This window comes from Xenopus laevis, chromosome 3S (assembly GCF_017654675.1).
Source record: "Xenopus laevis strain J_2021 chromosome 3S, Xenopus_laevis_v10.1, whole genome shotgun sequence".
NCBI lineage: Eukaryota > Metazoa > Chordata > Amphibia > Anura > Pipidae > Xenopus > Xenopus laevis.
Window position 1 is genome coordinate 10545696 of NC_054376.1, and position 576716 is coordinate 11122411.

General features: G+C 40.7%; 8 protein-coding genes and 1 long non-coding RNA gene across 14 annotated transcripts in view; 4 read left to right on the top strand and 5 right to left on the bottom strand.

Annotated features, from left to right (window-relative positions):
* The first annotated feature begins 13101 nt into the window (after positions 1-13101).
* On the top strand, positions 13102-32120 carry LOC108712447. The gene is made up of 4 exons (XR_001934981.2): positions 13102-13161; positions 14789-14883; positions 25550-25621; positions 32039-32120. It is a non-coding gene; the product is annotated as an uncharacterized LOC108712447 (long non-coding RNA).
* Positions 32121-39394: 7274 nt separating this feature from the next.
* LOC108712602 (transcription factor COE1) lies at positions 39395-319720 on the bottom strand. 4 transcript variants are annotated; one of them, XM_018254886.2, is made up of 17 exons: positions 318926-319720; positions 317144-317300; positions 316309-316372; positions 314649-314704; positions 296805-296878; positions 287158-287226; positions 120759-120840; positions 105862-106003; positions 95675-95805; positions 86420-86546; positions 67330-67418; positions 53014-53079; positions 51617-51794; positions 48375-48554; positions 47306-47500; positions 45779-45847; positions 39395-40650 (listed from the first exon to the last, which is right to left on the bottom strand). In XM_018254886.2, exons 1-16 carry the CDS (start codon positions 319057-319059, stop codon positions 45780-45782), a joined length of 1812 nt encoding a protein of 603 aa, XP_018110375.1. In that variant the 5' UTR covers positions 319060-319720; the 3' UTR covers positions 39395-40650; position 45779. The 4 variants fall into 4 exon arrangements, with proteins under 4 accessions (XP_018110375.1, XP_018110374.1, XP_018110377.1 ...); XM_018254885.2 differs by having other exon boundaries at positions 95675-95808; XM_018254888.2 differs by lacking the exon at positions 45779-45847.
* Positions 319721-356576: 36856 nt separating this feature from the next.
* On the bottom strand, positions 356577-389020 carry rnf145.S (ring finger protein 145 S homeolog; the record flags this gene model as incomplete). The annotated part of the gene is given in 11 exon segments (NM_001095835.1): positions 356577-358155; positions 361944-362300; positions 363505-363652; positions 364890-365072; positions 367607-367747; positions 370986-371161; positions 374563-374798; positions 378587-378678; positions 379114-379222; positions 383760-383974; positions 388916-389020. Coding segments are annotated over 10 exon segments (2085 nt in total). The 3' UTR covers positions 356577-357696.
* Positions 389021-397048: 8028 nt separating this feature from the next.
* ublcp1.S (ubiquitin like domain containing CTD phosphatase 1 S homeolog) lies at positions 397049-418984 on the top strand. The gene is made up of 10 exons (NM_001094391.1): positions 397049-397326; positions 401028-401119; positions 403787-403872; positions 404626-404741; positions 406808-406906; positions 407394-407431; positions 409633-409731; positions 411751-411867; positions 414525-414652; positions 418801-418984. Exons 1-10 carry the CDS (start codon positions 397173-397175, stop codon positions 418826-418828), a joined length of 957 nt encoding a protein of 318 aa, NP_001087860.1. The 5' UTR covers positions 397049-397172; the 3' UTR covers positions 418829-418984.
* Positions 418985-425944: 6960 nt separating this feature from the next.
* LOC108712603 (matrix metalloproteinase-21-like) lies at positions 425945-445701 on the bottom strand. Its single transcript, XM_018254889.2, has 9 exons — positions 445671-445701; positions 445343-445428; positions 432340-432529; positions 430043-430688; positions 429599-429738; positions 429015-429156; positions 428092-428349; positions 426653-426825; positions 425945-426490 (listed from the first exon to the last, which is right to left on the bottom strand). Exons 3-9 carry the CDS (start codon positions 432511-432513, stop codon positions 426185-426187), a joined length of 1839 nt encoding a protein of 612 aa, XP_018110378.1. The 5' UTR covers positions 432514-432529; positions 445343-445428; positions 445671-445701; the 3' UTR covers positions 425945-426184.
* Positions 445702-450719: 5018 nt separating this feature from the next.
* Positions 450720-474141, bottom strand: il12b.S (interleukin 12B S homeolog). 2 transcript variants are annotated; one of them, XM_041587990.1, is made up of 8 exons: positions 474082-474141; positions 464907-464994; positions 463570-463809; positions 463249-463354; positions 461863-462041; positions 459522-459661; positions 451869-451999; positions 450720-451295 (listed from the first exon to the last, which is right to left on the bottom strand). In XM_041587990.1, the coding sequence occupies exons 2-8, from the start codon at positions 464992-464994 to the stop codon at positions 451229-451231; spliced, it is 951 nt and encodes a 316-aa protein (XP_041443924.1). In that variant the 5' UTR covers positions 474082-474141; the 3' UTR covers positions 450720-451228. The 2 variants fall into 2 exon arrangements, with proteins under 2 accessions (XP_041443924.1, XP_018110002.2); XM_018254513.2 differs by having other exon boundaries at positions 451854-451999.
* A 51841-nt stretch (positions 474142-525982) lies between these two features.
* On the top strand, positions 525983-532664 carry adra1b.S (adrenoceptor alpha 1B S homeolog). The gene is made up of 2 exons (XM_018254657.2): positions 525983-527269; positions 532080-532664. The coding sequence occupies exons 1-2, from the start codon at positions 526327-526329 to the stop codon at positions 532556-532558; spliced, it is 1422 nt and encodes a 473-aa protein (XP_018110146.1). The 5' UTR covers positions 525983-526326; the 3' UTR covers positions 532559-532664.
* Positions 532665-539726: 7062 nt separating this feature from the next.
* On the top strand, positions 539727-552300 carry ttc1.S (tetratricopeptide repeat domain 1 S homeolog). The gene is made up of 7 exons (XM_018254890.2): positions 539727-540070; positions 542343-542403; positions 544527-544639; positions 546243-546279; positions 547528-547676; positions 549749-549803; positions 551827-552300. Exons 1-7 carry the CDS (start codon positions 539810-539812, stop codon positions 551958-551960), a joined length of 810 nt encoding a protein of 269 aa, XP_018110379.1. The 5' UTR covers positions 539727-539809; the 3' UTR covers positions 551961-552300.
* Positions 552301-562715: 10415 nt separating this feature from the next.
* The window catches only part of pwwp2a.S (PWWP domain containing 2A S homeolog), a 21770-nt gene continuing 7769 nt past the window's right edge, over positions 562716-576716 (bottom strand). Inside the window, exons 2-3 of one of the 2 annotated variants that reach the window (XM_041587992.1) lie at positions 568058-569749; positions 562716-562744 (exon numbers count right to left, since the gene is read on the bottom strand). In XM_041587992.1, the coding sequence (XP_041443926.1) occupies positions 568072-569749 (1678 nt within the window). In that variant the 3' untranslated portion in view covers positions 562716-562744; positions 568058-568071. Of the gene's footprint in view, positions 562745-567323; positions 569750-576716 lie in introns of those variants that run through there. The other variant, XM_018254892.2, reaches the window with a different exon arrangement.

Here is a 576716-nt window from a genome sequence, read left to right on the forward strand (position 1 = left end):
AAAGGTGAGGTTTACATTATCTTTTAGTATATTATAGAATGGCTAATGCTAAAGCAACTTTTCAATTGGCCTTAATTTTTTCTTTTTTATAGTTTTTTTTTTAATTATTTGCCTTCTGATTCTTTCGATCCTTCAAATGGAGGTCACTGATCGAAAAAGCAAACGTTCTGTCTTAATTGTTATTGCTACTTTTTATGACTTATCTTTCTGTGAAGGCTAGGGTTGCCACCTTTTCTTGAAAAAATACCGGCCTTCCTATATTTTTATGCATTTTCCCTATAAATAACATTGGGATCAAGCTTATTTTTTACCGGCCAGGCTGGTAAAATACTGGGAAGTGAAGGCCCTCTCCTATTCAAATTCCAGTCTCTTATTGAAATCAGTGTATGGTTGCTAGGGTGTTTTGGATCCCAGCAACAGATTGCTGAAATTGCAAACTGCAGAGCTGACCTTTAATTAGGTTTGGGCTGCTTACTTCAGAAAGTGAGTTTTATGTAAGGCCTTCTTTAGGGCTCTTACAGACGAGCGTTTGAAGCTGCGCTCCCCTGCGTTCCGTTTTTATGCATTCAGCCGCAGGGGAGCGCAGGAGTAGACGCATTCAGTTTTTTTCAATGGAGCTGTACTCTCACAAGCGCATGTAGGCGCCGAATGCAGGAAAAATGCAGCATATTGCAATATTCTTTCATCTTTCAGTTGCTACACCTAAAGTCACCAGCATATGATCAAAGTTTAAAGCATGATGGGAGTTGTAGTCCAACACCCATAGAAATAGACATTATAAAACCAGTCCTCCAATGAGAATCCGGTATGCTGTGTTCACAATGTGTCCGTTTACAACAAGCAAAACGTGCATGGTAATCTCAAATATTTTGCATTATAGCGAATCATTCTAAAGGCAGAAAATAAAAGAGCTGGGGGTGCAGAAGAGTTTTAGGGAAGGTCTTCAGGAAAAATAAAGTCTAGGTCACCACTACTAAACAAAACATGTTTTCTTTTTCATACTCTGGAGTTAGTTGCAACAAATAAGTATATGTTATGGGTCAGGTTGTCAAAACCCCCCTAAAAATACATGCTGTTCCATGCAAGGTTAGTCCCCCTTCCCATAATAAAATCCTCTTTTAACAACCCAATTTGTCAAGAACCGGCTGAGGCCATTAACGCTGTACTTGGTTTATAGGGCTCACACCTAATGATAAATAGCTGTAGGAAAGGAAAGGCTGAGTAATGCCATGTGGGTAACTACACAGGCTCTCAGGGTGTGTTAAGACTATTTGCTGCCTAAAGCACCTGCTCAGAAGAAAAAAAAATTGCCTTTCCGTGCTAAGGTCAAACATTGTATTTTACAACTTCACTATCCGTGCGAATAAATGGTCCATATTGAAAATGTATGACTGTAGGATGGGCAAGTCTAATGTATGTTATTTCTCCTCACATTGATACCATATTGGTCCCATTGCACCCTATGAAATATTTCCCCCACAGCCTGTGGTCTGTTTCCTCTCAAACTAACAAGAAGATTTTTTTGCAGGGGGGCCCAGTGCACTGCCCACAGTCACACTCCATTCCCAGAGACTATTATCCACTGTTACTATAGGCACCATCTCTCCCTACTATACCTGCTATCCCACAGTCACACTCCCTTCCCAGAGACTATTATCCACTGTTACTATAGACACCATCTCTCCCTACTATACCTGCTATCCCACAGTCACACTCCATTCCCAGAGACTATTATCCACTGTTACTATAGGCACCATCTCTCCCTACTATACCTGCTATCCCACAGTCACACTCCCTTCCCAGAGACTATTATCCCACTGTTACTATAGGCACCATCTCTCACTACTATACCTGCTATCCCACAGTCACATTCCCTTCCCAGAGACTATTATCCACTGTTACTATAGACACCATCTCTCCCTACTATACCTGCTATCCCACAGTCACACTTCCTTCCCAGAGACTATTATCCAGTGTTACTATAGGCACCATCTCTTCCTACTATACCTGCTATCCCACAGTCACACTCCCTTCCCAGAGACTATTATCCACTGTTACTATAGGCACCATCTCTCCCTACTATACCTGCTATCCCACAGTCATACTCCCTTCCCAGAGACTATTATCCACTGTTACTATAGACACCATCTCTCCCTACTATACCTGCTATCCCACAGTCACACTCCATTCCCAGAGACTATTATCCACTGTTACTATAGGCACCATCTCTCCCTACTATACCTGCTATCCCACAGTCACACTCCCTTCCCAGAGACTATTATCCCACTGTTACTATAGGCACCATCTCTCACTACTATACCTGCTATCCCACAGTCACACTCCCTTCCCAGAGACTATTATCCACTGTTACTATAGACACCATCTCTCGCTACTATACCTGCTATCCCACAGTCACATTCCCTTCCCAGAGACTATTATCCACTGTTACTATAGACACCATCTCTCCCTACTATACCTGCTATCCCACAGTCACACTCCCTTCCCAGAGACTATTATCCAGTGTTACTATAGACACCATCTCTCGCTACTATACCTGCTATCCCACAGTCACATTCCCTTCCCAGAGACTATTATCCACTGTTACTATAGACACCATCTCTCCCTACTATACCTGCTATCCCACAGTCACACTTCCTTCCCAGAGACTATTATCCAGTGTTACTATAGGCACCATCTCTTCCTACTATACCTGCTATCCCACAGTCACACTCCCTTCCCAGAGACTATTATCCCACTGTTACTATAGGCACCATCTCTCCCTACTATACCTGCTATCCCACAGTCACACTCCCTTCCCAGAGACTATTATCCCACTGTTACTATAGGCACCACCTCTCCCTACTATACCTGCTATCTCACAGTCACACTTCCTTCCCAGAGACTATTATCCACTGTTACTATAGGCACCATCTCTCCCTACTATACCTGCTATCCCACAGTCACACTCCCTTCCCAGAGACTATTATCCACTGTTACTATAGGCACCATCTCTCCCTACTATACCTGCTATCCCACAGTCACACTCCCTTCCCAGAGACTATTATCCCACTGTTACTATAGGCACCATCTCTCCCTACTATACCTGCTATCCCACAGTCACACTCCCTTCCCAGAGACTATTATCCCACTGTTACTATAGGCACCACCTCTCCCTACTATACCTGCTATCTCACAGTCACACTTCCTTCCCAGAGACTATTATCCACTGTTACTATAGACACCATCTCTCCCTACTATACCTGTTATCCCACAGTCACACTCCCTTCCCAGAGACTATTATCCCACTGTTACTATAGGCACCATCTCTCCCTACTATACCTGCTATCCCACAGTCACACTCCCTTCCCAGAGACTATTATCCACTGTTACTATAGACACCATCTCTCCCTACTATACCTGCTATCCCACAGTCACACTCCCTTCCCAGAGACTATTATCCACTGTTACTATAGGCACCATCTCTCCCTACTATACCAGCTATCCCACAGTCACACTCCCTTCCCAGAGACTATTATCCACTGTTACTATAGACACCATCTCTCCCTACTATACCTGCTATCCCACAATCACACTCCTTTCCCAGAGACTATTATCCCACTGTTACTATAGGCACCATCTCTCCCTACTATACCTGCTATCCCACAGTCACACTCCCTTCCCAGAGACTATTATCCACTGTTACTATAGGCACCATCTCTCCCTACTATACCTGCTATCCCACAGTCACACTCCCTTCCCAAAGACTATTATCCCACTGTTACTATAGGCACCATCTCTCCCTACTATACCTGCTATCCCACAGTCACACTCCCTTCCCAGAGACTATTATCCCACTGCTACTATAGGCACCATCTCTCCCTGCTCAATCCCTGCTGTCTCACAGCCACTGACTGGCTGAGCAAGCCATGTTTTTATACCATTGCTATGGAAATGTTTATTGTTACTGTCCCTTTAACAAAAGGAAAAAAACCTCTATATATCCAATTAAAAACTAATTTGTATGGTGTATGCTAAAATGAGCAACGCAAACAACTATCCAAATTTATTTTAATATTTCTGTATCAGTAAAAACAGATTACATTTAACAAGATAGTTTTGGCTTTTTAAATATAAAACATCATTATCCCACATAATAATCACTTTACTCAGCTCACTACCTTATTAAACTGTTATCTAACAACCCACAACTGATACTGGCTCCTCCGACTATTAAATCCTAATGATTTGTTTCAGAACAGCAAGACATGGATTTTTCTCCACTTCGCAGCATGAACTCATTTAAAGAAGCTTCATGGGACAAGTGGAGTTTGCGTGGTTACGGCCAAAAGGCTGTATGTGCAAATAATTAACATAGACCAATTAGACTTTCCTCATCAAAATGTTTTCTACACTAGAATATTCAAGAATGTAGAAATTCTAGGCAGAAATAAAGACAAACGTATATTTTTTCCTTTTGTTTTTATATAATGGGAATCCACTTACGGTAGAAGTGCTGATAACTACGGTAATTTCAAGCAGACATTTGCCTGTGTTTTATTCACCACAGGGTTTACCGCAAAACAGCTTAGACTTTTGAAACCAGAACAGACCAGGGTGATTGTGGATATATCAGACACCAGGGGGCAAATTCACTAAACAACGAAGCGCCTAACGCTAGCGTGAATTCACCAGCGTAGCGCATTTTCGTTAATTCGCCGATTCACTAACGGAAGCTGGCGTAAATTCGCTAGTGTAACTTTGCACCCTTACGCCTGGCAAATTTGCGCTACGGACGTAACTACGCAAATTCACTGACGCGCGAATTACCACTACCTTTTATGCCAGACTTTCTTCGCCACCTCAGACCAGGCGAAGTGCAATAGAGTAGATAGGGATTGCTTCAAAAAAAGTTAAAAATGTTTCTAAGTCCCAAAAAACACTGGCGTTTTTTCTTTTTTTATGGGTGATAGGCTGAAAAAGATCGAACATTTTTTTGGGGCTCCCCTCCTTCCTCCCTACATTTCCTAACTCATGGCAACTTAACTATACAGTGGGCACATGTGTAGGGCAAAATAACAATTTTATTTGCTGTTTTGAAGGTTTCCCAGGCTTGTGAAGTGATGCTACATATACCTCCATTGTAACTTCAATTTGGCGCCGTATGCAAATTAAGCATCGCCAGGGTAACTTTGCCTTGGTTGGCGAATTAACGCTAGCGCAACTTCGCAACCTTACGCTTCCCCTGAGCGCAACTTCGGATTTTAGTGAATTTGTGTAGCGCTGGCGAAAATACACCTGGCGAAGTGCGGCGAATCGGATGCTGGCGCAACTACGAATCTTAGTGAATTTGCCCCCAGATGGGGTTGGTTTTGGAGAGGGTGGATTAGGGTAATCAATATGATTCTAACCAGCTTTGTAAATTTCATTCTGGCCAAGGGGTAACCACTGTCTTTTGCTGGACCCTTTTGTACAAGAATTTGGGAGCTTTAGGACAATTGGACAGCCAGATCTACGTCCTTTTTTGTAGTGTGTAGGGTTCCCAAACTCTATTACGGATACAAAAGCTTTTTCCAATGAAAAACATCTTTTACCCATCAGATTCAGATTTGAGTGTATTTTGCCACATCTGCACCACCTCAGTTACGTCTCCATTCTGCCCTCTGACAGCCTTCTGTGATTCAACTCCTTCGGAAGATTTGGGTAACATTCGAATGCATTTCAGTGTGGGGAGATAAGTTTATCACTTATTATTGACAGTGGATGAGTGGTCTGTTATTGCAGGTGACCAATTGAAGGGGGGGTGATTAGATCAGGGTGACTGCCAAAAATGTGGACAAGCGAACACATTTGTATTTCAAGTTGGGAATAGGTAACCTGTAGCCTGTGCAAGGGAAGGTAAAGGTGCCATTTAAAATTGGATATTCAACAACACACCCAATGTAAAATGGAAATAAGGGAACAAATTGTTTGCCAATATTTTTCAAAATCCAAATTTTTTTTTGCCTTTATTAACCTTGTTTTGGGCATATAAACATTTTCCTGTCCAGGGCAATTGCGTTCTGAACTTGGCTGCTTCAGAACCTCTTAGAAGATGGATCCTCCTAGTTGTGCAGGATCTGAGTGCTCCGTGCAGTTCCAGGCTGCTATCAGTCGCTTGGGAAGCAGGTCACAATTTTCCATTGTAATAACCCAATTAGCAGCAGTGTGTGTTTGTTTTACGAATCTCTAAGCTCCAATAAATCCTTAGGTACCTGAACTGGCAGAGTAATGAGGGCTAGGTGTAAGAATTAAAGGCCCGTCTCTCCGACTCTTTAAACTTCAGCCTTTTTAACGCCTGTAACATTCTGTTCCTGAGTTTTGGGGACACATCCCAATTAACATCTCAGCATTTTCCAAGCAGCAGTTTAATTGCATTCCGCCTGCTTTTTTCCCCCCTTTCTTGGTTATTGTAATACAAGGTTCTGCTCTGCTCCGGGGGAATAGTGAAACAGAGACACACACCAGAATATATACTAAAGCTGCAACGTGTTCTTCAGAGACCAGATTCAAGGGAAACTTTTATCAAAATATTGCACTTTTTTAAAAAAAAATAATCATGTTTAGCTAGGTGTAGATTAATGTTTCATCGTATTGCCTTCTTTTAGCTATCACCACCAACAAACTAAACGAAGGTCTGTTGGGCTTAATGAAGTCATTTGCACATGGATAGGAAACTGGCTACAGGATCAGGTACAGAGGGTGGTTGTTAATGGGACATTCTCTACTTGGAGTAAGGTTCTTAGTGGGGTCCCTCAGGGCTCGGGATTGGGTCCACTTTTGTTTAACTTGTTCATTAATGACTATGGGGAGGGTATTGTAAGTAATGTATCAGTGTTTGCAGATGACACAAAACTATCCAGCCCAATTAATTCCATCCAGGATGTGGCACTTGCAACAGGATCTTGACAAACTGGAAATCTGGGCAGCTAAGTGGCAGATGAAATTCAATGCTGATAAATGTATAGTCATGCACCTGGGATGTAAAAATATCCACTTATACCCTTAATGGGACTGCACTAGGCAAATCCATTATGGAAAAGGACCTTGGGGTCCTTGTAGATAATAAACTTGTCTGTAGCAAGCAATGCCAGTCAGCAGCATCAAGGGCAAATAAGGTCTTGAGCTGTATTGAAAGGGGCAGAGATTCACAGGAGGAGGGGTCATTCTTCCACTGTATAGAGCACTGGTAAGGCCCCATCTAGAATATGCCATACAGTTTTGGTCTCTTGTGCTCAAACAGGACATTATTGTATTAGAGAGGGTACAGAGAAGGGCAACTAAGCTGGTAAAGGTATGGAAAATCTTAGCTATGAGGAAAGACTGGCCAAGTTGGGGATGTTCACGCTGGAGAAGAGGCGCTTAAGGGGTGATATGATAACTATGTATAAATATATAAGGGGATCATATAATAATCTCTCTAATACTTTATTTACCAGTAGGTCTTTCCAGTTGACACAAGGTCACCCATTCCGATTAGAAGAAAAGAGGTTCCAGCTAAATATTGGGAAGGGGTTTGTTACAGTGAAGATGTGGAATTGTCTCCCTGAATCAGTGGTACAGGCTGATACATTAGATAGGTATAAGAAGGGGTTGGATGGTGTTTAGCAAGTGAGGGAATACAGGGATATGGGAGATAGCTCATAGTACAAGTTGATCCAGGGACTGGTCCCATTGCCATTTTGGAGTCAGGAAGGAATTTTTTCTCCCTCTGATGCAAATTGGAGAGACTTCAGATGGGTTTTTTTTTGCCTTCTTCTGGATCAACTGGCAGTTAGGCATAAAAAAAAAAAACCAAAAAAACTAAAAGGTTGAACTTGATGGACGTGTTTCTTCATTTTCTGAAGTTGCCTTTCGAGGAAACTTCAGGCAACTTCGAAAAATGAAGCGCTCCGAGTGCCATCCCGCCGCTGATTTTCATTCTAGCCAGCAGGAAGGCAGGGGAGGCAGTTCGGGGAGATTAGTCGCACAGATGAAGAGATTTGTCGCGGTGGGAATAATCTCCCTGAATCTGACCGTGTGCCTCTGCCCTTACAGTTGACACCCATGGGCAACATTTGTAACCAAACTCCCTTGACCTCTACCTCTAGTGCAAAGTACAAAAACACCAATGCAATCCCATGTGCTTTCGGCACTTGACGCTACAACAAAGTTGAAGCAATTAACAAGAAAAAAAATATATGCATTTTAGCTTCTATCTCTCAAGATAAGGAGCTTACACTCAAAAAAAAAAAAAAACAGGCAAAACAACATCTAGATAAATACAAGAGGTCCTCTGCACTCAACCCATTATCAATATATTTAGGACATTGAGACATTTTGTGCCTTAAATGGGTGGTTTACCTTTACGTTAACTTTTGGTATGTTTTAGAGTGGCCAATTCTAAGCAACTTTTCAAATGGCCTTCGTTATTTCTTTTTTTTTTTATAGTTTTAGAATCATTTGCCTTCTTCTTATAACGCTTTCCAGCTTTCAAATGGGGGTCACTGACCCCATCTAAAAAAGAAATGCTCTGTATGGCTACACATGTATAGTCACTGCTACTCTTTATTACTCATCTTTCTATTCCTGTCTCTTATTCAAATAAATACATGATTAGGGTAGTTTGGACTCTAGCAACCAGACTGCTGAAATTGCAAACTGAATAAAAAGCTAAATAACTCAGAAACCACAAATAATAAAAACCAATTGCAAATTGTCTCCGAATATCAGTCTCTACAACATACAAAAAGTTTATTTAAAGGTGAACAACCACTTTAAGCTACTAAAAATGCCTTACCCTTTAAATAAAACAGGGATTGTTTGTCCATACAATGGATCAAATGCAAGTTAAATGTAGGACTGACCATACCAGGGATGACTTTGACGTAGTTGGCCAGCTTAAATATATTGCAATATATGGACAATCAATCACTGTTTGTTTAAAGGGTAAGGCATTTTTTCAGTAGTTGTATGCACAAAATGTCTCTGTCGTAAATATATTGATAATGGGTTGAGTGCAGAGGACTCTTGTATTTGTCTATATGTATTTTGTGGTGGCAGCCTCATTGCACAATTTTACCTTGTTTGTTATAGGCAAAACAGCATCAGCATATAAGAAAAAAACATTTTGTTCAAACATGATCTGCTGCAGGTTTTACCAATTTCTAATTAAGCCCAGTGCATGAATCCTGCACACACCCAAGGCTACAGTTTTGCTCATGTTATCCCAAATGGGAACAGATACACATGGTAAGTACTATTTTTGGTGATTTTTGTAACACTGGGTAAAATGTGGAGAACATATACAGTAGTTTATTATTTTGGAAACGTGGACAGAAAAATAGGTTTGCTGGCTAGCAACAGAGAAGGGGAAAAACATTTATACCACATACACAGGCAGACAAAATAAACTGTGCATACCCTTTTAGACTGCAAGCTCTTTTGGGCAGTAACCTTTTTGCCTTTTTGTCTATGTTCATTGTATAAACCCATTAATTTTATAGTGCTGCAGAATATGTTGGTGCTATAGAAATACATGTTAATAATAACAGGGTGGCACATGGGCATCACCCCTCCAGCCCCTACCTATTTTCTAACGTGCACTTCATTCAGATGTATAAGAAAGCTCTGCAATTCTGCATGTTGGGTATTTTTTATTCATAATGAGGTCTGAGCACAGCGAGACCCCTGCATGTTCCTTTGGTATTAGCACTAAGGGACACACTTTTGTGCTCTTGCACCAACGCCCAGGATATTTATAAATGATCCCCAAAGAGTTTTCAATTTTGTATATAATGAGGTCCATTTGTTGTGGCAGGTGCCCATTATTTATATTAAATATGGAATAAATGCCTTCCCTTAAAGTAACACTTTTGCTCCCCGAAGTAAGCGCCACAGCCTTAATTACAGATGCAAAAGTATTCTCCAATAAGCATCATTCTATACCAGTCACTGTTATCTAATCTATTGGGTCTCTAATTATCTTCCAGAAGGGAGGCTTTAGTTATTGGTTTAGCAATAGAATATAGAGTTGGGTGTAAACGGAGCAGACAGGATTTTTATGGACTGTGCCTGAAGGAAAAATGTTTTTATTGTGCAATATTGCTTTAAGACGTTATCTGTAATGTTGCTAAACTACAACTCCCATCAGGGGTGTAACAATAGACGAAGAAGACCCTGTGGCTGTAAGGGGGCCTAGAAAGTATAGGGGGGCAATAAGGCCCTAGTTAATGAGCAATTTCAATAAATTTGTAAAACTGCATATGTTGTGGGGCCTAAAATTAAATTGCTGTGGGGCCCAGTAACATCATCTAGTTGCACCACTGGCTCCCATTATGCTTTAATCCATGATAATATGCCTTTCCAGAAATGTTCGGGTGGAGCAGCACTGCAGTGGAAGGAATGTCCCTTTTAAATTACCATTTTACATAGAAGTTAGGTTGAAAAAAGACCAACGTAAATCAAGTTCAACCTTAAGTCTATATATATAACCTGCCTAACTGCCAGTTGATCCAGAGGAAGGCAAAAAAACCCCATTTGAAGCCTCTCCAATTTGCCTCAGAGGGGGAAAATTCCTTCCTGACTCCAAAATGACTAGTCCCTGGATAAACTTCCATCTTCCATAACCCTGTATTCTCTCACTTGCTAAACACCATCCAACCCCTTCTTAAAGCTATCTAATGTATCAGCCTCAGGGGTGGATTAATGAATAGGTTACCCTAGGCTTTAGCCCAGGGTGATTAGAGGCCCAGCTAGCCTTTTCAATTATTATTATTCAATTATTATTTTTATCTGTGCTATTGGGTCTGGGTCCAGTTGGAACAGGTGCATGGTGCCTAACTGCTGGGATAAAATTAGGCAGCCTCAGGCAAGGCTCTGACCCTCATGTGTTTTAGAGAGTTCGGAAAAATGTGCCTTGCCTTGTATAGCCTATGCCTAATCTTCTCCCAGCAGGTACTGACTGTACCACTGTCCTGACCAGACCTAGGCCCAGCAGCACAGATACAAATAGTAATTGAATAAAGCCAGATCATGGGCCTCTTGTGTCTCCAGATGCTCCCGTGACTCTGATTAATTGTTGTATATTTTAAACTTTTGGGAGTAGCCGAGAAGCGAGGCCTTTGGAAAGTGGTGCCTAGGGGCCTCACGTCTCATTAATCCGCCATTGAACAGCCTGTACCACTGATTCAGGGAGAGAATTCCACATCTTCACAGCTCTCACTGTAACAAACCCCTTCCCAATATTTAGCCGGAACCTCTTTTCTTCTAATCGGAATGGGTGACCTTGTGTCAGCTGGAAAGACCTACTGGTAAATAAAGCATTAGATTATTATATGATCCCCTTATATATTTATACATAGTTATCATATCGCCCCTTAAGCGCCCCTTCTCCAGCGTGAACAACCCCAATTTGGCCAGTCTTTCCTCATAGCTAAGATTTTACCAGCTTAGTTGCCCTTCTCTGTACCCTCTCTAATTCAATAATGTCCTGTGTAGCCATAGGGTCAGTCGTACAAGATGGAAAAATAGAGAAAAGGCAGATAAAACACCATTGTATTCTACAGGGCTTACCTGTTATGTGCTATGTAAACTGTGGCTTTTCTCCTTGTTTTCCAGCAGTTTCAATGGCTGCCTCCATGACTGCACAGTGCGGTGCATGCTAACAGCATATTATATGTTAATTACTTTAAAGGGGAACTCTGGGTTCCAAACCAAAATTTTTTTATAAGAGTCCCACATAACACAGAAACCCCTAATATACCCATCAGTTACCTGTTTCTTCATAAAGTATGAATAAATGGCATTTTTTATGCTGAAATCCAGCTGTTTAACAGTTCTTCTCTTTCTGCATCATTTGAAATCCTGACAGAGATGAAGGGACTTTATCACTGATGTAACAAATTGTAACAACTTCTCCACAGCTTACAGACAGCCTGCAAGAACTACATAACCCACAATGCATTGCACTGGGATGTTCCTTTCCTTATTGAAATCACGTGTGCAGGGAATTGTGGGGTTTGGAGGATGCAGGCTGAGGACAGATGGCTGCTGATACAAAGTAACAGTAGTCAGACAGCTCAGCAAAGTAGTCAGAGAGATCAGCAGGAGAGCAGGGGGCTAGGCTTAGGGAGCTGTCTGAAACCATTAAAAATCATGAAAGGTCAGCATATTTTTTAACTGATTTATATTGCAAAGTTGCTTGAAATGATGTTTATGTTTTTGTGGAGTTCCTCCGCTTGAATTTTTTGGTGTTACTGTTCCTTTAACTTCAACAGAAACGGTAGGGCCGCAGATTAAACAACTGCAACATGAAGAATTAGCATTGCATCTAAATTAGAGCATCTGGCATATATTCTCTAACTCCATGTATATTAAATATATTAGGTTTTGTATTGCATCAGATAGGGGGGGTTTCCCCAACCCAGCCCCCTAAAAGACTAAGCTCCATATAAATCAGATGAAAGTCACACTTTTAGTTCACTATATTATTTCGCTGCATCCGAAGAGGAACTGCTGTCATTAAATGGATCTAAAATAAGTTACTTTCCCTCGGAAGAAAAGGTTATGTAATGAAATAAGCGAGGAAATTTCTTCTAACCGTGTAACTGTGATTAGGCGCCTGTGATGTCATTGCTTGAAGATAATTAATCTCAGCTGCTCGTTACTGTTTGATTAATCCCACATTTGCCCCTTTACAGTGTATATCACAGATACAGTGACTGAATCACAATGATTTATGCCTCGCTGTCCCCTAATCAATATTTATGATTAATAGCGGAATTTTGCCTTACCTCCATTTGTGGCTATATTTTACATATAAAAACTCCTTTTAATTAACTAATCAGAGGGCTTTGGGAAAGAAGTGCATATTGGACAAGTTTTCATCGACGCAGGAAGTTGTGGGGGCTAATTAATCAAAGTCCATGGGAAAAGTGGGACGAATATCCTGCACTGAAATAAATTCCTAATTAAGCTACGGAGGAAGAATCTAGGACAATATGTTTGTACTGGTTTTGGCCCAATTTTACATTGCACATTCTTTCATAAATAACTCAATTTTTTATTTTTTTTGTTGTTGTTTCAGAAAATTCAGTTCACCAAATATGGACCCGTAGCAGATTTGCAGGTTGATATTCAGCAGAGGTGAGCTTGATTACACACTTTAATCTAAAATCAGGGGTTCCGATCCTTTCACCAAGGGAGGACTGTGCAGGGCCGCAAATAGGGGTAGGCAGAAGAGGCAGCTGTCTAGGGTGCAATGATAGGGGGGCACTGGGCAGCTACCTTTAAAATTGTCTTCTGCCTACCCCTAGTCTGCACACCTCAGTCTTAAGGCCGATATATACACGGGCAGATGACAGACCAAGCCCTAGGGTCCACAATTGGGTCAGCCCGATATTGCCCACTTCAATGTGGGCATATCGAGGAGAGATCCGCTCGTGTGTCGCCAAACAAGCTGATCTCTCCTCGATATGCCCACATTGAAGTGGGCGATATTGGGCTGATCTGATCGCTACGTCTATGTCCACCTTTACTCCCCTTCCTTCACTCTGTCACCCACCCCTTCTTTGCTCTCCCCTCCCACAGGTCACTCTCCCCCCCCTCCCCTTCATCACTCTCCCCTCTCTCCCCTCCTTCAATGTCACCTCCCTCCTCTCTGTCGCTCACCCCTCCGTCTCCTCTATCTCCATTGTGCCAGTCGGTATTGGGGGGGGGGCGTCCTGGTTGCCTAGGGGGCCTGGCCCTGGGCCTTTCACACCCCTCTACAAACCCCATGCTGGCTATCATCCCTTTTCTGAACCACCCATGGCCCACATTCTGCAATGAATGGTGGTCAGTTTCAAACACTTTGTCAACTTCCGCTGACCTGGAGATTGCATAGGGCAGGGTCGGACTGGGTGGCTTGGGGCCCACCGGGGCTACTGACCCAGGGCCCCCCTCCGCCCCCCCCTGCCGCTCTGGCACGCCGCGTTCATGCATATGCGCACATCGCAAGGTTTGCGTGCATGTGTGCGGCTCTAGGTTTTTTTTTTACCGTGACCTCCCGACAAAGGGAGGTCATCGGAAGCGGATCTGGGCTGGCAGGGCCCACAAGAGCCCGAAACCCACAAGAGCCCGGGGCCCACCGGGTTTTTTCCCCGTGTCCCACCGGCCCAGTCCGACCCTGGCTAAGGGGACAAAAAACACTGCCCTTTGTACCATTGCCACAAAGAAGAGGTTCCTAAACTGTGGGGTTGGCCCTCATGAGCAGGCCCAGATTTGGGGAAAGGCCACCTAGGCCCGGGCCTAGGGCAGCAGGATTTTAGGGGGGCGGCATGCTGCCCAACCACACCCACATTGGTACAAAAACACTGGGAATGCGCTGGAGATACAATCATTTTTTGAATTTCCTATGCGCCAATCCCCATTGTAGATGAAAATTTGCATGAATAAAGGAGAGGGGACAGGGGTGACAAACGGCAGTGGGCCTAGGGGCGCCCACTATGTAAATCCGGCCCTGCTCATGAGGGGATGAAATAGGGGGGCTTTCAGCTTGAAGGCCAGTAAGGTTGAGACATAAGGAGAATGGCCATTGGCTGTCCAGAAAGTTTGAGCTTGAAGGGCAAGATCAGGGTCGGACTGGTCTACTGCCATAAAATTAGAAATCATGATAGCACTTGTGTGCTTATGTATTTAGTTGGCCCTTGAGGTCAGAGGCTTCTGGTTGGCCACAGGCAACCCAAAATCAGTTTTATGACTGATATACCAATATTTTTCTGTTTCTGTACAGGAGTTAAGAGGCCCTCTGACCAGAGAATGAACCTTTAAGGGAGAACCCTGACCAAAGGTTGGACCTTCAAGTGGGAACTAAAACTGCAGGAAAAGGTAGGAATGCATGACTTGGATATTGTTATACAAATGTATATATACATTTTTAGGCAAGGCTGCAGGTGAATTGTAGATTCCCATTTCCCACAGCTAAAGGATGGCATTTATCCCTTTAGACAGCTAGTTGCCAGGCACATTTAGGAAAATAAAACACTATGCTAATTGGCTTACCTGTATGAATAATAATTGCATTGCCTAGCCTGAGCAGCGACAGAGCAAATGATATCAGGAACCAGTGATTATAACAACAACTAGAAGCAAAACAAAGCAATTCATTATAGAAAAGTGTTTATATCAAACCTGCATTATAGTTTGCCCTTAAAGCACAAGTAAACCTTAATAATAAGTGAATGTAAAATAGATGAGTGTTATTCTATGAACTTTTGCAATGTACATTCATTATTTATTTATTTTAAGTTCCAAGATATTAAGGGAAACATGTGCTGTTAATATGAATGAATTTTGTTCCAACAGCACCACCTGCTGGTCACTTTCTGACCAGTCTGACCACCAAGTAGTCAAGGAAGTTGTCAGGATAAAGAAAGAGGCTGCTTTGATGTTCTTCTGCTTAGGAAAGATTTGAGAAAGGTTTCTATTTTTTTTTCCAAACCAGAAAAATAAATAACGAATGTACATTACAAAAGTGCTTAGAATAGCACCCTCATCAATTTTACATGTACTTATTTTTAAGGTTTACTTATCCTTTAATGTACACAGATGTGTGTGCTTCAACCACCTCGAATAGGTTCCTTTCGGGCAGAGTGCAAAGCAGTGTATAGGGGCCCTTGCCATAGGCCAATTGTACAGCAAAACAGGAAAAACTGCAGCACATCTTGTTTGAAAAATGTGAAAAATTTATTACAGTTGGTCAGTAACAGGCCTGTTACTGACCAACTGTAATAAATTTTTCACATTTTTCAAACAAGAGGTGCTGCAGTTTTTCCTGTTTTACTTATCCTTTAATGGACAGGAGCTGACTGTTGGAATGACTTTTAGTATAATTCAGACATTTATTTTGGAAATTAAAAATATTTCTGGTCTATTGTTATTGTGGCCACCAGCTTGCTTGCTTAGCTGGGATATTAAATACATTCCTGTAGCTGTGACACAGACAATCCTTATTTGTATGATACACTTGCTGATAAACTTGTAAGGTAGTTCAGTCCACTACCTGGCTGATAGGGTCAACGAGACTTAATCAACTGGATGAAAGCTGATCAATTGCAAATTGTCTTCATGGTAGAGGTATGGGACCTGTTATCCAGAATGCTCGGGACCTGGAATTTTCCGGATAACAGATATTTCGGTAATTTGGATTTTATTCTACTAGAAAATCATGTAAACATTAAATAGACCTAATAGGCTGGTTTTGCTTCCAATAAGGATTAATTATATGTCACAAGGTACGGTTTTATTATTACAGAGAAAAAGGAAATCGTTTTAAAAAAAATTGGATTATTTGATTATAATGGAGTCTATGGGAGACGTCTATTTCGTAATTCGGGATAATGAGTTTCCGGATAATGGATACTATACCTGTACTTAGTGCTGCCTTCATAAATCATGGGGTCCCATGCTACTAAGTAAGCAGTGCCCTTCTCCAAAGATTTCCAGATATTGGCCCAGGTCTGGACTGGGTGTCAAAATAGGCCCTGGCATTCCAAGTATACAGAGGCCCAAAAACCTCCCACCAGCCCACGAAATAGTGACTGTCTATGGAACCTTAGAGCAGCCCTTCTAGCATTTGCCAGAACCCAAAGTTTGCCAGTTTGGGCCTGCACTGGCCCTGTCAACAATGAAAATGGTGGCCCAATGAAATATGCCCCTTTCACATATGAAGGAGAACGCCGTGAAGGCAGGGACTAAGGAAAGGGGTTTGTGGAGAGTAGGTAGGGTTTGGACACGTGTTATAGGCATAGAGGGCATGGCTACATTTGAGACATGGAATTTAGTTTACAATTTTTTTTTATTGGATCCCTGTTCTAACAGGCAGCTTCATGGGGGCCATGCTAACTATCATGGATATAGGGGCCCATGATCTTTAATGGCAGCCCAGCCTGAGAAATTTGGTGTTGCGGGTACAGGTATGGAGAACTGTGCATAAGTATCCAATTTGAGCTTAGTCATCTATATTAATGGCCCCCGAAATATTTGACATCTGCTTCCTTAATATTCCACTGATAACAAAGCTATGCTGCTAATTGAGCCAGACCTTGATAGAGTGGAGGAAGGCTCCCATCCAGTGGGTAGACATTGTTGCCTTGCATGTGCTCTTGTGATTACTGCATCTAGAACCCCAACGAGGCAGGTAGTAGGTGATCTTATCCTGGGGAACTCCAGGTTACTGGCTAGGAAGTCAGATATTTGTGTCCAAAAGGTTTGGACTTGTGGACATTCCCAAATCAGGTGGTAGAAGTCAGCATTTGGTTCCCTACATCTGGTGCATTTATTAACAGGGGAGCACCCCATTTGAGTTGGACAGGGGTTGTATATATAAGTGGTGGTAGGCTTTGTATTGTACTAGCTTGTCTCTAGCAGAGATTAAGCTTATGTAGGCATGGTCTGTCTACCACTCGTCTTATGTCAGTTCAGGGATTTTGGTGATCCACCATTGGTATACTAGTTGAAATGGTTTGGGACCCTGTAGTATCAGGTTCTGATATATTCGAGACACTAGTTTGAGAAGGGGTTGTGTAGTGTGACTTCTATTATGGGAAAGACCAGTTGGGGTGACAATGTGGAAAATTGTGCCTGGAAAGCAGGTCTCAACTGGAGAAATTTATAAAAGGGCAAAGTTGGCGGCTGACATTTTTGTTGCAATTGAGGGTATGTTACATAGTTACATAGTTACATAGTTAAATTGGGTTGAAAAAAGACAAAGTCCATCAAGTTCAACCCCTCCAAATGAAAACCCAGCATCCCTACACACACCCCTCCCTACTTTTAATTAAAATTCTATATACCCATACCTATATTAACTATAGAGTTTAGTATCACAATAGCCTTTAATATTATGTCTGTCCAAAAAATCATCCAAGCCATTCTTAAAGGCATTAACTGAATCAGCCATCACAACATCACCCGGCAGTGCATTCCACAACCTCACTGTCCTGACTGTGAAGAACCCTCTACGTTGCTTCAAATGAAAGTTCTTTTCTTCTAGTCTAAAGGGGTGGCCTCTGGTACGGTGATCCACTTTATGGGTAAAAAGGTCCCCTGCCATTTGTCTATAATGTCCTCTAATGTACTTGTAAAGTGTAATCATGTCCCCTCGCAAGCGCCTTTTTTCCAGAGAAAACAACCCCAACCTTGACAGTCTACCCTCATAATTTAAGTCTTCCGTCCCTCTAACCAATTTAGTTGCACGTCTCTGCACTCTCTCCAGCTCATTTATATCCCTCTTAAGGACTGGAGTCCAAAACTGAACTGCATACTCCAGATGAGGCCTTACCAGGGACCTATAAAGAGGCATAATTATGTTTTCATCCCTTGAGTTAATGCCCTTTTTTATGCAAGACAGAACTTTATTTGCTTTAGTAGCCACAGAATGACACTGCCCAGAATTAGACAACGTGTTATCTACAAAGACCCCTAGATCCTTTTCATTTAAGGAAACTCCCAACACATTGCCATTTAGTGTATAACTTGCATTTATATTATTTTTGCCAAAGTGCATAACCTTGCATTTATCAACATTGAACCTCATTTTCCAGTTTGCTGCCCAGTTTTCCAGTTTAGACAGATCACTTTGCAAAGTGGCAGCATCCTGCATGGAACCTATAGTTCTGCACAATTTAGTATCATCTGCAAAAATAGAAACAGTACTTTCAATGCCCACCTCCAGGTCATTAATAAACAAGTTGAAAAGCAAGGGACCTAGTACAGAGCCCTGCGGTACTCCACTAACAACACTGGTCCAATTAGAAAATGTTCCATTTACCACCACTCTTTGTAGTCTATCTTTTAGCCAGTTCGCTATCCAGGTACAAATACTATGTTCCAGGCCAACATTCCTTAATTTAACCAGTAACCTTTTGTGTGGCACTGTATCAAATGCTTTAGCAAAGTCTAAGTAAATCACATCCACTGCCATCCCAGAATCGAGGTCTCTACTTACATTCTCGTAAAAAGAAATTAAGTTAGTCTGGCAAGATCTATTACGCATAAAACCATGCTGGCACAAACTCATAGTATTATGATTTGCTATGAAGTCCAGTATCTTATCCTTTATTAACCCTTCGAAAAGCTTTCCTAATACTGACGTCAGACTAACTGGCCTATAGTTTTGAGGCTGAGAACGGGATCCTTTTTTGAATAGAGGCACCACATTAGCAATTCGCCAGTCTCTTGGTACAATACCAGATCTCAATGAATCCTGAAAAATTAAGTAAAGAGGTTTGGCAATCACAGAGCTAAGCTCGCTAATTACCCTGGGATGAATACCATCTGGCCCTGGACCTTTGTTAATCTTAACCTGTTCAAGTCTCTTTTGAATTTCTTCTTGTGTGAACCATGCATCATTAGTTGTATTACTAGAATTGGGAGTGTTAAGAAGGAAACCTTCACTTACTGGTTCTTCATTTGTGTAAACAGATGAAAAATACGAGTTCAGAATCTGCGCTTTTATTTTGTTTTCATCAACCAGCTGATCCCCCTCTGATAGTAAGGGTCCCACCCCTTCCTGCTTCATTTTTTTACTATTGACATATTTAAAAATAATTTGGGATTTTTTTTACTGCTTGCTGCAATATCCTTTTCTATAGCAATTTTAGCTTGCCTTATAGCTTCTTTGCATGATTTATTGGCCTCCTTGTACCTTATAAATGTTTCGGCTGTACCAGCTAACTTGAAAGCCTTAAAAGCACGTCTTTTCTTACCCACCTCAACACCAACGCTTCTATTGAACCAAAAAGGTTTTGCTTTGCAACGACGTTCCTTGCTTACAAGTGGAATATACTGACAAGTATATTTATTAAGCAGCATTTTAAAGACTTCCCATTTTTGTTCTGTGTTTAACCCTGTGAAAAGCATTTCCCACTTAATATGTTGCAGAGATGCCCTTATACTGTCAAAGTTTGCACGTCTGAAATTTAGTGTTTTAGTTACTCCCTTATAGAATTGCTTCTGCAACAGAATCTCAAAGGAGACCATGTTATGATCACTAAAGGTGAAGGGTAGTTCCTTCCATCAGGTCCCCTAGATATTTGATCTTATGATGAGGCCTGAATATGAAGTCTGTAATGTGCCTAAAGTGATGTAGGTATGAGTTCCCCCAGAGTGACAGGTGGGGGGACAGAATTGGAGGGGTGTGGCCTAGTAGTTTTAGGGAAAGGAAAGCATACCTCCCAACTGTCCTGTTTTTAGAGGGACAGTCCCTCTTTTGACAGCTCAACCCACAGTCCCTTGATTGTACTGGAATGTCCAGATTTTCTCTGCACTGAACAGCCAGAATTTTATTGGCTTTTGGCAGAGAGCCCAGAACCGCCACAGCTTCAGATAAGATACTTTTGTAACAATTTTGAGATAAGCAAATAAGTAATTGTAACAATATTAGATAACAGGTCCCTTGGGAAAAGTTAGACTCTAGACAGCTTAAAGGGCAATTCACCTTCATTGGCAAAACTGTAATAACTAAAAAAAAAACACAGAAATATGTTAAAATTTTCATGACCTGCCAAATTTTGTAAAATGAACATGGTAATTAGGGGGTGTGGTCACAAAAACGGGTGTGGTCAAACATTTTTTTGCAGCGCTACGCACTGCAACTTTTTTTTGTCTCCCTTTTTATTTCCAAAATGTTGGGAGGTACGGGGAAGTGCTATGCTGTTACGTTTTTTTGAAGAAGACTTTGGCGATGTAAAAAGGGGCATTGTGGAAAAGATTGGGTGGATAGATCATTTTGATAATGTTAATACGGCCCCACAGTGAGAGAGGTAGTTTGGTCCATTGCAGTAGGGAGCGTGAGATAGCGTGCCTATTTTCAATTCATTTATTTAGTTGCATTTATTTAGATTCATTTCTTTGCATTCTGGGGCCTTATTGTTTTCCTCTTTTTAACAAGCATCTAAATGGTATCCCTGGCACCTATCCCGTGTCTCCACCTTTTTAAAGAGGTTTGCAGAAAAGTTGGGCATGAATAGGGGACACATTTGGCCCATGGCCTTCCAGTTTGATAGCCCATTCAGTGGCTAAGGATTCTGGGATCTGCAGTTCATAAGAGGATATCCGTTGAAAGAAGTGTGAAACGTGGGATTTATTCCCTGCACGCACTGTACAGCCACCCCCTCCTACTTGCTTTTAATTTTTTCCCAGCATGCTCATTGAGTCCTTTAATCCCCAGAGTGACATTTCAAGGGATAATCAGCGCCTGTCAGGGAGCAGGGAGCTGTCTTACTAAATAGGCTTCTTTTAAAATCAATATAAGAGTGTGGGCCAGCAGCTTGCGAGCGGCCTTTTTAAATCAATGTAATCAAACAGATTAATAAAACAAAGTGGAGAGTTGCCATACAAGAGAATTACATCAGCACCGGGGAATTAACACGTTTTGTGCCGCAGAGAGAACTTCAGGATGATTTATTGCCTGCGACAAGAACAGATTCCCTCTGTGGCCGAAGGGAAAGGTCTGACTCGAGGAGGCTTGCTTGTTTTAAAGGGGAACTTCACCCGAATAAAAGAAAATGCCATTCTTCCAGTATGCATTAGACAATGTCAGTGTTTTCAAAGCGACATTATTTCAGGTGTTGGAACCTGTAGTGCAGAGAATGTATCCATGTGGAATGAATGTATACAGGGTTGGACTGGGATGCCTGGGGCCCACCAGAAAATCTTAAACTATGGGACCACTCTCCAAACTATTTCTCCTTTTCCTCTACTCGCTCAATCTCTTTATTCTCCAAGTCTCTTTTCTATAGTTTCTATAATTATTATGTTATCTATTTAGCCTTTTTGTTCCCATACAGAAATAGGGAATGACCATGAAAAAGGCCAAATGGTTAGAAGCAAGAGGGTCCACTGACACCTGGGCCCACCGGTGTTTTTCCCGGTATCCCGATGGGCCAGTCCAACACTGAATGTACATGGGATATAAGTTGCTTAGAATTATATTTTCTTTTATCAAGGAAAGCTGAAGATCCAAATTGACCAGTGGCATGAGCCATCATTTAATTGGGATATAAATATATATATACACATATTCTATTTCTGATCCCATGAATAAGGAAGAGGGAGCCGGGCATACACAGAGCAGGGTTCTCATTGGAGGATGTGGGTTGTAACAGCATTTGGGCTCCGATCTTTCTTTAAATCTTGATTATGCTGCAGAAATGATGGGAGTTGTAGTCCAGCAACATGTTGGCAGAGTAACACTGCTATGGAATGTCTATGTTGTTATACTATAGTGTCCAGCCAGCTTGAATTCTTACTGGCTTGTCAGAAAGCCAGAACAGTCACAACAAAGGGATGAAGGGAGGGGTTTGTTTATACAGAGCTTGTTATCTCTAGTTAAACTTACAGAATTTATTACAGGGGTTATATAAACAATGCTCCGTTCCTGTTTTATAACCAATTTTCTGACCTTTATCACCAAACTCTCAACATACACAGAGACAATCGCAAAAGCACAAATACACACTTAGGGGCACATTCACTTAGTTCGAGTGAAGGAATAGAATAAAAAAAAAACTTAGATTTTCGAATGATTTTTTTGGCTACTTCGACCTTCGACTACGACTTTGAATCGAACGATTCGAACTAAAAATCATTCGACCATTGGATAGTCAAAGTACTATCTCTTTATAAAAAAACTTCGACCCCTACTTCGCCATCTAAAACCTACCGAACCTCAATGTTAGTCTATGGGGAAGGTCCCCATATTTTTTTTTAAGCTTTTTTTGTTCGAAGAAAAATCGTTTGATCGATAGATTAAAATCCTTCGGATCGAACGATTTGAAGGATTTAATTAGTTCGATCGAGCGAATTGCGGTAAATCCTTTGACTTCGATATTCAAAGTCGAAGGATTTACCTTCGGCAGTCGAATATCTAGGGTTAATTAACCCTGGCTATTCGACCATATGTAAATCTGCCCCTTACTGTATACACATAGATACACACTGACCCAGTAGGTTTAGCAGGAAAGCTTCCCATAAGACAGAAATGAGCCAGAGAAATTTAGCGCATTAAGAGAGATGCCTTCTCATTATTTTAACTGACGAGCTTCTCAACTTGAACTCGGCCTGCCCTTTTAAAACAAATTGGCCTCATTAACTGTCCTATTTAAAACTGATTAAATAGGTAATTATCAGACTTTCTTTTCTGCAATTATCATTTTTCCGTGCAGCTGCAGACAAGCTCCGGTTTGATCCTGCGATACTCGCCGACACCTTTGCCCCGCGTTGGGCCAGGGAAATGTCAGAGCAGATGAAACAAAGACGGAGACACTGAGGGGCTGAACTAGCAATCAGGGGAACGGGACTTGGGTGACTTTGGTGCCATCCTACTAATTTGACAGAACCTAAATAAACCTCCCCATCAATGTTGATTATGATACCAGGGGCCCAACAGAAAACCTTAAGCCGTGGGCCCATTCTCCAAGCTAATTTTCTTCTACTTCTCACTCAACCTTTTTATTTTGATTTAGTACTTTTCTCTACATTATATACTCTATTTTCCATCTATGTGGCCCATTTGTTTCCATAAAGAATTAGGGAATGAACATGAAATTATTACAAATGCTTCGAAGCAGGAGGGCCCACCGGGAGTTTTCCTGGTAGCCTGGTGGGCCAGTCAGACATTCCTCCCCATTGGCCACTGAAACATGATGAATGATTATTGCATAAATCTCATTATTGCAAGGGAAAATATACACGGTTTATATAGTGAATAAAGTACCCCCTATTGTAAAATATAAGGATATTATAAAAGTCCCTGAGGAGTTCCATGACCATATAAAAGCACAAAGCCGAAGGTCATGGAACTCCGAGGTAACTTCTAATATCCTCATATTTTACAACAAGGGGTACTTTATTTATTATAATACACAAGTTATAGTGAGTCATGTGACAAAAATGACATCACTACTCCCCCTTTATAAGGATATAATTTACAATATATTCATGGATTTTGTATATTATAAGGCAATACTTCCATCAGCCATTCCTATATCAAAGAGAATGCATTGTACAAGGTTTTAGGGGCTTTGGTGAGGTGCCCTAGACACTAAATTACAGAGGGGAACTTTGAGGAATAAAAGATTGATGGACTATGATATGATATAGTAAGAATGAGTAACAATTAGATATCCAGTACAGACATCAGTGATGCCAGTCCGTTGCACCCTGTCTAGACTTGTAATTGCAACTGGACACAACTGGGCTATATTATGGGAAGAGAATTGCTCTTCGAGCCAATGGGGATCTTGAAATAGAATATTATAAGGCCTTTAGTAACCGCTATAGCCAATTGGATGTGTTGATTGCATTGCCACACACAGTAAAATGAGTTTGTTGAGCTGATCTTTGTCCAGTTTAGCCCACCTGCTGTGCCCAGTTGGGCTGATCCAATCAGAGCATAGTAGGGGCATTTGCTGGTCTAAATTTGGGACCAATTCAATGTGTTGATGTTATTCTTGCTCAATGGAACTTAATAACCTGTCTGTTGGATATCTGCTAGGTTTTCAGCCAGATAATGACCCCCGGGAAGGCCAATAAGCTGGCTACTTGCCATTTAGGGTCAAAACCAGCAGCTTGTATTGGGTTTGTGCCGTGTATAATAAGTTAATTTTTGTGTTTTTTTTTTTTAAGTTTAAAGGGATACTGTCATGGGAAAAATGTTTTTTTCAAATGCATCAGTTAATAGTGCTGCTCCAGCAGAATTCTGCATGAATCCCTTTTCTCAAAAGAGCAAACAGATTTTTTTATATTTAATTTTGAAATCTGACATAGGGCTAGACATATTGTCAGTTTCCCAGCTGCCCCCAGTCATGTGACCTGTCCTCTGATAAACTTCAGCATCAGCGGGCATAGACCAGCCCTGTCGTAAAGTCCTTCTGTTTAACCCATGGCCACAATGCAGAGGTTAGTCCTCAAGAGATGCAAAGGTATAAATTGTGCACAGCAAATGGGTTGGGACTTGCATGGAGTATATAGAGTTTGCTTTGTAATGGATCAGGGATTTGGCCTGGTATTTTTCATTGGGACTTCTCAGGTGGCAAAGGGGGTCAGTGGGCTAATGTCTTGCCTGATGGAGAGGGAAAGTATCATAGTAACATAACGCAGCGATCAAGCCCCGACCAGCGTTGCTGGCTTGATCGCTGTGTTTGCGGGTGAACATTGGACTGGCAATTTGTGATGCTTGGACTCATGGGGGTATATTTATCAAAGAGTGAAGTTAATAGTGAAGTTCCGCCACTAGAGTGAAATTCCGCCACTTCCCATTCATTTCTATGGGGTATTTAAAGGCGTATTTATCAAAGGGTGATATTTCACTTTCACCCGTTGATAAATACGCCTTTCAAAATCCCATAGAAATGAATGGAGAGCTGCGGAATTTCACTCTAGTGGCGGAACTTCACTCTTTCATAAATTTACCCCATGATTCCTTTGTGAGTTTAAATATATTATCACTAAATAAAAGGGTTTAATACTATTTATCTGCTCCATTTTTAAGCTACAACGGAGGATGAGAGTTGCAGTTGAGGACTGATCTAATTTGAAGTGCGCAGAATACCTTTTAACGTTTGTGAGTACCCAACAAAACCACAGTTGGTGATTGCAAACTACCACGTATGTGAGAGTCACATGAATCTGCATGCTTGTTAACTCTGTATAAATGTGGAAAGCGGGCTGATATAAAAAAGAAGTATAAAAATACTACACGATATACTACTCTTTGTTATACTGCTTATTCCCCTTAAGCTTTTTTAGCGCTGACTCAGCTTTAATTGAAGGAAGGTTTGGTATACTCGGAGAACGAGTGTTTTGGAGTCGGCAAAGAAAAGGGGAACTCCGTTAATCTTTGGAAAACCGTTTGATTTTTAAATATTCTTGATGGGGCCTTACCAGTGCTCCCACAAATCAATGCACCTTTTAATACAGCTCAAGACCTTATTTGCCTTTGATGACTGGCATTTCTTGCTACAGCCAAGTTTATAATATACACGCACCCCAATGTCCTTTTCCATTATGGATTTGACTAGTGCAGTCCCATTAAGGGTATAATGGCTTGCATATTTTTACATTCCAGGTGCATGACTTTACATTAATCAGCATTGAATCTCATTTGCCACTTAGCTGCCAGTTAAGATTGCCAGTTTGTCAAGATCCTGTTGCAAGTGCCACATCCTGGATAGAATTAATGTGGCTGCGTTGTTTTGCGTCATCTACAAACACTGATACATTACTTACAATACCCTCCACTAATTCATTAATGAACAAGTTAAATAAAAGTGGACCCAATACCGAGCCCTGAGGGACCCCACTAAGAACCTTACTCCAAGTAGAGAATGTACCATTAACAACCACCCTCTGTACCCGATCCTGTAGCCAGTTTTCTATCCACGTGCAAACAACTTCATTAAGCCCAAGAGCCCTTAGTTTAGAAACAGACTTTTGTGGGGCACAGTATCAAACTCTTTGCCAAAATCTAAATCGATCACATCTACTGCTCCCCCACTGTCCAGCATCTTACTCACCTCATCATAAAAAAACAATCAAATTAGTCTGACATGACTTATCCTTCATAAAGCCATGCTGATTGTTGCTCATAATGCCATACACTAGGATGGGAATGTGATCCCTTGACAAGCCTTCAAATAATTTGCCCACCACAGATGTCAAACTTACTGGCCTATAATTGCCAGGCTGAGATCATAATCCCTTTTTAGATATAGGAATGACATCAGCTTTCCTTTAGTCCATAGGTACCATACTGGATGAAAGAGATTCTGAGAAAATCAGAAATAAGGGCTGGTCTAAAACTGAACTAAGCTCTCTTAAAACCCGAGGGTATATGCCATTTGACCCTGATGCCTTGTTTATATTAATTTTTATTAAAGCTTTATGGATCATATCCTGAGTCAGCCACTGACTAGATTGAGCTGAGCAAACAGTGCAGCTATGAAGTGAGCCTGTGAACTCTGACTCCTCTATTGTATACATTGAAGAAAAGAACTGATTTAGCACATTTACCTTTTCTGTAACTGTTACAATCATCCTGGTACCATTATTTAAAGGAGCAACACTAAGGCTAACACACAAAACTTTTGTGGGTTAGCCTTAGCCTCTGCCGCAATGCACTCCTCATTTCCCATCTTTGCCTTCCGGATTGCTATTTCACAACATTTATTATAGTGTTTATATCCATTAAATGCAGCTTCTGTCCCCACAGACATGTCATTTTTAATGCCTTTCTCTTTATCCCTATTAACTTCTTTACCTCTATATAAAGTGTGTTTCTCGGTGCTTCTACATTTACTTCTTAAGGGAATAAATTGAGAACAGTAACGATTTAATATCATTTTAAATGCCAACCATTGCTGTTCTGTGTTTTTAGCAAATAAAATAATGCCCCAATCTTTGCTCTACAAGGAGCTAAAATGTGCTTTTCTAAAATTCAGCATTCTTGTTGTCCCGGTGTATATTTGTTTTTTGCACTAGACATTAAATGATATAACATTATGGTCACTATTACCCAGGGGTTCAATTAGTTGCACATTTGCTATATGTTCTGGGTCATTAGATTAGATCCACTATAGAATTTTGTCTGGTTGGCTCCTCAACAACCAAGTTTATAAACTTGTTCCCATTAACAGCGCTGGCAGCAATGTTGCTCCAGTCAATATCTGGGTAATTAAAATCCCCCCATTACTTATATGTATTATAGGGCCCCCATGATTTGTTACAACAGCCCTGGTTTTACTGTCAGTTCTGTCACTTTTTGCAAACTTTCTTATGATGTAAATGCTACAAAAGCCCAATTTCCATAGGACGTGCTGATGTTTTCATCCAGGGGCTTTGAGTTTCCCCAGGGCCTCTGATGTGCTGGGTGGGCCACCCATGCCTTAGAGTGAATAGGTCAATCTATGCCAAGTGACCCTTGGAACTTCTCTCTGATATCCCACCAGTCAGAAAATCCATTTATTTCAGCATATTCAGTCCCAGGAAGTTCCAGCAGTTAAAAGCAGCACCCCGGTCGCCCCCTTGTTAACTTCTGATGCCGTTATATCAAATATCCAGATTTTCTTTTATCTCCAGAGGCCTCAGAGATGAAAAAAAAAAAACCAGGAGGCATAAGTCAGGCAAACAAGTGGATTTAAAGGGCTTTGAGAAGTTGTAAGTGAAGTTGGTGGAGCCTTTATTCCCCTGCAGCAGATTTATGCTCTCGCCAGCTCTGCCCCCAAAGACCCGTGAATAATTAATTTATCATTTAGAAATGCGGAGAGTTTGCTGCTGTCAAAAGAAGTCGTCCTTTTATCTTCTGCTGTCTTCATCTTGGCTACCGGGAGAGACACAGAGAGAGAGAGAGTGGGGGGCTGATTTGCACAGAGATGAGCATATGATTAAATGTGTATATTAACTAGTACCTTAGTTTTGTGTAGCCCTACTATATGGGTCCCATAGCAAACACATTTCAGGACCCTTCACAATCCTTTTAAGTTAATATATTTTACCAATATTTACTAAGATTGCCCATTAATTAGTGTCCTGCTGTTCCAATACATTACTAGCCCCCCTGTAGCCTCAGGATTTGCTTCCTCTATAGTCATGCCCCTGGCTGAACCCCTACACTACAATGATAGTGATATCCCCAGCCCATGTATGTTTGTATTTATACTAGTGAATCTGCTTATACTCCGACACTAAAATAGGCCTCAGAAGGTCAGTTAGGGGGAGATTTGGGGTGAGTGCTTATTTGTACCCTGGGTACCCCTGGAACTATAGCAGGGTGACTGTTACCCCAATGTTTCTATATATCTATAATGTTGTTATGAGCTAAGGGGGCTCAGCCTGAAGACTAATTAGGGGGAGATTTGGGGTGAGTGCTTATTTGGGCCCTGGGTACCCCTGAAACTATAGCAAGGTGACTGTTACCCCAATGTTTCTATATATCTGTAACCTTGTTATGAGTTAAGGGGGCCCAGCCTGAAGGCCAGTTAGGGGAAGATTTTGGGGTGGGTATTTGTGTCCTTGGTACCCCTCGAACTATAGCAGGGTGACCGTTACCCCAATGTTTCTATATATCTGTAACCTTGTTATGAGCTAAGGGGCCAGTCTGAAGGCCAGTTAGTGTGAGATTTGGGGTAAGTGTTTATTTGTGCCCTGGGTACCCCTGGAACTATAACAGGGTGACTGTTACCCCAATGTTTCTATATATCTGTAACCTTGTTATGAGCTAAGGGGGCCCAGTCTGCAGGCCAGTTAGGGGGAGATTTGGGGTGAGTGTTTATTTGTGTCCTGGGTACCTCTGGATCTATAGCAGGGTGACTGTTACCCCAATGTTTCTATATATCTATAATGTTGTTATGAGTTAAGGGGGCTCAGCCTGAAGACTAATTAGGGGGAGATTTGGGGTGAGTGCTTATTTGTGCCCTGGGTACCCCTGGAACTAAAGCAGGAAGACTGTTACCCCGATGCTCTGCTGTGTTTGCACATGATGTGTATAAATGTTTGAGTATCTGTTCTTGCAGAGAAGACCGTGTATCACTGTGTATATATAGACACATAGATAAACATATATTCCCATTGTACAAGCTCCATAACCTACCACTCTTATACAATACTAATAACATTACACACAGTTATTGCAATATAATTATAGGAACAGCACAATAACATCACATTACGGCTGGGACATTAATATACTTTTATGCTGCTCGTTTCCCCATTATCGTATTTTACCCGGCAGTGGGAGACGTGTTACGGCTCAAGGAAAAACAGCAAAAGAGAATTAAACGCAGATACAGTAAATCCATGGGTTGGGGGATGAATTAAAGCATTTCATACATGTGAATTTAAAGGGGTATACGCACCGCAGTGTTCATTGAAGAAGCTGCCATATTCCTTCCTATTGGTGGGTGAATCTCTGACTGCTTCAAGACTTGAGGGAGAAATTTTAGGGACCCTCGGATACTGCAGGATGCCTGGGGCACCCAAATAAGTGAGCTGGAGGTGTGGAGCTATACTGCGTTGTTTCAGATGAATTCTGCATGGCTGCATGGAATCCATCTAGTCTGCAAATTAATTGCTAAGCACCCTCAGAGCATGACTGAAAGGTCCTCCTAATTAAGGGGAGTTCTTTCTGCATTGGTAACTGGGCACATAGGGTGTGGGAATGCACAGAACAGTTCAGGGTAACCGAGAACTACTTTCTCTCTGGGGACCAGGAGGAGGGATACCGGGGCACCGTCTGCCAGTGCTACCCTATCCATACACAGTCAACTCATAATTATTCACTTTTTCTCAATTCCATTGACATGCTGCACAGCTGAACTAGGCATGTGTTTATTTTTCTGTTACGTTTGAATTTCTGAAATGTATAAGTTTACCAAAATCTCTGTGGTTTTGTTTCCTCTTCCTTATCTGAGTGTTCTTATTATTGCCCCTTCTCCTATTGATTAATATACCACAGGTAAAATGTCATTGATCCTGCTATGTCACTTCTGCATATCCACTAAATTGCTGAACTATAGAGCAGTGTTTTTATGGGTCTGTAATATTGTTAGCTAAGCAGGGGCCTGGCCAAATACTGGATTGCAGAATGGGCCACGTGAGCCCAAAAAGTCAGCAAAAACCTGTGCCGGAAGGATGCATGGCCAGACTTTCCAAAGGGGGTGATGTGTGGCCAGGTTCAAATGTTCTGTTCGTGGCCTGTACAGACAAATACACAGATGTGCAGTGATTGCCCTTTAAGTGAGTTTATAGAGTAGGCCAAACATTAGGGGGGGTTATCTACTAAAACTCAACTTTTTCTCACTTTATCATACCTCCCAACATTTTTTAAATAGGGGGACAAAAAAAATGTGACCCGGCCCATTGGTTTGACCAGGTTATGAAAGTTTGAACACATTTCTGTGTTGTTACAGTTTTGCTAAAGGTGAATTGCCCTTTAAAGGAGAAGGAAAGGTTAAAATTAATTAAGCTTTATCAGAAAGGTCTATATAAATACATCAGTAAACCCTCAAAGTAATGTTGCTCTGAGTCCTCTGTCAAAAGAAACAACATTTCTTTCCTTCTATTGTGTACTCATGGGCTTCTGTATCAGACTTCCTGTTTTCAGCTTAACCTCCAGGGCTTGGGCTTGAGCATGCTCAGTTTGCTCCTCTTCCCCCCCCCTTCTTTGCTGTAATCTATGAGTGAGCAGGGAGAGACTCAGGCAGGAAGTGGTCACACCAAGCTAATATGGCAGTTGCTATCCTAAACAAACAGAGTTTCTAGAGCTTTTTACTCAGGTATGGTAAAACATTCTACAGAATAATTATAGCATTCTAGCTTGCACTATTGCAGCAAATCTATTGGCAATAAAATGCCTCCGTAGCTTTCCTTCTACTTTAAGTTGCAAGTCACAGATTTCCCAAGAGACCTGCTTATCTTAAATTGTTACAATTGCTTCTTTGCTTATCTTAAATTGTTACAAAAGTATCTTATAAGTGCACCTGCCATGTATTCTGAGCTCTCTGCCAAAAGCCAATTAAAGGAGAACTCAACCCATAGTTGAATAAACCCTTCCCTGGGTAGACCCCCCTCCCTCTCTGGGCAAATGTCCCTAATTTTTCTACTCAACTCTTACTGTGCAGATTCTGGTCTCGGAGTTCACGGCAGCCGTTTTCTTATTCCCCAGTAATCTTCGCGTATTGACGGAATTTTTGGAGCATGTGCAGTTGGAGTAAATCTCCAGTCCCGAACAACTGCGCATGTGCCGAAAGTCATGAAAATTTAAGTGGTTCAGAACTGGAAATTCACTCCAACTGCGCAAGCGCCGAAACTTCCGAAAAAGGCCGAAGAAAGAAGATGGCTACCGTGAACTCCGAGGCCAGAATTTGCCTGGGGGTTGGGGCAGGTAGGCTGGGGGGAGGAGGGAGGGGGGGTGTACCCAGTGTAGGGGGGTTTATTACGGGTTGAATTCTCCTTTGAATCTTTGTATCTTTTTCTGGCTGTTCAGTGCAGGAGATCAAAGAGAAAGTTGGGATTCAGAAACCATCTGGGACTGCGGTTTGAGCTGTCAAAACTGAACAGTTGGCAGGTATGCTTTATTAAACATTTTTTTTTTTTACCAAACTCCCTAATCCGAATCCCATTAATTCACCAATAAAACTTCTCAAAAAAATCAGAGTGACAAAAATTTGTTGGATTTTTGGATTCAAATTTTTAGTAGCTTCGGAAAAAACTCTAGCTTTTTTTCCTCTAAAAATTCACGTTTTTCCTCTTTAAAAACTGAACCAGAAAAATGTGAGTTTTAAAAAAATAGGCCCCTAGGAATCACATGGGCCCCATAATAGTGATTTAACAAGGCCCTTATTATTAGCCCATTGTTCACCTAGAACGGTGTTTGATGGTCTTTCCAACAAGTAGAACAGTGCCCCAATAATAAAAGGCCCATGTATAACCATGCTCCTGCCTATGATCTGCCCAAAGAAAACCCACTGTTCAAGTCTCTTTACGACCTGTGAATCACACTTTTAAATCTTATAGGGACTGTTTGTCTCAGGGATCCTTACTGCAGTTACCCCTTGTACCCCTATAATTATTTCCCTGCCCATTTGTCTGGGTGATGGGGTCCAGTTGGTCTCTAGTTCTGATACTGGCATGTCTGTTCATAACCTGTACAGAGAGATCCCATAAAACTATGGCAGCATAGGTATTCCCCTGTACTAAGCACAATTCAGCAGGAACAGCCCCCTAAATTTGCTCATAGTCTGTACAGAGAGATCCCATAGAACTTAGGAAGCATAGGTATTCCCCTGTACTTAGCACAATTCAGCAGGAACAGTCCCTAAGTTTGCTCATAGTCTGTACAGAGAGATCCCATAAAACTATGGCAGCATAGGTATTCCCCTGTACTAAGCACAATTCAGCAGGAACAGTCCCTAAGTTTGCTCATAGTCTGTACAGAGAGATCCCATAAAACTATGACAGCATAGGTATTCCCTGTTCTAAGCACAATTCAGCAGGAACAGCCCCTAAATTTGTTTATAGTCTGTACAGAGTGATCCCATAAAATTATGGCAGCCTAGGTATTCCCCTGTACTAAGCACAATTCAGCAGGAACAGTCCCTAAGTTTGCTCAGTCTGTACAGAGAGATCCCATAAAACTATGGCAGCATAGGTATTACTCTGTACTAAGCACAATTCAGCAGGAACAGTCCCCTAAGTTTGCTCATAGCCTGTACAGAGTGATCCCATAAAACTATGGCAGCATAGGTATTCCCTGTACTAAGCAATAACACATAAGTGATTTCAAATCTTCTCTATGAACAGGTGGAAATGAATTGGAGAGTAAGAGGCAAGAGACACAGACAGGAAGGAACTTTAATTAAATATTGTGAAAGTCCAAAAGTTCTTTTTACAGGTTGAATCTTTAGCAAAAAAATTAGAAGAGTCTCTATGCATTCATTAGAACTGTACAGTGCTCCTATTTAAAAGGTGAGATTCATACATAGGATAAAATGCAAAGGGTTTAGCTTGTTGCTTTTAGTTGGATATACATGAGGAAAGAGGGCCCTGTACTAAAACAGTCACATGGGGTTTTTGACATCGAGTCCCTATAATGCAGTATTGGCTGTATCATAAACACAGCAACCTTGCAGTGGAATGTCTATGGATCCACAGAATAGAGAGAGAGAGAGAAAGAAAGACATGAGTACTGGGAGGAGCTAGGTTCCTCGCAGGCGGGGTTTAGGATATACCTTCCCCTGAGCTCAATCACTTCCCTTGTAGATTCGAATGGCCTAAAGTCAAAGCCAGCAGAGAATAAAAAACACAAAGGACTGTGGATGAGGAAGGCAAAACAAAGTGTTTAGGGCTGGGGTTAAGGAACGGAGAGAAGTTATTGTCCTGGTGAGGGCAGTTAGAATGTTGTCCAGAAACACCCTTTGGAAAAGCACAAATTATACATTTATTCTTATATTTTCTACAATTTGCTTAAAATTGTTCCCTATTGAATTGTACTGATAATCATCTCCCTAGGGAGGAATTCCAGAACTTGACTGCCCTGACAGTAAAGAACCTATCTCTATGCTGATTGTGAAACCTCCTTTCCTATTTTTGACTGGACGCCAAAGAGATATCAAATGAAGGTAAGAAGAGAGAACTATTCTATGACCTATTCTACGACCTATACAATCCAGAACTGTAGTCTTCTTTGTTCTGTGGCCCTTGGCAAATTTGTCTCTGGAAATACCATGACTTTAAGGGTCATTTATTGAGACCCCACAATAACACTTGCTTCTGGGGTTTGGCTCTGAGCTTGTATTCTTACCAAGGCATTTTCTAGCCCCTTCTCAAGCTGTGGCCCTCTCCGCCCTTCCTTAAAACCACAAAGTGCTGCCATTTTGATTCATACCAATAAAGTGTCACGTTATAATTTTTCTTCCAGTATCCCACTTTTTTCCTCGCAAACACATTATCTTTTTACAGAGAAGAATTCACCCCATTCATGCCCGAGACATTGGGTTTTTTTTAACACAGAAACGGGGAAGGAGGGAACCTCGACATTAAAATATGAACACATCTTTCTCTTGTGCTTTTCTGTTTTGATGGATGAGCATGACTTGCATTGTTAAGGCATTCAATCTGCTGGTTTCTATTTGAGTGAAGGAGTCGGTAAATGTTCGAGGGAAATGGGAAGTTGCTCTTCTATAAAAACACCCTCCCCACATTCTATGAAACATGCACATGTAGACCCCCCGCATTGACCCCTACCCCAAGTTCGGTGCATTCACTTTTGTGCTTCCCATTTGGTGCACTATTTACTGAAGGTGCTTGGTACCTACTAATGCATAAAAACAAAACAACATGGAGGTTCTTTGGGCACCCACAGTACTGTTATAAACAAGTCCAATCTTGGAGATGGCGGAGACTATATTTTGTCCACTCTTTGTCTGTTTAAAGCCATGCATTTTGTACCATTGGTTTAAATGTTTCATACTGCTCTTTGCTTCCAGTTTTCTTCAGCAATATTCCTGCAGGCTGGGATGAGGTCATGTCCTGTTTATTATGACTTCTTGCACTGATTGACAAAAACATCAATCTCTGCTTCATAAATTATATACAAAGTTAAGAGAGAAGGCGCACACCCTCAAAATGCGGGGTGCTAATCCATAGGGGACTCCCCATGAGGGTCTCCAAATCTAACTGCTAAATATTATAAGTAACGGATAGCACACCCAGTTAGAAAAATACATTTATTACAAAAAAGAAACAAAAATGACAGACAAATATTGGTGAGCCCAATGCGTTTCAACCTTAAAGGGATCCTGTCATCGGAAAACATGTTTTTTTCAAAACGCATCAGTTAATAGTGCTACTCCAGCAGAATTCTGCACTGAAATCCATTTCTCAAAAGAGCAAACAGATTTTTTTTATATTCAATTTTGAAATCTGACATGGGGCTAGACATTTTGTCAATTTCCCAGCTGCCCCTGGTCATGTGACTTGTGCCTGCACTTTAGGAGAGAAATGCTTTCTGGCAGGCTGCTGTTTTTCCTTCTCAATGTAACTGAATGTGTCTCAGTGAGACATGGGTTTTTACTATTGAGTGTTCTTAGATCTACCAGGCAGCTGTTAGAGAGCTGCTATCTGGTTACCTTCCCATTGTTCTTTTGTTTGGCTGCTGGGGGGGAAAGGGAAGGGGTGATATCACTCCAACTTGCAGTATAGCAGTAAAGAGTGATTGAAGTTTATCAGAGCACAAGTCACATGACTTGGAGCAGCTGGGAAATTGACAATATGTCTAGCCCCATGTCAGATTTCAAAATTGAATATAAAAAAAATCTGTTTGCTCTCTTGAGAAATGGATTTCAGTGCAGAATTCTGCTGAAGCAGCACTATTAACTGATTAATTTTGAAAACATTTTTTTTCCCATGACAGTATCCCTTTTATAGTCTTCCTCAGGGGCACAAATAATCAAAAAATGTGATCATTTGTGCCCCTGAGGAAGACCCTTAAGGTCAAAACGCGTTGGGCTCACCAATATTAGTTTGTCATTTTTGTTAAATTTTTTCTTTTTTGTAATAAATGTATTTTTCTAACTGGGTGTGCTATCCGTTACTTATAATATTTACCGGCTTCATAAATTCTCTTTGTTTCTCTGAATAAGTCATGGCTGTTATTTAGGGCTGATCAATATAACACACAATTGCTTAATTAACCTCACTGGTGGATTGGATAAAATATGAAATTATGTTGAAGCAAAGACTATATTTTTTGGTCCTGACATGTATATCTGAATCCTTTATTAAGCTGCCCCAGATTGTCTTTGCCAAGTAAATTTGTGCCTTTAATCCACCTTTAATTGAATTCGGTCTTATCCACAAATCCTTGCATGGGTGCTGCCACGAAGCAGCTGGCTTTATCCTATTGATCCTGATAGACTTATGGTGCTGTACTGATGGGACAAAGGATAAGTAACAACACTGGTCTTTTAGGAAATGATTTAGCCATGCACTCTATACTACTGCATATCTCCCAACATTTTGGAAATAAAAAGAGGGGGAAAAAAAGTTGCCGCATTTGGCAGGTTATGAAAGTTTGAACATATTTCCAGTTATTACAGTTTTGCTAATGAAGGTGGATTGCCCTTTAAGCTGTGAGTCTAACTTCTCCCAAGAGACCTGTTTATCTAAATTGTTACAATTACTTAGTTGCTTATCTCAAAATTGTTACAAAAGTATAGTTGCACCTGGTGGCTATTCTTAGCTCTCTGCCAAAAGCTAATTAAGTTACAAACTTTGTATCTGTTTCTGGCTGTTCAGTGCAGAGAAAGTTGACACTTTTCAGTAGAACTGAGGGATTGTGGGTTGAGCTGCCAAAAGCAGGACTGTCCCCCTGAAAACGTGACAGTTGGGAGATATGTTAATGCATATGGTAAAGCTTGTCGGGCAGCAAAATCTGGGATGACTTTGATGGTAATCACTTTGACACTTTTGGTGAATTTATGGCAGCTTAAAGGGTATGGGGCGAGGAGTCTATAACTCAAGCAATGGGCTGGGCTAGAAGACTCTATTGCCAACTTATGGGTAAGGGGTGCAGAGAGTCTAGAACTCAAGCAGTGGGTACCAGGACACTCAGCAGAAGGTGGACATTGATTGTAAAGGAATGTGAGTAAAACTTTGTACTATTCATGTCAGATGAAGGCTGCCATTTATGGTTAGTCATGCAAAGTAGAAGAGAGGAAAGAATGATGTCTTTAAGAAGAAGAGTGGCCTACATGCTGTTTGGCCATTTTGGGATTGAGCTGCTGCACAATTGGGTGACTAGTAGGGACACAACTCTACTTCAGGTTGGCCAATGATCCTATGTATGTTCCACTTTGGCTTTTTGTAGCCAAATGGTTGGATCACATGGTTTGGCCTTGTACATGGTCAGATTTTACCAATCTGGCATAGACTTGACCTGACAACTGGACACCACTGTATGTCTTAGTGCTGTTTAATGGTTACATAGGAACTTTAATGCTGGTCCAGATGTTTGAACCAGCTACAAAGTCAATTGCAGGGACCGTGACCACATCGGGTCAATTGGATGCTTCATGGGTCACCATCTCATTCAATCAAAACATATAATCAAGGGTAAAGCATGCTGGGAGCTAAAGTCCAACAACATCAGGGATGGGAACCCTAGTGGCCTTTTAAATGAGAACTAACCTCCTACTGAAAGCTCCCCCTAAGCTTCCAGGCATCCTCCCTTTAAAAAAAAATTCTCACCCTTAAATGTAGAGAAGCTAAAAGACCCAAAGACTATACAAAAAGCTAGAAGATGGTGACCGGGAGCTCAGCTGTGCTTCTCTGCATTTAAGGGTAAGAGTTTTTTTTATTTTTTCTACACTAAAGCACATCTAGGGGAGGGGGGCAGTGCCTGAAAGCTTAGGGGGGAACATCTACATGGCACTTTGTCCACACGTCTCATGTTTAAATACAGTATACAATATACTTCCTATGTTAGATAACAGCAAAATGGCTATATTTTGGAATGGAATATTTTTTTGCATCATCAGTTTAGGCTGCTGGAGAACTAGGTCATTCAGTGGAATAGTTTTATGAAGTAGTGGAACTATGCCTACACAATATGGCTGCCAGTGAACATCATCCTTCATCAATTGTATGTATTTTCCCCTTTGCGTCTGTATTTTTTGGATAGAAATGTAGTAATCATGAGCAATCTAGCCCCTCCTTATGTGCTAGAACTACAATTCCCAGAATTCATTGTAGTTCAACAACATTAAGAGGTTTACAGTTCGCCTACCCTCAGGGCAGGGGCTGAGATTCATGGACAAAAGTGAATGCACCAATGAGAAAAAAAAAAAAAAACATCACAAGGGAGAGAAAACATCCATAATTCGTTCCACCAACCGGAAGACAAAAACCAAAGCTAGAAACGTTTCAAGTAATAAAATAAAAAGACAAGTCATTTCAGGTGGCAAATAAAGAAATGGAAATTTGTTTCAATGTTGTGTGAAAAAGGAAAATTAAAAAAAGCAAAAAAAAAAAAAACCCCCCTTTTTTTTGTTCATCAAGCATGACATTAACAACAGGAAATTATAACAAACTCGGCACTTTTCACATTGTAACGTACACAATAAAATAAATTGGGCAAGAGCTGTACAAATTCCAGAGATAAATACCTTATTTATATGGATATTTTACAAAATCCCCCTATTAAAAACAAGACATCGGCGTTGATTCTGTCCCTATGTTTGTTCACTCGCTGTGATGCGCGAGGCAGCGTTATGTCCCTTTCTGACTATTGGCAGAAACACAAGTTGGAAAGTTTTTTGTTTTTTTTCGTATAAATAGAACAACTTTGGCAAAAAAAAGTCACAAAATAGTCAACATTATTTATAACTAGAAAGAGAGTACGAGAGTGAAGGGGATGGGATATTTGGATGTGGATAGTCTTTTTCTTTGCTGGAGGAGGTTGTTTGACCTTTGTGCCGAGGGCTGTTGTAATTCTCTGTTCTAGTTGTGTTATTGTAGAGCAAGCAGACCCCATGACTGTTGGGGACCCTAAGTGTCAAATGAAACGAGTAAGTTTTGGTGATTCGCATGGCCAACTGCACCCAAAGGCTCTCCACCCTGGTTGTATAATAGACATTGGGGACCCTTGGGGAATAGACTACACACATTTTGTTGGTCTGGTCCAGAAATATAGTTTTCGACGTGACTTGAAAGTAATGTTAACACCACCCAAAATCTGCCAAGATGCCATAGTGTTAGGTTGACTAAATAATTTTTACTAAAATTTTAGAAAAACTGTAAAAAATAAAAATGCAAACCAATCTGAGAAAGTCACTATTTGTGGTCAAATTTTGAAACAATGTATTTTTTGAAGGTGAACTGCCCCTCTAAACCCCTATAAGCACCTTAATGGATTCATCCGAAAATGGAATTTGTAAGGCCAGGGTATTCTTCTCCAATCAGGAGTAGCTTTGGGAAACAAATAAATGAATTACCTTCCCAAGTCATTCATGAACCCTTAGACAAAATGCACCAGCTAATATGACCCTCAAGCAAAGAGAAAGCTAAATACTCAAATACAGGCCAATATTATAAGTGTTAAGTGTCCCATTATCAAATGTTGTGCTTTTTTTTTTAATTCCCAAAGCCCAGAAGCTGTGACTAACTTATATCTTAAATTAAAAAAAAAACCAACAACCGCTATTGTTCTTTAGCCAATTGCACTTGGGTTGCAGGGAACTGGAAGAAGGATGGAATGCTGTAGTAGTGGAGCAAAGGAAGAGCTTGGAAGAAGTGGTAGGTCAAGAAGGAGAGAGAAAACATACTGACTTATGGAGCTGATTTTGGATCTGGATTTGATGACCCCCAGTTGCAGCGACTAAAGCCCCTGTAGAAAATGTGAGAAAGTGGAAAACCATGGATAAGCAAAGAAAAAAAAAACGTACAGAAAAGTGATTCCGATTCTAGTTCCAGAGGCAAAGGTTTGACCCGATTATGGCACATAACCTTCGCATACGAATACAGGAGATGCAGGAGGTGTAGGTGTAGGATACTTGGTCCCAAACCCATTTCAGGTCCTCCATCGCAGCCTCTTAGAAACATTTGATCAGTTCAAAGTAATATTACAAAACACATTGCAAAAAAAGTTGGTTTTGTTCTCACAACGCTTCTGCCATTCTACTGAGGGACGTTGCCATATCAATGATGAGCCATCCTATGACCAGATATGTGGGCCAAGTTGCTAAATTCTTCATCCAAGTTCCTGGCTATGTGAATTATGGTTATGAAAATGTTCAAACGATCTTCTCACTTGCAAATGATCTTGTCCAACAAAGAATATTCTATCACAAATTGGTAGCCCCAGTCCCTTTTTAACACGTTTTTTTTTTTTCCTTTTGTATTTTGCTAAACAACTGCTACTGTCTAAATCCGCAGTTCTTGGTTCCTGAGGCTTGAGTAAAAGTTGCTCTCGGGCAGAGAGAGAGAAAAAAAAAAAGAGATCTTCTCAAAGTCAAGAGGCATGTTCCTCCAGCAGTGGACCCCCAGGTGAGATGCAGATATGATTTTTTCACATGGGAGGTGCAATCATTCCAGAGATAGCTGGGGAGAAACAGAGAGGGGTGTGTGAGACAAGGACATTTTTCACAGTGCTTTTTAAGGGGAAATGTCTTTGGTGAAACCAACATGTCTGGGGTTATTAATGGTTTGTTGCATGAAAGTAGCGGAGAACAGAAATAGGTTTATCTACCCACAAAATTGCCTTATGTGCAAATCATATGATCCAATATCTAAACATTGTTGTGCAAAGCAGAAGAGTAATTTGTCATTTGTGCCTAAAACACTGAGGCTTCCTGGGAATAAAATGCTCTGCTTAACACTTAGGGGGTTATTTATTAAAGGGATACTGTCATGGGAAAAAAAATTTTTTTCAAAATGAATCAGTTAATAGTGCTGCTCCAGCAGAATTCTGCACTGAAATCCATTTCTCAAAAGAGCAAACAGATTTTTTTATATTCAATTTTGAAATCTGACATGGGGCTAGACATCTTGTCAATTTCCCAGCTGCCCCAAGTCATGTGACTTGTGCTCTGATAAACTTCAATCACTCTTTACTGCTGTAATGCAAGTTGGAGTGATATCACCCCCTCCCTTTTTCCCTCCAGCAGCCAAACCAGATAGCAGCTCCCTAACACAAGTTAACAGCTGCCTGGTAGATCTAAGAACAACACTCAATAGTAAAAACCCATGTCCCACTGAGACACATTCAGTTACATTGAGAAGGGAAAACAGCAGCCTGCCAGAAAGCATTTCTCTCCTAAAGTGCAGGCACAAGTCACATGACTGGGGGCAGCTGGGAAATTGACAAAATGTCTAGCCCCATGTCAGATTCCCCATGTCAGATTTCAAAATTAAATATAAAAAAATCTGTTTGCTCTTTTGAGAAATGGATTTCATTGCAGAATTCTGATAACTGATGTGTTTTGAAAAAAACATGTTTTCTGATGACAGTATCCCTTTAAAGTCCGGATGCCAAAAACTTGAAAAATTTATGTTTTTTTAACCATAAAGTCCGTTTCTTTAGGGGAACTTTTTTTCGATAACCCTGAGGATGGAAAAAGTTAGTATCTGAAAATCCGGCATCTCAGACCTGCCGAGGTTTTATATAAGTCAATGGGATTTGGGATATCCTATTTGGAAGTTTCTGTGGTCTGCACTGGAATTAGCCTGAAAATCCGACTATAAATCCCAAAATTTCCAACGTTTCGGGAAAAAGTCAGAAATAATCATGCTTTTAAAATAATAAATAAGGTCCAATTGTGGATTCTAGTTTGGTTGGGCTTTTTTCATTAAAAAAAGTCAGATCAATTCGGATAAATAATGCCCCCTCGTGTGCCAGATGGGCCTGCAGGCAAACAATAACATCCTCAAAGCACTGCAGAGAGAGAATGCGTGAGTAAAGATTAAATGTGTTAGCAAGTTTTGGTTGATTTATTTTAATTTAAAAGCAATGCCAACCCAAAAATTCAATGATGCCTAATGAAATAAAATGGGATGCTCATCAACTTTCTAATATACATTCATTGAATATTTTCGATGGTATAACCATTATTTGTAGATAAATTTGCAATTAAAAGCAGCATCTGTCGCTCCATTTCTGTTCTCCGCCCTGTTAGTTGTGAAGTTTGAAACAATGTAACAGAAGCCTCTGATTAACAGACCTGGCTTTGCTAAAGGAGAACTGCAACATCGTTCCAAAAGTCAATGGACACGGATACAGCTTTCAGTATCAATTACACATAACATTGAAAGCACTGAAAATATGTAATAAATGCATATTGGAAAGGTTTTTAGAATTATATTTTCTCCTATTGGGCATACTCTTATTAGTCATAAATGTATTTATCCCCTTTAAATAGGGATTAAATGGAAAAAATAGTTTATCAAAAGCACGATTTGCTTGCCTTGCCATTAAATGCATAAAAACAGAACCCCTAGTGGCCAAAAAATACATATCTATGGAGAAGCTTCTAGTTGGTCTCTTGTGTATAAATAGAGATACGGAGGTGCCCTTGGTAAGCAATGTCTTTGCTTAATATTGATATTTTTCTGCTTTGATGGACTTAAATCTGTGTGGTGCCCAATTCTTAATATCATTGTTGTATTGTGGGGGGTTATACCTCTAACAAAGTCATGGTTCTGGTGGTGCCTTCTGCCCTAATAAAGGGTGCTTGAGGGATGAGATGAAGATATTTGTATATTCAGATGCCTGGGCTTTTTATGTTAATAGCCTTCAGGTATAGATATGGACAGCTTCAAAATCTAAATCTATATGTGAGACCATTAATGCATCCATAACCTTATGCTAGATCAGCCACACAATGTTTAAAGGATAACCTACATGTAAGATTGTGACCCTCCGAAAGTGAAACAAAGGGTAATATTTGACAATAAACCTTAACACTCAAAAGTAAAGCCTAATAGACATCTCAAATGCAATCCTCTGCCAGAGAACCCCCATATCTGGAGAAAATGGGCAATCATATAAAAAACAAAAGCATTATTTGTATATATACAAATTGCCTGACAATTTGGATATTTGACAAGTGAGGTGCTAAATAGCCACATGTAGCTGCCTTTAACTTAACTATTATTTTCTTACTCCACAAAGACATTGGCACCAGGCCCTGGATTAATTTTGTTCCATAAAACATAGAGTATAATCTCTGATATTTATTCCCTTTAAAGGGCAACTAAATTCTAAAATAGAAAAAGGCTACAAATACTGTACTTTGTATACTAAACATAGACATGAACTTACTGCACCACAAGCCTAATAAAACAAATGATTTATGCTTTTTAAGTTGGCCACAGGGGGTCACCATCTTGTAATTTTGTTAAACATCTTTGCAAGACCAAGACTGTGCACATGCTCAGTGTGGTCTGGGCTGCTTAGGGATCGTCATAAATTATCAAAACAGCACAAGTCAAATAATATCTGCCAGAAGCCAATACAGCACGACTGATTAATAATCAGAATATACAGACTGCACTGGGTCCTGTGTTGTCATGTAATCTAATGTGGATTTTATAGTTTTTGTATTGTTTAATACAAACTTTCTCCAACTCTCTGCAGAACCAGTGGCTGCAGCAAAATAATCCTCCAAATAGAATGCCAGTTTATCTCTTTAAATCTGGCTCCATGATCTTTGTCCCTGCAGCTGGAGTTGTCAACAGTAAAGGGGATGTAAAGGCAAAAATAAAATCCAATACAAATCTCTACACAGTCGCCGACTGCTCTACAGGGAAACAAACAAAGCTGCTTGAGTTCTGCATGGCTGGGAAGTAAGGCGGGGGCTCCCCCTGCTGTTCATAAGTATGATTGTTTCCCTGCAGAGCAGTTAGGGACCGTCTGACAATCCCACAGCAGTAAATGGAGAATTTCACTGCAGACGATCAGGTTTCTTATAAAAACGGTACACATATTGTAATTAAAGTATATTTGAGATAGGTTTCTTTTTCATTAAAGAAAGTAAAGATAGTATTTTATTTTTTTGCCTTTACATGCCCTTTAAAGGCTTCTTCACAAGTGCAATAACCCAACGTAGCCAACTCCTCACCATAATTGAGACCACTCATAACATTTGTTAGATTTGTCAGTCTTTGTGACAATTTGTCCTTTATATGGACCCCCCACCCCATAACTTGCAGCACACGTGGTATAAAAGCACTTCTGAAGGTTCAGCCTGTTAATGTCATCATCTTCTACACAAGGGAACTGGTGACAACAAAGGCTCTTGCTGAGAGCAATGTGGTGCTCAAACATAGACTATAGGCACAATTAATTTTGACCAATAAACACAAGAAATATTAGGTATTTTGATATTTCATTGACTGCTTGGCATCAATTCTAAATATTCATACACGTCACATGGATCTCACAGCCTTGGGAATACCTAGTCCTGTTCTAACACCAGGCAAATACATTTTGCATATGATTTAAACAATCAGCTAACTACTCCCTGATACATTTGCATTCCAATGAGTCCAGGCGATGATGTTGCAGTGAAGTAATCAATGATGTCATGCAGAGTTAATGGAAGAGGAGATCTTGATAACATACACACAAAGACAAGACTAGGACTAGATGTAACAAGCAAAAATACTCTTTTGAAGTATGTCCTGATGCTTTTCTGTCTAAATATAGTGGTTCGAAACCATGTGCATATTTGTCCTAGTCATTTGGCTTGTGCCTGTAGACCAGTGATCCCCAACCAGTAGCTCGTGAGTAACATGTTGCTCTCCAACCCCTTGGATGTTGCTCCCAGTGGCCTCAAATCAGGTGCTTATTTTCAAATTCCAGGCTTGGAGGCAAGTTTTGGTTCTATAAAAACCAGGTGTACTGCCAAACAGAGCCTCAATGTAAGTTGACAATCCACATAGAGGCTACCAAATGGCCGATCACAGCGCTTATTTGGTACTCGAAGAACATTTTTCTTGCTAGTGTTGCTCCCAAACTCCTACTTCTGAATGTTGCTCCCCAACTCCTTTTACTACTGAATGTTGCTCACGGTTCAAAAGGTTGGGGATCCCTTCTGTAGACAGTTCTGTAGTTCTCTCTGAAAATCATAATCACACTAGCCGTAGCTCCTCTTCACTTCCTGCTGTACTGATAATTGCAAAACAATTGGAACAATAAGAAAGGACCAAACACCAATCAGCTGGAAAGCATACTAGTCTATGGCTGCCTTGAGCTGAGACTACCTCATAAATGCTGAGCTTAGTCTTTGACTGTCAGAGAACTAATGGGCCTAAGAAGCAACTGGGAGTCATCTGGTGGACCCAGGATGACCATAATCTCTTGAAACTAGGATGTGATTGGCTGAGATTTGCTGTGAACATTGTGGGAGATTTAGAGGGATCTCATAAATCTTGAAAACGATTGGCAGAGATTTAGGGTGGGATTGAATGAAGCTTCATTGGTCAATTTATAATTGACTAAATGTAACTCAAGTAACCTATTCAATGGCTAGTTGTCTGCACTAGAGACAGGACTGAACACTCAAATCTCAGTGCTCGGTGGTCCTTAAGGGTAGTTTAGCTGATATTGCTCATATAGTCTACTCATTTAATACTAATATCAATCAAATGCCCCATTCCTAAGCAAATAGACAAGGACAGAACACAGAAACACGACAGCACAATAAAGGCGGAAGAATTGGTCACATACTTCAGGAGAAGGCCAAGCCCTGCAGAGAGCCTGCACTGAGGAACTTGCCACTGTCCACAAATGACTGGTCTGATAAGGGAAGACAAAAGGGCAAATTAGTCACCTGATCCAAATTGCATCTTATTGCCACCCATTACGGTCAGTGGGATGCAACGAGTAGCATGTCCCCCAGCTCTGATTCATTTTCAAATACAAGTTAATGTTGAGCAGTGGAAGACTTCACATGCATAAAAGTGCACATAAGGGTTGGCTTCATGTTAGGGGAGTTAATAGTTTTCTGTATTTAAAAGAAAATCGCTTTGTGTGTTAAGTAATGAAGCCCTTTTGGCCTATGATTATTATCAAGTGTTGAAAGAACAGAAACACCAAAAAATTAAAGTGTTTAAAATTAATGATAATATTATGTAGGGTTGCCCTGCACTGGTAAGGGCAGAGACACACGGTCAGATTCGGGAGATTAGTCACCCGGCGACTAATCTCCTTGAACTGCCTTCCCACCAGCTAGAATGTGAATCGCCGGTGGAATGGCACTCGGAACGCTTCGTTTTCCGAAGTTGCCTCACAAGGAAACTTCAGGCGACTTCGGAAAAATATTGCTTTAAGTGCCATCCCGTAGGCAATTTTCCAGTGGGGAGGCAGTTTGGGGAGATTAGTCGCCCTGAAGAAGGGGAGATTTGTCGCGGGGGACTAATCTTCCCGAATCTGAACGGATGCCCTAAAACAGGTGTTTGCTTCAGAAATTCTACTATAGTTTATATAAACAAGCTGCTGTGTAGCCATGGGGGCAGCTATTCAAGCACAGGATACACAGTAGATAACAGATAAGTACTACTATAGTTTATATAAACAAACTGCTGTGTAGCCACGGGGGCAGCCATTCAAGCACAGGATACACAGTAGATAACAGATAAGTTCTGAAGAATCCCATTGTATACTACAGAGCTTATCTGTTATCTGCTGTGTATCTTGTGCCTTTTTCAGCTTTGAATGGCTGCCCCCATGGCTACACAGTAATTTGTTATATAAATTATAGTAGAGTTTGTGAAGCAAACACCAGTTGTACCAGTGCAGCACAACACTACATTATATTGTCATTGTTTTAGGACACTTACATTTTTTTGATGTTACTGTGCCTTTAAGCTTATGGATCCCAAGCATAGATAATTCTACCCCATATGAAACTGGCACCTGTGCAACAGGGAGATCTGGCCTAAGTTGGTCCATCCATGAAGCAGCCACACTTTCTTCTAGTAAGGATTGGGGCAGTACAACGGGTCTCAATGAGCTGTAGATTCAAGGCTGAAACATCCCTTCCTATTTTATTGACAGTGCAGAATGTGCTTCCAGATTTTAAAAAGTAAATTACCCTACAAGCTAATCTGAAATGGACAAATCAAACCAGCTCTAAACACCTATATAGGAGTCTTTTGATTGGATGACCAAAATAAACCAGAAATTCTGCTAGGTTTTCTTGTTTAATGGAATCTGCTGTGTTGGACATAGGATGGAATTGAGGGAGCTTCTCACCTTGCAGGCTGGTGGCATTAGAGCTGCTGCAGGTTGGGGGTGGGGATGCCTGTGGTCTAACTACTGGGGCAAAGGCGCTCTTCTGTTTGACGGCTGACACCATATTGGCTGGAGAGAAGGAGAAAATGCCAGAGGAACTGCTGCAGTTTGAAGGGAGGCTGGTGGAGGAAGCCATGGTTGGACTGGATGGGACAACTGCAAAAAATCAAGAAAAATAGTAAGCGCTATAGTTACTACAGTATATAAATATATAAATGGCGAATTTTTGCCAGCAAACAATCCACCATACTTTGTGCCAGTTTGCCAGGCGCAAATTCATTACCACTACACTAATAGCAGAAGTTCCGCTAGCGTTAATTCGTCAGAGCAACCATTTCATAGCGAACTTTCACTAGCGTTAAATTCTGCCGAGTGAAACTTCGTTACTCTTACGCTTAGGTCAATTTGTATAGGGCGGGTACATATAGGTCATATATATGTCTTTATTAGAGATGTTGGTGCAAATGCTTGAAGTGGCCAATTATTACAATTGTCCAAAGAAGCAAAATAAAGACTAAAGAGATCCTCTGAGCCCACCTTTATGTGGCATGCCCCTCAAATGGCTGGGAAAAAAACGTTTAACACAAATACCTTTAATAGTTAGAAATTTTAAAGACAATCACACTTAAAAAAAATGATAAAACGTTTTTTACAACTTTTATGACTATTCGGGGTGTCACTGACATAAGATTGAGGAGGATGTCGCTTCAGCTTGTCAGTTCGCCAGGTCTAAGGCGGTGAAGGAAACTCTGGAGAAAGGCGTAACGTTCTGTAAAGTCCACACTTTAGTGAATTTGCGGAGTAATGATTGTTTGCCTGAGCAAAAATACGCCTGGTGATAGGACGCTTGCGTCAATTTTGACACAGACGTTAGTCAATGGGCTTCCCAATAGTGTTGACGCGCAACGGTTTTGACGCCGGGAATTTATTCGCCCATCACTAGTCCATTTTCGTAAATTCCCCCCATAGAGTTGCTTTTAGGGTTATACTATATACATGTGTTATAGTTTAGAGACTTTTGGTCACTTACTGGCATAGGGGGAGTTGGCAGCTGAGCCATTGAGGAAACTAGGAGATCCGGTGAGGCTGGACATGGCTGTGTTCCCGTAGCCATTCATGCTGGTGGTCACTGAGCTGTAGTTGGATTGCTGAGGGGTGGTGCTTGGCGCATAGCTGTGAGGGGATACGCTGCTTGTGTTGCGAGAGAAACCTGGGGAGAGAAGATATTGACCAGTTACATGATAATAATATGGCTCTGGCCTTTTGAATATGGTTTTATACAGTATTATTACCTCCTTATCAGAAAATAAAGGGCAACAATTCATTCAGTGATACCTTACAGAAAGCACAATGTGGTCTGTGCCTCTGTTATAAAGATAGCTAGAATCTCAGCCATAAAGCAGGACCTCCAAAATAATACTTTACTTTTGTAAATACTACACAAATCAGGCCACATTGTCCCTCCTATGCTGTAAAAACAAACCCAGGTCTTTATATCCCCGTATATTAAAGGGGTGGTTCTCCTTTAAGTTAACTTTTAGTATGTTACAGTAGGGCCAATTTTAAGTAACTTTTAAATTGGTCTTCATTATTTATTTATTTTTTATAGTTTTTAAGTTATTTGCCTTCTTCTTCTGACTCTTTCCAGCTTTCAAATGGGGGTCACTGATCCCATCTAAAAAACAAATGCTCTCCGTGGCTACAAATGTATTGTTATTGCTACTTTTTAGTTCTCATCTTTCTATTCAGGCCTCTCTTATTCATATTCCAGTCTCTTATTCATATCAATGCATGGTTGCTAGGGTAATTTGGACCCTAGTAACCAGACTGCAGACATTTCAAACTAGAGAGCTGCTGAAGAAAAAGCTAAATAACTTAAAACCCACAAATAACAACAAATGAAAACCAATTGCATATAGAAAACGCATCGCTGCGTGTGCATTAGCGCAGACGATCTTTTCTTTGTAGCCTATGGGGAAAAAAACGCGGAGGCAGTTCGGGGAGATAATCGCTCAAAAGACGAGGCGATTAGTCGCCAGGCGACAAAATCTCCCTGAATCTCCTCGTGTGGCCTTACCCTTAAAGGGGAACTATCGTAAACATGAAAATGTAATATTAGCTTCAGCATACTGAAATAAGAAACTTTTCTAAACACAATCAATTAAATATTCTTAAAAATCAAGTTTATCTTCACTATCCCTCTCTCAGCATCTGTTTCTCCTGATTCTGTCTTCATTCAGGAGTTGGGTGTCAGATGAATGATCCAATATATCTTATAGGGGGGCTCCTTTTGCCTAGAAGATGTATTAGAACTCACTCTATTAAACTCACCAGACATCATGTCTCTCTACATGCAGAATTTGTGCAAAAGGCAGTTATTTTGTTAGATTTTGTTTTTACTGGAATCAGTTATTGGATGAGCTCTAATACATCTGCTAGGAAAGGAGCTCCCTATAATATACATTAGATCTCTTCTGTATATTGGATCTGTCAATGAATATCTGACTCCCAACTGCTGCATGAAGACGATGAAGAGAAACAGATGCTGAGAGAGGAAAAGTGAATATAAATTTGATTATTTCAGAAACAATGCAGAATTTTTAATTGAAAGTTTTTCTTCAGTATGAGGAGGCTTATATTACATTTTCATTTTCGCGATTCCGTCTCTCTTTAAGCAGAGCTAGGCTTTTCCAAGCATTTTTTGAGTATGATTTATGGCAAGAGCAGTGGGGTACAGGGTGTTCAGTATTATTTCTGGGGCCTGTATGTTACATCGGGTGAGTCTCAGTTGTAGGTTTCTGATAGTGGCCCTGCTGCTGTGATCACCAATATCCCCCCTCGGTTCATCTCATATCTCAGACACATCTGCTCCATGTGCTGGGAAGGCAGATTTCTTGCTTGATCGCTCACGTTAAACCGGCCTCCAGGAAACCCATCAGGAATTCTAGGCACAGAACCTACTGATCAGGGGAGCTGTATATCTTTAGCGTTTTACTCGCTGCTATTTTTCTTGCTATAAAAGCATATTGGTTTATTGGGGGGGGGGGAAGATAAGAAAAGGCTGTATATAATGACAGATTCTCCACCTTGTGCAGCTCCACTTACTGCCGGCGCTTTTATGGCAGATGCTGGTTGTTATAATGTAAAACTGACAAGTACTTAGCTTTGTTGATTAAGCAGATCTTTATTGAACATACAGCTAAATGGAAGTATCACTGGGACACTTGTATTTTGATAGGACACTTATTGCTTACAGCCCCCGGCATTAGGCACCGGCACAATATCTCACAAGCAGAGGGCTCTATAGAAAGGCAAGTGTAAGGGGCTGTACCTGCAGAATTGGGTGCATAGAAAGGCATAGGGACCCATAGTTGGTTTTTCTATAGCTGTAGCAGTGAACAAATATAGTGGGGTGAATTATTCCTCTTGCACATTTGCACCCTTATGCACGACTACAGGTAATTAACCATTACCATGAAGTGGGCTGGTACCACGTCAACATGTTGGAGCTCATGCAGTAGGGGAGGAGATAATCAAGACATTCATATGTTTATATAGGGAATAATGTACTCTCTACAGGCCGAGTCATATAGGGAACTCTGAGTATCACTCATGTATTATTAGGGATAATATAAGGATATTAGAAGTCATTGAGGGGTTGTTCTGTGACCATATAAAGGCACAAGGCTGCAGGCTGAGTTATACAGGGAACTCTGAGTATCACTCATGTATTATAAGGGATAATGTACCCCCTACTGTAACTGATAAGGATATTAGAAGTCACTGAGGGGTTCTGTGACCATATAAAGGCACAAGGCTGCAGGCTAAGTTATACAGGGAACTCTGAGTATCACTCATGTATTATAAGGGATAATGTACCCCCTACTGTAAATGATAAGGATATTAGAAGTCACTGAGGGGTTGTTCTGTGACCATATAAAGGCACAAGGCTGCAGGCTGAGTTATACAGGGAACTCTGAGTATCACTCATGTATTATAAGGGATAATGTACCCAATACTGTAAATCATAAGGATATTAGAAGTCACTGAGGGGTTCTGTGACCATATAAAGACACAGGGCTGCAGGCTGAGTTATACAGGGAACTCTGAGTATCACTCATGTATTATAAGGGATAATGTACCCCCTACTCTAAAGTAGTCACTAAGGGGGTCCCATGCGCATATAAAGGACAAAGGCCAAGTGCTTTTGTGCTGGTCATGGAATTCTGAGGTGAAAAAGCTGAATAAACATTTCTTTTTGTTTGCTCTTACCCTGGTTGGTGACTTGTGATGGCTCCGATACATTTACTGCCAACTGTCCGCTGAATGAATTGACTCCCATCATTCCCGGGTGCACAGAAGAGTTTGTGAGGGTGGGGAGCTGGCTGTGGTTCCGTGGGACGCTATACAAGGCTTCAGCAATATCCGCTGCTCGCTTCAGTATTATTTCCTATGTAACGGGTCATAAAGAGAGGAAAATTCAACCATTTATACCAATAACCTACAAATATCTTTATTCTCATGGGCACTTCATGTAATATATTTCCTTTACATTGAAGGCTAAAAACCCATCAAAGTAAAAGCTTTTTTTTGTGGAGCTGGAGGGTTGCTGTGGCACTTCAGTCAATGGCAGGCTCTACATCAGGGGTCCCCAACCTTTATTTACCCGTGAGCCACTTTCAAATACAGAAAAGTTGGAAAGCAACACAAAAAAAGTTCCTGGATGCCGAGTAAAGGCCTTCATTGGATTTCTGAAGGTGTGGACTGGTTACATACAGGAGGCTTTGTTTGGCAATACATGTAGTCCTATGAGTAAGTGCCCATTCTTGGCCTGAAATGCGTTAGGCTTAAGCATGTCCTAATAAAGATTTTGTTCTTTTTATATATCATTTGGGCTCGTCTCTTAAAGTAACAGTAAGTCTCTCCTGATCTTTGCTTTCGTTTGACTTTACTAAACTATATGGCCCTTGGACTGGGGGCTTCCCTGGGATGTGACTACTTTGTATGATTTTTGACTAGGGATGGGTGAATTTTTTCGCCTTGTTTCGCTGAAAGAGTGACACCCATAGACTTGTATAGCGTTGTGCGCCAAAAAAAAGGACGCGTGTCAAAAAATGTCGCCGCGCAACAATTTTTTTGACGCCCGTGGACTTTAATGGGCGTCGGTGACATTTCGCCTGGTGCGAATTTTTGGTGAAACGAAACGGGTCAAAATCGCCCATCCCTATATTTGACTATTGAATAAGAATTTTGGAATCCACATTGAACTCCGGATTATTGTTCAACAAGTAGAACTACACAACTCAGCAATATCATGTATCTGTTTGGCAGTGCACCTGGTTTTTATGTAACCAAAACTTTCCTCCATGCCAGGAATTTAAAAATAAGCACCTGCTTTTGAGACCACCGGGAGCAACATCCAAGGGGTTGGTGAGCAGCATGTTACTCACAAGCCATTGGTAAAGGGATCACTAGTCTGAGTTGATGGCAAGTCATGCACATGTGACTTTCAGCAATGTCCACCAATGAATAGAGGAGGGGGCTGCCTACATAAAACATTTTACATACAAATTGACAGCATAGGACTGGGTCCCACCACCTCTCACAGCAATTAGATATAGATCATTCCAAATGGTGTAGGTTTTATCTAAACCCACAACGGACAATACCTGATTGTTGTGTGGCATTCCATATAAGGCTTCCACCAGGTCTGCAGCCCGCTTTAGAATCACCTCCTATGGATAAAGATACACAAGGCCATTAGCTTGTTCCAAATCAAATGGAACTATCCCAGAGAAGAACATGTCAATATATATATATATATATATATATATATATATATATATATATATATATATATATATATACATACACATATATGTACCAAAACAGATGCTATTTCAAAATTTGGGGTAATTCCCATGTACTCTGCTTTGGCGAATGCGTAATTCAGAGGAAGCCTTTAAAGGAGAACTAAAGCTTAACTGAATAATTAGGCTAGAAATGTTGTACATTATGTTTTGGGGTCCTGTACCAGCCCCAGGGCAACCACAGCCCTTTAGCAGTAAAGATCTGTGTCTCCAAAGATGCCCCAGTAGCTCCCTGTCTTCTTTTCTGCTGATTCACTGCACATGCTCTGTGCTGCGGTCACTTACTGAGCTTAGGGACCCACTCACAATATACAGTACACATAGAATAGAAATGTCACAATATAAGGCTGATTAGTAATTAATACAGATAATTACTACATGGCAGCACAGAAACCAGTGCAATTAGCATCAGAATTTAATAATCAGCAAACCTGTAGCATCAGCTTATATTACAGCCAGGGAAGCTCATTTTCTGCTGGATAATTAGTGACGAGCCCTAAGCTTAGCTTCTCAACAGCCAATCAGAGCCCACTGAGCATGTGAGTGTCACAGACACTTTCCAAGATGGTGACCCCCTGTGACAAGTTTGAAGTCCTGGATCATTGCTGCTATTGACAAGCTGAAACTGTAGCCTCGTGCAATAAGTTCACTATATAAAATATAGCATTTTTAGCCGTATTTTCTCTTTTAATAAAGCACCCCTGCTCTCAGAGGACTCTTCCCATAAAGTTGTAGAAAGTTGAAAAAAGAGAAAAAAGACACCGCCCTTCCCCAAAAAAAGCAAATTGCTCAGAGCCATTCCCCCGGCAGCTTCTCATCAGAAAATTGAGATCTAATTGCATTCATTTTGCTGTCACCATAAACCTTTTTCCCAAAATCTCAGATGACACGCTTTTAGATAGATATTAGCATTTTTGCAATTTAACATTCTGTGCTGTATCAAGATGAGTCTCTTAGTGAGCTGGGGGGGAACCACGAGGGGCAACACATCTGCCCCCCCCCCACTTGTGTTGCTGTTTGTTCACCTAGGATTGGAAGGCTCACATCTGTCTCTCAGGGGAATGAATAGGGGCCACTATTCTGGGTCCCCACAGAGCAACCGTTTCATGTAGAGGGAAAGAAACCGTTGAAAGGGTCTGGAAATGAGCGAGTGTGTATAATAAAGATAGATAGTGTGATGGGAAGAAAATGTAAGTGGGGTATAGTGTGCATTGTATGGAAAGCTGACATTAGGGGGAAGAGCTGTAATTGTGGGATAATGTGTATAGAGAGACAAGAAGGGACTGTAATTGTGGGATAAAATGTAACTCTGAAGCGCACGTAATTTACTAATGCAGGGTCTACTTTTAGTGATGTTCCATTATGATCTATATCTTTAAAAGCATAGTTAAGGTGGCCATACACGGGTAATTTGAAGCTGCCGATATCGGTTCTTTAGACCAGCGGTGCCCAAACTTTTGGCTCACCGGGCCACTTTAGAAAAAGAACAATTGTCTGGGGCCACACATGAAATACACAAACACGTTTGATTTGTAAAATTAAAGGAAATACACAGAAAAGAACTACAATGCCAGTTGGATAACCAGATGGAGGTATACACTGGAATAAGGGACACCTGGATATTAAATAGACGTATTATTATATTATTATTTCTAACTGGGCAATGGGCAGAGTCCCCCCTCCTCCTATTTCCTCGGGAACCAAGCGTTTCAAGCTGGGCCGCATTCATATGCATCCTGGGCCGCATGTGGCCCTTGGGCCGCAGTTTGGACACCCCTAATTTAGACCGATTCGGCATCTTATCTGCCCGTGTGGGGCTTCCCGACGGGTCGTTCTGATTGATATCCGACCCGAAATTGGGCAGATATTATTCAATCCAGTTTGATTTTTTTCCACGATCCAGGACCCGTCGGTGCCCACGATCCAGGACCCGTCGGTGCCCATTCGTAGCACTGTAATCCGATTGTTTGGCCCAAGTTCCGAACATTTGGATTCACGTATCGCCCAGCTGTTAGAGGGCCTATCGGGTTAAGATCCGCTCGTTTGACGACCTCGAAAGGATCTAATAGTGTGTGGCCACCTTTAACTTTTTGTTTCATGATAAATATTACCTAAAAATATATTTTTGAGAAGATGTATATTGCTATATTTAAACATGTATTTCTTATGTAACCTAAACTTATAAATATCTGAATGAAAAGCATGAAACAGGAGGGTGATATAGACCAGCTATTTATTGACAGTGTTTTGAGATCTACTGATCCCCAGATAAAGGTCTACTGGTAGATCTACCTTTTGGGCACTCCTAATGTAACTGAAGGAGTTGTAACAGTGGGATTGTGTGTATAGTAAGGCAAGATGATATAAGGGGACTGTTATTGCTGGTGAGGAAAAGAGCACAAAATCGGGACAAACCTCCATGTTTTTCACACTTTGAACCCTGCTCTGCTATTGGTGTCTCTGGCCACAGGTCCATGTGCTGTCTGTGCTCAGCATCACTGTATTAATAAGGGACGAATGGGGAAGACATGTAAACATTCTTCCTCCTGAACCCTTACTTGGGCAGCATTCAAGTTAGGGAGCACTGGTGGGAAGAAAGGTACAAGCAAACGACCTCGGACGCAAGTCCTTCTTGAAATAAGCATTAAAGGGGTTGTTCACCTTTCAGTTAACTTTTAGTATGTTAGAATGGCCAATGTTAAGCAACTTTTCAATTGGTCTTCATTATTTTATTTTTTTACAGTTGTTTAATTATTTCTTCTGACTCTTTCCAGCTTTCAAATGGGGGTCACTGACCCCACCTAAAAACAAACACTCTGTAAAGCGTCACATTTTTTTGTTATTGCTACTTTGTATTACTCATCTTTCTATTCAGACCCTGTCCTATTCATATTCCAGTGTCCTATTCAAATCAGTGAATGGTTACTAGTGTCATTTGGACCTATTGCAAATTTTCTCAGAATATCACTCTCTACATCATACTAAAAGTTAATTTAAAGGTGAATCACCTTTAAAGGTCTAAATTCTCTGCCCTATATATTTTTGGAACAATAACTTGAGTGACCTTGTTGTGAGCTAAAGGGAGAGCCTCACCAAAGGTTGGACCACCATGGGCCTCTTGAACTGAAGTTCAGCAATGTCTTCTATAGAGGAAGCAACCCGTCATACTTCATGTATATTCCAGACTTTCTTGCCTCTTCTTGGTTCTAAGTTTTTGTCATTTGGGGGTCTCTCTTGTGGCCCAATCTCTAACAACCTTAGAAAGCTCCATTCTCAGGAGTGCCCTGCATCTATATTTTCTTCTTCTGAGATTATCTGGGCAATCATTCAATCCATCTACCATATTTTCTTTATATGTTACATCCTCCAGCATAATTTTTTGCCTTTGATTCTCCCCTACAATGTATCTTCTGGAGCTCAATGGGAGACTTTGCCAAGTGTATTTTTTTAGTTGTAATATTGGTGTGTAGGTGCATCTCAGGTCATTTTGCCTGGTCATGTGCTTTCAGAGCCAGCACTTTAGGATGGAACTGCTTTCTGGCAGGCTGTTGTTTTTCCTACTCAATTTAACTGAATGTGTCTCAGTGGGACCTGGATTTTACTATTGAGTGTTGTTCTTAGATCTACCAGGGAGCTGTTATCTTGTGTTAGGGAGCTGCTATCTGGTTACCTTTGCATTGTTCTGTTGTTAGGCTGCTGGGGGGAAAAGGAGGGGGTGATATCACTCCAACTTGCAGAACAGCAGTAAAGCAGTAAGAGTGACTGAAGTTTATCAGAGCACAAGTCACATGACTGGGGGCAGCTGGAAAACTGACAATATGTCTAGCCCCATGTCAGATTTCAAAATTAAATATAAAAAAAATCTGTTTGGATTTCAGTGCAGAATTCTGCTGGAGCAGCACTATTAAAAAAAACAACCACATGTTTTCCTATGACAGTAGGGTACCATAATTACCCTCTAATTGCCATTGGAGAAGACAATAATGTCAGATAACACTGACACCTAAACACAGGAGCTGAGGCAGATGAAATAAAGACCAGTAAAACCAGAGATGATGATTTGGCTAGTGGAGCGATTTGGTGACCCAGCACGCCTGCCTTGGTGTCCCGGAGAACAGTGACCAGAAAATTACAGTCCCCTTCGTGTCACTGCTCCCCCAGCAAGTGCGCTGGCCCGAGGCATGTTTGTGTTCAGGATGTAATATATTGCCTTTCAATCAGAGGGGAGAAGGGAGGAACACACGGGGAAAACATGCCGTGCGGGTCAGAAAAGCAATAAAGATTTTACAGAGCTGTCCAAGGTGCTAAATTTCCTCAATAATGGTTTTGGCACTATAGAGTTAACCTCTTGTTTACTGCTAGTGCGATTCGGAGGCCAGCAATCATGGCAGCCCATTTACTCCCCCATGTAAATTTGATGGCATCATGTCATGGATCTGAAAGGGCAGCAGCACTGTGTTTATTGTCTGGGAACATACTATATTTACTAATCTTGGCAAATGACTGATATTTACGGAAAAGCAAGTGTTTAAAGAGAGCATTCATCTAATGAACGGAGTGGGAAAGGGTCTTACAAGTCCATTAACATATGCTTGTGTTAACAGATATAGAGGGATATACACAAGGCCGATTGTGTTCCATGCATTCAGCCGAATAGAATAAAAGCAGCTGCTTTATAGTTACCCTGTTTTACATAACAACAGAGGGGGCTGTTCCAGAGTCCTGAAGGCTTGTGCCAAATATTGTGGCTCTTTTGCCGGCTGCATGTGCAGAATCAGTCATGGGGACAGGCAAACTGGGTTATCCCAGGGCACAATGCGCCAGCACTAATAACAAATACATTTGTGTGCGGAAAATGTTGTGTAGGACTGAAAAATACAAAGGGGAGTATTTTATCGAGTGAATGACCACCTCAAGTTTGGACTAGTGATGAGCCTATCTCTCCCGTTTCACTGAAAAAATTTCCGAAACTGGGGAAAAATTTGCGAAATGGCAACATTTTGCAAAACACATTGAAGTCAATGAGCATTTTTACGTGCGTGACAATTTTTTTTACTCCAAATCCATTAAAGTCAGCGGGCGTTCTTTCTTACGGCGACTTTTTTTGTCCTGCTGCATTAAAGGCAACGGGCGTTTTTTCTTAAGGCGACTATTTTTGTCCTAATGCATTAAAGCCAATGGGCGTTTTTTCTTACGGCGACTTTCTTTGTCCTGGTGCATTAGAGTCAACGGGCGTTTTTTCTTATGGCGACTTTTTTTGTCCTAATGCATTAAAGTCAATGGACGTTTTTTCTTATGGCAACTTTTTTTGTCCTAATGCATTAAAGTCAATCAGCGTTTTTTCTTATGGCGACTTTTTTTGACCTAATGCCTTAAAGTCAATGGAAGTTTTTTTACTTATGGCAACTTTTTTGTCCTAATGCATTAAAGTTAATGGACGTTTTTTCTTATGGTCACTTTTTTTGTCCTAATACATTAAAATCAATGGACGTTTTTTTCTTATGGCGACTTTTTTTTATCCTAATGCATTAAAGTCAATGGGCGTTTTTTTTATTTCGACTTTTTGTCCTAATGCAGTAAAGTCAATGGTTTTTTTCTTATGACAATTTTTTTTGTCCTAATGCATTAAAGTCAATGGGAGTTTTTTTATTATGGCGACTCTTTTGTCCTAATGCATTAAAGTCAATGGGAGTTTTTTCTTATGGCAACTTTTTTGTTCTAATGCACTAAAAGTCAATGGGCATTTTTTCACGGCAAATTTTTCCACGGCGACTTTTCGCCACAGTTTTTCGAAAGTATTTACACATGGCCATATTACAGATTTTGCCGCGAATCCATGGCCGGCGAATAAATTCACTCATCACTAGTCTGGACCTTTCTGATCTTTGGCATCTTCAGTATAACATTACAGCAGACTTTGGTTCTTATTGTAATAACAAAGAGAGCAGCTGCCTCCGGTGGGACCCAACTAGTCTTTATTGAGCACAGTAAGTATTGTTAGACTTGAGGGGATTAAGTGAATTCTCCATAGAATAAACCCAGTGTCACAGCCCCCTACATCCTTACTATTATCTCCTACTATCACCCCATTTTGCAATTGCAGGTTTCTTTAGCATCAGGCTTATTGGATCAAATTCCCCTGATTAAAAAGCCTGCCTCTTTAAGATTATAGGTAAAACCCCCAATAAGCCCCTGAACAAGATTAAAACCAGGACAGATCCAATGCACCAAGATGGATGATTTGCTTTGTGATATTATCAATTGCCAATTGCTGTCTGATTCCGAGAGCTGCACCTTTCCATCCCTGCTGCTCAATTACTGTCCTGCCTGCAATAATAGACTTGTAAAAGCTGTTCCTTCGATCGAGTAGCCTGCGCACAGCTGCCTGGGACAGATGACTTTACAATGATGGATCACACAGCAAAGCCATGGTGCTGAGTTCTCAGCCCCAGGGAGAAACACTAATGAGCCACAGCTCTGCTTGTATCCAAGGGAAAGGATCAGCAGCTAAACTGAGCCCCCCTGAGGTGTCTGTCTCACAAGACTTCTCCACGAGCACGGGCAGGTGGAAACAAACCCACTTCCCTCTCTGATGAGAACCAATAAGTGGGACATTCACAGGAACGGTCTTCCGAGAGCATTGCAAAGGTTCTGGCTGTGTGTGAATGAGTGCTGGAGAGAAGTGGGTTCTATATAAAATCTGAAGATTTCTAATGGAAGAAACACATGATTCCTTTCATATTATGACCACTGGACTAATGGTTTCCTCCCTTCTGAACTAACAGGCTGTGAGTAAGGGATCAAGTTCAAGCCCTATTTGAAGGTCCTAACTTTGGTCAGGGACCCCCTTGAAGGTCCAGCCTTTGGTCATGCCAACCTTAGAGCATTAAATGGGTACAGATATAGGAAATTATTGGTTTATCAGTCATTCACCAAATATGTAGGTGTAGGGAAGCAAATCTCACCCTAATTGACCAAGTTGGGTTTTCAAGGGAATCTAGGAGAACAAATGGTCATTCTCCCCAGTTCTCACCCTAACTGGCTTTTAAGATGGGCTTTCAGGGGTATCTAGGAGCACTAATTGTCATTCTCCCCAGTTCTCAACCTAACTGTCCTTCAAGATCGGCTTTCAGGGGTATCTAGGAGAGCAAATGGCCATTCCACCAAGTTCTTACCCTAACTGACCTTCAGAATGGGGTTTCAGGAGTATCTAGGAGGCCAAATGTCCATTCTCTCCCAATTGTCACCCCAGTTGTTTTTTAGGCTAAAGCATTGAACGTCTTCAGACAGATTCCTTGACCCATAGAGATTCCAGTCTATTTTCTGGCTGCAAGCACAGTGAGATCAATTGACTGGAACAGGGATTGAACCCATTATTCCCTGATTTACAGCCATAGAGTCGATGTTAACTACATGGTTTCATTGTTCCTTAGAGGACTGTTAGGATAGGGGGAGCCCCCATGTGCCTGTATCATTACTACAGCATTGCATTATGCCTATTTACATTTTCAGATGGGAAGGGCACAAAATTCCCATTTTTTCCCACCTTTAGTAAATGATTCCCATAAGGGTCAAGCTAATTTTTGCTGAGCTAAGAGGGACTATGTATCACTTTGGACTGTCGTCCTCCAGCGACTATACTTGCCAGTCTTTTCCTAAGATCAGTTTTCTTGTTTGGCTTCATTTTGGACCGCCTAAACCAGTGGGGAGAATTTACTATGCCCTTGGGCAGGGTCCACAGTGATTTTCTGCTAGGAGGAATGGCCACACCTTGAGCCAAAGGAGAACCTGAATGATCACCAAGTAAGGGGAAAAGTAGGGGTGAGGAGGACTCATAAGTGTGGCCATAAATCTCTGTGCAGTTTTTTTATCCTTTAGGGACTGGAACCTCTCTGCAAGTTGGAGAATATTATGGAGAATATAAACTGGCACCTGCTCCTTTCCCTGTTACTCCCGGCAGTCAGGAGGGACAATTCACCCCGGCAGCAACTAAGCAGCTGATTTACTAAATTGCTCTGATTTGAGGCCTCGCCGTTGCCGCTGTCTCTCTCGGTAGCATGCTTAAATTGCTCTGTGTTTAAATATTCAGCATGAGGCTAATGTGAACTGATGAAGTGGAACTGCAAACATTCCCTTTCAATGGAGACGGAGGGAGACAGAGCTGCTGGGGATCATGAGGGCTGGGGAGGTGAAAATGATTTATATTTAAGGATCTCGCTGACGACTCCCATTATTGTAAGGTGCTCTTAATTGGCTTAGTGCTCAAACCTGTAATTCAGGGGGAAATAGGCTGCCGGGAACGGAGGATTCTATAGTGATTTGCCAGCGCTGGGCCCTACTGCATTATCAGTGACAGTATCTGTCTACATGTGTTTTATTGGTGCACAGAAAGCTTCCTATTGCTAATATAGGGGACAGTTAAGTCCCTTTCTCTTTCCCAGTGTATCAAGACAGAATGCCTTTCTTTCCCGCTTATCTTTGCACTTATATTTCCTATAACTGTCATTGTTACCAGGAGAGACAGTAGAAAGGCACTGGCAATGTGGAGGCCAATGTGGTTACTAGTAAAGGCTACACTATCCCTACTGAATGGAACATCTGATGGTGTGACCTTCATTACAATGTTTAATCTTTTTAATCCCACCAGCAAACCTTTCTCTCTCTCTCTGGCACACTTCATTATCCAAATCTCTCTGTAGGAATCTGTGAGCCTTTAATATGGCCTTTTATTTATATATATATATATATATATATATATATATATATATATATATATATATATATATATATTCATTCACCGGCCTTTCCAGTAAAATACCAGCCAAGGTCAGTATTACAAATTTACTATCAATGTATTAAATGGTAAATTTGTAATCCCTACTGTTTCGCCCCTGGCCCACCTCAGATCCACCCCTCTCTGCTCCTCTACTCACCTAATCCAAGCTCTGCAGTCCCTTCCTGGTCAAACCGGTATCGAAACCTAGTGACTCTGCACCAAAACATCACAACCAACACCCTCTACGTCACCAGCCATTAGGGCCAGAACTAAAAGATGGCAGCCTTACTGGCAAGTCAAATTCTGTCTCTGTCTGTCCCTGCACCTGATCCTTCCACCAATCTGCCCCAATGCACATTTCTCAGCCAGCTCTAACCAACCCAATAAGCCTACCTACCCCCAATCTGCCCAATCCTCACCACTTCACCCCCTTACTCCACCATCCTACCCTCTTCATTTTCGACCATTAAGAGACTTTATATTCTCCTTCTGGTGGGGCCCCTTCTTTACAATTAGTGATGGGTGAATTTCCACGTTTTGCTGCAGGCAAATAAATTCGCAAATCCGAGAATTCTGATGCCAGCAACAATTAAATGCAAGCCATTGACTTTAATGCGCGTCGGAATTGTCGCTGGCGTCGGTTTTGACACCCGTGAATTGACGCTGGCCTCAAAATTCTTAAATCCTTAAATTTTTTGGAGTTTTGCAAATTTTGTAGGAAAGCCATGAAGTTTTTGGCGAAGCAAAACAGGACAAATTCGGCCATCACTATTTACAATCAAGACTGACAGACTGGAGGCCACTATAAGTTATTATGGGACCTCATAATTTTAAGTTAGTAGGGCTCTCTCCCAGGCTTGACCCTATAAGTGGTGGGTCCTACCGAGTCCGACCCACCAATAAAAAAAAACTCCCTCCCACCCAAGCTCTGCACCCCATTCACAACCTAGAAATTGTGCCTTCCCATCTATGGACCCTCTCGTTGCAGTACCCCCTAATGGCAGCCCTGGGTATAGCATGTACACCCTAGTACATCTTCCAGTCAGCACAGCCTGATGCATGCTGGGAACTTTCCAGCACAGATACAACATGGCTGCCAGGCTGTACGACGCATTTCTGTATGATATTAATACGGTGTCAGGTCTGGGCCACGTGTCACCATTCCAAGAGTCAAAGTTTCCGATTCCTGTCTTTGATCCTGCTAATAATTGTGTCACTGTGACATGGACGTCTCTATCCCTCATGTTATTGGAATTGTGAGTGGTTCGGGCATTAGTGTAAATCCTACACATTAATAAGCAGCTGCTGCTTCACCCACAACACAGCAACTAAATATAATGACAGGCAAAATATGTGGCGCACGAATGACACAAGCGAGACTGCTGAGAAAGGATTCTCATCCAATGTCATGCATAAAATGGCTGACAGACAGCAGTGACCTATTGGCTTCTGTTGTCAACTAAGGGGCCCTAGAGTGTATTGTAACGTTAGAGACATCTGTCAGCAAAGGAATTATGTGGCGCATGGCAAGGATTCCTCGTTTCCTGGAACTGACACCCCAGAGACATGAAGAGACGTCAGACAGATCACTCCATGCCCCTGGCGAGACTCCCATCCATTTCTGCTTGTTGCCAAGACCCTACTTGTCTTTGTGCCAAGGGCTTATCAAAGGTAGGGCTGGGTTGTTACTGAGTTATCTCTTAATACTCTATACCTGAACTGCTGAGCTACAAATCACATCATACACCAAGCGTGCTGGGAGTGGTAGCTGAGCAACTTTTTATTTTAGGTTTTTTTGCCCTTTAATCAGTTTACAGTACCTTGAGTTCTGAAGAGGAAGCGCAAACTCCTACCTTTATTACCAATATTTGCCATTGAGATTGACCCCTGACCCCACCCGGTGTGTCGGAAAGGGATTAAACAAGCGGAGCTGGAAAGAGTGGCAATGCCTTAAAGGTAAATGAACCACACAGGTTGCTAGGCAACAGCACAGCAGGTAGAACGTATTCGTTACAATGAAGTATGGGAATGCGAGACGAAACCCATTAAACCTTGATATTCTAATGTTGTTTTAAGCGGAGAAAACACAGGATGCCAACGAGAGCAAATTGTTTTAAATAAACCGTGCCATTTCTATAAGTGATCCCAGAACTCCAAGCTTGGGAGCGACTGCGACTGATCACTAATCTGTACATAAAGAAAAGCCAAATAAAAAACTCCAATGCCTACAGGTAAATAGAGGGAGAACATTTAATCAGAACATGGGCATAAATCAAGATTATTTGCATATTTGCCATTTAATAGGGACAGTCCTAGTAAGAGGACACCAATGGGTGGAGCAAATGGGCAGAGTTTGGGGGCGGGTCAGTATAGATCAAGGGTGTGGCCAACAACAGTTCTATTCATGTCTTATGTAAAAAAAAGTTCCATGGCAGAGGGGGACCCAAGAGACTAAAAGTAACATTTTAGGTGAAGGACTTGATGGAAGAAACGGGGTTTGTGTGGGTCACGGGGTGGGGGTGAGGGCATAGGCAAGGCCAACATTAGAAATCACGGGGCCCCGTACAACATTTTCTGGGCCCCCTGTGCCCTACCCCCCCCAAGCCCCATCCCAGATCCGCCCAAACCACAGTTAAAAGACCACACAGACATCAGCGCTAAAAACGTTAAACCCCATTGATGGTCAGGGGCCCCTTATAAGTTAAAAAAAGTTAGTGACCGGCCCCCCATAGAAGTTTTTTTTTTTTAAAAAATCATTGGTGGTCAGGGCCCCCCATAAGTTAAAAAAAAAAAAAAAAAAAAGAAGTTAAAAATAAACATTGGGGCTTCAGAGAATATTTAAAAAAAAAAAACATTGGGGGCAGGGGCCTATAGAGTATTAAAATAATACGTTGGTGGCTAGAGGTTTAATTTAGGAGAACCCAACTTGTGGCTTCAGGACTTCAACTTCGGCTTCTAGTCTTTTTGCGGTTTCGGGACTTCAACTTCGGCTCCTTTAGTGGCTTTAAGTCTTTTCACGGCTTCGGAACTTCAACTTTGGCTCCTTTCGTGGCTTCGGGTCTTTTCGGGACATCAACTTTGGCTGCTTTCAAGGCTTCGGCTCTTCAGGATTTCGGATCTTTGGGACTTCGATGCAGCTTCAGCTCTGTAAAGGGGGGCCGGCTATTTCAAAAAGTGCTGCACAGCCGGCCCCCCTTTAGGCTCAGTATAACAGTACCCCCTGATGACGGCATTGGGCATAGGTAATTAGTTTCTGTCATTGGAGCTCCATTCCAATTGTCCCCTCCACTTAGATGATTAATAGGTTCATAACCAGACCCCCTGGAGAAGGAGGTCGGGGACCCCATTACTGCTGGTGGGCCCTGCTTCCAAGTGAGCTGTGAGGTCAATCCAATGTGGAAGGAAAGGTGGCCCTTGAGGTACCACAGTGTGACACTGCCTTTCAGTAGGCAAATCTTTTCCAGCAATGCTGCTTTATTTTATAGGCAAAACGACTTTTATTTATAGAAAAGGAAGTACTTATCCCTTTGGATATTACCCCAAGCAGTGGGAATTTGCCCTTTATTTTCTTGTCTGCAATTCCCCGTCATGTCTCTTTGTGCCATTCCAGCCCGTGAATGTTAATTCTCCAAAGCCAAATCATTGCTTACCTAGCCCCTGTCAGATCCTCTTCTCTCTCAAGCCGTAATGGCATGTAATTGTATTATGATGTATAATTCATAAAGCACTCTCTATAGGACTTAATGCTTTCAATCAATCCTGCGCTCAGCCTGACCGAAGATTTGTTTCCAAAGTGTGTGAAAAGAAACTGCAATAGGGGTGGGGAGCAGGAGGAAATGGGCATGTGTGTGTACAAATGGCAAGAACAAAAAACGAATAAAGATGAAACCACCTGGAAAGTGGGATGAAGTGAATTGGGCTACTGAGATGCCCCAGTAGCTCCCCATCTTCTTTTCTGCTGATTCGCTGCACATGCTCTGTGCTGCTGTCACTTACTGAGCTTAGGGACCCACTCATAATATACAGTACACATAGAATAGAAATGTCACAATATAAGGCTGATTAGTAATTAATACATATAATTACTACATGGCAGCACAGAAACCAGTGTAATTAGCATCAGAATTTAATAATCAGCAAACCTGTAGCATCAGCTTATATTACAGGGGAAGCTCATTTTCTGCTGGATAATTAGTGACGAGCCCTAAGCTTAGCTTCTCAACAGCCAATCAGAGCCCACTGAGCATGTGAGTGTCACAGACACTTTCCAAGATGGTGACCCCCTGTGACAAGTTTGAAGTCCTGTATCATTGTTGCTATTGACAAGCTGAAACTTTAGGCTGGTGCAATAAGTTTGTTGTATAAAAAATTGCATTTTAAGCCATAATCATTTTTAGGGTTTAGTTCTCCTTTAAAAGAATGATTATACAATGTACCATTGCCCTGAACTGGTAAAACTGGTGTGCTTACTTCAGGAACTTTACTATAGTTTATATAAATGAGTTGCTGTGTAGCCATGGGGGCACTCATTCAAGCACAGGATACACAGTACATAACAGATAAGTACTACTATAGTTTATATAAACAAGCTGCTGTGTAGCCATGGGGGCAGCCATTCAAGCACAGGATACACAGTAGATAACAGATAAGTACTACTATAGTTTATATAAACAAGCTGCTGTGTAGCCATGGGGGCAGCCATTCAAGCACAGGATACACAGTAGATAACAGATAAGTACTACTATAGTTTATATAAATAAGCTGCTGTGTAGCCATGGGGGCAGCCATTCAAGCACAGGATGCACAGCAGATAACAGATGAGTTCTGAAGAATCCCATTGTATACTACGGAGCTTACCTGTTATCTGTTGAGTATCCTGTGCCCTTTCTCCTTTTCAGCTTTGAATGGCTACCCCCATGGCTACACAGTAGTTTGTTTATATAAACTACAGTAGAGTTTTTAAAGCAAAAAGACCAGTTTTTCCCATGCATCACAACAGTGCATTATATTTTCATTACGTTACAAGCCTTTCAATTTTTGGTTTTACTGTTCCTTTAACCACATGTATACTTCTGCCTGCAAGCTGCCCTATAATCCCATTCTGAGCTGGGTGCTTTATTTCCCCTGCACAATGCTTCATTTGAAAGTTATTGCCTGGCAAAGACAAGCAAGCACTCTACAATTGTCCAATTTCAGTTTGGCCACCGGAGGGCGCCATTTAGTTACACTGTATCTCTATGTCTTTTAAAAGCATTGCAATATATATAATTGAATCAGTGAAGGCAAAACACAAACACAATTAAACGACTTGTTACCGTATGCCAAATAAAAGGAATTACCTTGGGTAGCCTTTCTGGGTCGCCTGGGTGCCTTGGGATGACTTTTTGCAGCCTCTGGAACCCATAGTCAATAGTTGGCTCGTTTAGGGCTGAAAAAGACAATCAGGAGAACATTATTAGTTGTAACCCAAACTATACGGACTATAAAACATTGCCCCATCCTTAAGAATATTGCACTGCAGCCATGTATGTGGAAGAATGTCCTGGTTATATCTGCCAGGTACAGGAGAGGCAAAAAGCCAGAAACAGTGGTTACTGTGACTCCTGTCTGAGAAGATGCCCATATATTTGCACAGTTGTTCTGTATAAGGCTAGCTAAAGCTTCTTGTGATAGTCTTACACAGCAAAAAGCCAATGGGGCATGACCTTGCAATGGGGCAGATTCACTTAAGGGCGAAGTGGCTAACGCTAGTGACATTTCGCCAGAAATCCCATCCGCAGGGACATTGCCAATTTACTAACAGGTGTAGGCGACTATTTACTAGCGAACGAGACCGTCACTAGCATTCATTTGCACTCTATCGCCAGGCGACTTTTCGCTCTGTCCAATGGTCGTTACTCTGCAAATTCAGTAAAGTGGAACAGCCCGAAACGTTGCTTTGCTAGTGGCATGAATAAACAATTGAATCACATATCAGAGTGCTGCTGGATTCATTGTCATACTGCTAAAATGAAGCTCCATCCTCCTCAATCTTATGTCACTTACATCATATCCTGTCTGCCGGAAATGCATTCAAATTGTAAAAACGCTGGCGACATTTCCTTTTTTTAAGCGGGATTGTCTGCAAATGTCCTAACTGTTAAACTTTTTTGGGTTAACATTTTTCCCCAGACATTTGAGGCCCATGGAACATTCATTTTAGGGTGGGCTCATATGTAGGGCATTATAGGATCTCTTTTGTCTGGATTAAAGGAAAACTATACCCCCAACAATGTAGGTCTCTATAAAAAGATAAAACAGCTCATATGTAAAACCCTGCTTCATGTAAATAAACCATTTTCATAATATGCTTTTCTAGTAGTATGTGCCATTGGGTAATCATAAATAGAAAATTGCCATTTTAAAAAATAAGGGCCACCCCCTGGGATCCTAGGATTCACGGTGCACACAAACAAACCATATATGTTCGGTCACATGAGCCAATTAACAGACAGAGTTCTGTCTTTTGCTTCCACACTTCTTCCTGTTACAGCTAGAGCTGCAGTATTTCTGGTCAGGTGATCTCTTCCTGTTACAGTTAGAGCTGCGGTATTTCTGGTCAGGTGATCTCTTCCTGTTACAGTTAGAGCTGCAGTATTTCTGGTCAGGTGATCTCTTCCTGTTACAGTTAGAGCTGCAGTATTTCTGGTCAGGTGATCTCTTCCTGTTACAGTTAGAGCTGCAGTATTTCTGGTCAGGTGATCTCTTCCTGTTACAGTTAGAGCTGCAGTATTTCTGGTCAGGTGATCTCTTCCTGTTAGTTAGAGCTGCAGTATTTCTGGTCAGGTGATCTCTGAGGCAGCAAACAGACCATCACAAAATGGTGGCTCAAGGCAAGAGATGTAAAGGGGCAAGATTTACTTAAATATATAGACCAGTTTGGCAAGATTCTTTAATATGCCACTTAATATGATGTAAACTGTTGTATTAATTTTGGGGCTATAGTTTTCCTTTAAGGTTCCTTGGAGATTTGTAATAATAAGTGGCCACTTCAAACATTTGCACCAACATCTCTAATAAAGACGTCCATACAACTTTAATGTACCCGCCCTATTCACAGTGACCTAAGCGTAGGAGGACTAATTAAGTTACGATAGGCAAAAGCGATCGCTAGCGTTTTTTTGTTTTGAAACGCTCGCACTGAAAAAGTCACCAGCGTTCGGCACCGAGGCGAAAATGCAGAGAAAATGTATTTATGTTGAGCAAGGTTCTAATAAAATCTAATAAAATAAAGGTAAAGTAATTCTTGAGAATTCTCTGATAAGTGGAGTAGTGGTGCATTTCACAGCCCAAGTCAGGTTGGTAAGACTTTTTACTTTTTGGGCAGGTTGTGGGCGGGTAGTGGGCCAGGGACTCTTCCCCACCGTTGCCCTTAGTGTCCTTTATTACCTACTTTTCTGGCTTTACCCCTACTGCCACATTTAATTGATATATTTGCAGCACCTTGTGACACCAGAGCTGGGTGGGATAGGTGCCGATATATAAGAAATTGCGGTGCATTTGGCAAGACTGGGTTTGTGTTGGGAGAGGAACGAGCAGACACTAATGCAGCCATTTATTAGAAAGAACATCACCAACTCTAAGCAACCTGATTTTTTGCCGTCTATGGAAATGTAATAAATACAAAGATTTTTTAACCTTCGCAAGGAAAATTTAATTTTCACCTTTCATAAATCGACCTTTAAGTGTGATACATTTATATGTACAGGTTATAAATACTTTTTGGCAGGTTTGTGTTCCTATTCCTGCATTTATCGTTTTAAAGGCAGTTTTCCAGGCCACACCTGTTGGACTTCAGAATTAGGGATGGGCAAATTTATGTCGCCGGCTTCGAATTTTTCTGCGAAACGGGTCAAATTTTCCCATCCCTGTTCAGAATCTCAGCCCAATAAGAGCAGAAACCACTGGTCTAATGGAAGCATATTTTGTAGGTTGTTGCTTTTCCCCTTAATTTATATATATACATGCACTTGGTTATATGCGCATACCCTGGTATCTAGTACAGGTATAGGATCCCTTATCCGGAAACCCGATATCCAGAAAGCTCCGAATTATGGAATGGCTGTCTCCCATAGACTCCATTTTATCCAAATAATCCAAATTTTTAAAAATGATTTCCTTTTTCTCTGTAATAAAACAGTCGCTTGTACTTGATCCCAACTAAGATATAATTAATCCTTATTGGAAGCAAAACCAGCCTATTGGGTTTATTTAATGTTCAAATGAATTTCTAGTAGACTTAAGGCATGAAGACCCAAATTACGGAAAGATCCGTTATCCGGAAACCCCCAGGTCCCGAGCATTCTGTATAACAGGTCCCATACCTGTAGTGATAAGTCTAAGGCAACTGGGTTTGTTTGAGTAATAAAAAGTGTTTCACTGCTTAGGGTCAGGACACACGGGCAGATTCAGGGAGATTAGTCGCCCGGCGACAAATCTCCTCTTCGTCGGGGCAACTAATCGCTCCAAACTGCCTTCCCGCCGGCTAAAATTAAAATCACAGCGGGATGGCACTCGGATCGATTCATTTTACAAAGTTACCCAAAGTTGTCTCACAAGTTAACTGAACTGAAGAGGCTGAGTGGTTGAGTGGTGAAATGTCTTGCAGAGGACTCAACCAGTCCAGTTGCCTTGGATTACTATGTACTAGTGATGGGTGAATCTGTTCTGTTTCCCTTCCCAAAAAATTAGCGAAAGGCATTGAAGTCAATAGGCGTCAAAATTATTCTGATGTACAACAATGTTTACACGAGGGACAATGTTTACGTTCACGACTTTTTGTCCGAATGCGATAAAGTCAATGGGTGTCAAAATAATTTTGACCTGCAACAATTTTTATGCACTCGACAAAATTTTACTTGTGCGACTTTTTTGTCCGAATTCAGTAAATTCAATGGGGGTCATTTATAAAGTTGGCACAGCGCATAATTTTTCACATATGTTTGCCTTGCCCATGTTTTTTCCTGAACGCTAATATATCGCACTGCTTTCCGGTTTTTGCGAATTCGTATTGTGAATAAATTTTCGCAGATGGTTTGCAAATGAGACGGGTGAGTGCGCCCACTGTGCGAGGTTGTTGTGCGCGAAAATAGCGTTGACAGTAACTTAAATTCGCAGTTTGCAAAACTGTATTGTAAATATTTTCTCCACCACCAAAGTTGTGCCGTAATTCAAACGCAGAGTGTGCACATAAATATTCCCAATTTGCAATTTTTGACATATTTAATTCGCATTGTGAAAAAAAATTCGCAATCCTTCATTTGCATTTGTATTCTCAATGCAAATACCCATCAACCAGAATGATGGGCACAGCAGTGCAATTTGTTTAGCGCTTAGGAAAAAACATGGGCAATACGACCATTTGCGAATTAATATGTGCTGCGCGAACTTTATAAATGACCCCCTATGGGCGTTAACATTATTTTGACGTACGACAATTTTTAATCGCTCGACAATTTTTACACATGCGACTTTTTTGTCGCAGCAAATTGCCGGCGAAGTTTTGTGAAACATTTGGCAGGTTGCGAAATGTGGAAATTCGACGCAAATCCTTGCATGGCGAATAAATTCGCCCATCACTACTGGACACTGTTGATAATGAACAGGATGAATAGGAACCTTCTCTCAGATATAACAGAGTAATATAGTAAGTATCCCACAGAAGGTTATGAAGGCCTAATGATTCCATTGCCTTGTTCGGAATGAGAATTTCTGACAGCTGCTTTGGTATCATTTGGCCTTTCTTCTGTTTAACACAGAGATATGGATTAACACCCTCCTCATCTGTCCATCTATTAACAACCTCAAAATCGGCAATGAATTCATCTCTCTAGCAAAGAGACAAAAAAATAAAATAAAAAAGGATTATTAGCAAAATTGTATGAAATCCTAATTGACCCTGTAGTAATGGAAGGCGTTTGCATTATCCCACTGCCCCCCATTCTCAAGACACATAACGAATCCCGGGGATTTAAAAGGACATTTAAATTGTGAGACTTGAGTGCAAGAGCATAATTACACCAATAAAATCCTTTAACTTGTCAACTCCTAAATCTAAATGGCGATCAATCATTTCTGCAAAAGAGATAATCCTCAAAGTCTGCTGATTGACAGCTCATACTTTCATATGTAAAATAAAAATAGGAAAAAAAAAAAAAAAGAAGAGCTTTGGTAAAGTGGCCGCGAATCCATTTGCAGAATACAATACTTCACATAGGTGAGTAAAAAGCCAGTAATTACTTCTGTGAATGCGCAGCCATCAAGATAAGTACTCGAAAACTTTGGAAAACTTTTTTTTTTTTTTTTTTAAATTCAAATGACTTTAAAATAGGCTTTTTTAAATATTCATGGTAAACAGATGGCACTTTAAATATGATACCATTTAATTATTGGAGGGGAACATTTTCTATCCTCAAACCATCTTCCAGGGTCGTTCTTAAATATTAGTTTTGGAGACAATTTCACTGCATTAGAGACATTGATGTAGATATATTTGTGTGACATGGGCTTTAAGTAGTGGACCAACGTAGTCTTCAGTGCCCAATGGATATCTGATGATTATTTTGGCGAGTGAGATGTCAATATGGTCAAGAATGACTCAATTGACACCTGATATCTGTGACTTAAAAAAGATCTAACATAAAGGAAATATCCAACAAGGAAGACTGCGTGGGGTTCCTTGGAGTCCAACTTCATACACTGAGATCGATCTTATTCAGAAGAAGAGGTTTACATGATCCATTTTGACATATAAACCCACTTAGAGGGTTTATGTTGAGATGAAATAAGCTCAACATTGCTGGACAGGTATCTGGAAGCCCATTATCCAGAAAGCTCTAAATTACAGAGGAAGGCTCCATTATAAACAAATAATTCAAATGTTTAAAATGAATTCCTTTTTCTCTGTATTAATAAAACAGTAGATTGTACTTGATCCCAACTAAAATATCATTAATCCTTATTGGAGGCAAAATCAGCCTATTGGGTTTATTTAATGTTTATATGATTTTCTAGTAGACTTAAGGTATGATTATGGAAATTATGGAAACATCCATTATCCAGAAAACCCAAGGACCTGGGCATTCTGCATAACAGGTCCAATACTTGTATACTAAAATCGGTTTAAGGTATTCTCGTGAACCAGCAATGTGCACACTTAGGGCAGAGACACACGCTCAGAGTCGGGGAGATTAGTCAACCGGCGACAAATCTCCCCTTCTCCGTGGCGGCTAATCTCCCCGAACTGCGTTCCCCTGCCTTCCCGCTGGCTAGAATGAAAATCGCCGGTGGGATGGCACTCGGAGCGCTTCGTTTTCCGAAGTCGCCCGAAGTTTTCTTGTGAGGCAACTTCATAAAATGAAGTTTTCAGAGTGCCATCCCGCCAGCGATTTTCATTCTAGCCAGCGGGAAGGAAGTCCGGGGAGATTAGTTGCCCCGAAAAAGAGATTGGTCGCGGGGTGACTAATCTCCCCAAATCTGAGCGTGTATCTTTGCCCTTAGGGATTGTAGACCATTTAATCTTGAGATCAAACCATGACCCCTTGTCATTTTAGCCCATGACTTTTGACTCCCCTATCCCTGCCATTGTTGGTTTCTTATAATGGGATGGACAAAAGCCTTTTGGTAGGTGATAAGATGTAGAATGGAGAGAGACAAAGGAAGAACATGTAAAAAGCATAACATACATTACAAAGAGGGTACCAGAGGCCACCAACAGAGTGGAGTTTACAATCTAAGGTCCCTATCACATTCAAGCACACTAGGGTCAGTTTTATCAGGAGCGAGGGCGGAACCAATAGTGACCTGACTGGAACCAATGTTACTTTATATAGAAAGGCAAGCTTTTTTTTTTATAGAAAAGGTGGTAGACCTACTAGTATGTAGGGTTGCCACCTGGCTGGTATTTTACTGTCCTGGCCGGTAAAAATGATGGTTAATCCCAATGTTATTAATAGGGAGAAAAGATAAATATAAAGGAAGGCCGGTATTTTATCCTAGAATAGGTGGAAACCCTACTAGTATGGTATCTGTTCAGCCAAAGAGTATTGGCCAGTGAATGGCTACCTTTAGACATGACAGCCACCACCCTTACTACAGATCTCTTTCTTGCCTAACATGTAGGTGAAATAAGTTATTTTAACTTCAGAAACTATATCAATAATGAAAACATGCAGCAAAGTGGCTTGTTTTACTCTATAGTCACACATTCAGCATTCTATATTGACTATAGCTCCCCTTCAATATATAACAATCATGCTGCAATTTAAAACAAAATAATTTCACCCTCTCTTATCCTTAAAATCTTTAATTTCGCTATCAGGTGCATTATCTCTTTCCGTGCTTTTCCAAAATACAAATTGTATATATTTTTTTTTCTGTATTCATTGATTACGAGTACTGCCACTTTAGGGATTCGGAGAAAACAACCGCGCAGAGGAGTCATTAATTCTTTACACACACACAAAAAAAAAAGCCCTAAATGGAGCTGAAAGTAAAAACAACTAAAAGAAAAAAAAAATCCCATCAAGAGATGATTATGTTGGCATTTTGTAACAGGAAAATGAGAGTAAAAAAAAAAGATTTATTCTAAACCAATTTTGAACAATATTCAGCAAGGGTTGGTTATTATTTTAAAGAAGAAAGTTGTTTTAAAGAAGAACAAAAGCTTAATAATTAATATGGTTATAAATGATGTATTTTATATACTGACCCCAGAGGTTCAGCAGCCCTATAACAGTAATGATCCAGGACTTCAAAATTGTCCCCAGCAGTTCCCCCATATTAGATCTTGTTAGGCCATTTTTGTGTGTCAGTGGCACTGCACATGCTCAGTGTGCTCTGGGCTGCTGCTGGGAAGCTAAGCTTAGGGAATGCCGGAAATCAACTGAAAAAAATAGGATTGTTGGTCATAGAAGTCGATATGTAGAAAGAGCTGCTTTTTGAGCTGCCATATCAGCTTTGGAGTCAGAATTTTATGTTGAAAATACTGTACATAGAATATTGTAAGTGGTCCCTAAGCTCAGGTAAGTGACATCAGACCAGTTCATGTGCTGGAAAACAGCAGAAAAGTAGCAGGGGGAATTGTTGGAGGTACAGATATTTACTGTGAAAGGGCTGGGGTGGCCTTGGCTGCAGGGCCGGATTTACATAGCGGGCGCCCCTAGGCCCACTGCCGTTTGTCGCCCCTGTCCCCTCCACTTTATTCATGCAAATTTTCATGGAGATTGTATTTCTTGCGCATCCCCAATGTTTTTGAACCAATGTGGGTGTGGTTGGGCAGCATGCCGCCCCCCTAAAATCCTGCCGCCCTAGGCCCGGGCCTAGGTGGCCTTTCCACAAATCTGGGCCTGCTTGGCTGGTAACAGAAGCCCAAACAATAAGATGTATCATTCTCAATATATAATGAGTAAGTAAAAAAACATGGATATGTTAAGCCTCCCCAAACCAATAACACTGAATTTCCCTACAGTAGTAATCCCCAACTAGTAGCTCGCGAGTAACATGTTGCTCACCAACCGCTTGGATGTTGCTCCCATTGACCTCAAAGCAGGTGCTTATTTTTGAATTCCAAGTTTGGAGACAAGTTTTGGTTGTATAAAAACCAGTTGTTCTGCCAAACAGAGTCTCCTGTAGGCTACCAGAGTAGACCATATAGGGGCTACCAATAGCCAATAATAGCCCTTATTTGACTTGGACTTTTTCATGCTTGTGTTGCTCCCCAACTCTTTTTTACATTTTAATGTGGCTTACGAGTAAAAAAGGTTGGGGACCCCTGCCCTACAGGATGGAGCTATGATACATGAAGATGGCACTGCATTTATCCTGCCATGTCTCTTGGGGTTATTATACATGAAAGTGCCCTGGATTCCAGGAGTTTTATACATGGAACTGACACCATATTTAGCTTGTCATGGGTTCCAAGTATTATATAAGACAATTATACTATCATGTGTCCTGGGGGCATTATATATAGAACTGGGGCTCTATGTATCCTGCATTGTGTTCTTGGGAATTGGCCTTGTGAAGAAATCTGTGCAGAAAATGTCTTTAATTACCCTGCCCAAACACACCCCCCCCCCCACTCAGCCTATAGTTCCTACCAGTCTTGGTATCTACCCATCTATCTGTTATATCAGGGGTGCCGAGACGTCGATCGCTGTCTACCAGTCGATAAATTTAGAGTTCCTGGTAGACCCCGGCGCAGAAAAAAAGTTGTTGTGCAGAAAATAATGTTGTCAGACATAAAAGTCACCCAAAGTATTTCGGCGAATTGGGGTTAGGGGGGTATTTATACATTGAATTGCCTCTGTGCCATCCTGCTATGAGATTGTGAGGTAGATCTCAGGATGGAAGTCAGGTGGCAAGAGTAGATAGTGAGGGGACAAAGTCTGGGCACCCCTGTGTTCTATTTTGATATGCAATGCACACAATATATTGGGAATGGGGAAGAGCGGATATATTCCTGCCAATCATCTATCAGACTATCCATGTTTCATGTATCTGTTATTATCAGATCTATCTATGTATCTGTCACCAATCTATTATCTCTTACTTTTATAATGTTGATCTGCAGAAATAGTTTAGTATCGTCTTTCTATCTATGTCTCTTATCTGTCATCTGCCAATATAGCATATAACCATTACTTGTATCTATAAGTGCCTATCGCTCTACTATCCAGCAAACTATCATTTATCAATCTTTCTCCCTACAAACCAGCAATTTCCCTTTCCCGTACCTGCCAGTCTGCCTACCCCATCCTTATATAAATTGCACATTTATCTATATTTTCCCTTCTCTCTGTTGCACTTGCTCGGTCTCTTTGCCCCCTCTCTCCACTCTGCAGGCTCTGTAGTTCCAATCATGGCTCTCAGCTCGGAGCTCCCTCAGTAATTGTTCATCACCATTCTTCCCGGGAGTTGTGACAATGCTGCTTATCAGGGACAGCGGTGTAGATGCATGGTGTGCATGTGATAAACATGTTTGTGTCCCCTGTAGCCCAGCGAGCTCTCTGACACTACTTTTATCATCTCGTTTGTGCTCCGAATGAGCTCAGAGCGGCAATTGCTGGAGAACAGGCAGGCGATAAAGAGCATTGATTTAACACATCTTGTTTTCAATCATGCTCGGATTTTCGGAGCTCGTGTTCCTCCTGTTCTCTGTCTCGTCGCTTTTATCTGACGAGCTCAGCCCCTTCTCGCTGGGAATGAAAAGGTCGCCCAATGAGACATGGCTTACAAGAACCGGAACGCGCGGCGGGGAAAGTGTTTTAGATAAACACTGTCAGGCAGCTAGAGGGGGTGGAATTGCAGCAGTACAAGCTGAGAGACAATACACATTAGTTTCTTCCGAGCTGCTAACAAGCCCATGATGGGCTGCTGCCTCTCAGCAAGTGACCGGCTCTCTGAAAGATTATCCACAGAGCAAATGGTCTTCTAGGCTGTTTACTGTTGTGCTTAATAGTAGGGGCAGAGGCCAAACAAACCTGCCACCATCCCACAGTCTTCTTTCTTGCAACTGCTGCCTTGGAGAACCTTGGAGAGTTGGCCCTTAAAACAGTGGTACCCAAACTATGGGGCTGCCACCCATAGGAGAGCTTACGCTGGTTAGAACAGATTTGAGAATTCTCCCTTAGATACTCCTGAAAACTCAGCTTGAAGGTCAACTAGAGTGAGATTTAAGGCTGAACAATTATTTGCTGTACTAGATTTTCTTTAAACTATGGCTGAACAGTTGACATAGAAATATTAACATATGTCTATAACCTTGCTATGAGATAAGGCCCCCCCCAGCCATATGTTTGGTCTCAAAGTGGGGCTTGACCTGAAATAGTCTGGAAACCACCACCCTAAAGACTCTCTTACCCTCTAGAAACAACATTGTAGGCTCGAGACCTTCACTTTGTTTGTGAAGGCCTGAGGCATTCTCAAACCTTAATGGTGTACAAACAAGGAATGTTCTGGCTTACAATAAGTTGCACCCTGGGACTGTAATGTCTAAGGCAGAGCTATCCAACTGGTGCACTGACTCCATAGACATCCTTCTAAAATGGTACACAAATCCTACTTATAAAAAGGGTAGCCAACTATAGAGTCGAATTCCAGGGTTCCACTCAATTCTTCACCCTAGCAAGAAGTGGGAAAAATATAAACCCACAAGTGTATATTTGGGATTTAAATCTAATTGTGCAAACCATGTCAAAGCCACTAAACAGACGTTGGGCCAGGGAGTTATAAATCAATTCAAGAAAAAAAAAATATTCTGGGCTTTAGGCAAGCTGAAGGGGAAAGCCTGATGTTATGTTACAGTATTTCTTTTGGCTCTCAAAATACAGGGTCTCTGGAGTACTTCCCCATTAACAGGTGGGCTGATGACCACAATAAAGCAGAAGTGAACTGTAATGGAGGTGATACTCAATTTGCATGGAATTATTAACCAGAAACGATTATGCTGTAACTCAGCCAACCACTACCTCAATTTAGCCAATATGAAAGTGAACGTGCCAAAATTGCCACCACTTAGCAATGGACTGACAACACCACAGTTAATTTTATGCCAAAGTATGTGTTGCACAAACTATTTTGCAGGGCTAAAATTAGAATTTATAGGAAAGCTTTCAGTTCAGTGTGAAGCTATATGTACATATACTGTATGAGGTTCATTGCTGTGTTTAGTCAGTGTGGTGTAAGATCTTCTTTTTTTCAGTCTTTGTTTCCATGTGAAGCAGTCTTTAAATTCAGCTGAGCTGGAACCAACCTGCAGCCAATCAGAGCTAGATTAGCCTGTAGCAAATTATAGAACCATAGAGAACTAGAATAACCTGTATCCATTTGCGATGGGCAAATCTGTTCTTTTTTTAATTTACCAAAAATTAGCAAAACGGCAAAAAATTGCCAAAATGCATCGAAGTCTATGAGAGACAATTTTTTGACGTGCGGCAATTTTTTTTCACTCAGAGTCTATGGACGTCATTTTCATTGCGAAACTTGCTGAAAAATTTTGCTCATCACTAGTAGCCATTCAAAGCAGAAGAATCATATGGAGCTAGACCAACCTATGACCATTTAAAGCAGAAGAATCCTACAGACCGCTCATGATCAGTAATAATAGGGCCCCATGCAATTAAGTTAAAGAGGCCCATGGCAAGGGGCCACAATTATAATCCCACCAGTAACCTGTGCCCCCTAGGAGGTGGGCCTTGCCAATAAGTAGAATTGGACTTCAATGAAGCAAATACCGCATGCATACATGATAGCACCCTTGATCTGCCCCAACCATTATGGGAATGTCCAACCAAAGATCCACCAAAACCTTTCTGCCCTTGACTGAAGTAGCTCCTGCATATACCGCTAAAATTGTTGCCATTTAGAGCAGAAATGTACCAAATGTGACTCAACCATACCCTTCCTCTCACCATCATTTGAGCCTCTCTTTGTAACCTAAATATTGGGTGTCAACTCGCTAAGTATGATGGGTATTAGTTGTCTAAATGGTTCAGGAAGCATCTCTGCATAGAAATATGTCCATATAGCCTTCAAGCTCTATTCAGAACAATCCTGCACCTTCACAATGTCTTATGTCTCTTGTATGATAGATTTTGGCATATTAGTCCTCTACTGAGTTATTCCCATTATATAAAATGTAGAGCTAAACCTTGTACAAAACCTGAAAGACTTCTAGTTATTAGGATGAATGTCCTGCTAAGGAACAAGCAGAACGGGCACAAATACCTCCAGGCATGGGGCTACATGTATTATTGCTAAGAATAGCAAAGGCTTTTTATTTAATGCTGAGGTGACTTTGCTCCATCACTGGGACATTGACTTCAAAGTGAGAAAATGTCATATTACTGAATAATAGACAGACATGGCAGTATCTCCACATTAAGCGTCTCCTGACAGATTGTCTTGCTGAGAATGTGCTATTTAAATCGAGAGAGAGTTTTCATTACCTCCTAGCAGCAGATGCATTTATAACATTGTGCACAAGACTAAAAAACTGAACCGTTCTTCTACCACATTAGCCGGTGAAGTCCCTTCTGCTCTGGGATTCAGCCTTCCAAGGCACTAAATTCTGAAGTTGGGTAACCTGGTTTAATTTGAGTGTAAGCCCTGAGCAACCTTGTGTGAGCCTTAAAAGCACTTTAGGATGCAACTGCTTTTAGGTAGGTTACTGATTTTTGTACGATATTTGGTGCCTGTATGGTGAGAAAAGAGGTGACCGATATCGGCAGAAGACTTGAATATTGGTCGGCTGGTTGATCAGGCTGGATGGAAAATTTTGATCGGGTGCCTTTGAAGGGACCCAAACATCGGCCATTGTTAGTGCTGAATCAGTTACAGGTAGAATTGGTAAAGGTATTGTTTCTACCTGTATATCTGACGATTCAGCTCTACACGTGTGTATTGAAATGAACAATCTTTCTTGGAAACATCTTTTCCAAGAAAGATCGTAATTGTTACGTATATGGCCACGTTTAGTGGATGAGCTATTTGGCAAGCCTAAAAAAAAGTACAACCTTGGTAAAAACCTGTGCTTCAAAGCTTAATAAATACAAAGAGATATACATTCCCAAAGCCACTCCGGCCTTGATGAAATATATTGCTGATCTTGGAGTCTTCCTAACACAAGGAAGCAACATCTACTGTTTCCTGATTAAATTAACGTTGATTTCTGATTCTCGGCACCAGGCACCCCTCAAACTGCAGCACAGACACTTAAAAGCAAGGAAAATCAGGAGCAATGCCTCCGAGCTTTAAAGTGGAAGGCTGACAATATACCGGTCCTTTTGATAATGACTGCGTGCTGGTGACAATACACAGCGGTGCACATGAATGTGCCTAATAGAGAGAATAATGCCTTGTCTGCGCACCTTGTTTAACCCTGCCGCTCTGGCACCAATCTGGATAACAAGGACAGTCTGCATGTCTGCATGTTATAATCTCCTAATGCTCACCTCTTAACAAGGACCTCGCTAATCAGCTCCCCTACAAGACATTTTTCTTTCTTTAGTCAGCCATTAAACCATCACTCACAACTTCATCCACCAGTCACTGAGCCCACCGCTCTGCCTCTTATTAATACAGATGTTAAGCTTAATACCCTGCTTAATCCATGCATTGATTTCACATTTAAGATGTCAAGACTACGCTTTATACAAATTCAGCTTCCACCACCTCTCATCAGATGTCTTAAGGGCAAGGCCAGACGTGGCGTTTTTACGCTGCGTTTCTAAAAAAAAGCTCCACCAGCCGTAAATAGGCTGAAACTAATGGAAAACGCACTATAGCGCACTTGCAAGCCGAAATCTGCCACAGGACGCGAGTATTGGCGTTTTTCCAGCAGAAACGCCAATACGTCCCATGACAGTATCCCTGCTGTAATGGCATGTGTAGCGCTTTACCTGAACAACCAATAGAACCAAAGCAGACACTTATCCACAGAAAATGTAGCCATGCAGTGAGGTGCCAGCTAAGGGCGTTGGTTACTGGGTCTTTCTAGAGTACAAATAGTGAGGTTGGCACATTCTGCAGCGGAAGTGTATACTGGATGTTCACCAAAAAGGCTACAGGTCATGGTGCCCAAACTGGTCTAATACACCCAAGACTGTTGTAGAAGTGCTAATAATTGGTGCTTACTGATGTCATCAGTTACATTCAATGTTTAGTGATGTCACCTAATGAAACCTATCTATTATATAAACACTACTGCCCTTTGTAAAATACAAGGATATGTTGAGTACCATGGTTTGTGGTCTAAAGACTTGGTCATGAAAGCCGTTTGTGACATCTACTATTTTTATATTCTATGAAAGGGGGCATGTCACTCCATATATATATACATATATTCCCGAGTCTTATTGTGCACGTGTGTGCGTTAGGACCAAGGAAGGTTCCTGTAACAGTTACCTGTTCCATTTAATTTATTTAGCAGAAAGCAGAAGTGAGAAACCTTAATAAACTCAAGGTGGCCACATTTTGCAATGTTGGGGCAGGTGGGAGCACAGGGACAGGGACCAGACACCAGATTGTAACTGTTTTATTGCTTTCTCTCCTCATAAATGTCACATTTTGGAAGTGAAGTGCAGCTTGAGGTTTGTGGTTTGCTTGGAAGAGGAACCCAATTTGGTTTGACATTTTCAGCCTGAGAGTAGACATGGCAGCTGTGTCCTTGACAGACATTAAGAGCCAGTCATGATTGGGGAGAACTATGGTGCCCTTGGTCAGAATCGGCAACTTAAGGAAACAGCTGCACTTACCGCTTTTGTGTAAAAGAAGAAGGAGAAAAATGGAGGAGAAGGAGGGATGATTATGAATTAAGGCAACAGATTTCAATGGAAACCGAAAAGTCACTGCACTGTGGTCAAACCAGAGTAGGAAAAGCAATTTAATTTAATTGTTGAAATGTTATGATTACTTTTTTTTCTGCTTGAATGACATCATTCTGTCTACTTCCTTCCTGTCAAAAGCATTAGATCAGTTACGCTTCACAACAGGACATATCTACAACAGGTCAAGAATTGTAACAAAGCGAAATCCGGTATCGACTGAACTCACAGCACCCTCCTCGTATCCCATCTTTCTATTTCTTAACCTTTTCCTTAAATTTACTTTAATGTTATGAAACATATTATGAAGTCACTATGTGTTCAAATTATAGATGTATAAATATGTTATATTGGTTAAAGGGGAACTTTCGCAAAAATGAAAATTTAATATGAGCTTCATCATACTGAAATAAGAAACTTTCTATCTATGCAATCAATTAAAAATTCTGTATCGTTTCTGAAATAATCAAGTTCATCTTCACTATTCCTCTCAGTATCTGTTTCTTTTCATTCTCTCTTCATGCAGGAGTTGGGTGTCAGATAATCATTGACAGTTAGATCCAATTTATCTTATAGGGGGGGCTCCTTTTGCCTAGAAGATGTATTAGAGCTCACTCTATTAAAATCACTAGAAATCATGTCTCTCTACATGTAGGATTTATGCAAAAGGCAGTGATTTTGTTTCTACTGGAATCAGTTATTGGAGTGAGCTCTAATACATCTGCTAGGAAAGGAAGCCCCCCTGTAAGATATATTGGATCTAACTATTGGATCTAATTGCAATGACTATCTGACACCCAACTGCTGCATGAAGATAGAGCGAAGAGAAACAGATGCTGTGAGAGGGATAGTGAACATAAACTTGATTATTTTGTAAACAGTACAGAATTTTTAATTATTTGTATTTAGAAAGTCTGTCACAATATTAAGGGACTTCCTTATAGAACTTCTCCATCGTGGCACAGATTCCTTCATATAATACAGGAGATTAGGTCATAGAAGAGGACCATAGTCTAAACAGCTCTGTCTACCTCTTTAAGTCCTACGGTGCGCCCATAACCCCCTGCTGCAATGAAACTGGAGCATAATCAGTGAGGGAGAAGTTGAGGAAAGCGGACACTGGCTAATTAACGAAGAGGACCAAGTGCCCTATTGTTGCATGGCAGCAGTGAGAGACAGAGGTCTGGGCAAATGCTGAAAGCTCATATAATGAACGTTTCTCTGGGTCCATCACTCTGCTTACAAGTTGACCCTTCTACAAGCCTGGAATGTTTGCACAATGAAACAGCCATGTTTCAGTGGCTTCATCCCCCAGGGATTTGGCTTTTCGGATGTCAGTGATATAATTACCCCATGTCAAGTCAAGAGGAATAAAAAATAGAGGGGGGCAACTGTCCTGTCACAACAGGAAGGTGACAGTGAGTTTGGCCATTGTAGCTCTGCATCTGTTTTCCATTCCCTGGTTAGAGGCTGCACCTCACCCCCTCACCCACCACCCACCTCCCCTTCACCTCGCATCCTTTAGAGCTCCGCAGTGTCCATGTAACGAGACCATGGAGCCAGAGAGCTAATGAGAAGAGAAGCGTGTGCTCCTGTCCTCTGGATCAATACACACAGCGGCACGTTCCAGACACCCCTGTGCTACTGCTTCATTTTTCTTCTCTCCACAGATGAGCCCTGTTATTATTTTCACCGGGTCGATATCTTACAACCAGTTTTTTTATTATTATTATTTTATCTGCTACTCCATAAATTTTCAGATTACTTGAAATGTGGGGATTCTGGTTAAGGCTACAATTTAAAAAAATTAAATCACCTGGAACTGGCAAAAAAAAAAAAAAAAAAGCTTAAAATTATTTTTACATTTACTGTTTACCAAAGTCAAAAAAGTCAGAAAATAAACCAGTCTGGAACTGGGAATATAGGGAGTTAAAGGTTGACCCGTGGACATTGGGGTTTATTATGTCATAGTTTGGCCCATCTTCATAGCTGTGGCCATTTTGGATTTTCTAGGAAGGTGTGACCTACTAACAATTGATCAGATTAGGCCAATATCGCCCAGCTTAGTTGGGCATGTCAGGGGAACGGTCTGCTCATTAGCTCACCAAACGAAAGGATCTTATAGTGCATGGCAAGCTTTATTGAGGAGTAGGTCACAATTTGATATTGTTAGTGAGAGGGTCTAATTTTGATTTAGAAGATGGATGATTCCATAGCATCAAAATTGGGAGGTCCAGGGAAACTATGTGCTCCTCAGAAGTTCTACCCCTTGTTCTGATTTTCATTGTGGGTGACCCCATATCATCGTCTTACGCGGTCCTTGGATGATTTTAATACTTTCACATGGAGCGGTTTGGGAACAAAGTGAGTTGCGAGTGTGTACTAAACAGTCTAAAAAAGGAATAGTCTCAGTTTGGTAAAGTGAGTGAGAAGCAGTCTAAGTTGGCAGTCAGAACAGTGTCTATTGGGTACAATGAGGAACTTTCTCCATTTGCTATGAGTGAGGTGTGTCCTCATTGTTTGGGACCATGAGTATGAAGCTCTATGGTAAAAGGAAGGGTCTCAGATTTGTGCAGTGATAGAAGAAGTATTATTTTGGTAATGTAAGTACATCTTGGTTTAGTATTTTCGGTGACATGAACTCATTCTTTGAAGAAGTCTCAGCTTTGGATTTTAAGAGAGAAGATCTGACTTTGCTTCCAAAAGTGGAGAGGCGCAATTTCAGTCTGACATGGTGAGAGAGTAATAGTACCAGTTTGGTACTGAGTAGGTATCTGTACAGAACTGATTTATGGTGTCTCGTGCCATTCCCAGAGCGAGTCAGGGAACTATTTTCCCATCCCTCCCGCCTCCTCTCTAGCTCAGATGATGAATGGAGTTTCCACTAAAGGCAGTTATTGGCTTTGGTTTTGTCAATATGTTTGTGTTACCCTCAGCTTCTTTATGATTGATCTTTTTCCCTGGCTGATCACTTATTAAGAGAGAACAGAAATGGTCAGTAGAGGTCTTCAACATAACAAGACCTTATTAGCAGACCTGGGATAGGGAGAAATGCATCCTCTAGAGGCAGCTAAAGATTATTGACAATATGAAGGTTTTGCAGCTGCAGAACTAGGTTACACTAGTGCATGCTGTTTGTATTAATGAATAATGCAAGTCTCTGGGTGTAAAATGGGAATTTTTTGAGGATTCACTTTGCTATTCCTTGGTCTGCTCAGAGGCATCAAGAACAGAATGACGGCTCAGTTATTCTTGAGGCTAATGCTGTTAAAGGGGACCTGTCACCCAAAAAATAATTTCAAATTCTTTTCTATCATGTTAGTTGAGCAAAATAAACTTTACTTACACTGTATTTATTATTTAAATTTTGTTTCCTTCTGTTTTGGAATTATACAATCACAGCAAGCAGGCAGCAGCCATTTTGTGGACACGGTTATTAAGGGAAATTGTGTATCACCCCAAAATCCCCAAAATCTTGTGTATGAACCAGAATGAGGGACCTAATGTCCATGTGCAGTGCCCTACACAATTATAGAGCCTGAGGAGGGAAGGGGGAATGTGGGGAGAGCAGTGACATGTAGGAAGTGCTGATTGGAAAGTGAAAGTAATTGACTGTCCTGCCTCTATGCCACGGGCATAGAGGCGGGGCAGGTAATATTTGATTGACAGTTTACATATTTAAACGCCTTTATAACAGGTATGGATGTTTTAATGAAAAAATTTTTTGGGGTTCCATATTTAATTTGGAAAGGACTTTCATTATGCAGTTTTTTATATGTAGGTGACAGGTCCACTTTAAACATGCAAGGCAAAATGGTCTATGGCAGTTAGTTCTGATGGAAGACTAACGCCATCATGAGGTTCGTAGTGACATCATCATGTTAATGAGATGGACATGGATTCCATTACAGTCTCGCCATAATTAAGTGACTGTTCATGAATCAAGTTTTTATAAGGAGGAAGAAATTTGCATGAAAAATCATTATGATGGCAGAGAACAAAGCAAGAAACCAGCCATCACGGATGCAACAAAGTTTGCTCACAACATTATTGGCCAAAGTCTCACCTGTGTATATGAATCTTCCAGGAGTTCCTTTGCAGAACTGCTTGGATTTGTAAGACAATGTTACTTCCACAACGCCGGGGATGTGTCGGGGTGGAGTCTGAACCCGGATGGCATGAGGTGTGATTAACTGTAAAGAGAGGAAAGAGAGATATCACTATAAGGACAGGTGTATTAAGATGTTCAATCCAGTGTTGCCAAATATTTTCAATGCCATGGGAAAAATATCTACTATTTCACATGTTACAATACAACAATGCTGTAAAGAGTTCTGTGTAAATCTGGGGCATGATTGGAGACATAAAAACCTCATGAAAGGCCACATTTGGCCCACGAGCCTCAAGATTTTTTTCTTAATAAATCACGTACCCTCTATTTTATGATATATGTAAGAAGTGAAAATTCAAATTTTTTACATTTTTTTTGGTCAAAACTCTCAGATTCAAATTGTAAATTATCCAAACTCAATTAGAGTTTTAATTTGAAGTTATCATACACTGGCCCTTTAAGAACAGAAATGCAACTATTCACCGCCTAAAACCAGCCGAATTACTGTATAAGTCAATAGGAGAGGTCCAGGGATCAATTTTATGATGTTTGCAGCCTTTCTCGAATCGAGTCTATATAATTCGAATTCGATTAGAGATCAACGGTTGATTAAATTTGTCCGAATTTAAAACATTTGATTTTTAATAGGGATGCACCGAATCTAGGATTCGGTTTGGGATTCGGCCAGAATTATGCGAATTAGGGGCGGGAGGGAAATTGCGTGACTTTATGTCACAAAACAAGAAAGTAAAAATAGTTTTCCCCTTCCCACCCCTAATTTGCATATGCGAATTAGGGTTCGGTATTCAGTCGAATCTTTTGCAAAAGAATTCGGGGGTTCAGCCGAATACAAAATAGTGGATTCGGTGCCTCCCAACATTTTAATGATAAATTCTGATTGGTCGAATTTCGAATTGATGGGAGTTTAGGGGGAAAAAACTCACATGAATTCGAAATTCGACCCTTGATAAATATGCTTCTAAGACTTTGTCTCAAACTGAGACTATTTACTGCTTAAAGGGATACTGTCATGGGAAAAAAACATTTTTTCAAAATGAATCAGTTAATAGTGCTGCTCCAGCAGAATTCTGCACTGAAATCCATTTCTCAAAAGAGCAAACAGATTTTTTTATATTTAATTTTGAAATCTGACATGGGGCTAGACATATTGTCAATTTCCCAGCTGCCCCTGGTCATGTGACTTGTGCCTGCACTTTAGGAGAGAAATGCTTTCTGGCAGGCTGCTGTTTTTACTTCTCAATGTAACTGAATGTGTCTCAGTGGGACATGGGTTTTTACTATTGAGTGTTGTTCTTAGATCTACCAGGCAGCTGTTATCTTGTGTTAGGGAGCTGTTATCTGGTTACCTTCCCATTGTTCTTTTGTTTGGCTGCTGGGGGAAAAAGGGAGGGGGTGATATCACTCCAACTTGCAGTACAGCAGTAAAGAGTGATTGAAGTTTATCAGAGCACAAGTCACATGACTGGGGGCAGCTGGGAAATTGACAAAATGTCTAGCCCCATGTCAGATTTCAAAATTGAATATAAAAAAATCTGTTTGCTCTTTTGAGAAATGGATTTCAGTGCAGAATTCTGCTGGAGTAGCACTATTAACTGATTCATTTTGAAAAAACATTTTTTTCCCATGACAGTATCCCTTTAAATACACAGTATTCATGTAATTGTGTAAAGGGATCCATCCCATGGGTGAGTGATCCTGATTAGACATATTATCATACCTCCCAACTGTCCCGTTTTTCGTGGGACAGTCAGGCCCGGATTCGTGGGAAGGTCTCAAAGGCCAAGGTGTAGGGCGGAGAGATTTAAGGGGCAGCAGAACACCCAGCTGCATCTACAATGGTTCTGAAGCACTGGGGAAATGTAGGAGCTTTGATAGTTTTTTAAATTTCCCAAGCAACAATCTTCAGTGTTCAGGACCTGAAGAAGGGAATTTGCACATGTGCACGTGTCAAGGGAATAAGTAAATCCAGCCCTGGGGACAGTCCCGTTTTTGACAGCTCAACCCGCAGTCCCGGATTGTTACTGAAATCTCCCGACTTTCTCTTTGATCCCCTGCACTGAACAGCCAGAAAAAGATACAAAGTTTCTAAAACTTAATTGGCTTTTGGCAGAGAGCCCAGAATATGTGACAGGTGCACTTAGATACTTATGTAACAATTTAAGATAAGCAGGTCTCTTGGGGAAACTGTCACTTGCATCTTAAAGTGTAATCCACCTTCATTAGCAAAACTGTAAAAAACCACAGAAATGTGTTCAAACTTTCCATAACCTGCCCAATTTTGTAAAATAGACATGGTAATTAGGGGGTGTGGCAATAAAATGGACATGGTCAAAACCTTTTGTCCCTCTTTCAATTTTCAAAATGTTGAGAGGTCTGTATTATGACACTTGCAAGAAAGGGACATGCCTGCCCTCATACACACAAATACTCTCCTTATAGAGCTAAGCTTGGAAAAACACGTGTTCAATTAAAAGCACATTATTCCTGGTGCTAAATATTTTGAGCATGCAGCGTGAGATTAGGAAAACGCTAGTTGCAGGCTGCTATGTAACAACGGCTCCACGTCCAGTTTCCGCTAATGACGCTGTTCTAAGGTTTCTCTTGTGCCATATGATCCAGTGCTGCCTAGTACTTAAAGGGATTCTGTCATGATTTTTATGATGTCGTTTTTATTTCTAAATGACACTGTTTACACTGCAAATAATTCACTCTACAATATAACATTTCATTCCTGAACCTGCAAGTGTATTTATTTTAGTTGTAATATTGGTGTGTAGGTGCATCTCAGGTCATTTTGCCTGGTCATGTGCTTTCAGAATGAGCCAGCAGTTTAGGATGGAACTGCTTTCTGGCAGGCTGTTGTTTCTCCTACTCAATGTAACTGAATGCGTCTCAGTGGTGTTTTGTTTTAGGTTGCCAAGGATGAGTAGAGTATAACAGTGCTTTATAGCAGAGTCATGCAGGCATTACACAACAGTAAGCTTTCACTTTTAAGCTACCAGGAAGTATGCACAGTATAAGTATGAGCACAGTGACATCTACAGGTCATTTGCATGAACACCACAAGTGGGACCTGGATTTTGCTATTGAGTGCTGTTCTTATATCTACCAGGCAGCTGTTATCTTGTGTTAGGGAGCTGCTATCTGGTTACCTTCCCATTGTTCTTTTGTTTGGCTGCTGGGGTGGAAAAGGGAGAGGGGGTGATACCACTCCAACTTGCAGTACAGCAGTAAAGAGTGACTGAAGTTTATCAGAGCACAAGAGCACAAGTCACATGACTGGGGGCAGCTGGGAAACTAACAATATGCCTTGCCTCATGTCAGATTTCAAAATTAAATATAAAAAAATCTGTTTGCTCTTTTGAGAAACGGATTTCAGTGCAGAATTCAGCTGGAGCAGCGCTATTAACTGATTCATTTTGAAAAAAAAAATGTTTTCCCATGACACTATCCCTTTATGGATACTAATAACATTTAAACTTTACCTACACCCAGTGTAGTTGAAATGAAGAATTGTCTATATAAATAGGACACAATGGGAAATAGAATTGCTGTATTTCAGAGCTTTTTGGATGGCTGGTTACCAGATAATAGATTCCAATTCTATAGATAAATAGATATTCATTTACACTTTGGTGTCTATATTTCTCCCCCTAAATTTACTAAGCGTAAGCCATATAAGTGCTCATAAATATCTGCTGATGTGTATATATATAAAGAGGCATAAGCAAGCCAGGGCTCGGTGCAAGCTCCCTTCCCTGAGGTACCAGAGAAGTTCCCAGCTATTCCCATGGGTGTTGCAATAAACTGCATGGCTATTCTAAGAAGACTCCCGGTGACAAGCTATTTCAGGAGCGGCTGAAAATATTAGTTGACCTCAATGATTCCCCAGTACTCGAGAGCCTCACTGGAAGATTTCATCGTCAAGTATTTAATCAACGTCAGAAGAAAAAAAGAAAAGGGGAAAAAAAGAAAAGCAGACAGAAAGGGGAAAAAGTGAGGGGGAATGAGTAATTCAGAAGTAAATTGAAGGTGATGGATTCAAGAGGCACTTAGTAAACTGGAGTCCGGCTGAAGGGGACGTTGGAAAGGGGTCGGATGTTTTTTTGGGGGAATAAAGTTAACTGAAAGGGAGAGAATTGATAGGAAGAAATGACGAGATTGTCAGGGTCAGAGTTAAAGAAGGAGAATATGGATGAATGCTGCCTCCTTGCTGTTGTACATGTTTTGGGACATTTAGGGGCAGATTTATCAGAGGTCGAGGTGAATTTTCAAATGAAAAAAAAAAAATCGAATTTCGGGATATTTTTGTAGGGGGTGATTGAACTCTGCGCTTGGTGCAGGGAATCGCTTCGGTGCAGCACCAACTTAATATACGGGATCCACTTGTCCCAAAAAAAATCAAAGAAGAAACAGTAAGATATTTTTGTACTTCGACTAGAAGAATTCTATTTGAATTTGAAAAAAATTTGAATATCGAAATCTGTTATGTACTGTTTCTTTAAAAATTCGACTTCATTCGCCATCTAAAACCTGCTGAATTGCTGTTTTAGCCTATGGGGGGACCTCCTAGAACCTATTTGGAGTTAATTGGAACTTTTTAATTGACTTTTGAAAATCAAAGTGTTTTTTTGGAAAATTCGATCGAATGCGATACTTCGATTCGAATTTGCCAGAATAAGGGCCTATTCGACCGAAAAAAACTTCGGTTGGTCTTTTGAATCCGAATTTCAAAGTTTTTTTCAATTCGAATTTCGACCTTTGATAAATATACCCCTTAATGTTGAATTTTCAGGACCTCAGGTTTTCTAGATAAGGAGTCTTTCTGTAATTCGGATCTCATCCCTTAAATCGTAAATAACCCAACCCTTAGTTGGGATCAAGTACAAGGTACTGTTTTATTATTAAACAGAAAAGGGAAATCATTTTTATAAATTCGAACTTTTTCATTGAGAGATGACCATCTGTTAATTCTGATCTTTCTGGATAACAGGTTTCCGGATGACCTCTATCGTAAATCCCCTAACTGCCTCCAGTGATTATGGAAGTTGTAGTCCTACAAGAGCCAGAAGGCTGTGAGAAAAAAATATTTTCCTAATTATATACTATAACAAGGCCTAATTCAGTGTGTAATTTAAAGGGATACACACCTAATACATATTGTTTCCACTGGGAGAAGTAGCAGAGCTTGCACTTCAGAAGGGGCTAACGAATATTTTGCCCTCTGCACCAGAAGACAACATTCTGAATGTTCATAAGGTGGGCACAGCCCTTAGCATGGTCCTATTTCTTAAAAATATTCTATTGTTTCCCTCAGCTGGTAGAAAACACATTTTCCTTAATAGGTGCCCTTTAACTAGAAATCCTGAGCTCTGTATAAACAACCCCCTTTGTTGTGCCAGCAGAAGTAAATTATTTAGGGAATTTATCATCATATATATCATTGTTAGAGCAACAGGCAAAAGTATACTCACACAAGCCCTATTCATTCCTATTTGATTGGTTGGTATTAGTGGCATATAATATAGGCGAGACTTTATTCAGGGCTTTCATGGAAATTGTATCATATAACACATACACGTTGAGGCCGTCTCTGAGGCACATTTAAACTCCCTAAAACCCAGCTCTGGAGAAGGTGTTGAGAAGGATAAAGTGGAGTATATCAGGTTTCACAGGAAAGTCTAAATTGCTGGCGAGCACGCGTGAATGGGAAGAGGCAGGGGGTTAGCGTAGCAAGAAAGAGCAACTAAATGTATCAATTATCTCAGATCCCCAGCCCCGCTTGCCCTAAGGGAACTAGCACACGGGCAGATTCGGGGAGATTTAGTCGCCTGGCGACTAATCGCCTCTTCTGCAGGGCGACAATCTCCCCAAACTGCCTTTGCCGTGCCTACCGTCTGCTATAATGACAAAACGCTAGCGCCAATGCACTCGCAGCGCTTCAATTTCCGAAGTTGCCTCACGAGGAAACTTCAGGCAACTTCGGAAATCGAAGAACCGCGAGTGCATTGGCGCTAACGTTTTGTCATTATGGCAGGCGGCAGGCACGGTGAAGGCAGTTCGGGGAGATTGTCGCCCAGCAGAAGAGGCAATTAGTCGCCAGGCGACTAAATCTCCCCGAATCGGCCCGTGTGCTTGAGGCCTAAAACGTCTGGATTTCACTGTTCTGAAACTCATTAACTGAAACTTTGTGTAAAAAAAGGTGTGACTAGTGATGGGCGAATTTGTCTCGTTTCACGTCGCCGAAAAATATAAGAATTGCCTGCGAAATAGTGAAAAATTCGCGAAAACGCAAGTTCCGACTCCAGCGTCAATTTGACGCCCGCACATTTTATCCAATTGCATTAAAGTCAATGGGCGTGCCATAAATTGTTGTTGGTGTCAAAATCTATCGAATTTATTTGGCGGCGGTGAAACGCGGAAATTCGCAGTGAATTCGCACCTGGCAAATAAATTAGCCCATCACTAGGCATGACCCCTATACATGTAGCCTGTTGCAAAACAAAATACTGAGCTGTACTTGTCTTCATTCCCCGGAATTGTCAGGATGAGGCTTCATTTATTGTTCTCTAATATATAATGTTGCGCACTTTGCTAAGCAGTTGTATCAGAAGTTGCTCCCTCGCTGACTTCACACACCTCGGAGAGACCATTGTCCTGCTGTGGGGGGAAATATCCGAGAGACTTTCACACTGACGAGGGATACAAATTGGCCCCTTGTTTTTTCATCAATGATCAGCTGGGAGATTTGTTCAAATCAATTTTTTGTTATTTTCTATTTTTCTTCCTCAGAAATGCCGCAGCTAAAGCCTTTTTGCCTGTATGTGTAAGTGAGTATATACACCAGTGTTTCTTAAAGGAGAACAGCCTGTTTTAAGAGGGTTCCTGCATTAGCCACCCACCCCAGACTGTCATAATTGCCCCAGCTGCCGTCTACCTGGGCTCAAAATAGGCCCAATCACCCAACACAGAGGCCTAAACAGCCTCCACCAGCCCATTAAATACTGACTTTCTATGGCACCTCATAGCAGCCCCTCTGGCATTTGCCAGAACCCACAGATTGCCAGTCCGGGCCTGGCTGGAGCCCCTCTCAGAAGTCTGGTGGACAGGTTTGGATCACTGGAACCTATTTTTGGGTCTTTTGCCACAGGTCAAGAATATTTCCAAATATACAAAAGCAGAGGAACTGGCTACAAGTGTATGTTGACATCACTTTAAAATGAGTGACATCAGCACTAGAGAACTGCATCATAACTTATATTGTGATTATTAATAGGGAAGAATGGATGTAACAAAAGGGGAAGCAGATTAGAATTGCAACTGATTGAGGATCTCAACATATATTTGTAAAGCAGGTCTTCCTAAACCTCTTGGGAGCCCTACACAGATTTTGCACTGGGAGTATCTACTATCTAAGGGGTTGGGGCTGATGAAATATTGACCCAAAAAGGAGCACGGAATCAAGAAGAGCTGCTGAGGCTGTTGATTATATTGAATATGTCCCATTCTAGATGGAAAAATGGTTAAAATGATCATTACCAATTTGTTTTCTCTTTGAGAAAAGGTGTTGCCTATTGAGGTTGTAGTTTCAGACTTTCCTAAAGGTACGGCCACACATAGAGAAAACCGCCAAACGACCGGATCTCTCCCTTCAAGGTGGGCGATATCAGGCTGATCCAATCGTGAGCCCTAGGGCCCAACGATCAGATCATAATGAAAGCAATATCGGTGGTCGGATCATGCGACCGCATCAACGAACGCGGCGCGTCCACGATCCAACGGAATTTTTACCCCTGCCGACTCTCAGCCAGATATTGATTGGGGAAGTCCGTTGGAGGGCCCACACATGGGCTACACAGCAGCTTGTTTATATAAACTATAGTAGTACTTATCTGTTATCTACTGTGTATCCTGGGCTTGAATGGCTGCCCCCATGGCTACACAGCAGCTTGTTTATATAAACTATAGTAGTACTTATCTGTTATCTACTGTGTATCCTGTGCTTGAATGGCTGCCCCTGTGCCTACACAGCAGCTTGTTTATATAAACTATAGTAGTACTTATCTGTTATCTACTGTGTATCCTGGGCTTGAATGGCTGCCCCCATGGCTACACAGCAGCTTGTTTATATAAACTATAGTAGTACTTATCTGTTATCTACTGTGTATCCTGTGCTTGAATGGCTGCCCCTGTGGCTACACAGCAGCTTTTTTATATAAACTATAGTAGTACTTATCCGTTATCTACTGTGTATCCTGGGCTTGAGTGGCTGCCCCCATGGCTACACAGCAGCTTGTTTATATAAATTATAGTAGTACTTATCTGTTATCTACTGTGTATCCTGTGCTTGAATGGCTGCCCCATGGCTACACAGCAGCTTGTTTATATAAACTATAGTAGTACTTATGTTATCTACTGTGTATCCTGTGCTTGAATGGCTGCCCCCATGGCTACACAGTAGCTTGTTTATATAAACTATAGTAGTACTTATCTGTTATCTATTGTGTATCCAGTGTTTGAATGGCTGCACCATGGCTACACAGTAGCTTGTTTATATAAACTATAGTAGTACTTATCTGTTATCTACTGTGTATCCTGGGCTTGAATGGCTGCCCCCATGGCTACACAGCAGCTTGTTTTTATAAACTATAGTAGAGTTGCTGAAGCAAACACACTCGTTGTACCAGTGCCGAGAAACAGGACTAGGGATGTAGCGAACCGCCGATAATGTGTTCGCGAACGCCGTTCGCGAACACCGGCAAAAAATGCGAACAGTTCGCGAACAGTTCGCGAACTTCGAACATCCGAAAATCGTTCGATTCGAACGATCGAAGGATTTTAATCGTTCGATCGAACGATTTTCGTTCGAATCGAACGGAAATCGTTCGATTTTAGCGACCGAATGGTCGAATGGTCGAACGATTTTGACGCGAACGCCTATTGGCGAACGTCGCGTGACGTTCGCGAACTTGCGGCGGACGCGAACAGCCGATGTTCGCGCGAACAAGTTCGCCGCAGAACAGTCCGCGACATCCCTAAACAGGACATTATATTTCCACTTTAAAACACTTTGTTTATTTGTTGTTACTGTTCCTTGACCTTAAGAGGCAATATAGCAGGAATTCTGTCCCATGGAGCAGGTAGGAAAAGATGGCAGAGAAACAGCAGGAACATTCAGAAAACACCTACCTCGCTCCACACCAGCATGGTGCCGAATATGACCTGTAACCCATCAAAGAAATTGTCTCCTATGATAATGACAGTGGCACCTCCTGTGGTCCATCCTTCGCTCGGACTGATGGCTTTGATACACGGTGTTGCTGCTTTTCAGGGAGACACAGAAAAACAAGAGAGATCTTATTACACTTGGAATTGTAGATACATGGGGGTAAAGGAGGGACATGTCACAATGGAGGTGCTATAAAGAGTATATATAATACTAAAACTATGGATGCACTGAATCCACGATTCGGTTTGGGATTCAGCCCATTTCAGCATGATTCGTATATGGCCAAATTCAAGTGCCTGGCTGAACCAAATCCTTAAAATCATGTGACTTTTTAATCACGCAAACAAGGGATCGAACCATTTTTTTACTGCGCGCTGCTCACGTGGTTCCTGTTTAAGGTGGCCATACACGGGCCGATAAAAGCTGCCGACAGACCAAGCTGTCGGCAGCTTATTGGCCCGTGTATGGGGGCCCCGACGGGCTTCCCCGATCGAGATCTGGCCGAAAGTCGGCCAGATCTCGATCGGATGGGGTTAAAAATCCCGTCGGATCGCGGCCGCATCTGTTCGTTGATGCGGTCCCGCGATCCGACCGCCCGTTTGGCGAACGCTAGGATCCGATCGTTGGGCCCTAGGGCCCACGATCGGATCAGCCCGATATTGCCCACCTCAAGGTGGGCATATCGGAGGGAGATCCGCTCGTTTGGCGACATCGCCAAACGAGCGGATCTATCCGTGTATGGCCACCTTTAGCCTTCCTTGCCCCGATTTGGTTTGGTATTTGACTAAATCTTTCACTTAGGATTGGGGATTTGGCTGAATCCCATTATAGTGGATTCAGTGCATCCCTATGATAAACTCATCAGATCTTAAAAGGGTGGCTCAACTTTAAAGGGATACTGTCATGGGAAAACATGTTTTATCAGTTAATAGTGCTGCTCCAGCAGAATTCTGCACTGAAATCAAATTCTCAAACGAGCAAAAACAATTTTCTTATTCAATTTTGAAATCTGACATGGGGCTAGACATATTGTCAGTTTCCCAGCTGCCCCCAGTCATGTGACTTGTACCTGCACTTTAGGATGGAACTACTTTCTGCCAGGCTGTTATTTCTCCTACTTAATGTTACTGAATCAGTCTCAGTGGGACTTGGCTTTTACTATTGAGTGTTGTCCTTAGATCTACCAGGCAGCTGTTATCTTATGTTAGGGAGCTGCTATCTGGTTACCTTCCCATTGTTCTTTTGTTTGGCTGTTGGGGGGGAAAAGGGAGGGGGTGATATCACTCCAACTTGCAGTACAGCAGTAAAGAGTGACTGAAGTTTATCAGAGCACAAGTCACATGACTGGGGGCAGCTGGGAAACTGACAATATGTCTAGCCCCATGTCAGATTTCAAAATTGAATATAAAAAAAATCTGTTTGCGCTTTTGAAAAATGGATTTCAGTGCAGAATTAACTGATGCATAAAAAACAAACATGTTTTCCCATGACAGTATCCCTTTAAGTTAACGTTTAGTATGTTATAGAATGGCTAAATCTAAGCAACTTTGCAACTGGTCTTCATGATTTATTTTCTATAGTTTTTGAATTATTTGCCTTCTTCTCAGCCATTTCTACCCACTGCTAAGAAAAAAAACCCCCAAAGCTCTTAATCTGTTTCAGGCACTTGCCAATATTTCCCAGCCCTGCGCCCTTCGATGGTGTCTTCTCTGAACCGTGGCAGATCAGCTTTGCCGTGAGACAAGATGACATTTACATGGCTCTCGTAAAGCGATCAGAGTACCGGGCCCTTAAACAAGCTGGGCAGGGTAATATTTAATAAACTCTGAACACATCGTCTGCCAAATTTGCATTCTGTGGCTCACAGCACCTTTGGGATAAAAGCTTTTATTTGCAAAGTGATCATTATTATAACAAAGAAGAGCTACTTAATAATTTCCACTTTACCACTCCAATACGCGATCAGCTATTCAGTACCATTATGCTAAATTGTGGCTGTAATCATTTTATTGTCACAGATTGAAGGGGAGGGATTTGCTCCACTGATGTTGCGAACAAAAAGGGAAGACGCAGCAGGCACCTTCATGTGGCTACTGTCTCCAAAACCAGGTATTTTAGCAACATTTCTTGGTTTTATTCTCTGCATTGAATGTTATAATCAATGGTCGTGACCAAGGACTCCCCCCCCCAAAATGCAATAATGCAAAACTATTTGCATAAGTGTGTCTAAAAAGAGGTTTTATCTTGCATTAAATTGCCTACGCAACTTCACCTGCAGCTTTGTGCCTTTATATGGTCACAGAACAACCTCTCAGTGACTTCTAATATCCTTATCATTTACAGTAGGGGGTACATTATCCCTTATAATACATGAGTGATACTCAGAGTTCCCTGTATAACTCAGCCTGCAGCCTTGTGCCTTTATATGGTCACAGAACAACCCCTCAGTGACTTCTAATATCCTTATCATTTACAGTAGGGGGTACATTATCCCTTATAATACACGAGTGATACTCAGAGTTCCCTGTATAACTCAGCCTGCAGCCTTGTGCCTTTATATGGTCACAGAACCCATCAGTGACTACTAATATCCTTATCATTTACAGCAGGGGGTACATTATCCCTTATAATACATGAGTGATACTCAGAGTTCCCTGTATAACTCAGCCTGCAGCCTTGTGCCTTTATATGGTCACAGAACAACCCCTCAGTGACTTTCTAATATCCTTATAATTTACAGTAGGGGGTTCATTATCCCTTATAATAGTTGAGTGATACTCAGAGTTCCCTGTATAACTCAGACTGCAGCCTTGTGTCTTTATATGGTCACAGAACAACCACTCAGTGACTTCTAATATCCTTATCATTTACAGTAGGGGGTACATTATCCCTTATAATACATGAGTGATACTCAGAGTTCATTTACTTTTTGGACTTGCATTAGGACATCATGACTAGGGTAAAATAACCACGTGGCTGTCAGTGTAAGGGCAGTAAATCACTGGCGCAGATTATTCATGGCTGTTTTTCTCAATTCCCGTCCTGGCATTGTTTAGAGTTGTAAAAATTAATTTTGTGTGTCCCTGTTTTCCTTCCCTGGCACTTTTAATGACAAGCAAATTGGCTATTGTTATATATATATATATAGGTATATATGAGTGTGCATAGTGAGAAGTACTCTGTGTATGATATATAAAGAGCATTAATGCAAATGCAGAAGTTCTTTAGCGTCGCATGTTGGAACATTCACAGTTCTGTATCTATAAACATTTCCAGTCGTGAATAATCATAAGATTTAGAGATTTAGAGAAGCAATTTCACTTGCAGAAGACATTTCCTGCTGTCACCGACACAACACAATATAGGGAAAACAGTCCTACACGTGTATATACCACAAACCTAAAGAGAAAAGGTCTCTTCAATATATACTGTAAAAGTAGGTGCTGCCATATTGACAGTTTGGTATGAGAGTTAGTGATGGGCGAATTTCTCCCGTTTTCTTGAATTTCCCCCGAAATTCATGAAACCGCGAAAAACTCACAAAAATAAAAGTGAAATTCGAACGTTTTCACTTAAAAATCGTGAAATTCGGACGTTTTCACGAACAAATGGTGAAATTCGAACATTTTCACTTAAAAATCGAGCAATTCGAATGTCTTCACTAAAATTGAGCAATTAGAAAGTTTTCACGAAAAAATCTAGCAATTTGAACCTTTTCACTAGAAAATCAAGAAATTCTAACGTTTTCACCAAAAAAATCGGAAATTGCCACTGGCGAATTTTTGCAGGAAATTCGATAATTTATTCGGCGGTGGTGAAACACGGAAATTCGCCGCAAATTCATGCCAGGCGAATTTATTCACCCATCACTGATGAGGGTATTATTATGTTGCTTGCATTCATTCTGAACCCCCCTCCAATTTCTTGCGGCTCAGACACACCTGCTCCTCTCAACAGGTTTGCGGCTGCTGCCACCTTGGCACCCATTGTATCACTATGAGACACCACCCCCTGCAAGCAGAACATTTAACAACAGTTGAAACGGCTGGAAGCTAATTTTAGCCTAAAGATGATCCAGTCTGTTTCCTCTTTCTGTTTGTAGTTCTCGGGGGGATGTCAGTCAAATCAACGGATTATGGCAATTTCAGGTCGGTTACTTGATGCTACTGTCAGCTGGGATAGCAGATTTCTATCTATCTATCTATCTATCTATCTATCCATTCTGTATTATTGGTTTCAATGTGATTTAGAAGGACCTTCTTTATTTGAGGCTCTTGAAAATTCGGTGTAGCCCTTGCTGTCTTTTGCACATTGATCCACTGGTTTTGGCAAGGATGAAATGCAAAGAGGTTGACAAAATGGTTGGCAAGTGGTTATCCCCTGGACCCCACTAGCTTGGGAGTCATTCTGACATGATATGAGGGTGCTGGGGGTCACAAGGTGCAGGAGACCCCTGTACTTAACTGGCTCAAGGTGCACAGCACAACATAAACATGGTGCATAGGTCCTAATGATCTATCTATATATCATCTATCTTACATCTACAGCAGGAGTGCCCAATAATGATGGGTGAATTTATTCACCAGGCGGGAATTCGCGCCAGCGAATACATTTGAGAAACCGCCGCGAAAATTTGCCGACGTAAAAAAAAGGGACGCCGTTGTCAAAGATGAGATGCCGGCGTTGTTTCGTGAATTTTTCTACGTTTCGCGAATTTTGCCATATTTGCCCATCGCTAGCGCCCAAACTTTTCTGATGCGAGGTCTACGTTTTGTTCCATATTGGAAGCATTCTGTTCCATGGATGATATAAGTTATAAATATATATTGCTATATATAACAAGCCACTCTTTATAATGTAACCTTAACACACAGTAATAAATATCTGAATGAAAAGCATGAAATAGAAGGGGGATATAGACAAGCTGTTTGTTGACAGTGTCTTGAGATCTACTGATCCCCAGCTAAAGGTCTACTGGTAGATCCCAATGTAGCTTTTGGGCACCCCTGATCTACAGTATCTACCCATCTATATATTATAAAAACATAGCCAGAGTATTTATTCTTCCAACTAACTGTTGGGATGCCAACGTACCTCTCAGTATGAATATAAATCTATGAATGTGCAGTGAGCAGGTTCTTAACTCTCTCAGAGCCTCTGCTGGTCGCCTGCCCACGCCACTCATTTATACCAATCAATCATTATTACAGTGCATTTCATTTTGATACTAATGTATAGGGAGCATTTGCCTAACTGGCTATTTAACAAGGTGCATTTTGCATTTATCTTTCAATTGCTTATGCCTCTGGGGACTTGATGGCAGCTTTGGTTGGTGCAAGTGGATGAGGTGTATTACAGGAAAGCTGTAAAGATTCCCAGCACCCTTATTCAGGACTTAAAACGAGAAACAGAAGTAAGTTCTCCTACACCATATTGTCCATAGACCTTGAATTCATGTGCCGGACTATCCACTTGATCTTAAAGGGGTGGTTCACCTTTAAAGGAGAAGGAAAGGTTAAAACTAAGTAAGCCTTATCAGAAAGGTCTATATAAATACACCAGTAATCCCTCAAAGTAATGCTGCTCTGAGTCCTCTGTCAAAAGAAACAGCACATTTCTTTCCTTCTATTGTGTACTCATGGGCTTCTGTATCAGACTTCCTGTTTTCAGCTTAAACCTCCTTGCCCCGGGCGTGAGCATGCTCAGTTTGCTCCTCTCTCCCTCCCTTCTCTGCTGTAATCTGAGCCCAGAGCTATAAGTGAGCAGGGAGAGATTCAGGCAGGAAGTGATGTCACAACAAGCTAATATTGCAGCTGCTATCCCAAACAAACAGCTTCTAGAGCTTTTTACTCAGGTATGGTAAAACATTCTGCAGAATAAATATAGTATTATAGCTTGTACTATTGCAGGTAATCTATTGGCAATAAAATGCCTCCTAAGCTTTCCTTCTACTTTAAGTTAACTTTTAGTATATTATAGAATGGCCAATTCAAAGCAACTTTTCAATTGGTCTTCATGATTTTGTATAGTTTTTTTTTTAAATTATTTTGTCTTTTCTTCTGACTCTTTTTAGCTTTCAGATGGGGTCACTGACTCCATTTAAAAAACAAATGCTCCGTAAGACTACACATTTAGGGGCCCATTTACTTAGCTCGAATGAAGGAATAGTATAAAAAAAACTTCGAATTTCAAATGATTTTTTTGGCTACTTCGACCATCGGCTACGACTTTGAATCGAATGATTCAAACTAAAAATCGTTCGACTATTCGACCATTCGATAGTCGAAGTACTGTCTCTTTAAAAAAAAAACTTCGACCCCCTACTTCGCCACCTAAAACCTACCGAGGTGCCATGTTAACCTATCGGGAAGGTCCCCATAGGCTTTCTATCAATTTTAAGGTTGAAGAAAAATCGTTCGATCGATGGATTAAAATCCTTTTCTACTATTTGCGGTAAATGCTTCGACTTCGAATATCGAAGTCGAAGGATTTAAATTCGGCAGTCGAATATCGAGGGTTAATTAACCCTTGATATTCGACCCTATGTAAATCTGCCCCTTATTGTTATTGCTACTTTTTATTACACATATTGCTAATCAGGCCTCTCCAATTCATATTCCAGTCTCTTATACAAATGAATGCATGGTTGCTTGGGTAATTAGGGCCCTAGCAACCAGATTGCTGAAAATACAAATTGGAGAGCTGCTGAATATAAAGCTCAATAACTCAAAAACCACAAATAATAAAAAATGAAAACCAATTGCAAATTGGCTCAGAATATCGATCTCTACGTCATACTAAAAGTTAATTTAAAGTGAACAACCCTTTTAAAGGAGACATTTTAATGTGACTCTCTGGTTCAGTAGAGGCAGAGGGTGCCTCCTTACTATAAGGCCTGAGTTCCAGGTAAATATGCCGTTTTTTTAGTGTGCTGTTATCCAGAATGCTCGGGACCTGTGGGTTTCCGGATAATGGATCTTTCCGTAGTTTAAATCCACATACCTTAAGTCTACTTGAAAATCATGTAAACATTTAAATAACTCAATAGTCTGGTTTTACTTCCAATAAGGATTAATTATATCTTAGTTTGGATCAAGTACAAGTTACTGTTTTATTACTACAGTGAAAAAGGAAATCATTTTTAAAACTTCAATTATTTGGATAAAATCGAGTCTATGGGAGATTGCCTTTCTGTAATTCAGAGCTTTCTGGATAAAGGGTTTCCGGATAACGGATCCCATACCTGAACTATGCTTATTGCTTTTATTAAATAAGCCATACTAATATATAAGCTACATATACCTTCTGACATATTTCTATACGTCTAATAGACAGTCTTATAACAAAACAGATAAATAATAGATGATGAATAGGCAGATAAATTATGTACAACTGTATAGGTTACAGCAGAACAGTTTCAGCCATTAATAGAGGAATTGTCTCATTTTAGGCTCTGGGTGGGTCTGTGATACTGTTCCAGCTCAAGTACAGACCCCAAGAGACTCCAGGCGAGAGTCCAAATTTTTTTTTCCCCACAATCCTCTTTTTCCATTATCCTATTTTTCCAGTGGCATTAAGACCCTCTGGGCTTATTTAAAGATAGTTCTGTTGAGCGACATTCAGTTTTCTTGTGTTTGCAACAATTGCATATGTCAACGTTGTCGGAATAAAGGCTTCGTGATCCCCCAATATGTCAGAATATCGTTTACTGCTTTACAGTTTCAGCAGTGTATTATAACTACGAATACAAGTCCTGACTCACTTGTGTGTCTAGAGAACAATCTCCAGGCTCGTAGTATTTAGTATAAAAATAAGAATATTCATTGCTGTGCTCAATGAACAAGGTACAGCATAGATTACAATATGATACAATTGAGTAAAGGACAGGGAACTAGAACAAGATGTTAACTGCTAAGGCCAGACATCTGCTCTTTCTTATTCACCTTTGGTCCGGGAAAATCACTCCTCCAGAAAAGATGGCTTTGATGTTCTACAGCACCATCTCTCCCTACTATACCTGCTATCCCACAGTCACACTCCCTTCCCAGAGACTATTATCCACTGTTACTATAGGCACCATCTCTCCCTACTATACCTGCTATCCCACAGTCACACTCCCTTCCCAGAGACTGTTATCCACTGTTACTATAGACACCATCTCTCCCTACTATCCCACAGTCACACTCCCTTCCCAGAGACTATTATCCACTGTTACTATAGACACCATCTCTCCCTACTATACCTGCTATCCCACAGTCACACTCCCTTCCCAGAGACTATTATCCACTGTTACTATAGGCACCATCTCTCCCTACTATACCTGCTATCCCACAGTCACACTCCCTTCCCAGAGACTATTATCCACTGTTACTATAGGCTCCATCTCTCCCTACTATACCTGCTATCCCACAGTCACACTCCCTTCCCAGAGACTATTATCCACTGTTACTATAGGCACCATCTCTCCCTACTATACCTGCTATCCCACAGTCACACTCCCTTCCCAGAGACTATTATCCACTGTTACTATAGGCACCATCTCTCCCTACTATACCTGCTATCCCACAGTCACACTCCCTTCCCAGAGACTATTATCCACTGTTACTATAGGCACCATCTCTCCCTACTATACCTGCTATCCCACAGTCACACTCCCTTCCCAGAGACTGTTATCCACTGTTACTATAGACACCATCTCTCCCTACTATCCCACAGTCACACTCCCTTCCCAGAGACTATTATCCACTGTTACTATAGACACCATCTCTCCCTACTATACCTGCTATCCCACAGTCACACTCCCTTCCCAGAGACTATTATCCACTGTTACTATAGGCACCATCTCTCCCTACTATACCTGCTATCCCACAGTCACACTCCCTTCCCAGAGACTATTATCCACTGTTACTATAGGCTCCATCTCTCCCTACTATACCTGCTATCCCACAGTCACACTCCCTTCCCAGAGACTATTATCCACTGTTACTATAGGCACCATCTCTCCCTACTATACCTGTTATCCCACAGTCACACTCCCTTCCCAGAAGCTATTATGCCCATGCTACAAACACAGTAAAAATCTGAATGGGTGTTGATAATAGCAGTGTATTTTTTCTGGAGAGAATCACCTGTGCTTTCAGGTTACAGTAAAAGAGGGTGCTCTTGGGCACATTGCACCATGTAGCCTTCTGTGCCATTGCTCTAATGGAGCCTGTGCTCTGATCGTAAAGCCTTTAATGTAACGAGTTTTGGAAACAGAGAATTGACGTGGTCACTGGAAATGAAAAAGATTTAACGTCTTGTCAACCTTTTTGCCTGCAAGGGCCTCTGGAGTCTGCTCCTTACAAAACAAAAAAATATAAAAAACACAGAAATGTGTTCAAACTTTTATAACCTGCCAAAATTTGTAAAATGAACATGGTAATTAGGGGGTGTGTCCACAAAAATGGGCGTCCCTCTTTCAATTTCCAAAATGTTGATAGGTGTGACACAGCCAGCCAGACCATGTGATACTTTAATAAATCGGATTCCTTGTTTTAAATAATTGCTGGACTCCTATTAAAACAAAATATATAGGAGATGCTTTTTTTAAAGGCACATATTGAACCTGGCAGCTGAACCTATCTTCTACATTTTGGAAATCCCTTAATTAATTAAGTTGCTGTTCAGTGTAATTTACTGTATTTAGGGCCAGAGTCAGTGGAATTTAATATTTCCGATACTTCTTACCCATAAGATTAGAAAGGCCTTTAATCCGTCCCGCAAAAAAAATGTGCAAGCTTGAATTAGAATATTTTACGCGGCATTATGTCTTTAAGGCACAGCTCTGGCAATAATCGCTCCGGCTGTGAATATCAATACAGTGGGATGTTTGCTCTGATTCACACAGGAGCTGCTGTTATTTGAAAAGATAATTGCCTTAAAGGATCATAAGCCCAAGGAGCTGCCGAAGCCTCTTTAAAACAGGCACTTAAAGGGGAAAATCTGCTTTATTTATAAGTAGGGTTCATTGTGCATCTATTTTCCCTAAAAGGAGAATAAACGATGAGTGCTGAGAATTTTCCTCCTTTGTATTTGCAATGAGAAAGGCATGTATATCAATTGTAACACAGAAGTTTCAACATTAAGATGAAAGGAAGAGTCTTACCATGTTCCAGGTAGGAAGGGGTCCCATCTAAAGGATCCAGCCGGCGTGCCCTCCTTCCGTGCTTTGAGTTGTTATGAACAAACATATTATCTGACACTGCCAGCACGTGCCCGTCGACATTAATGGTTGTGGACACAACAACCTGGAGAAGATAATTGCTTTTGTTAGTTGGGAATGGACAGAGATTGAATCAAATGAGCTAAGTACTAAACATCTCGTGTTCGCTCAGTTGGTTTTACATATCAATTTACTGCCTGGCCAAAAAGGCAAGAGAGGGTGGCACAGATAAAAAAATGACAGCCGCCACTTTTATTCGAGTAGAGGAAGGAGGATTACTTTAAAGTACATATTAGGGTAATGGTATAGGGATATGGCGGGTCCTCAGCTAGAGGAGAAATGACAGTGACTTCCCAGTGGCTGATACCTATTATTGGCTTTATGGCTGAGATTCTAGCTATCTGTATTAAAGAATATTCCGTCCCAGTGGCTACACAGATCCTATCTGATTCCCGTTGGAAGCAGCAGTCCTGCCCTGCTTTATGGCTGAGATTCTAGCTATCTGTATAACAGAGCATTCTGTCCCAGTGGCTACACAGATACTATCTGATTCCCATTGGAAGCAGCAGTCCTGTCCTGCTTTATGGCAGCTGAGATTCTAGCTATCTGTATAACAGAACATTCTGTCCCAGTGGCTACACAGATACTATCTGATTCCCATTGGAAGCAGCAGTCCTGCCCTGCTTTATGGCTGAGATTCTAGTTATCTGTATCACAGAGCATTCTATCCCAGTGGCTGCACAGATCCTATCTGGTCCCCATTGTAAGCAGCAGTCCTGTCCTGCTTTATGGCAGCTGAGATTCTAGCTATCTGTATAACAGAGCATCTATCCCAGTGGCTGCACAGATCCTATCTGATCCCTATTGTAAGCAGCAGTCCTGCCCTGCTTTATGGCTGAGATTCTAGCTATCTGTAAAACAGAACATTCTATCCCAGTGGCTGCACAGATCCTATCTGATCCCCAGTGTAAGCAGTAATCCTGCCCTGCTTTATGGCTGAGATTTTAGCTATCTGTATAATAGAGCATTCTATCCCAGTGGCTGCACAGATCCTATCTGATCCCCATTGTCAGCAGCAGTCCTTCCCTGCTTTATGGCTGAGATTCTAACTCTTTCTTACGAACAGAAAAGATATTAAGGTCTTTTTGGGGCATATTACCATAACTTCTGTAGAAGGCTCTATCACCTCACTTTAGCAGGCATTTGAGGAGTAGAGATAATGTGATGCTATTTCCCATGCTAGTATAACATTAAAATGAACTAGACATTAAAAAAAACAAAAAAAACAAAGCTGCCATTTCCAATTTAAATTTTCCCTGAGAGGAAACTCAACCGCCCCCTCGAATAATGTACCTTTGTGCATTTTCATTTTCCAGTTCCAAGGTGTTTACAGGGGAATTAGACTATTTTATTGGAAATGCATTACCTGTACTTTAGTACTACGCTCCTCATTCCTTGACGTAAATTGCAACTTTCTGTGATTTCGTTTAAATAATCCAACAATTTCTCGTACTTATTGCCTCTCCCATAAATATGTACAGATGAAACGGATTACAATCAAAATAACGGAGACGGAGCCATTGAATGTTTTACAAGGCTCGTTATGAATTACAACTCTTACAGTGCTCTTGTATATGCTAAATGCAATCAGGCTTCTCTGTTGAGATAAATCTGTTGTGCGGAGTCTGTATTTAACAAAGAGACGTAAATGCATTTGCCTAAAGGAACAGTAGTGTCTATAGATTTAAAGGGCTGAAACAAAAAAAAAAGGGTTTTGTGACTTCCATCAATTTAGTAAACTGACAGATTAAAGGGCCACAATGCTGTTGAATTGTGTTTTGTTGAATTGTGTTTAAGAATGTAGTATTATGGTATATCTCTGTACAGACTATGAGCAAACTTAGGGGACTGTTCCTGCTGAATTGTGCTTAGTACAGGGGATACCTATGCTGCCATAGTTTTATGGGATCTCTCTGTACAGACTATGAGCAAACTTAGGGACTGTTCCTGCTGAATTGTGCTTAGTACAGGGAATACCTATGCTCAGGGGCGATTCATGCTATAATGCCGCCTGAGGCGGCCTTCTTTCGCCGCCCCCTTCCCTCCTCCCGGCACTAACCTTTATAGCGCCAGAGAGGGCAGGGGCGGTCCGCGACGATTCGTGCAGAGAGCGCAATAGCGCTCTCTGCGCTAGAAGAGCCGAATTTCCGGTTTGAATACCGGAAATTCGGCTCTTAGTTACCAGGAGCGGCATTTTTGCCGCCCCTGGCAACCAGGGGGGCGCTGCCGCCTGAGGCGAGTGACTCAACTCGCCTCATTGGTGGAGCGCCCCTGCCTATGCTGCCATAGTTTTATGGGATCTCTCTGTACAGACTATGAGCAAACTTAGGGACTGTTCCTGCTGAATTGTGCTTAGTACAGGGAATACCTACAGTATGCTGCCATAGTTTTATGGGATCTATCTGTACAGACTATGAGCAAACTTAGGGACTGTTCCTGCTGAATTGTGCTTAGTACAGGGAATACCTATGCTGCCATAGTTTTATGGGATCTATCTGTACAGACTATGAGCAAACTTAGGGACTGTTCCTGCTGAATTGTGCTTAGTACAGGGAATACCTATGCTGACATAGTTTTATGGGATCTCTCTGTACCGGCTTTGAGCAAAATTAGGGGCTGTTCCTGCTGACTAGTGATGAGCGAATCTGCTTTGCCAAAAAAAACGTAAAACTACACGAAAAATTTGCAAAAGAATTCAAGTCAATGGGTGTCCAAATTTTTTTTTTACGTGCGACAAATTTTCTTGCTCTAAAGTCAATGGGCGTTTTTTCTTATGGCTACTTTTTATTCCAAATGCATTCAACTCAATGGGCGTTTTTTCTCTGTGAGTTTTTTGCTGCTGCGAGTTTTTCTGCAGCAATTTTTTGCCGCACTTTGCGAAAAAAATTCGGAATTTCGCAGCGAATCCATGGCAGGCGAATAAATTTGCCCATCACTACTGCTGACTTGTGCTTAGTACAGGGGGATACCTATGTTGGTATAGTTTTATGTTATCTCTATGTACAGTAGTGACGTGTGGGCTGTCCCGATACCCACGGGATGAGCTCTTCTCCTGCTCTCCCCACAGCCACCTTAAAATACCGGCTTCCGACTTCCGGCTTTATAGCAGTGCGCCTGCTCACCCTGCCCCTTTTGTGACGTCATCGGTGGCGCGGGTCTATAAAAGGAACCTGGAAGTCAGAAGTGGGCTGGCGCAAGCTGACGGATGGCGCTATAGGGAAGGGAAAAACCCAACCCACACATCATTACTGTACAGACTATGAGCAAGCTTAGGGGGCTGTTCCTGCTGAATTGTGCTTAGTACAGGGGAATACCTATGCTGCCATAGTTTTATGGGATCTCTCTGTACAGACTATGAGCAAACTTAGGGGACTGTTCCTGCTGAATTGTGCATAGTACAGGGAATACCTATGCTGTCATAGTTTTATGGGATCTCTCTGTACAGACTATGAGCAAACTTAGGGGGCTGTTCCTGCTGAATTGTGCTTAGTACAGGGAATACCTATGCTGCCATAGTTTTATGGGATCTCTCTGTACAGACTATGAGCAAACTTAGGGGACGGTTCCTGCTGAATTGTGCTTAGTACAGGGAATACCTATGCTGCCATAGTTTTATGGGATCTCTCTGTACAGACTATGAGCAAACTTAGGGGACTGTTCCTGCTGAATTGTGCTTAGTACAGGGAATACCTATCCTGGGTGCAAGCAAAAGTTCACTCTGGAGAGCCGATTCAATTCAATATATTTTATTCAGTCACAGTCACAACATGTTTCGGACACATATGTCCTTCATCAGGTGCATTAGCACCTGATGAAGGACATATGTGTCCGAAACATGTTGTGACTGTGACTGAATAAAATATATTGAATTGAATCGGCTCTCCAGAGTGAACTTTTGCTTGCACCTTGGATGTTATGTGGCTTGGACGGTGCCACTGACTCTGTTTGATGGAGCCTTGATACTGCTGGAGTGAGGGACCACCCAACCATTTCTAATACCTATCCTGCCATAGTTTTATGGGATCTCTCTCTGTACAGGCTATGAGCACTGACCTGTTCTATCTGAGATACCAACCCGATCTGGGTGAATGTAGGTCATACGTTCACCTCTACCTCCTCCACCCCAGCCCCACCTCCCTGACATGCTCTCTGCACTAGTGATGGACGAATTTATTCGTCAGGCGCGAATTCACAGCAAATTTGCGCGATTCGCCGCCAGTGAATAAATTCGCGAAACGCCCGTGAAAATTCCATTACCATTACACTTCAGCCTCAGGCTGTCATACAAACTTTAACATGAAGGGTGTTAATGCCCAAAACATTGCTGGGAACAAAAGCATCAGGGAATGATTATCTCCTTATAATACACAAAAGCCATGAATATCCTGTAAATTATATCCTTATAAACGGTGAGTAGTGATGTCATCAGTTATAAACGGTGAGTAGTGATGTCATTTCTGTCACATGACTCACTAAAATTTGTGTATTATAATAAATAAAGTACCCCCAGTTGTAAAATATGAGGATATTAGAAGTTACCTCGGAGTTCCATGACCTGTATAAAAACACTCGGCCTTCGGCCTCGTGTTTTTATATGGTCATGAAACTCCTCGGTAACTAATAATATCCTTATATTTTACAAGAGGGGGTACTTTATTCACTATATTATTCTTTAGCACTTTCTTATAGTATAGTGTGTGTGTAATTCATGGGAGTAGCTGAAGGGTGCATGGGCACTGCTGGAGTCAGCAAAGTAGTAGGTAGCCTCAAACTATTTGAACACTTTGCATTGACATACATAAATGAGCCATACAATGTTTGTGCATATTGGTGCACGAGTATGTGAATATAAGATAGTACATATGGGTACATACAGTGTGCATGGGAATAACAAGACCCCTCTTCTCTATCGCCAGCACAAGAATTGCCCAAGGAGCCCAGGCGGCCCCTATAGTCACATTACACCTCAATAACAAAGCTGAGCCAATTAATTGCAGGCCACCTCACACTAAGGGGCCGATTCACAAAGGGTCGAATATCTAGGGTTAATTAACCCTCGATATTCGACTGGGAATTAAAATCCTTCGACTTCGAATATCGAAGTCGAAGGATTTTAGCGCAAATAGTGCGATCGAACGATCGAAGGAATAATCCTTCGATCGAACAATAAAATCCTTGAATCGAACGACTCAAAGGATTTTAATCCAACGATTGAAGGAATATCCTTCGATTAATAAAACTTAGGAAAGCCTATGGGGACCTTCCCCATAGGCTAACATTGACTTCGGTAGCTTTTAGATGGCGAACTAGGGGGTCGAAGATTTTTCTTAAAGAGACAGTACTTCGACTATCGAATGGTCGAATGGTCGAACGATTTTTAGTTCGAATAGTCGTAGTCGAAGGTCGTAGTAGCCCATTCGATGGTTGAAGTAGCCCAAAAAACACTTCAAAATTCGAAGTTTTTTTACTTCGAATCCTTCACTCGAAGTTAGTGAATCGGCCCCTATCACTCTACCCACTACTTGCTCCCTGTCCCTGTTCAATCCACCTATTATGTTGACTAATTAACTTTGCCAGACAGTTTATTTCTGCGGCCGTTATCAGCTCCTGTCAGACGTAACTTCCCAGCCTCCAACAAGGGGAGACCCGCTCGTTTGATTGATCACCGATAGATTGACATGCAGATTTATTTAATTAGAGTCTTCTCACTTGAGCAATGAGAGGCCATGAGACGGCGGCTGATAAATCAATTCCCTGATGGTGTAGCTGCCTGTTCTGACTAAATAAATAACTAAATACATATAAATGCAGATGTGTCTTGCTCCTCTATGGGGTTATCCCCTCCTTTATACCAAAGTTTTTCTATCTATTGGATTCTAACCCACGATGACAGTCCACAACATTTTTAGGCTTCAAGGGATTCTGTCACGATTTTTATGATATCGGTTTTATTTCTAAATGACACTGTTTACACTGCAAATCATTCACTCTACAATATAAAATTTCATTCCTGAACCAGCAAGTGTATTTAGTTGTAATATTGGTGTGTAGGTGCATCTCAGGTCATTTTGCCTGGTCATGTGAGTTCAGAAAGAGCCAGCACTTTAGGATGGAACTGCTTTCTGACAGGCTGTTGTTTCTCCTACTCAATGTAACAATGTGTCACAGTGGGACCTGGATTTTACTATTGAGTGTTGTTCTTAGATCTACCAGTCAGCTGTTATCTTGTGTTAGGGAGCTGTTATCTGGTTACCTTCCCATTGTTCTGTTGTTAGGCTGCTGGGGGGAGGGAGGGGGGTGATATCACTCCAACTTGCAGTACAGCAGTAAAGAGTGACTGAAGTTTATCAGAGCATAAGTCACATGACTGGGGGCAGCTGGGAAACTGACAATATGTCTAGCCCCATGTCAGATTTCAAAATTAAATATAAAATAATCTGTTTGCTCTTTTGAGAAATGGATTTCAGTGCAGAATTCTGCTGGAGCAGCACTATTAACTGATGTGTTTTGAAAAATAAATTTCCCCTTTAATAAAAGGTCAAAAAGGGACTGTGATGGTCCCAGTAATACTTCTTTATTAGATTAGTCTTTCTCCCAGTCACTCTCACCCTTCTTGTCCCCAGGTGCCTGTGACTTGCTTCCCTGCATTCACACACCCACTGCACCAGCCTTCCTATATTTCTATGGATTTTCCCTATAAATAACATTGGCATCAAGCAACATTTTTACCGGCCAGGTCGGTAAAATACTGGCCAGGTGGCAACTCTACCTGCACCCCATGCTCTGCTTTAGGGCACTGCAATGAACAGCATGGATACCTAATGCTGATTCACAGTGAGGGGGATCCACCAGCCAAGGCTATTTAGACGTGTGTGCCAAGTATGTGCAGATGGGCACCGTCAGGTGGGTACATGGGATATTCAAATCTGTGACCCCATGAGATGCAAAAGTTCTGATTATCAAAGTATTTGGGCAGATCATGGCTGGAGGTAATCATAATGGGAAGTCACGTGCACAAGGAGCATTTATTTTTATTGGGGCCCCATTCTACATCCATACCTCCCAACTGTGCCATTTTTAGAGGGACAGCTCAACCCGCAGTCCCTCATTTGTACAGGAAAGTCCTTTTTTTCTCTACACTGAACAACCAGAAAAAGAAACAATGTTTCTAACTTAATTGGCTTTTGGCAGAGATCCCAGAACAGCCACAGCAGAAGTTAAGATACTTTTGTAACAATTTTGAGAAAAGCAAATAAGTAATTGTAACAATATAAGATAACAGGGCCCTTGGGAAAAGTTAGGCTCACAGCTTAAAGGGCAATTCACCTTCATTAGAAAAACTGTAATAACTAAAAAAAACCAGAAATATGTTCAAACTTTTATAAACTGCCAAATTTTGTAAAATGAACATGGTAATTAGGGGGGGTGGTGACAAAAATGGGCGTGGTCAAACAATTTTGCCCCTCTTTTTATTTCCAAAATGTTGGGAGGTATGTACATCAGCAGTGCCCGCCCCGTATGGGGTCTAGGTGGCCGCTGTACCAATAATTGGTGGGGGATGCCTGTAACTCAGTATAGGGCCCCCATGGTTACTGATGGTGGGAACCTCTACTGATGCATGGAAAGCTCCAATTTTAAGGGGATGACTGAAGGAGTTATTTATCAAAATCCGAAAATGTGAAAATCCACCCCATTTATCAATACATTTTCACAAAATTTTCTTTTACGGAAAAAGTCACAATAAAATCGTTAAAAAATCCAAATCCTACGATTTCTTTGGATTTTGCACCCAAAAGCTACGGAAACTAGTTACAACTTCCAATTGGTAACGAGACATCTGCCATAAATTTTTACATGTTACAAATTTTTCTTGTGCAGAAAATCTTTAAAAAAATCCAAATCCTAAAATTTTTTTCAGATTTTGCGCCTAAAAGCTATGTTTTTTTCTTAATAAAACGCCCGAAAGCTGATTTTTTCCGAAACCCACCGTAACTCAGAATACAATTGGTAACGGGACGTCTGCCATTGATTTTTACATGTTCTCGGCAGGTCTGAGTTGAAATACTTTTTTCATCTGACTTTTCTCACTATCGGAATTTAATAAATCCCGGAAAAAATCGAGTTTTTTTCTCTCTAAAAAACTGGTATGGTGCCACATAATTTTGTGGCAAATCCATTAAAAAATGTATAATAATGAAATAGATATATATCTCCTATCTTACAGTCTCTGGCTCACATTCTAGCACTGACCAAAGTGGTCTGAGATCCCATGTGAAACCTGAAGTGCAGACATTAGTTGTAGAAAAGTAGTCTAAAGGCATTTTGCACCACTTTAAAGAAACCCCTCTTTATCCGGAAAGCATCAGATACCCAGTATTCCAGATAACAGATCCTATACCTGTTTTCACTGACATCTAACATCTCCCTGATCACCTTTACTGTCCTAAAGTGCTTCAAAACCACCACCATTGTCCCCGTGCCAAAGAAGTCATCAGTGTCCTGCCTCATTGACTACTGTCCTGTGGCACTCACCCCCATCAGCCCATCATCAAACACATCAAAACCCTGCTGCCACCACCACTGGACCCCCTACAGTTCGCATACCCTCAAAATCGCTCAACAGACGATGCAATAGCCACCACCCTCCATCTGGCCCTCTCTCACCTGGACCAAAAAGACACCTACGTTCAAATGCTGTTCATAGACTTCAGTTCAACATTCAACACTATCTTTCCTCAGCATCTGATAGAAAAGCTGACCCTGCTTGGACTGAACACCTCCCTCTGCAGTTGGATTCTGGACTTCCTTACCGACAGACCTCAGTCAGTCAGGATTGGAAACATTATCTCAAGAACCACCACAGTGAGCACCGAAGCCCCTCAAGGCTGTGTGCTTAGTCCTCTGCTGATGCATGAATGTGCCTCCACGCACCGTACAAATCACATCATAAATTTCGCTGATGACACGACCGTGGTGGGTCTCATCAGCAATAATGACGAGTCACCATACAGAGAGGAGGTGCAGCGGTTAACAGACTGGTGCAGAGCCAACAACCTGTCTCTCAATGTAGACAAAACAAAGGAGATGGTTGTTGACTTTAGGAAGACTAGGAGTGACCACCTGCCACTATACATCAATGGCTCTAATGTGGAGATCGTCAAAAGGAAATCCCATCTCCCACCATCCATACTCAAAACCTTCTACAGAGGGACTATCAAGAGCATCCTGAGAAGCTGTATCACTATCTGGGCTGGGAACTGCACTGTCATGGAGCGCAAGACCCTACATAGGACAGTGAAGACAGCAGAGAAGATCATAGGTGTCTCTCTTCCTTCCATCACGGACATTTACACCACTCGCTGCATCCGTAAAGCCACCAGCATTGTGGCTGATCCAACACACCCCTCACACTCACTGTTCACACTCCTGCCCTCTGGAAAAAGGTACCTAAGCATTACGGCCCTCACTACCAGACTGTGTAACAGTTTCTTCCCCCAAGCCATAAGGCTCCTGAATACTCAGGGACCGGACAGATCTATCTCTCACACACTCTGACCTTACTATATACCACAACATTACACAGCCACTGTATGCCATTGTATAAATAAATAGCCATTGGATACAATGGTTCTCTATGAGCACATCTGCACTTTATCATGTTCTTACTACTATCATATCACAACGATACACCCATCATGTCTGACGTTTAGCATTATTTACTTAACATATTACATCTGCTGAGTGTGCACTGTCTTGTCCTGTCCCTGCACTGTGCTGTCCTGTCTTGCAGGAGTTGCATATTTTTGCACTTGCACTTTTTGTCTGTTGTCCGGTACATCTATGTTGTGTTGTGTAGCACCATGGTCCTAGAGGAACGTTGTATTGTTTCACTGTGTTTTGTACAAACGTATATGGATGAAATGACAAACTCACTCTTGACGCTTAACTTGATTATAAGGGTGAACACTTACACTATGTATTTCCTTTAAATGGTTTTGTGATAAATTTTACACCACAAATCCCTCTTTACACTGTGTAATTGGGTTTGGCTTGAAAAGCATATCATGCACATCAAGTGCTACAGTACTTTTTCCCCTGCTGTAAATAGAAAACCTCTAATAGAGCACATTCTGTTACAGTGCTTTGCTTTCTTTTGATCGCTACATTCCATTTTGTGTCAGGGAACGGCAGCAATTTTCTGCACAACTAAACTCCACTAAGTCTGTATTGTCTGTGTGACAAGGATCCGGCTGAATGGGATGGGGAAGTTGGATCGGGGAATGAGATTATCTGACAGTTTTGTATGGGAATGTATTATTTCAATCATGCCAACGCACATATTGATGGGAATTTGAATATCAATGCTTTATACTTATATTCATAGTTCAAAGGAAATCTTGGAAAGTATTACAAAAGAGTTCCTCGATAACTACAGAGCAACGTGCCATGCAACAAACCAATTATCTCCTGCTGAATTATTACATGGCAGACAGATGCGCACTAAGTTACATGTTGCAGACATCAAACTTCCACAAAATACTGTGCCTACAAAATCATCTACTGCTGACATTGTCAAACGTCAACAAGCCAAATGCAAGGCTTATACTGACAGAAAATGTGGTGCAAGAGAAGTACACTTTCAGCCTGGATCTTTCGTCAGAATTAAGAAACCAGGAATACTGAAACAAGGACAATCTAAATTTACTACCCCACTTGAAGTGAGACACCAGCGAGGACCATACACATATGAACTGTCTGATGGACACAAATGGAATGCAAGTCGTCTTGCTCCTGTTAGATATGACTTTGGAGAAGCTCCATTTGATGAAGGACATTTTCCTACTCCTGATGTCAACTACAATAAGCCTGAAGAAAGTGAACCTATAAAGCGTACTGAGAGAATCAAAAAACTACCTGCATGGACCCAGGACTATGTGATGTGAATAATGTATAGTATTGCTTTAAGATGCATTGTTGTTGTTTATTACATTTGCCCAAATGCTTTCCTACTATAGGGGGAATATGTGGTGTATACATGTATACAAATGGCCTGCGGTGTCACTGTGCACAGGACTTGTACTGTACTTTCTGTACAGCTTGAAAGTGAAAGCTTACTGTTGTGTAATGCCTGCATGACTCTGCTAATAAAGCACTGTTATACTCTACTCATCCTCGGCTACCAAAAACATAACAATCATCATCAGCATTTATTTATATAGCGCCGACAAGATACGCAGTGCTTTACCTTAGTTATAACAAACAGGGAATAAAATTTGCGCCTCTATTTCTTACTCCAGATGCAGTGTGTTGCTTTGTATTGATCACACAGCGCTGGCCATGCGGGGATTGATAGGAAGCAAAGGGAACAATTCTCATGAATGCAATATTAATGGCTGACAATCAATTCTGGCTTGTGTGTTTCTTCCAGGCTATTTATTATTTACATGGCTGTCACTGCGCACTGTACCTTTAGTGCCTGTAACACTGTAGCCAAGGCAATATGAAAGAACGAGAGAGGGAATGGAGAGGGTGATACATGGACGTTGTCAGTTTGTAAGGCACATCCCATAATTCCTGACTGCACTGTCTCAGCTCCATAAACTGTCATATTCTGGTTTTAAAGGAACACTATAAAATGACTACCTAACCTTGTGTTAAATGATGATGACCAGATAGGGGAACAATGATGATGTACTAGTAAGTAGCAAGTTCAGGGACAGGTAATTTTACCCTGTGAGTGTTTGTTTAGATCGGATGCCATGAAGTCAGACTTGGGCAGTGGGTTGAGCCAGAGGTCCCAGGGGGTGGGACAAAGTCTTTAACTGAAGCAGAGGGTTGGACTACAACACATCTTAGAAGGGAAACACTGTATTTGGGTCTAGTCTTCTATTGCCCCTCCCCTTGTCTGCTTATGTGCCACTCACAGGAGAGGGGGGTACCACCCACTCCGTCAGCTCCTCTGCTGGATTTAGCCATAACTGGGGTTGTCATAAAAATGACCAAACAGAAGTATGCAGGAGCACTGGAGAGTAGCCCAGTTGATTTTCAAATTTTTTTTTGTAAGCCTAGCGGTAACAAATCCTACAATGGATAACAAAAAAGGCAGTCCCAAAGTCCAACAAAAGTCTATCCACAGTCCCAAGACAATGGAAAGGTCCGCAAAAGCTACGGTATATTAAATTTGCACAAAGGCAAATTTGTTCGCACAGAGGCATAACTTTTCGCATTGCGAATATTTTTTCCGTTACCGACTTTTATTACATTCCCCCATATATCTGTTATCCAAAAGCCAGATATCCAGAAGGCATTCTTATGTCCTATATATTGAACCAGTGGTTGGGCACTGACCGAGGCCAGCTCCGAAAAAAGGAGAAATTTGCCCATCACTGCTCAGAAATGCTTTTATATAAATAAAGGATCTGATATGCTTTTTCAGTGTATTAATAGGACAATCAGTACCTTGCACTTGTTGTGAACTAAACAAAAATATATCTATGCTGCCAGCAAAGCAGTGCTTAATCCTCAAGCTTCAATCTCTAATTATAAAAAAAATCGCTTGTCCAGGGTATTCCAGATAGCAAATCCAATCCCTGAATAGGGTGACAATATCAGACCTGTGGCAAGTTGAAGATTTCAGGATGTGCAGTGTAACCATATTTAAAGGATCTCGGCTCTAATATAAACTAGGGATGCACAGAATCCAGGATTCGGTTCGGGATTCAGCCAGGATTCGGCCTTTTTCAGAACCGAATCCGAATCCTTATTTACATATGCAAATTAGCAGCAGGGAGGGAAATCACGTGACCTTTTGTCTCAAAACAAGGAAGTAAAAAATGGTTTCCCCTTCCCACCCCTAATTTGCATATTTTTCAGTTCGGCATTAGGCCGAATTTATTTGCAAAGGATTCGGGGGTTCGGCCGAATCCAAAATAGTGGATTCGGTGCATCCCTAATATAGACCATTCTGACATTCAGACAAACGGCTGGTGCTAGGGTAAGTCAGAGAGCCAATGAACATAATAACAAGGAAATCAATCAAAAACATTATTGTCTCTGGATGTGTTTGGCTGAATAATAGTAAAAGTTAATTGTTAGCTAATGTTTCTGTTGAAAGTTAAACTCTGTTAGTCATGTGGCCATTGCACACTCTGTTCTTCTCTCCTAACAGATAACCAATTTCCTGCATCATTTCCCATGGAATTCCATGCATTTTCTACATCATGTCCTCTTCCAAATTCTCCCTGGAATTTTCAGTGAAGTTCGGCCTTTAGACCTCTGTGTTGGACTCATAAATAAGTGCGGAATAGTTATTCCAGCAGTGGGGTGTCCAGAAAAGGTATTTCGCACCATTATTAAGAGTGCCGTTACAGTTTCATACTCTGCCCAGTTTTACCAGCTTTTAAAAAAAGGGAAAATACATTTTAACTGACACCAAAATGAAGAATGTGAATGCTCCACTGGGGAAGGGGCAGATGTGAATGCTAAACAATCTCCGTAAATGTGTCAGCGCTATACAGATAATGATATTAATAGACAAATGTGTGTGTCAGGAACACATTGCATTCTGCGTAAATATTAAGATAACATTGTTCATTTTTGGTATTATTACTAGAACAATTAGTAGTGACACCAGAGTTATCGAATAGTAAATTAGCTGATCCTGGATAATTCCAGGGATGCACCGAATCCACTATTTTGGATTGGGCCAAATCCTCGAATCCTTCGCAAAAGATTCGGCCGAATACCGAACCCTAATTTGCATATGCATATGCAAATTAGGGCTGGGAAGGGGAAAACATTTTTTTCTTCCTTGTTTTGTGACAAAAAGTCATGGGTTTCCCTCCCCGCCCCTAATTTGCATATTAGGATTCGGATTTGGTTCGGCTGGGCAGAAGGATTGGCCGAATCCTGGCCTAATCTCGAACCGAATCCTGTATTCAATACATCCCTAGATAAGTCACATCTCCAAATATTACCACCTTCAGTGTACCTCCCCCAAACCCACCCCTTCTGCTCACAAACCCCAGACCCAACTGATCACCACCTGCATCCCTCTGCTTTTTTTCACCCAATCTAGCTTCTTCTCAACCTTTTTAGAACCTTGGGTGGACTCAAGTTAGCTGGAGCCGCACAAATCATGCAGTAATTTATTTTTCCCCCTGAATTGCATTCCCTCACTGTTCCAACTTAGGCAGCTCCCTCTTCTACCTACCCCAAATTCAGTCCTGGTACCTTACTACCCCTTATTGTATCAGCCACCGTGCACAATTGAAGAGCAAAACGAGAAACACTCCCAGAGTCCATGGCCTTAAATGACTGTTTGTGAAAACTTGTTCTACTCTAGCACTGCAGTCAGGCCTAGTTTGCATTCAATTAAACACTAAATTCATTGGTGAGACTTTATCTAATAGCTTGTCGTGTTTTGATTAAAGCTACCTTTCATTACAGTTGTACACAAATATGAACTCATGTATCAGGATTTCAACATCCAAAAAATCTGAATGGGAATTGGTTCTATAAACCAAGCCAGGGGCGTTACTACAGAGGAAGCAGACTGTGCAGCTGCATGGGGTTAGACATATTGTCAGTTTCCCAGCTGCCCCCAGTCATGTAACTTGTGCTCTCATAAACTTCAGTCACTCTTTACTGCTGTACTGCAAGTTGGAATTATATCACCCCCTCCCTTCCCCCCCTTAACAAAAGAACAATCTTACATAGAACATGATTCCCCTCTTGCATATTAGTGAGACTCAAACCAAAAATATCTAGTTTTCTCTTACCTGAAACCTGCGCATGTCCCGTGGGTTGCCAGCATTCTTCAAACAGTTTTGATTACACTTCAGAAAGGATTTTAGGAAGAACCTGTGGGTAGAAAGAAACATAAAGATTTGGTCATATAAATGCCAGGATATTGCAGGATACGGTACAACTAACATTAAACTATAAGGATACTAGAATACCTTTATAATACAGCTTGTGACTAGTGATGGGCTAATTTAATGGACAGGTGTGACTTTGCGGTGAATTTCCCTGAAAATTCACAGGCGTTAAAAAAACTTTGATGCTGGCGTCGGTTGCAATGCTGGCGTCTAAGTTTTTTAGACCCCCGCGACAAACTCATGACACCCCATTAACGTGAACCCTATTAGTCACTCTAGGATAATGGTGCAAAGAATATTGTTCTTTGGGTAGAATTTCAGAAAACTGTCCCTTCAAAATGAATTCAGTTCAGCCGTGTCATGGTGACCCTGTCCTGATTTTACATTCAGTTTGTTTTTCATAACAAAGTGATGGATGCCTTGACATGAGAAGGATTATTAAAAGAAAGACTAACATGGGTCTGTTTGAACATGTGGCCCGGAGTCAACAGATAGAAGCAAACCACCTGCCGTAGTTTACTCAAAAGATTCTGGCTGAGCTTTGCAGTCAACAGTTGTGACCATTCGTGTATTAAAAGACGTTTGGGTCCATAGACGTCCCCCCCTTTGTTTTGACTACTCAAAATGTAGAGTTGACATAAAGGCTGGATGCTCGTTGGGTGGGAAACAGGACACGATTTGGAAAGCCTTAAAGATACGCAGGGTGACATTCCCACAATAATTAAAGACAAAGGATTCATGGCAAGTCTGGCAAAACATGTGAGCGCCATCCTCAGAACAAATAGTTTCTGTTTGGATCTTCATGCAGAAACCCAGGATATTGCTTGTACTATCCAATCAAGGTCTGCATCTCTTTATCTCTTCATGTGAGATATTTAGAGGAGAACTAAACCCCCAAACTAATGAAAACCCCTACCCTCCATTGTCCCCCCTCCCTGCCCCCCCCCTGCACAGGTGTTAATACCTGTAAATGCCCCATAATCTTAAATTATCCCTAGATGCAGATTCAGCGCAGCGGAGCTCACGGGCGCCATCTTCACCGACTCGCGAACCTTCTGGTCCCTTCGGCAATTTCCGTAGCTGTTGGCGGAAACTGGAAAATTGCTACAACTGCTCATGCGCCGCTTACTTATTGAAGACTCCCGAAACGGTGAAGATGTCGCCCATGAGCTCTGCTACGCTGACTGTGCGCTGATAATTACTACATGGCAGCACAGAAACCAGTGCAATTAGCATCAGAATTTAATAATCAGCAAACCTGTAGCATCAGCTTATATTACAGCCAGGGAAGCTCATTTTCTGCTGGATAATTAGTGACGAGCCCTAAGCTTAGCTTCTTAACAGCCAATCAGAGCCCACTGAGCATGTGAGTGTCACAGACACTTTCCAAGATGGTGACCCCCTGTGACAAGTTTGAAGTCCTAGATCATTGCTGCTATTGACAAGCTGAAACTTTAGGCTGGTGCAATAAATCCAGTATATAAAATATGGTATTTTTAGCCACATTCATTTTTAGGGGTTAGTTCTCCTTTAAGGAATTGCTTCCCTGATCAGCACAGTAATTGGGCAAACTGCAGGTTTTTCCCCTCTTCATGCAAGTAACACCCACACCCCCAGCAGGATACATTACCAAGCTATTTAGTTCATTAGTTTGCAAATTAAAAAGAATTATGCTTAATATTTAAAGGATAACTCTTATTATTGCAAAACAGATTGCAGTGCAAGTTAAAAAGATAAAAAAAGCCAGCGGAATCACTGCAAACACAATTAAAAAAAATACCCAATTGTATGAAAACTGTCTCTCAGAGAACTAAGAATGAATGAAAAAGAATTGTTGCATGATAAGAATATCACCAAATAAATGAAGGTAATAATTCATAATTCAGCAGTCCTGGCGGCATATGTAAAGATAAAACACTGAAGGCAAGTGAAAAACAAAAATGCAGTAGAAAGGATAAGATCTCGTTACTCTAATGCTGAGTACTGAGTACCTCTGTGCTGCTCATACAGGGAGCAGGGGTCAGTCCCTCGCTTGAGATGTGACAAGCCTACTACTTTATTATCGCATTAGCGCAGGAAAAAAGCCCCATAATTAACAGAACTTATCTCCATTTACTTGTTGAAAGCTGTAATATTCAATCATGTGCCGCTGCCTAATTGCTTTGTCTGTCTTCATGCAGATTTCTCTCGGGACGCGGGAGTAACGGCCAACTAGGCACTGCTTTTGTAGGAAGATCTGCGATTAGTGGGGAGTCTCAGACCCCCCCCCCCCAAGTAGGAGCTGCAGGTAAGAAGAGTGTGAGCGAGCTCAATAAAGCAGCACATATATCAACCTCACACCTTGTAGAGGACAATTTTAGGGAGTTTTCCATTAAGCTGGAGTTTCTCCTAATGGTCTTTATGGAATGACACTAATCCTTATTTTATTACAGGTGGATCAACCATGGGTTAGCCATCAAGCTTTGTTCAATATGACCAATTACAAATAGATGAACACTATGGGGCACATTCACTAAGCTCGGGTGAATGAATAGAGGGAATGAATTTCGAGGAGTTTTTTGTGCTCCTCGACTATCGAATTGGCGTAAATTCGCCAGAGTAGAATGATTCGAATAGATCGAGCGAAAAAACGCTGCGACTATTCGCCCATTCGATAGTCGAAGTACTGTCTCTTTTAAAAATCATTCGACTGCCTACTTCGCCAGATTAAACCTACCGAATTGCTTTAAAAGCCTATGGGAAAGTCCCATAGGCTTTTTTTCTAAGTTTTTGATCGAATAAAAAGGCATTCGATCGAATGAAAATCCTTCGATCGAATATTCGATCGCACGACTATTCGCCGGGCGAATATTCGCCCATTCGACAGCGTGTAAATTCGCCCGGATTCCCTATTCGATTCTATTCTCCAGTCAAATTTCGAGGGATTTAACCCCTCGAAATTCGACCCTTGATACATCTGCCCCTATATGTGCTGATGTGCACCAGTAGCCTTCTAGTGATTCACTAAACCTTACCAAAGCATGTTGGTTTCTTCAAAAGAAGTCCCTAAAAGCATTAGCATTGCCATGATCTTCCTAAACGCTCGTGATACTTGCAAACTCAAGAGCTCCTGGTTGAGTTGACTTATTTGAGTTTACATTATGTTGGAAAGTGATGCAGCACCCCTAGTATTGGTTCTGGAAATTGCTTTACTACATGGTCACTAACCATACAGCTACCTAACCTCCATTTGGCCAGCGACTAGTTTAACATCTCTTGCCATGACTTCTCCCAATCACAGCTGTCCGCAAACTCTTCCATTCACACCCATGCAACAGCTGTCGAGTAATGTCATTTGCAGAATGTGCGCATATTTCCAAGGATTAACCTCTACTTGTATTCATGTCTTATGTTAACCTCTTTAAATCCTTATCCGAAGTTTAAACCTGGAGTCCCAATCCAAAACACAAGCTGTAAATCTAAAAATAAGATGTTGCGCCAACTCTTTTGCTATATTCCCACTTGTTGGGGACACAAGCTTATTTATAGGCAGTGATAAGCAGGCCTAGCTCTAGTTACATACTGCTCATTTTAAAGCCAGAAAATATTAGAACTAAGTGAGACAATGCAAAAAAACACTACAACATCCCCACAAAACTGCTTTGGGTAAATCCACTTTCTTAAAAGGGATACTGTCATGGGAAAACATGTTTTTTTTAAAGGCATCAGATTAATAGTGCTGCTCCACCAGAATTCTGCACTGAAATCCATTTTTTAAAAGAGCAAACAGATTTTTTTATATTCAATTTTAAAATCTGACATGGGGCTAGATATATTGTCAGTTTCCAAGCTGCCCCCAGTCATGTGCACTTTTAACTGATGCATTAAAAGCTGAATAAAGGTGTGTAAACACTGCAATTTCAAATATCCTACAGAGGTTCTACCATGTGCCTGGTTGGAACCCATAGTAGGCTTCAACCAGGCCCATATTATATCCCCTTTAAAAGTGTATTAGTTCATTTTCAGTGGACGGCAAAATTAAACTGGTAGATTGAGATTGCAATTAGAAACAATTGTCTTGCTACAGATGCCCAGATAATGCAGAGACTAAGGGGGTTATTTATTAAACTCCGAATGCCAAAAACCCCAAAAATTTGTGTTTTTTTACTATAAAATCCGATTTTTTAGTTGGAAAATAAAAACCCACAAATTTTTCAGGATTTATTATACCCCAAGAATGGAAAAAGTATGAATCCGAAAATATGGCATGTCACAACTGCCGAGGTTGCATATAAGTCATTGGGAGAATTCCCAAAGGTATCTTGATCTGCGCTAGGTTTTATGGAGTAATCTTAAGATTCTGTGGTTCAGAAAAAATTTCGGGTGGAAAATCCGAAAAATTAGAACGATTCGCTTTATTCACAATTTTTTCAGGGTTTTTTCCCCGCACAGAAAATTTTTGGGAAAATATATTGATAAATAAGGGGGAAAAACCCATGTGGATTCAGTCGATGAATTTTTAAAAAAACAATGAGATAAATTCGGACTTTGATAAAAGGGCCTCTAAGTCTGTGCCTGGTTGGCCACCTTAGGTCTGACAGGGAGGCAAAAGTTAAAAGTATCTTATAATAAAATATTAGAAAAAGAATTCCGTTCCATTTAAAAGGCTGTTGGTACTTTAAAAAACAAAAGCAATTTACATTTTTCTATTTTAGTTTTATTTCATCCTTTTTTAACAATCCGACTGTAAAATGTATCCGTGTATGCCGGCTCCTCGGTCGTGCCTAAAATACTTAGAAATAGTTTGACAATTTAATAAAATAATATTTACCGACGGCTGTAAATACCTAAAGAAATTAATATCAACCCGTTCCAGGGAAATAAAAAAGGCCACCAACATCTTATTTCAAATCTATTCCATTTATGCTGTGTTCATTGCCATCTGTTGTTTCTAAATGTTTCTGTATTTTTGGGGGTGGGAAACTCAAAAACGCTACAATTTGCTTGGTGACACCTTTATTGGCAAGTTGAATATATTTTGTAAGTGGGACACTTTACACTTTGGAATTTAGAGAATCTTGCAGCCAAAGGACCAGACTTGTCTTTTAGGAACACTGGCCAGGGCTACAGTCTTTGTGATAAACTTCCTTGAGCCCAACAGATTTATTCTAGCAAATGGACTGTGTTATAATGTATATTGGAAGGGAGTGTAACTGTAGAATAGGGTGTATAGTAAAGCAAAATGCTGTTGGGAAAGTAAATCTGGGTCCTATATGGCCAAGCCATTCTGATTTGTGATGAGCGAATCTGTCCTGTTTTGCTCCGCAGAAAAAATTTGCAAAACTGTGAAATGCATTAAAGTCAATGGACTTCAAAATAATTTTGACGCCCGACAATTTTGACGCGATCGACAATTTTTATGTGATCGAACATTTTGTCAGACTTTTGTCCAAATTAAAGTCTAATTTTCATGAGTGCCAATTTTGATGCGCAAATATTTTTTTTTTGACGCAGTGAATTTTTTCACGGCAAATTTTCGCGGCAGTTTCGCAAAAACATTTACAGTCGGTGAAGTGCAGAAAGTCACTGTGAATCCATGCCTGGCGTAATACATTTGCCCATCGCTAATTCTGATATAATGGTAGGCCCAGTGGTATCTATACAGGGACTGTATTAATGTGCTGATGCACATTTTCAAACCTGTCCAATAGATATCTGGTCAGATATTGGCCAAATATTCCGGCCTATACATGGGCCAATAAGCTCCAAACTCTGTGGGGTTTTTTGACCCATGTATGGCCAGCTTTACAGTAGGGTTGATATAAGTTAATGGGGCCCTAGGTCCCACGAACGGATCAGCCTGATATCGCCCACCTCAAGATATCTCTGTGCATGGCCAACTTAAAGGGATACTGTCATGGGAAAACATGTTTTTTTCAAAACGCATCAATTAATAGTGCTGCTCCAGCAGAATTCTGCACTGAAATCCATTTTTAAACAAATTTTGTTATGTTCAATTTTGAAATCTGATATGGGGCTAGACATATTGTCAGTTTCCCAGCTGCCCCCAGTCATGTGACTTGTGCTCTGATAAACTTCAGTCACTTTTTACTGCTGTACTGCAAGTTGGAGTGATATCACCCCCCTCCAGCAGCCTAACAACATAACAGCTCCCTAACACAAGATAACAGCTGCCTGGAGGATCTAAGAACAGCACTCAATAGTAAATCCAGGTCCAACTGAGACTGATTCAGTTACATTAAGTAGGAGAAATAACAGCCTGCCAGAAAGTAGTTCCATCCTAAAGTGCAGGCACATGACTGGGGGCAGCTGGGAAACTGACAATATATCTAGCCCCATGTCAGATTTCAAAATTGAATATAAAAAAATTTGTTTGCTCTTTTGAGAAATGGATTCCAGTGCAGAATTCTTCTGGAGCATCACTATTAACTGATGCATTTTGGAAAAAACATGTTTTCCCATGACAGTATCCCTTTAAGGAAAGCCTCTTGGAGGCATTTACACCCCTTACCGTTCATTAACAGCAGGGGCCCTATACATGGGCCCCTCGATCATTAAGGAAAGCAGCAATAATGAAAGGCTGCAAACCAATTTAAAAGCAAATGAGCTAACAACCATTAGTGTGCGCAATATCATAACACCCCTCTCTAAAATGTTACACCTCCAAAAAACATAATCTCACCCTTCTTCCGAAGCTCCCACCGTAATGTATTCCAGCGAGGGAAGTAGACAAACGTAATTCACTGGTGCTAATATAAATGTTTGCAATAAATCAAAATGAGCAATAGCCACCCTTCCCCATCTTCCAAACGAGGGTGTCTCATTCACAGCTCCGAGTGTCAGACAAAGTCTCACTCTCTCTCTATCTCTTTCCCTTATTAATGGTTACTTGGGAAGCCCTGTCACATTCCCCTGCCGCTGGGAGCCTGACAGAGCTGATCAGGTGCTGTCCAAACATTTATTAAAACATTTGAAATGATGAATCTATCCAATTACTGCTATTAATGCGGCTAATGCTGAGTAACGAGGGGGAGAGGTGGAAGCATGCGTTTGTCGTCATTTATTAACCTGCACTTGTCAACAGCTCGCAGCCCCAAACCTAATCACCTGCGTCTGCCTCGATCTGGCATGCGTCACTTTTAATAAGTTGCTATATCGTCAATAAATTAACAGGAGCTCATCTACATGGGCAGAAAAAGGACTTCCAAGATAAAATAGACATGCTGAGGAGGTGAACCAGGAGGCCTCCCCTGTGGATAGCACAGCAACCCTCAGCACATCATTAAACACCTTGGGGACCCCAAACAAGTATTTTCGAATGCTAACAAACCCCATCCAGGTTCACTTCCCACAGGCTGAGCATGGCACACACAGACAGAGTATGATACACACAGGCAGCATAGGGCAGGCAGAGTATGGCACACACAGGCAGCATAGGGCAGGCAGAGTATGGCTCATACTCTGAGCATAGGGCAGGCAGAGTATGGCACACACAGGGAGCATAGGGCAGGCACAGTATGGCACACACACAGGGAGCATAGGACAGGCAGAGTATGGCACACAGGGAGCATAGGGCAGGAAGAGTATGACACACACAGGGAGCATAGGGCAGGCAGAGTATGGCACACAGGGAGCATAGGGCAGGAAGAGTATGACACACACAGGCAGCATAGGACAGGCAGAGTATGGCACACAGGGAGCATAGGGCAGGAAGAGTATGACACACACAGGCAGCATAGGACAGGCAGAGTATGGCACACCCAGGGGAGCTCCGCCAATGAGACGAGTTGAGAAAAAGCCGCTCCTGGTACCTTTAAGAGCCAAATTTTTTAAACTGGAAATTCGGCTTTACTATTGCGAGAGAGCGCAATTGCGCTCTCCGCATTAGTGTACCTGCCTCTCCTCCCGACAGGTAATATGGCAAGGGGGTGCAGCATTGCAGGAGCCGCCTCAGGTGGCGCTTTCATTAGAATCGGCGTTGGGCACACCCAGGGATCATAGGGCAGGCAGAGTATGACTCATATACTGAGCATACGGCAGGCAGAGTTTGGCACACACAGGGGGCATAGGGCAGGCAGAGTATGGCATTATACATAGAAAGAACCAAGTTTCAACAGTAACACCAAAAATGAAAGTGTTGGAAAAGAATGACAATACAATGCATTGTTGTCCTCCATTGGTATAACTGGAGTGTTTTCCTTAGAAGGCTACTATAGTTTTTTACACAAGCTGCTGTGTAGCCATGATAACAGATATGTTTTGAAGAATGCCATTGTATACTACGGAGCTTATCTGTTATCTGCTGTGTATCCTGTGCCTTTTCTCCTTTTTCAGCTTTGAATGGCTGCCCTCATGGCTACACAGCAGCTCATTTATATAAACAATAGTAGAGTTTATGAATCAGGCACACCAGTTAAACCAGTGCAGGGCAACAGTACATTATATTTTCATTACCTTCTAACACTTTCATTTTTTTTTGTTACTGTTCTTTTAAGAAACAGCCACTGCCTGCTCAGCATCCGAGCCTGAAATTATTCGAGCATAAAGCTGTTTTATTTTCACCCCACTTTAATAAACAATGATCTTGAGATCAACATCTAAATCGTTATGGCCACATCTTGATTCCTATAAAGGCCAACAGGAGTTGCACAGCTTAACAGCATCCCAGCAATTAGCATATTATAAATCTAAAAGAAAAAAAAAAAAAAGATAAAGACATGGGGGGGGGAATAAAAGAGACACTCACAAGCTTCAGTAATATAATTCCACTACTTAATGCAAAGTAAGAGGCATTATTGGACTCCGAATTCTCCTGCATGGCGTTATCTGCTATATCAGTAAATGAGACTTACAGAACAGTGCAGGCCCATAAATAATTCAAGGCTTGAGATGGCAATTATAGCAGAATGCACAACCAGCATGAATATTTTATGAAGGCTAAAACAGCCCTCAAAATGAATCACAGATAGATGAACACAAAGTACACACAGTAAATGTACACAGAATACACACACCCACATATACAGTAATACATGGTGACAACAGAACAATCGCATCAACGCTATTCAGAGTAGGGAATAAAAACCTACATACTGGGTAGAGCATAAGGGGAAAATAAAATAAAATGCGAAAATATAAAAGAAGCAAATCCAAAATGATAAAAATCACAGACTATAAAGGTAAAGGAGTACGGAATACAAGGGGATATGATCATTTCCTACAATATAACACACAAAAACCATTAACAATCTATAAAATATACCTTTATCGACGGTGTTAAGTGAAGTGATTGATCATTATTGGTCTTGCCACTGTGTCACATGACTCCCCAACTTGTATTTTATAAAAAAAAAAAAAAAATAAGACCTTAATGAAAGGATATTAGAAGTCACCAAGGAGGTTTATGACTTGCAGGTCGATAATTCCCTGTTGTAGTTTTAAAAGAAAAGACGATCTCTAAAGCCAACACCCATTTTGAAGGTATAAGACCACAAGGGGGTACAATAATTTCCTACAATATAATACACAATAGCCATTAATAATCTATAAAATATACCTTTATCGATGGTGTTGAGTGATGTCATTGATTATTATTGGTCTTGCCATTGTGTCACATGACTCCCCAACTTGTATTTTATATAAAAAAAATAAAATAAACCCTTGGTGAAAGGATATTAGAAGTCAGGGGTGATCCGCCAATGAGGCGAGTTGAGGTGCTGTTAGAAGTCACCAAAGAGGTTTATGACTTGCAGGTTGATAATCCCCTGTTGTAGTTTTAAAAGAAAAGAGATGTCCAAAGCCAACGCCCATTTTCGAAGGTATAAGACCAAAAGGGGGTACAATAATTTCCTACAATATAATACACAAGAGCCATTAAACACCTATAAAATATACCCAGGGGTGCGCCGCCAATGAGTCGAGTTAAGAAACTCGCCTCAGGTGGCAACGCCGGGAAGGTTTTCAGGGACAGCAAAAAGCCACTCCTGGTACCTTTAAGAGCTGAATTTCCGGTTTTTAAACCGGTAATTGGGCTTTACTATTGCGAGAGAGTGGCACTTTCATGAAAATCGGCGCTGAATATATATTTTTCGATGGTGTTAAGTGATGTCATTGATTATTGGTCTTGCCACTGTGTCACATGACTCCCCAACTTGTATTTTATAAAAAAAAAAAAAAAGCCCTTAACCAAGGAGGTTCATGACTTGCTGGTTGATAATACCCTGTTGTAGCTTTAAAAGAAAAGAGATCTCCAAAGCCAACACCCATTCTTGAAGGTATAAGACCACAACGGGGTACAATCATTTCCTACAATATAATACACAAGAGCCATTAATAACCTATAAAATATACCTTTTTTGATGGTGATAAGGGATGTCATTGATTATTATTGGTCTTGCCACTGTGTCACATGACTCCCCAACTTGTATTTTATAAAAAAAAAAATAAGATATTAGAAGTCATCAATGAGGTTCATGACTTTGGTTGATAATAATTTTTGGGCTCCGGTCTTTGTGGGCCCCGCTGGCCCAGACCTGCTCCCTACTCGTAACCCTGCCACTGCTTATGACCTCCCTAACTGGCCCCTGCCGCAAGAAGAAAAAGGTAGGTGGGAGTTTGTGGCTCGGCGAGGGGCACCGGGGTGACTGATAGGGTTGCCACCTGGCTGGTATCTTACCGGCCTGGCCTGTAAAAATGATGGTTGATCCCAATGTTATTAATAGGGAAAAAAAATAAATATACAGGAAGGTCGGTATTTTTTTCCAGAAAATGTGGCAACCCTAGTGGCTGGGGGGATGCGGGGGTCCCTGATGTAGCAGCCCTGGTGGGCCTGGGACCCCCAGTCTGACGCTGCTGGCCCAGACACGCTCCCCACATCCTTGTGTAATTGTGTTCCACCATAACAACTTACATGCTGACAGGGTCAGACTGGGGGGCCCTGGGCCCACCGGGACCGCTGTCCAGGGCCCCCCTACTGTGAGGCGCCAATCGGGCAACATGCATGAATGCGCACACAGCGCGTATGCGCAAACAGCGGGCGCATGCACAGACGGTGCTGCGCGGCGCCGAAAGAAAACCTTTTTTTTAGCATTCCTATATCAGAAGAGGGGTCTGGCCCAGCGGAGGCCCATGAGGGTTGGGGCCCACTGGGTTTTTTCCCGGTTTCCCGCCAGGCCAGTCCGACACTGCATACTGAAGGGGTTAAAAGGGGGTGGAGGGAGGTTGTGGCTGGGGACGGGGTGTGGTTCACCTTTTAAATTATAGACTGGCCAATTCTAAGCAACTTTTCAAATGGTCTTCATTATTTATTTGTTTATGGGTTTTTTTTTTTATTATTATTTGTCTTTTTCTTCTGACTCTTTCCAGCTTTCAAATGGGGGTCAAAAAATGCTCTGTAAAGCTACAAATGTACTGTTATTGCTACAATCTTCTATTAAGGCCATCTTCTATTCATATTCCAGTCTCAAATCAAATCAGTGCATGGTTGCTAGGGTAATTTGGACCTTAGCAACCAAAATTGCTGAAATTGAAATAAGGAGAGCTTTTGCAGAAAAGGCTAAATAACTGAAAAACTGCAAATAATAAAAAAAGAAAACCAATTGCAAACTGTGTTACAATAACACGCTGTACATCAATGAACAAGTACAACCCCTTGAAGAAGAAGAAGTAAGCAGGTAAAACTGCTCCAAATATTACACCTACCGTATTTATATGAATAATGCAAAATGAAAATAATTTTGTAACACAGGGTAATTGTGTTTAGGCACCGTAATGAATGTACACAGTGTTTATGGTCAGCACATAATAAAAATGTCAGTGTATTGACAGCTCTACTAATGTAGTATTTATGTCTGTTTTGGTAACACTAGTAAATGTGTATTTGTAAGGCAGAGAGCGACAGGCTGGTGAATGGTAGGCAGTGTGTATGTGCTGTGTGTGTTATATGTGTTCCTTTGCACACACCAAAATGGTTGGAAGTGTCTGGGGGGGGGGATTATTTTCAATGAACAGCTTCACTGTTTCAGCACCCAAGGTGAACACAAGGGATGCACCGAATCCAGGATTCGGTTAGGGATTTGGCCTTTTTCAGCAGGATTCAGATTCGTCCGAACCCTTCTGCCCATCCAAACCGATTCAGTTAAAAAATGGGAAATCGCGTGACTTTTTGCTACAAAACAAGGAAGTAAAAAATGTTTCCCCCTTCCCATCCCTAATTTGCATATGCAAATAAGGATTTGGATTCGGTTCGGTATTCGGCCGAATCTTTCGCGAAGTATTCAGGGGTTCAGCCGAATCCAAAATAGTGGAAGCGGTGCACCCCTAGTGCATTTCCGATCCCATCACATGGGAAATCAACTCTTCAGCATTGGTGTTGGACTTATTTGATCCAAGCCCCAACATTTGATCATGGCCCCCTTAATATTGCTGAATTAGATGTTCAGTCGTGGCTCAAAGAATATCTGGGATATCATAGAATTGTGTACCTAAAATCTTGCTCTAATTGACCTCAGAGATGGGTTTCCAGGAGGATCAAGGGGAGCAAACAATGCATTTTCCTCAAATCTGTCCCTAACTGGTCTTTACCGCAAAGAGCTGGGGCTGCATAAATAATTAATGGACCTGGCTGTCACCACTGTATGGGATCCGTTATCCAGAAACCTGTTATCCAGAAAGCCCCGAATGATGGAAAGGCCGTCTCCCATAGATTCCATTATATAGTGAATAAAGTACCCCCTCTTGTAAATTATAAGGATATTATAAGTTACCGAGGAGTTTTATGACCATGTACAGGTCATGGAACTCAGAGGTAACTTCTAATATCCTCATATTTTGCAACAGCGGAACTTTATTATAATACACAAGTTTATTGAGTCATGTGACAGAAATTACATCACTACTCACCGTATATAACTGATGACATCAGAACTCACCGTTTATAACTGATGACATCAGAACGCACCATTTATTAGGATATCATTTACTAGATATTCATGCCTTTTGTGTATTATAATTAAATAATCCAAATTTTAAAAAAAAGATTTCCCTTTTCTCTGTAATAATAAAACAGTCGCTTGTACTTGATCCCAACGAAGATACAATTAATCCTTATTGGAAGCAAAACCAGCCTATTGGGTTTATTTAATGTTTACATGATTTTCTGGTAGACTTAAGGAATAAAGATCCAAATTACGGAAAGATCTTTATCCGGAAAACCCCTGGTCCCGAGCATTCTGGATAACAGGCATGCTGCAGACTTAACTGATTTATGGGCAGTCAGATGTCCTGAACAGTTCAGATGCAGACCTTTGGAACACACCAGATATGAACACACACACTGCATAAAATAAATATATACAGACAACAATATATTTAATAATAATTAATACACACTATAGGTTATTTATCTCTCATTAAAGGAGACGTAAAGCTCTGAATAAACGTGGCCTCTTATTAGTGTGAAGCCATATTTAATTGTGACACCTCCCCATTGTGAAGTTCTGGACTTGACAAATTTGCAGTACACTCCCTTGCAGCACATGGTATTTAATGAGTCTGCTCACCAGTAACCTGCTCTCTAACATGGAGCGCAGATCATACACAGCACCCTGGAAATAGCTTCATTATTTCCGAAATTAAATGGACTCAGATCGACAGGTTCTACCTTAAGTGAAATAGACAGGGCACCTGTCATAGTAAAATAGATTTTACTATAATATTCACCTCGCGTGGCATCACCTTCCTCAATGGAAGGGAGCTCCCAGTATAGGCGGCCATGTTTAGTAGGTCACATGCTCATAACCAGCCAACCAGCTAGCACATGTGCCGTAAAATGGGGTGATTCCGCCCCCAATCCTACATCACCCGCATGCAAATAATGAGCGAGCTGGGACACTCCGCAATATTTGCATGCTTAGGGTCCCAATATGGCCATCCAAACTGGGAGCTGTATTGTTAATGAGGAGGAAACTATTTTACAATGATAGGTACCCTTTAATAAAAAGCCCTTTAACAGGGTTTTCTTTTGTGCTGGTTGTATGAAAACAACCAGAAATCACAAAATCTCAGAACCAGCGTTGGACTGGGCCGACAGGACGCCGGGAAAAAACCTGGTGGGCCCCAGCCCTTGTGGTCCCCGCTGGCCCAGACCCGTTCCACAGAGTGAGACCTCCTCCCCCTCCACTCCTGACCTCCACCTGGTTGCACGGCTCCGCCTCATGCCTCACCTGCTCCGCCTCTTGTCCCGTCCCACTTGCCCCACCCACAAACGAGCGTGCCGTAGGTATGTGCTGCCAGGGGAAGGGGCCCTTGGGGGTTTGCAGGGGCCCTAATGTGGCAGCCCCAGTGGGCCCTGACCCCCCAGTCCGACCCTTTGCAGCTTGACTTCTGCAGAACTAATGGACACATGCCAGTAAGCCTGATGTGGAGGAGCTATTTTTTGTGTACTAGGGAATTCTGTGGACTAGGGAATAGTCCAAATTCGATTTGAATTTGTACTGTCTCTTTAAAAATTTACTTTGACCATTTGCCATCTAAAAACCTGCTGAATTGCTGTTTTAGCCTATGGGGGACCTCATAGAACCTATTTTGAGTCAATTGGAAAAATCGAGGGTTTTTTTTGGAAAAAACTTTGAATCGAATGTGATCGAATGATTCAAATTCAGCCAAATACTGACCTATTCAATTGAAAACTGACCAAAAAAATACGACTTAATTTCGGTTGGTCTTTTTGAATTCGAATTTGAGTTCGAGTTGACTCATAAAGCCTGCCTTGCCTTGGAACTGCTCATGTATCCAACAGGCACCTGTATCCTAAACTAAGAATTTTTTTTTTTCTATTACATTTCATCTGATAAAAGCAACATTTTATGCGCAGGGAGCGTGCTAGGTCCGCTTTAAAAAGGTCTTCTAATGGAAAACACACCCTGCGGGGCTCTGTTGGTTAAACCTCCGGAGCAAGATGGATTAGCCATTATGGTTTCCTTTTAGCGGCGCAAAGAGGTTGCTTTCGGAAAAGGCTGCACTTTCCCACGTTTCCAGCTTATTATTTGACACCAATGCTAATGCCGGCTCAAATTACTCGAAAATACACAGCTGGGTTAATTGGTTATTTTTCCCTATTTTGACATTTGTGTTTACCTTTTGAAAATGCCATGAGCGGCACGGAGCGGCATTAGAAATCCAACAGCTTACACATACTGAGCTCGGCCTCACTGGGGATACGGATTGCTGTTTTCTTTTTTTTTTTTTTTTACAAGGGCCGATGCCAAGATCAACGGTGAAGGATTGATTTCAATGCTTGTGAATTGACAGCTTATTTATCTCAGGCTGAGAACTTTCTAAACCCTTTAGGCTTCCACAAGGCTTACAGCCCAGATCGGCTGACAGGCACAAGCACAGGGTCTCCTCTGTATGAGGTTTTGTTCGTGAATTTCAGTCCCCGTAGAATGAAATGATAGATTGACAGCCGGAGAGGGGAAGAAAGGGGCCGGCAGCCCCCTTCACTGCCAGATGGGTCTAATGAATTCTGTTATGGTCCAATTGTTGTAGGCATATTGGGAAAAGATCCGCTTGTTTTGTGAAATTGCCAAACCAGCCAATCTCTACCTGTATGGCCAATTTTACTGTGTCCATAGGACAGGGTGTTTGCCCCGGTGGGGTACTTATGTAGCTCTCTTCTGTTTCCTGTACATGCATATACAGTACACAGAAATACAAATACTACCCAAAAACCCATCAAAAACAGATGTAGCTGACCCTTATGGTCAACTTTGTTTTGGTGCACTTTTGTCACGCCCTGTTATATATTTTGCCACACTCCTGATGTTTCCCAGGCCCCAGCTCTTCCCAATGCTGCCAATTGTCAGTTGGTTTAGGACCTCCTTAAATTGTGGTTACAAATGGGCGAGTTGAAATGTCTGCCCAGGTCCGCTTTAGGGCAAGGTCACGCGTGGGGTTTTAAAGGAGAAGGAAAGGCTAAAAATTCTGCAGAATAAATATAGTGCTATAGCTTGCACTATTGCAGCTAATCTATTGGCAATAAACTGCTTCAGTAGCTTTCCTTCTCCTTTAAAAAATGAGCAGCCAAGCTTAAATACAAACAAAATGAACCCATATTGAAAATAATGGAATACGCACAAGGCGCTTGTGAGCTAACACACAACGCAACTGCCACGCAACGCCAGTATTTAAGTTTTTTAGCAGAAACGCCAATACGCCAAGGAATTATTGAACTCTATGGGATCCGCAGGTTTGGAAATACACTTCTACACACGTATTTTCAATATGGCGGGCAAACTCTTGTGAGATTCATTGTGCATATACGTATTTACGTCTTTGTATGCTAATGCCGTAATTCCTTTTGTCAATATGGCTACATTTTGCATGTAAATTACTTTTTTTTTTTACTGCAAAAGTTTGCTGAAAGTCTTCAGAGTGGAATTGTGGGGAACGAGAAAAAAACAGAAATGCATGTTGGGAAAAGAAAACTACAGCCCGAAAGACACACATTATCATGCGTGTGTGGTTTCACTGGCGTATTTACCATCGACTGCACGTGTTTAAAAACGCAACGTAAAAACTCCACGTGTGACCTTGCCCTTATTGTTGCCACCTTTCCCCTTCTGAGAGGTGACCATTAAATTCTACATGTTGAGTGGTTGACAGAGCAGGTCCAAGTAGTAGTGGCGCCCAAAACAATATTATTTTGACTGACACCCTGAAAGTCCCATGTCTGCTGACTTCTGTTGATCCGCACAATACTATTACCCCATTGGCTGTTTCCCCCTGCTGTTCATGTTCTTTCTCTTCCCCTTAGATCACTGCAGCACCGCAGCTAAAAATATAAAATTAATAAATATAAATAACACAGTGGTGTTAGTTCTGCTGTGCAAAAAATGCAAATACCAAGCAGTTCTTTGTATCTTGTTGATCCACAACTCCCAAAATCCTTGGTCATGTCTTGAATGGAAGTTTAGCAGTTGTTTAGTTCGTTGCGGCTGAAACTTTTTTGTACCGCCTCAACCTCAGCATCTGTAATCTTAAATCTTGAGCCCAAAAAATGAACTTGTTTCATTTTCTCTCACGGTACACTTAGCCTTTAATTTTTACATCTGCTTCACACATCTGTGATCAATAAGGGTTTCCCACAGTGCCTCCCTGTTTCTAGTCTCGGCGTGCGGATGAATTTCCCCCCTGCGCAACAGCGCGGGGAATGTAGGGGATCTGACAACGAGATATGGAGCGTAGGAATTTAAGAGCAATGATTTCCGAGAGAGTGGATGTAAATGTCTTGCTTCCACAAACAGGGAATTCAGTCGTTAAAGCTGGTTCTGATGTATTTATTGTAAGGCGTGACATGGTTCACCAACATTCAAGATGGAATCCCTGGGAACCTACTAAAAAAACAAACAAATGCAAAAAGTATTGGCTAACAATTAAAATAGATTGCAAGCTTTTGGAGCACCAAGGCCGTCTTCTATGTAATTTATCTCTATCTAGTTGTAACCTCCTAATTTATTGCCCATGAATACTTCAATGATCTAACAGTAAATATGCTGTGCCTTTCCAACTTTCTTTATTTTGCCTGATGAAGGGGCCTTGGTGCTCCGAAAGCTTGCAATCTATTTTTAGTGTTAGCCAATATAGGTATCACTTCTACAATACTCTTTGTATTTGTTTGTTTTTTGATTTTTAATTTTTGCTACTGGCTAACACGGTACCACAGTTTTTGTTCGGTGGGAACCTACTATAATTGTGAAGGAAATATTCAGGAGCCACTGATGTGCCGAGCACGGAGGAACCGCTGGGAGCGTATGCGCATAAAGCGCCACGGCCACGCGCAAATGGTGCGGTGGGCATTCGCAGGTGCGCTGAGCCAGAGAATTTTTTTAACCGGAATATCGGGAGAGGGGGTCTGGCCCGGCCCATGAGAGTAGGGGGCCCATCGGGTTTTTTCCTGGTTTCCCGTTGAGCCAGTCCGACCCTGTCAGGAACACAGGCAGTGTAGCATCCTCACTACAAAGGCCACACATTGTTTTTTATACATAAATGTTCAGTTACTTTTCTGCCATTTGCAAGTACAGTCGATTTATATTTAGTCTAAAAAAGTAGCACTGAGGTAAAATCAAAGATTTAAAACTTGTGCCAAACCTGTCTTCTCCTTAATACACTTTGCAGCATCAGCTTACACTTCTGGAAATTGTAGTTCAACTACATGTGAGTTAGGGCCTGCTAGAGTCACTGCGAGCACCCGCCAAGGCCTGAAGGTGGGTGGGGCCTGGTTCAGTTTTTGTACCAATGTCCATGGTCCCCTAGTTACGCCACTTCTAGGATACTGAAGTATGAAAAGGGAAGTAACTGGGCCCCACACAAAAATTATTTTAGGGCCTCTTGAGCCTTTCATTAAAGGGATACTGTCATGGTAAAAAAAAAAATTTTCTAAATGCATCAGTTAATAGTGCTGCTTCAGCAGAATTCTGCACTGAAATCCGTTACTCAAAAGAGCAAACAGATTTTTTTTTATATTTAATTTTTAAATCTGACATGGGGCTAGACATGTCAGTTTCCCAGCTGCCCCCAGTCACGTGACTTGTGCTCTGATAAACTTCAGTTACCATTTACTGCTGTACTGCAAGTTGGAGTGATATCACCCTTCCCTTCCCCTCCCCCAGCAGCCTAACAATAGAACAATGGGAAGGTAACCAGATAGCAGCTCCCTAACACAAGATAACAGCTGCCTGGTAGATCTAAGAAAAGCACTCAATAGTAAAATCCAGGTCCCACTGAGACACATTCAGTTACATTGAGTAGGAGAAACAACAGCCTGCCAGAAAGCAGTTCCATCCTAAAGTGCTGGCTCTTTCTGAAAGCACATGACCAGGCAAAATGACCGGAGATGCACCTACACACCAATATTACAACTAAATACACTTGCTGGTTCAGGAATAAAATTTTATATTGTAGAGTGAATTATTTGCAGTGTAAACTGTGTTATTTAGAAATAAAAACTACATAATAAAAATAATGACAGAATCCCTTGGCAGTTCTTACCAGTAAATGGCCCACTGTAGTGATGTGCGGGTTGGGTTTTACCTGACCTGGACCCGGCCTCCCTCCACCCGCGCCTGCTCGCACCCGACTTCCGCGTTCCTTTTATATGGGCCTTTCCCTAATTCCAGTCTTTGGTTAAGTCGTAATAATGTCGGAAAGGGAAATGGCTGCAAATCTCCCTGGGCGCAAGGCAAGAGAAGCAGGGATGTATGGCCTCGGGGTTCACACTAACATTATTTTCCATTAGCAGCACTTCATATTCAAACCTGTAATTGATGGCACTGATGTGTGAGAGTGGGGAACGGCTAGTACTGTTAGCTGTCACTCATCCGCCTGTGCTCTTTGAACGTCAGCTTGTGCACAGGAGGGAAAAACGGCACCAGTGCTCCCGGGTGTCAGTTTCCAGCTAAGTGCCCGCAGCTATTTCTCAATAACAGCCCAAGGAGGGACCTTCTTATCCTTCTCAGCCATTTGATGCTAAACTTTAACTTCTCAAACAAAACGTAAAGGTATTCATTTGGGAAGCGATGATGGACTGACAACTGGGTATAATCCAAGATGAACAGAGACCCTTCCCTTATAAATTGATTTTAGCAGTAAATGATGACAGCATAGCTTTGTAGGCAGCCAGAATATGTCTTTGCTCCTATAACTGTATGGATAAGTAGGGGTGGGAGCTGACATATAGGGGCAAATTTACTAAAGGGCGAAGTTAGTAACGCTGGTCAAAATTCGATTTACTAACAGTCGCCGGCGTAACTTCGCTAGAGAAGGAGATAGACTCTAGCGGTACTTCGTTCCCTAACGCCAGGCGAATTTGCGCTCTGGCGAATGGACGTAACTACGCAAATTCACAGATGCGGATTTTACTGAACGTTACCTCTTGCACCAGACTTGCCTTTGCCACCTCAGACCAGGCGAAGTGCAATAGAGTAGATAGGAGTTCCTCAAAAAATAGTTGAAAAGTCCCAAAAAAACGCTAGCGCTTTTTCCTTTTTTCAGAGTGATAGGCTGCAAAAGAGCGTAACATTTTATTGGGGTAACCAGCTTCCTCCCTACATTTCCTAACATATGGCACATAAACTATACACTGGGCTCATGTGTAGGGCAATATAACAAATTTATTTTATTTTATTAAGGTTTCCCGGGCTTGTGTAGTGTAATGTATTGGCTGCAACATATACGTCCATTCAACTTTAACTTCCCGCCGTATGCAAATTAGGCAACGCCATCGCAACTTCGCTTCGCCCGGCGCAGTATCACTAGTGCAACTTCACCAGCGTTTGGCAACCTGGACGCAACTTCGGATTTTAGCAAATTAACGTTCTCCTGTCGATTCTACGTCTGGCAAAGTATTGTGGTGTGAGCGAAGCCGTCGCTGGCGAATCTTCGGAGGTTAGTGAATTTGCCCAATAGTTTTCCCTTAAAGGAAACCTATACCTCCGAACAAAGGAGGTATAAAAGGATGTGGAGCCTCTCCATTCTATACCAGCTGTATGGGACAGTCTAACGTGTAATCAATTGTGTAATCAAGTCTGACAGTGTTAATTAATTGCAGTTTTTCCCCCTATCTGTACATATATATATATATATAAAAAATACAAAGTACTTATGCACTGACCATTATTACTTGAGTAACTGCTGAGTACTTATGGTTTCCACCTAGTGGTGATCTAGATATCTGTGTGATATGACACAAATATCCTACTGTTGTATAGACTCCGTTATTGACAGCTTTATCAACAACCCCGCCTCACAATCCATACCAGCACAGCAAAAATGCATCTTTTTTTTTTTGTGCTGCAGAATTATCGCTAGACATGTGGGTGTAGGTAAAAATGTAGCAATTGTGTGAAAATACCATCAAAGACATTTTAACAAAATTTCACAATTTAAACGCTTTACTATGGCAATTCCTGTTCATTACTTCGAAAATGTATTTGTCATCAGTGGAATTCACAATTTCTTGTAGGTGACATTTCCCTTGATGTATTTTGTAGTATTTCATCCCAGCTGTGAACAACGCAGACTAGAGTCCTGCGCGGGTCCATTTTTTGGAACCCGTACCCAACCCGTATCCGCAACCTGCAATCCGCAACCCGGACCTGCAACCCGCATTCTTACCCGCTTGGACCCGCTACCAGACCCGCAGGTACCTTATCTGCAACCCAGACCCGCGACCAGCTGACCATCAAGAATTAGGAAGTGCTGCCATTGTAATCCGGAAGTGAGAAAGTCCAAAATATTAGTAAAAATCTATATTTAGAAGGCCTGAATCGCAGAACCGCCGACCTGCGTCTATACCCTCACCTGTGACCCAGTAGCCAACCCAATGAAGAACTCTAACACAGACTAGTAAGTATCTATCTACACCAACCTAAAGCAAGTCTGAACTGCCCTTTCCTACCAAAAAGGAAACAAACTGTCACATAACATTCCTTCATGCAAAAAGTGCCATTGAATCCTTTCAGAAGAAAAATAAAACACTTTTTCTCAAACTCGAAACTAATTCACCCATTATTACACATATCTAAGGAAAAAAAAGAATCATTTTAAATGCTATTTTAAATTCTAACAGGAACATTAAATTCCTCGCTGAAAGCTGTTGGAGATTTTCGGTTGACTGCCCCCCATATTCGTCCATGTGAACCATTTTCATCCAATCATATAATGCAAAAAATACATATATTTTTTTCATGACTTCAAATATAAAATATAGATATAAAAAGACATTAAAATTTCAGATTTTCTGTCCTATCTACTCTCTCGCTACACATATATATATATATATATATATATATATATATATATATATATATATATATATACGATGTTATTTAATAAAATATAACGAAGATTCTAGATACACACAGACGTGCTGCAACACCATGGCAGTAAAGCATACCTCCCAACTGTACCGTTTTCAGAGGGACAGTCCCTCTTTTGACAGCTCAACCCGCAGTCCCTCATTTGTACTGGAAAGTCCCGATTTTCTCTGCACTGAACAGCCAGAAAAAGAAAGTTTCTAACTAGGTAAAATGCACCATGCTGCGTCCCAACCTGCGTTTGGCGCTTACATGCGTATGTGTGAGTACAGCCCCATTTACAATAATTGAGTGTGTCTACTCCCGCGCTCTCCTGTGGCTGAACGGAAGAAAACGCAATGCAGGGGAGAGCACATACACCCGTGTGTAAGAAGAGCCCTTAAAGAAACATTTTACTCTGCCCTGCTACCCACGACACGACTTACTGATCCACCCTCCGCACCCCAAATTTATGCTGCTACATTTACAAACTGCAGTTTGGACACAAATTGCAATTTTTTAAATTGTAGGTGCATGCCACAATGTGTCATCAATTTTGCCCGTTCCCTACCCACAGCCTGCACAAGAGCTACCCCAATACACTGGCATTGTTTGAATAATGGCACATCAGGGCATATCCAAAAACAAAGGGACTTTTTCTCCATGTTGATTAGTAGCGTAAAACGCTGTATGTAACATAGTGTAATCCCGACAGGGTCCTCCCACAGCACATCCAAGGCTTTACCCTTATTTTCAATTACCAAACATGTTTGCTCCTTAGTAATCCAGTTTAATTCCTTGCCAAGCCAAAATAAAGCAGTGCGTCCCAGTGTCGGAAAAAGAGGAGCAATCTTAGTGCCTCTGTAAATAGTTTAGCCTCCGGCTCTTCTAAATCCTAAAACAGCAAGCAAATCCCTTCCTAGGCTTATAATATGCACTTCATATTGGTGACTGGAAGAATCTGTTTATTTAATCTATGCTGGGGGTCAGGTTTCCCTTTTCTACTGTTGGATGAATGAAAAGCAAATCAAGGCAAGAAGAAGATTTAAATAATAAAAAATAAAAAAAAAACAGAATTGGAACAGAACTAGAATTTTTTCTTTCATTTGGGAAGTGTCAACAGAGGAATTTGCAAAAATAAACATACATACGTTGACAGGGAGTCGCTGAATGGTAAGGGCTGAGACACACATGGAGATTCGGGGAGATTTAGTCACTCGGCGACAAATTGTCTCTTCTTCGGGCGACTAATCTCCCCGAACTGCCTTCCCGCCGGCTAGAATGTAAATCATTGAAAAAAAGAAATTCAAATATGCAATATTTCAGAGAAAGTATCAGATTAGACTAAACTGCCTTCTCCCACTGTCAGCACTTGGTTGGAGGGTCAGTGTTACACAAGATTTTCTGCTGGATATGGAGACCAAAGGGCAACAGCTGTAGCTCCTGTGAAGGCAGTTAACTGGCTGCTGTCATCTTGAACCAATAAGCGCAAAAGTGATCTCTGCCTGATCCGATCCATCTGTGTGAAAATCCCGAGCATCAGCTCTCAGAGACCACCAGGAGCCAGCTGCTGCCTTGGGGGGGGAGGAAACTTGAGCACTATGGGTTGGATGGTATCAATCCACAGCTCCATTTTGGGGTGCAGAGAACTGTGGAATTATAATGAGGTGTAGGAGAGGGTGCAAAGTACATAAAACATGACAGATTGCACTCGGTTTTTGTATGTTGCACACTGACTTGCACTACCACTTTTCCTTCAATATATAATAATATATAATCAATAGTTAAAGCATGTTAGGATTTGTAATCCGGCATCATCTAGGACAGGGGTCCCCAACCTTTTTTTTTTTTTACTTATGAGCCACATTCAAGTGTAAAATAATGTTGGAGAGCAACATAAGCATACAAAAAGTTCATGGGGCTTCCAAATAATGGCTGTGATTGGGTATTGGTAGCCCCTATGTGGACTTAAAGCCAACATGATGCTCTGTTTGGCAGTTCACATGGATTTTATGCAATTAATGCTTGTCATTAAAGGGGTCCTGTCATCAGAAAACATGTTTTTTTTCAAAACGAAAACAGTTAATAGTGCAACTCCAGCAGAATTCTGCACTGAAATCCATTTCTCACAGATTTTTTTATATTCAATTTTGAAATCTGACATGGGCCTAGACATTTTGTCAATTTCCCAGCTGCCCCTGGTCATGTAACTGATTTGAATTTTTTCCCATGACAGTCTCCCTTTAAGTCAGGAATTCAAAAAAGTAGCAACTGCTTGGAGGCCAATTGGAGCAACATCCAAGGGGTCGGAGAGCAATATGTTGCTCACGAGCCATTGGTTGGGGATCACTGATGTAAGGACTATATGTTTAGAAATGGGGGTCTACAGGCTTGTCTGAAACTACTTAAAGTAGAAGGAAAGGCTTTGTGTACTTGGCACCCCAAGTGTTTGTATTGACTTACCTGAAACCCCCGGGCCTGTGCTCCTATCAGCAGAAAAGTGCACCGGCCCGGGATTTTTCTAGCGAGCACCACGGAGCGATCCTCTTCTGGCTCCTTTCTTCAAATTTCCCGGGGAAGACGCATGCGCAGTTGAACGAAATCGCAGACTTTTTAGTTAAAGTTCAGCTTTTCGCTCTACTGCGCATGTGCAGCCGTGAGAGGCAAGAAGAAGCCGGAAGAGGATCGCTCTGTGGTGCTCGCTAGAAAAATCCCTGGCTGGTGCACTTTTCTGCTGATAGGAGCACCAGCCTGGGGTTTCAGGTTAGCTTCAATTCCGACGTCGTAATTTTGAATAAATTCGCTCATCACTACACGCAACACCGCTGCATATTTCCCACCTGGTCTTTTCCTTAAAGGAGAACTAAAGCTTAACTAAAGAAGTAGATAGAAATGTTGTACATTATGTTTTGAGCTTCTGTACCAGCCCAAGGCAACCACAGCCCATTAGCAGTAAAGATCTGTGTCTCCAAAGATGCCAAAGTAGCTCCACCTCTTCTTTTCTGCTGATTCACTGCACATGCTCTGTGCTGCTGTCACTTACTGAGCTTAGGGACCCACTCACAATATACAGTACACATAGAATAGAAATGTCACAATATAAGGCTGATTAGTAATTAATACACATAATTACTACATGGCAGCACAGAAACCAGTGCAATTAGCATCAGAATTTAATAATCAGCAAACCTGTAGCATCAGCTTATATTACAGCCAGGGAAGCTCATTTTCTGCTGGATAATTAGTGACGAGCCCTAAGCTTAGCTTCTCAACAGCCAATCAGAGCCCACTGAGCATGTGAGTGTCACAGACACTTTCCAAGATGGTGACCCCCTGTGACAAGTTTGAAGTCCTGGATCATTGCTGCTATTGACAAGCTCAAACTTTAGCCTCGTGCAATAAGTTAACGATATAAAATATGGCATTTTTAGCCACATTCATTTTTAGGGTTTAGTTCTCATTTAATTTGCTGCTATTGGGTTGAGGAAAGGGAAGGGCCGAGTTGGCGGAGTCCATAAAGGCCAGGGCCCACCGGGTTTTTTAAACGGTATTCAGTACTTGTATCCAAATATATTCCTTGTACTTCTGTATTGTTGTGCTAAGCGTCAGGCAGTATGTGGAGGTAATTCCCACAGTGGGTTGAGTCAGTAGGCAAAAAAAAAAACGCATTATTTTAACTTGTGGAAATAATCAGTCCTAACGCTGAAACAGTCAGCTGGGACGTTCATCTGCTTTGTGACGGCACGTACGTACAAAGGTGCAGTTGTAGCGGGCACAGCAAACAGCACAGCCAGAATTACGCTGAAATTATAGGGAGACACCACATCTGAAATTGAACTCTGCTTACTGCACTTGTGGTCGTAAATGACCCTTCTTACAACCAATTGTTTACATCGCTGCAGGATTTTGAGCCCTTAAACGGATTAGTGAGGAAAGTGATTGAGATAAGAAGGCTTAGCAAGGTAAAGGAAACAGCTCCACAACAGTAGGGTAATGTCAAACGGGGTCCCTATGTGGGGAAAAAAAAAAAATATATATATATATACAGTTTATATATATTGTATATATATATATATATATATACAGTTTATATATATTGTATATATATATATATATATATATATAATTTTTTTCTAGCCGCTTTCATATGAGCGCATAAACCCAGCCAGCTCGGCTTCAGTCCCAGGGGACAGCGTGGTGATTCAGTGACCCACAGTAAAGCCACCGATTCTAACTGGAAGTCACGCTTGCATTAACGCAAAAAGAGGAGTGAAAATATTAGCAAAATAAAACACTGGTGCTTCCCTGCTGCCTCTCCTCCTCCTCTCACAGCCGAGCTTTGTGCTGGAATTAGTGATGAGCCCAGCGCTTGTGTCATTGCAACTCATTTACTGAGCTCAGATGACGAGTTCAGCCTTATCCATCCCTGGGCCCATATCCCCACGGGGGGCTCCTTGCTGATCAGTCTCCCCCAGCTGAACAATTATTTTATTACTTCTATCTGGATTTAATAACCCTGAAAATACATAAAGGAAGGGGTAGGCAACAGGCAAAAAAAAACCCTTCAAGGGCAGAGACACGAGCAAAGATTTCCTCTTCTTCGGGTGACTAATCTCCCCAAACTGCCTTCACTTGGAGCCTTCACTTTTATATATATATAAAATATAAATGGTGCCTAACCCCCTAAAACAGTTTTTATGTTTGACATAATAAGCAATTTGTATCCACCCTTTATGCCACCTTCCAGTATGTTAATAAAACATGAATTTCTTTTAGTTCTTACATTATGTTAAATATATTTCCAGGCCATAGGAAGGGCACAATGTCAAGACAAATATGCAAAAAAAACTTTAAATATTAAACACATCCTTATTATCACACTGTTTTATTTATGGAAAGCAAGTAAGTACAACTGGGCTCTCTAACGCCATGCCAAGATGGAGACAGAAAGGCAAGATGGCCTTAGTCGTGTAAAATTCCAATAGTAGAGCAAGATTCCAACAGTAAGGATGGTCGCAACAGTAATACTTAAAGTCCTGCCCAATCTGGCCCTTGAGCTGTTGTTTAAGTACAAATCCCAACACTTACCAACAGCCAAAGGGCTCTAACACACGAATGTTTTCTGCCTTTGGAGTTCAATTGAGATGCCTGTTTCAGAGCACCTAAACGCATCGGCTGACTGATTCCATTATACTCTGCCTGGTTGTACTCGTGAGTAGTGATGGGCGAATAATTTGGCGAATTTCCACGTTTCGCCGCAAGCAAATTAATTCGGAAAATGCGGCATAAAAATCGCCACGCGTCAAAATTATTCGGACGCCCATTGCATTGACTGATGCATAAGAACCAAATAGTCATGCGTATAAAAATTGACGGCACAGATTCGCCCATTCGGAAATGCGTTTCATCGCATTCACATTTTATCGCTTTTTTTGTAGACGCAACCTGTTGCCTTTTTTGTGTGCTTGATGTGTGCTTAAAAGACAAAGGTTGCATACGGAACTCACAAAAACACACTTGGTTGTGTTTTTTAAAAGACTGGATATAAATGCAATATATGTTTTTTGGGGAGTGTATAAGAACGCTGCTCAGACAAGTTCCCTACAATGTTATAAAGATCTGTACTACAACTTCCAGTAGTCCCTGAGAATAGCTGCTGCTTTCATTGCCTTCGGTGCAGACGCTGATCACATAGAGTTCCCTTGAGAACCTTATCCTGACCTTGGATGTATTTATCCCCATTAATCACATCACTTTTATGGGTCATTGTGTTGCTAATGAAAACAACAACTAATTTGCCTCTCTTCATAACTCCACTTAATTAGTTTGGTTGCCCTTCTCTTTCAGGCTCATTAATGTATTTTATTGTTTTTAAATGAACTCTGTTATCCGGAAACCCGTTATGCAGAAAGAAAAAATAAAGGAATGTTGTTTTTCATTGCTGCAAATAAATCTGGAAAGCAAAATACGTTTGGCAACCCACCTCGGCCCTCCTATGCACCTTTTTTCTGCTTGCCCGTGCACCAGTGACCGGGAGGGAGGTCGGAGGCAGCGGCAATAGCGGGTCTGGGCTAACGGGGTCTTCCGGGGTTTTTCCCAGTGTCCTGCCGGCCACGTCTAACACTGGGGTTTCCTAATTTGGGAATCCTGACAGTCACCTCTTCTGCCTACCCCTAGTACCGGCCCTGCAGATGGCAACCCTATGTACAACTGACCAATATCAATGGAACAAAGATATATATCACAATCATTACCCCAGTGTAAGGGTAGGACTACATGAACGATTTCGGCGCGATCCACCGCTGCGTAAAAAAATAAGTGAAGTGAATGCATTGTCACATGGTGTTGCAGCGTTGATCCGATGCGACATGACTGTCGGATGCAGACACTGCACGCTGCGTCTGCATCTGACAGTCGTGTCGCGTCGGATCAACGCTGCAACCCCAATGCGACAATTCCCTTACCTTATTTCTGTCGCATGAGACTAGGGTTGCCACCTGGCCGGTGTTTTGCCGGTGTTATTAATAGGAAAAAACAGCAATATTATAGGAAGGCCGGTATTTTTTTCCAGAAAAGGTGGCAACCCTACATGCGACTTGTCGCAGGCGTTTTGTCGCGACAAAATCATTCATGTAGTCCTACCCTTAATGTACCTAAAATCCTAAGAAATAATTACCCCAACCCATCCCTAAATCCTTCCTTCCTGCCCCACTCAGGAACCAACCCCAAGAGGCCTTGTCAATAGAGAACTGTTTCCCTGTTGAGCCGGCAGCCAGATGACAAGCCCGTATGAATGGGCACCGAGGGATTAAGCCATTCCTCAGCTTTCCTTGGCAGAGTCCTTTATTATTTACAATATTTACTTCAGGGGAAGTCTTGGCGTGTGTCGTATTTATCTTACTGAGAAATGGCCGGTGCAAGCCGCACGCCTCTCCGACACAGCCCAGCCTTGTGCTGCTGATTGAGTTGCTGAACTGCGTAATTCAGGCACCTCTGCACAGGAGCAACATTTGTCTCCCGCTTTATTAAACAGCCATAAAACCATTTCTCTGGCTCATTATTGAGGCTCGCGTGGAAGCGGCTGCAGCTGATCGTGCGGTGCCAGATTAATCCCACATCTGATGCCAGCAGCTCAGAAAATAAGGCTGACAATCCGGATGCACGACTAAGGAGCCTGCTGACCCCTGCGCGCCTTGTTTTATACGGTTCCCAAATAATTATAGTAATTATTTATCTTTATGGGGCAGTGTCACTGGGCTCAATGTATGATTACACGAAACAGCAGTGCACGCACCATAAATAAATAATAAGAGGAGGCCGGAGGGAGAGAAAGAGAGAAACAACAGCGTGGAAAGGTCGCCTTTAAGGATTAAAACATAAAAAAATCCAGGTAGCGATTGTCAAAATGAAAGACAAGGGTTCCACTTTCCAATTTCAACAACTGACGAACGTGTGTGTTTTTCAGCTACAACTACAATTAACTCCTAGGATGCTTGAAGAATTATTTCTATACGTTTAATCTGTGCAGCTAGGGTTGGCACCTGACATTTGACCCAGACAGCCTGGTTTTCAGAAGGGCTGATTGATTGGCCAATCGCTGACCGCCATACCACCGCCCTGACCCGTGACGGCTCTCACCCCAAACACAAAGCCACTCACATCAAGGCTTCACCCAGATATTGGGCCACGATAAGGTGGCAACCCTATGTGCAGCTGTAGTTATACTATCTTCTGGGCTGGGGCCAGGGCCGGCCTTAGGCCTATTGGCCCAATTTGGCCCAATAGGGCCCCATGTCTCTGGGGCCCCACAACTCTCTCTTTCCATGTGTGGCTAGGGTTGCCACCTTTTCTGGAAAAAAAAATACCGGCCTTTTTTTTATTTCTCTTTTTTCCATATTAATAACATTGGGATCGGCCATCATTTTTACCGGCCAGGCCGGTAAAATACGGGCCAGATGGCAACCCTATGTGTGGCCCTATTTCTTCCTTTCTCTCTCTCTCTCTCTTACCGTATCCCCCTATTTGATCCCCCTCTCTCTCACCAGTCCTTTTGTGCCCCTGTTTCCTTCCTCTCTCTCTCTTCCCCATGTGTCCCTTTCCTTCCTATCTCGTGCCTGTATGCCCTTATTTTCCTATATATTTGGTGTGTCAGTAGCCAGCAACACTTCGTCTAGGGGGCCCTGCCAAAATGGTCCCAATTGGGCCCCACATTTGATAGGATGGGCCCTGGCTGCTGAAGCTAATTATAGACATTTCTATGCATATTCTTTCATAGTATCCCAGGGCCAGTTCCATACCCCAGAACACCTGGTAGGATAAATCGAATGCTGGTTTCTATACATAATACCCCTGCATGCATAATTAAATAAATACAGTTCCAATTTCATACATCTTAGAACACATGGCAGGATAAATACAGTGTTAATTCCATATATAATGCACCCAGAAAACATGGCTGGATAAGTACAGTGCTAATTCCATATATAATTTTCCTACTGACTGAATAAATAAAGTGCCATGTCCATGTAGAAAAGCAAAAAACACATGACGGGAAAGGTCAGGTCCCCTGCTTCACGTCCAGATTTGTAGCTACCATCCTCCTTACCTAAATACATTTTAGATCAAGCCCTGATATTCCTGGCAAGTCAACATGGAGTGGGGTGCTACTGTGTACAGTCACCTCCCCATAGTTATACAACTGAAATGCACTTGTGGAATGTTTTCATATGCTGCACTTTATAGCCTGTATTATAATTCCACACTAAATTGTACCAGGAAGTGGTTAGTACAATAATAAACATCTCTGCAGTTGGTCATGCATATTCTGGACTGGATGTAAGTGGTGCTGGCTGCTTTTGCCACCAATACCCACTGACCTCTTTTCAAAAAATATTTTTTAATTTAATTGTATCCGTAGTTCGACAGGATAATTCGATTTATTTGTTAATGATTATTCGGCTCACTGATTGGTTTTCTGAAATGCCCCTGACCTAAAACTGGTTTATTTTAAGGGCAGATTTAGTGCAACCAGTCTCCATCATGTAATCTCAAGTGATGTGAAAATGCGACCATTAGTCTCTTGCTCTGCAAGAGCGAAAGGGGTTAAACAAGCGTCGTAACCCCTAGCCGAATGTTAATGTGATCACTCCATGCAGTGGGCCGCAGCTGGGAAACCTCCTATGCTGAGCTGCTTACCCAAAGCAAAGAATGGGGGTGGGGAGACGAGGTAGATAAAATTACAACAGCAGCTGCAAATAAAGCAGGCACTTGTAGGTAAAAGATGACTTTTTAAAATGAATGGGCAGATTAGGAATGACTTATTATAGCAAGGCAAGGGCATCCAATGCGTCGTCTTCCAGCTGCCTCCCCAGGGATGGCTTGCTGAGGATGCCCTGGCCCAATACTGAGCCCTAAGGGACTAAGAACCTTACTCCAAGTAGATAATGTACCATTAACAACCACCCTCTGTACCTGATCCTGTAGCCAGTTTCCTATCCATGTGCAAATGACTTCATTAAGCCCAACAGACCTTAGTTCAGAAAGCAGTCGTTTGTGGGGCACGGTATCAAACGCTTTGGCAAATCCCAAATAGATCACATCTACTGCTCCCCCACTGTCCAGCATCTTACTCACCTCATCATAAAAAGCAATCAAATTTGTCTGACATTTCCTATCCTTCATAAAGCCATGCTGATTGCTGCTCATAATGGCATTCATTAGGACAACATTTTGAACGTGATCCCTTAACAAGGCTTAAAATAATTTGCCCACCACAGATGTCAAACTTACTGGCCTATAATTGCCAGACTGAGATCGTAATTCCTTTTTAAATATTGGGATGACATCAGCTTTTCTCCAGTCCATAGATATCATACCAGATGAAAAAGAATCTGAAAAAATCAGAAATAGAGGCCTGTCTGAACTAAGCTCGCTTAGAACCCGGAGGTGTATTCCATCTTGCAGTGGTACCTTGTTTACATTAATTTTTATTAAAGCTTTATGAATCATATCCTGAGTCAGCCACTGACTAGATTGAGATGAGCCAACAGTGCAGCTATGAAGTGAGCCTGGGAACTCTGACTCCTCATTAGTATACACTGAAGAAAAGAACTGATTTAGCACATTTGCCTTTTCTGTATCTGTTGCAGCCATACTTGTATCATTATTTCACTTGTATATTTGAATTGTATCACACATCATCAATGTACCGCCACCCCTTCATCAACAGAGATCTGTGTACGCTACCTCCTGTATCATCATTAGATCCATGTTTGGAAACAAGCAAATCAGTCCATCTGGGAAACCAGGCGGCGCCAACTGTTTATCTGACAGTTTTCAGATTGGGAAAAAAAACTTCTGTTAATAAAATGTAATTAGCTCCTTTTGTGGGTCTGAAAGTTCAAGTTAACCTGCTGCCAGGCATCTTAATTTCCCCCACCCAACAATAGTTCCAACATCTACTACCCACTCACAAATAATTGAACTATGTTGTTGGATAAAGCAGTAATGGCAGTATTTCTCTACAGCTTGGTGAGATTGTTGCACAGCAAATGATCAATTTGCAGGCATCACGATTAAAGAAAGGGCAATCGGAAAATTTCTCAAAGTTGTGTTAGGCTCAGGATTAAAGAGAACATTGCAGGAAAATGCTGCTTATCTCGAATAGAAGCAGGCACTCAAGGGCAAAAACTTCCACCAGGCAGATGTTCCAAAAAGTGAAAAAGTTTATTGTGTCAAAACAGCCTGACGCGTTTCGTGTTCCAAACACTTAATCATAGGCTAAAAGGCTTTTAGCCTATGATTAAGTGTTTGGAACACGAAACGCGTCAGGCTGTTTTGACACAATAAACTTTTTCACTTTTTGGAACATCTGCCTGGTGGAAGTTTTTGCCCTTGAGTGCCTGCTTCTATTCGAGATTTCGGTTTATCCGCCCCTTGTGCTGAGGGCCCAGGGCGGTGCACCTGGGCCACTTCCTTGATGTGGTGAGTAACCATTGTACTACTAAGAGACCCTACCATATAGAAGATTTTGGAAAATGCTGCTTGTTAAACATTTAAATATATTGTTTTTCAAGTTTTTGTTGCTCCTTTAGCTTAGCGAGTTGGACTTGTGCAGTCTCCGAATAAGTATGGTATAAGCAAAGGAAATCTATATATTGCTTTCCCTTATGAAACTCCACCAAAAATTGATGTTACGTAATTTATGAATATAACTAATTATTATCAAAGGTTTTAATTGAACTTCAAAGTCAACCACAGTGGTCCCCAAATTGCAGCAGCTGGAAGAGCTCAGATTGAAGTTAGGGTTACATATAGGGAGAATGGCCATGCTGTCCTAGACAAACCTGAAAGCCCAGCTTGAATGCCAGTTAGAGTGAAATTTGGAAAAAAGACTTATAGATACCCATATAACCTGAAGGACAGTTTGGGTGTGATTGGTGGAGAAATGCCCTTTGCTCTCCTAGCTACCTCTAAATTTCCCAGCCTGAAGGCCAGTTAGAGTAAGAATTTGGAGGAAAAAAATCTATTTGCTTTCCTAGAAACTTCTAAAATGTCCAACCTGAATGTCCATGTGGGTGAAATTTGAGGAGCAAGCCCTTTTGCTCTCTACATGCCTTGGCCTGAAGGCCAATTATGTTGAGAAGAAAGGAAGAAAGTCTCTCTTTGCCTGTAGGCCATTTGGGAAGAAAGCCTCTCTTTGCTCTCCTATATACTCTTTGCTCTCCTAAAGTCTCTCTTTGCTCTTCAACCTGAAGAAAAGTTTGGATGAGATTTGGAAAGAAAGCCCCATTTGCTCTCCTAGATACTGTACCTCTAAATATCACAGCCTATATGCCAATTTGAGTGAAATTTGGGATGAACACTTGATGCCCTAAACATCTTGGAATGTTTTCCTATACCTGTAACCCTATGAGCTAAAGTGGGTCCCAACCGATGGTTAGACCTTCAATGGGAGCTAAAATGGATGTAAGAAAAATCCAACAACCACTGGTTGACACCATACTAATGGATAGATTTAAAACAAAAAACAAGACGAAAGGATGTAATACACCCAAACTACATAGCAGAGGCCTTGTTGTATGAACAATTGATGTTACTTTTAGCAGTGACCCAATTTAACAATCATTCCTGAAGATATAATAGCATTGAATAAAAACAAGATGGTGGCAGTGAAATGAGCATAGAATCGAAGATATAGTCTAAAACATGGATTTCTGGGAGCAGAGATATGATTTGGGGAGAAAATTGGCTATGCTACAGATATGTGTAAGCTAAATATTTAGTTTATGATTCCTTTAAGCTGCTCTCCCCCCTGACAGCAAAAATGGATACATACAGTAATATCCCATATCTAAACTGCCATTTGAATTTAATTTCCCATAAATATTCCAGTCTCTTATTTATAAGCAACAGACATTTTAATGGGACCTTCCCATTAAAACACATGGGAGCCAAACCGCTGCTACATTCTTTATCTGGCCTTGAACAGTAGATGCTTGTTGAGAAGGAAGAGGGTTTCACTTGATTCCGAATGCCTGTGTCATCCGAGGGATCGAGTAAAATGTTCCTCCGATGGCTGTGAGTGCGGCTCCTCTCCATGCTCACTGCTTTAATTCCTGCAATATTGCTGATTCAATTTAAATGGTGTATTTCTTTGAAGTGTAATTCTTTTGTCTCCATGAATAATTGATTGCAAGCTCTGTGCCTAATCTCTGCAATACCTGAACATTTTGTCTGTGCTTGAATCCTTTCCTAGCACAAAACTGATTTACTGACATTCTTATGCAGTGCCAAAGGGAGGGTGTTTGTGTTAACTTCTTCCCGTAATGTGTTTCCCGGGGGAAGATTCTTGGATTAGGGACTAGACAGCTAAGGCACCAGGGCCTTGGGGTTTTAGAATGGTGCAGACAGGATAAACATACAGTATATAAGACAGCTGTTAGGTGTTATCTATACATAACTGGCAGTTAGAGCTGACAGTTATAGTTCAGAAACATGTATGGGGCCCACAAGCTTCCTACATTGACTTGGAATCATCAAAATCAGGTTGATTGAAGCCAATCTTTGATTTATAACAGGGATCTCTGCAGGACTATTACGTAAGGACCACCATCAGAAATCATGGGCTTCTTACTCCCTCTAGGAACCTAGGTTCTTATCTCACTCCCCCCCCCCCCACCTGGGTGGTGGGCCCTGACAACTAAGTAAAACGGGGCCATAGGGTGAAATAATCCTCACCTAAATACTCCATGTCTGACCATGCATGCCTAAGCATGTCCCACTTCTGGTAAGTCCTGCCTTTTTGGGGGGGTTCATGATGCTGGAGAGTTGCATTTTTCCAGGAGTCCCTCTGCAGCTAGGCCCATCGCAAGACTCCCCTATCCCTTCAAACAATGACTTCATAGCATCAATAAACCAATGCAGTCTTCACCCAACTGGATTTTTAGACTTGTCAATAGATATATGACTGATGCTAGGCCATCACGTTTGCCTCTATTTATGTACCAAGAGGAAATTCATTCTTAGAACCTGCACTTACTGCCATTGGGCAGTCTGTTGAATTTAGCATATTGGTACTTTGGATTATACAGACCAAAAAGGCACTTATTTACCCCTCTCCAAAAATAAATGACCCTGCCCCACATTTGTAAATAACTATTACAAAACTCCTAGGGGCTTCGTAGTTCCATGGTTTTTGTCCCTTAGCTACAAATTGGCCACTTTCCAACACCCTCGATTCCAGGAACATGCGTCAGACTTTTGTAAAAAAAAAAAAAAAAAAGCCACATCTATAAATATAAATTTACATAACATTCTCCCCTCCCCCCAGGCTTAGCCAGGTACTTATTTATATGACAATGAGCTTATTTTGTCTTTATGAAATGCTCAGCAAGCAAGGGCCCAGTTGGCATGAGTAATGGTGGGGCTTCAGCCCATGCGTAGTTTGTGCTCTCGCTCCAGACAGGTCCATTTGTCACTGAAAGGGGGAAAGGTTCACGGCGCATGAGGGGGGTAACTAGTTGATGTTTACAAGGCTGACAATTAGCCCCCTCTCTGTTCACATGACATCATGAAGGACTCCAACCGACAACCTTAATGCTGCCTTGACATCACCAAAGAAATAATGAAAACACGGCTACCCTGCCAGATCATTTCAATCAACCCCGACCAGCTGTGTCCTTCAAGAAAAGATGTAAATTCGAAGTTTTACATATTTTATTTAAAAAAAAAAAAACAGCCCTACTGAGAAGTAAGGACACTGCCACCCCAAAAAACTGACACAATACGCCCTTCGTCCCTGCAGCACGTTCCAGGTTTCTTCACCTGGTGAAGTAGCAGAGCTGCATATGGCTGAGAAAGTTAAAAATAAGAAAATATGCATACATTACCATACTTAATGGACGACCCTCTCCATTTAATATGCAAATTTCCTGAAATATTACTGAATGCCGTCTGTTCTAAATGAATAAATTTGAATCGCAATTAGAATAATCCTTTCTAATTAATGAAAACTGTCAATTTTAGTTCATAAGTAATTTGATTAACAGGATGATACGAAACTGGTGTAGTTCAGCGTCCTGCGCGGGAAAAAAAGCGGTAAAGTCGCCCTATATGAAAGGGTAAAAGGAATCTTGAGGAGGATTGGGATTTTAAAGCACGTTCTGTAATTTGTATTTTCTTAAGATCAGACCCCCATGGCCGTTCCTCTTTCCCTCTTCTCATTTCATGTCCTTTTTCGTTCCATCTGCCCAAAGAATGGGTTTTCCACCTGCTGTTTCAACAGAGGGAGATCTCTTAATAATTGCCTGTGGGTGCAGTCATGTTGATTTCCCTGGTGGTCCAGGTCATAATGTTTTTGAGGACTTATGGGCAAGCTGGCGCAGCTCTTTTCAAGTTTAATATTTAAACAATAGTTCTTGGATGTGACAGCCCTACCGAAAAGCAGGGGAGGCATTTGCCGGGGCGCACCTCCAGATGTGTCTGTTTTCCACCATCGGATAATGGTGTGACCCTATAAATATTTAGATCTGCGTTTTATACGGTTGAGCTAATCCGTGCCTGCCCTGACACTGGCTAATGAAATATTATCTTGATTGTAAAAAGAAACCTGCTTCCTATTTTTAAATCAGATTTATTGCCCTCTCAATAGCGAATAAAGGGCACGGCACAGCGTGGGTGCACCTTTCCTATTTGATTCATACATGTGAGAGGGAGATGCCATATTGCTTGCATGGATTAGAATGAATAGATAGATAGATATAGTTCAGGTGCTGCCAGTCCAAGAGATACAGGCACTTTAGGGTGTCCCAGCACCAACTGCTGCCCAGCTTCCATGGTCAACTTTCTCACCAGCTCCCCTCCCCAGTATGATCCTGCCCTACCTTCTCTGTTGCACTTTATGATGACTATCCCTAGTTCTGGCCCTTTGATGGCAAGAGCAACCTGCCATATTGGCCGAGATACTGGCACCTAAAGCTGCCCCAATGCCAACTACCAATCCACCTCCTGGACTACGTGCAACAGTGGGTGCATATGGGAACCCACCTATAATAGCCTTTCCCTACTTCTGGCCCTCGAATAGTCAGAGCAAGATGCCATATTTAGGGATGGGTGACCCATTTTGATTCGCCAAAAATGTGCCGCTGGCGAAAATCTGCCGAAATGCATTAAAGTCTATTTTTTCTTGAAGCGCGGCATTTTTTTCTCCTATTGAAGTCTATGGGCGTCCTTTCCGTGGCGAAAATCGGCAAAAAAATTCCTCATCCCTATAAATGATTTAATTTGCTTTGGCATTCTCCAAAAGAACAGCTCCATCTATTAATGTTACTTACTTAGGATAAGGTTTTATTGAAGCTCCTGTTTATCATGTTAACAAACGATTCCTTCTGTGTATATTTGTATTTATGCTTATGAGTAGGAGCTGCCGTATTGCTAGAACACATTAAGGAAACATTAAGGCAGCGCCCAATCATAGGAATCAATACAACTATGCAGAGAAGGAATATCTTGCTTGTGCAATAAACTATACCAACTAAGGCATTAAGATTAAAGCTAAATCTGGTTAAAAACAGACACGCTATTTCACTTGTGGAGCTACTGCATACTATGGAACATAAAATAAAGCCAATAAATAATGTATCCATTATAAAACTCAACCTTTCCTGCGTTTTGACTTTCATCCCAGATTCTGGTGAAATGCGGAACGTGCAACTCTCCCGGCCCTCATTTGGCCCTGTGCTCTGCAAACAGCTGACACCGAGAATAATGAATAACCTTTAGGAGTTGCATCTGTTCCTCTGTTTTCGTGTCACTGATTTTAATTGGGCTATTTTGGCACTGGGAGACAACGGCTAGGTGAGATCACCTTCTCTGCATATCACAGAAGCCAGGACACTGAGGGCCGCCGCATGGAGTTTAATAAACGACTTCTGGGGGCCACTCATCAGAGTGAGAGTACCCCATGCATGTTTATAATGGTTTGGAATAATAAGGGCAAAGAAGGAGCTGTCATATTGCTAAATATGCCTGCTCTCAAGCCGACAGCTGCACCAACTGCTTATTGCCACTAGGGGTGCTCCTGTTTTATAAAAGACAAGAGTGGTCTTTTTAAAAGTGATGTGTGGGCACTTGTATTTGAACTGTCTGGGTGTATTACCTTAATGGGAGTCAACTTCAAGTGTAACCCTAAGAGGGATCTGTGTATATGTATCCAATAATCCTACTGTTGTTGTTGTTATTAGTGTGGGGCTTCCAATGATATCAACCCCTTCTATTGTGACTGTGTAGGCTCAACTGCTTTAAGACAAGAAGAGAGAACCAGGGGACCTTTAGATGCTTTCTGTATTTATCAGCATGCAAACTGATTTTATGCCACAACCATAGTCCCTTGCCAGAGACTATTATCCACTGTTACTATAGGCACCATCTCTCCCTACTATACCTGCTATCCCACAGTTACACTTCCTTCCCAGAGACTATTATCCCACTGTTACTATAGACACCATCTCTCCCTACTATACCTGCTATCCCACAGTCACACTCCCTTGCCAGAGACTATTATCCACTGTTACTATAGGCACCATCTCTCCCTACTATACCTGCTATCCCACAGTTACACTTCCTTCCCAGAGACTATTATCCCACTGTTACTATAGACACCATCTCTCCCTACTATACCTGCTATCCCACAGTCACACTCCCTTCCCAGAGACTATTATCCACTGTTACTATAGACACCATCTCTCCCTACTATACCTGCTATCCCACAGCCACACTCCCTTCCCAGGGACTATTATCCCACTGTTACTATAGGCACCATCTCTCCCTACTATACCTGCTATCCCACAGTCACACTCCCTTCCCAGAGTCTATTATCCACTGTTACTATAGACACCATCTCTCCCTACTATACCTGCTATCCCACAGTCACACTCCCTACCCAGAGACTATTATCCACTGTTACTATAGGTACCATCTCTCCCTACTATACCTGCTATCCCACAGTCACACTCCCTACCCAGAGACTATTATCACACTGTTACTATAGGCACCATCTCTCCCTACTATACCTGCTATCCCACAGTCACACTCCCTTCCCAGAGACTATTATCCACTGTTACTATAGGCACCATCTCTCCCTACTATACCTGCTATCCCACAGTCACACTCCCTTCCCAGAGACTATTATCCCACGGTTACTATAGACACCATCTCTCCCTACTATACCTGCTACTATCCCACAGTCACACTCCCTTCCCAGGGACTATTACCCCACTGTTACTATAGGCACCACCTCTCCCTACTATACCTATAGAACACAATGGACATAGTAGTAACACTATTTATGCTGCCTAACCTCCAGCTGTTTATATTTAATTATACGTGAACTAGAGTACAATGCTATGAACTGACAGACCTGGACAACCTTTATTTCTTCGGTAACAGATGCAACCAAGCTGTAACGCTCCCGGCTCCCCCTACGTTCTCCAGTGAGATTTACTGTCCTTCAAGCTTTCTAAGTGGGAACCTCTACAGAAAGATTTAAGTTAAGTGACTCTTCTGCAGTCCTTAAGCTCATTTATTATTGAATTAAGTTTTCATTTCTCAGAGGAGGTGGAGGGGATATTGAAAGAGAGAGAGAGAGAGAGAGGCAGAAGGACTCACTTGGAAGAAGACAAAGGCCTTAAAGAAACAGACAAAGAGTTGCAAAATTCCACTACAGTTGCTTTAAAGGGCAACTAAAGCTTTTTAGACAACTGGCCAACACACAGCTGGTTAATGACAACCCCCAGACTCGGTTTCTAAACAAAAAAACATAACATCTTTCTCTATCTCTCTCTTTCCTACCAATTTATTGGCCTGTCTGTAAAACCCATAATCTGTCTGTCCGACTTCACAACCACACATCATATCCATAAACACTGGCTAAATTTATTCTTCCGGTACATTTGGCTCTTTAGTATTCCAGTGGAAATAAATGCATGCGGCTTTTGTTTATATCCATGCCGAGCTGACAAGTCCAATAGCAACACTAGAATAGGTGAATGGGAGGCCCGCACTACCTTCTAAGTGGCCCCGGGGACAAATGATGACATTTACACATATTTGTAGGTGTTCTATTATCATAATAACACTGTAGCTGCCTTGCCTCTAACACATGGAACAAAAACTAGAGCTCAGCTGTTTCTTCCCCCACTATTCCCTGAGGTTGCGTACACAATCTCGGAGAGGTTACCCTCCCTTGGGCGATTCTCCCTGCTGCTGCCCTAACAAACAGGCGCTATTTGTATATGTAAATTACGCAGGAGCTCAGGAAATTACCGCGGCCATCAACCCGGCTGCCACGGTTGCAGAGGTTCACTGTTTAATTAGCTCCATACCCTCAACGCTGCCTAATTAGCAAATGATATTGAGAATATAGCCTCCTGCTAATTTGTGCTTATTAGGGTGTTTTGAAAGTTTAGGTTTTTATTGTCCTTCAGCCTCGCAGGTGGGGGGGGGGCAGATATAAATTGCAAAGGATATTAAAAGTAGACATTTCCAGTACATTGTGTGTGTGTGCAACTTGTAGGAGGTATGCAAACATCCCTGGTCTTCATTATTATTATTATTATTATCATCTATTATTAATATAGTGCTAAGGTCCCTTATCTCATTCACATGCACTAGGATCAATTTCATCAGGAGCCAATTAACCCGTCTATGTTTTTGAAGTGTAGGTGGAACCCAGAGTACCTGGGAGAGACCCACACAAGCACAGAGAGACTATACAAACTCCTTACTTATAGTGCCCTTGCTGGAATTGAACCTAGAACCCTAGAGCTGGGTTCTTAGGTTCGACTACAGCCAAAACACTATCTACAATGCTATTCCCTACATTGCATAATTTTTGGGAGGCACAATGATCCAATCTGTTCAAATGCTGAGGGTCCATTTCGAAGGCAAAAAAAAAAAAAAAGGAAAGACAAACAATATAATTGGGTTAATTAATCATAACAATGTCGTAGGCAATATTTTTAAAGGTCCATTTTAAAGTGAGCAGGTTACTTGTTTCACTTTAAAAGCCGATGTGTTCTTTGGGTACGTAATTGGTATTCATTAGCAGCCCCTGATCTTTTCATCTACTTCAACATTGCTCTGCCCCCAGCCCCCCATCTTATTTATTTATTTCCTTAATTTGCCTGATCATGTCTAATTTTTGTGTGTTTGAGTGTGCGTTTTCTTTCTGGTATTTTCTCAACCTTATTTTGCCTGTACTGACATCAAAGTCAAAAGCAGGAAGTTTTAATTAAGTGACACTAATGAGGTTGTGGAAAATCATACTTCAGCAATTCAACACGCTGTTAAATGTGTTTATTCGATAATGTCATCAGAGGTGAATGTTTTTTTTAATCTCGCAGCAACGCATTCAAATTCATTAGCAGCTGCGTTAAATGAGGGGAAGGCAAGGACTTTGGGGGTACGGGGGGCGGATCTCAAGGAGAAAAGGCAGAACCCATATGTCATAAATTTGCCTGGCATGAATTTGCAGCAAATTTCCACATTTCGCAAAAATTCGCCAGTGTCAATATCCGATTTTCAAGATTTTTCGTGAAAATGTCAGATTTTCTTGATTTTTAGTGAAACTGTTCAAATTTCACTATTTTTTTGTGAAAACGTTCGAATTTCATGATTTTTTCGTGAAAACGTTAGATTTTCACAATTTTTTTGTGACCTTTCCGATTTCACGATTGTTCGTGAATTTTTCGCCATTTCGCGAATTTTTCAGGAAATTCGCACATTTTTCAGCAAAGCGAAACAGGAAAAATTCGCCCATCACTAGTAAGGGCCAATTCCCCTGTACTAAGCACAATTTAGCAGGAACAGCCCTTTGACTGTGCTCATACCTTGAGCTTTTTAAATGTGTGTGTACACATGTATTAATATATGTGTGTGTGCAGTGTGCAGGCCACGTTTTGCTCATGTGATTTCATCCTGACTTTGATAAATGACCGCGCACGGGACATAGTCGCAGATGGGAAATGTATGTTTCTAGGACAAACTTGTCATATCCACAAATACTGATTTGCTGCCCTTGAAATTGAGCACTGGCAATTAGTGGGGAGTTTATAAACAGAAGGCTATAAGTTTATTAGATAAATGAAACACTGAGGGCTCATTAACGAATGCCAAGCTAAGAACATTATACACATTTTTATTGTTATCCGACATTATGCTTCCTGCTTTGCTAATGGCTGAAAACTTGGATGGCTAGCGGGTGTTTGTGTGAGCCCTGCACTTTGCAGCTTGTGCCCAGTTTATCAAATGGACCTGAGCCTGGGTCAGGACTAGGGCTGCTGGGTTTGAGTACAGTTCTAGTATTGTACTTGCCGGTAAAGTTTTGATCCCCCCATTGTACTGCCGCATTCCTCCGCTGGCCTGCCCAATACAACCTCACTCTATCCTAGTTCAGCCATTCCATGGCACCAGATATATCCAATCTCTGCGCTGACCTTCCCTGTCTCACCTCCTTTGAGTCTCTGCCCTGCTTCATGGGAGGCGTATGTAGCATGAATATCCAGAACCATGCTATCATTTTATATATTTACTATAACACATAACATAACTGTAAAATAAAGACTCAAGAAAAAAACACAGTATATGATGCAGTGTTTATTAATAGAAAATGCTCAAAAATTCCCAGAAATTAATATTACCTTAATTTCACCTAGCCAGCCTTGCACATGAAACAAATATAGGCTGCCAAAAATTATACGCTGGCTCTGCCATATATACTGGCCAAGAGTCCCAACAAAACAATTCTCTGTATTCTCCCGCTGCGACAATATTTTTTTTTTTGTATAGTATATTTCTTAATCTGAAATAAAAAGGGTGGGTGGATGGGAACGAATCCTCTGCCCAGCTTGCACCCGCCTGAGTTAACTCCGGACCCGCCTCTATTTATAACTTCCTAGTTTTCGCACCTTTACCTCTACAGGTACATTTTGGCCAATCAGCAGCCACTAATGCATACCTATGAGGACAGACCTTGCTTTACTCTATAAAAAAGCTACAATCTCCCCGCATGAAGGCAAATGATTTAAAAACATTTGACTGACAATATCAGCACACATGCACTGCTGCCCGAGGTACCGACCCACAGGAGGATTGTGGATTGCCTATGACTAAGTTCTGGGTAAGCATGAAACGGGTAAGGCTTTAATGTGGGGTCATTGTCATTTTAATGTGATATAATAAACTCTTTTTTAAGACTCACAGGTGCCTATATAGAAATGACATCCCTACCTAGAGTGCAGTCATAAGTTGGTTACACAGAATCTATCCATGCCCCTATCAGCGCTGTACAAATCAGCTGCTGTATAAAGCCTTGAGCAAACAGATTGCACCCCAAAAGTACCATCATTTTTGCCAGAGGCCACACAATCAACGTGGCCCCCCTCATTCTAACTCCAACCGTTGTCTTGTAAATGAGCAGATTAAATGGACCAAATGTTTCCTTATCTGTCGCCAATTTCTCTGTTTCTATTTAAATGTAAATCGGGGGCCTCGTGCATTCTTCTTTCACTCCACGGCCCCCTTTCACCCACCTCCCCTCCAACACACTCAGCCCTCCTGCCCCAATCGACGGCCGCCATCACACCAGTCCTGAACAGAACAGAGAAAAAAAGAAATAGGGCAGGAAAAGTGAGATAATATTTCATCCTCTCAGTACAAGTGACTTGAATAGGTACATTGGACTTTTAATGCTGGAGTTTCTCCCTGGGGGACGGTATGACCCAGAATTCCTCCGGAGAGGTGGGGGAGCGGGATCTGTATCATTTGATACCTGCCACCTATTCAGAGGACTCTGATTCCTGGGATATATTGTGGCTCATTGAAAAATACGCCAGTTACTCAACCGCACACAAGTTCCTTTCTCTGCCGGCTCCTAATCTACCCCAGCGGGCCCTTCCTCTGATTGACAGGTGACATTCAGTCTGGGCCGGGGCTGACACAAAGTTCTTGATGGTTATCGGCCATCAAAATGCTACATCTGAGGATATTTCCATTGCTTTTAGACTTTTATGTGTGCAGAGATTTTTTTTTTTTGTCCCTGAGAATTTATATTGTAGTTGGCTGGGAATCAAGGGAGCACTTGTATCCTATAAATACAGTGTATGAACCCATTCAAGGAACCAGTGAAAAGAATCCATATTGCTATTATTCTGCTTTATTTATATACTGTAGTTCCGACACATTCTGCAGTTCTTTACAGTGATTTTATATATTAAACATTTACACCTGTAAAGGTCCGGACAAACGCTCATATTCAGGGAGATTAGTAGCTGCCTTCCGCAGTTTAGAATGTAAATTGCCAGCGGGATAGCACTCGGAGCGATTCGTTTTCTGAAGTTACCCGAACTTCGGAAAACGAAGCACTCCAAGTGCCATCCCGCTGACGATTTACATTCTAGCTGGTGGGAAGCAGTTCGGGGAAATGGAAACTTTGGGCAACTTCGGAAAACGAAGCGCTCTGAGTGCCATCCCGCTGGCGATTTACATTCTAGCGGGCGGGAGGAAAGTTCGTGGAGATTAGTTTCCCCCGAAGAAGAGGAGATTTGTTGCCGGGCGACTAATCTCCCCAAATGTGAGCATGTGCCCTGACCTTTAGGATTAGAAATGAAATTTGCCCTGGAAGGGGTCCAGAAAGGATCTTTGATCTTCTCAACCCATCACTAGGCTGAACTATAGCTCTCTCCTTCTGTAAATGAGATGCCTGGACTTGTAGCTTAGCTATAATTGGATAGGAACATGCTGAAGCTTCCTAATGCAATGATTGGTGCTCAACAGTGAAGCATAAAGGGGGAATGTATTAAGAAGAGGCACATGCTTTGGGCGACAGGGAGTGTGAGCAAGTGGTCTGGAGAGCAGACCAAGGGGCAGATTTATTAAGGGTCGAAGTGAAAATACAAATTCAAAGTTAAGAATTTTTTTTTTGGTCCAAATTCTATAATTCGAATCGTGAATTATCCAAACTCGATTCGAGTTTTAATACAAATTTCAAGATTTATCACACTCTGGTCCTTTAAGAACTTGAATTGGACTATTTCGCCACCTAAAACCTGCCGAATTAAGTCAATGGGATAGGTCCAGGGATCAATCTGGTGATGTCTGTAACCTTCCTCACATTCAAGACTCGAACCAAGTTTTTATCATTTTGAATCGAATTCGATTTGAGTTTTCAGGGCGTTTGATTTCGTTCGAGTTTAAAAAATTCCATTTTATTAATAAATTTAGACTAGTCGAATTTTTGAATTTATGGGAGTTTAGGGGAGTTTAAAAAAAAACCTCACATGCATTCGGAATTCGACCCTTGATAAATAAGTCTCCCCGTTTGTGGCCAGATAAGTAACCAACACTTTTGGGAAAATCTAGATAATCCCCTGGTGCAAGTCCTCATGCAAATGCATTTTCTACACAATTTGGTAATGCAAAAGCTCATTTTCCCCAAGCTAAAAATTAGGACTTTCTATAACATATTAAAAGTTAAAGGTGAACTAACCCTTTCATTTCTCTTCACCAAACTTTAGATTGTAAGCTCTATGTGCAGAGATTCACTTTACCTCAATTCTTTATGAGCAGATCTAGAACAGGGTCAGCAGCCCTTGCTTGAAAGATCACTAACAACGATGACAAAGTTCCAGATGTTTGACATCATTACTGTTAATCTTAGAAAGAGAAAATATATTCATCTAGGGACTTTATTCCTGAACAATTTCAAAGACTGAAGTGAGAAGAAGAAGGGATTGTAAATATAGTGTATAAGAAAGAGGACAGGGCCTATTAGGGGCTCCCCCAGCATTGCAAGTGATCCATAAGAGCAACACATGGCTCTGCGCAGAGCAATTATCCATAATATTCCATGGGCTGATAAGGACAGTCCTGTACTATCCATGCCCAGGAGAGGCTAAGCTTTCCCTGACAAGGGGAAAAAAAGCCTTTATAGCCCTGTGAGAGTGGGAATAACATTACTGTCAGACCCGGCGCATGATATGTGCATCTTCCCTTCTCCCATTAAATGGGTCGCGGAAGGGAGAGACGGATAATGCAGATAACCTCTTAGCAGTAAAACGGGGGAATAATGAGACATTCGTTTTTTTGGAGAGGCACTGGATTGAGGAATAACCACCCTGCCAATTGTGTGAAGCAGATAAAGGCTTTATAGCTTCCGGAACAAAGGGAGAAGCCTGGGCGTTTGGGGAACACGCGCTTCTTACAACTCGGGATTTAGTGGGGCCTTGGTCAAGCCTGCGAGTGACCCATGTGGTCCACTTACTTTATAGAATTTTAGATCAAAACTTGTCTTTGTTAGCCGTGTTCCTGGAGGAATTCACATCATATTCTACTGGCAAAGCCTCCCTCTGCTGCTAATATACTGTACTGGGGCTTTCTATAGATAGATCTGCTAGCTCTCACTCAGCTCTTCTACTCACATAAAGTCAAGGCTCCCTTATTATTATCCTTGACTTATATATATAGAGAGAGAGTTTTATAGAAAGATTATACATCAAGGTGGCCTTTTTTGCACTTTGCTCTGACTAACCACATGAATACAATGCTGCCTGCATTTGCCAGATATCAATTACCTAGATGCCTCCCTTCCCCGCACTCTAGCATCATCATCATCATCATCATTAAGAGTCCTGCAACTAGTGATGGCGAATAAATTCGGCAGGCGCGTATTCGTTGAGAATTTCCGTGTTTGCCACATTGAAAATATTTTTGCGCTCGTCAGAGCATAAAAATTGTCACTGAAAATTATTTGGACGCACATTGACTTTAAGGCATATAAAAATTGTTGCGAGCGTCAATATTGATGCGTGTCAAAATAATTGATTTCAATGTGCTTCCCAAATTTTTCGCCATTTCAGGGGAAATTCGCTAAATTTTCGGCACAGTGAAACGAGACAAATTCGCCCATAACTACCTACAACCCCTAAAACTAGGGTCTGCACCTTATGCCCCAGACTGGTTGGAAGAACAAGCCCTAAGGAGTATACACTTGCACCCCTTTGTGTTCTTGTACATCATCTAAAATTGGACATTAACTATATAATATAAAAGTAATAAAGGAAGGAATTCATTTAGGCATTCAGGTTTATAGTGCTACCAATCAAAATGTTGTATTGGGCTGGGACAACAGAAGGTCCACCAGAATACTTAACCTGAAGGCCCCCCTAGGAACAGAAGGGGAGTGGGATAAAAGGGCTGACTCTTCATTAAGTAGTGGGCTTTCCATGCATGAACTAGGGGGCAAAAGTTGGACTATGTTGCCACAATGGATCGACAGGAGTCCTGTGTCAAAAACAGGCGCTACAAGCATTAGCAGCATTAACTGACTGATTTCTTTCATTATGTGACTGCTTCATAGGAGCCGCCTCTTTATATTTAAAATTCACCCCTAAATTCCTGTATGTAGCAGCCTGGTGCAATTAGCGAGTTATTAATACATTATTAATTACACATACCATCGCCCAGAGAGGGACTTTTTTCCCCAACCTGCTCAATTATTTAAAGTGCAAATATTACAAAGGAATCCGCATCTGCCGTGTTTTCATAGAAGTTTCTAAATTAAAAAGAAGTGGAGGGGAAAAAAAGTTGTTCCGACAAGTGGCAAGTATTTCCTTTAAGGGTTAGTCCACACTAGGAGATTTGGGGAGATTTAGTCGCCGTGGCGACTAATCGCCTTTTCTTCTGGGCGACAATCTCCCCGAACTGCCTCCGAGTGTCTTCCCATCCGCTATAATGTAAAGTCACCTGCGCTAAAGCACATACGGCGATTCGTTTTCCGAAGTGGCCCGACGTTTCCTTGTGAGGCAACTTCGGAAAATGAAGTGCCACGTGTGCTTTAGCGCAGGCAACCGTTTAGTATAGCGGATGGGAAGACAAGCGGAGGCAGTGCGGGGAGATTGTCGCCCAGAAGAAGAGGCGATTAAATCTCCCCGAATCTCCTCATGTGGACTAACCCTAAGGACATTGGTAGCACTACAAAGTTGTCTAATGTATAGGGACAGAGACAATGGGAAAGTGTTGTAAGGGTTACTGCCTGCTCTTCTTGCTAGCACTAGATAGGTGCCAAATATATAGAGAAAAAGTGTTGGAAGGGTTACTGCCTGCTCTTCATGTTTCTCATATAGAAATAGGGATTGCTAGCACTTGATAGGTGCCAAATATATAGGGAAAAAGTGTTGGAAGGGTTACTGCCTGCTCAACTTTCATTTACCCTACAGAAATAGGTATAAGATAGGTCTAATGATAGACGAAAAAATGGACACCGGCATCAAAAACGAGAATTTTTCACTGTTTCGCGAATTTTGCGGGAAATTCGACAATTTTTAAGCGAAACGCCCCTAATTCACTGTAGGTGTCTAATATGTAGTGACAGGGAGAAGAGGAAAGTGTTACTGTGTTACTGCCTGCTCTGCTCTCATTTTTCCCTACAGAAATAGGGATAAGTAGTAGACAGGTGCCGAATATATAGGGAATATATATAGGGATAGAGAAAAGGGGAACGTGTTGAAAGGGTTACTGCCTGCTCTGCTCTCATTATGGAAATAGGGATGGGACCACTAGATAGCAGCCAATTACATAAGCAAGTGTACATTATTGCTATTATCGCTTTACCCTTTGTTCGACTAAGCACAATCATGTTTATTTAATATAGGAGAGGCCCAAAGTTGGTTTCTTTTATTTTATAGAATTGTCTAAAGAATTCAACAGAATCACATTTTGTTTCCATTTGCCGGGTATTCAATCTGCTCTCTACAAGTCTATCCAAGATACAAGCAGGGTAAAGGGAAATATTTACAGAGAACTGTGTTCTCTGTTCTCTGAAATAGGGATTGGTAGCACTAAATAGGTGCCTAATATTTAGGGGTTTTATGTTTATTGAATACTTTACAATATATATGGAAAGAGACAAGGAGAAAATGTTGGAAGGGTTACTGCCTGCTCTGCTCACATTTCCCTACAGAGGGATATATAGGGATAGAGAATAGGTATATATAGGGATAGAGAAAAGGGGAACGTGTTGAAAGGGTTACTGCCTGCTCTGCTCTCATTATGGAAATAGGGATTGGTAGCAGCCAATTACATAAACAATTGTACGTTATTATTATTTTATTATTTATTTTCTCTTTACCCAATGTTCTACTAAGCACAAGTTTGTTTCATGTAGGAGAGGCCCAATGTTTGTTTATTTTATCCTATAGAAAAAGTCAACAGATTAGGAATAGGGATGGGCGAATTTGTGCTGTTTCGCTTCCCCCCCCGAAATTCTGAAAATTTACGTAAAGTTGTCCGAGTGACATCCCGCCGGCAACTGATCCCCCCCTGGCAACTAATCTCCCCGAACTGGCTTGCCCCCGGCTAGAATGTAAATCGTCAACTGGACGGCACTCGGATAGTTCTCGTTTTCCGAAGTCACCCAAAGTTTCCTCGTGAGGCGACTTTGGAAAAGAAGAGCTCCGAATGCCATCCTGCCGGCGATTTACATTCTAGCGGGCGGGAGGCAGTTTGTGGAGATCAGTCGCCCCAAAGAAGAGGAGATTTGTCGCCTGGTGACTAATCTCCCCGAATCTTAGCGTGTGTCTCTGCCCTAAAGGGAAATATTTACAGACAGAGAACTATGTTAGTTTTATACATATTATAGGACCCCCCTCATATGACCCAACGAATGATATATCTGTTAGAGCCTGCAGCCATGCATGAGCTTTTAAACCAGAAGTGACACATGTGATCTGTTTCTTTGCGAGTAAACAGGCAAGTTGGTGAAGTGTGCAGTCAGCCATCCTTTACACACAAACACTTCCTATCACTGCAACAAACCTTCCGTTAACCAAAGGCTGTGTGTCAGGATGTCTGTGCTCACTTTCCAATCCTTATATAACGGCTCTCATCTCTCACCCATAACCTTATAGGTACTCTGAATAAAGGTGTCACCGAGAAATAATGATCTTGTAACAATTAGGGCATTATAACACAACAGGATAGAGTCCTGCACGGGTCCATTTTTTGGGACCCGTACCCGCAACCTGCAATCCGCCACCGGGACCCACAACCTGCATTCTTACCCGCTTGGAACCGCTACCCGACCCTACCCGCAAGTACCTTATCCGCCAACCGGACCCGTAACCTGCTGACCATCAAGAATCAGGAAGTGTAGTCATTGTAGACCTCGGGTACCCGACCCGCTGTAGGACTCTACAACAGGAGGGCTATGTACAGTGGGATAAAAAGGGCCGAGACAATGGTGGCTTAGGCATGGTTAAAGGAACAGTAACATGAAATTTTTTCTATAAAAAATTAGTTTGCCCTTAACGGAAAAAAAAAACACCAGCACACATTTAACTTTACATTCACAAAAACTTTATTAAGAAATATCTTACCGATACTCCGCTTGCGCTCCTCTTCTGAAAAGGCGACGATCCACCTGGCGGCGCTCGATTTCTCCTCCCTGCCCTCTATAGGGAGGAGAAATCAAGCGCCGCCAGATGGATCGTCGCCATGTCGCCTTTTCAGAAGAGGAGCGCCAGCGGAGTATCGGTAAGGTATTTCTTAATAAAGTTTTTGTGAATGTAAAGTTAAATGTGTGCTGGTGTTTTTTTTTTTGTTAAGGGCAAACAAATTTTTTATAGAAACAATTCCATGTTACTGTTCCTTTAAAACAAGGCAATGCTTGGCATGTATTAGTCAAACAAAAAAACGTTATCCCCCCAATGAGGTTTTGTGAGGTCACCCTCTCCAGGTCCGGACTTGGAATCAAAATAGGCCCTGGCATTCCAAGTACACAGAGCCCCAAGCAGCCCCCCACCAGCCTATTAAATAGTGACTGTCTATGGGAACTTACAGCAGCCCATCTGGCATTTGCCAGAACCCACAGATTGCCAGTCCGGGCCTGACCCTCGCCCATTTATCATAATGGTTGTGCATTCCTCTGAATTTACTCATTGTGCTCATTCTGCCATATCTCCTATATAGAATGCAAAGAACACAGACAGGCGCACATGTATTTGGAAATTCCCATAATATAATCGAAGCCCTGATCACTGTACCGTATCCCAACCCAATAAAAAAAAAGCTGAGCTCTGATTGGTCGGTAGATAGGGATTACTAAACACTGAACAACATATAAACCGGTTTATTTAGCAGGTTCCCTTGCTGGGGATTTCAAACAGCGTCAGGTTTTTGGTAATGCAGAGCAAAGGGGCAGCACCTTGCAGTGCAGAGGTTCCCCTCTACTACCAAAATGGGACATCCCACTTTGGGGGGGGTTGTCTTAAAGGAACAGTTATATGGACAAACACTGCTAGAAAAAGCAAATTAGGGGCAAATCAAATTGTTAACCTTGTGTTGTCCAAGCTTGTAGGTTTCTTAGATAAAAACTGCAACAGCACTGGTAATTTCTTGAAGAATGCCTTGTCACCATGTTGGATCCAATTATCCAAGTATCTCCTATTCCCATTGGGAAGTAGAAGGTGGCACATGAGTATATTTGGGGAACTTGCTTTGCTGTACGTGCACCTGCCCAATGGGCACAGGGGACACTTGGGTAATTGGATCCAACATGGTTGCACATAACTGTTCTTTAGTGTTGGATTCAATTGCCCAAGTATCTCCTCCCTGGGTAAGTACATGCCCAGTATAGTAAGCTCACTGCCCAAGTATCTCCTCCCTGGGTAAGCACATGCACAGTATAGTAAGCTCACTGCCCAAGTATCTCCTCCCTGGGTAAGCACATGCACAGTATAGTAAGCTAACTGCCCAAGTATCTCCTCCCTGGGTAAGCACATGCACAGTATAGTAAGCTCACTGCCCAAGTATCTCCTCCCTGGGTAAGCACATGCACAGTATAGTAAGCTAACTGCCCAAGTATCTCCTCCCTGGGTAAGCACATGCCCAGTATAGTAAACTCACTACAAGTACATGCACCCAGTGGGTGAACGATATACTTGGGGTATTGAATCCAACATGGCGGCACCAGGGGCGATCCTGGCCCCTCTGCCGCCTGAGGCAACAGCAGTTGCTGCTGCCCCCCCTCTCCCCTGGAAATTCGCTCTTAAAGTACCAGGAGCAGCATTTTTGCTGCCCCTGGTACCTAGTGGGGGGCTGCCACCTGAGGCGACAGCCTCAACTCGCCTCATTGGTGAAGCACCCCTGGGCGGTACAGCTTTTTTCAACAAAGTAGGGTAGGGTATTTATTAATTAATAAATACCTTAATTGTAATAACAAGGAAGGAGGTTGGCACACAAATACAGAGCCGCCATCAGGGGGGGACAAGTGTCCCGGGCATTGAAGGGGGGGCCCGGCAGTGCTGCACTTTTGAAAGAGCCGGGCCCCCTTGAGAGCGCCGAAGCTTTGCGGTCATTTTTGAAGGCCTGAACAGCCGAAATGCGGAAGTGCCGAAAAGCCGAAAGTCACGAAAACAGCGAAATTGTCCTGACGACGAAAAGACCCAAAGTCACAAAAGGAGTCCAGAAGCCACGAGTTCAATTCTACTGAACAAGAATTTGTGGGGTTTTTTTTTAATCTCCTGGCCACCGATGTATTATTTTAATATTCTATAGGCCCCTGCCACCAATAATTATTTTGGCCCTGGTGCCAATGTTTTTTTTTAAAAAAATATTTTTTTGGGGCCCTAATTTTTTTTAACTTGTAAGGGGGCCCTGACCATCAATAGTTTTTTTATAACTTGGGGGGGGTTTAGTTTTTTATCGCTGATGTTTGTGTGGTCTTTTAACTGTGATGTGGAGTGGGCGGAATCTGGGGTGGGGCATGGGCGTCAGGATGGGTGGGGCCAAGGGGGCCCCGAAAATGTTGTTGAATGGGGCCCGTGATTTCTAATGGTGGCCCTGCACATATATGTTTGTTTTTTTTTTTAATCTGGCTCATAAGGTGTTAGGGGACAGTAAGTATAATGTGCAGCCCAGAATTCTGCTGTAGTTGTACTTCTGGGGAAGTGAAAGTTGCCTTTGCTGTAGTGCGGATACAAATGGCCCACGCATTTTTCACATGGTTACCCAGCATATTATATGGGTAAGGGAGATGCAGGGCAAGGCTGGTGCAACTCAGAGCTGGCTTTCCATTCATAGCCATCAAAAGAGAGAGAGAATCCCTTTCTGGAGCCTGTCTGCACATTATTTAGCAAGAAGGAAGTGTTCTACAGTCATGGTCATTTAAGTGAGTGGAGATGCAGTGATATTTCCATCTGATCTTAGCAGGAATGGAACATTTCTGGACAGCTACAAACTCCTGAGTGACTCCTAATTTGTCAGGCTATGGGCTTTCATCAAGCTAGTGTACAGGGTATAGGGAATGGGTTAAAGGATAACTAAACCCTAAGAATGAATATGACTAAAAATGCCATATTTTATATATTTCACCATGTAAAGTGTCAGCTTGTCAATAGCAGCAATGATCCAGGACTTCAAACTTGTCACAGGGGGTCACCATCTTGGAAAGTGTCTGTGACACTCACATGCTCAGTGGGCTCTGATTGGCTGTTGAGAAGCTAAGCTTAGGGCTCGTCACTAATTATCCAGCAGAAAATGAGCTTCCCCTGTAATATAAGATGATGCTACAGGTTTGCTGATTATTAAGTTCTGATGCTAATTGCACTGGTTTCTGTGCTGCCATGTAGTGAATCAGCAGAAAAGAAGATGGGGAGCTACTGGGGCATCTTTGGAGACACAGATCTTTACTGCTAAAGGGCTGTGGTTGCCTTGAGTTGGTACAGAAACCCAAAACATAATGTACAACATTTCTACCTACTTCTTTAGTGAAGTTTTTAGTGAACCTCCCCCCAAATTAGTAAACTGTTCACTGCACTGCTTGTCCTGACTCTTGAAACAAGTCAACTCTTTTTTTCCCCACTACAGTCCCAAAAAATGCATTGCATGCTCTGTGATCTACAGCCCTGTGATGCAACAGGTAAGGGATCGTGGAAATCAGAGCCTGGGCTATAAGATAGATGACAGAAGTCATTATTTGGGTAAAGTTCCATTTAAGGAGGCAAGCTGAATTAATAATAGAAATATTCACAGTCTATAAGCAAAATACATCTGTGTATGTGCCTGAGAGTAAGTAGCTGAAATTGTTTAGAATTATATTTGCTTTCATTGGGCAAAAATAAAAACAGATTTGGGGTGGAGCTCCCCTTTAATCCTTCCAGCAATCGGCCTTTATTTTGGGCAGATTTACACACACTCTCTCTCTCTAATTCAAGGGGTTGGCACACAGGAGACATAGAAATCTGAAGTGACTGGAAGTGGGGGGCTACAGAATGCCCCTCTAATTTATCTCCCAGCCCTTCTCTCCTCCTCTCAGATTTCTCCGCATAGAAAGTAACAATTAAGAGATGAGTTTGCTTATGTGACACATCTGTGCCAGTGTTCAGACCTGTTAACCACCCTTTCAAGCAAGCCCACAGCGTGCCAGCGGTGACAGATTTATAGAAATGTGGAGGGTGCCTTGGGAGTTGGTGGGAGTAATTTGATAAAGTCGGTTGCAGCTCGCTGGGGCCCAGGGAGAGTCGATAAACAACTCTGTCAACAGCTCAGGCCATGGGCATCATGCCACTGCGAGGGGCTCATTCACTGTCATTTCTGACCCAAACATATGCATACCCACGCCCCTGTACTGTTTGATGTTTTCGGTTGGAGTATGCTGAAAAATATAGTCAATAGTGATGGGTGTTAATTTTCGATTTTCATGTTTTTTTCCGTGAAAACGTTCAAATTGCTCTATTTTTTCGTGAAAATTTTTGAATTGCTAGATTTTTCCGTGAAACCTTCGAATTGCTTGATTTTTTAGTGAAAACTTTCGAATTGCTAGATTTCAGAGAAAACGTTCGAATTGCTCGTTTTTTTCATGAAAACGTTCAAATTACTCGAACTTTTATTGAAAACATTCGAATTGCGGGAAATTCTCGAATTTTTCGGCAAAGCGAAATGGGTGAAATTCTCTCATCACTAACAGTCAATCGACAATTGGGTTAACAATACTGTTTAATATCCCACTTATATCTTAACCTCAGTCTCTGCTGCAGTGCAACTGGCAGCTAGTAAAGGGACAAATAAATTCGGCAGGCACGGATTTGCAGCGAATTTCCGCGTTTCGCCAGCCGCAAATAAACTTGCGAAACTGTAAAAATGATCGCACGTCAAAATTATTCAGACGCCCCTTGACTTTAATGCATTTGGATAAAATAGTTGCGCGTATAAATTATTTCGAAGCCTATTGACTTCAATGCGTTTTGTGAATTTTTCACGGTTTTGCAATTTTTTTTTAGCTGTTTCACGATTTTTCCAGCAAAGCGAACGGGACAGATTCGCCCATCACTACTGGCAGCCTTATTTCTCCTTCAGAAACACCCAAATTCGTCTCAGCAGAAGTAATACATGTACTTGAATGTAGCTGGCGCAGAAGGTGCTAGAGCAAACCTCCCAAACATTTTGGAAATTCAAAGAGGGACAAATAGATTTGTCACGCAGAGCGATGCATATTTTTTGACCACACCCATCTTTGTGACCACCTCCCCCTAATTACATGTTCATGTTACAAAATTTGGCAGGTTATGAACGTTTGAACACATTTCTGTGTTATTACAGTTTTGCTAATGAAGGTGAATTGCTCTTTAAGCTGTAAATCAGTTTCCCCAAGAGACCTGCTTATCTTAAATTGCTACAAAAGTATCTAAGTACTGTAGTTTTAGAAACTATCTTTTTCTGACTGTTCAGAGCAGGAGATCAAAGAGAAAGTCGGGACATTTCAGTAACAATCCGGGACTGAGCTGTCAAAATCAGGACTGTCCCGTGAAAAACAGGACAGTTGCGAGGTATGGATAAAGGTCCCTTGCACAAACACAGGGAGAGTATTCCAGGTATCCTGGTCAGAATCAAACTCAAGAACCCGGCATTGCCACCACAATATTATTATTAATAAATATCAACAGATGTAGAGATTTAAACCGGTGGTTCACCTTTAAGTTACTTTTTAGTATTTTATAGGATGGCGAATTCTGAGCAACTTTTCTGTAAGGCTCTTACACATTGATTATTTTTCTGCTGCATTTTGTTACTCATCTTTTAATTCAGGCCCTCTGCTATTCCTATTCCGGTCTGTAATTGAAATCAATGCATGGTTGCTAGGGTAATTTGGACCCTACCAACCAGATTGCTGTAATTGCAAACCGAAAAGCTGCTGAAGAAAAATCTATATATAACCCAAAAGCCACAAATAATTAAAAATGAAAACCAATGGCAAATTGTCTCAGAATATCACTCTCGACATCATACTAAAAGTTAATTGCAAACTGGAAAGCTTTTAGTATGATGTAGAGAGGGATGTTCTGAGACAATTTGCCATTGGTTTTCATTTTTAATTATTTGTGGTTTTTGGGTTATATATAGATTTTTATTCAGCCTCGCTTGGGCTGCACAACATATCGGCTTGATAACTGTATAAATAAGCAGCACTAAAAGTAATTTAATATCAGTTTTACAATATGTATCAATTAAAGATGTTAAATTGTTTTTAAAAAGCCGTGTCTCTCTGTATTCTGGATTCTGACTTGTGACGCAATCTAGCCGGTTAGCTTTCCTCTAGCCAAGGCTTGTTTAACTGGCTGAGACCTCCCGTTTTTCACGGGACAGTCCCGATTTTGACAGCTCAACCCGCAGTCCCGGGTTTGTTACTCAAATGTCCCGTCTTTCTCTTTGATCTCCTGCACTGAACAGCCAGAAAATGATACAAAGATCCTAACTTAATTGGCTTTTGGCAGAGAGCCCAGAATAGATACTTTTGTAACAATTTAAGATTGGCCGGTCTCTCGGGAGAACTTAGACAGTTTAAAGGGCAATTCACCTTCATCAGCAAAACTGTAATAACACGAACAAACCACAGAAATGTGTTGAAACTTTCATAACCTGCCATAATTTGGAATATGGAAATGGTATTTAGGAGGTGTGGCCACAAAATGGTCGTGGTCAAAAAAGATTAGTCGCCCTAGGCGGGGCGAATCTTTTTGTCCCTCCTTCTGTTTCCAAAATGTTAGGAGTCAAAAAAGTCAAACTCCGTAGCATAAAACAGCAAGGACAGATTCTGCCTTCAACAGAACTTATATTTAGAAATCCCTTTAACTGGTCTATTTATTTGCCTTATAAACCCAAATACCCACCCCCTGCTGCACTCTCTTGATTCACTCCATACAGTGCTGGGTGTGCAATACTCATAGGCCAAAATTATTAATCATAGGGCCCCATGCTACTAATTAATCAGGGCCCCAATTAAAACCCCACCTGAGCCACTGGGGGAAGGGTCCTGTCATCAAGTATATGGGGCCCCAATGGAAAAACGGCCATATGGACAAACAACTATACCCATGATGCACCCCAATCCTGCCCAAAATCCACCGAATACACAAACAAGAGAGGTTTAGGCCACATATAGATGAGACCAATCCACCAAACACTGACCACTTTTCAGCAAGTGACCAACTAATCACATCTCATGAGGCCCCCTTTGATATGGGTCCCTGACAGCGGTACCCCCTAAAAGCAGAGGCAGGTGCTGGGGATACAGGATTGCTATGCTGTGTTTAACATAGGGATACACCGAATCCAGGATTCGGTTTGTGATTCGGACAGAATTCGGCCTTTTTCAGCAGGATTCAGATTCAGCGCCTGGCCGAACCGAATCCGAATTTGCATATGCAAATTAGGGGCGGGAAGGGAAATCACATAACTTTTCATCCCAAAACAAGGAAGTAAAATATTTCCCCCCACTTTTTCCTTTCCCTCCCCTAATATGCATATGCAAATTAGGATTCGATTTGGTATTCGGCTGAATCTTTCACGAAGCTGCCATTGATCTTAAACCTTTATGATCTTACACATATAATATCATATTATATTATATTATTTTGATGCTGGGGGCTACATAAGTCACAAGACTGGACTGGGATTCAAAATAGGCCCTGGCATTCCTAGTACACAAACAGGCCCCCCCAGCCCACTTAATAGTCACTTTCTATGACATCTTACAGCAGCCCCTCTGGCATTTGCCAGAACTCACAAATTGCCAGTCAGGACCTGGCTTGGGGGTTCAAGCTGGACATCCATGCAGCCGTATGACTATGAGATGCTCATGATAGAACATTCCTTCTCTGTATATATGTATTTATGCTAATGGATATGAGCTGCCATATTGCTTCTCTTAGCTTAATGTTTGTCCAGAATATTCATTCTCTCTTTCATTCCCCTGAATGTCTGGAGTTCATATTGATTTGCTAGTAAAATTTGCCCTTTTTTCCAAATTAAAGCTCCGCAGTGCTTTAAATTCCTGCTTCTACTCAGGCCCGTATGTAATTCTCAGCAAGGAGTATTTAGTAGCATAATTAATCCCTACTTTGTGTTATGAGAAATACTTCATATCCCCAACCCTGCCATGTCCTTTAGGAAGATCCATGTTCTAATTAAACTAGCCCATAGGTGTCTTTTAATGAGCATTAATCACTGCGATGGGTGCCAGGGTGTCATAGCAGGATTCAAATACGATAATCTCCAGCCTAATGGCAGCGCCGGATGTTAGAACTCAGGAGAAAGTAAGGGATGAGTTTGATTGCTGGTCTCCACTTTCTCCTTAGGTGACACAATGCTGCTGGAGATGTGAGTGATAAGTCGGCTGCTCGGAGGAGACAGGCTACATCCGCCCTGTACTCTAACAGCATCATAGCTCAGCTCTGATTATTATAGGGCCGGGCAGACAAGTCCCCTGATCCCCTAAGAGCTGCTGATGTGCTCATACCTTTCCCCCCCTCTTTATTGTCTCCAGGACAAGTAAAGAAGAAATAGGTCTAAGACATGTTATCAACAGCAGAGCTGTCAACTCCCCTGATTTTATCGGCAGTTACCAGATTTTAGGCTGCGCCTCCCATCCAGCAAATTAGGATTCGGATCAGTATTCGGCCGAATCTTTCACCAAGGATTCGGCCGAATCCCAAATAGTGGATTCTGTGCATCTCAAAAAAAATATAAAGAAAAGGGGACAAGTGAGCCAAAACTCCCCCCTACTAGATGTTCTAGACTCTCTGAGATGCTGGGAGTTAAAATTGAACCCATATCCATTACTCCCCCAGAAAGCAGTTCTTTATTATTAAGAGACCTATAATCTCCATTGAGGATATTGCCCATTGCTCTCTGCAGGACTGGGCCCCAAACTGTGCAGTCACCCCCAGTCGAGTGAGCCATCTCTTCAGATATTTATTCTACCCATGAAACGCTGCCTTTCATTGCGAGTCATTAGCATCACCTGTGTTAATTACGCCAGAAAACCAATCAACAGTTCTTTACTAATTAGGTTTTCTTTATTAAAGTCGGAAATTGCCAAGGAGACTATAGCCACCAAGGGAAATTATGTGAAATGAATGTTTATGATATAACACACACTATTAGAAATATATGAGTAACGGCACTAGGGAGGGAACCCTGCTTCCACATAAACGATATCCATCCAGCCATCCAATATCTATCCCATAGCTATCTCTCTATCCTTTCTATTATCTGTCTGTCTATTTCCACTATCTATCTATCTATCTATCCATCCATCATCTATCTATCCATCCATCCCTCTATCTATCTATCTATCTATCTATCTATCTATCTATCTATCTATCTATCTATCTATCTATCTACCTATCTATCTGTCTAGGTATTTTCTAGGCACACAATAACCTGTACCCTTATACTGTATTAGGGGAAACACTATGGCAGCTCCCTTCTCCATGTCTAAATTCAAAATGAAAAGGAACACTTTAATCGAGATTTTATCGAGTTTTTCCCCGATCCGATTAAAGCAATCTTTTTTTATAATAATAATTGAGGTCAAATCGTGGAATCTAGTTTGTTCGGACTTTTCTTAATTAAATAATCAGAAAAATTCGGATTTTGATAAATAACCCCCTTAAATCCATAGTCAGGTTCATTTTAACTCTTTGGGTGCCAAAGCAGGAATCAAGGAAGTCTGATTGTAAGTTCTCCAGGAAAGAACATCAATTTGCCTGTCAGATGTGAGTTGTGTTGTTCAGTCAACAGAGCAATAAATAAATGATGAGTGCTGTTAGCCTCCGGCAATCTGCCTGCTCTCATATGGCTGCCGCATCACCCACTTTGTAACTGGAGCCTAACAAGTCAATGGCAGAGACAGACTGAAGGCATAATGACTCAGTTCCTGTGTCAGAACGGACACTTCCTGGCCACTAATGGCCATTTGGATAAGTCACAGGTCCTTTAATCCCCCCCTAAGCTTCTGGCTAATAGACACCAAATGCTGGTTCCAGACACAAACATAGACACCATTTTTTAGCTCCCCCAGAAGCTGTATAATGGCAAAATTAGAGCGACAAAATGAGCATTGTTACCCCGGGACTGCAGTCTCTCTGCTCCTTCTCAAAACCAACATTTTGTTTGACACCAACGTGGGAGTGAAAATGTATTAACTGGTAATGCTAAGTACAGTACTTACATTCTCCCTATTCTATTGTTTAAATGTTTTTATTGAGTTTCAAACCAAAACAAGTAGGAATTTAACAAAAGTAAAAAGTTGTATAATGAGACATCTCCGAACTGGTTATGGAGACTCGAGATATAGAACAGGAATACAATAGTGTTGGAGAGTCTCATTTACCTTAAAAAAAAAATCATTCTCCCCTCTTATTCTTGCTATTTTACTATACTACATTCAGGAGATGATAGATGATAGATAGATAGATAGATACTGTTTAATAATGTACCCCCTACTGAAAATTATAAGGATAATAGATGTCACTGAGGGGTCATGTGACCATATAAAGTCACAAGGCTGCAGGCTGAGTTATACAGGGAACTCTGAGTATCACTCATGTATTATAAGGAATAATGTACCCCCTGCTGTAAATGATAAGGATATTAGAAGTCACTGAGGGGTTCTGTGACCATATAAAGGCACAAGGCTGCAGGCTGAGTTATACAGGGAACTCTGAGTATCACTCATGTATTATAAGGGATAATATACCCCCAACTGTCAATGATAAGGATATTATAAGTCACTGAGGGGTTGTCCTGTGACCATATAAAGTCACAAGGCTGCAGGCTGAGTTATACAGGGAACTCTGAGTATCACTCATGTATTATAAGGGATAATGTACCCCCTGCTGTAAATGATAAGGATATTAGAAGTCACTGAGGGGTTGTTCTGTGACCATATAAAGACACAAGGCTGCAGGCTGAGTTATACAGGGAACTCTGAGTATCACTCATGTATTATAAGGAATAATGTACCCCCTACTGTAAATGATAAGGATATTAGAAGTCACTGAGGGGTTCTGTGACCATATAAAGGCACAAGACTGCAGGCTGAGTTATACAGGGAGCTCTGAGTATCACTCATGTATTATAAGGGATAATGTACCCCCTACTGTAAATGATAAGGATATTAGAAGTCACTGAGGGGTTGTTCTGTGACCATATAAAGGCACAAGACTGCAGGCTGAGTTATACAGGGAGCTCTGAGTATCACTCATGTATTATAAGGGATAATGTACCCCCTACTGTAAATGATAAGGATATTAGAAGTCACTGAGGTGTCTGTGACTATATAAAGTCGCAATAATACAGGTCCTTATTTTTATATTTTATACCCATTCAATACTGGAGCAAGTGGAATAAGTTTATTTAAATATTAGACCGTACTATAAACAGTAGGAGCCCCATTTTACATTTTTCAGGGGACCAGAAAAAAATGGTGTAAAATCAAAATGTAAAATGAGGGAAATGTATTATGCATAATATATAGCTGGGACCACAAATAATGATGTCAAATGAGGGAAAATTTTAAATCAGGCTTCACTTTCTACATAAATATATCGATTTAAAAGATGAATATCCGTTTCTACCTATTGGATATGGAACAGGTAAAGCCCTGTGCTGAATAACACGAATTTAACGGACAGTAACATTAAACTTAACATTGAGCCCAGGTTAGGAATTTACAGCAATGAATAGGGAGCAGAACTGCTAAGTATTCAGAGAACAAGCCTCACTCTGTATCTTTCCCATGTTAATATATTTCCTACTTCAACTTTGTTGCCACAACAAGCTTAAAGTCCTCCATTCTTCCCCGCACATCCATGATATAATGAAGCAATTAGAAGCAGCGAGGGAACAGGTCAAAAGCCAAGTTCTTGGACGCTCTGCTCAGTCTCTCTAGTTGGAAAGGGGTCAACTGGCCAAGGAGCTCAGCAAAATCCCCATAAATACCTCAGAACCTGGCAAACAAAGTGCGTTAGCTATAGAGTGCAACCCAGCAAGGCTTAGGGACTCGGCATCCAATATCCCCGCTTCTTCTTGATAGAAAGAAAAGAACAGGCTTGGGGAGAGATGAAAACAAGGAGGAATGGCACATTCTTTTTCAGAATCAGAATTTTAGAACCCGATATACTTATTAGCAGGTATCTGAGTCTGGGTTATAAGAGAACTTTCATACAGCTCAGTATAAGATAATTTGTGCCAGACAGATGGGTATGTTCAGTGCATATGTACTGTCATATAGACGCAAACTATGCCTCTCAGTATTCCCAAACCAGATATTCCCTTATATGCCACAAATGTTGGTCAATTTTGGCAACATTACATGTCCAACAACTGTGCCATCTAAGCAGAGGTGACCGAGATCAATGTTGATCTTTTTCCATTCAGGTACCCATTTGAGGTTCAAACATTGGTCAGGGCCCTCCTTTAGCGCATAACAAGGTCAGACATACGACAGCATCAGTTATTGAACCATAGTTTCGAAAATTCTTAGGACAGAAAATACGTTTCCGCCCCAGATCTCAACCCAACTGACCTTCAAGCTCAGTGTTAAGGTGGATATACAGTAAGAGGGAATTCTCCCACTATATATCTCAATTTAACCAAGCAGAGTACCCCACACTACTCCAAGCCAACCCAAGGGAACTACCCCCATAGATTAGCAAACACCGACCTAGATACTGAACAGGCAAGGCCATCAAATACTGCGTGCAGAGAACATCACAGAATGGGACACCATGGTTGAGTTGCAGTGTACTAAGTATCTTCAGGTTGATCTTGCTCTTATCTGAGCTATAAAGAAACATGAAGATGGCAAGTGCTAGAGAGAAACATGAAGATGGCAAGTGCTAGAGAGAAACACGAAGATGGCAAGTGCTAGAGAGAAACATGAAGATGGCAAGTGCTAGAGAGAAACACGAAGATGGCAAGTGCTAGAGAGAAACATGAAGATGGCAAGTGCTAGAGAGAAACATGAAGATGGCAGTGCTCACAAACACACACACTCCTACATTTACTACTTGCTGAAAGCCTGACAGTGTGTTATTTGAGGACAGACATGAAGGCAAACACAAGTTTAGCATATCCCAGCACTTGTAGCTGTTCTGTCCTTCCCCTACGTAATGAGTTGCCAACTACAGTCCTGTGTACTCCGGTGCTTGGCTGAAGGCTGAGCAAGACCGAGATAGCTTGTCTCCGAAACCCCATGGCTTGTCATGTGCACTGCAAAAACCAACACAGAGAGCGCAGTCCTGTGCTCCCCGGCCTTTCCATGGGTTAACTGGCATATCTAATACTTTTCACCTAGCCTGATTTGACAGGTGCCTAACCTCTGTTCCCAAGTGGAGACAGCCTGATGGGCCTTCTCCATACAGGGGGGAACATTTTTGATGGTTCTCACTTATGACATGATTGATTTTCTTTCAACAGCCCTTCACTTTTGGATGTGTGGAGGGATGAAGAAGGGAAAGAGGGGGGTCTGCCATCTCAAGCCCCCCCCCTATCTCTCCCTCCCTGCTCGGCCTGACCTCAGCATATGGGCACTGCAAGGCTGAAGACTGATGACGGCAGGAGCCTAAAAAAATCAATAGGCCCTGTCAGTCAGGCAAGGAATTGGAGCATCTTTTAAAACCCCAATCACGGATGTTGCTAGATGCACACACACACACAGATCCTTCTCAGTACATAACACACAGCTTCCAATTTAAAGGCATCTTCTGTGGGTTATTCTATGCTTTCCTGTTGCTTTATTCTTTAACTCAAAGCCTGTACATTTCTGAGTACATCCAGCGCTAGATGACAGCAGGGACGCGGGCCACCTTCACATCTTTTTATTCCTATGAGAAGCGCGGTCTCTGGTCACAGGACAATGCTTTAGTCACAAGGACGGCACAATGCATGAGAGGATCTCTCTGGAGCTCAAAAAGGATCACCCCTTAATTATTTCACTTGTTTTGCTAAATAGGGCAGGGCTTTTTCTGTGCCTGGGCTAATAAAAGCAAATAAGGAAGTTTACATAAAAGAAACCCCTTATCTTCTAAAAGATTTTTTGTCCTGTTACATCTTGTTTCCAATCTTTTGCCACCCCTGTTTCCTTCCTGTAATCCTTCTAAGGCAGCATTTTATCTTATTCTCTATGCAGCAGTAATTGGCCATACTGGGCCGTTTATTGTCTAGGGTTACTGCAAGTCCACAGGTTGCTAATCCAGTGTCTCCACTCATTTGTCTATGCACATTTATAAATATCATGATTAGTGTAACGTCACCCGCCGAAAAAAAAACAAAACAGACAACTATAGGTAAAATCAAATTAAAAATATGAGGGAAGAAGAGAGGTCAGCAAATTGAGAAATTAAGAGCTCCCCCATCTTTCTTGTATTACGCCATTGCTCCGTATTCAGTGTAGTGGTTCCCACAAAGGCAAATTTGTTTAAGGGGGTTCTGATAGGGCCAAAGATTCACACACATAGTGAGCAAAATATTTACATAGAAAGAATGGTGACCGTATGGTAATAGTGATGCTTTAGAGATTGTGGTCCTTTAGTTCTCACAGCATCCTTGACAGCTAAAGGCTGTAGGACAAAGGGTTACCAGCTCACCAAAAGCTAAAGGGGCGCAAGTCAGAGTCTGTTTTATACCAGCCCCTTACCACCATAAAAGACAGTCCTAAATAAGTTTCCTAGCCCTGCTGTGGCTTCTAGACATGAGCCTAGAGAATCTTTAAAGTATTCCCAACCTGCTCATCACTCCTCTTTCTCCAACTCTGTCTATGCCCTCCAGTATCTATACCCTCTTCTATCTGTCCACTCCCTCTCTTCCATATTCATGTCTTGCACTCTCTCCACGTCTCTCTCTCTCTCTATCCTCTCTTTCCTATCGGGTGAAACGTTTCCTGGAAACTATTATGAAGGGTAAAGAGTGAAAAATAATAATAATGTACATGAAAAGATCTTGTAGCCTTGCCAAAATAAATATTGCCATTATTTCCTTACTAGTTATTCTGGAAAGGATTTAAAAGCAGAGTATTATATATATTGTGGGTTGCGTGCACATTATAGTTGTGTGAGTATATGTGTCCCTTTGGCAAGTGTAAGTGTGGGCTCACAACACAGCTCACCAACTGGTTTTGGCTGCAGGCAGAGCTGTAATGCTGTAGGTTGGCCAACAATGACACTTTATCCTAGTTTTACCATTTTTTTTCCTGCTTTTATTCTTCTTTTCTAATGCTATTGTCCAATTGGTCCCCACTTTGTGCAAGGTCTTTGAGCCCCTAAAGCTGGAGAAATAACTAAACTGACATTGGAACAATAAGCCTTCCAGTCTTACCTTGTTTATTGGTATGTGCTCTTAATCCATTTCTATGGGTCATCCAAAATGCTGGTTAGGATTAAATAAAGGGAGGGGTGCTAAAGGACTATAACAGGGTTTCCTTATATCATTAAACCTAGTCATGCGGGGTTTGGCCAAATTTTATGAAATCTGCTGCCCTATGGTAATGGTTGTCCAGAAGGGCTCTTCCCAGCATATAAGTGTCTTTGTAATTTTAAGACACCAGTAAAATTGTCTCACCCTCTGATAGATAGGACTAAAGATTTCATGTAAAATCTCTTGCTCTTATCGATCATCCTGTATCTGGATATAATTGGTATCCTCCCCCCTTAACACTAATGAACGTGGCTGCTTACAATAAACAAGACGTCCTTCAATACTCGCCACTAATTAGAACGCTGCTTATTAATAAATAACTAAATTCTCCCTCTGCCTGCCAAAGCTTGGTGCTCATTTAGAATGGTATATGGATTGTAGACCACAACACCCTGCAAAGGAGGGGGGGTCATCTACACTTTCATCTTTTATGTGAATTGGGAGATAAAAGAACTAGAGGAATATAGGAGAGGAGGAAAGAAGGAGAGGAAGGAAGAGGGAGAACAAAGACTGCAGAGAAGATGGAGCCATGAGATAAATGCTAAAAATACAATTTAATCCTGAAAGTATAGGGTACGTTGGCAGGGGATGGGCCCATGGGTATCCACATGTGTGTTACTTACTGACACATCATCTTGCAAGGTGAATCTTGAACCCTTTATTTAACACTGGTTTCCCTTGCTCCTATCCAATGGTCAATGAGACCTATGGTGTTCAACTGTAAGTAGGGTTACAAGCCAGTCCATTAATTACAGATGCACAAAACCTTTCCAGTAGAAATCTAACCTACTAGAGCTACGTCTGTCATCTTACTTTAGTTTAAAGGTGGCCATACACAGGGAGATCCGGTCGTTTAGCGAGCAGATCTCTCCCCGATATGGCCACATTGAGGTGCGAATCTGATCATAGGCCCTAGGGACCAACAAGCGGATCAGAATGGAGGCAATATAGACGGTTGGATTGCGGGATCGCATCAACAAACAGATGCGGCCGCGATCCGACAGGATTTTTTACCCTGACCAATCGACATCTGCCCGACTTTCGGACAGATATTGATTGGGGATGACCGTCGGATGGCCCCACACATGGGCCTTAACACTGGGAGATAACTGTGGAATTCTGGCTTACTTATAATCAGACATCGGAAGGTTGGCATAGTTAAGTTAAAGTGTTTATCAAGCAAGGAGTAGACAGTCAAGGGTACACAAAATTCTCATTGGAGCTTCTTCTTGCCGCGGGTCCTTCACATTTTATTGTACAATGTTGCTTTAAGAATGCCCAGTTCTCTATGCTTTAACCATGGACACTATGATGGGTAAGCAGCAACATTTGGGTTCACCATGGTGGAGCAACACCATTGCCATGCCCTTTACACCAGATTTTATTACAAATGTACAGCACAAATGACCTAGTCAATTTAATAATTTACCAATCAAATGAATCTGTTGTAGGGAGTGACTTGTGGAGACGTCGGCACATCACTTGTTACAAGGGCCTTAAATGACTAAGATACCCTGTGTGTCTCGGCATGAGCGCTGCATGATGTATAAGTGTGCCTGATTTATCTTTACATTGTTTTATGGGCTCCAAATTGCACTATGGGTACAGGCAGCATTTAATGTAATATTAATGAGCCTGGATGCAGGGTCATAAAAAGTGATAGGTTTCTGCTATGGTAAATTATAAATCGATATTGATTTTTTTCCCCCGGCACTAATGCAGTCGGCTTATTGTAAAGTACTACAGGCAGAGAGCACTTTATCAGATTAGGCAGGAGCCTGGTATCAAATATACATGAGCTGAAGGAGAAGGGAAGAAGATTCTCTCATCGCAGAGGCAGGAATACCAATGGCAGAAACAGATTGCACCAACTCCCTGCATTTTCTTTGTGAGCCTTTGCCGGCTCCAGAAGGCAGGTCAAATGCAATTCTATTTCCATATGTCTTTCTGCGGAGGAAAAAGTCCATTCATGCCTTTCAGTGCCTTCTGCATTGTGTGTGCTCTATGCAAGGATAACTGTAAGGACATCTGTCTTGGCCCCCACCACTCTAACTTCCAAAAATGCTCATGGTTATTAATTTAGTATAATACATAAACTATTATGATCCTTTATTTATAAAGAAATATTCCGCAGCGGTTCTACATTATTCACAGCAGTCCCTGTACCAGAAGGAACTTACAATCTAAGGTTCCTACACTATGTTCAATTTCATCAAGCATTGCTCACGTTGGCCAATAGTTTTTTGAGCACATATTTTGTTTAGCCAATCAGGATAGCCTAAGAAAATGCACATCAGTTCTCATATATGTTACAAGAAATGCACTAAAATGAGGCACTTTGCTAACCGGGAGCAGAGGTTGATAGATACACAATGTTAGTACAATGGCGTACCGTTTGTTTTATGCTGGAACACAAATTTCAGGTGGTAAGGACACTTATGCCTTAAGTTGTCATGTTGCTTCTCACAATCGTGCGTTTGGCTCTCCATGACCGGCTCAGTAATTTTAAGCCCCCTGTTTTAGAGGCATCATGATCACAATGCCTCAATGAACCCCAGTAGAGGTTGAGCAGAGGAAGCTGCAGGATAATTGAAGTGAATTGCTTTATAAATACCAGATATTACTGACTCTTCAGCGCACGGTGCCTCATTAACCACTTCAGCAAAGCACAAGGGCTTCTTGATGAAAAAGACACCGCGTATAGACAGCAGAAGCAATTACCGTGCCAAAGGCAGTCATTATGTGAGCCTCTCCAGGCGATCCCACACATAAACACGCCGTCTCTCATAGCTCCATTGTATTGCCCAGCAATAGACAAGGCGCCCCGGCTTTATTGAGTTTGTCTCTTTGTGGCCATGTAGTCATTTTCTTTTGTCAGGGGAATTTATAACAAGTGTGTTTTAAGCCCTTCGCAAGTAGCTGGTAATGAGTATTAGCACTTTCTACTGTAAACAAGTCCATTCCCGAGACCGGTGGTGGGGCCTTCGGAAAATAAGTTGGGACTTAGGGCAGTGCAGGGAGGCAGGAGACCCCCATTAAAATAATAAAGGGAATGTGATATTATATCACACAGTCACATTAAAAACAGAAAACAATTGTTCGGTAATTTTTTTGTGCTATCGTTACTACACATTTTTATGACTTGACTTATGGCCTATATTATTATAAAAGTGGATTTGAACATTGAATGTATATCTTAAATCAGGGCTATCTAACCATCACTTTGTCATTGCACTTTGGACGCAGACTCCAGGAACTCCTCAGACGCGGTATAAGATAAAAGAAGAAACCTTATGCGTTTCATGTGTTTTCATGCGTTTCATGTGTTTCTGTAATGTACTTGTCAAACAAGAACCTTTAGTAGGCGGCGGGTACACTCAGACACACTCAGTTTCCGCTGTTCACGGACGCCCTTTTGGGGCCCCGGGCTTTCTGCTGCGGAACCACAGAGGAAAAGCTGTGTTTTAGATAGAAACAAGTCTGAAACGAGGTACCGGCAAGGATTAGGCAAAAAAGTAGTCAATCAGGCAGAAGGGTCTAGGCAGGCAGCAGGAATCAAGGTCAGGAAACAGGCAGGAGTCAAAAACTAGAGTAATCAATCACAGAAGCCAGCTTGGGCAAGGAGAAGAAGCCACTATTTAAGGCCCAGGGACCCTATGGGAGACAAGAATAGGAGATGGACAGAGAAGGGAACAAATGGCTGAAGTTTAGAACAAACCGCGTCCAATTGGACGCAGGCCCCAGTTACTTAGGAAGCAGTGTGGGGTGTGCATGCGCCAAATGTGACAGCGCAGCGTGAGTTTTTGCATGGGCATGCGCAGAAGCAATGCATTCTGAGAGCGTCAGCACTGGGTGCCTAGGTGCCGGAAGATCAATCGTCATGGGAGCCCTTACCCGAACCCTCCAGTCAGTGCGTCTGGAAGTAAGGCTAGACGGCGAGGCGGGTTACAGTTTCCACGCGTAATCATAGGTTGAAACACACGAAACGTGTAAGGTGTTACTTGATGTGAAATAAAGTTTCTTCTTTGATCTTACACCGCGTCCAAGGAGTTCCTGGAGCGCGCGTCCAAAGTGCAATGAAGAAGTGAAATGTTCTCCCCAAGCTAAGGGTTTGGGGAGCAGCACCCGGACCTCCAACGGAGAGCGGTGAGTGACCCTGACCTCTAAGATTGTATTTAAGTTAAAGGGATACTGTCATGGGAAAAAAAAATTTTTTCAAAATGAATCAGTTAATAGTGCTGCTCCAGCAGAATTCTGCACTGAAATCCATTTCTCAAAAGAGCAAACAGATTTTTTTATATTCAATTTTGAAATTTGACATGGGGCTAGACATATTGTCAATTTCCCAGCTGCCCCCAGTCATGTGACTTGTACTCTGATAAACTTTAGTCACTCTTTACTGCTGTACTGCAAGTTGGAGTGATATGACCCCCTCCCCCCCCAGCAGCCTAACAACAGAACAATGGGAAGGTAACCAGATAGCAGCTCCCTAACACAAGATAACAGCTGCCTGGTAGATCTAAGAACAACACTCAATAGTAAAAACCCATGTCCCACTGAGACACATTCAGTTACATTGAGAAGGAAAAACAGCAGCCTGCCAGAAAGCATTTCTCTCCTAAAGTGCAGGCACAAGTCACATGACCAAGGGCAGCTGGGAAATTGACAAAATGTCTAGCCCCATGTCAGATTTCAAAATTGAATATAAAAAAATCTGTTTGCTCTTTTGAGAAATGGATTTCAGTGCAGAATTCTGCTGGAGCAGCACTAATAACTGATTCATTTTGAAAAAAAAAAAAATTCCCATGACAGTATCCCTTTAAAGTAAGTGAGGGTTCAGGGCAATCGCACCCGAACCACATCCTAAACTTGGTGAGTGTTCAAACTGCAAATACATAAATGTAGAAGTTAAACGACCAAGTAGTGATGTGGAACGCAATAATGAATTAAGTCAGCAGCACCTGCATTGATCAGCTACTGTACCTTACCATCAGTCTTCCAACCATAACATTCTGCAGCCCTTTGCACAGCACAGTCTAATGGTCACTGTTGGTAACACTGTCTGTATTAGTGATGGGCGAATTTGCGGCGTTTCGCTTCGCCGAAAAATTCACGAATTTCGAGCGAAATTCGCGAAACGGTGCCCGTTTTTGCCGCGAATTTTCGCGGGCGTTTCGCAAATTTATTCGCTGGCGGCAAAACGCCCAAATTTGCCGCGAATTCGCGCCTGGCGAATAAATTCGCCCATCACTAGTCTGTATGTCCTCTCACAGGGGTATATTTATCAAAGAGTGAAGTTAATAGTGAAGTTCCGCCACTATTCCACCACTCCCCATTCATTTCTATGGGATTTTTAAAGGCGTATTTATGAAAGGGTGAACTTTCACTTTCACCCATTGATAAATAGGCCTTTCAAAATCCCATAGAAATGAATTGAGAGCTGCGGAATATCACTCTTTGATAAATTTACCCCACAGTGTCCAAATGGGTCGGGTAATATGCATCAAGTCTGTGGTAATGTAGAAAAAAGCCCTCTACTGTCTGATACTGGCCACTATTTACCAAGCAGCATCTTATTTTCTCATGTACAGCACCAAAACAATTTAAAACAAGATCGGCAGTGCAAAACTAGGGTCCAGCAGAAAACCTTACTAGGAATTTCACCGGTATCCTGGTGGGCCAGTCCAACACTGTTGCTCAGAATTAGATCAGATTGGAAAGGCTGCAAAATCCTGTTGGGCGAGGACTCTATTTGGCCATGGATTTGATCCTTTTCAGGAGGGCTCCACCTTTTTGTACTGGGGGCTGAATAATCAAATGACACCACTTGGGTGGCCCAATCAGTCAATTATATTTCCCTCTATGGCTAGCCTAAGCAGGGATTCTCCTTTTGCACTTGATATCTTAGCAGAGAACTCAGTATAGCAGAAGATATTCATGCACAACCATAGAATATTATGTAGATAAATATGTCTCCCGTTGCATTGGAATGTTTTTGTAATTCATTTTCATTCTAAACACAGGTGTATATTCTAATGAAATCACTAATCTGCATCCAACAACACAGTTCCTTAAAAATGTGCCAGGATCCGATTTTTTTCTGCAGTGGTTAAAGTGTCAGGGGTTGAAATGAGTGCGGAGGGTCTGCCTGGCATCCTCAGCCAACTACCAGTTTCTCCCGAGCGTGGCAAACAAACAAAAGGAAGCCTGAAAAATTCTCATTTTCTCCTTGTTCCCATGTGTTTATTGACAGTTCATTAACAAACATCAAACTGCCACAAGCTGTTTACTGAGGAGTGCACTGAACTGAAAAGTGTTAATGTAAATAAGCAACAAACTGAGGATCTGCCAGCGAATTGTAAGCAATTGTAGCACATGAGAGGTGGCATCTCATCCTAAACACTCCTCTGTTGTGCTCTGTGCTTAGGCAAATAAGCAGCTATTAGTACAGGCTTTGTTAAGCCCTCAAGCCAAGGGGTGGACTGCTAAGCATACAGGCATTTGAGATAGGGTATACAGGGTCTTTAGACCATATCCATATTTCAGCTGTGGATCACATTCAACCATGCTAGCCAGCAGAAGTTCCCAGACTCCCCGGAGGGGGGGAGTTGGGGTTGTAGGACTGACCAAGTGACCAGTTAGGGTAGGAACTTATGAGAATGGCCATTTGTTCTCCTAGATACACTTGAAAGCCCAGCTTGAAGATCAATTAGAGTTTTGGGATTTATATGCATTTACTAACCTAGATATTCTTAAAATTATGACTTGATGACTCATACACCCCATTTTCTTATTTCTCTACTCATTTTAAGATCTTGGGGGGGCCTGACTAAAGGGTGGACCTTGAAGTGGGGTTTGAGCTAAAAATGTTGACAAACACTGCCAGCCAGCGACCTTCTGGTCAAAAATATAAGTTTCTGTAATGATCAGAGATGGATTGGGCTCAAAGATCTCTAGGCCATTCCTAGGAACCCATGAGTTGTAGGGAAATTCAACAGGCCTAAGAGACCCCATTACAGACCCCATTAAAGGCTTGCAAATTGACCACACCTTACAATAGCTGCTGGCTCTGTGATGACCCCCGCAAGGTAAGGCCCACAACAATTGCCCATCTTTGGAGCCACCAATAGACTCGTTGGTGTGTCTCTAGTAAAACCACTACATTGGCAATGGAACAATTAGGTAAATCCCTACCATTCACATGTAACATTTTAACATACTGGGGCTCATTTATTAAAGCAGCGCAGCGCAGCGCATAAGTGGACGCAAAAGGTTGTCTGCGCCATCACAAGCGTGATCGCTAATATATTTGCGTGATATTGCGCATAACACAGAGCTTTTGCGATGGTTTTGTTTATGCGCATTGCGCAAAAGATTGGGCATTTATGTCGCAAACGATGCCGTGGTTGTTAGGGGCGTGGCTGTGGGCGTGGCTACAATGCGCTTGCACTGCGGCCGTCGCAGATTTGCGTCTGTATATGTGCAAAACTGCACCCGGGCAACAGCACCACAATTTTTACGCCTGCCTCTTCGTGGCGTAATAGTAACGCTCTTCAAAATGCGCATTCCTGCCCAGCTGCGCTAGTATATTCAAGATGAACAACCCTTGTAAAGTGCATATTAACCACGCCTTCCACCCAACATGTTTATATTGACCAAGGTTCCTTTAAGGATATCAGGTAGGCTAAACACCTTTGCAACCAAACAAATATTAGCACAGAAACAAATGCAGATGCGTCTAAGTGAACGCAATATGCGCAATATGTGACGCAACTAATTAAAGCAGCGCATTCATACATGAGCACAACTAATCCTTACCTTTGCGGTATCTTCCTGTGCGCACAATTTATTATAAGCACTGCGACAGCTGATACGCAGTTTCACACGTCGCACCTGTCTTGTGTCTACATTAGCGCACAAATCGCACTGTTAAGGTATCGTGCGCTACATTATTAAATACTCGCATGCGCTGGGCAAATGTCTGGCCACTGCGCTCTTTTTAGCGCTGCGCTGCGTTAATAAATGAGCCCCACTAAGTTAGGTTGAAAAAAGACACATGTCCATCAAGTTCAACATTTTATGTCTGTCTATAACCTGCCTGTTAGTTGATCCAGAAGAAAACAAGAAAATCCCATTTGAAGCCACTCCAATATGCCTCAGAGGGGGAAATAAATTCCTTCCTGACTCCAAGTTGGCAATCGGACCAGTCATTGGATCAAATTATACAATGTTCTATATTCCATAACCCTGTATTCCCTCACTTGCTAAACACCATCCAACCCATTCTTAAAGCTATCTAATGTATCAGCCTGTACCACTGATTCAGGGAGACAATTCCACATCTTCACAGCTCTCACTGTAACAAACCCCTTCCCAATATTTAGGTGGAACCTCTTTTCTTCTAATCAGAATGGGTGACCTTGTGTCAGCTGGAAAGACCTACTGGTAAATAAAGCATTAGAGAGATTATTATATGATCCCCCTATATATTTATACATAGTTATCATATCACCCTTTAAGCTTTTCTTCTCCAGCGTGAACATCCCCAATTGGCCAGTCTTTCCTCATAGATAAGATTTTCCATACCTTTTACCAGCTTAGTTGCCCTTCTCTGTACCCTCTCTAATACAATAATGTCCTGTTTGATTGATGGAGACCAAAACTATACGGCATATTCTAGATGGGGCCTTACCAGTGCTCTATACAGTGGAAGAATGACCCCCTCCTCCTGTGAATCTCTGCCCCTTTTAATACAGCTCAAGATCTTATTTGCCCTTGATGCTGCTGACTGGCATTGCTTGCTACAGACAAGTTTATTATCTACAAGGACTTCAAGGTCCTTTCCTGGTCCCATTAGAAAGTATGTGTTACATCCCCAAGTCTACAGTATTTGTTAATGGTTCAGCATCAGCAGAACGCATATATTTCATATAAAACAATTTTTTTACAGCAACTATGCTATTCTTGTTTGCTGCCACTCACACTAAGATCTGAGAATGATGCTACATCCTATTTTAGGCCTCCTTATTCATTTCCTGCAATGAGAATTCCACCAATCTGTGTATATCACAGCAACGCATTTAATTTAGTGATGTTTTCACACAAACTGCATTATCTGTTCAGTAGTATTTATGATGAGCTGAATATCACACCGCATTTTGCACCTTACGGTGTCTTAATTTGCATAGTATCCCATTGTACGTGGGCACAAATCCTTCACTTGTATCAGTTAATACTTTGGTTTGCTACTTTTGTGAGTGTGTTTGTATGCTTTAAATATAATGTTTAGCCAATTGCCCTTTTTATTTGAATGTTATGGCATGTTATTTGTTTTGGGAGGGAGATATAAGATGCATTGGAGAAGGTATAGTGACAGCCTTGGGAAAGATTTATCCAATTTCATATGAAGAAGGTGTTGACTTTTGCCTTAGGTCCAACGCTTCCTTTCCAGATCCTGGTAAGAAGACTTTGTTAGTTCTCTGATAATAAAGTGCTTTAAGCATCTGATTATGCTTCTGGGACCCATCCCTTTGCACTAACCCTCAAGCTTGTGAAGAAGAAGAAGACTGGGAGGCAACCAACGTCTCTCCTATCCCCTGCAGGCCAGAAAAGAGTTAAAGAGGTACTGTTTCATGAATGATGCCATGTTACTAATACATTATTTAACATGCAATCATCAAGGTTTTCTTTCCCCCCTTCCTTTTTTTTTTGATCATTCTGGCACAGGATTCTTAGTTAGGAAGGTCAATTCCATCTGGGAGCTTTTAGAATAAATTATGCCTAAGTCATAAAAAGTTCAGCTCAGAAAGGGATAATTTGATACATTCTGCAGTTCCATGGAATAACTCATTGCACAGCTTATGCAACGAACACAAGCCCCTCCATGCAGTGCGTCAACCTTGAAGGGAGCGGGGAGGTAAAAGTGATAATGTAGATCATCACCAAATTAACTTGTCATGACTTCCAAATACATGCACCTATGGTCAGGTGGTAAAGCCTACGTCACACACTGGGTTTTGACCAATGTGGACCTATGACAAAATCACCTAAACTTCCCAACTTCCAGTCAGGCAGAAAGGCTCACAGCACACACTGGTATTTGACCAGGATGGACCTATGGAAAAATCACCCAAGCTTCCAAACCACACCAATGGCCAAGCAGTAAGTCCTATAGCACACACTGGGTTTTGAGGGCCTATGGAGAAATCATCTAAGCTACCTAGCCAAATCAATGATCAGACAGTAAGCCTTATAGCAAACACTAGGTTTGGACAAAGATGCCCTATGGAGAAATCACCCACCCTTCCCAACCACACTAATTATCAGGCAGTAAGGCCTACAGCACACTGGGTTTGACCAAGCTGGGTCAATGGAGAAATAACCCAAGCTTTCCAACCACACCTATGGTATGGCAGTAAGGCCCACAGCACAGACTAGATTTTGACCAAAATGAATAAATTGAGAACTCACCCGAGATTCCCAACCATGCCAATGGTGAGGTTTTCATCAAGATGTATCTATGGAGATCACCCAAACTTCTCAACCACATTAATGGCCAGACAGTAAGGCCTACAGCACATATGAGGTTTTTGCCAGGATAGTTCTATGGCAAAATCACCCAAACAAACCATCAGAAACAGTTGAATCCCTAAGGAGGTTGGGTGCATTGCCCATGGTGTATCTTGTGATGGAGCTAAAGTGAAAACAAAAGTGGCACATTTTAATATTCGCTAAGTCACTTTTGCATCTAAACTGTATAGTGAGCCTGCAGTAAGAAACTGTGTTAGCCACAGGAAGAGAAAGTGATATTAGACCTATGAGCAAGCATGGATGAGCAACGTCAGTTTTTCTCTAAAATGTTCAGAAAATAAATATTTTGGCAAACAGCAAAAACTTGGATTTTCTTCAGCCCTTCTGTCACTTTATTTGGCTCCGCTGAATAACTGCACAGTTAGTCACACTTACATCTTGGTTTTAGAATGATCAGCAAAAACCATATCACTAGCAAGTCATCAAAAATCCCAAAGAAAAGTTTGCTGGAAAAGCTTATGCCTTCAATTTTGGTCAGCAAACCAAACTTAGCGGTGAAGCGAAATAATTATGTGGTCAGCCAACATCCTTTCTCACCATACTAACTAAGCAGAGCCACACCATAGACTCTCTCACAGGACCCTTAAAAAACCCCATTTGTCATATTAAATTCTGCGGTTCAACTTGACCAGATTATATGTTATGTTGGGCTACAGTCTCCATACTGCTTGCATGATGTAGGTTATTAACATAGGACATTTTAGTCTGTACCATAAACACGAGCCAGGTCACTGGTAGATGTTGACACAATTTGTAGCTGCACTTTCACATCTTATTTGTCTAAAATGTTACCCCACTTTTTGTGCTCAGTTTCAATTGATAAACCTCAAAAACATATAAAAAAAAATATCAGAAAGTCATACAAGGCATGTATGCATACCATGCATTGTTCTGCTTGCAGTAGAATGGTATTTATGTCTGACTTCTATAGGGATTATATGAATGTACTTCAAGTAAAACACATTTATTTCTTGCCATCCCAGGAGGTGTTTGCGTAAGGCAAGGACCAACACTGGATGATTGTTCTCCTAAGATTAATTGATCAGAGGGTGTTATTAAAGCACAGGGGACACCACTGAACCAATGAAGCCTTACATTCCAGAACCTACTGAATTCATAGCTTGATGAAAGTATTTTATCCATTTTCTATTAAAGAAACCTGAGCGCCAATACACCTTTTGGTCATCAAATAACACTTCTGCCATATTATCAATAACAATGTCAGAGCAATCCAAGAGGTTCAATGACCAGGTGGACCCGTGTTTAGAAGATCAGGTCCTCACCAGCCCTTGCTAACTTTGTATTGGCAATAAGGGATTTTAAATAAAAGCATTAAATGATGTTGAGTAGTGGGAAGCATAGAGTTCGTGATGAGACCAGCTGGACCGAAGGGTCAGCTTCTGAACCTTAAAAACACAGATCTGGAGGAACGCTCTGCATGCCTTTGAGAGGGTAAAGACAAACAAATTCAAGGTATGCAAGTATTCACACACAGAAGGTGTTTAAATAGCTAAATCCCCAAGTAAAAAGTGTTATGGTCCGACACAACCTCTCACAAGAAAAGTGGTACAGCCCAATACCTCCCTCAAGAAAATTGGTATGGTCCGACATCCTCTCAAGAAAAGTGGTATTGTCTGAAATTCCTCCCAAGAAAAGTGGTACAGTCTGGCACCCCCAGGAAAAAGTGGTATGGTCCGACACCCCCTCAAGAATAGCCCTCTTTAAGAAATGTGTCACTGTTTCACACCCCCTCAATAAAAGAGGTATGGTCTGACACACCTCGAGGAAAAAAGTGGTACAGCTAAAAAACTCCCTATAAAAAGTGTTACAGTCCGACGCCCCCTCATGATAAGTGGTATGATTCGCAAACCTCTCCAAGAAAAGTGGTATTGTCCACTGAAAAACAATGGTGCAGTCCAACATTCCCTATAGAAAAGTGGTACAGTCTGACACTTTTCTTGGGGGTGTCATACCATACCATACTACTTTCCTTTAGGGGATGTACCACTTTTCTTTGGGGAGTGTCGGACCATACCACTTTTATCTAAAGGGTATCGGACTGTACCACTTTTCTTGAGGGGGGGGGGGTTGTCTGACCATACCATAAAAACACAGATCTGCTTGATTAACTTAAACTGAGGATTAAAACAAGCAATTGCCCATGAGTGTGATGATGGTGCTTACCCATTAAGATTGTGTACATCTAATGTAATTCCTTTCAGCTCTTCTTGGGATTGATTTTGAGACATATCAAGACTAGTGACAAAAAAAACTGCCATAAGAAAAATGCCCATTGACTTTAATGCAATGCGCTTCGCTAATTTTTCGGAAAAGTGAATGGGGACAGATTCGCTCATCACTAATCAAGACTTATACAAAACCAAGACAAAATAAATCTGCATTCTCTTCTTAATTAGGGAACTTTCAGACCTACCACAAGGCCAAAGAAATCTAAATCTGCCACATCCCCTGAATTCAATTTTGTTTGACTACTGAACATCAGCCTATGCAGAAAGAAATCCAATCAGTCCTTATACTAATAATAATTTGTTGAAGGCCAACAATCAAATTCTAATACAAGGCAGTCCGGTTGAGTGAGGACCACAGAGCTGGAACAGGATGAGGTTTGGCGAAGTGTGAGAGGGCAGGCTACAGGGTAGGTGGTGATCAGAGGTGGAAAATGGACAAGTTAGCACACTTGCCTTAAATGGCTGTACCTTTTGGCTGCCCCTGGAGGGTGGATCAACTTGTTGATGCAGTTTTGAACTGGCCCCATAGATATCTGGCCAATTTTCAGCCAGATATTGATTGGGAAGTGTCAGGAGCGCTGTTGGCGCTCCCGTCTCTGTGATGATGTTTTACCCTAGCTTCCTCCTTGGTCCGGACTTCTCCCGCTGGGAGCCGATAGGCCCCCTGACAAGAAGACCATTGTGGGACCTCCCCATGCACAAGCAAATAAGCAACCAACTAAATAAGCAACAAACTGGATCTGAAGGTCTGAGATGGCCTTTATTGACCAGCGTATGGTCACCTTTACCCTTGTAGACATGTATGTTCTACCAGCAGACTCCTAAAGGATTTGAAGACCACTTATTAAAAAAATAAAAAAAGTTTGACATTTACTGTTGAAAGCGACTTGAAATTTTTCAAACAGGAATCTCGCCTCCAGTTTCTCGGCTGCCCCGTTAGCCTGTCAATTTAAAGCGCTGCGTAAAAAATGTTATGGATTCCAACATCTGGCAGTGGTATCGAATTTGTCATTTTACAAGAATGCACACACCAAAAGGGCTCACTCAATCCCCTCTCCCTGCCGTTATTGCAAAGTGATTAGTTTATAGCGAGTGCTGGGCGTGGAGCGGCATTACCGCCCGTGCCAAAAAACATGACTTGTTGTTGTCCTTTCTAATGAAATGAAAACCTTCGCTGTTAAATGTTTCGGGGGGAAGTTATATCTCTTGTTTTCATTACTGCATTGTGATGTCGCCGCTGCCAAAAACAACATTCACAACTGAACAGAATTTATTATTTTTTTTGCAGTTTAATTGAAAACATTTACTAACGTGGAACTGTAAGAGAGTTGGGGCAGAACGTTGCAGCTTCAGAATGAGAAAAGAAGAGTTATTCTATGTTTACAAATTAGTACACCCAGTATCACAGTGAAACTACTTGCCCTGTTCCAAAAGGCTTACATTTCCCCCATCGGACACAGTAATGGAGCAATAAATCCCATGCCCTGTGACATGTGGCTGAACTACAACATGCAGAATTTTTTTGGGAAAACATATATTGCAGTTCACCACAGCATTCAAAGCTCACTGGTTTTGTTTGCGCTACTTTAGCCAAGTATCCTTATTTCTTCTTCTCTCTTTAATTTTATTTGCATATGCTGAGTAACTGATCTTGCCATATATTTTGCAACTCGCTCCTTGCTGAGCTCTAATAGGTGCCGGTCCTTTCACCAAATGGAAAAATCTGCGGCTTTCTCGCGCATATATAATGAATATAATTGGGTGCAGTACATGGACGCACCTAGACATTGAGATGTGCAAGCTAGGGAGGCCTATGGGTAAAGAAGCAACTGATGTAAAGAAAAAGCAGGGCCGACCGGCACTCAAACGGATCAACAGGACCAGAGAGAATAAGTTAAAAAAATACTTTTATTTATACAAAGTTTAAAAAATGTATATCTGCATCTCCATCCGCCCTGCACGTTTCGCACCCACTTAGAGCCCATGACTAAGTGCCCTAAGTGGGTGCGAAATGCGTAGATATACATTTTTAAACTTTGTATAAATAAAAATATTTTTTTAACTTATTCTCTCTGGTCCTGTGGATTCGTTTGAGTGCCGGTCGGCCCTGCTTTTTCTTTACATTCCTTGCTGCACCGCTCCCTAAAGCTGGGGGTCTGGGGCTGGTGCACCCGAACCACATTTTCTACTCGGTGAGTGATTTAAATTCATTCTGGAGCAGCGTGTTTTTCCCACTTTTGAAAAGAACTCTGCACCTTGGTGCATGCCCTTAGGGCTCTAGCACTTGAATCTGGGGCTTTAACCCAGCCCTAAGGGTAGAACTCCATGATCGTTTCTTCATCGGATCGACGCCCGCCGACAAAACGCACGCAACAAGTCGGATGGAGACGCAGGCGTCAAGATTCTAATTGGGCTGAATGAAAAGTCGCAAGTAAAAACGACATTACATCTGACACGACTGTCGGATGTGGACGCAGAAAGCAGCGCCTTCATCCGACAGTCAGACCGTGTAGTTGTTACCTCCGACTTTTCATTCAGTCAAATTATATCTTGATGCATGCGACTCCATCCAACTTGTCGTGTGCGTCTTGTCGGCGGGCGTCGATCCGACGAAAAACGCTCGTGGAGTTGTACCTTAACACTTTTTAGTCCATAATTTTTATTTACAATTGCAGCCCTAAAGCAAGTCAGCAATGATGTAAAATTACAGTAAATTACGTTTTTCCTACACAAATTTACACAATGCAAAAAAACCAGGGCACAAATCAAATTCAGTTTTGTATTTTTTCCCAAGAATAAAGTGCAAAGAGCAGCACCAATAAACTGCCTCTCTTTGCACCCACCCTGTCTTCTGCACACCCGTTACCAGTCAGGGTGGGTACGTTCCAGCGTTCAGCACCGCAGGGGGTAACGAGAAAGGAACGAGCCCTTTGCACAAACATACAAATCTGTCATTTTTTTTTCTTGTTATTTTGCATTATTTCGACTGGATTTATTATTTTTATTTTCAATTGTTGTGTTCATAATCCGAGTTCTGTGTAATGGAAACCTCATGTCTGCTACGAACGTTATAATCACACAACTCCAGCGGTAGGCATTGCCAGGAAAATGGGTATTGTCAGGGCAATTATATTTTATTTACAGCCACTCGTATATGGATCACAATGTTCCTGTTTTTATGCTGATGCACGGGGAAAAAATGGCTATGGTTTTCCAAGAGGGGGTTCATTTGTTTAAGTAAATAAATATTAGCTTGGCTCATGTTTTATACTTTACACCCAGAGATTAAAAGGGCAACTGTCACTATTACAAACAAAAAAAAATATTCCACTAGGGGCTATGGCTACATGGGTATTTTGACTGTAACAGAACCTTCAGTGGAGAACAGTAACGGCCAGAAGATCTCATGAGAAATAGCGGGCAGCACCTATGAATGCAGCTTAGTAAATTGGGGCAAAGGGAGCAGAGGGGGGTATTGTGTCCTTAATTTTCAATTGGTCTTCACTTTATATACACTGTATTCCTTTGAATAAACTTGGCATTTTAAAGAATATATCTTTACTTTCTTAAAACACCTTTAACCCAGCCTACACTAGTTAAATGCAGGCACTGAAATGGCCTGTGCCGGGTTTTTTTTGGAAAATCCCCCCTAAATAAAATACATATACAGGTATGGGATCCGTTATCCAGAAACCCATTATCCAGAAAGACCCGAATTAACGGAAAGGCCATCTCCCATAGACTCCATTTTATCCATATAATCCAAATTTTTAAAAATGATTTCCTTTTTCACGGTAATAATAAAACAGTCCCTTGTACTTGATCCAAACAAAGATATAATTAATTCTTATTGGAAGCCAAACCAGCCTGTTGGGTTTATTTAATGTTTACATGATTTTCGAGTAGATTTAAGGTATGAAGATCCAAATTATGGAAAGATCCATTATCCGAAATACCCCAGGTCCCGAGCATTCGGGATAACAGGGCCCGTACCTGTATATATATTTATATATATATATATATATATATTTTTTATGCCAAAGCTCCTAAACTCAGTAAGCGATTTAGAAATGTTTCTGTCCTGCTGAAATGTTGGCGTTCAATGATCAATGGCTGACACATGAAAATAAAATAGATGCCTTTTTTAATATATCTTCATAATTAGAACTCTGTTACAAAAAAAATAATATTAACTTGTGCTGGCTGGGCTGTGCCCTTGGCTCCAACACACTCGGCAGAGATTATGCTTCCGTGCCTGCCCCAGTGAGCTTACAATCTAAGGTCTGTCCAATTATATCAGGAGCCAATGTATGTTTCTAGAGTCTGGATGGAAAGCCATTATACTGCCCATCTTTATCTCAGTGCCAGCCTACATTGGTATAAGTGTTGTTTTTATAACAATCCTGTTCTATATTTGGCTCAGTGCTTGGCCGACTATAAACAGCCCTTCCTCTGATTTTTTTTTAGATGACAATTTAAAAAAATAAAAAATCAATCTGCCATCCGCCTGACATATACCTCTCTTTTCCGTTCATTGTCAGGCCCCTGATTGATGGTGTTGTTCATTAATATGGGCCGATTGTCAGCTCTTCCTGAATACATATAAAAAGAAACAAAGAGAAGGCCCCACCCGTTGCAACCACAGTGAATTATTTCCTATTCTCCACCTCAGCTCCAAGCAGCTGCTACGGGGGTCAGTTGGAACTTTTCCTCCGGCAGAAAAATCATTGCCCTTTTGCTTCTTAAAGACCGTGAATTGGATTTCCTAAATACACAAGAATATTTGTAAAGGGAGCAGGTGAAGGACACAATGAACTTGCTCCATCGTATCACAAAATTTATTCAGCGTGGTTGTTGAGGCTGTGAGATCTCATTAATGCCCCAATACAGCAGATACAATTAAAGGGTTAGTTCAGCTTTAAATTAACTTTTAGAACGATGTAGACATTGATATTCCAAAATTAATTGCAGTTGGTCTTCGTTTTTTATTTTTAATGGTTTTTCTGGTATTTAGCTTTATGATTAGCAGCTCTCCAGCATTTCAGCCATTATCTTGTTGCTAGGGTCCAAAATATGAATTGCAGAGGGCCTGCATACAAATATGAGTGATAAAAACAATATAAGTTATAGCCTCAGGGAGAAATAGTTTTTTCGGCTGTTGGGGTCAGTGACCCCCATTGGAGACCTGAAAAGTAGGGATGCACCGAATCCATTATTTGGAATTCGGCCGAATCCCTGAAACTTTTGTGAAAGATTCGGGCGAATACCGAAACGTATCCTAATTTGCATATGCAAATTAGGGGCGGGAAAGGAAAAAGTGTGAACATTTTTTTTCCACTTCCTTGTTTTGTAATGAAGTCACATGATTTGCCTACCGGCCCCTAATTTACATATGCAAATTAGGGTTTGATTCGGCCATATCCGAATCCTGCTGAAAAAGGCTGAATCTCGAACCGATTCCTGGATTCGGTGCATCCCTACTGGAAAGAGACAGCAGAGGAAGGCAAATTATGCAGAAACTATTATAAAAAAACAATGAAAACCAATTGCAAAGATGCTACGATTGTGGCCTTCTATAATGTATTGAAAGGAGAAGGAAAGAAATTTATTCTTTTTGACTAACGGATCCCATACCTGTATATCCGGTACACAGAAAGCAATACAGTAACAGAAGGAAGAATTAAAGCCCACCCCGATTATCATCCACAGTTGGTTGGAAAATTGATTAGAAATTAGGAAAAGCAAGCGTAAAAGGAAGTAACTATTGATCCCTGACAATATTCAGCCATAAATCTCTGAGAGCCGATATTAGAGAAGTGGAGTGTGAATAACCATGGATAATTGTTTGCTGGGCAGATGTTGCCATCAGACAAGTTACATTGGGTTTTTTTGGACACTTTTTTGCTTGGCTGAATTATATTTGTGCCTCCTGGGAAGCGGAGAATCAGGTCACTGGATACGACGCTAAATATGTGAGCACCTGCCAATAGCTGTTTTCTGTGATCGTAAAATAAGTTTAATGTTCTTGGTGCAAAGGCTAATAAGGGGAGAGTATGGGGGGGGGGGGTCACAGGGGACCTGGGTTGCAACTGTGGAATAGCCCTAAAGAAAGAACTGCAGAGTTCTAAATACTTTATGAGATCCATACAATTATTTAGTGAATAATGTAACCTCTATTGTGAATTATGAAAGGGATAATGCACCCCTACTGTAAATGATAAGGATATTAAAAGGTTGTTAAAAAGTGAGGGGTTCTGTGACCATATAAAGGCACAAGGCTGCAGGCTGAGTTATACAGGGAACTCTGAGTATCACTCACGTATTATAAGGGATAATGTACCCCCTACTGTAAATGATAAGGATATTAGAAGTCACTGAGGGGTTGTTCTGTGACCATATAAAGGCACAAGGCTGCAGGCTGAGGAACTCTGAGTATCACTCATGTATTATAAGGAATAATGTACCCCCCTACTGTAAATGATAAGGATATTAGAAGTCACTGAGGGGTTGTTCTGTGACCATATAAAGGCACAAGGCTGCAGGCTGAGTTATACAGGGAACTCTGAGTGTAACATGTATTATAAGGGATAATGTACCCCCTACTGTAAATGATAAGGATATTAGAAGTCACTGAGGGGTTGTTCTGTGACTATATAAAGGCACAAGGCTGCAGGCTGAGTTATACAGGGAACTCTGAGTATCACTCATGTATTATAAGGGATAATGTACCCCCTACTGTAAATGATAAGGATAATAGAGGTCACTGAGGGGTTATGTGACCATATAAAGGCACAAGGCTGCAGGCTGAGTTATACAGGGAACTTGGAGTATCACTCATATATTATAAGGGATAATGTACCCCCTACTGTAAATGAGAAGGATATTAGAAGTCACTGAGGGGTTCTGTGACCATATAAAGGCACAAGGCTGCAGGCTGAGTTATACAGGGAACTCGGAGTATCACTCATGTATTATAAGGGATAATGTACCCCCTACTGTAAATGATAAGGATATTAGAAGTCACTGAGGGGTTGTTCTGTGACCATATAAAGGCACAAGGCTGCAGGCTGAGTTATACAGGGAACTCTGAGTATCACTCATGTATTATAGTGATAATGTACCCCTTACTATAAATGATAAGGATATTAGAAGTCACTGAGGGGTTGTTCTGTGACCATATAAAGGCACAAGGCTGCAGGCTGCATTATAAGAGGAACGCTGACGGGATGCCCCCTCTCCTGCCTTCCTTAAAACAAGCCCTGATTAATTTAAATGGCAAACTTTTCTTTTCACCAATGTTTCCCTTTTAAACAGTCCCATGACATAAGTTCCTTTATTTGGGAATCCATGCCCCCCCCCCTGGGGTAGAAGAGACCACCGTGATGCTGCTGGGGAGACTAAAGGTGGACACAGGGTTGAGTAGCAACTCACAGAGCAGGAAGCAGGGAGTTCTGGCTCCTCGCCACAGGGTAAAGATTCAATCTGCCTTTAATAGGAGGTGATTATTGAAGACTAGTGGGAAGATGATGGATGTTTTCCTGTTACAATGACAGCTGAAAGTGATGTTTAGTTACTCACTGGCATTGCCTGTAAGCATGTGAAACTGCAGCTCCCGCTCCATTAACACCTTCTCTTTTAGAGAGACACAAGGGACAAACGGTTTCTGGCTGGCAGCATTATACATTAAAGGGGAAGTACACCACATTCATGAAAACTATTTTTTATTGCTGCCAAGCTAAAATGATGGAATGGAGTGTGTGCAGCGGATATTCCTCCTCCGTATATTTTTCATTTGGTCTCTCTTTAGCTCTCAACAAGACTCAGACACTATAGTATTATAGCACAGGGCCGGATTTACATAACGGGGGCCCCTAGGGCCGCTGTCATTTGTCACATCAACCCCCTCCCTTTTACTCACTCAAATTTTCATCAATGGGACCAGAACAATGGGGATTGGCTAGGGTTGCCACCTGGCCAGTATTTTACTGGCCTAGCCGGTAAAATACAAGCCAAGGCTGGGGCCGGTATTACAAATTTACATACCTCCCAACTGTCCTGTTTTTAGAGAGACAGTCCCTCTTTTGACAGCTCAACCCGCAGTCCCTCATTTGTACTAGAAAGTCCAGTTTTTCTCTGCACTGAACAGCCAGAAAAAGAAACAGAGTTTCTAACTTAATTGGCTTTTGGCAGAGAGTCCAGAACAGCCTTGTAACAATTCAAATGTATCTAGATAAGCAAATAAGTAATTGTAACAATGTAAGATAATCAGTCCCTTTGGAGAAGTTATTAGACTCACAGCTTAAAGGGCAATTCACCTTCATTAGCAAAACTGTAATAACTGGGGAAAAAAACAGAAACATGTTCAAACTTTTATAACCTGCCAAATGTTGCAAAATGAACATGGTCATTAGGGGGTATGGCCACAAAAGCAGGTGTGGTCAAAAAATATTGACGCTCTACACGCAGCAACTTTTTTGTCCCTCTTTTTATTTCCAAAATGTTGGGACTGGAGATATAAATTTACTGTCAATGTATTAGCCGGTAAATTTGTAATACCTATTGTTCTGCCCCCTGACACAACTCAGATCCGCCCTGCTCCTCTACTCACCTAATCCGAGGGCTGCAAACTCAATTTCTCCGCCCCTGAAATGTTATAACCACACCCCCAAAATGGCATAACCCCGCCCCTCTCTGGCTCGCCCCCACCCTCTACGTCACCGGCAGGTAGGGCCGGAACTAAAGGATGGCAACCCTAGGATTAAATTTAAAAACTATCATATCTCCTGTGCATCCCCAGTGTTTCTAAACCAATATGGGTGTGATTGGGCAGCATTCCGCCCCCTAAAATCTTGCCGCCCTAGGCCAGGACCTTGTGGCCTCTCCACAAACCCGGCCCTGGGTATATGTGATAAAACACTTACCCCCTAAATGCTCTTTAGGCTGGGACTCCCACTCTACTCCCACTCTACTGCTGAACAGTATAGTATCAATTAAGTATCTACAGCTGGCCATAATTTTATAAGTATCTATCTACAGCTGGCCATAACAGATATTCCCTAGTAAGGACAGTGTGCATGCAGGTACAGATAGTTCTCCTTTAACAACAGCCACCACTAAGGGCACAGCGCGTCGGATCCGGGGCAATCGCGGGGAAATCGTCCGTGTAGTTCTACCCTAAATCAGTTTTGCTTTTCTCCCCCTCCACCACGAGCTGCCTTATTGCTTCATTTATGGAAAATATGACTCGGTACATAAAAGTAGCCCCAGGTATGACTGATGGGAAAAGACCACAGATGAGGTCAATATGAATAAATTCATCTGCTCGGTAAGAGGAATCCGTGCATTCACCTCAGCCAAATAATAATAGCCGGGATGTCAGACACACTGATACTATAATTAAGCACATGGGCAACTTATTAAGCGCACCGTCCCTAATTCAGACAATGCTACGTTGGCATCTTTCTCCGTGCCCACTCGCTGCTGTGTTGTGGGTTTTTTTTCTCTCCGCAGCTACTGCTGACAACATGGTTTTAACACAAGGGGGAAAGTGTTGACTAAAACATTTACGTGGGGAGGGGGAAATATTCAATATATATATATCCAGCTCAGCCACTTCACAGGCACAAATTTCATGTGCTGCAAAGTCTGTGTTGCTTTTCTTTAGACAGTTAACTACAGCTTTTATAGATTTGTATTCATTACTATACATACAGTAGGGAGCTGCATTATTGTATCCCTTACAGTACAGTATGAAGGTAAAGGTTATTGTATGCTGGCTCCAGCCATTTTTTAGTTGGGAGCTTCCACCTTGTCTCGTATGGTATAATAGTTCACAGTTACTGACCAGCCAATCAACTCCAACCGCCGCTCTGGACTTCCCAATGCGCTCACTTGCGATAACTTCTTTGGTGGGACCCTAATGGTGAGAGCCTACCGGATTTTTCCCAGGAACCCAATGGCCCAGTCCATACCTGGGGGTATATTTATCAAAGAGTGAAGTTAGAGATCCTCTAGAATGAAATTCTGCCACACTCCATTCATTTTTATGGGATTTTGAAAGGCGTATTTATCAACGGATAAACTTTCACCCATTGATAAATATTCCTTTAAAAGCCCCATAGAAATAAATGGAGAGTGAAAGGAATTTCACTGTGGCGACCTCTAACTTCACTTTTGTGTTTTTAAAAGAGTATTTATCAATGGGAGAAAGTGAAAGTTCATCCCTTGATAAATATAGTGAAACCTCGATTTTAAGTCCCCTGATTTTAAGTTTTCCCGCTGTTTAAGTAAGGTTTTCTTGGATTTTACATCAAAATTTGGTCCTGATGTTCACAAAAACAGTTGTTTTCCCTCTATGAATTTTATTATTTGTGAAATAAAGAGGTTTAAAATACTAACCAGATGTATATTTTGCCTTAGTTCTGCCTGTTAATGGCTCATTCCAATTAGTCTGCCCTTATACAGTCCTGCCTGCCCCAATCACTTATTGCTTTAGGTTGTGTATGTAACTGACAGTTTTTTCCCTTGGGGAACAGGGCAGATACAGATATATGGATTTGAGACCCCTCATTCCCAGGGCACTGAATAAGTCCTCTTCAACTGTTCTACAGAAGACCCCAAAACTATAAAAGGTGGAGGTAGGGTTGCCACTTTTTCTGAAAAACAATACTGGTCTTCCTATGTATGGGGTGGTCCATGTCGTTAGTGCAGAGAGCGCAATTGTGCGCTTTGCACTAGCAGAGCTGAATTTCCGGGTTTAAAAACGGAAATTCGGCTCTTAGTTACCAGGAGCGCCATTTGTACCGCCCCTGGCAACCAGGGGGGCACTGCCGCCTCATTAGTGGAGAGCCCCTGGGATCAGTGCCAAAATCTGCCATGTTTGCCTGCACCCGAGCCGAGGCAATATATTTGGGTGCAGAGAAGCAGTGGAGGAGTGGATTCTTGGTCTGAATTCGATTTGTCTGACCCTACCTTAATGGCCATATGAGTGCTACACAAGGAATGCAGTTGTGGGACTGAGGTGTAGAAAACAAGGCAGTCGTTATAGTGTAGGAGTGCAGAACTTTCCTTTTCTGTATAGAAACTTTCATGCTTATCACGTGAAGCTGCCACATCGAAATCAATACAAAGACAATACACAGAAAGGGGACGTGATCTGCATGCAGGGATCATAGGGAACATGATTGCAAGATAAACGTATTTACAATTATAGTATTCTCCATGCAATTAGACTCAGCTGGAAAGGGCAAATGAATCTAATGGTACATTCACTGTAGCTAGAATACATTTATACTGAATATAACAGTGGCAAGTGGCACCGGCCCTTAGTGAACTAACCATGCATGGCATCTCACCGGCCAGCCTCATGTAATGATGTGAGATGTTCAGCAAAATGTAATGATCAAAATGTAACATCCTCGTTCAGTCTAGTGAAATAGCAACCTCTCAGCCCTCTGCCACACTTGATCCATTACAAGGTCTAAACCTGAAAGCTCCAAAGAGAATTAAATTAGCAGGGAAAGCTGGCACAGGAGCAGGATTTGCATCTATCCCACTTAGGAGACGAGATTAGCTAAGCCCCCCTGAATGAGAAGGCAAAAGGGGGGGCTTGAAGGGTTACTGTCAAATAAAGACAAACTGCTTTACTGGGGCGATCAAAAGGCAGAGGTTAACTGCTACTGAAGATATTATTCTATTCGGGATGGGGGTCTGAGGATCATTGCCTGGGCTGTTGAACCCTTACTGTTTCTTCTAGGGTTATGGAGCCTCCTTCAGTTAAGAAAAAAAGGATATATATATATATATATATATATATATATATATATATATATATATATATATATATATATATATATATATATACTAGTCCCTGATTTTAAGGGAACTTAAGGGAACCCCATATGGCGATGTTTATTCTTAGAGGCTCTAGAGGATATTCTAGATCAGTGGTGCTCAACAGATTCCCATAGAGTTATATTATTATCATTGAACTACAATGCCTCAGCATATAACATATGACCACGGGTCGAGGCATGCTGAGAGCTGTAGTTGTGCAATATCTAGGATGTATTCTACTTGATGAAACTTTTTCCTCTCTCAATGGCCAACCTAATGCAAGAGGCGTTCCTCCAATAAGAAACCTGCCAGCTTTCCAAACCTCATCCCCACTCAGATCCCAATTCTTTTTTTCCGAGTAGAGTAGGTGTTTAATCAAGGGCAAACATCAAAAGCACTTCGGCCACCCCAGTTGACGTTTTAGGGGTTACAGGATACATCTCCATTGGGTGCCAGAGACTTTCTCAGCCCCCTGAGTGTTACTGCAGATGTTAGGGTGATGTTGAGGAATGGAAACCCCTGAACAGAGACTCACTGCTGTAACAGACTCCCTTCTCTCTGTGTTGTATCCTCTCTCAGTATATTTTTCTTAGCTCCTTGCCCGGAAACCTTTGGAGGCACGGGAGCCCTGGGAAACTAGGACGACTTTTCTTGAGCCTAATGACAGCACAGGCTTTGTGTTTGTTTTCCAGTTGGGCAGGAGGGGCTTCGGTGCTACCTTGCCGTTTTCCCCCTCAAAAGAGACTATTGTTCCATCTGCCATCTTGAAAGTCATTCTAAACTCTGCATCCTGAGAACATTCTGTAAATAAGCACATTCCTGTTCTCGTTCAGAGGAATAACCGCAAAAAAATTATCACTGTTTTCATGGCAATTGAGCTTGGCCCTTAGCCTCACAGAGAGGTACCTTTGGCCGGAAAGTAAAAATTACATATCATCTAAGGGCAATAAAGCCTTGGCACAATATTGTTTTCTTATGGGAGCAGTAAAGAGGAAGGGGCTGCTGTAGTAATTTCCATAAACAGCAGCACCATGTCAAAAAGCACTCAAGACATGAAGTTTTCAGGTTGAAAAGTCCCAGTATTGGTGCTTTCAGGCATTTCCTGCTTGACTGAATGGGAGGCAGTAGCAGTGGTTTTGAATAACACCACCTGAGAAAATGTCCCACTTGCCACAGCCCTTAATTCAGTAGTTCCCAAACTGTGGGATTGTGGTGATTGGAGCAGTGGAAGGTGTGCTTGGGCTGAAGGCCACTTAGGGTGATATTTAGGAAATATCCCAATCCCAGATGCAAAGCAAGTTAGGGTAAGACACCTAAATAAAATTAAAACTAGAAATGCAGTTGGGGTGGTAATTGGGAGAGAATGCCACTCTGAACTCCTTGATACACTTAGAAGCCCATCTAGCAGTGCAGGTGGAGCGTGATATTTGGGAATAATGTCAATCCGAAGTATATACTCCTAGGAGAATGTTAATGTTAGAACACCTAGAAGCTCAGGGAGCAGGTCAGTTAAGGTAATGTTTGGGTAAAATGTCAATTTGAACTTCTAGATACACTTAGAAGCATGGCTAGAAGGCCAATTGAGGTGGTATTTTCAAATAATGCAAATCTGCGCTCCTAGATACACCTAGAAACCCAGCTAGAATACCAGTTATGGTGATGTTTGAGGAGAATGCCAATGTGAACTCTTAGATACACTTAGAAGCCCTGCTAGCAATTCAGGTAGGGTGATATTTGGGAAGAATGCCAATCTACAGTTCTATATACACCTAGGAACCCATATAGAAGGTGAGACAGGCTGATAGTTGGGGGGAATGCAAATCTACACTATTGAATACACCTGTAAGGTCTTTTAGGGAGATATATGGGTGGGAAAAAGCTAATCTGCACTCCTGGATACACCTAGCAGCCCAGCTAGCAGGTCAGTTAGGGTATTATTTGGGAAGACGTTCATTCTGAACTTCTAGATACACATAGAAGCATGGCCAGAATGCTAGTTAGTGTGATATTTTCAAAAAATTTCCAATCTGCACTCATAGAAGCCCAGCTAGAGGGCCAGATAGGGTAATACTGTATTTGGGAAAAGGTCAATATGAACTTCTAGATACCAATATCAGGGTTAGTTGGGTGAGATATTCTTGGAAAATATGGCCAAATTACATATACATCAATGTTTATCTATTTCTGTAACTCAGTAATAAGATAAGGGGTTCAGTAATGAGCTGAACCTTCAAAGAGTGGCTTAAACGAAAAGGAAAGCTACCAAAGCAGTTTATTGCCAATAGATTAGCTGCAATAGTGCAAGCCATAACACTATATTTATTCTGTAGAATGCTTTACCATACCTGACTCTGACTAAACAGCTTTAGAAGCTCTCTGTTTGTTTAGGATAGCAGCTGCCATATTAGCTTGGACTTCACTTCCTGCCTGAGTCTCTCCCTGCTCATTCATAGCTCTGTGTTTAGATTACAGCAGGGAGGGGAGGAGGGGGGAGGGAGAGAGAGAGAGAGAGAGAGGAGCAAACTGAGCATGCTCAAGCCCAAGCCCTGGAGGTTTGTGCTGAAAGAAGGACGTCTGATACAGAAGCCCATGTTTACACAATAGAAGGAAATAAATGCTGTGTTTCTTTTGATAGAGGACTCAGAACAAATTTACTTTGAGGGTTTACTGGTGTATTTATATAGACCTCTCTGATAAAGCTTACTTAGTTTTAGCCTTTCCTTCTCCTTTAACGTCTAACAACCACTGCCTTAATCACTGCTCCTATATCCATTCAATGCTATTCTCTGCCAGCAGGAAAAGAGTCACAAAGTCATTGAATATGGAGGATATTCAACCTTTAGCTTTACTCTAGTCTATTGTAGTACAATACGGTTCAACCCAACTGGCCAGATCCAAAGTACAAAAATGAGGGCCACTTGATATAGGGACCGGGTATCCGTAGATAAAAACACCGCCTTTGTACCATACGTATTAAATAGAAAAGTGATAGTTCATTCTATGGCCCAGTGTTCATTTGTAAAGTTACTTTTTCCCCTTAAGTTTAGCGCTCTTATCAGTTACCCTCAAAATGTCTTAACCAATGGCACGACAAACACGTTTAAAGCCTCAATCTTTCTGATATGCAGAAAACCTTATAAATATATGCATGGCTATATACACATATTGTAGCATGCTATTTTTGTCTGCAGTGATGAGATTCCATTTAAATTCAGGAAAAAGCTGCTAAGTACTTTTTTTGGAGGTGGTAGGGGGGTAGAACTTTTTTTTTAATGTGATATGTTAAAGAACTGGGTCAGGTTAAAGACTGCAAAATTGTCACACAGCTTAAGCAGCTGCTAAACGGGCCCGATTTGGAACGCAGCGAAGCCTCGGCCCCATATTTCAAGCAAGGTCTTCTTGCCGCCGGTGGCTTTAAATAGTCCCTTTCTTGAATACCTTGGGAACATAAATGCCACGTTCATGTGTGCAGCTCATTAATTAATATCTTTTCGCTCTCGCTACAGGCCGAGGGAAGAGTCTTGTAAATATAAATGCAAAGAAAAAAAAAAAAGTAATAATTCATGAAACCTGATTTGCATTTCCAAATATAAAATGTGTAAAAATTCAGCTAATTAGCACAAGTGAGAGCTAAAGTGTTCCTATAGCAACCATAAAATAGACTTAATTTATCATTTTTTATGTTATAGGGGGAAATTTGCCATCTTTGGCTAATGCGCAGCTTTTAAGATGTTGGCAAAATATTGACTGCAACAAACAGAGGAGTTTTAATCTGTATCAGTGGCAAAGGGAGTGGCCTTGATTTGATAAAGGTAACTTAACCGGAGCATCTATGTTGGTAATTCAGCTTAGGCAATATTTCGTCCAGTGCTACCCTAGGCACCAGACCTAACTGCACCCCCAATATATGAGGGGGATCATATAATAATCTCTCTAATACTTTATTTACCAGTAGGTCTTTCCAGCTGACACAAGGTCACCCATTCCGATTAGAAGAAAAGAGGTTCCACCTAAATATTGGGAAGGGGTTTGTTACAGTGAGAGCTGTGAAGATGTGGAATTGTCTCCCTGAATCAGTGGTACAGACTGATACATTAGATAGGTATAAGAAGGGGTTGGATGGTGTTTAGCAAGTGAGGGAATACAGGGATATGGGAGATAGATCATAGTACAAGTTGATCCAGGGACTGGTCCCATTGCCATTTTGGAGTCAGGAAGGAATATTTCCCCCTCTGAGGCAAATTGGAGAGGCTTCAAATGGAGTTTGCGCCTTCCTCTGGATCAACTGGCAGTTAGGCAGGTTAAAATAGAGTTAAAATGTTCAACTTGATGGACGTGTGTCTTTTTTCAACCTAATTTACTTACGTAAGTGACGTCTCATGCATGACTGCGCATCACTTCCGAGCCTGGAACGCCTCACTAGCCCCCCCAGCTCTGCATCAGATTAACACAAAGTCTGCGTTGTGCTGGGGAAATTTGTTATTTTTCTTTAAAAAAAAAATATCAATCAATTGTATAGGCACCCGAGGGCCTAAAGTTGCTGCCTAGGTGCCGATATATAAATATGCCCCTGATTCATTAACCCTATCCCTAAATACAGGCCTGTTTACTGCACGGCTGGGTATGTCTAGAATTACAATGAAAATTCGAAGTCCCCTGATTTTAAGTTTTCCCGCATTTTACATTTTTAGTTGTGGTCCCACCAATTTATAATGCATTTTAATGGGTGAATTTAAGTAATGTTTTCCCAGATTTTATCAAAATTATATCCTGATGTACCCACAAACTGCTTTTTTTCCTCTACGAATGTTATTTGTGAAATAAAGAGGTTTAAAATACTAATCAGATGTATATTGTGCCATGGTTCTGTCTATAAATAGTAGGGATGCACCGAATCCACTATTTTGTATTCGGCTGAACCCCGGAATCCTTAGTGAAAGATTCGGCCGAATACCGAAGCGAATCCTAATTTGCATATGCAAATATGCAAATTAGGAGTGGGAAGGGGAAAACATTTTTTACTTCCTTGTTTTGTGACAAAAAGTCACACAATTTCCCTCCCTGCCCCTAATTTGCATATGCAAATTAGGATTTGGATTCGGTTAGGCCGATTCCGAATCCTGCTGAAAAAGGATGAATCCTGGCCGAATCCAGAACCGAATCGGGATCCCAAGTAAATAGTCAATTCCAATGAGTCTGTCCCTTATACAGTCCTGCACCAATCACTTATTGCTCTAGGTTGACAGTTTTTTCCCTTGGGGAACAGGGCAGATACAGATATATTGATTTGAGACCCCTCATTCCCAGGGCACTGAATAAGTCCTCTTCAACTGTTCTACAGAAGACCCTAAAACTATAAAAGTTGGAGGTAGGGTTGCCACTTTTTCTGCACTTAACCCCCATAGTGTAACATTAACACTGCAATGTTTAACCCTTGTTATTAACACACTAAATATTGTATCTCAACTAGTGATGGGCGAATTTATTTGGCAGGCGCAAATTCACGTCAAATTTGCCCGTTTTGCCACAGGCAAATAAATTAGTGAATTTGCCGCAAAAATTAGATGGCGAAAATTCGACAGTTCTGACGCCGGCTTCAAAGTCTATACGACAACGGCGCCGGTTCTGACGCCGGCAACGATAAATGGACACCCATCGATTTTGACGCCAGCAACGATAAATGGACACGCCCATTTGGATGCCAGCGAATTGTCGCCGCCGTCAAAATCTCAGTTTCGTGGGAAATTCGTGGCGAAGCGAAACGGGACAAATTTGCCCATCACTAATCTCAACGTAAAAAGGACTCCTGTGCTTATATCCTTTCAGTACTTGAAGAAAAATTTACTTTTAACACATTTCCCTGATTTAAACTTTTCCCGGATTTTACATCATTTTTTCCTGATTCCCTGAAAAACTTAAAGTGGGGGTTCTACTGTCATTTAGGTAGATGAGGGGAAATAAAAAAAGGTCTAAGTAGGCGATGGCAGCACCCCTTTAATAAGATTTTCCATAAATATATTTTAAACATCACACGGATATAAATGCATTTATGTCAGCATAGTGCTCGTATGGGCATATTCAAGGAAGAGCCTGTATCTGACAGGATCCGATATGACTGTCCAGCTGATGTCACATTTCTGACACCAGACAGACGGTTAAAGAAGAGACCTGCGGGTGCTGCACTTTGGCAGGCTCCACTGAGCAATCAATTACTATGAGCTGCCTTTTCTTAGCCAGCAGAGATGAGACTTGCCATCACCTCTCCCTACAGAACAGCCTGTGACCTTCCCAGGGTGGGGAATTGTAGTTCCACTACCTCTAGGAGACCATACGCTTTCCTATTCCTGCTTTAGATTCATACAACCCTCCCATTGTACATGGTGTGCGCTCACATACACCAGACCCCACAAATGCAAATAAACTTAATTACACAGCAAGTGGCTTCCATACTTTTAAACACATTCCGAGGCTTGCGGTGGAAACAATTCTGCGCTTTTCTTTCTTTCTGTGAACACTGTGATTTGTATACTTCTATAATTTGTTGATCTTAATTACAGGCTGCAGTGTGTTTCTCTGTAACTTTATCGTGCTATCGAAAAACAAATAATTGGAGGATTTTGTTTTTTTAAAAGTGTATTTTCTTCGATTTGTTCTTTTGTGTGCCTAGTAAGGGTTAAAGGGATGTCATGGGAAAAATAATTTTTTTTTTTTCAAAACGCATCAGTTAATAGTGCTGATCCAGCAGAATTCTGTACTGAAATCTGTTTCTCAAAAGAGCAAACAGATTTTTTTATATTAAAGTTTGAAATCTGACATGGGGCTAGACATATTGTCCGCTTCCCAGATGCCCCCAGCCATGTGACTTGTGCTCTGATAAACTTCAGTCACTCTTTACTGCTGTACTGCAAGTTAGAGTGATATCACCCCCCTCCCTTTCCCCCCCAGCAGCCTAACAACAGAACAATGGGAAAGTAACCAGATAACAGCTCCCTAACACAAGATAACAGCTGCCTGGTAGATCTAAGGTCTGCGTCTAAATTGGAGCTGGCGTCAATTTGACGCCAGTGAATTGTCGCCAGCATCGAAAGTCCCTATTTGTGATTTTTTGGGCAAAATGGGACACATTCACCCATCACTATTAGACTACTGTGAAGGACTTTGATTTTAAGGAATAAAATCTTTTAGAATCACTTTGATCCTTGGATTACGTTTGTAGAGGCACACACCACAGCTATATAGTAATATTATTATAATAGTAGTAGTCAGTGATCACCAACCAGAGGACCAGGTGACCAATGGTTAAAAACTGGGGTCCGCTGGGGGGCAGGTTCTTCTCACTTAGTAGTATTGGGCCCCTTGATTCCAGATGGCTGCCCAGGGCCCGTAACCGTTTAATTAAACAAAGCTTCCATTACACATGCTCATTGCATTTTCAGTACACTTATTGGGGAGGACGTGGGTTCTTTAGGGTGTCACTTTGGGGCCAGTGGACACAGGGAGCCCTAAGGTTAATGTTTGAAAAACAGTCAGCTTTCAGTACCGTTTCCCAAATCTCTTGTTATTATCTGTACCGTCTTCTCATAAAGGGCAACTAAACCTATGATTAAGAAAAATGATTTTGGTGACATTTATCTGTTGTGCGGTAGGGGAAAGAGTTCTGTACATATATGTGAGTCAGAGAGGCTTTTCCATCATTCCTGCCTCTTTACATTTCCTTTCTGACAAACCATTCCCGCTATTGTAACAAATGACATCATTACGCCGGATTAGAAAGCTATTTAGAAAGTAAATGAGGGGAGCTATGAGATGATAAGGCCCCCCGAGTCCTTAGCGTGAGTGGCCGTGCATGTGACACACTGTATAAATAGTGAGGGGTGCATTTATTTATGAAACTGGGTACTTTCTCTTTACTGCCTACTCCTTACTTAACCTCATTAGCCTTGGCAGATTTCCTTCAAGTTAACATCCTCCATTACTCTGCTGAGATTAACAGGACAACTGACATGGAACGAACAGCTGCCCTTTTTAAACAGCTTCTAGGAGGTCACATTGTTCCCTTCCGTCCCATCCCTGTTATTCTGTAAGGAAGATATTCTGTTATGTATAGAGACTGGTCCTCTCAGCACTTTATTTTACTGTATGTGTTGCATCTGGGAAATGCTCTTGCTCTTTTACCTGTGGTGTATTTGCTAAGGGTAGGGCCACGCGGGAGAGCTGCAGCTGTAGTTTAATTACACCAAATTGATGTATGGCCCAAGGCACATGAGACATGTTTTAAACTTCTGGCCCGATGAATTTTCACTATCAAATAAATTTCCAGCAAGCTCTTTGCGATTTATGTATGTAGTCCGATTCAAAAATAAATTTTTTAAAAATGTTTACAATCCCACTATGTTAAAGGGGTTATTCACCTTTAAATTAACTATTAGTATAATGTGGAGATTGACTATTATACCACTGCTACTAGAGGCACCATCTCTCCCTACTATACCTGCTATCCCACAGTCACACTCCCTTCCCAGAGACTATTATCCACTGTTACTATAGACACCATCTCTCCCTACTATACCTGCTATCCCACAGTCACACTCGCTTCCCAGAGACTATTATCCACTGTTACTATAGGCACCATCTCTCCCTACTATACCTGCTATCCCACAGTCACACTCCCTTCCCAGAGACTATTATCCACTGTTACTATAGGCACCATCTCTCCCTACTATACCTGCTATCTCACAGTCACACTCCCTTCCCAGAGACTATTATCCTACTGTTACTATAGGCACCATCTCTCCCTACTATACCTGCTATCCCACAGTCACACTCCCTTCCCAGACACTATTATCCACTGTTACTATAGGCACCATCTCTCCCTACTATACCTGCTATCCCACAGTCACACTCCCTTCCCAGAGACTATTATCCCACTGTTACTATAGACACCATCTCTCCCTACTATACCTGCTATCCCACAGTCACACTCCCTTCCCAGAGACTACTATCCACTGTTACTATACGCACCATCTCTCCCTACTATACCTGCTATCCCACAGTCACACTCCCTTCCCAGAGACTATTATCCACTGTTACTATAGGCACCATCTCTCCCTACTATACCTGCTATCTCACAGTCACACTCCCTTCCCAGAGACTATTATCCTACTGTTACTATAGGCACCATCTCTCCCTACTATACCTGCTATCCCACAGCCACAATCCTTTTTTCAGAGGTTATTGCTCTCTGGTTCTTTAAAAAAATAATTTTCTCTGTATTTCCTTTCCCGGCTCTGTTCTTCCCTTCCTCCCTTACCGCAAAAGCAATGAGAGGAACGTGAAAGAGCAAAACCCACAGCCCAGCTGAGCTCTCTCCCATTGTGCTGGCAATGCAAGACTTTTCCCATGCACACAGCCTAGATCTGACCCCTCTGTGGAACCTTTGAAATGATAAAAATAGAACAACTGGAAAAAATCTTGCTGTATTTTAACATGGAAATCTACAAAATGGTATTTATTTTTATATTTTATAATATGTAACAGGAGCACTTTTTATACCAATACTTTATATATAATCAATTAAAATGTCCTTTATTGTATCTGTAGACCATCTGTGCTTCTTTAATTTAAATTCTTGTTTCCAAATAATATTATATAAGTGGCCCAGGAATTAATATTCCCAGAATCCTTTGACAGATGATGCAAAGATGTTACTAAAATTCAATCAATATAAAGCCCAATTAAATAGACACATTAAATAAACGTTTAAGCTTGCCCCAATTCCCCAGTATACACCCATTAGTACAAAACATAGCACACCTAGGTTCTCTTGGAAAGATTATTTAAGACAAGATCCATATGTTCATCTGGGCAGACTATAATATCATTGCGGTCCAAGGTTTCTCCAACTACTTGGTGAGCCTTTCACATCTGATATCCACAGAGAGACCAACTAAATAAGCTCTCATAATATGGCGGCAATATTTTAAGTGAGGCGCAACCACAAATACAATTAAGGATCTTGTCTCTGGTGAGTTTAGGCTAACCAAAGAACATTCCCCTCACATGGAGAGTTATTCGAGGTTATAGTGCTTCAGAGAAAGTCCCACTGAGCTTGCTTTAATGGATGTAAACGTATGGCTTCGTAGTAGAGTCATTTCTTGAAAGAACCAAAAAATTTACTTTTCACCTTTCATAAAACTTAAAAGCTTTGTCCGCAGAGATTTTTGACAGATTCGTCTTCCTTCCATTCAGCCATACAGGAAATGCAGGCAGTTCAAAAGCACAAGACCAAAAACAACTGATCTCGCCCTTTCTAGACCCCGTTTAACCCCAAATCCTGAAACCTGGATTAGAAACGCAACACAAAGTTGAGATCATTACTCCCCTTCCTTCTGAGGAGGACACTCTCCATGTGTCCTCCTCAGATGTTTAATTATGAATTTAAAATAACAACAACAACAATGGTGTTAAGTTTTTGGGAGGATGCAGTTAGAAAATTCAAGGAAGGACTGCACAAAGTTAGGAAACCTCCGTTCAGGGAGGAGAAAAACGGGAAGTGGTGAGAATTATAGAAGATGCAATAACTCAAGTCCAACGACCTGCTATATTTTAATGGTTTTAATTCAACAAGAGTCAAGACTTTGGACACGTCATATTGTTCTTAACGCCTGGGAAGCTAGAGGAGGTTTTGACCAACTAGAGATTTCTACTAGTAGCCAGTGAAGTAAGGAAGAATGGGAAAGTTATAGCAGAGCAGTAATGTAGGGCAAGGTGTCAACAGTAACAGTTTATATCATGTTGGGAACCTGTGGAACCTTCAGTGGTCCTCAGGGTCTGGATCTGATGCTGCTTAGACTTTGTCTTTGGGCCTATAAACAATATTGTGCCATAAAAGTTGTTTCTACAATATGCACTTTCCTTTCCAGTCTATCCTATCACTCGTAGCCGCTTTCATGTATGTGATTAGTCTTGTTATAATACCGCGTTCTGACATTAAGGTCTTTTGATCTTTTCCTAATTTGATTCTCTGATAAGTTTTATGATTTATTTTAATTCCTTTACCCCCCTAACCATTAACATTTCTTTTTCACATTAATAATCCATTTCTAACCTTGCAAGCCTCCCTCAGATCTTTAAGCCCGCAAATTTAATTCAAGTATAATAATTTTGACATCTGTACTCAAATTCATGCTTATTTTAAACTACATGTCGTGGGTGATACCATTTAGTTCTCCCACAGAGTTTGAGGTTCTAAATACTTAAAATACCTAACGTGGTACTTTTAGTGGATTAACTTTTAGATTAAGCATTCACCAATGGTTCCTAGACTATAAGAGTGGCCCCAGTGGCAAGGTCTAGTTTGGAGGTGAGATTTGGGGGAATATCTATTTGCTCTTTTAGGTTTTTTCTGGAGATCCAATTAGCCTTGATCTTCTTGGAACTATTGATAAATAGTTGACATGGCAATCTTATGATCTTATTATAAGCTAAGGGGGTCCTGAACAAATATCGGACCACAAAGGAAATGCTTATGTAATGCTTTAAAGGGATAATGTCATGGGAAAAATTTTTTTTTTTCAAAATGAATCAGTTAATAGTGCTGCTCCAGCAGAATTCTGCACTGAAATCCATTTCTCAAAAGAGCAAACAGATGTTCTTATATTCAATTTTGAAATCTGACATGGGGCTAGACATATTGTCAATTTCCCAGCTGCCCCAAGTCATGTGACTTGTGCTCTGATAAACTTCAATCACTCTTTACTGCTGTACTGCAAGTTGGAGTGATATCACCCCCTCCCTTTTCCCCCCCAGCAGCCAAACAAAAGAACAATGGGAAGGTAACCAGATAACAGCTCCCTAACACAAGATAACAGCTGCCTGGTAGATCTAAGAACAACACTCAATATGTCCCACTGAGACACATTCAGTTACATTGAAAAGGAAAAACAGCAGCCTGCCAGAAAGCATTTCTCTCCTAAAGTGCAGGCACAAGTCACATGACCAGGGGCAGCTGGGAAATTGACAAAATGTCTAGCCCCATGTCAGATTTCAAAATTGAATATAAAAACATCTGTTTGCTCTTTTGAGAAATGGATTTCAGTGCAGAATTCTGCTGGAGCAGCACTATTAACTGATTCATTTTGAAAAAAAAAATGTTCCCATGACAGTATCCCTTTAATATGACAGGTACAGCAACAGGAGTAGGGAAAGAAGAAAGCAAGTACAAAGCGATTGAGAAGAAGATGGAAGTAACAATGGTTTAAGGGCACCTCTGAAAACTTTATGTACAGACGCAAGAGTCAACGAAAGACGTCTTTGGTCTGTAACAGAAAACAAGTCTACTTTGTCTGGAAATATATAATAGCCAGCAAAATAACAAGACCATAGAACAAATAATAATATTTATTTTGATATATTTATTTTGGATATCTCAGCAGGGACAGGTACTGCTATCACTTACTGCTATTATTTGGAACAAGCCTCAATTAATGATTCAATGACACAGAATCAGCAGCATGTCATGACTGTTGGGTCTGTTGGTTTTCTGTTACTCTACTACACCTACTAGTAAATTATTTGCCATGTAGAAATATAATTTATATATATATATTCTTGCCTTTTAAATCTTCCTTTAAAATTAGCCTAAAAAATAAATAATGCCAAAGGGAAAAAAATTGTGAATTTTCTGATTTCCTTTTTAATAATGACAGACAACAGATGGCAAATGCATGAAATCCTGAGAAAGATTTCTAGCGGGGGAGTGCGGTAGCAGATTCATGTAAATAATACCGTATCGTATTAAATATTTAATGGCGCCTTTAATGTTTACAAATGCTCCTTTTTCTTTATGTCAGACGAAACTGTCGTGATTCAAAGAGGGATTCTGTGCCGGGCTATGTACAGTTTCACTACAATTTTTTATTTTCACGCCAGATTTTTTTTTTTTTTCCCTTTTATGTGTCTACATTTTTTTCCCTATTAACATTGCAGTTGCGTTTAATATGACAGGTACAGCGACAGGAGTAGGGAAAGAAGAAAGCAAGCACAAAGCGATTGAGAAGAAGATGGAAGTGACAATGGTTGGAGGGCACCTCTGAAAACTTTATGTACAGACGCAAGAGCCAACGAAGGGCGTCTTTGGTCTGTAACAGAATACAAGTCTACTTTGTCTGGAAACATATAATAGCCAGCAAAATAACAAGACCATAGAACAAATAATGATATTTATTTTTATATATTTATTTTGGATATCTCAGCAGGGACAGGTATAGAAAATAGTGGACCCCAGGAAAATTAATGAGTAGAAGAATAACCAACCAACTGGCCTCCAACTTTTGTAGTCACATGGTATGATATATATTTTATATACATTTTACTATGATTTATATATTTTTATATTAATTCAATTGCCAAGTGTGAAAAATATGTTATTTGTATATCTACTGTTTAGTATTCTATGACCAAAGAGCCCCTAAATCAATTCCTGCATTATTTTCTTATTCTTAAGTTCTACTTCTACTTATTTTTCCATTAGGGTTTTTTCCCCCATAGTTTAACGATTGTGATGAGGTTGCATATAAATGAATGCTTTTAGTGTATATGATTCTAGGGGATTTTGAGCCCTAACCTTAAAAATAAGAAAACATTTTTTCTCATATTTTTTTCTATTTTTACTATATTTTTTATTTATTTAATATTTTATTTAATTTTTTAATCAATTAATGTACTTGAAATATATTTTTAGTTTTAATCTTTGGGATTTTTTAAATAAATAATGAATTAATCCCAGCAGGATTTGTTTTAGTAATGATTTTTATTCTAATTTTTTGTAATTATTTTTTTTTTTTAGCAGAGAAACTAAACTGATTAGGATGAGACAGGCTAAAAGAAGCCAAAAAGCCCTTCACAATGCATGGAGGAGTCATGCAAATCACTGCTTTATGTCCCTGTGGCAAATGCATCCAGAACTCCTGGTTTGAAAGCCTAATAGTTCAGAGCAATATATCCAAACTGCAGATGATATTGAATCATCCTTCCAAATTCTGCCCGAAGGCATGGGCTCTGTTGCCCAAGTGTCCCAGGCTACTGCCCGCGAACAGCTTGAACGGATGGGTCCCCCTTCGCCGAAGCTAGGGAGGGCCCACCATCCCCGCCCCACCCCCGAAGGGGTTTGGGGTCGTTTGGACTCCCCTTCACCGAAGCTAGGGGGAGTTCCATCTACCCTGGGTTCTGCAGTAGCTTCCCCCAGGGCGTGTCATGGCCTGGGGTCCAGCCAAAGGACTATGACCCCATCCAGGGTGCTCAAACCAAACACAAAAAAGGTGCTGGAGTGTGCGGTGCAAGGCCATTGATTGCATTTAGTAAGGCTCCAGCTGGCAGCCGGAAAAAGAAAAAACTTCCCGCCCACCTAATGGCCGTCGCCCAGTGACAAATCTCCTTTTCTTCGGGCGACTAATCTCCCCGAAATGCCTTCCCGCCGGATAAAATGTGAATCGCCGGCGGGATGGCACTCATATTGCTTCGTTTTCCGAAGTCGCCGGAATTTGCATCACAAGGCAACTTCGGCAAAATCTGACTGTCATCCCTCCATAGATTCACATTCTAGCTGGCAGGAAGGTATTTCGGGAAGATTAATCGCACAAAGAAGACGAGATTTGCTGATGGACGACTAATCTCCCCAGAACGCAGCGTGTGCCATCACCCTAAAAAAACCGGCGACCCCCCCCCCCCCAGAGCTGCTTTAGAAGGTGAAAAATACAATTTTACACTTCAGTATTGGAAAAAACGATCATAAATAGAAAATGGAAAGTAATTGTAAAAAGTCTTTATTTCTGGTGAATTATCTGAAACCATCTAAACTGGAAACAGTGTTTGAAGGTGAACAACCCCTTTAATCCAACATTGTTCTAATATTTCCATGGTCGGATTAATGAATTATATATAAATTGTGCGACATCTTAGTGTCTTTTTTTTTAACCTTTTAGGGTCAGCTAATAAATACTAAGTGAATTATTCAGTCCAATAACTAATCGATATGATTCGGTGATTTTTTTTTTTTTTTTTTGTGTGTGTACCATGAAAGGTTGGAGACGAAAGGCAGTGAGCAATTATGGAAATTGGAACCAGCCAGCACTCACTCCTCCTTGCATCCAAGGCACCACCTTGACAGCTAATCGATTACTGTTCTTCTACTGCAGCTCAGTGACCCCTGCCCTTTCCAGCTCTGTCTGACAGCCCAGAGACTAGTTTATATTTATTTTATTGCATTAACTCTGTCTTGCCTTCCCAGTGCATCAGGCTGGGTGGAAAGAGAGAAGGACAAGTAGGCAGACCTCTATTGTCCACAGGCAAATCTCATTTGTTCTTTGTACACTAAGGGCAGAGACACACGCTCAGATTAGGGGAAATTTTTTAGTAGCCTGGCGATAAATTGCCTCTTCCGCCAGCTAGAATCTAAATCGCCTTGCGAGGCAACTTCGGACGACTTCGGAAAACTAAGCGCACCGATTACCATCCCGCCGGCAATTTACATTCGAGCCGGCGGGAGGCAGTTCATGGAGATTAGTCGCCCGAAGAAGAGGAGATTTGTCGCTGAAGAACACTGATTCCTACTGGTCATGTGAGACATCACCAAGCACTTATAATTACTAGTACCTTTTATAAGGATATATTTTATACGTTATTAATGGTTCTTGGGAACTCTATAGAATTATATCTGCCAGTTGCAAGATAATAGCAGTATCATTTACAGAACTTTATGACATTATTGTTACTTATAGTCTAAGATCATAAATGATTATTTTCAATGCACTGATGTAAAGGTCATGGCTTTGAAACACTATTTCCCAAAGAGCCCCTTGGTTGCCATGCTGTCGTGCCAATACATCATCAACGTACCTTTAAAAGAATGGCTTAATACAAGTATTCTTCTTGTGTACATAACATTTCTCACAAATGGATTTTAACACTTGCCTAAGTGTGTTTATTTCCGAGATCACATTACACTTTTTACCGGGAACCCCTGATAAAAGCCATAAATCTAGTTGCCAAGGTAGTTTAGCAATAAACCGCTTTCACATAAAAATCCGCAATTCTGAAAAGTGGTAAAAAAAAAAAGCTAGTAATCGTTAGATTAAGAATTGTATTTCTCTGTGTCCGGGCTGCTTTTTGTCTCAGTCACAGAATTAGTAACAATATTCTCTGATCCCAAGCGTCAAATGAGGGTGAAATTGTCATGCTTTTGTTTGATCAACCATAAAGTAAACAAATATACACAGCAGTTGTGTATCAGATTTGTTAAAGGAAAGCTGAGAACTATAGTATTTGAGTTGTTGGTGTTTTTTTGTCGGTGGCATGCACTCCGTAGTCCACTCGTAGGGTAAAATCGTTCAATTTTATTTCAGCAGGTTAAAAACATCACAATCCTGACCTGTTTCGTATCAGAGATACGTAGATATTCTTAGGTATCTCTTATACGAAACGCGTCAGGATTTTGACATGGCATCACAAAAGGTGGTGTCAAGGTAGACCCTTTAACCCCTAAAGATATCTCAGCTTGAGGATACCAGTCACCAATATCAGTGACACCCCAGTTCAGGGGCTCTAGAACAATACACAAACATAATTAAACAAATGCAGACAAGCTTCCCATCAATAAAACTCCAGCTCATAATTCAGAAAGCTTCTTCCAAAGGCCGTCATGCTCATTTATACCCATCAGGAAAGCGCCATTCTTTGTGAATGTATCAGAGGTCCCTGTACACGTCCATTGTGTGACTCCTGTTTAATAAAATAACTGAATCCATGTAATGAAAAATGTTCATAAAATAAATAAATGTATTAATTAAATTATGCCATTTTGCCTACTGTCAGCTACAGCCTCCTATGACTAACATTTGTAAATAGAAACCCCCCGACACAATACATGAAAATTGATATTAGGAGATATTGTGAGAATAGCGATTATATATTTATAAAGGAGGAATATATTGTTCAGAGCTGGGGGTTAACAGAGTAGAGTGTAATAATAGGAGAACATCCTGATACAATTACACAGTTACATGATCCATATACAGTATATATGTGTAGGGATGGGCCAATTTATTCGTCAGGCGCGAATTCGTGGTGAATTTCTGATTTTCGCCACTGGCGAATAAATTCGGGATATTGCCTGAAAAAATGATTCAGCGAATTTTCATCTGCGTCAAAATTTCTTTGTCGCCCGGCAACAATTCCGACACTGGCGTCAATTAAAGGCGCCCATTGACTTTAATGCAAATTGCTTCCGGTGTCGGAATTGTCGCCGGCGTCGGAACTGCAGCCGGTGTCAAAATTCGCGTTTCACAAATTTGGCAGGAAATTCGCTAATTTTCCGGCGACACTGGAGAAATTTGCCCATCACGATATATATGTTGTCTGTATCGGGGTCTATTTTTAGAAAAAATATATAAAAATGATGTGCTGGAAACATGTACAGTATTTGTGCTTATCTAGGAAAATCATAGATTTTGTAGTATCATTAATAGCATGGAGTAAAATTACTACATCTATAGTATTTCGTCATTTGAGGTCAAACTATTTCAGGCCTATATTTGGAGAAATTGATCAGTTTATACAAATAAATAGGATCAGACTAGACACCGGGTAACAACCCAGTGAGCCCAGGGTCTCCCCAGCCCCAATTATGCCCCGAGTTGGGCCCCAGACATGCAAATAAATTGAAATAGGCATCAATCAACAACCTGATTTTCAGGGTGAAATATATCATCATAGAGCAATCTATATTTGACCATTAAAGGAAGAAAACACTCATATTTAATAACAATATTTCTATTTTTAAATCCAGGTATGGGATCCGTTATCTGGAAACCCGTTATTCTGAATTACATAAAGGCCATCTTCCATAAACTCCATTTTATCCAAATAATCCAAATTTTTAAAAACAATTTGCTTTTTCTCTGTATTAATAAAACAATACATTGTACTTGATCCCAACTAAGATATAATTAATCCTTATTGGAAGCAGAACCAGCCTATTGGGTTTATTTAATGTTGATATGATTTTCTAGTAGACTTAAGGTATGAAGATCCAGATTACGGAAAGATCCATTATCCGGAAAACCCCAGGTTCTGAGCATTCTGGATAACAGGTCCCATACCTGTATATGCATTATATTCTAAATTATTAAAAATGCATGGAACCTGTTATGCAGAATGTTTGGGACCTGAAGTTTTCCCGGATAAAGGGTCTTTCCAAACTTCGAATCTCCATACCATAAGTCTAATAAAAAATGTTTTAACATTAAAGCCAATAGGAGTGTTTTGTTTCCGGTAGTGATAAATGATATCTTAGATGGGATGATTTACAACCTACTGTTTGATTATTAAATAGAAAAATAAATTTTGTTTAAAATGGAATTTAGGAGAGATGTTGTTTCCCATGAAACGGGTTTCTGGATAATGGATCCCATACCTTTATTCAATATATTATTAAACTATGTGTATTTTTTTATATTATATTTTAATGTTGGAGAACCACATAAGTATGAAAAACAGTTTCTAGTGGTTGCCAAATAATTGGCTATTTGCAGGGGCGATCCTGGCCCCTCCGCCGCCTGAGGCAGAAGCAGTTGCTGCTGCCCCCCCTCCCCCCGGAAATTCGCTCTTAAAGTACCAGGAGCAGCATTTTTGCTGCCCCTGGTACCTAGTGGGGCGCTGCTGCCTGAGACGACAGCCTCAACTCGCCTGATTGGCGAAGCGCCCCTGGCTATTTGAATCCTCATGTGGAATGCCAGGTTTGGCAGTACACTTGGGGGGTTATTTATCAAGGTCCGAATTTATCTCAGTATTTCTAATATCCAACTCCAAGCAACTCCAAATTCCCAAATGGACCTTATTTATAAAGAAAACAACCTGAAAAAATAGGGTAAAAAAACTATGAAAACTTCAAAGCTTTCCTCGAGTTTTTTGTGTTTTTTTGTGCCGAAACCCCAAAATCATCGGATATCGTACAGACATCAGCGCAGACACAGGGACCTTCCCCACTGACTTATACAGGACCTCTCAAAAAATTCATAGTTTATTTTTTTGTTCCGAAAACTACAAATTATTCGAGATGAGCTTGATAAATAACCCCTTGGTCTTTGTGCGTCCAAAAGTGGCTGGGAATTAAAAAATGAGAACATTTTGAGGCCACTGAAAGCGACATCAAAGGCTACAAGTTTCATATTAGCACGGAGCAACTTCATTTACACCAGTGAAGTGTGTGCTACGGGGCATGAATGCTTCAATTGTTAGTCGGTGGTCCCTCACTCCAAAAGCATCAGGGCTCTATCAAACAGAGTCAGTGGCACCGTCCCAGCCACACAACATATAAGGCAGGGATCCCCAACCTTTTGAAGCCGTGAGCAACATTCAGAAGTAACATGAGATGGGGAGCAACACAAGCATGAATAATGTTCTTAGGGTGCCAAATAAGGGCTGTGATTGGTCATTTGGCAGCCCCTATGTGGCTTGTCAACTTACATAGAGACTCTGTTTGGCAGTGCACCTGGTTTTTATGAAACGAAAACTTGCCTCCAAGCCTGGAATTCAAAAATAAGCATCTGCTGTGAGGCCACTGGGAGCAACATCCAAGGGGTCGGAGAGCAACGTGTTGCTCACGAGCTACTGGTTGGGGACCACTGATAGAAGGTATAGGCAAAATTCACTCTGGAGAGCCAAATTAAATTCAGTGTATTTTATTCAGACACAACATGTTTCGGACAGACATGTCCTTCATCAGGTGCTGTTCAAGCACCTGTTGCTACGGGGCATGGCTTATACAGGGTGATAACACATATACAGTAGAAATATATCAGGTGAAAGGTCAAACTTTAGAAAAACCAACCACTGTATCAGTAGCTTCCTGATCAGAAACTCTTACGCCTACCAAGTAACGGCATCAGTCAATGATGGACAACCCAACATGATCAATCGTACTTCTTATCTCAGCTGCAGACAACCAAAGACAAGCAAAGCACAGTAGGAGGCAGATTTAGTGCATCAAGTAAAATGACCCTTGTCTTGTTAATTTAGAGGTCTCCAGCAGAGTATGGGACTCATAAGGACTCCGCTCAGCCATTTTAGTTGGGCAAACTTCTTAGGGCAGAGAAACGCGTTTAGATTCCGGGAGATTTAGTCGCCCGACGATAAATCGCCTCTTCTTCGGGGCCACTAATCTCCTCCTCGTGGGAGGCAGTTCAGGGAGATGAGTCGCCCCGAAGAAGAGGACATTTGTGGCTGGTCACATATTTTGTTTGCTTTGTATTTAAGTAACTATATTTTGTCCTGTTTCTCTAATAAAAATATTGACAACAACTGTTGAATTGCAGTTTCCAGACTCTCCAGAGAGAAGACAACTGGGGCAGCTGGGAACTGAAGTCTAGTGGTCCTTGGAGAAGCACAAAGGTACATGATCCCTGTTATATTTATGCCACATCTTTAGAGTCTTTGTTTATATTTGAACTCAGGTCTCCTTTAGTCTGTTAAGAAACAGCCTGTTTGCTGTGCCCTTCACGGTGTCATGTTAAACACAGTGGGAAGTCCAAGTGCCTTGGAAACAGCAAGCCACGGATTAGCATCATCTACTAAATGTACATATGTAAATGTATAGATTTACAAACGCTGAAGTCTTTCCACTAATTGCAAAAGCCAAATTAGTTTCTTCATTTCCTCTGTATCTTTTCACATCTTGCTCCTAATCAATGACTTTCTTTTTTTTTTTAAAGTGCTCCTGATTAAAGAAAGAAGAAGATTGTGGCCCAGCAGGACATAGGGAAGGCATTAGTAAATAAAGTGGAATTAGTAAATTAGTAAATAGCTATTCTATAAATTGCTTGAAGAATTCCGTTAGGGCAGAGACACACGTGGAGATTCGGGGAGATTTAGTCGCCCGGCGATAAATCGCCTCTTCTACGGGCAACTAATCTCCCCAAACTGCCTTCCCGTCTTCTAGAATGTAAATAGCCAGTGGGATGGCACTCGGAGTGCTCTGTTTTCCAATGTCTTTCCGAAGTCTTTTGCCTCAGAAGGAAACTTTGGACGACTTCGGAAAACGAAGTGCTCCAAGTGCTATCCCTCTGGCGATTTACATTCTAGCAGGCGGGAAGGCAGTTCAGGGAGATTAGTCACCCGAAGAAGAGGTGATTTGTCGCCGGGCGACAATCTCCCCGAATCTCCACGTGTGTCTCTGCCCTTAAAGACAGTAAAACAAAACAAAATCATGTTAAACACAGGGCTTGACACAGACAGGGACCACAACTCTTTTTTATTTACTGTCTTTGTATTTGATTTGTAGGAATACAAAAAATAGAAGGTATAATGATCCTCCTGTTGTTGGTCTTTCCATAAACATACTTCTAACGTCGTGTCTTGTGTGATAATCTCTAACAATAGGAAACGGGTCAAAGGACTCAAGAGACGACTTCTGATATCTTCATATTTTACAAGAAGGGGTATGTTACTTTTTTGTATAATACACAAGTTTCAGTGAGTCATGTGAAACAAGGTTCACTACTAAGCACCAGTCATAAATGATTACATCACAATTATAACTGATGACATCACTAAGCACTGTTTATAAGTAGCGATGAATGAAAAAATTTAGACTAATGGGTGAAAAAATTTGCTGCGTGACAAAAAAATATTCAATGCATTTCGCTGTTTTCTGCAGAGCAAAACTGGTCAGATTCGCCCATTACTATTTATAAGGATATTCATGGCTTTTGTATATTACAGGTATATCAGTCTATACACCAATAACCCAGTTATTTGTTCCCCCTGTGGCTCTTGAAAGTCCATAGTACTTGTTAATCTTTATTTCACAGAAACCAGAACGAAGATCTTGACTATAAAATATTTGTAATTCTTCACCATGACAAAAGATTTTTTTCCCTCGATACATCAAATACAACTGGCCCAGAGATGATATCACATGACTCCACATAACTTAACCTCAATTAGACAGTTAGAAATCATCTCTACTTTTGCTCCACTATAATTGGGAAGAACTAAAGGAATTTCTCCATTCATCTGAGCAAACAAGTACGGGTATAGGATCCCTTATCCGGAAACCCGATATCCAGAAAGCTCCGAATTACGTCTCCCATAGACTTCATTTTATCCAAATAATCCAAATTTTTAAAAATGATTTCCTTTTTCTCTGTAATAATAAAACAGTAGTTTGTACTTGATCCCAACTAAGATATAATTAATCCTTATTGGAAGCAAAACTAGCCTATTGGGTTTATTTAATGTTTAAATGAATTTCTAGTAGACTTAAGGCATGAAGACACAAATTACGGAAAGATCCGTTATCCGGAAAACCTCAGGTCCCGAGCATTCTGGATAACAGGTCCCATACCTGTATAACATTTTTCTGACAACCCTATGTTTAACTAAGGGGCAGATTTATCAAGGGTCCAATTTCGAGTTTATTAGAGTTTCTAAAAACTCTCATAAACTCGAAAATCAAAAAAAAATTATTAAAAAAATCAAACTTTTTTAAAAATGGGTGAATAGGATCGAGCTGCAAATTTTAATCAAATTTGATCGAATTCGATTCAAGGTTTTTCAAAAAAATGTTTTTTTTCAAAAGTCAATTCGACCCTTGATGAATCTGCCCCTAAGTATTGATAGTTTATGGGGCTTTGTGTTTCAGATTTCCATTCTAAAGCCTATGGAATGTTCAGAACACAAATATCCTATTTCTGTGGCTTCTATGGAAATCCCTCCCTATCCCACCCCATTAATAAATAATATCTGAAATAAAACAGATAGATGATAGAGAGATTAATATATATATATATATATATATATATATATATATATATATATATATATATATATATATATATATATATATATATAGATAGGAATTGTATGTATTGTGAAATGTAATTATGGCCAATGAACCAATATCAACAATCAATTATTATGATGTCATACACTGTAATCATTTCAGATTATTTAAGATCAGACAAGAGAATTGCTGGAATTAAATGTTGACAGTCTTTAAATGGCTGTCAAATCACTGACCAATTTCCTGTTTACAAGTTCCTTATTTAAATATGATGTTCTGTTGTACGGCAGGGCAGCGATCAATCAATAAATATTCTTATGAAACAGAGTCATGGCGTGCTTATAACTTACACGCTTTCTGGAACAGATAACATTCATTTATAATGTTCAAAATATTTTGTATTGTCTTGTCATATCGGAGTTGGCGAGGATGAAGAATGAACCGAGAATACATAATTTTATGATACACACACAACAGGAAAAAGGGGTTTCCAAAGAAAAACGTTCAAGTCTTGTGGATGGAAACCTCCCTGCAGAACAAACAAAGGCATTGAGTTGGATTCCAGGACTACAGTTCTTTTGCCTTGTGTTATGGTTAACCTCTCTGGTGCTTAATGAGTCCAAAACATAGAAAGGTTTAATCCATATTAGGCTTGTTGTGGGTGGGGAGATTCATTAAAAAAAAATGTCTTCATTAGGGAGTGAGTTGACTTTGATGATGGAAAAAAATCCACGTGTTGAACCCTTTGTCGTTCAATCATAGAAAATCCATTGAGAGGTCGATTTACTAAAAATTTTAATTATCGCATTTTGGAGTATTTTGGAATCTTAAAAGAAGTCAAATGGACTCCATTATGAGGTTTTTTCGGTTGTCAGTATATTTACAAAAAAAAAACCAAATTGGAAAAACACGATTGTGTAAAATAGTATTCTTCCATTCATCTGCGACAACTTCGCTTACTTTAGACTTTTTCCAAAAACGTTCATTTTAATAAAGCCTGAAAATGGATAATACGCCTCCCCATTGGGCTCATTTGCAGCTCACCAGCTTTTATCTGCTGACTTTTTTCATTCAGTTGTATATCCCACTTTTTACTCCTCAGAAAGACTTTTAGGTATTGATGCACCGAAACCAGGATTCGGTTTGGTATTTGGTCAGGATTCGGCCATTTTCAGCAGGATTCAAATTGGGCTGAATCCTTGTGCCTGGTCGAACCGAATCCTTAAGATCATGTGACTTTTTGTCACAAAACAAGGAAGTAAAAGATCTCTCGGAGTGATTTGTTTCCCAAAGTCGCCCAAAGTTGCCTCACGAGGAAACTTCGGAAAATGAGTGCCATCCCGCCAGCGATTTAGATTCTTCCCGTGTGTCTCTGCCCTAAATGTGTTGGCTTTGTACATTTTTGCATTATAAATACACCATTTTAAAGGAGAACTAAACCTTACCACGATGGTAAGACCCCACTGACCCCCCTCTGTTGGCCCTCCTCCCCCCTTCACAGTCTTACCCCAGAATTCTGTCCCCTCTTGAAATAGTGACCGAACATGCAGAGAGAGCACAGCAGAGCTCATGGGCGCCATGTTCCCGCTATTTGGTAATCTTCGTGTCTTCTTAGCTTCTGCAATTTCCATCTCTTTCGGCGCATGTGCAGTTGTCATGAACCAGAATATTGCTCCAGCTGCGCATGCACCATTACGCTGCTCACTTCACGAAGATTACCGAAGAGAAGAAGATGGTGCCTGTAAACTCTACTGCGCTCAGAATTCTGGGGTAAAGACTATGCAGAGGGGAGGCGGGGGGGAGGGCAATGGACCAGTGGGGACTTAACATCGCGGGGCTTTAGTTCTCCTAAACTGATTTGGTCTACTACTCTGAGGTATGGGGTGGTCAAGTCATGTTTTGATTCTAACACTCTTATTGGATACAGAGTCTAACCATATGATCATTCTAATACTCTAATTGGATACAGAGTCTAACCATATGATCATTCTAATACTCTAGTTGGGAATAGCTTTATTCAGCCATAGGATTATGCCAATACTCTTATTGGATACATGGTCTAGCCGTGTTGGATATACATTGATCTAGGCATAAGCTCATTCTAATATTCTAACTCAAACTCCAAGTTGGACACACAGACCCATATAAATATTATAATAAATACTCCGGCCCAATCAACACACCTACATACAGGGCATGGGCAGAACTTAATGTGCAGTGGTTCTCTTTCACTTTTTATTGCAACATTGGTGTCCAACTCAAGATGGCAGCCCCCTATCAAAATTAAAAATTGACAATGTTTTTTAAATCATAATGTTCTATCAAGAAACAAAAGACTAATCTCATCGTGGAGACACGATCTGCTGTCATAATCTTGTCTGCCACGAAATTCGAAGACATTTCATTTTTCAAGAGCTGTTTCGTGGGCAGCAAGAATTACAAGGCGTTCTTTTGTTGTGAACACAATGCATGGATTACTATAGGCTAAATTCTAAGCAGCGCTGCCATACAACACACACTTTAATAAATGAAAGTATCTGCAATGAAAGGAGGCCCTCCTGATTAACACCCTGCTGATCATGATCTCTGCTAGGATTATCACTGCGTATAAATTACTGACAATCAAATCAACCATAAACTCATTCCAATTATAGCCGCTACTTTATCATACATTGAGCCATATTCAATTTAGTGAGAAAAAGTTATCTCGTGGTTTATCACGTGAAAAAGTCATTGACGAGATTCAATTCAGGGAGAAAAAAAAGTTTTCTCCAAATTTAGTTCCAGTTTTTTCCCATAGACGTCAATAGAGTTTTCATGTGATAATCCATAAGATAAGTTTTTCCAAATTGAATTGCATGTCAAATTGAATCTCGTCCATGACTTTTCACGTGATAAACCCACTTCTCATTGAATCGAATCTGGCCCATTGTTACCAACTAGTGATGTGCGGGTCGGGATTTTCCAGACCCGCACCCGACCCTAAATCGCCCTCCCTCAACCCGAGCCCTCCCGCATCCGACTTCCGGGTTCCTTTTATAGACCCGCCCACCCCGCCGATGACATCACAAAAGGGGCGGAGCAAGCAGGCGCAAGTATATAAAGCCGGGGTGTCGGGCAAGGAGAGCAGGAGAAGAGCTGAACCCGCCCACCACCCGCAAAGAGTAGTTCGAGGTCGGCCACATAGGTCCTTTTTTTTTAAATTTTTTTTAGATTAACAGGGTTCAAGCAAGTTGTTGCAGATAACTTTTAAATGTAGTTCACCAATATGGCAGCACCCACTCAAACTGATATATAGATATACAAAGAAGTAATGTTTTGGGCACACGATAAACTATAATCTCATAATTCAATATCTACAGGAAAACAATATGGCAGCTCCCTCCCATATTTATAAATACAAGTTAAACAGAAAAGGAATGTTATAGGCACACAATGAACTATAACTAACACTGAACAAAATGATCTTAAAATAAGAGCTTATGTTTTTATGTAAACAAGTCATGTTTTGTGCACTCAATAATCGATGCCCTTATAATTTAAAGTCTATGCATGGGGTAATACATGAAGAATAGCTCATACTTATAGTTAGTATCCCCCAATTATTATATCTCACACTAATTCCCAGGGGTTTCCATCATCCCATTATACAGTGATTGCATGGCAAATAAAGATAATTGGTAAGAAAGGTTAAAATTCAACTTGATAATGTATGCGTTATCCGTGCGTCGTCCAGGAGATATTCCACACCTTAATTACAAGAAGCGGCTCTGGCTGCAAGTGAGAAATCTCTCATTTGTTTGTGATGGTGACTCTTCTGGGCAGAGGAAAACACTGTATGCTTTTGTGTAATTAGAATTTTTTATAGTTCCAAGGATCGCAGACGTACTTAAAGGAGAACTAAACCCTAAAAATGAATGTGGTTAAAAATGCCATATTTTATATATTGAACTTATTGCACGAGGCTTAAGTTTGAGCTTGTCAATAGCAGCAATGATCCAGGACTTCAAACTTGTCACAGGGGGTCACCATCTTGGAAAGTGTCTGTGACACTCACATGCTCAGTGGGCTCTGATTGGCTGTTGAGAAGCTAAGCTTAGGGCTCGTCACTAATTATCCAGCAGAAAATTAGCTTCCCCTGTAATATAAGCTGATGCTACAGGTTTGCTGATTATTAAATTCTGATGTTAATTGCACTGGTTTCTGTGCTGCCATGTAGTAATTATCTGTATTAATTACTAATCAGCCTTATATTGTGACATTTCTATTCTATGTGTACTGTATATTGTGAGTGGGTCCCTAAGCTCAGTAAGTGACAGCAGCACAGAGCATGTGCAGTGAATCAGCAGAAAAGAAGATGGGGAGCTACTGGGGCATCTTTGGAGACACAGATCTTTACTGCTAAAGGGATGTGGTTGCCTTGGGCTGGTACAGAAGCCCAAAACACAATATACAACATTTCTAGCTACTTCTTTAGTAAATCTTTAGTTCTCCTTTAATCCCTGTAATGTATACACCTTATTTATGTATTACTGTATTCGTTTCGCAAAATGCCCGGGAAATCTTAGCGGAGTTTGGGGTGCATGCGCAGTTGCAGTAAATTTTCGGTCAATTTGCTGCACATGCCCAGAAAGTCACGAAAATTTTTGGTGACTTTCGTCGCATGTGCAGTCGTTCGTAACCGGAAATTTACTCCAACTGTGCATTCGCTGAAACTCCGCTCAGATTCCGAAGAAGACTGAAAAAAGAAGATGACTCCCGAGGCCAGATCTGCACGGAGGGGTAAGTAAAAAATTAGGGGTATTTGCCCGGGGGGGCTGTGGGGGAGGAGGGAGGTTAGTCTACGCAGGGTAGGGTTTTTTCTAGTACGGGTTTGTTTCTCCTTTAAAGAGCAATACAACTTTTAACAGCCTGGGGCTGCGAGGGTTAAATCAACAGCAACATTTCTGCTGACTAAAGACTTTAATTGACTTCAAAAAAGAACTATTGGGCGGAGGGGGGTTTAAAAAAACAAAAAAAAAACAGTCCCATGAGTCCAACTGCAGTGCGTTTGATATGAAGCAGGCACCTTTAAATGTGAAAATCGAGCATTTGTGTCGTACAGCAGAACACACACAGCCATCCATTAAATATGACATGATCTGCATTTTATTTAGACACTGCCATTAATAATCAAGCGATGTATGAGACCCACTCGTGCACAACTTCGCCTCTCCATGCACAATTAATTAGGAATTTAAGAAAATATTTAAAAGCGGAGACCTGGATTACAGATTTCTGCATGCCGAGTGGAGAGGTGCACTGCTAGTACCAGCCGAAAGCATGGCTGCTCCAAACCACTGAAACTGGTGGGACGGAAACCCACTCTGTATTTAGCTTCTGAGAACTCATGATTTTGCTAAAACTTCACTTGCTGCTCAGCTAGGCAGTCAGCCAATGGCAAGTCCTGAAATCAATTCCCACCCTCCTAATGATGATGTTTCACCTTACTATTGGCCCATGTCCCATGTTCAGGCGTTTGGTAGCCATTTTTTTTTTCCTTTAAGGAACGTTAAATATACACAAATAAACAAGGATCTTGGGAACTTAGGAGGCAGCTGGGTCTTCAGCCAAAGTTTGGGTGATTCAGCTTTTGGGAATGTTGGGGAAAAAAAATAAAGAAATGTTTGCAGATGGCTAATAGATTGTTGCAAAGAATAACTACAGAGCTTTATTTGTTGTGTAGTTATCTTTATTCGTGGTGTATTAGTTAGCACATAACAAAGATCAGTCATGATATATTTAAATCAGGGATTCGGCCAGGGCTTGGCCTTTTTCAGCAGGATTCGGTTTCGGCTGAATCCTTCTGCCCGGCCAAACCAAATCCGAATTTGCATATGCAAATTAGGGGCGGGGAGGGAAATCGCATGACTTTTTGTCACAAAACAAGGAAGTAAAAAAAGTTTTCCCCTTCCCACCCCTAATTTGCATATACAAAGTAGGATTCGGATTCGGTTTGGTATTCGGCCCAAACTTTCACGAAGGATTCGGAGGTTTGGCCGAATCCAAAATAGTGGATTTGGTGCATTCCTAACTTAAAATACTCTAAGGAGCAGAAAACTAAGGCCAGGTAAGTAGTGATGGGCGAATCTGACCTGATTCGCTTCTCTGAAAATTTGTGAAAAGGAGAAAATTCACCGAAATGCGTTGAAGCCTATGAGTGACAAATTTTTTTTCACCCATTAGAGTCTATAGGCGTTATTTTCTATAAGTTACTAGCTCAACTTGCTGTTTTAGCTTTGCCATTGTCTCACAGTCTGGCTGGCTATAACCTGGAAACATGTGGAGGTTTAAGGGTTCCTCTCTGAAATGGACAAACGCCTTGCCCTATTAGCCCTGAATGTAGCCACCTTAGAGGAGGACTACCTGCAACATGGTATAGATTCTAAAACAATGATTTTGGACTTTTTGTTTAGTTTCTCCATTTGTGTATCAGCCATTCAGCTAGAGTTCCAAAGATATCTAGGGCAGCCCAAACACGTTCAAGTCAAGTTACCAGCAGCACACCAAGTCAGTTGTAATAATGCAAAAAAAATGATTTATTTAGCCCAAAAATACATACCAAATGGGCAACATTTCCGGCCCTCAAGGCTTGATAAAGGGTCTTGAGGGCCCGAAACGTTGCCCATTTGGTATGTATTTTTGGGCTAAATAAATCACTTTTTTTGCAGTGGTGTGCTGCTGGTAACTAGTGATGGGCAAATGTATTCATTTTTTCAGTGTTTCGCCACCGGCGAATAAATTCGTGAATTTGCTGCGAAAATTCACCAGCAAAAATTCGCCTTCGTCAAAGTTTTTTTTAATGCTGGTGTTGATTCGCCGGCGACAATTTAGACACCTATTTTGAATTGTCGCCGGCTTTAAAATCTGCTTTCATGCATTTTTCACTCGTTTCGAGGGAAATTCACAAAATTGGTTGGCGAAGTGAAACGGGACAAATTCGCTAATCACTATTGGTAATTTGACTTAATACATTTATGACCCCGTGGCAGGCGTGGGTCTTCCAGTTCAGCACCAGACACCATTGCTTGGATGTCAATTTCTGGGAGTTTGAGCTCTCCATTCCTGGTACTTTTAGCCAATATGCATTCAGTCTACATTTTACCACAACTGACATTGAAGCCGGGCGTCCATTAAAACTCGCACCCTTTAAGCTGCTCCTGGTTGGGACAGCCCCACTTTGATCTGAAGGAAAATGCCTAGACAAAAACACAACAAACTCTACCACTAAACCATTTACAGAACTGTAAGTTTTCCTTCTGAAGCTCTTCAGCCCAGCCTGAAACCAATAAGCATTTCTACTTTATTTTCGTGTTTAAAACCTGTGACACGATCCTTTTGTATAAAGTGCCTTTCCTCGCATTGGATTACTGCAAGTCAAATCTCCCCCCTTTTCCCGTCATTCAGCTTTTAAGCAGCGCAACTTTATTAGCTGTGATTTTATTGAATCTGCGCAAAAATGGCTTAAAAATTGAAGTGCTGGAGGTTGTTATAAGGTGTTATTAGACGGCTTTAATATTGTAGTCAATTTAATTTTTAGACAATACTTACAGTGTAACTGAAAAAACATGTTACTTTTTTTTGCAGAACAAAAAATTCTGCAAAAAACATAAAATAATTTTTCCAGTTGCTTGTATAACTGCCAATAGTCAACAAAGACATACGTGAGCCAAGATCTTCAATAACAGAACCGCAAGCTTCGAAAATGTTACAATGTTCTGTTTATTTAGCTTTAGCAAGGTAGAACTACTGAGTATGGAGATAATTGTATTCCCAGAAACATGTACTTTCCTTAGGGATGCACCAAATCCAGGATTCGGTTTGGGATTTGGCCAGGATTTGGGCTTTTTGGCAGGATTCGGATTCAGCCGAATCCTTGTGCCTGGCCAAACTGAATCTGAATGCTAATTTACATATGTAAATTAGGGGTGGGTAGGGAAATCATGTGAATTTTCGTCACAAAAGATTTTTTCCCACTTTTTCCTTTCCTGCCCTGGATTCGTTTCGGTAGTTGGCCGTATCTTTCACCAAGGATTCAGCCGAATCCCAAATAGTGGATCCCTCATTTTCAAACATATAAGAGGGATCTCCACTTGGACTTTCCGGCTAAGAAGGAAATTTATGTGTTTGGGAAGTAAAAATACAGCACCAATTTCATACAACCCAAGTATAAAATGTGCCAAATTCATGTACAGGTATGGGATCTGGAAACCCGTTCCGATCCAGAACACTCCAAATTATGGTAAAGCTGTCTCCCATAAACTCCATTTTATCCAAATAATCCAAATTTTGAAAGATATTTCCTTTTTTTCTGTAATAATAAAACAGTGGCTTCTACTTGATCCCAACTAATCTTATTTTTGATCAAGTACAAATCCTTACTGGAAGCCAAACCAGCCTATTGGGTTTGTTTAATGTTTACTTAGTAAATTTAAGGTATAAAGATCAAAATTACGAAAAAATCAATTATCCAGGAAACCCCCCTGGTTCCGAGAATTCTGGATAAGAGGTCCCATACCTGTATAATAACCCCAGAGCACATGGCAAAATAACAGTGCTGATTAAGTATATGATGCCCCAGAACACATGGTAGTACAGGTATAGGATCTGTTATCTGGAAACCCGTTATCCAGAAAGGCCGTCTCCCATATGCTTCATTATAATCAAATAATCCACATTTTTAAAAATGATTTCTCTGTAATAATAAAACAGTAGCCTGTACTTGATCCCAACTAAGATATAATTAATCCTTATTGGAAGCAAAACCAGCCTATTGGGTTTATTTAATATTTACATGATTTTCTAGTAGACTTATTCCATATTACAGAAAGATCCCTTGTCCGGAAAACCCCAGGTTCCAAGCATTCTGGATAAAAGGTCCCATTCCCATAAAGCTACAGAATTTAACAAATAATTAACCCTTTGCAGAGATAACACACATTTTGGGGCAGATTTATCAAGGGTCGAATTTTTAAATTGGAATTTCGAGCTAATTTTAGTGTACTTCACCTTGGAAATAATCCAAATTCGATTTGAATTTGAAATTTTTTTTAATTTCAAAATTTATTGATATCTCTTTAAAAATTCGACTTCGACTATTCGCCATCTAAAACTTGCAGAATTGCTGTTTTGGCCTATGGGGGACCTCCTAGAACCTATTTGGAGTCAATCCAAGGTTTTTATTTTTTTTTTTGATTCTTTTTTTAAGTAGATTTTGGTTGGTCTTTTTTTATTTGAATTTCGAGTTGATGGGAGTTTAAAAATACTCCCATCACCTCGAAATACAACGTTTGATAAACCTGCCCCTTTATGTCCTGGTTTCCCCCCCACAATGTTTTTCTTTAACTTCTGTTTCCAGTTTATTGCAGCAAAGGCTGCATTCAAAGATAAACATCTATTTCCTTTCATAAGATCTTTTGTAAAATCCTCTGTTCCCACAATAAAAATGCATCTTCCCCCTCCCCTAGTTAATTGTTTGTTTCTATTTTTTTTATTTATTTTTTTTATTCTATCTTTTCTCTTTTTTTTTTTTTTTTTTTAATAAGGAAATACCCAGCCTGATCTTCGTGCTGGTGACATATAATTGCTAGCCAATTTTCTTAAGTGCAGAGTCCAATTTTCTCATAGTGAATTGTAACCTTACCCTTGTGATTTCCAAGCCCATAGGGGTTTTAGAGCGACTTAGCAGCAATTATATTAACGCTGAAAAATAAGGAGGTGTGAAAGGCGGCAATCCTTGTACATCAAGATACATTAGGCTCTTCAGGCAGCTGAATAATAATCTCTCCCATCCTTTTTATTTTTTAATATATATATTATTTTTCTTTTTCGGAATGGAGCGATCATTTCGAATAAAATTATTTTCTGGGAACACTATCCTAATTGATCATTTAACTGCCAGAATTCCAATCCTCACCGCTCTAATTAGATTTTTACAAAAGGAAGGTTGGCGTTAAAAACATTTCAGTAATGCTGATGACTGTAATAGTCTCTCAGAAAACCCATTAATTCTACTCTTTGGCACTCATTGAAACCATTCAATACGATTTGACTTACTTCTGATGTCTCCATACATCATTAAGACTAGCCCAGCCTGGCTAACCGATTGTGATGTAATAGGCTATTTTATTTTTTTTTTAATTTAATGTTTACTTTAAAATTTACAGGAATTCAACAGTAGTTCACACAGTGCGTGTTAGAGTCGTGCAACGGGTCGGGTACCCACAAAAAAAGTGGGAACACTGCGGAATGAGGGGAGGATTTTCAGCTGTGGGTATAGCCGCGGGTCTGCGGGTCTCGCAGGTAATATTGTCTATATTTGACGCCTTTTACATTTTTTCAAAACTTTGTCCCCACCCACTTTTGATGACGTCACTTCCGGCATGGCAGCACCATTACTTCCTGTTTGATGGTGGTCGGCGGGTTGGGTTACGGATAAGACAATTGCGGTTCCGGTAGCGGATCAAAGTGGGAAAATATGCGGGTTGTGGTTCGGGTCGCGGGTTAGGGTCGGGTTCTGGTCTTAGAAATTGGTTCCATGCAGGACTTTAGCTGTGTCTGTGTTTATATATATTGACCCATACATACATACGTATGAAAAACAGAACCAGTATTAAAAATTCAAATAATTATGAAAAAATAAATGGCCTAAATAATACAACAATAATTTCCTATAAATATTATTTTTTACGGTTGGCAATAGAAGAAATCTGAAAATCGTTACCTTAAAAGGGGATGCTACCCAAAAATAAAAATTGTGCCCAAATAAAAACAATTGTAATTCTAAGTAACTTTCCAATATATTTTAATAACAAAATTTGTATGGTTTCAAAGTTATATGTAAATGTAATTACTATTAAAAGCCGTCTCTGTCTCGCCATTTCTATTCTTCACCCTTCTTTTCAATTCTCCATGAAGTTTCTCTAACTTTAAACAATGTTGCGAAACTCAGTTCTCCTGATATTAATCAGCTGTTTCTTATACATTGTTTTAAAATGCATAGAAAAATGTAATAGGGCACAAACTGAACAAATTGTTAAAACAAATCTGAAGTCTCTAAGTCTATCCTACCACTCTTAGCACTGGAGCAAAAATGGTTTCAAAGCAAAATTCGCTAATTAATTGCTGTGAAATTAAACCAAAAGAAGTCATATTCTAAATTAAGTAATATACTATATTTATTTTATCTAAGGGGGGGAATGTAATAACAAATGGCAAGAGATGTTTAAAATTGAGTTTCTACGAATGTGTTATGTGGCTCGTTTGCTGGCGAATACTATATCACTAAGCAAGGTTAGCATTAACACCTGCTCTGGAGTTTGAATTTGATGGAATAGTTCCGACCCGAAAATTTTAATCAAATTTGAATCGAGTTTTCCCTCCGAAAAAACTCAATTGTCAGGAGGACAATTAAAATATTCAAATGGTTCAACAGACCTCTGCCATTGACTTGTAAATGAACTCGGCAGGTTTTAGGTGGCAAATATTCGAATTAGAACTGTTTCCATGGTCGAGGTGTTATAAACCTCACATTTACTATTCGTCTGCCCCTCAATGTTCACAAAAGACATTTTGACCAAAAAAAGGCATTTTGATTTTTGCAATGGTCTTTGCCAATGTTTGTTGCGTTAACCAAACATATTACATTCCCCCAATCAAGTCAGTCTTTACACTCCAATATAGAGATGCACCAAATCCACTATTTTGGATTCGGCCGAACCCCTGAATCCTTTGTGAAAGATTCGGCTGAATACCGAACTGAATCCTAATTTGCATATGCATATAGTGGGAAGGGGAAAACATTTTTTACTTCCTTGTTTTGTGACAAAAAGTCACGCCATTTCCCTCCTGTTATCCAGAATGCTCGGGACCTGGGGGTTTCCGGTTAACAGATCTTTCTGTAATTTGGGTCTTCATAACTTAAGTCTACTAGAAATACATTTAAACATTAAATAAACCCAATAGGCTGGTTTTGCTTTCAATAAGGATTAATTATATCTTAGTTCGGATCAAGCACAAGCTACTGTTTTATTATTGCAGAGAAAAAAAGGAAATCATTTTTAAAAATTTGGATTATTTCGATAAAATGGAGTCTATGGGAGACAGCCTTACCATAATTCGGGTTTCCAGAACCGATACCTGTACATGAATTTGGCACATTTTTATACTTGGGTTATATGAAATTGGTGCTTTTTTTTTTTTTACTTCCCAAACACATAAATTTCCTTCTTAGCGGGAAAGTCCAAGTGGAGATTCCTCTTATATGTTTGCAAATTAGGGATGCACCTACTCCACTATTTGGGATTCCGTAATTCACAGCTTTCTGGATATCGGATTTCCGGATAAGGGATCCTATACCTGTACTATGCAAAGTTGCCACATACTTCAACCACAGCTGAAGAGCTGCAGGTTGGGCAACACTGATCCCTTCTTAGTCTTATCAGCTATCCCCTTGGCCTTCCTAACGGCAACTTTTACAGTAATTGGTTCATGTGTGAGTGGCTTAAAAATTCATTTCGTTGATTTTTTTTTTCTGCTCGAGAAAATGACCAAGCATCTTGAAAATGACCATTCAAGCACAATGTTCTATATTGTCTTGAATGGATAAGAAAGCTTTAAGGACCCATTTTTTTTAAAAGACCAGTAACAAAGAAATTTGTAAAGAAATTTGTTTCTACATAACGAAAAAAAAACACCAAGACACATTTAACTTTAAATTCGCAAAGACTTTATTCAAAAAATAACTTACTGATTCTCTGCTTGCGTTCCTCTTCGGAAACGGCGACAGGGCGACTATCCATCATGCCGTGCTTGATTTCTCATCCCTGCCTTCTATAGGAGATAGCCAGTGAGGAGAAATCAAGCGCCGCACAATGGATTGTCGCCCTATCGCCGTTTCTGAAGAGGAGCGCAAATTTAAAGTTAAACGTGTCTTGGTGGGTTTTTTTTTTTCGTTAAGTACAAACGAATATTTTTAAGAAATTGTTTTATGTTACTGGTCCTTTAAGTGTAAGAGACACCAGAACATTTTAGTATTTCATTTTTTTTTCATCAAGAATCAGATTTGTACCTAATACTTTGATATATTGGCCCATAAAAATGCCCGCTTCATACAATATAAAACAAAATCAAAACCCTATATTGTTCAGAAGAAAATTCTTTCCCTACACAAATGTTGTAGTCACGCCAACCTCCACACATTATTTTGTTTCCATGACCTGCAAACTCTTTGGCACAGAAAGCCTTCACCGGCAACTCATTTTCTCCCAGAGATGTTTATTTAAGAATGAAAAAATGGTTACTCTTTTGGGTCTACCTCACAATGAATATTTATCTTCACACAAATAACTGTGGCAGAATATATATATATATTTTTTTATGATTCCAGCGCCACTCAATAATTTCACAACAATCACTGCTTTAAAAAAGGCGCCAGATTCCACACCAAAAAATGATCCTGGGGTGACTAATGCAAACCAATCTTTTTATTATTTTAATATCCCTTTATTGGTATTAGCAGGTCCCTCTAAGAGCTGTAGAAGGGATTTGGAAAAGTTTATAATATTTTTATTCTTCTTTCATCTCAGATAATTGTTCCCGAATGCTACTCATATGGAGCAGGGTTGGAGTTAGGAAACAGGGCTGTGCAAAAAGGTCTGGGCTCCAATATCGACAATGGATAGTCTGGGGCTCTATATATTACAACTACCAGTTGGACAGCCAGCTTTAGCTAAGGGGACAAAGGTGTAAACTATAGTTGGCAATCCACTTTCTTATTGATGTAGAGAGCTGTTTTTGCTTTACTTCCTATTTAGAACAGGAAGTTTGCATCTTAAAGGAGAAGGAAAGGTTAAGCCTTATCAGAAAGGTCCACCTAAATACACCAGTAAACCCTCAAAGTAGTGCTGCTCTGAGTCCTCTGTCAAAAGAAACACAGCATTTCTTTCCTTCTATTGTGTACTCATGGGCTTCTGTATCAGACTTCCTGTTTTCAGCCCGGGGCGTGAGCATGCTCAGTTTGCACCTCTTCCCCTCCCTTCTCTGCTGTAATCTGAGCTCATTAGAGAGAGACTCAGGCAGGAAGTGACGTCACACCAAGCTAATATGGCAGCCGCTATCCTAAACAAACAGAGAGCTTCTAGAGCTTTTTACTCAGGTATGGTAAAACATTCTACAGAATAAATATAGCATTCTTGCTTGCACTATTGCAGCTAATCTATTGGCAATAAAATGCCTCCGTAGCTTTCCTTCTCCTTTAAATCTACATGTGTTTCAGATATTTGCCTCTCTTGTGGAAGGGCATTCACCTCATAACAGACTTGCCCCTGTTTTAATCAAATTATAATCCCAGGGGACCTCTGTGAGGCTAAAGATCTGTTCATCATTGCCTACAATGCCCCCAACAAGTGAGCAGGATAATCTCCAGACCTGCGTTCTTCCTGTGCCTCTGCCTCATCCTAAACTGAGATTTACTGCTCCCTCCAATCGCTGCTTCTGCACACTCCATTAAATTCACAACACATACAGTTTTACTCAATTAATTCTGTCATAAATCAAAACAAAATATGCCGCTTCCTCCTCTGATGCCCGCTTTGTTACAAGTAAGCAGTAATCTGACTTGCGATACGCTTTATTTTCCTTCCCAAGCTGGTTCTCATTGCCATGCTTACATCAAAATAAAAAAATGCTACTATCACTATTGTTAATATCAAAATACACAATTTTGGACAATGGTACGGGTTAACCCTTTGATAAACAAAGCCTTTTGGCTTTTTTTCTGATTCGCCAATACAAAGGCTAATTGCTGCCAAAGTAAAAAACACCTGGTTCAGTTTGGAACACTGGGAATTCGTCAAGCATGGATCATATCGCTAATAGTATATGATATATTGATTTAAACACTTCAACAATCTGCTTAAAAGTGAAAAATAAAGTATATCTATGAATTACCATTAGATTTCAATTAAAACAGAAATATATTTTCCAGTGCATATACCCAACAGTCTAATCAGCAACAGCCGAGCCGCTATAGACGTGCTTTGACTTCCAGAGACTTAAAGACAGAGATTTCTGATAGTATTGATCGCCAACTGCTTCTGGTTTAATCAATAGCAGGTCTGCGAGGAAACATTTCCATGGGCTGGCTGAATAAATAGGAGAAATGTCAATCACAAGGCTCCAAGTGATAGGTTTACAATGTTGTAGCCACCAAACTCCTGCTTGTTGGTAGGTGTCATTGTTACCTAGTCATGGAGACTGGGTCTCCTAAAGCCATATGGGTATATTTATCAAAGAGTGAAGTTAATAGTGAAGTTCTGCCACTAGAGTGAAATTCCACCACTTTCCATTCATTTCTATGGGATTTTTAAAGGCGTATTTATCAAAGGGTGAACTTTCACTTCCACCCATTGATAAATATGCCTTTCAAAATCCCGTAGAAATTAATTGTGAGCTGCGGAATTTCACTCTAGTGGCGGAACTTCACTCTTTGATAAATTTACCCCATTGTCTTGGCCATCGTTACATAGTCATGGAGACTGGGACACCTTGGACTCATTCTTCCAGCAATTAAATATTCAGGTTGATAATTCAAATGCTATAGGTAATTATCTAAACCCATGGTGAGAATAAGGCTGGAATTCTCAAATCTGGCTCTGTACATCTAATATCTTACTATAAGGAACAACCAAGCAGAGATTCCCTGATCAATTCAACATTAAAGGGCGTGTAAAGGCAAAAAATAAATAAAATCACTGCTGACTTTAAGTATGGCCATTAAGATATGGCTGTATCACCCTCATGGCTTTGCATCTCCAATGGCTCCTTTTTTTAAAAAAAAAAAGTACTAAATCAATATTCTGAAAAGAAGCCCGATTTATGCTCCAGCTCATTAAAGATGTCTTCATAGCAGAAGACTGTATGGTCTTTGGAGGCAAGTCCAAATTATGAGTGGTAGCTCATGATCCTGTGGTCCCTGTGGTGCATTTTTTTTTCACTTTGGTGCCTCATCAGTACAACTGCATTACTCTTCTGTGAAAGGATGTAACTAATGTAAATGTGCAAGCAAAAATATCGTCAGCGGGAACATGAACAGCTTAACTGAAAATATATAAATATTATGCAGGCGTTCGGGACACGAAGGTCCCTTCTTCTTGGCTATATCTAATGTACTTGAGAAAAAAATAACTTGAAACATCAAAGGAATGACTTATTAAAATTCTGTGCATTTGTTGTACTTCTCAAGAATTCTGTGTAACCCTGTCCCTTTGAGCATCAGCATGCCTAGTGCAGATAGGGCTATACCTATTAGCAGTCTTGGAGAACAGTTAAACAAGCAAGGATCAAAGTACTTCTGAATAAATCTCAGGGATTCTCATCTCCTCTTCTTGCACAGGATAAAAAGAGCGACTTTGGGTGTAATTTTTGAGGTAGTGGAGACCTTCCCACATTAATGAGGAACCACCAGTTCCTGTTAATGACGACAGTTTCTACAAATATATATAATTAATTGGGCGATTGAGAAAAGCGATCATTCAACTATACTGCAATATTATGGTCAATCATCACTCATTCTAAAATATATGTACTGCTTTGATTCAATACTGAGCTTGGGTTAAGCCCTCTTTAGTTGGCTGGGACAGCTGGAGGTTCAATGAAATAGCCTATTGTGGAAGAATTCAAATTACACATTTCTGGGGATTCAAAAGCACTTGTCTATATAGTTATTTAGTTATAAATACATAAAAATTGTTATCTAAGGAAAATGCTTAAACTTACACATATGCTCAAGAATTATCAAATATAATAAAACTTCCAAGACCTTCCTCAACAGTCTGGGCTTGGGTTGGATACTGCTTGGTTATATGTAAAAGCAGTTGTCGGGTTCAGATCCAAATTCAGGTCATGTGATGGGGCAAGAACTTACTGAATTACTGGTATAAAATAGGGTCTACAAACCTTTATTCTTGTAAGTTCAACAGCTAAATTGCCATAGATTGGCCAAAATGTTAAAAGGGTTGTAGCCATCTAATCATCTTAACCAGCTCCAGCTGACCTGCAAGTCACTATCGCCAGGGTCGGATTGACTTGCCAGTGTACCCGAGGATCTCCTAGTCGAAAATTTCTCATCGGCCCTTTCTTATTTCCACCATAAATCTGTATAATATCAACACCATTCGTTATTGTCTCCATCTAGAGTGTTCCCTGTATGTTGAGCCCTTAAAGTCCAACACTGAATGTCCTCCACTGCCAAAGACCCCACCAGTATATCATAGATCTTCCACTATATATCCTCCAGTATGTAAGCCCTTTATCTTGAACCCCTTGCAGTGACTCCTAAGCAAGTTACAACTTGTTCTTGTTCTCGATAATGACCCACGTTTATCTGTATAGCTTTAAAAAGGATTGTAAAATTAAGACAGCATAATGGATTGACCGCGAAAGTTAAGGAGAAAATGGAAGACTCTAAGAAACATGTATAAATATCAGTGACAAGAAAAGCCTCCAGCACATTATAGCCTAACGGGTGAACGTGTCAGCATCCTTGTGAGCATTTAATTAAAAAAGATTCTCAGCTGATGGGGTGGGGAGGAGGAGGGAGATTTTCTGGTGAGAGGAGATTGGCCGATTTGACTGGGTTCATTAAAAAGCCAGAGATTATAACCCTTATCAGTCTGCTTCTGTACAGAGATGGCCTATTGATTTGATGTAGATTCTAGAAGATATAAAGGCTTCATCTCTCCAGTCACTATGGAGACATACAGAGTTAAGTGTAGTACTGTAACATGCATGGATCCATAGCATATTGACCTTTTCTGTGCTGTATCTTGAAACCAGAATGGGAGTAATGTCACTTGCCCACTAGATATGCAATGTTTTAGAGACTGGCCTCTAAAATAACTCTATAATCTACTCTATATATACTCTATAACTCTTTAATGCTTGTAAAGTTGTTATTGGGGCAGCTATCAGGGCTGCGGTACTGAACGAAGCCTGGGTTAGATTCCAGCTTAATCTTTAACCTTAACCTTTTGATCTTGGGCAAGTCCCTTAAATTCCCTACTGGTATGAGCTTAAATGGTAATCATATAGCAGTACGGCTGCCCTGGACTTATAGTGATATTCAAGCCTTTAAACTATAGCCCAGTGATCTTCAACCAGTAGCTTGCGAGCAACATGTTGCTCGCCAACATCTTGTATGTTGCTTCGAGTAGCCTCCAGGCTTGGAGGCAAGTTTTGGTTGCAGGAAAACCAGATGTACTGTCAAATAGAGCCTCCTGTAGTCTGCCAGTCCACATAGGGGCCACCAAATAGCCAATTACAGCCCTTATTTGGCACCCCAGGATGTTTTTGCATGCCTGTGTTGCTCCCCAACTCTTTTTACTTTTGAATGTGACTCATGGGTAAAAAAGGTTTGGGGCCCCTGCTATAGCCAATAAGAGCATTAGAACATTCACAAACCTCAACCTGTAGCCAATTAAAACACAAAAATGTTCAGGCTGTTAACTCTACTTGTAACCAATAATAAAACAATGGGGAAGCTAGACCAACCTGCAGTCAATTAGAGTATTAGTACAGTACCTTCACAAGAGTAGAGCAACCTGTATCCAATCAGACTGATTCACTGGACGAGAATATGTAGAAATTGTTCACATTTGAAGTTCACAGATCCAACCATACTCAGATGCGAATAAAATACATAGGAAAATGTATTCAAATATCCAGTCAACAACTGGTATAATTACCCTTTATTTTGTAGTTTTGGGTATCAGAGACCCTTGTATCCGTCCAATGCGATAACTTGGGTGCTGCAATGTGTCTTTATTCAACATAACACCCTTTTTTGTTGAATAAAAGCACATTGCAGCAGAATTATCCTGTGCCTTATGGTATCATTACCCAATTTTTGGATTTATTCAAATATCCAACAATTTTCTACAATTAAACATCTTCATAAGAGCAAGCTGTTTTTCATATCAATCCTTTAAAATGAGTTTGCTTAATTGGGATGAAAGCCTCATTAACCCTATAAAAAAATGGCAGCAAATTTGTCACATTCCCTTATGTATGTCATACATTCTAGCCTGGTTTTCTAAATTGCAAGTCCAGAGGGGGCTGAAATATGAGAAAGCTACAAATTCAACAGGCGTATTATTTCATTGTGACCTACGGCACAGGTCAGACCTACTTGGAGTCTTCGGTTTACAGCGGTAAAATAAGCAGATGTTATTTAAAACACTAGGGCATCTTTGCTTGAATAAGTCAAACAAATACATATGGGGGGGGGAGGGGATGGACCCTGTTACTCTTCATGGCAATTGCATTGCAGGCTTCTCTGGTAGGAGAGGTGATACAATGCTCAAAATTTTAGTTCAGTTTCAAATTGTTTCTGGCTTGTTAGGTATAACCCTAAGAACATAACATATAATATAGCTCATGTGGGGCTAGAACTAGTGCCACTTTTATTGCTGTTTTAGAAGAAAAAGAAAATGCCCCAGTATATAGTGAGACACACAGAAGTGTTCAAACTTATTTTCTTTTATCAACTTTTATCTAGGGCCCCTTTAGTTTATAAAAATTGTCATTTTCCACTAACATATAAGACATAATATAGTATTCACCCAAACTAGTTCTACATTGCCTTCAACATAGACTTTTAGGACTATCTAGGCCAGAAAGCATTCTACTCAAACATGTCCCTGAAGGCTGAACCACACCAAGACAAGCCTCTGAGCACACCTTGGGAGACCACAGTTGTTGCTAGGAAGTGTCGTAGGGGAACTTTCAGTGCGTTGCTACTGATCTGAGTCATAGGCATCAAAACTGGAATTTGTTGTGACTGTTATTATGAGATTGAGTAACTTTACTGTCATTGCTCCGTGTTTAAGAAGTAAAGCACATTCATTCAATTGTCAACATTTTAAAACCGAATGACAGTTCAGTTTAGGACATGGCCCAATCTGCTCGCAACCTATCATAACCCAAACTTGTTTTTGAGGCATCGCCTTATGGTATGATTCAAAGTGGGGTGAGGTCCATTTGCTAGTAAATCAGTAGTTGATTTAATAAAATAAAAAGTCTTTATTAGGACATACAAGAAGCCTAACGCATTTCATGCCTGAATGGGCACTTACTCATAGGGTTACTCATGGGGGTTGTCCTGGTGAGGAATCATTCCCTTTTTTTTCTGTTTCCTTTTTACTCTTGATTTATAATTTTTCAGAGGCACACACCACTAATAGTGATGGGCAAATTTTTCCCATTTTGCTTCGCCAAAAAAATCAACAATTTCCTACGAAATTTGTGCCTATTCACCCATCCCTAACCACTACTTGTATGATCACCCTATGGTATTCTCCATATTTTTAAGAAAGAATGACCTTATTGGTTTGAATTAACCAAAATTAATGGACATCATCCAGTGGGTTCCATGAAGTCCCCCTGCTTTTCCTGTTTTTTTTTTTTTGGTATTTTCACATGCCAGTGGGTTAAAACCGAATACCAAGATTTGTAAATATCTAAAAATGAAGGAGTTGCTCTGTTTACGTCTTGTTTTGAGATCAGGTGGTGACAGGGATACATGGAATTAAGACACATGTTACATTGTGGGAGAATGACAGCAGCAGAGGAGGTGAGTCAGAGACTAATAGAGACACCACAGAAATGGCTAATTGTGACACTGATGAACATTTTTTGAGTTTCCAAGAAATCCGTGTCAAAAGATCCACTGTTCCTCCAAAGCAGAAGTAATGGTTCTGTACAAAGTACACATAGTATTTACTTTCAAAGTGCCTCAGTTCTTCTTTAAAAGCAAGAGACCCTCAGCACATTCCCCCCAAAAGGATTTGTCCAACGTTTTAGGAAGGGATAAAGTGTGTCATTCAGAAATGATGGATGTGGCCCCTTATTCCTGGGTCCTCTTTCCCTACCCAGCACTGTAGTTCAGTTAACAGCTTGGCGGTTACAGGTCATTTTGCCTTTATCCCCCAAAAGCCCATGTGATTTTGTAGCCCAATAGAAATTATCTTACTGGACAATTATCCAGTGGACAATTAAAAAGAGTAATGGGAAAGATGCCACCATTAAATTATTATTACAAATAAAATTCTTATAATTTTATTTTGCTTGTTGGTTTTTATTTTATAAAATGATGATGATTATTACTAGTAGTAGTATTATTACTATAGTGATATCATTATTATTAGTAGTACAGGTATGGGATCCGTTATCCGGAAACCCATTATCCAGAAAGCTCCGAATTACGGAAAGGCTGTCTCCCATAGACTCCATTTTATCCAAATAATCCAAATCTTTTAAAATGATTTCCATTTTTCTCTATAGTAATAAAAGAGTACTTTGTACTGGACCCCAACTATCCTTATTGGAAGCAAAACCAGCCTATTGGGTTTATTTAGGGGCAAATTTATCAAGGGTCGAATTTAGAATTTGAAAAACTTCGGAATTTGAATTCAAGTTTTTTTTTTGGTTGAATAGGTCTGTTTTCGATCGAATAGGTCCATATTTGCTATTACTTCGAATTATGCAAATTGAAGTAATACCGCATTCGATTGAATTTGAATTTCCAAAAAAACCTTTGATTTTTCAAAGTCCACTAATTGACTCCAAATGGGTTTTAGGAGGTCCCTTATAGGCTAAAATGGCAATTCGTCAGGTTTAACATGGCAAATGGTCGAAGAGACAGAACATGATAAATTTCGATATTCAAATTTTTTAAATTTTTTCAAATTCAAATCGAATTTGGATTATTCCCTAGTCGAGGTACACAAAAATATCTTGAAATTCAAATTTTTTTAATTCGAAAATTCACCTCGACCTTTACATGATTTTATAGTAGATTTAAGGTATGAAGATCTAAATTATGGAAAGAACCGTTATCCGGAAAACCCTAGGTCCTGAGAATTCTGGATAACAGGTATTACATTTTATTTTTTTCTAAATAAATAATGTTAATTGTGTATGGAAACAAAAGACTAAGACAAAAGTTTCTTAAACACTGTGAGTCCAGCAAAGATCGGCATTTTAATTTAACCCTTTGAAGAATTAATGAAACCCCTTACTAATTTCAGGAATTATAAAGTCTAACTGTAGCATCTTCAAAAAGACTTGGCAGAAAAGAAAGGGAAAAGCTTAAAACAATTACTTTGTAATGATGTTCGCTCCGAAAGAAAGAAAAAAAAATATTTCTAGTAATGAAAAGGGTCTTGGAAAATTAAATTAACAAGGGGGAGCAGACTGATATGAAACTAAATTAGCATCAAATGCAAATGACAGGGTATTTAATGGCAGAACAGGTGCAGAGAAGGACCCCTAAATGAGATGGATGAATAAAACATCCTTTTGCACAAATGTGGAAACTGACACAAAGTCAATCACATGAATAATTCAGCAGTCTCCGCGCGGTTGCTGAGGTCGGCTTTTCTTGACCTGAGAAACAGAAAGTAAAATTTGGCCCAAATATAAGTGAGTGGCAACATGACCATTATTTGTTGTTTTTTTTAAAAAAAAACCATAATGCATAACACCAGAAGAATCATATACATATCACATTGGCCAGGGGGGAAAAGAACTTTTAATGAGCCTGATGGTGAATGAATAAGAACATGGATAAATACCAAGTTAAAGGGGATGTAAATCCAAAAATACAATTTTACCTAATGAATAAAAATGTTATCTAAACAGCTTTCCAATGTACATTCATTAATAACTATCACTAGCTTTAATGTTATTTATCAATATAATCGCAATTGAAAGCAGTGTCTATCGCTCCATTTCTGGCTCTTGAAACATGTCACATGCTTCGCCACAGTCCTGCGCGGAACCAATTTGTTAAACCCGAATCCGACCCGCAACCCACATACTTGTCCGCTTGGACCCGCTACCCAACCCGACCCGCAAGTATCTTATCCGCAACTCGATCTGCGACCCAAGAAACAGGAAGTGCTGTCATTGTAAAGCAGAAGTGACATCATTGGAAGTTGGTGTGATCAGAAAAAAAGGAGTAAAACAGGAAGTGCTGTCATTGTAAACCGGAAGTGACGTCATTGAAAGTAGGCGTGATCAGAAAAAAAAGGAGTTAAACTCACTATTGAGAAGACCCACGACCGAACCACGACCCCAAAAACCAACGTATATAATTATATTACAGCAGTGGGTGTACAAAACTAACGCTTTTTGTGCCTACACACTTCATTAGAGTTACACGTTACTCTGATGAGTAACGTGCCGAGTGTGTAGGCATGAAACACGTTTGTTTTGTACACTCACTGCTTTAATATAATTATGTGTGCTTGAATAAAGTCAACTTGTTATTTTGTACACAACTGCTGTAATATAATTATGTGTAAGCCAACTTAAACTGACCGTTCTCCAAGAATGCTTTGATCAGCGCTTACAAGCGAGTGAATATATGTAATTGTAGTTAGAGAGAAGTAGCCAGTTTCTCGTAGAGCAGCGATCGGCAGGAGACAGTGTTGGGTGAACTCCGCCATTTCCACACCATTGTTTGTTGGATCGTTTGCCTCTATACATGCTCTTGCATCACACAACTGCTCTAGCAACCAACTAGATATTTGGATACTATTAAATATCAGCCTGTGTGTGTGTGCAAAATGAGAAAAATATTCTTGCTATACAACCCAACAAATGCCAAGAAGACACTATTACTGTGTGCAAACATGCTGACCACAATGAAAAGGTAGGGATACGCAAGAATTCCCACCGGGTGAATTACAGGACAGTGGGATTCCAAGACCAGGCCACACACAGACAAGAAAATCTATTTAACAGAGACGCATTGTGGCTAAACGTATTCTGAAAGGATTTCTCTTGTCGTCACGTTGCCCTCCGGCTTCACTTTGGCGAATGTGTGGGGCAGTGTAAAAGAGTGACCACATGGCACCAGAATGGCCGGATAAAGATCTTCTTGCACTCTGGCTGCTGTAAATAGATAGGGTTGTGAAACGTAGGCGTTTGTGGTACACCAACCATTTTTTAGAGAGATGCTTGGGATTTCTGTATAGATAGTCCACAGTCCCATTTTAGGTGCAGATTATTTAAAATTAAAGACAGCAAGCTCTTTCCTGAGTAGCCAGTCAGGCATAGGACAGATATAACTACATGTATATTCACTGCTTAAAAGGATAGTGACACTTTTTTTACTTTCCCAGGAACATAGAACTATACCTTTTAAACCTATCCAACGCTATTGTCCTGTTCGTTATATTGCCTCTCGACTTGTGCGGTTAGAGAACTGTCGCCTAGTGACATTGGCCTTGTAGGACAGGACCCAATAGTTTGTATTATTGTTTGTCCTCCAGCCAAATCAATCTTTCTCCGGAACCAAAGGTCAACGCCATTACTGAGCCAGTGAGGGGAGACGTTGTATTGCTGAACAAGAGGGAAGTAAAAGAAGGACAAAACATTTGGGCATCTTTGGATCATGATGTAGGGTTCCAAAAGTACAGTGACAAGTCCAAATAAGGCCACAATATGAAGACTAAAGGTGGCCATACACGGGCCGATAAAAGCTGCCGACAGACCAAGTCGGCAGCTTATTGGCCCGTGTATGGGGCCCCCCGACGGGCTTCCCCGATCGAGATCTCGATCGGATGGGACAAAAAATCCCGTTGGATCGCGGCCGCATCTGTTCGTTGATGCGGTCCCGGAATCCGACGCCCATTCCCATTCGTTAGGATATGATCGTTGGGCCCTAGGGCCCATGATTGGATCAGCCCACCTCTCTCCGTGTATGGCCACCTTAAGGGACTTTAAAATGCAAGCTAAGCCAGTAACACTGTCATAGAAGCTGGAGGTTTGGAAGGTAACCATGGTGTGATAATAGGGGGAAATAGACCAAGTGGGTTTGGAATTGCCCTGTGATACTCATAAATGTATAGGGGGCCTATGTGAAGTAGATGGAAAAATGCTTTGTTATTATTAATATTATTATTATATAATGACATTCGATTTACACTGATATCAAATAGAACATCCCTGCTTAACATTTACACTGCGGGACAATGAATCAACATAAGATTGAAGCCATTGCTGGCAGACCCGTTATGTTAATCTGCTGGGAAGTGAGTCTGCTCCCAAGGCAAACTTTGAAAATCCTGTTTGTTGTGTCTTGCCAAAGAGATAGAGACTAGCGGTATCAGAGTCCGGACCTTCTATCGGAAGTTAAGGGGTCAGCCCCTTGTGCGGAGGTGTGGGACCCAAAAACAAGCTGAACTGGTTCTCACAGTTTATTGTATTACTTGGCTTCTGCGTATTTGGGAAATCTGCTCCCCCCCTGTGAAATGACAGCTCAGAGCAGACAGCTGCTTCTCATTTTGAAATGACCAGTTTTCTATCCTGCAAGTGCTAAAGAAAATAATCGGAGGGATAATTGAAGTCAGTCCGTGGTATTCCAGGGCTTACATTTGAGAAAGTTAAAATAAATAAATTTGTACCCAACGATATTGCTCAAATAACAAAAAATACTGGTATAAGTAACAGCGGCAGATAACGATAACGACCAGGTTTCAGGTTTATTGAACAGAAATTGTACTAAATCTATGCTTTACACTAGTTTAAATTAAAGGTATTGGTATTGGTTTTGGTTATTGGGTATTACATCCCTACTATACCTGCTATCCCACAGTCACACTCCCTTCCCAGAGACTATTATCCACCGTTACTATAGGCACCATCTCTCCCTACTATACCTGATATCCCACAGTCATACTCCCTTCCCAGAGACTATTATCCACTGTTACTATAGGCATCATCTCTCCCTACTATACCTGCTATCCTACAGTCACACTCCCTTCCCAGAGACTATTATCCCGCTGTTACTATAGACACCATCTCTCCCTACTATACCTGCTATCCCACAGTCACACTCCCTTCCCAGAGACTATTATCCACTGTTACTATAGGCACCATCTCTCCCTACTATACCTGCTATCCCACAGTCACACTCCCTTCCCAGAGACTATTATCCACTCTTACTATAGGCACCATCTCTCCCTACTATACCTGCTATCAGGGCAGCCATCAGGGGGGGACAGGGGGGAGAGTTGTAGGGGGCCCGAGGGTAAGGGGGGCCCTGCCACGCCACACTTACTTGATTAGCCGGGCCCCCTATCTTTCTGAGAGCTGCTGACTTCGGGAAGGCATGGACATTTAAGGAGCCCTGGCCACCAATTTTCTTATAATGTGGGGGTGGGGGCCCTGGCCACCAATTTTTTTTTCTCATGTGGGGTCCTAGCCACCAATATTTTTTAATGGGGGGCCCTGGCCACAAATGTTTTTTTATGGGGGGCCCTGACCACCAATATCTTTTTATTTTTTATTAATATGAGGGAACCCTAGCCACCAATATTTTTTTTGTTTTTTTACTGTGTGGTGGGGGGCAGACCTGTGGGGTGGGGGTGGGACCTGTAGGTGGGGCTTGCGGTGGGCGCAGCCCAGGGGGCCCAGGAAATTTTGTTGTATGGGGCCCTGTGATTTCTGATGGCTGTCCTGCCTGCTATCCCACAGTCACACTCCCTTCCCAGAGACTATTATCCACTGTTACTATAGGCACCATCTCTCCCTACTATACCTGCTATCCCACAGTCACAGCCCCTTCCCAGAGACTATTATCCACTGTTACTATAGGCACCATCTCTCTCTACTATACCTGCTATCCCACAGCCACACTCCCTTCCCAGAGACTATTATCCCACTGTTACTATAGGCACCATCTCTCCCTACTATACCTGCTATCCCACAGTCACACTCCCTTCCCAGAGACTATTATCCCACTGTTACTATAGGCACCATCTCTCCCTACTATACCTGCTATCCCACAGTAACACTCCCTTCCCAGAGACTATTATCCACTGTTACTATAGGCACCATCTCTCCCTACTATACCTGCTATCCCACAGTCACACTCCCTTCCCAGAGACTATTATCCCACTGTTACTATAGGCACCATCTCTCCCTACTATACCTGCTATCCCACAGTCACAGCCCCTTCCCAGAGGCATTTATCCCACTGCTGCTATAGGCACCACCACCCTACTAGTCAGCTACTAGTATGAATCTCTGAAAGCACAAAACTTTCTAAAAATAGAAAAGCTACACTTAGAATCACTGACCCCAGCAGAAAGATACACAGCTACAAAAATGCTTGCTGTGTTAAAATGCGGTAATAATGTCTTCTTCTTATAAACAGCTTCATTCAGCTGAAGCGTGTCCCTGTCAGAAGAACCTTGACAAAGGGTTAATAATGTGTGTAATAACTACCGGTGCTATCAGCCTGTGCCAGCAGAGAAGAATCAGTCGGCTTAGTTCGGGGAGGCCTCTCCATTAAACTGATTAGTGCTCAAGGGAGGCAACTTATCAGTGAATAAAGACAAAACTGCCTTCCTCTTGGAGATAGTGAGAGCAAGCAAGGTCTCCGTCCTGACAGTCACAATCAGACATTCTGCCACTTGTAGGGATTGCAATGAAAATGTATTCTCCCCAAGACTCTGACAATAGGAATATGGCCCAAAATAATTACAATAAATGATCTAAATATTTGTATAGAACACATGGAATGATAAAGGTCTCTGTTGGAGCAGGTGTGAAAGGCTTCAGGATCAATTTGGCAGCGGTTCAGTTGGTGCGGACTATAATATAATGTATATTCAGATACATTCTGCATGATGTGGTCGGTTTTTGGGGCAGATAGGACATTAGGCAGGGGGCCTCAGAGGACCAAACATTCCCTGTGGTAATAGTATAAATGAGGATGGTAACCCAAATAAAGATCTGCTTGGATCACATGCCTTGGAGAATAATCAGCCAGGACTATAATCAAGTTCAAGGCTTGAGAAAGGGCCCAGTGGGGTTCGAAAGGTTGCCTTGTAAATACCTACTTTTTGGTGACAATAAAGCAACTTTAATGCACTAATCTCCAAGTTTGTGGTGTGTTTCAGTGTACCTGTTGTTCTATAGTCAAGTTCCATGTGATTCTTGGCCACTGGGAATATCAGTTGGAAAAGGGATCAGTTTGATCCAAACTCCAAGAGCATGTGCAGTCATCAGGAGTCATGTCCTACTGCAAGTGCAGGAACACAACCAGACACAAACGCTTGTGGCAGTGGCAGTTTAGCATTGGTGGGCTGAATTACTTGCAAGTTAGGGGATAGGTAGGGGGGATGCCTATGTTCTTGTGCCCCTCCCCAGCCCTCATGAATTCAGCGATGTTAAGTGCAAATCCCTGCAAAATTTGTGACCCAGCACATAGGTTATTCACTGTCCCCATGCTATAACAGTAAGCACTCAGCACCCCCCAACATAAACAGCGTGCAGGTAATGCAGCCTGTAATCTCCTTTCAACGGCACCAGGGTCACAGATGTTCTCTTCATTGAAAACACTGTGTTACGTCTCACTGTCCTGGAGGATAAACCGATGAAAAGGCAGAAGAACGATATTGCCTGGTGCAGCCCAGTAAGAATCTTGTAGCTGTCTTGTACCAGCAAAAAAACATTACGGCAGATTATTATACCCTAAAGGAGTTTGTCTTTGTGATAGATACAATATTTAGGCTTTTTTGGAATGTGCCGTGCATGATGGGAGTGTTGATGATGATGATTATGAGATAAAGAATGTATGTGCTGGTCATATTTTCACTACAGATTGAGCTGATAAGGGCTTGCGTCAGATAAACAACTTTCCCATGGGATTTGACGGCAACCGGAAATTCTAAAGGAGCCAGGGATGTGAATGACGACAACAACTCACAATTTCAGCTTTCATCTAGGAATATGTAGCTAAAACTGGCCAAGAGGCAATGGTGGACCCTAAAGGGCCTGTCAGAGCACCAGATAATCTCGAGGCAGGAACCAATTACATTTAGCCCTTTTTTACTTTCTACCATAATTAATAGAACAAATTAAACATGTGTCTGTCTTATTGCTTGTGAGGTTGTCTATTGGCTCCTAAATGGCTCAGTCCAACCTGGTATCAATAGTATTTCAACTGGTTGTCTGCTCACAATTCCATTTGCAAACAGTGATTGTAATCATTCCAGTAGATCAGCAACAAAGTTACATGGTGCATTATGGTACCCTCAGACCCTCATCTACCATCCCCGCCATTAGGAAGTTTGTTACATTTCTTTGCTAGATCCAGGGCCATTAAAAAAAAATGGGCAAAGAGACATTCGCCCAGAAGCCAAAAGGATAGGGGACCCAACATTAAACTTTTCACCACTTTTGAAAGAAGCACACAACATGGACAGTTAAGAAAATGGAAGCACGGTAAAGAAGAGAACTGAATGAATGGTTATCAAATAGTAAAAGTTCAATGGGCCAGGAATGCCAAGAAATAGAATAATTAAAAATATATGGCTACCTGGGTAAAAACAAAGCCTTTCGGATATATTTATATATGAAGGAAATAAAGAGAACATGGATAGAAATCTGGATGATTTGAAAAGTTCATAGACCTCCTGCAATAGGAAAAGCTACCCTATTGACAATAAGAAAGAACAACCTAGTAAGTGACAGAACCCTAAATGGCCATGACAACATTTTGGATCTGTTTGTTGACCACCAATGAACACTGAGACCTACAAGATGCCACAGTGTTACCACTACCCACAAGATGCCCCCAAAAACAATCAAATCACACATTTACGGGGTTAGAAAACCCAAGTAAGCTCTTGTCGTGAATCTGGAAGATCAATAAGCAGCACGAACAGAGGAAGGATTAGGGACAAATGCATCAGAGAAGCTTAACATCAAATGTATCCTCAATCGTTGTTCCTCTTTATCTACAGGAAAGAAGATGACTCTCCTGGATGCTGATTCTTAGGCAGCTCTCTCCTGTGAAGCTCTCAGCAAACAAATTGCTTTCAAAGACCCCAGTTAGCATGACATTTTAAAATTATAATTATGTCAATTGTCCCAGACAAATCATCATTTTAATTGAAATTGAATAGAGAACAATGGTATTACCCAATGTGCCAACCTCTGTAGGACCTGGAGGTCAACGCTACTGGCACCTGTGTTAATGATAACATACCTTACTAATGCGAGGTCTACTTTTAGTGATGTTGTCCCATTATGATCTACAATCTATAAAAGCATTGTAAGCATTCTGTTCCATGGAAAATATTACTTAAAGGGATACTGTCATGGGAAAAAAAAATTTTCCAAAATGAATCCGTTAATAGTGCTGCTCCAGCAGACTTCTGCACTAAAATCCATTTCTCAAAAGAGCAAACAGATTTTTTTATATTCAATTTTGAAATCTGACATGGGGCTAGACATTTTGTCAGTTTCCCAGCTGCCCCAAGTCATGTGACTTGTGCTCTGATAAACTTCAATCACTCTTTACTGCTATACTGCAAGTTGGAGTGATATCAACCCCCTCCCCTTTTCCCCCCAGCAGCCAAACAAAAGAACAATGGGAAGGTAACCAGATAACAGCTCCCTAACACTAGATAACAGCTGCCTGGTAGATCTAAGAACAACACTCAATAGTAAAAACCTGTTTGCTCTTTTGAGAAATGGATTTCAGTGCAGAATTCTGCTGGAGCAGCACTATTAACTGATTCATTTTGAAAAAAAAATTTTTCCCATGACAGTATCCCTTTAAATACTGATTTCTGGGAAAATCTATATTGTTATATTTAACAGACAACTATTTCTTATGTAGCCTTAACATAATAAATATCTGAATGAAAAGCATGGAACAGGAGGGAAATTTGAGCTGTTTGTTGCTAAAGTTCTGCTGGTAGATCTTGATCTACCTTTTGGGCACCCCTGTTCTAGATGAACCAAATCAAACTCAAAGACTTAAGCTGGCCATAGATGTTGAGATTTTTAAAAGATCAGATCCTGATTGTGAGGCCACGATCTTCTCAGAACGATCGTACGAATTTACCATCAACTAAAAAGACCAATTTGCCAGGAAAACAAAGGGGAGTTGCCTGCTTGGCCCTGCAAACATAGATAGATTGCAATGGGGCCCACAAAGATTTTTTGACCTGGCCGATCAATTTCCTGACAGATGTCGGCCGAAAAATCGTAAGATGTACGATTGTTCGAATCCCACTAACCGCACGATTATTTGGAAGGATTGGTCGGGCTTCCCTAAAATCGGTCGTTTGGCAAGAAGAATCGTCGCGTCTATGGGGAGCTTTTAGCACTGAACCTAGGAAAGAGAAGGAGACCCATTTTCCAAATGTTGCAGGCTTGTGGTCCATCCGTTAATCTGAATATACACAAAGGTGGTGGATTCAATTTACTACAGAGGGAAGAAGGTAAGAACAAAAGATCAGATGCAAACACTTAATGGGTCACTGACCTCCAATTTGATTCGATTCCTCAGCCTTCCTCGTCTCTTGACTGTATCTACTTGAGACTAAAGCTGCCCATAGATTCAAAGATGCAGTCGTACGATTTTTGGGTTGTGTGTGGAGTGTCCTGAGATTTTTCGTACCATGGCAATCGGTTGTTTAGTCGATCGGACAGGTTAAAAGATTTCTATTGGCTACCGATAATATCTCTATATAATACACAAAAGCCATGGATATCTTGTAAATTATATCCTTATAAACGGTGAGTTCTGATGTCATCAGTTATAAACGGTGAGTTCTGATGTCATTTCTGTCACGTGACTCACTGAAATTTGTGTATTATAATAAATAAAGTAAAATATAAGGATATTAGAAGTTACCTTGGAGTTCCATGACCCGTATAAAAACCCTCGGGCTTCGGCTTCGAGTTTTTATATGGTCATGAAACTCCTCGATAACTTATAATATCCTTATATTTTACAAGAGGGGGTACTTTATTCACTATGTATTGCCTATCTGACTGTATCAATGGGTGACTGTTACTGCTATTTGCCGGGCATGACTTTTGTACAATTGCGGTCTATAAATTAATGGCCAGAACATTGACTGATTTGTTATTTTCCCTACTTATTTTAATCTGAATGTTTAATGGTAGATCGTAACACTGAAACGAACAAGAAACAACACAAAGAATAAAATCTGCACGTCTATGGCTAAATTTAGTCACAATCAGGAGACCAAGAGGCAATCGTGTTCTCTAATGCTGATTATTGAGTTAATTAACCTATTGACGGCTAATTGATGCATAGTCCAGCGTTTCAATAACCTGACAATTGGTGCCTATTTAACATTGGTAAGGGGTCATTGTAGCTCAAGACTGAACTCCCTTAAATGCCTTTGACTGAAGGTTTACTCTACATGGGATAAGCATTACACAAGCTCTCTTGGCAAGCCTAGCATTTTAGCATTGGCAGGGATTTTAGCATCTTGACTCGACAGCCGATTGCCAGAGGAGTTAAATAAACCAGGCTGGCAGCAGATCCATTGAGCTGGTATTGTATAAATGTCAAAAAAGTGCCCTTTTAAAAATGATACCGTTATAATGAGCCACTGGTTGAGGGTGTTGCGATATCAACGGATAGATTAACTGATCAAAGGAATGAAATCTAATCTAGGCTGCAACAGAGTGGAATTTTCTAAAAAGCTACCAGTGATCAAATCACAAAATACTCTCAGTTACGTGGATTCCGAGAAGATATTTAACCCAGTTGATTGCCAAAGAAATGGGTGAAACTTCAGCAGAAATAATATTAACTATGGACTATACACAGGATAAATACCTTATAGAGGGGTGCAAATAATAAACAATGTAGGGGAAGGGTGTAAATATGGGTGACTGTGCTTGAGAACATACAGCTGGGCCTACAAAATAACGACTACATTTCAGCTCTGGAGAAGAACCTTGTGTGGGAAGGGTTGCAGTAAGGAACCTTTGTCCAACCGGGACCTCAAACTGTCAGGACCAATTGGAGTCAAAGCTTTGAGTTGTTTAAAAGCACCAATATAAGGTCTTAAACTTGACACTTCTACTCTACATACGACTCATCTACATTGATACAAATCCCAATAACACATGACTTGGATTAGATTGTTGCCTCTTGAAGAGTGCCATGACCTGCCAACAAGTCTTAATGATTCTCAGACACAACATCTATCATGTCTATAGTTGGAAACGTTTTGTCTTCACCACCTCACCTTAAAATGCCCGCTGCTGCCAACTCCACTACCAATCTATGGGATGATTAATTATGACTGATTTAAACCACTTGTTCATCACAGCATGCACATGTATGTTCTGCTTTTGTTCATCAATTGAAAAATGGACGCACTTTTACAGGCTCAACATAGGTGCCAAATCGAACAAGGACAATTGTGAACTGCACATTAGCCCAGCAGTCCCAAAGAGGTTAAAGGATAAGTAAATCTTTAAAATAAGTGAATGCAAAATTTGTAATTTACATTCATTATTTATTTTCTTTTTATTCCAAGATATCAATGGATACATGTACTGTTAATAGGAATACATTTTGTTCCAACCGCGCCACCTGCTGGTCAGTTTCTGACCAGTCTGACCACCAAGTAGTCAAGGAAGTTGTCAGGAGAAAGCAAGAGGCTGCTCTGATGTTCTTCTGCTTAGGAAAGATTTGAGAAAGGTTTCTAATTTTTTCCCTCAGCAGAAGAACATCAGAGCAGCCTCTTTCTTTCTCCTGACAACTTCCTTGACTACTTGGTGGTCAGAAACTGACTGGCGCTGTTGGAACAAAATTTATTCATATTAACAGCACGTGTATCCCTCAATATCTTGAAATAAAAAATAATGAATGTAAATTACAAAAGTGCATAGAATAGCACACTTATCAATTTTCCATTCACTTATTTTAGGGCAGAGACACACGCTGATATTTCTGGAGATTAGTCGCCCAGCGACAAATCGCCTCTTCTTTCGGCTACTAATATCCCCGAACTGCCTTTCAGCTGGCTAGAATGTAAATCGCCGGGGGGATGGCATTTGGATTGCTACGGCTTTCCGAAGTCATCCGAATTTTCCGAGACTTCTGAAAACAAACCGTTCCAAGTGCCATCTAGCCGGCGATTTACATTCTAGCCGGCGGGAAGGCAGTTCGGGGATATTAGTCGCCCAAAGAAAAAGCGATTTGTCATCAGGCGACTAAATCTCGATGAATCTTCAGATTTGTTTCTTCCCCTAAAGGTTTATTTATCCTTTCATCATGCAATCTGACCTGTGCATCTATCAGAAATGACTACTAAGAAAATAGCTCAGCGTCCATGAATAACAAGCTCACAAGAGCACATACACACAGGCCGCCCGCATACTTTTCTACTATCAACAGGAAACTGGGAACTGAAAGTACGAAAACAAGGAAATTAGGTGGGGGTTTAAATCTGTGTTTTGCCACATCGACTATCAGAAGCCTCGCGCTGTATTTCCTGATTCCCGGCCACGAAGGAGTTAAGGGAAACAATGAAAGAGAGAAAGGGAAGCAGCAGGATGGATAGGAATTAGTGGCGTTTACTTTTAATCTGTAGCGCTTTGCTCTGTGGCTTATCAGCCCCATGTCAGTTTCTTTTTCCTCTTTTATAAGAGACGAGTCGCCCCCCCATGCTGATGGTGAGGAGGTGGGGGGATAGGACCAGAGTGTCTGACAGCTTTTTGTCAGGGGAGAAAAGGAGAGAAGAAAAGGGCGCGGAACAAGAGGCAAAGCAGAGCAAAGAGGAATCTATTAGATGTCAGTGGGCCTTTTGTATCCCTGTCAATGATTCAGGATTAGAGTGTTTGAAATAATCTTATTGAGAAGAATCAAAGGAGCCAAGCAGTAGAAACAGCCTCCAAAGCATATGGCAACAGCCTGGACAATATCTTATTAGAGACGTGTCTGCTAATGCCATTACTTTCATATTACATTACAAAACCCTTTCGTCCTCCAACACATAGGTTTGTAGCGACACATGGAAGGAGGTGGGGGAGTCTCATGAAAGCAAATTATCTAAAAGGAGAGGACCCTTCCTGTAAATTATATCTCAGCGGCTCGCTCTGAAACATCTATTGAAAACTTTCCCCCATTGTGTAATATTGGTACAGAAGCACCGAATGACACAAAAGCACGTGTTGGTGGCTCCAGTTGAGATCGGCCTTGGCCTTTAAGGATATCAGCGGAAAACAAGTGTTTTGTAAAACAGATATTGTGCCGGAACGGTCAAGCGACTTCATGAATTGTATTGGGAGTTGGAGTGGATATTGATGGTGCATAATTGGTGCCGTTACTGGGGTTGTGGGATAGAAATGGAAATGTACTCCAGTCTGGGGGCTGCTCTATTGTATAGCAACCGGCCTGGTCGTTAAAAATGATGGTTGATCCCAATGTTATTAATAGGGAAAAAAGCTAAATATATAGGAAGGCCGGTATTTTTTTCCAGAAAAGGTGGCAACCCTAGCCAGCACACAGAGAGATCGCATAGAACTATGAAAGCTATTCCCTTGTACTAGGCACAATTCCATAGAAGCCTTTATGTGTATTTTCTTAGGGATGCACCGAATCCAGGATCCGGTTCGGGATTCAGCCTTTCTCAGCAGTATTCAGATTTGGCCGAATCCTTCTGCCGGCCGGACCGAATCCAAGTCCTCATTTGCATATGCAAATTAGGGGCAGGGAGGGAAATTGCGTGACCTTTTGTCACAAAACAAGGAAACATGAAAGGAGGCCGGCACAAGCCTAGACCCACAAAGTAGTAGAGCCGGAGTCAGATTGTAAAAGGTTTTATTCTCCATAATTAAGAACCAAGGCCTGATGCATTTCGTGTCCACCAGGGACACTTAGTCATAGGCTGAAAGTGTCCCTGGTAGACACGAAACGCAGCAGGCCCTGGTTCTTAATTATCGAGAATAAAATGTAAGCATTTTAACCTTTTACAATCTGACTCCAGGTCTACTACTTTGTGGGTCCAGGCTTGTGCCGAGCTCCTTTCATGTTTCCTGGTTTTTGCTCCCTTTCCTGAAGGTCTGAGGCGTGTGCACCCGGGCCCACCGCGCATACCGATAAGCTCATTCAACGCACTTAAAATACTGCATATACTGGTTACATATTTGTATAGCCACAAAACAAGGTAAAAGAAAATATGGGTTCCATTCCCACCCCTAATTCTATAGCAGCCTTATCTATCCTACTTAAAGGGATACTGTCATGGGGGAAAATGTTTTTTTTTAGTGCTGCTCCAGCAGAATTCTGCACTGAAATCCATTTCTCAAAAGAGCAAACAGATTTTTTAATATTTAATTTTTAAAACTGACATGTGGCTAGACATATTGTCAGTTTCCCAGGTGCCCCCCAGTCATGTGACTCATGTCACATATGTGCTCTGATAAACTTCAGTCACTCTTTACTGCTGTTCTGCGAGTTGGAGTGATATCACCCCCTCCCTTTCCATCCAGCAGCCTAACAACAGAACAATGGGAAGGTAACCAGATAGCAGCTCCCTAACACAAGATAACAGCTGCCTGGTAGATCTAAGAACAGAACTCAATAGTAAAATCCAGGTCCCACTGCGACACATTCAGTTACATTGAGTAGGAGAAACAACAGCCTGCCAGAAAGCAGTTCCATCCTAAAGTGCTGGCTCTGAAAGCACATGACCAGGCAAAATGACCTGAGATGCCCCTACACACCAATATTACAGCTAAAAAATACACTTGCTGGTTCAGGGAAGACATTTTATATTGTAGAGTAAATTATTTCCAGTGTAAACAGTGTCATTTAGAAATAAAAACTACATCATAAAAATCATGACAGAATCCCATTAATGTCTCCTCCATCAATATAGGGCCCCCACACTGGATAGCCTGCCCCTCAGCCAGAGCCATAGAGTATGAAAAACAGTTACTATATATAGAAATGTTCTTAAAAATAGCAAAAGCATGAACACCAGTCAACAAATTTTCGTCTTATGAATTCCGGCGTTAAAGAGCAAAACAAAGATTGTGTAAGCGCCAAACCTTTTAATTTCCATCACGAACTGGTGAGGAATTTGGCAGGCAGTTTTACTTGCACATGGCCAAGTAGGAATCAGCCTGTTATGATTCTAATTATGTCAGGAATTAGGTAATATGACCAGGATGGTTACGCACCAAATTCTGCTTACAATTATAAGAACAATAAAATAAAATACATACAGTTTTACTTTAATGCCTTAACCCTTACAGCTTCCATATGGATTCCTCTAGGGTGCGCAAATTCCTACTGCTTTCAGTGTTCATATCTGAGCAGTAGGGATGTAGCGAACTGCCGATTTGGCAAAAAATGCGAACGTTCGCGAACAGTTCGCGAACTTCGAACACCCGCTAAAATCGTTCGATCGAACGATCGAAGGATTTTAATCGTTCGATCAAAGGATTTTCATTCGAATCGAACGATCGAAGCCATTCGATCGAATGCTTTTCATTGGATCGAATGCTTACAATCGTTCGAACGAATGGAAATCGTTCGATTTTTAGCGTTCGAAGGAATTCGAATGGTCGAATGGTCGAACGATCGAACGCAAACTCAAACTGCGAACGTTCCCAAACGTTCGCGAACATTCGGCGGACGCGAACGGTCGAAGTTCGCGGGCGAACAGTTCGCTACATCCCTACTGAGCAGCGACCAATCAGAAAACAGAGAACTAGTCTATAACCTTTCCTTGTCCTTTAAGCCAATATTATCACAATTTCCTTTCCTTTATGTTGTTTTCATTTGACAATAGTTTCTTTAAAAGGCTTCCCTTAGACATATCAGTGTTGAGAAGCCTATTTAACAAGAGTTTCCGACTCCCTTTCAGTACGGGGCAGGGTGCTAAGGGTAAAGGCACACGGGCAGATTCGGGGAGATTAGTCGCCCGGGTGACAAAATGCCTCTTTTTCAGGGCGACAATCTCCCCAAAGTGCCTTCCCGCCAGCTATAATGAAAAATCGCCAGGGGTATTAGACTTGCGGCGCTTCGTTTTTGCCTCGAAATTGCCTCACAAGGAAACTTCGGGCGACTTTTATTATTATTATTATTATTATTATTATAGACGGCGGGAAGGTAGGGGAAGGCAGTTCAGGGAGATTGTCGCCGTGAAGAAGAGGAGATTTGTCGCCAGGGCGACTAATCTCCCCGAATCTGCCTGTGTGCCCTTACCCTAAGGGAAGTATTCTCAAATAATTTTGGTTGTTCAGAGAAACAACAAAGAAGGGAGCTCCCCCCCCAAAGCCTACCCTCCTTATGGCAGAGACAGACAAAAACATTCTGGGAGATTAGTCGCCAGGCGACAAATCGGCACTTCTTCGGGCGACTAATCTCCCTGAACTGCCTCCCCTCTGGCAGCGCTACAAATTTCCAAAGTCGCCCGAAGCTTCCTCGTGAGACAACTTCAGGTGATTATGGCAAACGAAACGATTCGAGTGCCATCCCACCGGCAATTTATATTCTAGCCAGCAGGGAGGCAGTCTCGAAGAAGAGCCGATTTGTTGCCGGGCGACTAAATCACGCCGAATCTTCTCGTCTCTCTTTGCCCTAAATCTCATGAATTGTTACCTATCAATGCAGCTTGAAATGGTGATGGGCAGACACTTTGAAATGTGTTATTAATAGAAACGTCTGACACTGTCCTACTTTCTATAACTATATTACAGAGGTAAATTGCAGGGTAATAATTGATGATAGTTTCCCTTTAATATCCCCTTGGGAGCGGGGAATGTAGCATTCCTACTGATCTCCACTCAGCGTTGCCATCTTTTCTGATACTTACACAGCAAACCTAATTAGGGAGCTCACTCATTAGTCTTCAGGAGGAAAAAGAAATTAGTGCAGCTTATGCTAATTACTCCTGTAAAATTTAATAAACCCTTTGAAACGAGAATAGACTAATGAGGTTTTATTTATTGAACTAAAATAACTGTACGGGGGGGAAGGGTTAGGACACAAGGATAACCATTGTGGTAATAAAACTACAATTTATTCCATTTCAGAACAGAAATTTTATGGCTGTGCTTTTAAATTCAAATATGAGCTACAATTCGGATGTTAAATCAATCCTGAACTTAATTTAAAAGAAGAAACTCTCCTCCCTCCCACTCCTGTGATCTATGATTTGCTGCACAGTATGACTTCTTGCTTTTAATGGGGGGAGTGGGTTTGTGTGGTCGGAATTGTTCCTTCCAATGACATCATGGAATCATTATAGCGGATACATGGTTCTGAGGCCTCAAAAGGTGTTCCTGCTGAACTGTGTTTAATACAGGGGAATACTGTACCTATGCTGCCATAGTTTTATGGGCTCTCTCTGTACAGACTATGTCAAATGTAGGGGGCGGTTCCTGCTGAATTGTGCTTAGTACAGGGGAATACCTATGCTGCCATAGTTTTATGGGATCTCTCTGTACAGGCTATGAGCAAACTTAGGGGTTGTTCCTGCTGAATTGTGCTTAGTACAGGGGAATACCTATGTATGCTGCCATAGTTTTATGGGATATCTCTGTACAGACTATGAGCAAACTTAGGGGGCTGTTCCTGCTGAATTGTGCTTAGGACAGGGAATACCTATGCTGCCATCAGGCCTGGACTGGCAATCTGTGGGTTCTGGCAAATGCCAGAGGGGCTGCTATAAGGTGCCATAGAAAGTCAGTATTTAGTGGGCTGGTGGGGGCTGATTGGGCCTCTGTGTACCTGAAATGTCAGGGCCTATTTTAATTCTCAGTCTGGACTTGGCTGCCATAGTTTTATGGGATCTCTCTGTATAGACTATGAGCAAACTTAGGGGGGCTGTCCCTGCTGAATTGTGCTTAGTACGGGGGATTTCCTATGCTGTCATAGTTTTATGCTATCTCTCTGTACAGACTATGAGCAAAGTTAGAGACTGTTCCTGCTGAATTGTGCTTAGTACAGGAAATACCTATGCTGCCATAGTTTTATGGGATCTCTCTGTACAGACTATGAGCAAATTTAGGGGACTGTTCCTGTTGAATTGTGCTTAGTACAAGGGAATACCTATGCTGGCAACCTTTTACACATATTGGTTCCTGCTTTTGCATCCTGTTTTTTTTTTTTTACACATTAAAGCCTAGGATTTCAGCTGACCATACATGGCCAAGTTCAGCAATACTGCCCAGCCATTAGAGAGCCATTCACACTGATAATTGCCCCATAGGTCTGCTCAAAGGAAGCAAAAAGGGACAGCTTTGCCTTCTGAATGAATGGAATAAGGCCAGAACTAGGAGTAGGCAGAAGAAGCATGGAATGTTATTGTTATGGGAATAATTGGGAGTGACCCATGGTGGGGACTTGGGTGGTGAGCAGAAGGGGGCACTAATGCAGTAAAGGGTCAATCAAAAGATGGGGAGACGGCAAGAGAGAGCAAGTGGGGTGGTATATCTTTGCCCGACTCCAGAATCGAAAATTATTATGGTGACCATACACATGCATGTCCCTTTATATGAGACAATTAGGCTCCACATCCTTCAGTGACCACCTTTAGAAGTAGATACAGCTAAAGAAGTTAGCAGCTGTTTCTTTTTCTTTAGTGCCCCTTGTTTGTGCATCACAATAATGTGAATGAGCCTTTGAGTATCTGTTCCTTGTTTCATGCTGCAACAAAAATAGTCAGTTTCGAGTATACACCCAAAGTTTTATCTACAACATCCTGTTAAGCCAAATACCAGCTCAGCTTTGCCAGAATCAATATACAAAGAATGCAAAAAAAAACGTAGAAGGGCCTGACAATTCTCTGTTACTGTCACAATGAAAAATGGATTGCAAAGCGAACAACATGGAGATGTGCCGGGAAGAACCTTCTCCCAACAAAGTGGGTCTGTGAGATTAATTATAGGCATTGAATCGACCAATTGCATTGTTCTCTTTTGTTGTTAATACTAATACTTCTATTCTGCTTCCCATGGCCAATACATTTGGGCTTAAATCTACATTTTACTTCCCTTACCCTGTTCCAAAGCAATAATTGGTCAGTATCATATTCCTTTAGTTAAAGCTGTAATAAGCAGGGTAACTTGGAGTGTTCCAGGGATAGGTTAGTACAGGGAACTGCAATGCTTACACTTCGTCAGGACAGCCATCAGAAATCACAGGGCCCCATACAACAAAATTTCCTGGGCCCCCTGGGCTGCGCCCACCGCAAGCCCCACCTTCAGGTCCCACCCCCACCCCACAGGTCCGCCCCCCACCACACAGTAAAAAAACAAAAAAAATATTGGTGGCTAGGGTTCCCTCATGTTAATAAAAAATAAAAAGATATTGGTGGTCAGGGCCCCCCATAAAAAAACATTTGTGGCCAGGGCCCCCCATTAAAAAATATTGGTGGCTAGGACCCCACATGAGAAAAAAAAATTGGTGGCCAGGGCCCCCACCCCCACATTATAAGAAAATTAGTGGCCAGGCTCCTTAAACGTCCATGCCTTCCCGAAGTCAGCAGCTCTCAGAAAGATGGGGGGCCCGGCTAATCAAGTAAGTGTGGTGTGGCAGGGCCCCCCTTACCCTCGGGGCCCCCTACAACTCTCCCCCCTGTCCCCCCCGATGGCTGCCCTGCACTTCGTCATTACAATGTCAATACGGAGGTCTAGTGAGTGAAAGCCAAGGCGATGAGAAATCCCATTAGGCCAGGACACAGCCGACAAGCATCTCTGCCCCTGATACAGCAACTTTTAAGCCTCTGAAAGCAATTAAAGGAAAGGAAACCCAAAAACAAACAAGCAAAGGAAATACAGAAATGTGGTCTATAAATTAAGAAAGTAGCTATAAGGAGCTAAAAAGCAACACCCCGATGATGGACCAATAAATATATAAAACCATGCACACAATCACATAGAATTGTGATTTTTTTAATACTATACAATATCTTAAAAAGGGTCGCTATCAGGAAAGAGTCATTGGTTTATATCTAGGAGCATTTGCCTCCATGGATTCAGAAATCCAATTTGACACCGACAGGGTAATTAGGCAGAAACTATTTATGAAGACTTTATATTCAGGTATGGGACCTGTTATCCAGAATGCTCGGGACCTGGGGTTTTCCTGGATAATAGATATTTCCATAATTTGGATCTTCATAGATTAAGTCTACTAGAAAATCATTAAATAAACCCAATAGGCTGGTTTTGCTTCCAATACGGATTAATTATATCTTAGTTGGGATCAAGTACAAGCGACTGTTTTATTATTACAGAGAAAAAGGAAATCATTTTTAAAAATTTGGATTATTTGATTATAATGGAGTCTATGGGAGACGCCCATTCCATAATTTGGAGCTTTCTGGATAACGGCTTTAAAAAAAAAATAATGGATCCCATACCTGTGCAAAGGAATAGAAAGAATCAATGGAAAAATAAAACGGCTGTTTAAAGTTGCACAATTGCAGTTTTCTTATATTGTGACTGTTCTGGGTGTCGATCACAAGTACTCCGAGCAAATCCTGAGTTTTTGAACCACACAGTAACTTACCCTCACTCCCCCACTAAATAAGGGGGTTTAACTACTCCATTGGGACAGATGCAAGGCAACAAACAATAAAATGCCCATTAATGCGATTCAGGTAACATAATCCTTCTTCTTAAACAGGGCTTTGACTAATTACTTTTCTGCTGAGTCAAAGATTTCTTTAATTTCGTTCTGAGAAACCCGTCTCAGCCAAACGCTATTCACCCAGTTGTGTACCTGTGCTATGTACCAAACACCACGCATTGAATAACAATTCTAAAAACATTTGCAATTTTTCACGTGTCTTGATCATCATACTGCTTAACACTCTTTGTTAAATCCCAGAAGAACCTGTAATCCCAAATAGGTTTACAACGCAGCTGCTGTGTTAGAGCAGAGACACACGCAAAGATTTGGGGGGGGATTAGTCGCCCGACGACAAATCGCCTCTTCTTCGGGCAAGTAATATCCCGAAAAGCCTTCCCCCCAGCTAGAATCTACACTCGGAGTGCTTTGTTTTCTGAAGTCGCCCTAAGTTTCCTTGTGAGGCAACTTCTGGCGACTTCGGAAAACAAAGAGCTTTTCAGGGAGATTAGTCGCCCGAAGAAGAAACGATTTGTCGGCGGGTGACTAAATCTCCCTGAATCTTAGAGTGTGCCCTTACCCTTAGGGGCAGATTTACTAAAGGGCGAAGGTTTAGGCAATTCGCCGATTTACTAACAGCAGCTGGCATAACTTCTCTAGCGAAATAGACAGACGTTAGCGGTCCTTCTCTCTCTATCGCCCAGGCAAATTTTCGCTCTGGCGAATGGACGTTACTCCACTAATTCACTAAGATGCGGATTTTACTGAACGTTACCTCTTTCGCCAGATTTACCTTCGCCAGCTCAGACCAGATGAAGTGCACTGGAGTGTATAGATCTTCCTCAATCTGCTGTAACTTACATCATATTTTTAGTGGAAAAAGTTTCTAAGTCCCAAAAAACATTGGCGTCTTTTCCTTTTTTCTGAGTGATAGCCTGCAATAGTGCTTAAAAAATTTTGGGTAACCGGTTTTCCCAATACATTTTCTAACATAAGGAACATTAACTATACACTGGGCTCATGTGTAGGGCATTATAACAACTCTATTTTCTTTTATTAAGGATCCCTGGACTTGTGTAATGTAATGTATTTGCTGCAACATATACGTCCATTCAACTGTATCATTTCCCGCTGTATGCAAATTAGTCAGAGCGAAGGCCTCTAACGAAGTTGCGCTAGGTATAATTAAACCCTAGCGCATCTTCACTTTGATTGCTGAAGTAATGCCAGCGTTCGGCGCCCTGGATGCAACTACGCATTTTAGTAAATTAGCGTTGTCTGAGCAAATTTTCGCCGTAGCAATGGGTGCGAAGCGGTCGCAGGCGAATTTTCACGTTAGTAAATTTCCCCCTTAGTGCTTGACTTTAGGAAATTGTTATATTCTAATTCACAACAGGTTGGTTCATCTCAGCAAACATTCTAGTCCCACCAACTTCAGTGCACCAAATTAATTCATTTTGAAATGGGACGAATACCAAATTCTCTACAAAATACTTAGGGGCTGAATATTTTAATTAAAAACTGCTGTAACATTTTATTGCAAGCTTTTAAATATCAACCCATGAGTTTTTGGACAGACAGCATCATGGCAACATCGTAATGGAAGCTGCAAAATCATATAGGTTGTGATTTGCAACATTTTTCTTAAATTTTACCTTGTCAAGATGCCATAGAAGTTAATATATTCGGTGGGTGTACGGTGGGAGACGAGCCAACCGATATCGGCAGAAGACTTGGATATCGGTTGGCTTGTTAATTGGGCCATCAGCCATTGTTAGTGCTGAATCTTCAGATACAGGTATAATTTAGGGGCAAATTTACTTAAGGTCGAATATCGAGGGTTAATTAACCCTCAATATTCGACTGTCGAAGTTAAATCCTTCGACTTCGCATATCAAAGTCAAAGGATTTAGCGCTATTCGTTCGATCGAACGAACGAAAAACCGTTCGATCAAACTATTAAATCCTTCGACTTCGCATATCAAAGTCTAAGGATTTAGCGATATTCATTCGATCGAACGTAAAATCGTTCGATCAAACGATTAAATCCTTTGAACATTGACTTCGGTAGCTTTTAGGTGGCGAACTAGGGGGTCAAAGTTTTTTCTTAAAGAGACAGTACTTCGACTATTGAATGGTTGAATAGTGGAACGATTTTTAGTTCGAATCGTTCGTTTCGAAGTCGTAGTCGAAGGTCGAAGTAGCCCATTCGATGGTCGAAGTAGCCAAAAAAACATTCGAAATTCGAAGTTTTTTTTATTCATTCCTTCACTCGAGCTAATTAAATGGGCCCCTTATTGTTTCTATCAGTATTTATGACGATTCAGCTCTACACGTGTATATTGAAATGAACGATCTTTCTTGGAATGATCTTTTCCAAGAAAGATCGTAATTGTTACGTCTATGGCCACCTTTAGTCAGCTGAAAGTTGATTTTGCACAATTTAAGAACTTGCTTGGAAATTAATAGAAAATTGTGATGGATTCCCATGATTATTCATTGCAACGTTGTAAGACTGCAATTTAACCATTCAGAATTTTTCGTGAATATTTGCAACATTTCAAACATTTGTGACTCATGGGAAGAGTTGTGGTCACTATTGTTTCTGATTAGTTGCAACAAGTCATGGTTTCTTTTATGCATAAATAAAAAAAAAAGGTATTTGTGAATATAAAAATATTAAAAAATTACAAAGTTACACATTTGTCATTTGCAATGATCCTGGTTTGATGCAAGAGAGTTTTTGCAAATGTTTTCTTTTCTTTTTTTTTTTTTTTAATAAAAATGTGGTCGCTGAACTCATAACCCTTATCTACCGACCACATTTTCAATTTTATTTACAGCGGTTTGTATTTCTTTAGGGCTTGTTTTCATCTAAATTTACGCTTTTACAACCACTGCAATGGAAAAAAAATTAAATTCCAATCATTTTATGGGCCTACTTTATTATTAATTATTTTATTTTAAGAGTTTTAAAAAAGAGAACATCAAGGCCAATTGGTTTTTTACAAGGATATTTCCCCCCCTTCCCCTTTCTTTAACTAGGGATAGGCTGGTTATGCTTAGTGGAGTTGAGAGTATTCCCTGGGGGGAATCTTTTCTCAGATTAGGGTTCACACTGGAGGTTTTTTTTTCAACTTGCTGACAGACAGTCTTCATATACTTACAATTGGAAGGAAAGAGAAAGAAAAATAACTGGATACAGGGTTGAGCAGCAACGGCTCTGTCCTGGAGTCTAAATAATCACAGCACAATTTGGAATTTTGGTTTCTAAAATATTTAATACATTTCCATGAATATACCGTTGACTTTGTATAAATTTATTGAGAACTGCAAATGTTGGGGTCAGTGGTTTACTAATAAATATCCAACATCCAAAGAGCCAACTAGTCAAATGGAAATTTGTTCTCAAGCTGCCTGGGCCCTCTAATAACCTAGAAATGGCTGGCTCTACTAACTCTTTGGATAAAGGCATCATATTAAGGTAATCGCCCTTAGATTGTCTTGAATTCCGAGAAAATACAAATGGCACGATCCTGTTGTGGCAAGTTATTCAATAGCTTTTTCAGTAGTAATTTAAGGAACAGATATATTTATTTGGCGGCCTTAATTCCTTTGGATACAAGGCCAAGTATTTGCTAAAAACAAAATGATATTGATAAACACCATTGCGGATTATCATGATTTTAAAAAGTCAGCTGCGCAAACCAACAGGAAAGCCACTGGCGATTTTGTGGCCATCTTTTTCGGTTATTAGCAATATTACTTTCCTGAGCTTTATATATGTATACAAAAATAGACCCAGATAATAGCAGTAAAAAATAGCAGTAAAAAAATGACTTACTGTGGAAGTGGGTGATGCAATGGACGCCACTATCATTACGTTAGAATAGCATCAAGAGCAGCATTTAAATCTCTTGACAATTCCCTGCAGAAGTGGATGGTGATATGGGCCCCACTATAGCTAAGGTAGAATAGAATCAAGAGTTATAAATAACTTAAGACTTTACAGTAGAAGTGGGAGATGTTATGGGGGCCACTACAGCTATGGCAGAATAGCACCAAGTATTCTAAATAAATTGAGACTTCACTGTAGAAAGGTTATGAAAGTTTGAACAAAGTTTTGCTAATGAAAGTGAATTGCCCTTTATGCTGCAAGTCACAGTTTCCCCAAGAGACCTGCTTATCTTAAATTGCTACAATTGTTTTTTTGCTTACCTTAAGTTGTTACAAATGTATGCACCAGCCACATATTCTGGGTTCTCTGCCAAAAGACTCAGTTTGTATCTTTTTCTGGCTGTTCAGTGCAGGAGATCAAAGAGAAAGTCGAGACATTTCAGTAACAATACAGGACTGCCGGTTGAGCAGTCAAAATCGGGACTGTCCCGCGAAAAAAGGGACAGTTGGAAGGTATGCTATGTTGCAATGGCATCAATGATATTAAATAACCTGAGACTTCATTTTGGAAGTGGGTAATGCTACGGGTGCCACTACAGCTACAACAGAATGATATCAAGCATTCTAAATTACCTTCTTCGCTGTGGAAGTGGGTGATGCTATGGGTGCCACTATAACTAAGGTTGAATAGCAACAAGAATTATAAATAACTTGAGACTATACAGTAGAAGTGGGGGATGCTATGGGTGCCACTATAACTAAGGTTGAATAGCAACAAGAATTATAAATAACTTGAGACTTTACAGTAGAAGTGGAAATGTTATGGGTGCCACTATAGCTAAGGTTGCTGGGGTGAAACTACAGAGGAAGCAGAGGAGGCAGGAGGGCCAGGAGGAATAGGGAACCCCCGAGGCCCTAATTCATAAACAATCTCAATAAATACTGGTAAAACAGGTCAACCTCTAGACATTTTGGTAGCCTGAAATTTGCTGTGGGGCCCAGGGATATCTAGTTACAGCATTGCAAGGTTGCATAGCATCAAGCATTCTAAATCACTTGAGACTTCACTGAAGGAGGCACCGTTAAATCTATGGTAGAACACCATCTCTCAGTAGACTCCTACCACCTTAGCTGTAAAAGCAACATGGCTGTCCTAGATAACAACTCAATAATAGTGATGGGCAAATTAAATTCACCAGACACGAATTTGCAGTGAATTACCACGTTTAGCCACAAGCTAATTAATTTGCATAACTGAGGCGACAATGCGCGGGCGGAAAATCTGCTGCGGAAATAGGAAAATTGGCGCACGCATAAAAATGTTCACACATCAAGATGATTCAGACGCCCATTGACTTTAATGCAAATAGTCGCACATATAAAAATGGTCGATCACGTCAGAATTGACAAAATTATTTTGACGCCCATTGACTTTTGAATTTTTCGCGGCAAAGGTTCGCCCATCACTACTCAACGATTAACAATAACACGCTGCCAGATCATCAGTAAAAAAGTTTTGCTTGAAACACATAGACATAGGACAATATTTATTTCCAGAGAACAGAGTCTAGGGATGGGCGAATTTGTCCCCTTTCGTTTTGACAAAAATTTGCCGCCAGTGAAATGTCGCCGACGCCCATTAAAGTCTATGGGCATCAAAAAAATTTGTGCGGCAAAATTGTTTTGACGCGCGTCTTTTTTATTTTGACCCACAACGCCATACGCCAAGTCTATGGGTGTCATTTTTTAGGCGAAACAAGGCGAAAAAATGCGCCCATCCCTAAACAGAACACAATTAGGGTTGCCACCTATTTTAAAAAAAATTACCGGCCAGTGATGGGGGGCGGTAACGCCGTGACGAAAAAAGGGGCGGGTCACGGGTAAATGGACGGAGTGTGATGTAAAAAGGGGCGGAGCCACGTGCAGCGTGCCGCGAAAGGGGCCCCATCGCAAGAGGGGCAGAAGACGAAGGAGGGGTAAGTTTCTGCCGGAGGGCCAAGGGCTTTTGTTATAGGTATTACAAATTACCGGCAGCTACATTGCCAGTAAATTTGTAATACCGGTGGCAACCCTAAACACAATAATACAAACACCACCGATACTGGTGAATATTAATAACAAAGGCATAGCTCATATGGAAACTTGTACACTACAGTTACACTTCCGGTAAGGTGTTGCAAGTGTGTGTGTCATTTGTATATGAATACGGGTGCAGCTGTTCCTGTGTGTTGATAAAGCAAAAAAAAAGCCAAAACAAAATATTTTCTAACACATAGTAAAAGTGTTTTTATTTTATTTTTTTTAGCGACACTGGTATGTTTACCTCCCCTAGTCCCCTGGAATCCCAGTCTCCCCCGGCACCAGAGCATAATGTTGCAGTGTGCGTCTAACCTTTGGCTCCCATGCGGGTAAATGTCAGCAGCAACATTTTAAACACAAATATCATGTTGCAAAACCAGCATCTCAAGAACAAACAAACAGCCACGAACTGCAAGAGGCTCCCCTTGTTATCCCTCCATTACAGTCATTAATTGGCTTTTTACTTCAAGAGCTTGTTTTTAAATTCTGCAAGGCTGCTGTGCATGTCCGTGTACCAATAAACACCTATGTTCAGCATCAGCCTAAAAGATGTTATTTTAATAAAATAAAAATATTAAGCAGTAAAAGCTATTTTTACTTCTGGCCTCCGCTGTGTCAATGAAGGAGGAGGTAAAATGATTTAGTCCCACTCTCCCTCCCAGTTAACACATTCTGTATAATAATAATGATAATAATAATAACAGTAATAAACAGGTGAGAGCACATGCAGCACAGAAATCATAAAGCAAACTATCATGATCATACAATTAACAAAATTAAAAACAAGGCATAAGTAGAATATTAATGACTTAAAGGATCCTGTCATGTTTTTTTTCAAAACACATCAGTTAATAGAGCCACTCCAGCAGAATTCTAAACTGAAATCCATTTCTTAAAAGAGCAAACAGATTTTTTTTATATTCAATTTTAAAATCTGACATGGGGCTAGACATTTTGTCAATTTCCCAGCTGCCCCTGGTCATGTGACTTGTGCCTGCACTTTAGGAGAGAAATGCTTTCTGGCAGGCTGCTGTTTTTCCTTCTCAATGTAACTGAATGTGTCTCAGTGAGACATGGGTTTTTACTATTGAGTGTTGTTCTTAGATCTACCAGGCAGCTGTTATCTTGTGTTAGGGAGCTGTTATCTGGTTACCTTCCCATTGTTCTTTTGTTTGGCTGCTGGGGGGAAAAGGGAGGGGGTGGTGATACTCCAACTTGCACAACAGCAGTAAAGAGTGATTGAAGTTTATCAGAGCACAAGTCACATGACCAGGTGCAGCTGGGAAATTGACAATATGTCTAGCCCCATGTCAGATTTCAAAATTGAATATAAAAAAATCTGTTTGCTCTTTTGAGACATGGATTTCAGTGCAGAATTCTGCTGGAGCAGCACTATTAACTGATTCATTTTGAATTTTTTTTCCCATGACAGTATCCCTTTAACAAAATAAAAACATTTTTATTAAAAAAAACATGAATTTTTACTGCGCAGCAAACTGCAACCCCCATGCATTATGGTGTAAAACCTAGGTGAAACTGGAGGAAATAATAATTTCGATAACCATCCATGAATAACCCTTTCATACTGGCATACATAAAAAAAGTAGATCCACTATAACGGTAAAGAGAAACAAAACTAATATTAACTTTCATTTTAATAATGGAAAAGACACATTTTAAAAGAAAATCAAATTTTTTCACTTCCCAACATTTCCACATTAATTTAGGAAGTGTTGTTCTGCCACTGACAAAATGTTCCCAAAATAAACCCAGTTGTGACCAAACCACACACCCCTAATGTTTTTAATATTAAGTGAGCTTTCCTCCAGGTCACTTGAATCCTCCATATGTGGTTATCCTACAAGGAGCTTTGCAGTCTATGTAACATCATTGAGATTGAACAGCACCAAGTAATTATGTAACACCCCCACTTACATTTATTATAAAGATTGATTAAACATGAACTCGCACACTTTCAAGGCTCATTGCCTGTTCAGGCACATCAAATCGTTTTCTCAGGGAACGGTCACTAGTGAGCCTTTAAATCCCTGGATTTACATTGAGGTGCCACCACTATTAATCAGCTGAAAGTCCCACAACTCCAGCCTGCTACTCATATAACTGCATTGCTATATTTGGGTGCTGCCATGTTGCTTTCCAAACCATGGCCTTCTGTGTAGATACTGGCTGTACCTAGTTAGTCCATTAGGGGTGTTATGCGGTATGCACAACATATAGCTGGGTTTAGGCACACGTATGCCAGGAATTTATACTCTTATAGAGGTTGGAGCTTGCTTATCCATCCTATCATCCCAATAAGAACTCAGTGTTCTTAGTTAAAGCTCTTTGCCCACCACTTTCCACTCCTCCAAATAAAACATACTGCATGAACACTGATAACAACGCCCAGAATCACTAATTATACCATGGAGCTTGGTGAGACCACATATAATCACCAACAGAACAACAATACTATATGGATATTCGCCCCCAACTTTACGATTTAAGGGACGTCAGTGGATTGTAAGATATTCAATTAGTATGGTATATTTTGCTTTGACAAATATCGGCCTACACTAATACTAAGATTAAGCATCAGCTCAGTCGGCAAGAACCAACATTTCCAAGGAGCAGGCCGTTTAACAGAACACCCAGACAAAAAGCAAGAACGGCAGAACCCTACGGTAAATTAACTTGCAATTCATTAATAACACAGGTGCTATGAATGCTTAATTTTCACAGATACAATACACCTGCCAACAGTCACCATTGAATATTCAGACTAAAGGTGGCTATGGATGCACAGATAATATCGTACAAAAGTAATTTTCGTATGATATTCAGTGTGTGTATGGTGGGAAAAGAGCCGATCAATATCGGCAGAAGACTTGGATATCGGTCGGCTGGTCAATCGGGCTGGATGGAAAATTTGCCTTTTAAGGCACCCAAACATCGGCCATTGTTAGTGCTGAATGGTCAGATACAGGTAGAATTCTATTGTTTCTTCCCATATATCTACCTGTATATCTGACGATTCAGCTCTACACGTGTGTATTGAAACAAACAATCTTTCTTGGAAAGATCTTTTCCAAGAAAGATCGTTATTGTTACGTCTATGGCCACCTTAAGACCAATTGCCCAAATCAGACAAAGCCATGTCCTAAGCCATCAAAACCCAACCCTGACCCCTCCTACTGTTGATAACCCCTTTTCACAGCAGAATTTGGCATACCCATATACACTTCTACATCTGTACACAACAGTCCCCCCCAAATTCCACTTTAAAATAGGAAAATGTATCATGTAAGGCTGTCCTAAAGTTCCTCCAGCAGCACCAGTTGGCTTCCCATTTATAAATGGACATTAGGGAATGTTAGGGGGTTAGGGACAGCTCTGTTAATTTGAAAATGTTTGACTATATCTGTACCATGGCTATTCTCCATTTCTACTTAAGAACAAAGAGAAGAAAGAGGGAGGAAAGAAAGATAAAAGTCTGTAAAGAAAAAAGATTAGAGGATAGAGAAGAGAATGGGATTATAATCTAAGGTTTCCTAGTGGAATCCTTGGGCTTCATTTGAAAAATGCTAAAATTCGGGGAGATTAGTCGCCCAGCGATAAATCTCCTCTTCTTCGTGTAACTTATCTCCAAAAAATGCCTTCCCGCCAGCTAGAATGTAAATCACCGTCGGGACGGCACTCGGATTGATTAGTACGTGAGGCAACTTCAGGTAACTTCGGAAAAGGAAGCGATCCGAGTGCCATCCCGCTGGTGATTTACATTCTAGCCAGCGGGAAGACATCTCTCTCCGAATCTTAGCGTCACCACCCTGAATAGACCACAAGGTGAAAGTGACCCAGAAACTCCTAGATACATAGCAATCTTATACTAGGTCATGGAGCATGGAAGAGTGGATATCATTGACATTGATAGTTTTGATGCCAGGTCCAAAGGACAAATCTCCAGGTCAGCCCTACATGATACAGTTTCCTAGTCGTACCTTTCTGAGGAGTAATCTCAGAAGGAATGGATTCATTTCGAGAAGTACTAAGTGATGTTGCAAAACTTTCAGCATGGGCCCAGGTAAATGTTGCTTGGTTAAATGCACATAGGGCCCCCCTCCATGGCGGGGCTGTTTAATGCACTTGCTAAAGAAATAAAGGCAATTCCAACCTGTCGATGATCACCGGATCAGAGGGGGTTTCGTTTCTGTTCCCGCAGCTTTTCTTGTCACAGCAGCGACTGTGGAGAGAGGGAGAAAAAAAGACAGGAGGGAATATTTTAGCATTACGGATACTCTGCAGACTCAGCTTTGCAGTGACAGCAGGTGGATATTGTAGGGAAACAGCGGGGCGGCATTTAAATGACTTCGGTCTACCTCCGATCCTGCGCGAGTTGCTGTGTCAGAAATAATAAAGGCAAAGACACCGCTGTACTAATTACTTGCTGTAACCCTAATCACTGCTGCCAGATAATGAGCATTGGGAATGGCGCATGGAAAGAGGAGAACGGTTCTGTGTTTTACATCTGGATTTTTCAGAATAGGTTTTTTTCCACCTGAGCAGGGGCCCTACTTTATACTGCAAACCCCAAGTGGTAGATTAATGACATGTGGGGCCCTTAGGCTACAGGTAACATTGTAGGTACTGCAACTTGGTTTCTTTTATAGAATAGGGCAAGCTAGTGTTCCAAGCCTTTATATTGGGATACATTGCTTTTAATGTTGCCCACAGGATCAGCTGGATGCACTTTGTATATGATTATGTAACTGGACTTTTCGGATCATGCACTTGTTCGGACCTAGAATTAAAAGTGAGTGACTATGGACTCTTTGCACATATAATTAAATTATTATGGACTTTGCGGTCTTTCGGGGCTTTATGGTATTTGGATTGTATGCTAATTATTTTTCATTAGGTTGGGTTTAAATTATCACTCTCACGGTGATTTGCTTGTCTGACGAAGGGGCGTGCCCCCCGAAACGTTACACTTGAATAAACACGCAGGGTTGTCCTGCTTGCATGGAGTCCTGTGTGCCAGTAATTTTTTCTTTTTGCCCCTTAGGATTCATCCACAGCCCTCCCCCTTCTAGGCTACTGCCGGGTCCAGACGCGTGTGCCGGTCCAGGCACACGTGCACCTTGGGTTGCCACCTTTTCTGGAAAAAAATACCGGCCTTCCTATATATTTATCTTTTTTCCATCTTAATAACATTGTAATCAAACATCATTTTTACCGGCCAGGCAAGTGCACCCTACCAGACCCATAAGTGCAAATAAAAAAGAAATAGAAATTATTGAAAAAAAAGTCTAGATGAGCCCCTGACTACACTGCTCCTCTACAAACACCTTTTTTTAATTGCAGGGGCGATTCAGGCACCTAAGCCGCTCTGAGGAGGCTCCTGTGATGCAACCCCCACCAATCTTACCGTATCTTCTGTAGGAGTGGGTCCAGGGAGCGCCGCATCAGTAGTGCAGAAAGCACAATTGTGCTCTTTTACACTACAAGAGCCAAATCTCCAGTTTAAAGCATGGAAATTTGGCTCTAAAAGTTACCAGAAGTGGAAATATGGGATGCACAAAATCCACTATTTTAGATTTGTCCAAACCCCCGAATCCTTTGCGAAAGATTCGATCGAATACCAAACCAAATCTGAATCCTAATTTGAATATGCTGCCCCTAATTTGCATATGCAAATTAGGATTCCGATTTGGTTCGGACAGGCAGAAGGATTCTCCCGAATCCCAATCCTGCTGAGAAAGGCCGAGTCCAGAAACGAATCCTCGATTTGGTGCATCCCTAGTGGAAATGCAAGGGCCTATTGGCTGGCGCGCCCGGTGTCGGACTGGCCCACCGGGATACCAGGAAAACTTCCAGTGAGCCCAGGTGACAGTGGCCCTCATGCTGCTAAACATTTGGCCTATTTCATGGCTATTCCCTATTTCTATGACAACACAGAGGCTAAATAGATGGAATAATAGGTTAATGGGTTAAGAGACTAGAGGTTGTGTGAGGAGGGGTTACCAAGATAAAATCTGTGTATCAACATAACATACCTCCCAACATTTTGGAAACAGAAAGATTTGACGTGTGGAGCGTGTAGACATTTTTGACCACGCCCATTTTGTGGCCACGCCTCCTAATTACCATGTGCAATTTACAAAATTTGGCAGGTTATGAAAGTTTGAACACATTTCTGTGGTTTTTATGTGTTATCACAGTTTTGCTAATGAAGGTGAATTGCCCTTTAAGCTGCAAGTCACATTTTCCCAAGAGGCCTGCTTATCTTTAATTGTTACAATTGTTTCTTTGCTTATCTTAAATTGTTACAAGAGCATCTAAGTGCACCTTCCATGTATTCTGGGCTCTCTGTCAAAAGCCAATTAAGTTAGAAACTGTGTATCTTTTTCTGGCTGTTCAGTGCAGGAGATCTAAGAGAAATTTGGGACATTTCAGTAACAATCCAGGACTGTGGTCTGAGCTGCCAAAATTGGGACTATCCCTTGCAAAAGGGGCCGTTGGGAGGTATGACATAGTTTGGGTTACTTTCCTCTGTATTAAGACACTGCTGGGAAATAACCCCAATGACCATCAAATCCTTTTTAAACATAATAAACAATTAACTACCCCTCTTCTTCCATAATATCCACTACCCAGAAGCCTAGCAATAAGCGGTTAGGATGCTAAGAACTTGGAAAGAACAATTTTAAAATAATACAGTAATTACCTAGGCCTGTACAAGATTTAAGGGCAGAGAATGGATAAGTAACCTGGGGTGTGTGTGTGTGTGTCAGATTCCATTATTTCCCCTACTTCGCTGTGAAGTTATTTCCTTTGTCTCGCTAAGATTTTATTTATATCTCACTTTGCTGCTTAAAGGGGAACTCCACCCAATAGTTTTGCATAATGAAAATACATTTCACTTTCAAAATAAAGCAGAAGAAGCCAGCTCATTAACAGACCTCTGAAGAAGCATGGAAAGAATGGCGGGAGAAACCTGAAGGAGAGATGGCTTCTGCTACATATTAAGTCAGCACCAGCACTGCAGCAAAGGGCAAATAAATTCTGCTTTCAATTGCAGCGTTATGACAACTTTAATTAAATGAGAAGGGAAGGCTAAAATTAAGTAAGCTTTATCAGAAAGGTCTATATAAATACACCAGTAAACCCTCAAAATAACGCTGCTCTGAGTCCTCTGTCAAAAGAAGCACCACATTCATTTCCTTCTATTGTGTACTCATGGGCTTCTGTATCAGACTTCCTGTTTTCAGCTTAAACCTCCAGGGCTAGGGCTTGAGCATGCTCAGTTTGCTCCTCTCTCCCTCCCTGCTGTAATCTGAGCCCAGAGCTATGAGTGAGCAGGGAGAGACTCAGGCAGGAAGTGATGTCACACCAAGCTAATATGGCAGCTGCTATCCTAAACAAACAGAGAACATTTCTAGAGCTGTTTACTCAGGTATGGTAAAGCATTCTGCAGAATAAATATAGTGTTATAGCTTGGACTATTGTGGCTAATCTATTGGCAATAAACTGCTTTGGTAGCTGTCCTTCTCCTTTAATGCCTATTTGAAAATTGATTTGAATAACATTTTTTGGGTGCAGTTCCCCTTTAATCCTTTGCCTGCCAACAAAACTAATGTCCAAATTTAAACCCAAAAACAATACTATGGTCTATGGTCATTGACAGGCTGTCACGTTGCTTGCCTTTGTTGTTGGCAGACAATGAGTTAATCCAAACACATATTTAATATTCTGCAATGAGGCAGCCAATCAGGTTAAGATAGGACCTATATCCACTGTGTATCCACCAGTTAATCTCTGCTATGGGTTACAGCACCAGTGCAAATGCATCCAGTGCGAGATAATGAGCTCCACTGCATACTGCTATTTCAAATTTGGGCAAGTAACACAAGCAGCTGTGAGGGGTTTGGTGTGCAACTCTGACTATATCAGTTTGGAGAGAAAAAAAATTGCAGCCCCATGTTAATTGGCGGGTTTGCTTCATGGAACCTCCAATAGGATATTTTTTTAAGTGTGTAGGTGCATCTCAGGTCATTTTGCCTGGTCATGTTCTTTCAGAAAGAGCCAGCACTTTAGGATGCAACTGCTTTCTGGCAGGCTGTTGTTTCTCCTACTCAATGTAACTGAATGTGTCTCAATAGGACCTGGATTTTACTCAGGGGCGTAACTATAGAGGAAGCAGACCCTGCGGTTGCAGGGGGCCCAGGAGTGTAGGGGGCCCAGTGAGACCCTAATTAATTAGCAATTTTAATATATCTTGGTAAAATAGGCCAACTTATAAATATTTTGGGGCCCTAAATTGAATTTGCTATGGGGCCCAGTAACAACTAGTTACGCCACTGATTTTACTATTGAGTGTTGTTCTTAGATCTACCAGGCAGCTGTTATCTTGTGTTAGGGAGCTGCTATCTGGTTACCTTCCCATTGTTCTGTTGTTAGGCTGCTGGGGGGGAGGGGTGATATCACTCCAACTTGCAGTACAGCAGTAAAAAGTGATTGAAGTTTATCAGAGCGCAGGTCACATGACTGGGGGCAGCTGGGAAACTGACAATATGTCTAGCCCCATGTCACATTTCAAAATTAAATATAAAAAGATCTGTTTGCTCTTTTGAGAAATGAATTTCAGTGCAGAATTCTCCCTTTAAACCCTGAAAGGTAAGTACTTGGTCACTGGCAATCTATCCGGTCCATGTCAACAACATAGTGCCTACATGGCTAGCAGGGAAAAGGTTAAACAGAGATGTTCATGCAGCATTAATATTGCTACAAATTGCAGCATACTCAATGTATTATTGATCTGACAGGGAGATATTGTATTACGGCTATAGAGGTATTTGCCATTAACATATCGTATAACGTGCACCGGACACCAACACCCGACTCTGCACGTCCTGCAACCCACGGCCTCACAGGTCAGTGACCTCCATTAACAACATTTTACTGGAAACACATTTGTTTCTTCCCTACAGAAACTCATTTCTCTCCCTCTCTCTCTCTCTGTTACTGTGGAAAATGACACCATGTAATTACATTTAAGAAAAATATCCTCGGATTCCCATAAGGGAACCGTAAGCTGTTAAAGTCTTATTTGGATCAGTTGGGATGCGAAAACTCCTTCAGAGGATGGAATGTATGAATTCGCCCTTTAGATTGCAAGCTCCTGTGAGCAGGGTCCTTTGATGCTTTTTGTATCCAAAACAGGGGAATAACTGTGCTGCCATCAGTATGGGATCTCTTTGTATAGTCAGCAAGCTTAGCAGGTATAGTTCCATTTTTCATCTGGCCACGCCCTCACTGCCATTAAATCCTGCCCCCTTGGTTAGTAGACCATATTATAACACAATAGGAGGGCTATAGGAGATAAGAAATGTTGTGACCAGTCATAGAACAAAAGTGGGCTAGGGCAGAGACACACGCTCAGATTCGGGGAGATTTAGTCGCCTGGTGATTAATCGCCTCTTCTTCGGGCGACTGATCTCCCCAAACTGCCTTCCCGCCGGCTAGAATGTAAATTGCCGGCACTTAGATTGCTTAATTTTCCAAAGTTGCCTCACGAGGAAACTTCGGGCAACTTTGAAAAACGAAGCGCTCCAAATGCCACCCCGCCGGCGATTTACATTCTAGCCGATGGGAAGGCAGTTCAGGGGAGATTAGTCGCCTGAAGAAGAGGCGATTAATCGCCGGGTGATTAAATCTCCCCAAATCTAAGCTTGTGTTTCTGTCCTTAGATAAGTAACTTCATAGAAGTGAGGGAAAACAACAGAGAGAAATAATTATATATATACACGTAGGTTTAAGCTCTTCTTGACCAACATCTTTGCACCCTGTAGCTAGTCAAGTTGCTAATCATGTGGCCCAGGCAAAAAATTGCATTGGTCTGGCACATGTCCTTTTTTGAAATTCCGTGCTGCCATTTTGGATCCAATAACCCACTATCCTACTAGACCAGCACGTGTGCAATACTGTAACTGTTGACAAGTTTACTATACAGTCCATGTGGCTGCTCATTGAGTGCAGAGGGTACTTGGATCCAGCGTAAAGTTCTTTTAGAAAGCACCCTAGCCCCCAAAGATGCAAGCAGTAGCTAACTTTTTTTGCATTCATTTTGGTGTTAAATTAGATTTACTTATGATTCTTTTGGTGAATGCCTATGGATGGAACCCTCAATCGGAAGCCTACAATGACTGCCACATTCAGGGTGGTGGTAGCTCCAGGGTTCCCCAGGGGTGGTTTATGATTTCATGTTCAGCGGGCTGAGTGTGATTTTTGAGCAAATGTTTTTTTGCCCACAATGCAGCATTTGCCCTCATGATTCCAGTGTCACTGGGGTTCACTAATGCACCGTACGCAATTGTGGCTGATGAATCACAAACGGATGCATTTGCATTCAAAGCGAATTGGATGCAAATTCAATTCGAATCTGGTTGGTGTAAAAACCGGCGTTCGGTATGAGAGTGACATGTGCCCTATTTTTTGCTGTATGGACCATATTCTCTTTCCGCTGCAACTGATGCAGACCATCGTGTGAACCCTGGAAATACCACCTGGTTTGGAGGTGGCAGTCCCTTTAAGGTTCCCCTGAGTCGCTTGTCACAACTGCTTCGGAGCAGGAGGGAGGCAGCAGTGCATAACTATATGAAAAAGTGTAAGAACGCATATTGACTCGTTTCTGCAACACTGTGGCCAAGTGCAACTGCGCTAGTGCTCCTAAATGACCCCTAAAGATCTTTCCAAACCAACTGCCCTCTACTGACCCCAACAATGCAGTTTCCAGCTATCAACTGCCCCCTGTCTAGCCACCTCTTATCCCTCAATAGGCAATGATGTCCCTGGCAGACTTGAGGGCAGCACATCTGAATGCAAGGCGCTACCTGTAAAGGATTGTTTTTAGTGCCCCATAAATTTGCTCCTTTTGTCACATAAATGCAAAAGTTTATTGCCCTGTTAGTGGTGACGGAAAGCCCTGCAGAAAGTTGTTCGGGGATTAAATCTTTAGAACAAGCCATTTGGAAGCAGAGGGGCCGTCACTATTTCACGTCTGGGGGAGAGAGGATTTCATCATGGGGACAGCAAACCATCTCTCCCAGCATATGGAAAATGGCCGTGCATAGCAATTAGGTGGGCTGATTAATGGCGAGCAGACTTTAATTTTATGCTTATAATCCAGACTCCATTTGCACCCCTGCTGCAAAATCAGCAAATCCCATCATCTCCTAAAGAGGCTCCTCCAGCCGGCAGCTCCATGCACCCACCTTATTTATTCCCTTCATAACAATTTTCTATATTTGGAATAAAAAGCAATGATCTTGTGTTTTAGTGGTTTAGTCTGGGGTAAAGGCAATCCATAATAATAATAATAATGATGCACTAGGAAAATCAATATTTAGCTACTTAAAATAGATATATTTTAGCACCTGTTATGCTAGGCACAGTTTAGGGGCCTGAGTCCCTTTTAGGGATTATTAAAATACTGCGTAGGTGCAATTTCCCAGCATTCCATAAAAGCCTTTGTAGATAAACACTAGGGCTGTATTTTATTGCTGCCTCTATTTGTCCAACTGATTTCAGGGGGGTTAAGCCAGGTCTGCGGTGGGGTAAAATGCCATAAATCAATGAGAATTTTTTTTTTTTATAAATATACCCGTAAACCAGGGATCCTAGATGGTTATTTTGGAAGTGCAATTTTAGTTAAAGCACTGTGTGCTTAAAGGGGTTGTTCACCTTTAAATTAACTTTTAGTATGATGTAGAGAGAGATATTCTGAGACAATTTGCAATTGGTTTTCATTTTTTATTATTTGTGGCTTTTGAGTTATTTAGCTTTTTATTCAGCAGCTCTCCAATTTACATTTTAAGCAATCTGGCTGCTAGGGGACAAATGACCCTAGCAACCATGCACTGATTTGAATAAGAGATTGGGATATGAAGAGGACTGACTAGAAAGACGAGTAATAAAAAGTAGCAATAAAAATACATTTGTAGCCCTACAGAGCATTTGTTTTTTAGATGGGGTCAGTGACCCCCCCCCCCCTTTGAAAGCTGGAAAGAGTCAGAAGAAAAAGGCAAATAACTGAAAAACTATACAAAATAAGTAATGAAGACCAACTGAAAAGTTGCTTAGAATTGGCCATACTATAAAATATAAAAGTTAATTTTAATGATAAAGGTAGTAAGGGACTGTAGGGTTGCCACTTTTGCCAGGCCCAAAAAAATCAGGCAAACAGGGAGACATGATGAATTGGGGTTGGGGGTGTTGATGTCTGGGCCAGCGATATTTTGGGTCAGAGTGTGGCTTTAAGGGCATTATGTAAAGTGGTCACAATCGGGTGAATTTTTATCTGATTTCACACAGCTTATGTCTTGAACCACACAACCCCTTGAAAAAATGAGCTGTCCAGTTCAAAACCAGATGGGGGAAATCCTATGGGGACCGATAGGTTTAATATCAGAATCCCAGTCTTAGTGGGAGATTCTGAACTGGGGTGTCCTAAACTAATGTAAAAGCTTCCTGAAAAAAGGAGTCTAGGTTAAAGGGGTGCTTCACCTTTAAGGTCACTTTTCAATTGGTCTTCACAAACCAGACGGGGGCAACCCTATGGGGACTGGCAGGTGTGATATCAGAATCCCAGTCCTAGTGGGGGGAGGGGGGACTAAACTAATGTAAAAGCTTCCGAAAAAGGAGTCTAGGTTAAAGGGTGCTTCACCTTTAAAGGAAAACGATACCCCCAAAATGAATACTTAAGCAACAGATAGTTTATATCAAATTAAGTGGCATATTAAAGAATCTTACCAAACTGGAATATATATTTAAGTAAATCTTGCCCTTTTACATCTCTTGCCTAGAGCCACCATTTTGTGATGGTCTGTGTGCTGCCTCAGAGATCACCTGACCAGAAATACTGCAGCTCTAACTGTAACAGGAAGAAGTGTGGAAGCAAAAGACACAACTCTGTCAGTTAATTGGCTCATGTGACCTAAGAAGTATGGTTTGTTGGTATGTTTGTGTGCACTGTGAATCGTATGATCCCACATAAAGGCACAAGGCTGCAGGCTGAGTTATACAGTATCACTCATGTATTATAAGGGATAATGTACCCCCTACTGTAAATAAGGATATTAGAAGTCACTGAGGGGGTCTGTGACCATATAAAGGCACAAGGCTGCAGGCTGAGTTATACAGGGAACTCTGAGTATCACTCTTGTATTATAAGGGATAATGTACCCCCTACTGTAAATGATAAGGATATTAGAAGTCACTGAGAGGTTGTTCTGTGACCATATAAAGGCACAAGGCTGCAGGCTGAGTAATACAGGGAACTCTAAGTATCACTCTTGTAAGGGATAATGTACCCCCTACTGTAAATGATAAGGATATTAGAAGTCACTGAGGGGTTGTTCTGTGACCATATAAAGGCACAAGGCTGCAGGCTGAGTTATACAGGGAACTCTGAGTATCACTCATGTATTATAAGGGATAATGTACCCCCTACTGTAAATGATAAGGATATTAGAAGTCACTGAGGGGTTGTTCTGTGACCATATAAAGGCACAAGGCTACAGGCTGAGTTATACAAGGAACTCTGAGTATCACTGATGTATTATAAGGGATAATGTACCCCCTACTGTAAATGATAAGGATATTAGAAGTCACTGAAGGGTTGTTCTGTGACCATATAAAGACACAAGGCTGCAGGCTGAGTTATACAGGGACTGTTATGTTACACACGTGACTGCTGACATACAGTAGCTGATATATTAGAATAGGTTTAACGTTGATGTGGGACATTATAGTAAAACATACCTGCACATAATCTCGTGGGTGAGCAAAACTCTGCACATTTCAGGATTCTTGTCTTGTCCTTCATACACAATAGCCTGTGGGGAGAAAGAATAATAAAATAAGCAAGCGTACTCCGAGGATGCTAAAAATGTCAGCTCTAAAGAGTTTTTCTTCTGTAGAGATTTAATATACAGAACCTCCTCCAATTGAAGGGCTCTCAGGAGAATCATTCCCACCTAAATAATTGTAGCACTTTCCAGTATATAATTGCAAATAAAACGTGCAGGTTGGGATGGACTATTCAGCTTTCTGTGCGGGGAGAGAGACTGCATGGAAAATAGAGTCGGCAGTTTCACTTAGTTAAGTTTTAAGTTACTGAAACCTTTAACGGTGTCTGCGAGTGTTACAATATGCCAGTTTGTATAACAGAAAAAATCTTTAAGAAAAGCACAGATCCTATCTGATCCCTATTGTAAGCAGCAGTCCTGCCCTGCTTTATGGCTGAGATTCTAGCTATCTGTATAACAGAGCATTCTATCCCAGTGGCTGCACAGATCCTATCTGATCCCCATTGTAAGCAGCAGTCCTGTCCTGCTTTATGGCTGAGATTCTAGTTATCTGTATAACAGAGCATTCTATCCCAGTGGCTGCACAGATCCTATCTGATCCCCATTGCAAGCAGCAGTCCTGCCCTGCTTTATGGCTGAGGGTCTAGTTATCTGTATAACAGAACATTCTATCCCAGTGGCTGCACAGATCCTATCTGATCCCCATTGTAAGCAGCAGGCCTACCCTGCTTTATGGCTGAGATTCTAGCTATCTGTATAACAGAGCATTCTATCCCAGTGGCTCCACAGATCCTATCTGATCCCCATTGTAAGCAGCAGTCCTGTCCTGCTTTATGGCTGAGATTCTAGCTATCTGTAGAACAGAGCATTCTATCCCAGTGGCTGCACAGATCCTATCTGATCCCCATTGTAAGCAGCAGTCCTACCCTGCTTTATGGCTGAGAGTCTAGCTATCTGTATAACAGAGCATTCTATCCCAGTGGCTGCACAGATCCTATCTGATCCCCATTGTAAGCAGCAGTCCTGCCCTGCTTTATGGCAGCTGAGATTAAAGCTATCCGTAGAACAGAGCATTCTATCCCAGGGGCTGCACTGCTTTATGGCAGCTGATTCTAGCTATCTGTATAACAGAGGATTATGTCAAAGTTGTCATAGATCCTGTTTGAACCATTACTTTCACATACACATATTTTTAGATGAACTCATGTGCCCAGCAAAGCAAATCATTTACCCTGAAGCGTTTAACCATCTCCTGAAAATAAGGATATTGACGAGATTTCGGCTACTGGGGTTTCCAATACAAATCATCAAGGCTAAATGCCCTTCCAGTAACAGACAGCAAAAGAGAGCACATTTTTAAAAGAAGCCAAATGGGAGTAATTGGAATCTCTGTTTAGACGCGGCGGCATTTCATTGTCGTGTCTTGCTCGCTGACAGCGCCAGCTCCTTATTAAAGATTTGTTGTTAGAGCACAATCAGGTTGGTATCGGCTAAGAGGGAAGGCCCTGACATTACTGTCATGCAGTGCACTCATCCGCTGATCAGGGAGCTACGAGATAAGTGCAATTTGCCTTTCACTTCTCACACATCAGAGAAAAACATGAATCTGCAGCATTCCTGGAATCCCACCCACTACTGGCTGACGTGTGTGTGTCTTTGCCTCCCCTCCACACCTGGGTGTTTATTTAAGTGCATGGAAAGATGATAGATTTACTGTAAATGCTGACGTCACAATGGAGAGTTCATCTTCATGGCTGAACAGGCACATGGCTGAGTAATAGAGTACTCATGTATTGTAAAGTATAATACACCCCTACTGTAAATTATAAGGCTGTTAGAAAGAGTTCTGTGACCATATAAAGGGACAAAGCTGCAGGCTGAGTTATATAGGGAACTCTAAGCATCACTCGTGTATTATACGTGATAATGTACCCCCTACTGTAAATGATAAGGATATTAGAAGTCACTGAGGGGTTCTGTGACCATATAAAGGCACAAGGCTGCAGGCTGAGTTATACAGGGAACTCTGAGTATCACTCATGTATTATAAGGGATAATGTACCCCCTACTGTAAATGATAAGGATATTAGAAGTCACTGAGGGGTTGTTCTGTGACCATATAAAGACACAAGGCTGCAGGCTGAGTTATACAGGGAACTCTGAGTATCACTCATGTATTATAAGGGATAATGTACCCCCTACTGTAAATGATAAGGATATTAGAAGTCACTGAGGGGTTGTTCTGTGACCATATAAAGACACAAGGCTGCAGGCTGAGTTATACAGGGAACTCTGAGTATCACTCATATATTATAAGGGATAATGTACCCCCTACTGTAAATGATAAGGATATCAGAAGTCACTGAGGGGTTCTGCGACCATATAAAGGCACAAGGCTGCAGGCTGTGTTAGGGTCCGTACTCACAGGTGTTTGAACCTGCGCTCCCCTGCGTTCCGGTTTTATGCGTTCAGTCGCAGGGGAGTACAGGAGTAGACACTCTGAATTCTTCTCAATGCAGCTGTACTCGTGTTTTACCTGCGTTTGGCGCTTACATGCGTCTGTGTGAGTACAGCTGCATTGAAAAGAATTCAGAGTGTCAACTCCTGTGCTCCCCTGCGGCTGAACGCATAAAACCCGAATGCAGGGGAGTGCAGCTTCAAACGACCGTGAGTATGGGCCCTTATACAGGGATCTCTGAGTATTACTCTTGCATTATAAGGGATAATGTACCCCCTACTGTAAATGATAAGGATATTAGAAGTCACTGAGGGGTTGTTCTGTGACCATATAAAGGCACAAGGCTGCAGGCTGAGTTATACAGGGAACTCTGAGTATCACTCGTGTATTATAAGGGATAATGTACCCCCTACTGTAAATGATAAGGATATTAGAAGTCACTGAGGGGTTGTTCTGTGACCATATAAAGGCACAAGGCTGCAGGCTGAGTTATACAGGGAACTCTGAGTATCACTCATATATTATACCCTCATACTATATGTTATGGTAGCTCCTTCCCATATGTATAAATCCAAGTGTACAGAGAAGGAATCTTCAGTGCACAATAAATATGTTGTACTGTGTGCACCAGGTAAAAACATGTAAGATAACCCCATTTATAAAGATCTACAAATTTATATTTCCTACTGCATCTTTTATATTAGGTTTTGTGCGGCTGAAACATTGCTACATTATTGAACAGCACCCCAGTGGCCAGGGAGGTTGTAGTTGAACTAGATCTGTAGCGCCACCGGCTGCCTGTTCTTGCTATAAACTTTAATAAGTGAAGAAAACTGAAACCAATATCATTGTCATCGGAAGAAAGATTTGTTTTCAGGGTGAAATGAGTGATGATCAAATGGTTTAACACTATAGGAACAAAGGAGTGAGCGAGAAAACGTTTTTATCAGGAAAATCAATCACTTAACGATGACTGATAATACGCACTGCACTACAACTCACCCAGCTCAGCTTTAAGTGCCATTGATAAAACAATACTGAGTCAGGGTCTGTTGATTCTACACATTGATCCAATCTATGGGGCAATAAGAACGACTGAACCAGACAACTAAATTGTGACCCAGCACCAAAATTAAAGTATTCCAGAACTGTAGTCCCCAGGCCAAAGATCAAGTCGTACTGTGGGCCTATCCAGACCTGGACAATTCAATAAAGTCCATTACCAATGGGATTTTCTAATGTAGCTGATATGTATCTATTTGATTTTTGGCCAGATATTGGTTTAGAAGGCTGTCTGAAAGCCCCCATACCAATAATGTACCCCCTTGGTTTTTATAACTTCCCCTTTAAACAAGGCACCTTTTAAATCTGAATTTACCACTTACAAAATGCAAACTTTTAGCACAGCCCAAAGACTCTGACGTAACGTCCCACATTATCCTTGCGCTCTGTTGGGTCTGGGAAAGTACCCTGAAGCCCAAAGAGGTACTGAAAGTATCATTACTCAGTGCTGCGGGGGAAGACACACATTTTATTTATTGTTCTACTTCTTTACCTGCTCTGTTTCCAATCTGGTTGGCCGGGTCGCTGACCCTAAGTGAACCGCTACATTATAAATAAAGCACCAGTTAAACAGAATAAAAGAGAGCGAATATATGAGATTTCAAGAGTTGCAGTAAAAATTCAGCCTCAAGAGGACTATATATATATATATATATATATTGCACCCCCGCCTAATGGTTTTAAAAATTAGTGGTGAGCACAACTTTCCCTTGTTTGTTATAGTTCTACAGGAGCAGTGACCAGCTCCATGTTGTAGCTCCCACCCTTCCCAACTATAGTCAGGTGATCCCACTGGTGTCTAATAAAAGTTTGGGAGTTTTACTTTGAAAGCAGCAAGTAAGTTGCAGGTAAAACTTAGTCCCTGTGTAAAATGTATAATTAAGCAATTGAATTCTTAATGAATCAGATAAAAATTAAGCGTAGGACTGGCCAGATATGGGATGACTTTGACGTAGTTGGCCAGCTTAAATATATTGCAATATATGGACAAACAATCCGTGTTGTTTAAAGGGTAAGGCATTTTTCAGTAGCAGTATGCACAAAATGTCTCTGTCTTAAATATATTGATAATGGGTTGAGTGCAGAGGACTCTTGTATTTGACTATATGTATTTTGGGGTCACACCCTCATTGCACCCCCGCCTAATGGTTTTAAAAATTAGTGGTGAGCACAACTTTTCCTTGTTATATATATATATATATATATATATATATATATATATACACAGTACAGTACTGCCAACCCTTACCCCAACATGTATTCTGCTGGTTTACTTCACTCATCATTGGCCCAGCCTCATACAGCATTGTAAATTTCAGGGTTCACCTTGGCCAAACCCACTCTGACCCCAGTCATACCCTACTTCCATCTATTTCATTCCCTGGGTACAACCAGGCTCCGCCAGCTTTTGAGGATTTTGATATATTTTAAATCATACCTCCCAACCTCCCCTGTTTTTAGAGGGACAGTCCCTCTTTTGACAACTCAACCAGAAGTCCCTCGTTTGAACTGGAAAGTCCGTTTTTCTCTGCACTGAACAGGCAGAAAAAGAAACAAAGTTTCTAACTTAATTGGCTTTTGGCAGAGAGCCCAGAACAGCCACAGCTGCAGATAAGATACTTTTGTAACAATTTCAAGATAAGCAAATAAGTAATTGTCACAATATAAGATAACAGGTCCCTTGGGAGTAGTTAGATTTACAGCTTAAAGGGCAATTCACCTTCATTAGCAAAACTGTAATAACTGGAAAAAAAACAAAGAAATATGTTCAAACTTTGCTAACCTGCCAAATTTAGTAAAATGAACATGGTCATTAGGGGGTGTGGCCACAAAAATGGGTGTGGTCAAAAAAAATTGCCAACTTCTTTGTCCCTCTTTTATTTCCAAAATGTTGGGAGGTATTAATGTTTGGGTGAATGGTAATTCAGATGCTTAGTACTTAGTACTTACGGTGGGTAACTGGGCTGTTACTGTGGGTGAGAGGGGGTTAAATCAGTGTGATTTGCATAAAAAAAGTTAGTTGACGTGTGTGATCTAGAGTTGCCACCTCACCCCTTTAAATTGTGAGGCAAGTTCGGGCGACTTTGGAAAACGAAGCACCGCGAGTGCACTGCCCCAGGCAATGCAGGGGAGAGGCAGTTCGGGGAGATTGTCGTCCCGAAGAAGAGGAGATTTGTCGGTGGGGCGACTAGTCTCCCCGAATCTGCTTGTGTGGCCTGACCTTTAGCAAATCATTTAGAAGCATGCTGCATGGCTGCACATAAATCAGTTAAATCTGCAGCATGCATCTAAATGAATTGCTAATTATCCATGCAGATTGTGGATTCCATACAGTATGTGTTCGGTTTTAAAGGGGGCAACCCTAAGCGGATCCCGTCTCACTGGGTCCCATCTCCCATCACCCCCCACTCTGGTGGTCTGCGCCCGCTTATTGTTACAGCCCTGATACACTGCATAAGCATTTCCCTGCAAAAATACCCCAAAGACTGATGTCCAGCAAGCAATTACTGCATAGAAATAAAGGCAAACTTGGGCAGGATAGATTTCTTTTAAGAAAACAATAAATGTACGACATATGTGGAAATGAGGCTGGGGGGCTTCTCCTAAGGGCCACAATAAAATGATTATTTTGATTAGATTTAGCTCATGTTTTTTCTTCTCCCCAAGGAGCCGTTGCATAGGCCTGATGGGATGATGTCATAGCTTGTACAGATCTCATTACATCATGTGGCCCTGCTAACAGTGGAAGGGACTGGGGCAATGGCATTATCACACACTGCACTACAGCAGAACAAACAAAGCTTCATATTACCTACTGGAGAACTGCCGTAACAGTGTGAAAAACAGGTCCCCTGGAGGATGGGGAATGGAGGGGGGATGTAGGGTTTTTTTTGCACACAAAGCAGTATTCACTTTATATTTCCTGAGAGGGGGAGAAAAAAGGGGTTTTTATTCAACTGCGAGAGGCAGAAAGAAGCAGCCGGAGATGGAAAGTGGGGCACTAATTCACTCTGCACCCTATAATAATCTCCCCACTTGGGATCCGTTATCCGGAGACCCTTATCCAGAAATGTCGAAAATTACGGAGAGGCCGTCTGCCGTAGACTCCATTATGAACAAATAATCCAAATTTGTAAAAACGATTTCCTTTTTCTCTGTAATAATAAAACAGTAGCTTGTACTCTATCCCAACAAAGATATAATTAATCCTTATTGGAAGCAAAACCAGCCTATTGGGTTTATTTAATGTTTACATGATTTTTTAGTAGACTTAAGACACCAAGATCCAAATTACAGAAAGACCCCTTATCCAGAAACCCCCGAGCATTCTGGATAAGAGATCATATACCTGTACCATAATGCTACACCAGCATTGATTTGTAAGCTCTATTATGGCTCTTAAACACGGGCCGTTTATCCTGCGCTCCCCTGCGTTGCGCTTTCTTCTGTTCAGCCGCAGATAGAGTTACCTTTTCTGAAAAAAAATACCGGCCTTCCTATATTTTTATGGATTTGTTTTTATATAAAGTATACAACGGCATACTATGCTACTATGGTTACTGCTTATTACTATTATGCTTTTCATATGCTTATTACCCTCCCTCCCCATTTTCTTCTGTACCCTTGAAAATTGAAAAATAAAGACTTACAAAAAAAAAAATAACATTGGCATCAAGCAAGATTTTTACGGCCAAGCCGGTTAAATACTGGGTGGCAACTCTAGCCGCAGGGGAGCACAGGAGTAGATGCACTCAATTATTGTGAAGGGGGCTGTACTCAGACAGACGCATGTATGCGCTGAACGCAGGTGAAAAGCAACATGCTGCGTCCCACCTGCGTTTGCATCTTACATGCGTTCGTGTGAGTACAACCCCCTTCACAATAATTGAGTGTTTCTACTCCTGCACTCCCCTGCGGCTGAACGGAAGAAAGCGCAACGCAGGGAAGCGCAGCAAAAAATGCCCGTGTGAAAGAGCCTTTAACCTCCTTACCACCAGCAAGTCAAATACAACAGCACTCAAAAGTTATCAGGCGTTCCATATTATCTGACGACCATTTGAGAAGGGATGCATTTAAAGGGTAAATAAAATCCCAGTGCTAGTAGAATTCATTTTACTTTTGTGAAGGGATAGAGCTGCTGCAACACTTCCTACATAGAGCAGCTAATAAGGCGCATTTATGGATGAAGATAATGCTCAAAGTACAAATAAAGGGAGTAATGTATGTGACACTGCATTCCTCTCAGGGCCGCTCCGGCCATGAGGCAAGGTGAGAATCTTGCCTCAGGCGGCACGGAGCAGCCAGTTACCAGGGGCGGCAAAAAGCCGCCTCTGGTAACTTTAAGAGCCGAATTTCCGTTTTTTAAAACGGAAATTCGGCTCTTCTAGCGCAGCGAGCGCAATAGCGCTCGCTGCACTAGCGATGCGGCCCCTCCTCCACCTGCTCCGACGCTGGGAGTAAGAAGAGCGGAGCAGGAGGAGGGGCGGCATTGGGGCTGCTGCCTCAGGCGGCAGCAGCCCCTGAAACGTGCCTGATTCCTCTCCTCTATTTTGGAGCACAGACATCGCTTGAGGCTTTGGCTCTGCATGTGTTTTGTACTTTGCACCTTGCATTGCATGGGCGAGGTCTCTCTGCTCCAAAACAGGGTACAAAACGCTGCCTTCTCAACATGAATACAGTGCTGCCAAACATCCCCCTCCCATCCCATGCAACTGCTTCCAGGGTCTCTGCAAATGACCCACGTCCCCCACTATCTTGTTCGACAGGATGACAGCATTTCCCATTCCACATGCAGGGGTTATAGTGCACATATCTGGGGTCGCCATTAGAAATAACTGGGACCCGTACAACAACATTTTCGGCTCCTTTCACGGCTTTGGGACTTCGGCTGTTCAGGACTTTGGCTTTTCAGCTCTTTGGGACTTTGGTTTTTCGGGACTTCATAATAAGCGCAGTGTCGGACTGGGACACCAGGGGCCCACCCAAAAACCTTTGACCAGGGGCCCACTCTCAGTACTTTTATCATTCTTCTCCTCATTCAACCTTTATTCTCCTAGTCTCTTTTCTTTACATACTATAATCTATTATTCCATCTATTTAGCCTCTTTTGGTCAATAGGGAATGACCTTGAAATAGGCCAAATGTTTAGCAGCATGAGGGTCCACTGACACCTGCAATGACTCAAAAACAGGTAGACGGCACTTCTGGAATAGGTTTTATTGGGGTTGCTGCTGTAAAACCTAACGCGTTTCGGGAACAAATCCCTTAATCATAGGTAACCATTCATTCACAACAGCTGTGTTTTATACATGGAGTAACACCTGGGCCCACCGGGAGTTTTCCTTGTATCCCGGTGGGCCAGTCCGACAGTGAAGAGACGGCACGGTTTTGGCGCTGTCAATGGGGGCCCAGATATTTCAAATAGTGCAGCATAGCCGGGCCCCCATTTAGGCCCAGGTCGAGTACAGCAGTACCTTCTGTGCCCCCTGATGGTGGCCATGCACATATTACTGCCCAGATGATTATTTCCCATTACGATTGCCCTGCGTATGTGTGAGATCTTTAGCACTGATAGTGCTACGGTGTTTCCAATTACCTCCAGATCAAACTGATATAAATATACTCATCTAAATTCGCAAGTTCATATTTCATGTTTACTTTTCGCCCCCCTCTCCTATCCCCAAATGCAGAAAAAAAACCGGAATATCAGCTGACGGCTAATAACATAAATCTCCCTTAATATGTTCATTTTTAAGGTAGTTCAAACATTGCCGTCTGAAGCAGCTCTAGCGGAAATATCCCAGAACAAATGGCTCAATGGAACACAAGAGAGAGAGCATTTGGGCTGCCAGACTGACGGAGCATCAAGCCATCTGGTTCAGGCAGACTTTCCAAAATCCTTAGCTTTGTTTTCACCCCTAGACTCCACACAACACATTTTCCACTGTGATGAGTTTACATTTTCCCCAACACGGGTCTCGATCATGCATGCAAATCACAAAATCTGGACTTTTTTATGTTTTCACTGTAATAGTTCTCTATAGAAACAGTAATCAGATATGTTTCTCTTACCTATGAGATAATGGGGAGCCTTTGTTATTTACTAAAACACTATAACATGGGTAGGGGCAATTGCTTGAGTGCTATGGGTAGGCCGAAGGATTTTACACCAGCATTAAGTACAGGTTTCTACAGCACCTGACATGTCCTGGCTCTTCAAAGTTGTGACTGAATAATGTGTAAGAAAGGCGTTGCAATAGGGCAGTCATATACCCATGCTGCATTGACTAGAACCTTTTCTTTACAGCTTGCCCTCTCGGATAAAAAGAAGTTGAGATTGTTTTGTTTTCACCACTGCTCCCATTGTGCATATTAAAATGATGGCTTACCTTTAGGGCAGAGACACACGTGGAAATTCGGGGAGATTAGTCGCCCGGCGACAAATCGCCTTTTCTACCGGCGACTTATCTCCCCGAACTGCCTTCCCGCCGGCTAGAATCTAAATCGTTGAAGACTCTAAGGGGCCGATTCACCAAGGGTTGAATATCAAGGGTTAATTAACCCTCAATATTCGACTGGGAATCAAAATCCTTCGAATATCGAATTAGATCCTTCGAATCGAACGATTCGAAGGATTTTAATCCAACGATCGAAGGATTATCCTTTGACCAAAAAAACTTAGGCAAGCCTATGGGGACCTTCCCCATAGGCTAACAGTGAGTTCGGTAGGTTTTAGATGGCGAACTAGGGGGTCGAAGTTTTTTTCTTAAAGAGACAGTACTTCAACTATCGAATAGTCGAATAGTTGAATGATTTTTAGTTTGAATCCTTCGATTCGAAGTCGAAGGTCGAAGTAGCCCATTCGATGGTCGTAGCCCAAAAAACACTTCAAAATTCGAAGTTTTTTTACTTCGAATCCTTCACTCGAAGTTAGTGAATCGGCCCCTAAGTATTGTATTCAGTTTATTTTCTGGTTGCCGTAGTCACCTATCTTAGCAACCAATGCAGTTACAATTCCAGTTTGTAAAGAGGCTTCAGGGTGCCTCACTCTACATACTATAGGATATTAGACCAGACTCAGAGATGCCTTCAATCCAATCCACTCAGTGTGTTATGTCCATTGCCAAGTCCCTTAATCTCCCTGAGCTTTAAGAAACTAAACTCAAATTTAATCTATAAAACTGGTACTTGTTTGGCCTGGAAAATTGTATCTGCAAAGAACTCCATCTGCCTGCAGATCCACAAACTTCCAACCAACAGACTGATATAGATAGGTTATTATTAGTAGGGATGCACCGAATCCACTAGTTTGGATTCGGCCGAACCCCCGAAACCTTTGCAAAAGATTCAGCCGAATACCGAACCTAATCCAAACCCTAATTTGCATATGCAAATTAGGGGTGGGAAGGGGAAAACATTTTTTACTCCCTTGTTTTGTGACAAAAAGTCACGCAATTTCCCTCCCCGCCCCTAATTTCCATATGCAAATTAGGATTCGGTTCGGCCAGGCAGAAGGATTCGGCCGAATCCGAATCCTGCTGAAAAAGGCTGAATCCTGGCCGAATCCCGAACCGAATCCTGGCCGAATACCGAACCGAATCCTGGATTTGGTGCATCCCTAATTATTAGCCGTAATCTTATTATTAGTGATGGGCAAATTTTGATGCCCGCATCAATTTTGACGCCGGTGTTAAAGTTAATGGGCGTCCAAACACTGTTGATGCACACCGGTTTTGACGCAAGCAAGTTTTCAGATGTGCGTCCAAAATTTTTGATTAGCCACTGAATTTTCGATTTGTTTTCGATTTTCGCAAATTTGTTCTCCGGCGGCAAAACGTGTAAATTCACGCCTGGTGAATATTAATATATATGTTGCTATTCACAGTGACTGCTCCATAGTACTTTAGTTGCAGGTCAGGGGGCTGAAAATCCCATACGATAGACAGACTGATAGAGAGATAATAGACAGACACATAGATAGATAGATAGATAGATAGATAGATAGATAGATAGATAGATAGATAGATAGATAGATAGATAGATAGATAGATAGAGTTGTGTTCACTATCACTGTTTTTGGTAGAATTTATATTTCTGCATGGCAAATAATTTACTATTAGGTGCAGTAGAGTAATAGAAAACCAACAGACCCAACAGTCATGCTGCTGATTCTGTGTAATTGAATCATTAATTGAGTCATGTTCAAAATGAGAATAGATTGTTCCAAATAATAGCAGTTCAATAAGTGAGGTCATTCATTCTGTGAAAAAAACATGTGTCCATTATAGCAACTGAAACCTGAAATATGTGGAAGAAAACTGAACTACCATTTGAATGGATAGAAGAATAGCCAAAATGGCAATGATCAGCTCCAGGGAGATCAAAGAAGGTGTAAAGTTACCTGTGATACTGTTACAATAAGAAGATGCCTATGTGAAGCCAAGCTATTGGCAAGAAGCCCATGCCCATTGTTGAAAAAAAGATGTGCTGAAGAGCTTACAATTTGTAAGAACACATTGACTGGCTTAAAGAGAAATGGTGCACCATTTAGTGGACTGATGAAAACAAGATTGTCTTTATTTGATCTAGGGATGGCAAACAGTTCAGACAAGCCCCAAACACTGGATTCAAGCCATAGTACAGTGTGAAGACAGTGAAGCTGGTGGCACAAGCATAATGATATTGGGATGTTTCTCAAACTCTGGTGTTGGGCCTATTTATCATATACCAGGGATTATGGATCAGTTTCAATACATCAAAATACTTGAAGAGGTCAAATGGAGGAAATGTCCTTGAAATGGGAGTTTCAACAAGACAATGACCCCCAAAACACCCGTAAATGAGCAACAGCTTGGTTCCAGACCAACAAGATTGATGTTATTTAGCGGCACAATGCCCGGACCTTAATCTAACAGAAAACTTGTGGTGTGACATCAAAAATGCTGTTTCTGAGGCAAAACCAAGAAATGCAGAGGAATGTGTTAAAGTTGGTGAACTCCATGCAACACAGATGTGCAGCAATTCTCAGAAACACTGCTTATACAGCTAAATATTAGTTCAGTGGTTCCAAGGAAAGTAATATCTTGAAACATTTTTCAGTTTATACATCGAATGTTTGAGTTTGTAAAAAAGAATGCAGACATTACTATTTTTTGGAACAGACTAATATTCCCTTTTCTTCACTTTCTGTAAATACATTTGATACATTTTTCTTCATTACATTTGTAATAAAACGAGCAATGTTCTCAATGCATTTGTGCGTATGGAAATAAAAGCTATCATAAGGTTTTTGAGCTTAATTAACTTTTTTAAACACACTGCTATTATTCTGAACACAACTGGGATGGATGGATGGACAGATAGATAGATAGATAGATAGATAGATAGATAGAGATAGATAGATAGATAGATAGATAGATAGATAGATGATATAGAGATAGATAGATAGATAGACAGACAGATAGATGGGTGGATAGATAGAGAGAGAGAGGGAGAGAGAGAGAGAGAGAGAGAGAGAGAGAGAGAGAGAGAGAGAGAGAGAGAGAGAGAGAGAGATGATAGATAATAGATAGATAGATAGATAGATAGATAGATAGATAGATAGATAGATAGATAGAGAAAGGATACAAATATGCAGGGGCGTAACTACAGAAGAAGCAGACCCTGTGCTCAGGAGGTATAGGGGCCCCATGAGACACTAATAAATATTGGTAAAACAGGTCAACCTCTTGACAATTTTGTGACTGCAAATGGATCATAGATGATAGATAGATAGATAGATAGATAGATAGATAGATAGATAGATAGATACCTAAATAGATAGAGAGGGAGAAAAATAATAGATAGATAAAATAGATAGATTGATAGATGATACAGATATATAGAGGATGATAAATAGGTACATGTATAAAGATTTAGATAGACAGATAGATGATAGATAGATAGATAGATAGATAGATAGATAGATAGATAGATAGATAGATAGATAGATAGATAGATAGATATACATAATATATAGATGATACAGATATAGATACTATAAGTTTATACACAATAGACGATAGAATATTGAAGAATATAGAATATATATAGAATATGGAACCCTACATAGAAAAAATTATAGATAGATAGATAGATAGATAGATAGATATCCAACATATATCTGTAACATATAGATAGATTCATACATATATAGTATGTTCATAGAACAATAAATAGGTATATACACAGATAGACAGAATATTAATAGATAGATTGTAAAAACTAAACAGATATAGAAAGAATAGAAGGACAGATAAATACATAGTATGCTCATGGAAATGTAGATAATTAGTGAGATAGAGAGATAAATATAGAAATGATAGATAAATTATGGGGAGTTGGATAAATAGAAGCCAAAGATAGACTTTGATAGAACCAAATCTAAGGATAGATAGAACACTAGATACATAGATATCCACACACACACACATGACTGTAGGACCATATTACGCTCATTAATAACTAACCCTGCTATTCTGCTAAATCCTTCTAGCAAAATGTGTCAGAACTCTGACTCCGGAGTTCTTAATTACTCTATAGCCTGAGTGTTCCCTAGGAAGACACTCTCCTCCCTTTCACCACGCATCATAAATTATAGAGTCCCACTCGGATAAGTTTATGTATGGCACACACACACACACTCCACTCTCCTTAACAAGATCCCTGTTAGCTGGCTGCAAGTGAATGCAGTGTGTCACATAGATTCCCTGTGTTTGCTGCTGCTGTTGGATGGGAGAAAGGGGGGATATTTCATGAGCTGCGCTGACCTCAGAAGAGTGGAGTCCCCCGACTGCTCTCCCCTCCTGTTCACATAACTTCAGGTTAGCAGCTCATGTAATATGTATTCCTGGCTGCAGCCTGTGCCTGGGTTTTCTGTAGCCACATCTGTCAGCTTTCTTTGTGACACAGATTTTATTATAACACGCACGCACAAAAAGAAAGCATGCAGAATACAGGCTTCTCTATCTAAAAAAAAAAACCCCCCAAAACATTTGCACAAGATTCAACAAACCCTGAGCTCTGTTTTTACAGTCAGCTCAAATCTTAAGTATTTTTCCCTTCCCTTGTTTAATTACACGAGGGTCTGTTAATAGTTTTTAAAATAAACTGTATACGCTCTTCTATTTTCACAACAGAAGCTCCAACTGTTGGATAATAATGACAGAGCAAAGGGGTCAAGCATTGCCTTAGGATCCTTTCGCTGGTTTGGGAAAAAAAAAATGTAAATTAAAAAAAAAAAGAAAAAAAAAAGGCTTTTTTTATATATTGTTTTTTTTTTTTAATCAATGTCAAGTTATAAGAATAATGCCACAGAAACTGTTTTAAAGCTAAAAAATAAATATGTTTTAAAATATATGTGAAAAGTAGAAAATATATTATGCACATCCATTTCATCATAAAAGACTATAAATACAAAGATTAAAATATACGATTTTAAATTCTTTTTTAAATGTGTATAAAATGGAATACGACTACTGCTAATTACCAAACATCTTTGTCATTTCAATTTTTTTATGTTTTTTAGTACGTATAAAATGTGTATTTATATAATGTCATTTTTATTGTACTGCCAATTACAAATAAATGTTATAGATAAATATAATTTTTTATTATTTCTTACATTAAATTGTCTTTAAAACGCTATCATTCTGGCTTACAAAAATGTTTTATTATGTTTTTATTTAAAACCTTATCCTTTGGGTTTACAAATATCAGCAAGGATTTTCTTTTTTAGATTTTTATTATCTTGAATTTAAAACTTTAGCACTTTACTAAATATTTCTAATACTTGTATTCTTTATTCTAACTTTATTATTTGGGTTTAGGAAATAAGCAAGTATTTTTAAAAACGTACATTTTAAATTTAAAACGTTATCATTTGGCTTTACAGAAATAAGCAAGAAAAAGTATTTCTGATATTTTATTTATTTTTGTAAATTAGATTTTGCAATAATTTTGTCTTAAAGAGTAGTTCACCCTTTAAATTAAGGATGAATTAATTACTCAACAGCTAAAGGCAATTCTGTTTGATAACAGGAAAGAGAACTGAAAGGGTCCAATGCGGTTTTGCAAATTTTGACTGATATTTTAAATATATTAAATAAACATAAATGTTAATGATTAAAAAATATAGATATATACTGAAATCGTATGATCTCAAATTACATTTCTTTTAACTGCAGGCTTAGAATTACAAAATGTGCCAGTAAAAAGATTTATAGGTGAAAAAAAATAAATTTGAAAATAATGATGTATTAATTACTTAACAGCCATATGCAGCGCTGTTTGATAACAGGAAAAAAAAACCTGTGTGCAGTGTTCCAGTGTTTTGTGAATAGGAAATGCCAGGGGTGAGGAGCTACAAGATCTCAGATGCAAAAACACAATGCAGAATGGAAGTCCACGGGCAGGAAGGAAGGAGGTTACATTAAGGCAGAGGTGCAGAGGAGTCTGTTATACACATAATGTTCTGCCTTAGCAGGAAATCTATTGAAATGACAGTCAGCCTGTTTGCTGAAACTGGTTCTTCCTTTTAAAACTGGAAAATAAAGAGTTAAAAAAAAAAAAGCTAGCAGGATAGCGGATAACAAGAAGGAATATTAGGGGGCTCTTTTATAATGGGGCAGCAAGGTGTCTCTTGGCTAGATCCTCTGATTTAATCCCTTAAAAAACTTCTCGGTTTTTAACACTTTAACCACCAAAGAGATAGATTTATGTTAAAGGGGAACTATCGTGAAAATGAACATTTAATATAAGCTTCGTCATACTGGAATGAGAAACTTTCTAAATACAATCAATTAAATATTCTGCATTGTTTCTGAAATAATCAAGTTTATGTTCACTCTCGGCATCTGTTTCTCTTCATTCTTTCTTTGTGTAGCAGTTGGGTGTCAGATAATCATTGACAGTTAGATCCAATGTATCTTATAGGGGCTTTCTTTCTTAGCAGATGTATTAGAGCTCACTCAAATAACTGATTCCAGTTCAAACAAAATAACTGCCTTTTGCACAAATTCTGCATGTAGAGAGACGTGATGTCTGGTGAGGTCTAATACATCTTCTAGGCAAAAGGAGCCCCCCTATAAGATACAATGGCTCTAACTGTCAATGAATATCTGACACCCAACTCCTGTATAAAGACAGAATGAAGAGAAACAGATGCTGAGAGAGGGATAGTGAAGACAAACTTGATTATTTCAGAAACAGTACAGGATTTTAAATTGATTGTATTTAGAAAGTTTCTTATTTCAGTAATATGAAACTTATATTAAAATGTTCATTTTCGCAATAGTTCCCCTATCTAAAGAAGTGCAAGCAGGCATCCTAACCCCCATAAAGCAGTAGCTGCGCAGAGAAATGTCACTGCACCCACAAACTTTGTGTCCAACAAGAGGCTGCCAAAATAGTCCAGGGCAAGGTGCCATAGCGGTGTATGTAAACAGTAAAGCAAGATGGTGCCAGGGTAAGAGTGTATTAGAGTGTATACTAAGGCTAGATTGTGTTAAGAGAATGGGGTTGTAGCTGTAGGATAGTGTGTAAAGGAAGAAAGATGGCATAATTCTGTACAGAGTGTATAGTAAGGCAAGAAGAAGTCAGTGGAAAGGGCTAGGATATTGGATAGTGTGTATAGAAAGACATTGTGGTGCCATTAAGACTTTATATAAGAGCCTTCAGCTGCATTTAAAGGGAAGCTGTAACAATAATAAGAAACAATTGTTGATAGAGACACAGCCCCTGCCATCTCTAAAACACATACGCCAATACCCTACCACATTACCCATCTGTCCTCTGGGCAACATTCATCTTGTTTCAGTAATTACCATGCCTAAGTGCCCTCTGACTAATAACAATGAATTATGGCAGGCAACCAAGCAAATACAGAAACATTCACGGCAACCTTATGCCACTTTCCCCTTGCCTACTTTTTACCAACCACATTTAAAACCACAATAAATGGCATGTCCCCAATAAGCATCCCGTATAGACAATGCAGCCATTAGCAGGCGCCAATACATGAGAAAACAGATTGGGAGATGGCACCGATGAGAAGTTTCAGCGTAACAGCAGGAAGCAGGATCAAACACGGAAATGTTACATCACCGCAAACAACAAGTCAAATTCAACCTCTGCGACCCCCAAATATTGTTTTAAAGTAAAATCCATGGCCCCCTCGCCATTTGCTCATGTTCCAGCGGGAGGCGCTACTGTTAGATTACCCAGGAGTGTGGCACCTACCTGCTTTGTCATGGAGTCAATCAAGCGAACATAGAAATCCTGTTCTGTCCTTATCCCTAAAATAAGATAGAAGAGAAAGAAAGAGAGTTTTAGGACCAGACAAACCCCAGCTCCATAGAAAGCCACCAAAAACAGCTCTGGATTAGCTACATTCATGATAATGTCAGCATTTAAACAGCAGGGCTCAACTTTAATTTCACATTTGATCTCAATAAGAAACGGGGTCTAATTCAATTCTCTATAGAATGTGCAGTAGATGAAACATAACATTTTATTTAATTCTATACCAACAAGAATTTTAAAGATCGATGATATAGAAAGATACTCACTTCCCATAATACTTTAACAAATAATATACTCATGATTTACTTTACTATATTAAAGACATCATATATGTCTATACAATATATTATAACAAGTATATATAAATATATGTGTGCGTATATGCTCAAAATTAAATATATATAAATATGTATACAAACACACAATTATTTAACTGTATCTATAGATACAAGTAGTACCATAGGATAAAAATGTATAATATATATCATTATATGATCCCATATACTGACTTTATCTATATGTATATAAATGCACGCGCATAAATACACACAAATATATTTTTATATATACATACATATCAATCTGAGCAAATTCAGTAGCATATTCAGATATATTGATGATTTTTTTCCCAGCCCTATCTATGACTATACTTGAGTGAACTGCCAGCGCTGCATGGGTTAATGCCCAGCCAATAAAAGCAGAAGTGCAACATTTCTCTCTCCCCTAGAATAAAATATTATTCCCAGGCTACGTGGTAATGAATCTACTTAGGGGATCATCTATCTTCTGGTTATTAGAAATAAAATATGTCCCTAGAAATAACGTGATTAGCTTTGTGTGCCATTGTTCTCGGCTTCTGCAATAAGAAGAATATTTCTGTGACCAGTTGCTTCTGCAGCTTGGCAGGGAACAGGTTAACCCTTACTTAAGAGAAGCAAATAACCAGAAATAAAAAAAACATTCCAGTTACACAGTCCAATGTAAATTGTCAAACAGATGATTTATGATAATAGAAATGGGGCACGGTTTGGGTCGAGCTTTGGTCTCAGTACTTAAAACTTTTTGAATTAACTGTAATTTTTTTTTTTTTAAATCCAATAATATCATTAATTTCTTAGTACAAAGAAACGTTGCTTGCTTTTTTAAATGCAGCAAAAAGGTATAATAATTATATTAATAATAATAGACATACTATTATAAAATAAAATAATAATAAACGTCCGACCGTTCACAACTCCAAACCAAACAGTTCAAGGATCCCTATATATAAAAAAACCACAAAATTTCCTCATTCCAGCACACAAAGGGTTAATGCTGCTGGCGTTATTCTGTTCACAATGAATAAAAAAAGGTTACTCCAATTTTAACTAAAATCAAGCACTCCTATCTCATTTCAATATCTATCACAACGAAATATTTATTGAATTTTTTTATTTATGTTTGAAAGAAAAATAAAACGAAATTAAAATTGTGTTTAGTCCGACATGCCCGAGCCGTGGACGAGACCCCCTCGAGCACTTTCAAATTCACTGTCTGAATAGTCCTCTTTATATCCGCTGTCAATGCTGATCTGCTGAGCCCCCCTCCAGATACTCACCATTGCTATAGAGAAGCTGCAATCGGTAATGGATCCCATTATTAGTCTTTTCACTGCTGGTTTCCTGATTTAAAGGAAAATAAAAAGAAAAGAAATGTTACATTAAACACTCACACAAGCCTCCCTACATCCCAACTCGCAGTATTTTTCTATTGTTGACGTGTACTGAAACTGCTTTAAAATGATTATTGCCCATTATTGTGAAATATTAACCCTTTCTTAGCCACCGTAATATATAGCATAAAATTATTTCTAATAATAAGATTTTCTGTCTTTTTTTTTATAAAACCGTATTTTTAATAAAAAGTACTGTACTTTATTGACCATGTTACTATTTTTGTTCTTTTTCATTTTTAATTTTTTTTTTATTAATTCTCACTTTATAAATTGAAGTTTAAATTTGAAATGGCGCGATATTGCAGTGAAAATTTTATGAATATAATAAATCCTCTTTGATAACATTGGTATCAATGTTTGTTAACGAGTATATTCAGATTGATTAATAAAAAAATCAAGGAGAGAAGTACGGTTTTGCTGTTTTATTCATCATTCTGTGATAGGTGTGGGTAACATGAAATATTAAGGTGCTATCAAAAACTGGAATGACGTGGAATTTAGAGAAAGTAATTGGTGGGGATAACGGTGAGAATTTCAGTTTTCATTTGTAAGACTTTTGGAATAATATGGACTTGTGCAGGTCATGCAGTGGATGTCTAGAAGAAAATGTTGCTAATTTATCATGATAGGTATAGAACTAGATGGACTTCAGTGGTCATCAGACTGATGTTGAACTTGGCACTGGTCTGGACTTTCAAGAGATACCAAAGCTTCTCACCTTATCTTTCTCTACGAAGCCCACAAATGCTGTTCTCTCAATCTCCACCGGCTGCCCCTGCCGGTCATACAGGGCCAGGACAAAGTGGAAGAAGTTGGACTTTCGGAGGTTGGATGGTGGCTGCTTCTCAAAGTGTGCCCGGGCCAAACCCACACCACTGCGATCAGAAAGGGAGGATTAGAGAAGCAGGGGAGAAGATAGGTTACCCATCACATAGACATCTATCAATCTTTCCATTGCACCTTCATCAGGTTTGGAAGAGCTTCATAGATTTCTTCTCATAGATACCAAGTCACATCTTAAATATTTCTTAGATGCCATATAAATGCCCTCACGTTTTCTCTCTCCCCATAAATGTAACAATTTATCCCTCCATGAATGAAATGACAGCACTTGCTCCTTAAGGGTAATAATGTGCGGCAATAATGTTCACACATGTCTCATGTCTTTTCCTTTTGATTCCTCAGTTTTTATTCTAATGAAATTCTTTTCCTAAAATAAAGATGACATTTTATTTAAATGCACAAAGGGCACCAAACTTTGCACTAAAAAAACCTTAAGACTAAAACTTACTTTCAAATATATTCTCCAAAAAATATTTCCAAATCAATTTTGGTTTCGGATATTGTTTGTCCATCTTTGGGTGAGAAAACTCATTTGGAAAGTTTACAGTTGCTGGGCGACTACTACAGTCGTACTTTTTCCAAGTTTCCTGAAAGTTTATTTATTCTGGGATGAGGATTCTGCTCAGGGAGAACTGATTAGAAACACGTTTCTGTCAAACTCCGCTGCTAATCTCCCTATTGTTTGGAATTAAGCCCTATAATTTTAATTGAGAAGCCTGTGTCATGCCAGGCTGGTAACTAACACCGTGTCTGTGCCAGACTTGCCTGAAACCTCTCACTTCTGTTCCGATGTTTTAAATCGGGATTTGCTGCCTTGACTAAAATAATTTAGTTATCGGAGGATAAAAAATAATCTCCAAGGTGGATAATTGTATCTAAATGCCACAATCTGTTAGGATGCTTGTCTAGATACATACATTCATGTCATTAAAGGTGAATGTTAAATAAGAAAGAAAGAAAGAAAGAAAGAAAGAAAGAAAGAAAGAAAGAAAGAAAGAAAGAAAGAAAGAAAGAAAGAAAGAAAGAAAGAAAGAAAGAAAGAAAGAAAGAAAGAAAGAAAACGATAGATACAGAAAAGTAAGAGAGATGATAGATAGAGAAATAGATAGATAGATAGATAGATAGATAGACAGACAAAGGAGTAACTATTTTCTATATGTCTTGCCATGTATTTTGCCATTTTACCATTACATACTATTTTTCCTGAACCCCCCCTATTTCTATATATATATGAAAAATTAGCCTTTCTTATTTGCTAATTGTGTATTTGTTGAACTTTAAATACAAAGAAAAGGGAAATGTGTGGCTGGAGCATCACTCTGGACGGAGCCCAGTGCAACAGCAGCTCCCTGTTCTGTCACTATAGGAAAAGTTTTTTGAGAACCAACCAAATTCAGCAGCTGCGCGGAGTCTCCAGCCGTTACGGTTCCACTTAAACTAATAATTGGGGGTCGCCCATATACAAGCACATGGACAGACAGATAGATAGATGATAGCTATATGTATATAATGTACAGAATAAATGCCAGGGTGCCCAGCTCAGTACTGGGTATAGGATCCCATCCTGATTAGCAGAACAAGTACATGGCAGAGGGTGAGGAAGGGAACAGAAAGGAATCCCAGTAGGGAACGGTGCTGCTCCAACCCTCTCTCCTACCTCTGGGCAGCCGTATTTGCATCCAGCACCCCAGCTCCTTGCATCCATGTCCGGACTGCATTCATCCCGCTGCTCAGGGGCTCCTCCTTCATGCTATTCCCGCTCCTCTGGATGCTTTCCTGAATCCCAAACATGAACACAGCCGTCTCCTGTGAATCCCCCACCCTCTATCTGTCTCCCAGACCGGTGAGTCCCACGCACACACAAGGTCCCCTTTCCCCAAGCCTGGGGGTCGCCGTCAGACCCGGCAGCAGCTGTGAAATCCAACCCCAGGGCTGTGAGCAGAAGCAGATCCCAGATTCAGAGGGATGCAGGCTGTTTAGCAGGGAATGATGTGAGGCTGTTGCAGCTCCTGAGATTTCCTGGGAAGCAGAGAAGATGTGATGCTCTTGGAGATGCTGTGGAACAATGAGGGGGGCAGTAGCAGAGCCCAAGGGATGCAGCAGCCTTTAATGCAGGTCAGGAAACAATGGCATGGACTTGGGCTGCCAACAGCTCTGCTCTGCCAAGTGGCATATTCCAGGGCACAGATCCCACAAGCTCAGGTTATGGTTGGTGTCCTCTTGGTCCAGGGGCAGAGCAGAAATGCCAGGGACCCACCAAGATGCTCCTTCTTCTCTGACCCCTTGGGCTTGGGCACAGCAGATACTTCACAGATTATGGATTCCTATGGGCAGTGAGGTCAGCACTGGGGCACAGCAGATGCCAAGATTGCCTAGTTGTGCCAACTCTATTTCCCAGGTTCTCTACAAACCAACGCAACTCACATACACACAGGCGCCCACTAATTACCATAGGGAGAGGCTGTGCAATGTTGTAGCCGGTCACACCCACAGATTTGCATACAGCCTCACTGGTCGCGCGTCTTAACCAATCACTCGCTTTTCTGTCTCCAGTTCCCCGCCCCCGTTTTCAGCACGGGGAGGCTGAGAAAGTTGACTTGGGGAGAGTCCAGAGCCGCTCGTTCCTATTGTTACGCGCTCAGCATCTCCTCGATTTGGGCGACGAGGGGCGTGCTCTGTGCGGGCTGTGCTGGAGCCCACGATTGCAAGCTCTTTAGGCAAGCAGAAGAGATGGTGTCAGGTTTAGCAGGCAGAATCTGGAACGGGGAGATTGACGCTGATAGATTGAGCCGTGTCACAAAGGGGGGAGAGGATTGTGGAAGTTGTAGTTTGGCTGCAGCGTGTTAGTGGTGGCTTCTGGGAGTTGTAGTTGGGCTACAGTTGCCTGGGCTTAGTGTAGCCACGGCCGGGGAATGAGGAGTAAGAGAGTAAATGGCTGTTAAGTATTGAAACAAGTTTTTTTTACCATTGGATCTGATTTCACTGCAATATTGTTATTTACATGGAGTGTAACTGTCCCACTGCTTAGGGAGAGGAGGGTCATTTAGTCTTATTCTCCCTCCCAGTGTATTCCCCTCACCTGAGATAGAGAGCAAAATAACTATTGTACTATCTAATAACTATTCCTATCTTTAAAAATATATCATCTATCCCCCTGTCCATCATCTGTCTATCCTGCTGTCTATATTAATAATCTATCCTATTTTTATCAATCAGCTATTTGTATCTATCACTCATCCTGTATCTATTACCATCCCATTCCTCTGTACTTATCGTCTATCACTATTTTTATTGCTATATTTATCTTATAACTACATATGTTCTATTATGTATCCTATTAATAGAAATTACCTGTTTTTATCTATCATCTCTCTACATGTCCTATATATGCCTATATATAATATGTCTATCGTCTATCCTTCTATCTGTATCTAGATAATATAAGAATCATCAATAATTCTTCTGCTATTAATTATCTGTATACCGTATATCTAGTATCTATCTTTGCATCTCTCTGTTCTTCTGTGTCTATATAGCTGTCCCTTTGTACCTGTGTCCTATATCACTTGTCCTTCTATATCTATCTAATCTATCCATCCATCTATCAATCATTTTAACTGTTGTATCTATCTATCTATCTATCTATCTATCTATATATCTATCTATATATCTATATATATATATATATATATATATATAATATCTATCCTATAGCTACCTATCTATATCCATTTATCTTTCTGTCCATCTTTATATATGTCTGTCCTTTTGTTTCTTTTCTCTCTTTTTATATTCATCTTTTGGTCCATATCTACATTCTGTCTGTCTATCTGTTGTGCTTTATATCGATCTCTCTGCATTTGTTTATCATCTATACATCTATCTTCTATATGACTGTCTTCTATCTATCTATCTATCTATCTATCTATCTGTTATTCTATATCCATCTAGCTGTCTGCATTTGTCTATCTATATCGCTCTATCCATAATTTATCAATAATCTATCTAGATATCTATCAATAATCTCTCTATCATCTATCTATCTATCTATCTATCTATCTATCAATAATCTCTCTATCATCTGTCTGTCTGTCTATCATCTAGCTAGATGTCTGTCATGTTACATCCATTTATCTCTGCCGACATTTGTGTATCTATCAATTCCTATCAGTATGCCGAAGTATACCTGCCATGTAGTAAAGCAGATGATTACATAGCACAGTATCTATCATTTATTTATCTATCATCTATTTATCTATCTATCTATCGATCCATCATATATCTATTTACATATCTGTCTATCTATCTATCGATCATCTATCATCTATCTATCTATCATCTATCTATTTATCTATCTACATAGCTATCTATCTATCTGTCTGTCTATCTATCTAGATATCAGATGCCAAGATTGCCTTGTGCCAACTATCTCCCAGATTCTCTTCTCTACAAACCAACGTATCCCACACAGATGCTCACTAGCTCCCATAGGGAGAGACTGTACAATGTTGTAGCCATCTATCTATCTAACTAACTCTCTATATATAATTATCTATCTAACGCTATCCATTTATCTATCTATATAACTATCTATCTACCTCTCTCTCTAACTATCTCTCTGTCTATCTTACTCTATCTAAATTTAACTATCTATCGACCTCTCTCTCTATCTCTCTCTATATCTATCTAACTAACTAGTAATATATCTATCTACCTCTCTCTATATCTATCGATCTCTCTATCTGTATATGTATCCATCTATCTGTCTCTCTATGTAACTAACTATCTGTCTATTTCTCTATATATCTCTCTATCTGTCTGTTATTTTATATCCATAGCTATATCTATGTATCTATCTATTCCTATCAGTATGCCTAAGAATACCTGCCATGAGGTAGAACAGAGGATGACATAGCATAGTACCTGCACTCACACATAATAAGGCCACAGTCTAGCCAATGGGGAAATAGCTGTTTATCTATCACAGATGATGACAATATAATTGTGTTGTTCTCGCAGAGGACCTGCCATTAAAATCACTCAGAAACCATGTTGTGGTCATTGACTCGCACTCCTGGGTCTCCTCAGATATTGGTCTCCCAAGATAAGGGTCAGTGACTGAGATAAGTCAATCTGGTTGAGATGTGACAGTACATTACCCACTATAGAGTGATTGTAGCTTCATGGTGTATGTCTGAAGCTGGGGACAGAACAATGGTGTGTGATGTAATGTGAAGTCAAAAAAATCCCAGGAATGGTGATTACCAGACTCTAATTGAGAAAACAACTACATAGAGACCCCAGATGGTTCTGCTTCCTTGACCCACGGGGTCTGTACATCAAGGCACAATGTTATTTATACCATTATCCTATGTCAGACATGTCCAAGGACACAAATCAGCAGGCTACTCACATTTCCCAAATGGAATTCCAATAGGAAAATACCGCTTGCCACTTACAGTATTAGATTCAATAGCCAGCAATAAAGGCAACCTTGTTATACCCTCAGATATATGTATATAGCTACTTTACCCAGACATTCTGTAACATAAGGAGTAGAGTTTATTCTGTGCACAGAACATTCCTTCTCTATATATTTGTATGTGGAAAGGAACTTTCATATGGTTTTCCTGAGTATAGTATAGTACTTATGCATGGCACATACTAGCTCTGTATATTTGTATTCATACATATGGGAATGACTTGCAGTGTTACTTATTGCAGCTTGTATCTGCTGCCTGAGATCAAACAGCGCCATCTATTGATGATAGATAAATAGTAAAACTTTGATTAAAGGGGAGATAAGCCTTCAGTAAAATCCGCCCCTTCCTCTCACCATCTCAGTGGAATAGACAAAAGGAATTCTGATCAGAGACGATGAGCAAAAGGATCTTCTATTGGGAACCCATCTATTATCTAACATAGGGAGGTTACTATGCAGATTGGACTTTGCTCATTATTGATATTGCTCATTAGTTAGGACCTCATGGGGCCCCCAGTACCTCCTGGGCCCCCCTGAAAGAGCAGGGTCTGCTTCCTCTGTAGTTACACCCTTGCTGATCACTGTTGAGATAAAATATTTTCGCACCCATAGATTCTACTACAACATTGCCTCCTAGTGGCCAAATCATTATCCTCGCTCGGATGTACTCAATTATAACTTATTTGAAAAGTTATCTGAAGCTTCTAGCCATAGGAGGTAAATCTAGAGGATTTTATATAAAATGACCGGGCCCTGGATTTCATAAACCTTGCACAATTCTCCATGAAGCCCCTTTTTTATGTATCTGTAACTGAGAAAGAAAAGGTTTCACAAAGAAAAACCGCTGTGAAGAGGAACCTGCAAAATTGTTCCCTGCTGCCTCTCATTGCTGGTGGGCTGCATAAACATTAAAGTTTCGGTATTATAAAAAGTTATATACCCCATACTTTACAAAATACACTTGTACATGGTCATGGGCTTCCTAATGGATTTATTATATCTCTGTCATTTGTAGTATGTGGTACATTATTTCTTATAATGCAAAGTTATACATACATACATATCCTTATAATTTACAGAAGGGAGTACAATGTCCTTTATAACTCAGCGTGCAGCCTTGTGCCTTTATATGGTCACAGAACCCCTCAGTGACTTCTAATATCCTTAGAATTTACAGTAGGGGGTACATTATCCCTTATAATACATGAGTGATGCTCAGTTATACAGTTATATGGGGTATATAACTTTTTATAATACAGAAACTTTAATGAGTTTATGCAGCCCACCAGCAATGAGAGGCGGCAGGGAACAATTTTGCAGGTTCCTCTTCACAGCTGTTTCTGTATTATTATACCTTATAATACATGAGTGATACTCAGAGTTCCCTGTATAACTCAGCCTGCGGCCTTGTGCCTTTATATGGTCACAGAACCCCTCAGTGACTTCTAATATCCTTATCATTTACAGTAGGGGGTACATTATCCCTTATAATACATGAGTGATACTCAGCGTTCCCTGTATAACTCAGCCTGCAGCCTTGTGCCTTTATATGGTCACGGAACAACCTCTCAGTGACTTCTAATATCCTTAAAATTTACAGTAGGGGGTACATTATCCCTTATAATACATGAGTGATACTCAGAGTTCCCTGTATAACTCAGCCTGCAGCCTTGTGCCTTTATATGGTCACAGAACAACCCCTCAGTGACTTCTAATATCCTTATCATTTACAGTAGGGGGTACATTATCCCTTATAATACATGAGTGATACTCAGAGTTCCCTGTATAACTCAGCCTGCAGCCTTGTGCCTTTATATGGTCACAGAACCCCTCAGTGACTTCTAATATCCTTATCATTTACAGTAGGGGTACATTATCCCTTATAATACATGAGTGATACTCAGAGTTCCCTGTATAACTCAGCCTGCAGCCTTGTGCCTTTATATGGTCACAGAACCCCTCAGTGATTTCTAATATTCTTATTTACAGTAGGGGGTACAGTGTCCCTATAATATGAGTGATGTTAGCCTCAGGCATTTCTGTTTTGGGGCCCCTCGGTCGGAGAAGTCAGGTCATGTAGCGTGTCGAGTTTCAAAATGAAGAAACCCTGAAATTGTATTATTATTAATAGGATTCTAACATAACAGTCATTCATAATTCACTACAAACAGGTTTATACATAGTTTTGGACTGGGTAGCCAAAATAACAGCATGGAACATCCCTGAGGTTCTTGCAACTCGGACGTTGTGCCTTTATATGGGGGGACCACATGTGCACCCCCAGATCACAAAACCCATGAGCGTGCAGTTTGCAATATGGAAAAACAGCCTCATCCAGCCAGCAAGAGAGTTGACATAATTTTTACGGTCCCATAAAGCAGCACATGGAATTGCAATAAAGTGAAAGCACTCAACCATGCAACATCCTTCCCATATGTTTTAACACTTGATCCCTCATTTGCATTCTTTATAGGTTTAACCCTGTGAGTACGTGAAGGGTGTTGCAGCGTGTTACAGAGTTGTCTGGCACTGAAGGGTTTGCTGGGCTAGCACACATTGTTCACATGTTTTTACATAAAGGACAGGAAAAGGGCTCTTGAGAAAATGAAGTTGATTTATTAACTACGTAACATTTTCCTTTCTCACTGGTTTGTAATATCTGAAATTGGCCCTATGATAACTGCATTAGCTAAAGATGTGCTACATGTTGTGTAATAATGGAATAATAATACATTTGTGTGTTGTCGTTGTGTGTATGGATTTTTTTTTCTGTTATTGAACATAAAAACAAAGGCAGTGAATGGTCATTACCCTAGGTGGCCTTGTAGCACCACTAAGGATTTGCACATATAGTAGGAAGAGATGGTGTCTGTAGTAGCAGTGGGATAATAGTCTCTGGGAAGGGAGTGTGACTGTGGGATAGCAGGTATAGTAGGGAGAGATGGTGCCTATAGTAACAGTGGGATAATAGTCTATGGGAAGGGAGTGTGACTGTGGGATAGCAGGTATAGTAGGGAGAGATGGTGTCTATAGTAACAGTGGATAATAGTCTCTGGGAAGGGAGTGTGACTGTGGGATAGCAGCTACAGTAGGGAGAGACATTTGTGTGTTGTCGTTGTGTGTATGGATTTTTTTTTCTGTTATTGAACATAAAAACAAAGGCAGTGAATGGTCATTACCCTAGGTGGCCATGTAGCACCACTAAGGATTTGCACATATAGTAGGATAGATGGTGTCTGTAGTAGCAGTGGGATAATAGTCTCTGGGAAGGGAGTGTGACTGTGGGATAGCAGGTATAGTAGGGAGAGATGGTGCCTATAGTTCTAACAGTGGATAATAGTCTCTGGGAAGGGAGTGTGACTGTGGGATAGCAGGTATAGTAGGGAGAGATGGTGTCTATAGTAACAGTGGGATAATAGTCTCTGGGAAGGGAGTGTGACTGTGGGATAGCAGGTATAGTAGGGAGAGATGGTGCCTATAGTAACAGTGGATATTAGTCTTTGGGAAGGGAGTGTGGCTGTGGGATAGCAGGTATATTAGGGAGAGATGGTGCCTATAGTAACAGTGGGATAATAGTCTCTGGGAAGGGAGTGTGACTGTGGGATAGCAGGTATAGTAGGGAGAGATGGTGCCTATAGTAACAGTGGATAATAGTCTCTGGGAAGGGAGTGTGACTGTGGGATAGCAGGTATAGTAGGGAGAGATGGTGCCTATAGTAACAGTGGGATAATAGTCTCTGGGAAGGGAGTGTGACTGTGGGATAGCAGGTATAGTAGGGAGAGATGGTGCCTATAGTAACAGTGGATAATAGTCTCTGGGAAGGGAGTGTGACTGTGGGATAGCAGGTATAGTAGGGAGAGATGGTGCCTATAGTAACAGTGGATAATAGTCTCTGGGAAGGGAGTGTGACTGTGGGATAGCAGGTATAGTAGGGAGAGATGGTGCCTATAGTAACAGTGGATAATAGTCTCTGGGAAGGGAGTGTGACTGTGGGATAGCAGGTATAGTAGGGAGAGATAGTGTTTATAGTAGCGGTGGGATAATAGTCTCTGGGAAGGGAGTCTGACTGTGGGATAGCAGCTACAGTAGGGAGAGATGGTAGCAAACTGTGATGAATCATAGGATACAGTGTTCTACTGTTCCATGACAAGCAGCCTATTTATAATTTTTCTAATTATTCTGTTTTTTAAAGAATCTTATTTAGCATTTATTAAATGCTTGTCCTGCATGTGTTTACTTTCCTGTGTACAGAGCTGCGTATTCATGTAGCGCTTTATAAAGTCAAATGTACAGTACATATATTAGGGATGCACCGAATCCACCATTTGGGATTCGGCCGAATCCTTGATGAAAGATTTGGCTGAATACTGAACTGAATCCAAATCCTAATTTGCATAAGCAAATTAGGTGCACTAAAGGAATAATTGGAAAAAATTATTCTATTGTGATAAAAAGTCACATGATTTCCCTACCTGCCCCTAATTTACATATGCAAATAAGGATTCAGTTTGGCCAGGAACAAGGATTCGGCCCAATCCTGGTTTCTGTGCATCCCTAACATATATACATACAGTCAAAAACATATTTTGTGTAATGAAAAAAAACAACATTTCACAATGTTAATTACAAGCGTTCAGCAGTTTTAAAGGTATTTGTACATGTATTTAATACTGAAAGCAGTAATTGTTTATTATTTTATGTTCTCTGGTTCTGACTTGAGAAACAATTAGCCAAAGACAGTTCTCCAGGTCCAGGCCTGTATTATTTTCAGGCTTCTGCTACATTGTTTCAGGAGCTAGCAGTGCGCTGAATATAAACAGCAAGACAATACTCCTTTCAGTAACAGTAGTGTTACAAATAAATTGAAAACCAGTCAAAATGTGCAATGAATGTATATTGGGATTTAGCTTGGAATTACACAATAACAAGTTAGAATAATAATAAGTTAGAAAATCTAAGGTGGGCAAAAGGAAAATGGAGGCTGATCCGGAGATTATACATCGCAACAAATTTGCCAGATTGTGTGAAGATGATGGGAGTATGAACTCTGGATTGGCAATTCTAGATGGGTCTGATCTCTCTAACAGCCGGGAGACCAGTTTCTCTAGTAGTGGTGGGGGGGAGAGTAGAGTCAGGCCTAAGCAGATTGTGGTTGTAGGGGACTCAATTATTAGGAAAGTGTATAGGGTAATTTGTCGTCCGGATCGCTACAACCGAACAGTTTGCTGTCTACCTGGTGCCAGGGTTCGGCATGTGGTTGATCGGATAGACAAATTATTGGGTGGGGCTGGGCACGACCCAGCTGTCTTAGTGCATATCGGTACTAATGACAAAATAAATGGTAGATGGAAGACCTTAAAGAATGATTTCAGGGATCTAGGCTCTAAGATCAAGGAAAGGTCTTCCAATGTAATCTTTTCTGAAATTATGCCTGTGCCACGTGCAAGTTTAGGAAAACAGCGGGAGATTAGGGAGCTTAATGCGTGGCTCAAGTCTTGGTGCAGGAAGGAAGGGTTTGGGTTCCTAGAGCACTGGGCTGACTTTTCGTTGGGGTACAACCTATACAGCCGTGACGGTTTGCACCTCAATGGAAGGGGGTCCGCGGTGCTAGGGGAAAGAATGGCTAAGAGGTTGGAGGAGTGTTTAAACTAGGCAAGAGGGGGGTGGGTGAGATAAAGGATTATGGGGAAGCTAGTGTAGACAGGGTAGTGGGGTTAGTAAGGGGTCATGGGGGAGGAGTGAGGGGGGCATACAGTTTACCAGCTAAGGAGGTCCCTCTGTTACAAGGAAAACAGAATAATACTAACTTAACGTATAATTCTTCACTAAGTAATGCACATTTCAAAAGTAAAAGTAGTAACCTCCGCTGTATGCTGGCAAATGCACGGAGTTTGTCAGGTAAAATGGGAGACCTAGAATTAATTGCATGCTCTAAAAATTATGATATAATTGGTATCACTGAGACCTGGTGGGATGAAACATGTGACTGGATTGTGAATTTAAATGGTTACACCCTTTTTAGGAGGGACAGAGGGATTAAAAAGGGTGGAGGAGTGGGTTTGTATGTAAAGCCTGAATTAAAGCCATGCGCTAAAGAAATAAAAATAGCTGGCACTGGTGAGGGTGTAGAATCACTCTGGGTAGAGATTTCGACTGGGCAAAAGGTATCAAAAAGAATTATCATTGGTGTATGCTATAAACCACCTCGTATAAGTGTCGAGTATGAAGCCCAGCTACTCTTGCAGATACAAGCGGCTTCACAGCTGGGTCAAGTTGTTGCTATGGGTGACTTCAATTATCCAGACATTGACTGGGGTAATGGGGTTGCTAAGACAGAAAAAGCTAGTAGGTTTGTAAATATGCTGAATGACAACATTTTATTCCAGCTCGTTCAAGAACCTACTAGGAATAACTCTCTTTTGGACCTTGTAATAACTAACAATACTGAACTCATCTCTAACATTTGTGTGGGTGAGCATTTAGGGAATAGTGATCATAACATGGTCTCCTTTGAGATTCTGTTGCAGAAGCAATTCTATAAGGGAGTAACTAAAACACTAAATTTCAGACGTGCAAACTTTGACAGTATAAGGGCATCTCTGCAACATATTAAGTGGGAAATGCTTTTCACAGGGTTAAACACAGAACAAAAATGGGAAGTCTTTAAAATGCTGCTTAATAAATATACTTGTCAGTATATTCCACTTGTAAGCAAGGAACGTCGTTGCAAAGCAAAACCTTTTTGGTTCAATAGAAGCGTTGGTATTGAGGTGGGTAAGAAAAGACGTGCTTTTAAGGCTTTCAAGTTAGCTGGTACAGCCGAAACATTTATAAGGTACAAGGAGGCCAATAAATCATGCAAAGAAGCTATAAGGCAAGCTAAAATTGCTATAGAAAAGGATATTGCAGCAAGCAGTAAAAAAAATCCAAAATTATTTTTTAAATATGTCAATAGTAAAAAAATGAAGCAGGAAGGGGTGGGACCCTTACTATCAGAGGGGGATCAGCTGGTTGATGAAAACAAAATAAAAGCGCAGATTCTGAACTCGTATTTTTCATCTGTTTACACAAATGAAGAACCAGTAAGTGAAGGTTTCCTTCTTAACACTCCCAATTCTAGTAATACAACTAATGATGCATGGTTCACACAAGAAGAAATTCAAAAGAGACTTGAACAGGTTAAGATTAACAAAGGTCCAGGGCCAGATGGTATTCATCCCAGGGTAATTAGCGAGCTTAGCTCTGTGATTGCCAAACCTCTTTACTTAATTTTTCAGGATTCATTGAGATCTGGTATTGTGCCGAGAGACTGGCGAATTGCTAATGTAGTGCCTCTATTCAAAAAAGGATCCCGTTCTCAGCCTCAAAACTATAGGCCAGTTAGTCTGACGTCAGTATTAGGAAAGCTTTTCGAAGGGTTAATAAAGGATAAGATACTGGACTTCATAGCAAATCATAATACTATGAGTTTGTGCCAGCATGGTTTTATGCGTAATAGATCTTGCCAGACTAACTTAATTTCTTTTTACGAGAATGTAAGTAGAGACCTCGATTCTGGGATGGCAGTGGATGTGATTTACTTAGACTTTGCTAAAGCATTTGATACAGTGCCACACAAAAGGTTACTGGTTAAATTAAGGAATGTTGGCCTGGAACATAGTATTTGTACCTGGATAGAGAACTGGCTAAAAGATAGACTACAAAGAGTGGTGGTAAATGGAACATTTTCTAATTGGACCAGTGTTGTTAGTGGAGTACCGCAGGGCTCTGTACTAGGTCCCTTGCTTTTCAACTTGTTTATTAATGACCTGGAGGTGGGCATTGAAAGTACTGTTTCTATTTTTGCAGATGAGACTAAATTGTGCAGAACTATAGGTTCCATGCAGGATGCTGCCACTTTGCAAAGTGATCTGTCTAAACTGGAAAACTGGGCAGCAAACTGGAAAATGAGGTTCAATGTTGATAAATGCAAGGTTATGCACTTTGGCAAAAATAATATAAATGCAAGTTATACACTAAATGGCAATGTGTTGGGAGTTTCCTTAAATGAAAAGGATCTAGGGGTCTTTGTAGATAACACGTTGTCTAATTCTGGGCAGTGTCATTCTGTGGCTACTAAAGCAAATAAAGTTCTGTCTTGCATAAAAAAGGGCATTAACTCAAGGGATGAAAACATAATTATGCCTCTTTATAGGTCCCTGGTAAGGCCTCATCTGGAGTATGCAGTTCAGTTTTGGACTCCAGTCCTTAAGAGGGATATAAATGAGCTGGAGAGAGTGCAGAGACGTGCAACTAAATTGGTTAGAGGGACGGAAGACTTAAATTATGAGGGTAGACTGTCAAGGTTGGGGTTGTTTTCTCTGGAAAAAAGGCGCTTGCGAGGGGACATGATTACACTTTACAAGTACATTAGAGGACATTATAGACAAATGGCAGGGGACCTTTTTACCCATAAAGTGGATCACCGTACCAGAGGCCACCCCTTTAGACTAGAAGAAAAGAACTTTCATTTGAAGCAACGTAGAGGGTTCTTCACAGTCAGGACAGTGAGGTTGTGGAATGCACTGCCGGGTGATGTTGTGATGGTTGATTCAGTTAATGCCTTTAAGAATGGCTTGGATGATTTTTTGGACAGACATAATATTAAAGGCTATTGTGATACTAAACTCTATAGTTAATATAGGTATGGGTATATAGAATTTTAATTAAAAGTAGGGAGGGGTGTGTGTATGGATGCTGGGTTTTCACTTGGAGGGGTTGAACTTGATGGACTTTGTCTTTTTTCAACCCAATTTAACTATGTAACTATGTAACTATGTAACACTAAATTTATGCAAGATAAAAACTGGTTTTGGGTGGAGTTTCCCTTAAAGGGGAAGTAAAGTCTAAAATAGAATAAGGCTAGAAATGTTGTATTATGTATACTAAACATAAACTTACTGCACCACAAGCCTAATCAAACAAATGATTTATGCTTTCAAAGATGGCCACAGGGGGTCACCATCTTGTAACTTTGTTAAACCAAGACTGTGCACATGCTCAGTGTGGTCTGGGCTGCTTAGGGATCATCATAAATTATCTTTATCTTTGTCCCTGCAGCTGGAGTTGGAAACAGTAAAGGGGATGTAAAGGCAAAAATAAAATCCAATACAAAGTCGCTGACTGCTCTACAGGGAAATAAACAAAGCTGCTTGAGTTCTGCATGGCTGGGAAGTAAGGCAGGAGCTCCCCCTGCTGTTCATAAGTATGATTGTTTCCCTGCAGAGCAGTTAGGGACCGTCTGACAATTCCTATCCACAGCAGTAAATTAAAGGACAGTCAGGTTTCTTATACAAATGGTACACATTTTTTAATGAAAGTATATTGGAGATAGGTTTCTTTTTCATTAAAGAAAGTAAAAATGGGTTTTTATTTTTTTGCATGCTCTTTCAAAGCCCTTAGCCCTGCCCTGAGGTGGTTTGCTGTTGCCACCCCCTCTCCCCTAGAGCTCACTCTCACTCCTGGAGACATAAAGGTGGTCCTTTAAAAAGGAGGTCCAAGGACATAAAGGAGGTCAAGGAATGTTAGTGCAATGAAGGGCAATTGCATTGTCTGCACTAGAAGAGCCAAATTTCCAGTTGGAAAACCAGAAGTTTGTCTTTTAAAGGTACCGGTAGCGGCATTTTTGCTGCCCATGATAACTAATGGGGTGCTGTCGCCTGAGACGAGTCTCTCAACTCATCTCATTGGTGCAGTGCCCCTGCAAGACGAAACCACACCCACCCTGTAAAGCCGGCACCATTAAACGGGCACCTTTTTAGTGTTGGAAAGGTCCCATCCAGTATAAATATGTTAGCAGTGCTGCCCAGCGCTGCGTAATTCCAATAACCATAACAAGTAAGGATTGGTGTTTACTCCCTCTGAGCTTTTTTATTATGAGACTTAATAAAAGTGGAAACGCTACTGATTCAGTGCATGGATGAATGGGCGCTTGTTTGGGGGAACCTGTTATGACATAAGTGATACAAGAAGGGATTTAATTCAGACAAATAGGAGAATGTGTAAGGGATTTATAGAAAGTCTTTTATTCCAGGTGAGTTCTTAAATATACAGGGAAATTTAGAGGGGAATGGGGCAGTTCCAATTCACTGACAGCCATAATTCAGAGTTTAATCTAATACATTTATGGGGCAAGGTATTATATAGTAACACATACAGTAGCAACCAATCAAAGGTTTCCTTTCAGAAAAATGCTACTTGCTGATTGGTTGCTGAATGGTTTTTTAGAGCTGGTGAAAACTTTGCGGTGCCAATTACATTCCTGGGTGATAAAATGTTCCAAGTGGCAGTATGGGGCCCCAGGCAGGTGTGTCCCACAAAAAGGTTGGTTCTTGCAGGGTGAAAGGGAAAGTTTGGGCAGATCATGGGCATAACTGGAGAATGGCTGGGGTGAATCAGACGCATTATGCATACAGGGGATCATTTCATTTTTGTATTAGTCTTGATATGCCCAGTGCCGCCATCAGGGGGGACAAGTGTCCCAGACCTGGCATGAAGGGGGGCCCGGCAGTGCTGCACTTTTGAAAAAGCTGGGCCCCCCTTGAGAGCGCTGAAGCCGTGCGGCCATTTTTGAAGTCCCGAACAGTCGAAATGCGGAAGTGTCGGAAAGCCGAATAGCCGAAAGAGCCATGGCGCCAATGTTTTTTTTAAAAAATAATCTTTGGGGCCCCAATTTTTTTCAACTTGTAAGGGGGGCCCTGGCACCAATGTTTTTTTAAAAAATATTCTTTGGGGCCCCAATTTTTTTTTTAACTTGTAAGGGTGGCCCTGGCACCAATGTTTTTTTTAACTTATAAGGGGGGGCCCTGACCATCAATAGCTTTTTAGAACTTGTGTGTGGGGGGTTACTTTTTTAGCACTGATGTCTGTATGGTCTTTTAACTGTGATGTGGAGTGGGCAGGATCTGGGGTGGGGCTTGGGCGCCAGTGTGGGCGGGGCCCAGGAGCCCTGTGATTTCTAATGGCGGCCCTTGATATGCCAACTTATATATGAAGAGATTTGGGGGCATCTTGGGCTCACATTTCATGCCCTGGGCTCCAACCCCATTGTACCCTTTGTCCCACCCATAATCTTAAATCCACTGTTTAAGATTATATTCTATGCAGCTCAATGGGACCCAGGGGAAATAATGCACAGTGGAAAACAGACCTGTTACTGTTACTACAAAGGAGCACATGGGAGGGGTCTAAGGACATGGTATTATACCCCAGCACAAATTTATTAATATTGCCCTCGACTCACATTGCTCCATGTGCCATTACCCTCAGAGCAAGAATGGTGGAAAAAAATAAAAGTCTTTTTTTTACCGAGATATTGCTCATCTCCTCAATTAGCAAATATAAATCTGTAAGTTTAAACCAAAAATTGTCCGGGCAATCGGAAATTAGCGGCAGGCACAAACTATTAAAGCGTCATGTTGCCAAATGAAGAATGGGAACTTCACCCCAGAGCATTTCACTTGCAGATTCAAAGGGAAGGGGGGGAGGAGAAAAGCGACATTAAAATAGTCTGCGAGTTTCCACGTTGTGGAGTCGAGAAACAGATTACAAGCATTATTTTGTTTTTTTCCGCACTTTGTGGAAAATTCCTGCGTAGGCCATCAATTACACCGGGCGAAGTTTATTGTCTCATAACGGAGCAGATTATGTCCCAGTGAATATATGTTTATGGTTCATAAAGAGGAATATATAAAGATTAGTATGCAGGATGGTTTGGCTCTATTGCAACGGTATTCATCATTTTTAACTCCACAAACACAAAATCAGCACATTTAGTTTCATTAATCGTCGCAATATTGCTTTTGGAGACATTAATAACTTTTCATTTTTGTGAGGGAGGCAGAGAGAGAAAGAAAGAAAGAGAGAGAGAGAGTTTTGGGCAAATCATCTGGTGATGAAGTTGTGGAAGAATAAGAGATTTGGAAATTAGGCAAAATAATGTTACACGGGGAGTTTTTAAGCAGTGACCCTCCTGCTCCGTTGCTGGAGCTGAGGGGGAATGGGGTGTAGGCGACAGCATCCCAGGTGATGTTCTCCAGGAAAAACCCTTCAAGCCTCCTTACAGAAGAGACCAAAGACATTTTGGACTCCCTCTTTTTATGCCAGGTTTTATGCCAGGGACGATTCCTAGTAAAGGATTGTTGTGCGTTTGGGGTGTTTGTGTAGAAGTCTTCAGTTTCCCCTTAGCTACTTTACTGCACCCAGGCATCTCAACACTTTTTCAGCTGACCGAACCGCAGACAAACACCCCAAACAAACAACAAGGAATCATCTCTATGTGTCGTACATTGGCTCACTGCTATCAAACATAGGGAGATGCAGAATCGTGTTATTCTATTACATTGTAATAACATGTAATTGTAATAAGAAGGGCAGACACAGTACACAGTTAGGGTGTTACACCCGACCCAATCCATACTTTTTTGGATTTGACTAATTGCTGACTCCTCCACAATAGATTTGGTCGAATTTTGAACTGAATCCAAGCCTGAATCTAATTTACATATTCAAATCAGAGAAATTAGATTTAAAAATGGTCACATTATGTTTTTCACATAGCTTTAAGGGATGGTATTTGGCTGAACACCCGGGATTTAGCCATTTATGAACCCTGCAAAAAGTGCTTGAATTTGGCCAGATCTCAAACTAAATCCTGGATTTGGCGCATCAGTAGAATTACTATGTTTGATTACAGGAGTGCAGGCCTGGAACTAGGGGTAGGCATAAGAAGCACATGGCCAGGGCACAGCGGTGGGGGGAGTCACTTGCCTCTTCCATCCCTCAACCCTAGTCCTGACCCTTGTCCTCTCACTGCCCGCTCTTCTTTTTGCTCCCCCTGTATCTCCACACTCTCATGCACACGTGCATTTCCACATGCATGCAGGGGGCGAGGTGCCTGGCTGGGTTGCCTATGGCATCCAGCCATGTTGCCTAGGGAGCCCGGTTGGCTTGGCCCGACCCTGACTGATCCTGCTGAAGGATCTTTACTGTTGAATTATTTTGAATTAAGTGGCCTGCTGGCTCTGGAGAGCTAAACTACAGCTCCTAACAAGCTTTAAATCTTGATAACATTACAGATTTATCAAAGGTCGAATTGAGAATTTTCGAATTTTCAGGGTTTTTTTATGGCCAAAACTGTCAAATTAGACTAGGGAATTGTTAAAATTTTCAAATCATACACTGGCCCTTTAAGAATTCAAAATCGACTATTCGCCACCTTAAACCTGCCGAATTCTGTTTGAGCCTATGGAAGAAGTCCTGGGATCAATTTGGAGCTGTTTGCAGCCTTCCTGACATTCTAGTTTTTTTTCGAAGAAAAAAAAACTCAAATCAAATTTTAAAAACTCAAATCGAATTTGATTTGTATTTGATTCGAATTTGCGGGTTGATCCTATTCATCCGAGTTTGAAAAATTTTGATTTTTATAATAAATGGCAATTGGTTGAATTTCGAGTTCATGGGAGTTGATGGGAGTTTAAAATAACTCCTCGAAATTCAATCCTTGTTAAATCTGCCCTTAAGAGAATGCTGGGAATTGTAATTTGGTAACCCATTGTCGAGCAAGAATTGAATGATCTTCTTGCTCCATTATGACTCCTTATCATACTGCAGTTTATTATCAAGGGTAAAACTTAGTCTAGCAGTATTAAAAAAGCCCAATCCTTCAATGAAAATAATGCTGGCCCTTTGCACAGCCGGCTCACTGTTCTTTGTTCTAGGATTAAAATAAATTTTAAACAAATTTCTTTCCAGCAGCTAAACACCGATAAGTCTGCCATCCTGATGTGTGATTGCACCAAGGCAAAGTTGCTCAGTGATTTCCCTATGTTAGATAACAGCAAGAAGGCTGATGCTGGCAGGAGGCTAAGACAATATTTTTGCAGATGTCTGCACTAGGAGAGAAGATTTACATTCCCTTTAACAAAATCTGAGCCTTTTCTGCAGCCCGGTTCCTAATGAGCGCTCTTGCAATACACAGATTTGTGCAAGCTAGGCCAGTACTAAACACATCCACCTAGTTGAAAGGGCAGATTGCATTCATAGTCCTTTACTAGCCCTTAATGCCGGATTGTTCTGTAATTGTCGGGCAAATGCCACATCAAAGAGAAGTAGGAAGCTAAATAAACTGCCTTCCTGATTATCCAACCTTCATGTCAGAGAACAGCCTGAGTGATTTATGGCTCAATTTAGATAACATTCCTCTGATCACCCCTTCCTTTTTCCATCCATGGATGTCTGAGAGCATGTGGAAGCCTTCCAGGGAGAAATTATACTCTTTCCCCCATATGTAATATAAGGCACTAAGTTTGCCCAGGAGCAGTAACCAGCAGCAACCGATACAAAATAGGTGACCACTATATGCTACTTGCTGATTGGTTACTTACTTAGTGCCTTTTATTACATAACCCCATTTATGTTATACAGGCTTTATGTAAACTTCCCCTTTAAATATACAGTAAATTAGCATTATATAGAATATCAAAGATATTTCACCACCAACCTGGGGCCCCTAAGCTGTGGGTATTGAAAACTAAGTAGAATGAAGCCTCTATGGGACCTGCAGATCAGACCTTTCTGTCTCTATGGCCCTCCCTCAGCTTTGTGGCCCTTTAATTCACTGCCCTCTTGATGCTGCTATGATCCTACCTATAGGTATATATATATATATATATATATATATACATAGGAATGCTTTGGACACACAGACTGTTTACACAAAGATGTAACATAAGGATCCCGGCTTCGCCAGCACAATGGGCCTCCCAACATTTGCAGATGACCTCTCTATCCCTGTCGTTGTGCTTCCCCTCTCCATTAGATCATCCACTGGGTATACCATCATATTGTCCTTTAAAAGGAAAACATATGGCAGTCCCAGAGATGCCAACCAGGGTCCAAAGGGAATCATCAGGGGCGCTCGGCCAATGAGGCAGCCTGAGGCGCTCGCCTCAGGCGGTAGCGCCAGATACATTTTCAGGGACGGCAAAAAGCCGCTCCTGTACTTTTAAGAGCCGAATTTCTGGTTTTGAAACCAGAAATTTGGCTTCACTAGTGCGGGAGAGCGCTGTTGCACTTTCCGCACTAGTGTTCCTGCCTTGGATGCAGGACCGCCATCAGAAATCACAGGCCCCCGTATGACAAAATTTCCTGGGCCCCCTGGGCTGCGCCCACCGCAAGCCCCACCTACAGGTCCGCCCTCCCCACCACACAGTAAAAAAATAAAAAAAATATTGGTGGCTAGGGTTCCCACATGTTAATCAAAAATAAAAAGATATGGTGGTCAGGGCCCCCCATAAAAAAAAGATTTGTGGCTAGGGCCCCCCCCATTAAAAAATATTGGTGGCTAGGACCCCACACGAGAAAAAAAAATTGGTGGTTCAGTATTCAGCCGAAACTTTTGTGAATCCAAAATAGTGGATTCAGTGCATCCCTACAAATTACTAATGCAGATTTAAATCAGGGTGACTCACAAAAACACAGGTAAGCTGACGTGTCTGCAGTCCTTGCACATACCTGGAAATATAAATATGCAGAAGAAAGGTTATGACCACACAATGAGACTTTTATGCAACCAAATATGCAAATGAGAGCAAGCTGTCAGGCCAAAGGATTGTGGGCCCGTCTCTTCTGAGACACAGAGCAAATACTTCCCTGCATCCTCAATAAGCAGAGCTGCTCCTATGGATTTGCCATATATCTTGCAGGCCTGAAAGTGACACGACGCTCTTGCAAACACAACTCCTGCAGGACATAATTCCACTCTAGTAAAAGTCTAAAAAAAAATCCCCATAAATTAAAGAGGGGAAAAATCCCCAGTAAATCTCTTGTAGATGACGATGGATTTTTTTTCTTCCCGGCTGAAGTGTGCCCATAAATTAAATGCCCCCAGATCACACAGTAGCCATAAAATGTGCCAAATGTGTGCACCGAGATCTCAATAAACAGCGAGAGGGAGAGAACAAGGGGGAACACACAGATTAAACACAGTGGATTCCGGGAACGTAGAGATTAGGGCTAAAATCAGATAATTTAATGTAAGTGCATCTCAAAAGGATCCCAATAACTAAATATGGGGACTGCAATACAGGTATGGGATCCCTTATCCGGAAACCAGGTATCCAGAAAGCTCCAAATTACAGAAAGCCCATCTCCCATAGACTCCATTTTATCCAAATATTTAAAAATGATTTCATTTTTCTCTGTAATAATAAAACAGTAGCTTGTACTTGATCCCAACTAAGATATAATTAATCCTTATTGATAGCAAACCAGCCTGTCGGGTTTATTTAATGTCTATATGATTTTCTAGTAGACTTAAGGTATGAAGATCCAAATTAGGGAAAGATCCGTTATCTGGAAAACGCCAGGTCCCAGGCATTCTGGATAACAGGTCCCATACCTGTACTAAAATTCAACCTGAAAATGAACCACACTTAAATAAATATTTTCTATGTATTCTTTAATTGTAACTTGTATGTATTTATATATTTAAGTGGCTCTATGGGGTATATTTATCAAAGAGTGAAGTTAATAGTGAAGTTCCGCCACTAGAGTGAAATTCCGTCATTTCTATGGGATTTCTATAGGCGTATTTATCAAAGGGTGAACTTTCACTTTCACCCATTGATAAATACGCCTTTCAAAATCCCATAGAAATGAATTGAGAGCTGCGGAATTTCACTCTAGTGGCGGAACTTCACTCTTTGATAAATTTACCCTTATATGTCTCCCATAGAATCCATTAAAATCAAATCCAGATTTTTCAAATTGATTTCCTTTAATAATAATAATAATAATAATAATAATAATAATAATAAAACAGCACCTTTTACTTGAACCAAACTCAGATATAATGAATCCTTATTGGAAGCAGAACCAGCTTTTTGGGTTTATTTAATGTTTACATGATTTAAGTAGACAAGGTATAAAGATCCATTATCAGGCCACGAGCATTCTGGATAACAAGTCCCATACCTGTACTTATTAAAGTTTTCCTTTTTTTAGATAATAGACATAAAATGCTTCCCCCATTAAATTAATGTAGAAGGCCACTATTTTGGATTCGGCCGAACCCCCAAATCCTTCATGAAAGATATACATATATGCATATGCAAATTAGGATTCGGTTTGGCCGGGCAGAAGGATTTGGCCGAATCCGAATCCTACTGAAAAAGCCGGAATCCTGGCCGAATCCCGAACCGAATCCTGGATTTGGTGCATCCCTAACAATTTGCAATTGGTTTTCATTCTTCGTTATTTGTGGTTTCTGAGTTATTTAGCTTTTTATTCATCATCTCTACAGTTTACAGTTTCAGCAAGGGCTGCTAGGGTCCATATTACCCTAGCATAATAGATTGGAATATGAATAGGAGAGAGCCTGAATCAAAAGATGAGTAATTCAAAGTAAAAATAACTATACAACTGAACCTTACAGAGCATTTGTTTTTAGATGGGGTCAATGACCCCCATTTGAAAGCTGGAAAGAGTCAGAAGTAGAAAAACTGAATTGAAAATATGTTTAGAATTAACCACTCGAACAAACTAAAATTTAACTTAAAGGTGAACCACCCCATTAAAACAATTTCCAGCTAAATTGATAGAATTAGCTTTAACCCAACAGGGACATCGGATGTACTGTAACCATTAGATCTCATACAACAAAATGTTTATTTTTCTCAAATGATAATTTGCAAATTGGAGATCAGATTTTTGTACTTTCACCTAAATCGTTCCACTGGGGAAGACAAAGGGCCGACTCTGGGATATTCCTAAGCCATGTCTCGGGTTTCCAGAGCATTAGGTGTCAGATGAAACAATAATAATCACAATATTACAGAAAAGCTGCGTGACTGTGGCCACTGGCAGGAAAATGTTCAGAAAACCCAGTAATAAGGACTATAGGGCAGAAATAGCCTCTTCTCACATTCACGGCTTGGGCTGGCACTGGCTATAGGCCAACATACAATCTCCCTGACAAGCAATCCCAGGGGATCCAAAGCTGAGGAGAGAAGCTTTATCCTAAGGCTGCTGCCAAGGCCCCATTAGGGATGATATATCTGCAGAAGGGACCTCAGAAGGGATTTACACACAATTTAACAGGATGATTTCATCCAGGAACTAGGAATGCTCAATTTCTTATTGAGACTTCAGACTCAATGCGCATTAATAGCTCCCAAGGTTTCTGCACGTTCCACTTTTTCCGAGGTTTGTTAGGAAGACAATGTTAATCAGGGCAGGTTAGCAAATAGTGCTAATGAATGGGAGGGCATTCAAATGTTGCTCCAAAGAAAAATGAGAGCTAAAAATTATATAGTATCTGTCATGTTCTTATATGCAAAGCACCATCTCTCCCTACTATACCTGCTATCCTACAGCCACAGTCCCTTCCCTTAGGCTATAATACCATGGCTACTATAGGCATCATCTCTCCCTACCATACCTTATATGCAACAGTCACACTCCCTTCCCAGAGACTATTATCCCACTGTTACTATAGGCACCATCTCTCCCTACTATACCTGCTATCCCACAGTCACACTCCCTTCCCAGAGACTATTATCCCACTGTTACTATAGGCACCATCTCTCCCTACTATACCTGCTATCCCACAGTCACACTCCCATCCCAGAGACTATTATCCCACTGTTACTATAGGCACCATCTCTCCCTACTATACCTGCTATACCACAGTCACACTCCCTTCCCAGAGACTATTATCCACTGTTACTATAGGCACCATCTCTCCCTACTATACCTGCTATCCCACAGTCACACTCCCTTCCCAGAGACTATTATCCAACTGTTACTATAGGCACCATCTCTCCCTATGAAAAATTAGAGTTAAAAATTATATAGTATCAGTCATGTTCTTATATGCAAAGCACCATCTCTCCCTACTATACCTGCTATCCTACAGCCACAGTCCCTTCCCTTAGGCTATAATACCATGGCTACTATAGGCATCATCTCTCCCTACCATACCTTATATGCAACAGTCACACTCCCTTCCCAGAGACTATTATCCCACTGTTACTATAGACACCATCTCTCCCTACTATACCTGTTATCCCACAGTCACACTCCCTTCCCACAGACTATTATCCACTGTTACTATAGGCACCATCTCTCCCTACTATACCTGCTATCCCACAGTCACACTCCCTTCCCAGAGACTATTATCCACTGTTACTATAGGCACCATCTCTCCCTACTAAACCTGCTTTCCCACAGTCACACTCCCTTCCCAGAGACTATTATCCCACTGTTACTACAGGCAACATCTCTCCCTACTATACCTGCTATCCCACAGTCACACTCCCTTCCCAGAGACTATTATCCACTGTTACTATAGACACCATCTATCCCTACTATACCTGTTATCCCACAGTCACACTCTCTTCCCACAGACTATTATCCCACTGTTACTATAGGCACCATCTCTCCCTACTATACCTGCTATCCCACAGTCACACTCCCTTCCCAGAGACTATTATCCCACTGTTACTATAGGCACCATCTCTCCCTACTATACCTGCTATCCCACAGTCACAGTTCCATGCCAGAAGCAATTAGTCTCATTGCTACCATATGTAGCAATCAATTGAGCTTTTCTTCGAAGTTAAAGTCAGTCCTGCTTGGACTCTAGGTAGATATGAAGATATGATATCAAGAGAATGATAACAGAAGGGCAAACAGCTTAATCCTGGAATATGCTTTTATACACCAACAAGCACAGAGATAATCACCTGTAATATCAAAGAGGCTCTTCTCATTGTCTCCTCTCAGCAGGAAGATCAGAAATATTTCTGAAACAATTCTCAGTATTCCTTTCCTCATTCAGCGATTCCCTCCCTGGCAGTATTTTCAAGGCTGATTTCTTAAACATGAAACCTTTTAATGCGGAGATGCATTACACAAATCCGCATACTTTGTTTTGCACGCCTTTGAAAAGAAAAGTCGCCTTCTGTGTCAAAGCCAATTTACAAAGAAATTTGAAACAATTCCAGATACATTTCTACTGTGATCTCCAAAGCACAGAGAGCGCAGACAGCAAAAATATCCCTGTCTTAATTATAAAAGGGGAGGCCTATCATGCAGGGCTTAATATGAATTATATTAAACTGCTACTTTACGTTTGTATTTTCCTGATGGGAGAGCTATTTCAATACAATGTGTGTGTTTTGTAACAATATGATGCATTACACAAGCAGGTTCTAAAGATTAGATCAAGGCAGATTCTCCTGCAGAAACTCCTGCTGAATTGTGCTTAGTAAAAGGGAATACCTATGCTGTAATAGTTTTATGGGATCTCTCTGTACAGGCCATGAGCAAATTTAGGAGGCTGTTCCTGCTGAATTGTGCTTAGTACAGGGAAAACCTATGCTGTAATAGTTTTATGGGATCTCTCTGTACAGACTATGAGCAAACTTAGGGGCTGTTCCTGCTGAATTGTGCATAGTACAGGGGAATACCTATGCTGCCTTAGTTTTATGGTATCTCTCTGTAAAGGCAATGAGCAATCTTAGGGGACTGTTCCTGCTGAATTGTGCATAGTACAGGGGAATACCTATGCTGCCTTAGTTTTATGGTATCTCTCTGTAAAGGCAATGAGCAATCTTAGGAGGCTGTTCCTGCTAAAATTTGCTTAGTACAGGGGAATACTCATGCTGTAATAGTTTTATGGTATCTCTCTATACAGGCCATGAGCAGACTTAGGAGGCTGTTCCTGCTGAAATCTACTTAGTACAGGGAATACCTTATGCTGTGATAGTTTTATGGTATTTCTCTGAACAGGCCATGAGCAAACTTAGGAGGCTGTTCCTGCTGAAATTTACTTAGTACAGGGAATACCTATGCTGCCATAGTTTTATGGGATCTCTCTGTACAGACTATGAGCAAATGTAGGGGATTGTTCCTGCTGAATTGTGCTTAGTACGGGGGTTTTGCTGGGTTTAATTTACACTCCCCTATATTTAAATCCTTCACTGTCTGGCAGAAATTTTTGCACATCCACAATCACAAGGGCAAAATTTGCATTTGTTAGAGTTCAGCAGCAGCACTGAAGCCCTGGAAATAAATGATCATATAATAATGTAATATAATTGGGGGATTATGGATTCAGGCCATACTACATCCTTCTCTGCCCTGAGTCGTTTGGAAGATCTATTCACTTGTCCATGCGCAGTAATATCGTGTAATATCCTAGTACAGTAACTAGAAGTTGTTGGACCTCCGAGTCAAATCAAATCAGCCTCTTCTAGATAAATTATTTAATTTGCAAAAATATTAGATAGAAACTACAAAGTCTTATATTTCCATAGTTTCTAGGATTATGTCTACACCCATATTTCCACTACCTACTCAACTCTATTAAATAAGCCATGCCCAACACCATTAGCAAAGGGAGTATAACACAAATAAAAACGTTACATGTGTTTCTTTTGGCTGTTGGGTTGTCCCCAGTAAATAATAATAACTTCAAATAATAACCATCTTTTCCTTAAAGTCCTTAGTAGCACAGATCATAGAAACAAATAGAATTAGCCATGGGAATGGCTATATTGGGAACACAAAACAATAGGGGGTAAAGGAACCATTCTGAGCGCAGATGTTTAAAAGGCCCTGAATATCTGGATTTTTAACCTGTAGGTTGGGACCCATATTTGAACCCTCATAAAAACACATGGTCATCATTGGTTCTAAACACTGCACTAAATTAAGTTTTGGGCTGGCAGCTTACCCAAGAGACCAGTGCTGTCCAACTTCTGTGGTACTGAGGGTCGGAACTTTTCTGGCCTACATGGTGGAGGGCCGATAATGGAAGCCAGTGTTGAAAACTCTGGTTTTAAACTACATCCATGTTATCTCAAAGAAAAATTCAATCCTTTAGCAAAAAAAAAATCCTACCTCCGGCCCCACGTAGACCCCTCTCCCTCCTCCCCCCAGCCATCTTCTGGGTCTTCGGTAAGCGGAGACCGGCGAATCGGCGCATGCGCAGTTGGAGCAATTTACCAGTTTGCGGCAACTGCGCATGCAATGAAATGGATGGATGAAGACACAAAGTTGTTTGGGGTGAACTCCGTTGTCTGAATCTGCACCGAGGGGTAAGTAAAAAGTTAGGGGCATTTCTCCGGGGGCGGCAGTTAGGCTGGGGGGGAGGAGGGAGGGGGTAAACGTGGGGTGGGGGGTAGGGTTTTTTCTGCTAAAGGGTTAAATTCTCCAAGAACATTTAAGACCATGTCCACATTTATGGTGGTAACACACCAAAAAAAAAATAAAATAAATAAATACTCAGGGCCCAGTAATGTCAGATGTTGTTGGATATGAGCAAAGTGGGACTGAGGTTGTGGTTGGAATGGGCAGTGCACAGCCTGGGGCCCAGACCCGGACTAGCAATCTGTGGGTTCTGGCAAATGCCAGAGGGGCTGCTATAAGGGCCCAAGTCAGTATTTAGTGGGCTGGTGGGGGCTGTTTGGGCCTCTATGGGGGCTGAATGGGCCTCTGTGTACCTGAAATGCCAGGGCCTATTTTAATTCTCAGTCCAGACCTGAGTGGGGCCCAAATGAGAATGGACCCACCACTGGGCACAGCTAAAGGTACCTGGTCCCCCTGCCACCCATACCCATTGGACCTATGGGGGGGGCATTAAGGAATAGTGTAAATACAGTCCTCTTAACACTATTACAGTCCTCCCGAATTCTATATTCATGTGTGCACTGTACACATTCAGGCTAGGCCCCCCTGGGACTCTTTAAGCTGCAGACAGAAAACACAGGCTTGGCCAGGGCAGTAATTGTTGGAGTGCAGGGGGTACTACAGTAAGGGGCGCGATGGCAGAGGGTGGTCCCAAGAAGTGTGATTAGCAAATTGGGAAAGTAGGGCTTGTGGGGAGGAGGACTTAAGAGTTGCCACCTTTTTTTGAAAAAAAATACCGGCCTTCCTGTATATTTCGATTTTTTCCCCTAAAGTTCTGGCATCTATCCATGTTAATGCAACTGATGGGCAGAAATCTGCACACAAACAGAACAGCGAGAAGAAGAGCAGCACACGCAGATTTTGGGTATGTGTCATACAGGAGACAACCAGTCTCATCAATCTCTGCTTTATTACGGGGACATTTAAATAGAATTGCTGATTGTACAAGTGCAGAAAAACAGTATTTGTTCCCTTAATATTTTATGAAGCGGGATTATGAGATTGTTCATGGATGTTTAGCTGCAGTTTATGGCCTTCTGTTCCACTGTTCTTCTTTATTGCTGCCTGTGCGCTGAAAGCTACTCTGAGAGATGTTTCTATTGTTTAGTCATGAATTGTGAGTATCACTGTATTATAAGGGATATTGCACCCCTACTGTAAATGATAAGGATATTAGAAGTCACTGAGGGGTTCTGTGACCATATAAAGACACAAGGCCGCAGGCTGAGTTAAACAGGGAACTCTGAGTATCACTCATGTATTATAAGGGATAATGTACCCCCTGCTGTAAATGATAAGGATATTAGAAGTCACTTAGGGGTTGTTCTGTGACCATATAAAGGCACAAGGCTGCAGGCTGAGTTATACAGGGAGCTCTGACTATCACTCATGTATTATAATGGATAATGTACCCCCTGCTGTAAATGATAAGGATATTAGAAGTTACTGAGGGGTTGTTCTGTGACCATATAAAGGCACAAGGCTGCAGGCTGAGTTATACAGGGAACTCTGAGTATCACTCATGTATTATAAGGGATAATGTACCCCCTACTGTAAATGATAAGAATATTAGAAGTCACTGAGGGGTTGTTCTGTGACCATATAAAGGCACAAGGCTGCAGGCTGAGTTATACAGGGAACTCTGAGTATCACTCATTTATTATAAGGGATAAGGTACCCCCTACTGTAAATGATAAGGATATTAGAAGTCCCTTAGGGGTTGTTCTGTGACCATATAAAGGCAAGCGACCAGTCAGAGGCACTGATTATAATGTAAGTTATAGAAACATATCAGCTACAAACGACATGCATCCGACACGACTGTAGAAATGCAACGACGCACCCTGCGTCTTCATCCGACAGTCGGATGCATGTCGTTTGTAGCCGATATGTTTCTATAACTTACATTATAATCAGTGCCTCTGACTGGTCGCTTGCCTTTTGTAGCTGATATGTTTCTATAACTTCAATTATATTCGCCGCCTCCGACTGGTCACCTGCGTTTCCTCGCATCACAACCCAGCGCTCCGTATCGATTCGTGGAGTTCTGCTCTTACTGTTGTCTGTGACCATTGTGGGAATTCACTCAAATGGAAACCTCAGCACTAACTCCTCCCAGCAGTAAGGCAACGGCATTCAGATAAATCATTCACAGAAATCCATGCGTTTTATTCACAATGGAGTTTTCTAGAGAACAGTACTTGTGACAGAAGTGTGCTACAACAGTAAAGCAAGTTCCTATTCAGTAGTCACAACAGCATGGCCACTGGTCACAGAGTTCTTGTCCTTTAGCAATGTTCTAGCGCCAAATAGGGGCTCAGTCCACACCTTAAGGGAACCATACACACACCGATATTACTGTACAAAACCAAACCGCAGCGGTTAGTGCTGAATCCTCGGATACAGGTAGAATTCTATTGTTTAGATCTTTATATCTGACCATTCAGCTCTACACGTGTGTATTGAAACAAACAATCTTTATTGGAAAGATCGTAATTGTTACATCTATGGCCACATTTAGTCTCCAACAGACTCGGCACATGAGAATATCCCAAACTCCCAAATCCCTGAGCCCTTACCTCAAGCACTTCCTGGTTCCTTAGCAGATCATTCCTCCTCCCAGGTGATGACATCACTCCCCACACCTGGACTTAATTACCAATGCAGATTGTTCACAGCACCTGCAATTTCCCTTCTGAGTCTCACAGAGCATTCTGGGATATTTGCACCTTCTCTCCACAGTTCTCCCAGACACAGTACCACACCATATAAAGGCTGCAGGCTATGGGAATATCACTCATCTATTATAAGGGTTAATGCAACCCCTACTGTAAATGATAAGGATATTAGAAGTCACTGAGGGGTTGTTCTGTGACCATATAAAGGCACAAGGCTGCAGGCTGAGTTATACAGGGAACTCTGAGTATCACTCATGTATTATAAGGGATAATGTACCCCCTACTGTAAATGATAAGGATATTAGAAGTCACTGAGGGGTTGTTCTGTGACCATATAAAGGCACAAGGCTGCAGGCTGAGTTATACAGGGAACTCTGAGTATCACTCATGTATTATAAGGGATAATGTACCCCCTACTGTAAATGATAAGGATATTAATAGTCACTGAGGGGTTCTGTGACCATATAAAGGCACAAGGCTACAGGCTGATTTATAGAGAGAATTCTGAGTATCACTTGTGTATTATAAGGTATAATGTACCCCCTGCTGTAAATGATAAGGATATTAGAAGTCACCGAGGGGTTGTTCTGTGACCATATAAAGGCACAAGGCTGCAGGCTGAGTTATACAGGGAACTCTGAGTATCACTCATGTATTATAAGGGATAATGTACCCCCTACTGTAAATGATAAGGATATTAGAAGTCACTGAGGGGTTGTTCTGTGACCATATAAAGGCACAAGGCTGCAGGCTGAGTTATACAGGTCAGGGAACTCCGTGGTGACTCTAATATCCTCATGTTTAACAACAGGGGGTGTGATTATTGCTATCCTGAATAAAAGGTTACATTTTATTTCACTGAGCACAGCAGGATTGGTAAGACAGTACACTGTCTGCAAGAGCCACATCTTGGTCTCACTTATGCGTTGCCTTTTGTTTAGTCAAAGAAAACCGGATTCATGTAGAGGGCGCCAATATTTAGTCACCACCCCTGTCAATTCAATTGCTTTATTTTTTTCCCCCCAAGGCTGGGGATCTTTTCAGGAAAGTGATTTGATTTACTGGGGCGGCATCTAATGTAATTGTATCAGTATCAGAAGCTTTTTCAGAAATGCTGTTTTCCAGGGAAGTTTTCTCAGTGGTTAGTAGTGATGGGCGAATTTCTCCCAAAAAATTTGTGGAAAAATGGTGAAATTCAAACGTTTTCGCGAAAAATGGTGAAATTCAAATGTTTTCATGAAAAAATGGTGAAATTCTAAAGTTTTCATGAAAAAAATCGCGAAACGTGGAAATTCTCCGTGAATTTGTGGCAGGCGAATTTATTCGCCCATCACTTGTAGTAAGTTTTAAAGGCCTACTTCCAGTATTGGCACCATACTATTTATAAATTATAGTTCCACTTAAATATATATATATATATATATATATATATATATATATATATATATATATATATATATATATATATATATATATATAAATACATACAATTAAAGAATATAAAGAAAATATTTATTTAAGTGTGGTTCATCTTAAGGTTGAATTTTAGTACAGGTATGGGACCTGTTATCCAGAATGCCTGGGACCTGGGGTTTTCCAGATAACAGATCTTTCCGTAATTTCGATCTTCATACATTAAGTCTACTAGAAAATCATGTAAACATTAAATAAACCCAATAGGCTGGTTTTGCTTCCAATAAGGATTAATTATATCTACTACTATTTATTTGTTATTGTTACTTTTTATTACTTATCTTACGATTTAAGCCTCCTCTATTTATATTCCTGTCTCTCTTTCAAACCACTGCTTGGTTGCTAAGTTAAATTGAACCCTAGCAACCAAAATGCCAAACTGAAGAACTGTTGCACAGAAAGCTAAATAATTTAAAAACTGCAAAAAAAGAAAAAATGAAAACCAGTTGTAAATTGACTCAGATTATCACTCTCTACATCAGGGATCCCCAACCTTTACAACCCATGAGCAACATTCAGAAGTAAAAGGATTTGGGGAGCAACACTAGCATGAAAACTGTTCCTGGGGTGCCAAATAAGTGCTGTGATTGTCCATTTGGTAGCCCCTATGTGAATTGTCTGCCTACATTGAGGCTTGATTAGGCACTACATCTGGTTTTTATCCAACCGAACTTGCCTCCAAGCCTGGAATTCAAAAATAAGCACCTGCTTTGAGGCCACTGGGAGCAACATCCAAGGGGTTGGAGAGCAACATGTTGCTCGCGAGCTACTGGTTGGGGATCACTGCTCTACATTATACTAAAAGTTAATTTAAAGTGAACAATCTCTTTAAAAATAAAAGACGTAAGATGTAAAAATGTCAAGTTACATTTCCTATTAAACAACAAAATACAAGGTTGGAAAAAACATCCATTTACATAGGGGTAATTGTCTCTTTAAAACAAAAAGTATGTAGCTCATACAAATTAAGGGGAAGAAAAACACAAGAGCTCAGATTAATCAAATCTATTTTTATCTAGCTCTTCAGAAATTATAGAGACTGCAAGCTGTTACATTGTTAAGGGTAGAAAATAGGGCTGTAAAAAAACGAACAGAAGAGAAAAGAGCAAATATGGGAATTAATGAGTGTTAAGAAATTAAATAATCAGCAGAGAAAAGAAATAGATGGAGGGGGCAGAACAAAGCCCAGGGCTCCAGGGGCCAGTGATTTTTTTTCAAACTAATGAGAAGAGAGATCCACGGGAATCGATAGCTTTACCATTGCCATTTAGTTGCTTATTTTATTATGAGTAATGTAGAAATATGACACCAGCGATGTCCTCATATGTTGGAAAGTTACAGCAAAACTTGCCTATAGTAACAGTGGATAATAGTCTCTGGGAATGTGACTGTGGGATAGCAGGTATAGTAGGGAGAGATGGTGCCTATAGTAACAGTGGATAATAGTCTCTGGGAAGGGAGTGTGACTGTGGGATAGCAGGTATAGTAGGGAGAGATGGTGCCTATAGTAATAGTGGGATAATAGTCTCTGGGAAGGGAGTGTGACTGTGGGATAGCAGGTATAGTAGGGAGAGATGGTGCCTATAGTAACAGTGGATAATAGTCTCTGGGAAGGGAGTGTGACTGTGGGAAAGCAGGTATAGTAGGGAGAGATGGTGTCTATAGTAACAGTGGATAATAGTCTCTGGGAAGGGAGTGTGACTGTGGGATAGCAGGTATAGTAGGTAGAGATAGTGTCTATAGTAACAGTGGATAATAGTCTCTGGGAAGGGAGTGTGACTGTGGGATAGCAGGTATAATAGTGAGAGATGGTGTCTATAGTAACAGTGGATAATAGTCTCTGGGAAGGGAGTGTGACTGTGGGATAGCAGGTATAGTAGGGAGAGATGGTGCCTATATTAACAGTGGATAATAGTCTCTGGGAGTGTGACTGTGGGATAACAGGTATAGTAGGGAGAGATGGTGCCTATAGTAACAGTGGATAATAGTCTCTGGGAAGGGAGTGTGACTGTGGGATAGCAGGTATAGTAGGAGAGATGGTGCCTATAGCAACAGTGGATAATAGTCTCTGGGAAGGGAGTGTGACCGTGGAATAGCAGGTATAGTAGGGAGAGATTGTGCCTATAGTAACAGTGGATAATAGTCTCTGGGAAGGGAGTGTGACTGTGGGATAGCAGGTATAGTAGGGAGAGATGGTGCCTATATTAACAGTGGATAATAGTCTCTGGGAAGGGAGTGTGACTGTGGGATAGCAGGTATAGTAGGGAGAGATGGTGCCTATAGTAACAGTGGATAATAGTCTCTGGGAAGGGAGTGTGACTGTGGGATAGCAGGTATAGTAGGTAGAGATAGTGTCTATAGTAACAGTGGATAATAGTCTCTGGGAAGGGAGTGTGACTGTGGGATAGCAGGTATAATAGTGAGAGATGGTGTCTATAGTAACAGTGGATAATAGTCTCTGGGAAGGGAGTGTGACTGTGGGATAGCAGGTATAGTAGGGAGAGATGGTGCCTATAGTAACAGTGGGATAATAGTCTCTGGTAAGGGAGTGTGACTGTGGGATAGCAGGTATAGTAGAGAGAGATGGTGTCTATAGTAACAGTGGATAATAGTCTCTGGGAAGGGAGTGTGACTGTGGGATAGCAGGTATAGTAGGGAGAGATGGTGCCTATAGTAACAGTGGGATAATAGTCTCTGGGAAGGGAGTGTGACTGTGGGATAGCAGGTATAGTATGGAGAGATTGTGTCTATAGTAACAGTGGATAATAGTCTCTGGGAAGGGAGTGTGACTGTGGGATAGCAGGTATAGTAGGGAGAGATGGTGCCTATAGTAACAGTGGATAATAGTCTCTGGGAAGGGAGTGTGACTGTGGGATAGCAGGTATAGTAGGTAGAGATGGTGCCTATAGTAACAGTGGATAATAGTCTCTGGGAAGGGAGTGTGACTGTGGGATAGCAGGTATAGTAGGTAGAGATAGTGTCTATAGTAACAGTGGATAATAGTCTCTGGGAAGGGAGTGTGACTGTGGGATAGCAGGTATAATAGTGAGAGATGGTGTCTATAGTAACAGTGGGATAATAGTCTCTGGGAAGGGAGTGTGACTGTGGGATAGCAGGTATAGTAGGGAGAGATGGTGCCTATAGTAACAGTGGGATAATAGTCTCTGGTAAGGGAGTGTGACTGTGGGATAGCAGGTATAGTAGGGAGAGATGGTGTCTATAGTAACAGTGGATAATAGTCTCGGGAAGGGAGTGTGACTGTGGGATAGCAGGGATAGTAGGGAGAGATGGTGCTATAGTAACAGTGGATAATAGTCTCTGGGAAGGGGAGTGTGACTGTGGATAGCAGGTAAGTAGGGAGAGATTGTGAGTAACAGGGATAATAGTCTCTGGGAAGGGAGTGGTGACTTGTGGATAGCAGGTATAGTAGGGAGAGATGGGTGCCTAATAGTAAACAGTGATAATAGTCTCTGGGAAGGGAGTGTGACTGTGGTAGCAGGTATAATAGGGAGAGATGGTGTCTATAGTAACGGTGGATAATAGTCCTGGGAAGGAGTGTGACTGTGGGATAGCAGGTATAGGGAGAGATGGTGCCTATAGTAAACAGTGGATAATAGTTCTGGGAAGGGAGTGTGGACTGTGGGATAGCAGGTATAGTAGGGAGAGATGGTCTATAGTAACAGTGGATAATAGTCTCTGGGAAGGGAGTGTGCGTGGGGATACAGGTATAAGTAGGGAGAGATGGTGTCTAGTAACAGTGGATAATAGTCTCTGGAAGGGAGTGTGACTGTGGGATAGCAGGTATAGTAGGGAGAGATGGTGCCTATAGTAACAGTGGATATAATAGTCTCTGGGAAGGGAGTGTGACTGTGGGATAGCAGGTATAGTAGGTAGAGATAGTGTCTATAGTAACAGTGGATAATAGTCTCTGGGAAAGGGGAGTTGTGACTGTGGGATAGCAGGTTATAATAGTGAGAGATGGTGTCTATAGTAACAGTGATAATAGTCTCTGGGACGGGAGTGTGACTGTGGGATAGCAGGTATAGTAGGGAGAGATGGTGCCTATAGTAACAGTGGGATAATAGTCTCTGGTAAGGGAGTGTGACTGTGGGATAGCAGGTATAGTAGGGAGAGATGGTGTCTATAGTAACAGTGGATAATAGTCTCTGGAGGGAGTGTGACTGTGGGATAGCAGGTATAGTAGGGAGAGATGGTGCCTATAGTAACAGTGGGATAATAGTCTCTGGTAAGGGAGTGTGACTGTGGGATAGCAGGTATAGTAGGGAGAGATGGTGCCTATAGTAACAGTGGATAATAGTCTCTGGTAAGGGAGTGTGACTGTGGGATAGCAGCTACAGTAGGGAGAGATGGTGTCTATAGTAACAGTGGATAATAGTCTCTGGGAAGGGAGTGTGACTGTGGGATAGCAGGTATAGTATGGAGAGATTGTGTTTATAGTAACAGTAGGATTATCCAATTTGAGATTACACTGCAGGCATGGAATACTAAATATAAGAAGACTGTATACATATTGTATACAAATTCTACCTTTAATGATCACAGGTTCTTAAGTAAATTGATAGAACGTAAACAATGTTTCCCCAGGGTTCAATGTACAATGTAGAATGACCTTTAGAAGGAATCCAGGAAACTCTGACCAATGTGGAAGTCAACAGCTCCATCTACTGGTAGTGTTCATTTGCTGCTTTTATTTTTTTTCAAAAGCTACAGGGGAAGTTCAGGATGCACAAATTGAACTTGCATCATCCCCTGTCCCAGTGGATCTTATAAACCCAATATCCAGATTAAACAATAAGTAAGGGTTTAGGAAAGTAGCACACATTGCATTACGCCAGTATGAAGTGAGCTATAGTAGTAATGGTGCATAGACTGACAGCAGTAAATTGAGCCCCCAGCCAGTGACAAGCTTAGCAGAGAGCAGACCCCCTTGACCACGACAGGCTCAATAATGACCAGTGACCCTCCACAGCTCCTCCACCTCTTGCTTTTAAATTGAACGCTGGGTGGGGGAAAAGGTAGCAGAGCCCACATGTGTAGATGACAGGGAAGAACCTACAGGACCCAAGTATTAAATGGATGTCCATCATAAAATAGCAGTAACTGCTGTAGCAAGCAATGCCAGTCAGCAGCATCAAGGGCAAATAAGGTCTTGAGTTGTATTAAAAGGGGCAGAGATTCACGGCAGGAGGGTCATTGTTCCACTGTATAGAGTACTGGTAAGACCCCATCTAGAATATGCCGTACAGTATTGGTCTCCATCACTCAAACAGGACATTATTGTATTAGAGAGGGTACAGAGGAGGGCAATTAAGCTGGTAAAAGGTATGGAGAATCTTAGCTATGAGGAAAGACTGGCCAAGTTGAAAGACTGGCCAAGTTGGGGATGTTCACTCTGGAGAAGAGGCGCTTAAGGGGAGATATGATAACTATGTATAAATATATAAGGGGATCATATAATAATCTCTCTAATGATTTATTTACCAGTAGGTCTTTCCAGCTGACACAAGGTCACCCATTCTGATTAAAAGAAAAGAGATTCTGCCTAAATATTGGGAAGGGGTTTGTTACAGTGAGAGCTGTGAAGATTTGGAATTGTCTCCCTGAATCAGTGGTACAGGCTGATACATTAGATAGGTAAACGAAGGGGTTGGATGGTGTTTAGCAGGTGAGGGAATACAGGGATATGGGAGATAGCTCATAGTACAAGTTGATCCAGGGACTGGTCCCATTGCCATTTTGAAGTCAGGAAGGAATTTTTTCCCCTCTGGATCAGCTGGCAGTTGAAAAAAGTTAAAAGGTTGAACTTGATGGACGTGTCTTTTTTCAACCAAACTGACTATATTTCTATGTATGTATGAAATGGCACATAGGGTTGCCACCTTTCTGGTTGACCTGGACAGCTTGGGGATTTGATTGCCCGGTTTTCCAAATTAGAAAAAAACGGACTGGAATTCCTGAGATTGATGCAGCAATCATCCAATCGCTCCACCCCTAATGTCACAGTCCCACCCCCACCATGTCACGGCTTCCACTATGTCATGGCCCTGCCTCCCCCTGGAGTTCGCTGGGGAGAATGGTGGCAACCCTAGGCCCACAGCGCACCACAGGCCAGATCTACATGTCCATCTCCCCAGTATCTCTTCATCTGCTCCTGTAGGTGTGCGAACTGCTCTGGGCTGAGTTAAATCAAAATTGCTTGATAAACATGCTACCAGACCTTCAGGGTCAGTGCCCCCTTTTAATGCAAGAGGATCCTCCAATGAGCATCCTACCTGCTCAGCAGCAAAAGTGGGCTGCCCCCATATTGCCTCAGTTATCCCTTGCAAGAGTTCAGACTGGGTACGTGTGCTAAAGATTTCTGTCCTTCGCCTATTCCAAGTCTAACTCAAACAAGGGATTTCTGGGAACCCAGGGTAAGATGGCCCATACCCCACATCTGAGCACTTTTTTAAAGGAGAGGTGCCCCTGCCTGTAATACAATTAATGTCATGGAGAAGCCCTAACACAATGTCACCCCTAGTGATTGGTAACTAGTAAAATAATAAAGATGAAGGAAGCCTTAAAGGAGAAGGAAAGTCATTTCACGCTTGAGGGTGCTAAATGTTAGGCACCCCCAAGTGATTGTATTGACTTACCTGAAACCCCGGGCCTGTGCTCCTATCAGCAGAAAACTGCACCAGCCCGGGGTTCTTCCAGCTTCTTCTTTCTTCTCGTGGTTGCGCATGAGAGTGAAAAGCCGAACTTTAACTAATAAGTCGGCTTTTTCATTTTACTGCGCATGCGCCCCCTGAGAAATTTGAAAAGAAGAAAAAATTTGAAAGAAGAAGGATCGCTCCGTGGTGCTCACTGGGGACGGTGCAGTTTTCTGCCAACAGGAGCACCAGCCCGTGGTTTCAGGTAAGTAGGGATGCACCGAATCCACTATTTTGGATTCGGCCGAACCACCGAATCCTTCGCGAAAGATTCAGCCGAATACCGAACTGAATCCTAATTTGCATATGCTAATTAGGGACGGAAAGGGGAAAACATTTTTTGCTTCCTTGTTTTGTGATTAAAAAGTCACGCATTTTCCTCCGGCCCCTAATATGCATATGCAAATTCAGTATTGGATTCGGTTCGGGCCGGCAGAAGGATTCGGACGAATCTGATTCCTGCTGAAAAAGGCCTAATCCCAAACCGAATCCTGGATTCGGTGCATCCCTACAGGTAAGTTATAAATCACTATCATTAGGCACCCCTAAGTGGAAGAAGCCTTCTCCTTTAAAGCAGAACTTTGCAGCAATTAAATTTACTGAGTTGTGCCACTAAATGTTTTGGGCCACAAGCCCTTTCTCGGATTTGTAACCCCCTAATGGTTTATGATTTTCTTCTTAAAGGGCAAGGAAACCTAAAAAAAAAAAAAAGCAGTAGGAGCCAGCACATGTTGAAATATAATTTATTAAGACATTCAGCTATGTCCGTCAGTCGACATCCAAATGTATCAAAAAAAAAAAAAAAAAAAAAATCATTATTTTATTCAGGAAAACTGAATTCTCAGCCTTTGTTTTCCTTTCTGGCCCAATGGTTTTTATTATAAATTAAACTTTATTTAATTTTTTTTAGATTTCATATCAAAATTCACAATAAAAAAATTGCCGATTTGTTTTTCACCCCCTCCCCAAATCTGCAATCGGTTTATAAATGTAGTTTATTATATAACAACTGGTTCTGGGAGGGGCGGGATACTATATGAAAGTGCGCGCACTAGCAACAGCCTTAAAAATGGCATTTGCGGAGACTGATCATACACGGGAAGGCCCCCGTGTACTCATATCCAGAGAGTGCAAATACATCTATCGTTTAACACTGTTCAATGAAGCTGCAGCTCATTCCCGCTCACCCCCTTTCTGTGCAATGAGGCTCATCCCGCCATGGCGACCAACCAGGCGCTCACCTGAGCTCCAGTTTTACTTCATACAGGGGGAGAGATAGAGGAGGCTGCAGGGCAATAATAATACTATGAAACATAAAAATAAGCAACAAGTTGAGGCTGCAATAAAGTGGCATTGAACCTCCCCACCCCAAAATATCCCCCCCCCCAGTGTGTTATACTCAGAGTGCAAGAATGCATGCAAGCGTGCAGCTTTCTTTCTATGCCATCACACTGGCGGGAGCCCTAATTCTGCTCCATGCTTTAGCTGCTCCGGGCAGGAAAAGTATTCTCTCATCTATGTAAACGTTGGTGGCCCATCAACTCATTGGGACCTTTTAGGTTCTGATTGGGCGAATCTTACCCACATCAAAGTAACAAATATAATTTGAACAAAAATCTAGATTTCTCTTTCTTAGAATTTAGCGTGTCAGTCATAGAAAGGATTGCTTGCTTTGCCTTCATCATAATCGTCATCGTCGGCACCAAGACATGAAAAATAAATCCACGTGGGAGAATTCTGCATACACTTTAAATTTGTGTCAATGTTTTGATTCTTCCTCAGAACAAGATGGGGAGGTGGGTAGTCAGGGTTTGGCTTTGAAATGATCAGTTCCAGCATAGATACAGTATCAGATTCCTGCACAGACCTCACTTTCAGGGGGTAAAGCCTTCACATTTAAGTCCTCTGGCTGCACTTTCCCTGTAGTGAGTATCCTTTGGAGCACCTCATTGCTATTTGAGTTTGCTTCCTCTTGAGAAACGTGCACCTCCAGCTCCCCTCTCCTCTCCACTAGGGATTCTGCTGGCTCAATGTCCATGGTTGGTTCTTGTTCGAGTGCAGAGCATGTTGGCACTGTACCCAAGGTCTCTGTCGTTGCCGCTACCGCAGACAACGGCTCCTGCGGTGGGTTAGCACTTTGCTCCACAACGGGATTGGTGGAGGAGCCAGACTCGGCCACTGCTTGTTGAGACAGAGACTTTAATTGACAGTGACACAGAGGGCAAGTCTCTTGCACGTAGAGCCACTTTTTCAGGCAGCCAGGATGGAAAAAATGGCTGCATGGTGTTATGACAGCTGAATTCATATCCTGCAAAAATAGCATGGAATGTATGAATTGCTCGTGTTACAAATGAATTAGGCAGTCAGAACTATCTATAGAGGGTGCACAGTAGTCCCACTTGGCAGCCATATAAGCCCTTCTGTTGTGGTTAAAAAACAACTGATATGAATACTTTACAGTCCAACATTATTATGGAACCTCACAATGTCTGGTTCCCTTGGCCCCACCTACACACATGCTTGAAAGTTTGTAAGCCCTTTAAAGGAACAGTTCAGTGTAAAAATAAAAACCGGGTAAATATATAGGCTGTGCAAAATAAAAAATGTTTCTAATATAGTCAAAAATGTAATGTATAAAGGCTGGAGTGACTGGATGTCCAACATAATAGCCAGAACACTACTTTTCTGCTCTCTAACTCGGAGTTAGTCAGCAACTTGAAGGGGGGCCAGATGGGACATAACTATTGAATGAGACTGCAATTGATCCTCAGCATTCAGCTCAGATTCAAAAGCAACAGTTATGACCTATGTGCCACCCCCTCAAGTCACTGATTGGTTACCTGATAACCAATCAGTGGAAACCAAGAGAGCGGCAAAGCAGGAAGTAATGTTCTGGCTATTATGTTAGATATTCAGTCACTCCAGCCTTTATACATTACATTTTTGGCTAACTATATAAGAAACATTTTTTTGAGTTTGCACTCCCTATCTATTTACCCAGTTTTAATACTGAACAATTCCTTTAAAATGTTCTCTAGTATTATATGAATGTGACCTAAAACATCACCTGATTTTCAAATAAAACAAAAAATGATTATATTCGGTCATGTATTTATTGAACAATAAAATGATCCAATAACATATCTGCCTGTGGCAAAAGTAAATAAATCAGTATTTTTGCTCAGTATTTGGCGTGACCCCCCCCTTATGCAGCAAGAACTGCAACTAAACTTTGCAGTAACTGTTGATCAATCCTGCACATTCCTCCATACAGCTTCAGCTCTTGGATGTTCGTGAACCGCTCGCGTTAGGTCTTTCAACATTTCAATTGGATTTAGGTCAGGATTTTGACTTGGCCATTACGAAACATTCACTTTATTCTTTTTTTTAACCATTCTTTGGTAGAACGTGTGTGTTTAGGATCATTGTCTTCCGGCATGAGCCACAGTCTCTTGAGATTCTGTTCATGGACAGATTTCTAGACATTTTCCTTTAGAATTCTCTGGTATAGTTCAGAATTTATTGTTTCATCAATGATGACGAGCTGTCATGGTCCAGATGCAGCAAAAAAGGCCAAAACCAGAAACTCCCACCATCATGTTTCCCAAATCAGATAAGGTTCTTATCCTGGAATGCAGTGTTTTTCTTTCTCCAAATTTAAAGTTGAACTAAACCCTAAAAATGAATATGGTTAAAAAAACATTTTATATACAGAACTTATTGCACCAGCCTAAAGTTTCAGCTTGTCAATAGCAGCAATGATCCAGGACTTCAAACTTGTCACAGGGGGTCACCATCTTGGAAAGTGTCTGTGACACTCACATGCTCAGTGGGCTCTGATTGGCTGTTGAGAAGCTAAGCTTAGGGCTCGTCACTAATTATCCAGCAGAAAATGAGCTTCCCCTGTAATATAAGCTGATGCTACAGTGCTGATTATTAAATTCTGATGTGAATTGCACTGGTTTCTGTGCTGCCATGTAGTAATTATCTGTATTAATTACTAATCAGCCTTATATTGTGATATTTCTATTCTATGTGTACTGTATAGTGTGAGTGAGTCCCTAAGCTCAGCAAGTGACAGCAGCACAGAGCATGTGCAGTGAATTGGTAGAAAAGAAGATGGGGAGCTACTGGGGCATCTTAGGATACACAAAAGGGCTGTGGTTGCCTTGGGCTGATACAGAAGCCAAAAACACAAAGTACAGAAACTCTCGTCTACTTCTTTAGTTAAGCTTTAGTTCTCCTTTAACACTCCTCATTTAAGCCAAAAAAGTTCTATTTTGGCTTTATCCGTCCACAAAATATTCATCCAGTATCCTTCTGGTTTGTCCACATGACTTTTAGCAAACTGTAAACAGTCTCCAATATTTCTGGGGGAGAGCAGCGTCTTTCTCCTTGCTACCCTGTCATACACACCATTGCTGTTCAGGGTTCTCCTGATGATGGACTCATTCGCCAATGTGAGACAGTCTTTCAGTTGCTTAGAAGTGACCCTGGGTTCCTTTTAATCTGTTGGACTATTGGACACGTTGCAGTTGGAGTTATCTTTGATGGTTGACCACTCCTGGGTAGGGTAACAACTGTCTTGAAGTTCTTCCATTTGTACACAATCTTTCTGACTTTTGATTGGTGGAGTCAAAACACTTTAGAGATAATCTTGTAACTTTTTTCAGCTTTATGGGCATCAACAACTCTTTTTCTGAGGTCCTCAGACACCTCCTTCGTTCCAGCCATGATGCACATTCACAAATGTGTTCTATGTGTGATCAGGCTTTGCTGGACCCCATTTCTTTGAATAAAACAGGGTCTGGTGTGAAAACAGCAGACTGAGTTCACCTTCAAATTATATGATAATGCTAATGATTCACTTACTTTTGATACACACAGATATGTTATTGGATCATTTTTTGTTCAATAAATACATGGTGTAACATCCTGCATGCCAATCAATATGTAAAAAAGCTATTTCAGATACCGATTGGTCTCATACAGAAGCTAGCTTAGGGCCAAGCCAGGAGCTAGACACCTTTACCTATATATATATATCTATATCTATATATCTATATCTATATGTATCTATATATATATGTATCTATATATATATCTATATATATATATATATATATATATATATATATATATATATATATATATATATCTATATATCTATATATATCTATATATATCTATATATATCTATATCTATATCTATATCTATATCTATATCTATATCTATATCTATATCTATATCTATATATATATATATATATATATATATATATATATATATATATATATATAAAGTGATGAGCGAATTTATTCAACAGACATGGACTCACTGTGAAATTCCGAATGTCGCCGTGTGCAAAATTTTTCGTGAAACTGTGGTGAAAATTGCAGGAAAATTTGCAGAGAAAAAACGCCCATTGACTTTAATACATTTGGAGAAAAACTCCCATAAGAAAAAACGCCCATTGACTAATGCATTTGGAGAAAAAAAAGTCGCAATAAGAAAAAACACCCATTGACTTTAAAAGACCAGTAACATAATTTAAAAAAAAAAAAGTTTCTTTTTAACGAAAAAAAAAACCCAACGAGACAGTTTTCACTTTTAATTTGCAAAGCTTTTATTAAGAAACTACTTATTGACACTCTGCTTGCGATCCTCTTCAGAAACGGCGACAGGGCGATGATCCATTGTGCGGCGCACAATTTCTCCTCCCTGCCTTCTATAGGAGATAGCCAGGGAGAAGAAATCGAGCGCCGCACGATGGATCGGCGCCCTGCCGCCGTTTCTGAAGAGGAGCGCAAGCAAAGAATCGGTAAGTAAATTCTTAAGTGAAAACTGTCTTGGTGTTATTTTTTCGTTAAAAAAAACAACAAATTGTTTTAAATTTTTTTTTTTATGTTACTGGTCCTTTAATGCATTAGGACCTAAAACTCGCCATAAGAAAAAACACCCATTGACTTCAATGCGTTTTGCTAAATTTCACAGTTTTGCAAATGTTGTGGCGAAGCAAAATGGGACAGATTCGCTCATCACTATCTATATACTAAACTGATCCCCATATATATTAACCTAATGGCATTACTTACTTGGTAGCAGATGGAGCAGATGTCATTGTGCTGCTCCAGTTGCTCTTTGGTAGAAACAGGCAAGGACTTGATCTTGTTGACGGCATCCCTGCGCAGAAGAAAGCTCTTCCAGCCCAGCTGAGCCCGCAGCCAGACGTTGTAGTAGGAGTGGATGAAGATGATCATGGAGCCCATCACGGTCCATTCCCCGAAAACGGTTTCCGAGACGCCGTAAGCCACCACGCACAGCGCCACCAGGAACTCCAGCAGGCGATACGTACCGTTGACATAATAAATTGCATCGTCCACGTTCTCCACTGGTTCCTTACGAAATTCTTCAATCATGAACAAAACGTAGACGAAGAGAGTTCCCAGGACCTGGGGAGACAGTTGAAGGCCAAGGAAAGTTAAACTAAAGAAGTAGCTAGAAATGTTGTACATTAGGTTTTGTGCTTCTGTACCAGCCCAAGGCAATCACAGCCCTTTAGCAGTAAAGATCTGTGTCTCCAAAGATGCCCCAGTAGCTCCCCATCTTCTTTTCTGCTGATTCACTGCACATGCTCTGTGCTGCTGTCACTTACTGAGCTTAGGGACCCACTTACACTATACAGTACACATAGAATAGAAATGTCACAATTTAAGGCTGATTAGTAATTAATATAGATAATTACTACATGGCAGCACAGAAACCAGTGCACACCAGTGCATCAGCTTATATTACAGGGGAACCTCATTTTCTGCTGGATAATTAGTGACGAGCCCTAAGCTTAGCTTCTCAACAGCTGCTCAGAGCCCACTGAGCATGTGAGTGTCACAGACACTTTCCAAGATGGTGACCCCCTGTGACAAGTTTGAAGTCCTGGAACATTGCTGCTATTGACAAGCTGAAATTTTAGGCTGGTGCAATAAGTTCAGTATATAAAATATGGAATTTTTAGCCATATTAATTTTTAGGGTTTAGTTCTCCTTTAAAGGGATACTGTTATGGGCAAAATTATTTTTTCAAAACACATCAGTTAATAGTGCTGCTCCAGCAGAATACTGTTCTGAAATCCATTTCTCAAAAGAGGAAACAGATTTTTTTATATTTAATTTTGAAATCTGACATGGCACTAGACATACTGTGAGTTTCCCCAGCTGCCCCCAGTCATGTGACTTGTGCTGTTAAACTTCCCTCACTCTTTACTGCAAGTTGGAGTGATGTCACCCCACTACCTCCTCCGCTCACTCTATTAAAATCACCAGACATCCTGTCTCTCTACATGCAGAATTTGTACAAAAGGCAGGTATTTTGTTAGATTTTGCTTGTGATGAAATCAGTTATTTGAGTGAGCTCTAATACATCTACATTCGTGATAGTTCCCCTTTAACCTTTAAGGTTCTGCCCTTTGATTTTGCAGTGCTTTGTGTCCAGTAAAAACAGATCATGGCATATGACATAGGGGAACCCACAACCACATAATCAATGGGGTTGACACAAGTTTGTTTTAAGCACTACCACAGATTCTACAGCTGGTGGCACTGAAAGGATTAAGCCTATCAGGACAGTGATCTATAATAAGTGCCTTATTTTAATACATACCTGCAAGGAAGTGAGGATGCTGCTCGATATGATAATTAGGAGCCAGAAATCCATGTGGAAGAACTGGCAGATCATGTAGGCCATGTAAGAAGGAAACACCAGCAAGAACAGACACAGGCTGACAGCACGGAAATGTTTCCACAGACTCCTGCAAAGGTACAGAAAAAGAACTGTAAGTATATGTACCAACATAGTAAGTAAGGTTGAAAAAAGACACACATCCATCAAGTTCAAACTTTTAACTTTTTTTTAACCTGCCTAACTGCCAGTTGATCCAGAGGAAGGCAAAAAAAACCCATTTGAAGCCTCTCCAATTTGCCTCAGAGGGGGAAAAAAATTCCTTCCTGACTCCAAAATGCAATGGGACCAGTCCCTGGATCAACTTGTACTATGATCTATCTCCCATATCCCTGTATTCCCTCACTTGCTAAACACCATCCAACCCATTAAGATCAAGCATTAAACACAAACCAAAAGGAAACATATTTAAAGGGTACATATACCCACCGACAGAACCTTATTTCACAGTTCTTTGGGTGTATTTGACAGTACTCTAACCAATATTCAGTTTGATCATGCTTTTGGAGTTCTGTCCAGTCAACACCTTGATGTTAATGCATTGGGTGCATGGGGTCGCTGAAGTGGAACATTGAAAGCAGGGTTAGATTTATTTTTTTTATTCCACAATAGGCCCCCTTTTCCATGACCCCAACCCTCCCACAGACACTGACTCATGAGCAAGTCTCACGAGCCAGAGTTTGTGCAGCAGTTTATAGGGATACGGTCACAGGAAAGCATGTTCTTTTAAAAATGCATCAGTTAACAGTGCTGCTCCAGCTGAATTCTGCACTGAAATCCGTTTCTCAAAAGAGCAAACAGATTTTTTTATATTTAATTTTGAAATCTGACATGGGGCTAGACATATTGTCAGTTTCCCAGCTGCCACAAGTCATGTGACTTGTGCTCTGATAAACTTCAGTCACTCTTTACTGCTGTACTGCAAGTTGGAGTGATATCAGAAAGGTAACCAGAAAACAGCTCCCTAACACAAGATAACAGCTGCCTGGTAGATCTAAGAACAGCGCTCAATAGTAAAATCCAGGTCCCACTTAGACACATTCAGTTACATTGAGGAGAAACAGCAGCCTGCCAGAAAGCAGTTCCATCCTTAAAGGGGAACTATCACAAAAATGAAAATTGAATATAAGCTTCACCATACTGAAATAAGAAACTTTCTGAATACAATCAATTAAATATTCTGCATTGTTTCTGGTTGAGGAATGAAATGTTATATTGTAGAGTGAATTATTTGCAGTGTAAACAGTGTAATTTAGAAATAAAAACTAAATCATAAAAATCGTGACAGAATCCCTTTAAATCCTTACTTGTCACGGGAAGCACCGAGGGCAAGGACAATGGGATCTGCGATTTCCAGCATAGACTGCAGTATGGAGGCCACAACGATGAAGAGAATGATGCTGAGGAGGAAGGCCCTGTGGACCACCTGAAGTTCAATCAGCCCTGTCTGCACAGCCAGGATGAGCAGCGTCACTCCTTCAGTCATGCCCCTGGGGAAAGAAAAATAGTATAATCAGCATTACTATAGCGACTTCATCATCATTACAGTCAATCTTTGCCCTGGTTTTAAGATGTAGATTACAAAGGCTTGGTCCAAAAACCGTTTACTCTACCATGGGGCACATTTCCAGGTTATGATTCCTGCTGGCCCTTCACAGAAAGCACAAATGAGCACACGAGCACCTACCCCAGCCCAAACTTCACTGAACCCAAGTAGAACGATCTTCAAGTCAGGGGGGAATTCACAAAAGTGGTGATATTGAGCCAAAATAAAAAGTGGAGATAAAAATGTCGGATTTCCCTCCACAACCCCACTTTTGTGAATTTGTCTTTTAAACAGACAGTTTTCAGATTTTTGTCTTTTGCACAACATTTTAAAGACATTTTTTTTCTGAATTTGTCTTTAGCTCTTACTACACTTGTCAGTCAGGCATCAAATTGGAATTTTTAGTGGAGGGAGTTTATTTTACCTAGGAAATTATACATTTTTTTTCATATTTGTGTAATTCCACTTCTGTAACAAGATGGAAGGGTCTAAATACAAGAAATGCTATTTTGCATAATATAGGGATTTGTATCAGAAATATGTTTTATTATCTTAGGTCAAGTGTCTAATTGCTGCTAAAACTAAAAAAAAAATGGCTGGGAGGCTTTACTTTTCCTTTAGATAATATATTCACTCAAATTGCTAATATTGCCTTATTCATTAAGCTAAAACTAGTAAAATAATGCATGTGTATGTTAAAAACTTTTTACAGATCAAATTGTATAAAACACTTATTTTGTTTAATCAGTGTTTTACTTGTTTTGTTAATGAGGCTTTTACACCTATAGGGTCAGACAAAAACTTGTGCCGAGACTATAAGGGTAGAGGCACACGATGCTATTTGCCCAGCGACTAATCTCCCCGCAATGCCTTACCGCTGGTTAGACTTTAAAATCACCAGCGGGGTGGCACTCGGAGCGCTTCATTTTCCGAAGTCTAAAACTAAGCGATTTAAGTGCCATCCTGCCGGCAATTTAGATTCTAGCCGGCGGGAAGGCAGTTAGGGAAGATTAGTTTCCCCGATAAAGAGGAGATTTGTCGCCGGGGCGACTGAATCTCCCTGAATCGCCACGTGTCTCTCTGCCCATTAAATGCTAATCCCTATTAATATGCTAATTCTTCCGAATGGGGCACCTACAAGAGGCGTGGAATGAAGATTGGGTGAACCAAAGTAGAGCAAGTTATCTTAGAATTGATCTGACATATTGGGAAGAGTTATACTGAGCTTTACTCCATTTTTAAAATGTGGGAGAAAATGTTGTTTTTGCTCGATTTTTATGTCGTTTCAAAGACAAATTCATAAAAGTGTCTGTAAATGGTCTTTCTTTCACTAAAGTATGAAAAGTGGCGGTTGAGTCGGAATTTAGGCAGATTTCTGTTTGTGAATATGAAGACACCAGTTTACCACCACTTTTACTCCAAAATTGGGCTATCTCCACTTTTGCGAATTCCCCCCATAGGGTTACTGCACTTACAGGAACCCCACACACACATATATATATATAGATAGATAGATAGATATAGATATATTTATATTAGTTCCTTGATAAAGGCCCAGGCATGGGCCGAAATGTTGGATGCACAAGTTGAAATAAAAATCCTTTTTTTCACGAAACATTGGAGTGCGGGTCCCTATCCAATTACTGTATGCTAAAGCTTTGACCCTGCACCCACAGTAACCTCAAGACTGGATCAGAGTGCGTGCGTTTGTGTAAGTATGTATGTATGTATGTATGTATGTATGTATGTATGTATGTATGTGTATATATATATATATATATATGTGTATATATATATATATATATATATATATATATATATATATATATATATATATATATATATATATATATATATATATATATATATATATATATATATATATATATATATATATATATATATATATATAGTTAGGTCCATAAATATTTTGGACTGATATTTTTTTTTCTGTACATTACCACAATGAATTTTAAATGAAACAACTCAGATGCAGTTGAACTGCAGACTTTCAGCTTTAATTCAGTGGGTTGAACAAAATAATTGAATAACCAACCAAGTATTAGAGAAATTAACATTTTATTTCAGCTTTTTAAATTTGTCCAATTACTTTTGAGCCCCTGAAATGAAGTGATTGTGTTACGAAAAAGGCTTTAGTTCCTCACATTTTGATGCAATCTTTTTGTTCAACCCACTGAATTAAAGCTGAAAGTCTGCAGTTCAACTGCATCTGAGTTGTTTCATTTAGAATTCATTGTGGTCATGTACAGAACCAAAATTAGAAAGAAGAAAAAAAGTCTGTCCAAATATTTATGGACCTAACTGTATATATCCTGGTAGGTCAGGACTAAGACCCAAAAGAAGCCCTAGTATTTTACATACACAAACAACCCGACTGTCTTTAGCATCTTACAGCAGCCCCTCTGGCCAGAAACCACAGTCCGGGCCTGGCTCCTGACAAAATAGAAACACACCCACCTGTTCATTGCTGGGTCATTCATGAAAGCTCGGTAGCCTTGCAGGTAAAACTTGCAGAGGGTCAGCACCCCGAGGGCCACAAAGGAGACTGTAAACACTAAGCCGAGGAGTGAGTACGGGGTGCTACAGCATTCGGCGATACTAAAAGACACGAAGGAAACACTTTTATAGTCACGCTTTATATAACTCTGCATGTAAAAGAGCCTCACAACGTCTTACGTCTTTTGTTATTCTCATTTTTGCTCGGGTCTGTTAATCAAAGAACAAGAAAGGAATTGAGGGATCTGGGAGGCTTGACTGGAGCAGCAGTAAACTACAGATACAGCGGTGAGAAAAAGCAGTTCAGGGAATGATACTGCCGTCAATAACATTTACAAGACCTTAAAAACACTGTTTATTGGAAATATGCACGGATGCCGTATAGATCATGATTCTGGTCTCATTTCCAAGGTGATGTCCCCTTCTGCTAAAAACATTTTGTTCTTTGTTTACGCAAAACACACAGTTTATCTTCCGGTCAAGGGTGCGGAATGCAATAAGGTTTTCATCTCAATGATTAAAAGTGTTTAAAAACGGAATATTTCTCCCCAGATAGACAGTTCTGCGAAAGATCCATCAATCTTTTTATCTGATCTGTCTCAGCCACTCCTTAGCAACAGAAACACAGAGTCTGTTTTCCTTCCATCCTTAGTTTTCCCTGAATATTTAAGTTGGACACATGGAACAAATTTAAAGGATAACTAAAGCATTTGTAGCCTACTTCTTTGTTAAAGGGTTACTGTCATGATTTTTATGATGTTGATTTTATTTCTAAATAACACTGTTTACACTTTAAATAATTCACTAATATTTCATTCCTGAACCAGCAAGTGTATTTTTTTAGTTGTAATATTGGGTTTTAGGTGCATTTCAGGTAATTTTGCCTGGCCATGTGCTTTCAGAAAAAGCCAGCACTTTAGGATGAAACTGCTTTCTGGCAGGCTGTTGTTTCTCCTGCTCAATATAACTGAATGTGTCGCAGTGGGACCTGGATTTTACTATTGAGTGCTGTTCTTAGATCTACCAGGCAGCTGTTATCTTGTGTTAGGGAGCTGTTATCTGGTTACCTTCCCATTGTTCTGTTGTTAGGCTGCTGGGGGGGGGGTGATATCACTCCAACTTGCAGTACAGCAGTAAAGAGTTACTTAAGTTTATAAGAGCACAAGTCACATGACTGGGGCAGCTGGGAAACCGACAATATGTCTTTTGAGAAACAGATTTCAGTGCAGAAATCTGCTGGAGCTGCACTATTAACTGATGCGTTTTCCCATGACAGTATCCCTTTAAGCTTAACATTATGTTTTGGGGTTGTGTAGCATCCCACATAATGAAGATCTGTGCCTCCAAACATGTCCCCAGTAGCTCCCCATCTTCTTTTCTACTGCTCATCACTTCTGCTGTCATCAATTCTGCTGTCATCTACTTGAGCGTAGGGACCAACTCACAATATACTGTATTTAGCATTTTGCATCATAATCAGCTTGTAACATTGGCTTCTACGAAAATTTACCAGAGAGTTGTGCTTGAGATGCCCAGAGCACACGGAGCATGTGCAGTGGGACATAAAAAAAGGGCCTAACAAGGTTACAACATTTGGAGCCCCTGTAGAAACTTTGAAGGCCTAGAAATTTACTGCGAAGGGCAGAGACACACGTGGAGATTCAGGGAGATTTAGTCGTCCGGCGTCAAATCGCCTCTTCTTCGGGCGACTTATCTCCCCGAACTGCCTTCCGGTGGCTAGAGTCTCAATCGGCGTCGGGATGGCAGTCAGAGCGATACATTTTCCGAAGTATCCTCGTGAGGCAACTTCGGAAAACGAAGCACTCCAAGTGCCATCCCGCCGGCTATTTAGATTCTAGCTGGCGGGAAGGCAGTTCGGTGAAATTAGTCGCCCGATGAAGAGGCGATTTTTCGCCGGGCAACTAAATCTCCCCGAATCTTTACGTTTGTCTCTGCCCTAAGAGATTAGAGTTTTGCATTGGATCAGGTGAGAGAAGAACAACCTCAAAGCAGTTAAGAGTTCGGCTGGAAAACCTTTATCTCCCAACTACAATGGTCTCCTCTGTGTTCAGTGTTTAACCCAGATGGGATGTCACTTCCGGGATCACTTGGTGCTCTGTAACTTTATTATTTGTATTTAAACTGCCTTGTCTACCAAACTAGACCAATGCAAGATTATATTATAGTAGGGATTGGCAAATTTTTTCGCCTTGTTTCACCGTGAAAAAAAAAACAGACTTGTATGGCGTTGCGCTTTAAAGAAAAATTTGCTGGCGACAAATTTTTGGCGAAGAGAAATGGATCCTATTTGCTGGTACAGGTATGGGGCCTGTTATCCAAAATGCTCAGGACCAGGGGTTTTCTGGATAATGAATCTTTCCATAATTTGGATCTTCCTAAATCCAGGGGCAGATTTATCAACGGTCGAATTAAAATTTTCTATTTTATTGTGGTCAAAACTGTCAAATTCGACTAGGGAGTTATTCAAATTCAATTCGAGTTTTTTAAAAAAAAATTTGAATTTGAGATTTATCATACTCTGACTATTCGCCACCTAAAACCTGCCAAATTGCTGTTTAACACAATGGGAGACGTCCAGGGATCAATTTGGAGTTGTTCCTGAAACAAGAGTTTACTCTGGAGAAAAAACTCGAATCAAATTTGATCTGAATTCGATTCGAGTTTTCGGGTCGATTTAATTCATCCCAGTTTTAAAAATTTGTATTTTTTAAATAAATTTCAGTTGGTTGAATTTTAAATTTATGGGAGTTTAGGGGAGTTTTTAAAAAAACCTCACATGAATTCGAAATTCGACCTTTGATAAATGTGCCTCAGAGCCAACTAGAAAATCATGCAAACGTTAAATAAACGCAATAAGCTGGAATTGCTTCCAATAAGGATTCATTATGTCTTAGTTTGGATCAAGTACAAGCTACTGTTTTATTATTACAGAGAAAAAGGAAATCATTTTTTTTTAAAATTTGGATTATTTGATTAAAATTGAGTCTATGGGAGACGGACTTTCAGTAATTCGGAGATTTATGGATACCGGATCCCATACCGGTTATATAAAATACAGCATTTCGAGCAATATTTATTTTTAGCCTTCAGTTCTCTTTTAAAAGTTATCCAATCCATCATCTACAAGATTCTTGTAGAGTAGAACTGTTAAAGGGCAAGCTGCCCTGATCGAACGGATGGGCTGGACAAGTGAGTTTCTATGGTGAAGTACCTGGCATTTGGGGGGGATTATACAGAAATATGAAGCCAAACTTGACCAGGTCTAGGACCCAATGGCATATACAGTTTACCTGTCCAATGAAACAACAGAAGAACTTACCTTGTAAGAAAGAGGAAAAGGAGGCGCTCGCGAGAGGTCGGCTGATCACGGGTGCTGAAATAGGTATAGATCTGAAGGGCAAACAAAACCAACCAGAACACCATGAACAAGACTGGAACCACCAGCTGATTCCAGAGAGACATCCCCAGGGCCAGCAGGCCATACACTTCCACTACCTGTAGGATACACACGATTGGTCAAAACATATTTTAATTCAGCACATATCCATATTTTGGATTAATATACTAAACTACGTTAATCAATATTCGGTATCTGAATAGTAATAATTATAATTTATTTGTTTAAAGGGACAGTGTCATGGAAAAAAAATGTTTTCAGTTATCAGTGCTGCTCCAGCAGAATTCTGCACTGAAAGCAGATTTTTTTTAATTTTGAAATCTGACATGGGGCTAGACATAGTCAGTTTTCCAGCTGCCCCCAGTCATGTGACTTGTGCTCTGATAAACTTCAGTCACTCTTTACTGCAAGTTGAAGTGATATCACCCCCTCCACCCATCAGGCGAAAAACTAGGGATGCACCGAATACACTATTTTGGTTTCGGCCAGACCCGTCGCGAAAGATTAGGCCGAATACCGAACGGAATCCTAATTTGCATACGCAAATTAGGGTTGGGAAGGGGAAAACATTATTTAAGTGCTTGTTGTGTGGCAAAAAGTGACGTGATTTCCCACCCTGTCCCTAAATTGCATATGCAAATTAGGGTTCCGGTTCAGTTCGGCCAAATCCGAATCCTGCTGAACCCGAACCGAATCCTGGATTCGGTGCATCCCTACTAACAACAGAACAATGGGAAGGTAACCAGATAGCAGCTCCCTAACACAAGATAACAGCTGCCTGGTAGATCGAAAAACAGCACTCAATAGTAAATTCCAAGTCCCACTGAGACACATTCAGTTACATTGAGTAGGAGAAACAACAGCCTGCCAGAAAGCAGTTCCATCCTAAAGTGCTGGCTCTTTCTGAAAGCACATGACCAGGCAAAATGACCTGAGATGCACCTACACACCAATATTACAACTAAAAAATACACTTGCTGGTTCAGGAATGACATTTTATATTGTACAGTGAATTATTTGCAGTGTAAACAGTGTCATTTAGAATAGAAACGACATCATAAAAATCATGACAGTATCCCTTTAACTACTTGCTTGTTAGTGCACAACTTACACAAATAGCACCGGCAAATGTAACTAGTGTTATGACGAATATTAGATCAGTTATACAAGTCATGGTTGTGGCATGTTCTGCCAGGATGTTCGGATGTTTTTCTTGTTTGAAAAATGTGAGAAAAAAGTTTTATGAGGGGTCAAATAAGCAGAAAAACATCAGACCAAGCTCTCTTTCCTTCTCCTGACAACTAAATCGGGTTCTTCATGGTCGGAAACAGATCAACAGGTGGCGCTATTGTAACAAAACAATCATATTACAGGTATGGGATCTGTTATCCAGAATGCTCGGGACCTGGGGTTTTCCGGACAAAGGATCTTTCTGTAATTTGGATCTTTGTACCTTAAGTCTACAAGAAAATCATGTAAACATTAAATAAACCCAATAGTCTGGTTTTGCTTCCAATAAGGATTAATTATATCTTAGTTTGGTAAAAGCAACAGTTTAATTATTACAGAGAAAAAGGAAATCATTTTTAAAAATTTTGATTATTTGATTATAATGGAGTCTATGGGAGATAGCTTTTCCGTAATTCTGAGCTTTCTGGATAACGGGTTTCCGGATAACGGATCGCATACCTGTACCATTACATGTGTCCCTTAATATCTTAGAAGTTTACAGAAATATAAAACCCATTTATGAAATTCACTGTGCAAGAGAGACATGGGTATCTAGACCAGCATATAAGCATTTATTCAATGACAGGTGACTGTTCTGGGTCAGCCTTGGAGGAAAAGCCCAAAAAGTCTAGAAGCCGGTGAAGCACCTGGACTACACAGAGCACATAAATTGGGCTGAGAAAGAGGAACAGGAAGACGAGGAGTCAGAATTAAAGGGGATTTATCGCGAAAATGAAAATTTAATATAAGCTTCCTCATACTAAAATAAAAAAACTTTCTAAATAAAATCAGTTCAATATTGTGCAGTTTCTGAATCAATTTTATCTTCACTATCCCTCTCTCAGCATCTGTTTCTCTTCATTCTGTCTTCATGCAGCAGTTGGGTGTCAGATATTCATTGACACTTAGATCCAATATATCTTATAGGGGGGGGGGGGGGGGGGTCTTTTCCTAACAGATGTATTCGAGCTCACTCAATGGATTCCAAAAAACAAAATCTAACAAAACTGCCTTTTGCACAAATTCTGCATGTAGAGAGACAGGATTTCTGGTGCAATAAATATAAATGCAAGTTATACACTAAATGGCAGTGTGTTGGGAGTTTCCTTAAATGAGAAGGATCTTCTCAAGTGTCTAATTCTGGGCAGTGTCATTCTGTGGCCACTAAAGCAAATACAGTTCTGTATTAAAAAAAGGGCATTAACTCAAGGGATGAAAACATAATTATGTCTCTTTATAGGTCCCTGGTGAGGCCTCATCTGGAGTATGCAGTGCATTTTTGGAGATGGAGAGAGTGCAGAGACTAAGTGCAACTAAATTGGTTAGAGGGACAGAAGACTTAAATTATGAAGGTAGACTGTCAAGGTTGGGGTTGTTTTCTCTGGAAAAAAGGTGCTTGCGAGGGGACATGATTTCACTTTACAAGTACATTAGAGGACATTATAGACAAATAGCAGGGGACCTTTTTACCCATAAAGAGGATCACCGTACCAGAGGCCTCCCCTTTAGACTAGAAGAAAAGAACTTTCATTTGAAGCAACGTAGGGGGTTCTTCAGTCAGGACAGTGAGGTTGTGGAATGCACTGCCGGGTGATGTTGTGATGCTGATTCAGTTAATGCCTTTAAGAATGGCTTGGATGATTTCTTGGACAGACATAATATCAAAGGCTATTGTGATACTAAGCGCTATAGTTAGTATAGGTATGGGTATATAGAATGTGTGTGAAAGTAGGGAGGTGTGTGTGTATAGATGCTGGGTTTTCATTTGGAGGGGTTGAACTTGATGGACTTTGTCCTTTTTCAACCCGATTTAACTATGTAACTATGGTGATTTTAATAGAGTGAGCTCTAATACATCTTCTAGGCAAAAGGCCTATAAGATATATTGGATCAATGAATATCTGACACCCAACTGCTGAATGAAGAGAGAATGAAGAGAAACAGATGCTGAGAGAGGAATAGTGAATATGCTTAATTATTTCAGAAACGGTACATCATTTTTGATTGATTGTATTTAGAAAGTTTCCTATTTTTTAGTATGATGAAGCTTATATTAAATCATCATTTTCACAATAGTTCCCCTTTAAATATTCATCAAATGTTTTGCCATATCTGGCTACACTCTTAATTTCACTGCAAATACTGGGTGCCAAATATTCCCACTCTCAGCATCTGTTTCTCTTCATTCTGTCTTCATGCAGGAGTTGGGGGTCAGATATTCATTGACAATGCATATATTGGAAAAAAAAAAAAAAACCAAAAAACGTACCTGTGCGAGCTCCCGGTATGCCGACTTAGCAAGATTAAAGGGGACTAATAAATTTGATGCCAGAAAGTACAAGACTTCAAGCCCAGTGAAAATCATGGCAAACTTGTTAATGACAACGATGGTTTCAATGGGGATAAGGCAGAGGCGGGCCAAGAGAGGCAGCATGTGAGCGGAGAACAGCCAGATCTGCTTGGTCTTCATCACACAGGAGCAGAGAGTGCACACCACCAGCTGGCCTAAAACACAGCATGTGAGACCAAAATGATCACTAGGTGAAAAGTAACATGGTGTTTTAGTGAAACCATACTAAAGTTCCAGCATGTATACTGCATCTATACAAACCTGCATTAGAGAAAGATTCCTTTTTATTCATAACAAACACAGGACAGTGTTGAGTAACTTTGCAGTTGGCACAAACACATCCACATTCTTGGCCTGGTTCTGGCACCATTTTGTCCATTCAAGGCAATGTGAGACTTATGAAAGCAATTTTGGTCATTTTAACACTGGCTGAGCCTAGTGTGCCTACAGCCTTAAAGGAGAACTAAACCCTAAAAATGAATGGGGCTAAAAATGTAATATTTTATACACTGAGCTGATTGCACCAGCCTTAAGTTTCAGCTTGTCAATAGCAGCAATGATCCAGGACTTCAAACTTGTCACAGGGGGTCACCATCTTGGAAAGTGTCTGTGACACTCACATGCTCAGTGGGCTCTGATTGGCTGTTGAGAAGCTAAGCTTAGGGCTCGTCACTAATTATCCAGCAGAAAATGAGGTTGGTCAGTAATATAAGCTGATGCCACAGGGCTGATTATTAAATTCTGGTGCTAATTGCACTGGTTTCTGTGCTGCCATGTAGTAATTATCTGTATTAATTACTAATCAGCCTTATATTGTGACATTTCTATTCTATGTGTACTGTATATTGTGAGTGGGTCCCTAAGCTCAGTTAGTGACAGCAGCACAGAGCATGTGCAGTGAATCAGCAGAAAAGAAGATGGGGAGCTACTGAGGCATCTTTGGAGATACAGATCTTTACTGCTAAAGGGCTGTGGTTGCCTTGGGCTGGTACAGAACCCAAAACATAATGTACAACATTTCTACCTACTTCTTTGAGCCAATCGCTCATTAAATGTCATGAGTGCCCTTGTAAAATGCATTTCTTAAAGGAAAACTATACCCCCCAAAAAATGTAGGTCTCTATAAAAAGATATTGCATAAAACAGCTCATATATAAAATCCTGCTTCATGTAAATAAACCATTTTCATAATAATATACTTTTCTAGTAGTATGTGCCATTGGGTAATCATAAATAGAAAATTGCCATTTTAAAAAAATAAGGGCCGCCTCCTGGGATCGTAGGATTCACTGTACTCACAAACAAACCAACAACCATACATGTTAGGTCACATGAGCCAATTAACAGACAGAGTTGTGTCTTTTGCTTCCTCACTTCTTCCTGTTACAGTTAGAGTTGAAGTATTTCTGGTCAGGTGATCTCTGAGACAACACAGAGACCATCACAAAATGGTGGCTCAAGGCAAGAGATGTAAAAGGGCAATATTTATTTAAATATATATTCCAGTTTGGTAAGATTCTTTAATATGCCACTTAATATGATATAAACTATCTGTTGCTTAAGTGTTCATTTTGGGGGTAAAAACACATCAAGGGTACGGTTATACTTTCCACTAAATTTGGATACAAGCCTTTCTCCATTGTTATTAATGGGGCACACACCCCCCTTGATCAACATAAGTGTAATGAATTAGAGCTTAATAAATAGTTATTGTTATTTATTGAGTAAAACAGGGCAAAAAGGGAAATAAAGCTTCGCCATCTTTGGTCCTTGAATGTAGATACCATAGATATTTCCGGATTATAATAATGGCCAAAAAGTATGTTCACACAAACCCTATTATTTCAGCACTAGTCGAACAACAAATTCTACTGCCTGTTTAAACTGTTCCCTACTGGTGCAATGGAGAAAAACCAAGAGGGCATTTTAGCTGTAAAGGTTCATTACATCATTTATTAAAGGAGAATTCAACCCGTAATAAAAAAAAAACCTCCCCCCTACCCTGGGTAGACCCCCCTCCATCCTCCCCCCAGCCACCCCGGGCAAATGCATCTAAGAGTTCACGGGCGCCATCTTTTTTCTTTCTTTTTCGGAAGTTTCGGTGCATGCGCAGTTGGAGTAAATTTCTGGTCCTGAACCACTGCGCATTCGCTGAAAGTCACGATAATTTACGAAAACTTTCGGAGCATGAGCAATTGTTTGGGACCGGAAATTTACTCCAACTGCACATGTGCCGAAAATGCCGTCAAGACACAATGATTACCGGAGAAGAAGATGACTGCCGTGAACTCCGAGGCCAGAATCTGCTCGGAGGGGCGAGTAAAAAATTTGTGGCATGTAGGCTGGGGGGAGGAGGGAGTCTACCCAGGGTAGGGGTTTTTTTTTATTATGAATTGAATTCTCCTTTAAGGGCCAAATTGTAAATTCAAATTTTAGAATTTTTTTTTTTTGGTCAAAACTCTCAAATTCGAATTGGGTACAATCCAAACTCCATTCAAATTTTAAAGGCATACGGTCATGGGGAAAAAAAAAAGTTTTCAAAATGAATCAGTTAATAGTGCTGCTCCAGCAGAATTCTGCACTGAAATCCATTTCTCAAAAGAGCAAACAGATTTTTTTATATTCAATTTTGAAATCTGAAATGGGGCTAGACATATTGTCAATATCCCAGCTGCCCCAAGTCATGTGACTTGTGCTCTGATAAACTTCAATCACTCTTCACTGCTGTACTGCAAGTTGGAGTGATATCACCCTCCCCCAGCAGCCAAACAAAAAAACACTGGGAAGGTAACCAGATAGCAGCTCCCTAACACAAGATAACAGCTGCCTGGTAGATCTAAGAACAACACTCAATAGTAAAAACCCATGTCCCACTGAGACACATTCAGTTACATTGAGAAGGAAAAACAGCAGCCTGCCAGAAAGCATTTCTCTCCTAAAGTGCAGGCACAAGTCACATGACCAGGGGCAGCTGGGAAATTGACAAAATGTCTAGCCCCATGTCAGATTTCAGAAATGAATATAAAAAAAATCTGTTTGCTCTTTTGAGAAATGGATTTCAGTGCAGAATTCTGCTGGAGTAGCACTATTAACTGATGCGTTTTGAAAAAAACATGTTTTCCGATGACAGTATCCCTTTAATTCAAAAAATTTAATTTATCAAACAGTGACCCTTGGAACAATTCGAATTAGACTATTCACCACCTAAAACCTGCCGAGTTCATGTATAAGTCAATGGGAGTGGTCCAAGGACCAATTTGCTAGCCTTCCTGACATTCGAGTTTTTGAGTTTAGTCAAATTCAATTTGAGTTTTCGGGTTGGTAAAATTAGTGCGAGTTTTAAATACTCTATTATTTTTATTAAAGGGGAACTATCGTGAAAATGAAAATTTAATATAAGCTTCAGCACACTGAAATAAGAAAATTTCTAGCTACAGTCAATTAAAAATTCTGTACCATTTCTGAAATAATGAAGTTTATCGCTTTTGCCTAGAAGATGTATTAGAGCTCACTCTATTAAAATCACCAGACATCATGTCTCTCTACATGCAGAATTTTGTGCAAAGGGCAGTTATTTTGTTAGATTTCGAGTATATTTGAATTTTTTTAGAGTTACAAAAAAAACTCACATGAATTTGAAATGTGACCATTGATGGTGCCTCCCAATGTCATGAAGCCAGATACTCCAGCCAATGCCCAGGCTGGAACACTGATGGGCGTTTTTGATTTGTTTGTTGTCAAATCGCCCTTACTGTCGAGTGAGTAAAATACAACTAAATTCTAAAGAATAGGAAAATGTGCCTTGATCCCTAAATATGCAACAGAAGTGTACCCCAACATCCAGCCTGCTGGTCAGCCATTTGAGAAAACATCTAGTGTATCATCGCAGATCACAGATATCATAAAATGGTAAATATCTCAGCAGAAGGAATGCAATACTCACCCACTAGTGCAGTAATAAAGCGGTTCATGGACAATGGTTCTAGGTGCATCGGCCCTTCATAGCCAGATTCGAGCTCACTGCGGACATAATCCCTGGCAAGATAGTAAATATGACAATAAAATGCAAAGTGTTGGAGCATTTCACCTATCCCCTAATTAAGCAGAGTCTTAAAAGAGTCTATGGGTCAGGGCACACGCTCAGATTCAGGGAGATTAGATGGCCTGCGACAAATCTCCTCTTCGGGGGCGACTATTGTCCCTGAATTGTCTCCCGTTGGCTAGAATTTATATCACGGGATGGCATTTGGAGCACTTTGTTTTTCAAAGTCGCCCAATGTTTCCTCGCGAGGCATCTTCGGGCGACTAGTTTGGGGAGGTTAGTTGCCCCGAAGAAGAGGAGATTTGTCGCTGGGCGAATAATCTCCCCGAATCTGAGAGTGTGCCCTGACCCTAAAAGGTGGAGTTGAAGGGGTAGTAAAATGCTGAATGTTTTGTACAAGGATTTGATGTTAAGAAGAAGGCACATACCTGGAAATCTGATGCCCTGCAAACAGCAAAAGAGCAGCCACAAAATATAGATACAACTTAGCCAGATGCTGTCGGGGCAGAGTCAGTAATACCACGCTTAAGATGTAGCCTGCAAAAGAATATTCGGGCTGTATTATACAGCAAATGGCCAAACACATGAATTAAGTGCTAAAACATGGTAAAGAACAGACCAATATTGGATTATATAGGTGTATGGAAAGCAGTGATCCCCTAAAACAAAGGTGGCTCAGAGATTTGGGGAGAATTTTCTGCTGACTGCCATAGATACTCCTGGAAAACTATTCTGGGGTCAAATATTTGGACTAAAGGGCACTTGTCCTATATATACACACACACAATATTCAGCAACATTTCAAACAATATTCAGCAATATGTTATATTTAGCACGTCTGTAACCTTATTATAAGCAAAGGGGAGGGGGGGAGGACTGGCCAAACATTAGGATGCAAAAGGGGTCTTGAATTGAAGAAGTCTGATAACCTGCTAATGTAGAGGATTTAAGCAGTTTAAAGTGATACGGACACTAAAAAACTACTTTTTAAAATATGAATGTATATATATATATATATATATATAAATGAATATATATATATATATATATATATATATATATATATATATATATATATATATATATATATATATATATATATATATATATATATATATATATATATATATATATATATATATATATATATAAAAGTTACCTATAGGTCATGTTGCTCATTTTTTTGCAAGGGTTGGTTATCTAAGTTATTGTTAGTTGAAGTTTCTAAACCTGACAGTTTTGCCAACCGGACTGTCAGTTTCTAATGCGAACGGACTCTTGCTGCACAATATGGCAGCCCCCTCATACATGAACATGGGGTAGAGTCCTGCACGGCACCAATCTGTGAAATCCGAACCCGACCCGAACCCGCATACTTACCCGCTTGGACCCGCTACCCGACCTAACCCGCAAGTACAGGTATAGGATACGTTATCCGGAAGCCCATTATCCAGAAAGCTCCAAATTATAGAAAGGCTGTCTCCCATAAACTCCATTTTATCAAAATAATCAAAAATGTTTAAACTAAGATATAATTAATCCTTATTGGAAGCAAAGCCAGCCTATTGGGTTTATTTAATGTTTACATGATTTTCTAGTAGACAAATTATGAAGATCCAAACTATGCAGAGATCCATTATCCGGAAAACCCCAGGTCCTGAGCATTCTGGATAACATGAATAAAATATTTGTAGCATGGAGTTGTTTTACTCCTCTCCAACATTTTTGAAAACGTTTGAGGGGCATGGACAAATTGCTGCAGTTCTTGTCTATCGGCAAAGAATTGGAAAGTTTGGCCTGTGTCTGCACGGGTTTCCTGCCATCATAGTATACACATAATGAATGATAATATTCAGGAATGTATATATAATTAGGGATGCACCAAATCCACTATTTGGGATTCAGCCGAATCCCCGAATCCTTGGTGAAAGATTAGTCTGAATATCCAACAAATCCTAATTTGCATATGCAAATTAGGGCCAGGAAAGGGAAAAAGTGGAAAAAATTCTTTGGATTTTGGATTCGGTTCTGCCAGGCACAAGGATTCGGACGAATCCTGCTGAAAAAGGCAGAATCCTGGCCGCATCCCAAACCAAATCCTGGATTCGATGCATCCCTATAAATAAGATCTATAAAAAGCATGTTACATGGATTGGGTTTTTGCAGGGATATCGGAATACAATCATGTGCCAAGAATTAGCCTTGCCACCAGATCGGAGGTCGGCCAGTTAAAGGAGAACTAAACCCTAAGAATTAATATGGCTAAACATGCCATATATTATATACTGAACTTAAGTTTCAGCTTGTCAATAGCAGCAATGATCCAGGACTTCAAACTTGTCACAGGGGGTCAACATCTTGGAAAGTGTCTGTGACACTCACATGCTCAGTGGGCTCTGATTGGCTGTTGAGAAGCTAAGCTTAGGGCTCGTCACTAATTATCCAGCAGAAAATGAGGTTGGTCTGTAATATAAGCTGATGCTGCAGGGCTGATTATTAAATGCTGATGCTAATTGCACTGGTTTCTGTGCTGCCATGTAGTAATTATCTGTATTAATTACTAATCAGCCTTATATTGTGACATTTCTATTCTATGTGTACTGTATATTGTGAGTGGGTCCCTAAGCTCAGTAAGTGACAGCAGCACAGAGCATGTGCAGTGAATCAGCAGAAAAGAAGATGGGGAGCTACTGGGGCATCTTTGGAGACACAGATCTTTACTGCTAAAGGGCTGTGGTTGCCTTGGGCTGGTACAGAAACCCAAACAATAATATACAACATTTCTACCTACTTCTTTAGTTACGCTTTAGTTCTCCTTTAAGCTGTGGATTGACATTAGCGAGGACAAGAATTAATTTACTCACCAGCCTCATTATCATAAGATCAAGTTGGTGGAACGGTTTTACAAGTTAATAGGACAGCATTGTAGCTATTTATAAACACACTCCCGTAATATTAGAAAGTACCTGAATGTTCTTTGGACTTTTTCAGGCAAGCGGCAGTTTCAGACATGGCTGCCCCCATACGCAAAAGATACAGTAGTCTTTTGCAGTAACAGGATGGGTCTGGGTATCAATTTAGAATATTGTAAGGTGAAAGGTTAAGGTCGCGAAACAAGCCTTTGCTACGGTATTAGAATGAGTGTTCCATCGATTTCCAGGTTAAGACCAGAAGCAATCTGCAGAGCTGTCAGCTGTCATGTTATATATGTAAATAGCCTGCCTCACTAACAAGTCAAATAAGGTCTAGACTGACTGTCACAGAGGGGATTACCAATAGAACGGTTTCATGTCATGTAGTCTTGCCGTCTGATGTCAGGAAACCCAGGGAAATTAACTTGAAAGTGTAATGTGAGCTGGGGACTTTCCCATGCAGAAAAGATACACACACTCCTCAAGTTCTACAGTAATAATAACAGCAGGGGAAAAAAAATAACGATTACAGTAATATGGAGAAAGGATGGCTACATAAAGGGTGTGAACTTAATCTCTCTTCACACTTAGTAATGTAATATAATCAATATCTCAAAATTATAATTGACAGAAGGGAGTCCATTATCCCTTATAATACATGAGTGATTGCGTTCCCTGTATAACTCAGCCTGCAGTCTTGTGCCTTTATATGGTCACAGAACAACCCCTCAGTGACTTCTAATATCCTTATCATTTACAGTAGGGGGTACATTATCCCTTATAATACACAAGTGATACTCAGAGTTCCCTGTATAACTCAACCTTGTGCCTTTATATCGTCACAGAACAACCCCTCAGTGACTTCTAATATCCTTATCATTTACAGTAGGGGGTACATTATCCCTTATAATACACAAGTGATACTCAGAGTTCCCTGTATAACTCAACCTTGTGCCTTTATATGGTCACAGAACAACCCCTCAGTGACTTCTAATATCCTTATCATTTACAGTAGGGGGTACATTATCCCTTATAATACATGAGTGATACTCAGAGTTCCCTGTACAACTCAGCCTGCAGCCTTGTGCCTTTACATGGTCACAGAACCCCTCAGTGACTTCTAATATCCTTATCATTTTACAGTAGGGGGTACCAATAATGTTTATTTAAATAAACAAAGTTTACTTCTTAAATATTTTACAGCTCAAAAGGACAAAAAGTAACTATTAAAGTAACTATTTGTGGGAAATGCTGGGTTGCTTTATGAATATATGTATAACTTTGCTATGATCTCCTGAACCCCAGTACACAATCTACTGACAGTTCCTGACCTACCTTTTGGCCACCTCTGTTATCCAGAATGCTCGGGACCTGGGGTTTTCTGGATAACAAATCTTTCCGTAATTTGGGTCTTCATACCTTAAGTCTACTTGAAAATCATGTAAACATTAAATAAACCCAATAGGCTGGTTTTGCTTCCAATAAGGATTAATTATATACTAGTTTGGATCAAGTATAAGGTACTGTTTTATTGTTACAGAGTAAAAGGAAATAATTTTTATAAAATTGGACTATTTAAATAAAATGTATTCTATCAGAGATGGCCTTTCCGTTATTCAGAGCTTTCTGGATAACGGATCCCATACCTGTATATGAAAATATTTTTGCACCTGGCATAGTACCACAGATATCTAGGACAATAAATGTTCACCACAAATCTCAACCCAATTAACAGAACACAGCAGTGGCTGGTAGGCGTATCGAGAAAACTAAATCGACATTCTCTTTAAAGGAGAAGGAAACCCTGTAGAAAAAAAAAAACCAGTACCCCCACCCCATGTAGAAGAGGGAGGGGGGTCTACATGGGGTGGGGGGTACGGGTTTTTTTTCTACAGGGTTTCCTTCTCCTTTAAAACTCACCCTAACTGGATTTCAGTCTGGGCACTTCCAGCCACTGCTCCAGGCTGCCTACAATGGGGCCAATCTACAGGTTGGGAATCATTGAACTAGTATGCCATAGGCAGTGTGATTCCCATTGAGTAGGATGTAAATTGGCAGTTTCGGGCCTTTTTTTGTCACGACAGTGACCAATTCCCTTTCTCCAGAATGGAAAACCTGTAGGACCAATGAGAAAGTACTCTGGTGTCAGGGGAAAAACTTACCCACATAATGCATGTTGAGTGCCAGGTACTTGTATTGGAACAGTGGGTTTTTATTGAGGCTGCTTCTTTGGATTTGCTGGAAAAAAGAGCTGACATCCCATCTGTATAGCACATCTAGCAGCATGATGCTTGGGACCCGAAGGGCCACGTTTAACATGGCCTCCAATTTCTCCTTTGCTCCCATGCCGTTGCTGTTTCGGTACAATCACTTTAGACTGAAAAAGAACATCAAAAAGTTACCCAAACAGAAACATATAAAAACAAAGCTGCTGCACTCTCAGAATCCTGAGAAGCCACAACATATATACTAGACTACCTATGTGTAATCAATGGCGCCAGGAGTTGGGTGTCAGATATTCATTGACAGTTACATCCAATGTATCTTATAGGGGGGCTCCTTTTGCCTAGAAGATGTATTAGAGCTCACTCTATTAAAATCACCAGACATCACGTCTCTCTACATGCAGAGTTTGTGCAAAAGGCAGTTATTTTGTTAGATTTTGTTTGTACTGGAATCAGCTATTTGAGTGAGCTCTAATACATCTGCTAGGAAAGGAAACCCCCCTATAAGATTTATTGGATCATTCATCTGACACCCAACTGCTGAATGAAGACAGAATGAAACAGATGCTGAGAAAGGGATAGTAAAGATAATCTTGAAAGTTGTTTATTTCAGTATGATGAAGCTTATATTATATTTACATTTTCGCAATAGTTCCCCTTTAAAGAAGGAACATAAATTCTCTTCCATTATGCATTCAATTCCTCGCAGTCAGTAACTTTCTGACACTATCCATGTATCCCTATGCATTACTGTCACTTTATATTTGTGCAATGATACATACAAAATGCAGAGGCTGAGGTACGGTATATAATAACTAGGGGGTGTACTGGGTTACATAAAGATGGCTGAAGTTCATTTACATCTAGAAATGGAAGCCCAGAATCTATGTATTTAAGATTCAAACGGGACATTATTATATTAAAGAGGGTACAGAGAAGGGCAACTGAGCTGGTAAAAGGTATTGAAAATCTTAGCTATGAGGAAAGACTGGCCAAATTGGGGATGTTCACTCTGGAGAAGAGGCGCTTAAGGGGTGATATGATGACTATGTATAAATATATAAGGGGATCATGTAATAATCTCTTGAATACTTTTTTTACCAGTAGGTCCTTCCAGCTGACACAAGGTCACCCATTCCGATTAGAAGAAAAGAGGTTCCGCCTAAATATTCTAAAGGGGTTTGTTACAGTGAGAGCTGTGAACATGTGGAATTATCTCAGGCTGATACATTAGATAGTTATAAGAAGGGGTTGGATGGTGTTTAGCAAGTGAGGGAATACAGGGTTATGGAAGATAGCTCATAGTACAAGTTGATCCAGGGACTGGTCTATCTTTAAGTCAGGAAGGAACTTTTTCCCCGAGGCAAATTGGAGAGGCTTCGAATGGGGTTTTTGCCTTCCTCTGGATCAGCTAGCAGTTAGGCAGGTAATACATAGACTTAAGGTAGAAATTGATGGACGTGTGTCTTTTTTCAGCCTAACTTACTATGTAAATGAAAAGCAATATACTATAGGAAAACTCGATTCGAAAATATGATTCGATTTTTCAGGTCGGAACTATTAAATTTAAAGAGTTACTGACACCAGAAATTAAGCCATTTTTAAATCTATCATAGTATTGACATTGAGCAAATACTTGATGGCACAATTAAAAGTAGCAAACAAAGCTTTTGCATTACCCGTCTGACTCCCCGTGCTCGTCTATGAGGGGGCTGCCATATTTGTGCTCCATTAGAAACTTTAACTGACAGGCTGAGATGGGACAGTCAGGTTGGCAAAACAGTCAGGTTTAGGAACATGAACTAAAAATTATTTACAAACTGGAAGCTGCTGAATAAAAAGCTAAATAACTCAAAAACCACAAATAATAAAAAATTAAAACCAATTATCAAATTGTCCCAGAATATCACTCTCTACGTAATACTGAAGGTTCTTTTAAAGGTGAATAACCCCTTTAAAGATGCATTACATATACTTGTTTCTTCTTCTGAATGCTTAGAGTCCTACAGAAGGTCAGATACAGAAGGTACAATAAAAGGAAAAAAATGTGGGTAAAATGAGGATGTGGGTAGGTAAGTATGATCCTCTGGACATTCATAGCTTCCAAACATTTGGAAGAAGCTATGGGAGTCAAGGGTCTGGATCTACCTGATTAGACACAAACAGGTCTCTACATCCATAAACATTACATAATGCTTGATGTTTTTTAGGAAATGGTTATGGCAGAGAAAGTGTCAATGGTTGGTAGCTGGTCCCTAGATTGCAAGTATCAGGAAATAATAAAAATAGGCACTCATGCTTTTCAACATCATGGTTTAACCTGGTGATTCCTCGTGGAGGACCCAAGTTATGTTGCAGAACCAACTATTTGGTTTAAAACAGGGGTGTCCAAAAGGTAGATCGGGATCTACCAGTAGACCTTTAGCTGGGGATCAGTAGATTTCAAGAAACTGTTAACATACAGCTGGTCTAAATCACCCTCCAGTTTTCAGATATTTATTACATTGTTAGATAAGAAATATTAAGTTTAAATATAGCAATACATACAGTGTTTTCTCATAAATCAATATTTAAGTAATTAAATATGCTAGCAAAGCTTTTATGGATGTAGATCATAATGAGACAACATCACGAAAAATAGACCTCGCATCAGTAAAGTTACTTAATCACATGTATAATAAATACATTTAGTTGTTGTAATAAAAGTGCCACATTAATTAAAGAGACACTTTAAACAACATGGTGACCATTTGCTTTTTTTGGGTCCCTGAGGACAGGTTAAGCGTAGTGATAAGCAAAACTTTTCGCCATGTTTCGTCGTGAAAAAGATGCCCATAGAATCCAACGGACAAAAAAAACAATTGTCCCCCGTTGCCTTCAATGCATTTGGCGAATTTGTTGCCGATTCGTGAATTTTTGGCGAAGTGAAACAGGTCATATTAGTCAATTACTAATTAAGAGTCATTGGTTAACATATTATTGATCATTTTGCCAGGGGCCTTCCCAATTAAACTACACCTGAACAGAAATGAATCTGAAAGCAGACACACTTAGTTCCTATTCTAGGCAATGTAACCCAAGCCCATATTCTACATCCGTGATCCCCAACCAGTGGCTCGTGAGCAACTTGTTGCTCTCAGTGGCCTCAAAGCAGGTGCTTATTTTTGAATTCTTGACTTGGAGGCACTTGGTTGTATAAAAACCCGATGTACTGCCAAACAGAGTCTCCTGTAGGCTGTCAGTGTACATAGGGGCTACCAAATAACCTATCACAACCCTTATTTGCCATCCCCATGGACTTTTATCATGCTTATCTTGCTCCCCAACTCTTTTTACATTTGAATGTGGCGAACAGTCCCAGCATGAAGGTACAACAACCCTCAGACAATGAAGATCATTCCTTCAAAGTTTGCACCCTTTAGGGTCAGGGCACAGGCTCAGATTCAGGGAGATTAGTTGCCCGGTGACAAACCTCCTCTTCTTCAGGGCAATTAATCTCCACAAACTGCCTCCCACCGGCTATAATGTAAATCGCCGGCGGGATGGCACTCAAAGACCTTCATTTTCCGAAGACGCCCAAGGTTTCCTCGTGAGGCAACTTGTCAACTTCGGAAAACTAAGCCATCCAAGCCACATCCCGTTGGCGATTTACATTCTAGCCGACGGGAGACAGTTCAGGGAGGTTCATCGCCATAAAGAAGAGGAGATTTGTCGCCGGGTGACTAATCTCCCCGAATCTGAGCGTGTGCCCTGACCCTTAACTATACATTCTCATGGAGTCCTTGTCTAGGGACGCGTGCCTGTATTACGGGCAATTGCATAGATAGCTATAGGGACACTTATAGAACATCATTCTCTAGGCCAGTGGTCCCCAACCAGTAGCTCGCAAGTAAGATGTTGCTCACCAAAACCTTGGATGTTGCTCCAAGTGGCCTCAAAGCAGGTGCTTATTTTTGAATTCCAGGCTTGGAGGCAAGTTTTGGTTGTATAAAAACCAGGTGTACTGCCAAACTGCGTCCCCTGTAGGCTGCCAGTCCATATAGGGGCTACCAAACAGCCAATCACAGTCCTCGTTTGACATCTCCATTGATTTTCTCATGCCTTTTTACATTTAAATGTGGCTCACGGGTAAAAATGGTTGGCGACCCCTGCTCTAGGCTGACTGACAAGGATCTGAAGCACCGACATGCCATTTTATGACAAATGCTTTCATCCAGATTTGTCTTTTCCCAAGCCTTATGCCGGTCGTTATTGGAACTTTCCAGGCTGGGGGCAGATATATGATTTAGTACGTGGCTGCGTTAAGGCCCCCATAGACGGGTGGATAAAAGCTGCCGACAGACCGAGTTTGCAGTTTATTGGCCCGTGTGTGGGGCCATCCGACAGGCTTCCCTGATCAATATCTGGCCGGAAGTCGGCCAGATCTCGATTGGGCAGGTTAAAAAAATCCCGTCGGATCTATTATGATCTGATCATATCATTAGGCCCAAGGGCCCACGATCAGATCAGCCCGATATCGCCCACTTCAATGTGCACATCGTGAAACGGTTGGATCTCTACGTCTATGGCCACTTTAAGCGATTATAAAAAGAGTTGCCGTTTCAGTGCAACAAAACGCATAGAAGGTTAAATAACCTTTGATTGTAAGCTCTATGGGGCGGCACCATCATCATTCTATTTTTTAACACTTGAACATCGGTGCCCTAAAGAAATGAACTAAAATCAGTTCTGATTTATTTACATTTTTTTAGGGAAACACAACCCCCCCCCCACTAAAAAAACAGTATAACAAATACAGCCTTTCAACCTGTGGAGCCCCAGCTGTCATTAATCTAGAAATAGCCCTGGTGCAACTGGCAGTTTAGCTAAAAACTGCCTGTAGGAAGGATTTGAGAGTTATAGTCCAATAACAGCCAAAGGTTCTGCATCTTATACATCACACGTCTCTGCATCATGTGCTGCGCATGGGGGATGATGGGAATTGCAGTTAAACCACGTTAAAAGCCCATACGCTGCTTCATACAATGGAAAAGGGACATGTCCGCTCCGCCAAAGTAGACTAAACAGCCCTGTGGGTACGGCGACCCCATTACCTGCCCGCAAAGCTCTTCAACGCTGCTCAAGCTCCATGTCCGGCCCTGCGTCCCTTCGGCTGACAAATTGGCTCTTCCCTCTCTATTTGCGGGCCGCTGTCACAGATTTCCGCCCCACTCGAACCCCACAGGCCTTTCGCGTAGCTCACAGCCCGCAACCCGCCCACAATAACAAACAGAGACACGCACGCGCAAAGAACCCCAACTTGACCGATAATAACCCACGGAAGGACTTCTAGGCATGCGCACGGCCGCCATTTCCGCCCTCTTACTCAAGTTCTGGCACGTACACGGATAGAACGCACGCATGCGCGAGACTTAAACATTCCTTTAAAGGAAAACTAGCCAGACAGATCTGCTATGGTTTTGGAAAAAATAACTCTTTTCAATAAAAAAGAGGTATTCTTTTATTTTTTCATACATACCTCCCAACATTTTGGAAATAAAAAGAGGGACAAAAAAGTTGCAGCGTGTAACTAGGGTTGCCACCTTTTCTGGAATAAAATATATATTTATCTTTTTTCCTTATTAATAACATTGGGATCAGCCATCATTTATAGCAGCCAGGTGGCAACCCTCTGCGTAGCGCGGCAAATTTTATGACCATGCCCATTTTTTTGGCCACACCCCCTAATTAACATATTCATTTTACAAAATGTCATATGTCCCAACATTTTGGAAAGTATGGCAATTTTTTTTGGCCACACCCATTTTTGTGGCCAAAACCCACCTAATTAGCATGTTCATTCTACACAATTTGGCGGGTTATGAAAGTTTTAGCATATTTCTGTGTTTTTATTCCAGTTATTACAGTTTTGCTAATGAAGGTAAATGGCCCTTCAAAGGGATACTGTCATGGGAAAACATGTTTTTTTTTCAAAACACATCAGTTAATAGTGCTGCTCCCGCAGAATTCTGCACTGAAACAGATTTTTTTAAATTCTATTTTGAAATCTGACATTGTTAAGCTGGCCATAGATGTAAAGATTTTTAAATCGTGAGACCACGATTATCTCAAAATGATCGTTTAAATGTACGATGTGTCCATCAACTAAAAAGACCATTTCAGGCGATATGGCCAGCAAAACTGAAGGGTAGCTGCCTGCTTGGCCCTGCAGACATAGATAGATTGCACTGGGACTGATAAAGATTTTTTAACCTGGCCGATCAATTTTCTGACAGATGTCGGACGAAAGTTCGTAAGATGTACAATCATTTGAATCCCACAAACCGCACAATAATTTTGAAGGATTGGTCAGACTTCGCTAAAATCACATGTTTGGCAAGAAAAATCTTTGCGTCTATGGGGACCTTAAGCCTATTGTGATATGCTAGCTGCTTGTACATTTTTGAGTTTTGAGGGTATTTAGCAATGGTAGGCAGGTTTAGCAGAGGATCAGAAGCAAAATGACAAAGACACCACATCTTTAGGTAAACAGGTTTATTTCTCCAAGCCTTTTCCAACATAAACACACAGAAATACAGTTCATTAGTGTTTAGATATCACACATTCAAACTTTTCCCCTTCCCTGGTATTCTTGCCATTGAGAGCACCTTCCACACTCTGGAACAATCAGGTGTTTCACTCAACCATTCTGACTTTCCCTTCCAGGGATACAAATTCAGCAGCTTCTGGCCATGCTCACCTTCTGGCAGCACCACACCTCCCTCCAGCACAAGGAGGTGTCCACAGGGTCACACATTATCCTCCAACACAAGGAGGGATTCAGGGGGCTCACACCCTCCTCCAACATAAGGAGGCATCCAGGGGGCTAATACCCTCCTCCAACACAAGGAGGCATCCAAGGGGCTAATACCCACCACCAACACAAGGAGGCATCTGAGGGGCTAATACCCACCTCCAACACAAGGAGGCATCCGAGGGGCTCATACCCTCCTCCAACACAAGGAGGCATCCAATGGGCTAATTCCCTCCTCCAACATAAGGAGGCATCCAGGGGGCTAATACCTTCCTCCAACACAAGGAGGCATCCAAGGGGCTGATACCCTCCTCCAACACAAGAAGGCATCCAAAGGGCAAATACCTTCCTCCAACACACGGAGGCATCCAAGGGGCTAATACCCTCCTCCAACACAAGGAGGCATCCAGTGGGCAAACACCTTCCTCCAACACAAGGAAGCATCCAAGGGGCTAATACCTTCCTCCAACACAAGGAGGCATCAAGGGGCTAATACCTTCCTCCAACACACGGAGGCATCCAAGGGGCTAATACCCTCCTCCAACACAAGGAGGCATCCAGGGGGCTTACAACCTCCTCCAACACAAGGAAGGATCCAGGGGGCTCACACCTTTCTCCAGGATTCAGCAACACTGAGGAATAGTCCCACACCTCTTTTATTTGCTGCTCACCTGCAGCCGAATAAAACAGCTACCTCTAGCTAGGCAACTGCAAAACCCTCAATGAAACAAGGAATGGAGGGCCCAGTCTGCTTTCCTCTATTCACTCCATGGACCCAATTATCCAGAATTTTCTATGCCTGTATACAAGCACAGACATTCCTGTTGAAACAACATACATTTTCCCTGGAGTTACTGGTTTACCAGTCTAATACTGGTGAAATACATACATAATCACAATCTTTTCCAACACATCTCTTACAATCTAAACGGATACCCCATGCATGGAGTGTCAAGTAACTACACCATAAAAAAAAAAACAGAAGAATGCAATATATCTGTAGGCTACCTGAATACAACAATAACTCATTTAATACCAATGGTCACAGCTCATACCAAACTGTATAGAGCAGAAAATTTAAATATTTTGGGATTAAACTCTCTCCCTTTACTGTCCATTTTCCCTGATTACCTAATAACAACAATACTATTATATGAAACATCACTATATCTGCAATATTTCTAGAAGTATACAGGACAGCAAAATTGTATTCATCTCGATTCAGCAATAAGGAATATGCACACTTACTAAAGTGCCAGGGGAATATGCCTATTCTTAGACACTTACATGGCTATTTTTAAATCTTTCTTTAAGCGCATTGTGTCCAATGTGACCATTGGAGTCTGGCTAATTCAGCATGCATTTTTCCAAGTTCAGGTATGGAATATGTTATCCGGAAAACCACTATCCAGAAAGCTCCAAATTATGAGAAGGTAATCTCCCACAGACTCCATTTTAATCATATAATTACATTTTTCTCTGTAATAAATTTCTTCTCTGTAATAAAACGATACCTTGTACTTGATGTCACGTAAAACATACTTAATCCTTATGGAAGGCAGAACAATTCTATTGGGTTTATTTAATGTTTAAATAATATATTGGTAGACTTAAGGTATGAAGATCCAAATTACGGAAAGGCCCCTTATCCAGAAAACCCCCAGGTCCCGAGCATTCTGGATAACAGGTCCCATACCTGTATTTTTCAAACCTAGACATTTTGGGGGTTATTTACTAAAATCCAAACATTTCTCAGTATTTTCTTAACACCACTTCCACCAAACTTGAAAAAATCTGGTGCTGGAAAACAAAAAAATCGTTAAAATGATAAAATGTATGAAATGTATGATTTTTGTCAGAAATTTTTGGCCGAAAACTTTTTTCCGCATCATCGCTCGAAAACCACAAAATAATTGGATTATTGCATGCAACCCAACTTAGATCATGATATCTTCCAATTGTAAACGGAACATCTGCCATTGACTTCTACATAACCTCGGCAGGTTTGAGATGGAGTACTTTTTTATTCGGACGTTTAGCAGCCTCCGTGTTTAATAAATCTCACAAAATTTGTTTTTTTTTTCTATGAAAAAATTGTGTTTTTCCCTTTTAAAAGTCTGACCAGAAAAATTGAACTTTAATGAATAACCCCCTTTATGTATAAATACATATACATGCTTGTCAGTCAGCACCTATGCGTCTTTACTCAAATACCCAAGTCTTTTTCCATAACACAGCAAAAAAGTCCTACCAAGCTTTATGGCTGAGATTCTAGCTATCTTTATTACCAAGCATTCTGTCACAGTGGCCTAGTTCTTTTCTGATCCCCATTGTAAGCAGCAGTCCTGCCCTGCTTTATGGCTGAGATTCTAACTATCTGTATAAAAGAGCATTTGGTCTCAGTGGCATAGATTCAATATGATCCCCATCTTTATATCAGAGCATTTGGGCAGGACTCCATGGACGATGCACTGCGCAAAAACCCAGGCGTCATGTCAGATGCGACGGAAATAAGGTAAATAATTGTCGGATCGTGTTGCATTGTTGATGCGACGTGACACGACTGTCGGATGCAGACGAATCGTCCATGGAGTCCAGCTTTATCTTACTGGCTTGTCTGGGGTTAAAGGAGTGCTCATTGGTCATTTCTGCAGTAATGATACTGGCAAGTCTGTGGATAATATGCTGATTATCCATTTCCTGCAGTAATTATGCTGACACTTTTGGGGTTAACATGCCGATTATCCAATTCCTGTAGTTAAATATACTGGCATTTCTTGGGTTAATATGCAGATTATCCATTTCTGTAGTAACTATATTATCTTAACCATGAAACCAAAGTGGTTCTGAAGTTTACTTTTTTCTTTTAGCAAACACCTACATAAAACAACAAATTAAACAAGCATGGCATATAAAACAACTACCTAACAAAACTGCAAATAACATAAGGAAGATTATAAATGAATAGTCAGATGATTAATGATGACTCATGTCATACTGATACACACATTAATCATTCCTAATGATAACAAAACTTGCCTTATGTCTGTCTAGGGGATGCATCTGAGTGCAGTGCAGAAATCTTGCTGACTGAGTTAAGCCTCTGTTTAATTAATGACTGGCAGACCAGAACTTTGCTTGGCTTGATCAGAAAGTGAGTGTCCAGTTTGTATAATATGACAAGGGATGACCTTCACGCTATACACTTCTATGAAAAAATATGGGTCTTCCTATTTTTGTTATGCAGATAGGTTATCCATTATCCAGAAAGCTTTGAATTACAGGAAATATGACTCCCACAGACTCCATTTTAATTAAATAATGCAAAATGTAAAAAATGTCTTCCTTTTTCTCTATAATAATAAAAGAGTACCTTGTACTAGATCATAACTAAGATATAATAAATCTATATAAATCTGCACTACAGACTCAGTATGTTAATAGGTAGTGTAGGACTCACGTTAAATGAGGGGTCTTGACGTGGCACACGAGCTTACATATTTTGGCCCAAGTGTGGAACTAACACCTCATTATTTTGTAAAAATTAAGTTTAAAGGCAAACTGTGTGCTGACAATCTTTCTCCTTTCTGTGTACAAACAATGTTTTTTTATTGTAAGCAGCCTGTCAACTCCAGAGTGTGCGTTAGACCAAGCGCTGGCACAAAGGTAATTCAAGCAGCTGGTCAACACCATAGCATGGGTTAGACCAACTGCTGGAAATTTCTTCCTGTGTTTGGTGTACAAAATTCTTAGGATTATAATAAATAAGAAGAAAGGATACAATGCAGGAGTTCTAATGTAAAGGGGTTGTTCACCTTCTAAACACGTTTTTCAGCGGATCTCTCCCCAATATGCCCACCTTGAGGTGGGCAATATCAGGCTGATCCGATCGTGGGCCCTAGGGTAACGGGCGGTCGGATCACGAGACCGCATCAATGAACAGATGCGGCCGCGATCCGACAGGATTTTTAGTCCGGTCTAATCTACATCTGCCCGACTTTCGGCCAGATATCGATTGGGGAAGCCCGTCGGAGGGCCCCGTACACAGGCCAATAAGCTGCCGACTTGGTCTGTCGGCAGCTTTTATCGGCCCGTGTATGTCCACCTTTACACTGCAGAGGTGTCCAAACTTTTTGCAACAAGGGCCAGATTTGGTGAGGTGAAAATGTGTGGGGGCCGACCATTCAGCGTGACATTCTTTGAACCATTAAAATCATTTAAGTCAAGGAATCGCGTAGCCATAGCAGTTATATTTGGGCACATTAGTTAAATGATCTGCCACTTGGTCTATACTGCTGCCTGTGTGGTGAAGGTGTTGGCAATAGACACAAACTGGCACGTAGTGACGTGCTGTTCTCGCATACTTCTTTAGTTTACAGTACTGGCACGTCAATTCGTCTATTGAGACCTTCAGCCCTAAAGAAGTATGCGAGAGAGGCAAGTCACTACGTTTCAGTACATGTCTATTGCTGACACTTTCAGTACACAGGCAGCAGTATAGACCAAGTGGAAGATCATGTGCCCGAATATTACTGCTACGAGATTCCTGATCGCACTGTGCTGGTGAGCCGCATTAATATTAATTTCATGATGGAGGCTATGGGCTGGTGTACCTTTGAAAACGGGCCGCAATTGGCCTGCGGGCCGGACTTTGGACATGCCTGACTTAAAGTTTGCAAACCCCCCCCCTTTACATCCCAGAAACATTTCCATTGACCTTCTCTTTTTCATTTTTATAGTTTATGAGTTATTTGCCTTCTTCTACTGACTCTTTCCAACTTTCAAATGGATGTATGATTACTGCTACTTTATATAACTCCTCTTCTATTCAGGCCTCTCCTATTCATATTCCAGTTTCTCATTTAAATCAATGCATGGTTGCCAAGGCAACTCAGAAGCCATGAAAAATAAAAAATCAATTATACCTTGTATTAGAGTATCCCTTTCTACATCCTACTAAAAGTTATTTTAAAGGTGAACAACCCCTTTAAGGTAGTTATTTACAATGAATGTGTTGAAAATTTTTAGAAAAAGAATTCCATGTGGGTGGTGGTACTTTATATGCAAGGCTGGTACAAAGTAGGCTTGTTGTCTCAATAGTTAACAGAGATAGAAAGACCAGTACAGGTTGTTTTTCCCCAAAAAACATGAGCTGCTATAAATTATAATATATACATTGCTGGAGTAGAGAGTATACATATCCGTGCGAGAAATTGTAGGGTTGCCACCTGGCAGGTATTTACCAGCCTGGCTGTTAAAAATGATGGTTGATCCCAATGTTATTAATAGGGAAAAAAGATAAATATATAGGAAGGCCGGAATTTTTTTTCCATTAAAGGTGGCAACCCTAGAGAGAAGACCAGAAATTTGAGGATATACTAATAAATCAGTAATGACCAGTCTGCAACTGTTAAGGTTCCATGAAATATATGTAGATTCAAAAATATCTAGTATACCAAACGGGGCCACCATCAGGGGAGCAAAGGGGCTTTTTTTAAAGAGCCGGGCCCCCCTTGACTGTGCCGAAGCCGTGCTGCCTCTCCTGCCCCGAAAAGCCAAGGTGCCGAACAGCTGAAGTCCCGGAGGCAGCGAAAAGACCCGAAGTCCTGAAAGTGTTGAAAAGACCCGGAGTCACAAAAACAGCCTAAATTGAAGCCCTGAAGCTGCGAAAAGACCCCAAATCACGAAAGGAGGCGAAGTTGAAGTCCTGAAGCCACAAGTTCAATTCTACTGAACACCAACATTTTAATCCCCTGGCCACCAATGTATTATTTTAATACTCTATAGGCCCCTGCCACCAATGTTTTTTTCAAAAAAATATTCTCTGGGGCCCCAAATTTTTTTTAACTTGTAAAGAGGACCCTGGCACCAATGTTTTTTTTAAAAAATATTCTCTGGGCCACCAATTTTTTTTTTTTTTACTTGTAAGGGGGGCCCAATGTTTTTTTAAAAAATGATTTCTAATGGCGGCCCTGATACCAAAGTCCTTTCTACTTTTATATACAGAGCCTTGAATGGACCCCCCTACGAAGTTGGAGCCACTGGACAAACAACATATTTAGCACTGGAGAGTTTTCTGAATTGGTTATACTGGTTCATTCTGATTCTTATTAGAAACAGGAATCTATTTTGGGCAGCTAGTGAGGTCTATGGAGGACTAGGGGAGAGTTGGTGAACTATGTAACTAATTATGCCCTAGTCCCAGTACCATAGAGCTCACTAGCTGCCCAAAATAGATTCATGTTTCTAATAAGAATCAGAATGAACCAGAATAACCAATTCAGAAAACTGCAGTGCCCAACCAGCTGCTCATTAATCAACAGTGCAACCAGCAGTTCTAAAGTCAGGCCAGTTTCAGGAAGTGTCACCATGGAAACGCTGGCATTACACGCGCTGACGTTCGCCGCGCGTCACTTCCGCTTTAGTTGTTTGTGGTTTTTCTCTCCCTGAAGCTGCGCTTCCGCCGGCTTTCCATCACATGGAAGTGAACGCTGCTCTCTTGTGATCCGTCCCGCCTGGCATTGCTGCATTGGCAGGAACACGCTGCTTTCAAAATCATGACCCTGTCACTGATTATAAAGTGGGGCGGCCAGGAGTTCCCTCTGTCCGCTCTGTCAGAAGAAGACACGGTGCTGGACCTCAAGCATTCCCTGAAGAGCCTTACCGGGGTCCTGCCTGAGCGCATGAAACTGCTGGGCCTCAAATATAAAGGTGGGTAGGACGAGAAAAGGTGAGAACCCCACAATTCTTCTTAACCAACTGGTTTAGAAAAATGTGGTTTCTCATGGAGACATTCCAAGGGTCTGTCATTTCTGACAGAACTATAAATCCCAGCATTCTTAGCTGAAGAAGTACATTACCAGCCTTAGGCCACTTTATGATCCTATGAGTCTCCTGAAAAGAGAACTAAACCCAAACAATGAATGTGGCTGAAAATGTCATATTTTATATAGTGAACTTATTGCACAAGGCTAAAGTTTGAGCTTGTCAATAACAGCAATGATCCAGGACTTCAAACTTGTCACAGGGGGTCACCATCTTGGAAAGTGTCTGTGACACTCACATGCTCAGTGGGCTCTGATTGGCTGTTGAGAAGCTAAGCTTAGGGCTCGTCACTAATTATCCAGCAGAAAATGAGCTTCCCCTGTAATATAAGATGATGCTACAAGGCTGATTATTAAATTCTGATGCTAATTGCACTGGTTTCTGTGCTGCCATGTAGTAATTATCTGTATTAATTACTAATCAGCCTTATATTGTGACATTTCTATTCTATGTGTACTGTATATTGTGTGTGGGTCCCTAAGCTCAGTAAGTGACAGCAGCACAGAGCATGTGCAGTGAATCAGCAGAAAAGAAGATGGGGAGCTACTGGGGCATCTTTGGAGACACAGATCTTTACTGCTAAAGGGCTGTGGTTGCTGGTACGGAACCCAAAAAATAATGTACAATATTTCTAGCTACTTCTTCAATTAAGATTTAGTTCTCCTTGAAGAGGCGAAGATAGTGGGTTTTATAACTGGGGAGCTACAAGATAGACATACAGTAAGTGAACCATTCCATAGAGAGTAGCAGAGGCAGCGACATATTATCCTTTTTTGTGAGTGGTGTGCTCAAGCAAGTAGTACATCGCCTTTAAAGAGAGAGGTATTTTGAGACAATTTGCAGTTGAGCTTATTTTTTTCATTTTGTTTTAAATTCCGCTTTTTGTTCAGCAGCTACATGGTGGCTAGGGTCCTTTCATCTTAGTAACCAGGCAGTGCTGTGAATGAGACCAGATAAATAGGAGAGGGGCCTGAATAGAAAGGGAACAATGACATTGTCGCCTCACAGAGTTGCTGACCCCACATTCACAAGAGGAAGACAAACAATTATAGGTGTTGTTCACCTTTGAAATAACTTTTAGTAGGATGCCAAGAGTGATATTCTGAGAAGGTTTGTAGTTGGGTTTTCATCTTTTATTATTTGTGGTTTTTGAAGCATTTAGCTTTTTACTCAGCAGCTCTGCAGTTTGTGAATTCGGAAATCTGGTTTGTAGGGTCTAAATTCCCCTAGCAACCATGATTTGACTTGAGCGAGAGGCTGTGTAAATTAGAAAGGGCCTGACTAGAAAGATAAATAATAAAAAGTAGGGATGCACCGAATCCAGGATTCGGTTCGGGATTTTTCTGCAGGATTCGGGTTCGGCCGAATCCTTCTGCCGAACCGAATCCTAATTTGCATATGCAAATTATGGTCAGGGAGAGAAATCGCGTGACTTTTTGTCACAAAACAAGGAAGTACAATTTTTTTCCCCTTCCCACCCCTAATTTGCATATGCAAATTTGGATTCGGTATTCGGCCGAATCTTTCCCGAAGGATTAGGGGGTTCGGCCGAATCCAAAATAGTGGATTCAGTGCATCCCTAATAAAAAGTAGAAATTACACTACATTTGTCGCCTTACCAAGGGGTTTTATTTTTGGATGGCGTCGTTGACCCCCATTTGAAAGCTGGAAAGAGTCATAAAAAAGGGCAAATTATTACAAAACTTAAAAAAAAAAAAAATAGGTGATCAATGGAAAAGTTAATTATAATTGGCCATTTTGTTATATTAAAAAGTTCACTCAAAGGTGAACCACCCCTCTAAATTACTACCATGACCATTTGAAAAGCTGCTGAGAATTTTTTTTCTTTTACTTGTATAGGAACCTGAGAGCAGCCATCCTATGCATGGCCTTTGGTGTACCTGTAGCATTTTATATGTCTGAATAAACATTACAAATTTATCGGGAATTGGTCACTATCCCTTTAATAATCTCTGTAGGTTGTCCCCCCGTTACCATTCATTCGGTACCTCATTTTCTGATGCCTCTGTAGTTAACATCAGGATTGTTTATGTGGGTCAAAGTTGAGATGGGGCTGAAGACAAATGTAAAAAAATGCCCCAGCCTATTGGCAGTTAAGCCTGTCTTTAAAGAGATACCGACACCAGAAATGAAACCTTATCAATCATAACTTTGCATGCTATTTATAATTTTGCCATAAAAGTATTTGCCTGATGCTTTTACATTACACGTCTGATCCCCCATGTTCCTCTTGGGAGGGTGCTGCCATATCTGTGCAGCAGTAGTCATAGTAACATAGTAAGTTAGGTTGAAAAAAGACACATCCATCAAGTTCAACCTTTTAACTCTATTTAAACGTGCCTAACTGCTAGTTGATCCAGAGGAAGGTGAAAAAAACCCCAAAAAACACTAGTCCATTCGTATCAGAAACTCTGATAGAAGAGAAGGGACAGTCAGTTTGGCAAAAAGTCAGCTTTAGGAACTTCATGTAACAACTACGTACAAAAACAGTTAACATGACCTATAAGGAACTTTTAATGTACATTCATATTTTTATATAGTTTTGTTTTAGTGTCAGTGCCACTTTGGGACATTGAGAAAAGGAGGTCTGGCTGACTCATAAAGATCTGTAACGGGACCATGGGGAAGCAGCAGAGGGTTTACTAAATGGACATTGCTAGTTAAATTAAAAGTGTAACTAACTTAAAAGGATAAGTAAACCTTTAAAATAAGTGAGTGTAAAATTGATGAGTGCTATTCTATGCCCTTTTGTCATTTATATTTATTATTTATTTTCTTTTTATTCCAATATATTAAGGAATACATTTGCTGTTAATACGAATGAACCGCCACTTGCTTGTCAGTTTCTGACTGGTCTGACCACCAAGTAGTCAAGGAATTTGTCAGGAGAAAGAAAGAGGCTGCTCTGATGTTCTTCTGCTTGGGAACAAAATAGAAACCATTCTCCAATCTTTCCTAAGCAGAAGAACATCAGAGCAGCCTCTTTCTTTCTCCTGACAACTTCCTTGACTACTTGGTAGTCAGACTGGTCAGAAACTGACCAGCAGGTGGTGCTGTTGTATGTTGTAACAATTCATTCATTTTAACAGCACATGTATCCCATAATATCTTGGAATGAAAGGAAATTGCAAAATTTCATAGAATAGCACTCTAATCAATTTTACATTGACTTATTTTAAATGTTTAATTGTCCTTTAAAGCATGGGGGAGCTTTTTTGCTCAGAATCAGAAATGGGCATAGAAAGCAACTGTTCAATAAAACCTTTTCCCTGGTACTCCAGGATCTATGCCATATGCAGATGTTTCAATTAAAATTGTGCCTGCCCTGTCTATAACTAGTGCCTGCTTATGTTATTGATGATAAAGATATTAAATATATTTTATCTAGCCCTGAACATGCCACAATAATGTCCCTATCATATTGTATTTGGAATTTTCTGGGTTTCCAGATAAGAGATCTAATAGTTGTACTATGCTTTTGAATTTTAACTATAATCTACAATGGAAACAGAAAGTAGTGAATACATATATGCACTAACATGTATATATATTTATCTTTAATACAGGTAAACCAGCAGAAAATGATGTGAAACTGGGTGTACTTAGGCTTAAACCAAATACTAAGATCATGATGATGGGAACACGGGAGGAAAGTTTGGTAAAATTCTTTATTTTTATTTTTCGAAAGCTATAATGGCAAATTATTTACGCTGACTTAATACCCTGTAATTAGATGAGTTACTTGAATTACACCTAATGATCAATCCATATCTGGGAGATACAAACTAGGAAAGAAAAAGAGGAGAATTTTCTTAAAATGTTATAGAAATTGCTAAGTTCAGAAAAGCTTTGATGTTTGGTAATTAGGAGTAGAAAGACATAGTTATGGAATAGGCTGAATGTGTAGTTTTCCCAAATGTATGATTTCCTGGAGTTAACCTACTGTTCAGGATTTTTTTGACTTTGGAATCTAAAGTATGCCGCATTCTGCTGTAGTGCTTTGAAAATTCGGTCATTTGCTGCTGGGAGTTTTTGATCTACAGCAGTCAGAAATGTCCATAAAATTATACAGATATGGTATTTGCACATTAGACTTTCCAAATCAGTTGAACCTTTGTGCATAAAAGAAAATATGTTTCTGGTGTACAGTACATCACAATGTCCCTGTAAAAAATAGCAAGTCTTAAATATTTGTTTTTTAGCACTCAAAATCTTGTTCCAGAAGTGAAAATAGACAGAAACGCAGACAGATTTAGAATGCTCATTTTCTCCTTTAAGGGCAGAGACACACACTCAGAATCGGGGAGATAAGTCATCCAGTGACAAATCTCCTTTTCTTGGGGGCGACTAATCTCCCCAAACTACCTCGTGCCGGCAGGATGGCAATCGGTGGCAATTGTTTTCCGAAGTTTCCTCACGAGGAAACTTTGGTCGACCGGAAAACGAAGCACTCCAAGTGTCATCCCGCCGGCGAGGCAGTTCAGGGAGATTAGTCGCCCCGAATAAGAGGCATTTTATCACCGGGCGACTAAATCTCCCTGAACCTGAGCGTGTGTCTCTGCCCTAAAGAAATGTATAGTTTTCCTAGATAAACTAAAAACCCATCCCCCCACCTCAGCAAATGTCCCTAAAGTCAGAGAGCACAAAATGCTCAATAAACATCTGGCACTTTGTGCAAATGAAATGCAAACTTCTGCTTGCACTTAAAGGGGACCTGTCACCTAGACATAAAAAGCTGTATAATAAAAGTCCTTTTCAAATTAAACATGAAACCCACATTGTTTTTGTTATTAAAACATCCATGCGTGTTATAAACTCCTTTTAAAAGTCTCAGCTGTCAGTCATATATTGCCTGCCCCTCCTCTAAGCCTTAGGGGCGGGCCTGGCAATTACTTTCACTTTCCATTCTGCAATTCTAGATTTCACTGCACTCATCACATTCATTTTGGCATGATGCAAAGCTTGCCCTGGTGTCTACAAAATGACACCTGTCTGTTTGCTGTGATCGTGAATTCCAAGACACAAAAAAACTAAGATTTTCTATATTTAAGTGAATTATATTTTGCTTGACCAACATTATAAAATAGGATTTGGAATTGTTCCTTAAGGTAACAGGTCAATATTTGGGACTGCTGAACAGAGACTACAGAAAAGAAATGTAAAGCTTCCAATCCGACCTAATCTTAACTAGATGAACAATCACTTTTGAGCTGTAGAACCCTTCTTCAATGCAAAATGAATTATAGAGATACCCCCCAAAAATGTACAGTAATCTGCACTGGTCAAAAGAGTAGACCCCTTTTGTAACAGATTTGGGCATGACATGCCCTTTACCCCAGAAATGTAAAATATACATCACTGACACGTTTGTACTTCTGTAGCAGTTGTGTAGCCTCTATGATCTGCTGCAGGTAAATTTGCAGCAATAAATACAATTTATTTAACCATCTCATGCTGCAGCTCGTAGAATTTACAGCAGTGATCCCCAACCAGTAGCTCATGAGCAACATGTTGCTCCTCAACCCCTTGGATGCTGCTCCCAGTGGCCTTTAAGCAGGTGCTTATTTTTGAATTCCAGGCTTAAAGGCAAACTTTAGTTGCATAAAAAACGCGTATACTGCCAAACAGAGCCTCTTGTTAGCTGCAAGTCCACATAGGGGCTATCAATACCCAATCACAGCCCTTATTTGGAAGCCCCGGAAACTTTTTGCATGGTTGTGTTGTTCTCCAACATTATTTTATACTTGAGTGTGGCTCACGGGTAAAAAAGGTTGGGAACTCCTGATCTACAGCTTATACAATCTACAATACTGACATGGAAGAATCAACATGTCGTTGCTGTATAATCTGTTTTGCAACAATCTCCTTTCAAGCTTTGTCTTGCTCTTAATTCGACTAAAGGTCCCCATAGACGCGACGATTCTTCTTGACGGACGACCGATTTTAGGGAAGCCCGACCAATCCTTCGAAATTATCGTGCGGTTAGTGGTATTCGAACGATCGTACATCTTACGATTTTTCGGCCGACATCTGTCGGGAAATTGATCGGCCAGGTCAAAAAATCTTTGTCGGTCCCAGTGCAATCTCTCTATGTTTGCAGGGCCAAGCAGGCAGCTCCCCTTTGTTTTCCTGGTAAATTGGTCTTTTTAGTTGATGGTAGATTCGTACGATCGTACGATCGTTCTGAGAAGATCGTGGTCTCACGATCAGGATCTGATCTTTTAAAAATCTCAACATCTATGGCCAGCTTAATGCCCTTTAAATAAATCCAACAGTAATGTAGAGTAAGACTTTACTCATTTTTATCTCTGGACTTCTCTTGCAGGAAGAAATGATGGCACCACCTCCGGATAATGATGAGGTTGTGAATGATTTTGATATTGATGAGGAAGTTGTAGAGGTGGAAAACAGGTATTTATTCCATATAAATGACTTTCTGGTTCTACTTGGAAACTCGTTTGTAAATCCCCATTTTTCACTTGCCTAGAACAACTCATTCGGATTAGGGAGAGTTGAGGCATGGTGTATGGTGTAGTTTTTTTTTATTTCTAAATGACACTGTTTGCACTGCAAATAATTCACATTATCGTGTAAAATTTCATTCCTAACCCAGCAATTGTATTTTTTTAGTTGTAATATTGGTGTGTAGGCAGCCATCTCAGGTAATTTTGGTCATGTGCTTTTGGAAAGAGCTAGCCCTTCAGAATGGAGCTACTTTCAGGCAGGCTATTGTTTCTCCTACTCATGTAAACTGAAGGAGTCACAGTGGGACAAGGATTTTTTTCTTATATCTACCATGGAGCTGGTTACTTTTCCATTGTTCTGCTGATGGGGGTGGATGGGGATGATATCACTCCAACTTGCAGTACAGCACTAAAGATTGGGGGCACCTGGGAAACTGACAATATGTCTAATCCCGTGTCAGATTTCAGAATTAAATCTAAAAAAATCTGTTTGCTCTTTTGAAACACAGATTTCAGTGCAGAAGACTGCTGGAGCAGCACTATTAATTATTCAACTGCATTTTGAAAAAAAACATGTTTTCCCATGGCCGTATCCCTTTAAATTTACCAGCCCTGGGGTTATCAAACCTTGAAAAGAAAACCTGATAAAATAACTCCTGTTAATTTTTTTTTATGTGAAACCAACCTTATCTTTACTTAGAGAAGAAAATTTAGCCAAAATTTCTCGCCGTGTAAAAGATTACAAAGTGGAAGTTCTAAATCCTCCAAGGGAAGGGAAGAAATTGTTGGTTTTGGATGTCGATTACACGCTGTTTGGTGAGTTTTCTTCTCGCTGTTCTTTCGAAACTTACTTGCATCAATTGACTTGCTGTATTATACTGCTCATTGATTATTTGTTGACTCTGTGTGCCATGTAATGTTTAAAGGGAAAATACACCTTATCGGTACTATGTATTAGTTCTCTATAAACTGAACAGACATTATTAGGTCTGGAATTAGATTCAAAATAGGCCCTGGTATTTCATATACTCACTAAAAGGAAACAGGAGAGCAATATTATTAGATTAAACATTGTTCTGCAACTTTAATATCCACAGTCACAAGTGCTCTGGTGTAACTGTGTGGATATTAGGCATTTTCAAATTATTCAGAATAAAGCCTGAAATACAGCAGGTAAGATTCAACATGCTTTTTTTCTCCTCTATCAACTCCTCCTTCCTGCACCAAATAGCTTGTTGTCCTTTTATATTATAGCATTTTAATGGGGTATAAGAATCCTTTGAAGGGTATCCTAATGCAATAAATTATTTTATAGAAAAATACATTTGAAATGTAACTTGCTTATGTGAGCGTTGTTACTTTAGAAATACAGACATTGGGAGACACATTTATCAAGGGTCCAATTTCAAATTCATGCGGGTTTTTTAAAAGCCCAAATTCGACTAGTGGAAATGTTTTATTAAAATTGAATTTTTTTTAAACTCGGACGAATTTAAACTACCCGAAAACTCGAATTGAAAAAAACTCGGTCAGGAAGGCTGCAAACATCTCCAACATCTCTAACATCGACTTAAACCGCAATTCTGCAGGTTTTAGGTGGTGAATAGTCGAATTCTTAAAAGGCCATGGTATGATTTTAAAAAGAACTCCCTACTCGCATTTGACAGTTTTGACCATAAAAAAAATAGAATTTTCAATTTCGACCATTGATAAATCTGCCCCTTAAAGGACAAGGAAAGTATTTTTATATGTACCCCATACTATGAAATACTCTCCCATGATGTACCTGATCTCTAAGTTTATTTTGCCCAAATACGTTCCTTGGTCCTGTTCCGCGTCATTGAATAAAACAGTATTAATTCCTATTCAGCCCAGACATTATCTTTTTGCTTGCGTAATCAGGTTGATCTAGTGTGCATGCGCCAAAAGTATTCCACCCACCACGGACGCGAGCTTTACTGTAAACCTTGTGTGCTAGCCTCTGTTACTGCTGCAGGTGATCGTAGGTCATAACGGGCGCTCCTAAACATGTTACCATAGCAACTGTTATCAAGTGTTGCACGGAACCAATTTCTAAGACCCGAACCACAACCCGCATATTTAGCCACTTTGATCCGCTACCCGACCCGGACCCGCAACTGCCTTATCCGCAACCCACCGACCACCATCAAACAGGAAGTGACGGTGCTGCAAATGGGAAGTGACGTCATCAAAAGTGGGCAGGGACAGAAACAAGTTTCGTAAAACTTTAAAAGAAGTAAAATGTAGACAATATTACATAAGATAAGACATTTAGATGTGACCTGCACATGAAAATCCTCCCCTCATTCCGCAAGGTGTTCGATTTTTTTTGTGGGTAACCCACAGGTACCAGCCCCACTGCAGAGCTTTACCTCAGGCTCTGAAAGCGCACTCACGAGGGCTGTTTAATGCACATGCGCTGCCTTTGGTCCATTGAAGTGTGCAAAATCCACAGTCTTGGTTTTTGGTGAGGAACGGATACATCATTGGAGTTGCTTTCACTGTAGTGTGCGGTTATTTCCTCAAGCAGCCTGCAGATGTCACAAACGGCTGTACACACAGAGGAATTAAAGCAAAGGCTGAACCCATAAAAGGTATGCCTGTTAATGAAGCAGCACTTATTGTTACACTTTCCTTGTCCTTTAAGTCCTATTACATTAGGACCCTTGTCTTTCTTAATTTCACACTCCCAGAATGTAACTATTTACATTTGGTCTCATCTCACTGATACACCAAATTTGATACACCCAATTTGACTGTAACTTTATGTGGTTATCCAAGAATGCTGGGCGCTGTAGTTCACTTTATACCTCTATGTTTATGCAGTATTTAGTACTTCAGTAATTGTGGGTTTCTTTTAGATCACAGGTCATGCGCGGAAACAGGGCAGGAGCTCATGAGGCCTTACTTACATGAATTTCTTTCCTCTGCTTATGAAGACTATGACATTGTAATATGGTGTAAGTATTTATGTGGCTGTTTATGACAAGTCTGTTGGGCTAATTGCATATGGGGCATTTTGACCACTTCTGTGATCTTCTCAAAAGCAGTGTTGGTCACAGTCATGGATAGTATAGCCCTCTTAAGTTGCATGTTCTTGCTCCACCTAGTGGAGTATTACAGGGGCAGAACTAGGGGTAGGCAAGCAAGGCACATGCCTTGGGTTCTTATACACAAAAAAAAAACCTCAGAAAATTACTCTATTCTGATACTTTTGTAAATGGACTGACAAATCAGTTATGGCTGTATAACTCAGAGGGAACAAGGACTACCTAGAGAAGTTTTATAGAAAGTGCCCCTCTTGCTAAGTTTGCTGCAGGAGGTCCGAAAGAATCTTTTCCTTTGTGGTCAAGCCTCACATTATATAATAAGTTGATATCTGAATTGTATTTACTAATACACATTACTTTTGTCATTCATTTTCTAATAAAAATGCTTTATTTTTAGCCGCAACAAGTATGAAGTGGATTGAAGCCAAAATGAAAGTACGTTTCATTGGTGACATAAAGATTACCTGTAAAGGTGTATTAATTCCTTTTTTGTATTATATGTCTTATGATAACCTTTGCGAGAACATACCATGTTTAAGAGCAGTGGTTGACTTGTGCATTGAAGTATTTTGTATCTAGTTGGCGGATACGTTAATGCCTAAAATCTAAAATATTAACAAACTCCCCCTAAATACTACTTTGTTTCATAGAGTCGAATCTTAGGGGCAGATTTATCAAGTGTCGAATAATCAATTTGAAATCTAATTTTCGAGTTTAAAAATTCACAGCAGTCATATTTTAACCCCCCTATCTGAATGTAAACTTGAATGTGAGATTTATCACACCTCGACCATGAAAACGGTCCGAATTTTTGCCACCTAAAACCTGCCGAGTTCATGGCAGAGGTCCGCTGAACCATTTGGAGATGTTAATAGTCTTCCTGACATTCTAGGTTTTTGATTTTTACTAATCGAATACGATTAGAATTTTCGGGTCGGAACTATTCGATTGAATATTAGCCATTCAGATGTTTTCTTAAAAGAGAAGGAAAGTTATTTAGCGCTTGGGGGTGCCAAATATTCAAATTTCCCGGGGCAGACACATGCGCAGTAGAATGAAATAGCCAACTTTTTAGTTAAAGTTCGGCTTTTCACTCTAATGTGCATGCGCTGCTGCGCAAAGAAAGAAGAAGCAGGAAGAGGATCGCCCCGTTTGCTCACTGGTATAAACCCTGGGCCGGTGCAGTTTTCTACTGATAGGAGCACCAGCCCGGGGTTTCAGGTAAGTAAATACATTCACTTGGGGGTGCCTAACATTTGGCAACCCCAAGTGCTAAATTACTTTCCTTCTCCTTTGAATAACCTTTCAGTCGAATTGTGGGTATATTCGAATTTAAAAAAATTCACATGAATTCGAAATTTAACCTTTGATAAATTGTCCTCCTAGTGTTCCAAATATTCTGTTCTGCTAGTTTGCTATAAATATTTCAGCCCTATCCAGCTGGGAACAGTTGAAAATGGTCAGACACATACCTTCAAGATGTTAGGCATACAGCTCAACTAATCTGTAATTGCAGATTATTTGAAATGAATGAAGTTTACTTTGAACTGCCGAACACTAGTCCCCATTTCTTGAATGTCAGGAAAGTTAACATCTTCAAATGGGTCACTGGACCTCTCCCATTGACTTCTATATGAACTCGGCAGGTTTTAGGTGGTGAATAGTCGAATTTGAATTGTTCCCAGGGTCCAGGTATGATTAAGCTCAAAATGGAGTTTGGATTATTCCCAATTTTTGACCAAAAATCCAACTTGTAAATTCAAATTTCAAATTCCAACCTCAATAAATCTGCCCCTAATACTCGCCTTTATATAAAAGTACAATTTTGGAAACGTGTGAGTCTACGGGCTGAATTTTTACTGTGATTCGATTTATTTATTTATTTTTGGTGCTAAGACTAATGTGAATTAGAGTTTCCAAAACTCAAATGTTCAATATTTATTAAGCACAAAAATGTGAAAATCTTGAATGGAAAACTTTGTCATCTAGAAGTTTAAGTAGAAGTCATTGTGAGTTTGTCCTAGGCAGAAATGAATTGATTTCTACTTAAGTTTTTAGAATTGAAATTTTTTGAGAGGTGGTAGACCCATGAGTAGAATATAAATTTGATGCTTTCAAATTTTTTTTCATGGTGTTATTCGATCAAGATTCAGTGTTTTTAATAAGCAAACATTAGAGTTTGGGAATATTTTAAGTATTCAAATAAAAAAATTAAAAAAAAGCACAAATTCGAATTTTGATAAGGCCTCCCCATGTGTGCTAGGAAACTTGGTGGAACTGCACTATTTTTGTATCAGAGCCAGTATATTTATTCCTAAAAGGAGAACCAGGAAAAAGCTTTTGAATTCACTGTGATGTGCTTAACATATTGTCAGATCTAGCGAATTTGTCTTTTATTGTGTTTTCATTGTGTTTTTGAATTTTTAGAGTGTTTATTGTCAGCTCTATTAGTATTTGTTTTATTGTGCTTTAGTTGACTACATCTGTTTCAAATTTAGATTAATTTTCATAGCTTTACTGCTATTGAAAATTATTTAGGTTTTTATACATATTTCCAAAAATAAATGTATTGTATTTCTTAAAATGAATAAATACATCTATGTATGCTGATCTGCCATTTATAAATGTGTCTCCAGGAGCTGGGTGTCACTACAAACGCCAATTACAAGATTACGTTCATGTTGGACAGTGCAGCCATGATTACTGTACACACACCTAGAAGAGGCCTTGTCGATGTAAGATTGTATTTTGTTCTGTTCTTGAAGTCTTTGCAACTGAAAATAACTTTTGTACTTTTGTGTGTGCCCATTGACAAGAAGGTCTGAACAGCAAAAATCTAAATTTTGTCCACAGTGGAAGTAGATTACTGCACTTTTACGAGCGGATTTATAAAGGGTCGAATTCCCATGAACTCTAAATTCGAATCTAAATTTATTTAAAAAATAATATTTTCAAAACTTGGGTGAATACGATCAACCCGAAACTTCGAATCGAATTTGAATCGAGTCCTGGGATCAATTTGGAGTTGTTTGCAGCCTTCCTGAGTTGTTTGCAGCCTTCCTGATATTCAATTTTTTTTCAGAGAAAAAACTCGAATGTCAGGAAGGCTGCAAACAATAGGACCTCTTCCGTTGACTAAAACAGCAATTCTGCAGGTTTTAGGTGGCGAATAGTCGAATTTGAGTTCTTAAAGGAGAATTCAACCTGTAATAAAAAAAAAAAAAACCTACCTGCCCCCCCCTGGGCAAATACCCCTAATTGTTTTTTCACCCCTCTGTGCAGATTCTGGTCACGGGAGTTCACGGCAGTCATCTTCTTCTTCTCCGGTAATCTTCGTGTCTTGATGGCATTTTCATTGCATGCATAGTTGGAGTAAACATGCTCCGAAAATCACAAAATTTCTGAACAAAATTTTCCTGACTTTCGGCGCATGCGCAGTGGATCAGGACCAGAAATTTACTCCAACTACCCATGCACCAAAAATTACAAAAAAGAAAGAAGATTGCACCCGTGAACTCCCGTGGCCAGAATCTGCATGGAGGGGTGAGTAAAAAAATTAGGGGCATTTGCCGGGGGGGGGAAAGTAGGCTGGGGGGAGCTGGGGGGGCGTCTTCCCAGGGTGGGGGGGGAGTTTTTTTTGTTTTTTTTACAGGTTGTATTCTCCTTTAAAGGGCCAGTGTATATCAAATTTGAATTTTTAAAAAGTTAAGTGTTTGCAACACTGGGGCTCATAGTCCATATTGGCAGTCTAAATGAAATCCTATTGCGTAGTCAGCTAGTCAGCTATCATTCACAATAAACATGGCAGGTGTTATTTTCAGTTGCTCCATTTTGGATGGCTGCACCATCCTGTATGGCCGCACCATCCTGTATGGCCCTATCGTCTCTAAATACAACTTTCAGGAAAGTACAAATGCATTTTTCCTCAGTGATGAAAAGTTTCAGAACTGTTCTAATAAGGTGCTCTCCATTTGCTCCAGAGCTGTGGGTTCTCTTGCACCGAATTCGTAATTTTAATAATTGCCATTCCCTCTAGACTGATTTTTGTGATTTGTTCATATGATGGGTTTATCCAGCATGAAGGCTTTGAGCTTGGCATCAGCCTAAGTCTTCACCCTTAAAGAGGCCCTCTTTTGTTTGTTATGCTCATAAATATAAATTAATAACCCAGATCCCAGAATGAGTGATTTTGCTGGGGGAAAATCACTTTGATTTTGATCAGCTGGGACACATTTTACCTATCTATATGCCCCCTGTAAAACCATGGAAAAAAAAAGGCCATCTCCCATAGACTCCATTATAATCAAATAATTCTAATTATTTCATTTTTCTTTGTAATAATAAAACAGTAGCTAGTACCAAACTAAGATCTAATTAATCCTTATTGGAAGCAAAATCTATTTAATGTTTACATGATTTTCTAGAAGACTTAAGATATAAGGATCCAAATTACAAAAAGATCCATTATCCGGAAAGCCCCAGGTCCCAAGCATTCTGGATAATTGGTCCCATACATATATATAATATATATTATAATGTATTTAGGTACGGAAAATGGGTCTCCATATTTACACATGAGAGAGTTATTACTGAGAACATATTGCTTTGCCATATGAAAAAGGCTTTATAACCCAGACCGAATGGTTGTGCGTGTTGTGCAGTACATTGATAAGGCCCAGGCATGCATGCAGACAAATGAATATCAGAACAATTAGGTGTAAAGGTACTTATGTCACTTCCACTCTATATTTCAGGTGAAACCGCTTGGTGTGATATGGGGAAAATATGGAGAATTCTATAGTAAAAATAATACTATAATGTTTGATGACATCGGACGGAATTTCTTAATGAATCCTCAGAATGGGCTCAAGGTAAACTAATTTGGTATATAATGGGTAGGGTGCATATCCGAAGTTCTTGGATGTTTTGGCCTGCTAATAAACCAATATGTCTACTGCTGCTTGAAGAGAACATTTTACTTTTAAGTAGAGACAATATTTTCTAAGATTTACAGGAACCCTTTTTCTAATCATCAACATGCATAGCATGAAGCCTCAAATTGCATTATTTCCCTGATACTGTCCATGTTATAGGGTACCTCCAGCTTATAACAAGAGCCAAATCAAATACAAAATGTATACGGTGGGGGCCAAAATATTGGCACTGTTGCACCCTTTTCTTCAAATAATACATCCATTCTGCAGAGAAGGATTGCTCGGATTGTTGTGAATGAAACTGTCGACTGCAAAACATATTCAAACTGACATTTAGACACATGGTTTCCATAGCCAAAGGAATGCTTTATAGTAAAGGACAAGTAACATTAACATTTTTTTTTTAATTTGTTCGTATTCAATGAAAAAAACCACCAAGACAAATTAAACTTTAAAATCGCAAAGCCTTTTTTTCAGAAATAACTTACCCAAACTCCCCTCCTCTTCAGAAAAGGCGTCCGAGCACGATCCATCCTGCGGCGCTTGATTTCTCCTCCCTGGCTATTCTACTGACAGCATGTGAAGGAGCGTGGGCTGGGAAGAGGAACAAGGAAGACTAAGCAGCAGCAGTAGCGCAGGAGGAGGAGGTAGCGACACCGGTTCTTCGTCGGCAGGCTGCAGCCGGAGCCGCCGCTAGCCATCTCTCTCGGAGAAGAAGTTCATTGCTTGGCCAGTTGGATCGCTATGCCGGGGCTTCCCAGCCGCATCATCCCATGGAGAGTCACGGGCACTGCCCGAGCACAGTGTTGCCTTCTGTTTGATAGCGGAAGAGTAGCGGAGATTCATGTGACAGGGAGTGACATGGCATTGCTCTGAGACTTCTGTTCGCACCTTGAGGCTGAACACTGACTATTGGCTGAGCCAAGGCTGCGTGTCTCGGATTAGAGGATTGTTTTGCGCTACAGCGATCGCGGAGTAAGTGAAACCAGTGCTATAATAGCTGCTGTCATTTAAAAACCGCTGTATGCACTTTATTGTCAAAGCAAATGTAGTCCTCTGTGTGAGACATGACGTTCTGACTTGTCTTCAGTTCGGAGAAGCCTTCGCTGTCAGCGCACGCTGCTTATCTTGCTGTCATGGAGGTGCCCGGCTCTCAGGCTGCTAAGCCCGGGCTTGTGGACGCTAAAAAGTGACTTGATGTAGCTACGAAGTGGAGCAGAGCTGGTCAACCTGCGGAGTGTGTCTTTGGCCAAACTGACCCTGCAGCTGCTGCTCGAAGTCTCCCAGAACCAATGTCATGACGCTCCCTGTCACACGAATTCCGCTATCAAACAGAAGGCAACGTTGTGCTCGAGCAGCTCCCGTCACTCTCCATGGGATGATGCGGCTGGGAAGCCCCAGGATAGCGCTCCCACTGGCCAAGCCATGAGCTTCTTTCCTGGGATAGATGGCTAGCGGTGGCTCCGGCTGCAGCCTGCGGGGGGGGGGGGAGCCGAGGCAGAACCGGTGGCGCTACCTCCTCCTCCTGCGCTGCTGCTTAGTGTCCCTTGTTCTTCTTGCCAGCCCACGCTCCTTCACATGCTGTCAGTAGAATAGCCAGTGAGGAGAAATCAAGGCTGGATCGTTGCCCTGTCACATTTTCTGAAGAGGAGGGGCAGCATAGTTTCGGTTTCTTAATAAAGGCTTTGCGATTTTAAAGTTTAATTTGTCTTGGTGTTTTTTTTTGTTTTTTTTCCATTGTATACTAATGAATTTAAAAAAAAAAAAAATTTGATGTTACTGGTCCTTATAGTAAGAGGCCCAGGAAAGACCATTTGTGTGGCAGAGAAATGTAAGAAAGCCTGATTGGAGTTCATCAATACACCTGAACAATCATTCTTGGATAATGTTCTGTGGACAGATGAGACATGAGCAGTTGAGCACATCTTTTTGTTTACAGAACAAAAGGAGCCTTCAAAGAAAAGAACACTATCCATACAATCTAATATTGAAAGATTTGCTGATGTTGCTTTGATGCCCCTGGATCCCGGTGTCATTGCTTGGCTTCCTGAAATCAGGAGAATACTAAGGTGTTTTGGAGTCACAAAAGCTGGGTCTTTGTTGTGATAATGGTTCATTCTACAAAACAGAGACCCACTGGCTGTTGTGATTCTCCTAGTAACAAGTCCACAGAGATGTAAAAAGTAGAATCTAGAGAGATGTTGAAAGGTCATTCATGGGAAGTTCCTGAATCTAGTAGTCCTTTAAGTCTGCATTATCAATTATTTTATGAATGTCATTTTTTTCAGATCTGATGTTTAGTTCTGAATGGAATAAATTCTGTCATCTCTATAATGAAACAAGGAATTGTGGAACGCGTGCAACAGTAACAATATTTTTGGCCACGGCCAGAGTGGAGGCCCAGCTCTTACTTATACTTAAAAACCAACCACATTGTAAACACTCAGTGTTATCTGAAAGGGTAGTTCTGTTATTTACAAGACCCAGTTAAATAAAAGTACACGTTGCCAGGCTTCTCACAGAGGTAAAAATGTATGTGATGCAAGTAAAGAAAAGTTTTTTATTTTTGTGAATATTCTATTTATTTTTAACAGATCAGGCCCTTCATGAAAGCACATCTAAACCGGGATAAAGACAAAGAACTTGTAAAACTATCTCAGTACCTTAAAGAAATAGCTCAATTAGATGACTTGTCAGAGCTGAACCATAAACACTGGGAAAGGTAAGGCTCTTACTGGGATGTTTTATTGGGTGTTTTTATTTTTAATCAATGATACCTTTGTAGTACAAGTATGGGATGCATTATCCGGAAACCAGTTATCTAGAAAGATCCGAATTACAGAAAGGCCGTCTCCCATAGACTCCATTTTATCCAAATAATCCAAATTTTAAAAAAATGATTTTTTTTTTCTCTGTAATAATAAAACAGTATCTTGTACTTGATACCAGCTAAGATATAATTAATCCTTATTGGAAGCAACACTAGCCTATTGGGTTTATTTCATGTTTACATGATTTTCTAGTAGACTTAAGGTATGAAGATTAAAATTACGGAAAGATGTTATCCAGAAAGCCCCAGGTCCGAGCATTCTGGATACCAAGTCTCATACCTGTATATGATTTTCACTTTCACTTTGGAATAGGGATGCACCAAATCCAGGATTCGGTTCTGGATTCGGCCTGGTTGAACCAAATCCTAATTTGCATATGTAAATTAGGGGCGGGTAGGGAAATCACGTGACTTTTTGGTCACAAAAGAAATTTTTTCCCCCCACTTTTTCCTTCCCTGCCCCTAATTTGCATATGAAAATTTCAGTTCGGTATTCAGCCGAATCTTTCATCAAGGTTTCAGCAGAATCCCAAATAGTGAATTCGGTGCATCTCTACTTTGGAATGTAACGCATTCTGACACTATATCAATATAAGATGAATATAATCAAGTTACGCATATCTTTAGATTAGTTTATAACGAAAAAAGGGTGTTGAAATATTCAACAGACAACGTTTACAGGCCCTGCTCACAAGAGCTTACAATCTACAGGACAGAATTTGAGTTCTGTAGATCAATTGAACAGGCACTCAATGGAACAATCCTCCACACAGATGTGTAAACGAAAATGTATTTTATTCGCTATCCATGGCACAGCCTTACACTTTTCGTATCAACACTGTGGCAGCATAGGAATTTGAGTTCTGTTTGAAAGACCATGGATGATTGCAGAGCTTCTTTTGTGTTCAGAGGATTTCTTTGCTGTTAAATTGATGAGTTATCCTGACATTCTGTGAAACTGTAGCAACGATGTTTGCCCATGTATTTCTTTGCAGGGTAAAAGCCAATCCCAATTCAGTCCTTTTGGGTTTAAATATATAAAGCCATCTCAAACTAGTTACAAATATTATTCTTAAAGCAGCCAGGTCCCCTCTAGCAGCTACTGTATGTGTCTGCCTTTGTGGAAAAGAGGATTAAGATGTATGCCAGCTGCACTCTGGAAGGATTTTTTGCTGCATTTGTAAACAGGCCAGCTAAAAAGGGAGGGGAGATATTTATTGCTGTTACTCCTATCTGTGCGAATCCCTATCCCTTAGATTATCTGTCATCATAGTTTGCAAGACGGACAATTGGATAAGGCTCTTCAGTTGAGAATTCGAGGCAAATCTTTCAGTGCACAGCATTAACTGTACCCGTGCTTCATTTACATAACTTGAGATAGCAGGTCAAGTCCTTTTTGTATTTTCAGTATTTCCTGGTCTATCACTAGGGGTGGTCACAGTGACTTAAGTGAATATATGTATAACTTTTTTTGTAAAGCACTGTTAAGGAGCCACAGCCACAGACAATAAATACAATAAATATACACGGTACACAGAGTTCATATAAGGACACCGAGCTTAAGTGTTGTGAAAGTTCCATCTCTCATCATAGGGTGTAGTACCTGTATTGGAGACTAACAGCCCATGCATAGACGTGAGATAGACTTCCCCGCTGATTATTGCTAGTTCTAGTTGGACAAGGTTGTGCTCAAAACCTAAAATTGCAGAAGACAGGCTCTGGAAGACGGAAAAATCTTAAGTTTGGTAGTATAGCTTGGCATCAATAGAGAACATATAAGTATCCTTGGATATTTTAAACTGGAGTCTTAATGTGCAACTTAAATAACATCAGTGATTATCTTTTTTTTTTTAGCCAACTTCAGTTAGGACAATGACAATCTCTCATAACCCTGTATTCCCTCCCTTGCTAAAAACCATCTGACCCATTCTTAAAGCTATCTAATGTATCAGCCTGTACCACTGATTCAGAGAGAGAATTCCACATCTTCACAGCTCTCACTGTAACAAACCCCTTCCCAATATTTAGCTGGAACCTCTTTTCTTCTAATCGGAATGGGTGACCTTGTGTCAGCTGGAAAGACCTACTGGTAAATAAAGCATTAGAGAGATTATTATATGATCCCCTTATATATTTATACATAGTTATCATATAACGCCTTAAGCGCCTCTTCTCCAGCATGAACATCCCCAATTTGGCCAGTTTTCCTCATAGCTAAGATTCTCCATACCTTTTACCAGCTTAGTTGCCCTTCTCTGTACCCTCTCTAATACAATAATGTCCTGTTTGAGTGATGGAGACGAAAACTGTACGGCATATTCTAGATGAGGCCTTACCAGTGTTCTATACAGTAGAAGAATGACCCCCCTCTTCCCATGAATCTCTGCCTCTTTTAATACAGCTAAAGACCTTATTTGCTCTTGATGCTGCTGACTGGCATTGCTTGCTACATCCAAGTCTGTGGAGTCAGATATGTCTGTGTAAAAAAAAAAAAAAAAAAAAGTGAATGAGCTCACGTCAAATGGGTGGAGTGAGATTTTACTCTTTAAGGAGAACTAAACCCCCCGGTAATCAATACTCCCCATCCCTTTCCGTTCATTGCCCCCCCTCAATGCTTTCTCCCTCCTTAGTAACTCAGTGGAAAAAGTATCCCTGTAATGTACCTTGGCATATTCATGCAGAGTAGCGCAGCGGAGCTCTTCCGCGCCATCTTCTGTATCTTCGATATTCTTCTTTTCCTTTTGCAATTTTCGGAGCTTTCCACGCATAGGCACAAATACCAGAATGGTCCCAACTGCGCATGCGCAAAAAGCTAGGTGCTTTCGTTCACATCCGCGTGGAACCAGAAGATGTCGCCGGAGAGCTCCGCAGCGCTACTCTGCATGAATATGCCAAGGTACAAGACAGGGGGGGGGATACAAGACATGCATCAAAATGCACTTTTTGCAATTCCCTTTAGCTGCTTTTGGCCTCACTTAGTCCTTCCTGCCTCCCCATGCAAATTGAGTGCAGATGCACATATTGACGCAATGGAACCTTGGATCTACCACAACCATCTCCAGACCAGGCTGTAGCTTCAGCCTCAGCGCCCTGCATCAGTAGTCACGGTGCACTTGCATCTAAAGAATCGGCTACATACTGTACATCCCTCTCATCCCAAAAACTGGAAATTCTGCTTACACTCAAAACTTTCAGCATAATTGCTTCCAATTTACAGTTTTTATCTGTTGCTACTTGTATGGGATCCTTATTCCGGAAACAAATTAATTTAGAAAGCTCCAGATTATAGGAAGGTCGCTCTCTCTAAACAAGTAATAAAAATTTTTACAAAATTCATCCTTTTTATCTGTAACAATAAAACAATAATTTGTACTTGAACACAACTAAGACATTATTAATCCTTAATGGAGGTAAAACAAGCCTATTGGTTGTATTTAATGTTTACAAGTTTTTTAGTAGACTTAAAGGGGTGGTTCACCTTTAAGTTAACTTTTGGTATCTTACAGAATGGGCAATTCTAAGCAACTTTTCAATTGCTCTTCATTATTATTTATTATAGCGTTTGAATTATTTGCCACCATATTCCAGCTTTCAAATGGGGGTCACTGACCCCATCTAAAGAACAAATGCTCTCTAAGGCTAAAATATAATTGTTATTGCTGCTTTTTATTACTCGTCTTTCTATTCAGGCCTCTCCCATTTATATTCCAGTCTCTTATTCAAATAAATGCATGGTTGCTAGGGATTGCTGAAAGTGCAAACTGGACAGTTGCTAAATAAAATGCTGAATAACTCAAAAACCACAAATAATAAAAAAAAATTAAAACCAATTGCAAATTGTCTCAGAATATCACTCTCTACATCATGCTAATAGTTAATTTAAAAGTGACCAACCCCTTTAAGGTATGGAGCTCTATTAACTGGAAAACCCCAGGCCCTGAACATTTTGGATAGCTTATCCCATACTTGTACTAGGGTCACTTTATTAGGTATGTTTATGTATAGTATTTTCTAACTTTTTTTTACTCTTTATTTTGCAGGTATCTTGCGAAGAAGCAAGGTCAATGACAAAAACCCCACAATATAAGGACAAGCTTTAGATTTTTTCTAATTTCCCTTTTATTGTGGCCCTGCATGGAAGCTCAGGAGATCTTACACTCCATTCTGGCTCTACATGCCTTTCAATGTTATAGTGAATAAACATCATTACATATTTTGCAAGTATCCCAAAATGCTTTGTTTTCTCTTATCATCTGTATTAATAACAGTATTTACTTGTTCCCACTCATGAAACCCCTGAGGCTTTTTTTTTTTTTTTTTTTTTTTTTTTTTAAAGAGAATGAAACCTAGTTACTGGGCCCTCTCCCAAACTGCATCACTTATGACCCCCTAAACATGGACATTTCCTCTACATCAGTGATCCCCAAGCAGTGGCTCTCCAACCCCTTGAATATTGCTCCCATGGCCTCAAAGCAGCTGCTTATTTTTTTAATTCCAGGCTGGGAGGCAAGTTGTGGTTGTATAAAAACCAAATGTACTGCCAAACAGAGTCTCCTGTGGGCTGCCAGTCCTCACAGAGACAGTCAAATGGCCAAGCACAGCACTTGTTTTTCACCACCCAGAAACCGCTTTTATGCTTGTGCTGCTCCCCAACTCTTTACATCTAAATGTGGTTCACTGTTAAAAAAAAGTTGGCTTCAACTGAGCATGCTCAGCATTGCTGATCTCTGAGAAGAGGATACAAGATGTCACCCCCCAGCTATTCAATTCTGCTTTACAGAACCTAAGTAATGCGGTTCGGGAATGGGAGAGTCCCAGTAATTACTAAGTATATATTATCCATAAAATATCATAATCCACACTGCCTGGCTGCACGCCACCAATTGTTCGCTCGATATTCCCATGAAGAAGCCGCACTCTCAGGTTTTATAAATTTAGAGGAATTTTATTAAAAACGTACACTAACGTTTCGGCTAGGAAACAGCCCAAACATTCGTGTAAGTTTATAATAAAATTTCTCTACATTTACAAGACCTGAGAGTGCGGCTTCTTCATATGAATATATACTGAAAGGTCAGTAAATGTAATTTTGTTTTTTTTAGTTTACAAACCCTTGCTAAATAATTAGCCTTTATTGTATCATGCCAGGAGTAAAACAATCAATAAATTCACAGACTTTTATGGTTCACTTGTGAATTGAAAAACTGTGTGTCAGCCTTGATTATTACTTGAGGAGATAATGGCTTTAGACAACAGGTGTTTCTGCAAAACAATGTGAACTTTGTGTCATGAAGTTTTTTCTCCTCCACTTCGAACAGTTAAGGAATAAAGTAAACACTTAACACATTATTATTATTATTAAAGGTGAAGTAAAGCCTTAAAACATTATGGCCAGAAATGGTTCAGCAGCCCTATAACAGTAATGATCCATGCCTTCACAGTTGTCACAGGAGCTCCCTATGCCGGAGCTTATCTGGCATCTTTTGCATGTCAGTGGCACTGCAAATGCTCAGTAAGCTCTGGGCTGCTCTTGGCAAGTCGTTAGGGAGTCTTTTGATGTAAATGTATTTTTTTGTATATTTATAGTACATGAGTGCCTCCATGCCTCTTGGAGGCTGTGTGAATATTTTCAAGGCCAGACAGGCTGATTGAATAATCTCTAACCAATAGCAACCTTCCTTCTGCATAAATTGTAACTTAACCCTTGTGGTTCCAGGTAACGTTTTTTGCACCGTGTTAGCCTGTTGGTAAAGTTATAGGTAAGAGCTTTTGATAAGAAACATAACAAAAGGGGTGTAAAGGTGATACCTTTATTGGCTAACCAAGATGATAATCACAGCAAGCTTTCAGAACATTGCAGTTCCTTCTTCATCAGCTTTGAAGAAGGAACTGCAATGTTCTGAAAGCTTGCTGTGATTATCATCTTGGTTAGCCAATAAAGGTATCACCTTTACACCACTTTTGTTATGTTTCATATCAAAAGCTTTTCCCTATAACTAACTTAACCCTTTAAAATGCTGCAAGCAATCCCCTGATCTGTCTCCCTGCAGGCGTATTCGCAGTTGCAAGCTTAAAGATGTCTTTTGTGCTGTGAATGGAAGCTGAAAAATATCGGTGCCAACTCCTGCCTGTCTGGCTTTGAAAGCTGTTCAGATACCCAATTCTATGCATCCCTATGCCATCCACTTTTTAGATACAAATAAAAAAAAAATGAAATGATAAATGTAATTTAATACCAGGGAAAGGATGACGTCTTTTTTTTTATTTGTAGTAAACTCGGCTAGTGCCTTCAATACAGAACATTCACACCTTGGAACCATAGTATACCTACTACTGTACCAGTCTTAATGTTTATGCGGATGCAGGGTCAAATATCAAATAGAGGGTTACAAAGGACCAGTTTCCATGAAATATTTAACTTTTAATCATTCTTGTGCAACCAACGTCTCAGCCCTCCTTCAGGGCCAAAACGTTGGATGCACAATATATAATTTTATTTGTTAATTAAAAAACAGGCCAATGTTTCGGTCTGTAACTAAGACCTTTATTAAGACTTGATAAAGGTCTTAGTTACAGACTGAAACGTTGGCCTGTTTATTTATTAATTTAAATAAAATTATGGTTTTAAAATAAAACCTTTGGCAAGGTTAAAAGACTATCTCTAAATGGTTTGGACTCCACCAATCAACAGTCCTGTAATGACATCAGCAGCTTCCTGTTATGGCATTTGCTTCAACCAGATCTTATGCTCCACTTGAAGAAGGTGAGATCGTACCATCTGCAAAGTGCAGGGGGGAGACAAGGATAGGAGCAATGGGGAAAGGACAAAGGGATGTTGTGCTCCGGGGGGGTGGCTGTGCAGTTGCTGGTGGGGATAGTTGTACCATTGTGCTGTTACTGGGGGAATAGATGTACCATTGTGCTGTTACTGGGGGGATAGTTGTACCATTGTGCTGTTACTGGGGGGATAGATGTACCATTGTGCTGTTACTGGTGGGGTTAGTTGTACCATTGTGCTGTTACTGGGGGGGATAGTTGTACCATTGTGCTTTTACTGGGGGGTTAGTTGTACCATTGTGCTGTTACCGGTGGGGTTAGTTGTACCATTGTGCTGTTACTGGGGGGGATAGTTGTACCATTGTGCTGTTACTGGGGGGGATATTTGTACCATTGTGCTGTTACTGGGGGAATAGATGTACCATTGTGCTGTTACTGGGGGGATAGTTGTACCATTGTGCTGTTACTGGGGGGATAGTTGTACCATTGTGCTGTTACTGGGGGAATAGATGTACCATTGTGCTGTTACTGGGGGGATAGTTGTACCATTGTGCTGTTACTGGGGGGATAGTTGTACCATTGTGCTGTTACTGGGGGGATAGATGTACCATTGTGCTGTTACTGGTGGGGTTAGTTGTACCATTGTGCTGTTACTGGGGGGGATAGTTGTACCATTGTGGTTTTACTGGGGGGTTAGTTGTACCATTGTGCTGTTACCGGTGGGGTTAGTTGTACCATTGTGCTGTTACTGGGGGGGATAGTTGTACCATTGTGCTGTTACTGGGGGGGATATTTGTACCATTGTGCTGTTAATGGGGGAATAGATGTACCATTGTGCTGTTACTGGGGGGATAGTTGTACCATTGTGCTGTTACTGGGGGGATAGTTGTACCATTGTGCTGTTACTGGGGGAATAGATGTACCATTGTGCTGTTACTGGGGGAATAGATGTACCATTGTGCTATGACAGGGTTGGGGCTGCTGTGCTTTAACTGGTGGGGTTAGATCTGCCCCTGCTGTTCTGTCGCAATGGGAGCGGTAGGAGCATTGACAATCTTTGCCAAAACACAGAAGTGCAATAAGTGTTTTAGATGCAAGTCCCTTGCTTATTCATACAATGACTGTAGTTGCGTTTTTTTTGCACCTAAAGAGATTAAAATCTGTAGAATTTGATTCCTTGGGGCCTGAAACCCCAATGGAAAGTGTTGCTTCTTTTCTAACATTTCTACTAGTATGTGTATGCAGTGTTGCTGAAATTATCTAGTTCTGTTAGTTACACCCATAGAGCTTATGGTACAGAGAAATAAGAGCGTTAGCTCTATGGATCTACAGATCAGATGATGCCATGATCGTGATTTTCATTCTGTTCATGATCCTTGTCCTAATGCCCAGAAATCCTAACCACTACTTTGTCTTTCACTAACTATGAACGTGCAGTGCCTGGACATTCACCAATATTTGGACCCTCAAAATACAAAATTGTGTGTAAACAATCCTTTATTTCATGTTTATTGAACGATAACCTGCATGCGGTTAACAAAATTATGTTTTACACCAAGCTCGTATAACAATGATCCAAGTGGTTAATCCTCAACATCTGTTGGGAACGTCGAATGCAGGAAGGCTTACATGCAAAACGATGATGAATATTATTTAACTTCGCTCATTTAGTCCCATTAACTGTCAGCTCTGTCTTATACAAATACAACTTTGATACAGTGAAAGATCAAGGAGGATGGTGAAACTCTTCCGGGAGATCCTGCCCAATGGGAATCAGACAGAATGGAAAACGTGACTATGGCCTCAAAAGGTAAGTAAGAAAAATATGAGAAATGTCTTTTTCCCCAAAGGTCAAGGATTTAATTATGAAATTCTTCCCACCTTTGTTTAATTTAAGAGGTTCATTAGCAAGTGACTGATATAATATGCTTTTCATAGGTATGCATGCAATTTTAAAGCAGAACCTAAAGTATTTCCATAGGTCAGATATGTGCCTAACATCAGTGTTAAACTTCTAATTTCTGCCACTATATTTCCTAAATGTTAATGCTGATAACAGAGGGATACATAGCAGTATGTCCTAATTAAAATACAGTTTATCTTTTCCATTATAGACATTTAAGTGGGAGAATATAGTTCAAAGTAAAAATACTACAACACACAATCATTATGATTTAAAGGGATGCTCATGTGGCCTATGAAAGAATCCCCGGGCAAGGGTAGCAGCAAGTTTATTTTCCTTTTAAATAATATTTAATCAATTCTCCTATTTTTTAAATAATGTGAATTCCCTTCAGAATAATTTTGCTGCCCTTTGCTCAGACTTTTGTGGCCTTTCCACAAATCCAGGCAAGAATACTACAGAAAATATATTTCACCTTTAAAATCAAAATTTCTGATTCAAGATGATGTCCCAACGAGCCAAAGTTCTAGTTGGCTACAACCAAGAAACTTTTCAAGAGCCCTTTCTTATATCCACCATGACACATATTACGTTTATCTGCCGAAATTGTTATAAAAGCGGGGCCACAATGTGAGGTTTTCCAGTGGGACCTAGGAGGACTAATCCATCACTAGCAGCTATGCAGAATTTGAATTGCATGTGAAGTATTTCCAGAAGCGAAAAAAAGTATATTATATAAGTATATATGTCATTTTTCAATTTCAGTTCAGATGCATAAAATGAAACTGCAACATTATGGGGGTTATTTACCAAAATGTAAATTTTTCTCATTTTGTGAAATATACTTTGACTAAATCCACAGGTTATTTCCCCTCATTTATAAATACGTTTCCAGAGCTCACTCAAATAACCAATTCCAGTACAAACAAAATCTAACAAAATTACTGCCTTTTGCACAAATTCTGCATGTAGAGAGACATGATGTCTGGTGACTAATAGAGTGAGCTCTAATACATCTTCTAGGCAAAAGGATCCCGTCCAAAAGATATATTGGATCTAACTGTCAATGATTATCTGACACCCAACTCCTGAAAGAAGAGATAATGAAGAGAAACAGATGCTGAGAGGGGGAAAGTGAAGATAAACTTGATAATTTCAGAAACGGTACAGAATTTTTAATTAATTGTATTTAGTTTCTTATTTCAGTATATTTCAGTATGCTGAAGCTTATATTAAATTGTCATTTTCACGATAGTTCCCCTTTAATAAATAACCCCCTATATGTATCTCAAGCAATGTTATGTATTATCAGTAGTTACAGATAAGTTCAATGGCCGAAATGTTTCATTCGAATATATTAAAAGGATATCAGCAATCAGCCAATATGAAATGAAAGTACAGAGAAAAAACATCTTCCTCTCAAATGTTCCATGCAACTCATAGAACCTTCTCAAGAGTCCTATTTCCAGGGGGAGTGAGAAGACGTCCATGTGTCCTTGTCTTTATTTACCGCATAATAATAACCACATATGAGGGTAAACAAAAACATTACAGTCCTCATCGAACCTTATGGCGACATAAATATTGGCAAAATGGATAAATAAATAGAATTTCTTTTAAAAATACCAAATAGCAGCATAACATCACTTACAGCATTTTATATGCTTTATAAAGGTGTAGGGATTAGGTTTAGTAGTCTCAGTACCACCATACTACCAATGCCAGGATAGAATAACAAATCAATCTGGGGAAGCAGAAACTAGACTGGGGTAGAAACTAAACTAGAGAGGGTATAATGGGTTTATGTAAAGTCAGTGAGTCTAGAGATGGGTGAACTTATTCGGGAGGCATAGATTTGCAGCGAAACTGTGAAAATTCGTTGGTCAGAATTTGTTGCGCGCCAAAATAGTTTTGCCGCCCATTGACTTTAATGCATTTGGACAAAAAAGTCGCTTGTGTAAAAGTTGTTGCGCATCAAAATAATTTTGCTGCCCATTGACTTTAATGCATTTGGACAAAAAAGTCGCTTGTGTAAAAGTCGTCTTGTCAAAATAATTTTGCTGCCCATTGACTTTAATGCATTTGGACAAAAAAGTCGCTAGAGTCAAGGTTGTCTTGTGTCAAAATAATTTTGCCACCCATTGACTTTAATGCATTTGGACAAAAAAGTCGCTGGTGTAAAAGTTGTTGCGTGTCAAAATAATTTTGCCGCCCATTGACTTTAATGCATTTGGACAAAAAAGTCGCTAGAGTCAAGGTTGTCTCGCGTCAAAATAATTTTGCCGCCCATCGACTTTAATGCATTTGGACAAAAAAGTCGCTTAATTGTTGCTCGTCAAAATAGTTTTGACGCTCATTGCTTCTATGCGTTTAATGCGTTTTCACCCATCACTAGTCATTTCTGCATGTGAAATTTAGCGAATAACAGCCGTATGGTATAACTAAGCTTAACATCAAAGCATGGCAGAAATGGCCAGAACTTTGAACCAAAGACAAATGCATGACCAGTACCGGGGTTTGGATAACTCTCACTTGCCCACTCCATTTTGGAAAATCTTATAGCTACACTAATCTAATAATAATAAGATGGTACTTTATTAAAGAACCAATGATTGCCCAACATTCTAGTATTCTTTGCACAGCAGAAGTCTGTCGGTTGTCCACAGGTTATGGTTGAAGGTGAAATTCATTCATAGACATTGACTCCATACAGTCCTTCTCGTGGAAGCATTACCAGTTCCTCCTTATGTTGACAGCAAGAGTACAGAAGGATGGACATCACAAATATCAAACCACTGGGAGTTGATTTTCTTCCGGGGCCATAATCCATTCACAGGCAGAGATGAGTTGCTTTGTCTTTCTCGATCACTAACCACCTTCCAGAAATATTTGTCTTTGATGAAGAACGTTGTTTGGTATGAGTATGAGAAATAAACGGCATCAATATTCCCTATGGGGTGGTCATTGGGATCCACAGGAGGGAATATGTCAATGATGGGTTTTGGGAACTTTTCCACTTTTTGATTTTTATCAACACTAAAGGCAGTAACCTAGAAGGCGTGAAAATGGTTAGAGCATCCATTACAAGGCCATTGAAGTCAAATAAAATGAGCAGCTATAATGTTGGATAAATATTGGATATACATGTACCCCGTTACACCCCAATTTAAAATCAATCCCTGTGCCCTTCCTTGGGTATTTAAAGTACTTACGTTATTTCCTCTGAAGAAGTAGATAAAGCGCTCCTTTTTGTTGAAAAAAGCCGCATCCACTGGACTTGGGACTCCTGGAAATATTTCTACAATAGGCTGAGGATACTTGGCTTTCCTCCAGTCCTCTGTAAATGCCCTGTCTTTGTCAGGGTCATAGCGCCAGACTAGGGTACCTTTTAATGACAACAGCAGAAAAGTAACACTGGCAAATGAGTCGGGATATAACAGAAGAAGAAGAATTATTTCTGAAACACCGTGTTAGCAAACTCTAAAACAGGTTTGTAGTCGGGACATGATTAATAACCTTCCTTTGTTTTGAAACTCAGTGGAGACCTACACAATCCCTCAGGGTCCTGTTTGAACAATCACACAGGGTGTGTTTTTCACTTAAATATTACCAAATCTTTGAATCACACCCTGTAAATGTTCAATCACAACTGGGAAGATGCCATGCTTGGTGCAAGCAAAAAAGTCACTGAAATTAGTTTGTCTGATCAGCTATATTACGGTTTCATGGATAACTCAGAGCCCATTAAATATCATCAGCGAAACCAAATTTTATAGATGGGGTATTTTTATTCCCTTCCAGGCTGCTTGATTTCTAAATGGAGAGATGATCACTGACCCTCGTCTCTGTGGAGACTGGAAGCTATTCCAGTACAGGCAGGGCCACCAGAAATCACAGGGCCCCAGCCCCCAAGCCCCACCCCAGCTCTCGCCCACCCAACACCACAGTAAAGAGGCCACACAGACAACAGTGCTAAAAACGGTAAACGTCCCCACACACAAGTTCTAAAAAGTTATTTATGGTCAGGGCCCCCTTATAAGTAAAAAAAAAAAACATTGGCGCCAGGGTCCCCCGACAAGTTAAAAAAGATAAAATAATTGGTGACCAGGGCACCCCCATCAGTTAAAAAGAAACATTGGAACCAGGGCCCCCTATAAAAGATTTAAAAAAAAAAAAAACGCTCCATTCATGGGCCCAAAGGGACACAATTTTGTGCTCTAGCACTAGTGCTCAGGGCAGTGGGAATATGTATTAAGGATAAACAGACAGTTGGGTACAGTTCATCAAAGGAGAACTGATACAAGTGTTAAGAGATGTGGTGTTCACTTTAGACAAATTGTATTGAAAACTCTGTTCAGGCTTTAATAACTGGCAAATATTTTGAAGCGATTGATGGCTTAAACAACTGACACTGGCATAGGCAGATTTGACACACCAGATATTTGATGTCTGTTCGATATTTGATGTCTGTTCACATTGACCCTGAGCCTGTTGAGTGAATGCTGGGGTTTGCAATTCTGGAGTCTCCAAAAATTGCTCCTCTTGGCTTGCAATATATAGCAGGTTTATATACAATGGAAAACTGTAGAACTAAGAATTTCGAGGACTCAAGAATTTCCTCCGTAGTAAATGTAAGAATTGCATTCCTTACCTTTGAAAAAGTACTGTGCATCGATGTTCCAAGTCCACACATGAACATAGGCATCAATGTCTTTATCCGGAATACCATTCCAGCCTCCTTTGATAGGCAGTGGGTCCCCAAATCGTGTCCGATTGCCCTTGTTCTCATACATCCAGTACCAGCTTGTCTTGAAGAAATACGTGTTAAATCGATACACTGTGTCTCCACGTGGAGTTCGTTCTCTCCTTATCCAATCAAAAACTGTGCTGAAGCTGCCATCACAGGCACCTGCAATAAGCAAACATTTTCTTTTGCTGATTTTCAACACAATTTAATTTATAAATTCAAGTAGTTTTGATTGTGTATAAATTGTGTCAGGCTGATATAATACTGTTTGTCAGCACAAGAACTATTCTTAGGGTTCATGGGGTTTTTCTGGCTAATCAGCGGCAAGCAAACCTAACATAACCATCTGTAATGGGACGTGTCACCTAGTGTGGTGTAAATGAAACCTCCATTGGGCTCCAGAGTAGTGGATATTCATCATCTGGAGTGCTAAATAGTATTTCACCATCTGCCAATGTCAGGGTTTGGCAGAGGCCAAAAGAACACTATCTGCCTGAATGCATAATGCCAACTGTAGTTGGTGGACTGTAGTTGGGAAGTTTGGTGTAGAAGAATAATGGTTTCTATGGTTTGGACTATGGTCCTTGGTTCCGTTGAAGGCAAACATTATGGTTGTTGTGTACAATGACAATTTTGTGCTCCTTTTTGACGACAATTTTGGGGAAGACTCTTTCCTGTTTTAGCAAAATAATGCCTCTAGACACAAAGCCAGGTACATGCAGAATTGGTTGCGGAGATGGGAATGGAAGAACCTGACTGACCTGCTCACAGCACTATCGTCAACCCAGCGGAACCCCGTTATGTTGGATCTGTTTAGAAGAACTCACCATATTTTTCCTGCACTGCTTTTCTGTCTTCCCAGTCAAGCTCAAAATGGCGTTCCTGAGGTATATAATTAGGCTGCATGACTGATCCTTCACGGTTTATATGGCTCAGTCCGAGAGCGTGACCAATCTCATGAACTGCAACCTGCAACAAAGCATCTTAATGATCTTATAATTTGCTCCTTTGTGCCCCATCACTTCAGCAGGAATATGGGAGACCCTTCCACACCCCCTCTATATACAACTAAACCATGCCCTGATAAAAAAAATTGACAGTACAGATATGATTATATTTTTGTAATCATTTTTATTTTGCTCTGATCAACTTTCCCTTGGCACATTATGCCCGATGGTATGTTGGGTACTGTTTCATTGCCTGTTGTCCATGGTATTCCATTCTTTGGGCACATTAAGCAGCTTGGCTGCTCCTTTGTTTATTCATAAGAACAAATGGGCTGATAAATATAATACTGTATGAAGAATAACCATGACAAATGTTATTTTAAAGCATAATATAAGCACCCAAGACCCTTATTAATGATATGGCACAGACCCTGTTTAGCTGGAAGAATCTATAACATAATTACCTTCAAAAGGTTGATTCCATGCTCACTAGATGGTCCAACAAAATGTTCGTCATCATCAAAATGAATATCTCCGAGGTACCAGGCGTGAGCAAACTGCTGCCCCACCCCATCGAATGCCTGTGAGCAGCCAAGGTGCTGTCCTGTAACGTGTAAATATTTACAGTTTGAAAACGAATTAGGCTGTAAATTAACTCACAGTTGCCCATTATTTAAAAGAGATTAAGGGCTAATCTTCACATATTACACTAACTCAGAGCCTATATCGATGGACCAGGCTGCTTGTTAGTCAGATAAGTGCAATTTGGTCATCTTTGCGTTTGGTCATCTTCACCTTTCCTGAATGACCCATATTAACAGGTCTAAAGCAAATGTCAAAGAAGGGGAGAGGTAAGAAACTTTCAGCCTATGCACCACATCCTCAAATTGGGTTGGTGAACCACTTACCTGTTCCAAAGCCAATTCGAATATCTATATCATCTCCTGTGAGGTCCTCCACAAACTGCAGAGGGACAACCTCACTCCACATACGGAAAGCCAAGGCAAGAATTGCCCTCTGTTGTTGTATGGTCAACTGCATGCTGTACCCTTCTCCCATCAGCCTCCACTTCAGCGTATTTCTGGAAAACCTCTTGGAATTGCCACTTCCCATGTTGTCTTTGGATTCTCGATTTTGCCTGTATTGTTCAACCATTTTAGAAAGGAAACTTCTCTTTCTACGTTGCATTTGTGAGCTATTGTGGTGAGAGTTACTATCTGCATCCATTGAGCCGAGAGTTGCATTCCTGCGTCTTGATGCAACTTTGAAATCTGGAACACCACAGCGTGGCTTGTTCATGGCTATCTTTGTAGCACTGTCCAAGACTCCTGTAATATTTAGCCCGTTTGCCTCCTGGAATTTTTTCAAGGAGTCTACAAAGGATAGATTCATCTGAGTTTGATTTGAATTACTGACTCTAGGATGCTCCTCGGGTTCTCCTTCTGAAATCATCTGGGAGACATCTTGTGGTGCCTGATCATGTACAGGGAAATCTGAAAATGCTTGCTCCTCCCAATTTACAGGTGCGACCCAGCCATATTTTACAAGGTATTGCTGTGTAAATAAAAGTGAAAATAGACTTGCATTGTTTTCTTTAAGAAAATATACATTACTATTGAAAAATAGCTTAAAAGCGTCCATTGCCAGATCCTACTACAGTGTTGCTGTATGTAAATTTATTTGGACAAATGGGTAATTGTTGGCCATTCCATTGGGGTTTATAATGAGTCCTTCTATGTGTACTTTAATCATAGATTTGTCTTGGTACCATATTAAAGGAGAAGGAAAGCTACGGAGGCATTTTATTGCCGAAAGATTAGTTGCAATTGTGCGAGCTTGAATGCTATATTTATTCTGTAGAATGTTTTACCATGCCTAAGTAAAAAGCTCTAGAAGCGCTCTCTGTTTGTTTAGGATAGCAGCTGCCATATTAGCTTGGTGTGACATCACTTCCTGCCTGATTCTCTCCCTGCTCACTCATAGCTCTGGGCTCAGATTACAGCAGAGAAGGGAGGGGGAGAGGAGCAAACTGAGCATGCTCACGCCCGGGCCAAGGAGGTTTAAACTGAAGGCAGGAAGTCTGATACAGAAGTCCATGTGTACACAATAGGAGGAAATAAATGTGGTGTTTCTGCTCTGAGGACTCAGAGCAGCATTACTTTGAGGTTTTACTAGACCTTTCTGAGAAAGCTTACTTAGTTTTAACCGTTCCTTCTCCTTTAATGGGGTGGTTCACCTTTGAGTTCACTTTTAGTATGTTATGGAATGGCCAATTCTAAGCAACTTTTCAATTGATCTTCAATATTTATTGTTTTAGGGGCTGATTGACTAAGGGTCGAATATCGAGGGTTAATTAACCCTTGATATTCGACTAGGAATTTAAATCCTTCGACTTTGAATATTGAAGTCGAAGGATTTAGCGCAAATACTGCGATCGTACGATCGAAGGATTATTCCTTCGATCGAACGATTAAATCCTTTGAATCGAACGATTCGAAGGATTTTAATCCAACGATCAAAGGAATATCCTTCGATCAAAAAAACTTCCCCATAGGCTAACATTGACTTCGGTAGCTTTTAGCTGCCAAAGTAGGGGGTCGAAGTTTTTTTTAAAGAGACAGTACTTCGACTATCGAATGGTCGAATAGTCGAAGATTTTTAGTTCGAATCCTTCGATTCTAAGTCGTAGTCGTAGTCAAAGGTCGAAGTAGCCCATTCGATGGTCGAAGTAGCCCAAAAAATACTTCGAAATTCGAAGTTTTTTTACTTCGAATCCTTCACTCGAATTTAGTGAATCGGCCCCTTAGAGTTTTTGAATTATTTGCCTTTTTCTTCTGACTCTTTTCAGCTTTCAAATGGGGGTCACTGACCCCATCTAAAAACAAATGCTCTGTAAGGCTACACATTTATTGTTATTGGTACTTTTTCATCTTTCTATTAAGGCCCTCTCCTATTCATATCTCAGTCTCTTGTTAATAACAGGGCATGGTTGCTAGAATTACAAACTAGAAAGCTGCTGAATAAAAAGCTAGATAACTAAAAAAAAAGCCACAAATAATAAAAAATGAAAACCAATTGCAAATTGTCCCAGAATATAACTCTCCAGATCCTACTAAAATTTAGTTTGAAGGTGAACCATCCCTTTAATAAGAAGAAATCCCTTCTCTACAATTATACGATTGATTGTTACCTATACTGTAATTACCTGTGCTGCTTCAGGGGTCAGGATCGCACCTGCATGTGGGATATTTTGCAAATCAAAATCTGAGTGATCTCTGTTATGGAAGATTTTTTCTGAGTCAGTCCATCCTGTGATCAGTATCAGGAAGATTATCGTAGCTGTGACTGTCATCTGCCCTTGGTGACCAAGATGTTCCATTCTTGCCAAACTTATCCTGTGTTAATGAAAAAGCCATCAAGTTAATACTTAATGGTAGGTTAGTTTTTGTGATTTGTAATGAAATTCCATGGATTCCAGTGTTTGCAGACATTGTGTATCATTCACATCAGCCCCTGCCCCAGTGAAGCTTGCAATCTAAATGAGCCGTTTAACCTGTATGTTGGAGGAAAGCATAGAACTCAGAGCATATCACATGCAAACTCCTTTTAGTGCCCAAGTTGGGATCAGTCTCAGGACTTTAGCATTGCAAGGCTAACCAATGAGCCACCATGCTACACATTATAAAATAAAAACCAGGGATGTTTTCGTTTATACCCTCCAATCTGCCCTGTCCATGCCCAATTAAGTCAATGATCTACTCATCTCCAGCATAGCTTAAAAAAAAAAGTTGAAAAAAGATGACAAAAGCCTTGAAGTGGGATTCCCTTGTTGACAATTTAGGACAGTTGACAAGTGTGCAGTTAGAATATACTTAAAGGAGAAGCAAACCCAAAAGTTAAAAAAACCCTACCCTACATAGACCACCCTCCCTCCTCCCCCCAGCCCAAGTGTTACCCCAGGCAAATGGGTTTTTTTAACTTTTGGGTTTGCTTCTGTAATGCCCTTTTCAGTTGGCGTTGTATGTGGCCATTCTGTGACCACACTGACTGAAGACCCCTCTGACGTACAATAATTCAGGATGAATGGATCTATTGCAATTTGGCCTATCAGGTGTGTTGCCATATTAGTAAAAGATATGGTCGCCTGATTAGTTGAAACAACGGACATATTTGTGAATATATTTGTATTTGGGCAAAACTGTAAAGGGAAGCAGCAGCAGAAGGGCTGAATGTAGAGGGCCTTACTAATGAGCAGTCTCAAAGAGATTGAGACTAACTGCACCTTGTTTGAATTTGCAGTCAGGCCAAAAATGTCTTTACTGAATAAAATGGTAGCTTGCTTTGCTAAAAAAAAGGCTTCTTAAAGGAGATTTAAATCCAAATAGTAGATTGATGTTAAACTCATTGAGTGCTCCTTTGAACCCTTTTGCAATCTTCTGTTTTTAGTTTCAGGGTTTCAGTTTAGAAGGGAACTATTATGAAAATGAAAATGTAATAAAAGCTTTAGCATACTGAAATAAGATACATTGTAAATAAAATCAATTAAAAATTACTGGCAACACCAAATTGGTTGGATTAGCTCCTTAAGCCTTGAACTTCATAGGCAGGTTTGTCCAATCATGAGTTTAAACTGACAGTTTCAACTGTAAGGAAAGTATTCAGGAAATGGAAGGCCACAGGCACAGTTGCTGTAAAACCCAGGTCTGGCAGGCCAAGAAAAATACAGGAGCAACATTTGTGGAGGATTGTGAGAATGGTTACAGACAACCCAAAGATCACCTCTAAAGACCTGCAAGAACATCTTGCTGCAGATCCAGGTGTATCTGTACATCGTTCTACAATTCAGCGCAATTTGCACAAAGTACATCTGTATGGCAGGGTGATGAGAAAGTAGACAAGCCACAGTCATTTTGGAAGAAAGTGCTTTGGACTGATGAGACAAAAATTGAGTTATTTGGTCATAACAGAACAAGAAAAACACCAGCTACCTACTGTCAAATTTGGTGGAGGTTCCATCATGCTGTGGGGCTAGTTCAGGGACTGGGGCCATTTTTAAACTGAAGGGTTCAACCCAATATCAACAAATTCTTCAGGATAATGTTCAAGCATCAGTCACAAAGTTGAAGTTACGCAGAGGTTGGATATGCCAACGAGACAATGACCTTAAACACACTTCGGAATCTACTGCCTCTAATAAAGATTAATTATATCTTAGTTTGGATCAAGTACAAGCTACTGTTTTATTATTACAGAGAAAAAGAAAATCTGGATTACTTGATTATAATGGAGTCTATGGGAGACGGCCTTTCCGTAATTCGGAGCTTTCTGGATAACGGGTTTCCGGATAAGGGATCCCATACCTGTACAATATTCTGGAATGGCCATCACAGTCCCCCAACTTGAATATCATGGAAAATCTATGGGATGATTTGAAGCAGGCTGTCCATGCTTGGCAGTCATCACATTTAACTGAACTGGAGAGATTTTGACGAATGGTCAAAAATACCGCCATCCAGAATCCAGACACTCATCAAAGGCTATAGGAGGAGTCTAGAGGCTGTTACATTTGCAAAAGGCTCAACTAAGTATTGATGTAGTATCTCTGTTGGGGTGCCCAAATGTATGAACCTGTCTAATTATGTTATGATGCATATTTGAATATTTTCTGTTAATCCAATAAACTTTATGCCACTGCTGGAATACTACTGTTTCCATAAGGCAGGTTATATATTAAAAGGAAGTTGCTACTTTGAAAGCTCAGCCAATGATAAACAAAACTCCAAAGAATTAAGAGGGGTTCCCAAACTTTTTCATATGACTATACCTGCCACTTTGGCATCAGCCTAACTAAATGTTAGCCTTCAAAAGGGTACTTGAAATGAAAAATGTCTAACAACCATTGCAGTATGGTCAATTCTATGAATTGCCAATTTAAAAAGAATTTTAAAGAAAGTTTGTGCAGGTGACTGGTGGTCCCATTGGCAGCCTGTTATCTGTTCTGAATAAACAAAGAGTTTGGCACAGCCGCGTGTTTGGGCAGAAGGTCAGCACCAGAATTGAATCTTCTATTGCTACATATGCAACTGGACTGCTCGGACAGGGGAGTGCTGAGGCCGCTATCCCGCCAAATTATGACAAAAACCATTTCTGGATCGGGGATGGCGCTGCTCTGCACATAAACAAAAACCGACCTTACAAACACTTTATCAGAACATGCAACAAATCATTCTCTATAACTGCTATAAACAAACCACAAGCAGGAATTCCTGATAACTGCAGTTTCGTCTGATTGATATTCTGTGCCCTGAAATACGTCCAATTAATTCTCTCTTTGATGACACTGCCTCCATTAGTTCTGAGTCAGTACGCTGAAAAATAGCAGCTGAGCTCCCTGACTGTTGATGGCTAAAATTAAACAAATAAATGTATAAAAAATGTAAAAAAAAATATTCTGTATATGTTGGAAGTGTCTGGGAAATTAATACTTGTAAGAAACAAAGTTGTCTAGAAGCTAATAGCCACTGTAGGAAAAGTCCTGCTAGAAGACATAGGGTGTACTGTGCTGTGTATGTGCATGCTCGGGGCATTATAGAGAAATTGTGGTCACCGGTAGATTATGGAGGTGTTTTTGGAAGATGAGGACCAACTTGGCACCACCCAGTGATTCTAACTTTCCTTGCCCTTTAACACAGGAGGAGATATTATTTCCAGGTCTCCTTTTGTGTACTGCACCTACATAACCAAATGACCAACTTTATTTAGCAGCTGATTTATCAATAAATGAGCACTGGAGTTTAAGGGATACTGTCATTTCAAAATGCATCAGTTAATAGTGCTGCTCAGCAGTATTCTCAAAAGAGCAAACAGATTTTTTCATATTTAATTTTGAAATTTGACATGGGGCTAGACATATTGTCAGTTTCCCAGCTGCCCCAGTCATGTGACTTGTGCTCTGATATACTTCAGTCACTCTTTACTGCTGTACTGCAAGTTGGAGTTATATCATCCCTCCCCCCAGCAGCCTAACAACAGAACAATGGGAAGGTAACCAGCTAGCAGTTATCTAACACAAGATAACACCTGCCTGGTAGATCTAAGAACAACACTCAATAGTAAAATACAGGTCCCACTGCGACACATTCAGTTACATTGAATAGGATAAACAACAGCCTGCCAGAAAGCAGTTCCATCCTAAAGTGTTGGCTCTTTCTGAAAGCACATGACCAGGAAAATGACCTGAGATGCACCTACACACCAATATTACCACAACAAAAAAATACACTTGCTGGTTCAGTAATTAAACTTAATATTGTAGAGTGAATTATTTGCTGTGTAAACAGTGTAATTTAGAAATAAAAAATGCATCATAAAATTCAAGACAGAATCCCTTTAACTCTAATTGCCCCCCCTCATTGGCTCAGACAAAATGTAATCCCCCAATAGAATGGCTGCTAATTTGCAAGTTGCAGTGCATGCCCCAATTACCCTGGACGTCTGGGAAAGATAGCTGAATTATGAGTATTCTGGTTTCACTGGTAATAATTGTATATGTTAAATACCTGTTATATTAATTTTTAGAAAACATTAACCGAACTGAAGATGCAATACACGTGGGTAAAGCTTGTCATTGCTTCATGAGTAGACCAGCCAATGAATGTTCCTCCTCCACGTCTCCTTTGAAACAGATTTCGTTGCCTTGTAATCAACAGGTTTCCCAACCCTATGCAGGTTTACATATACATAAATGAGATATATCAAGAACGTTACATAGAAGAATGTTTTGGGCTCTAATACTATATGGTAAGTGGAGGTGTAGGTCCCTAAGGTTCCTATCACATTTCAATTTTATCAGAAGTTGGTTAACCTGTCTGTATACGTTTTTGAAATTTGGGAGGAAACCAAAATACCCAAAGGAAACCCATGCAGACACAGGGAGAACATATACACTGTAGATCAGGGGTCCCCAACCTTTTTTTACCCTTGAGCCACATTCAGATGTAAAAAGAGTTGGGGAGCAACACAAGCATGAAAATGTTCCTGGGTGGTGTAAAATAAGTGCCGTGATTGGCCATTGGGTAACCCCTATTTGGACTGGCAGCCTTCAGGAGGGTGTATTTGGCAGTACACCTGGTTTTTATGCAACCAAAACTTGCCAGGAATTCAAAAATAAGCACCTGCTTTGAGGCCACTGGGAGCAACATCCAAAGGTTTGGAAAGCAACATATTGCTCCCGAGCCACTGGTTGGGGATCACTGCTCTAGATTATACACCCACACACATAGTACTCAGAGTGGAATCAAAGCAAGTGCCTCGTACAACTTTTATCATTATGTCTACTCTAATAACCTGTTGAGAATGAATGAATTTATTGAATAAACTTGTAAAGGTATAGCAGATTAATCACGCTTGTGTATTATATAGTGAATACCTCCCATTGTAAAATATAGCATCTCGACTAAGAGAAAGGTATACAAATAGGAATGGACCTGAATAGAAAGGTAAGTAGTAAAAATGAACATAGTAACATAGTAAATTAGGTTGGAAAAGACACACATCTTTCAAGTTCAACCATAAGTCTGTATATAACCTGCCTAACTGACAGTTGATCCAGAGGAAGGCAAAAAAAAACATTTGAAGCCTCTACAATTTGCCTCAGGGGGGGGGGGGAAATCCTTCAAGTTGTACTATGAGCTATCTTCCATAACCCTGAATTGCCTCACTTGCTAAACACCATCCAACCCCTTCTTATACCTATCTAATGTATCAGCCTGTACCACTGATTCAGGGACAGAATTCCACATCTTCAAAGCTCTCAATGCAAAAAAAAAAAAAACCCTTCTGAATTTTTAGATGGAACCTCCTTTCTTCTAATCACAATGGGTTCCCTCTTGTCAGCTGTCAACACTGAATTTCATTTGCCACTTAGCTGCCCAGATTGCCAGTTTGTTGAGATCCTGTTGTAAGGATGTTGCTTCCTGGATGGAATTAATAAATTGGGCTGGATAGTTTTGTGTCATCTGCAAATACTGATACATACAATACCCTCCCCTAAGTCATTAATGAAAAAGTTAAATAAAAGTGGACCCAATACAGAGCCCTGAGGGACCCCGCTAAGAACCTTACTCCAAGTAGAGAATGTCCCATTAACAACCACCCTCTGTAACCGATCCTGTAGCCAATTTCCTATCCATGTGCAAACGACTTCATTTAGCCCAACAGACCTTAGTTTAGAAAGCAGTCTTTGTGGGGCACGATATCAAATGCTTTGGCAAAAATCTAAATAGATCATATCTACTGCTCCCCCACTGTCCAGTATCTTACTTACCTTATCATAAAATAAATCAAATTACGGTAGTCTGACATGACTTATCCTTCATTAAGCCATGCTGATTGCTGCTCATAATGCCATTCACTAGGACAACATTTTGAATGTGATCCCTTAACAAGCCTTCAAATAATTTGCCCACCACAGATGTCAAACTTACAGGCCTATAATTGCCAGGCTGAGATCGTAATCCCTTTTTAAATATAGGAATGACATCCACTTTCCTCCAATCCATAGGTACCATACCAGATGAAAAAGATCTGAGAAAATCAGAAATAGAGGACAGTCCAAAACTGAACTAAGCTCTCTTAAAACCCGCTATGAGGTGGGTCTGGCAACTTTGATTCCTCTATTGTATACACTGAAGAAAAGAACTGATTTAGCACATTTGCCTTTTCTGTATCTGTTACAACCATGCTGGTACCATTATTTAAAGGGGCAACACTCTCAACCTGCATCTTTTTACTATTAATATATTTAAAAAACCTTAGTCTTAACCTCTGCCGCAATGCTCTCCTCGTTTCCTATCTTTGCCTAATATACTGTAACAATAATAATACAATTCTAGCCTCAGAGAGCAATAGTTTTTTGGCTGCTGGGGTCAGTGACCCCCATTTAAAAGCCGAAAAGAATTATATATAGAAGGCAAATAATAAATATACTACAAAATATTAAGATCAATTAAAAAGTTGCTTAGAATTGGCCAAACTTTAACACACTAAGGGCCAAATGCATCAAGGGTCGAATATCGAGGGTTAATTAACCCTCGATATTCGACTGGGAATTAAAATCCTTTGACCTCGAATATCGACTTTGAATATCGAAGTCGAAGGATTTTGCGCAACGATTTTGTAGAAGGATTTTAATCCGACGATCGAAGGATTATCTTTCGACCAAAAAAAGTTAGCCAAGCCTATGGGGACCTTCCCCATAGGCTAACATTGACTTTGGTAGCTTTTAGGTGGCTAACTAGGGGGTCGAAGTTTTTTCTTAAAGAGACAGTACTTCGACTATTGAATGGTCGAATAGTCGAACGATTTTTAGTTCGAATCATTCAATTCGAAGTCGTAGTCAAAGGTCGAAGTAGCCCATTCGATGGTCGAAGTAGCTAAAAAAACACTTCGAAATTTTACGTTTTTTTTCTTCTATTCCTTCACTCGAACTTAATGAATGGGCCCCTAAAAGTTAACTTAAAGGTGACTCACTCCTTTAATCCTCATGATCATCATTTGGCAGCAAGTTATGAAGCACTTTCTAATAATATTATTAAATAAAAAAATAGGAACCTTGCAATAATTTAACAAGAAGGGGTTAACCAATAAAAGCTCGTTATCTATATTAACTTTAGGATAAAATGTTCCGCACATATATGAAAAACTGTTATTGCTCTGTAGCAGTCAATAACTCTTCAAGAAGAGTGCTTCTTGTTTTCTTCAATTTTAATATTTCTTTTGATGGGAAAGTTTGGCTGATATCAACAGCTTAACCCCATGAAAAGTATCACTAATTCCCAGATAACAGCACTTTAAACAAACCAGAGTATCTGCTGAAGTGAAATACTGAAGTGGCCTCTCTCTCCTTCTCCAATAGCAACAGGAGAGTTTAGAAGATGTTTTGCACGTACTTCTAAGAAACCGAATCCATCCATTTCCACCACCTAAAAACACATTTTTTTCATCTGCAGAGCAAGGCAGATAGCGCTCTTTGATTATAGTTAGGTGTCATTTTTGGTTTATAGTAGATGATTACGTGTAATGATTTATTGGCATGCTGTTGGACTGGTTTCTAGCAAACCTAATTTTTTAAAAAGATGTCCAGCTATTTACACTTTCAAGGGAGATCTACACCATTTTGTATATCCAAGACAGAATAGAGTCATCATGAACAACACCCCATCCTTCAGAACTTCAGCTGACCTACATTTGGTGGGATTCCATCTGGAATGATGACAACATTAATGGAAAAGGTGAAATATGATCCAGAATCCCTCAGATATGAGGGGGGGGTGTTGCAAAAGTATTTTAATTTACAGGTTGGGACCTGTTATCCTGAATTGCCGGAACTTGGGGCTTTCCGAATAAAGGATCATTTCACAATTTATCTCTCCATACTTTCATTTAAACATTAATTAAACCCACTTGGATTTGCCTTGAATAAGGATTAATTGTATTATAGTTGGGATCAAGCACAAGGCACTGTTTTATTATTACAGAGAAAAAGGAAATCATTTTAAAAAATTTGGATTATTTGATTATTTTGGAGTCTAAGGGAGACGGCCTTTCTGTAATTTGGAGCTTTCTGGATAACGGGTTTCCGGATAACAGATCCCATTCCTGTAGACAAAATGCATGGAGCCGAGCTGCTTTATAAATACATTTTTCATACTATTAGTATTAATCATACGAGCTTCTTTCTTTCTCTATTTAATTTTGTAATGAAAAAATAAAATAAAGCTTCAGCTTTAACTGCTTACATTATCTTCAGCTTCAATTTGGGCTTGGATACAGATTTCAGAGAATTTTATCTTTTTTTGAACCCAAGCCCAAAATGTGTTTATCACAGATTTAAAAGAGGAAATCATTTTTATAATAAATGTTGAATTATTTAATTAAAATGCTGTCTATGGAAGATGTCCTTCCCATAATTCAGAGCTTTCTAGATAACGGGTTTCCAGATAACAGATCCTATACCTTTACTAGGGTAACCTTTAAACAAGTGTTTTGCCAAATGTGTGATTGGTGATTTAGTTGCCATTTAAGTGGTTCTTATGTCCTGGACTTGGTTTGGTCATTTGAGGCTTCAGTGACTGCTTTCAAGGCATAGACGGAGGGTAATATTTGCATTTGGGGTACTTATTAAAGTGGTTGTTTGCCTTTAAATTAACTGATATAAGGAGACAATTTGCAAAGGGTTTTTATTTTTTGTTTTTTTTTTTAGTTATAAATTACCCTAGCAACTGGTATATGATGAGAAAAGAGCCTGAATAGAAACATGAGTATTTAAAAGTAGCAATAACAATATACTTTGTAGTCTTATAGAGCATTTGATTTTTAGATTGGTCAGTAGCCCCCATTTCAAAGTTGGAAGGAGTCAGGAGAAGGAAGCAAATACAGTAGATAACAAGGTGGCATGCAAATCAATCAACGTAACTTCTGTCAGGCTTTAGCATTCTTTGTACATAAATGAAAACCTACAAGAAGCATTTTCATATTAAATCTGCTGTCCTTTAGCTTTAATGATCCATCTAGAGTGCAGAGACGAGTTTAGCTGCATGGGAGGTTGTGGCAGCTACTTATGCTATCCAAGTAAATTCAAGATAAAACTGCTATGACCTTACTAAACAAAAATGTGTTACTATGGGGCAGCCTTCTCCTGCGTCCCTGCTTTCTTGAATCTTTATACAGTATTTACTGAATATATATATATATATATATATATATATATATATATATATATATATATATATATTACTTCTAATAACTTTATAATTGTAATATAGGGGATGCATCATTCCATATATATTTGTAGTCTAAATCTAAGTGGCATAGGCAAAAGAATGATTTTAGTGTTTGGGGATTAATTAATGACATTTTGTACACAGGTTCCTTCATAGTCTTCCAAAGCCAATTCCACGTATAATACCCCAAAACACATGGCAGGATAAATATAGCACCAATTCTATGTATAATACCCCCAGAACACATTGCAGGATAAATACAGTGCCAATTCGATGTATAATACCCTCAGAACACATGGAAGAATAAATACAGTGCCAATTCCTTTTAAAATACGAACACATGGCAGGATAAATACAGTGATAGTTCCATGTATAATATCCCAGAACACATGGCAGGATAAATACAGTGCCAATTTTATTTATAATACACCCAGTATACATGTCAGTATAAATACAGTGCCAATTCCATTTATAATACCCCCAGAAAACATGGCGGGATAAATACAGTACCAATTCCATTTATAATATCCCCAGAACACATGGCGGGATAAATACAGTGTCAGTTCCATGTATAATACCCCAGAACACATGGCAGGATAAATACAGTGATAATTCCAGGTATAATACACCAGAACACATGGCAGGATAAATACAGTGCCAATTTGATTTATAAAACCCCCAGAACACATGGAGGGAAAAATACAGTGCCAATTCCATTTATAATACCGCCAGAGCACATGGTGGGATAAATACAGTACCAATTCCATTTATAATACCCACAGAACACATGGCTGTATAAATGGTAGTATAAATACAGTGCCAATTCCATTTATAATACAGCCCAGAACACTTTGCAGGATAAATGTAATGCCAGTTCCATGTAAAAAAAAAAACACCCAGAACACATGATAAAATAAATAGAGTGCTAATTTCATACACCCCAGAACATATGGCAGGATACATACAGTCCCAGTTTCATTTATAATGCCTCGAGGACACACGGCACAGTGCCACGTTCATGCATAATACTGTGAACATGTACAATACCCCTGGAATACATGGCAAGATACATTAATCAATTTATTTTATAATACCTCCATCCTATCTGTTATGGAGAGTTTATAGGTGTTGGCTTGACAAGGCTTAGGTGGTAGAAGCCTTATTTAAACTCTTCCCGTGAACTGACTATCTCTATCATTACTACAGGATTGGTTAAATGAAAGAAGTTAATATGACTAAAGATAAACCTTATGGTTTACTGCAAAGAGCAGATTACATTTCTAGTCTGGGCTGAAGGTATATGATCCAGTTTGATTGTAAGATGGTCTGCCTCTAAGTTCCAATGCATACCATTGAAATCATCCAAACTTACTGACCAAATCTGGGCATACATAGCTTCCAACAGGTCTGGACTGGGATTCCAAAGAGGTGCGGGCATTTCAAGTCCACAGTCCACAGTCAGTAGTAGTGAATGTCTAAGGCATCTTACAGCAGCCTCTCTGGACTTTGCCAGAATCCACAGTCTGGGCCTGATTTCACATTACACCCCTTTATAAAAGGTTTAGAATCCAGTCCTGGTTTTTACTAGACTGCAGCTCAAACATAGGCTGGGAACTGTAATCCAGCATGATTTGGGAAAGCCATGGTTGAGCAGCAGTTTTCATTTACCCATAGAAGTCAACTAAACCCATGAGTGTGCTGGTTACCTTGGCACAGTTGGGCTTCTCTACATTCTACACACATGTAAAAAAACTTGATTGTCAAAAAAAGTCCTTTTATTTTCATAAAAGCTTTAGAATTCCGTTGCTGCAAAGCAGGGGCGACAGTGGATACAGTGAGTTTATCTCGTGACCACAGGAAGAACCAGGACTTTGATCTAGAGAAGGTAAAGTGCTTAGCCCCACAGAAACTATTCCGAGAAGAATTTAAGGTCATACCGTGTTCATGCATTTAAGGTCAGTCTCAATGAAAGAGGAATTCTCACTCTAACACCCAGCAGGTATTGCAATCCAAAGCTGTTATTATATTAACCCCCTTTACATACTCTGGGTTGTATTAATGGATCACAGTTTTTAAAGGGCTTTTGATGTGTGCTGCCTAATTGTTGTATTTACTTTTGTTTTAAGGCACCTATACACGGGCTGATAAAAGCTGCCGACAGACCAAGTCGGCAGCTTATTGGCCCTAGTGTGGGGCCATCCAACGGCTTCCCTGATTGATATCTGCCACAAAGTTGGGCAGATATTGATGGGCCAGGGTAAAAAATCCAGTCGGATTGAGGCCGCATCTTTTTGTTGATACGGTCCCACGATCCGCCCGCTCATATGGCCTACATTCTGATCTGATCATTTCTTTGCATTGTTGAGGGGTTGGCCGATCCCCCGTTTTGTTGGGCACCAGGGACTCAAGTTCCAGGAGGGCCAGGGTGTGAGTTTGTAGTTGAATAATCATTAAAAATGTCAGTGGCTTTTACCATGCTTCAAACATATCTATAGCACTGACATCTTTACACTTTGCAGAGATTATACACCATTCCCATCAGCGTCTGTCCCAGCAGAGCTTACAATCTAAGGTTCCTATCACATTCACACCCACTAGGGCCAATTTTATCAGGAGCCAAATTAACCTGCCTTTGTGTTTGTGGAGTGTGGGAGAAATTCGGACTGGAAGAAACCCAAACAGACATGGGGATTAAGGTATGTACCTTATGAACTCCTAGTGCCCAAGCATGAATCAAATTTAGTGCCCCAGTGCTTAAATGTACATTTGCTTTCACTAGGCAAAATGGGTTTACGTCTCTTTTAATCCTGTATAATACAATATATCACCAAGCCAGTACATATTCAATATTGTGCGGCTGATCTCTCTGTCAACATCAAAGGTCCACATTCATGCGATTGGTCTAAAATACTGAACTTATTTTCAGGACCAAGAGTTTTGCTTTCAGGAGAATATATATATATAAACACATATGTAATAGCTAGATAAATACAAAAACAACACAATAACACACAATTATATGGGTAATATTGATTAATGTAAAGTGGAAAGCAAAGAAGGCAGAAAGCATCTGAATGCTTGGCAACTTGGGGGGGTTCCCTGTAATACGGACTGGTCAAAATGTCACATGGACTTATTATTTTATTACAGAGAAAATAAAATTGTTTGTTAAAAAGGAAGTGCATTTTCCAAAAGAACTCTACAAGAAACAATTTCACCCTATTTCTGAAAACAGGTTTCCTAGTAAGAGATCCTATACCTGTTATAGTAAAAATTAAAGCTTAAAAATAAATAACACTATTAATTAAATTGTGCAAAAACTGTGTTTTCCCCACTTAATCATAATTCATTTAAAAATGTTGAAATTATCCCAGGCCGACAGTTGCAAGTGTGGCATTGTAGCCACCGCTGGACTGGGATTCCTACCTTATGTGCTGCTCCAGTTGGTTTCTGCTGGTTCTGGAGATTGTCAGGTCGGCTAAGCAGCTCTTGTGTGTGCAGCGCTTGCTGGTCTGCTGGGAAATAAGGGAACAGCTGTGATGTCTCAGCTCTGCCCCGCGCCACTCTGGAATCATGTGTTTTGTTAAGCATTTTTTTTCTCAGCGTCAAGTATGTGGGAATGAGGCCAAACAGAAAGCCAAGTAATTATATATATATATATATATATATAGACAAATACAAGAGTCCTCTGCACTCAACCCATTATCAATATATTTAGGACATAGAGACATTTTGTGCCTAAAAAATAACTTACCCTTCAGACAAAACAGGGATTGTTTGTCCATATATTGCAATATATTTAAGCTGGCCAACTACGTCAAAGTCATCCCTGGTGCGGTCAGTCCATATATATGTATACGGGTCAGCACATGCTTCTGGGAAGTTAGTTACAAATTGTCTTTAGTAGGATAAGTTAATATTTCTCTTTTTGAAGTGGTGTAGGCACTCCGTAACCTTTAATCCATCAACTAAACCTTCGTAGCTCTAAGGCTGTTACAACCCCCTACCATTCATGTGCAAATCGGGCAATTCCTCATTATCAATAAAGTTCTGTTTGCAGCCAGCCAGTACATATTTTTTAATAATAAGGCCCCTTTTAAAATGTTCTATAAAATATGTAGGAGATGTAAACACTAGTAACGATAATTACATTTTGCAGGTAAACGCTAACTGCTTTATCGATGAAGCTGAGAGTTTAGAGATGTATCTGGACAGCTCATATATCTAGGGGAGCCATGCCGACAGCAACTCTCTTCTCACTCCATAATCACTGACGCTGACAATTCTACAATCACTCAGGAGCTTTAAGCCTGGATACGCAGCCCTTTAACTCTCTCCTACTGCTTTCCTTAAACTCTCTATGTCAAAGGTCTTGGGTCATATTCAAGCTCTTATTAAAGAAGAACTTAAATGCCTAAGGCTAGAAACAAATAAGAAACACTACATTAAATATATTGAATTACTTTACCAGCCCAGAGGTTCAGTATAACAATAAAGATCCTTTACAGTTGTACACAGGAGCTCCCCATCTTGGATCTTGTTAGGATAGTCAGTGGTACTGCACATGCTCAGTGTACGTTAGGGAAACCTTTAAAGGAACAGTTCAGTGTGAAAATAAAAACTGGGTAAATAGTTTGTGCAAAATAAAAAAATGTTTCCAATATAGTTAGTTAGCCAAAAATGTAATGTATAAAGGCTGGAGTGACTGGATATCTAACATAATAGCCAGAACACCACTTCCTGCTTTTCAGCTCTCTAACTCTGAGTTAGTCAGTGACTATAAGGGGGGCCACATGGGACATAACTGTTCAGTGAGTTTGCAATTGATCCTCAGCATTCAGCTCAGATTCAAAAGCAACATTTATGATCCATGTGCCCCCCCTAAAGTTACTGCCTGGTAACCAATCAGTGTAAACCAATAGAGCTGAAAAGCAGGAAGTAGTGTTCTGGCTATTATGTTAGACATCCAGTCACTCCAGCCTTTGTAAATTACATTTTTGCCTAACTAACTATATTAGAAACATTTTTAATTTTGTACAGCCTGTCTATTTACCCAGTTTTTATTTTCACAATAAACAATTCCTTTAAGTGGAATGAGATGTGTCTGAAGCTGATACTACAGGGTCAATCTGAAATCCTGCTGTAATCTGATTCTGAATTTATTACTAATTACTACATTAATAACTCCAGCACCCAAATGCCAGCACCTTATATTCTATTTTTCATATAAAGCCAAAAACACAGAGTCAAGTATGAACTGAGGAAACGTTCTGCTGTGAATAACCACAGAATATGGTGGAGATAGCCGCATCTTGAGTGGATCGGGGGCAGAGCAAGGGTGCAAGGCCAAAGGAGTAATTAATCCACCCTTGGATGTCCATTTTAATAATCCATTGTTTGATTACCTGGACTACAGCATCCAGCATACTTTAACCTTTAAAGGAGAAGGAAAGCTACAGAAGCAGTATATTTCTAATAGATTAGCCACAATAGTACAAGCTATAACACTATATTTATTCTGCAGAATGCTTTACCATACCTGAGTAAACAGCTCTAGAAGCTCTTTGTTTGTTTAGGATAGCAGCTGCCACATTAGCTTGGTGTGACATCACTTCCTGTCTGAGTCTCTTCCTGCTCACTCATAGCTCTGGGCTCAGATTACAGCAGGGAGGGGAAGAGGAGCAAACTGAGCATGCTCAAGCCCTAGCCCTGGAGGTTTAAGCTGAAAACAGGAAGTCTGATACAGAAGCCCATGAATAAGAAGGAATAGAAGGAAAGAAATGTAGTTTCTTTTGACAGAGGACTCAGAGCAGCATTACTTTGAGGGTTTACTGGTGCATTTATATAGACCTTTCTGATAAAGCTTACTTAATTTTAGCCTTTCCTTCTCCTTTAAAAATACATTGGGGTATTCTGGGAGCTGTAACCCAATTGTTTAAAGGGAACATAAACTTTCCCCAGTAGCCTTGCTTCATCAACTTTTTGGTGGACTCCCAGCTTATTCTAACATATTATTAAGGTCTTGTGTCCATTTTGAGCCGTAGTCCAGCAACATAAGTAATCATGTCTGTAGAGTTGTGAGGTAGGTTTACAGCAGAATCCAACCAATATTGAAGAAAAAAACAGCAGAGCCTTATGTGTTAAAGTTGTAATGTTTACCAGACATTGCTTTTGCACTTGTGCCTGGCAGGCAGCGTGGGAGTAACCAACGTCATTCCTTAAACTGCTATTTATAAAGCATTTATCTTCCCTTGTAAGTATCATGTAAGCCCATGTCATGATCCAAAAACCTGTGAAACTTTAGGATCTAACATAGACAAGACTTCAGGGGCCCAGTGTTATTACTAAAGCACCATCCTTTGTATGTTACAAGTGTTGTGGGTGATATATGCAATTGTGTAAAATAATTGAATAGTCCACTCATAAATGGACAAGCTTTGCATACAACTATTCCATTGCACATAAGGTTAACACCTGGACAGTCTGGTTTTTGGAAGGGCCACCCAGGTGAAAAGTTCCTGTGTGGATTTCCAAACTAGCAAATCGAGACAGGACATTGATGTGAATGACATGGCGATCAGCCAATCGCTGATCGCTACATCATCAGCCCCACCCTTGACCTCAATCGCCCACCCCCCATGCAGGGTCAAACTGGGCCAGCGGGATACTGGGAAAAAAACCACCGGCCCAGATTCGCACCCTGGCTTGACCACGATTGCGCATGCTGATGCATATGTAAGAGTGCTGTGATGCATGTGAGCAATTGCGCTTTTGCACACACCACGGCAGGGGGGTTGCCGGACAGGAGGCCCTGAGGCAGCAGCCCCCAGGGTCCGGAGGGGGGCCCTGAGGCAGAAGCCCCGGTGGTAGGGTTGCCACCTGTTTGGTTTTGGACCTGGACAACCCAGGTCAAAACTTTCTGCCCGGTTTTCCAAATAAGGAAAACCGGGCAGGATTCCCCATGATTGACACGGCGATAGGCCAATCGCCGATCACCTGCTTCACAGACCCACCCCTCGATATCACAGACCCACCCCTCTACGTCGTGACACAGCCTACCAGGTAGGTAACCCTAGCTGGTGGGCCCCAGGCCTCCCAGTCTGACCCTGACCCAATGTCACCTTCCCCTCCTCCCAATGTCACCGGCCCGCCCCCAATGCCACTGGCCAGCCCCCAACGCCACTGGCCCGCCCCACTACATCACTGGCCCTCCCCCTGTCCGTTTTCTCCACAAAAAAAAATCTTTTGCAAGTAGGCAGGCCAAACATAATTGCAGATGCAAGAACATGCACCAATAATATTATTATTATTATAATAATATTGCCGCACAACTCTGGTTTGCTGACTTTACCCTGACAATGAATCCCATAGGTAACATTTCTAAATTGAAAAAGATGACAGTGATTTTGCAGACTTTCTTTTTATTGGTGACTGAAAATACCAAGAAATAGACAAAATGCTAAAATTAAATATTATTGCATAAATACTTTACTGTAAATGTCATTAAATATTCCACTGAGCCACACTTAGCAACCAATGCATGATATAGCAGGCTTTTGCACAGCAACAACGGACTCATTAAAAACCTACCGTTCTCTATTATCCATGACACATAAAAAAGGCAGATCAAGCTCAGGCTCGTTTTATAATAAATATCTGTTTTGCAAAGTTTTCTAAAATATATATATTTTTTTCTGTAACAGTATTTGTTTCATTCAGCCTCCTCTGATCTCCCTTCAGCTACCAAAAACCTGCTCAGCTGTCCCTTTAAAGGGGAAAGCAATGCATATTTAATTGGGGGTGCAAAAGTTAGGAACCCCCAAGAGCGCCTATCTTCCAGTGAGCACCACAGAGCGATCGGCATCCTTCTTCTTCTTTCCTGGGGCAGATGCATTCGCAGTAGAACGAAATAGCCGACTTCTTCGGTAAAGTTTGACTTTTTGCGCTACTGCACAGAAAGAAGAAGCCATGAGCCGATCGTTCTGTGGTGCTCGCTAGAAGAACCCCAGGACATTGCAGTTATATATAGATATATATATCTATATATATATCTATCTATCTATCTATCTATCTCTCTATCTATATATATATATATATATATATATATATATATATATATATATATATATATATATATATATATAAAATCACTTGGGGTGCCTAACTTTTGGCAACCTAAAGTAAAGAGTGCCTTTCCTTCTCCTTTAATATGCAAATAAGGGCTTCCAAACTGTATCCAAGTGAGCACAGAGGAGAAAGCTATGAATATCTTGTAAATTATATCCTTATAAATGCTGACTAGTGATGTCATCAGTTATAAACGGTGAGTAGTGATGTCATTTTTGCCACATGACTCACTGAAACTTGTGTATTATAATAAATAAAGTACCCCTTGTTGGAAAATATGAGGATATTAGAAGTAATATAGGGGCGTATTTATCAAGGGTCGAATTTAGAATTCATGGCAGTTTATACAAACTCCCTTAAATTGTAAAATTAAAAAAAAAAAAACCAACCAAAAATTCAAATTTTTAAAATTCGGGCGAATTGAATAGGATCGACCTGCTTTCGAATTCGATCGAGTTTTTTCACCAAAAAAAAAAAAAAAGACTCCAAATTGATTGTAGGAGGTCCCCCATAGACTAAAACACCAATTTGTCAGGTTTTAGATGGCCAATAGTCTAATTCGAATTCTTAAAGGCACAGTACATTTTTTTTAAACTCAAATTGAATATGGACTATGGAATTACACTAAAATAGACTCGATATTCGAATTTACAAATTTGAATTTTCAATTCGACCCTTGATAAATCTGCCCCTTATTGTTATTGCTACTTTTCATTATTCATCTCTCTCTCAATTCATATTCCAGTCTATTCAAATTCAGAATAGTTGATGGGGTAAATTGGAACCTCTCAATCAGATGGCTGAAATTGCAAACTGAAGCACTGCTAAGTAAAAAGCTAAATAAGTAAAAAATAACACAGAATATAACTCATTACACCATACTAAAAGTTCATTTAAAGGTGAACAACCCCTTTAAGATTGGCCAACCAGAAGACCTTGAACTGCTGTGTGAATTCCCAAGCATCTCCTGGAAGCTATTTCCTTGTAACAAGCTGGGTATGTCTATGAGGTATAGGAGTGTATATAAATACATAATCACTGGATATGAAAGTTAAATAACATAGAGAGAACAAAAGACAGGGCATATAAAGCTTTGCATGAAAATAAAAAGGCATCTTTCTTCCAGAGGATAGGATTTCTGATGGGCATAGGCTGGGTTACGTGTAATCTGAAAAGAGTTGGACCTCACCGGTGGGCAGGCTTTTTCTTCTTTTTTGGTTTATTTGCTTGTTTTTTTCTGGGCTTACTGTGCCTTTAATGAGATAAGAGAGAGCAGGAAATGAATGGAGAATATATAGAGAAGTGGGTATAAACAGGCTACCGTACTACTTAGCAGGGCACCTAATTATTAGCCTACTGGTTACCTTGGCCCACTGGGTGGTGGGTTCTGCCAAGTAAAATGGGGTCCTTCCAAAAAGGCCCCTCACATGCACATCCACATCCCTGATCTACCATGGTCCTTCCCTAATAATGCCAAATTCCACCATAATGTCAATGTCAAAGCCCCACCTGTTGACTGCAAGCATCACCCCTTTCACAGCCCATTGCCTGTGATATGAGGCTACACTACACAGCACCCCTGTACCCCCATGATGACAGCCCTGGTGATGGGGCTCCGGGTGCGCTAGTTACATTACTGAGATTCCAACCTATAGTCTCTCTACAACTACTGCTCGTTGGGCCCTACTACTGTACGTCCTCATTCTGTTTGGATCCACTTTAGGTTGAATCCCCAGGTTCTGATAACACAGTGCAGCCACCATTATAACAATACACACATACACAGCAGCCATATTTCTTATTGGCTTACCTACACGTTACCTACTTGGAACAAGACCAGTCACTCCAGGCTGAGTTGTGGAACATATCTCTGGCTTGGACACAAAAGATGAATTTCCCCTTGAAAGGCAGAGGCGGTTTCAGATTCTTTTCTGTGATATCAATATCTGTATAGTGCTGGAAATACAAGAAATAGAAAATCCCTCTTATGGTGATGACTGATATTACCAGAAAAGGCAGAGAATTACAAGGGGTCACAAGCAGGGAGGAATTTTGTTAGTGCCAATGCTTGATTCTGCCTTCTCTCTGTACAGACTATGAGCAAACTTAGGAGGCTCTTCTTGCTGAATTGTGCTTAGTACAGGGGAATACCTATGCTGCCATAGTTTTATGGGATCTCTCTGTACAGACTATGAGAAAACTTATGGGCTGTTCCTGCTGAATTGTGCTTAGTACAGGGAATACCTATGCTGCCATAGTTTTATGTTATTTCTCTGTACAGACTATGAGCAAACTTAGGGACTGTTCCTGCTGAATTGTGCTTAGTACAGGGGAATACCTATGCTGCCATAGTTTTATTTTATCTCTCTGTACAGACTATGAGCAAACTTAGGTACTGTTCCTGCTAAATTGTGCTTAGTACAGGGAATACCTATGCTGCCATAGTTTTATGGGATCTCTCTGTACAGACTATGAGCAAACTTAGGGGCTGTTCCTGCTAAATTGTGCTTAGTACGGGGAATACCTATGCTGCCATAGTTTTATGGGATCTCTCTGTACAGACTATGAGCAAACTTAGGGGCTGTTCCTGCTGAATTGTGCTTAGTACAGGGGAATACCTATGCTGCCATAGTTTTCTGGTATCTCTCTGTACAGACTATGAGCAAACTTAGGGGTCTGTTCCAGCTGAATTGTGCTTAGTACAGGGGAATACCTATGCTGCTATAATTTTATGGGATCTCTATGTACAGACTATGAGCAAACTTAGGGGGCTGTTCCTGCTGAATTGTGTTTAGTACAGGGGAATACCTATGCTGCCATAGTTTTATGGGATCTCTCTGTACAGGCTGTGAGCAAACATCATTCTTCTTGTAACACTAGGCACAAAAAAGCACCTACAATTTCGAGGGATTTTTCTCAATACTACTATTTGATCGCCACCTGCTGGGGGACAGTTAACACTTGTGCTTTTCCTGGTCATACAGGTATGGGACCTGTTATCCAGAATGCTCGGGATCTAGGTTTTTCCGGATAATGGATCATTCCATAATTTGGATCTTTATACCTTAAATCTACTAGAAAATCATGTAAACATTAAATTAACCCAATAGTCTGGTTTTGCTTCCAATAAGGATTAATTATATCTTAGTTCGGATCAAGTACAAGCTACTGTTTTATTATTACAGAGAAAAAGGAAATCATTTTTTAAAATTTGGATTATTTGACTATAATGGAGTCTATGGGATACAGCCATTCCGTAATTCAGAGCTTTCTGGATAACAGGTTTTCAGATAATGGATCCCATACCTGTATAATTATTACATGACACTTTGTAAGTAAACAGGGGGGTTTTTACACTGTACATTGCCTTAATAATTAAATTGTGCCAAGAGAGGAACTAACAGAAGAGTAAAGAGTCGCACAATCCACGTAGGTCACGGGAGTCGATTATCTGCGGTAAAAGCAAGGTCGTTATATACTGTATGTAGAAGTGAGAGGGAAATGTTGAATACGTTTTTTTTAAGTGAAAAGCTATTATTGTGACCATAAACATAAAACACTCATTATGGCAATACCATGTGACTTATTGTTTGTCTCTTTAAAGCATGCTTCTGGAAATGTTTGATAAGTAATGAGGCTATACCTCTATTTGGTCACTGGAGGACTCCAGCATGCTAGTAATTATTTACTTGTGTCTATTTCCAAGCAAGTTGATATAGACATTTCCTAATAAAACAGACCCAAGTGTGTTTGAATGTGATAGGGGCCTTAGATTGTAAGTAGTGATGGGCGAATTTGGAGAGTTTCAATTCGCCGAAAAATTTGTGAAATTCGGGAAACATTAGCAAAACGGCGCCGGCATCTTGTTTTTGACGGCAGCCGAATTTTCGCTGCGGTTTCGTGAATTTATTCGCTGGCGGTGAATTTATTCGCTGGCGGCGAATTGCGGGAATTCGCCGCAAATTCGCGCCTGACGAATAAATTCGCCCATCACTAAGGGGCCGATTCACTAAATTCGAGTGAAGGATTCGAAGTAAAAAAACTTCGAATTTCGAAGTATTTTTTGGGCTACTTCGACCATCGAATGGGCTACTTCGACCTTCGACTACGACTTCGAATCGAAAGATTTGAAGTAAAAATCGTTTGACTATTCGACCATTCGATGGTCGAAGTACTGTCTCTTTAAAAAAAAATTCGACCCCCTAGTTCGGCAGCTAAAAGCTACCGAAGTCAATGTTAGCCTATGGGGAAGGTCCCCATAGGCTTTCCTAAGTTTTTTTGATCGAAGGATATTCCTTTCGATCGTAGGATTTAAATCCATCGAATCGTTTGATTCGAAGGATTTAATCGTTCGATCGAAGGAATAATCCTTCGATCGTTCGATCGTACTATCTGCGCTAAATCCTTCGACTTCGATATTTGAAGTCGAAGGATTTCAATTCCCAGTCGAATATCGAGGGTTAATTAACCCTCGATATTCGACCCTTAGTGAATCAGCCCCTAATTGTAAGCTCCGCTGGGGGAGCAAATGATGTACAATCTCTGTAAAGCACTGTATAAATAAAGGATAATAATAATCTTTTGCTTTATTATAATGAGACACGTCCACTCAGAGCTGGATTTCCGGCACACTGTAAACACCAACATTCCTATCTATTGCCCTGCTGTTATGTCATTAAGCAGTGAAATATTTTTTATATCAATGCTAACTTGAAAATCTTGTTGCTGCACATTCCAAAGATCTGTAATTGCCGGCAGCTCGTCAGGCTCTTAGTAATTTATACATAGGCATTCTGTGTATTGAATCCCTGTCTGTATAATGGGGTTCTGGGGAGATTCCTGGGGCCCCTGATCTTTCTAGGATCCCACAGAGTAATAACATTAGATAATACATTAGAAAGGCAAAATGCCCTTTATTTCAAGGATTGGTCCATTTGGGGGTGGAAATAGAGCTGTTTTATAATTCTAATAGCCATATCTAGTCGCACTGCCATTATTTACCCAGGTATAGTGATGGGCGAATTCGGCGTCAAAATGGGCGCCCGCGTCAAAGCCGTTGCCGGCGCCGAAAAAACTTTGACGCTGGAGCCAGAACTGGAATTTTCGCCACCGAATTTTTGCAGCAAATTCGCGATTTATTCGCCAGTGACGAAACAGGCAAATTCACCGCGCCACTACCCAGACAAATTCGCCCATCACTACCCAGGTATACATCTCTGATATAGGTTTCCTGCTGCTCTTCCTTTTGGTCATTTATGGGTCAGGGTCTGGCTCATCAGGTATTCCATTATCATTATCTCTATGGGCTGGGATGGTAGGAAGTAGCATAAGGCAACTTGGCAAAGCAAACATTTTTCCTCTAAAAGCTAAAACGTTTTCACTGTCCATCACTGGCTTCTCAGTCAGGTCTAGTGATGGGAGTATTTTTTCGCCTTGTTTCGCCGCGAAAATGACGCCCATAGACTTGTATGGCGTTGTGCTTAAAAAAAAAAGACGTGGGTCTAAAAAAATTTCGGCGCGCAACAACATTTTTTTGACGCCCATAGACTTTAATGGGCATAGGCGACATTTCGCCAAAGGCAAATTATGCCGAAATGAAACGGGTCAAATTCTCCCATCCCTAGTCAGGTCCAGTCTCCACCAACTGACTGAATGTGGGAAAGAGAGCAGCCTTGGAAGAAATAGAGCTCTCATAATGGTTAAACTGATACTGGGAATTTTTTTTTTAAAACGCATTCATTGCTAATGTGGTGCCTCTATTCAAAAAAGGATCCCGTTCTCAGCCTCAAAACTATAGGCCAGTTAGTCTGACGTCAGTATTAGGAAAGCTTTTCGAAGGGTTAATAAAGGATAAGATACTGGACTTCATAGCAAATCATAATACTATGAGTTTGTGCCAGCATGGTTTTATGCGTAATAGATCTTGCCAGACTAACTTAATTTCTTTTTACGAGAATGTAAGTAGAGACCTCGATTCTGGGATGGCAGTGGATGTGATTTACTTAGACTTTGCTAAAGCATTTGATACAGTGCCACACAAAAGGTTACTGGTTAAATTAAGGAATGTTGGCCTGGAACATAGTATTTGTACCTGGATAGAGAACTGGCTAAAAGATAGACTACAAAGAGTGGTGGTAAATGGAACATTTTCTAATTGGACCAGTGTTGTTAGTGGAGTACCGCAGGGCTCTGTACTAGGTCCCTTGCTTTTCAACTTGTTTATTAATGACCTGGAGGTGGCCATTGAAAGTACTGTTTCTATTTTTGCAGATGATCCTAAATTGTGCAGAACTATAGGTTCCATGCAGGATGCTGCCACTTTGCACAGTGATTTGTCTAAACTGGGAAACTGGGCAGCAAACTGGAAAATGAGGTTCAATGTTGATAAATGCAGGTTATACACTTTGGCAAAAATAATATAAATGCAAGTTATACACTAAATGGCAGTGTGTTGGGAGTTTCCTTAAATGAGAAGGATCTAGGGGTCTTTATAGATAACACGTTGTCTAATTCTGGGCAGTGTCATTCTGTGGCTACTAAAGCAAATAAAGTTCTGTCTTGCATAAAAAAGGGCATTAACTCAAGGGATGAAAACATAATTATGCCTCTTTATAGGTCCCTGGTAAGGCCTCATCTGGAGTATGCAGTGCAGTTTTGGACTCCAGTCCTTAAGAGGGATATAAATGAGCTGGAGAGACTGCAGAGACTAAGTGCAACTAAATTGGTTAGAGGGAGGGAAGACTTAAATTATGAGGGTAGACTGTCAAGGTTGGGGTTGTTTTCTCTGGAAAAAAGGCGCTTGCGAGGGGACATGATTAGACTTTACAAGTACATTAGAGGACATTATAGACAAATAGCAGGGGACCTTTTTACCCATAAAGTGGATCACCGTACCAGAGGCCTCCCCTTTAGACTAGAAGAAAAGAACTTTCATTTGAAGCAACGTAGGGGGTTCATCACAGTCAGGACAGTGAGGTTGGGGAATGCACTGCCGGGTGATGTTGTGATGCTGATTCAGTTAATGACTATAAGAGGGACTTGGATGATTTTTTGGACAGACATAATATCAAAGGCTATTGTGATACTAAACTCTATAGTTAGTATAGGTATGGGTATATAGAATTTTAATTAAAAGTAGGGAGGGGTGTGTGTATGGATGCTGGGTTTTCATTTGGAGGGGTTGAACTTGATGGACTTTGTCTTTTTTCAACCCAATTTAACTATGTAACTATGTAACTATGTGACTCTGATAAACTTCAGTCACTCTTTACTGCTGTTCTTCAAGTTGGAGTGATATCACCCCCCTCCCTTTCCCCCCCAGCAGCCTAACAACAGAACAATGGGAAGGTAACCAGATAGCAGCTCCCTAACACAAGATAACAGCTGCCTGGTAGATCTAAAAACAACACTCAATAGTAAAATCCAAGTCCCACTGAGACACATTCAGTTACATTGAGTAGGAGAAACAACAGCCTGCCAGAAAGCAGTTCCATCCTAAAGTGCTGGCTCTTTCTGAAAGCACATGACCAGGCAAAATAACCTGAGATGCACCTACACACCAATATTACAACTAAATACACTTGCTGGTTCAGGAATGAAATTTTATATTGTAGACAAGCAAAGTCTTCTCTATCCCTGCTGGATTTCTGAAAAGTTATCTCTTGTTAATGTTACTATGTAATATACTTGTGCATGTGTGGCCCCCTTCTCAGTTGCATTTACGGGTATGGGGCCCATTATCCAGAATGCTCGGGACCTGGGGTTTTCCGGATAATGGATAGTTTTTGTAATTTGGATCTTCATACCTTAATCTATTAGAAAATCATGTAAACATTAAAAAACCCAATAGGCTGGTTTTGCTTCCAATAAGGATTAATTATATCTTAGTTGGGATAAAGTACAAGTGAGCGTTTTATTATTACAGAGAGAAAGGAACTCATTTTTAAAAATTTGGAGTATTTGGATAAAATGAAGTCTATGGGAGACTGCCTTTCCATAATGCCGAGCTTTCTGGATAATGGGTTTCCAGATAACGTATCCAGTGGCGGAATTACTGGGGGAGCAGGGGGTGAGAGCGGACCAGGGCCCGCACCCCCTCAGGGCCCCCCGGCAGCCCGCTCACCAGTGAAAGCCGTCGTGTATGGAGGGGGGCGGGGCCCGGCTGCGCGTCACGCACTAGGGCCCCCCTCTAGTTACGGCACTGAACGTATCCCATACCTGAATAGAATTATCAGGGATTATCTATCTGAGGATTCTGGGAAATTGCTATAGTGAAAAACAGCTGCAGTGCAGATGCTGACATCCCTGCACTGTGGAATTCCCTCTTAATTATGAATGAATTCAGTAGAGGAATGCAGTAGGGAGGCTGTTTGACCACATTGCAACACACCAAGTTGTCTTTTTGTTATTTCTCCTATATGTTGCAAGCTGGTACTTTCTTAACGAGGAAGAGGAATGTAACAATAAATGTAACTTCATGCTGAACACACTTGTATATATTGAATAATGTACCCCCTATTATAAATGATAAGGATATTAGAAGTCACTGAGGGGTTCTGTGACCATATAAAGGCACAAGGCTGCAGGCTGAGTTATACAGGGAACTCTGAGTATCACTCATGTATTATAAGGGATAATGTACCCCCTACTGTAAATGATAAGGATATTAGAAGTCACTGAGGGGTTGTACTGTGACCATATAAAGGCACAAGGCTGCAGGCTGAGTTATACAGGGAACTCTGAGTATCACTCATGTATTATAAGGGATACTGTACCCCCTACTGTAAATTATATATTGAATAAAGTACCCCCTATTGTAAAATATATATAAATCACGAGGAGTTCCATATAAAAGCACGAATGCCTGAAGGCCAAGTGCTTTTATACAGGTAATGAAACTCCTACATTACTTTATCCTCATATTTTCCAACAAGGGGTACATTATTTATTATAATACACTAGTTTTGGTGAGCCATTTGACAAAAATGACATCACTACTCACTGTTTATAACTGATGAAGTTACTAGTCACCCTTTATAAGGATATCATTTACAGGACATCCGTGGCTTTTGTGTATTATAAGGATATTAAAGGGATTGTGTGTCCGTATAAAGGCACAAGGCTGCAGGTTGAGTTATACAGGTTAGAAGTTATCTTTTGCATCAGAAAACGGAGGCTTTCTTGACCAGTGTTATTACAATGCAGACAGGAGACTATTCTGCTGCTGTGACCTCCCCTAAATAGGGGTCAGTCCATCTTTCAGCTTCCCAAAGTGGCTGATGTATTGCTAGTTACCCCCTGCCTTATTGTTTATGTTCAAGCGAAGGATACAATGAAAGAAGACAGTGTTTCAGGAAGAACTTAACCAGGTAACACAATGAATTGTTCAGAATTTAGTAAGTGATGTTTTTGTGAGTGAGAATTATTAATATGCTTTATTTGAATGTCAGCATTCTCTCATTTTTTTATTTTTACTTACCCGAGGACTTTCGTTTTGCTTTGTTATGTTGAGATTAAATATTAGAGGGAAAAACGAGTGCTCGCTACACCATGTCTTTGGGTACTTCCACTTCAGAGAATCACCAGATTTGCTGAGCTCGGCTGGTGGGTCAGGCTTGGCTACAGATGGAAATGAAAAGGTAGGCATCAATGGACAGCTATAAAAAACGGCGCATGTCTCTTTTATTTAAAGTGGACCTGTCACCCAGACACAAAAAGCTGTATAATGAAAGTCCTTTTCAAATTAAACATGAAATCCAATTTCTATTTTTTATTAAAGCATTCATAGCTGTTGTAAGCTCATTTAAACATCTCGGCTGTCAATCAAATATTGTCTGCCCCTCCTCTATGCCATGGGCATAGAGGCGGGGCAGGCAATTACTTTCACTTTCCATTCAGCACTTCCTAGAAATCGCTGCTCTCCCACATTCCCCCGTTCTCTTCGCCATCTAATTGTGTAGCCAGGACATGGGGATGGACATCAGGTCCCCCATTCTGGTGCACAAACAAGATTCTGAGATGATACAAGGCTTGTCTTAATAACAGTGTCCACAAAATGGCTCCTGCCTGAAGGAAACAAGATTCAAATAATTTATATAGTAATATATAGTAATATATAGTAATTAAAGTTAATTTTGCTTGACTGATGTGATAAAATAGGGTTATGAATCATTTTTTTGGGTGACGGGTCCCTTTTAAGGGACACTTTAAATTTGCGTTGCTACTGCAGAAAAAAAATATATTTTTGACCCAAACAGTTTGCAATTTAGCTTTACCACAAAGGTCTTTTAAGCAATCAGGTCCGGATTTACAAACTGGAACCCCGTAGGTTCCATCCCCCTCTGTTGTCCCCTCCCCTTCAGGTTTGTTCCCCTCCGCTGTCCCCTCCTGTTCCAGGCACTGTCCCGTCCCATTCCCCCTGCCAGGCGCCGTTCCGTCCCCTCATCTTCCCAATGATGCCATTTGCATCATTGTAATCATGGCCCAAGTGCAAAGTGCCATTTTCCTTTCCCTCCCCAGAGACACTATCAGCCGGTGGATATGTAACCCAAGCTCAGAAATACCCCCAGCTCTGTGCCTAAGGATATCTGTGTGCGCATCGGCAAAGAGGTTGTTTTTAGGGAGGAAGGTCCCTCTCTGAGGGAAGCGCGTGCTAATTTCCTGCATTTCCTGCATTCTCTATCCCAAAACAGGAACAATTCAAGATTAAAACCGCTGATCTCCATGCAAATTTGCCTGACAGCGCGGCAAGATCTGGGAGTAGATGGCGCCCCGAGAAAGGAGCTCGGCTTATGGTGATTAACCTCAAGCAAAGTAAATGCTGACAGTGCCGGATTTACGGCCCCACAGGCGCACAAAAGCGCCATACATTGCCCATAGAGCGGCTGGGCAGCATGCCCCCCAAATAATCTGCCTGACCACAAATCCAGGCTTGTAAGCAATTGAAATTTATATTTTGGCAAAACGAGCAGATCTCTCCCCGATGTGCCCACATTGAGGTGGGCGATATTGGGCTGATCTGATTGTGGGTCCTAGGGCCCAACGATCGGATCAGAACGGAGGCCATACGGCGTCTGATTACAGGAACGTATAAACAAACAGACGGGATTTTTTACCCTGCCTGATCAGCATCTGCGCAACTTTCGGACAGATATGGATCAGGGACGCCTGTCGGATGGCCCCACACACGGGCCAATAAGCTGCCGACTCTGTCTGTCAGAAACTTTAATCGGCCCGTGTGTGGGGGCCTTTAGTCATTCTGACCTTTAAAGGAATTGTTCAATATAAGAATAAAAAATAGGTAAAGAGATAGGCTGTGCAAAATAAAAAAATGCTTCTATAAAACATATTTTATTTTTACACTGAACTGCTCCTTTAGGACCTCTACAACCGTCACTATAAAGACAAGTACAGTAAGTGGGTATCTGACATTTTACATTAAATGTGTGCATTCTAATTAGGGATGCACCGAATCCTGAATTTGGTTCGGGATTCGGCCAGGATTCTGCCTTTTTCAGCAAGATTCCGAATCCTTGTGCCTGGCCGAACCGAATCCTAATTTGCATATGTAAATTTAGGGTTGGGTAGATCAATCATGTGACTTTTTGTCACAAAGGAAGATTTTTTTTCCTACTTTTTCCTTTCCTGATCCTAATTTGCATATGCAAATTAGGATTCAGATTCATTTGGTATTCTGCCGAATCTTTCACCAAGGATTCGGGGATTCGGCCGAATCCCAAATAGTGGATTCGATGCATCTCTAATTCTAATTGGTGCAGCAAAAGACCATGTCACTGCAGTGGCCCGTGGGATGCACTTACTGATGTATCGCAGCATAAAGGACAGGCTGTGATTCTCGTATTGTTTCCCAACAAATACGTGCAGGTGAATGGTGATATTGTCATTCTCTTCCCCATATTGGCAGAATTCATTGTCATGGCAGTTCACCTCATATTTGCTGTTATTCTTGATTGGCTTCTCGCAAGAGATGATGTGATTGCTGGAGGCAGAAGGATATGACTTTGATAGGATGCGGGTTAAACAGTATTTATGATATATATATATATATATATATATATATATATATATATATATATATATATATACATACACATTTCCCAGCATGTTTTCCCCATAAAGGAAAAGGAAAGTTAAACTAAAGAAGTAGCTAGAAATGTTGTACATTATGTTTTGGGCTTCTGTACCAGCCCAAGGCAACCACAGCCCTTTAGCAGTAAAGATCTGTGTCTCCAAAGATGCCCCAGTAGCTCCCCATCTTCTTTTCTGCTGATTCACTGCACATGCTCTGTGCTGCTGTTACTTACTGAGCTTAGGGACCCACTCACAATATACAGTATACATAGAATAGAAATGTCACATTATAAATAGTAATGGGCGAATTTGTTCCTGTTTCGCTTCGCCTTGAAATTCTCAAATTTCCTGCAGGTGCAAAAATTTGCGAAATGTTGACGCCAGCGACATTGGACGTACATTAAAGTGAATGTGTGTCCATTTACGTGTCCCCGGCGTCGGAATTGTCACCGTCGTAAAAAACTTTGACGCTGGTGAATTTTTGCAATTTATTCGCCACCCACGAAACAAGGAAGTTCACCGCGAATCCGCTTCTAACAAATAAATTCGACCATCACTAAATATAAGGCTGATTAGTAATTAATACAGATAATTACTACATGGCAGCACAGAAACCAGTGCAATTAGCATCAGAATTTAATAATCAGCAAACCTGTTGCATCAGCTTATATTACAGGGGAAGCTCATTTTCTGCTGGATAATTAGTGACGAGCCCTAAGCTTAGCTTCTCAACAGCCAATCAGAGCCCACTGAGCATGTGAGTGTCACAGACACTTTCCAAGATGGTGACCCCCTGTGACAAGTTTGAAGTCCTGGATCATTGCTGCTATTGACAAGCTCAAACTTTAGGCCGGTGCAATAAGTTCACTATATAAAATATGCCATTTTTAGCCATATTCATTTTTAGGGTTTCGTTTTCCTTTAAGAATATATTATAGGAGTATAATCAGAGTTGTTGTCCTTATGACTGAACAACACTACATTGAAGATGTAAGTAAAACACAATAGGCTGGGGTCATAAAACACACCTGGCCCTTGGAACCCCCATAATAACCATGTAGTGAGCTTTTGGCAGAAACAAAGGATTTACATTTTACTTTGTGTTTCAGACTTACCCTCGATGGGCTTCAAAAATATATTGTGCTTCATCCCTTTCCCTGCTCCAAAAGCATTTAAAGTGGCCGCTGTAGTTCTTTGCCTCACAGTAAATCGGCTGCTCCTCTGTAAGAAATTGCAATTTTTTGGGGTTATCTTTCAATTATTTAGCTGTATGCTATGTGGTTGCTAGGGTCCAGTTTACCCTAGCAATGGTTTACATGTGTGACTGAAAGATGACACCCATTTGGAAGCCGGAAATGGGCATAAGACACATAATTCAAAAACTATAACTCACAGGTAAGTGTATGTATGAAGCATGGAAAGGGCCCAGACGTTACCTGGCAGGTGTTTCCGGTTCCAATGTTTCAGCAGCACTGTTTTATAATCAACCAGCTCCCCATTTAGATGATGGCATGTGAAATTCCCAGCGTCTTCGTTCTCCATCACGTGGGTTTTCAAGATTCTGCCAGGTCGTTTGTAACCTTTTAGTAACCAATAGACTTTGGTCTTTTCTGCCACAGGGCATTCAAATGAAACAACCTCCCCTTCTGCTTTCTCTGTGATGTCAACTATATAGGCTGGGAGTAGGGATATGATAGTCGTTATGGGGCAGAAATAGTGCATCGCATTGTGTAAGAGCACAATAATAAATCGAAAATTGAAAAATTCGAAATTCAAAGTAATTTTTTTGGATACTTCGACCATCGAATAGGATACCACGACTTTGAATATTCGACCAGTTGATAATCGAAGTACTGTCTCTTTAAAAAACTTTGACTTCAATACTTCGCCAAATTAAACCTGCCGAAGTGCTATGTTAGCCTATGGGGACCTTCTAGAGCATTTTTCTAAGAATCGTTCGATTCAAAGGATTTCATCATTCGATTGAACAAATTTACTTAGACCGCAAATGGCCAAATTCGATGTAAAAAAACATTGACTTCGATATTCGAAGTCGAAGTATTCCAATTCGATGGTCGAATTTCGAAGCTTTTTCTACTTCGAAATTCGACCCTTGATAAATCTGCCCCTATAAGTTACCGAGGAGTTTCATGACCATATATATATATGTATATATTTTTATACAGGTCATGGAACTCCAAGGTGACTTCTAATATCCTCATATTTTGCAACTGGTGGTACTTTATTTATTATAATACACAAGTTTCAGTGAGTCATGTGAACTCACCGTTTACAACTGATGACATCAGAACTCACCATTTTACACAAACGCTATGCATATCTTGTAAATGATATCCTTATAAACGGTGAGTTCTGATGTCATCAGTTATAAACGGTGAGTTCTGATGTCATTTCTGTCACATGACTCACTGAAACTTGTGTATTATAATAAATAAAGTACCTCCAGTTGCAAAATATGAGAAAGGCCCTAACGGTGGACAAAATTATGGCTATGAATTAAATAAAGCATAGCTGACAATGGGGTGCGGGCCCTTCTATAATGTATGAAAGTAATTTTGACCCTTGCACCAAGTATTACCTATAATCCGGTAAGAGTGCATACACTGGACACTGAGTATATATATATATATATATATATATATATATATATATATAGTAGGTCTTTTGTGTTTTAACCTGTTATACATTTCAGAATGGGTAAATGAATTGATACAGTATATTACATCATTTGTTAATCCAATGAGGCACTTACTGTTTTTCAAGATGCTCAGGTCCCAGAACCCCTGTATTGTATTGACACACAACATCAAGAGAAGGACAGCAGGTTTCAGGTATGCCATCTGTCAGCAAGATATTGAAACACAATGTGTGATAAATACACTGTAAATGCAAAGATCTAGAAGTAGGGGGCCGTTATCACATTTTAGCAAGGGGAACTATTGCGAAAATTCAAATTTAAAGCTTTATCATACTGAAATAAGAAACTTCCTAACTACAGTCAATTAAAAATTCTGTACTGTTTCTGAAATAATCAAGTTCGTCTTCACTATCCCTCTCTCAGCATCTGTTTTTCTTTATTCTGTCTTCATGCAGGAGTTGGGTGTCAGATAATAATTGACAGTTAGATCCAATATATCTTATAGGGGGGCTCCTTTTGCCTAGAAGATGTATTAGAGCTCACTCTATTAAACTCACCAGACATCATGTCTCTCAACATGCAGAATTTATGCAAAAGACAGTTATTTTGTTAGATTTTGTTTGTACTGGAATCAGTTATTTGAGAGAGCTCTAATACATCTGCTAGGAAAAGAAGCCCTCCTATAAGATATATTGGATCATTCATCTGACACCCAACTGCTGCATGAAGACAGAATGAAGAGAAACAGATGCTGAGAGAGGAATAGTGAACATAAACTTGATTATTTCAGAAACAATGCAGAATATTTAATTGGTTGTATTTAGGAAGTTTCTTATTTCAGTATGATGAAGCTTATATAAAATTTTAATTTTCGCAATAGTTCCCCTTTAAGGATCCTCTTGGGGGATTGGTCTTGCCTAGCCTGTAAATACATTGGCGAGGTCTCTCTTACCTGCTTTCTCTTGTCATAGACTCCCGCAAGTCAAATTCTGACCTTAAGAAGCCTATAAAGTGTCTGCTCTTATTATTAGTACTTATTGTATTTATGTACGGAGGAGTAAAGCTGGCCACACTCGTACAATTAATATACAAACCGATACTATTACATCCAGTATATTGTGGCCCGCTGATCCCTATGTATTATGAATATTGGTTGGTTAAGGAATGGGGCAAACTGTCATCAGCTTATGTTGGCCAATGCTTGGTACATTAGCATATGAGGAAGTGAAGAGAAGCCCCGGCACTTGGGGTCTATAAAAATTCTGTGGCTGCGTGGCAGCAGGGCCGGATTTACATAGCGGGCGCCCCTAGGCCTGCTGCAGTTCGTCACCCCTTTCTCCTCCCCTTCATTTGTGCACAAGTTGAGCCATTCCTAGAGCTTCTCCAGCCATCCTTGTATCTCCACAAGCCCTACCCACTGAACATCAAGTCCCATTCTGCAACTTGCTGACCAGTTTGTGTCAACAGATTTAGTGAAGGTAACAAATATGCAGGATGGTGTTGGGTATGATTTCACTCACTTGGTGCCATGCCATCGTGCACCCCAAAATTCCTCTGTTTCCATTAGTGTCGGAGTGGGCCTCCCCCAATAGAGAGTCTGACATCTAGGACCCAATTTCACAATAATTAGACGGAGCCAGTGCCAAATTGTATAGTGAATAAATAAGCTTATGGTGGAAATAAGGATAAGGTAAGGGCTGATGGGAATTATCCCAAACTGGGCCTAGTAGGGCCTGAGCCCACCAGAAATCCTCTGCACAAGCACAAATTTTCTTCATCAGGTCGGGAGCACTGGGAATTGGCACGTGGAAAATTTAAAAAACGATTGTATCTCATGATCAGTCCCAGAGCTTCTGAACAAATGCGGGTGTGGTTGAACTTCATACTTCCCCCTTAAAATCATGCCGCCCTGGTTGGTGGCCTTTTCAAAAATCCGGGGCCTGCCTGTGACCTTGCTGTGAGAGCTGGTCTCATAGAAGGCACTAATTCTCAGTAAGGACAGCTATAGATGAGATTAGGCTCAAACATACATGCATTGGGGTAACTAGAGTGTCTGAAGAAAGAAGGGGACCCAGTCCTTCCACATCCAACTATGAGCCATTGTTCCCACCCATATTTACATTCACAAGGGATTGTAATGGAGAATGGATGTGGGTGGAAGGGTCCACACCTCTCTATAGTTTCCCCCTGAGCACTCTTGCTGTATAAAAACACACACAAGTACATTGCCTTGCCGTTATAGTCCAAAAAATATCTGAGTGAGCCACTGCTGAGCAACAGCGTTACAAAAGGTTTTAGTCCTCTTAGGTGGCAGGTGAGTAGGAAAATTCCCCCGGTGGTTATAGAGGTAAATAACCAGTAATGAAGTTAAAGAATGTAAAATTTACATGGGGAAAACCAATGGCCATTCCCAAGAACAAATGTAATGACTTCAAAGGGACAAAGACATGGGAGGGACTCAAATTTATAATAAATGTTCAGTTTTGTTGGCTAGCAGAGGGTTGCAGTTGGATACCTCTAGCCTCTAACTGATATCAGGAAGTGAGTGGGGAGTAGTGATGGGCAAATAAATTCGCCAGGCGCAAATTCGCCTGGTGAATTTCCGTGTTTCGCCGCCAGATAATAAATTTGCGAAGCTCAGCTTTCAAAAAATTTTGCACATGCATCAGAAAAGATGCTCATGTGAAAACTGTCACATGTCAACACTATTTGGACGCCGTCAAAATTGACATGGGCGTCAATTTTCAAGGTTGAAAATGTTTCGCCATTTTGCAAATCTTGCAGAAAATTTGCAAATTTTTCGGCAAAGCGAAACGGGAGAAATTCCCCCATCACTGACCCTACAACCGGTATTACTAGTAGTTCCAGTATAGACTCAATGGGACACTGTTGTTATTGTGACACAAGGTGAGCCATCAAACTTAATTGGCATAATTGTAATAAATTCCGGGAAGTCCTTACAGTAAATGTGATTCAGGATGGCATAAGTTGCCAGGAAAAAATGGCATAGCTGCCCAGCGACATTTTGAGCCATTCCTAGAGCTTCTCCAGCCATCCTTGTGTCTCTACAAGCCCTACCCACTGAACATCAAGTCCCATTGTGCAACTTACTGACCAGTTTGTGCCAACAGATTTAGGAAAGGTAGCAAATATGCAGGACGGTGTTGGGTATGATTTCAATCACTTGGTGCCATGCCATCATGCACCCCAAAATTCTTCTGTATTTAATGTCAGACTGGGCCTCCCCCACCAGAGAGCCTGACATCTAGGACCCAATTTCACAATAATTAGACGGAGCCAGTGCCAAATTGTACAGTGAATAAATAAGCTTATGGTGGAAATAAGGATAAGGTAAGGGCTGATGGGAATTGTCCCAAACTGGGCCCAGTAGGGCCTGAGCCCACCCCGAAATCCTCTGTACTCTATTAGGACTAAACACTACAAGCACTTTTGCCAGATGGTTTGGATCGGCAAAACCATCCGACAAGTCGGATTTAGTTGCACGGGTCAAAATATAATGGGACTAACATAGGGTTGCCCCTTTTCAACCGGTGGAGACCAGGCAGGGGGCGGCGCAGTGACATAGAGCGGGCGGTGCTGTGACATCAGAGGGCAGGGCTATGACGTTGCAATTGCCAATTGGCTGATCTGCGTGTCAATCATGGAGAATCCTGCCCGATTTTCCTTATTTGGAAAACCGGGCAAGAAGCTTTGACCTGGGCAATCCTTCAAAATACCGGGCTGTCCGGATCAAAACCGGACAGGTGGTAACCCTAGACTAACAGAAAAACCTGATGCGTACTTTACATGTAAAATTTTCCATTATACCTAGGGGGATCAGATTTTGAAGCATCCTAGAAAATCTTGTGCTGTTGCGTGGTGCTGTATATTGGATCCGATATAATCGGACCCACATCTGATTAAAAGTGCTCATGGGGTTTTACCCTTTGGCATTCAGCCCTGGTTCCCATCACTTCTGGATGTTCATGTGACTACAAATACCACTAAATCCACTGCCCATCCATGACATACAAGTGTTGATCTGCTATTGGTTATCTTGCAGCCATTTCTGTAGGGAAATGAGAATAGAGCAGGCAGTTACCCCTCCAACACTTCCCCATGTCTCTGATCCATATATATTATAATATTAGGCACCTATCAGCAATCCCTATTTCTTTAGGGAAATGTGAGCAGGCAGTAACCCTTCCAACATTTTCCCCTTGCCTCTGTTCCCTATGTATTAGGCACCTTTCTAGTGCTACTAATCCCCATATTTGTAGGGAATATGAAATCAGAGCAAGTAGTAACTATAACAACACCTTCCCCTTGTCTCTGCCACTCTATATGAGGCGCCAATTATTTTGAAGGGGAAATCAAAGCAGAGAAGGAATGAACCCGTCCCTTTAAAATCCGCACTCACTTGGTCCCTGTACTCTAATTATGTAAACTATTCTGACCAAGTCATCTTCCTCAAGTCCTTATGGTGTAGAAAAGCAAACACTGTAGTACAGGTATGGGATCCATTTTCCGGAAACCCGTTATCCTGAAAGCTCCGAATTACAGATGGCTGGCTCCCATAAACTCCATTTTATCATTATAATCCAAATTTTTAAACAGTATTTCCTTTTTCTCTGTAATAATAAAACAGTAACTTGTACTTGATTCCAACTAAGATATAATGAATCCTTATTGGAAGCAAAACCAGCCTATTGGGTTAAATTAATGTCTAAATTATTTTCAAGTAGACTTTTCAGGGAACCAGAACAAAATGGTATAAAATCCAGGAAAATGTAAAATGAGGGAAATGTATTATGCATAATATATAGGTGGGACTACAAAAAAAAAAAAACCAATGTAATTTAATTTTAATCAATGTAGCTGTATACTGTATGTGTATGTATTGTAGTTGTATACTGTATATGTTCAGTAGTAATTTTTATGCATAGGTCTGTATTATATAGTAGCTCTGTGTATTTATAGTAGGATTATGTATGTGTAATATAAAATAACCATGGAACTGAAGACAATATAGTAAAATACTAGTAAAATACGCAATATTACAAGAAATATTTTTTAAATAATCTGCTGGCTTGGGGCACTCCCAGTGTACATCTGTAGAACAGCTGCAGGGCTAACACTCCCTTAGTTCTCAAACTCAAATGACTGACTCCCTTACCTGCTCTCTTCACATTAGTGTTTCTCCTCTGTGATCAGTCTGTGTGTCTGTGCGGCAGTTCAATCCCCACGGGGAGCAGTTGACTCAGGAAGTAACAGGATTGTGAAGCGGAATTTTTTTTTTTGTAACCTGCATATTGTGGTTATGGGAAGTGCAAGCTGATAATAATACCTGCGGCTGCACAACTTCTTATTAACCCAAATGCTTCTGCTTTGTCATGGCACAAGCTGCTTTAGCTTTGCTTTTATGGGGAATTATGGACATTTCTGCTAAAGAGCATTTGAAACAAAGTTCTATAATCCACCTGTAAAGCTACTGAACTACAGTTTAACTCTTTAAGATTTTTTTTTTTTTTAACTGCTTTAATCAGTTTTTTGGAGAATGCTGGGAGTTGTAGTCCAGTCCAACACCTCTTTCTAGCTGTTACCGGTTGCGTTGGGTTGTGCTTGAGTTGTGTCATAGTGATATGAATTGGATGTGGTTTGTAGTTCCCCGAATAAAAACATACCCCAGCCCCACATTTGTCTGATTGGTTGCTATGGGTTACTAAGGGGGTTATTAATCAAAGTCCGAATTTATTTCTGAAAAAAACTCCAACCAAATTGGCACGGTTTTTTTCAGCTTATTTATTAATACAATTTCCTGAAAATTTTCTTTGCTGTAAAAAATCCTAAAAAATCTGATTTTCACGTTTTTTTTTCAGTTTTTCAGGGTTTTTTCGTTTTTTTTCGGGTATTGCACAAAACCCAAATCATTAGGACTTCTCCCATTAATTTATAAACAACTTCGACAAGTCTGAGATGCCGGATTTTCTGACTTTTCCATCTTTAATAAGTTCCGAAAAATTTGTGATTTTTTAAAGTCAGATTTTATATTAAAAAAATCAATTTTTTTTTGTGATTTTTGCATATTTTGGGTTGGCAGGTGTAGTTACACCAATGAAAATGAGGGAGGCTCTTTATTGCCATACATTCATGGAAATAGACAGTAGGGATCATTTACTATGACACAAGTACAAGCAATATGCATACCTCCAAAAATGTTTTAAGAGACAATTAGAAGATAAAGATTTGCCACGTGTAGCATGGCAAATTTTGACCACACCCCCTAATTATGTCCATTTGACAAAATTTGGCAGTTTATGAAAGTTTGAACATATTTCTGTGGTTTTTATGTGTTATAACAGTTTTGCTGCAAGTCACAGTTTCCCCAAGAGACCTGCTTATCTTAAATTGTTACAATAACTTATTGGCTTATCTTAAATTGTTATAAAAGTATCCAAGTGCACCTGGTGGCTGTTCTGGGCTCTCTGCCAAAAGCCAATTAAGTTAGAAACAATGTATCTTTTTCTGGCTGTTCAGTGCAGGAGATCAAAGAGAAAGTTGGGGCATTTCAGTAACAAGCCGGGACTGCAGGTCGAGCTGTCAAAATCGGGACTGTCCTGTGCAAAATGGGACAGTTGGAAGGTATGTAATTTGGGGTGCCCCTAGTGGTCATTTTAAAAGCACTCCAGCGTCAGCCCCCTGCACCTAGTGCCGAAAGAAATGTAGAAAGCAGAATGCCTTCACACAGTGCCAGCCTTGTGCCATGTAAAGTGCAAATACTGTAGCAGGACTACACCCACAATGTTCACTACTGCATTTATACATCCCTGGGCATAATCGTTGGAACCCCTATCACAGCTTCTGTGTGATTCTTCCTGCACCACACCCTTCTGTGTTATTCTTGCAACCACATCCAAATCATGTCACTATGACACAACTCAAGCACAACGCAACACAAAAATTGCTCCCGGTATGAAGATCCCTGCCTACCCTCCCTACCCACACGGTGCCACAGAAACTCCCTGTTACATCCTGCCATTCTCTTATTCTTTCCTATTCCTCTTGCATCACTGTTCTAATTGGTAACACACAGCATCACCAGCTCCACCCTGTAATATTCACAACCATTGGCTAATAATCAGAGATCCCCAAATCTCAGGAAAGTTCTGTACTGCACATTTTCTACCCAAGCCTGAAAAGGTGATGCTTATACTGTAGCAGTGTGTAGCACCTGACATTATAGCAGGGTGACTATTACCCCAATGTTTCTATATATCTGTAACCTTGTTATAAGCTAAGGGGGCCCAGTCTGAAGGCCAGTTAGGGGGAGATTTGGGGTGAGTGATTATTTGTGCCCTGGGTACCCCTGGAACTATAGCAGGGTGACTGTTACTCCAATGTTTCTATATATCTGTAACCTTGTTATGAGCTAAGGGGGCCCAGTCTGAAGGCCAGTTAGGGGGAGATTTGGGGTGAGTGATTATTTGTGCCCTGGGTACCCCTGGAACTATAGCAGGGTGACTGTTACCCCAATGTTTCTATATATCTGTAACCTTGTTATGAGCTAAGGGGGCCCAGTCTGAAGGCCAGTTAGGGGGAGATTTGGGGTGAGTGTTTATTTGTACCCTGGGTACCACTGGAACTATAGCAGGGTGACTGTTACCCCAATGTTTCTATATATCTGTAACCTTGTTATGAGCTAAGGGGGCCCAGCCTGATGGTCAGTTAGGGGGAGATTTGGTGTTGAGTGCTTATTTGTGCCCTGGGTACCCCTGGAACTATAGCAGGGTGACACCCCAATGTTTCTATAAATCTGTAACCTTGTTATGAGCTAAGGGGGCCCAGTCTGAAGGTCAGTTATGGGAGATTTGGGGTGAGTGTTTATTTGTGCCCTGGGTACCCCTGGAACTATGGCAGGTTGATTGTTACACCCACTTTTTATAAAGTATTATTAAAGTATTATTTGGAGTAGGGACATAGGCAAAAAGCTATTTCTGGGACCAATTAAAGACCATTAACTTTCCAGCAGCCAGTTGCACAGAAAATCTCATTCATTAAGGTTCTTGCATCAGAATGAGCTCTTTTCACTTCCGTATAGTTCAATAGTCTTTAGTGCCACTGCCTGTCTTCTGTTTCGAATTGAGAGCTTTGGTGTCTACTGATACAGGCAGCTGTCGGAATACTGAGGGCACCGTGACAACTGCATTTGGAAGTGCACTTTGCACACTGTGTCTGTGGTAATATATATATTCTAGAGCACCTTGCAAGATAAATGTAGCACCAGATCCATGTAAGAAATGCAAAACAAGGTAAATACAGTGTCAGATTCAATTTATAATACCCTCATATGTTAGTTAGGAAATGTGCCAACTGGAAAATACATCACAGAACACATTGCTGGATAATTTTACTGGCAGTTTCATATATAATACCCCTAGAACAGACAATATAAATACAGTACTGATTGTGTGAAAAAAACCCAGTACACACAACAGGATAAATACAGTGCCCATGCCATGTAAATAAAATAAACACATGGCAGGATGAATACTACCGTGTCAATCCCATGTATAATACTCCAAAATATATGGCACTATACAGTACCAGTTCCATGTATGTAAAAAAACACACAACACACAACAGGATAAATACAGTGCCAATGCCATGTAAATTACCCAGAACACATGGCAGGATAAATACAGTGTCAATTCCATTTATAAAACACCCAGAACACTCGGCAGGACGAATACAGTTCCATGTATAAAACCCCCAGAACACATGGCAAGATAAATACAGTGCCAATTCCATGTATAATACCCCCAGAACACTTGGCTGGATAAATACAGTGCCAATTCCATGTATAATACCCCCAGAACACATGGCAGGATAAATACAGTGCCAATTCCATGTATAATACCCCCAGAACACATGGCTGGATAAATACAGTGCCAATTCCATGTATAATACCCCAGAACACATGGCAGGATAAATACAGTGCCAATTCCATGTATAATACCCCCAGAACACATTACTGGGTAAATATAGTGCCAGTTCCATGTGTAATGGCAGGACACATGACATAATATAAATAGTGCCAACCTTATATATACAGTAATACCTCTATCCTATTTGTTGTAGGAAAGTTTACAGATGTTGGTAGAGGGAGGTTTAGTCTCTGCAAGTCATTAAAATCCACCCATGAGTAGGTATCAAAAGATATTAAAATGTTTCCCCTTAAAGTAGAATTTAATGGAATTAGTGTGCGGTGTGTGTAATAATCAAGCCTTACCTCCTGCGAGGTCAGTAAGCAGATGTCGATATTCCCAAGTGTGTGACTGTCGGACAGAACTGGTTTAGAATGTGCAGAGCAGGGCTGAGGGTTCATGGTTATATAGTGCTAGGGGGGTTAGTGACATCATAGTGGTATTTTGCTTTTTCATTCGATCACAGGACAAATAAGGGAAGTTTTCTGTACATATCAGTGAGCTCAATCAATGAGGAAGCTGTTGCGTTTCAATTCAAGTTTTGTTGTTTTGCCCTGAAAGTTGCATTGCTTTTTCTAATTCCTTTTTCTTTGCTTGTGTGTGCATGATGCTACCAATTATAATTTCCCCCTCTGTAACACGTGTAGGTGTTCAGGCCTAGATGATACAGAGCCAGCTGGCCCATCTCCAAAACAAGCAGGAATTCTTACCAAATATTCTGAATAGTCTGTGGTTTATATATTTATTCAGGTATGGGACTTGTTATCCAGAATGCTCGGGACCTGGGGTTTTCTGGATAATGGATCTTTCCGTAATTTGGATCTCCATACCTTGAGTCTACTAGAAAATCATGTAAATATTAAATAAACCCAATAGGCTGCTTTCAATAAGGATTAATTATATCTAAGTTTGGAATAATTAAAATAAATGTAAAAAAATTAGAATGGAGTCTATGGGAGACGGCCTTCCTGTAATTCTGAGCTTTCTGGTTAACGGATTTCCGGATAATGGATCCCATACCTGTATATGAATGTTTAAAAACCACGCAGCGTGGCTTCCATGCAAGGAGTAAAAGGGGATGCAAGCACCACTTTTGAAATAAAAGAAAGATCGTATAAGAATTATTAAGGGGCACATTTACTTAGCTCGAGTGAAGGAATAGAATAAAAAAATACTTCGAATTTCGAAGTATTTTTTTGGCTACTTCGACCATCGAATTGGCTACTTCGACCTTCGACTACGACTTTGAATCAAACGATTTGAACTAAAAATCGTTCGACTATTCGACCATTCGATAGTCGAAGTACTGTCTCTTTAAAAAAAACTTCGACCACCTACTTCGCCACCTAAAACCTACCGAGTATCAATGTTAGCCTATGGGGAAGGTCCCCATAGGCTTTCCTAGCTTTTTTTGATCGAAGGAAAATCGTTCGATGGATGGATTATCCGGAATCGTTCAATCAAAGGATTTTTCCTTTGATCGTTCGATCGTACTAAATGCGGTAAATCCTTTGACTTCGATATTCGAAGTCGAAGGATTTTACTTCGACGATCGAATATTGAGGGTTAATTAACCCTCGATATTCGACCCTAAGTAAATGTGCCCCCACATCTTCCAACTCTCCGTCAGCCATCTCGAGAGATAAATTCGGAATTTCGGTTTGTGACATTAGAAAACTCCAACATCTAAATAGGATTGCCATCTATTCTGTTATAAAACTCTCAGCTCATGTTTCAGAAATCTTGCTCTTATCTTACATACCGAGACCATTGTGCCATGTTGGTGCCATTATAATACACTGGATTCAGACAATCGAATCTAGCAGGAAATTCTACAAAATAATAAAACCCCTTTTGACTTCCCCTTTAAATGATTTATGTACATGATTCATACTAAGATAAAGCTGACATGACCTTTAAGCACAACTGAACCACAAGAATTTATGTGAAGGGAAGATTTGTTTTATTAGAGGATTATAGATAAAACAATGGAGGAACTTTCAGCTTAAAAAAGAAATGATTATGAGCCGCTAGGAAGTTCCATGGACCATCATTGGGCATTTGTCTCCAAGGTTAGCATTTAATTCACAATCTCTCGTTACAATCAAGAATCTTATTTCTTTTTGCATTTTGTCGCCTTACCTGTTCTACAACTCCCAACATTTAGCCATATCATTGGTTAAAGGGGCACTAAACCCAACCATAAAGTTGTCCCACTGCGCCCCCTAGCCCTATATTACACATGAAAAGCCAATTACCAATGAGAATTCTACTGACCAATAAAATTGACCGGTGAGAATACTGCACCCCAGCATTTTTAGCCATCTTGCTCTTATGTTATATTGTTATATGTTATATTGCACAGGGATCAAACATGGGGAGGAAGGACAGACTTGCTGGGAAACTGGGCTTATTGCTTCCAACTCCAAATGCAGGAACAAAGAACCTAGAGCCAAACTGAGATTTTCATTGGAGGATTAGTTTGCATTTTAAAGCAACCATGGGCCCTGGAGAGCCAGGGAAATGTTTTATTGAACAATATTGCTTTAAGAATATAACCCTGATTTTTCTGGACTATAGCCCCAGCTATGCTGGGATTTGTAGTCAATTTTGGGATGTCTGAGACAGAAAGGGTTGCCATCTTTACCCACCGCTAACTCTGGGCAGGGGGGAGGGACCACGGTCACCATCAGGGTTACGCAGGGGGTACTCCTGTACCAGACCTCGGGCATAAAGGGGGGCTGTGCTGCACTTTTGGAAATAGCCTGGCCCCCTTTGACAGTGCCGAAGCAGCACTGCCTCTTCCGAAGTCCCAAAAGAGCCGAAAAGCCGAAGTACTGAACAGCCGAAGTCCTGAAACTGTGAAAAGACCAGAAGTCACAAAAGGAGCCGAACATGAAGTCCCGAAGCTGTGAAAAGACCCTAAGTCAGAAAAATAGTCAAAGTTGAAGTCCCGAAGCTGTGAAAAGACCTGAAGTCACGTCAGGAGCCAAACTTGAAGTCCCAAAGCCACGAAAAGACCTGAAGTTACGAAAATAGCCCAAGTTGAAGTCCTGAAGCTGCGAAAAGACCCAAACCCACGAAAAGAGCCGAAGTTGAAGTCCTGAAACTGGAAAAAGACCTGAAGTCATGAAAGGAGCCGAGATTGAAGTCCTGAAGCCGCGAAAAGATCCAAAGTCACGAAAGGGGACGAGATTGAAGTCCTGAAGCCGCAAAAAGATCCAAAGTCACGAAAGGAGTCACAATTGAAGTCCCGAAGCCGCAAAAAAGATCCAAAAACACAAAAGAAGCCGAACTTGGGAGCCCGGGTGACCAATTATTTTTTTACCTTGACCACCAATTTTTAAAAAAACTTTTATGGGGGGCCCTGGTGCGACAGTTTTTTTTAACTTATTGAGGGGGCCCTAACCATCAATGGCCTTTTATAACATATGTGTGGGGGAGTTTACCATTTTAGTGTGGTCTTTTAACTGTGGTGTGGGTGGGATCTGGGGTGGGGCTTGGGGGCTGGGGTGGGTGGGGACAGGGGGCCCCGAAAATGTTGTTGTACAGGGCCCCGTGATTTCTAATGGTGGCCCTGGGTGGGACATTGACATCACAGGGAAGGCTGGTTACATCACAGGGGCAGGGCTGTGATGTGGAGACTGGCCAATGACCGAGTCAATCTCAAAGAGTTCTGCTTGTTTTTTTTTAAATTTGGAAAACCAGGCAGGCAGTTTTGACAGACCTTCAGAAAACTGGACTATTCGGGACAAAACCGAACAGGTGCCAACCCTAGTCTGAGAGCTAAGGAGTATATACACTAATAATTTTTCATAAATTCCCCTAAAAATCCCAAATCTCCCCAACCAAAAAGACATTGCTCCCGTCCCTAAGTTATGACACCAGTGCACTCTTGTAACTCTCAGGACCGCACCTTCCTTATAGCACTTCCCCTTTATGTGCTGAAGCAGTTCCATTATTCCAATTTAACTGTCATTAAACTGCAATGTGCCTGTAAGGTCTGTGATCCAATTGCTGTGCCTGTTATCGCTGTTAGTTAAATACTCATGCAACAGATATATGGGGTTCTTACATTTCTTATTCCGCCTGCCTGGTTCATAATTATTGCAACTCAAATATACTTGCATGGAGCTCTTGGTTTTTCATACCCTACCAACACCACAAGGCCTTACTTCAGTAGGTCGGCAAGTGAAAATATGGGTGTAATTTGCCATGTTTTTCCCCCTAATGCAGCATTTGCTTCTGCACATAATTGTACCCAGGACATGGGAGTATATTTACATGCCCCCCAATTGCTAAAATGCATCCCCATGGGAAGCCCTATTCTGCTCTATGGCAGGTCTCCCTTGCTTTATGGATAGCAACTCATTCCCAACAATAGACTTGTAGCCAGTGCAATGGCTTAGTAAAGAACTTAGTAAAACACATAGTAAGTTACATAGTAAGTTAGGTTGAAAAAAGACACACGTCCATCAAGTCCAACCTCTTTAAGTCTATATATAACCTGCCTAACTTCTAGTTGATCCAGAGGAAGGCAAAAAAAAACATTTAAAGCCTCTCCAATTTGCCTCAGAGGGGGGAAAAATCCTTCCTGACTCCAAAATGGCAATCAACTTGTACTATGAGCTATCTCCCATATCCCTGTATTCCCTCACTCGCTAAACACCCTCCAACCCCTTCTTATACCTATCTAATGTATCAGCCTGTACTACTGATTCAGGGAGAGAATTCCACATCTTCACAGCTCTCACTGTAACAAACCCCTTCCCAATATTTAGGTGGAACCTCTTTTCTTCTAATTGGAATGGGTGACCCTGTGTCAGCTCCAAAGTCCTACTGGTAAATAAAGCATTAGAGAGATTATTATATGATCCCCTTATATATTTATACATAGTTATCATATCACCCATTAAGCGCCTCTTCTCCAGCATGAACATCCCCAATTTGGCCAGTCTTTCCTCATAGCTAAGATTTTCCATACCTTTTACCAGCTTAGTTGCCCTCCTCTGTACCCTCTCTAATACAATAATGTCCTGTTTGAGTGATGGAGACCAAAACTGTACGGCATATTCTAGATGGGGCCTTACCAGTGCTCTATACAGTGGAAGAATCCCCCCCCTCCTCCTGTGAATCTTTGCCCCTTTTAATACAGCTCAAGACCTTATTTGCCCTTGATGCTGCTGACTGGCATTGCTTGCTACAGCAAAGTTTATTATCTCCAAGGACTCCAAGGTCCTTTTCCATTATGGATTTGCCTAGTGCAGTCCCATTAAGGGTATAAGTGGATATTTTTACATCCCAGGTGCATGACTTTACATTTATCAACATTGAATCCTTTGCCACTTAGCTGCCCAGATTGCCAGTTTGTCAAGATTCTGTTGCAAGGATGCCGCATGCTGCAGGAAGTATGCAAATGCTATTTCACCTGCCCATATTTTACCATAAACATGTCTATTAGCTGAAAACATGTAGGTGCAGGAAGCACTAATGCAAGGTTAGACTGGGTTGGTGGGACACCGGGATATAGTGATGTGCAGGTCAGGCTTTTCCTAACCCACACCAGCCCAACTCCCACTCCCGAGCCCGACTTCCGGGTTCCTTTTATAGACCCTGCCAACCCACACAAAAGGAGTGGGGCGAGAGGCGTGCGTCTATAAAAGTGAAGTTGGAAGGGTGGTGCGAGGACGGCCGGAACCCGCCCGACCCGCGGGTCCCTTGGGTATCAGGCTGGCCCGCACATCACTACCGGGATAAATCCTGGTGGGCCTTAGGCCCACTTCCTTTCTAGGCCTGGGGAGATGAGATTGCAGTGGGCACAAGGTACATGGTGGGGCATTGGTGGTTGGGAGCCAAACACTCCAGCCTGACACTGCCCAAATCGTATGCTGTTTCTATGGTGCAATGGTCCCAGAGTGACATATATCCCCTTCACAGCTAGTTTAATATATGAATACAACATGATGGAGTACACTAATAAAGGCGTCACAATGTCACTGAGCAGCCTGGGTGCTTCTTGTAGACTTCTTTCTGGCAGCTACAAAAGACTTGAAAAGGGCTCAAAATACAGCCCCAGTAATATTTCTCTTTCCACTTAAAACTGAAGCAGTTTAATAATAGTTGTGCATGCAGATAGGTCTGGAGCTTCATGTTCACTTGCTAAACGCCTTCAACAGTCATTAGATTAGAAAAGTTGAGAATTACAATGATGTCCTAGGGCAATGTTCCTCAAACTGCAAGGCGTGTTTCCTCTTTGGAGGCAGTGATAAAATGTGATTAATGCCGCCAACTAGGCTATATACATTACAGACAAGATTCTCATTGGAGACATCATAGGGTGAAGCAATGGAAAGTTTTTCATTCCCTTTGCAAATAAAGGTAAAAATAACAGCTCTCCCTTTATATTTCAGTACAGGTACGGGGTCTGTTAGCCGGAAATCCGTTATCCACAAAGCTCCGAATTACAGAACGCACGTCTCCCATAGACTCCATTTTATCCAAATTTCTAAAAATGATTTCCTTTTTCTCTGTAATAATAAAACAGTAGCTTGTACTTGACCCAAACTAAGATATAATTAATCCTTATTGGAAGCAAAACCAGTCTTTTGGGTTTTTTTGTTTTTTTTTTGTACTATGAGCTTCCATAACCCTGTATTCCCTCACTTGCTAAACACCATCCAACCCCTTCTTATACCTATCTAATGTATCAGGACACTAATTAATTAAGTGTCATGTATATTCAATCCTGGGTCCCCATACTTAGAAAGACTGTGAGTCTAACATAAAAACTTTTGATGATTGATGCTAGGTAGATGAAACTTCCAGGGACATTATACTTAGCCAGCAATAGGATTAAGTAGGCTGGTCAGAGGGCACAAATCGTCATACCCAGTGTCGGACTGGCCCACCGGGCCAGATAGTCTGGAAAATAATTTTCTAATTTATGGCACATAAACTATACACTGGGCTCATGTGTAGCATTATAACAACTCTATTTTATCTTATTAAGGTTCCCTGGGCTTGTGTAATGTAATGTATTTGCTGCAACATATAAGTCCATTCAACTTTCACTTCCCGCAGTATGCAAATTAGCCAACACTAGCGCAACTTCCCTTTGCTTGCCAAAGTAACGCTAGTGCAACTTCACCAGCATTTTGTGCCCTGGACGCAACTTCGCATTTTAGGGAATTAGCGTTGTCCTGGCGAATTTATGTCTGGCGAAGTGTTGCGACGTGGGCAAAGTGGTCGACGAATTTGCGCCACTTAGGGAATTTGCCCCATAGGCTGTAGGTATGCTATTTCTAGATGTAGGTGTTCTTTAAAGGAGAAGGAAAGGCTTTGTGCACTTGGGGGGTACCAAATGTTAGGCACCCCCAAGTGATTGTATTGGCTTACCTGAAACCCCGGGCCGGTGCTCCTATCAGCAGAAAACTGCACCGGCCCTGGGTTATACCAGTGAGCACCATGGAGTGATCTTCTTCCATCTTCCTCCTTCTTTATGCGGCTGTGCATGCGCAGTAGAGCGAAAAGCCGAACTTTAACTAAAAAGTCTTCTATTTCATTCAACTGCGCATGCATCTGCCTGGGGAAATTTTATGACAGAAGAAGACGAAAGAGGATCGCTCCATGGTGCTCACTGGTATAACCCCGGGCCCGTGCATTTTACTGCTGATAGGAGCACCAGCCCAGGGGTTTCAGGTAAGTCAATACAATCACTTGGGGTGTCTAACATTTGGCACCCCCAAGTGCTGCAAGCCTTTCCTTCTCCTTTAACCAGTTATACACCTGCACAAAGGAATCGGGATATTTACAGCTCAGTTCTTCTTCTGTTATTTCCAAACCCCAAACTTGTGGTCAGGCTGACACATAGAAACTTATACAGGGAAATGACCACCGGTGACTAAAGGCTCTTTTATGGACTTTAATAACTCGTATTTTGCCAAGTCACTTCATGTGTCTGCAGCCAACATCATCTTCTTGAGACGAATTCAATTAAATAATGACTGTAGACCAATAAAAGGGGAAAACATGAACAGAAAATAAAAATATCAAGTCAAAAGATTTTCCACTAGGGACTACTGTTTATGAATGTGTCATACAGGTCACAACGCTAATATGGTGGAGGAACGAAGGGTTTTATTTGCACGATAATGATAATGGCATGTGGTTAACATTTCCAAGTGGTGACGGGGCCCCACAGAAAATTCAATGTCGGAGCCCAACACATTAATGTAAGTTGACCTATTCTACCAAAAATATATTGAAGTTACTCATTATTTAGGATCTTACTGGCCCCTCTATACTCCTGGACCCCCTGCAACCATAGGGTCTACCTCCTCTGTAGTTGTGCGACTGGGCCCAAAGGAAGAATAGTAGTGATGGGCGAATTTATTTCGCCAGGCGCGAATTTGCGTAAATTTTGCGTGATTCGCCGCCGGCGAATAAATTCGCAACACGGGCGCGAAAATTCACTGGCGAAAAATACCCGGCATCAAAAAAAATGGACACTGTCGTCAGTTTTTTTTTGCCCGGCATAAAAAACTAGATGCCAGCACAGTTTCGCAAATTTTTTGCCGTTTCGCAAATTTCGCAAATTTTCCGGCGAAGCAAAACAACGCAAATTCGCCCATCACTAAAGAACAGGGAGATGAGTATATAATTAGTGAGCAGAATCTCATTTATTGACCTGCCATGGTTTCTCCACCAAAGTTGGAGGACTGCTACCTCCAGCTAGCATACTCCTGCATCTTGAGGCATCATATAATATAGACCAAGGGAGACCAAGGGGCTTCTGCCAGCAGCGTTGGACTTGGAAGCCGGGGCCCACCGGGGTGATGCCTCAAGGCCCCACCCCCCTGCACAGGGGGACCATATTGGAAGCCACAGATTTTTTTCCCAGTGCCCCACCAGCCCAGTCCGACCCTGTCTGCCAGAACAACGCGCTGCACTAAAAGATGCTGATTCTGCCCTCTACAGCCCAGAACAGTAAACTAATAGCAGTGCAGGAGGCCTCTTCTAAAGCCTCAACCTCCAGTTTCTCTAATATGGCACATTAAAAAAAAAAAAGGCTTTAAAGGGGACATAAACCCTCTATATCAGTGCTCCTGCTCCTGTACTGAAATTCCCAAATTTGATTCCAACAAGCACCTTAAAGTAGATGTACATAATAATGTTCTTTCCAATAATTCCAAGGTCAGTGACCCAATGAGAATCCTTCATTCAAACACTTGACTTATTCTCTTGTTTTTACATGAGCATTGCCAAAGAATAGTGATGGTCGAATTTATTTGGCAGGCATGGATTTGCGGTGTTTTTTGCAAAACTGGGGCAAAAATTCACAGCAACAAAAAAAAAAATAGTTGCGCATAAAAATTGTTGTGCGTCAAAATTATTTGGACGCCCATTGACTTTAATGCATTTGGACAAAATAGTCGTGCGTATAAAATTTGTCGCTCGTGTAAAAATTTTGCGCGTCAAAATAATTTTGACGCCCATTGACTTCAATGCGTTTCGCTAATTTTCCGGCATAGCGGAACGGGACAAATTCGCCCATCATTGCCAAAGACATTTTGTTAGGTCTGAACACCTGCAGTGTAATATTAAAAAGTTCAGCAGTATGGCTGACATAGGGCTAGTTTCCCATTTGAGAATCTTCTTGCATTTGTATTTTTTTTAACAGTCAGTTTAGTAACAGTTTATGTCCCCTTACTTTCTTTTTAAGGTTGACCTGGCTATTTGGCAGAACTACGGAGTGTGATAGTTTCTATGTCCCCTTTAAATGTGGATTTTTAGTATTCTAACTGCATTAGGTCAATAAAAGCTAATTGCTGATTGGTTGCTATTGGTTTCTACACTGGTGCTGGCAGTTTCTATACAATCTAACCGCTCTGGGATCTTTTCAGACATTTGTTGTCCGTTATGTTTTTACCACTGTTTCTGGTTTGCACTAGAATATTTCTGGGGGTTCCCTTATGCTGTGTTTTACCTGCCGGTCAGAGCCATAAATATCGCTTCAATCTGCAGAAGACAAAATGAGAATGGATCTGGGTTTGTGTGAGTTTGATGCTACAGTTACATATGTGACGTGTCAAACCACAATAAGAACCTCAATAATAGAGAAAGGGGAATTGTAACTGACGCCTCTCACTTCCTCTGGGTTTTATTATTAAGGTTCATTACCCCTGGCCGCAGAGTCAGCTCAGAATGTGTAAGCATTTTATTAGCTGAACAATGACCTCCCTTTAACAGTCACATTGTGTGTCAGGTGTTCTGGGTACTTACGGAAATCCCCAGCTTCTCCATTCTGGGCTCGTCTAGGAAGAATAACAGTTATAGATTCAAGTTCAATATATTCCAAACCTCATACATCGTCCCCGAGAAATATTCTGTGTGCAGTGACATTGGCAGAATCTCCTCTCTAAACAACCCAATGACTGCTCTGTGTTAAAGTTTAAGTTGTGCTAGTTATGTTCAGGGGCATTACTATATAGATAGAGGACCCTGTAGCTGAAGGGGTTCCCAATCAACAAGTAAATATAATACATAGTGAATAAAGTACCCCCTCTTGTAAAATATAAGGATATTATAAGTGACCGAGGAGTTTCATGACCATATAAAAACACGAGGCCGAAGGCCGAGTGTTTTTATACAGGTCATGGAACTCCGAGGTAACTTGTAATATCCTCATATTTTGCAACTGGGGGTACTTTATTTATTATAATACACAAGTTTCAGTGAGTCATGTGACAGAAATGACATCAGAACTCACCGTTTATAACTGATGACATCAGAAGTCACCGTTTATAAGGATATAATTTATTAAAGATATTCATAGCTTTTATGTATTATATATATATATATATATATATATATATATATACAGTGTCCGACTGGCCCACCGGGAAACCAGGAAAAAACCAGGTGGGCCCAGGTGTCAGTGGTCCCTCGTGCTGCTAAAAATTTGCCCTATTTCATGGTCATTCCCTATTTCTATGAGAACAAAGAGGCTAAATAGATGGAATAATAGATTATAGTATGTAAAAAAAGAGACTAGGAGAATAGAGGTTGAGTGAGGAGAAGTTGAGTAAGGTTTTAGGGTGTATATATCTCCAAAGGATGCCAGCACTCTCGAAAAAAAGAACAAAATATCTCCAACAGCTGTAGAAAGATCTGTACTCACAGGTCTTATAGGGAAAAATAAATAATTTATTAGTTACACAGGACTGACGTTTCGGCCTCCCCAAGGACTTTCTCAAAGTGCCAAATGATTCACAGACGTCATGCCTTGTATTCACTCACTGGCGGGAAACATCAGCTATAACAAAACTCATATAATCATTGTCACAGACAAAATCAAATTATTTATTTTTCTCTATAAGACCTGTGAGAGCGGATCTTTCTACAGTTGTAAGTGGATCCCTGGTCTTGGATCCTGCATTCTGGAACTTATTGTCCGGCAACGTTTGGGTGAGTAGAACTGCATTCCAGCTGGGAGGGCAATGTATATACAGAGGTGCAGAGGTTTATCATTTCAATTTATTTTCACTGACCTAACCCCCCCAAACCCCAACCCACATTTGATGGTATCTGAGCTGGGTGCAGTATGGGTGGTTATTTTACAGGAGGGGGCAAGGTATGAGTGGTGGCATCACAGGCATGGATAGGCCCTGTTGGAAGTTGACTGGCGATCTGCTAGTGGCCAGTGGCTGATCTGCTCAAACTTGCCTGCCGCATGAATCCTGTGGCTTTCAGCCATACCCACCAGTAACTTTTAGAATTATTTGTTGGTAATAGGCTTAGCAATAGAGCTCAAGGTCAGATGGCTGCTGCAAAGCCTCGTACAGCATCTCACTTGGGGCCCACTGGGCCTGTAGCCTCAGGGCCCCCCTACACCATCCCCTGGGCCCCCCACACCATCTCCTGGGCCCCCCAGCCACAAAGTTCTCGAGTCCTCTCTGTCCTTTCCCCCTCCCACTCCCAGCGAGAACACTTGTACCTCTTTCCAAAGAAAGGGAGTTGAAGGGAGCGGGTCAAAAGAGCCTGGGCCCACCTGGTTTTTTCCCGGTCTCCCGTCTGCCCAGTCTGACCCTGGCCTCATAGAATCTTGTATGGATACAAGGTATAAGCCTAGAGGGTCATAAACAGCATTGGGGAGTTTCTTTATCTTCTTATAATACACAAAAGCCATGAATATCCTGTAAATTATATCCTTATAAACGGTGAGTTCTGATGTCATTAGTTATAAACGGTGAGTTCTGATGTCATTTCTGTCACATGACTTTTTACAAGAGGGGGTACTTTATTCACTATATAAATAGTGATGGGTGAATAAATTCGCCAGAGACGAATTCGCAATGAATTTCCACATTTCGCCGCCAGAGAAATTTGCGGAACTGCAGCAAAAATTCACTGACAAAAAATCCGCCACATCAAAAACAAAATTGCTGAGCCCACTAACTTCAATGCTGTTTTTCGCTGTTTCATGAATTTTGCGGTAAAGTAACAAATTTTTCAGCAAAGCGGCACACATTCTCCCATCACTGGGGGTGCTAAATAACTGTAACTGTGTATGGCTTTTTTTTTAGGTTAAGTAAATCGAGGGTGCAGAGTTTTTTCCATCCATTCTCCCCAGCACCTTCTGTAAGTATCGCTCTATACTGGAAAGAAAGATTCCGCGTTATTGTTCAGTAAAGCCAAACATCAGTATATAAGTATGTCAGTTCTCACTTATATTAGTATCAGCAATAATAAAGAGAAAATAGTCCTAAACACACTAAAACGTTTTAGGCACTATGGGGGTTATGTAATAAAGGGCACTAAGTTTGCCCAGGAGCAGTAACCAATAAGAAGCCAGTATTTAATAGTCACCTGTTTAAAAGTAAACATCTAATTGGTTGCCATGTGTTACTGCTCCTGGGCAAACTCAGTGCCTTTTATTACATATAGGGGTAAAAAATTTAAAATAACAGAGTATTTGCTCCCTTGACAATCATTATAGATGACTGATGGAGGAAGAGGTTTGAAGTCAACCATTAATTTTAGCTTAGCATTGCAAATATTTAGGATATTCCTAGGCATGTCACTGGCAACCACAGTATCTTTCCATTCAGACTCTCCCTTCTGAATCCATTGTGGATGAAGAATTCATAGGGTGTCATACAGAATGAGGTCAGATTCCATCCAATAGGGATGAGCTATTTTAGTCATGTATTAAAAAAAATAGCCTGTTCAAATGGTGCTATAGGTTTTTGTTTTCACTTCCAAAATAATAAAATTGTGTATTCTAATTAGGAAATGCCTAGTGCTTTTATATAGTCACAGAACTTCTGATATCCTTACAGTAGGGGGTACAATTACCCCATATAATACTTAAGTGATATGTTCCCTGTATAACTCATACTAGAAGAGGAGAACCGTCCTTCGATCCTGAGCGCCTGGTGCACAATGAAGGAGGGATCGGCACCCTCCAAATCCAACGTAGAAACAAGAATTTCACTTACACTCAAAGGCTGATAAACGCAGGGATATACCCTTACACTTTATTGTCAGAAAGTTGTTACGTTTTGGGGATGTCCCTTTATTGTCAGAAAGGTACAACGTTTCGGGGATGTCCCCAAAGGGGACATCCCCGAAACGTTGCACCTTTCTGACAATAAAGTGTAAGGGTATATCCCTGCGTTTATCAGCCTTTGAGTGCAAGTGAAATTCTTGTTTCTACCCTGTATAACTCAGCCTGCAGCCTTGTGCCTTTATATGGTCACAGAACAATCCCTCGGTGACTTCTAATATCCTTATCATTTACAGTAGGGGGTACATTTTCCCTTATAATACATGAGTGATACGCAGAGCTCCCTGTATAACTCAGCCTGCAGCCTTGTGCCTTTATATGGTCACAGAACCCTTCAGTGACTTCTAATATCCTTATCATTTGCAGTAGGGGGTACATTTTCCCTTATAATACATGAGTTATACGCAGAGCTCCCTGTATAACTCAGCCTGCAGCCTTGTGCCTTTATATGGTCACAGAACCCTTCAGTGACTTCTAATATCCTTATCATTTACAGTAGGGGGTACATTATCCCTTATAATACATGAGTGATACTCAGAGTTCCCTGTATAACTCAGCCTGCAGCCTTGTGCCTTTATATGGTCACAGAACCCCTCAGTGACTTCTAATATCCTTATCTTTTACAGTAGGGGAAACAATAGTTTTATGGAATGTTTGTGTCCCTGATGAGGCCATTGCATTGGGAGAACTAGACGTGCAGGTAGCTCATTGTTTGCAGGCAGCTGACATTTATAATGTCTTTAGGGAAATCCTGACAGTTACACTCTGTAAATAGCTATGTACCTAGTCAGATACATTTGTAGCGCAGGGCAGGAAATTTTTACTGATGGGGCTTTTGCACGAGAAATTCCACCTTGAGACCAATCTAATTTGTTATTTTGAAACCGACTGATCTGATGGGGAAGTGACACTGAGAAAAATGCTGTTAAATAAACAGGACTTTATTACCTGGGTATTGGGATTGTAGGTGCTATCACGTAACCATGACACTAAAGGGAACCTAAACCAATAATGTTATTTTTATTAGATATTCTGTACTGCTACTTCCTGGTGCTGGAACAACAGCTCTCCTTGAGGCTTACTGTGCTGCAGGGAGGGGTTAAAGTGACAGCGACAAATTTCAGATTTATTAGTTACGTGTCACTTTGCCGTTAATAACCTACCCAGCCCTAATCTCCCTTTCCATTTACTACTGCAGTTGTAGGAGTTACAGTATATTATGCGGAGAGGCAGACAGGGAGGCATTTTTTTTTTTTGGAAACAGAAGGTTTTTAAAGCTATATCGCTCTATAAAACAGTTATTTTGCTCATTGGGGCATAGGAGGAGAGCAGTGTTGCAATTCAATAGGTGCATAACTAAGTACTGGACCTCTAACTGCTCCCTTGAAAATCAATGCATTAAATGTGTATGTGCTGATTGGGTGGCAGGATGAAGGGATTTTTTAGTATAGTAAATCTCAGGGCTCAAGGCTAAACACAGTTATGATTTCATAGATAATGCCCCGGACTGGGCTGGCGGGACACTGGGAAAAAACCCAGTGGGCCCCTGCTCTTTTGGGCCCAGACCTGCTCCCTGATCGGCCGTAATTAAAACAAATAAAGAAAACATAAACTAAAATGGATGCGTGTGGTGCGTCGGCTTTTGTGCATTCGTGCTGTTCGGAACCCAGTGGGCCTCAAATGCACCAGTCCGACCCTGCATATCCCAGAATATGACAGGATAGATATGATGGCAATTCCCTATATAATACCCCCAGAGCAAATGGCAGTATAAATATAGTTAATAATAATATGGTTTTTGTAGGTGCCAAAAAATCTATATACCGGTAGGTACTACTACAAAACTAATCAGTAATTCAAAATCAAAAATAAATAAAGTTAATCATGGGGAATATACTCACAATTCAGCCCAGTCCTAGGGTGTAAGTCCAAGTCAACATTTCAAAAGAGAAAAATGTGAGTGTCCCCCAAAATAATGAATCAATCAATTAAAAAATGAAAAATTTATTAGGACATCAGAGCAAGACCTAACGCGTTTCGTGCCTGCTGGGGCACTTACCCATTCCGATAGGTGTAAGTGCCCCAGCAGACACAAAACGCGTTAGGTCTTGCTCTGATGTTCTTATAAATTTTTCATTTTTTAATTAATTGATTCATTATTTTGGGGGACACTCACATTTTTCTCTTTTGAAATGTTGACTTAGTATAAATATAGTGCCAATTTAACATAATGGCCCAAAAACACATGACTGGATAAATATAGTGCCATTTCCACATATAACACCTTAGAACACATGGTAGAATAAATACAGTGGCTATTTCATAGATAATGTCACATGGCAGCATGTATAGTACAGGTATGGAATCCGTTATCCGGAAACCCATTATCCAGAAAGTTCTGATTTACAGAATGTCTCCCATAGACTAAATTTTATCCAAATAATCCAAATTTTTTAAAATGATTTCCTTTTTTCTGTAATAATAAAACAGCAGCTTGTACTTGATCCCAACTAATATAGAATGAATCCTTATTGGCTTTCGCGATCCTGTCCGATCCTGTGCCCATCACTCCCCATGGCACTCACCTTTTCAGCACCGGAGAGAGTCGAGGGCGGTCCACGTCGTGCCAGAGGGGGTCGGGGGGCGATCCACATCGTGCTGGAGGGGGTCGGTCCATGTCGCTAGTGCAGAGAGCACAATTGCACTCTCTGCACTAGAAGAGGCAAATTTCCGGGTTGAAAAAAGTAAATTGGGCTCTTAGTTACCAGGAGCGGCATTTTTGCCGCCCCTGGCAACAAGGGGGCGCTGCCGCCTGAGGCGAGTGTCTCAACCCACCTCATTGGTGGAGGGCCCCTGCTTTTTGGAAGCCCATTGGGTTTATTTTTATATATATATATATATATATATATATATATATATATATATATATATATATATATATATATATATATATATAACCTGAATCAGACGCTTGCACTCTAAACCAGTCTTCCATGAACGTGGGTGCTGGGTCAAAGTATTTATGTAGAGTTCAAGAGGACCCGCATACCTTGGTTAGTGAACCAAAAATTTCTTTATTTTTCAAACTTGTGCATCCAACGTTTCGACCCACATTAGGGCCTTTATCAAGGACAAAATACAAGTGTGCCGGTGAGAATTTAAACCTGTGTAGCTCCTCCCAGTGTTACAAAGGCACCAATCATAAAGACATATAAATCCACATTGCATATAATCAGCCATAGGTGAAGTAATTGTGCAATATCTTAGCTCACCATGTGATGTCGCTGTTGAGTGAAAAAAGTGGTTTTTCTTTTTCAGAATAAGTCCATTCAATAAAAAACATCCATCCCTGTGCAACCTGTGAATTTACATACATTACTTTGTTACTCTGTTATCTTGAAGCGACAGATACACTTTGTTACAATGTTAGCGTCAATTATCTGTTTCAATAAAAGTTATACAAACTTACTAAACATTGTGCTGTCATTTCTAAACTACCTTCGTTCATTGAATTATAAAAAGCAATTCAGGACCAACTGCCCGTTTAACCCATTAGGTGCTACACAATTCAATTCGTGTATCCAGTAAGCCTCCCGTTGGAGTAGTACTCTGTCAAAGTCCCCTCCTCTGGCCCTCACAGGGACATGCTCAATTGGCATGCATCTAAAGGCAGCCGGGCTATGTTTGGCCTCAGCCCAATGTTTAGCCACCAGCTGCTGTGTGATATCTTGTTTTCTGCCTTTTTCTTTTTTATCCTTGTCTTCCCTGTCTGGGTTTAATGCCGCCCGTATGCTGGACCTATGCATCCCAATCCACTCCTTGAGCTGCCTTATTGTTTTTTCCACAATAAATGAGGCTACAGGGACACTTTATGATGTACACCACCATTGTGGTGGTGCACGTCATCCTGTGTTTAATGGCATATTTTTTACCTGTGTGCGGGTGTGTGAAACTGGTGCCTAGAATTAAACTGCTGCACATGACACAACCGCTGCATTTGAACACACCAGGGCGCTGTGTAAGGAAGTGCTGTTTCTGGGGCTTCACATACTTATCAATAGGATCTGAGGGACTCAATGTTTCTTTGAGATTTCTACCTCTCCTATTGCTGAATTTAGGATTTTTGGGCAATTTTTTATGTAAGCTCTCATCACTATGCACTAGTGGCCAATGCTTTTTCACGCACTGCTGTACATGGCTTGTCGACGCCCCATACTGGCTCACATAATACATATCATTACCGCCATCCTTGTTATTTCTTGTGCCCATATTCTCAGATAGTACTTCCTCCCGATTCAATGCTAGGGCCCATTCCTTTGTCTCCTGTATCAATTTGGGGGATACCCTCTTTGCAGAAATTTGCGAGACATAATGACCAAATCATTTTCTCTTTTGCATGGGTCACTATCAATTCTGATCACTCTGAGCATCTGCGATTTGGGCAACGAATTCAGCAAGTGCTTAGGGTGATTACTATGATAGTGCACTATAGTGTTTCTATCGGTTGGTTTCACATAGATACAAGTATGCAACTTATCATTTTCCTTATAGACTTTCACATCAAGGAAGTCTATATAGTCCAAACCATATTTCAAGGTGAATTTCACTGGACTAGACAATGCATTAAGTTGATCGACAAACTCTTCCAGCTCAACAACCGGGCCCAACCATATAAAAACACATCATCGATATAGCGCCTATAAAAGGCGCCATATCGTCTGAAAAGCGGATGTGACAAAATCTTATCATTTTCATATATGTGCATGTATGCATTTGCATACGCTGGAGCCACCCTCGAGCCCATAGCGGTCCCTGTCCGCTGTATGTAAAATTGGTCCTCAAATTTAAAGTAATTATTGTACAGAATGAATCTCAATAATGACATCGTAAATTCAATCGGTGGTCCCTTATACAGTGCATTATTAATCAACAGATCACGTGTGGCCCCTATACCTGCCTCATGGGGGATGCAGGTATAGAAGCTTTGCACATCCATTGTCACCAGCACTACATCAGATAGGGGTAAATCTATGCTCTGTATGAGTTTCAAAAATTCAGTGGTATCCCTGAGATAGCTACCCATTTGTTGTATACAGGGTTGAAGCAATGAATCCACATATTCAGCTATGCCCTCATTAAGGGACCCATTAGATGATATTATGGGTCTCCCTGGTGGTCTAGACAAACTTTTATGAATTTTGGGCAACGTATAAATCACTGGCCTGACGGGGTATTTGGGTAAAAAATATTCAAACATACTTGTTGTAATCCAACCATTTTTAACAGCATTGTCCAGCATGTTTCCCAACTCACCCCGGAATTTATCTGTAGGATCAAAAGTCAATTTGGCATAGCAACTTTCATCATTCAACTGCGATAGCACTTCATCCTTATAGTAGCTATAATCAAGCAATACAACAGCCCCTCCCTTATCGGCTTTCCGGATAATTATATCCCTATTACACTTTAGGGAGTGCATGGCCTCTCTCTCCGCTGTAGAAAGATTGCCTCGCCACTTACGTTTAGCCCGATACCAAGCAGTCATGTCCAGATTAAGCATGCGGTTGAAAGTTTTAATGGATGGGTTATTACAGACAGGGTCATACATGCTTTTGATTTTAAATCTACTGGGGACGCGTTCCATGCTGCTCACAGCACCTTCTGCTCCAGCTCCCAGTTCTTGTACTATATCCCCCATTTTATGCCCAAATTGATCCTTAAGGCACAACTGTCTCGAAAATGTATAATTATCAATAGTATGTAGAAAGGGGGTGCCACTCACCATTGGAACAAATCATAGTAATCACCCTAAGCACTTGCTGAATTCGTTGCCCAAATCGCAGATGCTCAGAGTGATCAGAATTGATAGTGACCCATGCAAAAGAGAAAATGATTTGGTCATTATGTCTCGCAAATTTCTGCAAAGAGGGTATCCCCCCAAATTGATACAGGAGACAAAGGAATGGGCCCTAGCATTGAATCGGGAGGAAGTACTATCTGAGAATATGGGCACAAGAAATAACAAGGATGGCGGTAATGATATGTATTATGTGAGCCAGTATGGGGCGTCGACAAGCCATGTACAGCAGTGCGTGAAAAAGCATTGGCCACTAGTGCATAGTGATGAGAGCTTACATAAAAAATTGCCCAAAAATCCTAAATTCAGCAATAGGAGAGGTAGAAATCTCAAAGAAACATTGAGTCCCTCAGATCCTATTGATAAGTATGTGAAGCCCCAGAAACAGCACTTCCTTACACAGCGCCCTGGTGTGTTCAAATGCAGCGGTTGTGTCATGTGCAGCAGTTTAATTCTAGGCACCAGTTTCACACACCCGCACACAGGTAAAAAATATGCCATTAAACACAGGATGACGTGCACCACCACAATGGTGGTGTACATCATAAAGTGTCCCTGTAGCCTCATTTATTGTGGAAAAACAATAAGGCAGCTCAAGGAGCGGATTGGGATGCATAGGTCCAGCATACGGGCGGCATTAAACCCAGACAGGGAAGACAAGGATAAAAAAGAAAAAGGCAGAAAACAAGATATCACACAGCAGCTGGTGGCTAAACATTGGGCTGAGGCCAAACATAGCCCGGCTGCCTTTAGATGCATGCCAATTGAGCATGTCCCTGTGAGGGCCAGAGGAGGGGACTTTGACAGAGTACTACTCCAACGGGAGGCTTACTGGATACACGAATTGAATTGTGTAGCACCTAATGGGTTAAACGGGCAGTTGGTCCTGAATTGCTTTTTATAATTCAATGAACGAAGGTAGTTTAGAAATGACAGCACAATGTTTAGTAAGTTTGTATAACTTTTATTGAAACAGATAATTGACGCTAACATTGTAACAAAGTGTATCTGTCGCTTCAAGATAACAGAGTAACAAAGTAATGTATGTAAATTCACAGGTTGCACAGGGATGGATGTTTTTTATTGAATGGACTTATTCTGAAAAAGAAAAACCACTTTTTTTCACTCAACAGCGACATCACATGGTGAGCTAAGATATTGCACAATTACTTCACCTATGGCTGATTATATGCAATGTGGATTTATATGTCTTTATGATTGGTGCCTTTGTAACACTGGGAGGAGCTACACAGGTTTAAATTCTCACCGGCACACTTGTATTTTGTCCTTGATAAAGGCCCTAATGTGGGTCGAAACGTTGGATGCACAAGTTTGAAAAATAAAGAAATTTTTGGTTCACTAACCAAGGTGTGCGGGTCCTCTTGAACTCTATATATATATATATATATATATATATATATATATATATATAATGCCCCCAAGTCACGTGGTAGTATAAATACAGTGTCCATTCCATGGTTAGTCTCCTAGAATGAATACTGGCAGGATAAATACTCTGCTGATTCCATAGCTAAATGTGCCCAGAACACAGGGCAGGATAAATACAGTGCCAATTCTATATTTAATATCACAGAATATGGCAGGATAAATATGATGGCAATTCCCTATATAATACCCCCAGAGCAAATGGAAGCATAAATATAGTGCCGATTTAACATAATGCCCCAAAAAAATATGACTGGATAAATATAGTGCCAGTTCCACATTTAACACCTTAGAACACATGGTAGAATAAATACAGTGGCTATTCCATAGATCAGGGCTGTCCAACTGGCGGCCCGCGACCCCCCCTCATATGGCCCTCCACACCAAAATCTGCCTGCTGTGTCTGTTTACCATATGTAAATTTTAAAAGGTATCAGTACAGAGAATAACTGGCCCCTGCATTGTCTAAACCTCAAATTCAGACTAATCCCCTGCATTGTTCACACCTGTGATCCCCCTGTATTGTTCACACTTGTGACACCTCTATTGTTCACACCCCTAAAGGCCTGTACTGTTCTACCTGAGACCCAGACTGAAACTGCCACATTGTTCACCTGTTCACACCTTATACAAAATGCTAATGGGGCCCCAGCACTGTGTCACTGTATGTAGTACATATTAGACTGAGAGCTTTCCCTGTCTCCTGCTCTGTTCTGCCTTCCCTCCCTGTGTGTGTCATACTTTGGTATTTGTTCTGGGGGTTTGTTAGCATTTGAAAATTATTGTTAGTGGCCCTAAGGTGTTTAATCATATTCTGGGGTACTGTATTATACACAGGGGAGGAGGAGGCATATGGATTTATGTCTTATATGACTTAGCTTCTTTCACAAATGAGTGGCATCCTTGCCAGGGCAGGCACAAGGTAGTGGCACAGCCATCCATCATACAGCCCTCCTGCAGCCATCATATTGCCCCCAACCTTTACCTGTGTCAGCAGCAGCCAAAAATAAATCTGATCACATCATATTGCCCCCAAGTATTTATGTACCTGTGCCAGCGCCCAGCCCAGCAGTAACAGCAAACATATGGCCCCCAAATCTGTACGTGGCTGTGCCAGCAGGAAGCTTCACACTTTACAGTAATAGAAAGAAAGTCTTCAGTTTAGTGCAACTGTGCAAGTCTGAGAGCAGCGAGAGCCACACCAAGCAGCCCCCCAGCTCTCTGCCTCTCTCTGTCACCCAACACATCAGTGACATCATTGACTCGCGTACACACGTCGCGCTGCACCGCACAGAAGGAGCGATTACTTGCCGGCAAGAGGGAGAAGGGGAACGAGATGGATTCCACCCAACTGGGTGACCATGATTACTGAACAAATTATTAAATAAACGCTTGAAAAAAGTGACATGGGGCTAGACATATTGTCAGTTTCCCAGCTGCCCCAGTCATGTGACTTGTGCCTGCACTTTAGGATGGAACTACTTTCTGGCAGGCTGCTGTTTTTCCTTCTCAATGTAACTGATTCAGTCTCAGTGGGGCTTGGCTTTTACTATTGAGTGTTGTTCTTAGATCTACCAGACAGCTGTTATCTTGTATCAGGGAGCTGCTATCTGGTTACCTTCCCATTGTTCTTTAGTTTGGCTGCTGGGGGGAAAGGGAGGGGATGATATCACTCCAACTTGCAGTACAGCAGTAAAGAGTGACTGAAGTTTAAGAGAGCACAAGTCACATGACTTGGGGCAGCTGGGAAACTGACAATATGTCTAGCCCCATGTCAGATTTCAAAATTGAATATAAAAAAATCTGTTTGCTCTTTTGAAAAATGGATTTCAGTGCAGAATTCTGCTGGAGCAGTACTATTAACTGATGTGTTTTGAAAAACACTGGTCATAGGAACATTTTGTATCATGCTGTTTTTGTCAGAAAATGAAGTTAGTGAGCAGTGAAGAGTCATTTGATATTTCAGTGGACAACATCCTTTTTCAGCCAAATGAAGCCTGTCTGCCCGAATGACCAGCACATGGTGATGTTGTTTCAAAACCATTCTATAACTAGTGAAATAATTGCCAATATCTTGAAAGCTAAAAATATGTATATTCATTTGCATTGAAGGATTTCATTTCCTTTAATCTATTGCTATTATTATTTATTTACAATATGTAACAGTGACATTTTACACTCACACCCGTCTCTGCTTTAGAGGAACTTCCAGTATAATTTCCTATTATTAATGTCACGCGGTGTATCGTCAGAAAACCATGAACAGTCAAATAAAAAAAATCAAGGTTATGGGAATTCCATTAGAATGAACTTCTCAGGGTTGACCCAAACCTTTCCTGCTTTCCAGGCCCTGATCCCTTTACACCGCCCGTCTCAGAATCCATCAATTGTGGTTTTTCATTTGGAACAGAGACAAATTGGATTATATATTTATGTTGAGAAATGTTATAGTGAGAGCAATCCCTGTTTTGACATTTTACTTTACATTCCGTAACCCTAGAATTTCTCCATCCCAAGAAAATGGGGAGCAACGACTTGAGAAACTTTATCCTACATTCCAGCAGTGCCAGAGGGAAAAGCTCACAGAATAAATAGAAGTGACAGCAGAGATTGTGTGCAATACAGATATTAAAACACTAGCTGGCTCCACCACCCTGCAATCTGCTTATATAACTGACATAGGCCCTGTTTATAAATTGGGTTTATTTTCTATGAAACAGACAGTACAGCATGAGGGCAGTGCAGCTCCTCTTGGGAACGTTGATAATAAAGGAATGGATCAGCATTCCCTATTAAAGAAATTATGTCCCAGCTACAGAAAACCACAGGTTCCACAATTCCAGATGATAGATTGTAAGTGGCAAAGTGGCAAATGCTGGCGACAATTCGCCAGCGTAAGGGCAAGGCCAGACGTGGCGGTTTTACGATGCGTTTTTAAAAAAGCTCGGTCAGGTGTAAATACGCATAAACTGCACTACCAATGAAACTAATGGGAAACCCACTATGGCAATTCTCACAGGGGGCGCTTGCAAGCCGAAATCCGCCACGGGATGCCAGTATTGGCGTTTTTTTAGCAAAAACGCCAATACGTCAGTAAACTACCAAGTCAATAGACTCTATGGGATCTGCAAGTTTGAAATCACACTTTTTACGTAAATACGCAGCGTATTTTAAATATGGCGTCCAAACTCTCGCGAGATAAATGGCACATATACGTTTTTACGGCCGGTGACGTAATTACGTTGCGTATTGCCGATCATTCCTGCTCTATTTTGCATGTAAATAGTTTTTCTATTTCTAAATAGCTTTTCTATTTTCTATTTCCAGTCAGCGGAATAATGGGGAATGTAAACAACGAGAAGTCATGTTGGGAAAAACGTGTGTGGTTTCAGTGGCGTATTTACGCCCGATGGAGCTTTTTTAACAACGCAATGTAAAAACGCCATGTCTGCCCTTGCCCTTACCACCCGCATGGACATTGCCGATTTAACGGGCACAGGCGCCAATTTGCTAGCGAAAGAGACAGACGCTAACGCTCATTCGCACTCTATTGCCAGGCGACAATTTGCTCTGGAGAATGGACATTACTCCAAAAATTCACTAAAATGCGGATATTACTGAACGTTACCTCTTTCTCCAGACTTGCCTTCACCAGCTTAGACCAGGCGAAGTGAACTGGAGTACATTTAATTACATCATATTCTTTAGTGGAAAAAGCATCAAAGTTCAAAAAACGCTGGCGTCTTTTCCTTTTTTCAGAGTGATAGCCTGCAAAAGTCCTTAAAAATTTTTCTTTGGGTAACCGGTTTCCGCCATACATTTTCTAAGATATGGAACATAAACTATACAGTGGGCTCATGTGTAGGGCATTATAACTAACTACTAACTATAAGTGTATTGTCTTTATTAAAGGGATACATTCATGGAAAACATGTTTTTTTCATAATGCACCAGTTAATAGTACTACTCCAGCAGACTTTTGCACTGAAATCCATTTCTCAAAAGGGCAAACAGATTTTTTTATATTCAATTTTGAAATCTGACATGGGGCTAGACATTTTGTCAATTTCCCAGCTGCCCCTGGTCATGTGACTTGTGCCTGCACTTTAGGTTGCAGGTTGCTGTTTTTCCTTCTCAATGTAACTGAAGGAGTCTCACTGGGACCTGTATTTTACTATTGCGTGTTGTTCTTAGATCTACCAGGCAGCTGTTATCTTGTTATCTTGGCTGCTGGGAGGGGGGGAGGGAGGGGGTGAGATCACTCCAACTTGCAGTACAGCAGTAAAGAGTGATTGAAGTTTATCAGAGCACAAGTCACATGACTTGGGGCAGCTGGGAAATTGACAATATGTCTAGCCCCATGTCAGATTTCAAAATTGAATATAAAAAAATCTGTTTGCTCTTTTGAGAAATGGATTTCAGTGCAGAATTTTGCTGGAGCAGCACTATTAACTGATTCATTCCCTGGACATGTGTAATTAACAGTGGAAATGTAATGTACTTGCTGCAACATGTAACATAAAGACGTCCATTCAACTTTAAATTTCCCGCGGTATGCAAATTAACCTGAGCGCAAGACCTCTAGTGAATTTGCAATAGGCAGAAATAAACGCTAGCACATCTTCACTTTGAATTGCTCGTTTGGCAAAGTAACGCTAGCAAAAAGTCGCCATCGTTCGGCGCCCATGACGAAACTCCTCATTTTAGTGAATTAGCATTGTCTGAGTGAATTTTCGCCTGTTGGCGACTTTTCGCAGGTTAGTGAATCTGCCCCATTATGTTTTTTTCGGAATATATTAAATAAGTCTCATTGGGTGTTGATCAGACCCACTGCTTCCATAACTCTGGAGCATCACTAAGAAAGTTACAGGGCCAGACGTCCCGGCATGAAACCAGGAAAAGTACAGTAAAAATACACTAGGGGCTACGGTGAATGTAGGGCCAATAAAATGTCCCACACATGCCAGGGCATGAGAAATGTACATTCCCTTTTGGCACTCCCTCTAGCCATAATAAGAAGTGTGTAGCCCAGGGCATGCCAGAGTTCAAAGCACTGTATTAACCCCAGACATGCGGGTAAAGTCTCCACAGAAAAAGGATTAAGAGCATTGCATTATATCATTCATACATAATATGTGAGATAACTGAGCATTGCATTAACCCCAGGCATACAGGTAAAATCACCTTAGAAAAAAAGATTCAATGCCAAATTGGTATAATGGCACTGCCTGTCATGCCGGGACCTCACCCAATATGATCCAATCGACTTTCCTGTTAGCCACAAATATTTAGGCTAATAAATCATACATAGTGGGTCCTTTTCCAGCAACAGACTTAAAAACAAATATATGATTTCCCTGTGCCAAATTATAACAATAGACCTATGCAGATTTTATATTTAAAAAATGATGCTGTACAGGAAATATTTGGTTATTTCCCCTCTTGTGCCGACCAACCATTTGGATACACGGAAAGCCTGATTTGGTCATTTCTGTGACTGTATTTTGGTTCGATCAGATCTGGCAAGGATAATAATGTCTTTATAGAACAGGAAGGAGACATCTGACTCTAATTTACTAAAATAACTCCCTTTGCAAAAGAAAAAAAAAGCTGTTCCATCAGTCTCCATTTTACTCAAGAGAGACCCAAAACCATATAGGGTATCTTTTTCTTTTTTCCTAATCAACCTAATCCTAATCAGACAAACAGCTTGAGCCTGAAATGAACACCAATTAGGGAAAAGGAGATCCATTTTTCTATCAAAAGTCTCTTCAGTTCCTGGCAGTTCTATGGCAGCATGGCATTTCCATGCCATCTATCCAGCTATTGTCTTAAAGGGATACTGTCATGGGAAAAACATTTTTTTCCCCAAAACGGATCAGTTAATAGTGCTGCTTCAGCAGAATTCTGAACTGAAATCTGTTTCTCAAAAGAACAAACAGATTTTTATACATTTAATTTTGAAATCTGACATGGGGCTAGACATATTGTCAGTTTCCCAGCTGCCCCCAGTCTAATGACTTTTGCTCTGATAAACTTCAGTCACTCTTTACTGCTGTACTGAAAATTGGAGTGATATCACCCCCTCCCTTTTCCCCAGCAGCCTAACAAACAGTCACTCTTTACTGCTGTACTGAAAACGGGAGTGATATTACCCCCTCCCTCCCCCCCAGCAGCCTAACAACAGAACAATGGGAAGGTAACCAGATAGCAGCTCCCTAACACAAGATAACAGCTGCCTAGTAGATCTAAGAACAGCACTCAATAGTAAAATCCTGGTCCCACTGAGACACATTCAGTTACATTGAGTAGGAGAAACAACAGCCTGCCAGAAAGCAGTTCCATCCTAAAGTGCTGGCTCTTTCTGAAAGCACATGACCAGGCAAAATGACCTGAGATGCACCTACACACCAATACTACAAACAAAAAAAAATACACTTGCTGGTTCAGGAATTAAATTTTATATGGTAAAGTGAATTTACTTTAGACAATGGTCAAGCCAAGCAAATCCAGTTGCCCAAGTATTGGCGTAATCAGTTTATCATTATTGTATTTATCGTTATGCTGCCAAATACAAAAATGCATCAAGGAAGCTCCTTAATGGACCTTTAATCATATTTATATTTCTGTAGCTTGTTGTACATTAAAATGTTTGAACAAAGGTTCCCGTAGAAGGCTCTGCATGGGGCAGTCTCACATCCCAACCTAAGCGCTAAAAAATGGATTCCAACCTGGAGCCTCCAGAATAATTCGGCTGCTTAATCGCCCATAAATGAGGGCTTACGAGACCAACATCTGGATGAGGATCAAACATCTTTTTGGGCTAGCACCACATTGACCTATTGATATTGTCCTCTCCTGAAGGGCCTCCTTGAGCTTCTTTTATAATATGATTGTTGTTGTTCCAGGGACCAACAATCGCCCCCTGCAGGTGGTCAGATCTGTTAAAAATCATAAACTCATCTGTCTATAGCCAGCTTAATTATTCACTCATTGTGGGGCAATTCCCTTTGTGGGAGCTGGGGAACTTCTGTGCATAAGAGCTGGATCATTACTGTCATAGAGAAGCATAACCTTTAGGCGAGTGCATTGGGTTTGTAAGGGTAACTTATCAACTATTAAACCCTCACATAAACGATTTCAAGCCAGAATGTCATAAATAATAATGTTCTTTTTTTATTTAGGCACAATTATCCAAACAGCCATACTCACGGTACAAATCATACATCCAACATCATTCCATTTTCCAGTTGGGATCACAGCTCCCGTGCGAAGATCCCATAGGGCCTTTCCCAGAAGCTAGGGCGGGTTAACACTTACAGCTCCGGTGTTTTCCTCTGCCTGGTTCAGTAATCCGGTGCACCTTAGCACCCCTTTACTATTCCGCCAAGCCCTCCCATCTCAGTAATCCGGTGCTCGACCAGCACCCCTTTACTATCCCGACCGGGATCCACTGACAGCTCTTTTCCTTGCTTTAAGCCCTATTAACCCTATCCTGTGTCTTCCATTCACTCTGGGTCCCTATCTCATGGGGTATCCACTGGAAACTATTTCCACTACACTCCTAGGTGGGGCAATAAACTACCCATTCTAACTTTCCTAACTCAGACACCTAGTGCCTGCTATACTGAAAGCTGCTATACTAATATCTACCTTTTTGTTCTTTAGGTCTCCTTTAAAACAGAGCTTCCTTCCAAGGCAGCATCCTCCCATCAACAGACCTTAAAGGGATACTGTCATGGGAAAAAAAATTTTTTCAAAATGAATCAGTTAATAGTGCTGATCCAGCAGATTTCTGCACTGAAATCCATTTCTCAAAAGAGCAAACAGATTTTTTTATATTCAATTTTGAAATCTGACATGGGGCTAGACATATTGTCAATTTCCCAGCTGCCCCAAGTCATGTGACTTGTGCTCTGATAAACTTCAATCACTCTTTACTGCTGTACTGCAAGTTGGAGTGATATCCCCCCCTCCCCTCCCTTTCCCCCCCCCCAGAAGCCAAACAAAAGAACAATGGGAAGGTAACCAGATAGACACCTAGTGCCTGCTATACTGAAAGCTGCTATACTAATATCTACCTTTTTGTTCTTTAGGTCTCCTTTAAAACAGAGCTTCCTTCCAAGGCAGCATCCTCCCATCAACAGACCTTAAAGGGATACTGTCATGGGAAAAAAATTTTTTTCAAAATGAATCAGTTAATAGTGCTGATCCAGCCGATTTCTGCACTGAAATCCATTTCTCAAAAGAGCAAACAGATTTTTTTATATTCAATTTTGAAATCTGGCATGGGGCTAGACATATTGTCAATTTCCCAGCTGCCCCAAGTCATGTGACTTGTGCTCTGATAAACTTCAATCACTCTTTACTGCTGTACTGCAAGTTGGAGTGATATTGGGGGGGAACAAATTACATTTTCTTACCTGTGAGCACCACCTGGTGGCCAGTTAACTACATAACACTCCCAACAGTTTTTACACATACATTCTTCACACATTAACTAACTAACTTTTGAACTTTTTTGAACATGAATCAGTTACATCAATTTGTTCAGGCTCTTACAGGTTTAGTATATAAAACTTAGCATTTCTAGTAATTTTTTTGTTTTAGGGTTTAGTTCTCCTTTAAAATTACTATAAACATATTATAAAGGCAGGGTATAAAGGTGTATATATAGCTGGCGGGGGGGGGGGTACCATGTTTCTGACTATGTTTCTTCTTTCCAAAGTAAAACTAGGACTTGAAAACAGCTTCTGAATGTTAAATTAAAAACCCCCTTCTGTGGGTACCAATCAGTTTTTTCCCTTTGCCAAGAAACCTGTAGAAAATCAATACCCAAATCTGAATCGGTAACGCTGTTTTATTCATCCAAACTTGCCACGAAACAAAAATGTTCCATAAATACATTTACAGATGTCTGTTTTGCACATAGTTGTATTCAGCATAGATTTCTTTTTTTTTTTTTTTTCACAATGTTGGAATCTTCAGAAATAAAATGATTCCCTAGATGGAGAGAGAAACGTCCTTGGCACAGAAGGGTAAATGCACAGGAACGGGAGGGAGAGGCGCATGTTTCTAAACTTTATACCACATGTCAACTCATTCATAAAATACCAGCAATTCCTTGCTAATTAGAATGCAATTAATGTTTGTGGTTCATATCCTAAATTGACTTATTATTTCCCTGAGAGCAGCAGTGAGCGGCGCAGTTGGCACGAGGCGAGAGAAGCAATTTTATATAAGTGGCATCAAAATGAAAATTGGGAAACTTGCTTTTCTATTAGTAATTACCGGCATGCACGGAGATGTATTAGTGCTTTTCTTTTTTTGTATGTTGAATAATATTGATTGTCCATAAAAAAAAGTCCTTTCTAGGATCGGATACCTGCAGAATACCCAGTTGGGTTTTGGGCATAAAATCCCTATTTTCCTGGCCGTGCAGTTGGTCCCCTGGTACCCTTTATAAATGCCCCAATAAAATGCAGGCTCTAATCCCTCCCCTCAGTGTCTGACTGGGCCAATGAGACACCAGGTAAAACTCAGATGAGCCCCATTGACCCAGACCCACTCCCTGCCCAAAAACAAATGTTGTTAAACTGTGACTTCACCCTGTTCCCAGCCACAGCAGAGAAGTACAAGGTACATGTACAAGTGGTGGAGGTGGCGGGATGTAGTCTCAACCACCCCAGTCTGCTACTAATCCCCAATACTCTTCAAGGAAAATGATTCATTTTTAATAATATCCGAGTAGGACCAGATCGCTGGACTACAGAAGGGGCACAGCAGTTCTGCAGGTGTGGGTTGGGTTGTGAGTTACCAGGTTTAGGTTGGGCATGAGTTGGCTTGACCAAACTAGTGCAGGACTCTATTATACTGTATAAGTTACAGGGCCCTACAGCAGTCATGGGCACCCTTTTGGAAGAAATAGAAATATAGCTATTTATGAAATATAAATATCAAATATAAAAAATAGCTGCTTATCAGTCAGTGCCGCAATAGGCAATTTACATACTGCACCCCCCCCCCAGGAGTCACAGGGTCTGCTTATTATAACACCTCTACTTGAGTTTATTGCAGCCGCCCCTGCTTTAGCCCTTGATAGTGCCCTAATACTACATTTACAGTAATTTAACCCACAAGGATATAACTTGACTCCAAAATGAAAAACATTTTTCTGGGTTTAATTTTTATTTATTTATTTAACAACAGGACAGGGACCCTTCTATGGCATTCGGTGAAGCATCAGAGCATTTAACTGTAGGGAGAAAGTTACATGAACATTAACGATCGATAAATTGGCACAGTAAGGGATCTTACACAGGGGCTGTTTTTCCTGCGCTCCCCTGCATTGTGCTTTCTTCCGTTCAGCCGCAGAGGAGCGAGGGAGTAGACACACTCAATTATTGTGAAGGGGGCTGTACTCACACAGACGCATGTAAGTGCCAAACGCAGGTGGGACGCAGCATGTTGCATGTTCACATACGTTTAGCGCATACATGCGTCTGTGTGAGTACAGCTCCCTTCACAATAATTGAGTGCGTCTACTCCTGAGTTTCCCTGAACAGAAGAAAGCGCAACGCAGGGGAGCGCAGGAAAAACCGCCCCGTGTGTAAAAGCCCTTAGAGGTTCACCAGAAAGCAGGGAAAGTCCCTTCCAGAACAACTCGTCTTCCTTCATACACCTTGTATGCTCGTAAGTAAACACTTTTCCCCAATCTTTTTTTTATTATTCAGCCTAAAAATTAAGAATCTATATTCAGGTACTGGACATACAGTGCTGTTCATTGTACAATCTATGGCAGGTAAGAACTTAATTAGATATTTAGTGAATAAAGTGCCCCCTCTTGTAAATTATAAGGATATTATAAGTTATCGAGGAGTTTCATGACCATATAAAAGTACAAGGCCAAAGGCCGAGTGTTTTTGATACAGGTCATGGAACTCCGAGGTTAGTTCTAATATCCTTTATTTATTTATTATAATACACAAGATTCAGTGAGTCATGTGAGAGAAATGACATCACTACTCACCGTTTATAACTGATGACATCAGAACTCACCGTTTATAAGGATATCATTTACAAGATATTCATGGCTTTTGTGTATTATAACGTGATCTCCTCCAATAATCCAGCAATACAATGGTGGGATTCTTAAAGCCTCACAGCTCCATAATCTCCAAATTTGTGCCAAAAGAATCACATTAATGTTGTTTTAACACCATGTCTCCATTCCCGCCCAATGTTAGCGCCAACTTGCACCCAATTTTGAAGCAATTGCAGTGGGTGCAACTCCCCTTGGGGCTACAATTATGCCGGAATTCTGGGGAAGCAATGCATTGTGGGTAAAAAAATGCTGGGAATAACATCACTAAGCACCAATTATAACTGATGACATCACTAAGCACCGTTTATATGTATATATAAGGTTATTTATGGCTCTTGTGTATTCTATACTGTATATATATATATACATCGCAAACCATCAAACCATTGAAAGCCAGAGGTACACGATCAATAATTTGATATATGGATATAAAGGATCAGCATTATCTGTTTATAGCGAAGAATATAAATTTTTTTTCATATAATAGTTTAGCATCTTAATCCAACATTTCACTCCCACCTGGGGACATTTCTCAAGGATACAGTGCAGAGAAAGAAAAGAAACTTTATATTTACAGAGAAAATGGTGAGTTTTGCCATTTCCAGGTTTTCTGCTGTTAGGCCATCAATTAACAGGGACTGTGAATTTAAAGAGGTTGAGAACTCTTCTAGATTAAAGAACTGAAGGGGGCATATGTCTGTGGGCCCACGATGAAAGCCTACTTTATTAAAGTGGCTCTGCTGCCATGGTTCTGGCTTCTCCAAATGATAGATGACCAACCAGCAGTCCAGATGTGATTGGATGAGGCCAGTAAGAACTTCAGATTGGCCCAATCAGAGCAGATATTTCTATTAGCTACAGCTGAACACTTGAAAGGGCAGAGGGGATTCTAATAAACTCAGATGTGTGTAATGTTGCCCAACACTGCTCTGAGATTTACCTTATAGTTCATTGCTGATGTTATTATTCCTAAATGAATGCACTCTTTGCCACAAGGAGAGTGTCTCCTTCCTACTGATATCCCTTCTGAGTCTCCAAAATGAATCCATATGTGAGCCGGTCACGCCACAAGCTATTTAGATATTAACCCTGGGAGACACCAATAAATCTGTAATTCAAGTCAGTATCTCATTCTTGCCTGAGGGTATGAAATAAAGATGTTGCCTTTAATCCAAGGTCTTTGATAATGACTGGGGGGGGGGGTTGGTGGGGGATATATTCAGATTAGTACAATGTAATAGACAGAACTTCAAGTAACAGAATCCTCAGTAAATCGGGGTGCCTGTAAGATATAGTTTTGTGACTAAACCATCTGCAGTCTTCTACTGTATATGGAGCTAATTATGGGTGACTTAAAACCCCAACACAATCCCCCCCCTCCCCCATAAAAATCTTTATAAATAAAGAATTTCAAAAAAGAAAAAAAAACCCCAACACAAACTTCTACTTGCATACAAACCTAAGACCTAGCTCTATATAAACAGCAGAAGGGTTTCAGGTTAATCAGTCAGTACATATATATTGTATATATTATAGTATATATATATATATATTGTAGCCAATAGATTATACTGATAGACACTCCCCCCCACCCTCTTATAAAAGAGGACATTATTGCTTTTTCCAGATGTAAATAAAAGCATAGGGGTAAATTTACTAAGTGGCGAAAACTCACCAGCGACAGCTTCGCATCCATTGTAACACTTCGCCAGGCGAAAATTCACTCAGACATCGCTAATTTACTAAAATGCGAAGTTGCGTCCAGGGTGCCGAACTCTGGCGAATTTTCACTAGCGTTACTTTGGCAATCAAAGCGAAAGATGCACTAGCGTTCAATTCTGCCTAGCGCAACTTCGTTAGAGGTCTTCGCTCAGGCTAATTTGCATACGGCAGAAAATAATAAAGTTGAATGGACGTATATGTTGCAGCAAATACATTACATTACACAAGTCCAGGGAACCTTAATAAAGGAAATAGAGTTGTTATATTGCCCTACACATGAGCCCACTGTATAGTTTATGTTACATATGTTAGAAAATGTAGGGGGGAACCCGGTTACCCAAAAAAATTTTCAAGGACCTTTGCAGGCTATCACTCTGAAAAAAGGAAAAGACGCCAGCGTTTTTTGGGATTTTTTCCACTAAAAATATGATGTAACATAGTAACATAGTAAGTAAGGTTGAAAAAAGACACACGTCCATCAAGTTCAAATTTTTCGTTTTTTTTTTAATCTGCCTAACTGCCAGTTGATCCAGAGCAAGGCAAAAAAAAATCATCTGAAGCCTCTCCAATTTGCCTCAGAGGGGGAAAAAATTCCTTCCTGACTCCAAAATGGCAATGGGACCAGTCCCTGGATCAACTTGTACTATGAGCTATCTCCCATATCCCTGTATTCCCTCACTTGCTAAACACCATCCAACCCCTTCTTATACCTATCTAATGTATCAGCCTGTACCACTGATTCAGGGAGACAATTCCACATCTTCACAGCTCTCACTGTAACAAACCCCTTCCCAATATTTAGCCGGAACCTCTTTTCTTCTAATCGGAATGGGTGACCTCACGTCAGCTGGAAAGACCTACTGGTAAATAAAGCATTAGAGAGATTATTATATGATCCCCTTATATATTTATACATAGTTATCATATCTCCTGTTAAGCTCCTCTTCTCCCGTAAGTAACAGAAGATTGAGGAAGATCTATGCACTTCCCCTGGTCTGAGCTGGCGAAGGCAAGTCTGGCGAAAGAGGTAACGTTCAGTAAAATCTGCATCTTATTGAATTTGCGGAGTAACGTCCAACATCCAGAGTGAAAATTCGCCTGGCCATAGAGTGTGAATGACCACTAGCGTCTTTCTCTTTCACTAGCGAAGTTACGCCTGTGCACATTATAAATCGGCAAAGTGCCTGAAAGTGGTAACGCTGGCGAATCGTCGCCAGCGTTAGTCACTTCACCCTTTAGTAGTGATGTTGAGTGCACAGACACACCAACATGTTATAACCAATAAATTCAAAGTCAATTAGTGGAACAGACCAGGTAAATGCAGAACTCTGCTGCAAAAATTAGTTTTTATTGACACGTAGGGGCCGATTCACTAACTTCGAGTGAAGGATTCGAAGGTAAAAAACTTCGAATTTCGAAGTTTTTTTTGGGCTACTTCGACCATCGAATGGGCTACTTCGACCTTCGACTACGACTACGACTTCGAATCGAAGGATTCGAAGTAAAAATTGTTCGATTATTCGACCATTCAATAGTCGAAGTACTGTCTCTTTAAAAAAAACTTCGACCCCCTAGTTTGCCATCTAAAAGCTATCTAAAAGGTCCCCATAGGCTTGGCTAACTTTTTTTGATCGAAGGATATACCTTCGATCGTTGGATTAAAATCCTTCGAATTAGGATTTTATCGTTCGATCGAAGGAATTATCCTTTGATCGTTCGATCGAACTATCTGCGCTAAATCCTTCGACTTCGATAATCGAAGTCGAAGGATTTTAATTCCTAGTCGAATATCAAGGGTTAATTAACCCTCGATATTTGAACCTTAGTGAATTGGCCCCTACATGTTTCGAGCAAAAATGCCCTTTGTCAAGCGTTATAACCTAAAAAATTATCCCCTTTGGCACCACACAGTTATTTATATCTCTGTTCTGCCTAATTAAAATGGTTGCTTCCAGGCAATAACCACAATTCATTAGTCCCTGTCCACCCTTTCCACCCATCTGCTGGCACAACCCATCTCATTCTAACATGGGCCATTCTCTAATTTTAACTGTAGGTAAAGAAACAGGAAAATTTAGTCATACAACCCAAAAATAAAATAATTTTCTTATACCCCAAAAAACAAGAGCCACTCATATCAAAATGACAGTAAATTAGAATATGCTGTCTTAAAAACTGATCCTCTAAAGCACAGGTATTCAGAACTGTTGGTTTATTAACTTCAACACCTGAGACAACAAATGAGTATTAAACCCATTGTTTCTTAATCTGGCAGTGTATTTGAGACTTGCCTCTGCCTGTATGTATTTTGGAGTGTGGGAGGAGATTGGAATACCTGGAAGAAACCAAAAAAACATAGGAAAGAGCACTCACATGCTTCATGAGCTCTGAGCAGCTGTTGAGAAGCAAATCTTACGGGTCGTTGCAAATGATCAAGCAGAAAATTAATTTTGCCTGTAATATAAGCTGATGCTACAGGGCTGATTATTAAATTCTGATGCTAGTTGCACTGGTTTCATGCACCAATAATCGGAATAATTAACTATTTAGCCTTATATTGTGTATCCATTTATATTATTTATATTCAATGCGAACTGTATATCTTGAAGAAGAAAGAATTTCACTGGCACTCAAAAAAGGCAGGTGCAAGCAGGGATATACCCTTGTGTTTTATTAGCAGAAAGGTGCAATGTTTTGGGGATGTACCCCTGTCTCAAGCATGACATACTGTATATTTTGAGTCATTCCCATACTTATTAAGTGACAGCAGCACAGAGCATGTGCAGTGAATCAGCTGAAAAGAAGATGGGGAGTTATTCATGTCTCTGGTCATAAAAAGTGGGCTCCCCACAGTCACCCCCCTGGTCATAGAGTGTGGGCCCTACATAGAGTGTAGTCATGCCTCTGGGTCTTGAAAGTGGGCTCCTCTATAGTCATGCCTCTGGTCATAGAAAATGGGCTCCCCATATTCATGTCTCTGGTCATAGAACGTGGGCTCCCCATAGTCATCCCCTTGGTCATAGAGTATGGGATCCTCTATATTCATGCCTCTGGTCATAGAGAGTGGGCTTCTCTATAGTCATGGCTCTGGTCATAGAGGGTAGACTTCTTTATAGGCATGGCTCTGGTCATAGAGGGTAGACTTCTTTATAGGCATGCCTCTGGCAATAGAGAGTGGACTTCTCTTTAGTCATGGCTCTGGTCATAGAGTGTGGGCTCCTCTATAGTCATGGCTCTGGTCATAGAGGGTAGACTTCTCTATAGGCATGCCTCTGGTCATAGAGAGTTAGCTCTTTATATTCATGGCTCTGCTTATAGAAAGAATTGTGCTCTATAGTCATGCCTCTGGTCATAGAGAGTGAGCTCCTCTATAGTCATGCCTCTGGTCATAGAGTTTGGGCTCCTCTATAGTCATAACTTTGGCCATGCCTCTGGTCATGGAGTGTGGGCTCCTCTATAGCCATGCCTTTGATCATAGGGGGTTTTCTATAGTCGTACATCTGGCCATTGAAAGTGGGCTCATCTATAGTCATGCCTCTGGTCATAGAGGGTGGGCTCCCAATAGTCATCTCCCTGGTCATAGAGTGTGAGCTCCTCTATAGTCATGCCTCTGGTCATAGAGAGTGGGCTTCTCTATAGTCATGCCAGTTAGACGTGAAGAGGCGTTGGAGAAATATGTTGCTGGCGGAAAAGCCGATGGATCCAAAGAAGCCGAAGTAGCCAGAACCAAAGAAGCTGGAGCTGCAGTCAGAGAAGAGACCACGAGGAGAACGCAAGTCATTGCTAAGGAGAAATATGACCAACCCCCCCCCCCAGTGTACTATAAAGTTAAATTTCACTGAACACAAATGTTTTTAAACCCTGGCTACCAATGTAATGCTTAGGTGACTACTGACCCTGGCCATTTAGATTGTTGGTATATGCAAAGCTTACAGAATTCTGTAGTTATAAGAGTTCAGAAATGACGTTCCCATCAAAATCTCCCTAAAATATTTAGCCTTTCACCTCATCTGCTTGTTAAACCTTACCCTGACAATAAATCAAGCCCAACCACATTGTATAGTCCCAGTCTGTGTATGTGCTGCCATACTTGCACCTCCCAGGTCACATGTTATTACACCATTTGTAGCCCAATACAGGGAATGAGTCAGCCCGGTTATTGGCTCACTCATTGGGGGTCAAAGTTACAAGAGATGTAGATTTCGCGCTTTCAAAAACTCCCAGCGGAATTTGTGCTCCTCTTTGGGGTGGTTTGGGTTAAATATATCTTCCCCTGACCACGAGAGGCAATGATTGCATTCACTCTCACCAGAAACTTTGGGGCAAATTCACTAAGATTCGTAGTTGCGCCAGGCGTAACTTCGCCGCACTTCGCCAGGCGTAGTTTCGCCAGTGCTTCGCAAATTCACTAAAATCCGAAGTTGCGCTCAGGGGTAGCGTAAGGTTGCGAAGTTGCGCTAGTGTTGATTCGCTAAGTAAAGCGAAGTTACACTAGCGAAGGCTAATTTGCATACGGCGCCAAATTCAAATTTCAATGGAGGAATACGTATCAGCACTACAAATGGCTAGAAAACCTTCAAATCATCAAATAAAAATTTTATTTTGCCCTACACATGTGCCCACTGTCTAGGTAAGTTGCCATGAGTCAGGAAATGAAGGGGGGAAGGAGGGGAGCCCCAAAAAAATTTACGATCTTTTTCAGCCTATCACCCATAATGTAGAAAACACGCCAGCGTTTTTTGGGACTTAGAAAATTTTTTGACTTTTTTTGAAACAATCCCTATCTACTCTATTGCGTTTCGCCAGGTCTGAGGTGGCGAAGGAAGTCTAGCGTAAAAGGTAGCGTTCAGTACACTGCGTGCGTTAGTGAATTTGCGTAGTTACATCGCTAGCGAAACTTCGCCAGGCGTAAGGGTGCGAAATAACACTAGCGAAACTACGCCAGCGTTCGTTAGTGAATTTGCGCAGTAACGAAAATGACAAACGCTAGCGAAGTAACGCTAGCGTTCGGCGCTTAGTGAATTTGCCCCTTTGTGTCTAGCATTTTATTGCTGTTTCCTATCTCAGTAATGTGCTTTTCCCAGAAATTATTTTAGCCCTTTAGCAACCAGTTTGTTTTCAGCTTGGCTTTGCACTCTCTTATCTCTTGCCCGGATACAGGCATTTTGCCTCCGCCATTCTTTCCCTGGTAAAAAGGGCGAAGTTGCTGTGGGTGGGTGTGAAGAATTCCTGAGTAACCACAACCCACGGTTGATTGCAGGTGATGATGGGATACAAACCCTACTAACGACCAGGGCCACCATTTTTTTACTTTTTGCCAATGGCCTAGTTAGCTGTATGGGACTGAACACATAGCAGTACAGTAAAATATCCCTAATTAACTATATTGCACATATGCATCATTCCAGACTGCTGAAAGGGCCATTGTAAAGCAGCCAAAAATGAGTGTGGCCTTATTAGGAGTATACCAGGGGCACGTGCATTCTTCATCAAACAGGAGCATTGGCCTACAAGCTCAGCCTATATAATCAGCTACAGAACCCGTAGTGCAGAAAGTTTCTGTACTACAGCTCCGAACACTTTCTCTCTCTGGAGTTAGCTTACAATATTGTTTGCACACAAATTAAACGAAACTGGGTTTAGTGGCAGCTGTTTAATGTCATGGTGATTAGGAGCCCCTTTCCCTTATTGTACTGCTCTGCTGTGTCCTTGAACCCAGTCTGTTAATCTGAAGGTGACCTCCTGCCAAATAAGTGGACTGGGGGGGGGGTTAGTTTTACTGTTGAAACAATTTGTTGCAACCATGTCACACCAGACGACAACCATATGGCAAAATAATTTAACACTTAAGTATCTGATTCTACTCTGCCAGTGGTACTGATTTGTACAAGCCTATGTGTTTATCACGAAATGCGTAAGGCTGTGGACACAATAAACTTTTCACTTTGAATTTATTTGCCTGGTGGAAGATTGCCTTCATTGAGTTCCTGCTCCAAAGGTTTTTTTTTTACTGATTTGTACATGAACATGCTCAGGTAAGTACAACATAATGAACTGGGTAATGTCCTTGTCCATGTGGAACTGGGTAATGTCCTTGTCCATGTGGAACTGGGTAATGTCCTTGTCCATGTGGGCCATATAGGAAAAGCACTTGCTGCTTTGGTTAATAGTTATCAGTGGAGAACTATGCTGCAGGCTGCACTGGTTGCAGGTCAGTTTAATAAATAATAGAAGCCCCTTAGTCTCTAATTCATATGAATTATTATAAATATATAATAAATATAAATCTATAATAAATCTATAATATAAATATATTTATAAATATTATAAAGTAGTAGTTCCCAAACTGTGGAGTGGTTACCTCTTGGGGGGCCTAGAGTAGTGGCAGGGGGTTCTTCCTGAAAGCCAGTTAGGGAGAGATTAGCGAATAATACCTAAGATAATTGGATATCTCTTAAGGTATTATAAGAGATTGATCAGGGGGCAACTAGGTTACTCATAAGACTCTTAATTGCCCCTGAGTAATCTCCTCTACCGCAGGCAACTAATCTCCTCCAAATGCTCTTCCAACATGATAATCGCCACTGGGGAAACATATGCAGTGTTGCTACCTTCTGAAGTAGCTTGAAGTTTCCTAGCAAATTTGTTCCACGTATTTGTTCCCCAGTGGGGATCACATGTTAGCCGCTGGAAGAGCAATTGGAGGAAACTAGTGGTCTGTGTTAGGGGAGATCAATTGCGGGGCAACTAGTCTCCTCATTTGTCACTGCCCTTAAAGTCCAGCTAGAAGATCATTTTAGGTAACATTTTGGTTGAAGACTTATTTGCTAATGCTTATAGTTTTTCTATAGTTGTAACCTTGCTAAACCCTAAGGAGAGGCTTAAACAAAGGTTGGTCCATTACCTTGGGCTTGAAGCAAAAAAAGTCTGAAACCCACTGTTAGGGGCAGATTCAGTAACTTCGAGTGAAGGATTCGAATGAAAAAAATTCGAATTTCGAAGTATTTTTTGGGTACTTCGACCATCGAATTGGTTAAATTCGTTCGAAATCGAACGATTCGAAGTAAAAATCGTTCGACTATTCGACCATTCGATAGTCGAAGTACTTTCCCTTTAAAAAAAACTTCGACCCCCTACTTCGGCAGATAAAACCTACCATAGTCAATGTTAGCCTATGGGGAAGGTCCCCATAGGTTTGCTAACCTTTTTTTGATCGAAGGATTTTCCTTCGATCGTTGGATTAAAATCCTTCGAATCGTTCGATTCGAAGGATTTGATCGAACGAAAAATCCTTCGATCGATCGATCGCAGGATTAGCGCTAAATCCTTCGACTTCGATATTCGAAGTCGAAGGATTTCAATTCGAGGGTCGAATTTCGAAGTATTTTTAACTTCGAAATTCGACCCTTAGTGAATCTGCCCCTTATTGTTGACTCCAACTTTGGGGTATATTTATCAAAGAGTGAAGTTAATAGTGAAGTTCCGCCACTAGAGTGAAATTCCGCCACTCTCCATTCATTTCTATGGGATTTTTATAGGCGTATTTATCAAAGGGTGAACTTTCACTTCACCCATTGATAAATACGCCTTTCAAAATCCCATAGAAATTAATTGAGAGCTGCAGAATTTCACTCTAGTGGCGGAACTTCACTCTTTGATAAATTTACCCCTTTGACTCCACATTATGAAGTGCTAAACTAGAGGACCAGACAGTCCATACAAAGAAGTGTGGTTCTATATGTTGACTTCTAAACAAATTAGGCCACACACATGGATGACCAAGTTGCATTGACCCAACACGATAACTCAGCAGAAGTTCAAAAGTGGCATCTCCTTGGTTGGACAGTGACCAAATAACTGAAACAGTCAAGCCATTGGTAAACCCTGTTTCTCATTCTGACCAATCAACAATATCAGATTGTTATATGTGGTACTGCTAATGAGAGCAAGACCATTCATGTTACATGCTTAATGTTTATAGCGCATGTATGCACATTACAAATCTGCAAAACCATTAACTCTTTTCAAAACACAGAGTTGCAAAATGTCCTTGAGATCCCAAGAAAACCGTTTTGTCACAGCCAGCGCTGGGAAAAAGTAATGTCATTATTTTCTGCTGTCAGCAAACTCTGCATCCACTCAGTCATTGGAGAAACTGCTTCTTTCCTCTCCAGTGCCAATGAGAATTTACTGGGATTGACAACTACAGCAAAAATGTGCTTCCATCAGCCATTCCAGCCTCATATCAAACACATATGAGGCTGGACCATCCTGGCTTAGACCATCCTTAGAGGCTTAGGAGGGTCATTAAAAAAATAAAGAAAAAAGAGTAAAGATAAAGTTCTTGGAAGTTATTTTGGACAAAAATATTGCTTAAGTGAGCTGGAAACAGGAAACCAAAATGGCAACTGTTATTCAGTCCTGCACTGCACAGATTCTGCCTGGATTCAAAGCCATTTGGTTGATCCAATTCCATACACCTCCTAAAAAAAAAAGTATCTATAAATTGGAAAAATGATGGACAACTAACAGGCTTTTTTGATACCTATTGCCTACCCCTACAAGGGTCATTTGTGCTGGCTGACACCATTGCACCTTGTATGGAAGTATGGTTGCATCTACCCTGCCCTTTTCTGCTGAATTGAACACTAGGGTACCTGCTAACACTAAAGAACTCTGGACCTACCACCACCCTGGGTTCCAGGTCTCACACAATGTGTTGCATTAAAGGAAAACTATATCCCCCTCCCCCCTTTGAACAATGTAGATCTCTATAAAAATATATTTCATAAAACAGCTCCTGTGTAAAACCCTGCTTCATGGAAACAAACCTTTTCATGGCATAGAAGAGGGGCAGACAATATTTGATTGACAGCTGAGATTTTTAAATGAGCTTACAACAACTATGAATGCTTAGTAAAAAATAGAAATTGGATTTCATGTTTAATTTGAAAATTACTTTTATTATACAGCTTTTTGTGTCTGGGTGACAGGTCCCCTTTAAAACCCTGCTGGACTAATTCTGCTATCTGGGGCTCCACACCTGTAAATCCATACCCTACATCTACATACCCTATAATCGAGACTTGTAAATAATCTCCTTAAATGATCCCCTTCCCATATAGGTGAAGCTCAATACTTTTTTAAGATGGTGCTTCCACCTTGGTCTTTGTACATGTTCTATAATGAACCGGTACAGATTCCACAAAGCTTTTAATACGACCTTATGTGCAGTTTGTTTGGGCAGTAAGTCCCCAAGAACAGACTGACCTAAACTAACAGTTGACTGGGACTTCCAGACTTGGTTACCCAAATTCACTATGTTTTCTGGTGTTTTGACATAGACCCTTATAACCAAAACCCCAACACCTTAGTTGAGAAATTGGGTCCTTAGAGGGACTTAGTCATCTCTGGTAACATTTAGCTGTGGATCTCCCAACTCTCCCTTCAGTTATGATGACCCAATGGAAGGCATGGTATCCATTTCAGCAACACCCACTAACTCCTAACTAACTTACTATGGGCAAATTCTTCGCTTTCACACATCTACCAATTTAATTATATTAAATTATTATGCCCTTGCAAAGAAATTAGCGAATGTGCTTATAGGAGGACTACACTAGAAAAAAAAAATACACGACAACCATGAACCTATGAATTGTTCACCCTAAGTAGATCCACTGATAACAATATAATACATTTTTATTTTAAAACCACTCTTTAGTCCTCTTTCATGGTTGCACCCCCCTCACCCTGTATAAACACCTGCTGCACACAACTCACAACGCACCTACCTGAGCTTACCAAAGCCATATTGGATGAAGCCACAGGCAGAGCATATTAATACTCCATTAAAGACATACTTTGCTGCCCCAGGCATATATAACACCTACTGAGGAGTATATATATATGAGACTCATGGGCACAAGTAGGGTTTCTACCAAACCATTTTGAGACAAGCTTCATCTAAAGTCTAGCAGATAGCTATCACTTGGTAACCCTGCGTTCCTCACATTAATGGCTAGGGGCACCCCTGAGCTGAGGGCCAAAAAAGCCTCATCATCGTGGGAAAAGGGAGAATTATACATCTGCAGTGTATTCATTACCTAATCTCTGTATCAGTTACCACTTATCCTACTTTGTTATAATGTCAGTGAAACATCTCTACATGTTTTCTTTTTGGATTTGAACTTGGCTGGTAATGGCAGATCTGGAGCTTGCAAGACGTGTATGCCTTGCCTGTTTTTTGTTTTTATATTTAAATAAATAAAAACCTTAATAGATGTCATGAGCAGTGACAGGAGGGAGAGCAGCTAATGCTTTGCTGGTTAATTGTTCAGAGCTAGAAAAGAAAATTGTATAATTCATTTGGTGGTCATTTGGAGCTGTACTCCAGCAACATTTAGGTGACGCAAAAGGGCTAGGGAAGCTTCTAAAGTTAAAGGGATCCTGTCATCGGAAAACATGTTTTTTTCAAAATGCATCAGTTAATAGTGCTACTCCAGCAGAATTCTGCACTGAAATCCATTTCTCAAAAGAGCAAACAGATTTTTTTATATTCAATTTTGAAATCTGACATGGGGCTAGACATTTTGTCAATTTCCCAGCTGCCCCTGGTCATGTGACTTGTGCCTTCACTTTAGGAGAGAAATGCTTTCTGGCAGGCTGCTGTTTTTCTTTCTCAATGTAACTGAAGGAGTCTCAGTGGGACATGGGTTTTTACTATTAAGTGTTGATCTACCAGGCAGCTGTTATCTTGTGTTAGGGAGCTGTTATCTGGTTACCTTCCCATTATTCTTTTGTTTGACTGCTGGGGGGGAAAGGGAGGGGGATGATATCCCTCCAACTTGCAGTACAGCAATAAAGAGTGATTGAAGTTTATCAGAGCACAAGTCACTTGACTTGGGGCAGCTGGGAAATTAACAACATTTCTAGCCCATGTCAGATTTCAAAATTGAATATAAAAAAATCTGTTTGCTCTTTTAAGAAATGAATTTCAGTGCAGAATTCTGCTGGAGCAGCACTATTAACTGATTCTATTTGAAAAAAATTAATTGTTAAATAAAAGTTAATGCCCGTTGGCCAGCCAGTAGAATAGTGATATACTCTTTGGAATTCTCTGTACGTGTTTGAGCATGCCTGCTTTCATTGGATTCTGCTTTCATTGGATTTCTGCCCTGCTTGCGGCACCATTGCCAGTTGATTCAAGACTCCACAAATGCAGTTAATTCTAGGGACACTGGCGCCTCAGACATGTACCACTTATACTTGTATGAAATATTATACTATAGAAATAGAATTCATTTTAGTTTTTCCATAAATTAGGTAGATTTAGAAAAAATGCCTAAGCATTTTCTTTTCCTTACATCTTTCTGGATTTCCTAGGACATATATCATCCTACGGCATATGTAGAAATGCAAAGGATTTGTCAATGATAATTACCCCTACCAGCTCTTTTTCTGCCATCCTGCTATTATACAACAAATAGAGAGATTATTGGGTAACAAATATTAACTCAGTGTTGGACTGGGCTGGCTGGATACAGGGAAAGAAATCGATGGGCCCTGCTCTACTCCCCCTAGTACAGCGGCAAATCAAGGAAGATGGGAATAGTAACATAAATAATTCCAAAGCCCGGGTGTGCTAGGCTGTGCACCCAGGAACCCTCCTGGTGTAAATTTTATTATGGATTCTGACTGACGCAGAGGCAGGCCCTGATTGGGTGGAGGTGCACCCGTCGCACCCCCAGGTATTTCCATCCCTGGATGTGAAGTTAGACTCAAGAAGAGGGCCCTTTAAGTTGCAGTCTTGGTTGGCCCTGACTCCCAAGTCCCGCCCTGAAATAGCTTTGTATAGAGGACTTCTCTATAATCCTGCAATCAAACATTAGAAGGGAGAACAGAATGCCATGCAGATTCAACATGATAACTATGTTACAACAGGGCCATACTGGTCTAATGGGATACTAAAAAGAATACAGGTGTGCTCCAGCCACCCAAGCAGGTTCATTGTGGCCAAGATTACCAGGTCTAAGTTCCAAATCCAGTCAAAAACAGCTACAAAACCAGCCCAAAACTAGCGGAGAGGCACTTTTGAAAGTAGCCCAAAAATAGCACAATATGTGCAGTGAAAAAAAGTCTGAAAAAAATAAATGTATATATGTGAAAATAGGCCTTTCAAAATTGTCATTGTTGCGCAAATTTTACTATGAAGCAAAATTGGACAGATTTGCCAATCATCATGGGATTAACTACAGAGGGGGGTCCCAGGAGGTATAGGGATCCCATAAGGCCTAATTCATATACAATTTCAATAACTATTGGTAAAACAGGTCAACCTCTAGACATTTTTGGTGGCCAGAAGATTTTTGCCATAAAATTGTCTGAAATTGAGGAAAGTCAACTGAAGATGCGAGAAAGCTTAAGAGGGACGGGAGACTTGGGTACAGAGCCCAAAACTCCCGACTTCTACACAAGTCAGTCCCACTGCATGCTGGGTATTGTAGTCTTACATTAAACTTCAGATAAAATAAACAGAAAATTCTGCTGCCCTTCTAACGAGTCATGAAAACCCACAGTGCGGTAAGACATAAAAGTAACATAATTGTTGGGCAGATAAAATATTTAAACAATCATTTTCATAATGTTGTATTGGATGCAGACTTGTGCTTAATGATGGATTAATTACTGCAATTGACCCTTTAGGTAGGCCAGACTGGCAGTACCTGGGAGTTGTTCTTTCAAAGACTTTGAAAATATGGACTTTAATCTATAGACTTGATTTATTCACTCCACTTTTTCACTTTATTTTTCTAAAAATTGTGCACTGTATGATTGTAACTAATTTGAGCCCAAAAGGACTTTTTACAAAACCAGACATATTACAATTAATTAGGGGCTAGGCTCATTACGTTACTCCCCACAGCAGTGGCCCTTCCCAAGTAATTACACTAGAGGGTGTGGTTGACTCTTTATATTGTATGCTTGGTTGCATTGTGGGGGTCACTTGATAAAGGGCTTTGCCCGAAACATGTGGTGAAATAAAACTTTTTGCAGTAAATCTGCAAGTGCCTGGTTCTGCTTCACTTATACTGATATATTTGCCTTTTATGGACAAAGTCAGGGCAGAAGATAACACTTGTTATTTATACAAAATAAACTTGGCAGTCGGCAAATTGTTGAACAAAATCTACATTACCCAACATGCATTGGGAGACGCAGGCTTGGCACATTAGGGCAAGAAAAAGACTTTGGCTGGTTTCCAAAGTACAAACCAAAGGCCCAAAAAGTAGCCCAAATCCGTACCTTAGCTAGTTTGTACTTTCAAAACCCGCCCAGGCTTTAAATTTGTAGCCCAATTTGGTTGGAAAGCCAACAACCTGGCATCCCTGATTTTGGCCACTATTTAGGTTTTCCCCATATGCACTTCACTTTACCTTTACAAGGGTCTGTAGATTATGAAGAGGGATTTCTCAGATGTATTACCCTATGATACGGTTGTATGTGCTGGCATATGCACAGTGTCCGTTGAGATCAAACTCAAAGCTATTTGGGTCACATTTGGTTTTTTTGGCAGAAATAATTTGATGATGAATCAGTCATTCTGGATTAAGTAATTAACCGCCTTTCTCATCTGTAATAAATTCACTGCACTGGGGTTTAGATGGATTTAGCTTTGCCATGTAGAAAGGAGGCAGATTAAAGTCATTTTAGGGCTCCTTTAGTTTAATGTTTGGGCCTTACAGTTACCAGTGCCACAAGGCCAGATATTACTTTACCTGCTGTGGAGTAGGAGGGATTAAGGGGCCCCTGAAAATGAGTAAATATTTCCCTGTCCTTCTCCAAAACACATATAGTAATTTATCACATAGCAAAGGGGGCACAATCCTTTTAATAGTTTTTCCAAAATTGTCATCCAAAATGGGAAAGAGACTAAGGATTTGCCCTACTGTATGTCGGCACACACGCAACCCTGAATACCTGCAGTTCCTCTTGCTCATTAAATTCGAGATTAATATTTCTGAAAGAAAGCACTCTAAGGGGGTATTGCTAAGAGTATTGTTTGTACAGAAATATGCCTGTTACATTAAAAACTGTGCAGATTAAAGTGAAATGGAACAGAAATCCATTTGTCCGCCTGACATTCTTCTTGCTAGCTCCGGATTAACTCCTTCTGTATATGTCACACACCAGATCCAAATTTTTATAGCGATTCAGTTGTATAGATACTATAACACAGAAGGTTTACTGGTAATTATTATAGTTTCATTTTTATTTCCTTTAAGCTTTTATATGCCATCCTGATGCTATAGAGTTAATGGAGCAAAAAGTAGCCAATTTTACAATTTGCAGGGATGTCGCCAATTTACTAAAAGGTGAAGAAGACAATTCGCCAGTGAAAAAGCTCAGCGCAAGAGAAGCTTTGTGCCATTTCGCCAAGTGAATTTTTGCCCAGGCGAAAGATCATTAAATTTATCAAAGCATGAACTATTCTATACTTTTCTATACGTTACAAAACGAAACAAAAAGTCTATTTTGCCAGGTTCTCGCTGGTGAATTGAAAAGATAACATTATTTATTGTTTTATGCAGGAATAAAAAAGACAAAACCTTGGCATTTTTTCATATATTTATGTGGGATTATATTTACAGATTGTAACTGTTAAATACATGTCATTTACACTTTTTTTTTAACAGATTGAAGCTCATGCCACATTTGTTTTAGGGTGGGCTCATGTCTAGGACAATAGAGGATCTCTTTTGTCTTTATTTTGTCTTTATTTAGCTGTCCACTTCCAGCAGTTTCACCAAAATCATTAATAAATAAATACATATTAGTGATGTGTGAGGTCGAGAAAAATCTTGGCCCACACGTAAATGTAAGTATGCAAGGAAGTAAGTAACGCTATAAAAAATTTTGCGCTGGTGAAAGTACACCCAAAAGTTTCCACTTCGGGCGACTTCGGAAAACGAACCGCTGCGTGTGATTAGCGCCAGTGTTTTTTCATTTTAGCAGGCGCAGAGTCAAGGAAGGCGTCTGGGGAAATTGGTCGCCGCAAAAACGAGGCGATTAGTCGCCAGGTGTCCAAATCTCCCCAAAACACCCTGTATGTCCTGACCCTTAATCTGTGTTGCCCCTTTGATAGGGTAAATAGAGTAGAAACCCTGCTAACCCCACCCACAAATGAGATTGTTCTTGCTGATGATCGTTAGCTGCTATCAGATATCTGCCAAGATAAAGGAATAGATAATTAGGAAATGTCACTTGTGATGGGTGAATAAATTTGCCAGGCACGGATTCGCTGCGAATTTCCAGGTTTCGCCTCCTGCAAATAAATTCCCATGAAAATTGCTCTGCGCAAAATTCGCAGACGTCAAAAAAATTTGGATGTGCATCAGAAAAGTCGCACGCGTCAAAACCGTCGCACGTCAACACTATTTGGAAAACCATTGACTTTAACGCAGGCATCAAAATTGCTGCAAATTGATGCGTTTCGTGAATTCCGCGGGAAATTCACAAATTTTACAGGGAAGTGAAACGGGAGAAATTCGCCCATCACTATATGTCACTGTTACTTCCCCATTTTTTGTAACATAGGATGAGTTGATGATATATATATATATATATATATATATACGCTGTAACACTCAGAATCTTTGCAAATTACTATTTGAGATCTTTGGGCAAATATATCACATTTACAATTTACTCTCTCTCTCCTCTTGTTGGTTTTAAAGGAGAAGGAAAGGTAATTTTTTTATACCTATCTTTAATTGTTGCTTGGGTGCACCCCTCCTGAACCACATTACTTTCGCTTCCCAATTCGGTCTCCTGCACTGAAACCGTCCCGTTGAAGTTTTAGCCCATTACAAACTTTGCGGCCGCCAATTTGGATAATGAGAGGGATGGATTTTCTTTTATATGCAGCTTGCAAAAATTTTTACTACGATCTTGGATTCCTGAAACAGGGGAAAACATAAAGAGCAACGGTTCCTATAAGTATCTCTCCATTTCGTGGGCAATATATACAACTTTATTTGTAATTTACCTTTCCTTCTCCTTTAAAGGCATAAACATCAATATCTAATTATTTTAAAATTGGTATAATTTAGGCCATATCCCGGACCCACCTACACAACAGTTTGTTACCCTGGGTTTATACATTTTAAACTATTAAAATAATATTACATTGAGAATCCCCTGGGAGCCCTTCAGGCACCCACTTTGGAGCCTCTTTACATTAATTGCTTATGGTTATGGCCTACTTAGTAGTTATTGATGCCCCACAATCATTCAGCAAGGCAATAGTGATTCATTTTCGTTTTCGTAATGGGGATAAATGTTGTCCTTCAGCTGCAGGCCAGACAAGGAAAACCTACTGTCCGATTATGATTGGAATTCAGAAAGCTGAACATTAGTGATGTGCGGGTGGAAAAAAACATGACCCACACCCGTCCGACCTGCGCCCCCACATCACCAATGAACATGATGTACTTTGTGTTTCTTGAATAACTTCAGTTAAAGGGGAGATATCAATGAAAGCAAAGATCTTATGCCAAACTGCTCCAAAGAACAGCCAAACCCTGCCCTATGAATAATTCAGAATAGTGGCCATAGGTTTAAGCAGCTAACCAGTATCCTTTAGCAGGGACGTGTTCCTTAACTACACAAACCTGTATTACCGGAAAAACAGTCTCAACAGCTGCCATAGGAATTTGCCTGCAAGGGTTACTGCTCTGCATAGAGCCAGGAACGTGGTTCTGCCGTCATTAACCTGGCACCAGAATAAAGCCAAATTTATTTCTTATCCGGGGGTGGGGATGGAATGAGACCTAAATCCTATTATGGAAGTAAGGATAATCGCTTTCAGAAGGCTTATTTAATTGATTATTATTGATTTGCATTTATTCTGTATAACACCCTTAAAGAGGCACTCACCTAAATAATGTTTGACTTTCTCTTATGAATAGGCATTTATTGCAGGGCCGGAACTAGGGGTAGGTAGAGTAGGCGCCCGCCTAGGGTACAATCATGGGGGGTTTTGCACTTTTAAAGGGAATTTTAGTTTTTCAATTAAAGAAACCACCTGGTCCAACCCCCTCTTGCCCATGATTCATACTACGAATAGTCAATAGTCAAAGTACTGTCTCTTTAAAAAAATTTGACCACCTACTTCGCCACCTAAAACCTACCGAAGTGCAATGTTAGCCTATGGGGAAGGTCCCCATAGGCTTTCTAATGTTTTTTAGGTCAAAGAAAAATCGTTCAATCGATGGATTAAAATCCTTCGAATCGAACGATTCAATATTCAAAGTCGAAGGATTTACATTCGGCAGTCGAATATCGAGGGTTAATTAACCTTCGATATTCGACCCTATGTAAATCTGCCCCTTGAATTTTTTTTCAGAGAAAAAAACCCCGAAATGCGTTTTTAAAACTAGAATCGAATTAGATTCAAGTTCTCAGGTCAATTCCATTCATCTGAGTTTAAAAAATGTGATTATTTTTTTTTAATACATTTTGATTTGTCAATTTTCGAATTTAGGGGAGTTTTTAAAAACTTACATGAATTCGAAATGTGATCTTTGATAAATGTGCCACACAGTATATCCTTACAGCTGCTGCACTATTCTGCATACTCCAATATATATAATATATAATGATATAAAATAATATAATGTATAATATAAACATGCTGGGAGCTGTAGTCCATCCTTAAAGCAAAGCTGCCCAGTAACATTTTTCAATGGGTCTCCAAAACCAGTGTCCCAGATAAAGGGTAATTTTGATCTCCCTACCTTAAGTCTACTAAAAATGTATTAAATATTAATTAAACCCAATAAGATTGTTTTCGCCCCAATGAGGATTAATAATATCACAGTTGGGAACTAGTACAAGCTGCTGTTATATTATTACAGAGAACATTTTGTAAAATTTGAATGATTTGATTGAAATGCCGTCTTTGGGAGAAGGCCATCCGTAATTTGGTGCTTTCTGGATAACAGGTTTTCAGATAACGGATCATATACCTGTATCTGTTTGCGAATGGGCTCATGTTCCCGGACATAACATAGGCAATAACGTCTAGTTATACTACTGACTGTCTCATACTATGCCAGTCTGACATTGTTTTACAGCCTGAATATAGACGGATATCTTTTGTACAAAATATCGAGGTCTTGTGAAGCCATAAACCCTGCAAACAAGGTTTCTGGCACTATACAAACAACAAATATTTCTAATATTAATGCATCTGGAACAAGGTTAATTGCATTATTAATTAAACTTGGCTTAGTCTCAGAATACTTAATTGACTTCTCAATCACCCAGGTGGTCACATTGCTTTGTGTCTCAAGATGTTGGGGGGCCCCTGGGGCAAGGAACAAAATAATTAAAATCTGTAATCCAATTTTTACAGTAATGATGTGTGTGGGGTGCTAGCCCCTAGGTACAGCGGAGCTCAGAGAAAAGCACTCTCTCTTAGATCGGGGCACCCTCTAGTGCTTGCTCGGGAGACAGTTTGCTGTGATGTCACGTGCAGAGAGGAGAGAGACAGCTGTATGCATGCAGGATTTCACATAAGCACAGCAATGGTTTAGCAGAGCACCAAGACATCCCACCTCCACTTCTGCATTTGGCAACAGAAGAGAAAGAAAGTGCAACAGACTACATCACCAAGATGTCCCTCTAATGCTCTCCAGAACTAAACCCATACAGCAACAGGAAAGAAGTGTAAAGTTGAGCAAGTGAAAGACATTTTGACAGATGCAACATTCCAGTCGTTACAGTTAAGAGGATTTATTTAGGACTGCTTTGCTAGGCACCAAGTTGCCCTTTGTATCACAAGTGCCAAGATGCAGGGATCATCCGGTGATAACACATCAGGTTTGCCCTACGATATGCTGCTGGGCAATGATAGCTTGGCAGATGATAACCAGACATTCGTCAATGAAACAGTTCCACCGATGAATTTGACACGAGCCATGCTGCTGGGCTTTACCCTTGGTGCCTTCATATCTGTTGCCATTGTTGGTAACATCATGGTGATTATTTCTGTGGTCACCAACAAGCAGCTGCGAATTCCTACCAACTACCTGATTGTCAACCTTGCTATAGCGGACTTATTACTTAGCTCCACAGTATTACCCTTTTCTGCAACCAAAGAAATAGTTGGTTATTGGGTATTTGGCAGAATATTGTGTGATATCTGGGCGGCTATGGACGTTCTGTGCTGCACTGCATCAATTTTCAGCTTGTGCACCATCTCCATTGACCGATATATTGGCGTGCGGCACTCTCTTCGCTACCCTACTATAGTGACCAGAAAAAGGGCTATTCTCGCTCTCCTTGGTGTCTGGATTTTTTCAACGGTTATCTCCATCGGGCCGCTGTTGGGATGGAAGGAGCCAGCTCCACCTGACACATCTGTCTGTAAAATAACTACAGAAACGTTTTACGCAATCTTCTCTTCTTTGGCATCATTCTACATCCCTTTGATAGTCATTTTAGTCATGTACTGTAGAGTCTACGTGGTGGCCAAAAGGATAACCAAGAACCTAGAAGCAGGTGTGATAAAAGAACAGATGGATTCCAAGGAGCTGACTCTCAGAATCCACTGCAGGAACATGCAGGACGATTCCCCCAACAATAGTAATGTGAAAAATAACCAGCCTCGCAGCTCCTTATCCTTGAAATTACTCAAGTTCTCTAGGGAGAAGAAAGCTGCAAAGACCTTGGGAATCGTGGTTGGAATGTTCATCTTATGTTGGCTTCCATTCTTCACAGTCCTGCCACTCAGTAAGTTTAATGGGGTTATTTATTAAAGTCCGACTGGCAAAAACTCTATTTTAGATTTTTTTTTACTATAAAATCGGAATATTTAGTGCGAAAAATGTTTTAGAATTTTTCAAGATTTATTAAACCCTGGGGATGGAAAAAGTTAGAATCCATAAATCCAGCATCTCAGACCTACCGAGGTTGTATATAAGTCAATGGGAGAGGTGTCTATCCTATTTGGAAGGTCCGGCGGTCTGTGCTGGAATTAGCCTGAAAATCCGACAATTTCTGAAAATCTGAAAAATACTGGCTTTTTTGAAAAAAGCCTAAAAAAATTAAGCTATTCAGGAAAAAATCATACTAATGAGGTTTTCATTCGATGTTTTCGTGTTTGTCCTCATTCCAATTAAATAGTTTTTTTTAATAATAAATAAGGTCCAATCGTGGATTCTAGTTTGGTTGTATTAAAATTCCGATTTTGATAAAAAAAAGGCCCCCATGCCTAGAGAATGGGAATATGACTGCAATTTGCTGCACGTTAATATACAGAAAGGTATCAGGATTCTGGGTACCTGCAAATGTTATAATAAAGGAAATTTGGGGTTTTATTTATTCCTTTTGTGTTTTTAAAACAAACACATGGTGGAACTAAGGTGCTAATTTTATTATCCCACCAAATATTTTTTCAAAAAAGCTTTTTCTTGCTGATTTTTTTTCCTACTTACTCAATTAGGTGGAGGGTCATTTTTGTGTTTTGGGAGGCTAATTAAAGCGATCTTGTACACAGATTCCTTCAAAGTATCCCAGTACAAGTATTATACCACTAACAACATGTACCCCAGTACACATAACAAGATTAATACAGTAGTAATTTGATTTAGAACACATGGCAGGATAAATACAGTGCCAATTCCATGTATAATACCCCCAGAACACATGGCAGGATAAATACAGTGTCACTTTCAAGCAAAATACCCCAAAACACATGGCAGGATAAAGACAATGCCAATTCCATGTATAGAAACCCAAACATGTGGCAGGAAAAATACAGTATCAATTTCACATATAAAATCTCCAGCAACATATGGCAGTGCAAAAAAAAAATGCAAATTCCATGTATAACACCACAGAACACATGGCAGCATAAATACCGTACCAGTTCCATGAATAATACCCCAAGCAAATGTCAGGATAAATACAGTGCCAGTTCCATGTATAATACCCCAAAACACACGGAAGGATAAATAAAGTGCCAATTCCATGTATAGTACCCCCAACATGTGGCAGGATAAATACAGTACCAATTTCACATAAAAAATCTCCAGCAACAAATGGCAGGGCAAACAAAATGTAAATACCATGTATAAAATATTGCCATGTGTGGTGTAGGACATGTGTTGGTTTGTTGGCTTAGCATCATCAAGCACTCTCCACTCTCCATTATAAGGAAGTAAAAAATGTTTTCCCCCTCCCACCCCTAATATGCATATGCAAATTAGGATTCATATTCGGTTCGGTATTCGGCCGAATCTTTCACGAAGGATACGGGGGTTCGGCCAAATCAAAAATAGTGAATTCGGTGCATCCCTAGTTTGTATGCCCTTTAATATTGTCATGCGATAAAAAAAAATTTTTCAAAATGAATCAGTTAATAGAGCTGCTCCAGCAGAATTCTGCACTGAAATCCATTTCTCAAAAGAGCAAACAGATTTTTTATATTCAATTTTGAAATCTGACATAGGGCTAGACATATTGCCAATTTCCCAGCTGCCCCAAGTCTTGTGCTCTGATAAACTTCAATCACTCTTTACTGCTGTACTGCAAGTTGGAGTGATATCACCACCCTCCCTTTCAACCCCCCCCCCCCCAGCAGCCAAACAAAAGAACAATGGAAAGGTAACCAGATAGGAGCTCCCTAACACAAGATAACAGTTGCCTTATAGATCTAAGAACAGCACTCAATAGTAAAAACCCATGTCCCACTGAGACACATTCAGTTACATTGAGAAGGAAAAACAGCAGCCTGCCAGAAAGCATTTCTCTCCTAAAGTGCAGGCACAAGTCACATGACCAGGGGCAGCTGGTAAATTGTCTAGCCCCATGTCAGATTTTAAAATTGAATATAAAAAAATCTGTTTGATCTTTTGAGAAATGGATTCAGTGCAGAATTCTGCTGGAGTAGCACTATTAACTGATGCGTTTTGAAAAAAAAATGTTTTCCGATGACAGGATCCCTTTAATTATCACGAAAGGGGACATCTATGTATATGTATGGTACTGCTGTAACTGCAGTGTATATAGTGTAACGCTTCCTATAATCATTGTGCTGCTTTGAACGTTTTAATCCTTTTAAGACTTCAGTGAATAACCCCCCTGGGGAAGGAGATACAATTAAGCTACACAGTTAACTTGGCACAAATGGCTCTCTTGGTTTCCTGCATTAACCACAGATAATGGGACAATGTGTAACGCTAACAAAGAATCATTTGTATGATTTCTCCGAGCAACAAATTGATTCCAGTAATTAAAGGGGACCTGTCATGCTAAGAAATAATTCCAAAATCATATCTGTTGTGTTTGTTAAGCAAAATAAAATGTACTTAAACTATATAAACTTTTTAAATATTGTTTGCAGTCTGCCTTTTAATTCACCACTAAAGCAAGCAAGCAGCAGCCATTTTGTGGACACTGTTATGAAGACAAGCATTGTAACACCTCAAAATCTTGTTTATGCACCAGAATGAGGGACCTGATGTCCATACCATTGCATTGGCTACACAATTATAGACTGAGAACAGGGAGGGGGAAGGCGACATGTAGGAAATGCAGAATGGAAAGTGAAAGTAATTGCCTGCCCTGCCTCTATGCCTAAGGCATAGAGGAGGGACAGGCAATATATGATTGACAGCTGAAATCTTTAAATGCATTTATTACAAGTTTGGATGTTTTAATGAAAAAATAATTTGGGTTTTGTGTCTAGTTTGGAAAGGACTTTCATTATAAAGCTTTTTATGTCTGGGTGACAGGTCCACTTTAAAGGGCTCTTTGCTGAAACACTGGTTACTATTCTTTGAAGAGAATATTGGTGGATCCATACATTTATAGGTTAAAAGCGATCTTTATAAAAAAAAAAAAAAAAAAAACTGGTTAAATAAAGGCTGTGCAACATAAAAAATGTTTCTATTATACTTAGCTAGCCAAAAATGTAATGTATAAAGGCTGGAGTAACTGGATGTCTAACATAATATCCAGAACTCTACTTCCTGCTTTGCAGCTCTCTTGGTTTGCACTGATTGGTTGCCAGGCAGTAACCAATCATTGAGGGGGGGCCACATGGGCCATAACTGTTGCTTTTGAATCTGAGCTGCATGCTGAGGATAAATTCAAACTCAATGAACAGTTATGTCCCATGTGGGCCCCCTTAAAGTTGCTGACTAACACAGAGTTAGAGAGCTGAAAAGCAGGAAGGAGCATTCTGTACTATAATATTAGACATCCATTCACTCATTTTTTTTTTTTTTGCACTACCCATCTATTTACCGGGTTTTTATAATTACACTGAACTGTTCCTTTAAGGGCCATGGCAGATGTATTTATTTAACTGGGAAATGTTTTGGACCTCTTGAGAACTACTACTACCACTCAATAAAAGCAGCCATGCACAGGCCAACTGGGTACACTCAATGCCAATGGGACCACAGTTGGATGGAGAGGGGAGAGGGTACGAGGAGCCACACATGGTATGGCCACCTTCCATTTGTTCCATTTGTTTGTGCAAAAAGTGAAGGAGGCACCTCTCTACTTTCTCATTTGACAATGCCATGAATTGGCTAGTATGGTGCATGGCCAAATAGAATTTTTACATCTTCTGAGTTCTGAGCCAATCAATATTCATGGTATATGTTCCTCTTTTTCAAAAAACTAACCAGGTGTACTGTACACTGAGAACCACCATCTAGGGGTCCAAAATGTAACCACACTCCAGCTGACTTCATGCATTTGGTATGCTCCTGCCATCAAATACAGATATTCTGGAAAGAAATACTAGAAGAATGTTCAGACATTTCTTCCACCTCAATTTAAATAGAACCCCTAGCAATCGTCCGTAAAACTCGAAATCTCCGATCCGCACTATTCATATTTGCTACAAACAGCACTAGCAATCACAATGGTGAGCAATAACGTTCCGCTATACAAATTAACATACCTACAAAGGGGATGCCCAACCAAATTTGACACAGTTTGGTGTCCTACTAAGTAGCTAATAAACTCTGTAACAGACAAAGGACACATAGCACCATGTAGCATACTAAATATCCCTAAGTAGAATATCCTCGCTAATAACATCAGGCCAGTTCCTCTCGGATATATACACAGTTTAGGTAATTCAATGGCCTATTGCAAGGCATATTGTTGAGGCAAAACAACAAGACTACATACAATACACAGATAAATAAGGACAAGGATCATGAACCTGCACATGTATTGTTAATGTTTATCTTATACTCAAGTTATAGGACAAATGTGTCTTTACCTAATTAAACATGTATGTACAAGCTTAGACAATAACTCATTGTTGTAACCTTTTAATCCATCATTGATGTTCATGTATGCCAGTATCTGCAAAAATATTATTAAGAAAGAATTAGATGGAGGGAGTGCAGAGATATGCAACTAAACTGGTTAGAGGGGACATGATTACACTTTACAAGTACTCTTTCAGGTGATACCCATGGGTAAATTTATTCAAAAAAAGCCTTCAAACCTGAAGAAGAAAAACCCCTAGTTCAAACAAGCCTCATTCAAATGTTTTTTCTTTAATCCATTTTAGGTTCCCTGTCTGAATATCTGATACCCCCAGTTACAGTGGAGAAAATCTTCTTTTGGCTTGGATACTTCAACAGCTGCATGAACCCAGTCATTTATCCCTGCTCCAGCAAGGAGTTCAAGCGAGCCTTCCTCCGGATCCTAAAGTGTCAGTGGGGAAACAAAAAGCATTCAGCATTCCATAGATCTCAGTATCGAGCTCGGCCTGGCAGTGCAGTCTCCCATTCCAGAAAAAGTTCCATTGAAGAAACTAGTGAATTCATAAAGGGCAGTCAAAGGACCATATTGACCAAGGCCCCAAGCCCAAGATTCTTGAGAAAGACAAACCAACCAAAGGAAAACAGGACATTGGAAAGGAAACATCGATATCGCTCAGGTCAGCTAGATTGTCAAGAAAGCAGTGAGCAAGACAATTCCTGCAGTGCCTTCTCTTCCAAAGAGACTACAGAATGTACTGAACACAGTAATAATGTGTATGTCTAAGATGGATTAGAAGCATCTACTGATCTGCTTGGCCCAGATATGGTTTCAGCTTGCTGATAGCAAACCTGGGATCGACTGCTGGTTTTAATACATGAAGCTGTAGGAAATGTATCCTGCAGCCAGTATTTGTGAAAAAGTGTTGATGGTTTCTTGAATTTAATCAGAAAATGGGTATGCAAGTCAACCTAGAATTGATAAAATCATAGGTTTGGACCAAATGGTTTTCATAAAAATGGCTGTCCTGCCAGGTCTAGGTTTCAACAAATGCCTTTAATAAACATATCCACCTAGACAGGCTGCGGATGAATGATATATATATGGTAAGTTAAGACTGAGCTAAAAGATCTCATGATATTAAAAAGCTTTAAAGAGAAAGAAAACAAATTATTGACTGGAAAAAAGACAGGATCCAATGTGTCATGAAATAATGAGTAATGGCATCTGCTGAATTTAAGCTGGCCTGACGATAATGACGTTTACAAATAAAGGTTGAAGAATGATCTGTTCCATCATTAAGTTCTGGAGAAATTGAGAAGAAACATTTATAGCTATACTTCTTTATAAGTGTGTTAAAGTGTGCCCTTTATTTATGCTACATTTGTGCTTTGAAATACGTATACAGTATTTGTTGTCCTTAAATGTTTATGTTCTTACTGGCCTTACACATCCACAGATATACACATTAGGAGCACAATACCACTTTCATCTAAATTACCAATAAAAAAATTATAAGATCCCTCGAGGAGCAATTTGTGACCAATGCTTTGAAATGACTGTTTTTAAGATCCATTTCTTCTCATGCCAACAGACTTTTAATTTGTACAAACACCACTATCAAGACGGCAAGATGGCTAATTTTTTATTTGGTTTTCCTCCCTTTTATTTTACTCACTATTAAAATAGTCAGTCCACCCTATTGTTATAATGTGCAGGAGACATACTCCATCCAATGATCATCTGCCCTCCAACAAACCATTATTTTTCTCTTTCATGCTTCTTATGATTCAATTTCTTCACTAATCTTTCCCAAACGTGTTTAATCCCCATTGCCACCTTCCCTCATTTCTCCTTTTTTCTAGGACCATTTTAACACATTTGCCTTGGACTCACCACGGAAGGACTTCCCACATCTTTGATCCCTAAAATGGCCCACCCTACATGCTTCAAGAGCTCTATGATAAAACCAAAGATATCAGCAATGATCACAAAATAAAGAGATCTCTGGGTTACTTTATCTCCATTCTGTAGGAAATCAGTTGGCCATTAAAGTCTGCCAGTGTTTACCGCTACATAAGATATATATATATATATAGAGAGAGAGAGAGAGAGAGAGAGAGAGAGAGAGAGAGAGAGAGAGAGAGAGAGAGAGAGAGAGAGAGAGAGAGATGAAGAAGCTTGCACTCACAGGACTTATAAGGTCAAAAAAGGTGGTTATTTGGATCAAAAATCGACTAACGTTTCGGCTTGCACTCAAGCCTTTCTCAAAACGTTACGTCGATTTTTGATCCAAATAAACACCTTTTTTGACCTTATAAGTCCTGTGAGTGCGAGCTTCTTCATCTCTCTACTTAATTCTTGGGCTTTTTTGCACAAAGGCAACTTTGACCTTTAGACGTGCAGTGCCGGCTTCCAGACTACTATATATATATATATATATATATATATATATATATATATATATATATTTATGTATTTCATCAAATGGGGTATATAATTCTTTAAAGGAAAACCATGCCCCCCCTGAACAATGTAGGTCTCTATAAAAATATATTACATAAAACAGCTCAAATGTGAAACCCTGCTTTATAATTAATAATATACTTTTCTAGTAGAATGTGCCATTGGGTAATCATAAATAGAAAATTGCCATTTTAAAAAACACAGGCCGCCCCCTGGGATCCTACGATTCACGGTGCACACAAACAAACCATAAATGTTAGGTCACATAAGCCAATTAACAGACAGAGTTCTATATTTTGCACCCACACTTTTTACATTTGACTGTGGCTCACGAGTAAGAAAGTTTGGGGACCCCTGTTCTATCCATATAGACAGCTGGCTTTGAAACTTGTCTCCTACACTTCCACTCGTCACCCCAAGGCTGTTATGAGTTTCCCTCAATGTAAATAATACTCCATGAGTATTTGAGTAATTGTGGAGGGACACAAGGTAACAATTTATTTACAATTTTACAACCAACTTGCTACTTTCAAAGTAAAACTCCCAAACTTGGTTGCCCTAATTGGTTGCTAAAAATGTATAATGAAGCAATAGAATTCTTAATGAATCAGATGAAAATTGAGAGTAGGACTGGCCAGATATGGGATTACTTTGACGTAGTTGGCCATCTTAAATATATTGCAATATATGGACAACAATCCCTGTTTTGTTTAAAGGGTAAGTTATTTTTCAGTTGCAGTATGCACAAAATGTCTCTGTCCTAAATATATTGATAATGGGTTGAGTGCAGAGGACTCATGTATTTGTCTAATTATAATATATATATTATTTATTTATTTATTTATTATACAAGTTAAATAAAGTAACATTAACAGGTGTATGTGTGTATGTATATATATATATATATATATATATATATATATATATATATATATATATATATATATATATATATATATATATATATATATATACATACACACATGCACCTGTTAATGTTACTTTATTTAACTTGTATAATAAATAAACATCACAAAAGTATTCAGCAGTCAGACCCAGACGCTGAGCCACCTGTATCACGAGTTTCTGATTCTAATCTTTCTGGACAGGAATATCTTGGTATGAAAGTAAAGCAGGACAACAGCACCACCATGGGGATGCCTTTTACATGTCCAACATTGCTTTAGCAAATGCACATAAGGACCTTGTGTTAATATTGTTATTATTAGAAACTGTTAAAGAATAATTATAGAATCAATACAATTTCTGTAATTTTTACTGTTCAAAATTCCAATTCTACATTACTGAAAATTCTACTTTAGTGAAAATGAATGTGAACAAGGTGCAAGGGCCAGATGGAATACACCCCTGTGTTCTAAGAAAGCTTAGTTCAGTTTAAGACAAGCCCCTTGCGCTTAATCTTGCGCTTAAGTAAATTTGCATAGGGCGGGAAATGTAAAAACATTTTTGGACATCTATATTATAAATGTTGCTGCAAATGGTTTAAAGTGGACCCGCCACACAACAAAAAAATATTCAAGATCCTATTTTATCATATTAGTCAAGCAAAATGAACTTTAATAAAGCTTTAATAAAAGTTACGTTTATTTTTTTGGAAACCCAGCGCAACTCAGAAAATCTTCCCATTGTTAACGGGACAGCTGAATTTTACATGTTCTTGGCAGTTGGAGTATTTTTTTCATCGGACTTTTCACACCATCAAACTTTAATAAAGCCCGAAAAATCTGTATTTTCCCCTTTAAAAGTCAGACTAGAAAGAGCTAGTTTGGAGCTTAATAAATGACCCCTTAAAGGAGAAAGAAAGCTACCAAGGCAATTTATTGCCAATAGATTAGCCACAACAGTACAAGCTAGAAAACCATTTTTATTCTTTAGACTGCTTTTTAATACCTGAGTAAACAGCTCTAGACAGTGTCTCTGTTTGTTTAGGATAGCAGCTGCCATAGTTGCTTGCTGTGACATCACTTCCTGTCTTGAGTCTCTCCGTGCTTGCTCATAGCTCTGAGCTTAGATTACAGCAGGGATGGGAGGAAGGAGGGGGGAGAGGAGCAAACTGAGCATGCTCAAGCCCAAGCCCTGGAGGTTTAAGCTGAAAAAAGGAAGTCTGATGCAGAAACCCATGAGTACACAATAGAAGGAAATAAATGTGGTGTTTCTTTTGACAGAGGACACAGAGCAACATTACGTTGAGGGTTTACTAGTGTATTTATATAGAACTTTCTGATAAAGCTTACTTAAAGGGATACTGTCATTGGAAAAAAAACTTTTTTCAAAATGAATCCATTAATAGTGCTGCTTCAGCAGAATTCTGCACTGAAACCCATTTCTCAAAAGAGCAAACAGATTTTTTTATATTCAATTTTGAAATCTGACATAGGGCTAGACATTTTGTCAATTTCCCAGCTGCCCCAAGTCATGTGACTTGTGCTCTGATAAACTTCAATCACTCTTTACTGCTGTACTGCAAGTTGGAGTGATATCACCCCCCTCCCTTTTTCCCCCAGCAGCCAAACAAAAGAACAATGGGAAGGTAACCAGATAGCAGCTCCCTAACACAAGATAACAGCTGCCTGGTAGATCTAAGAACAACACTCAATAGTAAAAACCCATGTCCCACTGAGACACATTCAGTTACATTGAGAAGGAAAAACAGCAGCCTGCCAAAAAGCATTTTTGGCAGGCACAAGTCACATGACATGGGGCAGCTGGGAAATTGACAAAATGTCTAGCCCCATGTGAGATTTCAAAATTGAATATAAAAACATCTGTTTGCTCTTTTGAGAAATGGATTTCAGTGCAGAATTCTGCTGGAGCAGCACTATTAACTGATTCATTTTGAAAAAATTTTTTTTTCCCATGACAGTATCCCTTTAATTCTAACCTTTCCTTCTCCTTTAATTACAAACATAATAGCAACCTGTCATGCCAGTGCAATATTATATGTAGATTATAGGAAATCAGTTTCCAGAATGTTGGGAGGTATGGTCAACCTCTTGACAGCAGATTTCTACCCCAAAATTGTCTAAAATTGAGGAAAGTCACCAGAAAATGCAACAATGCTTAAGAGACTGGGGTACAGAGCCCAAAATCTGGTAACTCCCGACTTCTACACAAATCAGTCCCATTGCATGCTGTGTATTTAGGGTTGCCACCTGGCCGGTAAAAATGATGGTTGATCCCAGTGTTATTAATAGGGAAAAAAAAAAATATTTAGGAAAAGGTGGCAACCCTATGTGTATTGTAGTCTTAAATTAAACTCGCCAGTTGGCAAAAAAGCTTGGCACATTAGGGCAAGAAAGAACTTTGGCTGGTTTCCAAAGTACAAACCAGCCAAAGGCCAATGGCGGAACTACTGGGGGAGCAGGGGGTGCGATTGGGCCTAACTAGGGTTGCCAACTTTTAATAAAGTTTCCACTGGCTGGTGGAGGGTGTGGGAACAAAAGGGTGGCCTGTGATGTCAAAGGGGGCGGAGCCATGGTGTGCGATTGACCAGAAGCTGGCAGAAAAAAATTAGTTTTGACCAGGCTGGGGGTAGGCCACGGGCTTTTGTTAGGTGTATTACAAATTTATTGGCAGCTACATTACCGGTAAATTTTTAATACCGGCCTGGCCTTGGCAGATGTTTTATCGGCTAGTAGGGTTGCCATCTTTTCTGCAAAAAAATTCCGGCCTTCCTATATATTTATCTTTTTTCCCTATTAATAACATTGGGATCAACCATCATTTTTACTGGCCAGGCCGGTAAAATTCCGGCCGGGTGGCAACCCTAACCCTAAAGCTGGTCATAGACGCAAAGATCTGATCGTACGAATCGAGGATTCGTACGATTTTCGAACCGTGTGTAGAGAGTCCCAACATTTTTCGTCCGGCGGAGATCGGTCATTTGGTCGATCGGACAGGTTAGAAAATTTGCTGATCGTACGATTTTCAGTGGGAGACTGTCACTAGCTTTGGTTGGACATAGATATCGTACGATTGCTATCAGGGGCAGAACATTGCTGATCTGTTATTTAACTAATCTGACTGGTAAGACTTTGATTGGGTCGGGAGGCTGGTGGGGGCGGGGACACAAAGGGGCGGGCTGTGACGTCTAACGGGGGGACACTTCAAGAAGCAAAAGAAAAGTTAAGTTCTAGGGGATTGGGGGCAGGACAAGGAGTTTTTAAAGCGTATTACAAATTTACCGGCTGCTACATTGCCGGTAAATTTGTAATACCGGCCCCGGCTGGTATTTTACCGGGTAGGCCGGTAAAATACGGCCGGGAGGCCACCCTAGATGCCACCTGGCTGGTAAAAAAGATTGTTTATCCCAATGTTATTAATAGGGGAAAAAGATAAATATATAGGAAGGCCGGTATTTTGGAAAAGGTGCCAACCCTAGCGCAGGGGGGTGGGGGGGCGGCTGCATGTACCGCACCTAGGGTTGCCACCTTTTCTGGAAAAAAATACCAGCCTTCCTTTATATTTATCTTTTTTCCCTATTAATAACATTGGGATTAACTATCATTTTTACCGGCCAGGCCGGTAAAATACCAGCCATGTGGCAACCCTAGGCCCGACTATGCTTGATGCCAATGTTATTAATAGGAAAAAAAAGGCAAGAATATAGGAAGGCCGGTATTTTTTTCCAGAAAAGGTGGCAACCCTAGGCCTGACCCTCTCTAGTTACGTTACTACCAAAGGCCCAAATCTGTAACGTGGGTAGTTTGTACTTTGGAAACCCGACTGGGCTTTAAAATAGTAACCCAATTTGGCTGGAAACCCACGAACCTGGTGGCAACATCTGCATACCTCCCAACTGTCCATTTTTCGGAGGGACAGTCCCTCTTTTGACAGCTCAACCCGCAGTCCCTCATTTGTACTGGAAAGTCCCTCTTTTCTCTGCACTGAACAGCCAGAAAAAGAAACAAAGTTTCTCACTTATTTGGCTTTTAGCAGAGAGTCCAGAACAGGTAACAGGTGCAAATAAGATACTTTGTAACAATTTTTAGACACAAAAACACAGTTTAGATAAGGAGAAAAATTTTCAAACTTTCATAACCTGCCAAATTTTGTAAAACGAACATGGTAATTAGGGGGTGTGGCCACAGAAAGGGTGTGGTCAAAAAAAATTGCTGCGCTACGTGTGGAAAAAAATTTTTTGTCCCTCTTTTTACTTCCAAAATGTTGGGAGGTATGCATCTGCCTCCTCATGGGAATGACAGAGAGCCATGCATTTGCTAGTGTTATTATTACACATTTTGCTTAATGATCTCAACTCCTGACAGCTTGAAGAGAATAACACCAACATGAATGTTAACCTATTTTTATATAACACCGTTATTTTAGAAAAGAAGCAGCTGCAATATTTTATTTCCTTGTTATATAGAAGGTGGGTGTCATTTTCTGGACAATAAAGTTTGTTTAAAAAAAAAAGCCGAGTAACAAAAGACGACTGAAATATCTATAGCAAGTTCGATCAGTTCTAGCTAATAGTAGAAAGCGGAAGTGACGCACTATTGTGCAGACGCGTGTTTGAGGAAGTGGGAAGTCTCCAGCTTCGGAACCACCATGGAGGCTCCGGCAAAGGGTTTTTCTGGAGGAGAGGAAGAAGAGGAGTCTTTCCACGATTGTCAGGATGCGGCGCTTCTTCACAAGGAGACTGTGGGAGATAATGTAGCCTGTGCAGAAGACAAGGATGACCCAGCGCTCTGTGAGGGAGACAATAGGCTCCCGGGACAGGAGGAGAAGCTGGAAGACGAGGATGTAATGGAGTTTGATGAGGAGGCGCTGCTGGAGCTGGAAAAGGGACAGAGCGAGGAGGAGAGAGAGGTGAGGGGAAAACAAGTTGGCTCAGTGTTAAGGGGTGGTTCACCTTTGAGTTAACCTTTTGTATGTTATGGACAACTCTAAGCAACGTTTCAATTGGTCTTCATGATCTATTTTCTATAGTTTTATAGCTATTTGCCTTTTGCTTCTGACTCTCTGCAGCTTTCAAACAGGGGTCGCTGACCCCTTCTGGAAAACAAATGCTCTGTAAGGCTACACATGTATTGTTATTCCTCCTCTTTCTATTCAGGGCCTCTCCTATTCATACTCCAGTCTCTTATTCACATCAGTTACTAGGGTTGTTTGGTCCCTGGTTACCAGAGCTGCTGAATAAAAAGCTAAATAACTCAAAAACCTTAAATAATAAAAAATTAAAAACCAATTGCAAATTGTCTCATAATATCACTCTCTACATCTTACTAAAAGTTCTCTCTAAGGTGAACAATCCCTTTAAGGCGATCCCGTTGCTCTAAATGTAAAGGCTCCAATGTAGAATTTCAAGGGGAAGTTTACCTTTCATTAAACCAGCTAATTAGAAAAGTATGGTCAGTGCGCGCATGTTAATCTTCCCGATATCGTGCTGGTTTTGTAAACTCGGGAGAGTTCCCTTACAATGAAACCTTTAGTATAGTATCAACATGAGCACACATGACCTTAAAGTAAAGGGGAAGTTCACCCCTCTTTTACGGTTTAATTTTCTTTTAATTACAGCGGTCATTCAGTCAATTATCGAAACTATCGCGAAAATGTAATATTAGCTTCAGCATACTGAAATAAGAAACTTTCTAAATACAATCAATTAAAAATGATGTACCGTTTCTGAAATAATCAAATTTATCTTCACTATTCCGTTCTCAGCATCTGTTTCTCCTCATTCTCTCTTCATTCAGGAGTTGGGTGTCAGATGAGTGATCTAATATATCTTATAGGGGGGATACTTTTGCCTAGAAGATGTATTAGAGCTCACTCTATTAAAATCACCAGACATCATGTCTCTCTACATGCAGGATTTGTGCAAATTGCAGTTATTTTGTTAGATTTTGTTTGTACTGGAATCAGTTATTTGAGTGAGCTCTAATCCATCTGATAGGAAAGGAGCTCCCTTATAAGATATATTAAATTATTCATCTGACACCCAACTGCTGCATGAAGACAGAATGAAGAGAAACAGATGCTGAGAGAGGAATATTGTTAAACTTGATTATTTCAGAAACAATGCAGAATTTTTAATTGATTGTATTTAGAAAGTTTCTTACTTCATTCAGTTTGAGGAAGCTTATATCAATTTTTCATTTTTTAATAGTTTCCCTTTAAAGGGATACTGTCATGGGAAAGCATGTTTTTTCCAAAACACATCAGTTAATAGTGCTACTGCAGCAGAATTGTGCACTGAAATCCATTTCTCAACAGAGCAAACAGATTTTTTTTTTTATATTCAATTTTGAAATCTGACATGGGGCTAGACATATTGTCAATTTCCTAGCTGCCCCCAGTCATGTGACTTGTGCCTGCACTTTAGGATGGAACTACTTTCTGGCAGGCTGTTATTTCTCAATGGGACTTGGCTTTTACTATTGAGTGTTGTTTTTAGATCTTCCAGGCAGCTATCTTGTGTTAGGGAGCTGTTATCTGGTTACCTTCCCATTGTTCTGTTGTTAGGCTGCTGGGGGGGGTAATATCACTCCAACTTGCAGTACAGCAGTAAAGAGTGATTGAAGTTTATCAGAGCACAAGTCACATGACTGGGGCAGCTGGGAAATTGACAATATATCTAGCACCATGTCAGATTTCAAAATTGAATATAAAAAAAAATCTGTTTGCTCTTTTGACAAATGTATTTCAGTGCAGAATTCTGCTGGAGCAGCACTATTAACTGGTGCGTTTTGAAAAAAACACGTTTTCTCATTACAGTTTCCCTTTAAGCTCAAAGAGAGGCTAATGTGAGCTTCCATTACATCACATAACCATAATCTGCTGAAATAAAGTTGCTTTTTACCTTATGAGTAAAATGGTGACCCCCTGTGACAAGTTTGAAGTCCTGGATCATTGCTGCTATTGACAAGCTGAAACTTTAGGCTGGTGCAATAAGTTCAGTATGTAAAATATGCCATTTTTAGCCACATTAATTTTTAGGGTTTAGTTCTCCTTAAAAAATCAGATGGAGGGCTATAGAATTGAAAAACAGGTGCATTTCTCTGAACAGGTGTATACTAGGGAAGCAGATCTATGTAAGCGAAAGTAGACTTATGTTTTTATCATCTATCTTGTTTTAAAGGAGAAAAGAAAGCAGAGCACTACATTAAAAGAAGAAGGAAACCAGCTTTTTAAGAATGGAGGTATGTACAATCTTTTTCTTTTTTTGGAAACTCTGATTTGGTTCAGGATTTGGCACACTCCTCATTTTTTTTCTCCTTGCGCAAAAGTGTCCAGGTTTGATATTCGGCCAAATTCATTCCAAAGGATTCAGGGTTTTGGCTGAAATTAGAAGCTTAGGAAAGAAGGGTTTGGTGTGTCCCTACTTCATATATCATAGAGTGGAATGAAACTTGATTAGGTAGAATTCACAGTACTGACACGATTTGTATTTCTCAGGATATACAGTTAGGTCCATAAATCTTTGGACAGAGACAACTTTTTTCGAATTTTGTTTCCGTACATTACCACAATGAATTTTAACTAAAACAAATCCGATGAAGTCTGAAGTCTTGAACTCATGGACATCACCAGATTCTGGGTTCCCTTCCCTGCTCTGCCAGGCCTTTACTGCAGCGACTTTCAGTTGCTGTTTGTTTGTTGGCCTTTCTGTCCGAAGTTTAGTCTTCAACACGTGAAATGCAGCTCAATTAGGTTCAGATCAGGTGACTGACTTGGCCAATCAAGAATATTCCACTTCTTTGCTTTAATAAACTCCTGGGTTGCTTTGGCTGTATGTTTTGGGTCATTATGAAACACCTCCCAATCAATGTGACTGCATTTAGCTGGATTTGAGCAGACAGTGTCTCTGAACAGCTCAGAATTCATTCTTGTGCTTCTGTCCTGTGTCACATGATGGATAAACACTAGTGTCCCAGTGCCACTGGCAGCCATGCACGCCCAAGCCATCACACTGCCCCCCAAATGTTTTATTCATCATGTGGTATGCTTTGTATCATGAGCTGTTCCACGCCTTCTCCATACTTTTTTCTTGCCATCATTCTGGTAGAGGTTGGTTTTGGTTTCATCTGTCCAAAGAATGTTTTTCCAGAACTGTGCTGCCTTTTTTAGCAAAGTGCAATCTAGCCTTTCTATTCTTGATGCTTATGAGTGGCTTGTACCCTGCAGTGCACCCTCTGTATTTACTTTCATGCAGTCTTCTCTTTATGGTAGACTTGGATATGGATACACCGACCTCCTGGAGACTGTTGTTCACTTGTTTGGCTGTTGTGAAAATGATTCTGAGATCATCCACCACTGTTGTCTGTTGTGGACTTCCAGGTCTTTTTGCGTTGCTGAGTTCACCAGTGCTTTCTTTGTTTCTCAGGATGTACCAAACTGTAGATTTTGCCTCTCCTAATATTGCAGCAATTTCTCGGATGGGGTCTTTCTGTTTTGCAGCTTAAGGATGGCTTGTTTCACCTGCATGGAGAGCTCCTTTGACCACATGTTGTCTAAATCTTCCACATACAAGCACCCCCCCCCCCTCAAATCAACTCCAGGGCTTTTATCTGCTTCATTGATAATGACATAACAAAGGAATTGCCCCACCTGCCCATGAAATAGCCTTTGAGTCAATTGTCCAATTACTTTTGAACCCCTGAAATGAAGTGATTTTGTTAAAAAAAGGCTTTAGTTCCTCACATTTTTATGCAATCTTTTTGTTCAACCCACTGAATTAAAGCTGAAAGTCTGCAGTTCAACTGCGTCTGAGTTGTTTCATTTAAAATTCATTGTGGTCATGTACAGAACCAAAATTAGAAAAACGTTGTCTCTGTCCAAAGGTTTATGGACCTAACTGTAAATTAGGGATGCACCTAATCCTGGATTTGGCCTTTTTCAGCAGGATTCGGATTCGGCCGAATCCTTCTGCCCGGCCGAACCGAATCCAAATCCTAATTTGCATATGCAAATTAGGGGTGGGGAGGGAAATCGCATGACTTTTCGTCACAAAACAAGGAAGTAAAAATGTTTTCCCTTCCCACCCCTATTTTGCATATGCAAATTAGGGTTTGGGTTCGGTATTTAGCCGAATCTATCACAAAAGATTCGGCCAAATCCAAAATAGTGGATTCGGTGCATCCTTACTGTAAATCAGTATATTATAAATATAAAGCCATAATTTTTGTACAAATACACAATAAATATATAGATATAAGCAGTGGAACAGCACAACTGAGACATTACCATGTACCCAAACATTAAAGACGCGATTTCTATATAAAAATTAAGTTAATTATTCTATTTGCATTGTGTTGTTTCCCAGAATACACCGCTGCTGAAGCCGCATACACTCAAGCACTCCAGATGTGTCCAGCATTTTATTCTAAGGATCGTGCCATCCTTTTCTCAAACAGAGCTGCTGCAAGAATGAAACAGGTACGTGAACGAGGGCATTATTGTAAATGAACAAATAACTACGACACCCAGACATTGGATAATAATTATTTCACTCTAATGCATGTGTGTTAATGAAGCTGGTATATTTCTCCTACTGTGGAATGCATTTTACACCAGGAAACAATAACTAGATTAAGTAAGAGCCTTTATTTTCATTGGGTTACATGTGGGCTACTCGTTCCAAGTAGGAATGCAACGAATCCAGGATTTGGTTCGGGATTCGGCCTTTTTCATAATTTGCATATGCAAATTAGGGGCGGGGAGAGAATTTGCGTGACTTTTTGTCACAAAACCCTCGAATTCAGTTCAGTATTTGACCGAATCTTTTGCAAAGGATTCAAGGGTTCGGCCAAATCCAAAATAGTGGATTCGGTGCATCCCTAGTTCCAAGCACTCCTAGCCATTTACTATGGCTCATTTCTTTAATGCAGTGGGAAGTGTACATGTTCATGGCTTCTCCAATTACTTGGAAATGATACTAGGAAATACTCTAAGGGCCAGGGCACACGCTGCTATTTCGGGAGATTGGTCGCCCAGCGACAAACCACTTCTGCTTCAGGCGACTAATCTCCCCAAACTGCCTTCCCACCAGCTAGAAATGTAAATCTCCGGCAGGATGGCAGTCGGATCGCTTCGGCTTTCCAAAGTCGCCCGCACTTTCCTCATGAGGCAGCTTCGGGCAACTTCGGAAAATGAAGTGTTCCAAGTGCCATCCCCGTCTGCGGGAAGGCAGTTCGGGGATATTAGTCGCCCAAAGAAGAAGCGAATTGTCGATGTGCAACTAATCTCCCGAAATAGCAGCGTGTGCCCTTACCCAAAGAGGGTAGTATAGACCTTTCCCAGGACACACTGCTACAAATCTTCTGGGAAAGTGTAGTCTTTTCTTGAAGGAACAGTTCAGTGTAAAAATAAAAACTGGGTAAAAAGAAAGTATGTACAAAATAAAAAATGTTTCTATTAGAAAAGTTAGTTAGCCAAAAATGTAATGTATAAAGGCTAGAGTGACTGGATGTCTAACAGAACCCTACTTCCTGCTTTTCAACTCTATAACTCTTGAGTTAGTCAGTGACTATAAGGGGGGGCACAGGGGACATAACTGTTCAGTGAGTTTGCAATTTATCCTTGGCATTCAGCTCAGATTTAAAAGCAACAGTTATGAACCTTGTGGCTTCCCCTTAAGTCACTGATTGTTTACTGCCTGGTAACCAATCAGTGGAAACCAAGAGAGCTGAAAAGCAGGAAGTAGTGTTCTGGCTATTATGTTACACATCCAGTCACTCCAGCCTTTATACATTACATTTTTGGCTAACTAACTATATTAGAATTTTTTTTTATTTTGCACAGCCTATTTATTTACCCAGTTTTTATGTTTATACTGAACAATTCCTTTAAAACAGGATAGAACGCCATATAGAATGCATTGGGGTGATCCATTGGAGTTCTTGAGAGCTAAAGATCCAAACCTACTCTGTTGTTTTGCAGGACAATGTATGATCTCAGATATTTATTGTTTGATCTTTTCTGTACTTTTTTTTTTCTCCTCCCACCTAATAAATAACATTGATATATTTCTCTCTTACAGGATATGAATGATTTTGCCCTAAAAGATTGCTCAAAAGGTACAGCTTTCTTTTTTAAAAAATAGACTTAACGGCAAGCTGGCTGACTGTGTGTTTTATTATTAAAATAGACAATGTTTTATAAGTAGCATTTCTCTTTCTTGCTGTTTCTCATAAATAATCATTTGTTGTGTGCACATGGTTAAAAATAAATACAAATGCAGTAGGACGCTGTCATTCAAGAGGTATTCAGGTCAACATTTAGCATTTATATTAAATTTTGACCTAGTGTTTTAAGGTTCATTCCCACAATTCTGCATACAAAGTTAAGGTGAAGTAAAGTCTAAAATAGAATAATAGAAATGCTGTATTTTGTATACTAAACATGAACTTATTGCACCACAAGCCTAATAAAACAAATGATTTATGCTTTCAAAGTTGGCCACAGGGGGTCGCCATCTTGTAACTTTGTTAAACATCTTTGCAAGACCAAGACTGTGCACATGCTCAGTGTGGTCTGGGCTGTTTAGGGATCGTCATAAATTATCAAAACAGCACAAGTCAAATAATATCTGCCAGAAGCCGATACAGCAAGACTGATTAATAATCAGAATATACAGACTGCACTGGGTCCTGTGTTGTCATGTAATCTAATGTGGATTTTATAGTTTTTGTATTGTTTAATATAAACTTTCTCCAACTCTGCAGAACCAGTGGCTGCAGCAAAATAATCCTCCAATTAGAATCCCAGTTTATCTGTTTAAATCTGGCTCCATGATCTTTGTCCCTGCAGCTGGAGTTGGAAACAATAAAGGGGATGTAAAGGCAAAAATAAAATACAAATCTCTACACAGTCTTCGACTGCTCTACAGGGAAACAAACAAAGCTGCTTGAGTTCTGCATGGCTGGGAAGTAAAGCGGGGGCTCCCCCTGCTGTTCATAAGTATGATTGTTTCCCTGCAGAGCAGTTAGGGACCGTCTGACAGTTCCTATCCACAGCAGTAGATGAAGGGAGAATTCCACTGCATACAGTCAGGTTTCTTATAAAAACAGTACAAATTTTCAATTAAACTATATTGGAAATAGGTTTCTTTTTCATTAAAGACAGTAAAAATGTGATTTAATTTTTTTGCCTTTACATGCCCTTTAAAGTCAGCACATCAGAATGAGGCGAGGGAGAGGGTGGATCGGCCTAAGGAGAAGGGTGAAAGGAAACTGCTCACTGCAAGACAGAGACAGACTATCATGATGTTTGCTGAATCCAATATATTTTGACTCGGTCTATATACTTTGCCTTTATAATTCCAGCAATAGAGCTCAATCCCGACTACATCCGCGCATTACTGAGAAGAGCAGAGCTGTTTGAGAAGACTGATAAATTAGACGAAGCTTTGGCAGATTATAAATCCGTTCTGGAAAAAGATCCATCTGCTTATCCAGCCAGAGAGGCCTGCATGGTAAGTTGGCTGCATTCCTTGTGCATGTTTTACACATGCACATGCTTTAGTGCAGGGTGAGTTAGTGCAGGGTGAGCAGCAGATAGAAGAGAATAGAGTCTAAGGAAACCTTGACTGTGTTATTTCTTAGGAAGAACATCCATGATTCAGATACTGGGATGCAATGGAACTTTTCATACACTGCCATTATTATAGCTGCAATGAATGGTTGGTTCTGAAAATATTAAGGGATGCATATATTACTTTCTAGTAGTTGTCGCTACAAAGGCAGTCAAGCTTCAAAAGGAAGGTATTTCATGTAGGATTTATATATAATTAAAATCATAAAATAAAGCTACACTCCTGTACATCACATTTCAAAGGGGAGGTAAAAAAAATAAAATACAATTTTGCCAGATCAAGAGTGAAATTCGAAGCATCTTATACATTCATTGCCTATTTTCACTAGTGTTATTTACTGCAAATGTAAGTACTGTCCGTTGTCATGGGAAAATTTTTTTTCAAAATGCATCAGTTAATAGTGCTGCTCCAGCAGAATTCTGCACTGAAATCCATTTCTCAAAAGAGCAAACAGATTTTTTTATATTCAATTTTGAAATCTGACATGGGGCTAGACTTTTTGTCAGTTTCCCAGCTGCCCCAAGTCATGTGACTTGTGCTCTGATAAACTTCAATTACTCTTTACTGCTGTACTGCAAGTTGGAGTGATATCGCCCCCCCCCTTTTTCCTCCCAGCAGCCAAACAACAGAACAATGGGAAGGTAACCAGATAGCACCTCCCTAACACAAGATAACAGCTGCCTGGTAGATCTAAGAACAACACTCAATAGTAAAAACCCATGTCTCACTGAGACACATTCAGTTACATTGAGAAGGAAAAACAGCAGCCTGCCAGAAAGCATTTGTCTCCTTAAGTGCAGGCACAAGTCACATGACTGGGGGCAGCTGGGAAATTGACAAAATGTCTAGCCCCATGTCAGATTTCAAAATTGAATATAAAAAAATCTGTTTGCTCTTTTGAGAAATGGATTTCAGTGTAGCACTATTAACTGATGCGTTTTGGAAAAAAACATGTTTTCCGATGACAGGATCTCTTTTAAAATAAAAAGACCAATTGCAGAATATGTCTGTCTGCATATGTTCAGCCTGTAAAAACCCTTTTGTTGAGTTACTATGAATATTTTCATTCATCCAGGTCCTGGTATATCTAGAACAGGTATGGGACCTATTATCCAGAATGCTCGGGACCTGGGTCTTTTCATAATTTGGATCTTCATACTTAAAGACTACTAGAAAATCATGTAAACATTAAATAAAGCCAATAGGCTGGTTTTGCTTCTAATAAGGATTAATTATATCTTAGTTGGGATCAAGTACAAGGCACTGTTTTATTCTTACAGAGAAAAAGGAAATCATTTTAAAAATTTGGATTATTTGATTATAATGGAGTCTATGGGCCTTTCCGTAATTCGGAACATTTTTCCGGATAACAGATCCCATTCCTGTATAAGTAAGTCTATAGCAACTGGACTTGCTGAGTTATCGTTGAAGACGTTTCACTACTCATCCGGGCACCTTTTGTTGAGTGCGCGTCATCTTGAAATACGGTTATTGGCGTAAATCAAATTTCATGCTGATCTTATTTCCTCCATTTGTGACTCATTCAGCCTCCTCCTGCCAAGGCGTCTGTTTCATTGCATAGAAATTATCACGTGCAGCTTCAATTCCTAATTTGTACTGGAATGCTTCACTGGTCACCTTATATGTAAAAGATTTATTGGACATGGATCATCATTCCACCTAAAGGGGAACCTCACCCAATTTTGGACATAATACAGTTTAAGTTTCGAATATACATTCACAATATATCGTTATCGGTAAAGTTATTTCTAAATGAAGTTACTATTGAAAGCAGTATTTGTCTGTCCCTTTCCATTCTCTGCACGGCTGATTCTCACTATTGAAATGTTGTAGCTGAAGGCAAGATGCATGATTGGTGTGGGACATATTGGTCTAGTCTCACCATTTTAGATTAATATCTTCTTTTTTTTTCTCCCACTTTAATCTTCTAGCGCTTGCCCAGGCAGATTGATGAGAGAAATGAGAAAATGAAAGCAGAAATGATAAGTAAGTACCACAGGTAGGGGACCTGTTGTCCATAATGCCTGGGACCTGGGGTTTTCCGGATAACGGATGTTTCTGTAATTTGGATCTTCATACCTTAAAGCAGACCTGTCACCCAGACACAAAAATCTGTATAATAAAAATCCTTTTCAAATGAAACATGAAATCCAATTTCTATTCTGTATTAAAGAATTTATAGCTGTTGTAAACTCATTTAAAAATCTCAGCTGTCAATCAAATATTGTCTGTCCCTCCTCTATGCCCTGGTCATAGAGGCGGGGCAGACAATTACTTTCACTTTCCATTCAGCACTTCCTACATGCCACTGCCCTCCCCACATTCCCCCGTTCTCTTTACCATTTAATTGTGTAACCAGGACATGGGGATGGACATCAGGTCCCCCATTCTGGTGCACAAACAAGATTCTGAGATGATACAAGGCTTGCCTTAAAGGGGACCCATCACCCAAAAAAAAGTATTTCAAATTCTATGTTATCATGTTAGTCAAGCAAAATGAACTTTAATTACACTGTATAAATTAATTGAATCTTATTTCCATCAGTCTGGAAATTCATAATTATAACAAGCAGGCAGCAGCCATTCTGTGGACACTGTTATTAAGGCAAGACTTGTATCATCTCAGAATCTTGTTTGTGCACCAGAATGGGGGACCTGATGTCCATCCCCATGTCCTGGTTACACAATTAAATGGTAAAGAGAACGGGGGAATGTGGGGAGGGCAGTGGCATGTAGGAAGTGCTGAATGGAAAGTGAAAGTAATTGCCTAAGGCATAGAGGAGGGGCAGACAATATTTTATTAACAGCTGAGATATTTAAATGAGTTTACAACAGCTATGAATACTTTAATAAAAAAAAGAATTTGGGTTTCATGTTTAATTTGAACAGGACATTTATTATACAGCTTTTTATGTCTGGGTGACAGGTCCACTTTAATAACAGTGTCCACAAAATGGCTGCTGCCTGCTTGCTATAATTATGAATCCCCAGACTGACTGAAACAAGATACAAATAATTTATATAGTGTAATTAAAGTTCATTTTGCTTGACTAATGGCATAAAATAGGATTTTGGCACCCCCCAACTGCAGGATGACTTTCCTTCTCCTTTTAAGGGGCAGATTTAGCAAGGGTTTTTTTTTTATTGTCAAATTTGACTAGGGAGTTATTCAAGTTTTATTTGAGTTTATCAAAAAATTCCAATTAGGTTTTTGAGATTTATCATACTCTGGCCCTTTATAGGAGAAACAAACCCGTACTAGAAAAAAAACCCTACCCCCCTACCCTGCGTAGACCTCCCTCCTCCCCCACAGCCTAACTGCCCCCCCCCAGGCAAATGCCCCTAATTTTTACTTACCCCTCCGTGCAGCTCTGGCCTCGGGAGTTCTTCTTTTTTCGGTCTTCAGAATCCAAGCGGAGTTTCAGCGCATGCGCGGTTTGAGTAAATTTCTGGTCATGAACAACTGCGCATGCACCGAGAGTCACGACAATTTAATGCGCAGTTGTTCAGGACCGGAAACTTACTCCAACTGCGCATGAGCCGAAACTCCGCTCAGATTCCGAAGGTCTACACAGGGTAGGGGTTTTTTTCTAGTACAGGTTTGTTTCTCCTTTAAGAACTCATATTCGACTATTCGCCACCTAAAACCTGCCGAATTGCTGGTTCAGTCAATGGGAGACATCCAGGGATTAATTTGGAGTTGTTTGCAGCCTTCCTGACATTCCAGTTGTTTTCGGAGAAAAAACTGAATTGGATTCAGTTTGATTCAAGTTTTCGGGTCGATTCTATTCACGCGACTTTTAAAAATTTGTGTTTTTTTGATAAATTTCGATTTATCGAATTTCGCGTTCAAGGGAGTTTTAAAAAAAAAAAAAAAAAAAACACATGAATTCGAAATTCAACCCTTGATAAATGTGCATCTAACTGACATGTCGTCTATATGTCGTGCATATTTTGAAGATGTGACGTCTGAGCCGCCAGTCTAACACTCGCTTGTTTTTGTTCCTAGGTAAACTGAAGGATTTGGGGAACCTAGTCCTGAGGCCTTTCGGATTATCAACAGAAAACTTCCAAGTTAAACAAGATTCCTCGTCTGGCTCTTACTCTATAAACTTTGTTCAAAATCCAAACAATAACGGATGAAGGCCTGAGTGCAGACTGTGATTGTTACATATACGTTTATTGGGGAGGGAGATGCAGTTCAGCATGTACTGTATTGCTGCTCCATACAATGGCGGAGTTGTAAGCGTTTCAGTACGACTGCTGCACGAGAATCCCCGTTCTAATAATGTTGGCTGCGATTTGTTTCCCAACAGACTGACACTTCCCCATGTTTGGATAAAGGATTTCTTTGCTTGCGACATCAGGAATCTCTTAGTGAACATGATAACACGATAACTCGAGCGTATATTATTGTTCTATTAAATTCTGCCCCATTTGTTGAATCCGTAGAACTAAAATGTATTAAAAACCTCTAATTTAACAATCTGTGTTTGTCTGTATGTATCAAGGGAAATTCAGAACTTAAAAGGGGGGAAAATGACCTGAGCTCACCTGACATGTGCCCTCCCACCTCTAAATCGTTCTCCCTCTTCTTCACCTTGTTCCATGTGGAAGTGATGGATTTTGGCATTTTAAAGGAGAACTAAACCCTAAAAATAAATATATGACTAATAATGCCATATTTTATATACTGAACTTACCGTATTGCACCAGCCTAAAGTTCCAGCTTGTCAATAGCAGCAATGATCCAGGACTTCAAACTTGTCACAGGGGGTCACCATCTTGGAAAGTGTCTGTGACACTCACATGCTCAGTGGGCTCTGATTGGCTGTTGAGAAGCTAAGCTTAGGGCTCGTCACTAATTATCCAGCAGAAAATGAGGTTGGTCTGTAATATAAGCTGATGCTGCAGGGCTGATTATTAAATGCTGATGCTAATTGCACTGGTTTCTGTGCTGCCATGTAGTAATTATGTGTATTAATTACTAATCAGCCTTATATTGTGACATTTCTATTCTATGTGTACTGTATATTGTGAGTGGGTCCCTAAGCTCAGTAAGTGACAGCAGCACAGAGCATGTGCAGTGAATCAGCAGAAAAGAAGATGGGGAGCTACTGGGGCATCTTTGGAGACACAGATCTTTACTGCTAAAGGGCTGTGCTTGCCTTGGGCTGGTACAGAATCCAAAAACATTATGTACAACATTTCTAGCTTACTTCTTTAGTTTAACTTTTCTTGTCCTTTAAAGGGATTCTGTCATGATTTTTATGATGTTTTTATTTCAACATTACACTGCAAATAATTCACTCTACAATATAAAATGTAATTCCTGAACCAGCAAGTGTAATTTTTTTTTAGTTGTAATATTGGTGTGTAGGTGCATCTCAGGTCATTTTGCCTGGTCATGTGCTTTCAGAAAGAGCCAGCACTTTAGGAGAGAAATGCTTTCTGGCAGGCTGCTGTTTTTCCTTCTCAATGTAACTGAATGTGTCTCAGTGGGACATGGGTTTTTTACTATTGAGTGTTGTTCTTAGATCTACCAGGCAGCTGTTATCTTGTGTTAGGGAGCCGTTATCTGGTTACCTTCCCATTGTTCTGTTGTTAGGCTGCTGGGGGGGGGGGTGAGGGATTATTATGACTTGCAGTACAGCAGTAAAGATTGACCCACAAGTCACATGACTGGGGGCAGCTGGGAAACTGACAATATGTCAAGCCCCATGTCCAATTTCAAATTAAATATAAAAAAAATCTGGTTGCTCTTTTGAGAAATGGATTTCAGTGCAGAATTCTGCTGGAGCAGCACTATTAACTGATGCGTTTGGACCATTGACCTGATACAAGGCTTATTAGCAATTTTAATTCAGATTCAGATCGCAGCACGATTTAAGAGTCCGCTCTGTAGCACAAGCTTCTATGAATGACAAATATCATTTTACACTTCATGGTTCCCAGTCCCAAAGCTTAGCTTCCCAACAGCAGCCCAGAGCACACTGAGCATGTGCAGTGCCACTGACACACAAACGATGGCCTAACATGATCTAAGATGGGTTTGCTGCTAGGGACACCTTTTAGGGCTGGATTATTACTCCTATAAGACTGCTAAACCTCTTGACTGGTACAGTAACTCTAGTATATTCTAGATTAAGCCCTTGCTGAGCATGCTCACTGATCTGACATCTGTAACAGAGTGAAGATTTCTTTACTGCCGGTACACATGTGGGGGAGGGGACTATAGGGATCAAATGGAATAAAGTAATTTTTTGTTGTATATTGGAGAAAAAAACAGGCAAATTACCTAGCTATTACTCTCTGCATGAAACAGTTGGTAACGAGCACTTCAGCTAATTATTTATTTAAGCGCCTTATCGCTGTGTAAATACTGCCTATTAAAGGCTGCGGAGTTATCCAGCTATAGGTCAACAGTGAGAGTACACATTATGCACGGCAGAAACAATATATATATGTGTATATGGAAAATACAATTCTGGAGTGGAGTGTTCACCTCCAGTTGGGGGACACAATCACAATTTTTATTTGATAGGGACATCTTTAAAGGGATTCGTTCATGATTTTTATGGTGAAGTTTTTATTTCTAAATTACACTGCAATTAAATCACTCTACAATATAAAATGTAATTCCTGAACCAGCAAGTGTTTTTTTTTTTTTTTAGTTATAATATCGGTGTGTAGGTGCATCTCAGGTCATTTTGCCTGGTCATGTGCTTTCAGAAAGAGCCAGCACTTTAGGATGGAACTGCTTTCTGGCAGGCTGTTGTTTCTCCTACTCAATGTAACTGAATGTGTCTCAGTGGGACCTGGATTTTACTATTGAGTGCTGTTTTTAGATCTACCAGGCAGCTGTTATCTTGTGTTAGGGAGCTGCTATCTGGTTACCTTCCCATTGTTTTGTTGTTAGGCTGCTGGGGGGAAAGGAGGGGGTGATATTACTCCAACTTACAGTACAGCAGTAAGGGCAGAGACACGCGGTCACATTTGGGGAGATTAGTCACCTCACGACAAATCTCCTCTTCTTCAGGGCAACTAATGTCCCTGAACTGCCTAGAATGTAAATCGCCGACGGGATGGCACTCGGATCGCTTCTTTTTTTCCGGACGACTTTGGAAAATGAAACTTTCCGAGTGTCATCTCGCTGGCTATTTACATTCAAGCTGGCGGGAAGGCAGTTTGGGGAGATTAGTCGCCCCGAGGCAACAGAAATTTGTCGCCGGGCGGCTAATCTCCCAGAATCTGACCATGTGTCTCTGCCCTAAAAAGTGACTGAAGTTTATCAGAGCACAAGTCACATGACTGGGGGCAACAGGGAAACTGACAATATGTCTAGCCCCATGTCAGATTTTGAGAATTAAATATAAAAAAATCTGTTTGCTCTTTTGAGAAATGCATCTCTTTTGAGAAATGCATCTGGAGCAGAACTATTAATTGATTAGTTTTTTTAAAAAAAAAAAATTCCCATGGCAGTATCCCTTTAAGGTATGGGAACATAGGACCAGAAGAGTAACAACTGCTTTTCTGGGGTGTTCACTTTTTTTCCACCCTCCTTTCCCCTTGCTGCTAAGGCGCATATCCAAAAATACATTTTACCTCCTGGGTTACCTCCCCTACAAAAAACAATGATATTTCAAATGGACTTTATGTAAAATAGGCATTCTCGTATGGAATCTCGTTGGAGGTTTATGGGTAGTAAATCTTATATTTGTACCACATTACAAATTTCTATACTTCTGTTCAAAATCAAAAATCTTTGTTAAATTACAGGCCACTATGTGAGCAATTTACAAAACATTTATCCTTTATTTAAATTAATGCTACACGACTGTTATGGCAAATAAGACAATTCCTGTTTTAAATAATAATAATAAATTAGTTTGGATGCTTTAAACCACAGACAACTCTATCTATAGGTTAAATATTAATTTAAAGTAAAATTGAATTTTTTTTTCAACTCTAAAAACAAAAAGAAAGAAATTGAAGAATGCAACGCGCTTCTGTATTTCGGAGCAAATAAGCTGAGCACAAACAGGTTGCAGTAGCCGCTCCAGTCTCATGGTTTCTGACATTTACATAGTGCAGCAGGGTTGATTTTATGATAGGAGAAGCTGTTGATGGAAATTTACCGCAAAAATCTAGTAAAAATAGTAAAAAACAATAACATTTTAAGTCACTGATGGCACATCTATCTATATGTACTGTCCAAGGGGCAGATTAACTAAAGGGCAAAGTGGCCGTCGCCAGTGAAATTTCACTGGAAATCCAATCCGCAGGGACATCGCCAACTTACTAACAGACAGAGGACAATTCGCTAGCGAAAGAGACCGTCGCTAACCCTATCAGCAGCCAAAATTTTCACTCAGGCAAAAGATTGTTACTCCGCAAATTTACTTAAGTGAGAATTTTAAAGAATGTTACTTCTTTCGCCAGAGTTTCCTTCTCCACCTTAGACCTGGTGAACTGATAAGATGAAGCAAGGTCCTCCGAAATCTTATGACACTGACATCATATCCTGTATTCATTTTTTAAAACGGGATTGCCTTCAAAAGTCCGAACTATTAAAGACTTTAGTGTTAACATTTTTTCCAACCATTTGAGGGGCATGCCACATTTGTTTTAGGGTGGGCTCATGTCTAGGGCATTAGAGGATCTCTTTTGTCTTTATTTTGCTTCCTTGGACATGTGTAATAATAAGTGGCCACTTCAAGCATTTGCACCGATATCTCTAATAAAGACTTCTGTACACAACTTCGCATTTTAGTGAATTAGCGTAGTACGCCTGGAGAAGTTGAGAAAAATTCGGCAGAGCCTACGCTGTAAAAAATTCGCCCTTTAGTGAATTTGCCCCCAAGTATTTCCAAGTAGAGATGCACCAAACCCATAATATTTAAACTTGATGCAAAAGTCTTGATTCCAGACACTAATTTGCATATACAGAGAAAAAAAATTGCTTTGTGAACACAAATTTTTTCATTTTAATTGTCCCTAATTTGATGGGATTTTGTTTGGCTGAATTGGCCAAATCTGTAATCCCAAAAAAGTGCTAGGATGCAACAAAAACCCAAACAGAATCCTGGGTTCTATGCATCCCTATTTCCATTATCCTTGGTTCATATTGATTGGTTTTTTTATTTTTTTTTAATGAAAAGGTTAACTAGATGGTAAATGATTTATTTGGAAGTGGTGATTTTTATTCTCCCTACCTATATTATGTATTTTGATCCAAAACATTTCACAGTGACTAAAAATACGAGTTTGTCTTACTTCAGAAAATAGTTGCTTGTTTTTTCTCTGCCTTTTTCTCCAATCGAGAAGAAATGGAATAAAACAGAAAACAACAGTACCATTGGAATGGATAGAAGAATAACCCCAATGGCAAAGACTCAGCCAATGATCAGCTCCAGGAAGATCAAAGAAGGTCTCACATATATGAGCCCAAGCTATCGGCAAGAAGCCCCCGCAAAGTCCCATTGCTGAAGAAAAGACTTGCTAAAGTTGCCGAAGAACACATTGACTGGCCTAAAGAGATATGGAGCAACATTTTGTGGACTGATGAAAGCAAGATTGTTCTTTTGGGGTCTAGGGGCCGTGTTTCAACCTTGAATTCAAGCCACAGTGTAAAGCATGGTGGCACAAGCATCATGATATGGGGATGTTTCTCATACTAAGGTGTTGGGCCTATTTATCACATACCAGGGATCATGGATCAGTTTCAATACATCAAAATAATTGAAGAGGTCAAGCTGCCTTATACTGAAGAGCAAATGCCCTTGAATCGGGTGTTTCAACAAGACAACGACGCCAAACACACCAGTAAACGAGCAACATCTTGGTTCCAGACCAACAAGATTGACATTATGGCGTGGCCCAATCCCCAGACCGTAATCCAATAGAAAACTTGTGGAGTGACATAAAAAATGCTGTCTCTGAGGCAAAACCAAGAAATGCAGAATTGTGGAATGTAACAGGTGCCAGAAGTTGGTGGACTCAATGCAACACAGCAATTCTCAGAAACACTGCTTAAACAACTCAATATTAGTTCAGTGGTTCAAAGGAAAGCAAAATCACAATTTTTCAGTTGATACAGTAAATGTTTGTTTGTGCAGACATTTTTTTGAACAGCCTAATATTCTGTAAAGGAACAACATAAATTTGATACATTTTCCTTCATGTTTTTGAAATAGAATGTACGGTGTTCCTAATGCATTTGCGTGTATGGAAATAAAAGCTATTATAAGAATTCTGAGCTTTATTCACTTTTTTTTTGAACACATTAGTATTATTCTGAACAAAACTCTATATTCCCCCTACCTGGCTGGAAATATTTTCTAAGGAGCTTTATGGAATGTAAACAGTGTTCAGCTGCTTCAATCCAGCTTTCCATCAGCCAAGTGTTCCATACCACTGATAGCACTCCAGATGCTGTTGAATGACGTTTAGAAGATGTGTGTTCTTGAAAGAGAACCATTAGGAATGTGATGACTAAGGGCTGCAATGGTAAATATGTTTTTTTCTGTTTCCTAATGTGCTCCATTAGATTTTGACCATGGGTCTGCAGAAACTCATCTTGTACAAACGTGGTCCCTTGGCAGAAGCCCTTCACTAAATAAACACTACCCAGTCTGTATCTTCACCAGAAAAACACAAGATTAATGACCTCTGTCTAGGACATTATCCAACAAGTAAGACCATTACGGGTAGGCTGCGGCTCAGGTCCCAATGTGCATGTGCGGTGCCAGAGTAACGGAATCCAGAATATGGAGGTAAATTTTTTTTTTTTTTGTACAGGCAAAGGGAGACAGCATTTGGAATCAATCAAGGCACCTCTATGGTCAAACGCTATACATCAGTAGTTTCCAGACATTCTTGACCCTCTTTGAGACCAGACATTTAACCTACCCATAAGATAAAGTTACAGGCATATGTACCGGTAAACAAAACGGTATCAACCATTCAGTCATAGTTCCAAGAGTATTTAGGAGAGCAAAAGTGTTTACCCCCAAATCTCATTCTATTTGACCTTAATACTGGGCTTTCAGGAGTATCTAAGGAAGAAAGTAGCCATCCATTCCATATTTCTCCATATTCTGGTATACCCCAATCAATGCTTTGAGCTCCCTGGGGATCCTGTCCCACAATTTGGAAACCACTGTGATATGTAGTAATTTGGCCTTATAATGACAGGCAGAACAGCCATTGGTTTTCAATTGGACTGTGCGTATTTTTTAAAAAAATCCAACCTTTTTATCCCTCACGGCAACATGTGGGAGAAGGGCCTCATTGAACCACTTGACCTTTTCATTCAGCCAGTAGTGATCCACATTTATTGGTAAACTACAACTGATACTCTTTTTTTTGGCCACAAATCCAAAAAGCATTTGGAGATTTAGAGAGGTGGCACATGGGCTGATTATATATTGTTCTCTAACATTAGCAAGCTTATGGCCCTTACGCTACCCTTTACTTCTGGTCATTTCAGTATAACATAAAACAGCTTTGAATCATGCAGAATTTCTCTTACCAGTGAAAAAATATGTAATTTGGGTTATAGGGTTAGAAAAATTGATGGAATTTATAGTAAATAATGTGGGCACTTCAAAAAAGAGAAATGTTCTAAAAATTTTAAATACTTAATTACATCACGTGACTAGTTTACCCATTGAAGAACTTGCCCTGCTTCAGCAACCTGGGCATGTCAAGCATCAAACATCTTCGCCCCTACCAGAGAGTTTATGGTATTTTTCCTTTTGGGCATTAAGTTATATACATTCTGTACATAGATTACAAGTCTATTCACATATGCTGTGGTTAGAAACCGGTAAATGAAACCAGTGGTTCTATAGAAATATTGGGGTACACATCATGACTACTTTACTGGTTAAGATGTAATGATGGAAAAGTGGTTTATTGGTCATGAGGAGAAGCAGATTCTTGTTACATGGTAGAAATTGTGAAATTGAGCAGATGGGCCCACTTGCCAAAGAAAACAGAGAAAATCATTTGATAGAAGACCTACTAGGATCTTCATTATGGAGGACGGTATTGGGTTTCCTTTATGCGCCATGGAATCTTATTCCTCTTCCCCTAATTGCACCCAAGGGAGTCCTGCTCCTTATCTAAGTGACTGATTGGAGTTGGCTCCAGTCCATTAACATTTTGATCTCCAGATATGGCCCATAGAAATGTAAATCTATGGTGGTTGAAAGGTGCCTTTCATGCCGAACACCTGGTTACCAGCACTGCAGGGCTTCCACCAAGACAAATACAGCAATCCAGGCTTTCCCTTGCTACATAATCTGACTCCATAAATATGCACAAAATAAAATGCCACAACGATATATTCCTAATCATCAAGTCATAACTTGTTAAAGAGCCATCACTCCCTCAGATCTTCCTGGAGAATTCTGCTTATGGTATCTCATTATGTAGACTTTAGGAAACAAGCAACCACTTTGTAGTTACACTAGATGCCCACCAATGGGTGTGCACATTCTGCCTTCAGAAAAGCTCTGAAAGATGACAAGGAAGTCGAGCTTAAGAAAATGGCTTAGGGATAGCTCAAACCTCCTTCTTGGGAGCTGTCCATTTCATTTCAACAAATGCCAAGGTAAAAAACTTGCAGGTACCGTGGCCCTTTGATGTTTAGAACAAAGATGGGATTTCTAAGGTCGTGTCTGGTTTGTGTTCTATAGATCACTACAAATCCATTTGTATAAAAGTCTAAGGTGGTTTTATCTTCAGCTAACTTCATCACAACGTTGTTAAAGGAAAACTATACCCCCCAAACAATGTAGGTCTCTATTAAAAGATACTGAGCAAAACAGCTCATGTGTAAAACCCTGCTTCATGTAAATGAACCATTATCATAATAATATAGCTTTTTAGTAGTATGTGCCATTGGGTAATCATAAATAGAAAATTGCCATTTTAAAAAATAAGGGCCGCCCCCTGAGATCGTAAGATTCACTGTGCACACATACAAACCACATGTAAGGTCACATGAGCTAATTAACAGACAGAGTTTTGTCTTTTGCTTCCTCACTTCTTCCTGTTACAGTTAGTGTTGTAGTATTTCTGGTCAGGTGATCTCTGAGGCAGCACAGATAGAGTCACGAAATGGTGGTTCAAGGCAAGAGATGTAAAAGGGCAAGATTTATGTAAATATATATTCCAGTTTGGTAAGATTCTTTAATATGTCATTCAATTTGATATAAACTATCTGTTGCTTAAGTATTCATTTTGGGGGTATAGTTTTCCTTTAATGGTCTTTAGCAAATAATAAAAGATAAAGAGTCTTTATTTGAGTAATACTGTAAATGGCAAAATCTTGTCCTTTGGAGCGGTCACCTAACAAGTAGATCTTTGCCTTATTTGGACACCCATGTAGTCTGCCAAATAGAGCTTATCCAACTGTTTGGCTCCAGAGCCAACGGCTGGATCATAGCAGTTAGCCTTTGCCAACCCCTCAGAAGAGGACAACTTTAAAAGGCAGTGATTTTTAACCTGCCAGATACCAACCATGTGGCCAAAAAGCTTTAGAACTAGGAATGAAAGGCCCAACTAAAATCTGAACTCATATGGCCAGCGTAAGGAGCCTGTGATAAGGCTATAGCTTGGAAAGGGCGGCAATGCTACCTAACAAATCAGCAGGGAACTTATTTGGACACCCACATAGTCTGCCAAATAGAGTGGATCCAACTCTTTGTCCCCCAAAACCAAGGATTGAATCACAGCAGTCTATTCCGACCCCTCAGAAGAGGACTATTTTATAAGAGCATGACCGTAGCTCTGAGGGATTTTTAAACCTATCAAATACCACTGATCTGGCCAATAAGCTTCCAGCTCTGAATGGAACAGCCTATTAAAATCTGGCCAGTTTAAGGAGTCTGTCATTGGACTATAGCTAGGAAAGGGCAGCACTGCTCAATTACAAGTCAGCAGGGGACTCACAGAGTTTAGTTATAACAGTTTTTACAGAGCAAAGCAAAAACATTAACATTGTTTTCCGACCAGGCAGCTTGGTCCCAGTTATTCGCGGATACTTCGTCGTAATGGTCCATTAGCATCAACTGCAAGTCAACACCAGTAAATGGCACACTAACATTAAATACTTTCACAAACTATATAGGAAGCAACAGATTTCACACACTCATTTCATCAGCAGGACAACTCAACAGATTCCGCCAGGAGCAGGACTGTTTGCAACAAAAAATTATGGGGCAGATTTAGCAAAGGTCGAATTTTTAAGTAATGGGAGTTTTTTTTTGAACTCCCATAACTTCGAAATTCGTATAAAAAAACAAAAACAAACTAAATTTATTAAAAAGATCAAAGTTTTTTCTGCCGGTGTATTCGATCGTTCGAATCGAAGTAAGATCGAATTTGATTCACAGTATTTCCATCAATTGACTCTAAATGGGTTCTAGGAGGACCCCAATAGGCTAAAACAGCAATTCGGCAGGTTTTAGATGGCGAATGTTCAAAGTCGACGTTTTAAAGAGACAGTACATGATACATTTCGATATTCAAATTTTTCTCAAATTTTGAATGGACTTTGGAATATTCCCTATTCAAAGTACAAAAAAATAGCTCGAAATTCACATTTTTTTACTTAGAATTTTCAATTCGACCCTTGATAAATCTGCCCCAAGCGATGGAAATTTTTACAGCTTCATGCAGTTTTGCATTTTTTTTAAAAAATATTTCCTCAGCATATTTCTATTTTTTCATTTAAATAAAATTTACAATAGATATGACAATCTGTATAAGTTATACATGTTCTCTTCACAGCTCGTAAGTTTTACTTCACGCTTATCCAGAAAGAGGGGCAAATCCTCCATTCCCGTGGTTCACAGAAAACATTTGCTTCATATGGAGACTCTGGAATGATCTTAGCAGCTCTTAGTGTGAGTGAGCTAAGAAACAAAAAAGAATAATGTTAATTTTTCATTTAACCTGCTCATACAAAGGCATAAAATTTATATAGACCAGGAAACTCTGAGTGTCACTCAATTATTATAAGGCATAATGTAAATTAAAAAGATATTAAAAGGGATAACAGACCCCCTACTGTAAATAATGATACAATATTAGACCCACTAGTTTAAATTACAACAATATTAACAGTTCATGATGTTCCATGATGACGAAAGAACCTGGTTGCAGGGTGAGTGTTTTATACGGGTCACCAATCCTAGGGAATGGGTCATCCTTTTAACTGTAAACAAGTTTCAATGAGTCATGGGAGACAAATAACACCACATATTATAACAGATGACATCACTGATGAAAAAACAATATATTTTATAGGTTGTGATATTTTAAAATTAGAAAACGGTAACTGGGACTCTAAAAATGAGTCCAAAGGCAACACAATCATAATAGGGACTGGTGGACAGTCTGCTTTCGATAACCTCCCTGATTCAGACCACATTGAGAGGGTCCCTGTAGCAACAAGCAAATTGAATGGGCAGAAGAGGCAACAGGGTCATTACTGACTTACCGTTGATGCAGATATACTTAAATGCAGGACTGGCAACTATGTTTCTGGACTATGGAACCTCCAGACCTTTTTTATGGTAGTCATTTTTTTCTGGGTCCTGCAGCAGTGCTAGGTCTGCTGTCTCTATTCTGATGTCAGTGCTGGGAGCTATAATGTAGCTTATATGTTTAGTAATAGTCTATTTGTGTAGTCCTCAGGGGAGCCGCTGGTTTCTAAATACATCCTTAACCCCTATTCTGGTCGCCAACATCAACATTTTATAGTGGCCAAGTCTAAAGCTGGCCATAGACGTAAGGATTCGATCGTACCAATCGTACGACTTTAGGACCGCGTGTGGAGAGCCCCGACATTTTTCGTGCGGTGGAGATCGGTCATTTGGTCGATCGGACAGGTTAAAAAATTTCTGTCGGCTGCCGATAATATCTCTGCATGTATTGCCGATCGTACGATTTTCAGTGGGAGACTGTCACTAGCTTTTGTCGGACATAACTTTCGTACGATTGCCGTCAGGGGCAGAACATCAGCTGATCTGTTCTTTTCTACCTTATTTGATCTGAATGGTTAATGGCAGGGCAGAAGATGGGGAAGGCCGATTGAGTATTCGAACGATCGAATCTTTGCATCTATGGCCATCTTAAAATGCAAGCTGCATAGATGCTTGTAGTATGTATCGACTTGCTGGTCAATGTAGAATCTGTGGCGCTGTTCTAGTAACTAATAACATGGCTAGATTAAACAGAGCAGTCAGGAATAGAGTTAAAACATATTTGAGTAGGAAACCCTAAATTCATTAATTTCATTGCTCTCTGCTGGGGTACCTTCAGCAACATAGTTCTAATACTCTTGGGTATAAAGAGATCAAGTAATGTTAGAACATAATAGAGTGTCAGATTATGGCTGTGCCAAGTCCCTGGTCCAGTTCAGGCTTTAGCCCAACTGCATCTTTATAATTTGGACCAGGTGAAGCTCAGTCTTCTGTACAACAGGAAAAGTGTCAGCTTCTGGGAGCAAAATGTGTGGATGGTCAACCACAAGTTGATAGCCATGGAATTGTGCCAGTATCATTGAAAACTTTCCTAAATGCGTTTTCTTCTCTTCCTAAATTCTTTCTCCTCCTTCCCCCCCTGCCTATAATGTTATCTTGCAGCAGCAGACTTCTCATTCCAGAGGCTGCACTCGGTGTTTAGGCTTCACCGTTGAGACTAGGCACTGCTCCCAGCAGACCATAAAGCCTACTAACACAGCACTACCGTATTTATAAAACAGCTAATTGCTTGTAAAACACCAAAATCAAATAGATAAAGGATATTTATGGAATTATGCCCTCTCCTCTCAAATGTTCCAAGTGCATTTGGGCTCCTGATATGGATCTGTTATTGTTTATTTAGACATTAGGGCTGCTCTTCTTTATATAAACACTAGTGGGAAAGCACCACCCATATTTAAGATTAAGTTCAGGCAGGTTAGAGGAAAATAAAACCTGTACAGGAAGCCAATGGCAGTGCTAACACTATACAAGATCTTTGCCTGATTTGTCTACCCATGAGCAGATACAATTTTTGGATACTATGGGCCTACAGGGTCCAGTTAGCAAAGAACCTTGTCTAATGGGAATTTTAAACCTGCCTCTATAAACATCCCGTTGGGAGGCCCCAATATGCAAATCAATAAGCTGCAAAGTCAGCATCTTTAATCGACTTTTGGGAAGCGATCACTGAATATTAATTCTCTGTACATTTGTGTTTATACATATGAAAAAAGGCCATATTGCTTGAGGCAACAGCAAGGACATTTTATATATTACTGACTTCTGCTGATGCTTGGCAATCTACGGAAGAGGTTTCAGATAAGACGAGAAACATAGAAGCCATTGTGCACTCGTCTGCATATAAAGAGGTCGTGGCACATTCACACACAATGATTTGCACTAGGGATGCACTGATTCCAGAATTCAGATTGGGATTTGGTCCAATCCAAGCGCTTTGTATTCAGATACTGATCAAATTCCAAGTGTAAGAATTACACTTAGAGGCACATTTATCAAAGGTGGAATATCGAATTCATGACTGCGACGTTATTTATGAAAAAATTTGAATGGCTAATATTCGATCTAATGGTTCCGCCCTGAAAATTCTAAGCGTATTCGATTCATACTGATCCACCTCCAAATGGCTCAGCAGACCTCTGCCATTGACTTGTAAATCAACTCGACAGGTTTTAGGTGGCAAATATTCGAATTAGGATTGTTTCCATGGTCGAGGCGTGATAAAGCTCATTTGAATTTACATTTTAATAGGGGTATAAAAATTCGAATGTGTGTTTTTAAACTTGAAAATTCGAATTGACTATTTGACCCTTGATAAATCTGCCTCCTCTGGACAATTGAATCGTTTACAAATGAAATGGTTTTCTCAAATTTCAATTTGCAAATAAGTGTTCCGATTCTGTTCATACTAATCTTTAAAGGAGGTGCATCATAATGTGTACATGCGACCTGCAGAAATATGAGGGACAATTGAAGGCAACTTGTTCCATTACATAACTGGCTGAATCCAAAAAAATTATGAATTTGGTGCCTCTGTACAGTAGAAAGACTGACAGCCACACATGTAAAAAATGCAAATATACAGAAAAAGAATGTTCTGTGCACACAACATAAATTAATGTGCCTGTCCCGGAAATGCTCGTTTGCTGTACTAACGCTAAAACAAAAAACGTTTGGCCTAGGGATTTCTGTTTGCAGGAAAGAAAGTATGACAAAGTCAAGTGCAAAGCACTCAGTATCTAAACCATGTAGTTATTTTCCAGTTTATTTCATATTTCTTGAATGTTTCCAAGTGCTCTCATGGTGTTCTGAAAACTGTGATATTGATACAAAGCCATTTTATTGACTTTGAAACTGCCTTTTTTCTGCAGGGCAAATATCTTATTATAATGTTCCACCAATGGCACATCAGCTATATCTCTTTGTACTCCTCAGCAACAAAAGTGTTGGGATTGAAGCTAAATTATGAAGTTTGAAGTAAATTATGGAGTTTGAGTTGGATCACATTTGCATTTAATGATACGCCGAGTTGTTGTACACCCTACGTGGTGCACAATCCCTGGTAATAAAACGATAAAGCAATTTAGCACATAATAGGTCAAATTTAAACTATAAAGTTAAGGAATAATGATTATTTTTCATAAAACCTAATGCACGAAGGCAGAGTTTGTTGTGTACACAGATTATTTACATGTATTAGTCGAATAGACCCTATTGTTCTGAAAAGGCGGCACATCACCAGCGTCATATAAAGCTGGTGCTGTTGTAAAACCAGTTTAGGGATTAAGTCCAAGTCAATACACTGAGCCCAAAGTCACTTGCACAGGTATGTGTAAATGCAAATAATTACATATGAGCTTCACATATTAAGCTTGCTTTTATATCTGTTTTTGGGAACATGAGCCCTACTAAAAAATAGTTTCTCTCCTTGAAACGCAAATTTGCTATCATGCTTTGTTGGTTGTAATATGAACACAGTCATCTGGACTTTAAAATGAGCATTTATAACTATTTATTGCCCCTTTTCTATGTATATATACACGTATATGATATCCCAATAAAGGTATCACTTTATGTGTTCAAAACCTCTACCATTCAACTGGACCTTCTATTTAGACTGCTCAGAGACATCAACCTTGTAAATGTCCTTTTTTTTCCCATTATTGCTCATTAACCGCATTTAACCGGCACAAATAAATGCGGAGCGATCACACAATGCTCATTACGATGTATAAGAGTTGTCGTATTAAAATGTAACCTTGGCAATAAAAGAAAACTTCTCTATAAAGCACAAGGATTGTAATAATCATGAGCAATTTGTGGCCATCCCTGAATTTGTTTAAATCATTACTTTAAAGCTTGTATTTTCTGATTGTTAATGTGTGTTAAGAGTATGGTAATAATTCTCATGCGTAAACTCCAAATTTTCTAAGTAACACACAACAAATTCAGATTTAGGTAATTTTATTTACACTTTTTTGTACATTTCAGAGCAATACACAATTACATTTATGTTTTCATATTTTCTGACCCGCAAACAGATAACCTTAAACTTAAAAGAAAATAAGAACTTAAAATAATGCATCTGCATTATGATCGGAAAAAAATAAAAACAAAGATACATCCAAAAATGTAACAATTACACATCGGACAAATCACAATGTATCTTTACCAGAATGGATATTAAACTGGTCAACAGACCATGCGTCAACAGTTATAATCAAATGGATAATTCCTGAATTTAAACCCTGGTTGCTTTACAAACATCTTATCGTCAACTGTCTTACAATTCAGAGTGCAATGTATATAACATTATAATTTTCTATTATGCAGAGCTAAACCACAGATGATAATGAAAACTGAATTCAGAACAGCCACTTAGCAGAGAACTGGCCCCTATATTGCAAGCCCCTATAGAAGACTTTGTGATACTGAGAGGTGGAGTGTAACATTAGGTTTTCCAAAACTAGAAAACTGAACCCTTAATTTACACAATAAACTACACCTTGATACTTGTGGTGTCTTAAAGTGAAATGTTGGCTACCAAAAAAAAAAAAAAAAAAAAAAAAATGCTCAGTTGACCTTCAGTTGGGACAGTGCTTATTTCCAGCCAAATCTAAACCCTGGTAGATATATCTGACCAGGCTATACAAATGTTACAGGACCTCCAAATTTGCCTACCTTACATAAGGAGTTCACGTTTCAAATTGTGTCAAGAGGGCCCGCACCTCTGGAGTGAGCTGTTTGGCAGCCTTAGCTGCTTCTGTAATGGCCTTGCGATAAAGGCCCTTTCTCTTCTTGTTAAAACGTGACTGAAAGTTTTCTAAAAATGGGGCGAGCTGTGACAAAGCAAGGAAAGAGGTTGTTGGGGACCCAAACCATGATATGCGGGCTTCCTGCCGGATAAGCAAGCCATTATCTTTTCGACTGATAGTTATAGCGAGTATACGCGCTGGCCACCACGGGAAGCCATAAATCTTTGCCCAAACAATGTCCCCAACACATATGGTCCTGCCATCAGGGGTCACACATTTAGAGACATTTTTGGAAAACATCTTTATTTTCAAGGAATTACTCAGCTTTTTCTCTTCTTTGGAAGAGGCGGAGGAAGAGGAAGGTGTGTGCATGCTGCCTGGGGGGAAATCAAAGTTTTCAGTAGAACTACACTCAGAGTGGGATGATTTCATATCATCTGTGCTATCACTACTACACACTGAGGCACTGGAAGAGTTGGCTTTCTTTTGATTTATGGCCATGTAAACTGTGATATTGCTTTTGCTGCCCCGTTTGCCCAGTGTTTGCTGCAAGTCCTGCTCCTCAGGTGGTACACAGACATTTGTGTCCTGAATCTCACTGCTGACCTCTTCAGGGCCATTTGAGGGGCTCTGTATTTCTGAGGGTGCCTCACCTGCAGAACGAGTGGCAGAGTAGCGTGTCTGGGGCTTGATACCCATCTTGCTGCTCCGTAATGTCTCAAGTCCTGGCTTGAGCGAAGAGTCGTTCTCCTCGTTGCGGTACCTTTGAGGTTTGATGCGTAGTCTTGGAGGGAGGGTCCCTGAGTTGGAGTTCTGAAGGCGCCGTGTAAAGTGGACTTTACTGTGTGCATTTTTCGAGGAAGTTGTTACCTTCTGCTTTTTTTGAGCCTTTTCCTTGGCCATTTTAAGCACTTCTCGAGCCTTTACATGATCCATATTTTTGTTCTGAAGCACCTTCTTAGTGTGCAGTTGAGTCTTTGCTGCACTTGTTTGAGAAGGTACCTTTACCACTTTCCCTCGTCCATGTGCAAGGTTAGGAACCTTGGTAACGCCCGCTCTTTTCTGACTTTCATGTTGACCTTTTCCATTTACCTTATGATCAGTTTTCAGTTTTTTGTTCACAGTAGTTATTGTTTCATGCCGCCGCCTCTTTCCTTCCTCTGTCTTATACGAATCAGTGGCAACTTTTCTGATCTCCTTTTTATCTGCCACAACATTATTTTTACATTTATCGCACAAGACCTGCCTAGGTCGTAGCTTAATCGCATTAATTATGGAAGTCGGTTCCTCTCTGTAGATTTTCTTTTTGGGTCTTTTAATTTTACGGGGTGGTGGCTGAGGTATTGACTGGTTATATGTGTCCCTGATAAACAAAGGAGGAGGGTATGGAGCTCCTTCATGGAAAAGTGGTGGAGGTTTTGTAGTCCACAAGTTTTGAATTTCACAAGACTCTGATTGCTGAATAGGGGTGACATCCTCAGGAGGAGTTACATTTTCTTCACTTTTTAACAATGTCTCTTCATGGAATGACTTGCTCTCTTCCTGGATGGATTCCACTGGCTTATTTTTGTATTCTCGTCTAGGATGGACAGTTACAGGAATTCCATGGGGTCCAAACCTTTAAAACAGAAAAAGTTAATACGTTAGTCTTACACATTGCTCATATTTCAATAAAAAACTCAACTTAATTGCAATCATAGACTAATCACTGAAGAATGAAAGCAATAGCACAGGTTATGAAACAATATTAGACAATTTTACTCAAAATAGATGCCAATAGAAAAACATTATGAAAACTAAATATCTTATTCTGATGGCACATGGGTCATTCTGATTGCCACTATGCTCAACCAAAAACAGTCCCAGTCAAAGTAACTGGGACTTCCAAAACAAATGTACAGGAAATACTCTTCCTTTTGTAGACACTAGTGGAAGCAGGTGGACAACTCCTCAGCAAAGTCCAAATTAGATTTTCTGAGAATCGGCCTGTTATAGGTTAGATGTTTACATTAGATAGAAGTGTATATAGTTATGACAAGAGATGAGAGGGGTCGTTTACTTAAACCCTAGAAAGGATAGAATTGCAAGAGCACAAAAGAACACCCCAAAATCTACCCCTTAGTGCTCACTTCCTGCCAACATGGGTCTGGCTGCACTCTGAACCTTAAGCCAGATAAAGAATCTGGCATTAGCGCAGAGCCATATTGAAGATGGTGGGTCCCACTGTGGCTTGTGTCTGCCAGCGCTCCCTAACTGAAGTGCAGAGAATGGAGGACATTTGAAGGTTGCAAAGTGCAAAAACATTGCTTATTGCATTACATTTTTGCATTTGGAACCCTGCCTTGCATATAACCCTATAGTGCTGCTGTACAGAATGCTGTACATGTATGCAAAATGCCCCATGTGCTATGGGCTTAATAGAAAAGAAAATGCACATAACTATTGATGTCAATAAAGTAAAACAGTATGGGTACCCTTTCAGTGGAGATTTTGGACATTTTAGTGTTATATCCTCTCTAGCAAAGTACCTACATTAGAGAAAGATAAAATTCCTTAATCTATCTTTATGATAACCCATTTAATATTTTGTTCTCTGCTTATTAGCCTTTTTCTTCAAAGTTTCTTACAACAATTTAACCAAAGAGGAGTCTCCATACTACAAAACTGTAATAATGGGAAATAGGACCTGTGACCACTGCAAGAAAATACCCTGTTGTAAAACAGCCATAAAAGAGGACTGCTGCTTTGTGATACGACGCAGCCACATTAGTAGCAATACCTTCCCCATTTAAACACAAAACTGGCCATTTCACTTTTCACTTCTTTTTTTTTTTTTTTTTTACTTTACATGCACAGTTATGAACCTTACATTTTAATGATAAGATCCCTTTAAAGTGTAAACAGTATTTGATTTTAGTCCCAAGCCCACAGTAATTTGCTGGATATATAAATAAATTTTATGTATACAGTGGTCATCGTGGTTACCATCATTGCTCTATCTGAAAATTAAACCAAATACAGAGCCTGTTAATATTCACCCTAAACGGGACAGTACACTCCCTTGTCAAACATGTGTGCAATGATTAGGGCCTCTGCTGAACATACAGTTTGCTTATTGCTTTAATCCCTAAAAATATTTTTTTTTGTTATTTCCTGAGCTACATGGGGCAATCAGGGAAATTAAGGCTACTCCATGTTTGGTCCTTGCGAGGTAGATTTGAATCCCAGTGTACAAATGCCCCTGCATTGACTCCTGCAGCAAATGTTGAAGGGAGATGTTTGTATAGTGGAAAACCTGAAGATTTTGCGCATGTTGAAAAATGGTGTATATAATAAGCTATCTACTGTCCCTTTAAAATAGGGATTCAGTTCGGGATTCTGCCTTTTTAAGCAGGATTCGGATTTGGCCAAATCCTTCTGCCTGGCCAAACCGAATGCAAATTAGTGGTGGGGAGGGAAATCGCGTGACTTTTTGTCACAAAACAAGGAAGTAAAAAATGTTTTCCCCTTCCCAAATTAGGATTCAGTTCTGTATTCGGCCGAATCTTTCGCAAAGGATTCGGCCGAATCTTTCACAAAGGATTCAGCCGAATCTTTCACAAAGGATTCAGCCGAATCCAAAATAGTGGATTCGGTCCGGTGCATCCCTACTTTAAAATGCATTGCTACTTCTGTGCCTGGCCTGGTCATCAGCTCAGACAGCCTGATTGACATAGATGCTATGAAGCTAGGTTGTTCTGAATCCCACACACTACACCATCTGTACAAATCATTCTCTGCTCATTATAGGTATGGGACTAGTTATCCAGAATGCTTGTGATCTTGGGTTTTCCAGATAATGAATCTTTCAATAATTTAGATCTTCATATCTTAAGTCTACTAGAAAAGCATGTAAACATTAAATAAACCCAATAGGCTGGTTTAGCTTCCAATAAGGATTAATTATATCTTAGTTTGGATCAAGTACAAGGTACTGTTTTATTACTACAGAGAAAAAGGAAATCATTTTTAAAAATTTGGATTATTTGGATAAAATGGAGTCTATAGGAGTCAGCCTATCCATAATTCTGAGCTTTTTGGATAACAAGTTTCTGGATAATGGGTCCCATACCTGTACCAACAAATTCAGACCTTCAAATTTTATTAAGTGGTAACACAATCTAGTAATGATATGAAACTGGCTTTACTCAAAAGAGAGGCATTCTGGATATGGAAACTGTACACCCAAAAGGCCTTTTCGAGCATTTCAGCCTTGTTTTTTGTTTTTTTAAATATTTTTTTTTTCCGGTGACACTAACATTGTATTATTACTTTTTTCACAGATAATCTGGCCAGGGGGATAGAGATTGATAATGGTTAAAAAAAAAAAAACATTCTAATTATACTATACGTTAAAACATACACAACAAATCGTGACATCATTTACTAAGTTTTGAACAAGTATAAAAGCAATTTGTTTAAAAGGACATATGGTTTGAACATAATATAACCATATAAGGACTTTATATGGAACAATGGACATGTAACAAAATGGAAAAGAGTGTCAAGCCTCACTATGGATACACAAATGATTATGGGTAATTGGGTGTGATAAGCAATGCTTCAAATGCCTTGGTAGCACTTGTGTTTTTATCCTGATGAAGGGAGGGTGAATCCTGATGATGGGTAAGTTCCCCACCTGCGACAAAAATGGTGTTGTGCGACTCTTTTCCAAATTCAATTACAATTTATAATTATGCCATGAATTAGGCACTAATAATATACCATGCACATACACGAAAACACCTATAAATCCGTTTGCATGATAAGCTCCATGTTTGCTATACCACGGGTAATTCTTAGAGCAGCGGGGGTGCTTAGCTCCAGGAATCTATATTTGTGAGATTTGTCATGATCAGCCTGTGAAGATATTAAGCTCTGAGCAGGAGTAAGTATGTTTATAACCCAACAACAAATACCATGCTAGTATCAATTACCCCACATTCGTGGAACCTGGGGCATTCCAGATAAGAGCTGTGTGTAATATCGAGCACCAGGCCTTGAGTTAACTAAAAAATAATTTAACAAGAATAAAACAATAGGATTCTTTTGCCAAGAACCCAGATTTTTGCAAGCTTACAAATATGGCAAATCAGTGAAAAAAGTAGACCTGTATAAATTGGATAACCGATCTTATGAGAAAGCACAGACTAAAGCTGGCCATAGATGTTAAGATTTTTAAAAGATCAGATCCTCATCGTGAGACCACGATCTTCTCGGAATGATCGTACGATTGTACGAATTTACCATCAACTAAAAATACCAATTTGCCTGGAAAACAAAGGGGAGCTGCCTGCTTGGCCCTGCAAACATAGATAGATTGCACTGAGACCGACAAAGATTTTTTGACCTGGCCGATCAATTTCCTGACAGATGTCGGCTGAAAAATCGTAAGATGTACGATCGTTCGAAATCCCACTAACTGCACGATAATTTCGAAGGATTGGTCGGACTTCCCTAAAATTGGTCATTTTGGCAAGAAGAATCGTCGCGTCTATGGGGAGCTTTAAGCTTATAACATATGAGAAGTCACCTTACTTATTAGAAGACCTTGACTTGTATAACTCAGCCGTGTGCCTTTATCACTTAACTCCTCAGTGGCTTCTAATATCCTTATAATGTACAGCAGGGGGTGCATTATTCCTTTATAATACTTAAGTGGTACTAGGTTACCTGTATAACACAGCCTGCAGCCTTCTGGTCACAGAACTCCTCAGTGACTTCTAGTATCCCTATAATTTACCGGAGGGGGTGCCTTATCCCATATAATACATGATTGATACTAAAGAGTTCACATTAGAAACCTGTTACAGACTTCCTTTCCTTATTTTTTATGTGGGGGAGCAATACTTGGTCATACTCGTTATACCCTACCCCAGCAAAGTTTACAATCTAGTTTTAAAAACACATTTGCACATACATACAATACTTAGGTTAGCTGCATTAGAAACAAATTAACAGGGGGAAACAATCCATGCAGTGCCCTGGCTGGAATTAAACCCAAGCTCTACAAAGCACCATGCACAAAAACAAGTTAAATCAACCTATGAAAAGCCACAGTGAAAGGTCACTGTGGTGATGTTTGGCACCAGCAGGTCCCTAGTAGTGATGTGTGGGCCAACACGAAGCCCACAGGTTGGGAGGGTTAGGGCTGACACAAGCACAAAATATTCAGGCCTGCATCTATTTATGGATGCTTATCGCCAGCCCCCTTTGTGCACGGGTATATAAGTAGATGTGAAATTTACCAATTTGTACGACTAGTGCCTAGCTTTGGGGTCAGTTAAACCAGAGTTATTTTGTGCCTGTTCCACAAGCAAAGCCGAAGTGTATTAGCCACAACTCTACCAAGAAACTGCACGAACAGCTCACAGAACATGATGAGTAGAGATGCCAGCAATGTGCCTGTATAATGAACAAGGATGCCGATAGATTAGATGCCTTTCCACAACCACATGGCTCAAATCGCATTAACCTCTCTCTTAATCCTGTCAGAATCTCAAGTAGTCCTGTGGAAAACTTCTAATGTTGGATCCAGCAAGTTACTGACCACAAAGCAAACAGAAACAACCAGAAGGTCGGCCGGTATAACTAAGATTAATAATTACTGGGGGTTGCTGCTTCCCCTGCTGCTTGGAAAAAATCCATGTTCACCATGTTCCATATAAGAAGCTAGGCAAACCCCAACATGGATTTGCAGAGAAGAGATGTGGACACAGTATAAGGCCTTAAAACCTCCCCCAGAAACACAAAGCATTCTAAAGGTGAGATATCATGAGGGACCATATGCTGCATAGAAAATTTTCTATTCTGTTCTTTGTTGGCTCAGAATAGCAGATGTGAATAGGAGTTTTGGAACTTCATTTTCCAAAGCAACACGAACTTGCCAACATGGTGCATCTGTCGATTAAATTTTCACGGCCAATTGAGAAACCAATTATATTCATGGTACACAGATATCCATCAATAAACAATTTAATTAGTATTAGTATTTGTATGGACATATTTACTCTTTGCTTGGGGTTCCAATTCCTGCACTGTTACATACATATTTGTCTCCTTCCCCTATCAGTGCCATACAAGGGCCATAGCCAGAAGTAGGCCACAAGCAACAATAAGTAATGTGTTTAGCAAAGTATCAGTCATATTTTTATCTTCATTACAATGAGCTGATGAATAACTAGAGGCATATAACTAGAAGTGCAACCCTCCCAACAAGAATTCAGCGGACCTTGTACGGCATCATTTTGATAATAGCTAATGACTGAATGTGTGTTTAAGGACAGGAAGTTTTACTTTCTGATAGGTAATTGCATCAAGGGAAAACAAATGAGCAGAATAAACATTAAAACATCTCAAAGGATCAAAGAGAGAGGGGGGGAACAAAATATAGTATAATGCGAATATCTCTAGACTGCCTATTGACTGTGTGCCCGCACATAAAACAGGCATCTGGACATGGGAAAGGGTCACAGAATAAATAAAGCAGCAACAGTTGCCATCAGGTGGGGACACTGAACCCTATCATCCCCTAAACCTACTGTATGTGTTTCTTCTCCATTACATTTTCAGCTATATTTTCTCTTTGCTCTGCCAATTCCACCTGTTTTTCTCTTATCCATATCTTTCTTAAGCTGGCCAGAGACGTGCAGATATACCTTCAATGTGGGACGATCATGTAATGCAATCTCCCGACCAGCCACTAACCATTCAGATCAAACAAAGTAGCAAAAGAACAGATCAGACAATCTTCTGCCCCTGACAGCAATCGTACGAAAGTTATGTCCGACAAAAGCTGGCGACAATCTGCCACTGATATCGTCAGATCGGCAATACATGCAGATCTTACAAGACAAATCTTTTAACCCGTACCCGCCATGGCACGAAAAAAAAAAGCCTAAAGTTTCTCATTAGCAGCAATGATCCAGGACTTCAAACTTGTCACAGGGGGTCACCATTTTGAAAAGTGTGTGGGACACTCACATGCTCAGTGGGCTCTGAGCAGCTGTTGAGAAGCTAAGATTATGGGTCATCGCAAATTATCAAGCAGAAAATGTGGTCGGCCTGTAATATAAGCAGATGCTACAGAGCTGATTATTAGATTCTCATACTAGTTGTACTGGTTTCTGAGCTGCCACGTAGTAATTATCTGTATTAATTACTAATCAGCCTTATATGGTGACATTTCTATTCTATGTGTACTATATATTGTGAGTGGGTCCCTAAGCTCAGTAAATGACAGCAGCACAGAGCATGTGCAGTGAATCAGCAGAAAAGAAGATGGGGAGCTACTGGGGCATCTTTGGAGACACAGATCTTTACTGCTAAAGGGCTGTGGTTGCCTTGGGCTGGTACAAAAGCCTAAAACATAATGTACAACATTATGATCTACCTTAATTCTTTAGTTAAGCTTTAGTTCTCCTTTAAATCTGGCACCCATCCCAGTGTAAAACTTCTAATGGCATTAATTAACAAAAGAAAGGGCAGAAGAGAATTCAGAGTAAATTTACAGAGCCCACACTCTGTTTGGGGTTAATAGTTTTTTT

Excerpts from the sequence above, each read along its gene's own strand:
- LOC108712602 (XM_018254885.2), bottom strand. The coding sequence starts at position 319,059 with ATGTTTGGGATTCAGGAAAGCATCCAGAGGAGCGGGAATAGCATGAAG. Across the intron at positions 296,879-314,648 it reads TTGACTCCATGACAAAGCAG|GCTATTGTGTATGAAGGACA; the intron begins GTAGGTGCCACA and ends TTCTCCCCACAG. Across the intron at positions 51,795-53,013 it reads GAATGCCACACAACAATCAG|GAAATAATACTGAAGCGAGC; the intron begins GTATTGTCCGTT and ends CCCGTTACATAG.
- ublcp1.S (NM_001094391.1), top strand. The coding sequence starts at position 397,173 with ATGACCCTGTCACTGATTATAAAGTGGGGCGGCCAGGAGTTCCCTCTG. Across the intron at positions 404,742-406,807 it reads TGTCGATTACACGCTGTTTG|ATCACAGGTCATGCGCGGAA; the intron begins GTGAGTTTTCTT and ends GGTTTCTTTTAG. Across the intron at positions 407,432-409,632 it reads GGATTGAAGCCAAAATGAAA|GAGCTGGGTGTCACTACAAA; the intron begins GTACGTTTCATT and ends ATGTGTCTCCAG.
- LOC108712603 (XM_018254889.2), bottom strand. The coding sequence starts at position 432,513 with ATGGAACATCTTGGTCACCAAGGGCAGATGACAGTCACAGCTACGATA. Across the intron at positions 429,739-430,042 it reads TCGAATTGGCTTTGGAACAG|GACAGCACCTTGGCTGCTCA; the intron begins GTAAGTGGTTCA and ends TACACGTTACAG. Across the intron at positions 429,157-429,598 it reads ATGGAATCAACCTTTTGAAG|GTTGCAGTTCATGAGATTGG; the intron begins GTAATTATGTTA and ends GCTTTGTTGCAG.
- il12b.S (XM_041587990.1), bottom strand. The coding sequence starts at position 464,994 with ATGGCATACCTGAAACCTGCTGTCCTTCTCTTGATGTTGTGTGTCAAT. Across the intron at positions 463,810-464,906 it reads CCTGAGCATCTTGAAAAACA|CCTATATAGTTGACATCACA; the intron begins GTAAGTGCCTCA and ends CCCTACTCCCAG. Across the intron at positions 459,662-461,862 it reads CTTTATGCTGCGATACATCA|CCAAGCCTGACCCACCAGCC; the intron begins GTAAGTGCATCC and ends TTCCATCTGTAG.
- adra1b.S (XM_018254657.2), top strand. The coding sequence starts at position 526,327 with ATGCAGGGATCATCCGGTGATAACACATCAGGTTTGCCCTACGATATG. Across the intron at positions 527,270-532,079 it reads CTTCACAGTCCTGCCACTCA|GTTCCCTGTCTGAATATCTG; the intron begins GTAAGTTTAATG and ends AATCCATTTTAG.
- ttc1.S (XM_018254890.2), top strand. The coding sequence starts at position 539,810 with ATGGAGGCTCCGGCAAAGGGTTTTTCTGGAGGAGAGGAAGAAGAGGAG. Across the intron at positions 540,071-542,342 it reads AGAGCGAGGAGGAGAGAGAG|GAGAAAAGAAAGCAGAGCAC; the intron begins GTGAGGGGAAAA and ends CTTGTTTTAAAG. Across the intron at positions 546,280-547,527 it reads CCTAAAAGATTGCTCAAAAG|CAATAGAGCTCAATCCCGAC; the intron begins GTACAGCTTTCT and ends TTATAATTCCAG.